This window comes from Gopherus evgoodei, chromosome 19, assembly GCF_007399415.2.
Source record: "Gopherus evgoodei ecotype Sinaloan lineage chromosome 19, rGopEvg1_v1.p, whole genome shotgun sequence".
Lineage (NCBI taxonomy): Eukaryota > Metazoa > Chordata > Testudines > Testudinidae > Gopherus > Gopherus evgoodei.
In genome coordinates, this window is record NC_044340.1 from 9,096,352 (window position 1) to 9,673,067 (window position 576,716).

Here is a 576,716-nt window from a genome sequence, read left to right on the forward strand (position 1 = left end):
GCTCCCTGACACCACCAGTCTATCTGTCAGCCACCCAGACAATCTTCTCAGATCTCTGCTGGCCCTAACTTTACTTTGCAGGGTAATAATAGGTGCAACCCAATCCCTGAATCCCTCTGAAAGCATCCTCCTGTAATATCCAGCCCCTGCCACTGGACACCCACAGTAATTACCAGGTTTACTGTTCCCAAGGGAACACTGTACACACAGCTTGATTGGTACAACTCAGAAACAGGTCCTTTATAACATAACAGCATATAGATACATTTACAGTGAAACAATTGTGACTTTATGATCAAAGATTCGGATTTAAGAGATACTAAGGATAATGGAAACAGAAACGGCTACATAGAAAACAAAAAGTCTAACACACTCCTTAGAGTCTAAACTTAACTGTAACAGGCTACAATCTGTGTCTAAAATAGTTTCTCACCTAAAACAATCTCGCCATCAGTCTACATGCCTGGGAACTATGGTTCATGGATGCATAGAATGCTGTCTTTTTTTCCTCTCTCAGTGTTGGACAACAGGGTGCTGTTGTCCCTGTCCTCCAGTTATAGTCTAATAAACCTTTGAAGTGCACCTCTAAACAAAGCTCTTTTCTTCCCCCCTGCTGCTGTTCTCTTCCTGTTGACTTCCCATCCCCCTGGATGTAAATTGGGTTCCAATGCTTAATCTACATATGAACCTAGGCAGACATGTTAATCTACTTCCCTTTGTCTGGCAAAACCTGTTTGTCCACCCAGCTTTCAGTACATATACACAACTCCTTACATTTCATCCATACATATATCTTTGCAATGATTGTGAGGATCAATTAGCTTCAATTAGACACCATACATGGTTTTCCTTCTGGATAGATACTATGAAAATGGTGTGGTAGGTGTAGTGACTTTGTCAGGACTGTTAGGAATTGCTGACATAGAGCAGTGAACCTGTTGCCAACTGGCACCAATAGGCCTTTGTGTCATAGTTAGAGATAAGGGCAATTAGCTCCATTGAGATGTCAAAAATATTCATAAAATCCATGATGTATTCCATGTTCTGTGCTGCAGGATACACAAGCACTTTCAGTTGGAACTGCAGCAAATTGTTCACTGTCAGTTTGAACATCTGTGAACTAGACTCAGGCTTGTATTAGCAAATCCTAATAAGAAAAGCCACACTGGGTCAGACCGATGGTCCAGCTAGCCCAGTATCCTGTCTTCCAACAGTGGCCAGTGCCAGATGCTTCAGAGGGAATGAACAGAACAGGGCAATTATTAAGTGATCCATTCCCTGTCATCTAGCTCCAGCTTCTGGCAGTCAGAGGCTTACGGACACCCAGAGTATGGGGTTGAGTCCCTGACCGTCTTGGCAGCAGCCGTTGATGGACCTATCCTCCATGCACTTATCTAATAAATCCTGAATTGTTTCAGTGATTGCAAACTGGGATTACACAAGTTCAATAAATAATTTATAATTCCATAATTGTAGAGAAAATGCTGAGCTCTAGCATACTTGAGGTTGCAAGAAGGGATAATAACATGCATTGTAAATCTGCTTCCTTGAAGACAACATCTGACCTTTGGGTCCCCAGCCTTCAGTGAAAGACCGGCTTGAACTCTAGGCATGCCTACATCATACAGCGCTTGGTTGCATCTGAGTGACATGAAATGAGCTCTGATGACAATAGAATGTCCACATTTTCTAAAAATACAATTATTGATAAACTAATCCAAAAAGCAAAGAAAAAAAAATGAAGGATGAGATCAAGGAACCAAATTAACACATTTTTATCTTTAGTATAATTAGCTGCTAGGGTCCGAATTTGAAATGTTCCTGTGCCATCAGACATTTCTTAGAACAACGCTCTGCTAGCCCTGTCTATCCTGGGCTGCTCTTTGCATTTCCTCTGTGTTAAGTCCCATAAATGTTTCCTCTCCGAGTAGTGTTCGAAGGAGGGAGTCTTTCAGTCAAACACTTCCGCATGTTCTTCTGGTTGCACACTTGTCATGGCAGACACTTTTGCTTCATTCTTAACACATGTCCCAAATATTCCCATCTTCTTTCCCGGACATCTTTAGAGATAAGGAGTTGCTGAACTCGGATGGATCTTGGCATGTTATAAATTCATTCATTTAATACCTAATATTTTTCGAAGGCATTTGCTTTCGAACAACTTTCTGTGCCTAGAGTGGAATAGATTGATTTCCCAAACTCAGTTTTGTTTCAAAATATCTCATTCCCTTAAATTACTCACCAAGATCAGATTCTCTTCTACCGAGACAAGTATCTTTTAGAGGATATATCCAAATACATTTAAGTGCAAAGAATAAATCAGTAAAAGTGTTTTGACAATAATCCATAAGGTGGCCTAAATCAATAGGGCTCTATGCTGACGCTGGTGTTTGCCTCTGTTGAGTTCATTGCAGGATCAGTTAATTCACACAGGAAGCTGCAGTGAGATGTAGATGACATATGCAGTGCTGCCAATTTTTGCAATAATTGGTGTGTGTCTTAAAGCCCCAGCACCTAGGGTGAGAATCTCAGCTTTCATTTAAAAATAGTACATTTCTAGCCCTCATCAATGTGGAGAAAAACATAAAAACTTGATCCCTAAAGGCTCAAAAACCAAAAGGCAAATAAAGGGAATGCCATTTTTATTTTTTTAGTCTCATGATCTTTAAGTCAACCTCATGATTTTTGGGGACCTGACTCATGATGTTTGAATGCTTGGTGATGGTAGTACCACCCGTGGTCAAATTCTGAGATCTTTTACTCAGAGAACCATTGCGTCAGAATGAGACTTTTGTGTGAATAAAGCCCTGTCTACAGAATTTTATTAGCCATCAATATAGCTACACTGGTGCATGGTTTGCACTGGTCTGAAGCTGGGATACGTTGCAGCAGTACACATTATATTTACACAGGGGTTTATACCAGTGCAGATGCAGTGATACAACTATATTAAGGTCTGATCTAGTGAGGTGCCAAGTACCTTCAGCTTCCACTCAAGTTAATGGGAATGAAGGGTGCTCTGCTTCTCAGAGGATCAGCTCTTTGGTGGCTAAAAACTAGATTGGGTCACAAAAATTTCCATGGGAAATCATCAATTCTTGAAAAGAAGAGGAAAAGGGAAAAAAATCCTGAAGCACCATTTCAAAACAAAACATTTCACTTTGAATCAACATTTCATTTTCCAATGTCAAAAAATTACATTTCAATTGAGAAATGTCATATTTTTCATTTCTGAACTGAAATTTTTCAGAACTTGTGATTTTGCAAAAATTTTCAATATTTCTACTTGTTTGATTCAGGATGAAAACAAATGTCAAAATGTGGAAATTTTCCCTACTGTTACGCCAGGAAGAACTTAAAAATTGACATTTCTCATTGACAAGACTGTTCACAATCATGGAAATACTGAAATAGTCAGAGGGACTTCTAAAAACTTGGTAGAAAATTAATGTAATAGATATTTTTACATAATAAATCTAAATAGTACAATGATCGGCACACTAACAGTACTTCAATATAGTAAATATTTAACTAAGGTAATATAATACTAAGGTTTTCCTTGTTAATTCAACTTGTTTATTTGTAATATATTCAGAAACTTCAAAATGTTTAATTGCTGAGGTTTTGATTCACCCAGCCCTGTCTTTCTAATGGAGCTGAAAATAACATGGCTCTTTTATTTCCTTCATTGTTTGTACACAACTGATCTAATTGGGAACAATATTACTCTACTGCTTCTGCAGAACCAAGATCACAACAGATTTTTGTGGCTCCTACAAAGATGGCAACTATCAACACTGAAGGAATGTAATCAGATCTGCTGATATAAACATCTGCCAACAGGGTTCCAAACATTTTAAGTACCAAGACAAAAGAAAATTAGTTACGTTGGAATTAAAGCTGAAATAAATTTCTCCACGGTAGTTTTCTGGAAAAAGCTCCAGTTATTAAAAAGTCTTGAAATACATACGCCGCTGCTTCGCTACTCTTTTATTCACCCTACCATGAGTGCCCTCCATGTAATGTAATATTATTTTAATTGGGGTAGCACCCAGGAACCCCAATTATGGAGTAGGACCCACTGTATTAGGCACTGTACAGACTCTAAACAAAAAAGTGGTCCCTGCCACCCAAGAGTTTACAATTTAAGATGGGGTCTATCAGAAGTATCAAAGCAAGATAACACACAAAACCCTCTTGGCAGTTTTGTCTGGCCTTGGGCCCCAGGCAAACTTCGTAAATGCCACCTTAGGCCTCAGACTTTGTAATTTTACATTGAAGCCACAGAAATATTGGCAGGCTAGTGGCAAGGCGTTTTCCATGAGGGGATCCTTGACAGAACGCATTCCTCCAGTTGGTACACCAAAGCTTGGCTTTGTTAATGCAGACCTTCAGGGGAAACTGTAAAACTCACCTTTTCCCTAGTCCTTTGATATATTCTTTATTAAACATGCACTGGAGATTTTGAAATGATTATGTAGCCAGATCCTCAGTTGGTGTAAATCAGCATAGCTCCACTGAAGTGATTTACATGAGCTGAAGATCTTGCCCATTGCCTTAGGGCGCATTAATGTCAGAGTTCTATACATTCTTATAGGGTGATGTGCCTGAGTGGAATATTTTTTATGAATGATCTGTCCGATGTTCTGAAATGTGCTGATTATATGATGATGTCTATAAGTGTGGAGTCTCTAAGCTTGTATTAGCTTGATGCTGTCTAGAAACTAACATGCATTTTTTGTGTATTTTTGCGATTTTTGTATTGAAAATGGATCCCTTGAATGTGAACTGTACTGTCCTGCTCATTTCTTATTTTGACCTTTGCACACATTTTTGCAAATATTAGAGGGCAAAATTATGGCTGTGTGTGAAGGCGAAGTGGCCATCAGCAGTGATTAAGATGGGAGTAGGAAACTGGCTTGCTTATCTGAACATTGTTTAGAGGTTCAAGGTTTTTTGTTTTTTAAAGGTGCAGGTCTTCTGTAAAACAAAATGTAGAAATTTTGTGGGCATTACGTGGACATCATTATATCTTTAAGTTTTCTATTAGAGAATGACAAATATGATTAACTTGGTTTGTGACGATGAGAGATTGAACTGGAAGAACCAATAAAGGAGAAAAGCTTTGTTTATTTGTGTGGTCTTTTGATGCAATGATCCCCTTAATCTAAGTTTACGATGGCTTCCTTCTAAATTATTAATCTTATACCAACACCTCCACTATATCTAGTATCCTATCCTTATGGTATAAAACAGTGCAGTGTATTCAAACAGTTCAGAGGTGGTCAAGATAGAGCTGAAATTTTCCAATCTTCCAATTATTTAGCTTATAGACAGACAGAGGAGCAGCAGGGGAGTGACAAACTAGTGATGGAATGTACAATCCAATTTATGGTTCAATTTGCAAATTCATGTAAGTAATCATCATGCATATGAGTAGTCCCAGTGACGTCAATGAGGCTACTAATGTAAAGACTACTTATGCAACAACTCACAAGGATTTACAAGATTAGATCAATGTTCTCCATACAGATTTTTATATAATCTGTAACCCATAATACTTTACAGAATTAGACAGTACCACAAAAAAGAATCAAATACATAGTAGCAAAGAAGGGAATTCAGAGATACAGGCAGGGGAGTATAGAGGTATATTTAGCTTAGATTTGAAAGGAGGTGGAGAGTTGATGAGCTGGTGTTGAAAACTGTTCCAGGTGCTGGAGCTGCAGAGGAGAAGGTTCTTGTACTGACAGTGGCTTTGTTGTGTGAGCGGTATGCTAATAAGCAAGTGGGGTTCAACCACACAAGTTTTGTGAAGTAGGCTGATACACGGCAATGGGCCAAAAAGAAGCCATAAGATCACTTTCTAACTGTATTTTGAAATGAATGAGAAGAAAGCAGAATTGCTGGGAGGATGTGGGTGCATTGTACATCCGAGATGGCAGACAGCACCACTCGCAGACTTGCAGAGACCACAGGGAAGGGAATTGCAATAACTAAAACAGGAGAAGATGAAGGAATGGATAAGAAACTCAGCTGAAGTACTACTGAGGTAGCAGTATACCAAGGTGATAATGCAGTGATATGGGAAAAAGTTCAGGATCAAGGATTACATCAATATTCCACACAATTAAGGAAAATGGGGAATTAATTAATGTAGTTTATTCTGGGTGCCTAGAAAAATTACATTGGTTTGACAATGAAGCTCTTTCTTTCTGGGATGTGTGTGTGAACATGAGGACACTGGATAAATGGGCTCTCCATCAAAACACCAGAAACAAAAAGGATTAAAAGAAGGGAAATGTAGGCTTTACATCTGATTTCAAACACAAGAGTTGATGACTCATGGTTTTCTCTATTTGGCAGCCCTTTATATCATATGATGTAGTGTATCCTTAGGCCCAATAGTTCTCTTCTGCTAAAGAGGGAAGCAAATACCCATAAATAATCCTTGGATTGTGGCCAGTGCAGGAGGAAGAGAAAGAATGGAGCCAATGCCACATATTCTTATGTGCCAAGTTATAACCCAAGACATGTATGCATGAAAATATAACACAGTAGCATATGTATATTTAAGCAAATGTAACAATTTTCCTATTCTCCAGTCCAGAACACTAAAAAGGCACTATCAGGTAGCATAGGCCTAAAATGCAGATTTGCTTAAAATACATGATTAAAATGTTTTCACAAAGTTAAAATAAAATTGAAAATGAACCTGTTTTTCTTTGTTCTTAAACATTCCTTTGCTGTGTTTGCTACTCAAACATATTAGCGTTATGTCAGTGTGAAAGTATGAAATTGACTATAATAATAATAATAATAAAAGGAAAAGATGACTGTTTTAATCATCTAAGCAAGCACACAATATCAGCAGAGAAAAGCAAAACAGAGCCAAATCTTGCTCCCTTTACTCATGCAAGTAATCCTACTGTCTTCAATTTTTAAAACTACTTTAGTTTTAATAATCTCGGGTGAAATTATTGACACAGGTAAGGCAATAAGCATCTAAGATTTTTAAATTGATAGTGTCCCTGTAGGTTTTAAATTTAAATAATCTAGTAAACATTCAACATTTTAGGAGACTACTTCAGTATACACTCATTAGCCCTTCCAGCATAGAAAAACTGAGCATCATACATCTTAAAAATAGAAGTTCTGGACTAGATCCTCACCTGAAAATCAGTTCTATTGAATCAATAGTGCTACATCAATTTACGTCTGATGAGGATCTAGCCCTCTCTGTGTTCTCGATATTGATTCTTTGTGGCACTTTTTGTAAGAGTACTGCTTTGCCTCTGTGTCCTTGATCAAAATTTCCCCTTCCCCTACTGCCTTGCTCTGTAAGTTAGCTGCCATACTCCACTGAGGAGATAACTGCTCACAAAGCAGCTGCATTTCAGTGGCGCTGGATATATACCATTTGTAAAGGAATTGAAATATTATGAGAATGAAAGCTGCTAAAAAGTATTCTTTTTAAAATAGAACTTGCCAAATAAAATAACTTTCTGGGTATGTGGTAAATAAACACTAAGATAATTAGCAAAAAGAGTATTTTTCTGTGCCATGCTAATATAAAGTCTCCCCGGACCCCTTAAAAAGAACAGTGGTAACCCAAGAGAGAATGGAATATCAAATGGGTAGTTCAGAAGCTTGACCTATGTCAATTATTATCCTTGATTTATTTTAGATGACATTTAAAACTCAAATTTATTATATAACACATGAACAGAAAGTAGAAGTAACTGAGACAAACGATGCAGGAGTCTCCAGAATATATCAGAGCATCATCTAATAGTCAGGTATCACCCCAATTATATATACATTTCCTTGTGTACTGAAGTTATCCCTAATAACATTTTATAGTTTTCACTTTAGAATACCAATTCTAAGTGAGTCTATGAAGAAATAAACCAAATATCTGTTTCTTTTATAATTAGCAAATATCCTTTCCTAAAGAATTTTGGGAGAGTGCAGCTAGTGGTAGTTTTAAAAAAACCACCTTTTCCAGCCAGTCTAGACAAAACTCTGAGTAAAATGTGCGTTAGATTAATTATTTTGTATTTACATGTTTTTTATAAACACCTGTGAAGCATTTTGTGTTCACATCTGTGCTGAAGATGCTATACAAAAATATGAAGTGTAAATGGACTAGGATCAATGTCTTTATTATACAACAGAAGCCAACTGACCACCCCCGCGGACCCACAAAAAACAACAAGAAAATAAAACCAACGTTCTCAAACAAAAAGTGAATTTAGGTTAGATTTTAAATTTATTTTTTCCCCTATAGAATAATACAGTGAAGAAGATGAAAGCATCACTTATGTCATCTAGTTCCTCCCTCCATAAGCATCCCTACAGCATGTGCACCAGTGCTTTATGTCTATAATATAATAATTCCTTACATTTATAAAGCAGCCTTCATCTCAAAGAGTCTAAAAACCCATTATATATGATGCAAGCACAAGAATACCTTCAACTGCAAAAGGCAGTCACCTCTCAATGGCAGGAGGCTGCACCCAGTGCGCAATGGGCAGGGTGGGGAAATGTAGACCATGACTACCCAGGCACAAGGCCCCTCTTACAAGAAATGTCCCGAGGGCAGAACAGATGGAGACCCAGGATAGAAGGTCCCATCACTGAAATGCACACACACAGCAAATGATACTGAACTCAGTTTATCTGGAGGATGAAGGGCTGGCTGAGTCCTGGAGTGTAGGGCCTAGAGAAGAGAGAATAGGGTGAGAGGCTAGGTGTCAGGACTCCTGGGTTCCATGCACTGCTCTGTCACCCTGAACCAGCCAGCCCAATTCTCCATGAACTTTCTATTTGCTTCCCTTACCCCTGCAGTCATTCCCCCCACCCCCCGCCCCAGCAGGGGGCGCAGTTGGGGCTTCCTTTCTCCCCGTCTATCCAACAGGGGGCACTACTCTACTCCCCTCACCTCCTCGCTCAGCAGGAGGGCGGAACCCGACGCTGAGAGACGCACCGTGATTGGCGAGCAGGCCCCGGCGGAGCTGAGGTTGAATGAGAGCGGCGCTGTGATTGGTGGATGCTGCTGGGGAGGGGTGGAAGCCTCGGCAAGGGTTCCCCCCCTTCTTGTGGACTAAGGGGGGACTTTGCTTCACCTCCCCCCTTGGGACCCGTCCGCTTTGTGCTTTCTTTGGAGGGGGTGTGCGTTTGCCCGGTACCCTCGGGCTAGGGACGCCTGACCAATCAGCATGCAGCACTGATAGCTGTTGCCAGGCAGAATATGGTAATGAGGTCCGGGCGGCGTCCCCCCCTCCTCCTCTGCAGCTACCATTGTGAGGTGAGGACAGGTGGGAGGGTTTGGGGCGGCGGCGGGGCCAGCGGCGGCGGCCGAGGTGCGGCACCCACATGGGACCCCCTCAGGTAACGCGATGGGACGGTCCGGGAGGGGACTCCGGCCCAGGGGCACTGCAGAAACATGCTAGGGGTTTGGGCTTGTTGTTTTAGTCGCACCCAAGATGGCGCCGGAGCCGGAGGCTCCTTAGCGCTGGGGCCGGGACAAACCGTTCGCTCCCGCGGGTGGGGGGAGTAGGGCGCTGTCATTCCCCCCCTCTCGCAGGAGAGGTACAGTCCGCTTCTCCCCCACCTCCCCGATCGGGATCCCCCACTCGCCCCGGACAGGGGGGTAAGGGGCTGCCCCCACTCGCGTTTCCCCCTCCCAGATGGTACAGTCCGGACCCCGGCACCTTATTAACGGGAGGGGGTGCCGGATCCATTTTACTTCCCCCCAACAGGCCGGGCGTTTTGCCCCCGTGTGGCCCGTTCATTTTCCCCTGCCCCCGTGGTTGGATCATTCCCCCCTCCTCCGGCTTCGGTCTTCTTCCTCTCCCAGCCCTTGCGGCGCAACCTCTCTGCCTTTTCCCCCCTCCCAGTCCCAGAGTGGTTGGGGCTGAGTGACCGTTGGGTGCCAGGCCAGCCATGGGGGCTGTTGCACCTCGCGCTTTGTCGGGGGGACAGTACTATGTGCTGTGGAGAGACCCTTGTTCTGATTGGCTACAGGCCTCGCACCCCCCTCTCCCTTTGCCTCTGGGGGGATCGCGCCCCCTCCTCTGATTGGCTGGTGTTGGGGTCGTTTTGTGTGTACGTTGGGGAGACCGCTAGGCTCTAGGGCGGGGGAGCGGTTCTACCCCCACTCTGATTGGCTTGGGTGTTTCTTGTCCCCCTTCTCTGATTGGGGAAACGAGTTGGGGAGACTGTTGGGCGGCTAGAGCCCAATTCTATTGGTGGGGCGGTTTTTCTGCCCAGTGCGCCCCCCCCCACTCTGATTGGCTGGGGTGTGTCTGGTCCCCCTTCTCTGATTGGGGAAAGGAGTTGGGGAGACTGTTGGACTGCTAGAGCCCAATTCTATTGGTGGGGCGGTTTTTCTGCCCAGTGCGCCCCCCCCACACTCTGATTGGCTGGGGTGTGTCTGGTCCCCCTTCTCTGATTGGGGAAACGAGTTGGGGAGACTGTTGGGCTGCTAGAGCCCAATTCTATTGGTGGGGCGGTTTTTCTGCCCAGTGCGCCCCCCCCACACACTCTGATTGGCTGGGGTGTGTCTGGTCCCCCTTCTCTGATTGGGGAAAGGAGTTGGGGAGACTGTTGGACTGCTAGAGCCCAATTCTATTGGTGGGGCGGTTTTTCTGCCCAGTGCGCCCCCCCCCACTCTGATTGGCTGGGGTGTGTCTGGTCCCCCTTCTCTGATTGGGGAAACGAGTTGGGGAGACTGTTGGGCTGCTAGAGCCCAATTCTATTGGTGGGGCGGTTTTTTCTGCCCAGTGCGCCCCCCCCCCCACTCTGATTGGCTGGGGTGTGTCTGGTCCCCCTTCTCTGATTGGGGAAAGGAGTTGGGGAGACTGTTGGACTGCTAGAGCCCAATTCTATTGGTGGGGCGGTTTTTCTGCCCAGTGTCCCCCCCCCCACACTCTGATTGGCTGGGGTGTGTCTGGTCCCCCTTCTCTGATTGGGGAAAGGAGTTGGGGAGACTGTTGGACTGCTAGAGCCCAATTCTATTGGTGGGGCGGTTTTTCTGCCCAGTGCGCCCCCCCCCCCACACTCTGATTGGCTGGGGTGTGTCTGGTCCCCCTTCTCTGATTGGGGAAACGAGTTGGGGAGACTGTTGGGCTGCTAGAGCCCAATTCTATTGGTGGGGCGGTTTTTCTGCCCAGTGCGCCCCCCCCCACACTCTGATTGGCTGGGGTGTGTCTGGTCCCCCTTCTCTGATTGGGGAAAGGAGTTGCGGAGACTGTTGGACTGCTAGAGCCCAATTCTATTGGTGGGGCGGTTTTTCTGCCCAGTGTCCCCCCCCCCACACTCTGATTGGCTGGGGTGTGTCTGGTCCCCCTTCTCTGATTGGGGAAAGGAGTTGGGGAGACTGTTGGACTGCTAGAGCCCAATTCTATTGGTGGGGCGGTTTTTCTGCCCAGTGCGCCCCCCCCCCACACTCTGATTGGCTGGGGTGTGTCTGGTCCCCCTTCTCTGATTGGGGAAACGAGTTGGGGAGACTGTTGGGCTGCTAGAGCCCAATTCTATTGGTGGGGCGGTTTTTCTGCCCAGTGCGCCCCCCCCACACACTCTGATTGGCTGGGGTGTGTCTGGTCCCCCTTCTCTGATTGGGGAAAGGAGTTGGGGAGACTGTTGGACTGCTAGAGCCCAATTCTATTGGTGGGGCGGTTTTTCTGCCCAGTGCGCCCCCCCCACACACTCTGATTGGCTGGGGTGTGTCTGGTCCCCCTTCTCTGATTGGGGAAACGAGTTGGGGAGACTGTTGGGCTGCTAGAGCCCAATTCTATTGGTGGGGCGGTTTTTCTGCCCAGTGCGCCCCCCCCCACACTCTGGCTGGGGTGTGTCTGGTCCCCCTTCTCTGATTGGGGAAAGGAGTTGGGGAGACTGTTGGGCTGCTAGAGCCCAATTCTATTGGTGGGGCGGTTTTTCTGCCCAGTGCGCCCCCCCACACACTCTGATTGGCTGGGGTGTGTCTGGTCCCCCTTCTCTGATTGGGGAAAGGAGTTGCGGAGACTGTTGGACTGCTAGAGCCCAATTCTATTGGTGGGGCGGTTTTTCTGCCCAGTGTCCCCCCCCCACACACACTGATTGGCTGGGGTGTGTCTGGTCCCCCTTCTCTGATTGGGGAAAGGAGTTGGGGAGACTGTTGGACTGCTAGAGCCCAATTCTATTGGTGGGGCGGTTTTTCTGCCCAGTGCGCCCCCCCACACACTCTGATTGGCTGGGGTGTGTCTGGTCCCCCTTCTCTGATTGGGGAAACGAGTTGGGGAGACTGTTGGGCTGCTAGAGCCCAATTCTATTGGTGGGGCGGTTTTTCTGCCCAGTGCGCCCCCCCCCACACTCTGATTGGCTGGGGTGTGTCTGGTCCCCCTTCTCTGATTGGGGAAAGGAGTTGGGGAGACTGTTGGACTGCTAGAGCCCAATTCTATTGGTGGGGCGGTTTTTCTGCCCAGTGTCCCCCCCCCACACTCTGATTGGCTGGGGTGTGTCTGGTCCCCCTTCTCTGATTGGGGAAAGGAGTTGGGGAGACTGTTGGACTGCTAGAGCCCAATTCTATTGGTGGGGCGGTTTTTCTGCCCAGTGCGCCCCCCCCACACTCTGATTGGCTGGGGTGTGTCTGGTCCCCCTTCTCTGATTGGGGAAACGAGTTGGGGAGACTGTTGGGCTGCTAGAGCCCAATTCTATTGGTGGGGCGGTTTTTCTGCCCAGTGCGCCCCCCCCCCCCGCTCGTGATTGGTTGTCAGGGGCTGGCTTGGCTGGTGCCTTGTCCTGGTGTGCTGGGGACTGAGCCCCACTGGGTTCCTCCCCACCCTCAGCAGGAGGGGAGGTTGCCCAGGGTGCAGATTGAGGGAAGAAGCCAGGGAGTGGGCATCCTGGGGATGTTTCAGGGGTGCAATGGGTGGTGCCTCCCCAAATCAAAATGAGAATGAGTTGCAATGCAACAACCTTTGCAGGACCCAAATTTGACTTCGGGGTACAGGAAAGTTTCAGTATTTCTCCTAAGCAATAGCAATTGTAGGAATACTATGGCAGGGCTATCTTACACTGACTACCTATCCCAGGATTTTGGGGACTGTGCTGTTTTTTGTTGGGTATGATCCTTCCTTCCTAGCTCATGGGACACTATGTGGCCTTAAATCATGAGGGGGGCTGTTGAAATGTGTATATATTGAGATGCTGACAATTTGGGATCTCAGTCACAGAGCCAGCTTTTGTCTTCCAAATCTTATGAGAAGTTTAAAATGGCATGATATTTTAATCTAGAGATTTAGCAAAAAGAAACACTACTAGAGGAAAGGAGAAAGAAGATAGAACTTTGGGATGAGTGTGGTGAGCAAGAGGAGGAAAACAAGAAAATGACAAATGTAGGTTGGGGTAAACCCAAACAGTATTGTAGTGTTTCTGTCACCTCCCTTTATGGAAATCTAAGAATGCTTTGTACCTGGATGTTCTGGACATGTCAGCTTGTGGCACATGTACTTTGACAAAGGCCCTTATTTTGCTTTTATCTCTTTCAGTTTCTGAGGCCTCTGCATTTTTTTTTCATTAGGTAGCTTTATTTTACTACTAAACATATTGCTTATATAACACTGTATGGATATGTTGCTGCTTTCCGAACAATTTAACAGCCAAGGGCCCTGACTCAAATTGCTTAGAATGCAAGGCAGAACTTAAGTCACTGAGGGGTGTGAACCCCGAGTGATGTAAGTTACACCTACTTAAGTGCCAGTGTGGATAGTGCTAAGTTGTCAGGAGAGGTTCTCCTGCCAACACAGCTTCTGCTGCTTGCTGAGGTGATTTGATTATGCCACTAGGAAAGCTCTTTTCTGTCAAGATAGAACGTCTTCACCAGATACACTGTTGCAGCATTGTACAAGTAGACATGCCCTAAGTCTGAGCAGTTTGATGTGTGGGAGATCAGTTTTAGTACCAGAAGGCAAAGCAGTATCTTAGTGAAGTTAAAGCAAGAAATCTTTGTGAAAGAAGGAACTTTGAAGGAGACTGCACCATATTTAGTGGGCAGCATGAAGACTAGAAGGCCAAGAATGGGAGAAAGACAAAGGGAGTAGTTAGAGAAGTTGATGTGTAGCAGCTTAGCCAACAAGAGGAGGCGGAGAATGAAATGAGGACACAGATTTAGGTAGGAGTTTGATGAAGTTGTTGTAGTCCCATCAAAAAGACTAAGACTGTTTCTTTGAGAGACAGATTTGGGTGCAAATTACAGTCAGGAGTTTGTAAAAGGAATCACATTTCTCTGAGTAGAAGATTCCTGTTATAATTTGCAACCCATGGTCAGTTGGTATGATTGCTTTTTGAAAAAAATTCAGCATCAGGATGTTAGGCTGTCCTGGGATGCATTCAGAATGCTTGATTCCCTGTTATAAATAGATTTTTAGCAGCTAAATCTAATAAACTGGGAAACGATTTAGGAACATGGTAATGGGATTTTAGTTGATCAGATAATATGATGATGGATGTGATATAAGAACCTAGGTAGATCCATTCCACACAATTTGAGTAAAGATTTGTTTGTGTTTGGCCAAATTATTCTCTCTATTATATGGTTAAATAAATTGCAACCATTACTCCTATCCTGGAAATAAATAGACTTTTGTGTCCTAGCTGTAAATATGATTTTCATCTCTAGTCCACCAGTGAAATATAAATCTTGTGGTCATATATTACCTGATTACAAACATCCAACCAGAAAGCCCTAGAGCCTGAGTTCATGAAATAAATGTGTTTTTGATTAATGAAAAGTCAGAAAAAAGACAGCAGTCATGACTCAGTAGTCAGTGAGGTTAAACATATTGCACTTTCCAGCCCTCTTGCTGCCATGAGAGCAAATTATTCCAAAGGCTCTCAGAAAATTTACTGACCTCCCGTGTGTGCTGGGATATTTAAGTTAAGTGTAGGATACAACTTGTTGCAGACATGTGTTGCTACTTTTGAACATAATAAACCATTTTGATATTAAAAGCTGGATGACAATTCATAGCATAATTCAGCATAAAACAGGGCTTTGGAGCTGTGCTCCGGCTCTGCTTCAGCTCCAGGTGAAAACCTGCAGCTCCACTGCTCCAGAGGTGCTCCATGCACTGCTCCAAAGCCCTAGTATAAAACCCACCTTGCATGATGATCTTGCTGTCCTTGTATCTGATTAGTGGTGAAAGAGAGTATTCAATGCTCAGCACCAATAGCATTCAGCTAATAGCCATTGCTGTTTTTCCTGCAAACCTTTTCTGTAGCCTTGAGTAAATCAGAGCAACCCTTTATGCACCAGGGATTCTCACTGAGATATTGTCATGGCTTTATGACTCTCTGAGCTGAGAGGTGGACCATTACACTTGCATAGCTCCAGTTTTCTCCATCTTTATCCTATCAGAACAGGGGCAAAAAAGAATATTTGGAAACCCCTTGATGTTGGTTTCTCTGTGGGATCTCCCTAGCCGGCCTCAGCGGGGCACTGCTTTAACTTCAAGGGTCTTGCTGCAAGATCTGTCATCTCCATTTGTCAGTCTTCTGCATATTCTCACTGTTGAGGACAGGTGCCCTTTCCCCAACTGCAGGAATATAAAAGGGCAACACCCTTGAAATTCAGATGCTCTTAAGTGTGTGTGTGTGTGTGTGTGTGTGTGTCTACTTCAGGAACCCTCATATCAAAAATCCCCATGGAAGAAGAACCAAAATATATTGAGCCCAGCTAATCCCAGGAGAAAAATGCTACCTCCAGCCACGGTTTCCAGCTAAGCAACTCTGATCTGAGACTGCCTACACTACAGCTTATGTTGGTATAACTCAGGGGTCAGCAACCTTTCAGACGCAGTGTGCCGAGTCTTCATTTATTCACTCTCACTTAAGGTTTTGTGTGCCAGTAATACATTTTAATGTTTTAGATGGTCTCTATAAGTCTGTAATATATAATTAAACTATTGTTGTATGTAAAGTAAATAAGGTTTCTAAAATGTTTAAGAAGCTTCTTTTAAAAATTAAATTAAAATGCAGAGCCCCCTGGACTGGTGTCCAGGATGCGGGCAGTGTTAGTGCCACTGAAAATCAGCTTACGTGCTGCCTTTGGCACACGTGCCATAGGTTGCCTACCCCTGGTATAACTTGTGTCGCTCAGGGGGGTAAATAAATCACCCTCCAACTGCCATAAGTTACACCAACATGAGTGCTTCTGTGGACAACACTGTCGGTGGGAGAGCGTCTCCCAGTGACATGGATTCTGTCACTCGTCAGGGCTGGAGTCATTAGGTCAACAGGAAAGCTTAGAGGGGCTACGTTAGAGAGCTTACAGGGGTGCAGCTGCATCACTCTAAATTCTCTAGTGTAGCCATGCCCTGAGTCTCCTTATAAAGAGATGAAAGAAATCACTCTCTTTCTTTGCTTCCTTGAAAAAAAGGTGGAGAAAGAATTACAGTGGTGGCCAAAAGATACTGGTATGGTGGAAGCTGTTAATGGATGCCATCAAGCAGGTCTTTGATCTATAGAGTAGGGGTTCTCAACCTTTTTCTTGCGGAGGGCCCTCTCAATATGCTATAAAAATGCTAGGGCATGGCAGAGGGTGCAGGGAGGGAGGACCCTTGGGCATAGGCATAGTTTTACTTTGGGGGTGAGGCAAGGGCTGGTGGGGTTTGAGCCAACTCCACAAAGCAGGGTCCAGGGAGAGAGTGCCACATCCATTCCCTGACTCGCTCCGGAGGCCACCCAACCTGTCTGGGCTGTAGGGGGATGCAACCAAAAATATAACTCCAAGGGGTCAGTTCAAAAAGTTTTAAAACCGCTCAGGGTGCAGGGAGAGGCTAGCTAGGGGTTGTGTACGGACAAGGGGGTAGCTCAGGGTGCAGGGAGGAGTGTACCTAGGGGCTGTGTGCAGGCAGAGTGTAGCTCAGGGTGCAGGGAAGGGGGTAGCTAGAGGCTGTGTGCAGACAGAGTAACTTGGTGCAGGGAAGGGATAGCCAGGGGCTGTATGCAGGCAAGGGGGTAGCTCAGGGGGCAGCTAGGAGTTGTGTATGGGCTCGGGGTGGGGCTCCCAGTGCAGGTCCTAACTTCAGCCATCCACTGCTCCTGGCTTGAGGAGGGGCGGGCTGCTGGCTTCAGCCCCGCGCCACTCCCAACTGATGGTGGGAGGGGCCACTGGCTTCAGCCCCACGCCGCTCCCAGCTGGGGCAGGAGGGCCGCCAGCCTCAGCGCTGGGGCTCAGGGGAACTAGGTTTCAGCAACGGGGCTCCACAGCCCCCCTGAAAGGGCTCGTGGTCTCCCCATTGAGAACCGCTGCTATAGACAATCACAGACCTGGTTAAAGTCATGGGTGTGTTAAACACCCTTTTTTCTGGCTGGCTGGAAGGAGCAATTAAATGTTTATGAAGTGAGATAACTGAAAACTATAGAAGCTTCTGGCCAAGGCAGTAGACTGCATCACAACCCCCGAAAAGGATCAGAGAGTCAGCTCCTTGGGCACAGAACTGACTGGAGAAGCAGACTTCGAAATAGTGACCAAGGAAACTGCCTGCTGTTTTTTGTTTCTACTGTATTCAGGGATGGAAGACTTTGTGTATATTCTTTGTAAGTAAATAGGATTGAACCAAAGAATGTACCTGAGTACACAGATAAATGTTGCCTGTTTGGTCTGAATGGTTAACCAATACCGGCATTGTTTCTCTCCCTAATGGAAACAATGCCGGTATTGGCTAACCATTCAGAGCAAACAGGCAATACTATCTGTGCCCAAAAAAATGGGAAGTGAATGTCCCATGCTCAAACACCATAGCAATTTTTGTAGTGTAAGAACCTAAATAGAAGACAAAAGAAATGGAATATGATGACAGGAGGAAAGCTCTTTGGAGAGCCTGTCAAGAAAGCAGTTATGTAAGCAGTGGACAAGGAGAAGATGTCTTTTCCCTCCAAGCAGACGGAAATATATATATAATTTCATAGGAATAAGCCCTACTTTCGGGGCTTCTCTGCCTCCAAATTCATTGGACCAGAAAACAAGATGACCTCGGAACTGACTCAGAATCAACTTCTTTCAGAGCACTTTGCTGTAACAAGAGCTTAGCATGATTCACCACCTTACTTGCCTAAAGATCTGTGTCCCATGGGGAAGACTCCTCAGCTTTGCAAATCCTGGGGCTTCTGCTTTGAACAGGTAGTAAGGAATATGCAACAGAATCTCTTAGCACTCTCTCTCCCTTCAAACTCTTCATAATCAATTCTTCCCTCGTCACACTTTGTCCATTTTCCCCAAGAACTCCAGATTCAGGAAGTTAGTTCAGACTGGAGTAATAGAAGTTGTTCCAAGGAAAGAGAGATAGCAGGAAGTCAGCTCTTCCATCTTGGTTCTGAAATAATTTGGTAGAGTTAGGAATTCTGGATTTATATCTCTTGTCTCCAGAATTTCTGAGTCATCCCCAGTTCAATTTCACTGTTCCCCAATCAGTAATCTGCTTAATTTACTGGACTGAGAAGCACAGGGTCAAAGCCGTTCATCCTAAATAGAATTGACCAGATCCACATCAGTGGATACCTGTCATTTCAGCTGGGGAGCCCATTCAAACAATGTTAATGCTGAGGCATTGTTCAACTCTTGCAACATTAGTTTCCCAGAACTAAGGTATGTCATTAGCTCTCATAAGGTAAAATTATCAGCATGTCCTCATTATGGCTAATACTATGACCATGGCCTACGCTAGTCAGCTAGGGGACACTAAACCTCATTCTTTGTGTGAGAAAGTGATGTCCTTTCTCAGGTATTCAGAGATGAACATAGCCTCTCTGGAAGTCTTTGATACTGAAAAGGAACTCTTTGCCACTGTGTTCTATCTCAGTCGGAAGTGAGAGGATTCATCATAATGGACTTTTCAAACCTTTCTTCTCAAGAAGTTAGGAAACCCCAGTAATAACACCATGCAGGGAAAACCAGTGCTTTGTCTAGACCTGTAGTTCATGCATTTTCTGAGACTGCCAGCAAGAGTGCAAGCTGCAGTTTTGGTGATATGGATGCTTTTCCACTGGAACTTGGACTGAAAATCCCATTAATGCCAATCGCAAAACTCCCATTGACTTCAGTGGGGCTGGATTTCATCTCCCATCCATAACTCACTTCACAGTGATTGATAATATAGGGGCTGATGTAGCCTTCTGATTCAATGAGTGCACTGGGAAGGGTTGGGGGTTGGGAAGGAGGTAAGAGAGGGCCCAGGCCTGTGGGGTTGCTGCCCTCCCGGTGGAGATCGGGGGCTCTGCCCTGTGTGCAGCTTTGGGTCTGCTTCCAGTTCCATCTCTCCCTGAGCTCCAGACCCACTGCTGATGGGAAAGGTATCCACAAATCTGTGCTCTTGCCCTGGCAGGTTGACTTGGGCCCAGCATAGGGTGACCAGACAGCAAGTGTGGGGGTGGGGGAGTGTAATAGGAGCCTTTATAAGAAAAAGACCCCAAAGTTGGAACTGTTCCTATAAAACTGGGACATCTGGTCACCCTAGCTCAGCATGATGATGCTGGTGGTGCTGATGGTGGGATCTGGGACAAGCAAGTTGCTCCCTGTGCTATCTATGGCAGGCGCCAAACCTGATTGGTGCTGAAACGGCATACGCCAGGTTGCAATTCCACTCACTCAAATTTGACCTGGTCATCCCTCCGACAGACTAGGACAAACTGACCCTTTGTTGGTGGGGTGGCAAGGCTGAATTTGAGTGAATGGCATTGCAACCTGGCACAAGGAGTCACAGTGCCACTCTCTCAAATTTGGCCCAGCAGCTTCTCCATTGTGATGTGGGGACAGCCAAGCCAAACTTGAGATGGTCCTGTGCAAAGGCACTGAATGCAAATTGGTTGATGTGGGCCTGATCTCTGTGAGTGCAATTGCACCCGTTGACCTCGACTAGAGCTGCCCTGGGATGCTAATAAATTAGTCGCTACTGACATAAACTGGATTAAATCTTGTGGTCTAGAAATGAAGAACACTGTTCTCTCCTGCCAGCATCTGAAATCTTCCAAGTGTTTAGGTGTGTGTGTGTGTGTGTGTGTGTGTGTGTGTGTGTGTGTGTGTGTGTGTGTGTGTGTGTGTGTGTGTGTGTGTGTGTGTTTTAATTATTAATTGGTTTAAAGACATTTTCTGTTACGGAAAATATTTACCAAATAGAAACCTATCAATTTTCATATAAATAACAGACATTGCTGCTGGAATTCACTCTGAGGTGAGTTCACACTGGTATTATGAGTACAAAAGTAGAGGGTATTTATTATTCTGTATATGTTATAAAGGTGCCACTGTCCCTGTGCAAATGACTTTCTTAGCTGAACAGTTATTTTCTGCAAGTAAAAGGTTAGACCCCTATTATTCAGATAATATATTAAGGAGACAAATTAAGAGTTTTACGTTTGTAAAATTTAGTAACCAGTATACTAAACTGCTCCTGTCCCTGACACTGCAGTCACAGAAATACTAAGTGACAGATTATTTGTTATTCTCTAATTCAAAATCCATCATATCAATAAATGGTTGAGCTGCCTTATTTTCTAGAGAACATTTCTCAGATTAAGGACATGCTGAGATCAGTACCTGAATCAATGTAACTGCAGCTGCTTGTGTATCAGGAGCTCCTTAAAACTGTCTGCTTAGTGCAGTGTCCCTATAGGAGATACTGCCTGTTTTCCTCTTCCTGTAACTTCACCTTAGTCACCATTAAAACAGACTGTGTATTTTCTACACCGAGGACATTGAGTGATCTTTGTTATTGCATCGAAAAAGGAACACTTTTTGGTTTCATTGTGATCCAGGACTTTCTGTTCAACCTTCATACTAATTTTTTTTTTAGTCTTTCATATGTGCTATCCTAAAATCCTTCCTTCTCTGCCTTTTACAATGTAAAATAATATCAAATAAACAATTTGAGACAGCAAATCTCAACCTTTTACCACTTGGGACCCCGAAACTAGCCATGGCATCTTGCTGTGACCAACTTAAATCCTACAGTTTTGGTGGACCTGTCCTTGGATTCATGGCAAGAAATTATGGCTGGTGTATGAGTTCTGATGCAGGTGGGGCTATTGCTGGGTAGCATGGAGGGGGACAAGTGCTTTATGATGAGGGTATTCATTGATGGTGTTGGGCAGTGGTATGGCTTGGGATGAGATTGAGGGTGATTGGTGCTGTTAGGGAGGATAGTGTTTGGATGGGGAACTGGCTAAGAAGGATGGGTGGGGTAGTTGTGCTGGGGTTAGCGGGGCCCACGAGGGGGTTGATGCTGGGTGCAGAGTTGTGGATGAGATGTGTCTGTCTATGCCCAGTGCTTAGCTGTGGGCCATGCCACTTCCAATTTCCCTACAGTTGAACGCTGTGAGAACTGCACACAAATTGGTTAGGGATGGGGGCAGAACGGGGAGAAGATAGGGGCAGCCACAGAAGGTGAGGGGAGGAGAAAGAGGGAGGAAATTGCTCCTTCCCTTCCTTGTCCTTGCTCCTGCTGAGTCCTATTACCCCTCGTTTCTTTTATCCATGTAACTGGTGGTATAGGTCAAGCCCCTTCACTTGAGAATTCCTGAATTTAGCTCATTATTCTACGTTTCCAGTTTTCCATATCACTGTTGAGGTGCACACCTGCATTTTGTCTTGCCCCAACCTTCCCTCCAATTTTGCAGAATCTCAGTGGAATAATATATTATTTTGGATATAATTGTTTCAAAGAATTTGCAGAATTAATTATAGAGTTGCAGTTATGGACAATATATGACAAGGTGAAGAAGGAAGAGCGAGACATTAGAAGGTATCAAAGATGTAAAGATGGGTTTACACATGAGTCTTGGAAAGAGATGGAGAATTATAGCGTCGCATCATAGACGCATTTGACTTACGTGATTTTAACTATACGTACTCGACAAAACACACACAAAAAGAAAAATAATTTAAATACTGTACCTCTAGTGCGGGTGATTTCACTCGCCATTCCACTCAATGAGTGTTTGACTATACGCGATTTTTGCCTTACGCACTGACTTCAGAACCTAACCCCCACATAAGATGTGACTCCTCTGTAGAGGCAGAGGCACGCAGAGAGACTTGAGCCAACATTGATGAGATTTTGGAAAGGTCAGAAAGGAGGCAAGTGCTGGAAGAGAAGAGGGACAGAGTCTGTGAGGTTGGCAGGAGTCCCCAGAAGATTTTAACAAAAGTAGGACAATTTTAAACTGTATCCTGAAATGAATGAGGAGCCGGTGGAGTTGTTTGAGGAGTTTTCTGATGGGGTTGCACTTTATAGATTTGAGAAGACAGGCAGCTGTATTCTACATGTGCTGGCATCTGGAGGACTGGACTTGGGATGCCAAAGAGGATAGGGTTAAAGAGCTAGGACAGGAGATTAAACCATGGATGAGAGTAAATAATCATTTAAATAGATCTTGCAAGAGAATGCTCACAAGAATCTGGTTGCATGCACCGAAGGCAATATTGTGTTGAATTTAAATAGGTAATTTCCTAATAATAAAGGAAAATGTGTGGGTTTCGCCTCACACCATATCCTGCTGTGTTGTTTATGCTGCATTCTATTGGTATCCTGTTTCTTTCACACTCGAGGATGATGATATGATGTATTTATATCCATTATCATTGCAGGCCTTGTGTCATCACCTGATTCCATACTGAGTGAAGCATGCCTGCTATTTTGAGGAGGAAAATGCTCTCTTTATGGGTGCTGTAAATGGTTTAGCATGTTGCACATTGGCATACTGCTTAACTTGCAGTTTATGCTCTATATGTTTCTCTGGGCTACTATAGAAATGTAAGTAATGGAGTTACATCAGGTTCAGATTGCGTCTGCATGCATCCCTTCTGACACAGTAGAATCTCCCATTGACATATTTGCACTGATGTGCTTGTATTCCTAAGGTGTCAAACTTCTGCACGTGGTGTGGAAGAGCCCCCAAAATATTTGGAAAGAGAAATGTATACATGTAGAAAATGATCCATAAACAGGTAGCACGGATAGAGAGAAGAGAGCATTCCCTCATTATGCCAGATGTTTGGGTATCCCAGACAAAGGACAAGGCCCGTGGTCTTTCATATATAATTTAGTGGAGGCACCGTTCAGAATGATGGACTAGCACAGATTTGACAAATTTTCCATGTAAATAAAATTAATTATAATCTTGTGCACAAGCTATATTTTAAGAAGCTAGGTTGTAATTAAGCTAAATACTAATGAGAGTTGTATTTTATTTTTATGGTTATACAGCGGGGTGGCCAAACTTGTTGGCCCTCCGAACCACATACGACAATCTTCAGAAGTCCGAGAGCCAGGGCACACCTGCCGGGAACTGGGTGTTGGAGCTTCAGCCCTGCTCCTGCTGAAGCCCTCAGTCCTGGCAGGTGCATCCCACAGGGCTGAAACCCCAAGACCCCCCACTCCTCACTGGGCAGAAGCCCTGAGACCCCTCTCCTCACTGTGCAGAAGCCCCCACCACACCATCCTGCTGCATGGTAGAGGTCCTGAGCTTCCCGCCCCGCCCCGCCCCCAGTCTGGTGGGTGGAGAATGGTGGCAGGTCTGGGGCGCTCTGCATGCCGCACTTTAATGGTAAAAGAACCGTATGTGGCTCTCAAGCCACAGTTTAGCCACCCATGTTATATAGGCTACAGATGGTAAAGTAAACAGTGCATGTTACCCTTAAGTTGGGCCACTGTGAAGTCGATGTCAGCTCACTCAATTACCACCCTTTCTCAACAGCTAATCTGAATGCAATATTTCTGTTGGGTGTAATGAGTCAGAGGGAGACTGAACACATGTCAAGAAGTTTCCTTGGTAGATGACTTGATCCAACTGTCACCTCCTTTTAAAAGTTCCATAGCCACATGCTAGCTTGAGTATCTGTTACTTCACTGTGCACTAAGCCGGTACTGCTGAGAGAACTGAGAAGATCGTAGGGGAGCCCTGACGTGCAGAGACATTAGTACTGATATCTTATAAGTAGGAAAGCTGGAGTGGATCTTGAGGCATTTGGAAGAAAGAATAGCAACCTCCCAGATTAATTCAAGGAGGGTCACCTATGTGTAAGGATCAGCAAGGAAACTTCTTTCAGCCTGTCCCCTTAGCATCCTCCTATGAGCTCAATTATAAAACTTGTTCAGGTTTGGTCTGCTCCTCAAACTTAAGTTGACCTAGGTACATTGCTCAGGGCTGTGAAAACTTGCATGCCCATGCAATTGCAACCTATAGTTAGGTTGACCTAACTCCCAGTGTAGATACAGCAAGGCTGACAGAAGGATTCTTCTGTTTACCTACCTACCACCTCTCAGAAAGATGGAATACCTGCAGCAGTGGAAACACCCCTTCTGTCAATGTAGGAAGTGTCTACACCGTGGTGCTATAGTGGCATAGCTACAGTGCCATAGCTGTGCTGCTGTCGCGTAGCCACCCTCAGGTATTTCCATTTCCTGGCATTCTCACCTTCAGTGTCTCAGGATGTAAAGTGACTTCTAACTAAACCATTTTCAAACGTTCTGAAGTTGTGAACTCTTTTTCAAAGGCCTTGTCTCCCCTGGAAGTCTTTTGCTCCAATTTAGCAGCACTGATGCAAATGCCCGGTGTAGATGCACTGCAGTGGTGTAAAAAGAGACTTGCAAAGTCACTTGTGCCTTGTTCCAGGGAAAGGTGTTTTGCTATATATTCTGATATATTGCAGATATATAGACATTCAAATAGAACAATAACTTACCAGATTTCTTTTTTACACTAATTGAATCAAAGGCACTAACAGGTTCTGCAGGTTCTCAAAAGAATGTGGCTTTCAGAACCAACATGGTCTAGTAGTTACAACAAGTGACTAAGAACTAGTATTCCTGGGTTCTCTATGTGGCCTTGAACAAATCACTTAACTTCTCTGCCTCAGTTCAGCCCTGGTGTAAGCAAAATTTCCTCATCTGTAAGCAGTGAAATCCTCATTGTGCTCTGAACAGAATCTCAACACATCAGGCCAGATCTTCAGCCACCATATAACAGCATAGCTCCATTGAACTGGAACTATAATGGAACTATGCCAGTTGATAGAAGCTGGCTGTTCAGATTCAGCCTCCGGGTGTTGAACCTTTGAGTTCCATGCCTGAGTGAATCTTTCACCCTTCCCTTCACAAATGTTATGGAGGGTACAGCATGTGGATATAACCACAGGATGTTGTTATCGGCCAGGTCCAGCTTCCTATATAGAGAGCGACAGTGGCCTTTTAAACAGCCAAAAGCACACTCCACAGTCATTCTGCATCGGCTCAGCCTGTTGTTGAACCGCTCCTTGCTGCTGTCAAGGCTCTCTGTGAAGGGTTCATGAGCCTCGGCATTAAAGGGTAAGCGGGGTCTCCAAGAATCACAGTGGGCATTTCGACTTCCCCTATGGTGATCTTCTCATCTGGGAAAAAAGTCCTGGCTTGCAGCTTCCTGAACAGGCCAGTGTTCCAAAAGATGCATGCATCATGCACCTTTCCGGGCCAGCCTACGTTAATGTCAATGAAACGCCCACGGTGATCCACAAGCGCTTGGATAACTATAGAGAAATACCCCTTCCGATTAACGTACTCAGAGGCTAGGTGGGCTGGTGCCAGAATTAGAATATGCCTCCCATCTGTCGCCCCTCTGCAGTTAGGGAAACCCATTTGTGCAAAGCCAGCCACAATGTTGTGCACGTTACCCAGAGTCACGGTTCTTCTGAGCAGGATGCAATTAATGGCCCGGCAAACTTGCATCAACACGATTCCATCGGTCGACTTTCCCACTCCAAACTGGTTCGCGACGATCGGTAGCTGTCTGGAGTTGCCCGCTTCCAGATTGTAATAGCCATCCAGTTCTCCACCAGCAGGGCAGCTCTCAATCTCATGTCCTTGCGCTGCAGGGTGGGAGCAAGCTCCTCACACAGTGCCATGAAAGTTCTGCAGCCACTGCTCATCATCCCAGACTTGCAGGACAATGTGATCCCACCACTCAGTGCTTGTTTCGCGAGGCCAAAAGTGGCGTTCCACAGTGGTGAGAATGTCCATGAATGCCGTAAGCAATCTCAGGTCATATGCATTACTGGAGTAGATATCATTGTTGGAGTCCTCACTGTCAGTTTGGATCTTAAGGAATAACTTGACTGCCAAACATGACGTGATGTGACTCGTCAGCATATTCCTCAGCAGTTCGATCTCCATTCCCGCTGACCAAAAGGAAAGACAGAGCACGCAGTACAAAAAACGTTGAAAGATAGCGCCAGAAGCACAGGGATTGCTGGGAACTGATGCATCACGGGGCGTTGGGACAGGACCCAGAATGCCCCATACTCCCCGCCCCCTTCCCACAAGCCACAGCACCAGAATGGGAAGAGCTGCTCTGTGGGATAGCTGCCCATAATGCACCACTTCCAATGCCGCTGCAAGTGTCGCAAATGTGGCCGTGCCAGTGCACTTGCAGCTGTCAGTGTGGACAGACTGCAGCGCTTTCCCTTCTGTGCTCTACGAAGGCTGGTTTAACTCAAAGCGCTCTACATGTGCTAGTGTAGCCATGCCCTGAATATAGATTAAATCAAACCCAATGCCTTCTCCCTAAGCTTGGCTGTTCTTAGTTTTTCCCTGCAATAATTATATTGTAACGTTCAGTTTTGGGGCCAAAGAAGTCATTCCAACCTCCTTTATATTCAACATAGAAGAGCTATACCTACCATCATGAGTCAGCAGGAATGAATCAGCACCAGCCTTCAAGATTCCATTACCTGTTTAAAGGGTGAGTCAGTCAAAACCTCTGCCACCCTGTTACACCATCTATTAATTGGTTATATTCATGCTTTGCACTTAATTCAGTGCTTGGTTTACTTGATCAGAACCTTAGTAACCAAATCTCTCTCTCTCTCTCATGTACATATAAATAGAATAAATAAGCCACACAATAAAACCTTCAGCATTTATTTTGATCTATTTTGATTGTTTTAGGCAGGTAGTTATTGGATAATTGATTAAACTACTGGCTATGCAATTACTGCTGTTCAATTAATACTGACGGCCAAAAACTTAGAATAAATTAATAGAAAAGGAATGCAAGAAAGATGGTTATGATATTATGATAAATACAGCTAAACGCTGTCTTGTTTAGACTTTGTTATTAATATTTATTATTATTAATGCGCTGCACAATCCATTATATACACCCTGGTGATCATATGGCTAACAAAAAATCAGTGAATAATTTCAGTTAAAGTGACAGAAAGGATTTGATAAGAATAAGAAGAAAGTCTTATAATAATACTTACCTACATTACCAAGCACTTTGAGGTGTTTGGATGAAAGATGCTATAGAAGGTCAAAATACTATGTACTATTATCTATTATAGTCAATCCTTTCTTTAGCACCTTATAATATAGCTGCTTGGACAGCAGTGTTAGATGATTCTCAGCCCTGACCATTGTTCAGTGCAGCTAATAGTGTTTTTTTCTTACTGGTAAGATCTCTGGCTAAAGCGTCACTCATTGATATGGCATTGCATTTTTTCTTGCTTCTTCGGCTCTTTGCCCAGATTTTAGGAGTGAGTACTGTGTGGGCTGTATATATACCATCACTCATGAATGTAACATTTCTGTTTTCTTTTCCCCAGAGTCTAATGGCATGAGTGTATGTGAAGTCACATGACATATCCTACTATTTTCCATCAACCTTTGGGTTGAGCAGCATATGCATGTGATGTGTTTCTTAGCATGAGGGAGTCAGTGGGAGGCTGTTACCAGTGATGATAGCATGACATTCTGTCTAATAACGCACAAAAACCTCTTGCCTCCGTTTGTTGTTTTTCAGTGTGGAGATAGTGTTAATTTTTCCATCACTCTATGGGATGACGTTACAGTAAAGCTTTCCTGAATTGCTTTGTGCATTCTAGGGAAGGCCTGTGTAGGATATATGTTCTCAGGTCCTGCAAGGCTCCTTGGTTGTTCGTTAGATTAATAGAAGGCAGAAAATGCCTGGTTTTTCCCCCTTTTACTAGCTTGTCAGTGACAAACCGAATGCCAGCATTTATGGGAATAAATTATGACTATAATAATTTGCCTTTAAAATGCAAATCAATGATAGCATCAATGAGGAACCACCTTTTTTCTTTCTGGTGCACAGGCAGGTGCTGGCATCAGATCAGCCCAACTAGACACTCAGTATAAAATAAAGTTAATTGGACTTGCTGAAAAATCAAATGGGCTCAGCCTCATGCTAATTCCTAAATCTATGATTTAATATGACATTGGAGACAAAGGACTGGGAAGGTGCTGAATGACTGACTAAACCAATCAGCAGAGCTGTAAATTACACTTCTGAGATTCCCAATGGCAGCTTGAGAGGCTCAGATAAAATCGCAAGGGGTGAATAAAACCTAGCATGGAAGCAATTTGTCAAGATTTCCAGGCTCACATCGATTAGAATTTAAGCTTCATTGTTCTTCTCTGTCTGTTTAAAAAAATGTCTAGTTTAATAGTACTGTATTTGAAATGCCAGCTGCACACAGAGAGTTGCCTCTAAACTCAGGATCGGTTTAGTGTTGCACTAAAAATTAAACAAATACATTGAAAAAACAGTGGCTGCCTCTGAACATCATGATTATTTTTGTGAAAGACTGAAGTTCAATTCCCAGCACTGTCCCTTGATCCCTAGGCCATTAGAGGCTGAGAAAGTTGTAGACGGAACATCTTGTAGCCAGGAAGAAACAAACCCTTTCTGACCAGTGCAGGAGCAGAAGTGACGGGCTTCAAAAGAAATCCAGTCTAACCCTAAGCTGATGGATGATCTCTGAAATGTGATGACCTTGAGGGAAGGGAAATGGATCTTTTTTAAACTCCTCTCTCTGCGCTGCAATAGTTATCACATTCAGTGCTGCAGGATGGGAGGGTTGCTCCATGAGTATCTGTTTCTCCCAGGCCTCCTAAGGAGCTCTGCCATTTGCAGTTGTTGGCCTGTTTCCTCATCTGCTGTAGATAGAAAATACTGTACAGCAGGATTTGGGAAAGAGAACTGAGAAAAAAGGTGTTCATAAAATTAAGACTTCTGTCATAGAAGCACATCCCTGCATGTGGTAGATAGTAACACCTTTCAGCTGCCTTTCTGTTACACTTGAAATTGATTGCAATGTACTCAGCTATTTAATATCTTGGGTCTCTTTTCTCTCATTATAGCCATGTTACAGAAGATCACCTTGTCTTGTGTGAGTAGAGACATAGCGAACAGATGAATCTATTCAGCCAAGCACTGCGTCAGTAATTAGCTATCACCATGGAGCACCACAGCAGGGACGAGATGGATTCGAAAGAGGAAAGTCCACAGGTGTGGTCTGAATCTGCTGAGCAGGAACAGAATACTGCTCAGGTGACTAGCAGCTTCTAGAAATGTCTCTGATTATTTCTTAGAGTCAGGGATTGAGTTGGGCTTGCTTGCAGCAAGTCAACAAGCTCATACTTTTTTTCCGGAGCCTGCCATCTTGTGCTCCAGAAGCTAAGCTTGAGAAGAAATGGATGCGTAGCCACTATGTTTGCAAAGTAAAGCTTGAGCAATTAAACTGAGTGTAAACCAATGCTGTGAACTCTTTCTGAGTTTGCAGACAGCCTGAAACAATAGCTCTGAGACATATTAACGATCCCTATTCATTTTGAGGGGTGTGATCTCTGGAGCCTACCAATGGCCATTTAAATGTCAACATTGTCCACAATTTCACTGCTAGTATAAGCACACAGCGCCGGCGGACAACAATCATAAGAAGCTTTGCACAATCTGCTGGTAGTGGCATCAGGAATGGACATAGTTGGGCTTGGAAGCAGGGGTGGAAGCTTAGGAAAGTACCACAATTTCTTTCTTTCTAATTGGACCTCTGGTTAAAGTTTTGTGATAGTGCAGGAGGAGGTGATGCCAAAAGGAAATTTGTATTTTCCAGTGACTACTACAGCCAAATCCTTCTTTTATGTGTAAGGATTCATTGAATTAGTCGAACAGAAGTCAGTAGGATTAGTCACATGACTAAGACAAGACCATAATACATATGTAGTAGATTCCTACTTCCATTTTTTCATTGTAAGCATAACAGAAAGTCACATCGCACATCCGCTTTTCTTTAATTTTCTAGCACCAATGTGGATCAGTTCAAAGCATCACTGTCAAGAGTAATATCATATATACGGAATTTTTTTAAACCGTGGTTATTATTGGGCCTTAGATTTATAAAAATCTCATTTACTTTACATTGCTTCTGTTTCTCTCTTTCCATTCCACTCAGTTTGGACAGCAAAACCAAGTTTCATTAGTTAAAAATCAGTTGCATGTTTACTTCTCAAATATTAGTAAGATACTGTTGCTCAGGGTCTCAGCAGTGCAGAGGAATGATTTAAAATACACATTAAAAACAATTATTCAGTTTTTGTTTAGCTAAATTTGCACAGGGTTGTGAGTAAGGCCTTGAAATCCTGGCCGTCCCCATAACTTGCTCTCTGGACTTTGCAGGAAGCTCCTCCTGCTGTAAAATGGGAATAACAATGCTTACTTCCTCTGGCTACTGCAAAGGAATGTTGTGAGGATTCATTAGTATTTTCACAGCATCCTGGAAATGAAAGGCACTCTATGCATGCTGTATATTATTCTCATCATTATTATTACTTTTTAAATGTCATTTTATTTTCAAGATCTACGTTCGGTACCTAAACTAAGATGCTTATGTTTTTTCTTAGAAAAAATAACCCAAAAGACCAAATAAAATCAATTATTTTATAACAAGTTTTAATAAAATAATATGAATTTTATTTCAGACTCTGTGAAAGTGCAGTACCTGCATATACTCTGGCTAAGATACTTTGGAAATGGATACCTAAAGTTAGGTTCCTAATTCCATATTTAGATATCCAAATAAATGGCCCAGCTTTCAAAAATGCTGAGCACTTCAGCTCAAAGTTGTCAAGAACAGAACACTTGCCTACTGGCAACAAAATTGAGAACAACTCATTTCAGACAGGCCACCGTGGATGACAATTTCCAGTCACTACCTGGCTAGATATGAACTGCTGGCCTGGAGATGCAGTCTCTGTATCCTATAAGCAGCTTTAGGAGCTATCAAATAATTTTTGCAATTATATTTTTTTCCATTCAAATAGCTTTATGCATGTACATTTTACAGGGAAATAATCCCACATATCACATTCCAACATTACAGATATAGTAGTATCACTTGCAGCAGAATCCGTAAGTTAATGAACTATTTTAGCTGTTCAAATAAGAACTAAATAATTACTATCCAAATACAAAACTGAATAAATGAAATAATATAAATCCACAAAATTGTATTAAAATAAATTGAAAAAGTATATAAACAATTAACAAGGCTTGTCCTGTATCATATGAACTTATTTTTGCAAAAAGCAGAAGGGAAAAGAATGATCCAAGAACTAAATGTTAGGAATGGCTATGTATAAATATTTATGTCTCTAGTTAAAATGCAGAGTAAAAAGAAAAAGGATGTAGTGATTTTTATGTCCAGGTTTCTACCTCACTGGCATTTAGATTAGGCTTCTCAGTCCAAATTATACAATGATTTTTGTGTTATGTTCATAACAATTGGCAATGTAGAATGGACTCAGGAGGTCTTTAGATGATGAATATGGCTATTATGAGTGTGTTTGTGGACACTTTCACAGAGACATTTATTTAAGGATATCATCTTCATTTCTTCTCCAGATGCACTTTGTCCCTGAAGGTGGAACAGTGGCACAAATTGTGTACAGTGATGATCAGGACCGTCCCCCGCAGCAGGTGGTCTACATGGCAGATGGCACCTCTTACACCTCAGTGGACACCTCGGAGCACGCATTGGTTTACATCCATCCTGTGGAGGCTACGCAGGCACGTGTAGTTCCACATCTGCTCCCTTCCTGCCCCCTGTGGGCTATACAGAGTAATAATTTGATTCAGGATTAAAGCCAGCTGCCTGCAAAGTTATGTGATTTGTATAATGGCCATCAGCTGTGCATAACCACCTCTCTCTAACCTTTGGTGAAGAGGAAGTATGTACTGTTCATTCCAATCAACTCTGGATATGTGGTAATCAAGGGATGCTGGGGCTATTAACCAGGAAGTACTGGCTATTTTATTTCAGTTAGACTGGACTGTAATTAAATCAAAGGTGTTTGTAATCACTGTAGAAATTCTGCCTGCGCTATAGTCCATAAAATGCTAAAAGCTGTAGGCTGTGAATACTTAGGAGAAGTCTCCTTGTTTTGCACAGCACAGTTCTGGTAATTAATAATAATAATAGATTCTGCACTTGTATAGCACTTTTTGTCATAGGCAAAAAAATGGATTTGAGAGGCCTGATTTTTGTTCTGCAGAATTATTAGATTAAATAAATATCTTATAACTGCTGTTTCTGATAGCGTATATTTTATATGATATAGATGTATGTATCTATATCTCCATGTGTATATATAATATATTTAAAGGGAGAGAGACCTTGTCAAGAGCATTTAATCCCTTTGCTGATATGGCAGCATTCATATTAACATTATAAAAGAACTGTATTTGGTATATGGGGCAACACCAGAATTGCCTTTTGCCCCATTTTCCAACTATGTCATAAGAGTCTGAACTAGTATATGCAGAATTTCTCATAATATGATGCATAGGCTGCCCACAATTTTCAAGTTCCATCCAGTTTGAGAACAAAGCGGTGAGGGACTGAGGTGTTGTGAGAGGAGATGGCTCACGAGTGGAAAGTGCCTAGAAAGTTACTAGTCACGTACCTCAGAAGGCCCTCAGACTTAGTCTTATTGTTCAAAAGATGCTGTAGTATGTAAATAGGACACTAACGTACATTTGAGCACACTGCATTGTAAAGCACTGATTGAGTTTTTACATTTTTGTGTTTATTCATTGTGCAGCCAGACCCCTTCAAGGGGTGATATTTTTAAATCTCAGAAGCCAAGCAGAGTTGACCTTGTTCAGTACTTAGTTTTCCTAGGGTTTTCTCTTTCCAGATGCTGTGAGAAGCGGTGATCGTGGTTCACTAGGTGGCACTCCTTCTAGTTACCAAAACAACTCTGGAGGTGTCGTTTCTCAAATGAGATTAAAAACCAACTTCCTGACCACTTGTAGCCATGAAAGATTGTTTAAATATAGGAGCTGTTTGATACATCTTCTTTTAAGGGGCTAGTTCCCACACTTGCAGAATGATGGATTTAGTAGTCTAACAGTCTTCCATCTCCAACTTCTTTACGTCTTCTTTACTCCATTTTGAGTAAACATTTTACCTCTCTCAATATCCCTGTAATTTCAATTGAATCTAATATGTCTAAATTCTTGCCCTAAATTGTTCTGTAGTGTTCCTGTGTACTGTTAAACAGCTGTTGTATTTCATCCTAGAGGTTGTTACCCTTTAGCAGTGGAGAAAAATATTATTCCATATATATGATCAGTAAAGTCTGTAAACACCTGTTGGTTATCTGAATGAAAGGTGCTATATTAATGGAAAATTATTATCCTTTTATGGAGCTGCCACTAGTCTATATGGAGGCCACTAGTTTCTGTTTAATTTCTGCATAGATGGGGTTACTTGTATAAACTGAATACAGCTGCCACCGTAGTATGCACTTTAGACTTCAGTAGAATAAATAATTCTTACATAGGTTGCTTCTTAGCAGGAGAGTAATTCTCCTTGTGTGATTTGGTAGTAAACTGAGGCCTGATTGATAACCCTTTTTCGGTTTGTTTAGACTCTATTTACAGACCCGTCCCAAGTGGCTTATGTCCAGCAGGATGCCACAACACAGCAGGTAAGAAGCCCTTTTTTTCTACTGGATCCTAAATATCACAGTGAAGGAACTCTCAGGGCTTGGCTACACTCAAAACTCCAAAACGCTGCCGCGGGAGCACTCCCGTGGCAGCACTTTGAAGCGTGTGTGTGGTCGCAGTGCCAGCGCTGCAGGGAGAGAGCTCTCCCAGCACTGCAGGTACTCCACTTCCCCATGGGGATTAGCTTGCAGCACTGGGAACCATGCTCCCAGCGCTGGGGGGCACTTTTTACACTGGCACTTTGCAGCGCTGTAACTTGCTGCGCTCAGGGGTGTGCTTTTTTCATACTTCGGAGCGAGAAAGTTGCAGTGCTGTAAAGTGCCAGTGTAGCCAAGGCCTCAGGGAATGCAAGGGGCACCGTCGTGGATTGTGTTTTCTACTCTGGTACTTTGAGTTATGTCCAAAATGAATTGTGTTCTCTTTCAGTCATTCAGTACCAGCTTCTTGGTGATCATGAGCAACAAACCTTACAATAACAAGCCTGTGCTATCTTGACCAATGTGTGTATAAATGAGTAGAAAAATTGTAGCAGAATTCAATTTTAAGCTTTAAAGGGGTTATATTATTACTACTCTTGATTTTTTTTTTCCTCCTTAATATTATGAAAAATCAGGGCCACCCAGAGGATTCAGGGGGCCTGGGGCAAAGCAATTTCGGGGGCCCCTTCCATAATAAAAAAGTTGCAATATTATAGAATACTATAATCTCGTGGGGCTCCTGAGGGGCCCGGGGCCTGGGGCAAATTTCTTAGGAAAGTAATTGTAAAAGCTAAATAGTTAAATTACTTTGTCCATGACTGATATGTGTATTCCAGGCTTTCTGCTTGATGTGCTCACCAGTTTGAAATTGACTAGGAGTAGCATGAAATTGAGGACTGTGGTTGTGAAGGCTGGACGATGCGAGATTTTTTTTTTCTGGGTGGGTGGGGAAGGATTGTTTTTCATTTTATCTAATATGTATCCAAGGATTGGATAGTGTCACGTATCAGAGGGGTAGCCGTATTAGTTGCATCTGACGAAATGGATATTCACCCACGAAAGCTCATGCTCTGAAACTTCTGTTAGTCTATAAGGTGCCAGAGGATTCTTTGCTGCTTTTAAGGTTGGATAGTTCAAGGAAATGGTAATAAGATATGGATACTTTCACTTCTAGGTTATTGGTTCAAAGTCAGCCCTAGTCATTACTGATTTAAAAATCATTACCATTTGATAGCTGTGCAGGTGAATGAACCAGTGATGGTGTGGCTGATCTGGTTAGGTCCTGTGATGGTGTCGCTGGTGTAGATATGTGGGCACATCCACCAATGTAATATACGCCATCATATGCCAGCAATGCCCCTCTGCTATGTACATCGGCCAAACTGGACAGTCTCTACGGAAAAGGATAAATGGACACAAATCAGACATTAGGAATGGCAATATACAAAAACCTGTAGGAGAGCACTTCAACCTCCCTGGCCACACTATAGCAGACCTTAAGGTGGCCATCCTGCAGCAAAAAAACTTCAGGACCAGACTTCAAAGAGAAACTGCTGAGCTTCAGTTCATCTGCAAATTTGACACCATCAGCTCAGGATTGAACAAAGACTGTGAATGGCTTGCCAATTACAGAACCAGTTTCTCCTCTCTTGGTTTTCACACCTCAACTGCTAGAACAGGGCCTCATCCTCCCTGATTGAACTGACCTCATTATCTCTAGCTTGCTTGCTAGCACACATATATATACCTGCCCCTGGATATTTCCATTACATGCATCTGAGGAAGTGGGTATTCACCCATGAAAGCTCATGCTCCAAAACGTCTGTTAGTCTATAAGGTGCCACAGGATTCAATGTGTTTGAAGTGTGTTTATATATGGAGGTGCTAATATGATATATGCACAGACAGAAGCTTTGTGTGAACTCCTCATTGCTGGCAGGTCTGGAGGCATGCCATTGAATAATGATGCCTATTGCATTGCCATTGGCATAAGGAAATGTCAATATCAGGCAGTTAATTTCAGCTGTCTTCTTGGCTGCATCCTGGTCATTTTCACACTGTTCTCTGCAGCCCTAATTGAAAAGCAATTTTGTAAATTAGACCAATTAAAACAACAACAATCAAAGGAACTAGAAACTTGAGTATCCACGTATTTTGTGGGTTTTGGAGTTTTTTTTTGTCTGTTCCCTGAGAGAATACTTTGCAGCCTTTTGGGGAATTGCATTAATTTACAGCTCTCTAATATACTGGCCAATGCATCCATTCTGTTGTGCCCACTCTAGTCCATAGTGAAGCCTGGACTGTTCTAATATTATCTCTTTTAGAGCGGAACTAGAATTAGAAAACATATACCACTTCCATATGTATAGCTATAAGAGAGGCTTTCTCCCTCTCCGTTCTCAACTGCACACCTTTTGTTCTGGTTTTTGATCATCATTTAGTTCTCTCAGTGATGAACATCATGTAAAATATCTGCACAGAAAGTAGAAAGCAGCACTCAAAAGTCAGGAAAGGTCATTCCTGCAATATTAATTCAGCAGTCTTACACATCTGAATTGTTCTGTGGGAGAGGTAAATTAATACACTCAATAATATTTTCAATTAAGATGTGTGTTACTATAACAAGGAAAACAAGAATAGAAAAGTATTCCATGTGCCGTGCAGCCAGCTAAGGAGGGCAGTAGATAATGCTAACTTTTGGAATCTCGAGTTTTGAGTGCTTCATCTCTCAACTTTAATCTCATTATTACTAGTTTCTATAATGTATTGTCCCTTGGTTTGTTAAAGGAAAAGAAACAGAGAAGAAATTAGGGAGCTATAGTCTTTGTTGCAAGGGAAAGGAAAAGAGAGGGAAAAGTGTGTATGTGGGAAGAACAAAAGGAAAAACAAAGTCCCCGGTGCATTAGTTCTAGCCGGAATCAGCTAGCTAAAGGGCATTTAAACACACTTGCAGCTAGCATGGTTTTAATCCCAGACTGGAAAGAATCTTAAATTCAAGCTGAAAGGCGGAGATGGAATATTCCAAAGCTGCAAAATTCAGATCTGGATTCAAACCCCTTTCCCTTAAATTCAGGAATGCTTGGGTCCAGGTGCTTGGTTCAGGCCCATCATCTCTACCAAAAACACCTTAAGAACTCTGCATTTTTTTTTCATCTTGTGAAGACCTCCAAGAAGCTTTGTGTGCAGGGCACTGCCCATGTATAAGTGACTGATAGAAATGCTGCAGTGCTAAAATGAGTGCCTATGATTTTAGGTAACTGTGCTCTTGCCTGCTGCTGCTCAGAGCATGAATTCCACCAACCTCTCCGTGCTCGGCAACATTACCGAATCCCCACAGCAAATGACTCTGGAGCAGGGTCCACAAGCAGACAGAGTAAGTTGCCAGGACCCCTTTTAAATGTAAAGGTACTCTGATTTCACTGCTCCATGGAAACAGATGATTAAATATGTCTGAGTGATGCAAGAAGTGATGCAAACAAAAGTTTTAATGAAGGCTTCTACACCATTCCACCATCTTATCATGCAATGTGGGGCTTTTTTGAAGGTGTGGGGGATATTTGTTTAATGTATAGTGAAACATGCTCTAAGGACTGTTCTACCTGAAGCAATCACTTTAAAGCAGCGGTTCTCAAACTGTGGGTCGGGACCCCAAAGTGTTTCGGGACCCCCTTTGAATGGGGTCACCAGGACTGGCTTGAACTTGCTGGGGCCTGGGGATGAAGCCCGAGTCCCACTGCCCAGCGCAGAAGCCCTCAGGCTTTGGCTTTGGACCTGAGCGGCAGGACTCAGATTTCAGGCCCCCTGCCTGGGACTGAAGCCCTTGACCTTCAGCTTTGTCCCCCCTGCCTGGAGCAGTGGAACTCGGACTTTGCCCTCCCCGCCCCCACCTGGGACAGGGGGACTTGCAGGCAGGCTCAGGCTTCAGTCCCAGTTCCTGGGGGCAGGAAGTAATTTTTGTTGTCAGAAGTGGGTTGTGGTGGAATGAAGTTTGAGAACCCCTTCTTTAAAGTATTCTCCCCAGGCTCTGAATAAATTCAATAATTCCTACTATTATATATTCAATAATTCCTACTATTATATGTGACCAGTGTCCGTTGGTATCTTTTTGGTAGTCTGTTAAGACAGGTTTTACAATATATAATCTTTCTTGTTCTCTTTCTGAGACACCTGTTTTGGAGGTGAGATATTTTTGTACATTGTGTAGAATTTACCTCTGCTTTTTGTGTGGATGAAGAGAAAGAAAATCTTCATTAAAATCAGAGCTAAAACGAAACACCCATTAGCTATTAAGAATCAGCCTTGTTGTCTTATGTTGATAGGGTTTTAGATCTTAATTATCTACTGCCTTATTGAAATCTGCCTCTGTGTGTGTGTGTGTGTGTGTGTGTGTGTGTGTGTATGTGTGTGTGTGTGTGTGTGTGTGTTTGCAGGTGCACGAGAGAGTGTGTGTGAGAGAGAATGTGAACTCTGCCTCTGTGTGTATGTAAGGGGTTGTTTTCATTTGCTTTCATGGTAGGAGGGAGAAGATCATATATCAGAGCGTTGAATAATTGCATTTTATAAATCAAAGTAAATTAAAATAGACCCAAGGTACTTTCTTCAAGCACAGACAGGGAGTGGGATTTGTTTAGTTGCTAAGACCCTCTGAAGATTCAAAATTCCTCTCATTTGGTGCATCCTCCTGATGTGTCACCATTTTATGGGGTTGGGTAGATATTTTCACAAAGCGCCTACCTGGCAGGGTTCACAGTACTATGAACGGTGAAGCATTACAGGGCACATAGCCTCAGCGATGATATACTCATGATTTCACTCTCCCTCATTCTCTGTTTGGTTACCAAAGGAATCAAAGAGGTGAAGAGTAGGTTAGCAATAATCTTATTTTCTTCCCTTTGTGATAGAGGTGATGATCTCATTGTGAGCTTTGATCCCCTCTGGGTAGGAGAGCCATCTAACTTTGTGTTGTGAATTCTTTCCTTAGGCATCATTACCAGTGCATAACCAGATATTACCTCCTATGGAGGCAGTAGATGGTTCTGATCCTTTAGCACCTCTGCAGAACCCAATGGGGAGGATGGAAACAAAAGAGGAAGATGATGACGATGAGGAGGATGATGAAGATGAAGATGAAGACGGGGAAGACACTGACTTGGATGAATGGGACCCAGATCCACCTCGACCCTTTGACCCCCATGATCTGTGTAAGCGTAAGAGGAAGCATTTAGTTTATTGCCCTTTTCCCCCTTCCATGGTTGGTTGGTTTTTTTGTCAACCATTTGGTAAGTGGAGTCAAAGACCATGCAGGGCTTTATAGATCATAGCCAACATCTTGGATTGCACCTAGAATCATAGGTTTCAGAGTAGCAGCTGTGTTAGTCTGTATCTGCAAAAAGAACAGGAGTACTTGTGGCACCTTAAAGACTAACAAATTTATTTGAGCATGCTTGGGGGTCGCATAACTAGAAGCATATGTACTCACACCAGCCTTTATCTGACTTTGATGGTGGACAGCTGCATTCTCCATTAGCTGGGGCCTCTGAGATGCTTTCAAGGAGTGAGTGCACTGTTTGCTTATAAGTAAAACGGGAGGCTTCTCTTCTATGTTTCATTTTAAGATGACAGCCTTCTTAAAGCATAAACAGACCATTGGCTTGAGTGCCGTGGTACCTGCAGCAATTTCTGACAAATATTCAGGTCAGAGGCGATTAAAGGGAGCTCATATCTTGTGTATAAGGGCCTTTCTTTATGCCAGTGCATGAGAATTCATGTCCATTATTCATTTCCTCTCTGACTGTGTTGCAGGGTGTGAAGAGTGTAATAACGCACATCCCTCAGTGTGTCCGAAACATGGACCCTTGCATCCAATCCCAAACCGGCCAGTGCTGACCAGAGCAAGAGCCAGCCTCCCCCTGGTGCTCTATATAGACAGGTTCCTGGGGGGAGTGTTCTCCAAAAGACGCATTCCCAAACGCACACAGTTTGGCCCTGTGGAGGGACCGCTGGTCAGACAAACTGAACTGAAAGACTGCTACATTCATTTAAAGGTAACACTCTGAGTGTGTGTGTGTGTGTGTGTGAGAGAGAGAGAAACTGTACACCTACTTGTTTTTCATGCCCTAGAATCTGTTGTGATTTTATCAGAGGTGATCTCTCAACACCTTCATTTTACTGCAGTGCAACTGTTATCAATCTGGTACAGCCAGAGAGCTACTTAGTCATCCAAGGTAGTTGCAGAAAGCCACAAAAGAGTCAAGGTGCACTTCTTGATACTGTTGTGCTGTGACATATCTGTCTCATGACACTGAGTGCTGTGATTCACTGTTAGTAGACTAAAGCAGAGTGTCCACACAAATGTTGCAACTCCATCTCAGGACCTTTTGCAGCCATTGCGTTGTGGCATGCTATGACTTCAGTTGGCAGAATTTCTTCTTTCTGCCTCTTCCTCCCCTGACTTCTAGACGGAAGGGGGATTTTCTCCTTTTTTCAAATCTGTTTAGATGGAAGAGGAGGGATTTGAATGGCTCTGATCTATTTGCTCACTGATTTGCGTGCAGGGAGTACTCCTGTATTCAGTGGCGGTGAGGCCACAAAGAGCTTTGAGAAGCTGTAGAGGCACAGACTGACGACCACTAGTCCATATAACCTAATATGTTGGGTCAGGGATTGGCAACCTTTGGCATTCGGCCCATCAGGGAAATCCGCTGGCAGGCCAGGATGGTTTGTTTACCTACAGCGTCTGCAGGTTCGGCCGATTGCAGCTCCCACTGGCCGCGGTTCACCATTTCAGGCCAATAGGGGCTGCGGGACATCCCTCAACCCACACCGCTTCCCGCAGCTCCCGTTGGCCTGGAATGATGAACCACGACCAGTGGCAGCTGCGATCGGCCGAACCTGCGGACGCTGCAGGTAAACAAACCGTCCTGGCCTGCCAACGGATATCCCTAATGGGCCACATGTCAAAGGTTGCCGATCTCTGCATTAGGTCTTTGCCATCTCCAGTTTCCATGGCCCATTTGCAGAGGTACATCAAGTATAGATGAATGAACATACTTCTTTCACTCACCATCTGAGGGAGGGTCCACTGTCTCTGCATGTCCCTTACAATCATAGATCCCATCTGTGTCTATTTTTAAGCCCTTTCCTAAGTTCCATCTGTTGCCAGAGTCCTGTGGGAAAAGTGAAAATCTCAGCTCTGGCTGCATTACATTCCCCATGGAGAAGCTGTAGTTGTCAGAACAGATTTTTAAGGACCCAGGTTCCTTTGCAGTATGTGACCACTGTGAAATTCGACTACTCTGTGCATTTTGGTTTTTGCCCCAGGTGTCTCTTGAGAAGGGTGACAGAAAAGACAGGGATTTACAAGAAGATCTGTGGTTTGAGCTGTCCAGTGAGGCGCTTTGTAACTGGATGATGTTTGTGCGTCCAGCCCAGAATCACCTGGAGCAGAACCTGGTGGCATACCAGTATGGCCACCATATTTATTATACAACAATTAAGAATGTGGAGCCCAAACAGGAACTGAAGGTAAGAGACTGCAGTGCCCACCCATCATGAGTCTCCTTTATAGTGGGAAAGAAGGTAAATTGAATTGTAGAAAATATCCCAAATACCCAACTCAGTAAAGATCCCACGTATGCTACAAATTGAAACCCTATTATCTCTAGACGTGCTTGTAACTTTAGTGTAGGCAAAGCCTTAAACATTAGCATTTATTGCTCTAAAATAGTCTGAGCAATTTCTTAACCTTTTTAGCTTGCTAGAGCAGATGGGGGCCTGACCTACAGCCCAGGGAAGTCAGGAGAAAGACTTTCATTGATTTCAGTGGGTTTTAGATCAGATCCTAAGTGAGGAAGCTCAAAATAAATATATGCAAATGATCTCTCTCTCATAGTGTACTCCTAGCAGCCTTCTTGACTTGTACTCCACTGATTATAACCTAACTAGTACTGCAGCAGTGTTATGTTCTGTTTTCCTCTTCCCATTCGTCCCACCCACACATGAATATCATTGCCCGCTGGTGTACTAGGGCTCTGTAAACTGATGAAGTCTGTTGCTTCACTCAGCTTTCCTGTGACTTTTGAAACTTATGCTCCACACATAGAATATAATTTTTAGGTTTCTGGTTAAGAACATGATGAAGTTACTTTTTGTCCCAGACTGAAAACATTTTATTAAATTGAGCTTGGTGTGGGATGGTTGGGAGAGGTTGCTTTAATTTCAAACATCCATTTTGAGAACTAATTAGAAGACTGATTGCTGCTGTCAGGAATTTTCTTGCTGTTGTCTGTGTCCTTCTCTCTCTCTCTGTTGCCTTGTCTACATACAGAAGTTTCAGTAGCTTAATGTAAATCGGTTTTAAACCCAAGTAGTGAAATCAGACCAAAACTCTGTGTAGAGGGACACTTATTTTGAAGTTAGAGTGACATTTTTGGTTTTATCTTAAATCTGTTCCAAATCATTTTAAGTTGAATGAATATAAGCCTGGTTTATCTCAGTTTAAGAGTGTCAATATGGTCTTTTGTTCCCATTTAACTAAACCAAATTGAAATCACACTGTGGATAAACCAGCGCAAATCTGCATCTTGACAAATCCTTAATCTTGTTTCATGTATTAGCAGTGCCATTTGGGGGCAAAAATCAGGCTGATAACAGAGAGTTAAAACATCTCCATAGTATATTTTTCTTTCTCCAATTAGGCATTCATGAAACAGTAAGTTTTGTGTAAGAATGAAGCCAGGGGGGTCATTAAAGCAGAAGCTTACATTGCTTGACAGACTCATGGGCCTTTGTTGTTAATGAGCTGTTAGTTTCCCTTTTCTAGGAATATTTGTCCTCTCAGTGAGGTGCCTGGGAAATAACAAATACCTGCTAATGACTCCAACAAGAGCATCATTTAGGCTTGGCTTCTGCTATACAAATGTACTCGGTCCTCCCAGAAGAGAAATACACAAACGTGTCCCATGTCTTTCACTCTAAAGGTTTTGTCTACACTACAGCTTATATTGCAGAACTTATGTCACTCAGGGGTGTGAATAACCCCCACTCCCGAGAGACATAAGTTACACCAACATAAGTGCTGGTATAGACAGCGCTATGTCGGCGGGAGAGCTTCTCTCACCAACATAGCTACTGTTGCTCATTGGAGGTGGATTAATCATGTTGATGGGAGAGCGCTCTCATTTCAGCATAGAGCGGTTACATGAGAGATCTTACAGTGGCACGGCTGTGCCACTGTAAGCTCTCCAGTGTAGACATAGCCTAAAATCCTGTTTAAGGTTCAGCCAAACAAGCCATTTGTAAGTTCAGTCTTTTTAATGAAATGGGTTGGTAACCTCTGAAACAGTACCAGAATCCTAACCTTGACCCTGCCTCTACTGAAATCCTTATCCAAGCTGTAGCAATTTTCTGTCTTGCTTACTGCTCTTCTCTCTTCATTAGGCTTCTTAAGTCCCTGTTCTCTAAATTACAGGGAGTCCTGGTTTTTCTGTAGGAAGCAGGAGCATGATGGTCCAATCCACTATTACTGTAAACACATTTTGAAATGCATCTCTGCATGCCATGCTGCATATTGTCTGTAAAGAAAAAAACGACCATCTCTTCTGGAAGAATCCCTGCTAAACATGTATTCCATCTTTTAAGATCATATAGTCAAGTCTCGTGAGATTAACCTCATTTCCTTTCCAAGTAGTGCTTACCATGTGTGAGATGAAGATTCATATTAGGAAATGGTACCTGAAAATCAAATGGACACACTTTATGAGCAATGCTGCTTTATTCCTCAGTGAGGGCACAATGAACTGAGCAGGCTTTATCGAGGGTGAGAGGAGCAATACAAGTTATTGGGTCAGATGAGAGGACTAAATGCAATGCTTAAGAAAGCCTTCAATGAATTCCCCTCACTTCGGGGTTCATCTGAGAAGATGCCTTTTTGCCTTGTGTGTTTGCTCCAGGTGTGGTATGCAGCCTCCTATGCAGAGTTTGTGAACCAGAAGATCCATGACATATCCGAGGAGGAAAGGAAAGGTAGTTTGGTCTTTTCATTTTCCTCCTCTGTGGCTATTGTTTTAAAAAGAGGTGACTAACTTTATGACCCATTATAATGGTCCCAATCTTTCAGGCAAAAATTCAAATGGGAATCTTATCTATGCCGGAGCTCCAATATGGCGCCCTCCATTTGCTGTTATAACGCTAAAATCAGGATAATTCAGCCTCATGCTTAAAAGCTTCAGATTATTACCAGAGGGTGGGCAAGAAATTTCCCCTCATGTATATGGATATATTACTGGGGGCTACAAGAGTAGGGGTTGCTTTTCTCTGAAGTGTCAGGTCACTGATGGTGGTGGAGTCCTATACTTGAAGTACCAATGGTAAGAGCCAGTATGATATATCTGTGTTGCAGTTTTGTTGGACAGTGTAAAATACAATAAAACCTAACCTATATTAAGGAGAATATCCTCATTAGGCAGCCACCTGTCTTAAATAACTGCTTCAGAGTCTCAAGGAGGTTTAACCACATATACAAAGGAATTGATTTTTGCTGGTCTGATAAGCCAAGCTTAAGTTTCTGGGTATGTTGGACTGTATTTTTGTAATTATTTACTTGAAAGACTTATCTGTTGTTTAGAAATGCAACTTAATGTATGGAATTTGTTAGGAGGGCAGTGTAAATATTTAATCTCTCTCTGGCCTTCAATATAAACGTTCCTCAATCCCATTCACTACCCTCTTCCTTTTTGTGCGATCAGCTCATGTCAGCCTATAGATCAGGGATGCTAAGGGAGAAGCTTGCAACCATATAGAGCTATACAGTAGAGGGATTGCAAGGCACAGTCTTCAGTATGGAAATGTGGCCTGCAGAGACTACTTGGGACAAAAGGACTTGGAGAAAACTTGGGACATTTAATTGTTGATGACTGAGATGCTGTCATTGATACTTTCAACTTAATATAGTTCTCCGAGACCAAGAGAAGAACTGGCCATGTTATGAATGTAATCGTCGCTTCATGAGCTCAGAACAGCTCCAACAACACCTCAACTTCCATGATGAGAAGCTGGACTTCTTTAGCAGGTATTTGTGATTTTGCAGAAACTGAATTTCCCAACTCCCAGCACTTTATATCCTGTCTATTGATAGCACTAGTGATAGGTGAATCTCCAAAGGTCTGGTTTTATTATTAATTATATAGCACGGTAGATATACGGGATGTTTTACAGAACTAGTAGAAGAAAGGGCCTCTAAACCCAGGAGTTTACAGTCCCACTCAGACAAACATGGGACAATGGTTCAGGCAAAAGAAGGCAGGGAGATATCACTGGGGAAGCGATTGGCATAGGTGGCTTTGTATAAGAAGTGATTTGAAGGAAGGGAAGGGCACTTGTTATATGGGAAGTCGGGGTACAATCCTGTCCTATTAAAGTCAGGGAAAGTTTTGCTGTTAACCTCAACAGGGCCAAGATTTTAGCCATTTGGATGCTTATCAAATTTATCATGACCTCTTGAGTCTTCAGAATTGGGCTAGAAATCTCAAGAGAACCAACTTTCTGGTGACATTTCTGGTGCATCAGCTCCCTGTTGGGCCAGAAATTGAAAGTACAGAAATGTCCAAAAATTGCAAGTGAGAAAGGTATCCACAAACATTTTAAACCTTGAAAGGTTTGAATCTAGAAACGAACGGCAGGTCAGCAGGAGAGAGGGAAAATATCTCTTATTTTTTCTGAACTTGACTGCGTCTCTCTCATTAGCAAGGAAGTGGGTGCTAATACATAAAAAATGGAACCCCTCAGATTGCTGTCTGACATCAGTAGAGAAGCATCTTTCTTGGGACGGATGTTATGCTTTCAGGTTTTAATGTTTTCCAGGATGCCTAGAGAGCTGCCACTGGCTGTCATGGTAGAGGATTTGATAAGAGCGAGTAGCTCCACTGCTTGTCCCTACAGTCCCACATCAAGTGACATATGTTTATTTGGCATGGGGTTTTATTTCCATTGGGAGGTGATAGAAGTGTTCACCAACTAGAGACCTGGTTTTTGCTTCCAAGGTTTCTTCACTTTTTGTAATTTACTGGAGGCCATTATTACTGAACTGACTGGGTAATTTAGGGGTGATTGCTTAGAAAAGGTGCAGGAAAAGAGTGGACTCCAAATCCATGTCCTCTTTCTCTAACTCGGAGCACTGTATGTTCTGCAGAGCAAGAGGCAGAGGTCGCGGGCGAGGAAAGAGGAGGTTTGGGCCAGGCAGACGGCCAGGGCGCCCCCCGAAATTCATGCGCTTGGAAGTAACCAGTGAAAATGGGGAAGAATGTGAAGAAGGAATTCAGGTATATTTGGGGAAGCGGTGGAGAAAAATATCATCTACGATGTAATCTCTTGATTTATTCCTGTGTTACTGAGGACAGAATGCGGACGCTAGTTTTTATTGTTCTGGCAGTGGCACCTCAGCCAGGGGAAAGCACAGTAATTTATTTCTAACTTGCATTTCTACAGCCCTTTTTATCCCAATGGCTTTTTATCACCCCTTACTGGAAAACAGCTATGGGATGGAACCTGGCAGCTGTTTAACAATGCCACAGTAGTGACAGCATTGCACAGCTGTGTAGGATGGACTGTGGAAAAGGTCATCTCCAGTTGAAACTGCAGGGGGGATTTAGGTAAGCAGTGGAATTGGGTTGGGACAGTAAGGCCAGGTCTACACTAGAAATTTGCTATATAATAATGTTGGTTAGGGGTGTGATTCTTTACAATATTTTTATACCAGCCAAAAGCCTGAGATGCAGTTATACCAGTGTAAAAGGTCCTTTTTCTGGTACATTTTATTTCCTTTGGGGGAACTGATATAAGCTATCCCTGCAAAAAAACCCTGTCTTCTTCTTCGAGTGATTGCTCACATCCATTCCAGTTAGGTGTGCGCGCCGCGCGTGCACGTTCGTCGGAAACTTTTTTACCCTAGCAACTCCAGTGGGCCGGCAGGTCGCCCCCTAGAGTGGCGCCGCCATGGCGCTCTATATATACCCCTGCCGGCCCGCCCGCTCCTCAGTTCCTTCTTACCGCCGTGTCGGTCGTTGGAACTGTGGAGCGCGGCATAGCTGTCCTCCACGTCCCTAGCTCTCCTAGTTTTCAATCGCTTATCTCTAGTTCTATATAGTTGTTAATTAGTGTTGTTAAGTAAATAGTTTAGTCAATAGTTGTTAAATAGTTCTTGGCGTGGCCCTCGAGACAGCCGTCCGTATCTTCGCAGGCGGACAGTGCGTATGCGCTCGGCACCGACCGGCAGGCGGCGCTCTTCGGGGATCCGCCGCTGGAAGACCAAGGCCCACCACAGTGGGGATTCTGGACACCCTGGGCGTACCATCAGGCCCAGGGCCCCCAGCAGCTCCCTGCTAGGCCGGCGACTGCGGAGCGTAGGGCCCTTGAAGCCTCCTTGTCTCGCCCCCCTCCCTCCCCGGAGGCGGAGGAAGGGTCCGTCTTTTGCCAGGATAAAGTGCACCTCACCTGGGAGGTAGGGGAGTGTTGCTGGTATAGCTCTGCCAGCAAACTCTTTCTGGTACATATCAGGCTTAGAGTTAATGCCCTTCTTTTTACGAAAAGCGTCAAAGGTGATCAGTGGTTTAGTTTTATGTCTCAGATGAAAACCAACATCTGGAGCAATGATCTGCCCTTAGGCATGTTGCTGGGGCATTGGTTCAGTACTGACTGAAAGGGAAGATAGCATACGTTGCATACAAATGACTCTATTGCATCTTTTAATGCAACACTTAGGAAAAGGCAGATCAATGTAATTGGGGACTCCCTAACTAAGAAGAACAGATAGGCATGTCACCAGAGCTGATCCAGAGAACAGAAGGGAGCTAAGGTATGGGATGTGAACCTGAGGATCCTAATGAAAGCAGGAAAGGATCCGCCGATTATCATCCATGTGGGAACAAATGATACTGCTAGATTCTCACTGGGATGTGTTAAGGAAGACTATGCCAGACTGGAGAAGAGGCTTAAAGAAATGGAGGCTCAGGTGATCTGTAGTGGGATTCGACCTGTGCCTAGAGGAGGAGAGCAAAGGCGAGATAAGATTAAGATGGTTCAGGCAGTGGTGCTAGGAGGAGGGCTTTGGGATGTTCGTCCCCTGGGAGGCATTCTCGAACAGAGGACTGTTCTCTTGGGATGAACTCCACCTGATCAGGGACAGTAATGGACTTAAAGTGTGGAGGCTGGCACTACTGATTAAAAGAGCTTTAAACTAGGAATTCAGGAGAGACAGCTGTAATCTCATGCCTGATTCCAGTATTGAGTGGGAAGAAAATCAAGTAAAGGAGGATACTGCAATGGAGAATAGAACAACAGCGGGTAGGAGAATGGACATCAAGAGGAAAGATGGTGCCATTCCCACTGACAGTAACAGTCAGGCGATACTGGCAGAAAAATGACTGTACCTAATTTGTCAAGAAATCTATGTGAGGCCAAGCAGAAACAACAGAGATGTCTGTACACCAGTGCAAGGAGCCTAGGTACAAAATGAAGGAACTAGAACTACTGGTGCAGGAAGTGAAACCAGACATTATAGGGATAACAGAAACATGGTGAAATAATAGTCATGACTGGAATACAGGTATTAACGGGTACATGCTGTTCAGGAGAGAGAGAAATAAAGGTAAAGGTGGTGGAGTAGCATTGTATATTAATGATGAGGTAGACTGTAAAGAAATAAGCGATGGAATGGATCAAATGGAATCTATTTGGGTCAAAATCACTTTGGGGGAAAATGTTAATAGCGGCTCTGCTGGGATAGTGCTTGGGGGTCTCCTACAGACCCCCAGGATCCAAACTGGATATGGATAGAGACTTGTTTAGTACTTTTATTGAAGCAAATGCTACTGGGTATTGTGTGCTTATGAGAGACTAATTTCCCAGTGGAGGACAAATGCTACTAATAGATATTCTGGATGTGATAGCCAACAGATTTTTTTTTGCCAAATAGTCACTGAACCAACAAGAGGTAATGCCATTTTATAGTTAGTATTAGTAAGTAGTAAGACCTCATAGGAGAACTGGTTATAGAGGACAACCTGGGTTTGCGTGATCATGAATTAATTCAGTTTAAACTAAATGGAAAAATAAACAAAAATAGATCTGCGAATAGGGTGCTTGATTTCAAAAGAGCAAACTTAAAAAAATTAAAGGAATTAGTCAGGGAAGTTGAGTGGGCTGCAGAACTCAAGAATCTGAATATGGAGGAGGTTTGGAATTACTTTAAGTCAAAGTTGCAGGAGCTTTTAACAGAAAGCCTACAAGGAATGGAAGAAGGAGTGGATCAGCAAGGAAAGCTCTCTCTTAGATATCAGAAACTTTAAGGATAAAGTGAAACCTGCCAAAAGCCAGGCAGAGTTGGACCTTGAAAAGAAATTTAAAACCAGTAGTAAAAGGTTCACTAGCCATATAAATAAAAAGAAAACAAGAAAGGAAGAAGTGGACAGCTGAGCATTGAGGACGGGTAGAGACTAAAGATAATCTAGGCATGGGCCCCACCCCTAAATGAATACTTTGCCTCAGTTTTTAATAAGGGTAATGAGGCGCTTCTAGGTAGTGGGAGGGTGGCTAGTGAAAGCAAGGATATGGAAGTTGAAACTACCACATCAGAAATGGAAGCCACACTCAAGCAATTTAGTGGGACCAAATCCAGGTCCCTGATAATCTCCATCCAAGAATATTTAAGAAACTGGAATACGAAATTGCAAACCTAATAGTAATGATTCTGAATGACTCCATAATCTCAGGGGTTGTAATCTATGACTGGAGAACTGCAAATAAAGTATCTATATTTATGAAAGGAAAAAAATATGTTCTGGGAAACTATAGGCTTGTTTGTTTGACCCCTATTGCGTGCCAGATCTTAGAACATATTTTGAAAGATAGAATAATTAAAGGTAGCAGTAAATGGCAATTGGGATAAAGTACATCATAGGTTTTAGAAAGATAGATTGTGCTAGGCCAGTCTGATCTTTTTCTCTGAGAAGATAACTGATTTTCTAGACAAAGGAAATGCAGATCTAATTTGCCTGGATTTCAGTAAAGCATTTAGTACAGTTCCACAGTGGAAACTATTAGTTAGATTGGAGAAGATGGGGATTAATATGAGAATTGAAAGGTTAGTAAGGAACTGGTTAAAGGGGGGACTACAGTGAGTCATACTGAAAGATGAACTGTCAGCCTGGTTGGAGGTTTTTAGTGGAGATGAAATTTAATAAGTCAAAGTGAAAGGTCGTGAATTTATGGAATAACAACAAGAATTGTTGCTGTAAACTGGGAATTTACCAGTTGGAAGTGGCAGAGGAGAAAAAAGAACAGGGTATATTGGTCGATCACAAGATAACTATGAGCTGTCAATGTGATGTAGCCATGAAAAAGGCTAATGCAATCCTAGGATGCATGAGGCGAGGTATTTCCATTAGAGACAGGAAAGTGTTATTACCATTGTACAAGGCACTGTTGAGACTGGAATACTGTGTGCAATTCTGGTCTCCTGTGTTTAAGGAAGATTAATTCAAATTGGAACAGGTGCAGAGAAGGGCTACTGGAAGATGATCAGAAAAATGGAGAACCTGCCTTACAGGAGAAGACTTAAGGAACTTGGCTTGTTTAGCCTAACAAAATGAAGGCTGAGGGGAAACACGATTGCTCTCTATAAATACATCAGAGGGATAAACACCAGAGAGGGAAAGTAGTTATTTAAGTTAAGGGTCCGCGTTGGCACAAGAACAAATGGATATAAACTGGCCATCAACAAGTGTAGGTTTGAAATGAACCAAAGGTTTCTAACCATCAGAGGAATGAAGTTTTGGAAGAACATTCAAAGGGGAGAGGGAGGGCAAAAAACCTAACTTTTGTCAGACTGAGTGTGATAAATTTGTGGAGGGAATGGTATAATGACGTTGCCTACAATGGCATGCAGCCTATCCACAAGCGCTATTAGCCCATACAGTAAAACCCTGTTTATCCGACCTTCCATTATCCAGCTCTCCGTATCAACTGAACAACCAGCACAGAAGGTCCAGAAGCAGGCAATCTCTCCTGTGGCAGCCCTGCACTTTCCCATTATCCAGATTATCTGAATTTTTGATTATCCGATCTGGCTCTGGTTCCAATTAGATCACGTAAATGGGATTCTGCTGTATCTGCAACAGCTGGACATGGGACACTAGAAAAGGAGTGTTCTGAGTTACTACAGCAAATTCTTTCCCAGATGTCTGGCTGGTGGGCCTTGCCCACGTGCTCCAGGTCTAACTGATCACAATATTTGGGGTTGGGAAGGAATTTTCCCTTAGGTCAGATTGGCAGAGATCCTGAGGGCTTTTTGCTTTCCTCTGCAGCATGGGGCAGGGGTCATTTGCTGGTTTGCACTAGAATAAATGGTGGCTGCTCTGTAACTTGAAGTCTTTAAATCGTGATTTGAGGATTTCAGTAGCTCAGCTAGAGGTTATGGGCCTGTTGCAGGAGTCACTGGGTGAGATTCTATCACCTGTGATGTTCAGGAGGGCAAATTAGATAATCATGATGGTCCCTTCTTGCCTTAAAGTCTATGAGTCTAAGTCTCTCATCTGGCACAACCCTACTTGTCTTAGCAGACAAGGCTCAAGGTGGTATGGCCACAGATAAATATAGTTAAGTAGGGCCAAAGGATAGAAATGCTACTACATTCTACAACAGGCACCTTGTGAACACTGTGGCATGTCAACTCTGAATGCCATAGGAACGCACTGTGTACATCACTGCTGGGGAGGAGGGACGGACATGGTGTAGCACAGCATGTCATTTAGGAGGCTCTCAAACTCTGCAGCCACTATAGCTGTGGTAGGGTTGGAGAGTTCTTGTTACACTGAGAAGCACAGTGAAAGAGACCTGATGCCCTCCTGACTCACATTGACTCAACTCAGTGCTGTGTGTTATCCACTGCTTAAATGAATGGCCTTACCCAGCCTTTCATAGATTTTAAAGTCAGAAGGGACTATCATCATTATCTAGTCTGACTTCCTGCGCAGAACTTCAACCAGGAATTCCTCATCAAGTTCAGCAGTTTGTGGGAATTTACCAACCAAACTACGATTTGAACCTTGGATCCTCAGACTAAAAGTCTCCCCTGACTGAGCATTCAGGGCTCGTAACTGGATGCATTTCTCCTTGCAGCACTCTCTTTCTCCTCCCCCTACTGCTGAGCTTTGCCAGGACACCTCTTGAGCTTAGATGCCCTTGGCTCCCCTTTCCATGGCTTTCATCTCACTCAAATCTCACCAGTTGTTTTGTAAGCAGTTAATATAACAATTATTTTTCTTAAGGTATTGGAATCTTCCATCCCAGAATATTTATTGAAATTTGTCAGGGAGGAGAATGTGGGGTTTGGGGTTTCAGGCATTCTACTTCTCACTCCCAACATCCCCTCCTCTTCTGAACTGGCTCAGAGAACAGAAAAGCAGCTCTGCTGTGTAACAAATGTAAATTCAACACACAGTTTGGTTTTGCTGCTGCCTAGAGAGGTGGAGACTGGGAGTCAGATATGAAAATAAACAGAACACAATTTTATGTCCTAGTGTCTTACTCCCAGCTTCACCGCTCCTATTAGTTTGCTGGATCGGGCAAACTTTGAACATGAAAACATCATAAGATTTCAATTCACTTGACAATTAACTTGCACTAGAGAGAAACCCTCTGTATTTCCCCTGAGGCCTCATCTACACTAGGATTTTCCCTTAAAATTTCCCACTATGGCTAACAGGTTCATCTCCCTTGGTGATAGCAATGGTAGAGCTCTAATGTTGCTAGGCCACCTGTGGTTTAACCCATGTGTCATGAACAGGCTTGAATAATATGGTGGTTAGAACATGGGCTCCCACCCGCAGCACCAGCTACACTACTGCTCCCAGTGTTGCTACCACTGATGGAGCTGAACTGCTGTCAGCAATGGGAAATTTTAAAGGAAAAAGGCTAGTTCAAGCCAGTATAAGGAGTGCGATCATTTTACAATGTGCAGAAATCCAACCACCTGCCAGTTGAGTATTATTAGAGTCTTTCTTGCTGGGTGAGGGAAATAATCACTGGCTGTGTGATTTGCGATTTCAGGACTTGCTGAATTTTTCCAGCAAGGGGCTGTTTGATGAGGCTGGAGAAGCCACACTGAATGGGCTGGAACAGCAGGAGCAGACCCCAGTGCCATCAGAGACACAGTTGGCACTGGATCAACAACCAGAAGGCCATCCAATGCAACTCCAGCAGCAGCAATATGATGAGAGCCCGGTGCCTATGCAGAGCACCATGACAGCAGATGACATGCGGCGAGCAAAGCGCATTCGGGTAAGTGAAGATGATGGTGGCCCATGCCCTCTCCTGCCCTCTCACTTTGCTTTAGTCAATGGAAGCCTTGGTTGGCCAGTCAGGCGGCAGCTGGTCTTTTTCTCCAGTGTGGTGTCCGTCTTCAAATCCCAAAGACAGCATCTCACGCTCAGAAAGGAAGACAAATCTAATACAAAGAGTTAGTGGGTCATGAGATGCTAGTGAGATTTGGTCACTAGTTGGAGCTGATTCAATTCCAGCACAATAATTCCTTCATAGAAACATAGTCCATCCAAGTTGGCAAGTAGGAGCGCTCTGGACAGCCGGCCAAATCATGATGCTGTGGCATGGATTAATGGCCTCTTCAGAGCACCATCTGCGTGTCTCGCAGATCTGTTGGCTTTAGAAGTCATTGCCAAAGAGGCATTGTGTCCATTCATTCCTATGATGATGAAGATGAAGATTTTTAATGATAAAATTATTTCTTGGAGTAGGAAACCTCCTCCATTTATGAGGGTAAAAGCCTGTGCTGAGAACTTTACATTCCAACAGCAACCACTTTGAACCTGTGCTTTGTGACAGCTGAGAAAGCTGCTTTTTCCACCCTGTGTGGGAGGGAAATGATTCAGGCTAATAATCCTTCAAGCCATGTAATTGTGAGATCGGTTTATTTAGCCTAAAATCTTTTTTTCCTCTCCTCCATGTGTAAAATTTTGATTACAGAAGGAAACAGCTGCAAACAAGTTGAGACTTCATTTTTAGGGGATGAGAGAGAGAAAGAGAGAGAGGATTAAAAAAGGAGACAATGAATGATTGTTATGGGGGACACTGAGCCAGATTTTACTCTCAGCATACACCAATGTATATATGACAGCATTGATGGTGTTACTTAACAGATACAATGACTTAACTAAAAGCAGAATTTGGCCGAGTCACACTAAAAATGCATGAGTGTGAAACTTATTAAATGCTTGGCATCTACGAGCCACTGTTCTGTGAAGTGGTCTTTCTTTTGATCTTCCTCTCTGTTGAAAACACTAGACTAGTAATGGTATGTTTATGTAAGGCCAGGGGCGGCTCCAGGCACCAGCACAGCAAGTGTGTGCCTGGGGTGGCAGTTGCTGGGGGGCAGTCTGCTGGTCGCTGTAAGGGTGGCAATTCGGCAGCGGGTACGCAGAAATGCTGTCAAATCTGCGTGACCGTGCTTGGGGCGGCAAAAAACATAAGAGCCGCGCCTGGTAAGGCCACCAGACAGCTGTAATCCAAGAACACTGGGAACATGGCTGGTAGGAGCAGACAGTGGTGGTCAAACTATTATCGAGTAAGGAGCCAGCTGCTGAAGTCTGACAATAAATAGCATTGGACCACTTTCCCAGTGTGTCTTGATTCATTTTGCATAAGATAGTACAACTTCTGTCCTAAAAGGTGCAATTGTGGGTGTGATGGGGAGAGGTGGTTTCATTGGATTTCTTTAATTACTGGATTTAAAAAGATCTGAAGGTCTCACTCTTGGTTTGGAGGTAACGGGGAAGAGATTGACTTGGTTTGTCTCATGCATTAGCCTGTTTCCTGGAAACTTGAGTTTGGGTCACAAGTGAGATGAGTGTGGTGGTTATTTATTCCTCAGTGACATGTTTGCATCACAGATCTCCTCCCTCAGCTCCCCTTGCAGATTGGCACATTTGACAACTCTTGAGTAGCAGAATCTAGAGATGTTGGTTCTTCAAAGCAGAGGTTTTTCAATTCAAGGGGGCATTGGAAGAACTGCATATGGGATGGTTGCATAGAGCCTGCCTAGGTTATGTTAGACTGTGAGCAGTTGTCATTCAACCTTAGATTGTACCCATGAAAATTCACACAGTACTGTGACAGTTTGTCAGAACTTACTGTTCCAATGTGTGCGTGCAATTCACTGCACCCTGTTATCACAGTATGTGGCTAGGAAATGTCATAAACCACCAAAGGGAATGGTTTCAAATATGTAAAACGTCATTTATTTTTAAAGAGCAGGTACAAAATTTGTGGCTACCCATGGGGACCTGGACCTAGGTAGCTGTAAGTCACCCAGATTACATAGATTGGATTTCTTACTCAACAGCAATAATTTGGCACTTGTCTTGACCTGATAGTTGAGAAACTATACAAGAGACATGAAAGTAATTTTATTTTCATAAATCAAGCTTGATGAACCTCTTCTACCTTTCTAAGAAAGGAATAAAGCATGAGGTGATGGTAGGACTGCCCCTCTTCAGGCAAACAATTCCAGTCAAAGATTTAAAAGAAATTATCATCATGAAGAGGCCTTGTATGATTTTTCCAAGCCTTTATTAGGCACAAACCTCAGTTTTACTATGTTTCCTTCTGTTGCACTCTGAAATTAAACATAAAAAGGTATCCTGGAGTATGAGTAGTATTAAAAAAATAAAATAAAGCTTTTACATATGTTCAGACATTTGCATCCTAGATATAACTGAGGGTGCCTTGTTCAATGAATTGACGTTCTTTAGAAATGACACAATTCTTTGGTATCTGCAACAAAGGGGAGCAATATTCTTTGTATTTTAAATAACAAAAAATGACTTCTGCATTACAATACACAGTAATAATAAACTAACTCTTAATGGACGTTCACATGTGTACCATTGCATTAGTGTTTATATCGTCCTGTAGCATGCAGCCTCTTGAGAAAAGCATAGTAACATAAACCTATGCGTATGCAAGGCTGACAGTGTGTCCAGTAGAGGGCAGTATGCATGTAGGACTTGATCCAGCCCTCTTGTTAGTCAATGGAAAGATTTCCATTGGGTTTCAGTGGGGGCTGGATCAGGTCCACACTGAAGGAAGTACATAGATATATCTGTCACTTCTCTCTTGGGTTTCTTGTTTACAGCTCTGGCACTGATTTGCCTTTGCAGTTCTAGAACTTGTTGCCTGAAGTAGACATCATCTTTTTGAATGTATTTCATGAAGTAAATAATTCTCTTGAGACATTTTCTGTTTCATTTACTCACATCGTCACACGGTGAAGATACAAAGCTGTCATAACACAGTGTTACAACAATCAATATAAATATAAGGCTTGCATGGAAAGCACCTGTCAAGATGAGGACCATCCTACATGTTTTGGGAAGGTACAAATCTACATACCAAGAAGGCTACTATTTTTAGGCTCTAAGTCAGAGGGAATGGCTTACTGGTTTAAATTTCTAGTTTGAAACACTGAGATTCACTGGAACAATAGGTTCAAATCCTGGTAGGGTCAACACATGCCTTCTTCTGTGGAGTTCATGGAGTTTATTCTGCGGGAGACTTGAGATCAGACCTTAAACACTGAGGTCCTGCCTTGTTTTATGTGGACACTAAAGATCCTATGGGACACTTTTTTTGTAAGAGTAGAGTGTGACAGACTGACAATATATTGGACAAACCTTATGGAATTAAGATAAACTTTACTGAGTGAATTTAAACCTTATTGAATTAGGTTTAATACCTTCGGGGTCCGTTGTATTAAAAATGCACTTTTTTATGTGTCATCGTGGAATCGCATGTAACTCCTCGAGGAGGAAGGGGACGCAAATATAATTCCTCCGGTTGTCAGCTCTTTGAAGCTCCCCCCTGGAAAGGTTCGGATATACTAGTTCACACTGGATTTTTCAGGGACCAACAGACAAAGTAACAACGTTTGGATAATTAGCCTGGTTTTACGTAGGCCCAGGGCTTTCTTCCTGATCCCATAACTAGACCGGACCCCTAGCCCACAGCAGGTCCTAATCCTCAGGGAAGGGCTGGAAGAACTGGGCCTAATGAGGCACCATAAGACTGAGTGCTTGTTCTGAGATGAAGCTGTGATGAGCTTGAAACCTTGGTGGGATGCTGAAGGACTGCTCCTGCCAGAGCCATTTTAGAGTTGGGGTGATCTATTAGCATGTGTGTAGGTTCATTTATTGTTTGTAATGTGTTTTGTCTGTAGTGCTCTTACCTTGAGAACAAAAGAGGCTTGCATAAAAAGAGCTTTGTGGGCAGTCACACTGTTAGCTGTCTCTGAAGAGAAAGCCAGCAGGCCAGCTTGAGCAGCCTGTCTCTGTTGGGAATAACATGGTGAAGGCAGGGAACTGTTCAGCCTGGAAATAGCCTCTCAGAAGGACTGGAAATGCTGCTTCAAGAGAGGTGACAGCCAGAGGAGCCAGTGGGTGCCCTTGCTGAAACATAGGCAGAGAATACAGGTGCAGTTGCCCTGAACTGTGACATAGGGGATTACATCATCGTCTTTGGCCAAAATAAATGTTTTCTACCCACTATTGTGCACCATCCAATGTGTTCGTTAGTTGCCACTCTCTAGATGCATTTCAAAAATGGCTGTACTTACCTAGGCTTGATCCTGAAAGTTTCTCCATGTGGATGACTCCCTGCACTCATGCAGAACAGCTTGCAGGACAGAGGTGCGGTTTCTAAAGCACAATGGGATCCTTCAGGCTGAAAGGCATAATGGAAATGTAAGAGATTATTAAATTCTGACGAGTATCAACCGGTAGGACAGCACTTAAATCACTACCCGTTACTTGCCAGCAATCCGATCCTGGCATCCATAACCTCTTTATCTTCCCATAGCTACCACCTCTTGCCAGGCACATTTCTTTCTCACTGAGACTTTGCAGGGTTCATTCTATACTTTTTAATAAACACACTATCTGAGAAAACATGAAAGGCAGAAAGACAGTGTGTTTTAAAGGTTATCTGTGATTTTCATCTCTTCACTCTTACTCACATCTTAACTCCTTGTAGGCAGTTATTAACTGAAGGGCAAATCCTGAACTCCCTGCTTAGTTCTTACTGAGGCTAAACTCCCAAAACTCATTGGGAGTTTTGCCTAAGTGAAGAATGAGCTAGGACTTCCAGATCTGGCCCTGACTGATAATGACCCACAGGAGACTGATTTCTGCCCAAGTCAAGTCTTCTGTTTTACGGTCCATTTCATAACATAAATATTTTTCTCTCCCCCAATGCTGCCTGCTCAGTTGGAGCTGCAGGTAGGTTTGGTTTTTATCCTGTGTCTACCTAATGGAACGAAACAAAGTTGCCTGCCATGTCATTTTGTGCAACCTCTGCTTAATGTCTCCAGACGGAATCTGCGTTGGTGATGGTCTTGTGTTTGTTCTTTTGTATACAGATCATGCACGAAACTGAGTGTCATCCCAATAACTATGTGTTTGCATAGTTTCGCTTAGTCCCCTTCAGACTGATCCACTGCAAGGAATTAATAATAGTTAGCTCTTTAAAAGATGTTTAAATGAATCATCCAAAACATTAAGCTGGGTATTTAATGGGCTGTCCCTTTGCGGCCTCAGAACCTGATTCAAGTCTGTCTGGTGCACCTCTGTGTACATGAGTTTGGTAGTTTGTTAGTTTTCAGTGGCTTTAGTAGTCTGGCAGAGTGTGCACCATCACAATATATTTTAAACCTTTCTGTCTAGCGCTTTTAACAGTTCCCACTTAGGAAATACCAGATATGGAGTTGCATGCAATTTGAAAGAAACATTTTGAAGTACCTTGGGTTTGACCCACCTTAAAACTACCTTAAATTTGGTGGTCAGTCATATAGATTCATTTAAATATCTAGTTTTCTAGTAAATTAGCATTTCTTGTAATGACTATTAACAAGTATTGTGGTGATAAGCTCCATAGTAATGCCTCTAAATAAATAGTTTTTAAAAATGCAGCACTTGGTTGTTAATAAATATATTTCAACAACTACCACCACTTATGCAGGACTCCCAAACGTTCATTGTTGAAACTTTTAGGGGTAAAATCCTGAACCTATTCAAGTCAAATGGGAGTTTTGTCTTGAGCCAGGATTTCACCCTGGATTCAGTAGCAATAATTAAAGACACACTGGTCAACATAAAACTAATTTATAAACAAAATATCCCTTATCTATGTTACTAATAACAACTACAGATAATACAAGTGGGATAATTTAAAAAATCAGTTATACTTTTACTATTTTCTTTTTACATACTTTGAATGTAAATGCAAAATGTTATGTATTTATTTATATTTTAAAATGTGCTCATCAAATATCTTTACGCATACTTACAGAAATAACACATTCATTAAATAAAAAAATAACATACAAAAATTGTGCACATCACTCAGTCTTGGCTGAGACTAGTCTGGTCAATATCACTTAAGTTTCCAGTCAGTTTCACTTTACTGGTTCTCATGGCATTAGCACCTTACTACAGTGTTTTGAGTTTATAATATAGTGAAAGGAGAATGTTTAAATTCAAAACTAAATGGAAAACAAACAAGCAACCGCTCCCGCTCCCAACCGACCACAAAACCAACAACAACACTAGAGAAACATATATACTGATTTTGTAAATCCCCTTACTTTTTTCAAAATCCAAAATACAGGTTTATAACTAGTTGACAATAGTGCTTTAATTAACAAACTATCTCCAGAGCAGATCTGGTATAGTCATGATGTAATTGTACATATAGGGTAATATACAGGAAGTGCCATGCAGTATCAGTCCCAGGGTCCAGCTAGTCCAATATTCTGTCTCGAATACAATATGAGTACCAGAAGTGTCAGAGGAAGGTGTAAAAATCCCACAGATGTGAGACAATCTGCCCCTCACATTAGGTCTCATCCTCATTTCTAAGAATTAAAGATTGGCTTACACCAGCTCTATTAAACCATACAAAAAGGAAACAGGATGGATCATGGAATTGGTAGCTGGGAATCAGAATCTTTCCCACTTCTTGATCATCTATTCAAGACCTTCTTGGTCATCAAACCTGATCAGAAGAAACAGGAGAAGGGGCTCGTCGCCATCTTATAGCTGCTTTTTGGCCTGCGTGAAATGGGTCTCAGTCCAGTTCCCAGCAAACAGGTGTTGACCTCATTATTGGTCCACACTGATTGCCTCTGCTGAGACATTCATGAATATAAGGGGAGAAAAATCTGAATCAAGATGCAGTGGGCTGCCCTGAGAGTGGAATTTTGCTCTGAAATTAAAGCCAAGCCTGACTGCTTTTCTAAAAGTCTTTGTTCATTGCTATCAAGGAGGAGCCTCATTGGCAGTGGGTGAGGAACTGGAATGGTGTAGCTATCTATAAAATCCAACAAAAGATATTACCTCCCCTATCTATGGTTATCTTAACTACAGGTAGGTCTTTTGTAACACTTATGTACAACCATGCAGAGTGTGGCTTCATTGTTTCAAATTCTGCAATTAATTACACTTAGAGCTGAAAAAGGAAAAGAAAAATGATTTTTAAACTTCGAAGAGATAAACAGAGGAGAGTATAAAAGTCTCCAAAAGCCTGTTTGTAGATCCTCATCTGGGGTAATGAGCATAGCCTTTTGGACATCGATGGAGCTATGGCAGTTTATTCTGGATGAGTATCTGGCCATCTGTTTTGCCACTGTGGTAAAGTATTTGGGTTAAATACATTAAGAAACAGTACTGGAGGAGATAGAAATTTGAATTGCATCTGTCTAGACTGTTCGACTTCCTGGTAAATCCCTGTAATTAACGGAAAATTATGCATTTTTTTATTTCAAAGCACAAGTAAATTGTCATACAAACAATAGAAACATGTAAACCCAAGAGTATGGGACAGATTGAAGTGCACATAGGGAGCTACACCTGCTTACTCTAGGACTGAATTTGGCCCAGTGTTTCTTAAGAGAATTGGTTTTAGCTGTTAGAGGTGGGGACTGTGAGTCAGCACTTCTGGGTTCTGTTTCTGCCCTTGTGTGACTTTGGGCAAATCACCTCACCTTCCTTTCCTCAGTTCCTCCATCTGTAAAGGGGAGATAACAACACCTCCCAGAGACACTGTGAGGTGTAATTTCTCATATTTGCAAAGTGCCTTGAGCTCTTCGGCTAAAAAGAGGAACAAAGAGGACCCCGGGGAATTACAGACCAGTCAGCCTAACTTTGATACCTGGAAAGATACTGGAACAAATTAGTAAACAATCAGTGTCTAACCACCTGGAGGATAAGAGGGTTATAAGGAATAGCCGACATGGATTTGTCAAGAACAAATTCCAAACCAACCTATTTTCGTTCTTTGACAGGATTACTAGGACAGCTGTCTAGGAAGCAGTGATATATCTTGATTTTTAGTAAGGCTTTTGATACAGTCCCACATAGCATTCTCATAAGCAAACTAGGGAAATGTTTATATGAAATGACTAGAAGGTGGGTGCACAACTGGTTAAAAGATCATACTCAAAGAGTGGTTATCAATGGTTTGCTGATCAATGGGTATCAGAGGGTGCGTCTGATTTGGTCTCTCAGGGGTCAGTCCTGGGTCTGGTATTGTTCAATATTTTCATTAATGACTTGGATAATGGAGTGGAGAGTATCTTATAAAATTTGCAGATGACACCAAGCTGGGAGGAATTGCAAGCACTTTGGAGGACAGGATCAGAATTCAAAATGACCATGACAAATTGCAGAAATTGATCTGAAATCAACAAGATGATGAAATTCAGTAAAAACAAGTGCAGAGTACTTCACTTAGAAAGGAAAAATCAAATGCATAATGACAAAATGGGGAAAAACTGGCTAGGTGGTAGTACTGCTAAATCTGGGGGTTATAGTGCATCAGAAATTGAATATGAATCAACAACGTGATGCAGTTGCAAAAAAGGCTATTCTCATTCTGGGGTGTGTGTTTAGGTGCGTTGCATGTAAGACACTGGAGGTAATTGTCCTGCTGTACTCGGCACTGGTGAGGCCTCCCCTGAAGCATTGTGTCCAGCGCTGAGTGCAACACTAGGAAAGATGTGGACAAATTGGAGAGAGTCTAGAGGACAGCAACAAAAATGATAAAAGGTTTAGAAAAGCTGACCTCTGAGGAAAGTTTAAAAAAACGGGGCATGTTTAGTCTTGAGAAAAGAAGACTGAGGGAGGACCTCATAACAGTCTTCAAATATGTTAAAGGCTGTTATAAAGAGAACGATGATCAATTGTTCCCCATGCCTTCTGAAGGTAGGACAAGAGGTAATGGGCTTAATCTGCAATAAGGTAGATTTAGGTTTGAATTAGGGACAACTTTCTAACTACAAGGGTAGTTAAGTTCTGGAATATGGTTCCAAGGAAGGCTGTGGAATCCCCAGCACTTGAGGATTTTAAGGACAGTTTGGACAAACACCTGACAGGGATGGTCTAGGGTTATTTGGTCCCTGCCTCAGTGTAGGGGGCTGGACTTGATGACAACAGACGTGTTGGCGCATAAGGTGCTACAGGACTCTTTGTCACTTTTTACAGTGTAAGAGTGACTCCCAACTCCAGTGAAGTCCATCATAAGGCACTCGGGATTTCAGCTAAATTAATCACTGGTGTCGCTGAACATTCCAAAATCCTCTAATTGTGACTAGACATTTTCCCTTGCCATGGGATGGTGTCTGAGATTACATGGGAAAAGGGAATTGTGTGTGTGTGTGTGTGTGTATGTAAAGTGTTTTGTAGTTTTCTATAAACAGTTGCTGTTACATTTTGCTTTTACTGGAAAGAGTGGACGGTTTCCTCCTTTACAGTTTAGACAGTGGAGAAAACCATTCAGATTCTCTTCATGTGTCTGTAGCCCAGTACTCCAGAATAACTTCCGAGGTACCTTCTAATTCTGACAGAGCAGCTTTGAACCCTGCCTCATCAGTATCTGCTGTTTGACACTGACTCAAGGGTAGCAGCGCATGCCAGCCAAGAAGTCCCAAAAATAAAGGAGAGTGGAGATGGTTTTAACCAGGGAATTTTGTTCTCTGTTTACTCTAAAGCATGCTGATAACAAGCATGTTCAAACACAGTGACTAGCAGCATTCTTGCCTTGTTTCTCTGACTAGCATGGATGTGGATTAAAAAAAAAAACAAAAATCAGAGAAGCTGAGTGGAAAGGAGACAACTGTAAACACTGGAAGGGAGATCCTGTCTTGATGGAGTGTAAAAATTCCTTAGATTTTAATAGCACTGTGAGAGAAATTGCTGAAGTCCCAGCCCTTTTCAGTCTTCTGCACTGTAATATGGGATTTCATATTTGTTAGTGTAATCTGCTCCCATATGCACTTCCAACCAGCATAAAAAGTCCCTGGCCACTACTGAAATGCAGGCCCACTGGGCAACCAACTATTTCCACAGGTTGCTAGTCCAGCTGTGACTGCTCCTACAGCAGACAGAGCAGAGATCAGGAGTTGAGCAGGGCTACGCTGGATTTGTCTACTTTAGAAGGCAGGAGAAGGAAAGAAACAGCAGTTATTAAATGTTATAGGAAAACTAGATCAAGGGAAAACAGACACTGAAAGAGGAGGCGAGAGAGAGAGAGAAGAAAACATATACAATAGAAAGAAAGAGAATGAAAGAAAGAAAAATGGAGTGAAGGAAAAGGGAAAGAGAAGGAAGCACGATAGCAGGAGATATATAGTAAGTTAATTTAAAAATATATATTTAATAGCGTTTAATGTCTAAACATTGTAATGAATAAAAATGCAATTAATTCTTGATTAGATTCATCAAATACCTTTGTTTGGCCCAGAAAGTTCCACCAAAGCTCTTACCAGAACTCTGTATGTGTTTCTCTGTTAGTGTGTTCACTTCTCTATTTCACTCACGAACACACACACAGTGTGCGTTTTTAAGGGTAGAATTGTGTGGGTTCCCCACAAGATATTACTTGTTGCTCTTGAAGCTGCCTATCTGGCCCTGCTGTAATGCTTCTGAAACTCCCATTCCTCTTTTTCAATAATACTGTGAAGGTTTAGGTTAGCACAGAGATCCACTTGATCCAGCCTTATTAGTTTGGGGCCATGCTAAACCACTGCTGTAGATCTCTCTGATTCTCCTTGATGCAGAAACCAACCCCCCTGAAAGCTGCAGATTCCCAGAGGCTCTCCTAACAGATAATGCATATGAGTAACTGAGAGATGCCTAAATGTGGTGGCTAATCAAATATAAATACACAGAGCCTTGTCCTGAGAAATCAGCTAGATGCCCAACACCTGGAGAGGGAAGAGTGAGTTTATGTTACAGAAAAATTATGTGTCAAAATGTGTTTAGAGCAGGGCACAGGGACTCAGGATTCCTCTGAGTTCCATTCCTGGCTCTGCCGCTATCTCACTGTGTGACCTTAGGCAAGTCGTGTAACCGCTCTCTGCCTCAGTTTCGCCATCTGTAGAATGGAAATCATACATTTTTACCTCAAAGGGGTCTTTTGAGATTTAACTACTCAATATCTTGACTCACTTACAATTGATAATACTTGTATGTAAAGTTTGTATGTGATAATAAACACTGATGTTCTTTCTTGGGTGTGTCTTTCAGAATGCTGCTCTTCAGCATCTGTTCATCCGAAAGTCCTTCCGTCCATTCAAATGCCTGCAATGTGGGAAGGCGTTCCGGGAGAAGGACAAGCTGGATCAGCACCTGCGATTCCACGGGCGGGAGGGGAACTGCCCTCTGACCTGTGACATCTGCAATAAGGGTTTTATCAACAGCGGCGCCCTGGAGAGTCACATGAAGTTCCACTTGGACCAGAAAACATATTCCTGTATTTTCTGTCCTGAGTCTTTTGACCGCTTGGACCTGCTCAAAGATCACGTGGCAGTCCACGTCAATGATGGCTATTTCACCTGCCCTACCTGTAAAAAGCGCTTTCCTGATTTTATCCAGGTGAGTGCCGTGCTGACCACAAGCAATGGCTTCCAGGTCTTTGGCACGTGTAATGCTTCTCAGTACTGTTTCCATTCAGGCCAGCTTATGCTGTAAGTCTGTATGCTCTTACAAGCTAAGAAGGATTAGTTTGTGGATGGGAAAACTGACAGCATTGCAGGAAGTGGTAACATTCATTTTGTAGATGGCACTTTTCCCTCTCGATCAGTAGTGACCCAATACCTCAGCATGGTGTAGTGTGGTTGGTGCAGTCTTTTGGACAACATGAACCAGCATTCTTGATCGTACATGGTTGTTTGAGATGCATGGCACAACAGGTTTTTCCCTCTTCCTGGAGGCAGTAGACATCAGAATGTACATTTGACCCTAACTGCTAAACTTACATATTAAAATGCATTATATATTTAAAATCCCATGGCTTTTTTTGGCAAGAGTAATGCTGTTGACTCCAGGGCAGCAATTCCAGAGCATTTCAGTATGTTCTGCTTCCATAAATTTCTCCTGTAGTTGAGTATATTCCGCTTCATTTTCACATTCCGTACAAGTAGCTGCGTTTGAGTGGTGGGTGATATAACTCCTTTGTGCAGTTTGTGGGGTCCTTCAAGATGAAAGACATTACAGAAATTTTAGAGTACTGTTTTCTTGCTTGGTGAGAAAAATGTAAACCTACCTTACGTACATTCATTACACTTAACATGAATAAAGAAGATGACATACATCTCACTAAGGTACCAGGACCTGAGACTAAACATGGAAATCCAGTTTCAAGTCAAGTGATAAATCCAGGAACTGATAGGCATTATCCAAAAGTTCAAAGAAGAAAAGATGTAGGGGGGATTATTAATACAATCCTCCACCACAAAATAATCCAGCCTCTTTTAACATGGAGCAGAAAAAAAATAAGCTAGTTACCTAAGCTATGACCATCTCCCCCATCAATTTTCCAGTTAAACTGATCTAGTAAGGGAAAAATTCCCAAATTCTTTCCACTTTTTCATATGCTGCTGTATGAATAATTAGGTCCAGTCACTCCTGCAATTAATAATCAGAAATCATGGTCTACTTCTCTGAGTAATTATTGTTGAGCAGATATAGATACCAAGTGGCTCCATGGTGCAGAAGGAAAATAAGAATTGTGTCAAAGACCCTGTTCTTTTCAGTGCTGGGATTTGGAATTCCAAGCCTTACTAGCTGTTTTATTAAAGATCTTGCTGTGCACCTGATGAGGCAGAGGACATTCCTAAAACATGCAAAGGAAACTGCATTCAGGAAGGTGTTCAAAATGAATCGCTCCCTACATTCCATGCATTCTGTAACTGCCACCTAATTGTTTCTGATCAAAAGGAATTAATCTATGTTCTCAAATTTCCTTCAAATGAAAGAAAGAGAGGGAATGAGCATCAGCTAACTGTGTAACTCGAAGATGTTGGTCTAGTAAAACCATTGCCACTACATCAGCCATCCTTTTTTATTGTCTTTAAAATACCCAGTCATGCAATTGCAGGTGCCTTCGAGAATCATTCCTAGGGATATCAGAGTGTCCATGCAGATCTGTAACAAAGATTATGAGGATTCATTCATTATGCTGTTAGCATCTGTTAAGCTATTATCAGGACCCCAAGTATTCTGATAAACCACGTCTTTCACGCTGAAGAATTGAGGTTTCCCTAGGACAGACTAGAGAACTCTTAAAAACTCTTTTGGCACATCTCCACATCTCCCAGATGTGCAGGAGAATAGGATTCCAAAGCACCACTAGGGAACTGCTTTGTCTAATGTTTTCTTGGAAACTGTTATTCAAGGCTGTTCAGTTTCTTGTGCTGATGGATTCTATCCAAAGAACAGAGCTTCAGTAATAACCAAGTCTCCCCCTGGTGTTCTGAGAGCTGCTGTGACAGTTCCATGGTCTGTTTGCTCCATATCTTGAGTGCCCTGAGTTTTCTCTGTGGTCTTCACTGCCAGGTGAAGAAGCATGTGCGCAGCTTCCATTCGGAAAAGATTTACCAGTGTACGGAATGCGAGAAGGCTTTCTGCCGTCCCGACAAGCTGCGGCTCCACATGCTGCGACACTCGGACCGCAAGGACTTCCTGTGCTCCACCTGTGGCAAGCAGTTCAAGGTAACGAATCTAATGGGCTGTGGTGTTCCCAAAGCGATACTGGAACAGCATTTTCTCCCTCCTTTGTCAGCAAGATTGTCCTCCCAGAAACAGAAGCAATCAGCACCTATAGACATGCTAGGTTGGCATGCAGATTGCATGCACTGTTCCATGCAGTGTGTGTGCTGCAGCATATGTTTTTGCCTTACTCTCTCTAGCCTGAGCAAACAATTCAGCTCTTGCTTATAATAAGCTTGTTAACACCAACGGGCAGGTCCATTCTCCTTCCATCCGCTTGTAGAGTCAATTTGTTGGATAGTGTTCCTGCAAAGTGCCACCAACATTGTGCTTCCCATTACTTGGTTTAGAAAATCTTTTTTACTGAGATCAGTGGACTAATATCCCAGACAAGCCACGAGAAATAAGTTATAAGTGGCTATGGAGATCTGATCCTAACGTTACAACTCTAAGTACAGAATAGAGGGAATTAAACTGCTGTAGAGATTTTTAAAGGGACTGTTTGAAACTGAACTGGACCGAAGGGGAGCAAAAATCTAATAAACACGTGTGAGAGTTTTCTGGTAAGATCCACACTACAATAGTGTTCTAAGTTGGGTCACCACAGCATGAAACTATAAGATGCTTCAGCCTCTGAAAAGTTAAGAAGAGTAGCAAAATGTGATCACAGCATCAAACTAGAAGGACAAATGAAACAATGGCATTCATGCTGCCTAGAGAAAGGATTATTTAGAGGAAAAGTGACAGAAATACTCTGCTCATGGGGGGGAAGTATTGTGTAATGGGCTCTGCCCAAGAGTTGGGACTCCAGACTTCCATTACCAGCTGTGGTCTTGGCTTATTGTGTGGCGTTGGGCAGGTCACTTTAATCTCTCTAGGCCTCAGTTTCCCCATCTGTAAAATGGGTGTAATAATATAGACCCTATGATGCCTCAGGAGGATAACAATGCCTGTAAAACATTTTGAGATGACAGCTGCTGCAAAAGTGCAAAATGTTACTATGTTGTTATAATTATAAAGCCTTTCACAGCATGGATAACATCAGCCCTAGTAGCTATTGTTACCATAATGCAGAGTGCAGGACAGAGGTGCATAAATGGAAAGGCTTGGGTGGAAAAAATGTACCACGAGAGTGGGCCACCTAGTGAGATTATTTTGAAGTAGGACTCCCACTGAAGTCGGGAAGATAGCTAAGAATGGATGCATGTGTATCTTTGCATTGAACAGAGCGAACTGCAGCTGCCCTCTGTTTTTTTCCCCTTGTGTTTCGCATGTGTTTGTGAAAAATGCCATAATTCAGGCCTGAGACCTCTGCCCAGATATAGCCGGTGGAGGTGCAAGCCTCGTCTCTGCCTTTGAGGGACTTTTTCTAGAGGTTGGGAGCAGGGGCGGGCTTGGCCTCCGCTGCTTAGTCAGCAGTTGGGCTCTAGCATCAAGGGTTACGTTTCGTGCCAACTTGTAGTCATGGGAACCCTTTGCCACTGGGAACTAGACTGAGACCTACCAGCTCATCTCTCAGAGACCAGTGAATTAGCATTAGCCAGGTAACTGCTTTCAGTGCCTGCCAGCCATAAACTTAGAAATGAAAGGTTCTGTAGCTTCTTACTGATCCAGTTCTCCAGTCAGCTTCTTTAATAATGAAGGTGCAGCCCACAGAAGCAAAAGTTCCCAGCATGCCGTGCTCCATCCATATCGTAGCAGCCTGCTCCACGTTGGAGATGACAGTTCCAAGAATGGACCTATCTGTGGTATGCATTTTGGCCACCCCTTTAACAAACAAATGCTGTAAAATTGATTTTTTTCCTCTCTGACTGTTGTCCTAAACAGAGGAAAGACAAGCTCCGGGAGCACATGCAAAGGATGCATAATCCAGAAAGAGAAGCTAAGCAAGCTGATCGAATCAGTCGCTCCAAAACCTTCAAGCCTCGGATAGCTTCCACCGACTACGAAAGCTTCATGTTCAAATGCCGACTGTGCATGATGGGCTTCCGGAGGAGAGGCATGTTGGTTAGTGTCCTGATGCTCTTGAGATCTCTGCCAATGAGCTTTTGTCAATTAGGAATGATTTGCTACATAAGATAGCTTTGTATTTAGCTTTAGTGAATAGTAAAGAAATGCCTGTAGATTTCAGGTGATTAGAACAGAGGAATGCTGAGAAAGAACTGCAGGAATTGTAGTTCTTACAAAGGGTCCTCTTTTTGTTTCTTTCCTTTCTTTTTTAGCTGTCCCCATGGTGTATAAGCATTGTGATGCATAATACAACCATCATAGTGCTGTCTGGGCACCAAGTTTGAGATTAGTAACACAATTGCATAGTCCAGATGGGACAGGGAGGCTCCACCGCTCAGTTTCCAGATGTTCCTGTATTATTTACTAGGAAGTTTGCTTTGTTCCTCTGTTCCCACTACTGTTTCTCTCTCTCTTCTCGTTTTTGGCTCCTTCCTGTGAGGGACCTCACCAGCCTTTGCCGCTGAAGGAAAGCTTGTGCAAACACATCTTTATTGCACACCACAGGGGCTCAGGGTGGTTGTGATCTCTGCTAATAAAGAGTTACACAGCCAGGGGGCTTCTGATGATAACACCTTGTTCCCAGCCCTCTGGGTTTGAGCCTCTTCTCATCTTATGTGGATCAGGCATGCACATTCTAGTATCTGCCCCACAAGAAATAAAATTCCACTTCGGGAAACTGTCCCTGTGAGATTAGTGGGGAAGGATGCTCAGTGCATTGGGAACCTTGGTATACACACAAACTGTAGTGCTGCCTGGAGCCAGCAAATTCTGGAGTAATGCGAAAAATCAGTCTGAATCAGACCCCCGCCTGGGTGTTCCATGGCACTGGCTCAAACAAAATTAAACTAGTGTGTATCAGGAACATTCACCAAAGGAAATTTGTATGAGTATATTGTTGCTTTTTCCAATAGCAAGTCTTTCAGCCACAGAAACTGAAAATGGGATGCAGGGTGACTAGGTTCACTTTCAGTAACTGACCACAATGGATGTGAACCCCAGTGCCATCAGATGAGCTGGGGTGTGTGTGTTCTGGTTAGCACTGTTTTGGTGGGGCACTGCACTGGCGAATCCATACTCCCCGTGACCAACAGTAGAGTCCATTGTTTAGCTTCCAGCTGTAACATACTCTCTTATTCTGATTTGTTTCTTTCTCTTAGGTGAATCATTTATCAAAGCGACATCCAGACATGAAAATAGAGGAGGTGCCAGAGCTAACATTGCCCATCATCAAACCCAACAGAGATTACTTCTGTCAGTACTGTGATAAGGTGTGTAAGGAAGTCACCAATCAAAGCAACAAGGAGTCCAGTGGCACTATAAAGACTAACGAATTTATTTGGGCATAAGCTTTTGTGGGTAAAAAACCCACTTCTTCAGATGTGTGGAGTGAAAATTACAGATACAGGCATAAATATACTGGCACATGAAGAGAAGGAAGTTATCTTACAAGTGGAGAACCAGTGTTGACAAGGCCAATTCAGTCAGGGTGGATGTGGTCCTCTCCCAATAATTGATGGGGAGGTGTCAATACCAAGAGAGGGAAAATTGCTTTGGTAGTGAGCCAGCCACTCCCAGTCCCTATTCAAGCCCAAATTAATGGTGTTAAGTTTGCAAATTAATTGTAGCTCTGCAATTTCTAATTAGGGAGTTGCACACTTTGTAGCTTCTGTAGGCTCAGCTTGTTTCACACACCACAAGCGCCTTGCATTGTTGGAGCCCACGTGACTAAAGGTCTGGTTTTCAGAGGTGCCATGAACCCGCAGTTTCTTTTGACTTCAGCTGGAGCTGTGGGTGCTCAGCATTTGTAAAAGGGAATTAGGCACCTATTTACCTTGAAGGATCTGGACCTAAGACCTTTTATTATGAGCTATCCACTTCTTAGCCACATTCCAGTAATTCCCAGTGCTCTGTGTAGTCTGCAGCTGCTTCTCCTTTACGTTTGGGTGCCTGCTTTTTCTGAGTATGACCCACTCATTGACCTCTCTTTCTGATATGGACTTCTATTTGTTCCATAATGTGATTCACTGATGCCTCCTATATGTGGTTTAGAAGAGCATCCCACTCCTTGCTGAATGTTTCTTTAGTTTTGTTTGGCTTGCTTCCTTTTTAGATTATTATAAAAGGTTACTTTGTTGTTTTTCTCTATAGCTCCTATAATGTGTCTAAAGAAACTAGACTTAAAACAGACTTGCTGATCCCTTATAGTTATTAAAGACCCAGTGATGCTTGAGCAAGAGTAGAGATGTTAATCCTAGTAGCCTAGGCAAATTCCAATTCTGGTGATTACATTCTGCCTCCCATGACATTGAATGTCAGTTGAATAGGGTTTTCCTCCTCAATTCCTGACCTAAGTAGTTGTATGGTGCTGGGTTTCTGTGCAGTGTCAAGTAGTTATTACATGCCATCCTGGAGATAGTTGTCTCACTAGCTGGTAAAGTGATATGTGTGTGTGTGTGAGAGAGAGAGAAACAACTATCATAAAATTGTTGTACAAATCCCTGTTAAAAGAGGCTTGTGAACTTTCTGGATGGAGACACACAAACTCTACCTGTTTGGGGCACTGCCATTGGCGTTAGGCTGCTTTCATTCAAAAATTTTGACCCACAGGTGTACAAGAGTGCCAGCAAACGCAAAGCTCATATTCTGAAGAACCATCCCGGTGCTGAGCTACCTCCGAGTATCCGGAAACTGCGCCCAGCGGGACCGGGAGAGCCAGACCCCATGCTGAGTACTCACACCCAGCTCACGGGCACAATAGCCACTCCACCAGTCTGTTGTCTTCACTGTTCCAAACAGTACAGCAGTAAGGTACTGTGAATGTCTCCTTGCCTTAGAACAGAGCCCCTCCCTAGTGACGTTCCGCCACAGCTCTTGCATTGGTCAATCCAGGGGTTCAGCCCTTTCATCATGAATCAGACAACAGATTTCAAGATAACAGAGTACTAACAATGTGAACACAGTTTACTTGATTTACAAAGAAAGGAAGTGTTTAGTGGTTAGATTAGGGAACTGGTTGTCAGGATTCCTGGGTTCCATTCCAAGCTCTGCCACTGATTTGCTGCGTGATTTCTACCAGCGTAGGTTAAACACTTCCCCCAGGCACAAATTCCTTCCTTGCCCTTGGTATCGCTGCCACCACCAAGTGATTTAAACAAACATTCAGAGAGGGCCACTTGGAGCCCTACCTCCCCAAAATATTCCCCCAAGCCACTACACCTCCCTTTCCTGGGGAGGGTTGAGAATAATATCCTAACCAACTGGTTACAAAATGAGCACAGATCTACCCCCCTACGTCTTTAGAACACTGGAAAACAATTAGGTTCTTAAAGCAACTTACCCAACATTTTTAAATACATTTTTATCTGCTTGAGTGTCAGGGCTTGTCTATATGTGGAGATTGACCAGAATAGCTATTGTGGAATACGCTCTTAGAGAATACCTTCCCATGTAGACACTCTTATTACAGAATAAAAGTGTTTACACAGAGTGTTATTCCAGAATAGTTATAACACTTTAAATTCAGACCCTACCATATTCCAGAAAAACATCCCTTAGCCAAAGGAGATAATACTTATCCCCTTCCTGGGTACATGAGTTTAAAAGAGTTTTTTTTTCCTTTTCCAGGGTTGAGTCCTGATGAATTCCTGGTTTTCTAGGAGCAGGCCTTGCATGGTACAAGCAGAGCTTTTGCTCCCAGTATTTCCTGCTTTTTAAACACTGGCAGACGGATTTTCCAAAGTGTGCTCTCATTTTGTATGCCTCTAATTTTGGATGGTCACTTGAGACATCTTGGGCCTGACTTTCAGAGCTGCTGAGCATTCACAGCCCCACTTGAAGACAATGGTTGTTGCAGGTGCTGAGCACCTGTCAAAATCAGGCACAACGTGTCCCAAGTTGGACACCCAAACTCTGAGGTACCCAAAATCAGGGCCACTTCTGTGAATTTTGTCCATAGGTTTTTCAAAACTCTCCCCTTAGGTTTCTTTTGGTGGGTCTTTTTTTATGAGATGGGTAGTAAAGAGAGGAACGACAGAGTCAGAGACAGAAGAGACTTTCTGCGCTCTTCTGAACGAGTACTGAAAACATTTGACTGTGTGGGGAAGATTGGTCCATGGGGCCATGAAATTTGAGAGGCAAAAGCTGATCATCAGGCCAGTCTAATTAATATGGACTCCATGGTCTTTGTGTTTTCTCACTGGTGACCTGAGCTTTGTGTGGTCTGAGGAATCTCGCTGGCCGTCTCCCTAACCCTCTTCTCTGCATCCGTCCACAGACCAAGATGGTACAACACATTCGCAAGAAGCACCCTGAGTTTGCTCAGCTCCCTAACACGATACACACGCCTTTGGCAGCAGCCGTCATCAGTTCCACCCCTGCAGTTTTAACCACTGACAGCACCACCGGAGAGACCGTTGTGGTAAGAATGCAAAGGATGGTAATCCAGGCCATCTGAGTGAAACAGTTAGATGTCCTAGATCATAATTATTATTAGCATTTGCTTGGCTCCCACCACTTTGGTATTACAAGGCTTATGTCGAGACATTCCCACAGATCACTTCTACATATGAATCTTTGCACTTTACTGTTGTTCCTCTAGAGGTTCTGTATTTCCCTGTTTGAAGATCTAAAGATTTGCTCACTAGCCTTACCCCATCCTCTCCTGTCCTCACTCCCCATATGTTATGGATGCCAGATGGTATTTTTGGAAAAAAAAACCTATGTGATTGAGGAGCACAAGTGCCAGCAAAAGTCAATGGCACTTGTGCTCCTAAATCACTTTAGCACCTTGGAAAATCTCATGTTCCGTCCTAATGGTGAAGGACTGGATGAAACTCCCTTTAGTGCTAGTCAAAGCCACCCCTTAATCATTTGGGTGGGGTGTTATTTGAGTGATCTGAGCTCCCTCCATCACCACTGGTGAAGCATGCTGCCTCCACAACACTCCCAACTCCCAAGGCAGTGATTGGCAGAGACCAGAAAATTGTTCTTGTCTCCCCTGAATGGCAAAGGACCAACCTCCAGCAAAATTTAAAAAATGTCATCCACACTTTAAACTTTATTTCAAGACTGTTCACTGAAACTGTAAGTAACCGTGACCAGAGTGTGCTTGAGAGGGCAAACTCATCCATAATTATTATTATTTATATTACCATAGCACTTAGGGGCCATAGTCAGAGACGAGAACCTTATTGTGCTAGGCACAGTACTAACAGAAAATGTCCCTGATACTTCTGGCTCAATACATCAGATTAACCAAGTGTTAATTGTTTCTTCATGTTCAGTAAATACAATAGCACAGAGCAGCACTACTTCACTTAGATAGGTAGGATAGCTGGAATATATTTGGAGAAAAGATTATTCAACCTGGAAACACAGACCAAGCTCCTGGAAGAACAAAATTTCTGCTTCTATAAAGAATAATTCTGAGCTTGTGGATACAATTTTTTGTTTATTTATTTATTGTTTATTCTATTATGATAACACCTAAGAATACCAAACAGGATCTGGGCCTGTTGTGCTCAATGGCTGTATAAACACAAAGCAAAGAGCAGTTTTCAGCTTCATTACAATGTCACATTCTAGTATTTGAGCATTTAGATCTGCATTAAGATGTGTAAATTGTGCACTTATGTGCCTAACTGAAGCTCCCATATGCTGGAATAGGACTTTCTAGATAGAGCTCTTGATGCACACGTTTGCGCTGATACGTGAATAAAAATGCTACAATCGCAAGGAGCAGAACTTCCTCTTTATTTTTGTATCACCTGAAAATACTATTGTAGAAATCATTTTCTGATTGACAGGGCTGGTACAAGCAGAGAAAAACGAACAGCCACTTTGCATCCTGCTTTTTGGGGGAATATGAATCCCAGGCAAGATCTGTAACTCATGCAGCAGCCTTATCTGCTTCTTCAGCAGCTGGACCAGATGAGGAATAAACTCATCTCTGGCTGCCTAGGACCTTCTCTTGCTTGGCAGTCCTGTAGATCATAAGGATGGCACTTACCATTCAGTTCAGTTATGCCAACAGGAAGGTTTTCAGAATGTTCCAAAGACGAACGGTTACATTTCCGAGCTGCGAATCCAGATCTCTTTTGGCTTGTGAATGAAGATGGTAACAGTGTGATGTTGGCACATGGGGTTTCTCTGCACATGGCTGAGTGAGGCTAAGGCTGAATTAAGTGGGGCACTGAGGATCACCAAACATAGGTCCTGTAGCTGGGACTGGCTGGAACTAAGTTTGGAACCCACTAGCATAGGCAGCAAGAGTCAGTGTAGAGCTTCAGCCTTTGATTTCTGAGCCAGAAGCTGTTTAGTTTCTGATCAGCATTACTTGATCTAAAGCAGAATGGGCACAATGCCAATCACAGAGGCACTCTCCACAGTGCCAGGCAGCATGAGGAATCTTGACCACCACTTTGGAAGTTTCTGAATTCCCCTGCTTCCCTTCTATGTAGAGGGAAGAATGGAACTATTAGGTCCCTCAGCCTATTGCAAGGCAAGAATTAAATCCCTGCACTCCAACAGCTAGGGAAGAGAGAAGGGAGATGGAATCCTTGTTCCCAGGAGCCCGGGGTGGAAAAGTGTAGAGATGTGATGACAATCTTGTGAAACTACATCTGTACAAAATAGCAAGACTACTGGCAAACACTAAATGGATTAAAAACTGGCTAACTGATAGGTCTGAAAATGTAACTGTAAATGAAGAATTGTCATCGGTCAGGTCTGTTTCCAGTGGTGTCCCACAGGGATCAGTTCCTGGCCCTACACTATTTAACGTCTTTATCAATGACCTGAATAAAAACCATAAAATCATTATTGATCAAGTTTGCAGATGACACTAAAATTGAAGCTGTGGTAAATAATGAAGAGGACAGGTTAATGTTTCAATGTGACCTAGATGCTTGGTAAACTGGGCACAAGCAAACAATATGTGTTTTAATTTGGTTAAGTGTAAATGTATACATCTGGGAACAAAGAATATAGTGCAGGCCGTTTTAACAGGATAGGGGACTCTGTCCTGGGAAGCAGTGCCTCTAAAAGATTTGAGGGATAAATTAGCTGAACATGAGCTCCCAATGTGACTCTGTGGCCAAAAGAGCTAATGCGATCCTGGGATGCATAAAGGGGACTCTTAAATAGGAGTAGAGACATTATTTTGCCTCTGTATTTGGCACTGATGTGACTGCTGCTGAAATCCTTTGTCCGGTTCTGGTTCCCACAATTGAAGAAGGATGTTGATAAATTGGAGAGGGTTCAGAGGAGAGCCAAGAGAATGTTTAAAGGACTTGGAAATATGCATTATAATGATAGACTACAAGAGCTCGTATGCAGCATTGTTGTAGCTGTGTTGGTCCCAAGATATTAGAGAGAGACAAGGTGCGTGAGGTAATATCTTTAATTGGACACTTCTGTTGCTCAGAGAGACAAGCTTTCGAGTTACACAGAGCTCTTCTTCAGCTCTGTATAAGCTTGAAAGCTTGTCTCTCTCACCAATGGAAGTTGGCCCAATAAAAGATATTACCTCACCCACCTTGTCTCTCAAAGAGTTCTGTTTAGCTTAACAAAGAGGTGGTTAAGGGGTGACTTGATCACAGTCTGTAAGTAGCTGCATGGGGAACCATATTTCATAACTGGCTGTTCAATCTAGCAGGGAAAGGCATAACACAATCCAGTGGCTGGAGGTTGAAGCTGGAAAAATTCAGAGTGGAAATAAGGCATAAACAGTGAGAATAATTAACCATTTGAACAATTTATCAAGGGTCATGGTGGATTCTCCATCGTGGGAAATTTTTAAATCAGCACTGCATGTTTTTCTAATTAATCTGGGGCAGGTCTCTAGCCTGTGTTAGATGGGAGGCCAAACTAGATGATCCCAGTGCTCCCTTCTGGCCTGAGGGCTTGGCTACACTTGAAACTCCAAAGCGCTGCCGCGGGAGTGCTTCCGCGGCAGCGCTTTGAAGTGCGAGTGTGGTCACGGCGTCAGTGCTGGGAGAGAGCTCTCTCAGCGCTGGACGTACTCCACCTCCTCATGGGGATTAGCTTGCAGCGCTGGGGCACTGTTTACACTGGTGCTTTGCAGCGCTGTAACTTGCTGCACTCTGGGGGTGTATTTTTTCACACCCCTGAGCGAGAAAGTTGCAGCGCTGTAAAGCGCCAGTGTAGCCAAGGCCTTAGACTCTATGAACCTATGAACTGTTCTCTCATATTTACTCACCATCATGACACGGCCATTGCAGACCCTTCACAAGATGTGATTATTTTGTGGTTGTGTGAAAGGTCCGTCTTTGGCAAGGTGGTCCACCAGCAATTAAAAGCTGAGCACAGCTGTGTCGAGTAACAGGAGAGTAACTCTAAACCTGGGAGAGAATTCAGTTTCTTCCTGTATGCCTTGTCCCTGCCAGTGGTAATGAAAGAGAGAGAGCATGAAAATATGGGTCCCCCCCAATGCAGAACAGAGCATTCCCACTGGCCTGATTGCTGACAGATTCTAATTAAGTGGAGCTCCACACACTGTAAACTCTTCTAAATTACTGACTAAGCTTCAGTGATTTAGGTTAGGTTAAGTACAAATGTGCAAAGTATTCAGTCCAAGAGATAATATTGCATGATGCACTGTGTGCCTCTCTTCCTCAGACAACAGATCTGCTGACGCAAGCAATGACAGAACTGTCCCAGACCCTGACGACGGACTATCGAACCCCACAGGGAGATTATCAGCGAATCCAGTACATCCCTGTGTCACAATCCACAGCTGGCCTGCAGCAGCCCCAGCACATACAGCTGCAGGTTGTGCAAGTGGCCCAGGTAGGTAATCTACTGAGGATGTATCTTATATCTCTCCCCAAGCCGAAGTGACACCACAGTTTTGAAGACTTTAAAAAAAATGTTTTGATGGTGAAAGGTTTTGGGTAGTTATCACCTGGAGACTGAAACTCAAGCTAAATTGCTGGTGCTGCTCCAGGGACTGCCTCTCAAGAACTGACAAAAGTGGGTCAGTGGGTGACCCACTTCTGCAGTTGAGAGAAGCAATTTGACACTCCTACCCCCCCCCGAAACCTGGAGCCAAAATCTGAAAGTTTGGAAAGTGTTTGCTTTCCCCATGTATTAACTCTTAGAGTATTCATCCTCTGTGACATTCAGTAACCCCTTAAAAATAAATATAGAGGTTAACGGGATTAGTGGAGCTGAGGAAATGGATTTCAGGCAGCTTTGCGCAACCAGAGCAGCTCCTTTAAACCCTTCAGTCTCTGATTGCTTGGGTGGATCTGAAAATATCAAACAGCTTATATTTGAGCCTGAAATGGGGAGCTGTTTCCTGTCCTTTTGTTGCTCATTTTTAGCAATGCTGCACCCCTTGTTAACAATGGCCTAAATACTGACACCATTTGACGTGAATTTATGAAGTTTTAATGATTCAGATGCTGAGATTCTGGTGCCTGCAGCTTTGAATTGATTTTAACGAGGTGTGATGTCTCTAATTAAATAACTATAATTAAGTAGAAGTTGGTGCCTCTAAGGGCTTGGCTACACTTGTGAGTTACAGCACAATAAAGGAGCCCCCAGCGCTCTAGCTCACTACCCGTTCTCACTAGCAAGGCACGTCGAGCACTCTAACTCTGCGGCTACAGCGCTGCTGGTACTCCACCTCGGCGAGTGGAATAACGTTTGCTGCGCCCCGCAGTGCCAGTGTGAAACTCCATCTCCGCGAGAGGTGCAGCACTTAGGTGTAGTTAGATCGATATAGTGTCAGTGTAGAAACTGCGTTGCTTACACTGAGTGGTGCTGCCTGTCAGAAGCCATCCCACAATGCCCACACTGACAGTTAAATCTATGCAAGTGCTCCTGGTGAGCACGCGCACCGCCAGCAAAAGGAGCATAGTGTAGACATGCAAAAACAATTGAATTACTGTGGTGGCTGTACGTCGACCTAACGTAGGTCTACTTAATTTTGAAATGTTGACTTGCCCTTAGTCTCTCTGTGCCTGGGATCCCATCTGTACAGTGTACTTCCCTACCTCACAGGGGTGTTGTGAGAATAAATACATTAAATATCGTGAGGCAATCAGATGCTATAGTAATTGGCACCATATAAATTGATAGATTTAATAATTAGAGAATTGTCTCTTTGCGCAACTCAATTGCTCATTTACCTTCCATTATGACGCATTTTTTTAGCCCTGTTTACAAGTTAGCAACAATCCTGTTGTAATGCAGGCTACTGATCACTCCAAGTGTTGCTTATTGTTTAATATTTGTATTATGATAGTGCCCAGAGGCCCCACATCAGGATCATGGTCCCATTGCTCTAGGTACTATGCAAACAGAAAGGTGGACACAGTCCCTGCCCCAGAGAATTTACAGTTCACAGCTCTGCTTTGATTTTCCAAGGCTACCTCACCTCACCAGTCCCAGCATTCCACGGTGGACGTTGGACAGCTGCATGACCCCCAGACGTACACCCAGCATGCCATCCAGGTGCAGCATATCCAGGTCACAGAGCCAGCCCCAACAACTCAATCATCATCACAGGTATCCCACGCTTTCAATGCAAAGAGCATTCTCCGTGCCAGGATGCTCAAGCTGGAGTTTTATACAGCTCTGTGCAGCTGATGCGCTGTCCGTAGGACTCTCATTGAAATCCTTAAGAGTACGGCACGTGGAGCTGTTGCAGCATTAGGACCTTGAGATTATTTAAAATAGTTCCCAGATATTCCCATTTATCACATCATATGCAAGGTAAGGGTGTAAAGACACTTGAGTGGACATATTTATGACTCCATATGGTTAAAGGGATGAAAGAAGTTCACAGATCTGCAAATACTGGCCATCCTCAGAGGGAGTTCATGGGAACATGGGCATTTTAGAGAGACGACATGGACTCTGCATGAGATTAGGAAATCCTGAGTTCTAATCCTGGTCTGCCATTAACCAGTTCTCTATGCCTCTGTTTTTCCATCTGTATAATAGAGCTAATGATACTTAGAGTATTTGTTATGTCTATACAGTGCATATTTGAAAATATAAAGTGCCTATGTACAATGGTGGTGGGTATTTTAGAAATGCAGAGATAACTTATCAGACGGATAACTTATTTACTAATTTATTTAGATTGTTTAAATGGCCAGTTTCTTTTTTAAAAAGCAAGTCTCTTCACATATGAACAAGATTAACATATTTAAACAAAAGCATTTACATGCTCTCTTGGTGCCAATAAAGGATTCTCAGGAGTCTCCCAGTCATCTGTCCTAAAACCCCAGTTGGCTTCACTCCCTCCCTCAGAAACGTTTGAGGTAAAATATAGGCCTTGCAGTCATCAAATTAGGCTGTGGCCAACACAGGAGTGAGGTAATCTCAAAGGCCTTTCACTGAAAAGGCTCTGCCAGGAGCCCTCTCTTATATAAGCCAGGGGATCATGCAGAGAGGCAGTCCTGAAGGTATGTACAGCCCCCACATTGCTCTCTAGCTACTTGTTTTAAAGCAGTGATGACTAATGGCACAGATATTCCCAGGGTCTGAAACCAATAATGAATTATTTCTGTTACACACTGAAACTATCTGAAGAAGAATTAAAGTCTTTTTCCTAAGTGTCAAAAGGTTCAAAATTCAACTCTTGTTGCCCCAGAGAGTGTTCAGTTTGTAGTACTGATCTTTTCTGAGCAGTTAAAAGACTTGTACAGTTTCTGGTTCTGATCTCGGCTCCCTGCCCCAGACTTGCCGTGTGACCTTGGGCAAATCAGATCTCTCTACCTCCGTTTACCTATCTCTGAACTGGGTCTAATAATACTGACTGAGCACACAGAGAGGTTGTGAGGCTAAATCCATTAATGTTTGCAAAGGGCCGTGAGCTCCTTGCATTGAAGGAGCTATAGAAGGTCAAAGCACTATTATTATTATAGTGACTAGTGGTAGAGCAGGACTTCATTGTAAACATGCTACTAAGTTTATGGTTGTCCACAGAACAGGTGCAGCATGGGTGGCAGCAGCGCAAGGTGTTCCCATGCTGTTCTGCCACCCTTGACCTGGTATGAGAGAGACCTAAGGATGAGAAAGGAGTTTATGCTCCATGTGCATTCATTCAGAGCTTGGCCTCTTCTGAGACTGCCGGTTGTGGGAGTGGTTATAATATGGACATTTTTTCAGTTAGGAATGACTTTGGGAACCCACTGATTCCTGTGCCAAAAGACAGCTGCAAATGTTCAATAACTATTGAGTGCTGCCGACCTGGGCTGAGGTTTGCATTATCAACTAAAGGATTAACCCGATAGTATCCTAATTCTAAGGGTATGTTGACCCTACCCGCCAGATCGGCAGGCAGTGATCGATCCAGTGGGGGTCAATTTATCGTTTCTAGTCTAGACACGATAAATTGATCCCTGAGCGCTCTCCCGTCGACTCCTGTACTCCACCGCCGTGAGATACACAGGTGGAATCAATGGGAGAGTGGCAGCAGTCAACGCACTCCAGTGAAGACACCATGGTAAGTCAATCTAGGTACGTCGACTTCAGCTACATTATTCACGTAGCTGAAGTTGCGTAACTTAGGGTATGTCTACATTACCAGCTGGATCGGCGGGTAGTGATCGATCTATTGGGGATCGATGTATCGTGTCTCATCTAGACACGATACATCAGTCCCGAACGCACTCCCTGTTGACTCCCGAACTCCACCAGGGCGAGAGGCGGAAGCGGAGTCAACAGGGGAGCGGTGGCCGTCGATCCTGCACTGCGAGGACGCGAAGTAAGTCAATCTAAGTCGATCTAAGATACATTGACTTCAGCTATGCTATTCTCATAGCTGAAGTTGCGTATCTTAGATCGATTCCCCACCACCCCAGTGTAGACCAGGCCTTAGATTGATCCCCCCTCCAGTGTAAACCAGGCCTAAGAAGAACGTACCTCCAGCAGTACAAATGCGTGTAAGCCGTATCCTGCTGGCAGATAAATAATTATTTCTGTTTTCATGGTGTTGTTCTAGGTGGGAGCTCAGCCATTGAGTTCCTCATCACAACAGTCTCAGCAGGAACTCAGCCCCTCCCAAATGCAAACGACAACATCAGCACCAAGCCAAACTCTCCAGCAACAGCAAGGATCCTCAGTCCAGCACATGTATCTACCCAGCACATGGAACTCATTTCGTAGCTACCGTAAGTATCGGAAATGGAGGAAGGCCAGCAATCCCACTAACTCCCTTTGAGACTGGATTCAAGTCTCTTAGCCCCTTTTCCTCCATTTCCCCAGCTGTAAAATGGGAAATGCAACAGTTCCCTACTTCACAGAGGATTAGGAGGATTCATTAGTTAATGTTCTTTGAAGGGGAACAGGGCTATATAAAACAAACTATTATTATTGGACTTTCCCCTTTCCAGGCTGGAGTCACACCCTTGTGTTTTAAGTTGTCTGTTTTAGCAGGCTGGTTTCTCTTTTCCAAGGGGAGTACATTTGGCAAGAATAAGTCTGCCTTGGAGAATGGATTGTTTAAATGCAGAGGAAAGCTCTAACGCATTCCGGAAAGGCTCATTTAGGAGAGGGTGACACAAAATGGACTTTTCGCACCTGATGTCAAGTACCTTCCTGTGCAACTCTGGCCAGCAACCCTCTGAATCCTGGAGCAACACATCCTTGAGGAATACTTCCATGTATGGCAACAATGGATATGATGGCTGTGGACTAAAGAGATCCTGAGATGTCAATTGGTGTAGCTCCACTGAAGTCAATAGGGCGATGCTGATTTTCACCACCTGAGGATCCAGCCCTAGGTGTCTGATTCTTTTTTCCACAGGAGCTCAGACTTTGCTGAGATACCCAGAAGCCCAACACTTAAATTGTACGACCGGCGTCAGTTGCTGCCTAATCTTAAAGCCCTTGGAGACTGGGTGCCAGCATGCAACTTCCATCTTCATTTAAGCAGCTGCACTGCACTTAATGCTGAAACTTGTACTCTTTGTCAGTCAGCCTTACCTCTGCGTTAAAATGGGGATAGTCACAGGCCCCACTGTAGCACTCCTGGGCTTTATCCATACTAACCTCTGAGAGTCTTTAACTGTATTTCTCGATCCTCTCTTCTAGCATCAGAAATTCAGATGATGGCCATCCCACAGGGTCAGTATGTGATCGCAGAGACAGCGGTAGGCACTCCTGTCACCACAGTGAACACAGGGCAAGTGAAGGCAGTCACCCAGGTAAGCAGAAGGAAGGCAGTCTTTGTTCTGGGAGGATGAATTAGAGATAAAGCTCTCGGTCTGAACACATGAAAGAAACACCAAAAGAAATGTCGGAGGGACACAAAGTAGGAAACATGTTAGTGTCATACCAAGGATGCATGTAAAGGTGTTTTCTGAAGTTATGTGCCTTACAACTGATAAAAACTGAATGTGCGTGTAAGTGACAGAGAGAGAGAATTGTATGATCTAAAAGATCATAGGCCTTCTGCAACACTTGTACCAAGTACCATATTGGGGCAGTGTCCATAGCTACGCTTGCAATCTTTAGTTACATAACATGCTGGGACTCCGGCGGCCCAAGGCTGAGGAGCAATGTGGCATTGTTCTTTAGGGTCCAGGAGGCAAGAAATGATCTGTTTGGTGGGAGGTGTCAGTCATCTACTTCAAGGGAAAACACAGTTAATTATTTATGTAGTACCACAATCCCTATGAGGTGGGGTAGCAGGGTGATCTGCCCCTTTAAGGGGCTGCAGAGCTTAGGAGCAGCAAGCCCTGGCCTAAGGAGAAGCCTGGCAGGTAGGAGCTGGGAATCAAAGCCAATCATTAGCTGCTGCTTAGCTGGATATGCTGGTCACCCTGCTACACACAAGTGAAAATGAAGAACCCTATACCAAGGCATTTACAGTCCGATGCCACTGTTTGGCTGACATATACTCATATGAGTGGCTTTACATGAGCAAATAATTCCATTTAGCTCATCAAACTGAGTCCAGTAGGACTATTCCCTTGCATAAACGATTGCAGGATCAGGGCCCAGATTAGTAGTACTGATTAGTTATAATACTTGAGATAGGTAAATGTGTATTAAAGCCGGCTGCAGATAGAAATGAATTTTCAAAACAGTTTTTAGAAACTTTTGTCATTGTTAAACTCTTTGCATAACTGAATGGTGTGAATGGACTCAGTGAAAGCTGCCATGATACTTATATTGTCTAGCAGGAGCTCCAACATACTAATATAGGATACAGAAAATGCAGCTCCAACTGGAATGTATGGGAAAATAGGAGACTTTTTAGCGTCATTGTAAAATAAGTTAGTTATTTTAATTTTTTGCATGGGTGGATTAATTATATAGTTGGTTTTAGCCAATGTTAAATTAACCCTTTTTTTTATAGTAGTTAAATGAGCCTTACAATTTTGAAAGTATCCTGTTTGTGTTTTTATTCTGTAAACGTTTGAATTCAATACAGTTTAATTTTATAATCGCTCATTCATATAGACAATATTCCCCAGTGCTGAGACAGAAAAGTTGTAATAAGGTGTGAGAGAAAGACGGCTATTCTGCTGGTCTGAAATATCACTGTAACTTGTGCTTCTACTCTCTGTGCAGACCCATTATGTGATATCTGAAGGTCAACCCGATCTGGATGTAAAACAGAACTCTTCACTCTCCAGTGGGGTGCAAGTGGGTGTGTCTCAGCCATCAGCACACTGTGACCTCTTGGAATCACAAACAACCAATCAACAGCAAACCACACAGTACATCATCACTACAACCACCAATGGGAATGGGGGCAGTGAAGTGCACATCACTAAACCAAGAACTTTTTCCACAGAGCACGAATGAAGAAATCCCATTGTGTCACCTGACTTTAAGAACAACCTATCCCCCAAAACATCTGGGTGTCCTGGAGCTCATTATGTTTTAAAGTATTCATGCACATAACTTCAGCTAGAATCTTGGCCCTCTTGCTGATGCTTTATAAGGGGGTATAGGTCGCAGCAACAACTAAAAAATACCCTCAAAACCCTTTGGGAATGGTGCCATCTTATGCAAATCTTCAAGAAAAAGGAAAAAATGAGAAGTGGAAACTGTGCTTGCCCAGAACTTTACTTTTTGGCATGTCTGATGACCCTTATTTTTCCTTTGAGAAAGTATCACAGTAGACAACATTTATTATAAAGGTAGGGGAAAATACTTGCCAAACAAATAGCTAATGGCAGATTATGCCCCATGTACATTTCTACTATCTGCAGTTAAACAAAAAGACATCATGTAAACTGCCTATGGTATTCGCTTTATGTCCGAACTGCTCCCTGTGTCTTTATTTTTAAATGACCAAGGAAGAAGGGAATATACCAGCTAGATAAAGAGCAGACCACCCGGAAAGAAAGAGCAGCAGCAAATCGGTGACTCCTTGTGTGCACGTGAGTGTGAGAGGGACAGATGTAACAATGAAGCTGTGAAACTGTGTAGAAGCAGTCAATTAAATTATTATTTAGCAACCTTTTAGAACTGTTTACATGCTGTCTGTGCTGCCCTGCCAAGATGTTCTGGGGAGAAGGAAAGATGCAGTCTTGAGACCTCAATGTTTGGAATTGAAATCCTAATAGCACATGACGGTAACACTGAGCCTATACTGTGTTTTTCCCTACACTCACAGGGAACTCTTCTTTTCTCTTGTAAACCAATAAAAGGCTCGGTAATGTTTAAAGCTCTATAGTAGCTTTGTGCTGTGACCCCTAATGATAGTTGTAAGAAGAGAGAATTGGGGGAGGGAGTTTAAAGAAATAGATTTTTTTTTTAAACTTTTCTTTGGTAGTTTTAAAGTAAAAAGGCACTCTGAACTCTGTGCCTTACAGTTGCCGTTTGAAACTCACTTTAACCTGCAATGTCAGAAGAGAACCTTTGTAACCTGCTCCCTGTGTACACACTTTTTGCAGACGTGGTACACTTATCTCTAAGGCTGCCTCAAAATTTAATGTCTTTTCCCTGTGAAGGTTGAATGGAAAGTTGGTTGCTCTGATAAAGTTGGTTGCTCTGATTTTCCATGTACCTTGTGCTGCAATTCCTGTGGACTGTTTTCATAAAATCACCAGCTTTGGACTCAGGAAACACAAAAAAAGAATGCTAGAGGACCACTATTATAGGATAATGAAAGCCATCTCAAAGGATTGCTTGATCTGGCAGACCTGGTATTTTACAGAGCTTGTGTTATGGTTTGGGACCAGGAGACAGGGAAGCTGTGTCTTTAAAGCAGTTTATTTGTTCTTACATTGCTCCCCTTTAAGGATCTGTTTGTTTGTTTTAAACCAAGGGGAAGGAGGTAATTTTTATTCTGGTGCTTAGGAGGATATCACCCAGCTCCACTGACTCCATATGCCTAAATCTTTACTGACTCTGCTTGAAGAGCTACCCCAGCGTGTCAGTGTCTAATAGGATACATTGTAAACTTTGGTCTTAATGGCCTTTTGTGACATCATAATTAACAGATGAAATCTCTATTTTGAACAACTTTTCTTTGGTGCTACACTGAAGATCCCTTGCTTACACAAGTGTGCCTGTTGGTTCTGGTGGGGCTACTTGTGAGTGTGTGTAGGAGTTGCAGTAGCAGGCCCGATGATGCCAAGCCTTAAACTGAAGTCCCAGTCTAAAACCGTAACTGGACAACTACTTGATGGCAAAGTCTGGTGACACATAATGCTGTGGTAAATAACATATCTGTTCATATGGAGTGGAAACAATGACTGCATGATGAGATAAACCCTGTTTAAATATTGGCTGGCTCAGCACTGCTTTAGGGTAGTCTTGAAGTGATTGGCCAAAATGTAGACTAAATTGGTACCTGGGATCTTCCTGCTTTGACTGTCCCGAAATGATGGAGCATTAACAAGTTAGGAGCTTGGGTTCTGCTCCAAAGCCCACTGAAGTGAATGAGCATCTTTCCATTGACTTCATTGGGGCTTTGGATCAGGTCCTTTCTTTGCGGCGGTGCTGAGCAATGGTCATTCCTATTGATTCCAACTGGAGCTGTACATGCTGAACACTTCTGGAAATCAGGCCCTTGGTATGTTGTTTGTGTAGGATAAAAGAAGGAAGCTCACTGGCCTGACTTTGCCTCACAGCTTCTTATTAAAAAAAGGAGGCTTTTCTCAGATTGCCAGATGATCTACTGACTAAAAATGAAGGTATACACATTCCTCTACACACTCCTACAAATTTAAAGTCAAATATGTGGTACTACAGATAATGAGAAGTAGGTGATTTGAAAATGTCACATGGTAAATAGTTACTGTTTTACAGGAGTCTTTTAAAGTCTTTAAAGGTCCAGTTACCAGATATGAAGAATAAGCCTTTAAAGCATTGCAAATGTAGGCTTTAAAAAACAAAGTTTTCTTCAACTTTGTTTAGAAACCATCACTTAATGGGGTCGCTTGTTCTTGTACCAGTTACTTCAAGTTAAAAACTAGCCTGTTGTTATGGAATGCAGTTTGAAAATGGCCTTTTTGAGCTTATATCTTGTTTATCGAGATTTTTGTTCTGTGTCTCACAGCGGCACAACATACAAAACCACCAGCCAGAAACCAAAGAAAGCGATGGTTCACTTTGTGTCTCAAATTAATGGATGGATGAGAATACAATATATACAAAGAGAGACATAATCTTCCCTGGGAGTTAAGCATCATTTTCATTCCAAAGTAACGAATTATAATGATTACACAGATCTGGGGAGAGAACAGAAATTTGGTAGTGAAAACCAGTCCTACAGTTGTGTCTGTAGTGCAGGGCTTCTCTTAAAAATGAAAATCTGTTTCTATGGCTGTGTGCAGACCTGCGGTGCAGAAAACATATAAATTTCTTTTCTTTTGCTGGAGCCAGCCCAAAGATCTGTGTCTCCTAAATAATGTCCCATCAGAGCTTAATTGTGGAGTACCCTTCATTGTCACTGAGAGCTAAAGGCTGCCCTAAGAATTACATGCTGGGTGCTCCGTTTGGCTTCCATTGGGTACCCCTGCTCCTGCATCTGAGCGCAGAAGTTGGCCCTGATTCTCTGCTCTCCAAAAGAATCTTACTTGCTTCTTTCCAAGAACTGTTAAAACACCTGGGACTAAATCTGGATCTTTTGTGAGACACTGAAGCTGACTGACTAGTTGCATCATTCTGACCCTGTTCTGTTATTTAAATATGTATGTTTGTTGTACATTCAGTGACTGTTATAGTGTTAATAGTATCGTGCTACCTGGCAGTTGTAAAAACAAAATTAATAAAAGTTTTCTTCTTTTTTAAATACTGAACATGATTTGTGCATTCATGAGAGTTGCAGCAGCAGCTGCTGTACTCAAATATGATTCAACTTACACCTGTAAATTACTTGTTTTAAGCTTCCAGACCCCTAATTTCCAGTTTTTGCATTCAAGGCATTGCATAATTCTGCCCTTCCGTACTTCTGTTCTTGGGTCTTTTTGTATTACCCTCCACTATGCCATATACTGATTGTATAATTCTCCAATAAACACCTCCTTCTCTTCTTCCATGCTGCCTCCCACCCATGCATGAAAAGTCTACCCATGTGCAAGGCCACTATCTTTGCCTTGATCAAATCCTTCCTCAGCACCCAATTTATCAGCGTAATTTGGTATTGTCTTTATTCTATAGATAGCCACTAAATGTCATACAATTTTTGGTAGCATCCTAATCATACACCTAGACCATGTCTACACTAGAGACCTTATAGCGGCTCAACTGTACTGCTGCAGCTGCACCACTGTAAGATCTCCCATGTAGCCGCTCTATGCTGATGGGAGAGAGCTGTCCCATCAGTGTAATTAAATCACCCCCAACAAGCAGTAATAGCCATAGCATGGTGTGGTGGCCACTGGAAATCAGTAGCTAAGCAGTTCAAATCCATCCTATGTCACTAGTGGCTAACGGCTGATACCATGGGATGATTGTTTGGTGACCTTTGTGAATATGGGTGTCAGTCCAGTTCTTCATGACAGATGTCTGCAATACATGGGGAAAAAACATGTCCAACCCTTGTTGGCAGTCTCAGCAGTATGAATGGAATGGGCCATGGAGACACCTACCCACTCCTCCCCAGATCTCTCTAGGTTAGGGTTCAAGAATACTGACCAGATAGTGTGGAAAAGCTTTCACTGCTGGTACCCAAGTTGTATCTGTGCTGGAGAATCTGAAGACATGAGGTTCCTGGGCTGTCAATCTGGTACCTTTTCACCAAAACTAAATTAAGTGATAGGAAAGAAAATAAAAGTATTTGGTTTTTTTGCTCCCCAGCCTGGCAGGGGCTGTGAGTACTACATACTCCTCATCAGCAGCCCTGCCAGCAAGAATGGAGCAGATTCTGAAGGTACTGCTACTTGGGCCTTTGGGACTGGAGGGATGGTAGCTATGATACAGGATATGAAGAGTGGGGATGGGGAGCGGGAAAGATCCTCATGGTTCTGTAAGAGATGCTGGAGATGGGAACCCCATAACTAAAGTGTTTATAAAACTGTTTGAGGCCTACACAAAAAAAATGAAATACAGACTATGCTGGTATAACCAAAGATTACACTCAGTGAGCTAAAAAGAAATGAAAGGATTCCTGTGTCTCACTCAGAGTCACATATGGCATTAGCCGCTTGATGGTATCTTTTCTGCAGAAGGATGTACAGAGCCAATGATGTAATAATTAATGCAGTCCTTCAGAAAAATAATAGATAGGACTTCATATCTGAAAAATCAGAGGGACTTTAATCTCATCACTGCTGTTAATGTATGAACTGGCCATGCAAACAGTGGTTAATTCCAAGGAGAGGAGCGTTACCTAATGATGTAGCATCACATCAGCACCATGTGATTTTCCTCTGTGTATTCTTGATGAAGTTTCATTTTGACATTTTAGGCAATGATCTTTCAGAGCAGTATTTGAGGAGCAGAGCTGGCTCCATGGGAGCTGCAGACCCAGGGTCTAGGAGGACAAGAGCAATTGGGGAGAAGGGTGTTGGAGGACTCATAGGATTGAGCATTGAGGAAGGGAAATAAAATGAGCTTAAGCTTGGGCACTGTAAAAAGTGGTCCGATTGTGGGTTTTAATGATGGGAGTTAGTAAGGAACCTCCCCTAACTTCATGCTATTGCATAATTGTCTACTATAGAGAAAATTCCTTCCTCCAAAGCACTTGGCAACAGACATTGTAAGTAAGGCTACAAATCTGTCATGAATTCTGTGATTTTATGAGATGTCTGTGATTTCTTGAAAATTCCAATAATTCAGCCCCGAGCAGCAGGGCTCCGGCTTCGGCTTCAATAAATCTATGATTTATTGTTTATTGTCCATGTCGTGTCTCTGACTTTTATTAAAAATACCTGTGCTAAAATCATAGCCTTAATTATAAGAGAAAAGATGCTGGATTAAATGGATCTGAGATAGTGTGGCAACTGCTATGTTCTTAAAGGGTGTAACTGGTAACTAAGGTGGGGAAAAGGGAATGAAATGGATTCCAGGGGAGGAGCGCAGGGGACCACCTCCATAACTGCTGCAGCCGAACTGATTCCCAACGAAAAGCTGTCCTCATCAAACAGCCTTGTCCATGTTTGTAAAGACAGGTTTAGCCTGGTCTGGCAGCTGTCCAGGTGGCTCAGTCACAGCATGTGATAAACCAGTTTTGGCTACAGAAACGCATCAAGCATGTTTAGAGACCTTGGAACTAGCAAGTGCAAATCACCCCTGCAAGGAGAATGCTGAGAAAAGCTCAGACTCTGTAAGACACCCCCCCCCATATATCTACACACACCCCTCCACACCAACGCACCTCCCCACACACCTATGCACCCACTCCCCACCAAAGCACCTTCCCTCACATCTATTCACCCTCCCCACCAATGCACCTCCCCCCATATCTATACACCCCCTCTGCACGATGCACCTCTCCCCATATCTATACACCCCCTCTGCACGATGCACCTCTCCCCATATCTATACACCCTCTCCGCACAATGCACCTCTCCCCATATCTATACACCCCCTCTGCACGATGCACTTCTCCCCATATCTATACACCCCCTCTGCACGATGCACCTCTCCCCATATCTATACACCCTCTCCGCACAATGCACCTCTCCCCATATCTATACACCCTCTCCGCACAATGCACCTCTCCCCATATCTATACACCCTCTCCGCACAATGCACCTCTCCCCATATCTATACACCCCCTCTGCACGATGCACCTCTCCCCATATCTATACACTCCTTCTGCATGATGCACCTCCTCCCACATCTGTACACCCCCTCCGCACAATGCACCTCTCCCCATATCTATACACCCCCTCTGCTCGATGCACCTCCCCATATCTGTACACCCCCTCTGCACGATGCACCTCCCCCCACATCTGTACACCCCCTCTGCACGATGCACCTCTCCCCATATCTATACACCCCCTCCGCACGATGCACCTCTCCCCATATCTATACACCCCCTCCGCACGATGCACCTCTCCCCATATCTATACACCCCCTCTGCACGATGCACCTCCCCCCACATCTGTACACCCCCTCTGCACGATGCACCTCTCCCCATATCTATACACCCCCTCCGCACGATGCACCTCTCCCCATATCTATACACCCCCTCTGCACGATGCACCTCTCCCCATATCTATACACCCCCTCTGCACGATGCACCTCCCCCCACATCTGTACACCCCCTCTGCACGATGCACCTCTCCCCATATCTGTACACCCTCTCCGCACAATGCACCTCTCCCCATATCTATACACCCCCTCCGCACGATGCACTTCTCCCCATATCTATACACCCTCTCCGCACAATGCACCTCTCCCCATATCTATACACCCCCTCTGCACGATGCACCTCTCCCCATATCTATACACCCCCTCTGCACGATGCACCTCTCCCCATATCTATACACCCCCTCTGCACGATGCACCTCCCCCCATATCTATACACCCCCTCTGCACGATGCACCTCCCCCCATATCTATACACCCCCTCTGCACGATGCACCTCCCCCCATATCTATACACCCCCTCTGCACGATGCACCTCCCCCCACCTCTGCACCCCAGCTATACACTTCGCCCCTTCACATCTATGCATCCCACTTCCTCGCTCAAACCCCTCGATTCCTACTTTTTCCCGGGCCGCCCCCTGCTCTGCGCTAACCCCGCCCACAGGGCTGCAGCAGCTAGTTCGAGCCACGGCCGCTACCTGACATTACGCATGCGCGAGAGGCTGCCGCGCAGACGCTTGACATTGAGGTCGCCGGGAAGAGGAGCTGCGCATGCGTACGAAGGGTCCGTCAGGCTCTGCTGGGAGCTCCGCCTTCTGGGCACCGTGCTCGTGCTCTGGGGGGAGGGTGCGCGCGCACGCGCCTCGCGCCCCCCCCCCCCCCCCCCCGCAAACTCACTGGGTGCTGCTCCCCTCCCCCACGAAACTTGGAAGCTGGGTGAGCCGCGTGCGGCCTGGAGCCGGTGGGGGGGAGGGGTTCCTGGGGGCGGGGAGCGGGGGCCAAGGGCCTGCGGGGGGGGTTCCTGGGGGCGGGGGGCCAAGGGCCTGCGGGGGGGGGCCAAGGACGTGCGGGGGGGCTCCTGGGGGCGGGGAGCGGGGGGCCAAGGGCCTGAGAGGGGGGCTCCTGGGGGCGGGGAGCGGGGGGCCAAGGGCCTTCTGGGGGGGGCTCCTTGGGGCGGGGAGCGGGGGGCCAAGGGCCTTCGGGGGGGGCTCCTTGGGGCGGGGAGCGGGGGGCCAAGGGCCTTCTGGGGGGGCTCCTGGGGGCGGGGAGCGGGGGGCCAAGGGCCTGCGGGGGGGGCTTCTGGGTGTGGGGAGCGGGGGGCCAAGGGCTTTCTGGGGGGGTCTCCTGGGGGCGGGGAGCGGGGGGCCAAGGGTCTGCGGGGGGGTCTCCTGGGTGTGGGGAGCGGGGGGCCAAGGGCCTGCGGGGGGGGCTCCTGGGTGTGGGGAGCGGGGGACCAAGGGCCTTCAGGGCGTGGGGGGCCAAGGGTCTGCGGGGGAGCTCGGGGGGGCAAGGGCCTGCTGGGGGGGCTCCTGGGGGTCGGAGCGGGGGGAGAGGGACTTATGGGGGGCACGCTTCGGGGTGGGGAGCGTGGGGGCAAGGTCCTGCGGCGGGGGGCTCCTGGGGGTCGGAACGGGGAGACAGGAGCTGGGGGGGGCACACCTGAGGCGGGGCAAGGGCCTGCTGGGGGGCTCCTGGGGATGGGGAGCGGGAGGGCAAGGGCCTGCGAGGGGGCTTCTGGGGGTGGGGAGCGGGGGGTAAGGGCCTGCACCCCCTCCCCACCAATGCACTGGCATGGTGTGAGGGTTCCTGGGGGGCAGGGTTATTCTTGGAGAGAGAGGGGCTTTTTGTTGAGGGTGGTTGGCAATGCTGTCCAAGCCACTGTTTGTTACCTGGGTCCCTTGTGTGGATATGTACCCTCAGCCAGGCAATTTCTTTTTCTCCATCCTGTGCAGTTACTGTTTGTTCATTGTAGTGTTGCTTCTGACTTTGGTTATCAACTTTTGCTCTTAGCAGAAAAAGCATTGAGTTATTTTGGGGGATGAACACTCCCTGAAGAAATACCTAGACTTTGTAAACAGATCTAACTGTGTCCATCCTTCTTTCCCAGGGCTCTTTGGAAGGGAGGGTTAGAGAGGGATGGTGAGTGCCATTTGAGAAGTTTGTTTTGTTATATGTTAGTGGGTGTATATTGTTATGGTTTCTGTGGTTTGCATTTGATTTGTGTTTGTTGCATTTTATCAATCGTTGATGTTATATTTTCTAAGTGTTTTGAGCCTGGAATAGGTCACAAAATCTAAATAAATTTGAAAAACACATTTGAAAATAAATGAGGGTTATCTGGAAGAATGATGTAACTCTGCGTCCTATAGTAGCTGGTGTAGAATATCATGATTGTAATATTTTCAATAGGGAATGGTAGGTCAGGCATTGAATCTGCTGTGTAAATGGTCCTTTAGGCAGTGGGAGCAAGGACTGCTGAGATTTATTCCTGACTCTGCCACTGGATTTTAGGCAAGTCCCATAGCCTCTGTGTCTCAGTTTCTCTCTGTATTGTAGAACTAGTATGAATTCTCATACCTCACAAAGCTTACAGGGCATATTTTGTAAACCCCATTGAAATGTTAGTTGACAATATTGGATTATAATTGTCTTTATTGGCAATGTAGTTGTCTGTTTCTCCAATTTATGATGAATTCATGTGGTTTAACCAGATTATTTATGAGGCTAAAACCCCTGAACTTTTGTTTTAATTTTAAAAAAGTAAACATGTATTCCCATTTTTCTACTCTTACTGATTAAAGTTCAATCTCTTGTTTTATTCACAGATCAAGTATGCGTGAGACGACTTCAGTTCACATACTTTAATCCCGCTTCTCGAATGTTCTTAATCCTTGGCTAGAGTGTCCGCGCTTTCTGGAGGCAAGAGGTAATTCCTCCTCTGAACCAATTTAGTTCTGAAAAGGGACTCATCTCCTTTGATATATTGAACCAAACTGCACTAAAGATTGGAATAGAAATGAGATTTTAAAATTAATTACATTCAGTGTTCCAGTGGCTGAACATGAATCAGGATTCACATATAGGGCAAATGAATGAATGGCTTAATGTTTGTTGTTTGGGCAAGACTGATGCTGCTGAGTAGTTGGCCCTTTGTAGATGGTGTATTGAAGTCACAACCACAGAAGCGAAGTTGTGAATTCTTTAATATTATATTGCTACTTAGTGTGGCATGTTTTGCATGGAGGCATGAGAGTAATGTTTAACTCACTTGTAAGAAAGCTTCAGGCTGCTATGGAAAATAAAGGGAGTATATTTAGAGGTCTTGCATATGGTCAGAGCCATGAAGTATCTTTGCAGACCAGTAGCCTGAGGTCTGGTTTGCTCAGCAGGCAACACCCTCTAATTCCAGTAGCTCTTTCTTCATGATTCTTTATACACTTCTCATCTATTCCCTTGTCTTGGGTTTTTCTGTTTCCCGTACTTTGCATTACTCTATTTACAGGTTTCACCCTCTTCAGAATCCTGGGTTGTGAGGCTTCTGATCATGAACCATAAACCATGTTGTAAGATTGAATTTAATGTAAAGGTGATTTATGTTTGGGCTTCCAAATTAGTTTGTGTAGGAGAATATTTTTTTAATTTGGATTGAAACATTCCTCGATAGTGTTTCATCCCAAATATTGCAGCAGTGATGTAGTGCATAAGACTCAGAGTGAAACTGACCAGACCGGTCTTTATTATTTAAGTTTAGTGACAGGCAAAATATTAATTGCATGTATAGTGAAAAGTAAATTATTAGGAATGCAAACAGTTGGTAGTGTTGTAAGTGGAACAGGTAAGCAAAATTTAAAACTATGGTTATTAATCATCTAATATCCATTTCTGTTTCCCTAGTGTTCTTTATATGTACTCTGTGTATGTTTGTGTGCAGGCATGTCACCTGAAAGAGTGATAGTCCCTAGTACACCTCTACCTCAATATAGCACTGTCCTTGGCAACAAAAAAATCTTACCGTGTTTATAGGTGAAACCGTGTTATATTGGACTTGCTTTGATCCATGGCAGTGCGCAGCCCCTCCCCACCCTTTGTTGTTGGCAAATTTATGGCAGCAGATAATAGTTTATTTTGTTCAGGGATTGAGAGTATAGTGAAGAATGGATTCTCTGGACCACATGCTGACAGACCCATTGGAGCTAGGACCATGTGGGGAGGGAAATGGCACACGGATCATGGAGGACTGCATGCTAGGAGCAACAAGAGTTAGCCTGCCAGAGGACCTCCTAGAGGATGTAAGTAATAATAAGAGCACTTTCCATTTCCAGAGTGTTTGATAAACATAACTACTTACTTACCTCACAAGGAGGTTGTGGGTATTATTCTCACTGTTTGACAGAGGAAAGTCAGAGCAGTTGTGGGATGGGGGGAAAAGAGCAGTAACATCTTCAGGTGTCCCAGGCCCTGCTGAAAAAAGGTGGCTTTTGAAATCAGCTTGACTCAATCTGGTTAGTTTAACACAATTGGAACTCTCTCTTCCCTAGACATCTGTATAGAGACAGTTTTAACAGCTAGCACAGGGGTTCTCAAACTGGGAGTTGGGACCCCTCAGGGGGTTGCAAGGTTATTACATGCGGGGTCACGAGCTGTCAGCCTCCACCCCAAACCTCGATTTTCTTCCAGCATTTATAATGGTGTTAAATACATAAAAAAGTGTTTTTAATGTATAAGGGGGGGTTCGCACTCAGAGGCTTGCTATGTGAAAGGTGTCACCACTACATAAGTCTGAGAACCCCCGAGCTAATAGTTGAGTTACCTTGTTGTGTTGTAGCCTGGGCTCCCTCCTAGATTACAACATAGCTAGCTAAACATGATTTTAAAGGCGCTGAGTGGTGTTTCCAGTCACGTTAACTAAATCTATTTTAAAAGCCCCCTTTGTTTTCTAGTCTGTTCCTTATCTAGTAAACATAGTGACTCTCAATCTCTTCTCAGATCTAATATTAGAACATCTTTCTGTTACTTTTATACCTCCTGATCTCTCTCTCCATCTGCTATGGGTCCTCATGACTGGAATCCTTTAATATGTTCTCCTTTCAGTGTTTTAGACTACCACTTTCCACAGTCTGTACCCGACAGTGTCTTGTGACTTTTATTTCCCTCTGGAAAGCTTTGAGGGATAAAGATTTGTTAAAGATGCTGGCAGGCATTTTGCTTCATTCTTGTCTTTATCTGCTTTAGCCTGAGATCTTTTTTGAAGTTGTCGGCCTATCTACGTGGCAGGAGGTTCTGACAGACTTACAGCGAGACCACCTAAAAAAGTTCCTGCCCCATTTCCCGGAAAACAACCCTGAGCACCAGAACAAGCTCATCCCAGCTCTGTTCAGCGGAGAGACCTTTCGCTTTGGAAACCCACTGCACATTGCCCAGAAACTCTTCCGGGGTCAGTGTCCACTCATTCTGCTTTTAACTTTTTTTTTTCTTTTTATTTAATGTATATCTGGTGAAAGGTACCAGGTTGATAGCGAAGGGGGCTGAAGCTCTGTGTATTCGTGGAGTTGGTACAATGCAGACCTGTTTGCTGAGACAGTCAACAGGGTATCAGCTAGTGCCAGCTATGCCATTTTTGTGATGTGTACATTGGTCTGCTGAGATCTCCAGATGTATTTCTCAGAGGACACTGTAATGCGGCAAGAACTCCTCTTGGTCATGTGACCTAGAACAGCAAAGCTCCAGATCTTGTCACTCTTCCGAGAATTGCAATCTCTTTGATATTATACTTGATTTTTCAACAGGTCGTGGCTGCTGTAGGGTCTGGGTTATTTATGTAGAGAAAATAAACTGCAAACTTTTAAAAAGGCTTTAATCTCATCTTTCAGTGAAGGGAAGTCAAAACAGTTTTTATTCTTTTCCACAGATGGGCACTTTAATCCTGAAGTTGTGAAATACCGCCAGCTCTGTTTCAAGTCCCAGTACAAACGCTACCTGAACTCCCAGCAGCAGTACTTCTACCGACTCCTCAAGCAGATCCTTGCTTCCCGCAATGTAGGTTCTTGCAGGGTGCAGTGAGTTACTTGATACATTACATGAAGAACATGATTTAACTTGGTCTGTTGAAGGATTCGGTGGTGTTCATGTAGCCGCTATTCCCTGCTGGAATGTTTTTTTTTAAATACTGCAGCTGTTTTGATTTCAGGCTTGGTTGGTCCCTAAATGTAAAGCTGCTGAAAGGATTCTGGATGCTTATGCAGATATTTGACAAGTATCTATCTTACCCTGAACCTGCACAGAGGCCTCACTCTTCTATGTAGTGCCTTTTTTTTTTTTTTTTTTAATTTTCTTGAGGACCTTATTGTTTTATAAATAATTTATAGATTCCACAGTCGGAAGTGACCATTGTGGTCTTCTATTCTGACCTCCTGTATAACACAGCACATAGAACTACCCCCAAAATAATGCCTAGAGTAAAGCTTGTGGAAAACATCCAGTCTTGATTTTAAAATTGCCAGTGATGCAGCATGACTCTTGGTAAATTCTTCCAGGGGTAGTTACCTGCTCTTAAAAATTTCCAGCTTATTTCCAGTCTGAATTGGTTTAGGTTCAACCTCCAGCCAGTAGATTGTTATACCCTCTCTGTTAGACTGAAGAGCCCGTTGTTAAATATTTGTTCCCCATGTAGATATGTATAGAGTGTAATCAAGTCACCCTTTAACCTTCTCTTCGCTAAGCTGAATAGATTGAGCTTTGCGTCTGTCACTAGAGAGATGTTTTCTAATCCTTTAATCATTCTTGTGACTCTTCTTGGAACCTTCTCCAATTTATCAACCTTCTTCTTGGATTGTGGGCCCCAGAACTGGACCTAGTATTCCAGCAGCAGTTGCTCCAAGGCCAAATATAGAGACCAATTATATTTAGCACTCAGCTTTTCTCCCCTCTCGCTCCTTCCATCCCAGCAAAAGAAATATTGTTATTTTATGGATTGGCAAAGTGATGGTCAAGTGACTTCCCCAACATCATGTTGTTCAGTGGCAACGTTGGGACTAGAACCAGAGAGTTTGGACTCCCTGGGCTAGTCAATTCCCAGTGCTGACTTCTTGTTACCTGTGATAGCAGCCCCCTAGTACTGACTCCAAGTATTTTGCTCTAACCATTAGTCTGCATTCCATTTTCGTTACGACACTGGTGTCTTGGCTTTTAAATGTATCTGACTAGGAGTGCAGTTAAGTGTTGTTTGAGGTTATTTTTTAATATAACAATGTTTTCATCAAGTTGGTAACCTTCATGAAAAAATACTACCGTATTAAACATTAGAAACAGTTTCTCTTCAAATTGTATAAATCTTTCACCTTCTTTTAAAGCTGGCTGCATATGTTGTTTGAAGGCTAATTGGATAGTTTTTCTCCTGCTGAGATTGAGTTCAGTGTCCAGTTTCTTTTGTAACTGGTCCTAAAAACCTAAATTTATCCACTTAGATGTTACTGATGCCATACCCTTTAGCAGGGGAAACCCAGAACTTGAACTTGAGTCTCTTGGTAGGTAAGAAAAGAGGAACTGACTTCAGAATAAACCATTTATTTGTAATGACGTCACCACTTCTGCTATTAGTCAGTAGCTTCACCTTTCTTAGGCAGTCCTTAATTAACCACATGACTCCTGGACCTTTGATCTGAGGATCTCAAAAGCATTTTACAGATACCAGTTAAACTTCACTATCTCTTGAAGAAGCAGCTCTTGGAAGCTGCAGTTTGAGTGAAACTAGACAGTGCAGTGGAGGTACTGTGGTAAGGAGTAGGGAGAGTTTCTTGCCGCTAGCAAGTAGAACAGGTCTGGACTCGTGGAAGGGCCACTCCTACCCTGCTATGCTGGGAAGATTGCTCCATCTGTGCTCCTGAAGCATCTTACCTGTCCCTCAGGCCGGGAATCAGAGAGAAGAGATGTCACAACAGCAATTTAGGCTGGAGGCATATAATTGCTGGGCTCCATGCCATGATGGTGGCTTCTAGCTAAGGTTAGACAGGGAGACTGAAGTGTTTCACCTATTGAATGGGAGGGGAGCTCTTACATTCACGATGGAAATGGGAGGTGGGGTTTATATGTGGGACAAATATCTCTTTTTTGTTATCCTAAGGGTTAAACTACTTTTTCCTTTTTCTTTTGAAGGATATTTTCCCCACCTGTTGATTTAAAGCCAGTGTTCCAAATGTGTGTTAAGCCTGATGGAGTGCAAACCTCTTCAGGTGCTCTTCCAAACAATGACTAGTCTATACTTGACAAAATGGATCATATAGAATGAGAATAAGGGATAACGAGAATGGAAAGCGATGCAGGAATACAATCAGTTATTAGACTTCCCCTTCATTAAGAACTGGCATACTTTTTGGGATTCCCTGCATACTAAATACTAGAATGCTGTTAGTTAGCTTGTAAAGAACTGGGTAGATGATACCAGCAACCATGTAATGATGATATGTTAAAAATTTTAAACTAATTAAATTGATCTGTAGGTGGGTATAAGTTACTCATTCCCCACAAAGCTGGACTCTGCATCCCAGAGTCTTCCCTGTGTTGTAGATGTCTGTCTCTTTACTTCAGCACCTGCTCAATCTGGCTAGGAAAGGTGGCCCTGATCTGACCCTTAAGAAAAAATACCCATCCCCTCCATGTGGCCCGGAAGAACGGGATAGACGGACACATCAACGCTACCTGAAAGTCCTGAGGGAGGTGAAGGAGGAATGTGGAGACAACACCTTATCCTCTGATGAAGAAGGTAATGTAGCCAGTATGTCCCAGGAATAGCATGAGAGACTGGGCTGTGGGCTGGGCTGGAAAGCCCTCTGCAGATACTGGCACAGTTGAAAGCCTCCTTTGGCCTTGATGCCGGAACTGGACATAGTGACTTTCCCAGTTTCCTAGGAATTTTACTTTTTATTGAAGAATGATAAATCCTTCCTCAATATCTTTCTGACATAAACTGGCCTTACACAGTGCAATGGATGGCTCAGGGAACTGGTGGATAACTGATAATAGAGACTTCCAGCTCTTTGTGCCTGGTTCCAGTCCTGTCCAAGATGATAGTAATCAATGGTTACCACCTTCTGACACGCTTTACGCCTAGGTGGGGATTCAGAGTCAGGTTCCTAGGGGATAGGAGTGCACATCACGGAAACCATCACATTTATTTACTCTTAAAGTTCATGTGTTTTCTTTCCCTGACAGTCTTTTGTGTGTTTGTGCAGGCTGGGAAGTGGGTGGACCATGGTTCTCCTGCATGTCCTGGGGCAGATACTCAGACTGTTTATTTGCAGGTGGAATCAATACCATATTTTTTTCAGAGCTTTATACAAAATTTTACTAATAATGCCTCACAATGCTGCTGTTAAGGAGATAAGAATCATTATCCCCATTTATAGATAGGGAAATTGAAATATTTATGCAAAGATGAAGTGGCTTGGACAAAACCCTGCACAGCATCAGTGTTGGGATTAGCACTGAGACTCAACTACCAGACTAACTATTAAACCACTGTTCCTCTAATCCAGGTCTGCTTTTCATGGCTGTTTAAATAACCCATCCAGTTGGTGGAAGGGAAGCTGCCAGGGAAGTGAGGGGATGGGGAGAGTGTCTTTTTGACGGTAAAGTAGCTATTGGATTCATATTTCATTGGTATGGCTCCTTTGAACCCTGGGGATAGTGTTAATAGGCTATTTGGGCAGCATTCCCTGTAGAAATAAAATTGAATTTACAACTTTCTATTTTCTCAGATCTAAGTTCCTGGCTTCCAAATTCTCCAGCACATTGCCCGAGTCCAGCTCTTCCCCTCAGAGTGATCCCCACGTTGTCAACTCTGGATATGAAAACAGCAGGTGAGAACTGAGCGAAGGCACAAGTGAAGTAGTGAGGAGGTGCTTGGAACTACTTAGGCCATGTCTACCCTACCACGTATGTCGGCAAAACTTATGTTGCTCAAGGGTGTGAAACATGATCCCCTCCACACCTCTCCCCGAGTGACATCTTTTGCCGGTGTAAATGATAGTGTGCACAGCAGTATGTCAATGGGAGAGCTCTCTCCCATCAGCATAGAGCGGCTGCACGAGAGATCTTACAGCAATGCAGTTGCATCCGTACAACTGTGCTGCTGTAAGGTCTCTAGTATAGACATAGCGTTATTCTGGAAGCGTGATTTCTTCCAGTCCTTTCTGGAAAGTCAAGGACGTCATGAACATGATCTTTTGTAATGCTTGACTTTGTTCTTGATCCATGAGGTCTCTAAATATACTCCTTCCAGTTCCCTCCTTTTCTTTTGAGGCAAACTAGTATTTTAACACACAGCCATCCTTCCTCTCTGTTGTTGTGATGTGTATGTTCATCAGTGGTCACTCTCTAATGGGTAAAGCAGCCCCCCATAATGCAAATAGAACAGTGTTACTATATATCAAGGGAGCTAATGCTAGGGCTGTCTAGTCAAATCTGCACACTCCTCTTACACACTACTCCCAAGAAAACCACCAGGAAAAGCTGGATAAGAAAGTGTGGTGCCTTTCATGACCTGGTCTGGTTGGGTCACAGACTGAATTTCAAGCTGTCAAGTAGCATTTAGCTATTAAAACTTGAAGACTGTTGAAGGCGGGGATGGATGAGGAAAAGGTATGTTAAATTACTGCAATAACAGACTGACAAGGAATTTTGGTAATAGTTTTTCTTGGGTTTATTTCATTGCAGATAAACTTGATTTTGGGGAGAATGACCTGAAGGTGATGCTGAAGAAGCATCATGAGAAACGGAAACGTCAGCCTGTAAGACACCTAGGAGACATGGGGCTGGGGATTACCTCTGTTTGTTTTTTAGCTTGTCTGTCAGCTGTAAGGTATAGTGCAGTTATGGCTGGTAAAAGTATTGTAATTTCTTAGGGCCCCTTCTCATACAGCTCCTCTGCTTTCCATCTGTCATATCTGCCTTACCAGCCCCCAGTGAAAAGTTTTTACCTTTTTCAGCCCTGTGAAGTCAGCTATGGGGAGACCCAAGTGGGGTTCTATTCTTCTTCCTCATGCATCCTCAGCAAAATTTTCAGCTAGGTGGTGGGTTTGGAGTCTCTGAGGGTGGAAAATAAAATGAATCTTGGTTTCCAAATCCCAGGGTGTTGGAGAATTATGGCTTTGCAGGCATGGTCCCTGAAAGTGCCAGGAGTTAAATGCCAGGAGTTAAATGTTTGAGTTCTAAACTGCAGTTTGATTTGGGATCCTAGGGAGAGAATACATCTGGAACTCATGAGAGCTTTGTCACTTGTCAAAGCATAACCACAGTTTAACCTTTATCAGGCCCTAGGGTTAAGTCTACATGGATATTTAGCTTTTGTCTTTTATGCTGACATCTACAGAGGTCTCCTGGAACTCACCAGTGATGTGTTATGGGGTGATTAAATGTTGTTTGTGGACTATATGCCATGCTTTGTATGAACTATATCAGGGGTAGGCAACCTATGGCATGTGTGCCAAAGACGGCATGTGAGCTGATTTTCAGTGGCACTCACACTGCCCGGGTCCTGGCCTCCAGTCCAGGGGGCTTTGCATTTTAATTTAATTTTAAATGAAGCTTCTTAAACATTTTAAGAACATTTACTTTACATACAACTATAGTTTAGTTATATAGTATAGACTTATAGATTCACAGACTCTAGGACTGGAAGGGACCTTGAGAGCTCATCGAGTCCAGTCCCCTGCCCTCATGGCAGGACCAAATACTGTCTAGACCATCCCTGATAGACATTTATCTAAGCTACTCTTAAATATCTCCAGAGATGGAGATTCCACAACCTCCCTAGGCAATTTATTCCAGTGTTTAACTACCCTGACAGTTAGGAACTTTTTCCTAATGTCCTTTTTCCTAAATCTCCCTTGCTGCAGTTTAAGCCCATTGCTTCTTGTTCTATCATTGGAGGCTAAGGTGAACAAGTTTTCTCCCTCCTCCTGATGACACCCTTTTAGATACCTGAAAATTGCTATCGTGTCCCCTCCCAGTCTTCTCTTTTCCAAACTAAATAAACCCAATTCTTTCAGCCTTCCTTCAGAGGTCATGTTCTCAAGACCTTTAATCATTCTTGTTGCTCTTCTCTGGACCCTCTCCAATTTCTCCACATCTTTCTTGAACTGTGGTGCCCAGAACTGGACACAATACTCCAGTTGAGGCCTAACCAGCGCAGAGTAGAGCAGAAGAATGACTTCTTGTGTCTTGTATCAGAGGGGTAGCCGTGTTAGTCTGAATCTGTAAAAGCAGCAAAGAAAGGTGCACTCTATAAGGTGCTACAGGATTCTTTGCTGCTTCTCGTGTCTTGTTTACAACACACCTGTTAATGCATCCCAGAATCACGTTTGCTTTTTTTGCAACAGTATCACACTGTTGACTCATATTTATCTTGTGGTCCACTAGGACCTCTAGATCCCTTTCAGCCGTACTCCTTCCTAGACAGTCTCTTCCCATTCTGTATATGTGAAACTGATTGTTCCTTCCTAAGTGGAGCACTTTGCATTTGTCTTTATTGAACTTCATCCGGTTTACCTCAGACCATTTCTCCAATTTGTCCAGATCATTTTGAATTTTGACCCTGTCCTACAAAGGAGTTGCAATCTCTCCCAGTTTGGTATCGTCCGCAAACTTAATAAGCGTACTTTCTATGCCAACATCTAAGTCGTTGATGAAGATATTGAACAGAGCCAGTCCCAAAACAGACCCCTGCGGAACCCCACTTGTTATACCTTTCCAGCAGGATTGGGAGCCATTAATAACTACTCTCTGAGTACGGTTATCCAGCCAGTTATGCACCCACCTTATAGTAGCCCCATCTAAATTGTACTTTCCTAGTTTATCGATAAGGATATCATGCGAGACCATATCAAATGCTTTACTAAAGTCTAGGTATACCACATCCACCGCTTCTCCCTTATCCACAAGGCTCGTTATCTTATCAAAGAAAGCTATCAGATTGGTTTGACATGATTTGTTCTTTACAAATCCATGCTGGCTATTCCCTATCACCTTACCACCTTCCAAGTGTTTGCAGATGATTTCTTTAATTACTTGCTCCATTATCTTCCCTGGCACAGAAGTTAAACTAACTGGTCTGTAGTTTCCTGGGTTGTTTTTATTTCCCTTTTTATTGATGGGCACTGTATTTGCCCTTTTCCAGTCTTCTGGAATCTGTCCCATGACTTTCCAAAGATAATAGCTAGAGGCTCAGATACCTCCTCTATTAACTCCTTGAGTATTCTAGGATACATTTCATCGGGCCCTGGTGACTTGCAGGTGTCTAACTTTTCTAAGAGATTTTTAACTTGCTCTTTTTTTTATTATATCTTCTAAACCTACCCTCTTCCCATAAGCATTCACTATGTTAGACATTCCTTCAGACTTCTCAGTGAAGACCAAAACAAAGAAGCCATTAAGCATCTCTGCCATTTCCAAGTTTCCTGTTACTGTTTCTCCCTCCTCACTGAGAAGTGGACCTACCCTGTCCTTGGTCTTCCTCTTGTTTCTAACGTATTGATAAAAAGTCTTCATGTTTCCCTTTATTCCCATAGCTAGTTTGAGCTCATTTTGTGCCTTTGCCTTTCTAATCTTGCCCCTGCATTCCTGTGTTGTTTGCCTATATTCATCCTTTGTAATCTGACCTAGTTTCCATTTTTTTATATGACTCCTTTTTATTTTGTAGGTCATGCAAGATCTCGTGGTTAAGCCAAGGTGGTCTTTTGCCACATTGTCTATCTTTCCTACCCATCGGAATAGCTTGCTTTTGGGCCCTTAATAGTGTCCCTTTAAAAAACTGCCAACTCTCCTCAGTTGTTTTTCCCCTCAGTCTTGATTCCCATGGGACCTTACCTATCAGCTGTCTGAGTTTACCAGAATCCGCCTTCCTGAAATCCATTGTCTCTATTTTGCTGTACTCCCTTCTACCCTTCCTTAGAATTGCAAACTCTATGATTTCATGATCACTTTCACCCAAGCTGCCTTCTACTTTCAAATTCTCAACGAGTTCCTCCCTGTTTGTTAAAATCAGGTCTAGAACAGCTTCCCCCCATTAGCTTTTTCAACCTTCTGAAATAAAAAGTTGTCTGCAATGCAGTCCAGGAACTTACTGGGTAGTCTGTGCCCCGCGGTGTTATTTTCCCAACATATATCTGGATAGTTGAAGTCCCCCATCACCACCAAATCTTGGGCTTTGGATGATTTTGTTAGTTGTTTAAAAAAAAAAGCCTCATCCACCTCTTTCACCTGGTTAGGTGGCCTGTAGTAGACTCCTAGCACAACATCACCCTTGTTTTTTACCCCTTTTATCCTAACCCAGAGACTCTCAACACTTCCATCTCCTATGTCCATCTCCACCTCAGTCCATGTGTGTACATTTTTAATATATAAGGCAACACCTCCTCCCTTTTTCCCCATCTATCCTTCCTGAGCAAACTATACCCATCCACACCAACATTCCAATCGTGTATTATCCCACCAAGGTTGTGATGCTAACAATGTCATAGTTGTATTTATTTATTAGCACTTCCAGTTCTTCCTGCTTATTACCCATACTTCTTGCATTTATATATAGGCATCTAAGATACTGGTTTGATCTTGCCTCCCAGTTTTGCCCTGACCCTCCTTTCTCTCTGCCATTATAGCCCACGCTCCCTCTTGTTTCCGACCCATCTCCCAGGTCTTCATGTTCCCCACTTACATGTGGGCTTTGCTCACCTGTCCCCGTCGAACCTAGTTTAAAGCCTTCCTCACTAGGTTAGCCAGTCTGTGTGCTAATAGGGTCTTTCCCCTCCTCGAAAGGTGAACGCCATCTCTGCCTAGCAGTCCTTCCTCGAATAGCATCCCGTGGTCGAGGAAAGAGCCCTTCTAAAAATGTTAAAATGTATTACTGGCATGCAAAACCTTAAATCAGAGTGAATAAATGAAGACTCAGCAAACCATTTGTGAAAGATTGCCGACCCCTGAACTATATCATAATTATGTGAGGGGGTGAATATGGAGGTTCCAGGGGGCTGCTTTTAGATATAGAGTGCCACAAGGGTTAGGTAGTTTCCTCGGTTCACCTTCAGTAAGTTGAGTTTCTGTGGGCAATCCACAGATAAGTTCTTGGTCTCACCTTTTTCTCTGGTGCCTCTTTCCCCTATCCCTTTTTGTCCGGTGTAGGACCACCCTGACCTAGTGACAGGGGACCTGACTCTCGATGACATCATGACCCGTGTGAATGCCGGCCGAAAGGGCTCCTTGGCAGGTCAGTGACTTGGGGGCAGTGTTGTCATGAGAATGTGCCCCTTGGGCCTTCTGTTGCTGAAACTCTACAGAGGGAAGGAGAGTGGTTGGTTGTCCACTTTTTTACAGTCCACTTTGCCTGTTACCAATAAACAGCTCAGAATGTTAACAAAAATAAACATAGGTATAGATTTGGGTCTGGAAAAAATTTCCTTTTTGGAAATAACCGCAATTGAATGGTTACTTGAGAAGCCATTGGATCTAAATAGTGTAGACACAGGAGATGACATGACAAGAAAAGCTGAGGGTAAGTGTAATATGTGGCATGTTAGATATCTAAGTCAGTGGTTCCCAAACTGGGGTTCATGAACCTTTGGGGGTTTGCAAAATGTTACAGGGGGTTCTCGGGAGGGAGGAGGGGGAATTCCCTAATGGTGGGCAGAGCTGTCCCTGGGGAGCACAGGATCAGCAGCCTCATGACTTCTAAGAGCTAAGCAGATCAAAACAAGCGTATCTATCACACTGAGGAGATTTCAACTTCAGGACTCCTTATAAGAAATAGAAAGGGAGGTTTTTTTTTGCTGTTTTTAAAATTAAATAGGCAGCTAGTATTGTTTTTGAAAGTATTATGAAGAACAAGTTTAAGCTTCGTTATTACGTATGTTGTTTCCCTGGAGTGCTCAAGCCTTGACTGCTTGTGTAGGAGGAACAATTTTAGTTGGCTTCTTAAAGACCTTCATGCTGTTTCACATCTGATAGTCCTTGATAAAACATAGGAGCCTTGTCTTATAACAGGTTTATTCAAAGTGCTACAAGCTATGAAAGTGAGATCTTAGAAGAGTATTACTGTTTTCATAATGTAATAAAAATACTGTAATGATAAATAATTAATAAGCATGTCATAAAACCAAATTTTATATTTCCAAGATCAGTGCTTTTATATTTTATACTCAGGTAAAGGAGAAAATCCCTAGAAATATTCATTTTTAGGAGGGGATTCGTGAGACTTGACATTTTGGTGAAAGGAGTTCACAGGTTGTTAAAGTTTTGGGGAATCACTGATCTAGGTAAATACACCAGTCCTCCTAATCTCAGATTTCACTTATTTTTTAAACACCCCTTTCCCCAACTAAAGAGTTTTTCTAGTCAAGAGCAGTGCACTGAGGAAGAGAGGGGGATTTCCTGTGCAATCTCTCCACAAATAATGCAAAAGATTGAATCAGTGCCCTGTGCAATGACTGCTTGTCTTGCAGCAGTTCTGGGTGAACTGCTGTTATATGGGGTTATGTATAATGTTATACAAACACTTATAAAGATACAAAAATAGTCAGTCACTTGCTCCAAAAAGTTAATCTCGATTCCAGTGAAATAATTTGATGGTAGAATTAAATGCATGTTAAACACATTTCCAAATACATAACTGAGTATCTAGTTAATTTCTGATGCCTAATGTTATACACTGAAATGTTTCATTGAGATTTGTTCTGTCACTTTTATCCAAAGCCTTGTTTGACCTTGCCATCATGAAGAAGAAGGTGAAAGAAAAGGAAGAAAAGAAGAAAAAAAAGTTGAAGGTTATTAAATCCGAGGTGGAAGATTTGGCCGACTCCTTTAGCAACACTGATGGAATCCCCCCAATATCACAGGACCCATCCACCATTGCTCTGTCAGCTGTTAAAGAAGAGTAAGTGGTTTCCAGAAAGTGATTGGGGGTGTGTGTGGGGGGGGGGGTATGTGAAAGAGTGAGAGAGAGAGACAGGCTATGTCTATACTAGAAGCTAGGAACATGATTCCCAGCTCACAAACACACACTTGGTTAGCTCATTGAGAGCTACCGTGAGTATAAATAGTAGTTTAGCCGTGATAGCATGAGCAGCAGAAGCAGTGGCATGGGTAAGCCATGCTGAGTACAAATCCACCTGAATCACCTGTATATGTTTGCATGACTAAGCTATTGCAGCTACACTACTTTTGTGCTCCCTTGCTAGCTCTCAACGAGCTAGTATCGGTAGGCAAGCTGGGAATCCCATGTGTAGGTCATAGTGGAGATGTAGTTGCAGATCAGGAAAGGTGCCTGCAACCACCAATAACTCTTCTAAAGGCATCTGCTGTGTTTAGCTTTCATCCAGACTGCGCCCCATTGAGTGTGGTGCAGCATGTGCATTAGAGCGAATGGCCTTCCCTCAGAATCAGTCCTCCCTGTGTCAAGCTATTTTATATAACTACAGTTGTTAAGCAAAAATGGATAAATGGGTGGAAATAATCCCTTATTTTGTCAGAAATTCCAAAATAATCCCCATAGCACCTCCTTCTGGGATGAAATGGGATGAGAAAGCATAGACCATGGTTCGAAAATGTGCCTCCTGCTGTGGGTGCAGTTCTTAAGAACCCCACCAGCAGGCCCACTATAATCAAGTCAGGAATCCCAGTTAAAACATGATTAAAAGTTGCATTGGAGATAGGGCACTGTGAAAATTTAAGTTCATTTAGTGCTTGGAACCTTACACCTGAGATACAGAGTTCATTTGGTAAACTGAACCAGGAGCATTCTTTAATACAACTAGTCACAAAGCTTCTCAAGTCAAATGGTGGTGGGGTTCAGTGGATTGACTGAGGTGCATTGGCAAAGCTCCGTACAGTTTCCAGAGCTGGAGTAGCTCGGGACTGAGGTTCACTGACAGAGCTATGGAATAATCTTTGCCTGTACCATATCTGGCTCTAACCCATGCTTAGCAGCTCTTCACTCTTTCATCATTACTAGGGGAACGTCACAGCTGTCTCATTTGGTTGTGAGCCTTTTCCCCCCATATAGGTTTGGAGGAAACCATGAAGAAGGCTGCTTGCCTCTGTTCCATGCAACTTGTGGTGCATAAGCTTATATAATTATATAGGGTTTATCCTCATTTCTGTGTGTATGTCAAATGCTGGTAAAATGTTATTAAACGCAAATTATTTAACATTTTTATGTTTTTCTTCATTCAAAGACCTCTTGAAGAGATCAAGCCATGCATTGGAGTAAATGAAATCTCTTCCAGCTTCTTCTCTCTCCTTCTGGAGATCCTCCTTCTAGAAGGACCTACTAGTCTCTCTGTGGTAAGGATCTACTAATTGATAGCTCTTGTAGAAGTCTTTCTAGATTCAGCAAAATTAGGGAATTTTGTGTTAGTTACACATCAGTGATTCCACCCGAATCAAATGAACAAGCCTTTAGATACCCTTCTTGGTTTTAAACATGTTTCATAAACGCAGGGGAAGTCCACTTTTGCATCATTCATAATATATTTGAACCCATCTGACTGTAGAACTTCTCTCTCCCTTTTTTCCTGTTCATATATAAACTACAGCATGAGGGGGGTGCAACTTGTTTTTCACATATGCAGCCTTCATTCACACTGGTGCAAGAGCTTTCTCCTCTGCAACTTCTGTTGTCTGACATATGCTCCTCCTATGTGTGTCTCTTTACAATTCAGCTGGTCACATCGTTTTCTTTCTTGACTACCCTTTCTTTCTCTCTGCTGTATATTCTATTAATTCTGTATATTAAACCTTTAGAGCTTGTATGAAAGACACTGTAAATGCATCTTGTTTTCTTTTTCAGCTTGAGGATAAAGTTCTGGATTGGCAGTCTTCCCCTGCAAGCACTCTGAATAGCTGGTTCTCCTTTGTCCCTAATTGGTCAGAACTGGTTTTACCTGCTCTGCAATATCTGACAGGTGACAGCAGAGGTAAAACTCGCTTATTCAAACTCCAGTACAAACAAAATTACTATTTTTAATCTGTGCTGGTCTGTATTTTAACCCCAGTCAGCAATATAATTCCCAAAAGCACTGAGTCATTGCCAGCATTGCTTGTACCTCTGACAGGGGTTCTGCAGCATAGTTCAGTGTTGTTGCCGTTGTTTTGTATCCTGTTACCACAGTGCTTGGGACCCAGCTTGGTTCCTGATATCTTTATAAACTTTGTATGTTGAACTGAGTGCTGGTGAAAGGAGCCTGAAAGAGCCCTGAGAACTGAAGTTCTCTGATAATCCACAAAACAGGTACGACCTGGGTAGTGGCGGTGCAGGCTTCTTCCATTATGAGCCCTGCATTAAGACCCCAACACGGGGGGCACAAAGAGAGTTCAGTCTCCATGGTCCGTTTGGTCCCTGGCTCCTTAGCTGAGGCTTCTAAAAGAGGAGCAGTTAGTATCATTTGTGAGGATGGTCTTTGCAATGTGGGTTTTTCACTGGGAACTGGGCTGATGTTTCCCAAATTCATTACATGTTGGCCAAAGAGCAGCCACATATGGTCACTTCTGGTCTCTTTCATTCTGAACAGGATTCAAACTGGCAACCTAAAAGTGAAAGGCTCAGTATTCTGTTCTGGTCTATTGAGGTTTCCACTGCCACCCCGACCTGCTAAAATACCCTTCATCAACTCCATATTTAGAGATGTAGTGACTTAATCTGTTAGAGTGCTTTATTTTTCATCGTGAGACTAACTGCAGCTTGAAAGACAGTAGTAAAAGTTTGCATGTGCGCCTTTGTAAAGCATCTGTGGAACATGGATGTGAAATGCCTTTATCTCTTCCATTGCAGATGTTCCTTCCAGCTTTTCTCCCTTTGTGGAATTCAAAGAAAAAACTCAGCAGTGGAAATTACTTGGTAGGTAACTTGTTTCGTACCATGTTTTCTAAAGAGTTAAGATCAGATGTTTTCTCCAGGTGTTTCCTTCCCAATTGGCTGCAGCTTGGTGAAATGAGAAGAGCAGCTATTTCAGTAGTCAGCTGCTCTCTCTACTGTTAGCTATGGCAAGACCTCTGTAACCTGCAAGACTTACGAGAGGAAAGTCTTGTCTGTGCCACCAGTAAAGACTCAGTGATACATATGGGACAGCTATGTAGAGTAAGTGGCCAGAGGGGATGGAGCATCTTTCTTTGTGTTGTTGACCTTCACTTCCTTCGTTCAAGCATGACTAAAACATGTTTTATGTTTGCACTTCTGTAGTGCCTTCCTCCCAAAGATCTCAGTGTATTCTGTAGACATTAATTAAGCTCCTCAGTCCTCTGTGAGGCAGGCAAGTGTTGGTACAGATGGGGAAGCTGAGGCATAGCTTGATGGATGCTTGCCCAGGGTGTCAGTAAGTAAATGGCAGAGCAAGGAATAGGGTCCCGACCTCTTGACTGGTAGTTCTGTGCTCTAGCGACCAGGCAAAACTTCCTCTCCTTAACCACAGTGATTCTTGCTCGTATTCACAGGCTTAAACCAATTGTGAGCTTTGGACTCAGGAAGGTACTCCTGCTCTCCCTTCAGAATTTTGGTGTGGGAATTTTCTGCTCAGGGATTGGGGGACTGGGTTTCACTTTCCTGCGGTTCACTTGGAGCACTGAGTGAGGATCATCTGTCAGTATCAGATGCACTTATCCCACAGAATCTTGCCTGCCATTGCTGAAGTTTGGGGAGTTGGATATTGACTGTTGTTGTCTTCCTTCACTATACTGCTGTACCCACCTGTGGGATAGCTAGGGCTTCCTGAACAGCTTGTGTGTATTTAACTCTAGCGTAATAATGGTGTGTATGGAGTTTGACTTACGTGTAAGTGGAAGTTGCTCTGGAGCTGAAGGTATGCAGAGTGAGGGAAGTGGTGGGAACTGATCAGGATGTACAGATAGGATGGTGCTGGCTCCATAAAGAATAAAGAACTTCTCCTAACCATTTTTTCTTCTTGGACATTTTGTACCAGGCTCTTCCCAAGACCACGAGAAGGAACTGGTAACGCTCTTCCAGCTCTGGTTGGAGACCAAAGACCAGACGTTTTTCAAGGTGAGGCAGTCTCTTCTTCCGTAGCATAGATGCCAGCAGGGTTGTAGACAGATAATAGCAGGTATCACAGGCTGACATTTCTCTTTGTTTCTTGTCAGGAAAACGAAGACAGTTCAGACGCCACCACACCGATTCCCCGGGTGTAAGTATTTAGCAATGAGGCCGCCTGAAAGCCCAGGCCTGTGATGCCTACTAAATCTGTGGGATTGAATCATCAGCCTCTGGGCCTGAACCGCTGCTTCTGGAGCAGCCGTGACCACATACTGTCTTGTCTCTTGGTAAAGCTTCTGTCAGGGCCACTTAGTCAAGATCTTTGCTGATGACTTTACTAATGACATAAACAGACCTTTATCAGTATAAGTCTTGCAGAGCCAGTACAGCACCAGTAGCATGAGCTGGATTCTGTGCTCCTTTTGTGCATTTCTGACCATAGAAGCTTCACTACGGACCATAGCTGGGTTGTCAGATCTCAGGTTTAGTTTGTGGTCCTGGCCAAATTCCTACTCTGGCAATTTAGATTCTTCGTCCTTAAGTTCTCCCTACCATTTCAGTTACTTGGGAAATTATTCTTTGCTTCCTGCTTAGATTTCTGTGTAATGTGAGTGTGCTTTGTTAGACAGATGCTACCTTCCATCCTAGCAGTAGCAGCATTTTGATGGTCCCTAAATTACAGATCATGTGCATTTCTGTAGAACCTCTTCTCTCATTGTCTCAGAGCTGTATGTATTTTAAGAAATCTACCTCACAGGAAGTTTGTGAGATAAGTACAAATACTGACACACAAATGAGGGTGCAGAGAGGTGAAGTGACTTTTCCCACAATCCAGATAGGATTTCAGTGACAGAGCTGGGGATAGGACCCATGTCTCCTGACTCCCAGAACCCTGCTCTTCCAGATAATGATGCTTTTGCATGGATTCAATTTGGAGAATGCTTTGAGATCCTTAAAGATGAAAGGCTCTGTATTAATATAGGTTCATTCAAAATCTGTTCCTCCTGTGTGAGACACATTTGCAGGTAGGCTGTGTCCTGCTCGATGTCCTTTGGACCTATAGTTTGACTGTAGTCACTGAGGACTGACACTAATCTTTGTTTCAGAAGGACTGACTATGTGGTCCGTCCCAGCACTGGGGAGGAGAAACGTGTTTTCCAGGAGCAGGTGAGGGAAGAATCCACTGTTTCAATGTGCTTGTACTTAAGTCATCTGGCAAATAGGATAATTTAGGACAGGAGTCAAATATTTTCTGCAAACCTCTTACAGTGAAAACGAGAACAATTGTAATAAATCTGTGCTGCCTTCATACATGCTTCACAGCACGTTGCATTGAGAATAGAGCCCAGTACTTTCAGTGTTACATACACTAGTGCTTTCCACTTGGGATAAAGGAGAGAATATATTCAAATCAGTAATATTAAGGCTTACATCCATGTTGCAGCTTCCCACCACTTGACAGTCACCTAATCAGTACTCTTGAGCAGGTCTGATTCCATCCACCAGCAGGCAGTGAAGCATAGTTGCACACGCCAGGAAATAGTCAGCGTAGATGTTTGTAGTAGATGTTGGTCTCAATGCTTCTTAAAGGCTGGCAGTCCACGTAAGGGCCTGTGCACTAGGAGAATTGCTCTTCCTCTTCCATATGTATGCTTCATATTCAGCTTGTGTTCAACAGTGTGACGTGTATGCAGCATGTCACTTTCCCACTTAAGGTGTGGTAGAATGGTGGGGTATACATTGGCATGAGAATCCTTGCCACCTGGATGTAATATGGTTTCTGTCACCTGTGCTGGCTCCATTCACTGAAAAGGAAATAAGCTGATGGAATTCACCTTTCATGTTGGGAATCGCTAAATGATTTGACACTTGTGATAGTTGCTTAATATTTTGCAACACTTCACATTCCTCCCCCCCTTGACTCTAACTGATTGTTAGTTTAGCCAGTTCAAACACAACACATTTCATTTCTATTAAAAATAATCCTTTGTGTAAGAGATGTTATATTGAGTTAGGACCCACGGGCACCAGTTGTCAGATGCTTCAGGGAGAGGCTTAAAACCCCCTAGTGCACTTCATAGTGCATGGTGTTGAATCATGGGAGATATTTCTTTCTGACCTGACTGGTACTGTCTCACACCCTGAAGCATGAAGAATGAGATTGATTTCACCCAAGTTGTAGTGCAGATGTTCTGCTCTTTAGATACATGGCTAATTGTCAAATATGCTAAGACCTTTTCCGTCACCATATACCTCCTGCTGAGCTGTGTCCTCTCCCATCTCCCCACATCCAGGAGCGCTACCGTTACAGCCAGCCCCACAAGGCCTTCACCTTCCGCATGCATGGCTTTGAGTCAGTGGTTGGTCCCGTGAAGGGAGTGTTTGACAAGGAGACCTCGCTGAACAAAGCCCGGGAGCATTCTCTCCTGCGATCCGACAGGCCTGCATATGTCACCATCTTGTCTCTTGGTAAGGTGGCAGTGTCATCTGCAATACAGCTTTTTTTTAAAAAAAAATTCATACAAGTTGCCTTACACAGGGTGTTATACAGCAAAATCTTAGCAGGAGGAATGGGGAATTGGGTGGCATAGGCAAAGAAGAAACATGTTTCAAATGAGGAGCTGGTAAGGAGCTGGAGAGATTCAGGGAGGCTGTTTCAGATGGCAGGAACAGCAGAAGAGAAGATTTTTTTGCAGTTGAGAGAGTAAAACAGAGAAGGAGAGAGATGAGATCCTTGAGGTTGGTTGGAGCAAACCATAGAAGGCTTGGAAATGGGGAGAGGTATTTTGGGCTGGATTCTGATATAAAGGGGCCCCAGGGGAATTGTTGGTCAAAGTGGGTGAGGTGTATGAGAAGTTAGGTGTCAGCATTCTGCACATGCTGGACTCAGGCAGTACGGAATAGGGGCTGCAGTAGCCAAAGTGAGAGAAGTTGATGGAAAGATGTAGAATGGGGGTGAATCCAACTTTGTTTTAGGAAGCTGGCTCTTGTCATATGCTCCCATGGATAACATTTTTGACAATGTTTCTGTTCTACATTTTTATGCTCATTGAAGAAAGAGATACGGATCCATTACAGATCAGGTCTTAGTTTTGGAAAGAGTCTGTTAGGAACTATGAGCCATGGGGATTTAACTCATGCCTGAATCCCTATGGTGCTGCCTCTTCATAAAGCGGAGTGTTAAGCCTTCTGGCAGAAGGCCCAAAGGCGTAGTCCACAGTACAGGCAGAGATAGCCATGACTCATAGCTGCCCCTCCCTGTAACTACATTTGGAAGACCATCTTTAGCAGTTGTGTGTTTCTATTGCTGAAACAATCTCTACTGATTAAGAGGGAAGTTTCAAGCAGGAGCAAATGTTAGTGCAGAAGGTATTTTGCTTTAAACCATTATAGAAGAGTACATGCAGATTAGGTACAGCTCTTGGGCTGCTGGTTGCCAGGTTGGACCTTTGTATTGCAAAGTTTGGATGTTTGATGTTGAGTGGCAGAGCCAGAATTTGCACCCCTGAGTTAGTCTCTCCAGCCCACAGGCCCGCAGGGCTTGAAGATAGTGCATGTTGCACTGGAGATGCCCTTTGCCATTTATGCAGTATCAGTATGGTGGTTCTGGAAAGGTATCCGTGGGAAATTTGCCTCAGTCAAAGGAAAGAGGGAAAGAGCCCATGGTGGGGAACCTATGATTGAGATGGAGAAACAAAACAGGAAAATATAAATTGAAGGGCTTGAAGACAGTTGCTAAGATTTGCAGCTGGAGCTCTGACTAAACCTTGTTTTCCTGTTATCTCAGTTAGAGATGCTGCAGCCCGCCTTCCTAATGGAGAGGGTACACGTGCTGAAATTTGTGAGCTGCTTAAAGATTCCCAGTTCCTGGCTCCCGATGTCACCAGTGCCCAAGTAAGTTGGAGGACAATAGTCCATATAGGGATGATTGCCATTTCTAAGGCTCAGAAACCACCGTCTCCTCCTGAAAAAATCCACTGATGAAGATAGGCACTATTTGGTGATGGACATTAGGCCCGGTATCTTGTGGCTCATGGAGGTGGAAATGGGAGCTGTATACCATTTCATTGGGCTGCTACAGCACCCGCACCCTATTTGGGCTTTGGATGGCCAAAATACAGCTAGCTGGCCAAATGTGGCCTACAGAGTTCATAGACTCATAGACTCTAGGACTGGAAGGGATCTCGAGAGGTCATCGAGTCCAGTCCCCTGCCCTCATGGCAGGACTGCCATACTGCTCTCATCTTTGCTACAGAGCTGAAGGTCTCAGCAGTGTGAAGCTTCATCTTGATCTGGGTAGACAAACAGCAACATAGGCTGGAAGCTGTATTCTCCAAAAGCTGCACCTCCTTGTTCAAATGAGGTTCGCTAATAATAGCTTCCATTTTTATGCCAGATAGGTTCAGCCTTTAAATTCCTGGTCATTTGCGAATATGGCCATTGTTTAGGCAAAGTTTGAGCACATTTAGTTTACTGTGAGTTCTGTTTTTTGAGGTTAATACAGTTGTGAGCGGTGCCCTGGACCGGCTACACTACGAGAAAGATCCCTGTGTGAAATACGATATTGGACGCAAACTGTGGATATACCTGCACCGGGACAGGAGTGAAGAGGAGTTTGGTAGGTGCTTGCTGTAGGGAGCCATGAAGCATCTGGACTGGACTTGTTTTTGACACTTTAAAATTCAGTTTAAAATCTCAATATAAATATTTGAAAGAGTTGGTGTCAGGTTAAAAATGTCCTGGCCTGTTACTACAGCAGTAGGGAAGCAGTAGCTCTGAAAAGGATTTGGAGGTTGTGGCGGATAATCAGCTGAAAGTGAGCTTCCCGATGTCATGCCCTGTACAGAAGAGCTAATGGGATCCTGGGATGCATAAACAGGAGAATCTCAAGTAGGAGCAGAGAGGTTATTTTATTTCTGTATTGGTCACTGATGTGACCACTTCTGGAATACTGTGGCCAGCTCTGCTATCCACAGTTCAAGAAGGATGTTGATGGTTTGGAGAGAGTTCAAAGGAGAGCTGTCAGAATGATTAAAGAGTTCGAAAATAAGTGTGATAATGATAAGACTTAAGAAACTCAATCTATTTAGCTTAACAAAGCAAAGGAATAAATGTATAATAACAGGCTGTTCAATCGACCAAAGAAAGGTATAATGCAACCCATTGGCTGAAATTCAGACTGGAAATATGGCACAAATTTTTAACACTGGAATACTTTTAACATTTTACCCAGGGTCATGGTGAATTCTCCATCTCTGGCAATTTTTAAATCAAGATCAGATGTTTTTCTAAAAGATCTGCTCTAGGTATTACTTTGTGGCAGTTCTATGGCCTGTGTTATACAAGAGGTCAGACTAGTTGATCACAGTGATCCCTTCTGGCCTTGGGATCTATGAAATACCTTTTACATTATTAGAAATTAGAAAATGTTAAAAAATCTTATTTTTCATCTTTTGTGCTGTTCATTATTTGCTTATCTTGGGTAATGAAATGAGTATAGTCGATTTCACTTCCCTTTCTAGTCAGTTTCTGGTCTTTATGACACCATACCATTAGCTGTTGAGCACCGATAAACAGAATAATGTATCAAGTTGAAAGATTTGAATGTTTGTTCAGAAAAGTAGTGATCCATCTGCAAGAACTGTGTACAGGTGTAGTAGATGCATATGCAATTGTCTGTGTTTTTGTGCACATTTTTTTCACGTGGATTTCCATCATCTTGGCCAAACTTCCAGATCTTTGTCTGATTTATTTTTTGTTGATTGACAACTGACAACTTTTGATATGGTGTCTCTCAAGAATCTAAAGTTGGTGAATAGTCATTCAAATCTGCTGCCTCAGTTTTTCTTTATTCAGGGATTGTCCCCCAATTGTTCCTGTCTGCAGAACGGATTCACCAAGCTCAAGCTGCTGCAGCAAAGGCCAAGAAAGCACTTCAACAGAAACCGAAACCTCCAGCCAAGATAGTAAGTTGCTTTGTGCAAGTGTGTGGTGCAAAGAATACAGGGGGTAGGATGGCTTTGAAAGTGGGATGCTGAACTTTTCAGCTTGAGGCTATTGGTTCATATTCAGTCCATGTTCATAGGGCTTCAAATCATTACCATCTGTTGGAGTTAGATTCACACACACAGAATGAATTGGTGAGTCTCAGTCCAGTTCCCAGTGGACAATTGTCCATGCTATAAAATCCACACCACAGTTGTCACTAGTGGTGATGGGCTCAGCGGAGAGGCCAATGAAATGGAATTATGCATCCTTCCCTAAGTTGAAGCTCATTGGCAGACTGCTGTGTGTGTGACGCTTGTCCTGCCATTGTCTGTGCTGTACTTGAGCTATGGTTAAATAGAGGACTTCATTCTCCAGGGCTGTCACTCCAGCATTTTTTATTAGCGCTAAATAATTTTTGAGCAAATTTATTTCCAGTTAGAAAACTAGTGAGCTGGCAGCAGGAGGTATGAGATTATTAGGTCTGTTTGGCATAGTGGAAATAGAAGACTAAGAAATCTGCATACATCCTTGTCAAGGTATGATTCTCCCACTCTGAACCTCAGCGTCCAAAAGATGGGGTATCTGCATGAACCCCTCTAAGCTTAATTACTAGCTTAGAACTGATAGAGCTGCCACCACCCCAAAATATAGTGTTTTGGGACACTTTCTAGCCCCTAAACCCTTCCCTGGGGACCCCCAGACCCAAATCCCTTGGATCTCAAAACAAAGGGAAATAAACCATTCCTCTCCTTTGTTCCTCCCAGATTCTCCCCTCCCTGGGTTACACTGGGAAATAACTGTGATTCAAACTCCTTGAACCTTAAAACAGAGAGGAAATTCACCTTCCCCCCTTTATCTCCCCCTCCCAGACTCTCCCTGAGAGAGAGACAGTGATCCTAACACAGAGAGAAATCAGGCTTTTCCTCCCCGCCTTCTCTCCTTTCTTCCACCAATTCCCTGGTGAGACCAGACCCCGTCCCCTGGGGTCTCACACAAGAATAAAAAAACAATCAGGTTCTTAAAAAGGAAAAGCTTTTAATTAAAGAAAGAAAAAAGTGAATATTATCTCTGTAAAATCATGATGGAAAATGTTACAGGGTCTTTCAGCTTATAGGCACTAGAGAGAAGCCTCCCCCCCTGCAGAAATACAAATTGCAGCAAACAGAGATACAATCATTCCAGCAAAATACACCTTTGCAAATAAAGAAAACAAACATAAATCTAATCCACTTTCTACCTATTACTTACTATTTGAATAGAAGAGACTTTTTCAGAAGATTGGAGAGTCTGTATACATGTCTGGTCACTCCCAGACCCCAGAGAGAACAAAGAAAAACCCAAAAAGCACAAACAAAGGCTTCCCTCCACCGAGATTTGAAAGTATCTTGTCCCCTGATTGGTCCTCTGGTCAGGTGTTCCGGGTTTACTGAGGTAGTTAACCCTTTACAGGTAAAAGAGACATTAACCCTTAACCATCTGTTTATGACAATCCTCCACTACTGAAATGCAGTCACCCCGAAAGCACCAGTAGCCAAACAGCTCCAGTCATCGTGTGCCACACTGGGAAGGGAGGAGAATCATTATCCTGTAACCCCAAGGTCCTGCTTTTATGGAAGGTACTTTAAGGGCTCGTTTACGTCAGCACAGAGAAGAGTGCCTCCATTTTTAAGGTCTCACCCACAATATCCCTGCGCAGTGAATTACTGCACTTGTTTCCATAAGGACCCTCACTCCAGTTGTGCTTCTGTTGCAGAAGTCTAATAGCAAGGAGAGTTCAGTGAAAGTGTTCCCCAGCAGCGCTTCAGAGCCCAGCCAGCTGAGCCTCAGTGACTCCAGCATGCCACCAACCCCTGTGACTCCAGTGACGCCCACCACACCAGCCTTGCCAGCAACACCCATTTCACCTCCTCCAGTCTCTGTGGTTAGCAAGACTGTTCCAAGTGGTGGACCGGAGCCAGCTAAGCCAAGCCAAAGGTAATGCTTCCCCTGCACTCCTTTGTGATCCAGTATCAGCAGAGAACAAGTTCAATGCATGAACTGTGGGCACTGTTGGTCTCTCTTCTTGTCTTTCTGAATAACTTCATTAACCCACTGACTTTCCATTTCTCCATAGCGTTCTCTTGGTATCATCTCCTCCTATGCCTCAGCTTGGGACACTGTTCTCCACAGGTCAGAGTGCACAGACGCAGGCTGGGCCACAGCCACCTCCCGCCAGGGTGGTAAGCCATACCGCCGCCTCCTCGGGACTCCCCCAGGTCCGAGTGGTCACTGCGCAGTCCAGCCTCCCACCTGTGTCTCAGCAAACCCCAGTGGTAACACAGCAGCAGCAACCTGCATCAGTGCCTCAGATACGTGCTACAGCCACACAAACAAAAGTACCACCTCAGGTGAGGATAGCCATGTAGAAATGGTGAGCCAGCTCCCAAGTACTTTTCACCCTGATAGATCCCAGAGCACTCTGGAGATGATGTATATACATCAGTCACCAGCTGCTAACAAGCATGAGAGGTGGAGCGCACCATCCATGCTAGACCAGCGCATCTGCATAACAGTCTTAGTATTATTTATCACTCACTTATATGGCACCATAAATTTACTTAGAAATTTACAAACATAAAAGACCCAAAGCACTTACAGTCTAAGACAGACAAGGCAAATGAAGGAAAGAATGGAGCAGAAGTTCAGGAAAGGTGGCAGGTGGAGACAACATTGGGAAGAGAAGGCTTCCTGGAAGAAGTGGGTTTTAAGGAGGGATTTAAAAGGCACTTAGAAGAGGGGAGACGGTTTCAGGGCTAAGAGGCAGCACAGTACAGAGAGAACAAAACTGAGAATGGGAAAATATGGAGGAAGTAAGTAGATGAGAAGAAAAAGCACGAGACACATGATTGTGTAGGGACCTGGAATTAACATGTGAGACGCTTGTGTTTAGTGCAGTAAGTGGCTTCCTTTCTGTGAGGGGATTCAGATTAAATATGGCTGATATGCTCAGTGACGAGAGGAAAGTGAGGTTAGCAGCAATGTTTGGTTTAGACTGGAGGTTGCAGAGAGGAGAAATAGAGAGGCCAGAAAGGAGATGGTTACAATGATGAATGATGGCTAAGATCTTTGGGGCAGCAGTCATCTTATTCTGTTTGTGCAGCACCTAGCACAATTGGGCTCTGATTCCTGGCTGGGGCTGATAGGTGCTGCTGCAATACAGATTATTACTAAGTGGTGAAGTCAAGAGATGACAAAGCCTTTAGCAGTGGAGACTGTAAGCAAAGGGAAGACTTTCATTATAATGAAGATGTGGTAACGGGCCTTAGCAAAGGAACTGGATATAGGGGGAGAAGGAGAGGAATCAATGATAATGAGGTTATGGGCTTAGAAGGAAGAAGGTAGTGGACTATTAATGAAGGTAGCAAATGAGAGTGGATCAGGAGGGAAGATGTTAAATTCAATTCCACAGAAGATGAGAAAGTGGCAGGATGTCCATAAGGAAATGTCAGGGGAGAACAGAAGATGTTGGTCTGGACAGAAGGACATGCATCGGAGGACAGGGTACATAGAAGAGAGCAGCTCTGAAGTTATGGGGTCAGTTTTTTTGGAGTGCAACATGAACTGTCCCTGGTTTGAATTTGGCCAGGTCAGCAGGGTTGATGCTTATTTTTGTGAAAACAGCCACGTGACTTTTTGCCACATGATCAGGGCCCTTGGAAGGATGGATTAACCTACTCAGAAGTTACCCAAGTAAAAATGGACGCTCTGACACAAGCTACTGCCTGCACTCAATCCCTGACCTTGGAGTCTGGGTACCATCCTGTTTCGATGAGGTGAAACTGTTGTTGTAGGTACAAATTTGTGGCCCAATAAACTTGACAGTACACACCTTTTGCCAATGAGGGTTTGGGGTAGCTGTGTTTCCAGGCCTTCTTAAAGAACAGTTTCAGGGAGGCACATGAGTGGAAGCATATGAGTCAGGGCAGAGAGAAGGGTCCCAGGCCTGTTGGACAGTGTGCGGGCGAGTGGCAGAAGGGCAAAATGGGGAAGTGACCATACGTCTTTTGCCTGTGACCATGCATCTTTTGCCTTCACTTTTTACATTAGGCTATTATGACTGTACCAGTGAAAGCCCAAACCAGCCCTGTACAGGTGCAACGGCCGGGAGCATCTGTGACAGGACAAGCAGGTATCGCTGTGACGGCACTATCTGCAGCATCCAGCCCCACTGCAAAGCCAGCAACCAGTTCTCCAGGCAGCTCTGGCCCAACCTTCTCCTCTTCCACTGCTGTCATCCAGAACGTAGCTGGCCAGAATATCCTTAAGCAGGTGAGAGGCACAAATGGGAAGCTGGACTGTGACTCACTCTTCTATTCCTTGTGGCTTAACAGAGGGCTTAGATGTCTAGATGTGAAAGGCTAGTGGAAAACTACAGCAAGTCCATTACCGCCGGAAGGTTTTGTTGCCCATGCAGGTTCAGGCAGTTGAAGGCTTGCTGAATTTGGACCATGTTTTCAAATTCCAGTGTATGCACTTGGTCACACTGCAAGTGTATATGTGGGGTGTGTGTGGAACATGCAGACACCAATGGACATTTTTGACCCCTTTTGGTTACTAGCCCGGTAGCCTTGGATATTTCTTCCCCAAGCTTGATTGAAAGGGAACTAGTATCTATCGTCCCTCAATCTCTTGTGTGGTGTGTGAGGGAAGGGAAGAGGTGCCAACTAATGAGTCATCGACACCATTTCCAGCAGCACGGTGCTCTCTAGAGCCTTATTTGGAGAACTGGTTCAATTCTGATGGGGAAGAGGTAGAAAGAGCAGCATCTGCTGAGTAATATCAGCCTGTTGGGAAGTTTTGTTTGTGTCCGGCTGCTTCTCGGGTCATTTTCTCACTGAATATAACAATTGTATCTCTTTGAACTTTCAGGTGGCTATTACAGGCCAACTTGGCATGAAGACCCAGGCTGGAAGTGGCATCCCACTCACAGCTGCTAACTTCCGGATCCAAGGAAAGGACGTACTGCGCCTGCCTCCCTCTTCCATCACCACGGATGCCAAGGGACAGACTGTGCTGCGGATCACCCCAGACATGATGGCCACCCTTGCCAAGTCTCAAGTCACCACAGTCAAATTGACTCAGGACCTCTTCACAGCTGCTGCCGGAAGCACCACTAGCGGGAAGGGCATCTCTGCAACTCTGCACGTGACATCCAGTCCTGTCCAGTCTGCTGATTGCCCAGCCAAGACTAGCACAGCCACTTCTGCTTCTCCCAGCCCTGCTGGGACCACAGTTGTTAAAGTGACACCTGACTTAAAGACTGCAGAGTCAACCAGTTCAGCTTTCAGACTGATGCCTGCTCTGGGCATGACTATGGCAGACCAGAAAGGCAAAGCCATTACTACAGTGGCATCCACTGAGGCTAAGCCAGCTGCCACCATAAGAATTGTGCAAGGGCTGGGGGTTATGCCACCGAAAGCAGGGCAGACTATTACTGTAGCCACTCATGCCAAGCAAGTGCCCTCTTCCTCTTCCGTGAGCATGCCTGGCACAGTTCATACCTCAGCTGTTTCTTTACCAACCATGAGTGCTGCGGTGTCCAAGGCAGTTGCTGTGGCCTCTGGGGCAGCTGGCACTCCCATAACCATAGGAACAGGAGCCACTGCTGTGCGGCAGGTACCCGTGAGCACCACAGTCGTATCTACATCCCAGGCAGTAAGTAACTCACGCTGTCCCTCGTGGTTGGGGTGAGAGGGGATAGTCTCATTCCCTCTTTCTGCTGAAACATCCCAGATCCCAATTAATTAGGGTACTAGCTGATATTAAAGCATTGAGCATTTAAGGACTAAGCAGGAGCTGTTGCAGAAGCTGAAGGTCGGGGAGCTAGGTGAGGTAGGGTACAGATGGGGCTGTGGGCATCAGAGGCGGTATGAGAGGCGATCCATGTGACAGTCCTTGTTACTTGGATGTTAAAACGATCAGCAGTGAAATAATAAGTAGCTTTGACAATGAAATTGGCACCTTTAAATTGAACATTAATACTTTACTGAGGTGAATGGGGGCAGTTTTGCCAGCACTTCTTGCATTTTACTGCCCAAAGATAAGCACCTAAAACAATGTCTCAATATGTCTCAATAAAAGCAGCTAAGTAAGTGATCTGATAACTTCAGGCTCCCAAGCTGCAAATATTAACCAAACAACCCTTCCCTGGAAAATGCTGCTGTGGAGACATAGGGTTGAGCAAGCTGTGAGGTGAAGTGGGTGGGGTACATTTTAATGAGCCAGAAATGAGAGAGAGATTTCATTAGCAAAGCCAAGAACTGTTGTCAGTTTCTACACCAGGACTGCAAGTGGCACCTGTATGTTCCCAGGCTCTTTTCTGAACTCCGTATTACTCCCAATATTGTTTTAATAATCTTCCACTTCCCTAGGGTAAACTGCCAGCTCGAATCACGGTGCCGCTATCGGTGATCAGCCAGCCAGTGAAAGGCAAGAATGTGGTGACAGCCCCCATCATCAAGGGCAACCTTGGGGCCAAGTAAGTAATGTGCAGCCTACCAGTGAGCAGCATCTCCGTTTGCTCTCTAAGTGAGATGGAGAGGTCCAACAATCAGGTTCATGGAGATCTAGAAATAGAGTTTGGACACACCACAATCACAGGAAATTTGAGGGGATATGCCCATCTTGCATGATCCTTGCATGATTCCTGCTCAGTGCTCCAGAGGAAGGCACCTCCAGATCATTCCTCCAAGGAAGTGGTGGTCAACCTGCGGTCTGCATGCGGCCCATCAGGGTAGTCAGATTGCGGGTAGCAAGACATTTCGCTGACGTTTACCATCCACAGGCGCGACCCCCAACAGTTCCCAGTGTCCGTGGTTCATCTTTGTAGGCCAATGGGAGCTGCAGGAAGTGGCAGCCAGCACGTCCCTGAGGCCTTCTGTTTCTCGCAGCTCCCATTGGCCGGGAACGTCAAACCACGCCACTGGGAGCTGTGGGGTACTGTGCCTGCGGACAGTCAACGTCAGTAAAGTGTCTCATGGCCTGCAGTCAGATTACCCTGATGGACCGCATGCGGCCCGCAGATTGCCCACCACTGCTCCAAGGTGTTTGCCCTGGAGGAGAATTTATGCCTTATTCTGAATTTAGCTATCAGCTCAGCTCTGTGCACATGAGCAAGAATCACCCTGAGGAAGTAGCTAATCCTATTCATGGTCTGAGGGCCCATCAACATGAGAGAAACTAGCACAAGTGCAACTGCGTCAAAGTAGATCCCATCAGCATGCAAGTAATGGTCCATTTTCATTTCCAGACTCCTTCTCACATCACTTAAGGCAGAAAATTCCACATGCTGATTGCATTCTGCATTATCCAGGAGGGTGTTTCATTACCCGCCATCTGGTTAGACTAACCCACAGACAAGAAGCTGGGGTGACCCTCAGAGCTGCCAGTGTTGCAGTCATATGACTAGCATGCAGTACCTTCTGCCATGCAGCATGGTGAACATTAGCATAACCTATTCGTTGTAACCTCTATCAATATAGTCAAATGAAAAATTTAGAACCAGTGCTCAATGAGGTCAATGGCTTTCATATCTTAGCAGCTGAAGAGCAGTTTCATCAATGACAAGAGCTGCATAGACACACAAATACTTTCATATCAAATCAGCAGTAACTGCATTTAGCTAATACAGATACACTACAACAGAATCATATTACCATTTGCGTTTCCAGCTGTTTTTGAAAATAACCAGAATTTGGTAGTGACTCTTGAATGCCGGGGTGGTCCCAATGTCTCACTCAGAGCTAAGTTGGGAGCTGCATTCAGGGATATATGAGGAGTCCTAGGTTGTGTCTCTGAGTCCAGTTGATTCAGCCCTCTGCATCACTATTGACCTCTCAGTTGGTTTCTGTCTTTTTAGCATTAGTGGACTGGGTCGGAATATCATCCTGACTACCATGCCAGCTGGGACAAAACTGATTGCTGGGAACAAACCAGTGAGCTTCCTGACAGCCCAACAGCTACAACAGCTGCAGCAACAAGGCCAAGCCACGCAGGTAAGAATACCTGGCAGAACTATAGGTCTGCCCATTTGGTCTTCACTGCAGTAGCATCTCCATGAAGGTCTTGCCCATGAAGACACAAGGTTCCATTGACGTTGGTACCCAATCTGCAAATGTATGTCTTTGGTGTTTGCACTGAGCACATTTAGTTCATTTCCCCACTTCTATAGCATCTGGATTTGTTTTGTTTTAAATCTTAACGAAATGTGCTGCTGGATAGTAAGGATGAAGAAAAAACAATATTAATGTCAGGCAGCGTGCCAGTTTTTCTCCCTCTGCACTGACTTAGGGCTGAAAGGATTGTATCTTACACTTATTGATAATTTTGCACTTGTCTAGCACTTTCCAACCAGAGATCTGCAGCTTGAACTCCCTCTGTCTCCTAGGGCAAATCACATCAGTCTTTGTGCATCAGTTTCTCATCCATAAATTCAGTATAATAATAGTAACTGGGAAGTTGCAGGATACTTTCAGAGCCTGTGATATGAGGCTTGTAGAAGTCCAGAGTATCTAACAGATCAAATGCCTTTGTTCTGAAAATCTGAAAGCAGCTGAGATTTGGGTTTTTATTCAAACTGGTGATTAATCCATTTTCACTAGACTCAGACTCATAGACTTTAAGGTCAGAAGAGACCACTATGATCATCTAAGTCTGACCTCCTGCACAACGCAGGCCACAGAATCTCATCCACCCACTCCTGTAACAAACCCCTAACCTATGTCTGAGTTATTGAAGTCCTCAAATCATGTTTTAAAGACCTCAAGGTGCAAAGAAACCTCCAGCAAGTGACCCTTGCCCCATGCTGCAGAGGAAGGCAAAAAACCTCAGGGCCTCTGCCAGTCAACCCTGGAGGAAAATTCCTTCCCGACCCCAAATGGCGATCAGTTAAACCCTGAGCATGTGGGCAAGACTCAGCAGCCAGCACCCAGGAAAGAATTCTCTGTAGTAACTCAGATCCCACCCCATTTAACATCCCATCACAGACCATTGGGCATATTTACCTGCTAAAATCTTACCCTCCCCCCCCACGTCCCTCCACTGCACCCTCCCAGACCATCACTGGATGCTTTGAACTTGCTGATGCCCAACTGTGCAGTCAGTGCCTTTCAGTATTGCTCGTATGGGTGACTTTTGGACTAACTTGAATGCTGGCTGTGACTGAATCAGGTGAAGTCTTTGCCCTGAATTAGTGCTGCTGGCCCATTGGGATTGATGCTGTGTGTGTACAGTGTGACATATTGTGCTTTGCTGTGAATTAAATGCTCTTCAATTTCAAACAGGTGCGAATTCAAACAGTATCAGCCTCCCATCTCCAGCAAGGAACAGTGTCGGGCTCTACCAAAGCAGTCTCTACTGTTGTTGTGACAACAGCACCATCTCCGAAACAGACACAGGATCAACAGTGAGCATCAGTTGTGAAAAGGGATCACTTTCCAAGAGCTTCCCTGGCCTTATTATCCTTCCCCCATCCATCACCAGTCAGGGCTTCTTCGGTGCCAACACAGACAATCCAGAGATTGGACTAGAGCCTCACCTGTGCCAAAAGGAAAACATGGCTTGCTTGGGGCCAGAATTGTGGTATCCAGTGGAAACTTCAGTACAGCAACACAAGATTCTGTACTTAAGAACCTAAACATCTCAGTCTAGAGTTGTAAAATCAAGTTCTATAACAGTGACTAATTGGAGGTTTTACCACGTCTTTATTCTCCTCTCATTCTAATTGCCCTTTTTGCAAATGGCAGTGTGCCTTGCTGTCATTGCATTATGTTCTGGGTTAGCCTCAGGCAGTCAGCCTGGGTTCTTTCTTTGCTGGTGAAACTTGCTGCTAGGGGGAGACGGATTCAGTGATTCTCTGAAGTCATGGACAAGCTTCGTTCTTGGTCTTGAAGTCCAGCTATCAGCTCCCTTTATATACTGTAGAGGTGACTGTAGTTAGTGGCTGGTTTTATTGTTAGGGCTTAACCTGTGTGTAATACAAATTCTATATATTTATTTATTTTATAACTTTTTAAGACCTCTCCTTTCACTTCCCAACCCAGATTCTTTATTGACTTCAATCACCATGTCAGATTTCTGAAGAAACTTTCCCTTTGTTATCTTTGCAAAGGTGAGATAAAAGAATCCTGTCCCATAGCATGCCTGATGAAGAAAATCTCTGCTGTAAAATAGCTATTGTATGTATGTATCTGCATGTATGAGAGTCTGGCAATGAATGAGCTCAGAGCAAGGACACAGGAAGAAAAGTCTGCCAGGGAATTTCCTTTCTTGCATTTCTCAGTGACTGAACCATCAGCCAGAGAAGACTACAGCCTGTTTAAAAGGAGAAGAGAACAAGGCTTCAGTTTTGTCCATGCTGCATTCACTCTGACTCATGCAGGAGAAGCGTTTTACTTTTAACCCCTGTTGATGCTGGCCTGGCCTTATTTGATTTTTATCTGTCTCCAATTTTTATCTTGATATACAAGTTTTTGGGATTGTGCATGTTACAGATCAGAAGGGGGCCAAAAGTCAGTTCACAACTCTGACATCACTGGAATTTTTTCTCTGAATGAGTCCAGAAGAAGTGTCATGGTAGTGTTGGGTCTAAACTTTTGGTGAACTTTGGAGCCAAAAAACACCCAGACTGGCCGTCTCTGCATAATCCTTTCTGAACCTTTTTTTGAACAAAGCACTGACCTGCAAACTACTCATGACACCCCCTTCCTCAAGTAGCCATTAGCCTTTATCTCTATGCATTTACTTGTTAAACTTGCTCTTCCTGTAAAATCTTGATTGATTATGCATGACCATTATCTTTTATTAATCACTTTGTTTACTTCTGTGTATAAATATTGATGCTCACCCCTAATAAAGGGGCCACACTTATTCTAAAGCTTTTGGGGTAGTGTGTGCCCGTTGATCAACGCATTAGTGTCTGGTCTCTGACAGAATTGTGGGCCCATATTCCAACTCCACACAACCTTGGGTGTTGGAGAGGTGAGTGAGGACTTGCTTTATTACCTAACAATTTGGGGGCTCGTCCGGGATGCCTTCTGGTGCGGTACCTCTGTCCAGTGGTCAGACCACTCATATATGAATTGGCAAGGCGCCACAGGAGATTTCTCCCAGCCAATTCAATATTGAGGGGTCGTGTATTGGACAGCAGGGTAAACGCCAGTTGGAGGGCTCCTGTCAGACACCATGGGTCAAGGGACTAGCGTGCCTCTTGAGAGTCCGTTGGGGATTGTAAATAAGTTATGGAACGAAGGGAAACTCCCAGTACAGACAGGAATGTCTAGGAAGAAGTTGTACACACTATGTGTAAGGAATTGGACTGGGTATACCGCGGTATTGGCCGACTCGGAGATGAGGTGGCCTTCGTATGGCTCTTTCGAACAGGCTGCCTTAAGAGGAGTAAAGAGCCAGATCGAAAAAGACCATCCGGGACAGTTATGTTACTGGTTTTGTTGGGACACAGCAGCAGAGCTGTGGAAATCTTTAAAAATTATGGCAGTCAGGTACTCTCCCGAGAGTGAACCCCCTCCAGGTTATTTCGATGAAGGGTGTAGACCACGGCGTGTTTTGACTCGTCAGCTGGTCCCCTCTGCACCTGCCCCTATTCCTCCGCAGGGGAACTCTCTCCTTGTAGCAGAGGGGAATCTGCAGGATCCCAGATTGGAATTTGTGCAGAAGGATGAGGAGGAATTGGAGGGGCCAACCTTGGGAGGAGTAGTTACTAGGCTTAGGTCCAAGCAGGTACAGCAGGGTGCATGCCCCCCCCCGAGGATAGCCCAGAGGATGTCTCTGTCAAATCTCTTGCGAATAATAAAAGTATGGTTATAGAGATGCCTTTACAGGTGCACGATCAACCTTATATGAGCAATGATGGACGATTGCAACATGCTAGTATTGTGGAATATAAAGGATGGCTAGAATGGGATTTGAAAGAGTGGGGACAGTTGTCAGGGTCTTTTGGGGAAAATCCCCGAAAGATCATAGAACTTCTAGAAAGATTGTTTTTAAGTTATAATCCTACTTATACGGATGTGGATCAGTTGTTAAGTAGAGTTTTGACTGGAGAAGAACGTAGTAGATTGTGGATGGCAGAAAGGACATGGGGAGATAGCAATGCAGCTAATCTTACTTGGATGGATAGGCGGGATCTGGCCGCTGGCTGGAATCCCCTAGACTGGACTCAGCTAAGGCTGACTCAGCTGCGAACAGATAGAGAGCGATTGTTAGAGAGACTCAAGGAAATGGCTCGCCGCTCGCCTAATCAGGCTAAGTTCATGCAGATTCGGCAGGAATCTGATGAGCCGCCCAGAAAGTTCTGGTCGAGGCTATTGGAGGGGGCCCGAATGTTCACTCAGATGGATCCTGAGAGAGAAGCAGACCACCCTACTCTTATTTCATTTTTTGTGAATCAGTCGGTGCCCCCTGTAAGGGATTACTTCTTAAAGTTTCGCCCTGGTTGGGGAGGTGAGTCAGTCACTTCAGTGTTGGAAGTAGCTGATTTTGCCTGGGAGAAAGAAAGGGAAAGTAGTAAAAAGAAAGAGAAAAAGGAAGAATATAAGCTGATGGCTTTAGCTTTTCACGGTGGTGTTCGAGGCAAAGGCCGTGGCCGTGGCAGGGGATTCCAGGGTGCCCGGGGAAGAGGGTCCTGGCGACCCCAGCCATCAGGAAATTGTTTTCAGTGCGGACAGCCTGGTCACTTTAAACGTGAATGCCCCTGGGGACGCCCAGAGGGTCTGGTTGCATCCGCAGATGCTTATACAAGTGAGGAATACACCCCTGCACCACCAGCTCAGCCCATCCCCCAGGCCTGGATCAACTACGGGAAACAGCAGCAGCCGCAGCAAACTCAGCCTCCTCAATGACGGTACCCCGGGGGCGAAGGCAAACAATGTGATGGTCTTATTTCCTTAATGTCTTTAGCCGGCTCCTTTCTCACTTTCTCTCCTCCCAGCGAAGAGCCTCGTTTAACCCTTTCAGTCCAGGGACTGCCTGTCTCTTTCCTCATTGATACTGGGGCTACTTTCTCTCTTTTAAATCATGCCCCCTCTCCCTGGCTATCCTCTGAGGTTAAAACTGCGACTGGGGTGGAGGGCAACCCACAGTCTCTGGGACTCACTTTGCCTTTGAATGTTACTTATGCTGATAAATGTTTTTCTCACCGTTTTCTTTTTTCCCCAGCTTGTCCGATCCCTTTGATGGGCCGGGATTTACTCTGTAAGCTTGAGGCTACTTTAACCTGCACTCCTGAAGGGGTAGGATTATTGATGACAGTATTAGGAGATTCGGCCCCTACTCAGGGTAATTGGGAAACACCCCCCTCTCTCTCCCCTGACCTCACTGACTTGCCTTCAACCCTCTGGGGAATTTCTGACACTGATGTTGGCCTGCTCCTTTCGGCAGAGCCCGTAAGGATTCAGGTAAAGCCTTCCTTAACCCCCCCGTCAGTCCCTCAATACCCCCTGTCGCTGGAAGCCCGGGAGGGCATCCGCCCCATTATTGAGGGATTCATTGCACAAAAGCTAGTCCGCCCTCAGCGCACTCCCTGTAACACCCCTATACTGCCTGTCAAAAAGCCTCCTAAAAAGGACGGAGACCCTGTTCGTTGGCGCTTTGTACAGGATCTACGAGTTGTTAATCAGTATGTGGTCCCTCTTCATGCAGTAGTTCCTGACCCAGCTACTATCATCAGCCAAATCCCCTGGGATGCTGAGTGGTTCACTGTTATTGACTTAAAATCAGCTTTTTTCAGCATTCCTGTGCACCCAGACTCTCAGTATCTCTTTGGTTTCACCTGGGAGGGACAAAGTTATGTCTGGCAACGACTTCCTCAAGGCTACAGAGACAGCCCTACGATTTTCAGCCAGTGCCTCCGCCACGACTTGGAAGGTTTCACCAGTCCGCAGGGATCCACATTGGTCCTATACGTAGATGACATCCTATTAGGTAATCGCGAAGAAGCTGCCCTCCGCATCGATGGTAAGGCACTTTTATTATACCTACACACCAGAGGCCACAAGGTAGACCCTAAAAAAATTCAGTGGGTCTCACAGAAGGTCCGATATCTGGGCTTCCTGTTAACCCCAGAAGGAAGACAGATGGACCCAGCCCGCATAAAGACTATTCAAAACTGCCCTCTACCGAACACCAAGAAACAACTTCGAGGTTTCTTAGGATTAATTGGCTTCTGTCGCCCCTGGTTGCCGTCCTGCGGGGAGTTAAGCAAACCGCTCCACCGACTCACTGCTAACCTTGCTCCTGACCCTTTGCAGTGGTCCCCGGACACTATTCAAGCCTTTCAGTTACTCAAGGACAGTGTGGCCTCCTCCATGTCTCTCCGCCCCCCCAATTACAGCAAACCCTTTCACCTTTTTGTCCACGAGAGGGGCGGAATTGCTAGTGGTGTCCTTACCCAGCTGAGCGGGCCCCACCATTTCCCGCTTGCTTTTTACTCTCAGCAAATCGACCCTGTCGCTCAGGGAACCCCATCCTGCACCCGGACTCTGGCAGCAGCTGCCCTGCTGATCACAAAGGCAAAGAGCCTAACCCTGGGTCATTTTACCACGGTTTGGACCTCACATGCCTTGTCAGCCCTTCTGCGTAGGGGCACAACCCAAGTCTTTTCGGCCCATCGTCAGCAACAGCTAGAGGCCGAACTCTTAGAAGACACTAACCTAATTTTTGAAAGGTGTGGACCCCTTAATCCAGCTACCTTGCTTCCTGACCTGCCAGTCCCCCAGGACCAGCACGACTGTGTGGAAGTAGTTTACAGCATCTTACAGATAAGAGACAACCTGTTTGACGTGCCACTGGACAACCCCGATTGCATCCTCTTCTCGGACGGAAGCTCCTTCTATGTTGATGGCAAGCGTTTCACTGGTTATGCTGTCACCTCTGAATGGGACATTCAAGAGGCCGCCTCACTGCCAGGCAACTGGGGAGCCCAAGCCGCTGAACTCTATGCCCTGGCCCGAGCTTGCCAGTTGGCCGCTGGTAAGACCGTTACCATTTTTACTGATAGCAAATATGCTTTTGGAGTTGTGCATTGTCATATCCACCTCTGGAAGTTTCGAGGTTTCCAGACAGCTGCCGGTAAACCCATTCAGCACCTCCCCCTCATCCACAAGCTTTTGGACGCCCTCCAAAAACCCTCTGTCCTGGCTGTAGTTCACTGCCGGGCCCATACTAAAGATAGCAGCCCCGTTACCCGTGGGAATGCCCTGGCTGACGCCTCCGCCAAGAAGGCTGCCACCTTACCTTTAGCCATGCCCACATTGGCTATTGCAACCTCCTCCTTTACTCCACCGCACCCCGTACCAGTACCCGCTGCTGAACTAAAATCATGGGAAAGCCTCGGGGCCACTCTGGTCAAAGGGACCTGGCTTATGCCAGATGGCCGAGCCTGCCTCCCTCGCTCCACATACCCTGTGGCAGTTCGCTGGCACCATGATAAAGGGGGTCACTACGGCACGCACGCCCTCGTGGACACTATCGCTCGCTTTTGGTATGCTCCAGGCATTCAACCCTATTGCCTATCAATAGTGAAAGCATGCAGCACATGTCAGCGTAATGGACCTGCTCCACCTCTTAACAAAATTAAGGGTGGAAGACCTCCGCCTGCTGCTCCATTTCAACATCTTCAAATTGATTTTGTAGATATGCCAAAGGCTTTTGGGAAAAAGCACCTCCTTGTTTTGGTTTGCCCTCTGACTTCCTGGGTCGAAGCTTTTCCTACTGCTAATTGTACTGCTGCCACAGTGGCGAAGATTCTCCTTAGAGATATTGTACCCCGTTTTGGCATCCCTCTTGTGCTCGACTCAGATCGCGGACCTCACTTTACTGGTCATGTCCTTGGCCATTTAGAACAAGGACTGGGCATTTCACACTCCTTTCATACACCCTACCACCCCCAGTCTAGCGGGAAAGTTGAGCGTATGAATAGGGAACTTAAGTTTACATTGGCTAAATACTGTCAGGAAACAGGATTAAAGTGGCCTCAGGTACTTCCCTTGGTCCTGTTTCACCTTCGTACTCGCCCAACCCGCGCATTGGGATTATCCCCCTTTGAACTGCTCTATGGACACCCCCCTTTCAAAGGCGGGGCGCTACCACGTGCTGATGTTTCACTATTGGGAGGGGATCATATGACTGCGTGTCAGTTTCTCTCCCTACAGGCTCGCCTCCGTACCCTTTGGAAAGCCTCGCAGTTTTCCCAGACCGTGCCGCTGGAGGAACAAATCCACCCGTTCCAACCAGGGGACTTCGTCTGGGCCAAAAAGTTCGTTCGTGACGACACCCTCCAGCCAAGGTTTACTGGACCCCACCAGGTTCTTTTGACAACCCAGACTGCAGTGTTCCTGGAAGGACGCAAATCTTGGATCCACCACTCCCACGTCAAGCCAGCCGTAGTGGACCACAGTGACGGACCAGCAGCTCTTGTCACCACTGAGGACACTGCCTTCGACCAGTGGACCAGCTTACCTCTCTCAGACATTAGACTTAAATTAACTCGGAAAAAATGAGAGGACCCTTTATTCTGACAACTGTATGTTTTTTATGCTTTTTCAGGTTATTTTCTGCTTATGAAGATAATGCTTTTATTAGATATTCCCACGAGGTTAAAACTCGTATTTTAGGAAATAGAAGTGATTGCTGGGTATGTACTCAATTTCCAGTAAATGCAGCACAGGGACTCCCCTTCACACCCATTCCCCTAACCACTGCTAATATGACTTGGATGCCACCGACTAGAATAAAAGATCCAGTCCAACCCAATCTTACATGGGACAAAACAGAAGTGCCAATTAACAAATATCTCAGGGTAACCAATCAAACAGGATCACTGTGTTTTGTTAAAGAAAAAGGGTCAACTTTTGTGGGAACAAGTAAATGCAACATATATTTTAATGGCACCGCCTTTAGTAAAAATCTTGGCTTCAAGCCTTGCGCATCCCACTTATCCCATATGTGGATCCCTCACCCCGATCCAACCTTTTCAACTTTTTCATGGAGGGGCAGGTTTTCAGAGTCAGTTTTTAAAAAGCCCTGCTCAGAGCTCGAGGGTGTCCAACTAATTGTTAAAGGATACACAATTGCCTCCTACAACTGCTCAAGCAGTACTACACTGCCCTTTGAGGACAACACTACCAAATTGTGCCTCTGCAGTTCACACAACGATCCCTCTGCGTTACCAGGGGAACAGTGGTACAACGGGTGGTGGGTTACCTCCTACTTTGAGAAATGGAATACCCAAAACGCATTATATGGAACATACTGGGTGTGCGGGCCCAAGGCTTATTATTTTCTCTCCCCTGATTGGGCAGGGTCATGTTATTTGGCATGGCTAGCACCGCCTTCTCGGATCTCCCTCACTCCCCCTCATTTTCCCCACGTTCGTAACATCCGTGAAACTGACAGAGATATTAATCTCCGTGATGGTTTGTCCTGGCAGCGGTGGGCTGGTCACACTAGCTTGAAGGGTGCTATCATCCGTCTACAGGGACTATTAGAATCTTTGACCAATGAAACTGCAACCCTATTTGAGAACCAGGCCGGGGAAATGTCCCAGCTGCGCCAGTTGGCTTTGCAAAACAGAATGGCTTTAGATATGATGTTAGCAGCCCAGGGAGGAACTTGCGCCCTCATAAATGAAGAATGCTGTGTTTTTGTAAATGACACCTACTCTGACACTTTTCAACGTACCAAACACCTAAGGGAAATGGCTAAAAACTACTCCTCTGGCCAGCCACCTTATGATTGGTGGGGAGCCTTATGGAATTGGCTGCCCGGATTTGGGTGGGTTAAAAACCTCTTGGTGGGTGTTGTTGGGGCCATGGTAGTCCTTATAATACTGTGTTGCTGTATTCAGTGTGTCCCCTCCCTCATAAACTCATGTAAGTCAGTTTATTCTTTTCCCACTTCAGCTAAAAGCCTTACTCTCTTCGAATTGGCCCAGGCTGAAATTGCCAAGCGGCCCTTGAGATCTTGAAATAGGGTGTAGCTTTTTGATTAATAGTTATCTCAAAGCTACAAATGGAGGAATGTTGGGTCTAAACTTTTGGTGAACTTTGGAGCCAAAAAACACCCAGACTGGCCGTCTCTGCATAATCCTTTCTGAACCTTTTTTTGAACAAAGCACTGACCTGCAAACTACTCATGACACCCCCTTCCTCAAGTAGCCATTAGCCTTTATCTCTATGCATTTACTTGTTAAACTTGCTCTTCCTGTAAAATCTTGATTGATTATGCATGACCATTATCTTTTATTAATCACTTTGTTTACTTCTGTGTATAAATATTGATGCTCACCCCTAATAAAGGGGCCACACTTATTCTAAAGCTTTTGGGGTAGTGTGTGCCCGTTGATCAACGCATTAGTGTCTGGTCTCTGACAGAATTGTGGGCCCATATTCCAACTCCGCACAACCTTGGGTGTTGGAGAGGTGAGTGAGGACTTGCTTTATTACCTAACAGTAGGAAAAAAATAACAATGCAGAAAACAGTTTTATAGCCCATGCTCCAGTGATCTAACCACCCTCCTGTTTAGATCTGACCTGCCATCTCCCTTCAGTTCTAGACAGATGGTTTCATTTTGGCAAGGAAAGAGTTCTATCATACTGTTGTGAAATATAGCATGATCATCTCATAGACTCATAGACTCTAGGACTGGAAGGGACCTCGAGAGGTCATCGAGTCCAGTCCCCTGCCCTCATGGCAGGACCAAATACTGTCTAGACCATCCCTGATAGACATTTATCTAACCTACTCTTAAATATCTCCAGCGATGGAGATTCCACAACTTCCCTAGGCAATCTATTCCAGTGTTTAACTACCCTGACAGTTAGGAACTTTTTCCTAATGTCCAACCTAAATCTCCCTTGCTGCAGTTTAAGCCCATTGTTTCTTGTTCTATCATTAGAGGCTAAGGTGAACAAGTTTTCTCCCTCCTCCTGATGACACCCTTTTAGATACCTGAAAACTGCTATCAGGTCCCCTCTCAGTCTTCTCTTTTCCAAACTAAACAAACCCAATTCCTTCAGCCTTCCTTCATAGGTCATGTTCTCAAGACCTTTAATCATTCTTGTTGCTCTTCTCTGGACCCTCTCCAATTTCTCCACATCTTTCTTGAAATGCGGTGCCCAGAACTGGACACAATACTCCAGTTGAGGCCTAACCAGTGCAGAGTAAAGCGGAAGAATGACTTCTCGTGTCTTGTTTACAACACACCTGTTTATGCATCCCAGAATCACGTTCAGATAATCTGATCTGCTAAGCGCTAATAGACACTGTTTGTCTGCTTTTATAAGGAGGTTTCTTTAGCATTGTTCCTCTTCGTTTTTTTAATACACTGTTTGCCTTTGATTGATACCATCATTGAATATAGTCTATTTCAAAAAGAAAGCCCTGCTGTTCGTTGTCTTCCACTGTTTAGCTGAATTGTTGAGGCTGGATTCTGCTTGAAAGCCTCAGTTGTAGGTACTCATTGCTGGCTCACATACTGTTGATCAGGGCAGCGTGAGGCTTTTGATCAAATTTAGATTGAGACCTTATATGTCGAGCACTCTTTGTTTTTAACTATAGCCAACCCACTTGGGAAAATCAGATAAAAAAATATATCAAGAAGCAGATGGCAGCTGCATTTGAGGAGAGCTAGGTACCTAAATGCAGCATTTTAAAATACTCACTTGAATCATGTTTTTTGTGCACTTAACGAGATCTGGAAAGATAAAGCTGCCTTTCCCCTCTTCCCCATATGAGTCATTTCCTGTGTCTTTGTCCCTTTTCCTTTAGTATTGCAAACAGGAAGGCTTCTGGTTTTGGAGCTGGATTCTTTAACCCGAGTTTAGCTCAGTCAGGTAACCAAAGCTAGTCAAATATAGAGCTAAACTGAGGTGCTGTCCACAATACTCCTGAAATGTTTTTATATCCTGTCCCAAATCAGGGTAATCCCCATTTGCTAGTCATGTTTAACAGAGTTATGTCTCAGGCCTTAGAGACATGTGCTGAATATCTTTCTGAGATTGTGCAGCACTGCGGCTTTAATATAGCCTGTTACTGGTAGTTAGACATGGTTTGTAACTCATGCCATTAATGGGAAAAAAGCTATACTCCAGCATCAGATCAGGAGCATTATTGTAGTGGGAGATAGCCTCCATCCTGCAGAAGGAGGGGTTTACTCTGGGCCAGCCAGGCTCCATTAAACTCCACCCTCTTGAACCCTTGCCCCCATTATTTTTGATGGTTTTGAGCTTGTTTTCCTTTTAGCAGCTGGTGCCACAGATAAGTTATTTATCATCTGTGTTGTAGTAGCACCTAGAACCTACTCATGAAGGATCAGGGCCCAGTTGTGTTGGGCACTGTATGCACACACACACACAGGCCCCTCCCCCAAAGAGCTTACAGTCTGTTTAAAACATACTCATCCACTCAACATGCTTGGGGTATCCATGCAGCATTCATCGGCTCTGTCAGCCCAGGGAGAGTTTGAAAGCCATTTTCACCAAACCTAGTTCTTCCATTTGTTTGTTTGATTTTGCCAAACCATTCTAGCAGTTAGGCAAATGTTCCGCCTGCCTATCCTATTTCTAGGCTTGGCAGAATTCGCTTTTTTTAAAATAATTTCAATGGATAATTCAATGTTTATCTCGAAGCTTTTTCCCCATTTTTATCCATTTAAATTTTCATAGGTGTGGGAAATCATGGACAGGGTCAGATAATAATTTAATGACAGTAGATGTTGCTATTCAAAAGTTTAAAGCTTTATAACCAATAAAGCCAATTGTCAGTATGTCAAAGTGTACAAAGTAAATATCCTTAAATCAAACTTTAATACGTTCTCAAGCAGCATTTTTCTTACTTTGCCTCTCTATATACTTTGGTTCTTATCAGTGGAAGTTTGTTTGTTTGTAGTGAAGTTAAAGACAAGATGAGTGAGGTAATAACTTACTGGGCCGACTTTCGTTGATGAGAGAGACTGTCTTTTGTGCTTACCTAGAACTCTTGTTCAGGTCTGGGAAATGTACTCAGCGTTACAAGGTGGAATAGAATAGACTGCGTAGCATAGGTAGTTAAATCATATTTCAAGGGACAGTTCAAGGTGAAGTGGCCTGTTAACATCTTTCCAGTCATAGAAGGGAAGTGGAGTGGCAGGAGGAAGATAAATAGGTTACAGATTTTTGCAATAAGCCATAAATCCAGTGTCTTTTTTCAGTCCATGGTTTTTAGTATCTAGAAAAGTTATTAATTTAAGCTCCCAGACTTGTCTTTTGAAGGAGCTGTGCCAGGTTTCTTTTGAGGATGAGGACTGGGAGGTCAAATATAGAGCAATCACTTTGTGAAAAGTGTTCACCCAGAGGTGATATGGTGTTTTTGTCTTTTGTCATTTTTCTGTGTGATTTCTTTGAGAGCGTAGTGGCAGTCTCGTTTCACCCATATACACCTCTACCCTGATACAACACGAAGTTGGATATAAAGCGGTAAAGCAGCACTGGGGATCGGGGGGGCTTCATGCTCCGGCAGATAAAAGCAAGTTAAATATAATGCAGTTTCACCTATAACACGGTAAGATTTTTTGGCTCCCGAGGACAGCGTTATATTAGGGTAGAGGTGTAGTTGTTGTTGGGGCATTTGGTGTGCTGGATGAGGTACATCACATGTTGTGATAGGCATATGTAGGACCTATGGATCTTGAAAGTTGTGTTTCAGGGGTGGGGGAGGGGTGTTGATTATCGTAGCAGTGGAGATACATCTACAGGTTTTGCACCTGTTGTTCTGGCAGGGTCTGGTGCCGCTTTGAATTCGTGTGTCCTGGTCTGTGGGGAGCTTGCTTCTAATGATGAGCTTGATGGGTTGTTTGAAGGACAGAAGAGGGGATTCAGAGAACACTTCAGGATGTGGTCCCCATCGAATGTAGGTTGTAATTGTTTGATGATTTCCAGTGTGAGGTGGTAGGTGACAACTAGGAGTGTGTGTCGAAGGGGTGTTTATTTCTGTATTGAAGCAGTTCTCCTGGGGTATTTGGGGGGCCTGTTCAATGATGCAGTCTACTACTCTGATGGAGTGTCCTTGATTGGTGAAGGCATTTTTGAGTGTGTTATGATAAATATCCCAGACTTCCTTTTTGGAGTATATTCTATGGTATCTGAGTGCCTGGTTTCTTGGTGTTTTTGGCGTGGTTACTGGATCTGTGAAGGTAGATGTGATGAGCCATAGTTTCCTTGCTTATAGTTGTTTGTAGGGTTTCATTGCTGAAGCTGATTATGGCTTCCAGGAAGCTGATGCTATTGTGGGATTGTGGATTTATGGTTTATTCTAACAATCCTTCCACTTAAACCCCAAACCCCTATTCTATTGTTTTCTCCCTTTCCTCCCTGTGACTGGAGAGGTGTTAACAGGCCTCTTCACCTTGAATAGTCTCTTGAATTATGACAATCTTTTCCACGTCTGTTTAGCTGTGACACTGAGGACCTTTCCCAGACCTGAGGAAGAGCTCTCTGTAGGTCAAAAGCTTGTCTCTCTCACCAACAGAAGTTGATCCCAAAAAAGCTATTACCTCCCTCTCTTTGTGTTTCTACTATCCTGGGACTAGCATGGCTACAACACTGAAAACAGTGAAATTGATATTTACCAACCATCTAATCCTTTCAAGCCTACCCTACTTCCTACCTCCAGTAGTACTGAGGATAAGAGAGGGGATGTCCCTTCCCAGAGAACTTTTGTAGAAGTCTGATGCTATACTTTTAGGCTTGCTCTGAAGAGATTTTTCCTACAGACAGCATTCCAGGTTTTTTCACTGTTTACTTGAAATGCTGAGGTCATCTCTAGCATTTGGTTAAGACTTGACCTTCTACTTCGCTCTAGCTGAGGCAGTCTTGTTTTTCTGCAGTTAAGAACTTGGGTCTCTAATTCATTTGCACCTTATCACAGATAAAGTCTCTCTCTCCCTGCTGGCAGCCTAGCAGATTGCTGTGAAGGGAATCCACACCTCTGGATCCCCAGGTACTTTGAGTTTCCCTGGCTCTCAGCAGACTCCATTGTTTCTTCCCTTGGCCTTTCTGACACATTCCCTGGGCACCGAGGACTATGTCTGCTACCCTTTCATGGAAATAACGCCCCTCCGCCCACCTGCTGTAGGCCCGTAGGACCAGTACTGACCCCTGGGATACCCCAGTAAATTAAACACACCCTCTCTGTGTTCCACCTGATAAGGCGAGCCTTCTGGTTTACCTTTCCAGTGGGTCCCGTGGGAGTTGTAATACACAACACATACCAACTTTGCACAGTGCTCAAACGCTAAGAAATAGTGTACAGATCGCGTAGAAAACAACAAATATGCTGAACCCAAGGCACTCGCTAGCTCAACTTTGCTCAGTGTCCATCTTCGTTCAGGAAATAGGCAGGGACCCCCCTGCTTCATCAGGCTCTCCATACTGGGTTGCTTCTCCCTCCTCTTCTGCTGGAGAGAAAAGTCTCCCAAAGTAGAGCAGCTCCTGCCCGTTTATAACTTTCAGCCCCCCTTTGTCGACCCAGCCACATCATGCAGGGCTGTGAAACATCCACAACCCCACTGTAGACAGTAATAGATCGATGAAAGAATTCTTCCATCGACCTGCTCCCACTAGGATTACCTCTCCCTTGGCTGATGTAACGTCTACAGAGAAGTACGGTTGCAGCTGTACCACTGTAGCGTTCCAAGTGTAGGCCAGCCCTCAGATGATCAGATCCCTGCCAGTGACTTCATTGCCCATGTGACCATCTCCCTGACTTCAAATTAAAGAAAAACAGTTTGCTCTGGGCAGCAGCCATCTCCATATCATTTAGATGGAGGATTGTCAATGTTTAATGACTCTTATCAGGCCTTTGTGCTACAGGTTGGAATTTTAGAACAACAGGGAGGCAACAACACAACAGAGAAGACGACGACTTGCCCCATATTCGAAATAAAGATAGAGTTCATGATCTGACAGTGAATTCATAAAGTGTACTGGCAAATTCCCCAAATCATCACACCCCTCTAGATCTAAATGTTACGTGGCATTTAGGGACAAATTCCGCTGAAATTTTTGAAGACGCAAAATACAGTTTATATTAAAATGATTAAATTAGCTTATATTGGCCAAGAAACTGCACTTGGCCATTCTTATTGCAAAGCCTGTGCTAACTAGTGTTGAACTGACACTCCTCTCCCCTCACCAAAATGGTAGAGCTTTTTAGATCCCTGTTCTTATGGGCTCGTTAAATGGAAAGAGTTCTTCATTCCTTCACTGTCTCTGCTAAGCTGTTTGCTGAACACGAGCAGCCCTCCCTGGGTTACTGCTGGTCTAAAGCTCCTTCTACTAGAATTTGAGGCATATGGCCTGAGGTTCAGGAGCAGCTACCTCTGCATAGACCCTTTGTGTGGAAAAGCTACACATGGAATTAGAAAGAAGGTATGTATTTTTATGTATTATACGAGTGCCTTAGTTCCTCCTCTCTCCACCAGTGGGACAGACACACTTCTCATCAAGAGAAAAACTTCTAACCGTCACCCACAAGGACAAAGGCCTAGTCTGTGATACAGGGTTAGGTTGATGCAAGACAGCTTGTTAACTATGGAAACGGCTACATTTAAATTTCACTCCTGCCGGTGTAACTGCCCAGCTACGCCAATTTAATAACTCCACCTCCATGAGAGGCATAAAGTCAAGGTTGATATAGTTAGGTGGATGCAGAGTCAATGTAGATGCTGCGTTGCTTATGTCATCTGTTACTGGCTTTCAGGAGCCTTCCTGCAATGCCCCCCACTGACAGTACAATCAATACAAGCACTCGTTGTGAGGACGCACACCGCCGACACAAGGAGCAATGTGTAGACATATACTAGCGACGTAATTGTGCTGGTGGCTGTATGCCGACGTAAGTTATGTCAACTTAATTTTGTCGTGTAGACATGGCCTTAGTACACTTCCCCTACCGCGCACACATCCATAAAATATGAACACCTTTAATGAGAAGTGAAGTATGCCTTTTTTAACAACTAGTGGGTGGGTATGTACTAAAAAAATGAAGCCAGTCTGTTCCTTAACTGTACAGGGCACCCTAATGGCTAGAAACTTGCCCTGGAGATACTCCTAGGGTGGTTCTTAATTAAAATGACTTTCCAGACCATGATTTAAATGTTAGGAGCCACTTTTCATCTTCAGAATGCTTTACAATAATTCTTACACTATAGATGAGGTAGGTTAACCTTTTTCTGAGTTTTTTTAAAAAACAGGGAAACTGAGGTATATCACTGTGATATGGCCAAAGTAGCGGAGAATGTCCATGGCAGATCCAGACTTAGTACTTGTGACTCCAGTCCTGTACCTGGTTCCTCTTTTCAATACTTAGTCATCTTTCTGTCAAGTATTATTTACATAGCCTGGCATTCAGCTCTAGAGCTAATGCCTGAGTTCTTTCCTTAAAGGCACACATGATACACCTCAAAGCAACAGGCACCAGAATAGGCAGCGTTGTTATGTGGGAAGGGAGAATGTGCTACTGTTTGTGTTTAATGGAAAGGGTGTCTGTCTGAACGGTGAGGGTAGGAATGGAATGATGATGAGCAAAATTCTCCAAGTGCTTAAGACTCCCACTGTAACTCACTTTGCCTAAGTCCCTTTATATTCTGCTGAAAGAGAACTGAATGGCAGCTAGTGTACGTTCATTTGCATTTACAGTAGTGGCTAGAGTCTAGCTGGGTGAATAATTCATGTTTCAGTTCACTTGGCTGTTTTGATGTAAAAAAAAAAAAAGAGGAGGCTGCTTGAACTGAATTTGAAAACTGAAAAAATGTTGCTGAACTGAAATCTGTTTTGGGTTGAATGAAGCATGTCATTTGACCTGAAACAAATGTTTTGGGGCCTTCTTAAAGGGCTAGGTTCACAAAACAAACAGAAGAGCAAGAGGCGGTGATGCCTTTCTTCTGTTTTGTGAATGGCATCTAAGCCGGAGGGGGGAATCGTGTGAATTGGGGTCAATCAGTATTGCATTTTTTAAGCAAATAATAGTGTTAATTTTTTTTGTCCAGCTGTAATCTAGAGCACCTGACCAACATCACATCCCCTTTGTGCTAGGTGCTGTACATACATATTAGGAGATGGTCCCTGCCCTGGAGAGCTTACAGTATGAATAGACCAGACAGTGGTGGAAAGGAAGTATTGTTATCCTCCTTTTTACAGTTGATTAACCGAGGCACAGAAAGGTTAAGGGACTTGGCTAGAATCACAGAGGAATGTTTGGGAGGAGCTAGGAATTGAACACAGATTGACGGATTCCCCGTTTATTTTTCCTCTCATTAGTTATTTGTGGAGCTGCATGTTTGCCATCGGGGTGGGGTGGGGGTGGGGGTGAGTCAGATACTGTTTGGTTTATTTTTCTCCATGGGTCCATGATGTCTCTGGGAAGCCTCAGGGTGCAGGAGCCCCACTGAAGGGTGAGTGGGTGATGGGCTCACTCTGCAACCTCCCCCAGGCTCTCTCAGCCTTTGGGGGTAGCCCCAATCCTCCCCCAAGGGCCTGACATCCCCTAGGGCCAAGACCCAACACCACCACTCTAAGGCGACCAGACAGCAAGTGTGAAAAATTGAGACTGGGGGGTAATAGGAGCCTATATAAGAAAAAGACCCCAAAATTGGGACTGTCCCTATAAAAGCAGAACATCTGGTGACCCTACACCACTCTGACATATCCCCTCAGTGACTTTAACATTTCTTCCTAAACCTGAGACTTTTTTACTAAATGTACTGTGAGCATGCTGTGATTTTTTAAATTTGTTTATTTATTTTATTTTTTTTATTTTGTCAAAAAACACCATGACAAATCTGTAGCCCATGTTATTTGGGGGGCAAGAAAATCTTCCTGGCCTCTAGGAAGGAAGAGACCCCAGGGTGGAGTCAACATTTTCCACGTTATCCGTTCCCAGTAGGAGAGGAGTATACGAATTCATGTCAAACGTCGAACTCCCAATTTTCCTCCATCTGCCATATTTCTTCCACCTCTCAATGCAACTGTAACAGATTAATATAGATACAGGCATAGTTAACAAGATATGAGACAGCCTCCCACTTTCAGGAAATAAATCGAGGGAACTAAGATTTATGAGACTTATTTGCGTAATTTTTCATCTTCGGGGTTAAATTTTAACAAGGGCCTGTTGCATAATGAGGCAACCATTCACAGACAGGTCCTAAATTGATTGTCAAAATTGTGAGCCCGTTAGTTTAACCCCAGTGGTGCTGAGTATACCACATATTGGATAGCCAAGTAGCCATGTTTTCTCCAGGGTATCCTAGGCTCATCTTGGCTGCCTGCAATATGTAACTCAGTGGATTGGATTTTCCATACCAAACTGTATGTAGAGTGAATTTATATTTTGGCAGCAGGGAAGCAGTTAAATGTCACTTCTGTTTGCTGCTCTCGTGCTTAAATAAGTTCAGAAGGGGAAAATGTTGAGTGTGTTTTATTTTGGATTGAGCATCTAAAGTTGCTACGTTAGGGCTGTGTTCACCCATGGAATAAGTCCATATAACCAGCATTGACAATGGCTAGGCAGTGCTGGAACCCTTGCTTATTACATCAGTCAGAATCATCTCACTCCCCTATTTTTTCTTTCACCCGATACAGAGATAATAAACTCTGTGGGGCGGGGCGGGGGTCATCTTTTTGTTAGGAGTGTGCAGGGGGGCAGCCCTGATTCCCCCACTGCTACCACAGTGCAAATAATGGGAGTTCTGTGCTCACTGCATATAAACTGTTATCTGTTGTGTCTCTGACACAAACCGGGGCTAGTTACTGTCAGCTCTTCACAGACAATTCTCCCACCGCCTGGCCCCACTACGTACCAATAAACGATGGCATAGTTGATGATCGAGAGGAGGAGAGCACCTAGATAGTGCCAGCTCAAGCACATGGTGAAGAACATGACGTTTTCATGATCAGTCTGGTCCCAGCCTGGCCCTCCCCATGGTGGGTACAGCACAAATCCAATCTAGTTAGAAGAAGTGGTGATATGATGAGCAGGCCAGCTCCTCCAACACCCCATCCTCTCCTTTCTTACATGGCTTCAGTATCAAATATGCATGCACTGACCAAAGGCTCCTGATTGCACTATATGGTTTGGGTCCTGGCTATACAGACGACCCACCTATCTGGGGTACTAACAGTATAGTAATGGGGGAACTATCCAGTTTTTCTTTGTCTTCATAATACCCCTGTGAGATAGGGAGGTATTAATATCCCCATTTTACAGTTGGAGAGTTGAGGCACAGAGGCAGCAAGTGACTTTCCCAAGATCACACAAGTAGTCTGGCAGAGCAGGGGATTGAATCCAGGTTTCTCAAGTCCAAGGCTGGCACTTTAATCACTAGCCTATCCTATTTTCTCAATGCACCAGCTTGTCATCTGAAATCTGATACACTTGTCCTGACTGTCCTTACCTTTGAATTTAGTCAGAAGGCGGCAGGACTTAGGTTCTAGCCTCTGGAATTTGCTCTCCCTGCTTGTCTGACAGAGCCCAAAGCTGCTGACCTTGAGGGCACAGTGCAAGACTTGCTTGGCTTCTAGATGAGTCCTGATTCTATTAAGTTGTGAGTGCTATAATGTGCAACAAAATTACCAATATTCCGAGGCTGAGCCACTCTTAGCCTTACAAATGTGTGTGTTTGGTTTTTTCCCACCAAATCAGAGGTAATGTTTGAAGAACCAATGCGTACAATTATAACCTGGAGGGAGAACTGCTGTAACCTGGAGAGCTGTTAGTTGTGCTAGTTTTAGGATATTAGAAAGAGCCAGTCAGGCTGAAAGTACAGAATAAGAATTACAAACCTGCAAGAACCAGGATCCTTGGAGAAGGAACATGGCAGTCCTTAAGAGCTCCAGGACTGGGTGATCTCGCACGAACACTTCCAGAAGGGAGCAAAGGGCACCACCACATATGGCAACCAGCATCAGTGAGTGGAGGTGCTGATCCAGTGGGGGGCGGTGATGGGCATGAAAATAAAAGAGAAAACCTACCAGAAGTCAAACCAAATTGTGCTAATGCTGCTTAAATGGTTAGTGATGAACTGGACACCAAGAACCAACCAGTGACCCTGGAGCCTAGGTTGTGGCTGATTGAAGAAGAAATTTCCTTACTTTGGGCACATGCAACTGCTTTTAAAGGAAAAGGTGTTTGCTACATATTTGGGTCTGAGTGCAGATCGCAGAGAGGACCTATTGTTCTGAAAGGAGATGTTGCCACTTAAAAACTCGAGGAAAGCAAGTAAAGGAAAACTTTCTGGGGAAAGTCAGGTCCTAGTGTCCAAATGGCTGAGGCAAACAGTCTATTCCCAGTTGACTAGACAAGTCACTGGTAAGTGACTGTTGGTAAGTCAGCTTGTGTGAAGTACCTTTCTTCCTGTAAATAACTGACTGTTCTGAATCTCAGTGTTTTGGATAGAGCTTTGTCTTTTTTTCTTCTAGTGCCAATGCCCGAGTTTCTGCTCATTCTTTGAAAATGTCTCATTCCTTTTTTTTTTCTTTTGATGATGAAACTATGCCCATGTGCCCAGAGATTTTCCAAGTTTCTCTCTTAGCCATTGATTTGAAACAACGAGCCAGTAGCCTTCCCTGAAATGAAAGTCTCAAGTGAATAATTTACAAATGAGAAGGATTTTATGATTGTTTAAGCCACATAGGCCTGGTCTACGCTTAACATTTAAGTTCACCTAGCTATATCGCTCAGGGATGTGAAAAAATTCACACCCCTGAGCACCATAGTTAAGCCAACCTAATCCCCAGTGTAGATGTGTCTAGGTTGATGGAAGAATTCTTCCATCGACCTGGTTGTTGCTATGCGGGAGGTGGATTACCTAAATAAACAGAAAAACCCCTTCTGTCGATGTAAGAAGCATCTATGCTACAGCAGCATAGCTGCAATTGTGCCTCTGTAGTGCTTGTAATGTGGACATAGTCATGGTGTTGCTGATGGATCAGAAGAGTTAACAGGATTTTGAAACAAACCTCTAAGAGACAGATCCCCAAACTGTGGGTCTACCTCTCCTGGGGGGGAGGTACAGAGGAATGTTTGGAGGGTGCGTCGAGGCCTGAGCCAGCCCCCACAGAGTGGAGGGGAAGGAGCACCACCCTGCTCCACTTTCAGCTCTCCTCCAGCCCCAGCTATGGCCACAGCCTGGTCAGTACTCTGCACCTGGCCCCGATCCCAGCCCCTGGCGTCAGCCCTGCCCCTAGTCCCCTTACGCCTGTCTGCATCCCCTCCCCCTGGGAGCTGCAGCCCCACTTGGGGGGGCACAGATGGGGTAAGAGGGGCATGACCCCAAAAAGTTTGGGGACTGCTGCTATAAGAGCTTCTGACTCATCTATTGCTATAGAGGAAGAACTGAAAGACTGACCCAGAGGACATGAATGGAGGCTGATAAGAGTTCAAGAATCTCACTCTTGAATATTACATTCAAGTAGAGCGCCAGGAAGACTTAATCTAACCATTCCTGGTTTATTTTTCACCTCTTTTATCTCTAGTAAATGGTGTGAATGAAGGAGGGATATTTTCAATAAGTGGTGTGAGGCTCACCTACACTCCTAGTACTTTAGTCTCCCTTCCCCTAAGAGAAGGATGAAACATAAAAAATCTAGGCTTTCAAATATTTGGTGACAGGACCCTCTTGAAGCTGGACACTGCTGCTTTGAATCCAACATATCCAAGTGCCATTCAGAGCCATTTTACAGTGGTGGGTAAGATAACATCTGTGATTCAGAACTGAGTTGGCTTTGCCTGCTGCGATACTGTCTACTCAATTTTTAAGGGGCAGAGAGAAGCCCTGCTAAATATTTCCATACAAAAAAGCCTCTCATCGCCCATGTGCTGTGGACTCTTCTTCTGCTTAAAGAATCTGCCTAAAAGTTAATGTGTGGGCATAAAAGTTTGTCTACGCTACTGGTCAGTGTCCCTGTATGCTTAATCATGTATTGAAACTCAGACAATGCCCAGCATATAAGGTGCGCTACAAGAGATGATTAAACAGTGTTCAGCGTGGGTGACAGTATAGGTAAACTGCTTTTCTTTTTATCCCAGGTGATGGGCACTTAGCAGCCCAGTTATGTTATTTCGGCTGCCGCAGCCATTTGTCGGTAGTGCTGTTGCTACTAACCTTCAACAAACAGTGCCTGGGAGAGCATGAAGCGATCCAGCCCTGGGGGCAACCCAAGTGGGAGCGGCATGAGAATATCCACTAGGCCAGCGAGGCCATAGGCGAAGTACATGGTTCCATGTATCCAGGTCAGCAGGTCCACCCAAATGTGATCCTGGGTGTAGAGATGCAAATGGGGGCCCTCGGGAGTAAACTGTCCAGCAAGAATCCCTATCCAACAGGAAAAGGGCAGGTGTGAAGGAAGAACAGGATCCAAGTCACTGAGAAAGCAACTAGCGTTTCACCACCTTTCTACTCTAGGTTTGGCACATAGGTGAGTAGAGGATCAGAATCTGGGTGCTATGCAAGGATCCCTTTACCCCAGCCTTCCAGCTCTGCCTGTGGCACCCCCCCACCCCACCCCTTTGCACTGAGAGCAAGGTGCAGCTGCGACAGAGGTAAGTACTTTTAGTTTAACCTAGATGTGACATGGAGTATGCACTACTGCAGGGCATAGTGAGATCTCTTGTCATAAATCTGCAAATGATTTACAGCGCATCCGTCTTCTTTTAGCTTCAGAAAGATCTATTACTATTCAAAAGCCCAGCATGGCTTAATTACGAACTTTAAGTGGAGGACAGAGCAGGCTATTGGAGCCTGCTGAGCAGAGACTGCCTGCTTTCCCATGGCCTATAGCTAGGGCCCTACCAAATTCACAGTCCATTTTGGTCAATTTAACGGTCATAGGATTTTAAAAAATCATACATTTCATGATTTCAGCTATTTAAATCTGAAATTTCATGGTGCTTGTAATTGTTGGTTCCTGACCCAATAAGGAGTTGGTGGTGGGGGAGTCACAAGGTTATTGTGGGGGAGGTTGCGGTACTGCTACCTTTACTCCTATGCTGCTGTTGATGGTGGCACTGCCTTCAGAGCTGGGCAGCTGGAGAGTGAAAGCTGCTGGTTGGGAGCCCAGCTCTGAAGGCAGCGCTGTCACCACCAGCAGCAGCACAGAAGTAAGGATGGCATGGCATGGCATGGTATTGCCACTCTTATTTCTGCGCTGCTGACAGCAGAGCTGGGCCCTCAGCAGCCACCACTTTCTGGCTGCCTAGCTCTGAAGGCAACAGCGCAGAAGTAAGGGTGACATAGTATGGTATTGCCACCCTTACTTCTGCGCTGTTGCTGGCATGAAGCTATCTTCAGAGACGGGTTCCTGGCCAACAGCCACCACTTTCCGGCCGCCGCTCTCCAGCTGCCCAGCTCCGGGGTACAGATGTAGGGACCAGCATGAGAACCTCTAAGCTTAATTACCAGCTTAGACCTGGTTTTACTGCCACCACCCAAATCCTTTAAGAGTTATTTGGGAAACTCGGGGTATGTCTACACTACGGCATTATTCCGATTTTACATAAACTGGTTTTGTAAAACAGATTATACAAAGTCGAGTGCACGTGGCCACACTAAGCACAATAATTCGGCGGTGTGCGTCCATATACAGAGGCTAGTATCGATTTCCAGAGCGTTGCACTGTGGGTAGCTATCATGTAGGTATTCCATAGTTCCCGCAGTCTCTCCTGCCCATTAGAATTCTGGGTTGAGATCCCAATGCAAAAACAGTGTCACGGGTGATTCTGGGTAAATGTCGTCACTCAATCCCTCCATGAAAGCAACGGCAGACAATCATTTTGTGCCATTTTTCCCTGGATTTCCCTGGCAGATGCCATAGCATGGCAACCGTGGAGTCTGTTTTGCCTTTTGTCACTGTCTCCATATGTGTACTGGATGCTGCTGACAGAGGCGGTACTGCAGTGCTACACAACAGCTTTCATTTGCCTTTGCAAGGTAGCAGACAGTTACCATCTCTATTGCACCATCTGCCGTGCCATCGTAAATGGGTGATGAGATGACAATTATCAGTCGTTCTGTACCGTCTGCTGCTGTCATGCGTGCTCCTGGCTGGCCTCGCTGAGGTCGGCCGGGGGCTCATGGACAAAAATGGGAATGACTCCCCAGGTCATTCCCTTCTTCATATTTTATCTAAAAATAGTCAGTCCTGCCTAGAATATGGGGCAAGTCTACTAGAGAACCAGAGAGCACAGCTACTCCGTGTCAGAGCCCCAGAGATCCCTCAGAAATGATGAGCTACATGCCATTCTAGGGGGTACCCCTGCAACAACCCCACGCATTGCTTCCCTCCTCCCCCAACCCTCCTGGGCTACCATTGCAGTGTCCCTCCATTTGTGTGATGAAGTAATTAAGAATGCAGGAGTAAGAAACATTGACTTTTTAGTGAGATAAAATGAGGGGGAGGCAGCCTCCAGTTGTTATGATAGTCCAGGCAGGACAGAATCTTTTCTTTAGACATGAAAGTGGGGGGCTAATAGAGTTCAGCCTCCTGTAGCTATGATGAGGATGGTTACCAGCTGCTCTGTACCATCTGCCAGGAATGACGAGAGTCATTCCCATTTTTACCCAGGCACCCCTGGCCGACCTCACCAAGGCCAGCCCAGGAGCACTCACGGGCTGATGATGATGATGGATAGCAGTCATATTGTACCATCTGCCACCAGGAAGGGGATGCTGGTGTTCAGCGCTGCATCACCCCGTCTACCAGCAGCATGCAGTAGACATAGGGTGACATTGAAAAAAGGCAAGAAATGTTTTTTTCCCTTTTCTTTCGGGGGCGGGGAAGGGTGTAAATTGACAACATATACCCTAAACCATCTGGGAAAATGTTTTTGACCCAGGCATTGGGAGCTCAGCCAAGAATGCAAATGGTTTTTGGAGACTGCGGGGACTGTGGGATAGCTGGAGTCCTCAGTACCCCCTTCCTCCCTCCATGAGTGTCTGTTTGATTCTTTGGCTTTCTGTTACGCTTGTCACACAGCACTGTGCTGTGGCCTCTGTCTATCATAGCCTGGAGATTTTTTCAAATGCTTTGTCATTTAGTCTTCTGTAAGGGAGCTCTCATAGAACAGATTTGTCTCCCCATACAGCGATCAGATCCAGTATCTCCCGCACAGTCCATGCTGGAGCTCTTTTTGGATTTGGGACTGCATTGCCACCCGTGCTGATCAGAGCTCCACACTGGCCAAACAGGAAAAGAAATTCAAAAGTTCGCGGGGCTTTTCCTGTCTACCTGGCCAGTGCATCCAAGTTCAGATTGCTTTCCAGAGTGGTCACAATGGTGCACTGTGGGATACCGCCCAGAGGCCAATACCGTCGATTTGCAGCCACACTAACCCTAATCCGACATGGCAATACCGATTTCAGCGCTACTCCTCTCGTCGGGGAGGAGTACAGAAACCGGTTTAAAGAGCCTTTTATATTGATATAAAGGGTCTCATTGTGTGGACGAGTGCAGAGTTAAATCGGTTTAATGCTGCTAAATTCGGTTTAAACGCGTAGTGTAGACCAGGCCTCTGTCTACCTTCCCCCCAGACTATCTCCCTCTCAGTAGCCTTGAGAGACTTCTCCACCAAGTTCCTCGTGAACACAGATCCAAACCATTGGATCTTAAAACAAGGAGAAATTAACCATTCCCTCTCCTTTCCCCCCTACCAATTCCTGGTGAGTTCAGATCCAAACACCTTGGATCTTGAAACAAGGAAAAATCAATCAGGTTCTTAAAAAGAAGGCTTTTAATTAATGAAAGAAATGGAAAAATAATCTCTGTAAAATCAGAATGGAAAATAACTTGACAGGGTAATCAGATTTATAGAGCCCAGAGGAACCCCCTCTAGCCTTAGGTTCAAAGTTACAGCAAACAGAGGTAAATCCTCTTAGTAGAAAGTAACACAAGTGGAGAAAACAAAAATAAAACTAACACGCCTTGCCTGGCTGTTACTTACAAGTTTGAAATATGAGAGACTGGTTCAGAAAGATTTAGAGAGCCTGGATTGATTGTCTGGTCCCTCTTAGTCCCAGAACAACCCCAAAACAAAGAGCACACAAACAAAAGTAACTTGAGGGGGATCAAAAGATCTTTGAAAGTATCTTGTCCCCTTATTGGTCCTTTGGATCAGGTGTCAGCCAGGTTACCTGAGCTTCTTAACCCTTTACAGGTAAAAGGATTTTAGTGTCTCTGGCCAGGAGGGATTTTATAGTATTGTACACAAGAGGGCTGTTCCTTTCTCTTTATAGTTATGACAGCAGCGCAGAAGTAAGGGTGGCAATACGATGACCCCCCCTAAAGTAACCTTGCAACCCCCCTGCAACTCCCTTTTGTGTCAGAACCCCCAATTTGGGAAATGCTGGTCTCCCCCGTGAAATGTGTATAGTATAGGGTAACATCATACAAAAGACCAGATTTCACAGTCCGTGACTTGTTTTTCATAGCTGTGAATTTGGTAGGGCCCTATCTATAGGAGAAAACTTATTTGGTGCTCGTTATTCTTACCGACAAGTGTGGGTGCTGACACGTTGGCCAGCTGGGGGAGTGACACACTGCTACTAGCTGAAAGGAAGGTAATGAGCTCCAGTCCTTACCCACTAGAGCAATGATAACTCTGCCCATCCCTTCCAGGAGCTCCAGATACTGGTACCACTTATTTTTGCTGATGTTTTCATTCTCCCTCTGCATGAGATACTTGATGGGATATTTCACAGACCACAGGACCCCAACTGTCAGGAAGTAGCACCCTGGCAGGGCATGACCTTCAAAGCTTTTCATCCCTGAGTGTCGTGAAAAGAGAAAACAATCAGTGTTCATGCTGGAAAGCAAATGAGATTTTCTGATGCTCTTAATTACAGAGCTAACTATGAGTTGTATTGTATTACAGCATTTATAACTGGCCAGCAAAATGAGCAATTCTTCCCAGCCTATTCATAAAGGGCTGATTGTTTTTCAAAAGTCCTGAGCACCTACAGAGCCTGTTGATTCCTTTACCCACCCAGGTTTGAAAATTTGACTTCAGTAATCAGGATTTATTGTGTAGGAATAATACTAATTCCCAGCTCAATCTTTTCCTCTTTTTTCTGAGATCCTAGGTAGGTTTCCAGACAAGGTGATCATAGAGAGTAAAAGGTCACTGGCTTTGGAAAGGATTGTATTTAAAATTGTTTATGGGGACTTTGGCTCTGAAGCCAGAATGGGGTATGGCTTTGCAGGTGGCAATTATTTCACGAGAAAGAGGCTCTTATGATGACTGTTTTCTATGCCTGTTTCTAGGACTGATGTTTTTCCAGTGATGTGGAAGAGCCAGTGAATAATGAGGTGACAACTTGTATTAGTATTATATATTATAGCCAGTGTAGGTAGGACTGTGTACAGTTAAGGTTGTTCCAACACTTCCTATTTATAAGACCCTGTTTTCAATTGCTTATAAATTTGCCAGACTTTAATAGTTTGAGCTGAAATTTCCCATGCTAGATGTCTGCCTCAAGCCAAATTTTTGGGGAAAATTTCAGCTAAAACAGCTAGGCCATTTTTGAGAACAAGATTAGGAAAAAACACATTTTGTCCATCTTTAAAAAAAAATAATCTTAAACTGTTTTGTTGAGAAGCTGTAGTTCCCCCATAATTTGGAGCAAGTCCTTGAAATTTAGTGGGGAAGAGGTGGGTGGTGGCTATGGTGCCAGGGATATGCCTTTTGGGCATCCCTGTGAAAATTTATCCAAATTAGCCCAAGTTAGAAGTCTCTGGAAAACCTCTGTTCGCACACATGCAACAGAGACTTGTTAGAATCTAGCAACTAAACTCTCCAAAGATTTCCTGTATGCAGAGCACATGCCATCCCCTCATAGCTCGTAGTGCTGAGTAGACTATATTCTGTTCCCAAAGAACCACTGATCATGTGTTGTCTTTGGGGCAGCCAGCTCTGGGCTGGACTTTCCCTTCAACTGCTCCTCGGCCTCCAGGGGTGCTGTGGTGCCAGGTACCAGAACTGAGAGCTTGTGTCCTTTTTAGGGGGTTCTTTTTACGTAGGTCAGGTGGAGGGGGAGAGAAAAATCGGCCATATTGTAAATCAGGAGTTTCCTGCTTAGGCAAGAAGAACAATAGTCTTATCTGACCATCTTAGTTTCTATTCTTGGAGAAATGAACGTCTCACTCATCTGTGGGTCCTTAGACAAAGCATCCTATACAAAGTCAATTGTTTTTTTAGGATATGTCTACATATTTCCCTGTATGTCTACTTATTTCTCCACAGCAGGGAGTCTCCGAGCCCATACAGGCTTGGGCTTGCAGTACGGCACTAAAATAGCTTTGTAGGCATTGCTGCTCGGGCTTTGAAGCCTGGGGCAGAGGGTGGATTTCGGATCCCCAGTTCCAGTCCAATCCTGAACATCTGCAGTGCTTTTTATAGTGCCATAGCATGAGCCCCTGTAGACCTGGCCTCAGAGACTCAATGCTGCAGGGGTTTTTGTTGTTGTTTTTTTTTAATCACATACATAGCCTTGTTGTTGTCTTTACTTCCTAGGTGGCGTTCAGAACTAGGTCGGTGCATCGTATTTTTGAGTAAACAGATGAGGATAGTTTCTCTGATTTTTGAGGGCAAGGAAGAATTAATAGTTATTAACTATTGCAGGCCTTTTTGTCACCTGTACCTCTGTCATTCCATTGGGAGGAAACCAGTGAAGAGCTTACCAAGTGTTTTTACAAAGCAAAACCCAGCCAGAGAGCAAGCTCATGCAAGTCACCCTGGAACAGCCAATAGTCTGCTGGCTCAGCACTCACCTGGGAAGGTGGAAACTCTGGTGCAAGTCTCTGGTTTGCATCAAGCGAGGTCTCTCACAGCTCAGGTGAGTGCCTACGCCTCCAAGCTATTGGTGGGTGCGCCTGTCCTAGCTCAAGGAATAGGCATTTTCCGTTGAAAAACCGCTATAGAAAAATTCCCAGTCCTCTCTAATAATAATAATACCTCTGAGCAGTGTTTAAAAAAACAAAAACAAAAACCAAAAACTTATCTGAACTCATTAGTTTTCCAGCTAGCAGTTGAGTTATATAAAAATTGTCATTACTGGGTTGTTTGGTAATCTAGCCTTGCTATTGTAATAACCACGTCAAACTCGTATGACTACTGTTTTGCAATGTTGCGTATTATTTAGCAGAGATGATTATAGCAGCTTTTCTGAAGTCTGTAAGATCAGAACCAAAGTGCCCTTATCAGAAGGAAAGTTGGAGCTGTGATGCTTTAGAGATTTTACTTGTCTGATATAATGAACCTGCACCAGATCTTTAAAGACTGGGTCCTTATTCATAATTTATTAAGTGCAATGTTTAAAGATCTAAAAATCCCCCTCTGATGGGTTCTTCATCTGCTCACTCCTGTGATCTCTGCACTGGTATTCCCATCACTAACCTCCTTGGCCTCTGACTAGAGTTTAGCCCATTAAAAAGCTTTGGTATTGCAAAGGGTCTAGACAGTATTCTGCATATTCATCTCCCCACCCCCTGTCTCTCTTCTAGGGTTTCATTCAACAAGGTGGAAGTGTCAGATTCTTTTAGCTAACTTAATAACTTCAAAGATATTTCTCTTTCCATCATTTATTGCTTGTAAACCTGAAGCAGAAGGAGGCTTAAAGTCACTTTTCCTGGAGATTGGGGGAGTTTTTTGATGGATCCAAAATATTGGTCATACTCTCCGTATCTTCCACCACCACATAGATTAACTCTCTGTTCTCATCCTCAATGCTATACGTTTGCTTAGGGGCTTGAGGGAGACCCCCCCAAGATACTGTGGGGAAGTGAGGAGAAGGCATGTAACTGCAGGAATCGCCGTGCCCCTGGACTCACTCCCCGGGTCTTTTCCCTCTCCAAGGACCTGCACTTCACCTCCTACCAGCAAAGTCTGGATAACAGACCATACAAAGCTTTGTGGTGTCCCCCCGTGACCACCTCCTTAGCATCCAAATGATGTTGCCCTCTCTAATCCATCATCAGTTTCCAGTCTGAATGGCCGGTCCCCACATAAGTACCTGACTATAATGATCAGTTGTATAGTTCCCATTGTGGAATGAGGAGAAGGAACTTACCTGTGCTGCCCACACCACGCTGCTCATGGTCTGTCCCCTTGGCTGCAGAAAGCAAGATGCATCTGTCCCCTCTTGATCTCGGGATGCTGTATGAGCTAGGGCAGGCTCAGGGTTGTTCCCCTGGTAATAAGGTGGAGAACAGACAGGAGCAGTTGCGTAAATGAATATTCCAAAGATCAAAATCTGTGGGTGTTCCCTTCTTTTGCAATATTTTATTCATATAACTGCTGAATCTTCTATAATCTCTTTCCCCACCTTCATGGTCTTTGTATTATTGAGATTTCCTCACATTGCTTCCCCTCCCTAATTTAAATGTCACTTGAATGTTCTAATTTTTTAATTAACCTCTTATCCTAATTTTCCTTTGAGGCATTAAAGAAAAGTTGGCGAACACATACTGCCTGTTGTTGATTTTTAACCTTAGAAATACCAGGAATGGTTTTGGTGGAGAATCTCTGGGAGGTCTCAGGTTTTTTTGTTTTTGTTTTTTTACTTGAGTGGACGGGGGGACTGAATCTTTAACCAATGTTAGTAACTGAAATTAAAGAAGGGATGACCATTTATTTTTGGTAACATTTTTTTTCCTGCAAGAATCAAGGTGAGAAGAGAGTTTAAACAGAAACTGCTTGGGTAATTGGCAAACGTAATAAGAAAGCATGGAAGAGAATGTGAGATTTGAGTATAACGTTTTGCCTAGTTTGAAAGACTTTTTAAAGCAAGACTGGTAAGACATAAATATCTGTGTGTTGGAAAACAGCAATCAAAAGCTAAGTTCTTTGATCATCCCCATGATGTGGCATCCATGCTAGGCCTGTACAAAGTGCCCTTATTTTACTGTGGAGTAGGGCAAGATGTACCCCTTGATGGCCCTACTTAGCGTTCCCGGCCCTCTCATCCTGACCCTCCTGTCCCCTACCTAAGCATGCTGCTCCACTACCCAAGCAGCTCACATCTCTCAGTCCTGCTTGGATTATCACTCTGCTGATCACCAGTCATAGAGACAACAAGGAGTCCGGTGGCATCTTAAAGACTAACAGATTGATTTGGGCATAAGCTTTCATGGGTACAAAACACCACTTCTTCAGATGCATCTGAAGAAGTGGGTTTTTTTACCCACAAAAGCTGAATTGGTATGAAGACTGCCAGCGAGAGTTGAATACAGCTAACGCATATGAATGGAGAATCCAGAAGAGACAATGGGAGCCCTGATGACTGAACGTTTCATGCCTAATGGTTGGGAAGCAGAGGCAGGCTGAACATGTGAACACCGCTGGGTTACAGCAAGAGACCAAGCAATGAAGAGTCAGGTCTCAGTGTTGACACAGAGACCGACTGAGACCCAAGATGGAAGAGCATGGCATTTTGGGACAATCACTGCTACCAATATGGACTGTGACTTGAGCATGGCTTTATCATCCCCAGGCTAAGAACTTCCAGTTGTTTAATCAATGCTAGCTTGTTTTGACGAGGCTGGCCTGCCTCACTACAGATACACCTGGTTTGCCTCACTCCCCAAAGGAATGGAAGTTGCGCAGGGAGTCTGAACTAAGGTGGACTCGCTGTAGGAGCTCAGGGTGATAAACCGGGTTGCTGGAGCCCAAAGGCACAGTCGAGGAGTTGTTGAGGCAAGGTGACCTGCCTTTGTGACTAAGTGTGAACCTTTGGGTTTGGGCATGCTAATGGGTTGCTCCCTGGAGACTGTCTAAAGGCCAGGGCCCAACACAGACCCTGTAAATCCATGGCACCTTGTCTCTTCAACAAAGAGCACCCTGGCTGAGAATGGGTGGTAGCAGAACTGGTTCTGAACACAATTTTCTTACCTCTTAAGCGTGCAGCTATGCTTGCACATTCTTCTCTGGTTTGGTTCCCAGCCATTGTCAGCAATAGACGTGCTACCCAGTGTAGGCGAGGCTATTGCTACTTCTGAGCAATGCCCATAAAAGTCAAACAAGTTCCTTCCAAATGGAGGCCAATGGGCCATTACACAATAAGCAACTCAGTCCTGGATACCATCTGCAGTGGGGGTGGGGGCTGATCGTTCCCCAGGGTGAGCCACATCTACCCAAGGGCTGCTGGGGGGTTATATTGAAGAATGAAACTATAGCACTCAAGGGAACATTAATGTCAAGCCAACAGAAGGCCTCATCTCACTTCTTTTAGAAACAAGACAAGCCAACAGCCCACCAGTCTCACTGTGTTGCTTGTGAGAGGCGGCAACAGCGAAGCAGTTAGAGGAAGCTCAGCGTGACAGCAATTGTTGGTGCTCTGCCCCCTTAATTACAGCTCTAGTTGTTAAAGTAGGGCCTTAGGGCTTAGGGCCACCGAGATATATGGTGAGCAATGTCAGCATTCCCATCAGCGACTGCAACTTTCCACTGTGTGTAAAAAATATATATAAAAATTCATCATCTGCCCCTTGATTCCAAGCCAAAAATGTGACTGGGTCGAGCTCTGCTCCAAGTGACCCCAGTGTGACTACGGAGACACATCACTGACATCCCTGGAGTTCCTCCAGGTTTATCCCACTCAGTATCTGAGCTTTCCCCACCCTGAACATTTGCCTTTCCCCTATCAAAATGACGACTGTTTTCCTACTAATGTTTCCGTTCCTTTCCCTGACGCTGGCAGGAAGGGTCGAATGGTTTGGTTTCCCACTGCAGCGACTCCCTGAGCACTGGAGGATTCTCCCTAACCCAGCTGTAGTTTGGTCTGGTGGAAATGGATCCTGACTGACTGACGTGATTCCAGGCAATGGCAATTGCTCGCACAACCCGGTGCCTGGCACGGCTCTGCGGGAAGAGCCTTCTCTGGAAAGGGCTAACAGACAAAAGCTTCACAAGGTAAACTGAGAGTCTGGCTAGTTTCAGGGCCAGGGCTCCTTGGGGACAGGCTGAGCCTGCTGCAGGGAACCTTGCTCTCCCTACTGTTCTTGTTGTCACGAAGCACACACTGGTTATACCTCTCCTGTTAGGCTGCAGCAATCAAATTATGGCCCCCTCCTGCACAGGGGGGCTAAGACATGCTGCACGCTTTCTCTCTCTAGAGCATACATGCATAGCTGCCAAAAATTACCCTTTACTGTTTGTAAATCCCTGTGAGCAACTCAGATCCAGGGATGGTTTGATTGGCTATGGTGCAATGAAGTTTGGTTCAGAAACTGCTGATGGGTCTTGAGTCTCTGATGGGAAATGGAAATAGGAAAATCCCACTTCCCCCATACAGATAAGTGATAGACAGGAGCTGGGAGAGATTGAGAGCAGGCAAAACCCAAACATTCAATAATAGAACAAGTCTGTAGGCAAGAAAAGGCTCGAGGAAGAGGGATCAGGTGGATTCACAGGGCTTTTCAGATCACACCTTTGCAGTGTATTTACATTCCACAATCTCAGCAACTGGAGGCTGCTGCTAGTTTTCCAAGCATCCAGCCAGCTGCTGCTCCCTGGGGTAGTTTTGTCTTTGCATCTCTCACTATGGCAGAGTTACAGGCCATCTCTTTGGGATGTGAAGGGTAACATGAAGGGTTTCTACAGGTATGTTAGCAACAAGGAAAAGGTCAAGGAAAGTTTGGGACCCTTAATGAATGAGAGGGGCAACCTAGTGACAGATGATGTGGAAAAAGCTGAAGTACTCAATGCTTTTTTTGTCTCGGTCTTCACAGACAAGGTCAGCTCCCACATTGCTGTTCTGGGCAACACAGCATGGGGAGGAGGTAAGCAGCCCTCAGTGGTGAAAGAACAGGTTAAAGACTGTTTAGAAAAGCTGGACATGCACAAGTCCATGGGGCCGGATCTAAGGCATCTGAGGGAATTGGCTGATGTGATTGCAGAGCCATTGGCCATTATCTCTGAAAATTAGTGGCAAATGGGAGAGGGTCCCGGAGGATTGGAAAAAGGCAAATATAGCGCCCATCTTCAAAAAAGGGAAGATGGAGAACCCAGGGAACTACAGACCAGTCAGCCTCACCTCAGTCCCTGGAAAAATCATGGAGCAAGTCCTCAAGGAAACCATTTTGAAGCACTTGGAGGAGAGGAAGGTGATCAGGAACAGTCAACATGGATTCACCAAGGGCAAGTCATGCCTGACCAACCTGATTGCCTTCTGTGATGAGATAACTGGCTCTGTGGATATGGGGAGAACAGTGGATGTGATATATCTTGACTCTAGCAAAGCTTTTGATACGGTCTCCCACAGTATTCTTGCCAGCAAGTTAAAGACGTATGGATTGGATGAATGGACTATAAGGTTGTCAAGCTCAATGGGTAGTGATCAACGGCTCAATGTCTAGTTGGCAGCCAGTATCAAGCGAAGTGCCCCAGGGGTCAGTCCTGGGGCTGATTTTGTTCATCTTGATTAATGATCTGGATGATGGGATGGATTGCACCCTCAGCAAGCTCTCACTTCCCATATTTCCAGTTCCTTTTGTCTGCTGCAGGGCTGTCCTCACTGAATTAAATCCCGGTTTAATTACTAAACCATTCAGCAAACCAGAAGGAAAGGCTGGTTGCTTCCCCCATGTCAGCTCTGCTGTTTGGCAATCTTCTCTCTAGCTTTATGGACCAAGAGAAATCTCTTTCTCTCGCTCTTAGGCTCCCCATTCTAGCCCTGTCACTGACATTTCTTCCTTTAATTCCATTTCCCTTCATGGCCCTAAGCCAGAATCCCAGATCCAGATCCCTCCAAGCGTAGGGTGACCATACGTCCCATCTTGGCCAGGACAATCCCCTTTTTAAGCCCTGTCCCGGCTGTCCCAACTTTTTTGGCAAAAGTGGGCATTTGTCCCATTTGCTCTTGATCAGCTGATAAGAGCAAATGGGACAAATGCCCATTTTTACCTTTTTTTAAAAAATGATGTGTGGAGGAACATGGTGGGCAGGGCGACTGGCGATGCCAGCCCCAGCCTTTGGAAAATATGGTCCCCCGTCTAGTATGTGCATCACTGCTCACCCAAGCCCTGCCTGCCCACCCCACGCCCTGTGGGGATGGGGGCTTGGGCCAGCGAGGGGAGGGCTCAGGCCAGTCCCTTCAGTGTCCAATTTTCCCTTTGGGAAATATGGTCACCGTATCCAAGCATGAATAAAGTCCCCAATCTAGAAGACAAGGTTCCAACTCCACATCTTTTCTTCAGACTTTCAGGTCCTCTTATCTCTCCCCTCCAATTGCAGTTGTACCACAGCTCATCTGACACACGTTGCTCATACTCTTTCACCTCGTCCCAGCACAAATATTCTGGCTTCCTGACTGAAGCATTCCTCTGCCAATCAAGCTGGTGCAGGGGGCAGGACATTCTCTGACAGACCCCAGCTCACTCTCCTTGTGAAAGGTGACAAACAAAAGGAATAAAATTAAACTCTGCCTTTTGCCTCTTTGTGATGAGCTGTGCAGAAGTCTTCAATCCCTCCCCCCACCTTTTATTAACCTTAGAAATATCAGGAATGTCAAGTTCGGCCTCCCCTAGTGCTTCTGGTAGCCTCACTGGAGGTCTCAGAGATGTGGAGTGTGAGCTTTCTTATTCTTTAATCAAAGGGTGAGGGAGTCTGTTGACTCTTTAACACTGACCTTTTCTCCCAAGTGTTTCTCAGGTGTCTGAGTTAAATACATTGTTAAAAGCAGTGTCTGACTAAATATTTCTCATTCAGATTTAAATGCATGAGGTGAATCTGGTATCCAATGAAGTCAATAGAGTGAGGATTTTACTCATAGTACTTTTAATGCCATAATCCTTTTCATTCTCCAGTCATCCATAGAGTCTTGTGAGGAAAATTGGGCAGAGGAGATCTAGTTTCCAGTGCAAAAGCACAAGCAGGAACAGCCAGCCATGTGTTAGGCCCTTGCTGTGTCTCACACAGAAGAAAAAAGAGCACCCACTTCCACGTTGGCGGGTTCCGTTCCAGCTCCTCAGCTGTGTCATTTTAGAGCTGCCATTGACACGTTTTTTATACTCAGGAGCAGCACCAGGGTTTTTAGCGCCCTAGGCGCAGGGCTGACTCTAGCCATTTTGCCACCCCAAGCACGGCAGCACGCCACGGGGGGCGCTCTGCCGCTCGCCGGTCCCGCGGCTCCGATGGACCTCCCGCAGGTGTGCCTGCAGATGCTCCACTGGAGGCACACCTGCGGGAGGTCCACCGGAGCAGCCCGCCGCCCTCCCAAATCCTGGTGCCCTAGGCGACCGCCTAGGTCACCTAAATGGAAGCGCCGGCCCTGTTTATACTGCTGTCTTCCTGCAGAAATGCCCTCTCCTTTTCGACTGCTGCTGCTTCCTCTTCTGTTGAACATCTGTATTTGGAGCCAAATCCCAATGTCCTCACTTAGTTGTTAGGTAAAACTCCCAGGTAAACCCTGTTTCTCTTCCCAAATCACCGGTATTTCCATGACTGAGAAAGCAGATCCTCTTTCCTCTTCATCAGATGGCCACTGATAACAGAATGATGTGAGTTTCATTATTGCCCTTTAGAGGATGGACTAGGAAGCGTTCAGCTTCATCTCCTCTCTACTGCTAACAGCAATTGTCCATTGTAGTCTCTATTGGTGTGTGCTTTTAAAGCAGGAAGAGGCTGTCAACAAGAGGTTTTGAGTCTCTGTGCTGGAGAATGGCCACCATGAAACTATCACTAATTATGGATTTGTTTCAGTACTTTACCCTTTGCAAATGTGACTGAATTTACCCTCGTTCCCTTCCTGAGAAGTATGTGATCTCACAGAGAGGGACTGTGGCTCAGAGAGGTGAAAAGACTTACCCAAAGCTACAGAGGAACCGTGGCTGAGACAGAAACCCCCTCCTGGCCCCCAAAACTTCTGACTCCTCATTCTGTGCCACAAACACCAGATCAAATGGGTGACATTAAGTTCCAAACACCAATTCAGCAGCAGCTTTCACTTGAATTGTACTTAGCTCTTCTAATTGGCTTTTACTGAGAGCTCTCAAGCACTTTACAGCCCTGTGTTTGATTCACCCACCTGTTGCTTTTTATCATTAACCGAGACTGTAAATGCTTTAGCAGAGGGACGTCTCTTTTACTGTGTTGGTACAGCACCCTGCATAATGGAGAACCTGAGTGAGAGCCCTCGGCGCGATGTCATGACAGATGGGAAACTGAGGCACAGAAAGACAAGGTGGCTTACCCAAAGTCACCCAGCAGGTCCATGACAGAGCTGGGAATGGAAAGGAGTCCTATGCCCAGATCCTCAAAGGTATTTAGGCACCTGATTTCCACTGAAATCAATGGGAGGTAGGTGCCTTTGAGAATCTGGGCCCTAGTCACTAGCATCCCTAATAGCTTCAGCAACTGCCCTCAGGATCTTTATAGAGTAGCAAGGGCATGAAGGACCCTGTCCCTAGGACATCTGCAGGAGCCTTGCAATTGTCCGCCCAGATCCTGGATCACTTCCCTGGTGTGATGCAGACTGTTAGCGTAGATATAACTAGAGGTAACATTTATGAATATCGTTGCCCTGGCTGCATGCAGGACTTCCTCTTGCTCAGCACTAACTTGGATTGCCAGATCTTCTCCAGTGTACTTATTACTGGGAGGGAGGTTCAGGCACTAGCCTATCTAGTCTGGAAATCCTCTTCTGAGCACCCTGCTTCCATGGCAATATGTGCTAGTTCTGTTGTTTCAGCCACTTCAGTCTGATTGCTGCTGCTTGAAGGGCCAGGCTGTGCCTAGCTCTGGGGTGAGCTCACAGCGAGGGAGTGAGCACAAGAGAGGTCTCTATCATTAGCAATTCTTGTAGGAAGCATATAAGGAAGCTCCAACAAAGGGAAAGAGAGAGAGTGTGTGTGTGTGTGTAGGGGGGAGATGGGGGGATGCAATGAAACCTGCAGCCTGTGGAAGGGGATAGCAGATGTCACTGCTGTGTGCGATCTCTGGACCGTTGGGCCTTCCTGAGGTGAGGTATTTCTGGGAGCTGCCTCAAGGGTTGTTCTGTTCTAGTCAGGTTCATACAGCCCTCATGAAGGTAGTGTTTGAGCCCCTGCCTGAAGTGCATTAGCATCTTCCCCTGGTGATCTGTTCTTTCTCTCTCATTCTGCCCAGGGAACAACCATGAATGGGGATGATTAATTCTGTTTTACACAAGTGATGTGTAAACTCACCTGGACACCCTGCTACCATGAAAACAATTGAAGGAGCCACTGCTTGACCACACCCAGTGAACACATCTTAAAGGTGTTAAAAACTGTCTGAGGTAGGTGATAACACGTTTTAAACCCCACTTGATTGAAGTATATTAGCCAGCGTGAGGTTTTTTGATAACAAAATACCATTTTTCCCCCTAACCTACACAAGGCTGAAGTAATCAGATCCTGGTTTGCAGTTTCTCAAAGTTACTGGCTCCTGGGTTGACCATTTAAACCTAGACATGGGTTAGCAAAAATGGGACCACCGTAGTGCACTGGAAATTCATAAACACGGTCACCCACTGCAAGTCTTCAAGCGCTTCAAACCAGCTCTCTGGCGCTGCTCAGACTGGGCTGTTCCATTCGCTGCATTTTGCCAGCTCTCGCCAAGGTCTTGCTTTCCAAAATATCATTTGCAACCAGGCTTTGCAGGACTGGGAGAACGATGAAAAGAAAAATGTAAAGGTGCCATACCCTCCCTGACCTGAGTAAGCTGCTTGTTCTGATGCTGCTGCTGTGGATCGTGACAATCTTAACCCATCCTTTTCACTCAGCTATGGATTTTCTTTACATGTTACAGAAACCCATCAACCCAGATCCCCATCCACTGCTGGACTTTCGAGTCAGCTCCTCCATTAATACCATTTATGGCATGTTCCTCTCTGCACTTTTTTTTTTAACTCTTTAGTTACTTAGGAAGATGTAAGAGGTTTACAAATTGTGGCTCTGTAAATAAAGGCAGACCAATAATCATTACCACAGTGAGCTTTTGTTGAGAGAAATATTATACAGTAATAGGGCTATCACATCTCTCTATTTAACCGGGTGTTACTATATCACAGTGTTACCATCTTTACAAGACCCAGGACATGCTGTTGCTAGTGATTTTATTAAATTCAGTGAAACCCTTGATTCCATATATTTTACAAACTAGGCATTTCTATTAAATGTTGTTCAAAAATTTGGACAGGTATGCTGGTTTGTTTGCAGGCAAATATACTTTAAATATTGAATAAATTGTAACCAAATATCTACCTGTCCCCTATTCATAACTGGTACGTTAATTTTTCCATAACAACCACCTCTTGGATTGGTCCTGCTTTGAGCAGGGGGTTGGACTAGATGATCTCCTGAGGTCCTTCCAACCCTGATATTCTATGATTCTCTCATATTTTTTATACCATTCCTGTAGAGTTGGACTATTTTTCTTGTTCCAATGAGTAGCTATCAGTGTTCTTTCAGCTACTAGCAGGCAAGAGATTAATTCTTCATTTCCTTTAGTGTGACCATTTCTTCCCGGAAGCCCCCAGATGATTACCCAAGGATCCTTTGGTAACAAATATCCAACCATTTGTGATATTTGGTTAAGAATTGCATCCCAATACTCTCTGCTGACTAGACATGTCCAGCATCAATGTGTAAAATCTCTTCTTTCACCAGTTACTCGATGATTTATTTATACATCCAATCTATGTGTATTATTTCTTAACCTGACTGGTGTGCAACACCACTGGAAATAGTAGTGTAAAGAAATTTCCTTTTCTTGTGCTACACACAGAGGTTTTTCCAGATCAAGCCCCATTCTTCTGAAGTAACTGGTCTATCCAGATCGTTTTCCTAGAGTGTCCACACACTTTTTGTATCAAATGTCCATCAGGAATACAATGACTGTCGCTGTTACTCTGTCTCAAAGAAAAATTTCAACTGGTTTCAACTTTATGAAGAGGATATTTGCCTGCTGTAGTACCACATTGATCCATTAGATGGATGATTGCCTCAGGGATATCTCAACAGACTTGAGAAATGGACTACATATATTTGTATTTGTACTTGTACTTCTTGTAGTCTGCATCCCAATTTAACTTCTCCTATCAAAATACTTCCAACGCAAATCATCTGTCATGGACCAGCAAAGTGAACTGATTTATAACACTTGCAAAAGCCTGAGATCCTGCCTTCAAAAATCCACCTCAGAGCCCTTGTGTGTGAGTGAGATTTGTTGCAGACAATTGCAAGGCAACTGAGCATCAGTTAAGTCCATTGGCTAGTAACAAACCAGCAAAAAATAAACAATGCCAAGGTCCTGTGTGCATGCAGCCAAGTCAAGGCATCTACATATCTGGTTCTAGTTTATCATCAAGATAGGACCTTAACTATGTCTGTCAGTGTTGGGTGTGCTTGACCCTTTAGCCTGGTTTCAGAACACACAACCCATTGGAACCATACTGCCAAGTCCTTTGACTCGGTTGCATTAAAATGCAGTTGGTAAGTGCTACCTTTCCTAATTCACAGCATACTGCAGAGGTTTTGCCTTTAAAGCCATGATCTTAGAAAGGCAGGGCAGGAAGGGACTTCTTGAGGTCCTCCAGCCAGGGGCGGCTCCAGGCCCCAGCATGCCAAGCGCGTGCTTGGGGTGGCATGCTGCGGGGGGCACGCTGCCGGTCGCCAGGAGGGCGGCAGGCAGGCAGCCTTCGGCGGCACACCTGCGGGAGTTCCACCAGAGCTGCGGGACCAGCGAACCCTCCGCAGGCACGCCTACGGGAGGTCCACCGGAGCTGTGGGACCAGCGGACCATCCTCAGGCACGCCTACAGGAGGTCCACTGGAGCCGTGGGACCGGCTCCCTGTGGCATGCCGCCGTGCTTGGGGCGGCGAAATGTCTAGAGCTGCCCCTACCTCCAGCCAGCCATACTGAGGCAGGATTCAACAGGTAAACCTAGCCCATCCCTGACAGATGTTTGTCTAACCTGTTCTTAAAATCCTCTGGCAAGGGGGATTCCACAACCTCCCTAGATATCCTGTTCCAGGGCTTAACAAGTCTTGCAGTTAAAAAGTTTTCCTAATATCTAACCTAAATCTCCCCTGCTGCAAATTAAGCCCATTACTTCTCGTCCTACTACTGGTGGACACGGAGAACAATCAATCACCATTCTCTTTAACATACCTTTTGTGAAGACTGTTCTTGTGTGCCTTCTCTTCTGTAGACTAACCATGCCCAATTCTGTCAATCTTTCTTCACAGGCCATGCTTTCTAAATGTCTCATTTTTATTGCTCTCCTATGGATTCTTTCCAATTTGTCCATGTCTTTCTTAAAGTGCAGTTCCCAAAATGAGAAACAGTACTGCAGCTGAGGCCTCACCAGTGCTGAATAGAGCAGAACAATCATGTCTCGTGTCTTACATATGGCGCTCCTGTAAATATGCCCTAGAATTATACGTACCTCTTTTGCCACAGCATCTCACTGTTGACTCATATTTAATTTGCAATCTACTATAATCTCCAGATCCTTTCCTGCAGCACTGCTGCCTAACCAGTTTTCCCCCCTTTTTGTAGTTGTGCATGTGATTTTTTCCTTCCTGAATGTAGTACTTTGTTCTTGTCTTTATTAACTTTTATCTCATTGATTTCAGAGCAATTTTTCTATTTATCAAGATCACTTTGAATTCTAATCCAGTTGTCCAAAGTGCTGGCAACCCACCTCCCAGCTTGGTGCTAGATGCACATTTTACACATGTACCTTTTACTTCTTCATCCAAGTCATTAATTAAATTATTGAATACTACCAGTCCCAGGACAGATGCCTGCGGGACTCCACTTGATATGTCCTCCCAGTCTGAAAGCAAAACAATCAGCAATTCTATGTAAAAGAAAAATTGGCAAAACCATACTTATGCTAACAAGATCATGGTCTGTACTCATTCATTATCCATAATTACAACTTATTAAAAATGTAGCTATCAAAGTTCTTAATGTACCTTTAACAATTCTTCATTGTATATTTCAGTCTTATAAATCAGTATATGTCATCACCTGCTACCCTTTAATCTGTTAGAAGAGGGTAGGGGGATTATGGAAGACATGAGGCTTTATTGTTAGCATTTCAGATCATCTTTAAACATGGATTTTTCATTCAAAGACCAGTTTTGTTTGTGAATTATCACAACTCAGCCCCCCATTATAAATTTTCCTGTGAATGTATTTTGAGGGGTGGCTCAGTTTTAGGACCTTGATATTTAGTTGCTTTTAATGGTATCCCAACAGGTCTTTCTGAGAGAAGGAATCCAATTTCAAGGTTCTTAAAGGGGTTGTAGATGGTATAAGGAGATGAACTGCCATTCATAGAATCGTAGGACTGGCAGGAACCTCGAGAGGTCATCTAGTCCAGCCCCCTGCATTCAAGGCAAGACTCAGTATTATCTAGACCATCCCTGATAGATGTTTGTCTAACCTGCTCTTAAGAACCTCCAATGATGCAGATTCTACAACCTCCCTAGGCAGTTTATTCCAGTGCTTAACTACGCTGACAGGAAGCTTTTCCTAATGTCCAACCTAAACATCCCTTGCTGCAATTTAAGCCCATTGCTTCTTGTCCTATCCTCAGAGGTTAATGAGAACAATTTCGTACACTGCAATTATTGAACAGCTTTCTAAGAGTAATGACACATGTCAGCTCTTGACCCACAGTCAGTGCAAGGGCACTGGCTTATGACAACTTTAGTCCTGGGCTACTCAACCATAGATCCCCGGATTACCGGTTTCCTGCTCTTACCCCACCAGCCCATGCTCCTTCTATGTTTCACAGTCTCCTGGGCATTGGGTATTTAGCTGAGAGACTGTAATGGCTCTGAATGGCATTTTCCGCTCATTTGCTTTCACTGTGTCTCCTCCCAGTGAATCAGCTTTTTATTTACTCTTTGGAACATGAGGCAACCAGACACCATGTACATTTCGTTTCTTCCCTGATCCTACTTTTATCACCATGCTAGTAGCTGGATGAGATTTAGGTCTGTTCTGGGAAAAGAATGTGGACATAGATGGGTTGGTTTCTGTAACGTCTGTAGGGTTGCCTCGTGGAAGTGTGTGTGGGAGGAATGGGTGCTAGCAACTGCTGCTGGAGGCTGGATTTAGGACCTGCCCCTGAGAGCAGAGCATTTTGAGTTTATTGGCTGCCAGTGACAGAAGCACTTTAGCTGTGAAGCAGTTTGAACTCAGCCCTTCCCTAGCAGGGGAGCGTGAATGCTCGTAGACTCGATCACAATGGTCCATCCTGATTTAGCTAGTCTGACCTCCTGCATAATGCAGGCCACAGAACCCACCTACTCCTGTACTAGACACCACCCCTGGCTGAGTCACTGAAGTCCTCTGATCATGGTATAAAGACTGCAAGTTGCAGAGAATTAAAACTATTGCTGTTGTGGTCTGCTATGCAGTGAAAAGTACCAGGAACTTGGCAGCTAGCCGACATCTATAAGTCACTGTGTGTCTAGCCCATTGGTGTACTGTCTTAATGCTTTAGCTCATCTTGAATGGATATCAGGGCCGTCCTTAGGACGCAGTATTATTAAACTGGTGCCTTATACTGGCGCATTCGGCTCTGTGAATACTGGTGCCCCTATACTGGCACGTTTGGCTCTGTGAATACAGCTTCAGCTACAGCGGAGGCAGGGGGGTCAAGCACCTCCTGGCAAGATGAGAAGTCAGCTCCTATGGACCCGGAGGTGCCCCACATTTTCCGGTGTCCTACAAAGCTGCATATGCTGCATATGCCTAAGTTGTTTAGGGCAGATAGTGTATCAAGTCCTACCTCCGTGAGCTGTTTTGACGTGGAATGAGTAACTCCTGTAACAGTTATGGCATGATTGCTGTTTCATGCCAAAATACATTGTATTCAATATATGGACCCTCCCTGAGATCAGTTTCAACCCTGGAGTAAAGCTAATGGCCGAGTTCCACCCAGGATGAATTTGGCCCATAATGTTTAAATGGTGTATGAAGAATATGGTCACACTTTTTCTAAAGGAATGAATGTGTCTGAGAAGTTAAGCAGCGGGAGCTATGAGTCATAATTCCTGAGTTACTTACCTCTCTACTTCAATTTCTGAATCCTTTAAAATGGGGCTAATCCTACTTGCTTCTCTCAGAGGGGCACAGAAGATTTAATTCATTATGATTTAGATTAGTCCTTTGAGATCTTTGGGGGAAAGGAGCCTAGAATTACAAAGCGTTGCTACTACATTTATTAGTATCATGGAGTTTGAGGTCAAAAGTCTGATCTCTGTGTATTGCAGGCCACAGGCAGAGAATAGGAGGGACGGAGGTGCACGAGTGCCCGAGGGCTTGGCACTGGCAAGGAACTGATTAAATGAGCTGTACCCAGATGATACGGTAAGTGACCCACACCCATGTGCTGCACAGGAAGGTGAAAAAAACCAAAGTCACTGCCAATGTGACCCTACATAGGGAGATAAGTTAGACTCTGAGCTTGTGAGCAGGAACCAGCCAGCCAAGCACCTTAGAGGGAGAGAAGACTCTTTACCACCTCCGAGCACTGGCTCTCCCGCTCCAGTATCCCATCTCCAGCAGTGGCCATCCCTGATGGTTCAAAGGAAAGAAACGTACAAAATACTGGGGGGGGGGGGAGAATCCCCTTCTGACCCCTACCTGTGGTCATTTATTTTGTCCTTTCACTTGATCTTTATCCAATGGTGTTTAACTGACTTATGTTGATGATGTATCAACACCCAATAAAAATATAACCTTTATGAAAAAAGAAAGCTTTGGAAGAATATATTCATGATGGATATAACCGCATATCATTGAAAAAGTGCATAGCAGATTGTCAGCTCACTGGGGCAGAGACCATCTTTTTGTTCTGTGTTTGTACAGCGCCTAGCACCAGGGGGTTGTGGGCTGTGTCTGGGGCTCCTGAGTGCTACTACACTACAAAGAATAAATCAATAATATCATCATTGCAATGAAATACAGCTGTCATAACTTAGTCCCAGATTTGGACCTTAGCATCTAAAATATGGGGGTTAGCATGAAAACCTCCAAGTTTAGTTACGAGCTTGGACCTGGTAAGCTGCCACCACCCAAAAAATTAGAGTGTTTTGGGGCACTCTGGTCCCCCCAAAAACCTTCCCTGGGGACCCTAAGACCCAAATCCCTTGAGTCTCACAACAAAGGGAAATAAACCTTTTCCCTTCCCCCCTCCAGGTGTTTCTGGAGAGATATACAGAAGCAAACTCTGTGAATCTAAACAGAAGGAGTCCACCCTCTCTATTTCCAGTCCTGGAAAACAGAAGTACTTCCCTCTTCACCCAGAGGGAATGCAAAGTCAGGCTAGTAAATCTAACACACACAGATTTCCCCCTGACTTCTTCCTCCCACCAATTCCCTGGAGTTCCCCCACTAAAGAAAGCTCCAACAGGTCTTAAAAGAAAGCTTTATATAAAAAGAAAGAAAAATACATACAAATGGTCTCTCTGTATTAAGGTGACAAATACAGGGTCAATTGCTTAAAAGAAATATGAATAAACAGCCTTATTCAAAAAAGAATACAATTCAAAGCACTCCAGCAACTATAGACATGTAAATACAAAAGAACATATAAATCCCTATCTGATCTTTGGTACTTACAACTGAGAAACAGAAGATTAGGAAGCAGGAAATAGAAATCCCCTCATGGCTGAGAGAGCATACAGGCAGACAGAAGAACCAAGAACAAAAGACTCACACCCAAAAAACACTCCACCATGAGTTGAAAAAATCCTATTTCCTGATTGCTCCTCTGGTCAGGTGTTTCAGATACTTCTTTCCAGGTGAAAGAGACATTAACCCTTAGCTATCTGTTTATGACAACAGCTAAGGCCAGCTCTCTGCCCCCAGGCCTTAGCAGTGAAATGCCACAATTAGACAGGGGCCTCTGACTCCTCTGTCGCTTTAGCTCCTTTGCATCATCACATTTCAGCTTGCTGCCTCCTATGCAAAAAACCACTCAGCACAGCAGGTGAAAGCATTAGCCTGTAAGCAGTAGGAACCAGATTTACCAAAGTGCTGAACGCTCACAACTCCAAGTGACATCAGCGGGGGCTGCGGCTGTTTGGAAACAATAAATCAGGAGGGCAGCATACACGTCCTGCCTTCAGCCCCAGCGCTGAGCTCCTTCTGCTTAGTTCGCTGACAAAATGGGTGCTGAGGAGGGATGGGAGAGGGAAGAGGATCAGGTCAGGGAGGGTGATGAATGGCTAAGAAAGGCACTTCTGCCTGCACACCAGAGTAACACACAAACTGCACTCTGGCACGCAGCCCCCGAGGGTGTGGATCTCAGGGCAGGGAGTCTGGTAGAAACACAGCCATGTATTGCACAACGCAGCTGGCTCTCATCCACTCAGTCCTCTACGATACTGCATAGGGCACCTATAAGCCCCACCTGCTCCGGAGACTAGCCAGCTATCAGTTTCAGCAGGCTGACTAACACGGCTGGGTTTCGAAGGGTTACATCTTTATCTGGAAAAACAACTAGGAGTCCTTGTGACACCTTAGAGACTAGCTTAAATTTGTTAGGTGCCACAAGGATGACTCCTTGTTTTTGCTGATACAGACTAAGACTGCTACCACTCTGAAACCTGTCATCTTTATCTGGGGATACTTCCTGGTTAAGTGATTGGGATGGTAGGAGCTTGTGGGAGAGCAGGAGCAGGAGGGTGGGGAGGGAGTTAAGGTTTTTACATGAAGGAGAGGGAGTTGTCTGTGTACCTTGGGGTTTGCATGTACACAAAGAGCAAATCATAGGAACACCCGGGCTGCAGGAACAGCCCACAGCAGGGGTGAGGGGAACTACAGATTTGCAAGCAGAATGATATATTTTAGACAAAGGAAAACAGCAGAGAGAGCGCACAGGATATGTGTGTGTCTCCTCTGTCACAGGCTGTCATAGCCACAAGTGTGAGAACAACATGGCAGTTTCTGCTGCGCACTGGCAGGGTTTTTAGGAATATAAAAGAACAGTGCATGGAAGATCACACTTCCCCAGCTACATACACCTCATCTTGTAAGGACGGATTAAGGCTGGATCCTTGCAGGAGAGACCAACGGATGTGTAAGGGACCCAGGGCAGCAGTGAGGAACACAGGGCCAGGCTCTAATAGGTGTTGCAAGCATATTAGAAATTCGTATGGGAGATGCCCAAGTTTGGAATTGAGACTAGGTCAGAGTGCTTTGCTGGTATAGCTATCCCCATAGAGCAGGCCAGCAAACACTAGCAGAGTGGCTGCATCTTCTGCTGACAAAACTGTGCTTTTGCCAGTACTGTAGCATCACTTATTCCAGCCTCCCTGAGCAAAACAATCGATACCTGTCAACGTTACAGTTTTGCCAGTATAACCACATCTGCACTAGTGGCTTCTGCCAGGACACCTATATATCGGTCATAGAGCAGACCTCCTCACATCTCTGACCAGCACAGCTATGCTGACAAAAGCTTTTGTACAGTAGATGTGGCCTAAGAAGGAAAGAGCTGGGTTGGAGGAGACCCTATGATGGCAGGCGAGGAAGATCAAAAAGTTGGGGGATAGGAGCTGAAAAGTTTAGATGAATCCATGTTTCATTTATTCTTAATCCACCTCTGAGTCTTGACAATTAAAAATTAGGGAGTTCAGGGATTTGGCCCCTTCTACCCACATAGTCCATAAATAAAGAGCAGTGGAGGCAAAAGTGGGTGGATAGAGTTTCAATATAAATAGGCCCCAGCCATAATTTTTAAATTTGTATCCAGATCAGAGTTTCCCCAAAGGCTGGAGTGTTTGGATCTGAAGTTCTGTTGTGGATTCATCTCAGAGTCTAGCGATAGACTCAGTCAATCCCACTGCAGCCACATCTGTTGTTAACCTTAACATCTGACTGTATGGACACCAGATGCTATGCTAATGGTATTTCTCTGCACCCTGAAACTGTTACCAAGTAAATGCCCTCCCTTGATTCATTAGAGCTTAGCTGCCCACAAAAGTGCTGCTGCTTTAACTAGTCAGGTATTGCTAGAATGGTACAACCTCCCTAGTGTGGATGCAATTATATAAGCATAAAGCTGCTTTATGCTGGAATAGGTATTCCCATACACAAAGGGGACTAGACTATACTGGGCTAAGGCTCCTTTATACCAGTATAACTGGCTATGCTGGGGGTGTACCAGGATCTCGAGGGTGATAAAAAAAAATTTGCTCCTAACAAAAAATAGTTAGACTGGTACAGAAATGGTGTGTAGAGCAGGCCACAGTGACCAAACAAGGAGGGACACCAGGCATTATAATCCTTGGTGCAATCTACAACCCTATTCACAGCAGTAAGAAGGTGGGACCTGGTGTTTGCTGGTTGGGCAGTCCTTTGTTCACACCCGGTTGCTTCCTAGCTCTATTCCAGTGGCTCACATTGTCAATTTCACCTTAGCAGCCTATTCAGAAAGGTTTGATTGCTCTGTGCCTGCATGAAATCAGCACATTTTCCCCAGCACAACCTCTTCCCCTGAGAAGTAGGGCTCCATTGTTACCTTTTGGCGTGCGTGTGCGTCTATTAAGAGGAATCCACTGTAACTCTAATTGCTGTATACCCCCAAATGCCCACTCCCAGCTAGTGCCTGGGGGTATCACTCCACATGCCCACTCCCAGCCAGTGTCTGGGGGTATCCCCAAAATTTGATAGGGTTTGGGGGAAGATTATTCTGGTGGGAATAAAAGGGGCTTTGCTGCTGCTGGTTCCTTTATGTATACATGTTAATTTCTATGATGCGGGGGGGGGGGGCGTCATTTTACTGTAAATCAAATCAATGGTTGGGTCGCCGAGAGCTTTTCTAATTGTTCAAATATATGAAATGTCCGCTCCTCACCAATGTGTGTGGACACCCCACCCATAAGGTGCCACCATCCACCTGTATCAGCGCGCCTCACAGGGACAGAGGATTGGAACCATCAGGTGTTTTTGGTTTTCTTTGCAAGTGAATGGAGCTGCTGAATGAGCCTTTTGCAGGGGGCAGAGCCTTTCACCTGCCAGCAGGAAGAGGAGCGAGAGGAGGGGCCCAGGCGAGGTAATCTCGTGTGATCACACACAGAGAGCGACACAGCCACACCTTGAAACTACCTGAGCCCAAGGAGAAGGGGAGGAAAACTCCAGACAAACAACACAGGGAGGAGAAAGGGGGAAGGAAAGCGAACCCAAGTGCAGGACCCAAGTGGGAGGGTAACCTAGGGGGCAAGGAAGTGCTGTACTCAGAGACCTTTTCGTTCCCACAACTGGCTTCACTCGGTCGGTGAGTTTCAGCTGAAACTGATCAGCCATGGACTCAGGTTCCTGAGCTACTCAGCACCAGGAAGGACTTTGTACACCGAAGCAGGAACCACAGCTCTTGTGCGCTGGGATTGAAAACGTTGAATTGTTTGGGGTGCAAACTCCACCCCCACGATTTCCCAAACCTCCCCAAAAAAAGAGGCGGGGGAGGAAACCATGAAGAACTATCGGCTTTCCGAAGAAAGAAAAATGAATGATTATCAACTTCCCCCAGGACAGAAACTGGAAACCTCGGATTCAGGGCTGAAGTACAACAATAGAAAAGAGGTGAGCTGCATTTGCAGGGCTGTTTTCTAACCATTCCCCTCTCCTGTTTGCCGAGTGAGTGGAGGGAAAGGCCAGTTCTAAGGGCGCCTGCTCGCAAGATGCAGATTTCTGGGTGTTTTCTAAAATAAAAACGAGTTAAAAGTATTCTCTAGTGCTGGGACGAAGGCTTGTGGAGTGACTTAAAGAGCATTCTGCTTTTCTGGCTTGTGGGATAGATAAGCAGCCACTCCTGTTCAGCGAATAACACATAGGGGGAGGGAGGCTGGAGCTGGTTGCTGCTCTAGCTCAGGGTGTCTCTGATGGCAGGGTTTGGCCTGGTCTGATTCGTCCTTGCAGGGCTTTTCATATGAGAAATGCTGTCTGTTAGTTTTCACAGCAACAGGACTGTTGGACAGGCCTATCGTCCCGTCTTGCCTTAGCTGGAGTTAACTTACAGAAGCGCTCTTGTTCAGACTCTTTCTGCAAACTGGAACCGGTTTAACTTAAATCTGTTTTGAGCCTACTTTGGTTAAACCAGGGTACAGCCTTGTATGGGCTGTCTTAAATGGACTTAAACCCAGGTCATTTTGATTTTTAGCTTAATGCAGGCCTTGTCTGTGTGACCAGTTGTAGGGCTCCAGCTCTGAATCCCTTTGAGTGCAAGTAATTGAGTTCAATACAGGGGTAACTGGGTAAAATGCCATGGTCTGTGTTATACAGGCCACACTAGATGACCTAACAATAGTTCGCTCTGACCTTAAAATCCATTACTCTAAAAACCAATTGAATTAAATGGGTGCAAAACATAATTTCAGTACTCTTAACTCAAGTTTGAACCAGGCTTATACTATTTCAGGTTAAAACAAATACTGGACAGATATTTTCTATAGTTCTAAATGCAATTTAAGTTATCAGGAGTCCACACTGATTTGCACTGGATCTAACTCAAATAGTTCTAAATCATCCCTGTATTTGATCTAGAGCAAGTTACCTGTGTAGCCCAGGCCTTGTGTCAGTTCAGGGGGCTGTTTTGTTGCTGGTTAGTTGTGTGGAGTATTTCTCTTGCCTTGTGAAAGAGGGCCAGGCTAACCTGGCCTTGTCTCTTAACTCCAAGGCCTTGGCTATTATTTCAGTGGAATTTCCTGCTAAGGCCTCACCAGGATGTTGAACACTTTATCTCCTGAAGGGTAAGGTCACATCAGAGAGGTGATTTTCTGAGGGTGGAATTGGGCCATTGGTGCTGACCAGAAGTGTGTGCACCTCTTGCAGTCTCTGCTTGTTTAAAACCTGGTGTTTAGAACATTGTATTTTTATATTTAAACAAAGTGCAAGTGACTTCCCTGATTGTTTCTAGTTTCTTAGTTGTTGATCTATGACCTGTAGGTTCCAAGTTGAGCTATTGTGAGCTGCAGCGGTGAACAATTGCTGAGTCATTTTCTTCTTGCCCTGAATGAGGAATTTAGTTATGCAAGGAAAATGGCTTCATCGGGTCTCAGGCTGTGGGAATGTCTGCATTAACTGCATCAATCTATGCTCGAGTTACTCCTCTCCAGTGAGCTTAGCTTGCAGCCATGCTGCAAAACAAGAAGTGCTGTGTCCACACAGGTCCTGGGGGTGGTGTGAGGAGGAATTACAGGAAGGCATTGGAGGACTAGTGGTGCTACTTTGCATCCTGGCAGGGCCCGTGCTTCCATTTAGGGGACCTCCTATTTAGGGAGGCGGCATTTTGCCACCCTTAGTGGCAATTCGGCGGTGGGGAGTTCTTTTGTGCTCCTGGTCTTCGGCGGCAATTCTCCGGCAGGTCCTTCACTCGCTCCGGGACTCGCCGCCGAAGTTCCCCGAAGACCGGGAGTACGGAAGGACCCCCCCGCCACAGAAATGCCACCAATGACTGGGAGTGTGGAAGGACTCCCGCCTAGGGTGCCAAAAACCCTGGCACTGCTCCTGCATTCTGGTTGTGCTAGCAGCTGATTAATTGTGCTCCCAGCCTGTATGCCCTTCTAGGCTGGCCAGCTCGAGCTAGCATCACTGCAACTGAGTGAAGGGGTTTTGCTGTGGGTGGGATTCTAGGAACAACATGTGAGTTAACTTTGCAGAGATGAGCTGTGTCCTCTCTGCAGAGTTTCTACCTATCTTTGCCCTGCCTTGTCCTGCCTAACTTCTTGTTACAGATTTAAAGAATCAGTAATTGTTTTTGCATCTATGCAGGCTGGAGCAGATCAGCTGCTCTGTAAAGACCTTTTATTGTTTTACGTTCTATGCTGCTGAGAGCTTTCATTAAGCAGAAAAGTGAGGGGTTCTCAGATTTGGAGTCAATTTCTGTTCCGTCACATCCTCAGAACCCTGTATGGGTCCCTGATGTGAACAAGAGCAGAACATGAACAATGGCAGGTCCCCTAGAAATACCATTGATGGAGAATCCATAACGCAGCCGAGCAGAGATGGCAAGGTCTGATTGCTTTAACCCTTCCAGGCTTCATGTGCAGCTTGTTCAGAGGTCATCAGTGTGGCAGCTGAGGAGCTGCTTCTGGCCAGCAACCTCAATTACAGTTCCTCCTTGAGCTGACCAGAAAAGACTGTGTCTATTAGCAAAGCTTTGTGGCAGTGCCACTTGTGTGAGCTGTAGTTGTATAGTTTGTCTGTCCCACAGCCGAGTGAACTCTTCCTAGGAATAATTTTACCTGATTTAATTCAGATTTTCTTTTCTTTTCATGGGTTAGCAGCAAGCAGGTGGTCTGGTTGGTAGAACAATTCCAACTACTTCACTCAAATGAATTTTAGCCTTTGGGCTGTTTGGTGACCTATTCACTGCAGCTCAGTGGTTTCTGATTGCAGCTGTTTCCACTCCTTCTGTGTGCGGTTTCCACATGGGGCTTGTTAAGGCTACTATTGTTGACTACATGCAGCAGAACTGGTGCTAATATGCAGTGTTTTGCTGCCGTTGTAGCCAAGAAGGACAAACTATATTCAGGACTAGTTCAGTAACTATGGTTGAATCTGCTCTGAGCAGGAGGATAGACCAAAGATGGCCACTCAAATGTATAGACTCATAGACTTTAACGCAAGACAGGACCATCATGAACATCTAGTCTGATCTCCTGCTCATTGCAGGCCACAGAACCTCACCCATCCACTCCTGCAATGGACCCATAACCTCTGGCTGAGTCTCTGAAGTCCTCAAATCATGGTTTCAGTAATTCAAGTTACAGAGAGTCCACCATTTACACTAGTTTAAACCTGCAAGTGACCCATGCTGCAGAGGAAGGCGAACCTCTGCACAGGGTCTCTGCCAATGTGACCTGGGGGAAAATTCCTTCCTGACCCCAAATATGGTGATCAGAACTCATGAGCCAAACTATCTGGGACCTTTGCTCTGCAAACAAAATTTGCTGTTTGTGGTGGGAAATGACTAGGCAGTGGTGTTAAAGTGAATACCTGGATTGTATTGGACCACACTTTCACAGATACGACTTAGTATTTATCCAGATCTAGGACGCACATTATTTCCATCCATTAGAGAGTTATAGAGACATATATTCACTAGCCTTTTTATTGAAGCCTTTTCCCATAACATCAGACCAAAAAAATCAAGCAGAGACAAGTAGCTAGTATGAAGACAAGAGGATGGTTCAGCCTACACACACACTTCTTCCTAGGGGCTGGTATGTAGGTGGGGAAAAGTTTGTGACCGCAAAGAGGTTTGTGGTTGCTAGTGGTGTTGACTGGTAGCAATCTTAGGAGTTTTCTGCTGCTTTTCCAAGGTGAAGAATGGTTGGATCTGTTCAGAGCAGGGATTAGGGAATAATGAAGGAATAAACTGTAGATCTTTTAGGAGTAAGACTAGTTTTAGTTAACAAAACTCCCTGCTGTTTAACTCCTGCCTTAGATTGCAAGGGTCAAATTTGTCAAAGATGACTGTGAAAAAGCACATGGGAGTGATAAGGAAGGACGCTTAAAATGCAGAGAGACAAAAGGGGCCTTTTTCATCCAGGAAATTCCAAACCATGAGTCCTGTCAGTGCTATCCCGACAAAAACTGTATCCCTGCCAGCCTTTGGCAACAGGAAAAAAGTTTTTCCAACAGGAGCAGTTGGTTTCAGTGTTGCCAATCCTAACTACTCATGAATCATGACCCCTGCTCCCCATCCTATCACTGGCATAAAATCATGAAATGGCAAATAAACGTTTTTTTAGGGGGGAGGATATTTGCCTTCTGGGTTTTTTTAAACCTTTAGGATGCATTTTCAAGCTTCTGCCTGCAACCAGCAGGTCTTGAAAGTTTGATTGTTTTTACTAAGTTGTTTGAATCACAGACTCATAGAAATTGTGGGCTGGCAGGGACCTTGAGAGGCGGGACCAAGTTAACTAGACCCGTGTTTGTCCAACCTGTTCTTAGAAACCTCCAGTGATGGGGATTCCACAACCTCCTTTGGGAGCCTGTTACAGAGCTTCACTACCGTTATAGATAAAGTTTTTCCTAATATTTTAATTTAAATCTCCATTCTTGCAGATTAAGCACATTGCTGTGTGTCCTACTTTCATTAGACATATAAAGAGTATTGTGAGCAAATTCTCTACAACAGCCCTTAACATATTTGAAGACTATCAGATGCCCCTCAGTCTAATGTTCTCAAGACTAAACATATCCATTTTCTTAACCTTTCCTCAAAGGTCAGGTTTTCTAAATCTTCCATCATTTTTGTTGCTGTTTTCTAGACTCCAGTTTGCTCACATCTTTCCTAGTATGGTGCCCGGAGCTGGACACAGTACTCCAGCTGAGGCCCCACCAGCACTGAGTAAAGTGGGGCAGTTACCTCCTGTGTCCTATATACAATGATTCTATAAATACACCCCAGAATATTAGCTTTTTTTTTGCCACTGCATTACATTCTTGGCTCATACTCCGTTTATGACCCACTATAAACCTTTTCAGCAGTACGACCATCTAGCCAGTTCTTCCCCACTTTGTAGCTGGGCATTCGTTTTTTTTTTCCCCCTTCCTAAATGTAGTACTTATCACTTGACTTTACTGAGTTTCTTCGTGCTGATTTCAGACCAATTCTCCAATTTGCCAAGTTCATTTTGCTTTCTAATCCAGTTGTCCAAAGTGCTTGCAACTGGGTCTTTGGTGCCATCTGCAGATTTTCTATAGCCTACTCTCCACTCCATTATGCAAGCCACCAATAAAAATATCGAATACTACCAGACGCAGGGAAGACCTCTGCAGGACCCCAGGAGATAGACCCTCACAGTTTGACAGCAAACCATTGCTAACAACTTTGGTTGTGCAGCCATCTGAGTTCATTTAGAGCACATTTCCCTAGTTTGTTTATGAGAGGAATGTTATGTGGGACTGTGTCAAAAACCTTACTAAAATCAAGTTATAGCTACTCTTGGGGGTAGGGGGCGCAGAATTCATACCTTCCGCAGATTTCCTGGCTTCCCTGCAGAAAAATAGGGAGCAAAGAAATCTGTGGGAAACAACTCCCCCTTCCCTAGCAGCAGATCACAGAGGAGGGAAACTGGGTGTGTGTATATGCCTCCTTGGAGACATGGTAAGAGGATAGGGCTGGGGGCCTGCCTGCCTTGTGAAGGAGTGAGACAGAAAACTGTCACTCAAGTTGCTGTTGCTGCATCCCTGGAGGCCTAGGGCTGTATGAAGCAGGCTCTGTCCCTGAGGCAGAACAGAAATGTAACAGTTAAGCAGGCAGGCTGCTAATGTTCCCATTGTCAGTTAATTGTTCCCATTCTTAGTCAATTAAGGCTCCTTTACCTTGGCAGAGCCTTATTGTAAATAACAGTAACAATCTTCAGCTAGGAAAGTCTATGTGGGTTCTTATTGGTAGGGTGCTGGCTCTGCTCCTCCCCCAAAAGGGGGGGCCTCTGGCAGAAGGGGCGGGGGGGTCAGTGACCCCCAGCCAGCCAATGCTGCCTGGCCTGTGCTGCCCAAGGCTCTAGTAGTGATTTAAAGGGCCTGGGGCTCTGGCCGCTGGTGCCACCCGGGGCCATTTTAAATCACTGCCCTGGGGCAGCTACTACTTTTGCTCCCCCCCAACCCCCGGCAGCATCCGGGGGTGGGGGGCAAAAGGGGCAATGACATTAAAGCGCTGCCACAGCAGCGCTTTAAGCAGGGTCCTTAAAATCAGCGGTACAGGCCGGTACCGGTGGCTACTTTTTACTGGTACGTTGTACCGGCCCATACTGCCTTGCTTTCACCCCTGCCTAGAGGTCAGCCCCACAGTTTGGGGCACTGCTCTAGGTGCTTACAAATTAATTATTAGCTTCTTCCAGTATCTTTCTAGGTTCCAGAAGTTCGGGTGGCTGGTTTATAATTCTCTCTTCCCCCATTTAAGGATAGAGGTTAGAGTATCAACTAATGACTAGCCTCCAGGGGCTGGGGGGTGGTGTGGGTGTTTTTAAATGCCAAATATCTCAGGAGTTGGCCACAAATCTATTCCGCTGTGTCATAGGCCTTAGCCTGGTACAAATAATGTTGGAGATTCTTCTTTAGCTCAAATGTAGGTTTCGAAGCAGCAGCAGAGTTCTAAGTGGGACCAGATTTCTTGCACTAGTTAAGTAATCATGATGCTGCCTGCGCCCCAGGGAGCTTACAGTAGACAGACCAATCAGCCACGTGGCGTGCTGGGTGCCTTTGCGGAATGGCGACAATATCAAAGCAGGTACATGAGACTTGATCCTGCCTGCACACCCCAAACTCCCACTGAAGTCAATGGGAGCTTGGTATGCAGATCAGGTCGTAACAATTGGGTTTGAAGTGAAACTCCCTATTGATTTCCATGTGGGATTCTGCTTGAAACTCATTGAGGGAGGCAGCTCCTTGTGGGGAAGCTTTTTTAACATCTTTACCTCTCTACAGCTCTATTGAAGAACACGTTTTTTTAAAAGGGTGCACACAAGTGTCAAGACCTGCTTCCTTTCTCACAAATAGAGGTGTAAATTGGGGTTCAAGATCCATTGACATGATGAATGGCATTTCACTGGTCTGAGTTAGATCAAAATCAGGACCCTAAAGTAACTTTTTATTCCAAAGAATTCTAAAGCCTTATGTAAAGTTCTATTCACGTATCTGATACAGCCACTTCTGGGGTGCAGGGTACCAGCCAGATGGCACACAGCACACTGCCCAAAGGCAGCTGGGTAGGTAACCCTGGCCTGGGCGTTGGACCACATCTGTTATGTCTGTGCAGTAAACATAATGGGGTTCAGTTTCTCGTCTAACTCAGAAAGGCAACAAGGTGAGTTGGCTTAGTGGGGAATTGAACCTGTGGCTCTAAAGAGTCAAGGTAGTTTCTAACCAGAGGCATTGAGTGTGCAACCCTCCTTACCAGATTTATACTTAACTGATTCCCCAAGGTCTTTCCCCCCTTTTCAGGAAGGACACTTGTGCTGGCAGGATGCTCTGTCTCTCATTTCCTGTAGTTAATTCTTTCCTTAGGTTAATTTCCATTTTATAATCTAATCGTCCTTAACAAGGAACTGGGGAGGAAGAGAAATGCGGAAACTGACAGGATTTCTCTGCTATCCTAAGGCTGTTTAGTTTCAGAGGTCTTATCTTCAATTGTGTTTGTTCTTATCAAAAGCCTGTTCCAGCCCTGCATGAAAAGGACTAGTGATAACCTTTTGTTATATACTTCCGTAATAGTGCAAGCAGGGTTTACACAGTATCTGGGTGCAACACTGTTATCAAACTGAATTGTCTGAACAATTCTGACCTTGTGCTGGCTTCTCATGCTTACCCTCGTACTGCCCAACTAACAGCTGTTAGGTTTGGTCTCTGTAAAAGGATGGTGACCCCATTTCTCTCCTATACCTGTACGTTACAGCCAATATGTGAACACTCACTCTCATTTGAAATTTTGTGTGAAATCTCGTGTGAAATGTAGACCATTTTAAATGACTTGCCCACTTTGGACATGTACATTTTGTTGGCTTTTGGATTGTTTAGATTACTTTGTCATATGCACCATGTGCTGGCTCTCATGATTTTTATCTTAAGTCCCACGATATGTAGTGCATTTCTTAAAGCTCCAGATCCTGGAGCCATGTGGTTGCTGAGAATCTTAGTTCTTAAAATAATCATCATCAGAATTAATAAAGCTAAGTGGCTAGCCTACATAGATCCAGAAAAAACTTGAAAATGTGTCCTCAAGGGCTCAAAACCCAGCAGCAAATAACCCTCCTAAAAAGTATTATGTGTATTTTTAAATGTCATGATTTTTGGGGACTGCAACTCATGAGTTTGGTTTTTTTGGGCTTGGCTATTGGTTTTTAAGCAGAACTTCCTGTTGATTTCAATAGAGAATTCTGAAAACCCGCTGTGGGATGCAGTCCCGTGTGGTTTTTAATCATCATTGCTGTTACGTCTTGCAGCATTAAAACAAATAATATTTTCATGTTTTTCTGGTTTCAACTGTAATGCTACGTGTTTAGGTTCTTGTGTTGGGACAAGGGAAATAGATATGTCAATTTCACTTCAACAGTTAGTTACTGACTAGTCAGTTGGTTTCCAGGCTCTGGGATGTGGCACCATGGTGGACCTGTATGGATTTCAGGGGAATATTTAGGATGAGATATTTCAAAGTAATCAAAAAGATTGGGTGCCCAATTCCCATTCAAATTAACATGAATAGTTTAAAGTGAAAATCATGTCCTTACTGCACAAAAATACCCTGTTTCCAGTAGAACCACTGGATGTGTATGTGGGAAAGCTTAGAGATAAAAAGGCATCTACGACTCTAAAAGTTTTTATAGGAAGCCTGTTTCTGCAGATTTTGACCTGACTGTCTAAAGTCTCATTCCTGTTAAAATCCAGGAGAGTTTTGCCATTGACTTCACTGGGAGCAACAGCAGCTCAAGCACTTGTGTCTCAAGCACAGAGTTGGACATAATTTGTCTGGATGCAAGTCTGCCATGAGGTGCAAGCCCTGACTAACGTAGCTGTACCAGCCAAAGCTGTCAGTGTAGACACAGTTGTAGTGGCAAAGCTGTGGGGTTTTGCTGTTATAAGCTGCATCCCCACTAGGAATGCTTTGCCAGTATAGTATACTGGGATAACTGTGCTGACAAGACCTTCCAAGTGTAGACCTGGCCCCAGGTTGCATATTTGGTGTTGATTTGAATAATCCTTATTAAACATCAGCCTGGGCAGATGAGACCTGGGGTGTGCAGGTCTTAGGATTCACAGGCTGGGAACTGAAGTCTTGAATGGAAAGACTTATTTCCAGATGATGACCAAAAAAAACTTTGAACAGAATGGCACTGAATCAAGGTCAGATGCCTGCTCCAGTCCAGCAGCCCTGCTTGGTCAGATGAGACCTGCCTTTTCCTAGAGCTCTCAGCCAGCCCTCTGACTTCCAGCTCCTGGACGTGTGCTGGGCTCTCTTCTTATCCAGGCACTCTTGCTTTAGGGTTTCTCTCAATACGTGCACTCCCCCTTGCAGTAGTCAGGCATAATAGTTGGAGAAGAGGTTGAAGCTGGATGTAGGGACGGGACAGGGCGCAGGGTGGTGCTGGAATTGACATCAGTTTAACTGCTATCCTGCAGTTGAACTAACTTTACAGTATTACTTTCCTTTCACTTCCTTTTCCTCATTCTTCCTGATCTATTGCCCTGCAGCCTTCTCAGCTGGAGCTGCGAGCGAGCCAGAGCCTGCAGCCTGGATCAGAGCCACTGGCTCTAAATGCACCAGGGTTTTGGAAAGGTCACAGGTAACCTTTCTCCTGGTAAATCCTGATCCTCATGGGGAGGTGAAATCCCTCCTGGAATTTGGGAATCAGCAGTGTGGGGAGAACAGGTATTGGGTGGCATTGCAGACTGATGCCAGCAGCACAGAGCCCCGAGACAGTTTGCCTGCTTTTGAGAGTGTTCGTTGGTTCAGCTGGAGGATAAGTCTCTGGAGGCACAGTGGGGTGTGGGCTGATGGTGAAGGCGAAGTATCCAGCACTGGGTCTGTGACTTCTGCTCTACCCAGTCCCTCACCGCACACTCAGTCCCTGCCTTTTGCCAGCGTGGATCTCATGCCTGTGCCTGGAAACTGTCCTTCGGCCATTGTGCCTCTCCTGGGACCCCATCAGCCATGTAGATGGACCTTGATCTCTGCCTCATGTCAGAGCTAGGATGGGAGGGTGCCATCAGCCCTGTGGTGCCGGGCACATGGCTTGAAAATTCCAGGTTCGGCTCCGGCTTGGGTAGGGTGGACGGAACTTTTTTGTTGTTAAACGAAAATCCTTCTTGTGTTCCTGTTGTGAGAAGAGCTGGGGGTGGTGTGGAGACCAACAACGTGTCCTCCCTTCCCCTCCTTCCCCCCCAGTGCGGAGTGAGCAGGTGTCGGAAGCAGCCTGGGTGGAGCCCGGTATCGCATGTGCTGGGTAGCTGGATAACTTATTGCATCTGTAGCGTTTGTTCTTGCTGTCACTGTGTCGCATGGCCTGGCGGCTCAGAACTGTATAGTGACAGCATGCTAGGACTCTCTGATACACCTTCTCCACAATCAAAGTCCTCTACTCACCTCAGCAAAGGAGACTCGCCATTAGCTTCTAGCAGTATAGGGCTAATGGCACACAGCTGAGCACTTTGAATCCCATCCAGTAGAGGGCAGTGGTGTGTACACATACAAACCTTTACTGGGTGTGGTTGTGTTTAAATCCTGCATGCTGTTAGGTCAGGCATCTCTCAAATTGTAGTGGCTCGATCTTCTGAACAGCATAGCACCTGAAGGTGATGATGCTGAGCAGTGGCAGCTTGCTCTGTGAGCAGTCTGACCCCCTTTTTGTCCTCTCTGCTGGCTGGGGCATCTGCTTTTCAGTAAAAACTTCCTAGTTCAAAGACCTGCCCCTTCTCCCTGCTGCCCATGCGTGCTCTGGGCTTGCTGCTGGCAGCGTGAGTCATTGCTTTCCCTGAAGTTCTGGTTTTTCTAGACAGATCAAGATATGTTTAGACAGGAATTGTGAACAGCCGGATCACAGGGGAGGGAGAGGCTCGCTGCTCAGGGAACCCTGCTCTTCCTCCTCTGTGCCACATGTCATCATCAAGTGAACAGCTGCTCTTGGAGGATGGGGAAATCCACTGCCCTGCTGGTGTTTCAGACCGGAGCACTGGGGGGCTTATGGCGCAGCACCTGTCTCTACAGGGATGCGTGAGGAATGGTGTTCCCCTGCTTTCAGGTGTCCTGAATGTATCAGCAAAGCTGGACGGGCCTACTGTTGGCCAGCACCTTGCCTGACTGAGAACAGAAAGGGACTGGCCATGACAGCTGATGCAGTGGGTGGGTCGTGAGAGCTGGCCACGGGTTGGCTTTCAAGCCTCTCCAAGCTCTGCTTACTGGTAAGAGACACACAGAGGGTGTCCAATCACTATTAAAAACTAAGTTTACACCTCCCAAAGTGGGTAAGTCCCCTTATCCCCCACTTGCCCATGGGGAAACCTAGGCACAGAGGAAGCGATTTGCTCAAAGCCACAGAGGAAGCCTGACAGGGTGGATAAAAATCAATGATGATTTTTTTTAACCAAAAAAACTGTGCTTTTTTTTTAATTTAAATTAGATTTTTTTGATAAAGTGCTTTTTGAGAGGAAAAACCTATCTAAATATTTTAATAAAGATACATTATAGCTCAAAGAGATGTCGTCATGGAATAGGGATTATAAATTCTAATTCAATCGTATGAGACAATATATTCATGTAACGTTTAAGAAAAGTTTTGTAAATGAGTTCCAATAGTTCATGGATTAGGGACCCAATTTTATGGGGTTCTAGGGGCTTCTGTATAGATTATTTAGGTTAATCTTTCTATCTACCCAATGGGACTCAGTGCTCAGTCCAGATGATACCATCAGAGATACTTAAGCTACGTCCAGACTACCCGCCGTATCGGCGGGTTAAAATCGATTGCTCGGGGATCGATATATCGCGTCTAATCTAGACGCGATATATCGATCCCCGAGCGCGCTTATATCGATTCCAGAACTCCATCAACCCCAACGGAGTTCCGGAATCGACAGGGAGAGCCACGAACATCGATCCCGCGCGGTGTGGACGGGTGAGTAATCCGATCTTAGATATTCGACTTCAGCTACGTTATTCACGTAGCTGAAGTTGCGTATCTAAGATCGATTTCCCCCCCGTAGTGTGGACCAGCCCTCTGTTTCGCAGTTCTCAAACGGCGGATATGTCTCTGAAGGTAACATGCTTGTTAACAGCAAAAATGTTTTAAAATAAATAAATTTAATGTATAGAGGTGGGACCTCAACTCTGTTGTCCCTCTGCAAATTTGTGTGCACAGTGTCAATCTCTTACCTCTCTCAAAATGCAAAGTTTCAAAAAGTTCAATGAATAGAAGATTGTTGGGGGCAGAATAGATCTGGACAAGGAGGAGAAGTCTAGAAATAAATGTGAGAAGCGAGGCAGCTAGGCTTTTTTGTTAAAATATTATATGTTTGCTGTTGAAGAAAAAAATCCAGAATTCTTAATGTTGTTGTTTTTAGTTAAATAAAACAATTTAAGTGTCTGTCTGTCTGGTGGTGATCTCCTCCTAATACAGCACAGCAACAAAATCCTCCAAATATTAATGATTAACCTCTTGAAGTAGAGAGAGTTCACCTCCCAATGACTCCATAGATATCTGCTTCAGTTACCTTTGGTGAATGAAATAACCAAGCATTCATTCATTTTCTGATATAGCTGTAAAACTAATCTGAAAAGTTTTCAAAATAAGTCACTGTTTAGAAATGTATAGTGTGTATCTCCTAAAAATGAAACTGACACCTATCTCTGAGTTGTGAAGAAAATGTGTTAAGTTTGTAACAACCAACAAGAATGCACTTTTATGTAGAAAAGCATGATTAAATTGAGTCTTCCTGAGTAGACACCCTGCTGTATTAAGAGGGTAGAACTGTCTAGTTACAGTGGAGAAGGCACAGGGAAACTAAGTGACTTGTGCAAGGTGTCGCAAGAACTTTGTGCCAGAGCAGGGAATTGAACTTGGGTCTTCCGAGCCCCGGGCTAGTGCACTGATCACTGGACTGTCCATTCCAGACTCTGCTGATCTCTCCTTCTGGCACTTGGAAATCACTCACGCTCTGTGCCTTGGTTTCCCCAGTTGTAAAACAAGACTAATACCCATTTGTGTAAAGAGATGCGAGGCTAGGATTTGCAAAGCAGCCTAAGGGAATTAGGCCCCAGTTCCTAAACCCCGTAGGCTGCTTTGAAAATGAAACATGTTTACTATTAGTACCTGAAAGCCATTGCCCTGTGGTGGACAAAAGGGGGGCTAGAAGGAGAACGGCAGGGAAGGTATATTTCCATACTGTGCCCCCTGAGAATTCAAGTCCATGAAAGGAAACACTTTTTGGCAGGTAGGCACTGAACCTAAGTGAAGAGACACTCTCAATTCATGACATGACATGTCACCTTAACCCATGATCAGTGGCTTGGTTTCTGTACCAAGTGACTGATGTCTCTCTAGTCCTCTTGCCCGAGCGATGTGTAACGTTTGCTGCTCGCAGGATGCTGCACTGTTCCTGATTGTGTCCTCACTGGCGTGGATAACAGCTAAGCCAAGCCTGGCAGCCACAGCAGTGAAATCCAGAGGAATTTGCTAGGGAGATACAAGGAGTAGAACAGGAGTTAAAAGGGGAAAGAAATGAGCAAAATGAAAACTTGGTGGAATAGTTTCCCTAGAGATGGTGGAACGCTCTTTCAGTATAAGCCTTCCCTCTACTGGCAAAACTCAAGGACTCTCCTCCCTAGTTTATACTAGAAGACCTCTAGCGACCTTGCAGTGCAAATAAGATTTACCTGGGAAGTGTTGCAGCTACTGCAGTGATGGGCCTTAGAAGTAAAAGGGAAAATGAAATATATGCTAGGAAAAAAGTTTTAAGATTTTCAACCAAGGTGATGAGCCTCCTCCATCTCGATCTTCTATTATCATCCCTCAGTTGTCTGCAGATGTATCGTGTGTTTAGGAGATGCAGGGTTCTGACTAGTGCAGTGGTCCCCAACACGGTGCCCACAGGCGCCATGGCATCTATGTTCACCTGACTACTGGCCAGTGGACAAGCATCTGCCGAAATGCCACCAAAAAGCGGCATAATCAAGAGGTGTCGCCGGTGAAAAGCAGCGTCTCAAAGAGAAGTTGCCACCGAAATGCTGCTAATTTTTGGCGGTGACGCCTCTTTCCATTGCCACGTCTCGATAGCATTTCAGCGGATGCTTGTCCGCTGGCCACGGTCCTCAGTGGCTTGTCCTCCGGCGCCCACCACCGGGAAAAGGTTGGGAACCCATGGACTAGTGGTTTTTCAGGGAAAGGGGATCAGCACTTTGAATGGGTTACTCCAGAATGAATAGGGGTCTTGGAAATGGCAATAACAGCTGAGAGAGAGAGCTCATAATACAAACTGTGTAGTTTGGATCCCAACTTCTTCCAGGTTTGGGATGGGGATGGTGTCGTGCCTTCAGAGCGAGGGGGTTGCCTTGAGTAGGCCTGCTGGGAGCTGGTGTGAATTAGCAAGCCTTGTCCCAAGACCCATCGGCACATAACCTTCTCTGAAATCTGGTTTATAAATTCGCTCTAATTGGTTAATATTCCTATAGCCTTTGGAAGATGTCAAATGCTAACTAAGTATTCTGTACATCACACTGCACGGCTGTTAGTCTGAGATCAGACCGAAATTAGGGCTGGTGTGTTAGGAAGTGTGACCTAGAACTCAAAGAAGGAGACTGGAAGGTGCGGTGAATGTGAGAATTTGGAGGGACGGGGATCACTGATGTCCAAAGGCCCAAGTTTGCAGCTGTGGAGGCTGTATGCCCACTATTGTGGAACTGTGTGAATCTTCGAGGTTTGGTGCGTACAGTTTTTTTCCTTTCAGATTTTCAGTTCGAACCCAAAAAAACCCAACAAAAATGATTGTCTCAGCTGTAATTGTGGGTACTCTAGGATCCTTTGGTATTATGGGCATTACTCTTGTATTGCAGAACAAGAACAAAGCTAGCAGAATACCAGTGTGAATTCCTTCATTACAAAATCTCTGCATTTTTCAGGCGAGGAAAAAAATTGGGTGTAGATGGATTGGCTTGTGGGGGCTTTCTTTTTTTTTGGACTAACTTGCTTTGTTCTCTGTTGACTTTAGTTGCGTGTGTGGCGTCTTACTTCCCGTTGAGTCATCGGGGCTGCTAAGGAGGAGAAATTGTAGTTTTGACAGATGGTCTCCTGTCTCGAGAGTGGTGTGAAGGGAGAATAGGGCTCGGTGCCACTTCAAGCTACCCAATGATTGACATGACTTCCCACCAATGGCAAACAAATCCAGCTGTAGCGTATCTAGCAGAACGTTTTTATCCTGTAGTTAAAAGCTGAGTCGTGGGAGTAGAGTCAATGCATCTGGTCAAATGAAACCAGCCCACAGATTATGCAATAGCTAGGGAGGATTTGTGGTCAGACGGGCAGAGAGCTATAAAGCAAAGACTGGAATAGGAGAATCTGCTTCTAGCATCTGAGAACTGAATGTATTTTTTGAATGATTTTAGGCCCCCAGTTTTACTTTGTGAAGCTGAATCTTCTGGGTTTTTCATTGATCGTTGCATGGGAACGGAGTAGCTGGTGGAAGATGCCACATTAATGGTCCCGGAGACTGAAGGCTCCTGTTTGACCACAGAGTGCCTATGGCACAAGGCGCAGCAATGCAAACTGCTCCCCCTGCCCCTTACTGGTCTGTCCTCTCCCTGGGCTGAGTGTGTGGCAGGCCAGGAATCCTGATGGAACCTAGTTCCCTGCATGCCATTGGAGAACATTGGGCCACCTGCAGTCTTGGTCCTTTAACCGCCTGCCTTGCGGGAAGGGAAGGTCTTTTACAGTAACTCAGGGCTGATCTAGACTACAACAGCTAGATCGACGTAAAGCAGCTTGTGTTGACCTAATTATGTCAATGTCCACCCTACAGCCTTCCTTCCGCTGATGTAAGTGCCCTAATATACTGATGACATAAGTCCACCTCCACAAGAGCCGTAGGGCTTATGTCGGTGTAGTTAGGGCAATGCAGTGTCTGTGTAGACACTGCTTCCCTTCTGTCAGCTGTCTTGTCAATTTCACAGCTCAGGCAGCTAGAGCCTAGCTGCCCCCTGCTCCCCTAGAGAGCTGAGCGGCTGGTCCCTGTTCCCCACTGGGGTGAGATGTCTCAAGTGGCTTTCCCCACTAAGTGCAGGGGAGCCCATGAGGCAGCCAGGCTTCTGGCAGGGAGCTGAGAGACAGGACTCTCATCTCCCCACACTGCCCTTCTTAGGTCGGTGGAAGCGCTTTCTAGCATAGGACATATCCTTGGCGTTGTTCAATGGAATTCACCTTGCAGGACAGGTGGAATTTGAGAAGGCCAGGACTAGCAGCACCTTGTTTTTCTGAATAAAAACATGAGCATTGTTTTCCCCCCTCTAATAGCAGAGACAGCGGCCTGCTCTTTGTTTAATCAGGAGCAAAGCTTGTGAGAGGCGTGAAGGGAATAGAATTCCAACATGCAAGCAGTGGCCAGGGCTCTTGCAGCTGTTGGAAATGCCAGGATCAGCTGTTCTCTCCCAAAGAGCAGTGCTGTTGGGATGGTTAGTTTAAAATAAGACTCTTGCGTGCAGTTGTGGCTGTTGGGGTTATAGTGGAGCTGCAGGGGAAGGGGACCTCATAAGGGTCATGGTTGGATTCGGAGAAGCATCCAGACAGCCTCATTCTATTCTGAACCTCTTGGTCAGCACGACTGGGCTGGAAGCCTCCAAGGGGATTGCGAGCACATTTGGGAGTGTGACGAGAACCGTATTGCCATCCCAAAGCAGTCAGAGCACGTGAATCAAATTCCAAACACCCATGGGATTGGCTCAGAGATGATGAGATTTTTTTGCTTTTAAATGCTACACTGGAGGCTTTTTATTTTCTTTCTGCTTCCGGAGTCTTCAGGGTTTGCATTTTCAAGCTTTTCTCTGTAACCATCAAGCTAGGCCATTATTTATTCCTTTATTTCAAAGGAAAGGTGAGATTCTTAGGGGATAACGTGACATCAGGAGCCTGGGGTTTAAGAAAAGCAACTACAATAATGAATGATGATAAAATCAGGAGAGCTGACAATTCTGTGAAAATGACCTTGATGGAGGTATTTTATGCCTCTGGTTATGGCCAGTTACTGATACTAAGAAGGAATGTGTCAGAACCTCCAAGAAGCTTTGGTTCCAATTGGTTTCTTTTTGTCCATCCTGATTGATGTGCACTATATAAAGTGCACAATAAACTGGTCCATTTGTGCAATATTTTGGTTTCATGGCGATCTGCCTGTCCTTTATTCTGTTGCACCCAGCCTCAAGGGAATTGCATGCTGTCTAGGCAAACTAGGTCTGTATAGTGTGGGCCATCATGGACTTCATGGTGGCTCTGCTCTTCACCCTTTTTTGGTGGAGAGCCCATCTGATTATCAAGTCACAGCTGTACAGGGTGGTATTACAAACGCTCCACCGAGTCAGTTGATGAAGAGACAACCAAGAGTGCTAGCAGCCATCTTAATAGATTGGACTCTCAGGGCTTTATGGTAACGATGTGCATCTGAGTCTTGGGCCACGTCCACACTACAGAGTAAAATAGAAATTAATAAAATCGCATTTATAAAACAGGTTTTATAAAATCGATTTTACGCGTCCACACTAGGGCACATTACTTCGGTGGTGTGCGTCCATGGTCCCAGGCTACCATTGATTTCCGGAGCGGTGCACTCTGGGTAGCTCAGTAAAAGAATGGAACCAATAACTTCGATTTCCGTCCACACTAACCCGAAATCGATATAGTAATATCGATTTTAGGGTTACTCCTCTCGTTGAGCAGGAGTACAGAAATTGATTTTAAGACCCCTTAAAATCGATTTTAAGTGCCTTGTAGTGTGGACGGGTACAGCGTTAAATCGATTTAATGCTGTTTAAATCGAATTAACGCTGTAGTGTGGACCAGGCCTTGGACTAATTAATTCTGCTAGTAACTAAGAGAGGTCTTGAAAGAGCTGATGAGAACACTGTGTTCCTTTAGTATCCAGGGCCTTTCAATGACCATTTTAATAGTTAGTTACAAAGGGTTACATTTACACAGGGCTTCCTAAATCATCAGTAGAATGTGTTCTGTTGGGATAAAAGGCCTGAGGCCATGGCTTGGGAAAGAGGGTTTGGAGAGGTTACTGGGGAAGAGGGCAAGGTAGGAAGTATTTCTGGAATTATGGGAGTGCTAGGGGAGGGGGCTGGGCTCAGCAGCAGGCAGGAAGTGGGAGACTATTCTAAACTTGAGAGCTGGGGGAAAATAAGGGAAGGTGCAAAGATGAGAATAAGTGAAGGAAGCAGTGCAGAGCTTTGCAAGCACTAGGGCAAATAACCGGGGAGAACAGATACGTGGATCAGGTAGGAGGCGGCTGAGTAGGGTCTTGCCCTAAAGGGTCTTTGGATTTGTTGTGAGGAACCTTGAGGAGAGGTGACATGGCAAGGGTGAAGGGGATGGCAAGGTGAGCTGGGCAGCAGTTAAGGACAGGCTGGAGTAGGCTGCAGCGCTCGAGGGGAGAGATGGCCTGGACTCGCTTGTTACTAGGCACATTTCAAGTTGAAGGGTCCCAGAGCGCTTCAGAAATGCAGCCACCTCGGGATGAGAAGGCGGGTAGCCAGCTTGCTACACGGGAGCAGAAACTTAGCCAGTGAACTGGGGCTCTGAAGCCCTGCTCTCATGAGGAGTGCTAGGTCTTGGTGGTGTCAAAGAGGCTCAGAAAGGCATGGTGAACTGTACGAAGCTCTGGATACGGGGCAGGATGAAGGGCTGCGTTAGCCCAGGTGGGATTTGAACCCCTTTAAGTGGGATGTGTCTAGACTGCAGGGCTGATGCTTAGAACTCTGCCACACCCTCCAGATGGTGCATAAAACAGGAAATAGCCCGAGAGACCTCCTTGCATCAAGGGCCGAGTGTACAGAGTGTGTGCAACCACCAAGGCTGGTGAGAAACAGAAGTGAATACAGACTATATCACATGCTTTCTTCTTCCTCTTTGCCCCTCTTTCTGTGATCTTGGAAGGAAATGCACAGGCTGTTTCTGGGTCCCTCCCTGGCCTGGCTGAGTTTGCTCCTTGCAGGTATGTGGGAGGGGTGAGGCAAGTTGGGGGCAAGGGTTGTGAGAAAGTGAAACTCTGTGTGTGTCCCTGAAACCCTCCTGGCATGTGGCAGCGAGTTCATCAGCACCTCCCTGCAGCCTCTGGGTTTCTGTCTATTCATACTGCAGCTGAGTCAGGCTCCTGAGCTCTCCTGTGTAATTGGTATGGCGTTCCCTCGGTAAGTATGAAAACCACAGGTGCTCTTAGCCACGAGGGAAGGGGTGCTGCCCATAGATTTGACTCTATTAAATCTAGCACTCAAATGCTCTGCTTAAATGTAGACTGGCAAACTGCAGAGCTTGACTCTGGGTATCCTGTTCTTAGGCAGAATGTCCCTGTATGAACATCCCACAGTCAAGTGTCAGAAACAGTGATATCTAATGGTTAAAGCGAGGAGACCCTTGGCTGAACTCCCAGCCTTGCCACTGCCTGACAAGTCACTTTGCCCCTTGGTGCCTCAGTTTCCCCAGCTATGATAAGTTAATACTTACCCTTGTACTTAAGGGCGCATTTACACTAGCACATATTGCTGCTGCTAATGCTCCTCTCCTATTCTATATCTGCTGCTATACTGCCCTCATCACCCTGATATCCTAGCACCTTCCAGCTGTGAGTAACTAAAATCTGTCGTGTGCTCTGTTGCGCCTCTCTTTCTCTCGCCAGGGGGAGAACTATTCGTGGTGTGAAGTGTTTTGTTTGGGGTTTGTTTATGTCCATGCTGCTCTGCATTTATTAGAGGCGGCAGGTCAAAGTCGTGTGCTTGGAACTTGAAGCAGGAGGAGGGGAGGTTTGGGATGGTTCTTAGTGCCCGTGGGAGTTTGTTCTGCAATCTCAGCCAGGCCCCCGAGAAAACTCTGTCTCCTGCATGGGCTGGTGGTGATTTATGGCAAGGCTGGAAGCTGGAGTGGAGACAGGACCAGGGAGCTCTGACCTCCCGCTACCCTGCGAATTACAGTGCAGCCTGCTGGTGTGGACCGAGCCCAAGCTCCATGTGATACCCACATCCTGATGGAGTATCTTTGTCCACTGTCTTTCTGTGCTCTCTAGATCCGCGTGCTCCTTCATGCTTTCCCACTATCCCACGTGAGAGTTCTTGGTTTTATGCTACTGAAATGAATAGCATGAGCTTCTTTCTGAACACAGGACATTTTGCATGTCAGTATTCCTGCATCCTCGTTCCCTGTGATAACCACTAGTCCCACTTACTTCCATACGTCTCACTGGTCTCCTTTCTTTAAGCAATCAGAGCTCTGACTGGCGTGTTCACACATTTGGTCTGTTTTCACTTTTGATTTCCTTTAAATTGAATCAACTTACCTTTTGTGAATTCAGGAGCTGCTTGAATTCGAGTTGCAGAAGCATCTTGACTTTCCTGCTCCCAGGAAAGTTTTACAAGTTATTTATGGTTCGGTGTGTGTTGCAATATACGCACGGCTGTGTGTGGTGCATGCATTTTGCAGAATTGTTTTGAATAAGTTCCTGTTAGTTTCATCAGCTTGAAGACAAAGTTCTCGTAAGGTTATAACGTCATGATTTGCATATGAGCACTAGGGCCATCCGCTAGGTGGAATGTTGACCTGCTCAGTCTTCTGGCAGAACTGATCTCTTGGGTTGGTCCAGTGATTAGATTACTGCATATTTCTCTACACAGAAGCTCGCTGTTGTAATGATTATTGTATTGTCTGATCTTTACGTGGCTAGCATTGTCAGCCCATTAAAACTGCCTGAATAAAGACTTTGGTTAATAAATAAATCAGAGAACAGGGTCTTTGTGCTTCCTGTTCATCCTAGTTCCCTGTGATAACCACTAGTCCCACTTCGTTCCTTGCGAGGGGAAGCAGGACTAGAACCCACATCTCTGGAGTTCCAGTCCTGTCCCTCTGCACCGAGAAGCCCCGCCACTAGGGCATGGTGTGCACTTAGCAATGAGCTTTCTAACTCCTTGTCCCCGACTCCTCTTCCTAGGACATGAACGGCCTGGAGGAGGGGGTGGAGTTCCTCCCCACCATGAATGCCAAGAAGGTGGAGAAACGCGGCCCAAAGCGATGGGTGGTGGTGTGTGCTGTGCTGCTCGTCTTCCTGCTAGTCTCCCTTATCGTCGGCCTCCTGGTGTGGCACTTCAAATGTGAGTGTGGCGATTCCCCGCCTGGACATTGCAGCTAGACTGGGTGGCTAGGGTGGGCTCACCCATGGCACCTGACCCCTCCGGGTCGGAGGGCTTTAATTCCCATGAATTAGCTGACCACAGATGAATGCTGCTGCTTTTTGGGTCCATGGGCCCCATTGTATTGTGACTGCGCAAACACCGAAGAAAGATTTGGTCCCTGCTCTGCAAAGCTTGCAGTCGAAGTGCCATGTAAAAGTTGGACATCTCTCTGCTTAGTGTGGTTTATGGGGCTCAATTGCACTAATTGGGGGGCAGCAGCAGCATCCCGTCCTGGCTGGGGTGCCCCCCTTGGTGACCGACTCCTGAGGTGCTGTGGGTGAAAGTGGGGTGGCCATTGCGAGGGCCTCTGGCACTTGAGCATCCCAGTCCCTCCTGTTCCCTCCCTGTGGCACGCAGCAGTTAAGTCTCCTCCAGCCTGCAAGACTGTGTCTGATTTTGGTGGCTGGGGGTGGCAAGCAGCCTGAGGTCAGACTAGATGATCTGGTGGTTCCTTCTGGCCTTTAACTCTATAGCTCTGTATGTGGTAGTGTAACCCACACAGCTCCTGGGTGTGGTGTCCTGTCCCATCTAGTGGCACTGAGAACACTTGGAGAGAGTTAATGAGTCTGCTCTACAACCTTGGCCAAGAGCCAGTTGGCTTTTAGCTCATGCGGTAGAGGGTCAAGCACTAATTCCCAGGTTCGGTCCCGCCTGCTGACACTGGGGTCTGTCTGTCTGTCCTCCAGTGGTTAGAGTAGGAAGTCAGGACTCCCGGGTTCTCTTCCCAGCTCTGCCCCTGCCCTTTGTAAGCCGAGTTCCCCGCCTTGCTCAGGCTCTCTCGCTCTGATGGCTGCACTGAGATCCTTTCTTTTTCTGCAATGGCGTTTTCCAGACCGGAGAGCCCCTGTCCAGAAGGTTTACAATGGCCACCTAGTGATTGTGAATATGAACTTCATCGACGCCTACGAGAACTCCAGCTCCACCGAGTTTGCCATGCTCTCGAAGAAGGTGCAGCAGACGGTAAGGGACTCGCTGACTCCTCCCCACGTGGGAGCTCTCAGCTCAGCCATCTTCCTGCCCCAGAGATGATCATGAGTGCTGCGATTCTGCACTGCAGTCCACTTGGCACTTTCTGCCCTGATCCCTCCCCGTGGCTGCAGTACCGGCCTTGTGTATGTCCAGCTGAGCTCAGCGGACCAAGCTCAGTGCCGTGGAACGGGTCGTGGATCCAGCTGTGTAGGTATATCTAGGATGCCAACACCCCGTCCGCTGCCTCCAATCGCTGAAGTATCTGAGCACCTCACGGATGATACTGAAGTTGTCCTCCCGTGACTTTGTAGGTGTCTAAATATGGACTCGGGAGCCTGCCTTAGGTTCCCAGGCTTGCAAACTTTGGCTGTGATGTTATGGGGGCCGGGGGGGTGTTTTTTAACCTGACTCTGTTCTTTTAATACCCAGATCTGCTGGGAATTGAATTGCTCCTGATTTTGTTTAGGTGCTTATCTGTATATTTAATGTGTTTCTCTTACCTTTTTTAAATTCTAGATCGAGGAGATCTATAAAAATAACCGAGCCATTGGCCCTTATCACAAGAAAACAGTAATAACTGCATTCAGGTGGGTGCTGCGTCCCTACAGTTACATCCTGAGCCCATACGTGGGGGCAGGGAGCTGGTACATCCCGGAAATTAGGGGGAGGTAAAAATTCACCTTTCCTGGGGTATCATGGGACAGAGCCACCTCACTGCAGCAATAGCTCTTGATTTTCCCCCATGCACAGAGAGCAGCTGTGGGCTCCCCAGTCGGGCTCCCATTTATTTTAGATTGAGAGTAAGACGGACTCAATGCAATAACTCGTCTTTGTAACACGCTGTTTCTGAATGGGGGCAGCCCCCAGGGACCGGAACGGTGCGGCACCAGACCGAAATGAAGTGACGTTGCTCTGCGATGGGCCTTGTGATGGTATTAAGGGATAGACTCTCTGTGGGTGACTCAGTCTGGCAGGGCCCTTCCCTGAACAGAGCTCTTGACAAGGCCATATTCAGCCAGTTTGTTTAGCTCACCTTCTGCCCCCAAGAGCCTCAGAACCAGGCTGAGCCCCTGGGGGTTTGAGGTGAGAGTAGGGTGCGCTCATTCCCGGCAACCTCCACCGTTCCTGGGCCTTGAATTCAGAGTGGAACGGGTGCAGAGGAGGACGTCTCGGATGATCCGAAGAATGGAGACGCTACCTTGTGAGAAGAGACTCCAAGAGCTTGGCTTGTTTAGCCTAACCAATAGAAGGCTGAGGGGAGATATGATTGTTCTCTGTAAATACATCAGAGGGGTAAATACCAGGGAGGGAGAAGAGTTATTTAAGTTAAGCGTCAGTGTGGACACAAGAACAAACAGAGATAAACCGGCCATCAACAAGTTTAGGCTTGAAATTAGGTGAAGGTTTCTAACCATGAGAGGAGCAAAGTTTTGGGGCAGTCTCCTCAGGGGAGCAGTGGGGGCAAAAAACTGAACTGATTTCAAGACTGAGCTTGATAAGTTTATGGAGGGGCTGGGATGAAGGAACTGCCTATGATGGCTGGGAGCCGATCTGCTACTGCTACCAGAAAATATCTCCAGTGGCTGGTGATGGGACACTAGATGCAGAGGCTCTGAGTTACGACAGAGAATTCTTTCCCAGGTGTTTGGCTGGTGAGTTTTGCCCATATGCTCGGTGTGTAACTGATTGCTGTATTTGGGGTCAGGAAGGAATTTTCCTGTGGGTCAGATTGGCAGAGACCCTGGGGCTTTTTCACCTGCCTCTGCAGCATTGGGCACAGGTCCCTTGCTTGTTTAAACTAGTGTAAATGGTTGGTTCTCTGTAACTTGATTTGATGACATCAGTAACCCGTCCAGAGATGAGGGGTCTATTACAGGAATGGGTGAGGGAGGTTCTGTGGCCTGCAATGTGCAGGAGAGTCAGATTAGATGATCATGATGATCTCTGCTGATGTTAAAGTCTGAGAATCTGAGTCTCCAGATTCCCTCTTCTCCTCCTCTCCCCTCCCGCCCCCTGGCATGTGCACGCTGTCGGTAACTTAACTCCCTTTCCCCCTGCAGTGAGGGCAGTGTGATTGCCTATTACTGGTCGAAGTTCATCGTCCCAGCATACAGGGCTGAGGCGCTCGACAAGGCCATGGCTGACAAGCAGAGTCTGATCCAAACGGTGGAATACAGGGCACGGAACCCCGTGCTGCAAGTTAATTCGATTGTTGCTTTCCGTGAGTCCTGTCTCCATTCTCCTTCTCTTCTCCCTTGTTGGGCTCTGGGTCAGGCGGGAGGGAACTGCCTGATGCCCCTGGTAATTCTAACTTTGCAGGGTTTCGTTGGGAGGCGGAATAGACCTTTGCTTGGAGGCCTGTGAGCTGTCCTAGTCTTAGCTTTGCCACTAGCTTGCTGGGTGTAGGTAGATCTCTTAACGGCTCTGTGCCTCAGTTTCCCTGTCTGTACAATGGGGATGACGTTTGCTTGCTTTGCCCGGCTTGTGAAGGTTAATGACTGGGAGTGGTTTGAGAGTCCTTGGAGGGAAGGCTTTACAGAAGGGCAAAGGGCTACTTTGACAAGCACTGGATGCCTGGGACAGGTGACGTGCTCTAGGTATGGTGCAAGGGAAGCAGCAGTAGCAGCGCTAAGGGACTCTTGGGGGTGGGGCCGAGCCAGGGAGTGGGATTTTTTTTTTTTTTTGGCTCATGAGAGCTCATGTCCCCTCTGATGGGGGCGATGGGGCTGGGAACCGGGACAGGCTGGCTGGAGAGAAAGGAGGATTCCCCAACCCCAGGCAGCTAGTGAGGGGCGGCAGCTCTTAGGCATGGGAACTGGAAGCAGGTGGTGCTCATGGGGAAACCTGGCGCTTTCCCTGCTGCTTCTGGAGAGAGCTGGAGTCCTCCCTCCAGGACGAGATCATCAGAGAACTCTGTACTGTGGCTCATTTGCTTGGATTTTGAAGCCTCTGGACCTGAGCCCTCTCCCCTATGATCGAAGGCACCTACGCCAGAACTCTGCTTCTTTTGGGGGCAGAGGATCAGCTTCCCCAGGTCTCACTGCCAGGGAAGATGCTCTTCCCCTCCCCCCGTCAAATGCAGGCTGGCTGGGTGATCCCTGCCTAGCATCTGAGCGGTGAACTTGTTACTAATGAAATGTGTATTTTTTTTCTTGTAGCTGCTGATTCCAGTATAATGCAGTCACCAGGAGACAGTAAGTGTAACTCTTACTGTTTTTGCCAGCAAATATTGTCCTTGAAATGGAGGGTGGGACTGATTCCACTAGGATCCCCCTGGGTTGAGCTTTAGGAAACTCTTGTATTTGCTGGCAGGCTTTTCATTCGCGGCCAGGAGCGGCCTGGGGATGCCCATGATTCCAAATACGTGACCTCTCACTGGGCCTGACTCGGGGTCCTCCAGTAGGATTAGGTGGGCCTCTCCCAAGTGGTTGGACCTCGGTGCTTTTCATCTCTTGCGGTTTAAACCAAGAACTACCTGTTTGCGACGTCTATCTGCTTTCTCTTCTGTGATGCATGTACTGACATACGGACCTTCTCCCCTGCCCTCTTCTCCGTAGAGAGCTGCAATTTTGCCCTACACGCCAAGGAAGGCGAGATCACCAGCTTCACTACCCCGGGCTTTCCCAACAGCCCGTACCCGAACAATGCTCGTTGCATTTGGGTCCTGAGGGCCGACGCTGACTCTATCATCAGCCTTACCTTCAAGACCTTTGATGTGGAAGGCTGCAGCGAAGGGAGCGACTTCATCAGGGTCTACAACTCCCTGAGCCCCGTGGAACCTCACACCCTTGTGACGTGAGTGACTTTTCTGGGCTACCTCCTTCCGTGGAGAGATTCGGGTGGGGCAGAACGTGGGGCCCGTCCACAGGCTTCTGAAGGGTTTCAAACGCCAAGGAGTGAGAGGAGTTTCCTGGGCCAAGCAAGAAGTATAGTTAGGAGTAATGGTTTATGCTGAGCCACAGGACTCTTGTGCTGAATAACAAGGGAATTGTCTGACAGCCAGAGCTGCTAGACTGTGGAATTAGCCTCCGAAGAAAAGTGAGTAGGAATTAAGCTCTTTAGGGCAGCGACTGTCCTCCTGTGTGTCTATGCAGCATCCAACACACAACAGAAGTAATCAGATACATCAGGGTGACGCTGAACTCCAGATTTAACAGGCTGTTGGGGTCGGATCGAATACTAACTGAACAGAGCAAGAATGAATAAATGCAAGACCCGCACGAGACCAGCTGGGGGTGTGAGCAGAGGGACTGCAGGGAGAAAACTGAGATGGGGGGAGAGAGCTCTTGAATAAATAGGTCATCTGAAGCCGCCTTCCTGGGTGGATTAAGATAATGAATATATAATTAATAATTCACTTATTGTGGTGGCAGTTAGGAGCCCCAGTCATGGCAGGCACTGTACGAACACAGAACAAAGAGATGGTCTCAAGCCGATAGAAATAGTCCTTTTTAATGCATATTCCAAGGGAAGCAGTGTATTTTTTTGCCTGCCGAGCTTTCTCATGGCAGAGTTAGCCGACCTGAATATTATCGCCATAAGTCTCTGCAAGTGAAACTGTCCTCGCTGATTTGTGTTTGTCCACGTGGAGGGAAACATAGCGAATGGACAGTCGTCTGGTTTTACAAAACAATCACTTTAAATAATCTTCACATATTGGCAGCCCAGGCAAAGAAATGTTCGCTTAAAACAACTGCGAGGGCTCTCAAGATGTGGTGCAAACTATGAAAAAGTTGAACCGAAAGAAAAACCACTTGGGTTACAAGTTTCTCAGGATGGGGCTTCTGTTTTGTTTGTATAGCTCCTGGCACAGTGGGGTCCTGGCCTGTGATTTGGGTCTCCGGGCTGGGCAGTGTTGGTCTAGCCTTGTTAGTACCAGGGTATTAGAGAGACAAGGTGGGGGAGGTAATAGCTTTTGTCGAACCAACTTTGGTTGGTGGGAGAGACAAGCTTTCAGGCTTCCATGGCACTCTTCTTCACGGCTGGGAAATCTGCTCCAAATATCATATGCCTAAAAGCTGCCAAGCTGCCTATTCCTGACCGCATACGATCCCTGTGGCAACGACAATTGCTCACAAAAAAAGTCTTTCATTTCTTGTCATGCAGTTTAGCAACCAGGAGGAAGAGCCCATTCTGCAGCCCCCAGTAACAGAGTCCCATATCTCAGGAGCCACTGTAGTACATGGAGGCAGCGTGGCCTAGTGGACTGGGACTTGAGACCTGAGTTATCTTCCTGGCTCTGCTACTGGCCAGCTAGGTGACTTTGGGCAAGTCACTCCCCCTTGCCTTTGCTCCATGCCTCAGTTTTCCCAGCTGTTAAATGGGGATTATGAGCCGGCCCTCCTTTTGTAAAGCACTGTGAGGTCTAGTGCTCACTGGATATTATATGATTGAGCTGATAGTGTCCCTTTAAATTTGGGATTATTTTTTCTGGGGCAGGGTAGGGACTCTACGTGGTCGGGAAGGGGAATGCCAAGCAGTGAAGAGGGCGTAACGTGGCGACCAAGCTCCTGTCTCTGCTCCATTCCATTGCATAGCGCTCTCTGTGCTTCCCTCCTCCCAGGCTGTGCGGCAGTTACCCTCCATCCTACAACCTGACCTTCCTGTCCTCCCAGAACGTCATGCTGGTCATGCTGATCACCAATGCCGAGGGGCGGAATCCTGGCTTCAAGGCAGAGTTCTTCCAGCTCCCGAAGGCTAAAAGTAAGTAGGGGGCTCGGGAAGGCCCCCCTCTCTCGTGAAGGTGAGGAAGGGAGAAGCCAGATGCTTGTGGTGATGCTGCTGCCAATTGCACAGAAGTCCCTTAGAAGCAGGTCTCTTCCTGGATCTCAGAAGCTCTTGTCTTATCCACAGTGCACTTGGCTTCTTTAATGATGCCCCCTTAGGAGAAGGGGGAAGGAATTATGTTGGATTAGCTGGAATGACCACCTAATTGGTCTCCTGGGTTCTATCCATGCCTTGGAGTGGAGCCGGTATCTCCAGAGATTGGCTTAACCTCATTAAAGGCTGCTCTGCCTGTGTCTGTTTTTGCCTCGGGTAGTAGGCGAACACTGCTCTTTGGAAGCCCTGGCATCTTGATTTCATTTTCCTGCTTGTCTTCTAGCCTGCAGCAAGACTTTGAAAGGACAAGGTGGAACCTTCACCACCCCTTACTACCCGGCCCACTATCCGTCCAACATGGATTGTGTCTGGGACATAGAGGTGAGAGCATGGGACGGACCTTGCTGCCTAGTATGGATTGGTAAAAGCAGGAGGTGGAGGCGGCCTGTTGGGGTCAGCTTAGCCCATTGTTAAAGTCATGGCAGTGAGTTGGGCAGGTGATCTCCAAGACCAAGAGATTAGCAGGATTCCCACAAGGAATAGGGGTGAGGATAGTTTTTTTTAAAGGTGCCTAACTCCTGTTGACTTTGTAAAGCCATAGCACCGGCTATGGCTTTACACAGGGCATAAGGGACCTTGGGAAACAAGCCAGCCTCTGATTGATGGGGTAGGAAGAAACTTCTGCCGTGAGCAGGTTATTCCACTGGAGCTGGTTCTTGTACTTTCCTCCGTAGCGTCTGCTGCTGGCCACCAGGGGGGATGGGATGCTGGAGATGATGGGCCCTGGCTTGACTTGATTTGTCCATTTCTGTGTTGATTTTTCCCTTCTGTCAACATCCCCTACATTGTTTTGGTCAGTCCTTGTTCTGAATGACTCCAGCGGTGTTGTGAGGCTTTTCCCTGACCCATTTGCGTCTGTCCTCTGGAACTGACGAGGTCAGCTGGGCGCTGGGTAATACCTGGCTCTGTGCAGCTAGGACTAAAGCAATGGCTGGCCTGGCAACCTATGGGAGCTGTCCAGAGTAAACTACAGGTGGTAGATTCTGACTGGCCTGGTCTCTGTTGTGAATCAGGTTTGAAAAAGCTCTGCATAAATACCTGAAACACCCACCCCTTTTGTGACGCTCACCACTTTCTTGGGGCCTGGTGGCAGGATCCTGGTTTAAACAGGAATTTCAAAGACTTGCAGAGACAAAAGAATGCCCCCCCCCCCCCCCCCGCTGAGGCAGGGAGGCACAGAGCACTGTGCAAATGCCAAAGATTATTTGTGATTTTTATTATTGTTCTGGTCTGGCCTTTCCTCATGGACTCATCTTCTGCACCCCAAATCTTGCCCATCTTCCATCTAAATTGGTGCATCTCTCCCTTTTTTGATGGCAAAAGGGGGAAGGAAGAGAAACTAGTTTCCCTGCCTCTCACTCCCCTTTCACTGCCTCTGCTGACTCTTGTCTTGCCTCTTCTCAGGTCCCCTCTACAAAGAACGTGAAGGTGCGTTTCAACCTGTTCTACGTATTGGAACCTGGTGTCCCGGTCAGTTCCTGCACCAAGGATTATGTGGAGATCAGCAATACCAAGTAAGTGCTGGGCAATGTGACGTGACTCGGAGGCACAGGCTGGGGACAGCCAATGAAACAAAGCGTGGCAAATTAGACTGATCAAAGGAAATACTTTTTCACACAACGTGTCATTAGGCTGTGGAACTCACTGCCACAGGGTCCTTGAGGCCAAGAATTTAGCAAGATTCCAAATGGGATTGGGCATTTATATCGTTGACAAAAATTCTCGGAGCTGCTGTAGCAAATGTGAACAGATTCTGGAAGGGATATAAAACCTCATGCTTCAAGGTTTAAGCCAATAACTATTGAGGATTAGGGTGAGACCTTCTTGGTTATCTCGCACTTTGCTCTGAAGCACCAGGCACTTGCCACTATAGGAGATGGGATACTGGACTGGATGGACCAGGTGTCTGATTCAGTCTGGCAGCTCCTGTGTGCCATGGAGAATAGTAGGATTACACTATTGTTTCTGTGAGAGTCTGGTTCATTGCCTGTCACTGGGGATCACTGCTTAGTGGCCATAGCTGGAAGTTACTCTACTTGGTTTTCAACATCAGATGCTGTCTACAAAGCTAACTGCTGTCAGATGCCGGTTAGGAATCCAGATAGGACTCTTCTTTCTGTTCACACCGAGCAGCGCTGTGCTTTCAACCTAAATAAAAGTCCTGAAAGAGAAGCACAAAAGTGAAGTGGAGAAGGAAAGTGTCGAAGTGTGAGTCATCTGAAATGAATACGCCCTGGCAGACTTGTAGAAATTTAAAGGTGAAGTGTGCGGAAAGCAAGATCAGCTATGTACGCTACAAGGACAACTTGGTTACGTTAGCTTTCCATTAATTCGTTAATGGAATTGAAAGCCACATCTGCTTGCTGTTTTGCAGTGTAACAACTCATGTAAAAATAATTCCATGATTTTAAAAAGTTTTAATAGAAGTGAGGTATCTTGTGGAGTGCTTGGGTCACTTCTCTAGTGGAAAGGTGGGGGAAATCCAAATCTAAATATGGACCCAAATTTCACAGCTAGCCCTTGGTAGCACCGAGGAGTCCCAGCCAGGGACTAGGACCTCATTGTGCCAGGCGCTGTACGCATACAGAATAAAGAGACTGTCTGTGCCCCAAGGGATTTACAGTCAGTATAAAAAAGACAACAGGTGGATCCAGGCACAAGGAAGCAATGTGACCTTGCTGGGCAGCATGAAGGGCAGTTGTCTCTCAGCACACCAGCTACCAACAGTTGTCAAGATTTTTGCAGGCCCTTATATCTTGCATGGGCCATATCAAACAGCCTCCTCCTCGCCACTGATCTAAGGACTCCAACTTTGAAATCCAGGTCTCAACTGTGCAGCTCTGCAGTTTGGGGCGAGGCATCTAAATCTGGCACCTGGCATGGATTAGTGGGGTGACCATGCTGGGGTCAGTCCTTGTTTAGAGTGAGTGGGAGTGAGAAGACCCTGTTGGTGTCCTAGGCCAATGGACGTGTGTGAGGCACAGAGAGGAAATTGCCTTTTTCTACTGTTGAGGGAGGGACCCTCTCTTCTGTACTGTAACAGTTCCTAAATCTGTGCTGTCCTCCCCTCCCGCCAGGTACTGTGGCGAGCGCTCCCAGTTTGTGGTGGCAAGTAACAACAACAAAATCACAGTCCGGTTCCATTCAGACCAGTCATACACAGACACCGGCTTCTCGGCAGAGTTCCTGTCTTACGATTCCAGTGACCGTGAGTTGAAACCTAGATTCTGTGAACTTTCAGGGGAACTGGCTTATTTTCTTAGCTGCTGAGGAAGGAGGTTATTGGTCTGGGTTATTGGTGTGCCCTTTGACCTCTGGAGGGTTGGGGTTGGAAATGAAATGAGCTGTAGTGACAGGTGTGCATAGCCCAGCTGGGCCATCACATCTTAGGGAGGACACCTGCCCGCTTGGCTTATTGCTGTAGTCGCCCTATAAGTTGGGTTGCACGCATTCATTGTTCAATGATAAAATCCTGGGAATTCTATATGTATCTATTTGCACATACCTTTTTTTCTAGTGCAGTTCTGAGGCAAATGCAGGTTATTGTTCAAAATGAGCCAGAACCTTGAACTGGACCATCCCAAATCTGAATTTTGTTAGTGTAAATGGACCAAGGGAAATCCTAGCTCAAATTTAATGAGACCACCCCAGGTTGCAAGGCCTTAGACATCGAAGGTATTTGAGTGAAAAGAGTAACTCTTTTTCACTGGGAATAAGAAGCAGATAGTTGTAGTCACTGGACCCAGCATTAGAGGGAGACAGAGAATCATAGAAGCAGGACTAGAAAGGACCTCAAGAGGTCTTCTAGTCCGGTCCCCTGCACTTGATGATCAGACTCACTGAATCCATGAGGTACAGATACGCTTGTGCTTCGGGGAAGTCCGGATCAGGATCCAGTCTGTCTTTCTAACCTGCTCTCTCATGTTTGTTCTCACATAATGTCTCATTTTGGCTTCCTCATGCCAAGTGTCCACTGGGTGGAAACGGATGTGGTGAGATGCAAGCACAGGATAGAACAGCTGACCCAGGTCTAGGAACGTCCCAGTGCAGGAAGCAGCGGGTTTTCCCTGGAAAATCCACTCCACTCACGCAGGAGCATTCACTCACGCTGGTGCTAGGGTGACTAGATGAGAGGAACAAAATATCGGGACACATGGGAGAGGTGGGGGGGCACCGGTGGAACAAAATACATTTTTTTAAAAAGGGAGAGCTCCCAGCAGAGCGCCAAAACCCAACAACCCGGAGTGCGAAATATCGGGACAAATGGCTTCCCGACCAAACATCGGTTCGGACGTGGGGCAAACGACTAAATATCAGCACGTCTGGTCACGCTAGCTGGTCCAGGTGATGTGTCCTCCGTGCAGCATGTGTGTTCAGAGAAATGGACACACCAAAAATTGAATGCTAGAGGAGCTGATGGTTATTGGCAAGGCTAATGCATGTTGCACCTTTCTCTTTCTCCCTTGTTGCCTGCAGCCTGTCCTGGCAAGTTCACCTGCAAAACTGGCCGCTGCATTGATAAAGTCATGCACTGCGATGGCTGGATGGACTGCACGGATGGCAGCGACGAACGCTCCTGCAGTAAGTCCTTCCTTTGGATTCTCTTTGCAGGGCCATGTGATGGGATGGAGAGGTCTCTGCAGAATGTCAGCAAGTGGGAGGGAACTTCTGACTTGCTCTGGACTCTCCCAAGTGGACAGATTGGGATAATGCATTGGGGCTGGGGGCGGAAGGCAGTTCTTGGTAGTCCAGCTGCAGGGCTGGAGGTTAGCCAGGTTGGGATGTCTTTTAGAACCTGTGCATCCTAAGCTGCAAGAAGTACCCTTTACGGGGAGAGATCTCGGTGGGGAAAGTCCTTTCTTCGTTGCTGGGCCCAGCAATCCCCCCTGGCAGCTTGCAGAGCTGCTGTCTTGCTGGAGATGAATTTAGACATGGGTTGCAAGTCCAACGCTGTGTCAGTGGCTCCGGCAGCCAGCTGCGTGATGTGTGGAGTGCACCACCAGCAGATCCTACCAGCTGGGGCTGCCGAGCTTTTGGGAGATGGCTCTACCACGGCTCTACACAGGCTGCTTCAGCTCTGTACGTGCGTAGCAACTGATGCAAAGGCGTCGGTGCTGCTGCTGTTCCTGTTATTCGACAGGAATGAAAATGGATCTTGGTGCAGCTGCCTTCATCCCAGCACCCAGCTCACTGAGTTGATTCGAACCCCTTGAACACTGGGGACAGTGTGTGCGTGCGTGCGTGTCTGTCTGTCTGTCTGTCTGTCTGTCTCTGTCTGTCTCTCTCTCTCTCTTTCTCCAAAGATCAGCCTTCTGGTGCTGTGGCCTTTTGGCTGGAGACCTGAATCTGACTGTGGGTCAGCTGGTCCTCCCCTTTTCATGGAGGAAAGTCAAACCCTGCTGGCTTGGGGAACACCCCCGACCAACTAGCATCAAGCTCCCAGTGGAAACAGCTTCCTCCCCCAACCTTCAGCCCAGTGTAGATAAGGGAGAATCAGCGGCTTGTTCAGTCTGGAATCCCTTTATAGTTTGTGAGCCTTCATTCTTATTGTTGTTAATCTCCCTGCAAAGAACCAGTGCCTGGTGACTTTCACTCACTAACCTCCCTCCAACCTCTGCCTGTTGGAAGATTGTTTCTGCCATTTAATCCTTGCTGATGCTGCTTTGTGGTCCCAACCACCTGGCTCCTGCATGCCCTACAGGGCTGGTGTACCCGCACGCATTTCATTACATTTCAAGACCTGTCATGCTCAGGGCACTACTCTGCTGTTTATCACTCCTTCTCGGGCAGACAATGGGAGTGCATGTGTGTTAGTGGATTCATTTTTGTGTCTCTGATTAATATATAATCCCACAGATAATGTCATTAGCCATGGCCTGGAGTCAGTGGGAGGAGATTGGAGCCTCTGGCTCAGGTCTCATTGTACTAAATGACAGGACTCAACTCCCTTGGGATGAAAATGGTGTGCTCCTGACCCATGGGTGCTCACTGCCCCCCTGGGGCGATGAGTGGGTGGTTGGGCTGCCCGGGTGTGTACTCAATCCCAGGCTCTTTTCGAATGAAAAATCTGTTCTCTGGTTCTTTGCTTCCTCACCCTAGAAACACATCAGGCTCTGTCTGTGTGACTGAGTGTGACCAGTTACTGACACAGTAAGCTCAAAACACGTTTACTGCCCTGTCAGTAGCCATTGGCAGCTGATTATCGTGTTCCAGACGAGACCAGAGACTTTCTGTAATGGCTTTGGCTGGTGTTGCTTCCTCCTGACTCTTCCAGCGCATCCCAGAGTGCATTGCTCCATGTGCTTCTGGTGTCGGTCTGTGTGCACGTTCACTGGGCACTCAGTCCTCTGCTGAGGCATGATGGGGTAGCTGCACAGATTTTCCCAGAATTTACTGGGGCAAACACTTTAGCAGTATGGTTGGTGAGGATGCCCAAACTGCATGGAAAAAGCTGCTGCCAGGGTGCCACTCAGCCATGCTTGTTGTAACCCACTCAGATTAAGATGTTGCAAATTGGCTACCAAAATATGTCTGTGCATGTAGCCAGTCCCTCGGGCATTTGCAGGGCACCATGTGTGTGAGGGGATGCCAAGCGCCAAATTGGCCAATGACTGACTGGCTAGAATGGCTAGTTGTTGCAGAAGGTCTCATCTCATCCAAATGCTCAGCCCCAGATGTTGAGCAAGTCTTGGTTTGATGGACTAAACATTGGTCCCCATTTGATGTTAGAGTGGCTCCTGTTTCTCCTCCTTAAGGGTGCATTTGAAAGTTTCTTTGTGGCTTTGAAGATCCTCCTTGGTGTCCCCAAGTTATGGGAGCTGCAGGCTGTCCCTGTGCAGTCAGTCGTTCTGGCTCTTCTGTTTGTCAGGAAGGGGCCCAGCCTGGGAGACTGCTAAGCACATTCAGCTCCTGTGGGTGGAGATGTAGGAAGGACTCTGGACCACCCAGGGCTGTGTCCAAAGTATATTCTAGGCATGTCTCCAATGGATAGGGACCTGCTGAAATGTCACTGTCTGAAACCTAGCACCAGCCGGTAGTTGTGTATCGTACCAGTGAGTGATGGCATCGTTGCATCATCTAACATCTCCCCTTTCCTCTCCAGATTGCACCAAGGAGCAGTTCAGGTGTAATAACGGCTGGTGCAAGCCACGCTTCTGGCTATGCGACGGTGTGAACGATTGTGGGGACAACAGCGATGAGCTGCAGTGCAGTAAGTGACTCGTCCGTTGCTTCGCCCAACGCTGAGACCTGGCCGTTAAGTCACAGTGTTGAAGGCCAGAAGAGACCACCAGAACATGTGGGCTGACCTCCTGTATAGTCCAGGCCACTAACACCCTCCCTTTGCCCCCCCGAAGTCAACAACCACAATCACCCCTCAGGAGAATAAACTAATGTGTGCTGCAGACAGGGAACAGGAGGGACCGAGACCTGACAATGCATGAAAAATACTGGTGGGAAAAATGCCAGAGCTGGTGAGGTGCGAGCTAGATCTGACTCTAGCTGCAATTGGGGCGACTGTGTGTGTTTAGTTTTAACTGGTTTTAAGAAAGACAGAGGGAGGATCAGCTTTACCTGCAAATGAATAAATATAAAATTAGACTGACTGGAACTAGATTAATAATTGCACTTTTTTCCCACAGAAAAGCAAGAGTTTTATAATAACTTATTTAGATTTCAGAAAAAAGTTTCCTATCCCATGTTCCTGGGTGCCCTAACATCATTAATCCATACAATAAATGCAATTAAATTAAATACCAGCCATATTAAAATCAGTTCTGTGGGAACTCTGCTGCCAGCCAGCTACTAACCTCCTGCGTGATCTAGGAAGTGCCCCTCAACCAGACCCTTTCAAAGCAGGTTTCTTTTGCAAAGCACCTAGAAAGTTGCCAAATTCAGGCTATTTGGGACAAAGTAGCAGTAGTGTATGGGGCTGTGTAAGGAATAACTAGGCTTGGAAGAGATGGATTTTTGTAAATGTCAATTTCATCGTACACTCAAAAACTGAGGAACAGCTATTTCCATCGATTGATGATCAAAACTGACAGAGAGGCAAAGTAAGAAAATTGCTGCTTGAGAACGTATTAGAGTTTTGGTTCAAGGACATTTTGCTTTGCATAATTGGACAGGTGGTGTTGACAATTTGTGTCCTTTTATAAAGCTGTAACTTTCTGAATCTCAAAGTCTGGTGTTCAGTAACTATTGCCTGACTCCAGCCCCAGTTTCCAGCCACTCAAAATTGAAATCAATTAAAATTGGAAAGCGGGGGGGGCGGAATGCTTAAACAAGTAACTGCACACCTGTGAAAATTTAACTTGATAGCTCAAAAACAACCAACTTAAAAATCAAAATCAATATTACCCATCAAAATGACAAATCAATAACAATGGGAATTCTGCCAAGCATAGGAATAAGATCAGTGTTTTGTGGAAAAGGGGAGAAAGAAAAGAGCAGATTCGTAGGAGGAGATGGAGAAAGAAACAGAAGGGAAATAGAACATGAGTGTTGGGTTAAAGGTAAGAGGTGTTAGTCTAAGCTAGAGAACCACAGGGTCCATCTGCGTCCTACAGCTTCCGTAAGGAATCTCCTTTATATCCCTGAAAGCACGGTCCTGTCTCCTCCATCAGGCGGGTCCCTTAAAGCTGGATCTTTGGCACTTTGTGCCCTTTTTGCCGTTTCTGAGCAGTGGCTGCTTCCTCTCTCTCCCAGAATGCCCAGATAAGAACTTCAAGTGCAGCAATGGGAAATGCATCCCTGAAACCCAGAAGTGTGACGGCAAGGACGACTGCGGGGACGGGAGCGACGAGGGCACCTGCAGCAGAGGTGAGGACAGGCTGGGGAGGAGAGTCTTGAAATGGGCACAGTTAGTAGCAAGCCACGAACAGGGCTTCTGTTTGTGGGAAATCTGTAGAACCACGACCTTGTGCCAAGAAGGGGATCTCGAAGCTGTGACACAGGGACACAGGTGGGATTCCCGTGGGAGCTGCATGTCACTGGTGTTGCATGTACCAGCATAACTGTGTAGCTGAAACGCCGAGACTCTCGTATTGTTCCCACACCCTTCTGGGAAGGAGCCTAAAAGGCTGTCCCAGACAACATTCCTCCCGGCCTCAGCGTCCTTCTTAGGAGCTAGTGCCTGGGGGGTTCCCCAGCACGGTGCCATCTGGGGCTAACGCTTCTCCCTTTGCCCTGCCTGCAGTGGTGTCGGTCTCCTGCAAGGATTACACCTACAAGTGCCGCAACAGCGTGTGCCTGAGCAAGACCAACCCGGAGTGCGATGGGACCAAGGATTGTGCTGATAACTCGGATGAGGAGAGCTGTGGTGGGTGATGCCCCTTCTCGGTGCTGGTGTGGGGGCTGGCACGCCCGTAAATCAGGGCTTAGATCTTGAGACCTGCTAATTATCTTATGGGGTTGGAAAGGGAGGTTGGGGAGGGGATAGTTTGGGCTCCCGAAAGGACACATTGTGCCTTTTGGAACTGATTTGTTTTGCTAGGGAATAGCCAGACTGTCATCAAGAAGTTGAGGTGATAGTTTGATCTTTGTTTTTAAATTAAAAACTTTATGTAGGACCTACACAAACGCTTTCATTCACACACTGCTGACTCTGCCACTGCAGTTCGCAAACTCTATTCCCACTGCAGCGATAACTCTAATGATCAGTTGCCAAAGCGATTGGCGGCATCAGCACCATTAAATAGATTCCCCAAGGATGGAGCGGGAGTCTGACGAGACTGAGAGCAGGTAACTAACAGGAGTGGTCTCTTTTGTCCGGTTTTTCTCTCACTCTCCCATATCAGACTGTGGGATCCGCTCTTACAGCAAGAAGACCCGGATCGTTGGCGGGCAGGACTCGGAAGTGGGCGAGTGGCCGTGGCAGGTCAGCCTACATGTGAAAGGCCAGGGGCACGTCTGTGGAGCCTCGCTAATATCGGACAAGTGGCTGGTTTCAGCAGCACATTGCTTCCAAGACCAGGGGACAATCAGGTTGGTGGGTGCCGTGGGATTGGGTCTCTGCTACTCTCTAGGGTTGGGCAGACTTGGTGCCATGTCAGACACACGCATGGAGGATAGGAATTGCTATAGCAGATCAGACCAGCAGGCTCTGTGGCCTAGTATCCTTCCACCAGTGGAGGCCAGTACCAGCTGTTTCAGAGGAAGGCATAACCAACACATATATATATATATATATATATATATATATATATATATATATATATATATATATATATATATAGGCTTCCCCCTGCCTGTAAGGGAATAACTGAGAATGTTCTCTCTAAAGGAGAGTTTACTCTGATGCACAGGGGATGCTTCTTTCCCTCCCCACAATTCAGTGGATGCTTTGAATCCTGTTCTGGTCCATGTAATGGCTCCAACCCCATTGTTATCAGATGGCAGCCTCTATCGACTGCCCCCCAGATCGATGGGGATAAGTGCGCTGCCACTGGTCATGCTTGTTGGATGGGATCCTTGACTCCTCTCCAGCATCCTGTTGTGGCTGGTAGTTCTTAGCAAGTGGTGGCTCTGCCATTGGACTGCTGGGGGAACCTGCCATGCTTAGAAAAATGGAAGGGTGTGAGTTTATCATCTCCTCGCTGGTCACAGCTGTTTAAACTGCGTCTCGGGCCACCTTCCAGGTGGTTCGCAGTAGGTGCTCTGGTGTCTTGGGAAGCAGCAACACAAGGATGATCTACTCCTGCCAAGGGATTGGGAGTCAGGACACCTAGGGTCTATTTCCAGCTCTGCACCTGATTCTGACTGTGGGTGGGACCCTTAATTTCTCTGTGCCCATCTGTGAAATGGGGATAATACCCACCCTTGTGAAGAGCTGTGAGAGGTTTTTGGATGCCATGGAAGTGTACGGTAGTGGCATTGTGCTGTGCATATTCTGGTAGAGAGCTTTGCAGGGAAGCTCCATGTTCTACAAAATAGCCCGGCAGCCACAACGGAGTTCTGAGGGGCTCCTGGGAGCCCTATGGAGCTGGTCAGAAAATGGGCACTCTTTCCCCCCATGGCGAAGTTCAATTTCAGTGAAAAAATCAAAATGGGAAGTGGTGCCTCATGGGAGTTGTAGATTGGCTGCCTTATGCTCCTGTTCCTTCTAGGCCGGGTTCCATAGTCAGACTAGATCTCTCATTCTGCGCCTCTCATAATAGGGGCAGGTCATTGCATCATGGGAATCAGTGACTGTAGTGCATCATGAGAGATGTAGTCTATCTGGGGCGTCCAAACCATACAGGAGAATGGGGGCATGAGGTACCTGAACTACTGCTCCCATGAGGCTTTGTGACAGGATAGCCCAAAGAGTCCTAATTCAATTTTCAGGCATTTGTTTGTTTGACTAGAAATCAGACGTTTCTGTGGAAAACAAAGGCTATTTTATGGAAATACAATTAGTTGACAACCCAATTTTGTTTAAAAAAAAATAATTTTTTTTTTGCTGGAAAACCTTTTCCCAGTCCAAACCCTGCCCTAGAGCTGTCTCCAGTTTCACCCCACGTCACCCTGTGGCATGTCTCTGTGCAGTTACTCAGACCCCAAGCAGTGGACGGCCTTTCTAGGGCTTCATGACCAGAGTGACCGGAATAACAAGATGGTGCAAGAGCGGAGCATCAAGAGCATCATCAGCAACACCCAATTCAACGACTTCACCTACGACTACGACATCGCTGTGCTGGAGCTGCAGAGTCCTGTCGAATTCACCACCACTGTCCGGCCCGTCTGCCTACCTGATGCCACCCATGACTTCCCTTCTGGCAAGGAAATCTGGGTGACTGGATGGGGGGCCACCTCAGAAGGAGGTGAGGGGGTCACCTGGGAAGGAGTGAGGGAGGTAGGGCTGGATGCCTGTAGTTGCTCTGGGTGCACCAGATGCCACTTGGCTGATCAGTGTGTAGACCGAGTGGGGAGGGGAAGAGCCTACAAGGTCTTGGTAGAGTCTCACCTCATTGGAAACTCATTCAACCCATAGGCCGCCATTGTGGGGCCCCTGTGCCGAGAATGAAGGCATGTTTCCAGCAGCTGAGAGAGAGGATGTTTTGGGACTGTCTGGAGTGAGTCCAGAGTCTGCTGCCAGACTTTCCCCTCAGCCTGTGCCACACACGCTGCCCCCAGCCCTTGTAGCTGGTTTTGGATCGTCTTGCTGGGAGAAAGTGGGCTCCCGTCAGGAGCCTGGGATGCAGTGATGGGGAGAGGTCGGAGCGAGGCTGGTGGCAGGGCCGGCTCCAGGCACCAGCATTCCAAGCTGGTGCTTGGGGCAGCAATCTGCAAGGGGGCAGCAGTCCCTGTTGTTTTGCCTCCAAGCAGTGTGCCGAATTGCCGCTGCGCATGGTGGGGGCAGTCACTCTGCCCTTAGGGTGGCAGGCACGTTTGCGCGGTGGCGGCAATTTGGCAGCAGCTTCTGTGTTTAGCTGAAGCTGCCGCGGTCAGCTAAACATAGAAACTGCCACCGAATTGTCGCCACCGCACAAACGCGCCTGCCGCCCTAAGGGCACATGGACTGCCCCCGCCGCCCACAGCGGCAATTTGACGCGCTGCTTGGGGCGGTGAAAATTGTAGAGCTGGCCCTGGCTGGCAGTCAGTGGTGGGATTGAATCCGACAGGAAGGAAGGTGTCTCTGGGGCACAGCTGGGTTCTGATGGCTAGAGTTTGGGACAGGGGCTGGGAGGGGCTCGCTTTGGGGGAAGGCGTGAAGTGAGAAGGGAGCATGTTGGTGAGGAGAGCACTTGTTTGCTCGTAACCCTCAGGGCGCTGAGGATTAGGAGTTGGGGCATGTGCTCCCCACCCCAGACTCTATGCACGGAGGGGACTCCCATCTCTGGTCCTTATAGGTGCTGGTGCCACCATCCTGCAGAAGGCGACGATTCGAGTGATTAACCAGACCACATGCAACACACTGCTGACCAACCAGATAACACCACGCATGATGTGTGTGGGGATCCTGACGGGGGGTATCGATGCCTGCCAGGTAGGGGCCTCTGGGTTTGGAAGGGATTTGACCAGATTGTGCTGAAACCCCGGGAAGCGAGGGTAGCCCTTTCTTAGCAAGCTAGGTCCAACACCGTGGCTTACTTTGTGTATCTGTCAGCCCTGGTGCATTCTGGATACTTAAGCAGTCTCTCTCCTAGAGGAGAATTTATTTCCTTAGTGTTAATCAATGGGAATCGCTGATGTTGTCCTTTAACACCCCATCCTTTGGAGGGGAGGTGTGTGTGGGAGGCGTTTGGCTCTGGATTCAGATTTCAAAGCATGGGTCACCACCATTTGCTTGTGGATTTTCATCCAGCCCTGGCTCGCTAGTGCCGGGAAGCTGTTGCTTTCAGATAGCTGTTTGCCTGACTCCTCTGGCCTACCTCTCCGGAGCCTCCGTCTCCCGCATTGCGAGGACTCTCCTGCCTTAGCCAAGGGTCAAGATCAGGGCCGAGACGGCTTTTAGTGCTGCTGCCTGCATAACAGGTTGCCAAGACAGTTCTATTCACCAGCATGAAATTCGCTGGAAGACGGGACTTCTGTTCCCCAAGTACCGTCAAGGTCCCAAAGGAAGGGGAGAAGCTGAAAGAGAAAGTTAATGCAAACATCAAGGCGCTTCAGACACTCTTACCTCCTGCAAGGTCTTTTTAGGTGAAAAAACAAACCACTTGGGAAATTCCCATGTGAGAACTTCAACTTACAGTGAGGGTCGATCACCCTCACAACTCTTACCCCACCTCTAAACACACTCCTGTGGAAATGACCAGCGGACGTAACTTCTAGAAACATTCCACGTCCCTTACGAATTCCTTCATTTGCTTAATAACTGTATGTGGGCAGGGGCACGTTTTTGTGCTCTAAATGGAGGAAGAGCCCAAAGTGGGAGGGGATTAGCCTGGTTTAATCTGCGGTTCTGTTTCCACACAGGGGGACTCGGGCGGGCCGTTGGTTAGCGTGGAGAACAGCAGCAGGCTGTTTCTGGCTGGTGTGGTCAGCTGGGGAGACGGCTGTGCCCAGCGGAACAAACCAGGAGTCTACACTCGGGTCTCCAAGCTGCGGGACTGGATCAAGCAGCACACCGGGATCTAGGAGGGCTCCAGCGAGGGGCTCTAGATCCAGATGGACATGCAGGGCAGGCGGTGCCTCTCGCATTTGGCTCTGGGTCTCTTTCAAGCCGGTGGTTGAAGACACTCCCAGCTGATGTGAAGGGAATCGTGTGTGTATGTGTGTGTCGTTTCCTCCTCTCCCCCATGGGACTGGACCAGCAGGATGCCTGGCCTGTTCGAAGGCATGGGGGGAAGGAGTGGGCAGCTCGGATCCTTTCCCGTATTCTCTCCCCTCCTCCTTCAGGGAGCTGCCCCTAATGTGAACTTAACCCCTACCTCTGGTGAGCAGGAACCTCCAAAGGGAGAGGGTAGGAATCCCACCTCTTCTCCCATCTCACCTCAGCATGAACTGTGACGGGCGGACGTTCTGGAGGGAGTGCGGAGAAACCCCTGCTCATCCTAATCCAAAGGGACAGGGCTGCAGCAGCCACCAGGAGGTGCTGCACCAAGGACACGCTTGTCCATATGTAAAGTGGGGCTGTGTAATTGTGCGCGTGTGTTTCCAGAACTGCCCAGTGTCCGGCAGGTGATGGCAGAACTGGGGGTTTTTTTTAATTTTATTTTGATGAATCCTTTTGTTTCTGACCCTGAAATTGACATGCTCATGAGATGGAAATTCCTTGTGTTCCAATCTTCCACCTGCTCCTTCCGGCCTGTTGTGTCCAGACACCTGCTTAGATGGCGCAGGAGGGATATGCAGCTTGAGTCATCACTAAACTCCCATTCAACTCCTACTCTCTGGTCCTAGCAGCCACCTAGGTCCTGTTCAGATGGACTTTTAGATACTCATTTTTTTAACCATGTTTGTGGTTGTTTTTGGACCAGGTTTAATTGTGAGGCGCTCCAATCCCCCTGACAATGCTGCATGGGGCAGGTTAGATGTCTGTATTGGTTGCCTACTGTTGAATGACCCCTGCAAAAACTCCTCTTGGGGACTCCAATAAAACACTTTTATACAAGAGGTTTAATATCAAGAGATGAAATCTCCCTTGATCTGTCAATGATCTCAAAGCTGACCCTGCTTGCTGAGCACTAGGCTTGTGTACCCTGTGCACTAAGGGATCTATCACATAGAGGGATGGATCTACAGAGCCTGCATCTCCTTGTGAGGGGGGTCGTGCCTAAACTTAAACACAGAGGTTTGGCCCACCAATCTCGGCACGCTGCTCAGATCCATGCAGGGCACTGCCTTTTGGGTCTTGAGGTTTCTCGGCAAGGTTTGTCACACAGATCCACAAGGAAATGCACTGTAGCCTCTGTTGAGGGGCATCTGGGGGTCACATTGCAGAATTCCAGATGAGCCAGTTGCTAGTAAGTTGCAGGGTGAACTTTGCCCTTCCCCCCCACTCCCCGTCTGCCTGTTTTTCACAAGAATGGTTTAAATGTGTCCACTGGAGAGCCTGTGTGTGTGTGTGCGCGCGCGTGTTATCTATCTTCTGACCTGTTTACGGTCAGATTGGCATTGCCACAATGTGCCTTAAGTGTAAGAAATGAAGTGTGATCTCATTAGCTGTCTGTGAAATCCCACGCCTGTCTGTGGGACATGAGCGCCTCCATCCTTTACTTGGTTCTTTAGTCCTTGCAGGAGGCCGAAGCCTCAGGTGCCATATGAGATTGTGGAGACAAAGGGTCACACGATGGTTGCTCTTCACGGTACCCCAAAGTAGGCCCCCAGGCAGTGCGTTGAGATCCTGAGCATGGGGCCGACCCTGCAGCTCTTATGGGGACCAGTGTGAAGACTCTCTAATGCCTTTGGGCAGGATGTGGGCAGGGCATGGACTGGGCACCCCAAAAGGAGACTTCTGGCTTCTTGGGAACATGACTGTAAGCCCTGTTCTCTGTGTGTGTGTATGTGTGTAGTGGTGGTCTAATAGAAGCTATTTTGTGGTTGGCTAGCATTGCTAAGGGGACAAGGTAGGAGTAGAGACCTGTAGGTACCTGTTAATGGCCCCTCTAGGAATCTTTGGTACTTCCCTCTTCTTGCCAGTGCTGAGCCCTGATCCTGGAATTGCTGGCACCTGGCTCATTGCAGGATCAGGCAGCAATCTGCTAGGAGAGGGGGGAGCTGATAAGCGTGTAAAACCATTTGCTCCTATGAACAGCTTGCCGCAGCCCTAATAGAGAGTGTTGCCGTTTTAGGAAATGTCTCTGCCTGCTCCTGGTCCTTGACGCAAGCTGGGCTGGGGTAAGCGGGGGAGTGGGAGCGCTTGATGGCTTTTTAATCTTTTATTTTTTTTAAAAGGAATGTTGCAAAATGATTTCAAATGTGCTGATTTTTGATCTGGTTTCCTTCTGTATATATTGCTCCCTACCGTAGTGTTGTACATACTTCAGAGTGAAGGAAGCAGGCCTTTCCTGCTCAGTTTAACCTCCTTCTGCATTTCTTTGTTGTAAAGTCACTTTTGTAAAGATCTGAATGAAATGGAGAGGCTTGGAGAAAATCTGTATTAAACTGGGGATTTTTATATTATTCTGAACATTTCGTTCTTTATTTTGCTGCACTCAGAGGGCTTGGGGCATTTCGTAAACCTCGCTGATCTGATCTCAAGCTCCTCTGTGAGGGAGGGATTGTTGTGCCTATTTCACAGCAGGGGAAACTGAAGTTCAGAAAGGTGACTTGACCCAAGTTGCAATGGGGAAGGTCTAGGTTGGATATTAGGAAACACTATTTTGCTAGGAGGGTGGTGAAGCACTGGAATGGGTTACATAGGGAGGTGGTGAAATCTCCATCCTTAGAGGTTTTCAAGGCCTGGCTTGACACAGCCCTGGATGGGATGATTTAATTGGGGATTGGTCTAGATGACCTCATGAGGTCTCTTTATAACCCTAATATTCTATGATTGTGCAGGAAATGGGTGAAAGGTTACCAGATTTGGTCTGAAATTCTAACAGTGACAAGGCTGCAAAGAGGAAGCATGGTCCAGTGGTTAGGGCTCTGACTGGAGGCCTGGGTTAAAGTCCCTGCTCTGCCAGATTTCCTTTGTGACCTCAGGCAAGTCACTTCATCGTGCCATGCCTCAGTTTCCCATCTGCAAAATGGGTTAGCCTTGTCCTACCACACAGTGTTGTGAGGGTCAATCTGTTACCCATCATATGGGGCTTAGATGCTCTAGGGCGCGGGGTCAGGTACGTACATCAAATAGATGCTTGTGGATCACTCCAGAGGGTACCAACAGCCAGCCAACCTTGTTGCAGCAGCCCCCTGGGCTGAGCTACAGAAGAAAGCTGAGTGCAGCAGAGAACAGCTGAGCTACAGCAGGGTGAGTAACCCTACGAATCTCTATCTGGTATCAGCCGCTGGCGGCCTCTGCTCTTGGTGCAGGGCAGTGTGATGGCAATTTGTACTTATGCTCTCAGAGAGCGTGGTTTTCACTTTCCCAAATCTGCCTGTCAGAGGCATTGAAACAACCCAGCAGCTTTCCATCCACCTCGGTACGCGCTGCTCCCTGGGAACTGCCTACATGGCAGTGGCGTGAGATCCCTGCTCAAGGCACACCTCTGATCCTGGGCCTGGGGAGAGGAGGGAGGGTTAGCTAGTGATCTCTTGGGCTATAGGAGCATCCTGAGCAGAGCTGGCCAGAAAGTCAAATGCTGATGTTAGGGCTGCTCAAACCTGGGCTTCGGCCCATTGTGGGGATGGCACAAACCATACAACTTGACTCCAGACCTGGGCTCACCCAAGCTGAGGTTCACCGGATCCTGGGCTTTGACTGACTGCCCAGCGTGCTCACGTACCTATTAGCCCTGTGATCAGTGTCCTTTCCCATGCTGGACGGCGGGATGCTCTGTAGGAAAGAGCCTTAGCATGCTGCACATGACATGGGCCTTGCCAAAGGCTGGCTCGGTCACCGATAGCAGCATAAGGAATCAGAGGGTAGCCGTGTTAGTCTGTATCTGTAAAAGCAGCAAAGAGTCCTGTGGCACCTTATAGACTTAACAGACGTTTTGGAGCATGAGCTTTTGTGGGTGAATACCCACTTCCTCAGATGCATGTAATGGAAATATCCAGGGGCAGGTATATATATGTGTGCTAGCAAGCAAGCTAGAGATAACGAGGTCAGTTCAGTCAGGGAGGATGAGGCCCTGTTCTAGCAGTTGAGGTGTGAAAACCAAGAGAGGAGAAACTGGTTCTGTAATTGGCAAGCCATTCACAGTCTTTTGACACCATCAGCTCAGGATTGAACAATTCTGCCTGGAATTCTGCACTCAGGACACCTGCCCATGGGCACAGAATAGGCTGGTGCAGAAAAAGGATCTCCTAGAAGGGCCTTGATTTGTGACTGGAGCAAATTGGATGCAGATTGTCAAACCTAGTAAGAGACTGCCTCAGGTAGCATCCAGTCCAAATAGACAAGAAAGAGGGTGGGAAAGGGGCACAGAAAGGTGGAAATAGAAGCCAGCTTTCCTGACTGTGGTGCCAATGCTCCATCAGCTAGACCATGCTTTTCTGCCCTTAGTCTGAATGACTCTTCCTCAGCTGTACTCACCCTGCAGTTCAGTTTCTGGGGCTCTCTGGGCCCGGGGTGGGGTGGATGTGCTTTTTGTTGCTCCCCCTCCCTAGCTAGTGCTTCCTGTGGGTTTCCTTGCTGGGTGCTTCCAAGTATCCAGTTGTGGGGACTTCCTTGCTCACCAGCCAGGACTGAGCATGGGGGAAAACAACTGCCTTGTTTGTCAGCAGTGAGTCTGTGGAGGTGAGGCACATAAGAAGGGAGGATGGAGTGTGTCTGGGCTTGTGTGTGCGCAGAAGTTACTCCAGAATAAGGCAGGGTGTGAATTTAATATGCTGTAACTATCCTGGAGTAAGGAGTTCCCCATGGAGAGCTATTCCATGATAACACTAGTAGAATCCTTATTCTGGAGTAACTCTGCTGGCCAATTTCCCCATCTAGACAAGCCCTTAGAGTTTACCACGAGCCTTGCTGTAATGAAGCACTGTGACCATTAAGTGGCAGTGCAACCCACAGCCAATTTAGGATGGATTATAGTTCAAAACTCTGGTAGTTGAGACAGGAAAGGCTGATTAGACCCAGTCTGTTCCCTCTGCAAGGGCAGAAGGTGGTCCACAAACAGAAGACGGGTTGTGCTATTTGGCTGCAAGCTGTCAGCCTCCACCCCAAACCCTGCTTTGCCTCCACCATTTATAATAGATCAAGTGCTTTTAATTTAAAAGGGGAGGTCACACTCAGAGACTTGCTGTTTGAAAGAGGTCACCAGTAAAACAAACAGTTCAAGAACCACTGCCCTAGAGGAAACTGGAGGTGTTGTATTTCCTCTGACTTCTGAGAAGCCCCAGCGGCCTCTTGGAATTGATTTAATATAAGGTAGTGTCTAAATTGGAGCTGGCAGCTTTGGGCCTTATCCTTCTCTTGCTTACACCAGTAGCTACTCCAAAGGTACCCTGGCTTTATCTCAGTAAGAGGCAGTGTTGGCCCCTCCTGTTTCAAACATATTAAATACGCAGCCCCTCCCTCCCTATGAGGCAGTAACATGAGTCAAGAGGCTGCTGGGAGACTGAAATACAATTGCACTGGCTGAAATTTGAGTGGATAGAGCTGGTTTGGGCCAGAAGTAATTGCATCATCTTTCTTTGAGGAAAGAAGAACTCCAGAAAGATACCTGAGCTTTTCCCCTCTTACCTTCACAGTGGCATCACTTCCAGCCATTGTCATCAACATGTGCCTGGCTGTCACCTGGACCCGGACCCAGCACTATTGAGGAAGATAGGGACCAACTAAGGAGCCTTCTTGCCAAGTAGGTTAAAGCTGAATTGTGTTAACAGGCATTCAATCATCTCTGGGTACAAGCACCAATAGAATGGGTGACCATGTGAGATGGTGATCCTTTTGCCTCTGGCTGGTCCAAGTCCAGCCCATGCTGGAAGAGATGCAAAGTTGCTACCAACTGACAGTTGTTGGTTAGCCTACAAAAAGTGAGTTGGAGGGTTTACATTACAGATTCCACTGGAAGTCTAAACCAGTGTTTGTAAGAAATTGTGTCAAAATTGGGGGGGGGAAATCAGTTTGAGGTTTTTTTTATTTCAGGTTATAAAAAAAAGAATGACATATTCAAGTGTGTGTGGGGGGATTCCCACCCTGCATGACCATGGAGAAGGAACTTGCACTCCTAGCAGAAAAGGGAGCTCAAGCCTGGTCATGCTGCACAGCTCTGCTGTATTTGTCTGTTACAGAAACAGAATGATTCTTTCTAGGGCTGGTACCTTTCACCAGCATGAACATACTTTGAGCAGTTTGAAACACGCAGGAGAGATTACACACAATAAAAAGCAGACCCACTGTCCTTTAATATTGGAAGCATTCATTTATGTTTTTGTAAACTTTTAGAAACATTGCAGTAAGCTGTTTACAGATAAACCCTCTTTTAAACACTATACAGGCCCAGTGTAAAATCCATTCTCCTATGCTCCCTGTGCTTCTGAACTGTTCTATCAGCTCTGGTGAAGGGGAAGGTGCTGTGCTTAACAGACACAGTAAAATCTACTCCCAAGAATTTAAAGTAGTTCAAGGTTCCTTATCTGCCTTGGAGCTCCCCTACCACTTTCTGGCCTTGTATGATCCATTTATGATCTTTTTGCTTTGTTGCCGGTGGGCAAAAACCCACACATAGCAGCAACTATGAAACTGATCACACAAAGCGGTGGTGTCACAGCCAGAGTAAAACAGACATGTTTTTATCCCAATCTTTCAGTTACATTTATAACAAGAGTTGATACAAAACTTTCACAGAGAAGTGATTACATTAATTAGCCCTGAACAGCTCTCAGTAATCTACTACAATGGTCTCCTCCAGGAGCTAGTGGGAAAACAGTGGTCTCAGCTACAAGGCACTTAGTAATCTGTTTAAAGCACATAGCTCTTTAGGACAGGTGCTAGCTAGAGCCACTGAAGGCTGCTTTGGGGGAAGGTGGGAGACAGGGGCTGAATGTGGCCCCCAGGCATCATTGCTAGTCAACACATTTGAGGAGAGGAGACTGGAAGAGGGGAGGTGGTGCCAGCCTGAGCCAGAAGGGGGGCTGATGCCCCTGGCTCTCCATAGCCCCACCCCTGCTTCTCCTAAATTCTGACCCCATTTCCTCCCAGGCCCTGCCCCCTGGCCAGGCTGTGGCTGCTCCTCAGCTCCCTGCTGCCCTTCAACTGCTCACAGCCAGTAACAGCCACCATTCTAAGGGACCTGGCTCTGGGGCCAAGAGCCCTTGGGGAGTAGGATCCAGGAACCCAGGCCAGAACAGGCAGCTGTGGGGAGTCCCAAATCCTCCATCTGCCCTGGACAGGGCCCCCCGATGGGCAGAGACACAGGGTCAGGAGCTGCTTTCATGGCCCCCCGCAGCTGCTGGTGGTGATGCTGCCTTCAGAGCTGGGCACCCAGCCAGCAGCCACTATGGGGGAGCAATAGTTCCTGCAAGCTTACCACCTGGAAGCAGGGGCTGCACTACAGGGGGAGTTTTATTTAAGAATCTCAGCACTGGCAGCAAGTCTGTCTGTGTGGCCTGGAAAGATTTCAGTGCCTTTTTCTTGATTTCTTTCCAGTCTAGTGAGAAAGGAGTTAGTGCCATGAGAATTATACCCAAGTGGCTGCATTGAAGGCTGGGAGAGAGGGAGTCCCAATTCAATATCTGCAGCTGTCAGCTTGATGATGATCTTGGGCATAAGACCTGCAGAGGAAGCTTACTGGCTACTAGCAGAATAAAGAAGAGCGAGAACCGAAACAGAGCAGAATTCAAAGACAGATTTTTGCAGTGGTGGTTTCATCTCCCCAAGCCTAGGGGGCAGCACCATGGCCTCAGCCGAAATTATAATGTAAGGGAAACTGGGTGGGTTGTGCTGCTTGGAGCAGCTCAAATCTCTGGATCATAAAGAATATGGTCACACTAATGCATGCCAGCCCGATCACCACGGCGAGGATGTTGATGGTTCTTGCAGTGTTGGAGGCCGCCTTTGCTCCTGCGATGTCTCTGCGTGCTAGGCACTCCTCCACCTGGGGACAGAGGCATGGGCTAATTAGTGACAACGTTTTGTAAACTGCTTTCAGATCTGTGTGTTTTGTACCTAATGAATTGACTTCCCCACAACAGGTAAAATAAGAGACCTGTATGGCAGGCAGGTAAAAGAGAAACAGGACCAGATTCTGCTTGGTTATAAATCTAAAGTCGCTCTACAGATTTTACTGGAGTTACTCTGTATTTACACCAACAAACATGAGGGCAGAAACTGGCAGAGTTTTCAAAAGCAGCCCCTCATTTTTAGACATCAGTTTTTGGGCACTCAGCTTGAAACCCCCTTTGGCTTCAGAGCTCCTGAGTTCTTGAGAGCTGTGGGGTGCTCTCTGCACCCCTAAATCTAGTCCGTAAGGTATCACAGTGGGCAGACAATCAGTGACTGTGCCTGAACATTTAGGCTTGGCTGACTTGTCCAAGGCCATGCAGCAGTCTGCTGTTCTCATGCCTGGAAACAGGGGTGCTTCATGCTTGGGTAGGTCAGCTCTCCCTCCTGGGGCAAGATGATTCAAGTATCAGAGTGCAGGGCGGAATTTAGATTAAATCTCTTCCCTTTAACTCATTTGTGTTACAACTAGATTCTACCAGGGGATCAAAAGTCTCAGCCTCTCAAAGATACTCAGTTCATCTAGCCCAGTGGTTTTCAACCAGGGCACATGTAACCTTGGGGTACACTGAGGTCTTCCGGTGTTACATCAACCCAGCTAGGTGGTTGCGTAGTTTTACACTAGGCTATATAAAAACCGCAGTCCAAGTCAGTACAAACTACAATTTCCTACAGCCAGTGCCTTGTCTATTCTGCACACAAATGTAAGTACAATATTTATATACACAGATTTTATAATTGGTAAAAATGAGAGAGGAAGCCATTTGTCAGTACTAGTGTGCTGGGACACTTTTGTATTTTGATGTCTGATTTTGTAAGCAAGTAGTTAAGTGAAGTGAAACTGGGGGGTACACCAGACAAATCAGACTCCTGAAAAAGGTACAATCACCTGGAAGGGTTACCACTGCTCTAGCTCTTGGTGGCATGACCACCCCCCAATGCTGTGACGAAGAGTAACGTTGTACTGTTCCGTACTTCTAACAGAGGTGTAACACCCCCACCCTCTGTCCAGAAACATATTTGCAACAGAGTTCTGCTGAAATAAGCCAGCAGTCACCAGAACAGCCAGGTTGAGCAACAACTTTGAGAATGAACCATCTAACTGAAAAAAAAAAACCCTTATCTGGTCTGTTATCCTCCCATACATTGGTTACGTGACTGTTTCCCCCCCCCCCCATACATTTTAATATCTTTTAGTGATGGTGAGAAGGGTTTGTCAGCCCAAGAAGCAGCTGTGCAAGACTCCCCCCAACTCTATTCAGTCAACTTGTTTCACCTTTGGAGTGACCCGCCCCCTCCTGGAGGTGAGTTGTGTTTTTTTTCCCCCCCTTCAAACTGTTCAAACCTGCTGAAGTTTCCATGAAACAGTGTCAGCCGGTCACACCCCAATCCAGCAAAGTGCAGTAGTGTCACTGAAGTCCCAGTGGCTTCCACAAGGAGTGTATACTCGTGCTTAAGTGCTCTTCTGGATTAGGGTCTTAGAATGTGTCTACATTCGGGTTGAAGCCACCAGGGCAACTACACTAATGCAAACCCCGAGTGTACATGTGTCGCACCGATGCAGTGCACTCTTGTTTCATATCACACAGCATATTTACACTAGCTTACATTTGTGCAGCTGAGACCTTAATAGACTCAGCCAAAGTCTGGAACAACAAGCAGGGTAGTGAGCTGTAGTGGCCAACCAATGAGTATTTTTTTTTTTAAATTAACTTTGAAAGGGTCACCTTGCATTTAATACACAAACTAAAATGCCCCAGTGTCTATTTAGAGATGGTCTCTCTCCTCACTGTATTTTAAGCCCTGTTGCTTCCTGTTTTTGAAAGCTTCATGGGTTAGGCAGAAGCCACTGAACTCTGTGGGTTTAGAAAGTTTTTGCTGCTCACAACAGAGCTGACATCCTGGGAGGAGAACAGAAAAGGCTGTTGAGAAAAACTGCGCAAAGCACTGAATTCCAAGGAGGGGGCTAGACAAGATGATTTTAAAATGAGTTTTCCGTCCTATTCCCCCATCCCCTCCCTTCATTCTCAAGTCCCAGTTAGTCAGCTCCTGCCAGGATCCTGCCCCACAAGCTGCCTGCCCATAAACATATGGGGTCAGAATCAGCAACATCAAATCACAGTTTTCAGACTTGAGTGACTGCACTGTAGAAGGCATCAAAGGCCTGGCCTTCCCTCTAGGCCATTGCTTCAAATCTAGTCCAGGTTAGGAGCAACTACGCATGGTTACTTTGGCTGCGAACAGTCTGCGCTTCAAACCAGGAAGGTTTCGAAGCAGAGGAACTGCCAAGTTCAGCTCTGAATATCCCCAGGGGTGGGATCGATCTAGCTTTTCTTTTGTAGCTTTGCATCCCACCAGCAGTTATTCGACTATCACAATATTACTGCAACAGGATTCCCACTGTGAAGGCCTGGGTGATAGCCTGGCAGCTGCCAGGTTGACCTGCCTCCCATGAGCCGTGCAGATCACAGAACCGACACCTCCCAGTAGGCACTATCCCACACTGATCAAAGGGAATGTCTCCAATGGCAGCGTAATAGGATATTGCTGGGGAACGCCTGCTCTGGTCACCATGTAGCCTCTGCTGGGCACCTCTTTGTTTAAGGAGTCAGCAGCGGGCTAGGGGCTCTCCTGCCATGCATGGGAGTCCTGTTCATGCTGGCATATCCAATGCAAAATAGGAGGTTAGGGTGGATCTTAGGTCATCTTTGTTTTGGAGGGGATACATTGGGTCCAGAATCCTACTAAAATGATCGGAAGAGACAAGAGTTTAATCCAACTGCTGTGTGAGAGAGGTTATTCTGACATTTCTTTGCTTTTACAGTCAATCGTCTACTCACTTAAGCTACTGTTACAGGTAACTATGATTACAGGGAGGGGAATTGCACTTTACTTTCTCCAGGCAACTTTCTCTCCTGATTTGTGGGTCACATATAGCAATGGGGGGAGAAGGAGTGTTGAGCTGTAACTTGTCTAAATTAGACTTGTAAATGTTTCTTATTCTGGACACCAGGCCCCCAGGAATTCACCAAGAAAAGTCAGATGCACCAACGGGCAGGCTTGGAGGCTGTCTGAAACAAGGCTGCACTTCGACTTCGCCACTACTGTGGGTAAGGAAATACAGGGCATGATACTGGAGGCAGCCGGCAACCTGCTAATGCCCTAAGAGAAGCTTATGAGATGTCTCACAGCTACATCTCTTAAGAGGAGGCACTTGCCAAGAGGAACAGATTCAGGATCATCATCTTTGGTGTCCCATACTAACTACAGGGGTGGAGTTGGACCATCTACCACCTTGACTCGTTCAGTGGGGCCGAGCAGACTTTTAGACAGTTGCTGACAGCTACCACACCCACTTCCATGTGTACGTGACCATCTTGAGCTAAGTGAGAAGTCGAACATGTGTTCAAGTCAGGGTGTATTGCCTGCACTGACATGATACAGTCCTGATTTAAGAATTCTGTATTAGAGGCTGGTGCCATCGGCTTGATTCTTAATGTTACCCTCTCACTGTACAATTAAATCGGAGTTGAAAACCAGGGCCTGTATAAAAGTATGGCTGTAAAGGGTTTCATATTGCTTAGTTCAGGGCAAGATGACTACACTTGTAAAACAAGGTTTTAAGGTCTATTTACTTTGCAGCCCTGCGGTAGGAAGTCTTTATTCTTAGTAATCTGTGTGTTGCGTGTTTATGGGAGAGTTACTGCTTCACGTAACCCCTAAGCAAATGAAGTACATAGGTCATGAGCAGAGCAACTCAGCCAGCTGTGCAAAGTCCCTCTCAGCAGATGCTTCCAGGTCCTGGCATAGCACTGAAAAGGTGCTGCACGCCTTGCTGTTCTACTCCTGTCCATGTAGGTAGCGTCCACACTGAAGTGTGACAGCAGCGCCTCAGGGGAGGCAAAGCTGCACAGCCAGTCAGGGGGACAAGAAGCTAGGGGAAGGGAGGTAAGTTCTGAGTCTCACTCCTCATATTAGCCCCCTCCACCACAAGACTAGTTGTGGCGATGAAGATTTCAGATCAGGAGGACTTGAAAATTCACACAAATACACCTTAAATTTTGGGAATTTTCTTTTTTGCTTTGGGAGCTGAAAGCCTAATAAAGCTTTGTGTAGAGGCACAGTTGTCTGTCAGATGAAATACAATAAAGGTGTCGATTAATCCGCTCTTTAACAGGGCATTATTAAAGATCAGTGGGCCCAGGAGAGACTTCAGCCTTTAAGTTGTCCTGGTAAAGTGGTGTGAACAGTCTCTAGCCACTCCAATATGAGCAAGAGAAAAGAGACACCAATTAAAGTTTTACTAGGTCCAGCTGGGCTCTTCCTGAGGAAGAACTGTCCCTTCCTTATTACTTGAAACCCTCATTCTTTTGTTACTGTGTAGCTAGTTACCTGAATAAATTAAGCTGGCACAATTGCCTTGTTGTTAAACCTTGAATAAACACCCTTTCAGTATCCAGTCATGGTTGTGTTACACTTCTGCAAAGGGATTGACTAATGTACGAAACCCAGAACTAAAACTTCCCCAAATCCTGTGGTAGGTTAGAGCTGAACTTTCCAGCTTCCCCCTCTCTCTCTCTAGAAAACCCCTATGATGACTTGGGCTCACCTGTTGCTTGGGCAGTGGCTAAAAGAGTAGAGGGGGTAGACTTTGTGCAAAGATCTTTCAAAGTAGATAGACCAATGGTCTAGTTGAGGAAACCCTACCTCTAGAGTAGCCAACTCAGCAGTATTAAATAGGTGGGAGAATTGCCTTCCTTGCTCCCCAACAGACAGTGCATAGCCTGGCATGTTCAAATCCCAGCAGATAAAAGGGTAGCAGGAAGACTTCTCTGCAGCTCCCTTGGGTGACCCACCTCAAAGCATGAGATCTGAATGTTTATGTCAGAGTTTGCATAGTTACAAGCATTCGTGTCATAAAATCAGCCCTCAGCCCTTAAATGTCCAGCTACAGAACTAAGGTAAATCAGTGAAAATAGTATGCTTGCTTTTGTGTTAGAGTTAAACTTGGAAGGAGGATTAGATTTGTAATCAGTAAATGGGGATTTCTGTCCAAACACAGGAAAAAAATATTTCCATTGATAATTGGAATTTATAGCTAGTCTGAGACACAAATGCTGCTTGAAAACTTGAGTTTGATTTAAGGACATTTATTTTGTATATTTGGACGTGATGTCAGTTTGTTTCTGAATCAACATCTGTCATTGTCCGACTCCACCCTCAGAACTTCCTGCACCTCTGAAAAATTTTAAAATCAGGGGAGGGGTAGAAAGCCGTAATCCATAATTTTGGGCAACCCTGACCATTTAAATAGAAAAATCAGAAATTGCTTAAACTAGTATACATCCATTTTTTTAAAGATAAAGAATCAAGTTCAACCAAGTCTGTAGACAGAACGTAAGCTGATACCACGCCATGCTCTATAACTGTTTCTAAATATATTCAGGGCTGTCTGCCATTTATATTGCCTGGGGCTGTTAGAACTTAGTTTCTCCGAGATAAAGGTTTAGATGAGGTCTGAGAAGCAAGGATAGACCAAGTGCTAAGATATACTGCTTGGTATGCTAAAGCAGACCTTGGTGCAATATTCTGCATAAATGTAATGGGCCATCATATTGGGTAGATTAGAAGAACGCCACACGTAAATTGTAGAGCACCACGTTAATAATGATAGCTGCCATGTGCCTGTTCCACATAACCACACTAGCATTCTCTCTATCAGAGAATTTGATTTCAGCAGCCTGGAATTTCCAGACTCTATAGCTAGAGAACTAAACCCGTCACCCACAGTTTGGGGGAGGGGTAGTCCATGTCAATTCTCAGGAGAGAAGCCCTTGACAAGCCACTGCTGTGGGAGGGGCTGGAGCTGGGATTTCTCCAAGGCTGCTCTTCAGGACTTTTTTTTGGGGGGGGTTCCCTTGTTTCATATAATTCTCCACCTAGTGAGGAGCTTCAGATTTCAGACCCCAGAGCTGCTCTGGCAGCTATAAGGGAAGGGAAGCAATCTCCTCCGCCTTCACTCCCCTTGCAGGATGTCTTAGGAGGCTACAAGAGTGGATGAGGAAGGAAGGGGTGATATTTTACCTTTTCTCCAGCCTCCTACACGGGGTGCGCTTGCACACCTCCACTCCTTCCTCAGCTTTTCTGGCTCTTGAGAAGAGGGTGTCTGCTACTCTATCCCTCCTGCAGTCTCCCCTTTTGGGCTCTCCTATCCAATGATTAGACTGATGCTTGTTACTTTCACATTGACACAAGCTTCTAAACAGCAGCAGTAGAAACTGACAAGAAGTGAGTTTGTTTTCACTATGGACAGCTTGAGAGAACTCGGAGCTGCAGACTCCAGAGCCATCAATCTGCAGACTCAGGATGACAATGCTGCATTGATTCACACGCCATTACCAATCAGAAATCTTCCTGAACAGCAAGAAGGGATAGATTTTTTTTTTTAAAGCTTAGATTCTGCAGAAATTGATAGTCCTTGCCCTCTGATTTTTCAAACCCAGCTAAACAGGTAAAAAGAACCTGCCTAATGCAAGTGTTGATGGAGAGATAAGTGGTGGATTAACAGAACAACAAGTGCTACACCAAGAGGAAGACTAAAAATGTACTGAATTAAAAAAATCAGCAGCAAAAGTTAAATTCATTGGGCCAAATTATGTCAGGGTGAATTTGGCCCATTTGTTCCAGTAAGTGAGAAATCTGACTGATTGCACAAATGCATTCTGGGGGGTGTTACTATATCATTGAGAGACAGCTCTTTAAAACTATTGGCTTACAGGCTTTTCCAGTAAAACATCCCCTATTCTAAAGCTTTGCAATTTTCATGCTGAGATCTCAAAGTGTGGAACTCTGGCAGGTAAAGCAACATTCTCCCCACTTTACAGATGACAAAACTGAGGCCAAACAAAAACTTAGGTGTTGCTGCTGCTTCTGCCACTGGGTGTCCTGATTCTCAACCCAATACCTTCTCTGTTGCACCACATGTCCTAGTCATGCAAGGAAATGCTACAACATTACACAATCACTATTGAAAATTAAACTAGCATTGCTTAGTCAATGAAAATCAAGTCACACAAGGCTTACAATCGCTCTGCTTGTTTCCAAGAGTGCTGAGGACCTGTGGCTCCTATTGAAGTCAGGGAGATGCTGGTCTTCAGCAATGCTCTGGATCAGCCCCAGAAACAGCACTGCAGAGGATATTAGATGTAATGAACACAGGGAAGTAAGTAATTCATTGTCATTAAGATATATCCAAGATACAGGTAATCAAATATATGAGGAAAAGCACTTGAGCAAGTGGCTTAAATACAGAACAGAACAGGGGAAGATGTAGATGGCAGCTCTGTGTGGTTTCATTAAGTACAGAATCAGAGCAAGATGCATTATAAGGGAAAATTAAGGTTAACAGGCAGTCTATAATGGTCTGTACAACAGTGCTAGCAAGTTCTGAAGCTCAGTGAATGTCAAGGATTGTTAATTTCACAGTAATGAACTGGGCTGAAACATGAAATTGCAGCCTGTTGCCAGGGCCTCAACGTGCTCAAGTCTAAGTCACTAGAAGTTGGAGGTGCTCAGCAGGATCAGAACCTAGATATGAAACCCAGGAGGGACACAGCAGATGTCTGTAAAGAAGGAGTCATCCTGAATTGAAACTGATCTTTGGTTTGTGCACCACTCGCAGGGGGTTCCTCATCGTTGTAAAAAGATGCCCTGCGGCTGCATGTTCAGAATAGGGATACAACTATAAGGAGCGTCCATGGTCAATGGGATAGAACTAGCTGCATTAGAATGAAGACTTTCCAGTGCCTTAGGGCACTGCTCAAACCCCACAGCAGTCAGCTGAAATGGATACCATTACTCAGTGGAGATTTGCTTCCTGGGGTGAGGAGTTTACTGAAGGTTTCCTGTCCCATTAGGGGGTCTCTGAGGGCCAGCCCTTCAGGGGCATATGAAGGGATATTCAAGCCCTTACCTTCTTCTGAGCCCAATCCTACTGTCTTTACTCATCTAAGTACTTCTGTAGCTCCAGTCACCACCCCAGTAACTGACAGGAGGTAGGAAAGTATTGCATTTACAGATGGGGAAGTGCAGGACAGATCTGTTAAGTGCTACATTCACAAAGGGACTTAAAATCCAACAATTAGGCCCCACCCACATGCACAAAATCCCCACTCTGCTGCTGCTTACCCCTCTAGGAGCCTAGCGGCCCCCACAGGAGCTGCTTGGAGTCCATGCTCATGCCCAAGCCCTGAAGGGATTGTCAAGCAAAGCATTCTCTTAGAAATCTTGCTTGGGTGGCCTGCTCAGGTAGGAGTGCTGAGCATTCTTCCCTCCCTGATACACACAAGACAGCCGGGGGCAAGCAGGGTACAAATTTTGGGGGGAGGTGTGCATCCTTGGAATACCCAAGTACCCAGGGGTAAATGTTCCAGTCACCAGGCTACTGTCTCGCTCACTAAATACAAAGTGGAACAGTTTCAACCACAGAGATTGAGACACCTACCCCACACTACCCCATAGCCAGGTGGGATGGATATTTTCCTAGGTTCAAGTTTCTGCTCCAGATAAGGTATCTCTAGGATTTGAAAACAAGACTCCCACATCCCAGGGGAGTACCCTGCCCCTAGGCTATTGGCTGTATTGGGGTGCATCTGTTTGTCTCTCCCCCCCAGAAGATGGCTGACCTGATTGAGAAGGCTAATTCCAGGAGAGAGTTGATGGCTGAGACTCCCCAGTGAGGTTAGACACCTTCCTGCAGCTTGTTGTCAAACCTACAGACCCAGATCCATGGGAGTTAAGCACTTAAGACCCTTTGTGGATTGGGCCCTAAGCCCCACTCCTTTTGTCTGCATTTCACTCCTGGCTGGCTTAGGCAGCTCCCTGTTCAGAGCGCTGGCTTTTGAGAATCCCTCTGTTAGGGGCCTAACTCTGCCTTACAATGCATGTTAAGCCTGGGTGCCTAATGTGGGGCTCCAAATTCCACTGGGTGCCAGGACACCTTTAATCTAGTCCTTAGCGAATTGCCTGAGGTGACCCAGGGAGTCTGTGGCAGAGCCAGAACTGAACCCAGATCTCCCGAGTCCCAGCCCAGTGCCTGAACAAAGCCATGCTTCCTCATCTAAAGCCCCGAGGTGTTAGATCTGTAGGAAGCTGCGTAAAACTGATTGCTGTGCTGCTTGGCAACAGTTTTCTATTTCCTTTGGATCAGTCCACCTTTGTCCACGTCATCCCTGACCACTTCCTGACAGTCTAAATCATGAGGCAGACAGGAGATCAACAGCAGATTCCACCAGGTACGTGATGGAAGAGGAGAGGGCACTGGGCCTGTGTTTGGCCAGAGATCATCAATTCAGCCAGTTGCTCAGGGGCTTCACTGTCTAAGCAAATCTCTCACCAAGTCATTAGAGCCTCCACCTCATGGAACATCCCTGATCACAATCTTTGCCATGCTCTAGCACCTTCCTTCCAAGCTTCTCCACATGCTGTACACTCAATAGCTACTTAAACCTCATGACGTTGCTTAGGGGTTAGAAAGGGAGCAATGCTTTACACAGGGGCAAGTTATAACCCAGAGCAGTGAAATAACTGGCCTGAAATCTCTCCCACCAACAGAAGCAGGTCCAATAAATGATATTGCCTCACCTGCTATCTCTCTAATTTGCCTATGATTATACTGTCTGAACAACATCCTGGAGGGAGTCCCAGTCTCAGCTCAAAGCTAGGGCCCCTCCAGCATTAGCACTGTGACTTAACAAGACCTTTAGCGGTGTGGAAATGTGATTGGGTCCCTCCGCCCCTCCCCAGGGAAAATAAAGCCAGAACAGTGAGTTATTCAGATTCCTTCCTGCTATTCTGCCCTGTTTCCTGCCTAGAAATCACAGAATTACCGGCATGGGTGGGCGAGGTCTCCACTGCATGACTTGGAGCCTTTCATTAGCTTGTTTGTACACGGTGAGGAAAGAGGTTAGGCTGAGCACGCAGCTGCTGCTGGCACTTGCCCTTGCGACACAGGGGAGATTTTGATTTGATAGAGGAGTCCTGATTTTTAGGGGCCAATGGCACTTCTGGAAAAGTTCACGTCGATGGGGCAGGGGCAATACTTGTTCAGTTTAAAACCAAACTGCTGCAGGAAGCAGTTTATCCAGAGGTCTTGCCCCTGCTGTACAACTCCCCTCCCTCCTCGTCCCCACCCAGATTCCTAGCACACATTCAACTTATCATAGGTGCCAGTCCACCAAGGTAGGCAGGTTACCATTTTACACACTGCATCACTTAGCCCAGTGGTGCTCAACCAGGGGTATGCAGAGGTCTTGTGGAGGTTACATCAACTCAGCTAGAGATTTGCCTTGTTTTACAACAGGCTACATGAAGAACACCAGCAAAGTCAGTACAAACTAAAATTTCCTATAGTGCTCTATAAACGGAATGCTGACATGTAAGTACAATATTTATATACCAAATGATTTATTTTATAATTACATGGTGAAAATGAAAGTCAGCAATGGTTCAGTGACAGTGGGCTGGGAGGCTTTTGTGTTTTTTTAGGTCTGATTTTGTAAGCAATTAGTTTAAGTGAGGTGAAACATGGCCAGAAAGGGTTATTTATCTTGTGTAGTTTATATATATTTGTTTGTTTGAGGTTGACTGTGTAACCAAATGGTGCCTGTCTATGCTGTATTGTTACTTCAGAGATCAAAAGGTGATATTAACGTTTAAATGAACTGTAAATATAGTGATGATGTATAGCAATCACCTGTGAATGGTGGTAAACAGGCAAATGCCTTATGTTAGTTAATTACCAGGGATGCTTAGGAAATAGGTCCACTTCAAAGATTGATGATTGCCTGTTGTTGGGCTAAGGATTCCGTACTGTCAAGGGAAGGCCTGGAAGTGTATAAAGGTGTCTTGGGTTCTGATCCTTTTTATCAGATATGCTTGATCCTTTATGCAGGGGAAGCTTAAATCCTAAAATCTGGATCATCCTGAATATGAACACTGGACTATAAGCTATGGACTAACTCTGAAGGACTTCTAGAAGCTACAGAGCTGCTCCTCTCTACTATAAAACTGCTCTCAGAATGGTACTCATGTCTATATGTCTACTGTCCTTTTAACCAATACTCACTTTTCTTTTTCAATAAATTCTAGTTTAGTTAATAAGAATTGGCTGTGTGTATCTGGGGAAGATCTAATCCTTTGGGATTGGTAGAGCTTTCTTATATGATTGATAAGATATTGAGTAATCCTCATCATATTTGACTTTAGTGTCTGGGTGGAAGTCTAAGGCTGGGTTGCTTTAAGGGAATTGTGTTTTGGCTGCTGGGTAACTAGTTAAGTATTACAGAAGCTGTTTTGAGGCTAGCTTAGTGGATTTAAGTACAGGAATGACCACCAGCTTTAGGGATTGTCTGCCTCATTCTTTGGGGTTCACCCTAATTGAGTGACCTCAGCATGGCTCCCTGGGACCCTGGTCACAGCAAGACAAAAATCAGACTCCTGAAAGTAGGCCGGAAAGGTTGAGAGCCACTGACCTCAATTGTAAGCTTTTTGGGCCAGAGACTTCCCCCCCCCAGTCTCCCCTTCCAGGGTCTGTCCAGCCCCGAGCACAATGGGGCCCTGGTTCATGACTAGGTCTCTTAAGCTCTACCCTAATACAAACAATTAATTATTAATAATTAGACCCAAGCCATCTCAGTTGACACCATGCTTAAAAGAGCAGCAGCCCTTCTATCCTAGAGTTCCCAGAGTCGATAACAATGGTGCAGATTCTTCAGTGTTATTAATGTCAGGTGATTTGGGCCAGATTTATTGAGAGAGAGAGAGAAGCTAGAACAGTGACTGAGCCCATCCAGGTTCCAGGATTCAGCCGGTCCTGGAGTAGCAGAAGCTGTAGCTGGAGAAGAGAAAACTGCTCCTGCAGAGGGAGGAAGTGGAGCCCAAAAGGGCTTGTTGAACAGGAGAAGCATCGCCAGTGTAGGGAGAAAAAAAGCACAATGAATGGGAAGCACAGCCCCAGCACAACAGCACCGCCAGCGTGAATGGGACCTCCTTGCAACAGAGGAGCCAGAGACCTAGTGAACATAATGGCCATACTGGGTCAGACCAAAGGTCCATCTAATCCCGTATCCTGTCTTCTGACTGTGCTCAATGCCAGGTGCCCCGGTGGGAATGAACAGAACAAGTAATCATCAAGTGATCCATCCCCTGTTGTCCATTCCCAGCTTTTGGCAAACAGGCTTGGGACACCATCCCTGCCCATCCTGACTAATAGCCACTGATGGACCTATTCTCCATGAACTTATCTGTTAGAGTCTTGGTCTTCGCAACCTCCTCTAGCACGGAGTTTCACAGATTGTTTTTTTCACATAACGCCCAGTCAAACACTTTTATTTGTTTTAAACCTGCTGCCTATTAATTTCATTTGGTGACCCCTAGTTCTTGTGTTATGAGAAGGAGTAAACAACGTTTACTTTCTCCACATCATCATGATTTTATAGACCTCTATCAGATCCCCCCTTAGTTGCCTCTATTCTAACCTGACAAGCCCCAGTCTTATTAATCTCTCCTCATATGAAAGCTGTCCATACCCCTAATCATTTGTGTTGCCTTTTTCTGTACCTTTCCCCATATATCTTCTTTGAGATGGGGTGATCCCATCCGCATGCAGGATGCAAGGTGTGGGCATACCATGGATTTATATAGGTGCAGTAGGATTTTCTCTTATCTGTCCCTTTCTTAATGATTCCCAACATTGTTTGTTTTTTTGACTGCTGCTGCACAGGGGGTGGATGTTTTCAGAAAACTATCTACAATGACTCAGATCCCTCTCTTGAGTGATAACTAATTTAGACCCCATCATTTTATATGTGTAGTTGGAATTATGTTTTCCAGTGTGCATTACTTTGCATTTATGAACACTGAATTTTATCTGCCATTTTGTTGCCCAGTCACCCAGTTTTGAGGGATCCCTTTGTAGCTCTTCGCAGTCTGCCTGGGACTTAACTATCTTGAGTACTTTTGTATCACCTGCAAATTTTGCCACCTCACTGTTTACCCCTTTTTCTAGATAATTTATGAAAACGTTGAATAGGACTGGGCCCTGTACGGATCCCTGTGGGACACTGCTATTTATCTCTCTCCTTTCTGAAAACTGACCATTTATTCCTACCTTTTGTTTCCTTTCTTTTAACCAGTTACCAATCCATAAGAGGACCTTCCCTCTTATCCCATTACAGAGCCTTTGGTGAGGAATCTTTGTCAAAAGCATTCTGAAAACAATCTCAATACACTGTATTCCCCCTGCCTACATGCTTGTTGACCCCCTCAAAGAATTCTAGTAGAGTATTAAGGCATAATTTCCCTTTACAAAAACCATGTTGACTTACATCCAACAAATTGTGTTCATCTGTGTATCTGACAATTCTTTACTGTAGTTTCAACCAGTTTGCCCAGTACTGATGTTAGGCTTATCAGCCTGTAATTGCCAGGATCACCTCTGGAGCCCTTTTTAAAAACTGGTGATCCAGTAAGTGGGGATAGAACACAGTGTGCTGACTCCGCATGGAGAACAGATGCTGACTAGTTGCCCCAGTTTAAGAAGGGGAATACAGATGGCTCTCACCCCCTTTGATGCCACATAGGCAACTCCCTCTGTGGAACATCTGCCCTGAGCACAAAATGACTGCACACCGAAAACGAGCACAGGAGTTTAAAAGAGTGACACAGAGAAAACAAGCAGCACCACAGGTTCAGATCTACCCACACGACAGAGGAAAATGGGGATACAAAGTGAAGTCCCATGACTATGCTCTCATACATGCTCCTACAGTAAACTGGGACCCTAAAGTGGCTCATATGGTCTGATTCAAAGGGGTTTCAAAGAAAATTGTTGATACTTGATATACATTGTTCAGTTTAAATGTACAAGACAGGGAAAAGATCTTCTAACCATGGGATGCATCAGAGCACTGTGCTGGGCACCAGGCTGTCGGGTTTCCCCCTGCGGAGTGGCTTTGTCTTTCCACTCCTTTACTGGAGGTAAAAAGCCATAGCAGCCTACAGCCAAAGGGCCCGGCCAGTCTCTGAGGATTATGATCAATTTAAAGTGGCCTTGCTCCTTATATTTGAACCCACTCTTTAGACAAGTATCTAAGAGGGAGATGGCTATTTAGCTGGGGCTTTACCTCTGCAACTGGGGCAAGGGCAGGGGGATTCTCTTCCAGAGAGGAGCTGCATGAAATGGTTGGGTTGGAACAGGCTTAGAATCTGTCCGCCCATGATTTTACAACGTGGGTAGGGCGAGGAAGCCAAAAGACCTCAGTGCTACAGGCTGATGACTATCTGGATACCAGGCCTGGTTCTTAAAAGAAGCCCGAGGGGGACTGGCCCAAGCATGGGACCCAGGTGGGGGGAATATGCAGGTGCAGCTCAGCAAGGGGAAATGGATAATCTTAAAAAGGGGAAAGGGGGCAGCCTCAAGCTGACTCAAAGAGTTAAAACCCCTCCAGTGTCTGGGAACAGGTCACAAGTGAGAAGCTGCCCAGATTTCACGTGCCAGAGAGCTGGCCATGCTGCACAGTTGGCTAACATACGACCATCCAGCTGGAGAGCCAGCCTGAGTGGCAAAAGGTCTGGCCTTTACTAGGGAATTGTCGTGGAAAATGACCACCACCGAGTTGAGTTGATCAGACAGCCTGAGGCGCCTTTATTGATTAAGGCGAGTAAGGGTCTCTTTGGGCACTATAGCTGATAGCAGTTGGTGCATATCAGCATGTGAGGGGTTATAGCACTTAACTATCATTTCCAATTGCTCTTGAAACTTAACAGGATCTTCCCTGATTTTTGGAAACTTTTCAATGAGGTTATAAAGATCACCGGGTGACCAGGGAGCATGCACTGTCATTAACCCTCCTTGGCCTGCTGGCAACTGACGGAGGGGAAAATTGGTAACGGTTTTAGGCGGGGTAGTTATTTTCTTAGCCTTACGTAGCCAAGTCCTATGGCGAGTATGGAAGGCTACAGCATCAGGGTCAAAGACAGGAGAACAACTTTTCAGAAGGGATTCATATTTCGGTGATGTTATCATTTCCCTCATCTGAGCTATAGTACCTGACAACCGTCGTAATGGGGAATCTGGGGATACTTTTTCCCATTCAATTTCCCTACACTCCCAATCTATGTCTTCTTTGCGTGCTGTCTGTTGCCATTCGTTCATGAGCGTCTCCCCAGTGGTTATTAAGGCAAGGGCTTCTCTTAAGTCGTCAGACATATCAGACCGGGGCGTGGACCCATTTGAGGAGGTCGTGGGAGGCGTTTGCCTAGCAGAACCCGAGGGAGATGAGGTGTCTGGAGGGTTACCTCGGTTGTCCTCTGTCTCACTTCTATCTCCCGATCCGGCCCCACCCCCTGCCTGAGCATCCGGGCTATAAGCGGGTGGCCTATTAGGATTATCGGGCCACTGTCTGTAGTCTAAGAACAGATCAATTAGCTCATCGGAGGGGGGTGAAGGGTAGATTCTTTTCGGGGCAGTCGGTTTTGGGCGCGTTTGAGACGGACAGAGGGGAACTACGTTTAAGGAAGGGGGACCGGGCAGATTTTGAGCACTATTTAATTTTTCCTGTGCTTCTTTAAGTTGAGTTTTTAGTTTCTCTTGGGTATCTTTTAACCCCCTAACTTGGGATTCCTGACGCCTTTTACCCATTTCATCGTGCCACTCAAAATAAGCATCAAACTGTCCCTGTCCTACAGAGTTAGCAACAAGGGCACCCCTGAGGTGCACAATCCTATCAAGATCAAAACTGCCCTCCACAGGAAACTGCAGTTTTGGGTCATCTCTAGTATACCAATTCCATTTTTGCAAATATTTACATGTCGACGGGCCACGGTGCACATACATATAAAGCAGCAGGAGTGCCTTTTGGTGGGATTGGAATCCCTTTAGATTGGCCAGACCCCATTTTCACTTCAGCCCTCTTTTACACAAGCCTTTCACACCAGGGGAACGCTATCAGGATTACCACGGTTCTAACACCGATGGCGTCCTTACCTGCCCTGGGGAGGGGAATATGGGAGTAGGCTTTCGTTGACCCGCCAAACAGCAGGTACCTACAAGGAAGGAGGTAAAGGATGGGACGGGCTTCCTTCCGGAGAACCCGCGGTCCCCGCACGCCTGTCGTCAGCCCAGAGCACCAGCCTTAAGCCAACGATGCTTCTGAAGCTACGGACCCAGCGGTACGGTTTTCCTGGGGGCTTCCCTCCTCTCCGAGAAGGGAAGGGAACTTATGGCTCCAGTGGGCAGAAAAGGGACTCTGCGGTCCTGAAAGGACAGTGCTCGAGGAGCGGTCACAGGGTCATAGGTCGTGGAAGGAAAGGGAAAAGGCACGGGGAAACACACAAGCACCCAACAGGCTAGCCACTTACCAAGGCCTGCCAGCTGGGAAGCTTCACAATCTCTCCACACACAGAAGCTCAGCTGTGGGGCTTGCTTTCGAGACACTCCCGGTCACGAGCTTTCGCTTCGCAGGAGGCTCGGGGCGTCTTCCCACAGCTGCATTCACGCTGGCCGCTTGGCCCTCACACACACAGACACAGGCACTTTCTTGACTCAGGCATCAAGGCGAAACAACTTTAAAACCCGGATCCCCGCCAGACCTGGTAGGAATGGGGATCCCTGATCAACTCCCGGATCAGGACTCTCCGGACCAAAGGAGCGTGGTCCGTGGGTTGCCGGCGGTACCTTTAACACCTCGGGAGCCTTTGGAAAGGCTTTTACACGTCAGAGACTCGTTTCACCTAGAAACCCTAAAGAAAGGGCGTCAGGGCTGTCTGATGGCTAAAAGTTCGAACCCAGCTTGTGACTTACCCCAAACCGGAGCCTACAGACCAGTCCTCTGCCAAACCCCACTAGAGATTTCAAAAGGTCTCTTACCTTAGTTGGGCCCTGGGGTTGGAAGGAGACTGCCTGCGGTCCTCCGCTTCAGGAGAAGCCCTCTTGTGGGTTCCTGGCCAATGCACCAAATTGTCATGGAAAATGACCACCACCGAGTTGAGTTGATCAGACAGCCTGAGGCTCCTTTATTGATTAATCAGAGATTACAAGCATATATGCAGGGAGAGACGACAAAGTCCCCTAGCAAGGGGAAGTCGCTCTACCTTACAGCAGAGATACCTGTGTTTATAAAGCCTAAAACCGCAAATTATCACATGAGCTTTTACAGCTGTCATTACCTTATTTGGGTGATACATGACATGTTCTCAAAACAATTATTGCAAAAAGAGCTAAAAATTGCTAAGCTTGTTCCTTTGTACTTTCTTTTAGGAAGCTCCTTCTATTGCCAAGACCTTGGCACCCCGGTTATCCTTCTCTTTCGGTTTGAGCAGCTGTTTTCTCAAGCAAATTTTGAGGAACTTGGGTCCAAAAATACATGTTTGTTCTTTTGGCCAAGTTATTAGGGGTTATCTTTTATGCTTGCATGAGCTACTTAATAAATTATAATGACCTAGCAGCTGTTAGTCTATTCCGGCGTGATGGATGGGTTATTTAAGGGATTTTATGTCAGTTTTAACCCCTTATAGCAGCATTTTTATTGTTTAGCAGCATTCGGTGGCGATTGTAGTGTTAGCAGAGTGAGCCTCAGGTGAGTTAGTAAATGATTATTTTCCTTACTCTTCTATATGTTAGTATGATTGAGGCCTAAGGCCTTGATGTAATTATTAGCTTGATTAAGACCCGGCTTTTGGGCCTGGGGTCAGCTTTCTTTACCAGTATTGAGCCTTGAGAGGGAGGGGAGTTCCACAGCATGCCCATCACTCGGCCATCTGTGCACAAGTTCTCTTCCTCATGGGAACAGAAAAACCCGATCCCCAATGCAAGTTAAGGGGGAGACATTTTAGGGGTGGAGGGACACTAGCCTGGCCCCTACTCTTGTAGAACCCCCAGGGGTCAAATCACAACTGCTGGAAGGGAGACAAACATGGGGGAAAGCTTCCAAAGGTAGAACCATTTGCAGAGACCCTTAGCCCAGACCCCAGTAGAGATCCCTCAGGACTATCAGGGGCCATTGCAATTGAGATTTCCTGAAGAAGTGATTGATTTGGCAAGCCTTGGGCAGAGCCCAGCCCTGCTGGCTGGTGCCTGGGCAAACAGAAGGCTCTGCTAGCCCACAGGAGCTAGGAGGAAGGTGGGGGCAGCCCCTCCTCACTGCTCGTAAAAAAGCAGGTCAGCTCAGAACACTTGCACAATGTCTGGGAAATAGGAGAAACATGTCAGAGCAGGAAAGGGAAAGGACTTTGGCACAGGGCCCCACAATCTGCGTCAAATTGGCTCTGATGCACAAGGCCAGAGGCAGTGGCCCAGGGCCAAGCCACTGCCTCCCATTACTGAGGGTTACGCAACCAGGGATTGCTATAGAGGACATAAGAGTTCTGACCCATCAGGGGAGGGAACAGAGAGGACTCTGGCTCTGGAGAGAGCCTAGGATTGCTCCCCAGGAAGGAACAGATTTCCTCATATGACACACACCGCCCAGGGGTGGGGACGGATATCCTGAAAAGGCATAGCAAGAACTGGGGGGGGGAGGGAGAGAAGGTGGATCCTTCCCAGCCCTGATTTTGGATAACCAGAGCCCAGCTGGCAGTCAGGAATGAGGGACCTCATTCACAAAGAATGAGAAATTTGCTCACACACAAAAGTTACTCATAAAATATTTCTGTTAAGACATGCTTCAGCTGGTCTTCACCCAGCACAGTCTCAACAGAGGGGAGCTGCGGTACAGAGATCCGCACAGAGCAACTCATGTTGTAGAACAGTAAAGTTCTGTAGCCTTTTACAATGTCCACCTGCAAGGCCATCTCACACCTGAGAGCAGCAAGCAATCTTGCATAGCCCTGGGACTGCTCATCTAAGAAAGCCCAAAGCATTTCAGCATCCGATTTCCCAGCCCTCCTCTCCATGTCTCAGCAGGTGGTGCAATATTTGAACCTTCCCACAGTTTTTTGGCACTCTGGGGGTTATAAAACCCATCTGTCTGTCAGACTATACAATTATTTCATCACACTGGGGTCAGTTTCACCAAAATGAACAACAGTCTAATTCACAGATTCCCAGACAAGGGCCAAAAAGAAAACATGCAAAAGTCGCAACAAAAGAGAACTTTTAGAGGCCATAAAAAATATTCATGGAGTGAGTCATGGAGACTGAGGCCACCTTTATGCCACAAACTTTGGGTAGAGGCAAGTTACGTGGGTATCAAGGCCAGGCAGTCAGTACATGATTAGGGCATGTGCATACTTGACTCCTTGCGCACTGCAGGGGTGCTTGTGTTGGTGTGCAGGGTATGAGGCTTAAAGGGTTTCTAGCAGCTTGGGGCCCCTCAGTCACGGAGGTTCAGCAGGAAATGCATCCCCAACTCCCCTACAGCCACAGGGGTATTAGAAATACACAGAATGCCACTCACTTTTCCTTCTGAGGAAGAATTCACAAACTCAGAGCCCCCTTCCACTCCCTAAAGTATGCAGGCCAGCTGTGCTGCTTCAAAGGATAATTACTAAATACCCCCCCAGGCAGCACTGAAGTCTGCACACCATGGTGAAGGGAGGCAAAGTTTGCTGGGAACAAGAAAACACTACTTTAAAAAAAAAACAACCAAATGATCCTGCACTGAACTAAAACGTCCCCCGTGTCTTTAGAAACTAGCAGGCTCCCTTTGCGCCCGTCCCGAGTTAAGGGAAACAAATGGGAGGCTTTGCCCGGAGAGCCCAAGCACAGGGAGACTGGGGACGTTGCAGTCTCCGCAGCACCAAAGAACCTGCTGGAGGGGAAGCGAGGGCTGCTAGCCCCGCGGCCAGGCTCACTTGCGCTGCTCCCTCTCCAGCCCCCAGCCTTTGGGCGCTTCCCAAGGAGGAGCGGGGCTGCTCCAGCGGCCCGCCCGGGGAATGGCCCCTTACCTGTCCCGAGTAGAAGATAGCGACCAGCCCCAGGGGCAGGCAGCAGCACAGGATGTTGAAGATGGACCAGTACTTGTAGGAGGGCACGGAGTCGAGGTCGGGGATCTCCAAGCGGGCGTAGGGCACAGCGCTGGGAGGGTCCATGGCTGCGGAGAGGCAGAGAAGGGGCGCGGGGAAAGCGGGGAGTTGGTTATCAAGGCGGAGGGAAATGGCTGGCTCACCTCGACCCCTCCCCTTCCAGCGCCGGGGTTTTCCCACGTGATGCCCTGGCCCGGGCACCCGGCCAGCAGTAATGCAATCAGGGGAACCCACAGGCGCGCGCTGGGCGCGTTTTAATTAGTGCAGCATCGCCGGCCCGGCCCGCTGAGTCCCTGCTTCCAGCCAGCGCGGCAGCCCCCGCAAGGCAAGTGCAAATCCGGGGGGGAGCCTGGGCAAAGTCAGCGTGGGAGGGAGCAGTAGGGGTTGGGAGCTCCCGGCTGAGCCGCACAGCCTTGGGGCTGACATCATGATCACCTGGCCCAGCTCCGAGAAGCGGCTCCTTACGGGAAAAGACCCTGAAAGAGCAAGGGTGCATTACAAAACGAATTGCCCCAAGTTGCCGGGCGGTGCAGCCAGTGGGGGATTTAAATGGCTGTTGCACGTCCACATTGCGCTCCTTGTGTCGGCCGTACGGGGCCTCACCAGGAGCGCTTGCACCGATTCACCGCCAGCGTGCGCCATGGTGAGATGGCTTCTGAACGGCAGCGCCGGTCGGTGTCAGCAGTGCAGGGTGGAGTTATGAAGTCAGTATCGTCGGCAAGTTACACTGGTGGCGGGGTGACATTTTAGTGTAGACTCTTACAGAGTTAGGTCGACATAAGCTGTTTTAGGTGGACCTCGCTCTGCAGTGTAGATCGGGGCAGGCTCAGGTGCTTAACCTGTTTCTTGTGAAATTGTTAGATGCTTGTCTAAAGCCCCACAAAACAATCCAGGGGAGACAGGGGCCTCCTGTGTAATCTTTAGCCTTGTGGTTAGGTCCTCCCCTGTGAGGCGGGGGACCCTGTTTCAATTTCAGCTTGGAAAAGCAATGACTCAGGAGGGATGGGATAGAATCTGTAAGATCATGAGTGGGGTGGAGCAAGTAAATAAGGACGTGTTATTTAGCCCTTCACCTAACCCAAGACTCAGAGGTGACCTGATGATATTAACAGGCAGCTGCTTTAAAAGCACCACTTCAGGCACAGCGCACTGTCAACATGTAGGACTTGTTGCCAGTTGACATTGTGAAGGACAACACTATAGGCAGGTTAAGCATTAGCAAGGTTGTGAAGGATCAGTCCATCAATGGCTATTAGCCAAGGTGGGCAGGGATGCAGCCCCATGACCTGGGAGACACAAAACCTCTGACTGCCAGATGCTGGGCAAGGATGACAGAGAACAGATCCCTTCATAACTGTCTCCTTCTGTTCAATGCCTTTGAAACGTCTGGCATTGGCCACTGTCGGAAGACAGGTTACTGAGCTAGATGGATCAGTGGTCTGAGTCAGGCTGGCCGTTCTTATGTCCGTAACCCCACTGCCTAGTGAGGAGAAAGGATTTGAAGGGGGCTCACCTACCGCCCAGGTAAGTGCCCTAATTATTGAGCTGTGAGCTACTGTGACGGGGGCTCCCTCAGTCTTGCCTGTGAAGCTGTTCCACTTTCATTAAATATTATTCAGGCCAGGTAAAGAGTGAGGCTCCCGTCTAGTCCAGCAGTTGGGCTTATCAGGTGGGTTATGAGCATTGGTCATTCAAATCTACTTTCTCCCTGCTGAGGGGCAAAGGGTTTGAAGAGGCCTCTCCTGCAGCCCATATATGTGACTTGGTTATACAGCTATAGCCATGGGGCTTGGAGGTTCCTTTCATCTTGGCTGTTGAAGCTGTTCCACTGTAATTAAATATTATTTGGGCCAGCAAAAAACAGTCCCTCCTCGTATACTCCAGCGGTTAGGCTGCTTACTTAGGTGGTGGGAGATGCTGTAGCTTTAAATTCTCCTTCTGCATGTTACAAAGGACCATGAAGAGGTGTCTCTAGCAACTGTGATATGTGTACTTATTTCTGTTCTTGCTTTTGCCTGTGGAAGCTGTTCCACTTTAATTAAATAGCCTTGGTCCTCCCCCAGACCCAGTGGCTTCTGTAGGCTGACGGTCATGCTCTGTGCCGGAGATGTGGGCTTGAACCTTGCCTGGTGTGCATCCGCTGACCTTTCTGTAAGAGTGAGGGGATTGCCTGTCTCCTTCTTGCCTCTCACAGCTGTTCCACTTTAGTTAAATGTGCTCTGGGCCCACCTCACAGCAACCCTCACTCTCTAGTCCAGTGGTTAGGATATTTGCCTGGGTTGTGGGAAATCTTAGTTCAAATCCCCCAGCTGCCTATTCAGCAGGGATTTGCACAGGGATTTCCTGTCTCCTTGGTGACTGTCCTTTACGGTGGGCCATCCTTGTCCGAACCCCCTCTCTTTCTCAAGAGGCTGTTGTCTTCTTGGGACAGAGAGGGGGTTTGGACAGGGATGGCTCACCAGTGACTCTCCCCAGGAGGTGGCGGCCCCCAGTTCACACCCCTCGAAAGAGCAGGGGAGTGCCCTGGGGTCTGCCACAACCTGGGTGTGTATCCTGATCATGGTGGACAAGAGAGAGAGGGGGTTTTACTGCTCAGCAGCAAAAGCCCCTTTAATTAAAAGAGCAAGAGGCCCTTTGACAGGCCTCTTGCTCAGCTAGGAGGGGTCTCCTCTCACCCACCAGAGGCCCTCCTGTCCTACACAGCAGGGAGTTGAACCAGGGTCACCCACAGTCCAAGTGAGCGCCTTAACCCCCACACCACAGAGGTATTTGAGAGCTTATCTTGCTCCAGTTAATATATAGTTAAAGTGGAAAGCTTGAGCGGTAAGAGATTGAGGCACCCATCCCATCTCAGGGTAGGGATTTGAACCCACACCATTCTACTGCTAAGGCAAGTACCCAAACCACTAGCCTATAGTGGGAATCAAGTATACCTACTGGCCCGATTCTCATGTCATACTTACTGAATGTGTCCTACTTTCAACAGAAAGGACCAAGGGAGACCCCACTGCCCACTACCTCCTAACTAGGAACTTAGGCCACTGGGTTGAGAGGCAGGCATTCACCCTTCAAATCCCGTCTCAGCCAGCATAAAGGGGATTTGAACCAGCACCTGCTGCTTTTGAGACAAAGCCATCCAAACCACCAGACCACAGAGGGATTGATAGTGAAACAGTGGCCCAGTGACTATTTAATTATGTCATGATATTGGCTCACCTTCAATAGGAAACACTGAGGGAGCCAGCTCATGGGAATATCTCCTAGCCCAGCACTTAGAGCATTTACTTGCCACGTAAGGGAGCTCAAGATTCAAATCCCGTCTCAGGCAGCATAAAGGGGATTTGAACCCCAACCTTCCACAGGCCAGCCACAACCCCAAGCCACTAGACCACACTGGGCTGCTGGCCAAACTTGCGGCCCAATGAATATGTAATGAAAGTGGAACAACTGCAGCAGAAAAATTGGAGGCAACCACCACACCCCAATGAGAAACCCTCTTAGCCCAACAGCTGCATATTCACCTCGGAGAGAAAAGATGGTGGTTCCAATCCCTTCTCAACAAACTGAGGAAGGAGTTGAACCCACTTCAGCCACATGCTGGGGAAATACCCAAGCCACTGGATTACAGAGGGATTCATGTACTGAGACTGGCTCTTTGCCACTGCATGAAAGGGGCACAGCCTCGTCACGCTCCAACAAGCAAGCCTCCTCAGGCTGTCCTTTCCTTCAGGATCGGGGCTCGCGCTCGAGAGACTGCAGAGCCCTCTTCAAATCTCTGCTCATCAGGCAGGGAGAAGGAAATTGTCTCAGCATCTTCCCCTCCCAACCTCTGCTTGCCGGCCACGGCCAGGAACCCCTCAGATGACTTAGGTGCCTAACCCACTTAGTGTGAGCTAGTTAGGGACCTGCCGAAGGCCCCACAGGCCAGCCCAGGGGGAAGGAGGCAGAGGCCTCCCGTGTCACTTTTAACCTAGTGGTTAGGGGGCCTCACCTGGGATGGGGGTCGGGGACTGCTTCAGAGTCAGCTGGGAAAAGAGACAGTTAAGGCTAGCTCCGATAGAGGTCCGGCCACTCATGTCTTGGGTGTACAACGTGACTCAGGACGTGTTGTTCACCCCTTCACGCAATGCAAGAACCAGGGGTCACCTGCTGGAATTAGTAGGCAGTGGGTTTAACCCAAACCAAAGGCTGTACAGGTGAGGCTCATCTTACGTGCATTTAACGTGTGCGAATTCAGCTTCGCGCAGCCAGCAAAAGCAAAAAAAAAAAAAAGAGACCAATAGCAATTGAAATACTGTAGCTGTAGTGCGGGGGATTCCGGCCCGCCATTACACTCAATGTAATTTTGACTCTACGCAATTGTCGCTTTATGCGCCGCTGACAGCAGAACGTAACCCCAGCGTAAGATGAGACTTGTCTGTACTGTACTTTGCCCCGCAACGCACAGTCAGCGTGTGGAACTCGTCGCCAATTGATGTGGGGTCGGCCCAAACCGGAACTGGGTTCGAGAAAAGAATGAGAGAGTGCGGAGTGAATGGGTCCATCCGTGGCTGTTAGATGACAGGGTCAGGGACATGCCCCCACGCTCGGGGCATCCTTAGCCCGCTGCCTGCCAGCTGCTGGGAGGGGCCGACAGGATGGATCGCTTGATAATTGGCTTCTTCGGTTCATTGCCTTTGAAGCAGCCAGTGTCGGCCGCTGTGGGAAGACAGGATGGTGGGCTAGCTGGGCCACTGGTCTGATGCAATCTGCCCGTTCACGTTCTTAACTCTCCCCTCTGCCTGATGAGTGCCCCAGGTGAGTGCCCTAATCAGTGGGTCCCGGGCTACAGCGATGGGCGTGCCCTCAGCTAAAGCTGTTACACTTTAATGCCAGGTTCCTGGCCCCACTTAAAGGCTGTGGCTCCTTCTTCAATCCCATGATTAGAACTCCCAGAGGGACTATAAGAATGGCTTGTTCAAATCCCTTTTCGGCCTGCCTGGAAGTGGGGGGGGCGTTCAAAGAGGGCTTGTCTACAGCCTGTCTATGCTCTGTGATTCCACAGCTCTAGCGATGGGGGTCTTGTGAGCCTTTCCTCTTGCCTGTGATGCTGTTCAACTTTAATGAAATATTATTTGGGCAAAGCCCTTCAGCACCTTCCTCTGTGGTCCAGCAGTTCGACTATGGGTTTGCCGTATGAGTGCTGTGGGTTCAAATCCTTTGTTGGTATGTTGTAAAGACTTTTGAAAGCTATCCTCAGTGGTTCTGGGTTGCATCTGATTCTGCGATAGTCAAGTCTGTTGGGTTTTTTTTCCTATAGGTGTTCCACGTTAATGAACTATTGTTTGGGCAAAACAGGGGTCATCCTTCCTGCCATGGTCCAGTGGTTGGGCCCTAGGTGTGGGTTGTAGATGTTGTGGGTTCAATTCCCCAGGCCTGTTGATGCTGGAAAGGGTCTTGAGATGACCATTTAACACTGGTCTGGTAGGTCTTTTGGGGGCTGCTTCCTTCTTGCTGGTGGAAGCTGTTCCACTTTCATTAAATGGTATTTGGGCCTCAGTTAACTGCTGTTCCCTCTGTAGTCTGATGGTTAGACTGCGTGAGTGGAGTAGGGATAAATGGGAGTTCACATCTCTCCTGGCGTGTAGGCGCTTGTCTTTCTAGGGTAGAGTTGGGGCTGCCTACCTTCTTGCCTTTCAAAGCTATTTCACTTTAATTAAATGGTATTTGGGCCTTCCTCTCCCACAATTACCCTCTGTAGGCTGATGGTCCTCCTATGTGCGTGGGGTGCTAGAAGTGTGGGTTTGAATCAGGTCAGGGATGTGTCCCTTGACCTTTCTGTAATAAGGAGGGGAGGTTAGCTCCATCCTTCTTGCCTGTTGAAGGTGTTCCACTTTAGTTAAATGTGCTCTGGGCCAGCATCACAGCAACCCTCACTCTCTAGTCTAGTGGTTAGGATACTCACCTGGGTTGTAGGAAATCCTGGTTCAAATCCCCCTGCTGCCTGTTCAGCAGGGATTTGCACAGGGATTTCCTGCCTCCTAGGCGACTGTCCTTTAAGGTGGGCCATCCTTGTCTGAACCCCCTTTCTTTCTCAAGAGGCAGTTGTCTTCTTGGGGCAGAGTGGGGGTTGGGACAGGGATGGCTCACCAGTGACTCTCCCCAGCAGGTGGCAGCTCCCAGTTCACACCCCTCAAAAGAGCAGGGGAGTGCCCTGGGTTCTGCCACAACCTGGGGGTGTATCCTGATCATGGTGGACAAGAGAGAGAGGGGGTTTTACTGCTCAGCAGCAAAGCCCCTTTAATTAAAAGAGCAAGAGGCCCTCTGACAGGCCTCTTGCTCAGCTAGGAGGGGGTCTCCTCTCACCCAACAGCAGCCCTCCTGGGCCACAGAGCAGGGACTTGAACCCAGGGGGGCTCACAATCCAAGCAAGCACCCTAAACTCTGTACTGTAGAGTGACACAAGAGCTTCCCTTGCCCCGGTTAATATGTAGTTAAAGAGGAATCTTTGAGCAATAAGAGATTTAGATATCCGTCCAGTCTCAAGTGACCCAGAAGGGATCTGAACCAGAGGCCAGCCCCAGTGCAAGTCTGCATCCTAACCCCCCACACCGTAGAGGGACTGGAGAGCACCCTGTGCCCCGGTTAATAGATAGTTAAAGTGAAATCCTTGAGCAGTAAGAGATCAGGGCACCAGCCCTTTCTCTCCCAGCAGAAAGGGGATTTGAACCAGTAGAATGGATATACTAGGTCAGCATCTTAACCCCTATACTATAGATGGCTTGGGGAGTTGTCTTTGCCCTGATTAATATATAGTTAAAGTGGAACACTTGTGAGGTAAGAGATCAAGATGCCAAGGGCTTTTCAATGCCCAGAAAGAGGATTTGAACCAATGGCTCACTACTTTTAGGGTAAGTAGCCAACCCACAGGATTACAGCTGAAGTCATATAGAATTACGGGCCCCATTCTCATATAATACTTACTGAATGTGACCTACCTTCATCAGAAAGGAATAGAAACAGAGAAGATGCCTCAAGCCCTCCCGTCCGACTACCTCCTAACCCAGCGCTTGGACTTTTTAGTTGAGAGATGATCCATCAAAGTTCAAATCCCTTCTTTTCAAGAAGAAAGGGAATTGGAATCTCCCTCTCCTATAGCATCATTCAGTACTCAACCCACTAGACTACACCCAACTGTTTACTATACCTTTTGCCCAATGAATATGTAATGAATGTGACCTTCCTTCAACAGAAAAGACTTTGGGCTCCAACTACCTCAGCACTTAGAACAGTCACTTAAGAGGCAAGAGTTCTGGGTTGAACTCTCTTCTCATTAAGAAGAAAAGGGATTTAAATGAGACCCACTAGAAAACTGGGCAAGTATCCAAAACCCTGGATTACAGAGCGGGTTTCATGTTCTTTGTTGCCCAATTATTATTAGATGAAAGTGGAACAGCTTCAAGAATGTATGAAGAGCAACCAAATATCCCTTCGTTCAGTGATTGGGGCACTCGCTTGATACAGCCCTATTCAAATCCCTTCTTGTGGGCTATAATGGAAGAACTGATCCAGAGTCTACCACATCCCCCATATGTTTTCTAATCACTGGGCTAATAGATATGCATGAGGCCTCTTCTCAGGACACACAAATGCTCTTCAAATCCCTTGTTTGCACCAGGAAGGGAGAAGAAACTGACCAAGCCTGTCCCATACCCTGGGTGAGTATCCTAACCCTGGATCTGAATGTGATCATGGAGGTTGTTTGCTCCCCAACCTCCTTGTGTGGAGTTATGTGTGCAGTGTAGCTGTGTTGGTCCCAGCATATTAGAGAGACATGGTCCATGAGGTACCCTTTTTTACTGGACCCACTTCTGTTGGTGAGAGAGAGAAGCTTTCAAACTACACTCAGTTCTTCTTCTGGTCTGGGAAAGGTCCCTTAGAATATATGCTAACTATTAAACAATTTGTTCCATCTTGCATTTAGCTGTGCTGTTTGGGGTACTGTAGCAGGGCAGTTACCCTGTTCCTGGGGAAAAAAGGTAGGCTGATTGGGGAAGCAGCCATAGTTGTGGCCACAGCCAACCAGGCCACACCTGGCATGGCTATAAGGGCTCAGGGAGTGGGGGGGTCAGTCTTACCACAGCCTAGGAATGAGAAGGTCCTAGTTGCTTGAGGGAAAAGGATACCTGAAGCAGAGTAGTGCTGGGGAAAGGCAAGAGGAGCTCCAGCCTGGCAACTCCCCAGGCTGAGGCCTTGTTTAAGGCCCAGGAAGGTACTGGGGCTGCAGAGGTACAGCCTGGAAATGGGCAGAGGCAACTGGCCTGATGCCCTTGCTGATGAATGGCCATTACAGACTCCACTGTGCCCCAGTGAGAGGGGGCTACATGATGACTGGCAGTAGCCATTGAGGCAAGGTGGGTATAGGGGATTGGGATTCTCCCCTGGGAGGGGAGACCCAGAGTGTGGGGGCACTGCAGTGGGCAGAACCCCAGAGTAAGGGGCACTGGGTCTGGGAGGGAGATAGGGCCTGAGGCAGATGAGACACTGGCCAGCAGGGGGTATTCTGAGGCTGGAGATCAAGCTAATTCCCAGACTGACCAGCAGGAGGTGCTAGTGAGTGAGCTGCTACATGTGGTGCTGAGTGTTCTGTTACAGGTACTTCCCCAGTGAAAATATTTAAGGCTAAACTGATTAACACCTAGGAGCCCCAGTCCTGGCCCAGGACCCCAATGTGTTAGGTGCTGTACAACCACAGAACAAAATGAGTCTTCCTCCCCTTCCTTCCCCCAAAAGGTTATAGTCTAAGTTTGACAAGAAAGAACAGCTGGGTATAGACAGAGCAGAGAGGGCAAGGGGGGCAGGAAGAGAGACAAAATTCATCAGCCTGATAGGCAATGGACTCCATCCACCAGCAGCCTAACCACCATCAGTTTTATGTAGGCCTCATGGCAGAGATCTTTGCCAGATCTGTTTTATTTTTTGTAATTTAAAACCCAATACACCAGCTGCATAAGTACCAGGGAAATAAGAAAACCTGGTCAAAGCCCATTTCATACTGACTAATGTCTTCCTGGGGGAGGAGAGGACAACCTGCTTGTGGTCTCCCTTGCTACATGCATAAACACAACAAATGTCATCAAACTGGTGACTGAATGTCCTGAAAAGGCCTCCCAATCATCAGCCAAGCAATAGCAAAATGTTCCCTTCCCAATCAAATTGGTTGCCGGCCCCTCACTGCGTATAATGCAGTTACCCATTATGGGTTTATCCAGCACAAAATGCGACTACTTCCTGAAGATCCTACCAGCAGCCCATTGTCCTTTTCTCTTGCTCCAAAGCTGGGGTAGTTTAGCTGCTGACCTTCAAATTCTCCAAAGTGGTTTGTGGCCACCCTCATATTACTAGTCTCATTTGCTAGGAGGACAACTAAAGCACATGCATTAATGAACAGAGATCTCCTGCCCTGTGCCCAATGATACTAGACCACGTTCCCCACAGCTCTGAGCAGCAGCTTGTGAAAATTCCAGGTCCCCACATACAGCACTCTGTGCAGAACACCTCACGCTAGCGTGTAGCCTATAGGACTAACCTGCTTGCATATATACATAGATATCTTATTTGATGCATTGTATTAGGTTTATAAAGTTGTGTTAAAATAAGTTTGGCTGTAATGCAAGAGACCTACAGGCCATATCCTGTATGTTAAGCTAAAGCAAAGTTAGCATATCTAGATTAAGACCTTTTATTCAGAAAGCAAAGTTGATCTATATCTTGTTACCTAAATAGATGAGTACGCCTGCCTGTCTGACTTCTTATTTAGAAGGATAGATAATGACAAATGGCATAGGGGTTTTTCCCCACAGACTTAAGTACACCACAAGAGACTGATGTGTGTACATACCTGTCATCAATATTCACATACATACCAGCCTATGGGGTAAGTGTACTCTAACATTTTTGTGGGTGAGGAATGAAATTTGGGCATAAGAGGAAGGAGGTCTGGCATTTGCCCTATAAAAGAGGTAACCACCACAATAGTGTGTCTCCATTTTCTTACTAGCTTTAGATCTCCATTTTTCTCTCTCTATTTCTCACTTACTATTTCCACTCTATCTATGATGACTGCTACTATTTGTAGGCTAAACTTGTTCTTAAACCTTAAGTTTCAAGGGAATTAGGCTAAGCTTGGTTTCCTTAAGTTTTATTCTTAGGCCATGGCTACACTGGCGCTTTACAGCGCTGCAACTTTTGCGCTCAGGGGCGTGAAAAAAACACCCCCTTAAGCGCTGCAAGATAAAGCGCTGTAAAGCGTCAGTGTAAACAGTGCCGCAGCACTGGGAGCACAGCTCCTAGCGCTGCAAGCTACACCCATAGAGGATGTGGAGTAGGTGTAGCGCTGGGAGAGCTCTCTCCCAGTGCTGGCACTGCGACCACACTTCAAAGTGCTGCCGCTTTGAAGTGCAAGTGTAGCCATACCCTTAGTTTGTTAGGTTTTGATATAAGTTTAAGATAGTCAGGTAAACCCTAGTCAGCTTTAACAGCTCTTAGCATTTTCTAAGTGCTGCATCCCTTTCTCAAGAATTGAGAAACCTGAACTGCAAGGCTGGTCCTGTGTCTCTTACCACCAGGCTATCAAGGAAGGGGTATGAGTATATTAACCAAAGCTTTGTTGCATATTATACTATATTCTCATATGTATCTTTTGAATAGCGGTAATGCAACTCTAACTTTGTAATTCTTGAGTATTTTACCTTTTACTTACTATTATTGGTTTTAATAAGTCTTTAAGGCTGTATCTGTCTCAATGTGAGCTTCCTGTCATACCCCCTAGGGTCCTTTATAAACTCTGTGAAGCCTGATTCAAGACAAGAACTTTTATCTTCTGATCAAACAGATTGGCAGGCCTAAACCCATACTAATATTAAAATCAAATAAAATTACATAAACTAAATTCCCATATTATCCAAATTAATATCAGTACACACTAAATCAGGCTATAAGCGTGGATACTTCCAGACAAAAGATGAGGTCAAAAATGGAACAGATTGCAACTGCCAACCCTTGGGATCCTGCCCTGTGGTCAAAGCATCTCTCACTTAGACAGAGCTGGAGAATCGCTGCCTTAAAATGGAAACATCAGTGGCAGCTGACCTGCATTCAGTCCTTTCAGACATGGTTGCAAGGTATCCTTTGAATCAGGCTGAGAAAGCATAAGGGCTGGAGACACAGCTCCAAAAGGCTGTTACCTCCTTGCTTTTTAAAGCCTGAAGTTCAGGTCCTGAACATGGTTGGGAGATTGTGCTGCTGCCCAGCTGAAACCTGGGCCCCTGGGGGCTGTGTGCCAGGCCTCAACCATCACTAGCTGCCTAACCTGCAGCAGCAGCTCCTCTTGAGGCCAGGGGTTGGCTGAGGTGGTGCAGTGGGATCAACCATGGGAGGTAAGATGAGGAGCAGGGAGGGAAGCAGGGGCTCTGGGAGTGTCAGGCTGGTGGGATGGGAGGTGTCAAATATTAAAACTTGTTCATCTGCTATTGAAAACAGTATGATTGGTGTTACTTCAAACACTGCCCTTGTTTTGTTTTTTAAGATATTAATTATCTTGTTACTTACTTTTATTGCATGTGATCTTTTTTCCAAACAATAACTTGACTGGGCTATAAAACCATGACATTTATGAGCAGGATCCATTGGGTTTTTAATCTTTAGTTTTACATCTATGATAAAATGGTGACACTGATGGGTTTCCAGAAAGGGCTCTAACCATTTCTGATTTTCACAAGCCTGCTTCACATCTGGGGGGTGGGAGGAGGAGACTAATGACTAATTAAATAAATTAGTGAAAGAGAGGGAAAGGGGGAGACCACTAGTCCCCTGGTTATTTATGTAGTGATCTCTGCAAAGCATTCGTGTCCTCCTCTCAGCATAAGATCCTAGGTAGATCATAAGATACAATCAGCCCTCAATTTGAGATTTCTTGTAAGGCAGAGCCCCATGTTTCCTGATGAGGAAACAGAGGCATTGAGTAGTTAACAGATGTGCCTTGAAGGTCTGTTTTGGGAATGAATGGGAGAGCTAGGAACAGAATCCAGGGGTTTTAAACTAACTCCAATTTCCCTGCTCTAATACACTCAAGAGCAAGAGAGATCATCAATTCAGTCTCTCCCAGCATAGCGAAGCATGACATAGGGATGAAATGGAATTGGTTTCTTTTGTGCACAAGCCAGATTTCCCAGCTCTGTGCTCCTATTAATCACCTTTGATTTGTCCCACCACCGCACTCAAACATGAGCATACTTGGTGTGAATGCAAATGACCTATTTAATATCCTTCTGATGAGCTGCTGTAATGCTCCAGAAAAAGCCAGTTCTCTTAAGTGTCCCAAATGGAGACACACACACATTTGCAAATTAGCAATTCTATAGCAGTTTCCAAGGGTGCGACTTAACCAAAACAAAGCTAGGTGTGGGGGAAATAGATCCCAATCTAATTTTGGAATCTACTTTAATTCTCTCATTTCTCCTTTGTTGTACATTCACAGGAATCTTTTCAGCAACTATGTTCTCACTGCATATTTTAATAGAATTTGCTGTGGGAATGGGTCTTGAAAACTTTTTTCTACGATTTATCTGTGTAGTGCTGTTTTATTGTATGTTTGTGATCTTGTCTCAATCTATTAAAAATAATTAATACACCGCAGTGTTCAAAGGTGGTTCTAAGCATATCCTCCCCAGGAAAATGCATATTTGTCTAGGTTGTTATATAGTTAAAGGTCTGCCCTGTGCTTATCCTAGGGTTGCCAATTTCCAGTCACATAAAATGGAACAGTCTAGCATCCCCCCCAGGACCCCACTACTGCTCATGACATTTCCCCTACTTCAGTGGCTTGCTCTCCCACAGCACACTTTTGCTGGGCTGGGGTAGAGGGTTGTGGGGGAGGGGGTGAGGGCTCCAGCTGGGGATGAGGGGTTTAGGGTATAGGAGGGGGCTCCAGGCTGGGGCAAGGGTTCAGGAGGGGGTATGGATTCTGGGTTGTGGGGCTCAGGGCTGGGGCAGGGAGTTGAGGCTCAGGGTTGGGACATAGGCTAACTTTGGGTGGCTGCCAGTCAGTAGTTAGCAGGGCTAAAGCAGGCTGGCTTCCTGCCTGGCCTGGCATTGTGCTGCTTCTCAGAAGGGGCCAGCAGGTCCAGCTCCTGGGTGCGGGGAGGCTCTGTGCACTGCTCTCTGCCTCAGGCACTGTTCCTGACCAATGGGAGTGCAGAGCTGGTGCTCAGGGCGAGGGCAGTGTATGGAGCCCCATGGTCCCCTCCAGCCCAGGAGACGGCCCTGCTGGCCACTTCCAGAGCACAGCGTAGTGCCAGGACAGGTGGAGACTAGTCTGCCTTAGACCCCCAGCACCCCTGACCGGACTTTTAACTGTCTGGTCAACAGAGCTGCCTGGACACCTCTCAAAAGCCGGACACCTAGTCACCCTAGCCCATCACCTTGCCCCCTGCACACTGTACATTCCTAAACATTTCATCCATGATGCTGCAAACACTTATGACCATAAGTCTCTTTATTACTGAGAGTACTGGACTACTCCCAATAGCAAGGTTAAGCACATGCATAATAGCAGGATCTGGGCCTTATATGACAGTAACATGGAGAGGCATCACAGTGTGCTAAGCGTTGTACAAAAGAGGATAAAGTCCCTCCCCAAAACAGTTGACACTCTATGAACCATCAGGTAAATAAACATCACCAAAATGAGTCTTCTGAAGTCTCTAAGAGGTGAGCTAACAGCAGTGGCCCCAATTCATTTACTCAGTAAGCCAGACAGTGCCACTGAAATCTATGAGAATAATTGCAGGATTAAGCACCACTTACTGTAAGTCAGAAGGGGGCCCAGTGTCTGCACTATAGTTCATTCCAAAGGCACAGATGTTACAGACAAATCACTATTTGCTACATTAAGGCCTGATCCCACAAACACGTACACATGTGCTTAACTTTACTACAGTGAGTGCTGTTAGAGATTTCAATGACCTCCTTGCTCATTTCACATATTTTAACATGCTAAACTTGTCACGTCTCTGCTGCCTTGTCTACAGCAGAGTTTTAGAGTGTGTTAGTTAGCATGGGTGAGCCAATGTGTCGTAAAAAACAATACACCTTTAAAACCCTAATTCCCACCTCTACAGTAGCTAGCAGGCAACTGAGGAGAGTTAGTTAAGATGTGACTCTAGAAAAATGATGAGGAGTCTGTGGCACCTTAAAGGCTAACAGATTTATTTGCATAAGCTTTCATGGGTTAAAAAAAACCCACTTCTTCAGATGTGAATCTAGGGGTTTCTCCCCGATTGTCACCCTGGTGGTTTGCTGTGCAACTCAGTTTTCCTTTCCCTTTCTTACAAGCACAGCCGGTTGGGGTGAGAAAGTTCCCTCCAGCTCTGCTGCCCCCTCCCGCCTCCTCACTTTTCTGGAGACAGAAAAATAGGCGTTAAGGCCTGCTTTTGATCTTACCCACACGGGGGAGGTGAGAATTACTCCAGTGAAGTTACCCACTTGTAGGCAAACGGAAAAGCAGACTCTTTTGCTTTTATATGCCAGCCCGACTGACTTTCACTTCCTTCACACCCAGACCTGCTGTCATTTCACTCTTAATGTGGTGAGTGAGTGATTTATGCTGCAGTTATAGATGTTAATATAGGATGGAAACATCCTCACCTCCTGTGGGCCAGATGAAGCCAACCTGAGGCAGCAAGGCATGTGATCTTTGAACTGGGAGAAGCCCAAGGGTGCAAAAGAAAATTTGGATACACCATTGTGGATCTCTGGGCCTTTATGTGGCTAGGCAGCCCCTCCATGCTGCTCAGTACCCCTGGCCACCAATCTCTGAGGTCATCACTTCCTAGAGTGAAATAAAAGTTAGACACATGAAACTCCCAGAGGCCAAGGCAAAGAGGTACTGAAACCATTTCCCTTGCACCACTTTGTGGCACAAATGAGAATGGCAAATAGCTACATTTAGATCAGGGGTCAGCAACCTTTCAGGAGTGGTGTGCCAATTCTTCATTTATTCACTCTAGTGTAAGGTTTTGCATGCCAGTAATACATTTTAATGTTTTTAGAAGGACTCTCTCTCTACAAGTCTATATTATATAACTAAACTATTGTATGTAAAGTAAGGTTTTTAAAATGTTTAAGAAGCTTAATTTAAAATTAAATTAAAATGCAGATCTTATCAGTTTAGTGTGATTCTTGCCCTTGCTTTTCGTTGCTGAGTTTTCCAATGTCTGACACTAAAGTATATGGATACTTTAAGGTGGACACAGGCTTCTGAGTACTCAGTTGTTAACATTTCCGAACACTGGTGGAGCCGGGCCACTGGGCCCTGAATATTCCTGGAGCCCAGGCACCACGGCCCCATACAACTCACTGCCCCTGCCTTCCTGGGCGACCTTGGGCCAGTCACTCAACCTGTTTGGCTATGTCTGCGCTACAATAAACAAGCAGCTGCTGGCTCCAGCTCGCGGGGCTGAAAAGAGTGATATAGATGTTCAGGCTCTGAGATTCCAGAAAGGGTCTCGCAGCATCTACATTGCTAATTTTAGCCCTGCAAGCCGGAATCAGCTGCCCCAGGCTGACACTTGGTGCAGCAAGTTTTTTATCACGGTGTGGATATCACCTTTGTGCCTTAGTTTTCTCTCTGTACATGGGAACAACTGCCCTGCCCCGCATGGCTGTGAGAGGGTAAGTGTCTTAAAAATAGTGAATTGCTCAGCTACTGCAGTGATGGGGGCCAGATAAACCAGAGTCCATGGCTGGACAGGACCACCAGCTTATTTAGCCTGGTCTCCTGCATGTCATAAGTCATCAGCAACTGAGATTAGACCAGGTGTTACAGCCACAGCTACGGAAGGAAGTTACAAGATTGCACAGTGCACTGCAAAAACCAGAAAGCCATTTACAGACAGAACCGCAGGCCGGCAGCAGAGTGCCACTGAAAATCAGCTTGCGTGGCACAGGTTCCTGACCCCTGATTTAGATGATCAGCAGCAGCTTTTACACAACTTTCCTCAATTGCTCTCACATTTTCAGGACTCTCTCAGTTCACCGTGCATCACCGGTGTTATAAAACAATCTTTGGGAGTTAGTAGGGCCATGTGGGTCTAGAGGGTACTGATCAGTGTCACAACCATCATTAAAGGTGCACTTCAAAGGATTTAAACAGAGGTCCGATGACCTTGGACCACTTGCTGAGCAGAGACACCAGCCAAGAGGTCAGCACACTGGTGATGCTCAGCACCTTGCTGTGGCTTCCCGGTTCATTTCCTGTGCCTATTCAAGCACCTATCTTAACTGTGGAGGTCCCAGCAGATGGGTCAACTCATGAGCCACCAAGACAGCTGTGAGTATCATGTATGAAGTGATGGTATAGTTGTGTTGGTCCCAGGATATTACAGTGATAAGATGGGTGAAGTAATAGCTTGTATTGGACCAATTTCTGTGGGTGGGAGAGACAAGCTTTTGCGCTTACACAACTTTTCTTCAGGTCATGGGTGTAACCAGTAACAGCTCTCAAGACAAGGACATAGTTTCTGGTTGCGTGAACCCTGCATAAAAAAGAAAATGAATTCTGGGATTGGATATCTGCCCGAGTTGCAGAAGGCTATACACTCAACCAAATGTCATTTCTTCAGCTGTCTGTCTAGTGTGAGAACTTTTGAATTCCACATCCCATCAAGTCCAAAATTTCAGGGAGTGTTGCAGGCATCAGTGGCCAGAACCCTACTGATTTGGGGTTGGGGGTAGGATGGAAAACTGACAGGGGAAAAATGGGAGACACAAGGAGTTCCTGCCATCGGTTTAACAGAACCACTCCTTCAAGCACTCTGTAACTATCTGTAGATCAAACTGGTTGATGGCACCCATTAGTGCCTTCCAGCATAACAGTATCTTTGCTCATCCTCCCAATAGAGTGCAACACGTAGACAGCCTGAATGACAAATTATAATAGGGGGGAGGCACACAGAACCCCTGGCAAGGGGAAGACTGGAGGAAGGGAGTCCCTGAAACAGAGGGGGATGGAAGGTGGCCCAAGGAACATGTGAACTGAAATAAAGGATTCAAAGAGCATCTGGTGTGTGCCATAAGCTCTGCCTACAGAAACGGTTAAGTGTGAGACCCCCTAGTCTTACAGACCACCACCCTTGGCACCACTAATTAGCCTCCCCACTTGGCTGAGAGGCCAAGCAATGAGTGGGCCATGGAGACTGATCTCCACCTCTTGGACGAAGAGGGATTTCTCCTGCATGTGTGTGTGGGGGGGGGAGGGTGGTGGGACGTACTGGAGAAGGAAGCTTTCCCTGCTTCCTGTCACACTAGCAGCACTCAGATACTTTGCTAGTAGAGGTGAGCCTGAGCTGCAGTTTGCGTTAGGAGCTGTATCCCTCTGGGATGTCAGGTAGTTTGGACCAGGGGCAATTGATCAGGAGCTTGCTCTAGGAATAGGCCTCAGCCATGAAGTTCAGCTCCGGAATCCAACTACCCCAGAATTTGGGGCTGCTGGGATTGGATCTGGGCCCTTCTCTATTCCGTTTGAAACTAAGCAGATAGTTGTCTTCAACGCACAGACTGGGGTACATTGGTTAGATCTGAAGGCGGAGTCTCAGCCTACAATCAGAAGAGAGGAAGCACCAGAATGCCCCTTTTACCCATATCACAGGGTGGGTTTGCTCTGAGAATTCAGTAATGCAGGTCTCAGCTCCTGATGGTGGGATACTGATCCTGGACTTTTACCCTGACTTTCGCTGTCTAAACCAGCGGAAGGAAAGTACGCTTGGCCTCTCCCCAGTGAATCGAAAATCTCAAAGTACTAGTGCATTGCCAGCAGATGTCACTATCGAACAATACTGCAAGTAGCTGCAGTGCAGCTGCCCTGTCACAGTACAGAGGTGGGTCCAGATGTTCCGCAGCAGAGAAGAGAGTTCATTTGGAGTGGGTCCCTTAGGGGCTGAGTTTCCTTGAGGTACATTAACTAAGCCCAGTAATACTCAGCCTGAGGGGTAAAGGTTTATTGTTGCCCCTCCTGTAAAGATGGGGAAATGGAGGCACAGAGACCAAGTGACTTTCCACGAGTTCACACAGCAAGTCAGTGGTGGGATTAGAACCCAAGAGCCCTGTCTCCCAGGCCCTCCCATTCCCATTTTCTGTCCCAAGTCCACACTTCTGTATATCTCACATGAGAAAAAGGACTTGGAGGCAGGAATGGAATAGGGAGTTTGCCTCCGGGCAGTAGGTAGCCAGGGCTAGAAGAAAACTCCTAGGGGAACCAGGTCTATCCTGATCCTGGAGCCCCAGGGCCAGGGGACTCTTCCATGCAGTTGGGGTGCAAAGGCAGGAGGCAGCAGAAAGGAAGTTTCTATTGAATAAGGTTTTTAAAACTGTATACCAGGGCCCCCTGGCACTTCAAAGCAGTAGCAGGTACTGCACTCTGATCCTTGTACTCCAGAACTACAGGCCTCGGTCAACCCCTTGCCCCAGCCCCAATTGACTCCACTAATCCAAACACGCTGAGTGCTCAGGAGCTGGAATTGGGATTTGACGTTCACAGCTCAGGCTGGGCTCAATTTGACAGAAGAATAGATTCTCTCCAGGGAAACAGATTTTATTCTGCCTATTACATGATGCTGCCTGTTTTTATAGGGAGGAAGAATGAGCTTGAAGTTAAAAAGATACTGGGCTGGGACTCAGGAGACAGTGAATTAATTACTTGCCGTGTCACAGACTTCCTGTGTGACCTTAGTCAATGGAAAGACTCCCATTGACTTCAATGGGCATTGGCTCATGCTTTTAATAGCTCTGTGCCTCAGTTTCCCCAGCTGTAAAATAGTATATTACTTCCCTATCTCACTGGGGCATGGCAAGACTAAATCCATCAATCTGTGTGGAATAGTCAATGTTTATAGGGCCTTCTAAGCAGATAGATGTTACAATAAGGGAAAGTGTTTAAATCAATTTACCAGTCTCTAGTGTTTGTAAATTAGTATGGCTGTTCTGTACCAAATGGTCACAGACTTCTATAGAACAGCCTGGAGCCCTTTGGTTTAGAGAGTCCTGCTTCTTTGTTGTTTTTTTAATTCCACTTTCCAAATTGCACAAATAGTTTTCATTTCTTTTAAAGGAGTCCTGGAGAATGGGAGTTTGCATTAAGAAAAATTAACCCTTGACATTTGATTGCTATCTAGTAGGCAATCAACACCTCCCCTCCCGGTACTGTACATAGTAACAGTCTGGCATGCAGCAAGGGCTGCTAAGAAACTGGACTTCATTTGCTGGCTCCAGTCATATGACTGGAATGACAAAGGTTTTTGGGACTCGGTCCCGTGTCGAGTCAGTTATATGGCAGCAGTGGGCTGGGGTTTAGAGATCTGGGTTCTGGGCTCTGTTATAGACAGTACATCCTTTTTCATGTCATTTACTCGCTCTGTGCCTCAGTTTCTCCCACTGTGAAATGAAGGCAATAATACTTCCTTCCTCTCACCCTTTACATATCTTGTCTCCAGACTGTAAGCTCTTGGGGGGCAGAGTGTGTCACCATGTATATATACAACTCCTAGCACAGTGCCCACCCCCCTCCCCCTCCCCCTCCCCCTCCCCCCCGATCTTGGCTGGAACTATTTAATATAAATAAAAACCACAACACAGGAGTTATCAAAATACAAATGAATCATAACAAAAAGAGATTCAGCTATGGATTTAATATTTTGACTTAGCTTAATGGTCACACCTAAGGGCCTGCTTGTGCTACCCCTCCTTATTCTGAGAGGTCCCTGTCTCCACAAGTCACTCCCTGGAATCAGAGCTCTCACTGTATCCTGGCTCACGATCATTGGTCTGATCATTCCAAATGCCAGCAGCTCAGCCTTCAAGCCCAGAGTCAAACAAGTTAGTTACTGCCTGAATCGCTGTAATCCCCAGTTGCTCCATCTCTTTCTCAGGCTGCCTCGCTCTAGTAGCCAGAATGAAAGCTGGGCTGGCCTAATGACCATGAATGTGCCATTTGACTATTAGGATTGATTAGAAACAAAATTACCAAGAGCCCAATCCCGACTACAGGGCAGAGCTAAAGCTATTTGGGTTCCCTAGCTGTGCATTCGCAGCTCTTGGCTTGTCTGGATTTCCTTTAAATTCGGCATTGACTGAATATCTTGGGTTTATAGTGCTTGTTTTGGGACTAATTACAGCATTCTTGTAATGTTTTCTACCCTACGGTTACTGATACGGCCTCACTATCTTAATTCCAGTTTAACATAATTTAGCGTCCTGGAGTATGTGAATGTATCTAGCTAATCTCTCTCTAGCTGTGCTTGCATATTATCCATCGACACTTGACAATCTCTTTTCTTCCATGTATAGAAGCATCTCTCTTCTCTGCTTACTCTCTCTCTCTCTCTCTCTCACACACAGACACAGACAGACACACACTTTCTCATATTGTGTCCACTTCCTGCATCCTTCCTGTGGCATTTCTAATGGTCGGTTGTATGAAGCAGTCACATTTGGACAGGATAGAGGGTTGAAGATGGAAATCAACTTGCTTTAATGCACCCACGTGGGCTGGTTGGTTCTGTCCCCCCATTACCTCCACCACCACTGTGAATCTAAGCTCCTGCTGAACTCAAGGCACTACATTCTCTAGCATTGAACTACCCCTACTGTTTGCACTCTTCTGCTTTCTGAATTCACTTTGCTTCTCTCCCTCCTGTGTGTTAGTTACTCCTCCAGTTTTGTTGTCATCCACAAATCTGATCCTGCATTTACACCACACAAAAAGAAACAGGCAGAAAGCCACGGAGCAGGGCTTCATGGTGCAGCAAGGGGCTTGGGTTTTCATTAGCCTCTGGGAATCTGTCCAGGGTCCTAACCTGAACTAGAGCTAGCTTGAGGATCTGGACAGGCACTTTTCCCATAGAACAGAAGCTGCTCAATGGACCGCCTGGAAGTGCCGCGTGGGCTCTAGTATGATAACCACCAGATTGATCTTTACTGTCAGACTCTCCAAGTGAATCAAGAAAAATTCTTACTCAATCCAGTCCCTTAAAATTAAGGTGCTGAGCTGAGCCTCTGGACTAATCAAGCCTGCAACAGCATCAGGGCAGCCTCATTCACCAATGACTAGGAGGAACAGAAACCAAGCTGGGTATCTACAGAAGACTCGGGGGCTAATTTTCTTAGTTACACAGGTGCAAATCAGGGATTAAGTGCACTGAAGACAGTGACACTAAACTGGTATCAAATGGTGTAAGTAAGAGAAGAATCAGACCTTGGGTATATAACCCAAGTACATAGATCCTGAATGGCAGAGGGTCATCTGCCATCGTTCACACTTGGGTAGCTCCAAAGCAAGACAGTGGAGTGTGACACAGCAGCCCATTGGTGCCATCTGGCAACAGGTTCACTGCTTAGTAACAGCAACTCCAGCCAAACTCACGTCACCTAGCCCGTCACCGTCATGGCATTTATCCATCAATGATGTCATGTAAGAGCCTCAGTGAAAGCTGAGAGCATGCTGATCATTAATATCGTTGTGAAATGTATGTCCAGTTATTATGTTAAATAATAGAATGAAAATACATTTCTCAAGTCTGAATCAAGGCAGGGTTGACAAACAGGTCTCTGCCAGGTATGGGCTGGATAGTCACCTATCTGTCTTGGTTCACACGAAATTGAGCATTGTAAGCCAACACACTGCAAGCTCCATTTACATCTGAAGTCAGCAGAGGGATGGGAAGTCAACAGAGAGGCAAGACACGGGAGAATAAACCCCGAGGGGGGTGGAGGTCCTCTTAAATCTGGGGATAATGACTTTGGGGGATATAAGAGGAAGGCAAAAAGATACCTCTTTACCCTGCACCTGCGGAAATAATCGAGTAGTGCAATTACATTCATGAAAACAGGCTCCCACCCAGCCTGGGTTGGAAATACTGCAAGACAACTTGGGTGAGTTTAGACTGCTTTAGACAGGAGGTATTAGCAGAATTGCTAGAAAGCGTGTTAGGGTTTTATTTTATATGTCCCTTTGATGTTTCTATCATTCATCCTTGCTCCCTATCTTTCAAATCTTAATCTTTGATGACAAGCTGATGAGTGTTTTCTATACAAACAGATATCTCAGTGCTGTGACTCTGGGCTGATCAAACACACTAACGCGTTCACTGGCCCCTTGAAGATAGCAAACCTGGTATTTCTGTGAGTAGCCAGTGACAGGGGCTGGATAACACAGGGGCTCATGGCCTGGGGTGCACCATTGTTAAGCTGGAAGGCAAAGTTCAGGCGGGTCTGGCCAAGAGGAGATTTACAGGCTGGTGCTGCCAGGGAGCTGACAACCAGTTAAGTGCCAGCAAGTTTCTCTCTCTCTTGCCGGAGGAAGGGATGTAACAAGGTGACTCAGCCCTGGGAACAAGAAAGCATCAGATGGAGTTACTCCAGATTTACATCAGAGTAACTGAGATAAGAATCTGGCCCAGAGCCTGTGTCATAACTAGAAGTCAAGCTGCTCTCAGTTATACTCCTTGTAAAGAGGAAGCAATTCCAGTGGTTACTCCAGATTAATATAGGTGTCAGAGAGCAGATCTGGACCTGCAATCATAGAATACCAAGGTGGGAAGGAACCTCAGGAGGTCATCTAGTCCAACCCCCTGCTCAAAGCAGGACTAATCCCCAGACAGATTTTTGCCCCAGATCCCTAAATGGCCCTGTCAAGGATTGAACTCACAACCCTGGGTTTAGCAGGCCAATGCTCAAACCCCTGAGCTATCCCTCCCCCCACTATCAGTACAGGGTTGCTCCTGAGGCACAGCCCTATGGCCTCTTCAGAAGTTTTCATCCCCATCCTAAGGCGTGGGGCCTCTGGGTGTGTGCAGTCATACCTCTCCCTCTCTAATCTGAGGTGACGGCTGAATGGGTGAGAAACCTCTGGGACATTGGCTACATACACGACTTCCCTGGGCCTCCGCACTTCCCATCAGGGCTATGCGGTGCCACCTACAGCAATGACTGTTCCCCTTCACAGGCTGAACTGCTGTTAAGCCTCTGAGCGAGCGGATTAGGGGAGTCACTCAGGGTCTGTCACACAAATCTTCAGGCCGGGAGTGTGTCACATTGCTGGCAGAAGCCAAATGCTCTTTGAACCTACCCAGAAGGATCAGCTCATAAATATCACCGTTCAGTCCGATTTGGGCCAGCAAGGGGCTCATTGCAGTGAATCTGATGGGAAATATTTAGTGTATATTATTCTCACAGCAAAATGACTGACCAAGTATTTTTATTAATCAACTACAATTGGTTAATTACATAGTAAAAGCATCCTGATTGGTTAATAATTAAATCACACACGTCGCATAGAGCCGCAGGAGACATATTAAAGAGCCACATGCATGCGGCTCGCGAGCCACTGTCTGAGCATCACTGCTCTACAGCATCTGCTCCAGTCACGGGATATAGGATTAGATGGACCATGGGTCTCTCCCAAGATCATAAATCCTATCTCTGAACCACTCCATTTCAATGGGTAGCTAGATCCAGTCTTTCCATAAACATCAGGCGCACTCCAAGTGGGTGGTTTCTCTCTCCTTCACTCAGTCAGAACAAGCCCAGGAGATCTGGGGCCTTCCCAGTCCTCTTGTTCCCCCACCCATCCATCCTCACAGTAACTTGAAGTTAAGGCAGATCTTATGATTGGCAACGAGGAATCAAACTAATCCCTGATCGAGTTAAACCATCAAGATGACATTGAGGCAATTAAGTTTAGACAAATCCAATTACAATCCAGACCCTTTAATTGGCTTGGAGTAATGGAGGCCCTGCCACAACAAGCAGATATTACCGGGGCAGTTGGGCTGATCCAGACAGACCCTTGCTCAAGGTCCCTTGTCACTTGGGAATGGCACAGCTCTGGTCAGCCTTGCACTGCAGGCTGAAAAGAGAGAAGACAAGACTCAGGCCTTATCTACATTCCAATTTGCACTGGTTTAGCTAAACTGGGTTTACTTGAATTTGTGTTAGCCTCCACGTGGACACTCTTATTTAGGTTTAAGAGTGGCTCATTCTGGTTTAGTTTAAACTTGTTCCTAACTGACTTAAGTGAAGCCAAACTGCAAGGGCTCGGGTGGCCTTTGGCACCAGTTTAACTAAAGCTATTTTAAAATCACACCTTAAGTTAAACTGGTCCAGACTTTAGACCTCCCTACCTGGGGAATCCTTCCAGCTTCTTCTGTCCTTGCGGTTGTGAACACAGAGGGATTGTACACAAGCAGTGTTGCATCAGTTTAATTTAAGGGGTGATTTTAAGCTCTCCTTCCACTGAAATACAATGGTTCACACACATGCAAATCTGTCTGTGGACGTGGCCTGAATTATACTCATAGAAGACACTTAAATTCAGTGATTGAGTTGACTGCTTGCCAAGGGACTATTTCCCAACACCCTAGTCTCCCATCCCCCAGTATCTGTCTCAAAGGTTATGTCTACACTGCAATAAAACATATGCAGCAGGCACACGGGGCTTGGCCTGTGAAGCTATCAAATTTCAGAGTAGATGTCCAGGCTCTGGAAGCCTGCAATGGTGGAGGGTCTCAGAGCCCAGATGTTCACACTGCAATTTTATAGCCCCGTGAGCCCAAGTCAGCTTAGTGTGCAGCGTAGACATACCTCAGGTGGCCTCAACTTCCACTGACGTTACTGAAGCATTGAATGGTTCAGCTCCTCCCTATAAGCACTCAGATGCTATGGTGATGGGCATGCTTTCCCAGCTGTTTTACGAACATCCTGCTCACACCCTGTAGAGTCTAAACTCACCCCCTTCCTAGGGTTTGGCTTTAACAAAGTAATCAACAACACAAAATTCAGCACAAGTCTTATTCCCAGCTTTAGCTGCTTCTATGGTTCCTCCTTCACAGCTACTCAGCCCATACGCTAGGTCCTCTCTCACCTTCCTTGTATCTCAGTGAGTTAGTGAGTCAGTGGAGCACAGTTAACCCTTTCTTAGCGGGAGAGATGTTTCAGGCAAATAAATCATACCAGCTGTTAAATTGAATATACTAGTTAAAATGATGGGTAAAAATCTCAAAAACACGTACATAACTAAAGGTACTTTTGAATACCCACCCTCCTTAGAAACAAAACAACAACCAGCAGGCCAGGACAAGTCATCGTGGAGTACCTGTGTTTGTGTGGACATGACCGCTTTGCTTTGTAAACTCCTTGCTGACAAAGCCAAGTTAAAAACACATGGGTGCTTGAAGAGGCCAGCTTAATTCCTGGATGCGTCAAATCAGAAACCACCGGCTGATCCTTGAATGACTGATGCTGTTCCTTAAGTAGTACACTGGGAGGTGGGGAGAAGAACGGAAGGACAATACTTTTCATCCATCACTGCAGACTGGATCTAAGCTAGCCGACTATCATCTGTCCTGAATTAATTTTGAGAGAGGAATATCTTAAAAGCCTTTTTGGCTCTGACATCACATTCCTTCCTTCCTTCGCCAATGTGTCCTTTATGCCCTGAACATATACGTGACGCAGCCAGGGTCCTATCGCCCCAAGATTACAGTGGGAGACATGCTGCGGGAAGGAACATTCTGCCCGTTCTTGCTATGAATGGATCTTCACTGAACCTTTGATTTAAAAGTTCCTGCCTTCCATTTTTTATGGGTTTATAATGTCATCCAATTTATAATGGGGCTATTGTGATTCTTGAGTAACATGGTTTGATATGCAGGGAAGGTTAGTGGAGTAGAACACTCCTTCTTCACTCTTGGCATTGCTAGGTATGTGTGTTTATTGTGTCTGTAACTGTGACAAAGTGGGACTGTTCTTAATGTTTCCTCTAAATACTGTGTGAGTGCCTCAGTTTCCCCTATGCATTTCTTAAGTCTCCAGTGTGCATAAATTGCCAATGCTTTGTATCCTAGCAACAAATGGCTGGGAACCTTCTCCCTGCAAGGAAATAGCTAAAGGTGAACAAAGAGATCAGGTGATCTCCTGGCCCTGGAAAGATACAAAGGCCAGAAAGGAGGGTCTGGAGGGCGTTTCAGTTTGGAGCTGACAAGGGACTGGAAGTGAGGGCAGATGGGGTGGTCTGCCTCGCTGGGCTCCAGAACTGACCCAGCTGAGGGGTCCCGTTCTCTGTACCTACAAGCTCTGTCTTAGACTGTGTTCCTGCCATCTAATAAACATCTGTTTTACTGGCTGGCTAAGAGTCATGTCTGACAGCGAAGTGGGGGTGCAGGACCCTCTGGCTTCCCCAGGACCCCACCGGGGTGGGCTCGCTGTGGGAAGCGCACGGAGGGGCAGAGGATGCTGAATGCTCCAAGGAGAGACCCAGGAGGTGAAGCCGTGTGAGCTTCTTGCCCTGAAGACAGTCTGCTCCAAGGGAGAGGAGGTTCCCCAAAGTCCTGATTGGCTTTGTGGGGAGCAGTTCCAGAGCATCACCTGGGGACTCCATGACAGTAACGCAAGATGAGTATGGACTGGAAAGTATTTTGGAGGGCTAGCATTTGGTAAAATCGAGCTCTGAAGAGTGGTTGGGAGATGGGCCGAGAACATTAGTAGATCAAAGGGGTGGACATTGGACATACTCAGTACAGATGCTCCCCGATTTATGCAAGCATTCTGTTCCGGAACACCTTGTGGAAGTCAAATTTTACGTAAGTCGGGAACATATACCTAACCAAAAAAAAAAACTGCTTACGGGACTTTTTCCATAAGTGTGGATTTGCGTAAGTCAGGTTTGCATAACCCAGGGAAGAGTCTGTTTGCTGAAGTCACCTGGGTCTGTTTGGTAAATGGCCTAGTTTTTAATGCCTGATCCAAGGGGCCAATGATCTCTTCAAAATAAGATATGTCATGAGTTTGCATGGAGAGGAACTAATGTTTTACTACCCTAGAAAGCTGGGAATATTAACTTGTTGATGACGTCTAGGATCTTTTTCCCCCCAACACTGGTGGTATGTAAGAAATCACAACTCTCAATGACATTGTTCCAATAACAGTCTTGGTTTCCTCCTCTTATTTCATTTCCAACCTGATTTTCATGCTCACTGAATTCTCAAGGACTGTTACAAGACAGTGCCAACACAGAATGCTGTCCAAGAGCTTGGAATCCCACATTTCAAGTGGAATACGTAATTCAACTCTGTCTCTAGGGACTCATCAAAATACTGGCTGCCAACATCATGCTAGAATTGAAATGAGGGAGAAAGCCATACTGACCAGCATCGCCTAGTTTTAAAGCTGTGGGGTCATCTGACTCATTTTAACACCAGTGCCTTTGTTGTTACTGAACATGAAGTATGATGGAAGTCTGTCAGAAGTGTCCCACATGGAAAGAGATGTTAAGATTGCTGGGAGATGGAATCCGAGATGAGGTGCAAAGTTCACAAGGTCAAGAGATCTCTTGAGCTCTGCTCTGACAATGAGGGGCCTGGAGTGGAACATCAGCCCTCCGTGAGCCGTTGCCGTCCACTAAACAGTGCTGGCAGCTCATGTGCCTATGATGAAGTTGGGAGAGGGACCAAAAAGTGGGACTTACTTTCAAAGGAGGATCTAGCTTCATTCTTCTCTTATCAAGTTCTCATTACCTCATTCAGGCCCTTTGCTGTTGCCTCCTCTCAGATCCCATTTGCTGACCCCATTAGACACCACAGGGCCACCGTTAGCTTGCCAATTCCCAACATGTCAGATACTTCAGCAGCAGCAGCACCTGAGGAGCTGCTCTGGGGGCACTTTGAGGTTTAGTTATCTGACTCACTCCTACCCATAGACGTATCAGCATCTAGAAGGAAGACATTTCAAATGTCTGAGTGGGCTCAGAATTAAACAAGATGACATCCCCTGAGCCTGTTTAGCCCCAAATGCATGTAATGGATTTGCCCCGTAAACAAGAATGCTTACACTAAATGGAGTTCCAAAAATGGCTCCTCTCTTCTCCCCCTCCTGACTCCCTGCTTCACAAGGGTCATTCCCCACTTTCTCAATGGTAAGGTTAGAGAGGAAGGATGGTCTCAAGATTATGGCACTTGATTCGAACCGAGGGGATCAGGATTCAGTTCCTGGCTCTGACACAGACAGGTTACTTCAGCCCTGTTTCTCTCCAGTCCGCGTTTGTAAAATAGAGATATTTCCTCTCTCACTCCTTGTCCGTTTTGTCTATTTAGATTATAAACTCTGCACAGCAGGGACTGTCTAGCACAATAGGGCCCTGATCTCAGCTGGGACCTCTAGGCACTGTTGCACTAGAAATAATAATGGCAACACTTTTCTGTGTCTCATCATTCCCCTTTATTAAGACCCAGGATGTGAGATCTTCAGGCTCCTGTGACTAGTCAGAGCAGCCAGCCTGGTTCAGAGCAAGTTATTTATGACACACACCAAATCCCCCATTCTCCCGTGTTACATGAGAGCAGAGAAAACTTTCCCATCACGTGCTTTATTCCCTGCTGCTGCTGCTGCTAGCGTGTTTCAGCCTAACTATGTGCAACCTATTAAGAGAGAGAGAGAGAGGTAGCAGTGCCAAGAATGGGATTTCAGCAAGAGACAAACATTACATCAAAGATTAGCCCTGTCTTTGGGGAGCCAGGAGATTACAAGTGGGGGTCTGTGCCTGTGTGTGTGTCAAACAAACAGGTCCTATGTATTATCATAAGCTACTTCTGATGTGGCAGGCTACTTCTGATGTGGCAGACTAATTCTTCCCCTCCCCATACCCTTCACAAAGTTGAGTGCCAGATCGCTTTCCTCTTTGAGGACCCGAAGGGAGGGCTGATCAGGAACTACAGAAGAATCCCAAATAACAAGCCAACCCATCAGCCTTCAGAGCTAGGAACAGAAGGACCCAAGTCAAGAACAGATGACTTGCCAAACTGGAGAAGATGGACCTTCTAGCTGTCAATGCTTCACAGGAAAATATAACTGCTCACTTATCCTCATGAAGCACCAATGGAGGAGGGAGATGTTTTCTGGACTCCTCCCCAGCTGGTGATTGGCTAATGCCCCCGAAGCATAAACGCCTTGCAATATTTACCCTTGTTAGTGTCACCGTTGTAACTACTTTCTTACCCTTACTAATGTCCAATCCTAGTGTGAAATTTACTAAGCTATTTGGTTTCTTCAAGAGAACATGGACATATTGTCCTGGTGGATGTCACACGAGCCATTCCAAGAGCAGAATGGGAAGCAAGAAATCCCTTGGGTTATTCAAGTGCAAACCACTGTGAACCACAGGAGATAGGTCATGAGCCTGGCCCTTCAGAACCAGCCTGAAAAAGAGCAGCATATCATGGCTGGACATCCACTCTACTTCTCCTACACGGCAACACAATGAACTAACCCCAAAGGAAACCAAGGCTGCGCCCACCGAGGTCCCAGTCTGAGGAGCCGAGAGTCAAACTGGACAACGTGGAGTCCTAACTACTAAACATCCAGGCCTCAGAGCAGAACCAGCCAGGCAATGGCTAAGCCCACAACGACCACAAAACTCAGTCTGACGTACACACCTTCTCACATACCCACTCCCGTCTTCTCTACTTATAAGTGGAAAAATGAGGATGTTAAAAATCATATTTACTTCATCCCCCACTAGATGTCTCTCTTTGCCATGCTATAAAGGGCTCCTAGCTATCCCGCCTGCGGAGAAACATCTGGGATGACTGAGATGGTGAAGAGAGAGGCAGCTAAAGGGCAGGTGTCCATCCTGCAATCCACGTCCCTTCCTCTCTCCAAGCCAAAGGGGTGGCTGCAGCCAATATGTGAGAGCACCTGGAGAGCACAGAGGAAGTATGAGAGACTCTGCAGGGAAACAAATGTAGTCAACACTGTGTGTTGAAGGGAGTGCAGTTCACGGCAGCCGGGAGACATTGTCAGGTAAATAAATAGACCTCTCAGAGGGGAAGGGGATGGGAATAGAACTGAATCAGTTTGGAAAGTCCATTCTGTTTAGCTCCACGTTCAAGCCTGACAGCATTTATAATGACAGACTTGCTCCCCCTAGAGATGATCCTGGATCTAAACAGCCCTGAACTAGGGAGGGAAGAGGGTAGATTCAGATGTGGAATCTGAATCAGGATCTGAATTTGGCAGTTGGCAGAAATAGAACTCTGACCCAAAGACTCCTAGATTTGGCTGGTGGAGAATCCCTATCTAGACCTGATTTTTTGGGTCTCAGATCCTTCTCTATTTTCCACAGTCACTGTTGGCCCCCTTCTTCGGGCCTTGGTGTCTTTATGTATTGGGGTGTTGGCCCATCTTCTTTGCTCTGGAGCTGCTGTTTCTCTCAAGTAGTCTCAGAGACTTTAAGGCCAGAAGGGACCATCATGATCATCTCCTCTGACCTGCTCATTGTAGGCCATAGAACCTCATCCACCTGTAATAGACCCTTAACCTCTGGCTGAGTTACTGAAGTCCTCAAATCATGGTTTAAAAACTTCAAGTTACAGAGGATCCACCATTTACACTAATTTAAACCTGCAAGTGACCTGTGCCCCACGCTGCAGAGGAAGGCGAAACCCCCCAGGGTCTCTGCCAATCTGACCGGGGGAAATTCCTTCTCCACCGCAAATATAGTGATCAGTTAGACCCTGAGTATGTGGGAAAGACCCACCAGCCAGACATCTGGGAAAGAATTCTCTGTAGTAACTTAGAACCTCCCCATCTAGTGTCCCATCACCGGCCATTGGAGATATTTGCTAGTAGCAGTTGAAGACTGGCTACATGCCATCGTAGGCAGTCCCCATCATCCCATCCCCTCCACAAACATATCAAGCTCAGTCTTGAAGCCAGTTGGTTTTTTTGCCCCCCATTGATCCGTCTTCTGTGCAACAATTGCTGTGCTGGATCTTAGACCCTGATTCCAGTTAGAGGACAGTCAACGTAGCCAGCCACTGACCCTTGGCCAAATCTCTTTAACTCAGCTCGGGGTAGGCTGAAAAGCACTGTATCTAATTGTCACGGCGTCACCGGGCGATGCTCTCTAACTGCTCCCCACCAAGCCAGTCAGGACTTTGGGGAGCCTCCTCTCCCTTGGAGCAGACTTGTTCAGGGCAAGAAGCTCGCACATCTTCACCTCCTGGGTCTCTCCTTGGAGCATTCAGCATCCTCTGCCCCTCCGTGTGCTTCCCACAGCGAGCCCGCCTCAGTGGGGTCCTGGGGAAGCCACCGAGTCCTGCACCCCCACTTCGCAGTCAGACATGACTCTTAGCCAGCCAGTAAAACAGAGGTTTATTCGATGACAGGAACAGGGTCTAAAACAGAGCTTGTAGATACAGTGAACCGGACCCCTCGTCCGGGTCCATTCTGGGGGGCAGTGAGCCAGACCCCCCACGTCTGCACTTCACTCCTCAACCCCAGCCAGCTCCAGACTAACAACCCCTCCAGCCCCTCCTCTCTGCTCAGCCCCTTTCCCGGGTCAGGAGGTCACCTGATCCCTTTGTCTCCAACACCTTCAGCTGGCACCTTTGCAGAGGAGGGGCCCAGGCCATCAGTTGCTAGGAGACAGAGTGTCAGGCATTTAGGTGCACTGGCCCTTGGCTCTGCCAGATACTTAAGAACTGCCATGGGGACACTGAGGCATCAACACAGTATTTAGAGAAAACACTAAGAACATTCCTAGCTCGTCACACTAATCTCCCAAGATATCCTCAGTTTGTAACTTTCCAAACCAGCCTGTTGTGGGGTTGGCTTGCCAGAGCATCACACCCAAAGGCATGGAAACAAAATTGGTCTTTTGTCCACACACTTGGTTGGGTTGTGTGTGAGGGAAGCTTGCCCTGTCACTGCCAAGGCTGTCTTTGCTCTGTGGATAGACAAGGCAGCGCCCTGTCTATGGGGCTGTCCATTTGGCACTTCTCACCACCACTCAGTTTAGTCTAAAGTAAAAAGAAACTGCAAAGGGTCTGCTGAGGCCACGCTCTGAGCTGGCCATTTGCCCACTTGCGTCGGCCTAAATAAATCAGCAGCAATGTAAGCAGAGCATTGGGTCCGCTTTGTATTTCGAGCCATTAGGGATGAGTGGTTGCTGTGCTTGGGGCTGGAGATGTTTAACAGTAACACTGAGAACGGGGAAGGCAAGAGGCTTATGTAACCCGAGGGCAGCCCAGGAAGCAATTGGGAGGCAAAGCAGAGATGCAAACCTGTCCACACACAAAATATACAAGGGGGACTGACGTTCAGCTCATATTGCATCGGTCGCCTTAGAAATGGTGAGAAAAGTAAAGAGATCAAGGATCCCAAAGCAATCTTCGGTGCGACCTCTAACCCCCAAAAGCCCACGCAGGCAAAAGGGTCAGGGAATGGGGAGCTGACAGCATTTCACGCTGCTGGGAGGTGGAGAAAACCCTAGCTAGATCTGCAGATGGTAGCTGGAAATGGCTGCATCCCTTGGAGGTGAGTGAGAGCAGGACCCAAAGCAACCATGCCCAGACCAAGAACAAACCCCAATCAGATTGTGAGTGATTGCGAAACCGCACGGGGCCCTCTGGAGAAATTACACATGATGAATCAAACCGAGGAAAATATCCCACATGGACATGGTTATATGGAAAAGATTTTCACATGACTTGGAAGGGCCAGATGAAATGACCATGAGGGCTTCCCTTTCAGAGTAAATCTAGGTATATTTCTGGAGTTCCCATTCTGGCCAAAATGGACAATTATGTTCCATGTTCCCAACCCTCACCCCCTGCAGTTTTAATTGGATACAGGATTCTGCTCCACTTTGTGTCCTAAATCCTCACATAGCAACAGCTGCCTTGTTCCACTCTGGAGGTGGCTGCATTTCACTGGCAGGGGTGCTGGAAGAATTTGTATAATGAGGGGAGCTGAGAGCCACTGAACCAAACTGTAAACTCTGGACATAACGGAAACCACTTCAAACTAGGGGATGCAGCAGCACCCCCCGTGCCCCTAGTTCCAGCACCCATGTTCACTGGTGCTCCCTGTATCCTAAGAATCAAATCCTAAGGGGTTCTGGGTACCTGGGAGTCTGTGGCTATGGCAGGTGCTAAGTGCCTCTCAGAGTTTGGCCCCAAGTGTGTGTAGAGCTTTAGAAGCTTTCAGAGGAAAAGTGCTACATTAACGCACAGAATATTTGCCCTGTGCAACCAGTGAAGGCTTCTTGCTTGCCAGTGTCTCCAGTACAATTAACAAAGAGAAGGATAGAAACACGCTAGGAGGAGAGGGAAGCTGCAGGGTGAGGGCACCAGACTTGTTGAAAGAAACATTTCTCCATATACTGGCATTTGTGTGATGCATAAATGCCGTCTCCCTGCGCTGCCTAGTCCAAAGGCTTGGCCATAACTAGCAGGCACACAGCAGGTACTCAAGAAGTGACTCAGTTTGCCCAGTGACAAGTGGCATGGTGCCAGCTGCCCGTCTGCTTGGCCGATTCTGGCTCTCATGCCTGTGACCCCCATGCTTGGCTGGCTTTTGTGCAACGCCCGTGGGCCCTGGCTTTGATGCCCACCTCCCTTCCCCCTCGACCCCCTGGTTCTTGGCTGGCCCTGGATCTCATGCCTGCTGGTCTTCTGTTCAGCTGGCCTGTACTCGGACACATGCCTCCCTTCTGCTCGGCTCCAATACTCACCTCTTTCATGCTCTTGGCTAGCCTAGGTTCTAGTACCTCCTGCCTCGGCCAACTCCCACTAGCCTGGGCTTTGAGGCCTTGGCCCCCTCCTTGTCCAGCTCCACTTCCATCCGTTATCTCAGGCTTTATTCATGCGTGCCACTGGCACCGGGAGTGTGGAGGTACCAAAGACACTTTACTCCCGGTTTACACCTTTTTCCAGATCATTTATGAATATGTTGAACAGGACTGGGCCCAGTACAGACCCCTGGGGGACACCACTATTTACCTCTCTCCTTTCTGAAAACTGACCATTTATTCCTACCCTTGTTTCTTATCTTTTAACCAGTTATCCATCCACGAGAGAACCTTCCCTCTTATCCCATGACAGCTTGCTTTGCTTAAGAGCCTTTGGGGAGGGACCGTGGAGCTTTTGTCCTCTGGTTGGCTTCAACCAGAAGTGGGATGTCATCTCTCTCATACACACACACACACGCACACTGTGGGGCTAACAAGGACATTCTATGTCTAGCCGGTAGATGGCAGGCCAGGGTAAGCGCCACACCATAGCCATTCAGAACTTCATGGCAAGAATGGGGATAAATCTTAGGTCCTCCTGCTGCAAAAGCACAGGCCCTAGAATGTGAGCTAAAGGAGAACCACACTGAAGTAGGTTCCTCATGCCTGTGGTACAGCCCCTAGAGGGCAATATTCTCTCACACCCAGCTCGGCTCTTACAGCACCCTTTTGTATCAGGCCCTACGTGTGCCTCAGCGCTAACCTACACCCTTTCTTGTATTTCACTTATGAGCTTGGATAAGCAATGGGACCATGCAGACTGCACAAGCCCATTTATTTCTGTACATTCCTCACTTGGAGAGCAGCAGCTAGCTTCCTTTCTCCTCCCAGTTCATTCTGGGGACACTACAGCAGAATCTCTGTCTGGTGTTAGCATCGCTGATCTAACTGTTCTTTGGAAAACGTGGGTCCATCAAGGAGGGCATCCATGAGAGGAGAATTACTGTAATATGTCTGTCGGCTTCTTCACTTGAAACAGTCTATTTCCTAAACACATTCCCCCGCTCGCTGATGGGGAGATGCAGGAAGAAGCCACCTTAGCAGCCAAGACATAAGTGCACAGTCTCCATAACATCCCTCAAAAACAATTCTCTCAACCTGCCAGGCAAATTCATTATTTCACAGTTACTCAGGCGCTTATCTTATCGTGGCTGACGGCTCAGTGTAAACACTGCATACTTCAGCCCCATTTGGCTTCCTTGCTTGGTGATATTCTCCCAAGTACCTCACTGAGTTACAGCTCCTCAGCGGTGGAGTGGCAGGCATCGCCAGCCCTCTTGCTCTGCTCTGATCCGATCCTCGGTGTAATGCAACAATGGGTTCCATCAGTTCTCTCACTTGTTGCTCTGGGAGACCCAGGTTCAGAGTACCAGGTTCACGTCACACCTTAAACTGATTTAGTGGCATCTGCTTGGTCCCTGGAGGATGCATGTCTAAATAAACACATTCCCCACTCTTCGGTGCAACTGGCAGACTTGGCTCAGGAGAAACCCAGGACTGGAATAGCAAGAGATGCTGCAGCTGAGGTCACTGGCAGAGTTGTGCATGGCTAGTCCAGGTAGCCAGAATCTGACTGGGGAGGAGGTAGGACTCAGAACTCCAACATGGGATTTCCTAACAACTATTACTGCTGAAAAATAATAGGTGAGCAAATACACCTCAGCAAATGAATCAACTCAGGTTTGCATCTAGCTCCCTGATACTCAAACTGGCTTAAGATAGAGACAGTATTTTTTTCCTCCTAGGACGGTCATAAGGCAAGGTACATGAGAACGCCATATATCTAGAGCACCTGTCACCCAGGAAGAACTCAAGATGCTTTTGTAAACCCTGAGCCAAATCCTGCAGTCCTCACAGAGCCAAAACCTTCATTTGGTAAGAACCGGAGGCGAGATTCTCCCCTCCTTATTCACAGCGCATGGAGCCTCACTCTGTAAACCCCCACTGAAATCAACGAGAAGTAAGATGTACACAACACGAGTAAGGATAGCAGAATCAGGCCTCGAGTGAGGACACTAGGATAGGACATTGTCTAGCAGTATAGGTCACACTTCTTCCTCGTTTGCTCCTGGCCCAAGGTTAGGGATTTTTGTTGCCCCCAGCAATGGCTGATCTGTGCTGGCCAGCGAGAGTGGAGCCAAGACTCAGCCTATACCCAGCTCTCCCTCACCAACATGTTCTGGATAAGAAGTAAGGAAGCAACCAACCCTGAACTCAAGGTCTGAGCAGGAAATGTTGGAGTGGAAGGGGAGGGGTGGCTCTTACTTGCACTTACGGTTTTGCATGGGCATCGTAGTACAAATCATGATCAAGAGGGCGTGAGGGCGGTTGGTTCTGACCCTTGATTTTAATGGGACATTTGCCAAGTCAGGTGCTAAGAGGTACAGAACCTGGCCCATCATTTATAAAATGCCAACTCCTTGCAGAGGTGCTGGGGAAGTGCTGGGAATGTGGCAGCAGAATGAGGGTTCCCAGTAAGTGAGAACAAAAATGCAATCAAACCATTAGCAATCTGACCCTACAAGAGTGGCTGTGGCGTGATTGGGCCAAGCTGCTTCCCTGTTAGCAGCTGTAATTCTATAACTTTTTTTTTGTGTGGACAGAATTCCAATCTCAGAAGTTTCATGAAGGGTGAGGGGGAGCCTGGGCTTAGAAGAACACCCAGGGCCCGGCCCTGGGAAGTATGGAGTTGCTATTAGAAACTGAGGATGTACCATGCTTCCCAGGATCAGATCCATAACTTCCAGCTGACTTCAGCTTCAGTGTAGGAGTTTTACAACTTTTCATTTTATCTTGTGCAACTGATTTTTCCCCAGCCTCCTGCCCACCCAGAATGTTAAGAACCTGGCATTCTCAGGAGCGCAGGAGATGGGGTTACACTGCCTCTGTCACGCACAGAGACTCTCCCAGTGCATTCCAGCTTGCACAGCCCCTGCATCCCCCAGCTCGTCTCTTCTCAGGGACAGGTGGGAACAATAGATGCTAGAAGCCTTGATATCAGCAGCCTGGATTGTTTTCTAATCCTGGAAGGAGTGAGAAGGCCTGAATTCCCCCACCCTCGATATTCATACTTGAACTGTGAAAGGGGACGGTTTGGTTAGGGGAAGTCTTGCTGATGGTATGTCTGGCTCTGTTGAGCAAATGCCAAGGAAGGAGCAGACACTGGCATACTAATAGACATGTTTAGAAGCAGTTCATGAGCCTCTTACTAGTCAAAGATAGAAGGCCACTTATTTATGTGGATACTTTCATGAGCTCGGGATCCCTTTATAAGCTCAGTGCAGAAGGTCAGTATTTTTTCTCGCAGCACACATACTCCCATTTCAGCTCCATCTCAGCCGTGCAACAATGCCTGTCTGAACTATAAATCAATCATGGGAATTGGGTCAGTTATTTGTCCTTCTGCGGCGCCAGTGTTCTTGAAGCACTTTACAAACATTTGTTAAGTGCCCCGGCACCCTTGTGAAGAAGGTATTATTATACCCTCTATGTCAGCAGTATTGCACTCAATGAACTAGACAGCTAATTGGAGAGTGGTGTCCCTTTAAGGACTTCTGCACCTTGGTTATGTAACTGCAAAACCGCATCATGCCATGCTGACACAAGGCCCTGCATACACAACGTCAGGATATTTTTCCACGGTTATGTACTCTCTGCTTGTACCCGGTTGCTTAGAGGCAAGGGAAAGGTGATTCCTTATCTTCCATCTCCTCTCTTACTGGCTTCTTGGAAGGGTGGCCAGACAGTGAACCCATTCTGATCCAGCCCATCACTTCTATTTGCTCTGCCTCATATGCCTCAGGCAAAACAAGAAGAGCTCTGAGCAGTCTGACAAGTGTATGAGAAGCACATGTGGTGCCCTCAGCCCTGTGTGTGAAGTAACATTGATGTACTCAGATGGGGAAACAAAGACAGAGGCGGGTACTCGCCCAAACCTGAGGCCAAGCCTGGGATAGAACCCATGTATTCAGTTCTATGCACAGACACCACAATTTCTGAGGGGGGAGGCAGGGAGCTTGCATTGCTGATTAATGAGCACGGGTGTTTACGTTAGTGACTGTCCAAATTGCATGTTTGCTGGGTCTCCGTTCTCTCCATATCAGAGATGGTTGGTTTATAAATAGTTATCAACTGTGGGCCTGGCAAACTCACCATGGGACCTGACAGCTAAACTGGGTTCTTTTCACCTCATGCATCAGGATTATTAATAGATGGCTCTGCAGCCACTGCTATACCCTCAGGGATATCTGTCTTCAGTGGCTTTGTAAACAAGTCTGTAGATGATGCCCAGGGAGTAGATTCCAGCTCACTCTCACAGGTAGCTAGAGGAGGAAGTAAACGTTTTTGTCACTGACATCAGCCAGAGACAGATGGACAGAGGATGAACAGACCCTAGATAAACATAATAGTCTCTTCTGGCCTTATAACCTATGTATCTTTTGCGCAAGATAGTATCATTTCCGGTAAAGATTCACTGGCATAGGTAAGGCCTTTCACATCTGCTGGGCTTACAGTAAGAGAGACGACAACATACACAATGTCCAAGGGTTGCCTCGGAGACAGCAATAAGCAATGTGCTGCCAGATGACTGCGTCTCATACTGCAGCCAGTTCCTGCTAAAAATGTGATCTCAGTTGTGTGCGCACCATTATCGGACATTCCTGCAGGAAAGTCTGACTCTGATTCACCCAGCCACGGGTTCTACTTTATGAAGCTGTTTAGTCATGTTCGTTGGCTTTGTCTCCCAACACCTGGGCTGTAATTCTCTGCCCCAACAAACTCACTCGTTCACACATCCCGTCCCACACCAGTTGCAGTAAGACTGAGGACAATACAACCCGTGAGGGTGGAAAAGACCTGCTAGAACATCTGCTCCACCCCAGGTGGTGAATGCAAGATTGTTCCCTACGTTTTATTCCCCAGTCAGACTTAGAGATTCCACCACTGAACATCTTGGGAGACCGTTCCATAGTCTCACAAAACTCACCATTAGGAAACATGCCTTGACATTCTGCATGATTCCATCCCATTTCTCCTGATTCCATCCCCTTATCCCGGCATAAGCAATTCTTCTCCCGTCTTGGCATTTGGCTCTTGGAAATAGTTAAATGGGTCTCCTGTTTTCATCCTTTGTCCATCAAGTTATATGTATTGTCACTAAGGCTAAGATTTTGTCAGGGACATTTTTAGTAAAAGTCATGGACAGGGCACAGGCAATAATGAAAATTTCATGGACGCCTATGACCTGTCCCTGAATTTTACTAAAAATATCCCTGACAAAATGGAGACTAAGCGTGGGCAGCTGCATGTGGGCTGGGAGCTTCAGGGGCCCCCACCTCCCATGTGGGCTCGGAGCTCCAGGTTTCCATTCCGCTGGCGGCTCTGAGATGCGGGGGTCCCCCCAGCCACCTACGGCAGCCCAGAGCTGTGGGGGTTCCCCCTGCTGCCAGCAGCCATCAGGAGCTCTGGGGTTCCCCCGTTGCCCAGGGCAGCCAGGAGCATCAGGGCCCCCCCCCCACTGCCAGGATGGCCAGCAGCTGAGAGGGTCCCCCCTGCCACCCATGGCAGCCTGGAGCTGCGGGGGTTCCCCCTGCTGCCAGCAGCTGTCAGGAGCTCTGGGGTTCCCCCTGTCACCCAGGGTGGCCAGGAGCAGCGGAGGTCCCCGCTGCCACCCATGGTGGCTGGGAGCTGTGAGGGTCGGATTGCAGCCTGCAATGACTGGGAGCAGCGTGGGGCTCCCACCGCGTGGGGCAGCAGGGGTATCTCAAAGCTCTCTGCCTCTGCAGGTAGCAGGGGACCCTGCAGCTCCCAGCCGGTTCTGCCTGAAGTCATGGAGGTCTTTGAAAGTCAAGGATTCTGTGACTAAATCAGAGCCTTAATTATCAGTAGCTGTCACTCTTTTCACTTCCTCTTCCACTGGCTCCTCTTTGGCCAAATTGTGCTATATTTCTTAAAATGTACACTACCGTTTTTCATTACACAAATAAAACAAAGCAAATGTTGAAAAGAATTAATTATAGAATCACAGAACCCCAGGGTCAGGAGCAACCCCAAGGGTGATCTAGTCTAACCCCCTGCCAAGATGCAGGATTTGTTGTCTACTCTAAACCATCCAAGGCAGATGGCTATTCAGAATGAATACAAGATTAGGTCCCAGGAAGCAGCTTTACCCTCTAGAGACTGATCCATTTAGCAGGTTGTATTTTATACTAGAGTTGCCAGAGTCACCCTGTCAGGTAAGGGGCACAGACAGGATTACCCACCACCACCATCACCACAAAAATCAACAGCTTCTCAAGTACTACGGAAAGAAGCAGGGAAAGGAAACACCTACTTTCTGATGGGAGTGTTAAGCAGAGGCAAAGCCTAAATAAAACAGCTGTCAAACTGGATCAGACCAATGGTCCATCTCATTCAATATCCTGACCTCAACAGTGGCCAACGGCAGATACTTCAGGGGAATGTGGAAGAAATCCTGCAATAGGCCATGATGGAATAACCAGCTCACAGAAAAATTTTCTTCAGCAATTAGAAATTGGCTCATGTCCTGAAGCAGGCGGCCTTGCAAACCACAGGATTTTTAAGCCTTAACTGCAACAAATGGGGATATTCTTGTTATCCATATAAGTGATCAATCCTTCATTGAACCCTGCTAGTCTTGGCCCTAGTGATATCTTACGGCATCAAGATCCACAGGTTAAGTGCGCTGTGTGTGAAAACACTGGGGCTGACTGAAAGGGGCAGAGGTCGCAGCTACCAGGTAGCTGAAATCTTAAGACCCAGCTAACTAGGAGCAATGGCAGAGAGTTCACCTCTGTTACCCAGAGGAGGCAGACTAGGCTATGGTGAGGCTCTGGGACAGCCTCAGGGATAAGGGTAGGCTTGCAAGTGCTCCCAGGTATTCAGGAGAGCATAAAGTTCTCTACTGTTCTATCAGTTTAATTAATAAGCATCCTGCCTGTTTATAATTGACTGCCAACTTGTTCAAGTAATCACTCATCAGCCAACCCTAGCTGCTCGGCTAAGGAACGGGAAAGCTACACTGCTGCTACTCTGGCTGGCCTTATTTCATGGATAAAAGTTTTGACTCTGTCATGCTACTGCCTTTAATCAATAATTAAATTCAAATATTCAGCAATAAGACATTGTAGAACAGACTTGTACCTGGGCAAATGGGGTGCAACACTTGGTGCAGTTTTCACTGGACTGGAGGGGTGGCTAAGAAGACAGAAAATATCATAATGCCAATCTAGAAATCCATGGTACGCCCACACCTTGAATACTGCTTGCAGTTCTGGTCACCCCATCTCAAAAAAGTTATTTTAGACTTGGAAATGGTACAGAGAAGGGCAACAAAAATGATTAAGGATCTGGAACAGCTTCCATATGAGGAGAGATTAAAAAGACTGGGACTGTTCAGTTAGGAAAGAGATGACTCATAGAGGATAAGATAAAGGTCTATAAAATCATGACTGGTGTGGAGAAAGTGAATAAGAAAGTGTTATTTACTCTTTTACATAACAGAAGAACCAGGGCCACCCAATGAAACAAATAGACAGCAGGTTTAAAACAAACAAAAGGAAATATTTATTCACACAACACACAGACAACCTGGGGAACTTGTTGCCAGGGTGGTTGCGAAGGCCAAAACTATAATGGGGTTCAAAAAAGAACTAGACAAGTTCCTGGAGGATAGGCCCATCAATGGCTATGAGCCAAGATAGTCAGAGATGCAACCCCATGCTCTGGGTGTCCCCAACTTCTGAGTGGCAGAAGCTGGGAGTGGACGACAGGGGATGGATCATGTGATGATTGCCTGTTCTGTTCATTCCTACTGAAGCGCCTGGCATTGGTCACTGCTGGAGGACAGGATACTGGGCTAGATGGACCATTAGTATGACTGATATGGCTGTTCTTACGTTCACTTGACTGGCATGAAAAGGGTAAATCACAATTGTAAGATTGACATCTAGAGAGTAAGATGATAGATGGTCTCACTTAACTAATTCTCAACAAAATTCTATATTTTATATTTCTCGCCGTTCAAGGAGATGGAGTTAAGAAATGGAATGGTTAGGTCGAACATTAGGAAAAACTTTCCTAATGGTGAGAGGTCTGCCAGGCTGTGGAACAGTCCCGAAAGGGAAATGATGGAAGCCCCATTGCTTAAATCACTGAAAACTGGACAAAATACAGGAAAATATAATGTAGGGAACAAATCTGCCCTAGGAGGAGGTGGATGAACCAGATGACCTCATAGATCTTTTCCATCTCTAATGTCTGTGATTCTAGGAATTCCCAAAGGGAAAAAAAAAAGAAAGGGCGTTTACAGACCACGAACAGCTGAGAGCAGAAATCTCAGACTGGTCAGTGGGTATTGTGACCTGTGGCGCCTGGTGCAGCCCTCACTGGAAATGCCAAGGTCAGGGCAGGCTGCAAAAGGGAGAGCAGATACTCCCAAGACTGGTGGGTAACACTAAAGTTAAACTCTCCAACTAGTCACAAACTGTGCTTCTGATCCCCAACACTGGTTACCTAGAAGCAAAAAACAAATCACACAGCCCCCTTTATTACATTCCAGTTCTCTGGTTCCCAATGGGAACCTAGGTCCAGCACAATGAGAAGTTATTTAAAAAACTCTGCTCACTATACAAAATGTTCTTCTGACCCCAAAGGGTCAGCCACATTACCAGGTCAGTATAGGTTTGGCTCTTACCCAAAATACCATGCTGCCAGCCAATCCTTTAGTATCTAAAACTAAAGGTTTATTATAAAGAAAGAAGAAAAAAACAAGAAGAGAGATGTTAAACGGTAAAACAGTCACATACATACGAAGACTTCAAAGTCCATATATCAGGGTTCCCAGCAGTATTGGTGAGTTCGCTGGCTTGAAAGTCCCTCTGGAACCAGGAGTGCCGCCAGCTTTTTTGGTGCCCTAGGCGGCGGAAGGTCCCACCCCCAAAATTGCGCCCCCAACAGAGGCGGTGGACAGTCCCGCCCCCGAAATACCACCGACGACCAGGGCGGTCCCCCCCCACAAATGTTAGTGCCCTAGGCGACTGCCTAGGTCGCCTAATGGGTTGCGCTGGCCCTGTCTGAAACACATCCACAGCTTGGATGGGTTTTTCAGTCCTTTATTCAGAGCTTCAGTTTGTAACTAAGTTCCTCCAGAGGTAAACAGCAGGATTAAAGACAAAATGGAGAAGACACAGCTGCCTTTTATAGTCTTTTGCAATGTCGCTTGTGCTTCCTTTGTTTCAAACACAAACTGCTTGGAGGCCTTAGAGTTCTGTCCACAGGTATGCCCCTGCATGCCTTGCTGAGTCATAAGGTGTATCTGCCTTCTCGCAATGGGTCAATTGTATAGCTGATGGTCTTTAATGGCTAAGCAGTGCTGATACCCAACTCTTCTGGGAGCGTCACTCAGAAGCATAGCCCAAATTTGAAATACAGACATACATATATATCTATAACCCAAAATACAAAGGTAATACACACATAAATGAGATGATGATATCTGGCAAATTATAACATTTTTGCACATAACCTACATGGCATATCTAGCATAACTCATTGCAATTTTACAATATTGATATTCATATCCTCAGGTGTCCCCCAGATTCCATACAGCATCACAGATACTGTAATGTTGTATGGGTTGAGAGGGGTTGTAACAATGACGAGGTGATCACACTTCGCTGTACTACCAGCATATTTCAATTTCTTGCACAACATTCCAAAGCACTTTACAGAAACCAGACAATCCCAAGTGAAACTGAACCAGTGAGCTATTGCATAAGGTTTGATGTACCCTCTCTGGGAGCTGAGAAACCAATCGACAAGAATGAGGAAAAAAAGAGTTATTTGGCCAGTCATCCTCTATCCCTAGTAACTGCCAACTACCACACAGGGTACTTACACATACACAGAAAAGCCCTTACAGCTAGGCTATAAAATACGGCCCACCAAGGAGAACAACAAAATAGGACATGGGTGGGACAGAGTCTGGTGTATAGGCAAGTAGGATCAATTGTCAGAGAACACTGGTCCACAATCAACTGGTGTTCACTGCAGACTTCTTCAGTCCCACCGGGGAAGCATATTTCAGGCTTACAGAAGGGATTGCTTCTCGGTGCAGTCCAAGCAAGGTGTTTAAGCATTTTCAGAGGATTTTTTTTGACCAAATGAATGTGAAAGAGCCACATACCTCACACAGATGCTTCATTTCCATGTGTGGATAGTATCTTGGAGCAGTGGGAACTGGTGGAGGTTAGGAGAAAGTCATAAATCCTCATGGGTAATAAACAAAACAACAGGGAGATGTACTCAATTAGCTGCACTGGCTCATTAAAGGGAGTTTACTTTCGTGTGTCTCTAACACTGTCCTCATAGGGGTGTGTTCATACACCCAAGAACTGTAGTTGCCACAGAGAAGGTGTGCAATACCTAGAGACACCAACCGAGACCAGGGCTCATTGCACTACGTACCTAAGAGACCATCGTTGTCCTGAGGAATTTGCTACCAAAATAGTAAAGATAGAAAAGAATGGGGAAAAGAAGCATTATCCCCATTTCACATACAGGAAACTGAGCCACAGAAAGACAACATGACTTGACATTCAGTATGGCTTACGCCACGCAGACATCTTTGACCACGTGCCTAGGACAACTCCCCAGACAAGATTCTATTACTGTTGCATACCAGGACCAAAGCTTCTATCCTAAGTGAAGACAAACACTTACCAGAAAAACTGAAAGTGTTAAGCAACCCCACAGCTCTTCTGACAGGATATAGCTGATCCCAAATCTACAAGAGAGATGTCCATTGTCCTGGCTTGTCACAAGTCCATCATTTTGCTGGCTTTTAACTTCACTTGTAACTTGCATGGGCACAAATATCTTGAATGGTAACCTTTGAATGAACCTACAATTAATAAAGGATATTTCAACATAATACTAACTTATTTCCTGTGACATCCACATGTTATCACTGAGGCCATCAGTTTAGCAGAATCCCAGAAAGGATTGGACATGAGAACATCCATGCCTACCTTGGATAGGATAACAATTTTTAAAGAAAATATCCTTATGCTTCAGGGCATAAGACAACCACTCATTGCTGGGGGTCAGGAAGAAACTTCCCTGAGGGACAGGTTATTCCATAATTGTACATTATGGGGGTTCCTTGCACTCGCCTCTGAAATATCTGGTGCTGGCCACTGTTAGAGACAAGACTAGCAGGCTACATGGATAATTAGGCTCTTCCAGAATAACAATTCAAGGCAGGCATAACACAGCCATCTACAAGATGCCTCGATGTTTTTCCACCTTTTTTTGGATTTATCCACTATTATTGGGCACACACCCCAAGTGAACTTCAAGTAGGCAGTTGAGTTGAGAATTACAGCAAAGACATTCGCCGCAACCCTCTGCATCTGCCTGGTTATTCATAACAAGGGCACTGCCCATACAAGAACTCTGGCCCCAATCACTTTTCTGTAATATAATGGGCACTTTGCAAAGAAGCCAGAGGTTCTGTTACTATTGTAGCATCAGCAGTCAGATAACCCACTCATTAAAACAAGGTATCTGTGGGGTGATGAATTTCAATTTCAGGATAATTATAGTCTCAGTGAGGTAAAAGAGGCTTGTGGCTGTTCAGACCGCGTATTAGTCTTACACAATTGCTCCAGGCAAAACATGGTAAAAATAGGACACTTTGTTGAGCTCAAGGACAGACAGCAGCAAGGTGAAACAAAAGCTTTTCCCATCAGTAACAAAGGACCTTCCTGTTCATCTGAGCCTACCATAGACATGTGTCCCCATTCGCTTCCTCTGCACTTGTACTGCCTCCTCCCATTCTCCCCACTCAGATAGTAAAACCCTATTTATCTGAAAGTTCTGTGATCTGAGATGGTAACACGTCCTCCCCCTCCATCACAAATACCCTCTCATGAACAATTGATGTTAAACACTACTGGTCAACCCATGCATCTGAATGAATTCCTCCACTTCCCTTCTCTACTTCTATTCTATTCAAATAGTTTACATTTTGCTCCATTTGTGACCATAAAGTTTAGAAGTTTTTAACCAGGAACACAGCTAAAAAACATTGTTGCTGAGTGAATAATCGCTAAGAAATAATTTATCATGCCAAATTGTACATGTTTTTCTTTTCATTAGCAGATGGTGATATTCCTGAATTTGAAGTTATTCACGGAAGTTTCCCTCTGTGTCATAACCATCTGTCACAACCTGGCCCAGTCTCATTATCTGGATGGACACTAGTCTTGGTTTGGATCCAACCACTGGATCCCACATGCTTCCAAGTCCCTGGCTCTGAGTAGCAACTGATCCCTTTTCCTAGCTCTGAGTACCTCAACCACATGGTCAGATGCAGATGCTGTCTCTGACACCCTTTTCGAGGAGTGGGACCCTGCAGTCTGGATGCTGAGATCCTGAAACCAGTGCCTCAGTCCTCCCAAGTCCCCCAGTTGCTGAAACACGTTTCCCCTTAGTCCATCTGGCTGTGGGAACTCTGATTTCCCAGTTACAATGTGGTAGTAAGTCAAGGAAACACAGGCTTAGCAAAGGAATTTCTTACACATATGTGTGACTGCACACACATTGTACTCTTAAAGAAGCACAAGAGAATCACAGATCTATGGACACACAACAAACTCTTGAACACACTCTTCCTTAGGGTCCTCACAAAGTCAATGGCCCTGCTGCTGGCAAACCCATTGTAGAGTAGTTGTTGGCCCCTGATTGCTCTGTCACAGCTTCCCAGACACAGTCCCTCCACTAGGTGTCAAGGTCCTACTACAAAATCCATGCTCAAAGGTGACATTCAAAATGGAGTTTGAAATACATGGCATTTGCAAAACCAAAACGGAATCCATAAACGGACATAGACTTAAACCCCAAATTGTCAAGCAATTGTTTACTATACTCAATGTTTGAGCTTCATGTGGCATTGGTTAGTGACATAGGTCACATGGTGTGGTTTTTGTTTGCTGGTTGGAAAGCTCAGAACTAAAGTTGTGAATAATGCAGCAAAACATACAATTAGAATTTTGCATTGATAGAATGGAGGATTCAAGCATAAAACTCACTTTCTTATTAATTTGTAGTGTCATAGTCCCCCCCAGAGCCTCAGTCATGGCCTGGAACTCCATTGTGTTAGGCATTGTACAAACACAGAACAAAGAGAAGGTCCCTGCTTTCAAGAGCTTACACTTTACATAGAAGACAAGAGATGACAGATAGGAGAGCGCAAAGAAACAATGAGACAATATCGGCTAACAGGATGGGCAGTGGTCTCAGCACACCTGCTACCTAATCATTCACAAAACAGGATTCACATTAGGAAAATTCCCTCGTGTGTTCCCAGGAAATGAACATCAAAAGGTCACAAATGCAGGGAGCTGCTCTTGCCACCTACCCCATCCCAGGCAGGCGGAGGGTCTGTCGCATGGCGCCCCATGCTGCCCAGGCTCCCCTAATGGGCTCCAGCTGCCAACCTGGCTGGAGGAGTGGGGGGGTGGGGAAGGGAGGGAGACCTGTGGTGAGAAGTGGACAGGACAGGCTCTTTCACTTTCAAAAAGTGGGAGGACAATGGGTCCCTGGCTCCTGCGGTTCCAGTGCCCTTGCAGGTATGCCATATCCAGAATGGTGTCCATGATCGATGAAGAGAAATCATATTGTTATGACACCGAGGCCCATTAGTGGTTCACTGCTCTGCATGAGCAATTCTTGTGAGGCCTGACATAGTCACTACACCTAGCACACTGTTGTCATGATATATACCCAAATGATGGCATCTCATTGGAAAACTCATAACTCTCTGACCATTAGTATTCTTGTGTGATGTACGTTTGGGGTGTGTCCAAAGTGCTATGGATATGTGCCAGAAGTATGTTTTTAAAATTTGTTTTGGAAAGCAGTTCATAAGCAAAGTCTGCTTTGGATAAAGAAATGTGTATTTGCTTGTCTGATCAACCTGGTCATCAGGCAGAAACAATGGAAGTCTGTGATGGGGAGTTCATCCCACACTTGCCCTGAAAGGGTTAATGAAGGCAAAGAAGGGAGCTAATTAACCCAACAGGCCACAGCTGAGAGGAACCAGGTGGCTAAGTAATCTCCAAATTGAATGAAGAAGCCCAGTTGAAGATGAATGAGCTGGGCTGGGACTATCAAGAAACTGGAAGCAGAGAGGGCTGCTGGGAAAGTCTGCAGTCCCTCCCTGGGAGAAGGGAGGTACATTTGGGCTGGTAAACCCAGGGGGCAGCCAGGGAGGTAGGAAAGGGCTGAGGGAAAGGCAGTAAGGCCTAGAAGAGAACAGACCTTGATTGCTTTCTGGAGTGTCCCTGAGCCGGAACCCGGGGTAGATAGTGGGCCCATGTTCTCCTGCCAGCCACTGAGGAAGAGGCACCACAGGCCAGTGAATGGGAAGACTGCCCAGGACTGCTGAAGGAAGACTTTGATACCCCAAAAAGGGACAATGCAGACCGTGACCTGGCTGGAGGGCTGAGTCATGAAAAGGCAGCAGCAGCTCATGGAGTTACAGAGGGGCTGCAGAGACAGAGTGCAACTGTGGGATTGAGCGTCAACTTTGTGAGCTATCCCCCAGAACAACCAGGAGGAGGCGCCATCCTAGCGGTGAGTGAAGCACCCCGTCACAAGGTACATTTATATAAAGGGTAAACAAAGCCATCAACCTAGAGTGGGGCAGATAGCCTCTTAACTATAGAGACGAGGGGTCTGAACCTCAAATGATAGATAAATGAATTAACTGACTGTATACAATAATGTATTATAAAAGTGTATTGAGTATGCCTTTTCTGAAAACTTATGACACACTGGTGATTAATATCATTGTGAAAGGTATGTATAACACTAGATGAGGATTTATGGCTATTCACTAATATTATGCTTTAAAGTCTGTGATTAAAAGATGTACAACCAGACATGCCAGGGGGAGTTGATAAACAGGTTTTCTCCTGACAAAGAAAAGAGGCCAACACCTCAAATCATGTGTGGCCAAATTCAATGGGCTATTCATTTGCATTGGCGATTGCAGGGAGAGATCATTGGCATTGTAAAAAATCACCAGTGGGGGAGAGGACAGCCTGGAGTCTACACTTGACAGCCAGGTGTCCACAGCCAGCAGGGAAAAGGAACTTTATCGGGGTTTACTTTTCAAAGAATACATTTCAAAGGCATATTGGACTATAAAAAGAAAGCAGAGAGACCCCCCTACCCCCATAGGTATCCATCACTTGAGGGTAGGGGTTCAAGAGGCCAGACCTCTTGAAATCACAGAATACTGGGCCCCTCATGTGAGGGAGAGGAAGTCTCTGGGAACTGAATACAGGTGAGAAAGATTGCAACTTGCTGAAGTTAAATTTTGTTTAAAGTCTATTTTTATTTTTGTTTGTAATCATTTCTGTCTTGGCACCTGATACCTGATGTCACTTGAAGCCAGGACTTTTCGTTTAATAAACTTGTTTTGCTTCTACAAGAAACCAAATCAGTGCTGTGCTAGAAATGAAAGTGTTTGTCAAATGAATGAGGAGCAATGTAAAGACTCTTTAAAGGAGCAACAAACAAGGTTCTGAGTGTGCTACGGTCAGCGGGACTTGACACTACAAGACTGACAGCTTGGGAGAAATTTGGGACTGCAAAAAGTAACCAGGCTGTAGAAGCCAGAGTGTGACCTGTGTGCTTATAGGCTGGCTGTTGGTGTCCGGGCTGTGAACCACAACAGCACAGCATTGAAGGCAGTTAGAGTTGCAGAGCAGGAAGTGACACATCCCTTTATTGGTCTGAGTTGAACCCCAAAATGTGTCTCTCAGTTCTTGAAGACAGTGATGTTATTGTAATGAATACTGTAACCAACTGGGATTCCAAGAATCACCACAAAAATAAAGCAAAGAATCCTGTGGCACCTTATAGACTAACAGATGTTTTGGAGCATGAGCTTTTGTGGATGAATACCCACTTCCCAGACTAACACGGCTACCCCTCTGCTACTTGACACAAAAATGAAGAGGGGGCTGGAGGAACTGACTCAGGAGAAAATGATTAAGAGGTGTGAGGGAGGGAACATAAACTGGTTAGTGATATAACATTACGGAGAGTGGAATTATTTAGGACAATAGAAGGGGGAGGATATAATGAAGAGTCAGGGGATGAAATTAGGAAAGGGAAAATTTAGGCTGAATATCGGGAAAAACTCTTAATGGTGAGACCTCATAGGCTGTGGAATAATTTCCCAAGGAGAGGTGGAATCTCTACCCCAGAGTACATTTATAATAAGACTTGAGAAAACAATGGAGAATGGAATATAGGAAACAGTTTTCCAATAGTGGAGGAAAGGGATTAGATGATCTAATAGGTGTTATTCCCCTCCCCACTCCCTTATTCTTATGCATCAAATCCTTAAGACCGTAGTCCTTATTCAGCATAGTTATTACTTCTGTCAGGATACAGCCCATTGGCCCACTCAGGATTGGGCCCTGTTGTGCTCAGTACAATACAGACAGAGAAATGGACATGGCTGCTTTCTTGAACAGCTTACAATGTAAGAAAGGGGTTACGCCACCATAAGGAGGGTAACATGTGGACGAGGGGTTCTGCCTTTTCTCACCAGGTAGAACATGCTCAGGAAAAAGCCAACAAGATAGCGTGATCAGATGTTACGGGGAAAATATCAGGACCACTGCAGAGGGGCATTTATTTATTTATTTACACTCACCCTTCCTGGAGTTCGGCGGCAATTCGGCAGAGTGTCCTTCAGTCGCGGACGGTCTTTGGTGGTATTTTGGCAGCGGGTAAAAAACCTTGCCGCCAAAGAAAGAAGCACCCACTGCTGAAATACCACCAAAGACCGTCTGAGACTGAAGGACACTCTGCCAAATTGCCTCCAAAGACCAGGAAACAAAATATCGGGACAAATGACGTCCCGACCGTACTCTGATCAGGACGCGGGACAAACTCCTCAAAATCGGGACAGTACGTCTGGTCACTCCACAACAAGATCCTGGCCTGAAAAATGCATCCGAGAACAAATGGGTACAAGACAGCGAACAGACCCAGAGCGAGGTGTGCCCAGCACAGCTGGCTGGAATGAGGAAGGCTCAGCAGATGAGAGTTTGAAAGCTGGTCCAAGCACACAGGATAGTCTGGATAAAGCTGTGAAGTCAGGAGTGAGACAAATGGAGCTACTCTGAGACCCCCATGGTCTGAGCAAGGAGAAAATGGTGGCAGATGTGGGCATATGTAGGCGGGACCAGAACTGTGGAGATCAACTCCCACTAACACAAGAACACACAGGGGTCAATACTTAAGTATGGAAAGTGGGGTTGGCCTTTCTGGAAATGCTTCCAACATGGAATCCTGTACCCAATGCCATCCAGTTCTTTGCCAAAAGAGAAATTCAACCTAACCCTAATCCTTACAATACATCCCAAATAGTAATACAAAATTTCATTCGGTTATAGCCACTTTCCTCAGAGTAGCTGTTGACTGTTTGAAGTGGGCATGGGAGTCAGGAGACTGTTTGTTTCTTTTAATAACTCTGCCACTGACTCACTTTGTAGCCTTGGGCAAATCACTTTGCCTCCTTGTATCTCTGTTTCTCTCTCTGTAAAATGGGATAATGATACTCTACCCACCTTGGTAAAGCATTTCCAGCTGAGAAAGTGCTATTGTTATCATATCAGATGATCCTGTAGTAGTTCATGTTTGTAAATCAAGCCACACAACACCCCTTCTGAAGCAGGCAAACGTACAACAGAGGTGAAGAGGTGAAGAGACTTGCCCAGGGTGACTTAGTGAGTCAGTGACAGAGGTGGGAATAGAACCCTGGAGACTTAGGTGCCAGTCACTTACTTCAATTCTACATTTTATTTGCTCAAAATGAGGGTGGCTCAGCCAGCTGCAGAAATCTGGACCAATCACCTCCCTATCCTCTCCACCTGTATTTATATATAGGTGGAACGAATACGCAGTATGTCCCACATCGGACCCTACGATCAGTACTAGGGCCCTGGAGAGTTTCAATCTGGATTTGAACTTCCCCAAAGCTCAGGGCTGTTCTTTGACAGGCTGAGTCAAACTGCTGTGTCTAGAGAGATGGGCCAGCTGAAAAGTTTACATCTATCCAGGCACTTATATGGCCTCTGTCAACACAGTACCGGAGCCTTTCACAAAGATTAATTAACATACTCTCACAATATGCCAGTAAGGCAGGGAAGTCTTCTCCCCAGGTTTACTGATGGGGAAGGGGTGGGGGACACTATGAAGGCACAAAGAGGTGAAGACTCTTGCCCAAAGTCACTCAGGGAGTCAGCATCAGAGCCAGGAGTGGAACTCGGGTCTCCTACCTCCTAGTGAAATGTCTAAACCACAAGATCAACCTTTCCCTCAGACCACTGGGTACTCAGATTGGGAGCTTCTGTTCGGGCCCACTGCTAGGCCAAAACCCAGCCCATGACCTATGAAGCCATCACTGCAACTGCATTTGATGTCCCTTTTTTCTCCATTGTTTCGAGGGAGGCATAGAACGTGTCCTGAACCTCTCTACAAGATCTGGTTTCTGCTCACCAGCGTTACTTAGAGCTGTTGCTGCTGCTGAGTGGAGAGGGAGAAGAGGGGCTATTGAACACATAATTTGAATATGAACAACACAGAAGGAGTTTGTGTTTCCTGAATGGAAACAAAACCCCTTTGTATGGATTGGAGATTCAAGGGCCAAACTGTTCCCCTCAGACCTTTCCCCCGCCACTCCCCGGTCCTTTGGCTTTTTATTACACTCCACATGAGACATCTGGCCTGAAGTTTACAGGTCACAGTTTGCTTTGGCATTGGATGGATTTTGCAGCCCACCATGTTTAAACAGGATTTTATTAACTGAACCAAGTCCTTCTTTTCCGCCATGCTTCAAATTAAGATTTCCACATATGCGTTTAATAGAGATTCACTTCAGTAAGACACTTATTCCATGTTCAGTAAAAAATCAGCTGACAGAACAGAACACCCTCATTGAGGATTAACAAACCTATAATTCAGTGGCTCCATGACAGCTGTTAAACCTCAATACAACTGTCATGTCATAATCCGTTCTTTTATTAAGATAACTGCGTTATTAATGATGGTTAAAGGGCTAACCCTTCTGCACGGATATAATGCCTTTCGCTGAAGGTCCTCAAAGCAAATCACAAACGTCGGTTTTACAGAGGAAGAGGCTACGCAGCTCCTGGGAGGGTACTTCTCAGCATGAGTTGACACACATGCTAGCTTTGCTTGAGCAAGGGCACTAGAAAGAGGAATGTAACTGGAGGTAGCAGAAGCAGCAGCTTGGGCTAGCTACCTATGTACAAATCCCTCCATACTACGTACTAGGGCGACTGGCCCAGGCTACCACCTGTGCTACCCTCTTTGCTGCACTGGTGACATGCCCTCAGCCAGGAAGGTGAAGCATTCTGCTCATGGTCTTGCGAGTTAGTGGCGGAGTCAGGAAATAATCCAGGTCACTTGGCCAGGGTGGGTGCAAGGATATTTCGCGCTCTAAGCAAAACTTCCACCTTGTGCACCTGCCCCGAGCCCTGTGGCAGCTCTCTGCTCCCCCTGCCCCATGGCAGCTCCCCACCCCCCCTCCGCCCTGAGGCGCCCCCCCCATGGCAGCTCCCCACAGCCCGGGAGTCGTGCAGCAGCTCCCCGCCCCAGCTCACCTCTGCTCCATCTCCTCCCCGAGCATGCCGTCGCCGCTCCACTTCTCCTGCCTCCCAGGCTTGTGGCGCCAATCAGCTGTTTGGCACCGCAAGCCTGGGAGGAAAAGAAGCAGAGCGGGGCGGCGTGCTCAGGGGAGGAGGCGGGGCAGAGGTGAGCTGGGGCGGGAAGCGGTTCCCCTGTGTGCCGGGGCCCCCCCTTACTTGCTGCAGGCAGCCCTCCCCATGCCCCCCTGCCCCAGGTCCCTTCACCTAAATGCCGATGACGACTGGAATAGCCAAAGATCCGGCCACTGCGGTTCCTACACTTCCATTTTACCTTTAAGGAAGTGTAATCTGAAGGTCTAAGGAAGAGTGGCTCATTATAGCACTGGACTGGAGCTCTGCAGATCTGGGTTCACCTCCCAGCTCTGCTGCAGACTCCCAGTCTAACTGGTCACTTCATCTACACAAACAAGACAATGAGGGGAGAATAGAAGTATTTTTATCCCCATTTTATAGGTGGGGAACTAAGAAAGAGATTCAGGGGCTCGGCCAAAGTCACACAGAGCAGAAAATTGAACTAGTTCAGTGCCTTAACTACAAGGACTTGCTCAAAGGTACGGAGTCAGTGGTGAAACCAGAAACAGAGTTTGGGGTCAGATTTTTCTAGGGCTTTGGAGCGAAGCCTGGAGCAGCGGAGCTGCAGGGTTTTGCCTGTAGCTGGCGTGGAGACAGAGCACAGCTCCAAAGTCCTGGATTTTTCAACAGAGGACAGCACCCAGCAGCTTTCATCGGGACACTTCTGGGCAGTGAATGATGTGACCCTTGCTACTGAGCTCTTTAGAAAATGTAGCCCCTCATTCTGGTGCCTAAATAGAAGCTGAATTTTGGAAATTTGGCTCAAGGAGTATAGGCTCCCAGTCCTATGCTTGGTATGCTAGAGCCTGCTCTTCAGTCATCAGAACAAGACACTGTCGTCATTCGTTCAGGCCGACCTTCCATCATGAGATATACCAGAAGTTCCTGCTTGGGCCACAGGGCTCAGTGATGACATAATTCTAGCACTAAATCTAAACCACATTGCAACGCTTGGCTGAGTTTGCAGAGAGAGTTTTTTCTTCCTAGTCCCCAGATTTTTTAGTAACAATGGTATTTTAGGTTTACAAAAATAAAAATACCTCCCTAGCCTCAGCACTTAGTTTGAAGATGCTCTTCCATGTATGGTAAAGGCAACTGACCACTTCCAAAGGTCATGCAGAGAGTAAAGCGGCGTGGGAGGGGCAAATTACTACTTCACACAAGATAATAGCCTTTATTGTAGCCCTGGGAGTTGGCCTGTGAATACACTCGGGCAGTCTCCCAATTATTTGAGTATGAAGTGAAATGTGTTGCCAAAGCCCCATAATGGGCTGCAGATTTTGATATTAATTAACGGTTAAAGTATTTGTAAAATTCGCTACATTTGGCTGGAAATTGCGTCACTTTTCCCTTGAGATATTTCATCCTTCTCAGAGATTCTAGGACAATCCGCTGTCCCTTCAATCACCATTCTGCGTGTGGCTTTCACACTAGTCCGACTGACCCTTTCCCACCTATGCCTGGTCTACACAGCTGTTGTACTGGTATATAACTAAGCCAGTTAATGGTACTGATAGTTACACTGGTACAACCCCTACTGCGCACAATACTAGCATAACCTATTCCCCTTCCTCTACAACAGGGGTTCTCAAACTGGACCCCTCAAGGAGTTGCAAGGTTATTACATGGGGGGTCGCAAGTTATCAACCTCCACCTCAAACCCCGCTTTGCCTCCAGCATTTATAATGGGGTTAAATATATTTAAAAGTGTTTTTCATTTGTAAGGAGTGTGTGTAGGGGGACACACTCAGAGGCTTGCTGTGTGAAAGGGGTCACCAGAATAAAGGTTGAGAGCCACTGCTCTACAGGAATAAGCAGTTTGGTGTCCTCTGGAAGTTGGAGCCGAGGGCAGCTACCTTGCTCACCCACCCCTAGAAATGGCCCTTATCTGCACACACAAAAGGAAGTTTGTACCACTTCAACAGTAGTTAAAGCAGTGCAACTTTTGTATGGGTGATATGGCCTTACGAGCCCATTTATTTACCAACAAGGAGAGATTCTTTTCATCCTACATCATCGGTTTAGATACTATAATAGTGGGTACTTTAAAAATACATTAGTGCTCTAGGGCCTGATTTTACAAGTGCACCGAGTACCTGGCAGCTCCCATTAATTTCAGTGGGAGATGTAGATTTTCGGCACCCCCATTAAGCCATGGTTCAATTCCAGTTGAAATCAATGGAAAGCTGTGACAACAGGAGTTAAATTCAGCTCAAAATACGGCCCTTAGTTAGGGTGCCCAGATAGCAATTGTGAAAAAACGGGACTAGGGGTGGCGGGTCATAGGGGTCTATATAAGAAAAAGTCCCCCCAAAATAGGACTGTCCCTTTAAAACATGGGACATTTGGTCACCCTACCCATAGTAAACCCATTCCCTTGTCAAGCAAGAATGAAGAAAAATGGGTACAGATAAGCCACTTTTTTTTGCAAACACTTGAGGATTGTTAAGAGACAATACCAGGACAGGAAAAAGCCTGGGACCTCGAAGAACTAAAAAACTATAGCAAACTAAAAAGAGTCTCTCTCGAGAGAGAGCAGGGAGTTGTTTGTGGGAACCAAACTGAGACATGCACCTGCTGGGGGTGTCTGAAGAAGTTAGGTCTGCCTTTTTCTCTAAATGCTTTGTTCCTATTGTTAAAACAAACACTGCATTGGTTTCAGAAGCCTGTTTTGTCACTGTACCACTGGTCACAGACGGGCACCTGGCCCTATACCCATGACAACTACTGTTCCTTTACACAACTGAAGACAGAAAAGAATCTTAGTCATTAGCAATGTCCACTAATTCCCTCTAGGACTAATCTAAATTAGCAGTGACCTTTCCACAACATTTTGATCTATTTGTTTTGCATGACCCTCTGAGCATTCAATGTGCTTTTCCATCAAATTCTAAACTCTGCCACCCCTTCCACAAATCCCCTCTCCCTCCTCCCCCGCCCCCACCCCAGGTCAAAATTCTCTTCTTCTAGCTCATGATTTTGCCCATTCCAAATGTCACACAGAAGACCTCTGGCTGCCATTTTTGAGCATTTTTGGCATATAGAGATATAGAACAACATCATGTACTAAAAGCCCACATAGACTAATACAGGAAGTACACACACACACACAGACGTGGGGTTGACAAAATCTACACCTTTCAAGCAGAATTTCAGGCATCCAGAATAAGCGAACAAGTTTGAAATCACATTTTAAATTGTTCTTGCTGTTGTTCATGGTGTGTCAGATAAGGCAGCCTGTTATCTCCAGCAGCATTACTGATTCGTATCATCTATACACTATGACTACAAGGGCAACAAAATTTAAAAAATGTAGATTCAAGGGTGCAGGAACAATTTGGGGGTGCCGAGAGCCATCGAACCAAACCTTAAACCCTGTATATGAGGGAAACCATTTCAAGCCAGCGGGTGTAGCAGTACCCCCAGCACCCATGTGCAAATTTTAAACTAATAAAACCCTATCGTACCAGGCTCACAACCTAAACAAACTCCAGGGAAACCTAGGCACCTCAACAGATTCAGGTACACTTTGACTTTTAATCCTACCTTTTATTGTCTTCTCATTGGCTGAATACTCCAACAACTTGGAATATTTGCTCTCTCATAATGCTTTTGTGAGAGGCTGCCAGGCGAGATCCTAAAATCTTGGGCTGTCTTCAGGGTGAAGAAACATTAAACAACCCTTTCTCCACACTGCACCAGAACACACAGCTGCTTCTTCTGTCTCTGAAAAAGAAAGTCATTATGGCTTCTACTAGCTCATTTGACCACAGGAGATATGCCCAGCCAGTCAGGTAACCAGAACCAGTACCATGGGACTCATCCCAGCTCTAAAAGTAAAGAAGGAATAGAGAAAGTTAGGGCATATGCTTTTTTCTGCATTGTCACCTTTCACCCATTTGGGTCAGGGGAAGACTCAGTTTTTTAAAGATTTATTTCTTCTTTACAAGATCTTCTTTAAAAAAAAAAAGGCTAATTTTTTACCTCTCCTTTCTTTGCATTGTTCTCCAGTTCTTCCTTGCACTTCAGGCTCTGGCTGAATGTAGAGAAATTGCTGGATTGTTTAACTTAAATGAATAGCCTACAACCCCCCGCCCCCAAACCAATCTCTGTTGCATTTTTCCATGCAGCCAGATTGCATGTTGCTTTATCTTTTGCATGTCTCCTTTTAGGTGGGACTATTAAAGTAGACTGGTCAGTTTGGCTTTCTGGGTCTCCGGCAGTAGTTCCATGTCTGGGATGTGCATAAAACAAAAAACCTGCACTCCACCCCAAAAACCTTTGCTTTCATTTCATTAGGTGCTTTATTTTCATTAGAACATTTCATTCCATATTTGCTATTGTCTAAACTTCCAAATTCTATTTTTTATTTTCTTATTTATAACACAGATTTTTTTTTCAAAGCAGGGCAGAGGATTGACTCATCCACTCATTAAAATTAGCAAGAGAAGTGGCATTGAAGGCAGCACAGCCCAGCGGATAGAGCATTAAACTAGGAGTCAGGCTGGCTGAGTTCTGTCCCTGGCACTGCTATGTGACCTGAGGTATGTTATTCCCACCCAGGGTCTGTCTTGTGTATTTAGATTCTAAGCTGTTTGGAGAAGGGACTCTGTTACTATGTGTACAATACAGCACCTAAGACAACATGGTCCCAGGATCCAGTGTGGATTACGGATGCTTCTGTAATACAGTACAAAAAATAAATCCCCACAACAGCTAGGAAAACTTACAACTGCAAAACCCTAAACTGGGATCCAGCCTTACTCGTGAACACCTGTGTAAATTACCAATTCTCCCACACAGCCAGCCTGTATTAGTCTAATTGATTAGAGACACCTGCTTGTCTTTCAAGCCCCGGCATGAGCAGGGCTGGGGGGAGGACAGGATAAAGGGGACCGTACCCCTTCCATGGCATAGGAATCATACATCTGTGCCTCAGTGAAGGGGCCACGGCAAGGTTACTGCTCAGACATGCAATAGTAGGGTTACCATATTTGAATATTCAAAAAAGAGGACACTTCATGGGTGGGGGAGAGGGGTGTCAGCTTCGCCTCCACTCTGCCCCAGGCCCTGCCACCGCACCCCTCCTCACCCGCTGGCCGGCAGCTGGCTTGCTGAGTCCCTCCTGACTCCCCTGCTAGAAAACCCCATGCCCCCCCTCCAAGAACCCCGGCCTGCTGCTGGATCACCGCTTCTTACCTCCGCCCGCCCATCCGCTGCTGGCTCCCTCACCACTTCAACCCCCGCTGCCCACTGCTGGCCCCCTACTCAACCCCCACTGCTCATCACTCACCTACTCACCCCTCCTGTTGCAGGTCCTTCTGGCCCCTAGGATCAGAGGCAGCCAACAGGTCTCCACGTGCTGTGTCCACCACAAGTGCGAGCTCTGTGGCTCCCACTGGCCAGGAAAAGCACCAATGGGAGCTGCCAGAGCTGTGGAGCGGGGCTTGCAGGCGCTGGGGGGCACCTGCTGGGGGGTGAGGTGGGGAGTCCTGGCTTGGGGCAGCTCCTGAGAAGCATCTGGCAGGTCCCTCTGGCTCCTACAGTCGGGTCGGGGGGCAAAGGGCTCTCTGCCCGCTGGCGGCACCTGCAAGCCCCGCAGCTCTGATTAGGCAGGAGGGAGCCAATGCAGCATGCAGAGACCCCCTCCGCCTCTGTGCCTAGGAACCGCCCACACTGCAGGCTCCTGCTGGTGGGCAGGCGCTGGGAGCTGCCCCAGGAAGCGTTGCCAGCCCCAGGACTTTGGAGTTAGGGTTACCATAGGTTTGTATTTTCCCAGACATTTTTAGATATTTAAAAATTCCTCCCGGATGTCGATTTAAGAACTAAAAAGCCGGACATGTCTGGGAAAATATGGACCCATGATAACCCTATGCAATAGTCCCTCAGTCACACCATTGGGCCATGGCCTGGTTTTCACTGGGACACATGCCTCTCCCCTGGCCAAGTACTTCTCAGTAGCTCCCTTGGGACATGGTTATGTCTCGTCGCACTTAGCTGTGCAGCCTCCTGGCCTATTTCAGCCCTGAGAAACAAGGGAACCACCCCCCTGCTGCCAAAGTGGTTATCCCACAGGAATGACAATGGGCTGCCCACTTAGAAGAAGAGAGAGGCCAAAAAGAAACCAGCATGACAGCCTGAACTTTCCTAAGTTTAGGCACCTGCTCCCAGAGCACCCAGTTCTGTGGCCCGTTTTTCTTAGCAGATATGGGGTAGGTGCTCTGTGCTGCATCCATACGGGTAGAGTCCCATAGGATAGCTCTAGGGGTCATCCAGGACTCTTACAATAACCATAACTCCATAGCCACAGGCCAGCTGGGGACTATGCTCCTGATAGGGTCTCTCTAGTCAGTGAACTTGTGGGTAGCTGGAGTGGGGGGGTGAAACATATGGACAGCCAGAGAAAGAAGAAGGTATGGAAGGGAGTCAAAAGGTGAAGAGGAGCCATGGGTTGGGGAGCATCAAGGGGACAAGGGACGTATTGCTGGGGAGGAACATGAATGAATTGTTTCTTCTCCAGCATCAGGGGCTTCCCCCTTTTGAAGTGTGAAAGCTTATCACACTGCGGCTGGTTAGTTTGTTCCTTCATATAGCCACATGCAAGGTCTTTAGTCCATAGTGGGGCCTTTTCGCCATTTAGCAATATGAAAACAGTACAGTGGTCACAACCCGCTGGTTCAGGACCTCTGCTCTAGCAGGTAGAGTACCGGATGGGTACTCAAACTCAGGAGACAGGTTCTCTTCTCATGACTCTTGGTGTGATCTTGGACAAGTCACTTTGCCACTCCGTGCCTCAGTTTCCCCCACTGTAAAATGGGGACAATGATCCTGCTCTCCCTTTGCAAAGTGCTTTTGAGATCCACAGATGAAATGTGTTACAGAGAGCTGAGCAGTAGTATCATTATTTTCCTCCAATGCACCGATTCCAATATTTTCTTACCACGTTTTCCTCGCTTCTAGGTCACAGGATAGAAGGCACCAAATAAGAGATGGCCCTTTAGGATGGATGGATGGGGGTCCCCTTACAGTGTAGCAAAGTCCTACAAAACTGAATTTGATCTTGCAGGGTCCAGGATCACACACAGTAGTGTCAGACACATAGGGTTGTGGGCAGGCAGAAGCTGGATTACAATAGCAAGAGGAATGCATGTTACTGGCAAAGGAAATTGCTTTTTGCCTAAGAAAAAGGGCGTTGTTTGGTGGTTAAAGAGGGGGAGGAGGGTAGGTTTTCCTCCCAGGGAAGCTACCTGCCTTAGAAAAGACCTCCCTCTATGGTCCCTATGCTGCCATGGAAAAGGGAGTGTAAAGTAGTGATTGGAGCTGGGAATTGTACGCCCTGTGTTCTGGCTCTGACACCAACCACAGGCCTCAGTGTTTCCATGGTAACAACGCTACTTCTTGCACCTTTGAAAGGTGCTTTGAGCTCCCTGGGATAAAGGGCATGAGATAAAGGCAGAGGGTTATTAGTGTTTAGGGCTACCTTGGCTTTATGAAAATAAAAAACACAAAAGAAAGGCAAAAACCCCTCTGGTCAATTAAATTAAAGATGCAAATACCCCTAATTACCACAAGATGCTCCCCAAGTCAGACAGCAGCTCCTCAAGCAGATGTGCTCACATTCTATTTCCTCAGCCCCCAGCTTGCGTGGGCAGATTCCAGCACCAGCCACTAAATAAAAATTGTCTAACAAGTGTCGACATTGAGAAACTGCCTTGGCTTTCGGTCCCTGCATTTTTCCCATCCTCCAGGCCAAGTTGCAAACATTTTGTCTGCATTATTCACAACAGAAAGAGCTTGTTTTAACAGAAAAAAAAAAGTCCATAAAAGCAATTGCTCGAAAGGAGAGTTTGCATTCTTTGAAGTCCTTCTGTGTTGTAGGAGACCTGCAAAGGGGTAGATTTGATCTTCTATGGCGAAAACCCCCAGCAAACTCTGTTCGTCCTGCAAGGAACACGTGCAGAGTTCAGCTGGGAACATATAATCCCAGCAAGGTTTTCACTGATAAACTTGTGATTAACTTTCATTTAAATATAGTATGTCAGTGCAGGTTGTTAAGAGTGGCATACCTGATGGCTAATATCCTCTATTATTATTGCCTGTATTGTACCACCCAAAGGCTCATCATAGAGCAGGATCTGATTGTGGTAGGTGCTGTACAAACACAGAATTGGGACAGCATGGCCAGCAGCCGATGAAACTGCCCCCAGACTGCTTCTCCAATGTACCTTTCAGGCCATGATTAAGCATGGGTGAGCAACTCCAGCACCCAGGCCTATTTGATCTTTGATCTCTCTGGTGAAATGGCCAACAAAGTGACCTGTCACAGTGGTAATTTCAACAGCCATCTTTGTGTGCTTCTGGGGCAGCGCCATGGGGAACACTGGAAAATGCTGATTTGGATAGTGTTCTGATGCAGGGCAGGGGTGGCCTGGTCTATACACAGCACTGTACAACCATCATTGAATAAGTAACTAAAGGTGTGATTTTAAACTGATTCAGCTAAACTGGTGCAAAAACCTTGTGGGGAGACAAATAAATCAGTTTCAGCCTGACTCATAGAGGTTTAGCTTGCAGTGATACATTTAAAGGTGAAAGCTAAACCTATATAGCCCGTTTTAAACTGTGTGCGCGTGTCTACACAAGCATGCACACTGGTTTAACTTAAATCTATTTTGAACCAATTTTAGTTAAACCAGTACAACTTTTGTGGGTGAACAAGCCTATACAGTGGCAGGGATCTGTGCAGCATTGCACATTCTGGGTATCCATGCTCCATTACATCCACTAAATTCACACACATACTTCAAGTGAAGTTAGCCCTGGTGGTAGGTGTCAGCCTATATAGATCCTGGAGTGCTGGGAACAGCCTATTTAAATTGATCCCTGGATGGTGGGTGGAGCCCTCCACTACAACAGAATTCCTGTCCTCTTGAATAGTCTGCGTCTACAGAACCCAGGCAGGTGTCCAGTTCACAGCCCTGGGGTCAGATGTGCTCTTGTCTATTGGCAGTGGCTAGGCAATATGCTATAGAATCAAAGAACCAGAGTGTTGGAAGGGACCACAAGGGTCAGTTAGTCTACCCCTTTAGGAAGATGCAGGATTTGTAGTCTCTAAGCCATCCAAGACAGATGGATATCCAGCCTCCTGTTGAAAACCTCCAGGGAAGGAACTTCCATGACTCCCCAGTGCAGTTTGGTCCATTGTTTTACTATTCTTACATCCAGCCAATGTTCTTCATTCTGCACCTACATAGTGAGAGAGACAAGTTCTGTGCTTGGCCTCTCTGCCAAGACTGCTGCTGTGACTTGTGATCTGGACACCTGCCCACTGGGAACGAATCTGAGCCCCCCCAACTCATTTTTCATAAGGCACCACATCACTCTTCAATTATGGTTATCTTTGGTTGCTAGCCAACTTAGCAAAACAATGATCTAGAGGTAAGTAGTTCTGTGTCCCATGAACAGTGCCCACCAGACTGCAACAGGCAATGGGGCTCAACGGGAGAAATCAAAGTAACCAAAAGTCTGCCCATTCTGCTTCATTCTGTGATGGGACTTGGGTACGCCCATGGGATAAGGGTTGAGCTATGTAGCCTGTGACTTCCTAGTTGCCATTTCAATTCTTGGTCAGGACTCCCGTGGCTAACAGTCAGCTGTGGAGTGTCTGGTGGTCTAACAGAGAGGAGGTTCCAAATCCGGTTGTTGATGCTCACATTACAACCAATATTAATTGGCTGTTGCTGCAGAGAGATAGAGATCAGCAACAGAATGGTCCATGGAAATTTAACTCACTTCTCTTCGCTATAGGTGGCCTCTCCAGGGCAAGGGACAGCAATGCAATAAAGGTATCTAGATACTTATAGCCCCCAATCACTAAGCGTCCAGGATCTTCATCAACATTAGCAAAATGTTTTCTCACAACACCCCTGCGAGGAAGAAATATTAACTTCATTTTACAGCTGAGGAGCAGAAGCACGGAGAGTTTCAGAGATTGGCTCAGAGTCATGGAAAATGTCCATGACAAAGCCAAGAAAAGAATTAAGATCTCCTTAGTCGTCCTCCAGTGCTCTAACCTCTGGACCATTCATCCTCTGTGGCCTGTATTGTTGCAGTCCATGCTCTAGCTGCTCTTGAAGTACATCAGTGAAGAATGTTCACACAGATCGTAGAGAACTATTTGCTGGAAATCAAATCACTCCTCCATCTCATTTCTACAGCTGCCAACTAGCCTCCCCATTCCTCTCCTTTGCCCATAGCCTGCTCTCTCTCTTTCCCTTCACTAAGCCCTATTAAAGCCCAGAAAGCATCTGTTTTAATTAGGTAACAATTGTTATAACCAGAAAAAAATGTACTGGATTTACAGCAGCTTGGGAAAAATCTGCCTGAGCCTGTGATCGCCACCTGACCCCTTATCAGAGTGATGCAGTGCATGCCCCTCACACGGCTCCAGAAGGACAGAGATCAAATTGCTCTTTGGAATAGCTGGGGATTAAGAAACGTTATTTGAAACCTTGCCAGCTAATCCTTCAAAGAGTGAGGAACCATCCCCTGGAGCACCCTGATGACAGAAGGCATCTTTCCTGCTTGCCTGGAGTTCAGTTTAAGAATCCCGCTCCCTCCCTCTTCTTTTCTGAACGAGCTCCAAGGTTGATTTCCTGCGTGCTTGAATAGGACCAGCTTGACACAGCCTGCCTTGGGATGAAATCACCAACTTGGCTTGCCTCCTGTCTGAAAAACAAAATCCTTCTGCAGGGCTTTCATCTGGGAGAGCACAGGATTCTAAAATACAAACAGGCCTCTGCCGACGGACCGATGTCTGAGTAAAGCTTCCACTAGCTATTCATTCTCTTTGGTTTTTAATAAAAGTTATCCTGCTAAGATTTTAACGCTTAAAAAAAACTTCTCTTCCTGTTGCCTCGATAACTCCAAATTGAGGAAGAATGGCCAGCCAATCAAAATACTAAATAGTGAGAGGTCAAATCTAGGTAGAGTGCTTCAGAGACTCTGTGGTATCAAAAATTGAAAAGGGATGCCATCCAGGTAGAAATCATACCTAGGGCAAGCAAAGCACAGGGCTAGAAGAGAGGAAGGATGGTCCAGTGGTTAGGGCACCAGCCCAGGACTTTGGAGAGCTGGATTCAATGCCCTGCTCCACCACTAACCTCCTCTGGGACCTTGGGCAAGTCATTTAGCAGTGATGGACCTCAGTTCCCCATCTGTAAAATGGGGATAAGAGCTCTGCCCAAAATCACAGGTGTACTGTTAAAGAGCGTGAGGGGCTCAGTAATGGGGATCCAGATACCTAAGCATGGCTAGAGAGAGGGGGCAGAAAGCAGCTGACACAGGCTAGTCATTAATCTGTCCCAGGTTTCCCATTTGCAAAACAGAGATAAAACATCCTCTGTACTAAAAAACTTGTCACTCCCTGCCCAAAGGCTACTTCGCAGCCTTCTCCTGTAAGGAGAAAGAAACAAAGTTTTTATAGTATTTACAAGTCCATAAAAACGTTTGTGAAAGCTGAAACATTTGAAAAGCTGGGCTAATGCTGACCTACGGTGGTATGGTAAGGGACTCAAAGCTGGGATTGTCCAAAGGAAACTATGGGAATTTGCTCCCAAGATCCACTAAAATTCAGTGAGAGGTAAAGGTGATTTAGGCACATAACCGTCATTGACTTTCAAGGTGACTTGTGCGCCTATATCACATAGGCACTATTGAAAAATCCACCTGTAACTCCCACTGAGGGGAAGATTTTGAAAAGCACTTAAGGGATTTTAGGAGCACAAGTCACACGTGGGAGTCCATGGCAAATGGACACCTAACTCCCTTAGGCACTTTTGAAAATCCCTCCTGAATTTCTACGGAACTTGGGCATCTAACTTCCTGAGCTTCCTTTGATATCTCAGCCTAATTCCTTAGTGTTTTTGAAACACTTTGGACTCTCTGACAAAGGTGCCAGGCACTAGGGTTAGAGCCTATTATGGAAATGCCTGAACTACAGGGAATAAAAGAAAGTTCTATAGGAGGGCAAAGTGTAACTACTGTTAATTGAAAGTTGGGGTTCCCCAAAGCTTGGTTCTGCCTCTGTCTCTTCACTGTTCTCTGACTGATGCTAAACCTGGCTTGGAGTCACCTAAAACTACCACAGTAGAACAATACAATGGGCCAATATCCCACTCTCCCGTTGTTCCATAGCAGTCAGAACATGATGCACTTACCAAACTCCCGACTAACTTGCTCATCCCTGCACTCCGGGTTTGTTTACCCGCTGTGCTGTCTGGCCTGGAAATTTCCTCCCTCCCACCTACTGCTAATGATGACACATCTGCCCAAACACAACATTGACCTTCCTGCCCTTTTCCATGATGACAATGAATAGGAAAACAATGGTCCAGGGTGGTAATTCCTCTGCTCTTTTCTCATCCTACCACTAGGGACAGTCAAGGCCGTGCAGCGTTGTGGCTTCAACCTATCAGGAAGCAAAGAACCTGTCATTCAAGCTCTGAAGATAAGGCTCCAGTCCACCAGCTCTTTTCCAGAAAGCGGCTGCTGAAATAGGGAAGAAATTAGGGTAGAGAAATGGGAATAAAAGATACAAGGATCTAAGGCAGTGCCTCTCTTCCAGGGGAGGAGTGTGGAATAGAGCATGGGAAGAGAAAGGATGATGACTGAAGGAATTACCCTATGAGGATTCCCTTGAGGAACATCTATCCTCTCTGGTCCAATCAGTAGACACACTCAGGGACACACGGTAGAATTAATGAGCAGTGCACTGAGGAGGAAGTGGCATATCTTTTGTTGTTGTTGCTCAGAGAACCCTCCTACTGAAGGTGCCACTCTCAAACGTAGCCAGAGTCAGTCAACAGTGGTTGACAAATGGGTGGGGTGCCCTGGGAAGTGGAGGCTTCTGCCCAGCACATCATGAGTGTCTGAGTCTGGCGATGTTTGACGTGCTTGGGGTGCTCAGGTTGCTGGAGTTGTGGTTCTGCACCCATGTGGGGGTGATGGCTTCTGTATCAGGCCCCTCGCCCCCCAAAAACAGGCAAACAATTTTTGGACTGTTCTGAACTCTCTAGAATGAGATCCACAGAACTTCAACCTGCAGGTAGCACCCAGGGAACTCAAGCTACGAAGGAAACAGATGTCACTGAAACTAAAGGGCCACTTTAGGACATAATAGCTTAATGGGCCTTGCCCCCGCCCTCTGTGGCTTGCAATGGGTGGCCTGCACGCACTTGAAAAATGTGGGCAGACGGAGACTTTAGATACAGGGCTTGACTGACAGATTCTTTGCCTTTTGGCTTTCTGGCTGGAGTAATGCTACACATCCTTGACTGTCCCTGTAGGTCAGTGGTTTTCAACCTTTTTTCATTTGTGGACCCCTAAAAATTTTTGAATGGAGGTGCAGACCCCTTTGGAAATCTTAGACATAGTCTGAAGACCCCCCAGGGACCACAGATTGAAAACCACTGCTCTAGGTCTGGTGGGAGAAGTTAGTCCTAAAAATCCCCTGTATACATGCTCATCAATAAATTACTCACTGCAGGTATACAGAATATACAGAATTGAATACGTTTGCCCTAGCATGCGATAAAAAAGCATCTCAGAGCCACCTCAGCGCTACTGTTCCTTCTTTCAAAGATCTCCCATTCGAGCACCCCCTCAACCCAACCCTGCTTAGCTTGGGAGAGCAACCAGGACCACAGCACAAGGCTCTGTGATTGTGACATGATGGGATTGTTTAGTGGGTGCACACAGCCCCACTGCAGGCAACGCTGGGTTAAGCCCTTGTTATGTACGTGCCAGTGCTAATTCTTGCTTGTGCTTCTGCTGGTTGGAAAGAGGGGGTCTGGGAGCGGCCATATGGTTATTATTGGTACTGGGGAGGCATGTGGCAGGGAATCACATTTTCCTTTGGGCCACACTCAGCCTGCACTTGTTTATCGTGGGGGAGGGACTGGAAAAATCATTGACTCACAGTAAGGAACAAAACATCGCAGCACTGAAGATGAAAACGGCTCATTTCAATCAAGCTTTATTTGGTTGGTGCGGGGAGAGGGAACTCAACATTTTAATGGGGAAATCTGGCAGCTGCATGTTATTCCTCTTGAGTCGAGTGCGTGGGAGGGACAGATCCCAGAGCCAGTTCTCTTTGGGGGTCTTCCACCAGTTTCGCTGCTCTGTACTATGCATGGTTTAACCCACATGGAAAAAAACCAAGGCTCTTTGCTCCGGAAGCTGTGTCTATTTCAGCTGCCAAAGGGTTTTTGTAATGTCGGGATCAGAGGTGTGGTCTGATGTGAAACTGTAGACTTACAATCGCCTCCAAGCTATAGCAATTGTTCAGGCTCAGCTCTGAATCAAAACTTTGCTTACGGCCCTTATCTGTGTGACAGATATGGCCAGGCCCAGGAGATAGAGCACAGGACCAGCGCTCAGGAGACCCTTGCTTTGCCATCAACTTGCATGCAGGTGGGGCAAGTTGTGTCAATCTCTGAGACTCAGTGTGTCCCATCCACTTTGGGGCAGAGTTAGTGATGCTTATCCACTTCATTAGAGAGCTTTCTGATCCACAGTAGAAAAGCATTAATAGCGTGAGTTATTCCAAGGGGACAAACCACAGTCCCAGATACCACACCGCTGAAGTCTGGAAAAAATATTTCTGTTCACATCCATTGGGATCCCCAGCTCCAGCAACTAGAATGAAAAGCTCCTGCATGGTGAAAATATTTTCCACTCCCCCCAATGACACAATTCTCACAGAACGATCCTACCAAGTGTTAGGTGAGCTGCGCAGACCATCCAACGTTGGTTCACACAAGCTGCTTATCCAAAGCTCAAGTCTGTAAAACTGGGCTGGCAAACTCACAAGAACTGGCTCTCCCCAGTCAGGTTTCTGGTGCTTCCTGGTCCCTGCGAGAGGGGTTGAGAACAGACTCTCCATATCACGCCAGCCCCAGCCAGAGCACAGAAGTCACCCCCCCCCCCGCCAAATTAAAACAACAGGAGGAAATTACCCCACATTTGTGCAAGTCTCTAAGGGTATGTGTCCACTGCAATCATGAGATGGGATTGCAGCTTCTGTAGACCTACCCAAGCTAGCTTTAACTGAGCCAGCTCGGGGATTGGAGAAGTGAAGCTGCAGCAGCATGCAAGTAACCACCCGGGGTCCTGAGTGGACGTGGACAGTCTGTGCTGGCGCGCATGCTGTCTTGGCTTCCCTTCATCCTGTACCCGAGTTAGCTAGCTTGGGTACTTCAACAGAAACTGCAGCCACCCCGTGATGCAGCGTAAACATCCCCTATTATTACCCATTGCCTCATTATACACAGACCTCCAAGCTGACTTTAATCACTGTGCTTAAATGAGGCTTGACAAAGGGCGTTAAGCTCACTTGTGAGGCTCCTGCAGACAACATCTGAAGGGGATCTGAACTGGGTCTAAGTTCTGAGCAAGGATTGGGCCAGGAGGATTCTATTGTATCTAATTCCATTTGCCCACCATGAATGCTGCCAGGACAATATGAGCATGGAAAGAGCAATAGTGTTTTCAGTTGTAATTCGCAGCTCTCCTTTCTGGCCTCTCTCTTCTGGCAGCAGGCAAACACATGAACAACGGAGAAGAGCCAGAGCTCCAAGTCCCTCCAAACATGTCCCAAAAAAAGGGGAAACTTTGTTTCTGCTTCCATTTCTTGCTGACGCCACACAAGACTAATCCATCCTCTTCACCGGCAGAGATCCTAGAACAGTGAGTGTCTTACACAGCTGAAGAGGTTCCTATCCTGAAGTGTAACAAACAGGAAGGAGGGATGAAACATCTGGAAGGAGCAGCTGGTTCTCATCTTTGTAGATGGTGTGTTCAGCACATATTCTATACCTGCCAAGGCTCATCTACCTACAAAGAAACAGAACCTGGACGCTCAGACAGAACAGTGCCAGTCAGAAATTAGCTTTTGTTACAGGTTCTTTAACACGCAGGCGCATTGATGATCTCTCCATGTAATGCATAGAACAGTCTGCAGTTACACTGTGCCTTTCATCTGATGATTGCCAAGTGCTTCCACAAAGACGGTTATGCAGTAAACTGGGGAACCAAGGTGGAGTAAGGTTACACAACTTGCTCTCTATCATACAGGTAGTCAGTGGCAGAGTCAGGTAGAGAACCCCTGGGTTCTATGCCAACCCATCAGTTGAGGGGAGCACAACACACCTCCCAATCTACGCAGGTACTTACCTGGCTTCCATCACCAGAGAGTCTGAGCAGCCCACAATCCTGAATGAATTTATCCTTATTACACCGCTGAGAGGCAGGGAAGTGCTATGGGGAACTGAGGCATGGGATAGATTAACTGACTTGGTCAAGGACAAATTGATCCCAAGTCTCTTGAGGCTCAGCCCAGTGCCCTCCCATCAGACTTGCCTTTCTTCCTAGCCATGTGTCCCACACGAGGACACAGGCTACATCAGTCAGAGCATAAAAGATGAGGAGATGCAGGTCTTGTTTGGGGACGGGAGAAGAGAAGTCACTGCAGAGCAGCATGTCCCATCTTCCAGATGGGAACAGAGGAATCACGGGGTCGAGGAGGCGGCAGTTCCACCCAGGCAGCCCTACCTATGGACAGAAGGAGAAAAAGGTGCAGGGAAAGGAGTGGCTCCCTCAGGCTCATGGATGTTGATAGGTTAACTCCACTATGTATCGATGTAGTTCAGCCAAGCAGCAGCTATGGGAGTCGCACAGAAAGAATCCCAGCCTAAGCTTCCAGGGGCATCATAAATTGCGAGCGTCGTCAGCCAGCAGAAACCCGAAATGAAATTATTTCCTCTGCAGTTGATTATTTCCAACCCTTTGTGGCCCTTACGAGACATGTGGAATTGACAGCCCTGCAGAATTAGGCACTCAATTTAGCCAGCGAACGGGTATAGCCAGGGCAACGGTAATGCAAGCATCCACCCCATTCTGTCCCGCCAACGTGCTGTTACCCTGAACTGGAGGGACCCAAACTAGGGGAATGATGGGAGTCCAGGCTCTGTGGCCATTCAACTCATTGGGCTCTCTGCAGAGGCTGCCAAGAAGGGGGTGAATTAGAAGGGATGATTCTCACAACATGGATGCCCAGCAACTGGACTGAGAATCCACCAACTCATTCCATGTAGGCTACAGAACAACCATCAGTTGGTCACAGTCACTCCCAGTCTGGTCTGGCTGTGAACCAGTGACCTCAGGGTAAAATTTCTATCTCCTTGACCCATCCAGCTTTGCAGTATCTGGTATTCAGCTGTACCACTCAGGAGACTCAGCTGCTTGGGTCACTTAGTAACACTTACTGTCATGGTAGCAAACATACATCTTAGTCATTGGCAAGTATGGGAAGGGACAGGCAGAAAACACACGACAGGGAAGCAGTGTTTTGATCAACTGCGACATGAGCTGGGGTTTAACTGTAATCCCCTTTGCTGCAGTTCCCATGCTATGCAACTCAGCATCCCCCTCTGAAATGCCAGTGCTTCAAAATGACGTCCCCGGTGCGTGGGGCCAAACCCAACATGGATTTTGCCCCACATCCCAACATCTGAGAGCACTCCTGGGGTGAAACAGACCTAGTGCTGACGTTTATCATGGCCAGACACACATCTTCTTGCACTGGCACAGAGCCACAAAACCATCGCGCTTTTAAGAATTTTTCCCCACTCCCAGACACTGCTTTTCAATATTTTGTCTTAAATCTTCTGGTGTATTTGATTAATCTGACCCAGCTGTTTTCCACTCACAACAAATCATAAATCTATATGCTTGTGTGAGACAGTGTGTGTCTAAGAATGTGTGTCTGAGGATGTGTGTGTGTGTCCACATCTGAATGTGTCCCCGTGTGTGAGAGAAATTGCAAACGTGTAAGTCTAAGTGGGCAAGAAAAGTTCAAACATGAATGAGACCACGGCTGAGGCTGTGCATGTACCAGTATGCAGGGATCTGGGTGTGTGTGTGTGTGTACTAATCTCCATAAGTCCATGCATGAATGTGTGGCTGAGTTAATATACCTGTATGTACGTGTGCACACACATACATTCAAACGTACATTTGTGTATGCTCACACATGTGAGCATGAGAATGGTGAGAATGGGTGTAAGTTGATGCATGAGTGTTGTGCGTGGCGAGTTCATGTGTGTGTGGAGGTGCACATGTCTAAGCCCATGCAAGAGAGTGCACGAGTACATGTCAGAGGGTGTGTATTCCATGCACTGTGTACATGTTACAGTACATACGACTGTTTATGCAGGTGGGGCTGCAATCAACAACTGTCTGTTGTGTAGCTAGGGTTCTCCATACCACATATAGTTCAGAAAAGGAAGAAAAATGGCTGATGAAAAATGTTGTTATATACATTTCTTTCAGAAATAAAAAGCATTATTCAACGACTATAAAAGGCAAAAGTTTGGATGAAAGAAAAGAAGAGGGTTTGCCAAGTTGTTTAAAAAAAAAAAAAAAAAGAGCAAGTTGCTGCCAGCTCCTGGCATGTGTATTCTCGCTTGTATAAATCAGTCTCCCTAGACCTATGGTAGTTCTTGCTGATGGACTATCAAACTCCTTGGCTAGATGAGCAGGACATGTGCTTTATATGCACTTACAGAATAGTAAACTGTTATTAAAAGTGGGAAAAAAACCCCACAGTCTGATTTACTTGCGGTTTTGCCTGCCCTGCTATTTTAGCACAGAACAAACCTGTCCATGCACAGAGCAGAGTGGAAGCAAAGAGATTGTAAGTGGAAAACTACAGGCTACCTCCTCTGTGCGGAAGCACTTGATGTGTTACAGATGCAAACTGAAACAAAGCAAGAACAACCTGCCCCCCGCAACACAAAAAAGAAAAACCAAACCAAAACAACCCTTGCTACCAGGGAATATTAAATCAAGAGATGGGCTCATGGCACTAAATTGTGTCAGTTTCCAAACAGTCCAAAATAAACAGGGGCACGGTTCACTCTCTGTTATGAAGTGAGGTGGCATCTGCAAACTTCTGACCTTGGGCATGGGTTTGGATAAGCCACTCTCATGAAGTCTGGTGGTGCTTGAATCCAGAGTGTGGGGTTGGGTCCATATCTCTGTAAACCCAATCACTAGATTTGGAGTGGAAAAATCCAGTGGGCTCAGTTAGCCGCTAATGTCTCTGCATTGCCAAACCGGAGAGCCTGGCGTCCTGAACAGGCAGGGTCTGAGCACACTGAGGAGGCAACACAATCAGGCATTGGAAGGAGGGAGCGCCTCATATTATGGGACAACTGGGGAACAGGGCCAGCTCCAGCTTTTTTGCCGCCCCAAGTGGCAAAGAAAAAAAAAAGATAAAGCCTTGATCGGCGACTGCTCTCCCGTCCCACTTCATTCTTCGGTGGCAATTCGGTGGCCGGTCCTTCCCTCCAAGAGGGGCCGAGGGACCAGCCGCCGAATTGCCACCGAAGACCTGGACATGCTGCCTCTTTTCATTGGCCACCCCAAGCACCTGCTTCCTGGCTGGTGCCTGGAGACAGCCCTGCTGGGGAAGCATGGATGGGCTCCCATGGGTCTCTTAGGCCGGTGCTGGGTGGATCATGGTCTATCTGGTTTATTTTGGGAAGAAAAGGGCATTAAAAGCAGGAATATCAGAAAGGATTTTCAGGGCTCCAAATGGGACATGGGGAAAAAAAACATACGATGAAGTACTGAAAACCTGACCTGAGCAGACTGGTTGTCTCTATATGGAGCCTGCCCCCCGTCCCACGTTACCACCCATTCCACTTGAACAGTCAAGGTGCTGCACGTACACACTTACTGCTCAGGTTGTGTGGCTTGTACCTCCTAGAGCCAACCAGAAGAGGCCCCAGGTGTCTGGAGAACAGTTGTTCTTGTCATGCTCATCAGCCCTGTGCATGCTATTAGGAGTCTGCCAGCTTTCCCATTCTATGCTTCTGTTTTTCCAGGAGATACACGTGTCAGACCAATTCACCCTGGGCAGTTACTTGGCATCTACAATATCAGTCCACATGCCAAGTTTTTAGAAAATACATCAGAGTAATCTGTCAGGGAATTTGAGTTTATAGGAATAAATAAAACCCACTTTGTTTTTAAAATGCCATTTTTGGCAACTAATTTGAAACCAACGTAGCTCTTAAAACATGGAATTTGATTGCTGGGAGCACAGCCATGCAAAACCCAGAATGCCTCTGTATGTAGCTCATGAGACCCTGAGGAGACAAACTATGCTTCCTTGTCCGTCTTGTACTGCTCTGAGCACACTGTGTGTTACTTAGTTCGGTGAATCTCAGTGGACAGGTGCCTACATCACAAAGAAAAAGGACTCTGGCAACTGGCACTAGTGATGCCATCCCATTGGCACTCAGAATAGCCAGGGTGATCTGCTCACTCTAGGTCATTTCAGGACAGGGTTGAGGCACAGCCACAAGGCAGTGTGGAGAAACTTGCACTACAGATGTCTCTGCTGTAACCTGTTGTGTGGAGGAAAATCAGTCCCCAGGGCTGTGTCCATCTTTCAGCAGTACAAAATTCATAGGACATATATTATTTTTATAATCTATATTGGTGTGACCAGAGTCCTAGGGGAGCCAACTGATGTTACTCAGTTAGGGTGAACTGCAAAGAACGGGGCAGACAATCCCCAAAGCTGGTGGATATTCCAATACTTAGATTTACCAAACCAGCACAAAACAGCTTCTATAATACCTTATTAGTTACCCAGAAGCCATCAACACAGTTCCCTAAAAGTAACCCAGCCTCAGGCCTCCACCCAGAAACCCAAGTCAAATATGATGAGGATTACTGAAAATCTTGTTCATCATATAAAAAAGTTCTACCAATCCCAAAGGATCGGACACATTACCTCCCAAGTTAATGAATATTCCAGATCTTGCCCAAATATACACTTTTAGCCATTTCTTATTAACTAAACTAAAATTTATTAAAAAAAGAAAGAGTATTGGTTAAAAGATCAGTATACATACAGACTTGAGCACAATCTTGAGATTCAGATTCATAGCAGAGATGGAGAGCTTTGTAGATGCAAAGAGTACTTTCCAAAATAGTTCATAGGTTATAAGTCCAGTGTTTATATTCAGGGAAGTCCAGTCCAGGATCTCAGTCCTTGTGGCTTAGACTTCCCCTGCATGAAGCCTCAAGCAGATCTGAGATCACAGGATCAGGACCCAAGCCATTGTTTATACAGTTTCAGGCCTCTTGTGACAGCTCGGAGTCCTTCAGCGAACAATAGGCACTCATGGGAACTCTGAAGTGGATCCATTTCCTAAACATCGCAGGTAATTATCCACATAGATTAACATAAGGCAATTGCCTGTTTTTCCACCATTCACAGATGATTTCCTATATATTTCAAAGGGAGATGAATACAGCATATCCTAAGTTTACAGTTCATTTAAATGTTAAGATGTTATTTTGATCTCTGAATTAACAGAATACAGCATAGACAGGGACTGTTTGATTACACTGTTGACCACTACAATATATACGTAAATAAACAAAACCACAAACATTATCTCTCCAAATGTTTTTAAGGGTTGAATATGAGTCATTTATCCTGCAGGATGCATAGCCTTTCTGGTCATACATCACAATTGGACATGTCCTTAATTACACATTTCCACCAGATCGGCAACACCACACAGTTTTATGGCTTGCTTATTATAACCACGTTTGGAGGACACTGCTTATGAAGGGCTTTAAAAAAAAATTCCTGCTGTAAGAAAACTGGAGAGTAACTCCTGACTCCCTGGTGAGCTCTCACTCAAATAAGCAATCAAAGGAGCAGCTAAAAGTAATCAGCCAAATCAATATTATTAGCATGACAGTAGCACCTAGATTGTCCAGCTAAGATTGTGGCCACTTGTGCACGGTGTTGTACTTACACCTAATAAGAGACAGACTGTAAGCTCTTCAGAGCAGGTACTAAGTAGACAACATGAAGGTGGGTGGGGAAACTGAGGCAGACAGGTGGAGTGACTTACCTAAGTTCATACAGTGGTAGATGGTCCCCTGAATTCCAATTCACCTAACTGCTGGATCACACTGAATTTCAGTAGAAGAGAGAGTTTAAAGGTTAAGCAAAACTGCAAGAAATTACACTGGGATACTTTAAAACTATTTGCTTAAGTCAGGGACTTGACCTTCTGGAGGTGGCAGGAGGCATCTCCTGTTAAGATCAGACTTGTAGGGACAATCAGCATACTGCTGTAATCAATCCATTCATTTAAGTTAAATGCCACGCCAATCACTGCAGTGTCCAAGTGACTAAACAGCACTAGTGACATATTGCAGCAGAACATGAATGTATCTAGGGAGAAATTCACTGCTGAGCACAGGGCCAACATAGTGCCCCCATGCACCACTTACAGCCTTAAAACAGGGCTTAAGTGGGTTAAAAAAAACAAGAGGGCGAATTTTACCCTTAGCAAACACTCATAACAGCACCCTTTAGTGTGGCCTTTACATTTACACAGCACCTTTCATCCAAAGATCTCAAAGAATTTTGCAAATATAGGCAAGATCTCATTATCTTCCTTTTACAGATAGGGAAACACACAAGGACGGATGAAGTGACTTACTCAAGTCACACAGCAAATTGATGGCAGAATCCAAATTAAATGCATAGAACTCCACCTCTGGGAACTATACAAAGTGGGGTCTTGTCATTTAAATAATAAACAGCATCAAAACATAATGAACAGATTAAAATCAAATAAGAACATCTACATTGCACACACTAAATTCACTCAATTAGTTTACCCTGCTCCCTCTTGAAAGGGTGGCTGTGCACAGGTCACAGGGCATAAAGGCTAAAGTAATGGGGGAAGAATGAGGTTAATCGGGGTCTGTTGGGAGAGAGATTTGGATTGCTTGAGTTGATTCAGAAGCAGCACACAGTAAGAACATGTCCACTGGTAACTGAGCTAATGAAGCACCTCTGGAGATAGAAAAGCATAAGCTAAAATCAGTCTTGGCTTCCTGTGGTACGTCTACGCTCCCCAAATGCCAGAGCCTGGGTTTGAACATCTACACTGCAGTTAAACAGCCCCATAGCCAAGCCCATGTGAGCCTGAGACAGTTGGCACAGGCCAGCCACGTTGACCTGAGTGCCACTCAAAAAGCCTGGGAATTTTTGCCAGATGGTAAAAGGCAAACAAAGGGGGAATTTATATATATAGGCCATATCCTTAGTAGGTTTTATCTCCATTGTAGCTGGCTGATTTACACCTAGCTCCCATGTTAAAAGAATTTTAAAAAGTGTTTTAAACAAAGGCAAACAAAACTGGCATAAAATTAAACTATTAAACACCACGGCCCCGTTTCAGACTCAAATGTGTTGTAGCTCTTAAAACAAGGTTCTCCCTTTAACATAGTGTTTTTAAAGAGCAACTCCTTCTGTCCAACTATTCCTCAAGCAGCTTTTCACCCAGGGCTTGCATTAATTTTGCGAAGGTCAACCTGAAAGATTTGTATTTATTTAAACATAAGCTCCTTAAAGGGCTTCTCTTTTTGTTTGTCTTTTCCTTTAAATGTATTAATTTTCAGCTCAATCAGCTAAGAGGTTACATAACAGTTGTGTATAATTATTGTCACGTCAACCCCTGAAACTGATCGCTATAGCTCTGATGTTTACATAAGGCATTTTTGTTAAACTGTGCAAAGACGAAGTCTGAACTTGGAGGGGATTTCCACTCCCCCCTTTTTTTTCCCTTTTTTAAAGTTCTGTTGTCTATTATGCAGTGCTTCAGACTTTTATTTCTGTGGGATTTTATTCTACACAGTTCATGGGTCCGTTTTCATACAAATAACACACTAACAATATAGTTTCTCTCTCTCTCTCTCTCTCATGCCTCTCTATTCAATGCAGAAGATGGAAGGCAGTGATGAAGGCCCTATCTTTGCTGGGCTCCTGCTGCAGTCTTAGCTTCTTCCCATGTAATTTTGATAACTTTCTATTCTGCTTCTATTGTGCGTTTCCATGTTATTTTGGTCCACCTTATTGCCTCTTCTTCTGGGGTTTCCAGTCCAATATCTAATGCCATTTCCATGGACACCTTTAAAAAGTGAAGTTCGAGATCACTCAAGACAAAAAGTAAGTTAGAGAAGTCACTAGCATTAAGGCCCCAATTCAGCAAAGCATGCAAGCACAAGATAACGGTGCATTGCTGAATAAGGATGGTTGAGCCATGGTAAATGCTTTGATGAACTGGGGCTGCAGGGGCTGCTCCTGGTCAGTGTTACCAATTGCCTTCAATATGCAGGATCAAGCTTTTAAAAGGGGTCATTTTATTCTGTCATGGGAAAAGCACTGAAGTTAGAGGCGGAAAATGTGATCATTTTTTGGGGAAAAAAAAGATGTTTCTATTTTTTGTCAAAATTTCATCAGAATTTTTCAGGAAACTAGCAGTGATTTGATCATGAGAGCAAGACCCATCTCCTCTATCATCCATGACCTATTTCAGATGACATTTGTTCTCTGCGAGGAGTTTCTTTTCCCTGAGGAATAACATCCACCAAACCTTCCATCACACTCTTTGTCACCTTGGTAGCAGACCCACAGCCATCAGCCTCTGGACATAGTCCTAATCATATCTCCTAGGACAGGGCAACATATCTCCAAGGCTGGAATGCACTGAAGTTATTAAAACCCAACAAATATTGAGGATCATATCCAACCTTGGGACGAGCCACTGCTGCCCTCACTGATTCTGCACTTACTAGTTATCCACAATGGGCTCTGCGGTCACAGGTTGGATTTCCTGAGCAATTTTGCTGGAGTATGTGGCAGAGCCTGGATGAAGAAAGGTCAAAGAAGAGAAGTTCCTAAGTACCTGCTTTCCTGCAGAGGGAGGAGCAATTCCTATCCTGAGGTAACAAATAAGTGTAGACGCTTAAGCCCTAGGTTAGCAAACTCAGGGTCTGCTAACTTGAGTTCTATTAACCCTGGGCTCACATTGTAGTGTAGATATACCCTAAGACAGACAGAGTACAACTGCCAAGTCAAGGTTTTCAATACAGAAAAAGTTTCACATCAAATTTAAATGCATGTTTAGCATATTTGGATTTGTATCACAAAAGTCCCCTTGCATGCACATCCAAGTGACTTTGGACCCTGAGATCTATCAAAAACACATTGTTTGTCTTTTCTCATCTCAGCAGATGTTCACACTGAGGCTCTTATATTGGAATGTTGGCTTTCGATTTGTGCAAGTTCATTCAGAATCACTGCTCCTTTCCAATTTGAGTGTGAATGTCTTCACAGGGACCGTCTAAGGTTCCTATTTTCAGGGCAGTATGACCAGAAGAGTGTCAAGGCCTCCAGCTCAAATTATAAATCTGTCCAAAACACTTTTACCAGAACCCTGCTATTCCCCAAACAAAATGCGTTATGATTCCCACACCATACACCAGTCACAAGGCAAAGTTTTCAAAAGGGAAAGTAATAGAACAAAATAAGTAAAAACCCAAGCTGTTCTAACATACTCCTCCAAAGCTCATCATGGATGCTTACCCTGTACTCTGGAATCTCACTGGTTTTTCTATTTAGTTTTCTAATCCCAATTTCAGATGCTGAATACAACAAGGATTGGACTGCTAGCATGCTCATATTTGGCAGTCACATCAGACCATGGCAGGAATGGCAAATATGCAGGTGGCTGGGTAGAGTTTTAAACATTTCAATCAAGCTATTCCAGAAGTCATGTGCCTTGACACCGGTTCCCTAGCCATGTGGAGAGGCAAGTGTTCAAGCAAAGCCAGGGCCAGGTAGACTTGTCAGAGCAGGCCTAGTTTAACTGAAAGGAATGACAGAGATGGCATAGCTTAAGTCCCCTTCCACTGGGCTTGTCCCATGGTCAAACTAAAGCTCATAGCTGCAACTGCAAAGGACTCCATCAACTGATATTTTAAACATTGTTCTATTGAGAGCAGGCCTGTTTCCAGTGATGTTCCACCAGGAAAACCACATTCAGAAGGAAGCCTTCCCCACAGAACAAATGGCAAAAGAATAGCAAGGATCGTACACACACAGATGAAAGTCAAATGATGTCAGGTATTTTTTTATAATACTCCTTACTCAGGCAGTGTCTGAGGTCACTCACTTGGTTTAAAGCTACCTTCCTTCTGAACAGGATGCTGAAAAGTCATTTAGCACTCTATTTAACTACTTCAGACCAAAGTCAGCCCTAATATAAAAGGCTGAAATCCCACTGAGAGTTGCACTTGCTTATAGCCAAGCTGAACTGAGTCTATTGTCCGTACTCTTAGGCGTACATAAAGTAATGACACAAACCAAGTATATACTCCATAAAACATTAATATTTTAATGAAAAATCTTAGCTTCATGTTTCTATCCAAAGACACTCAAAACTAGGTACTCCTCCTCTCCCCCCTTAATTTTGACCTATAAGGGGACCAGTTTGGAGATTTTCAATTTTTTTTTTGTATTTTAAAACATTTTTTTTTTAAAGATTAAACAATCAGGCTAGCAAAAAAGTACCCAATACATACTTTTCTTATATCAAACAAGCTAGTATTTCAGTACAATGTAACTATACAGAATATATACATTACACATATGATCACAAAGCATACACTACAGGCTCAGAACAGATTTGAAAAAAAAACATGATATTCACACTGATTACAAGAACTCTAAAAATGATTGTAACGTTGAAACGGCACTTAGTTTACAAAAAAGTCACAAAAATATATATAGCCACCAAGAACTATGGTTCCTGAAAAATACTAATAGCCAGATAGTATTATATAAAATGTGAAGTGTATTTAAACATCGTATACATTAAAACCAAAACCAAAAAACATTTCTGTTAAGTCAATAAACATGCCAAGTAATCTAGCTGTGACCAGCGTCAACAAGAGAAGCTGTACTGTGTATGAGATGACGACTGGATATACGGCTGGTGATTGGAGACTGGCACAGTTAAACGGGTTGCACTGTTACTAAAACACACAAAGAAGCCCGGTGATAATTTAATTCACATTTTTTCTCCTGCTCTACCACCTCCCTCCCTTTCAAGGGTTCCATCAAAGGCCAGCGCCCAGACAGTCAAGGCACTGAAACAGCAGGGCGAGGAAGCCATTGAGGACTTTCTTGTAGGCAGGGCTATAGTTTGATGGCGAGACCAGTACTTTTTCTGCCCAAAATGAACTAGGAACAGAAGGTGCTCCCTACATCTGCATATTACCTATGCCAGCCAATCCAGGCAGTGTGCACAAAGCCTATACACCTCCAAATTGCATATAAAATGCTACAGGGTATGCCCTGAAAAGAGGATGGCAAAATTCTCATGCCCTAAAATCTTTGGACTGGAGGAGAAAACCAGCAACCAAGAAGTGACTGAAGCCTACATATAAAAACGTAAAGCCGTATCTTAAAAATAATAAAATTTTATCCCATAAGGGACCTAGGGACCATAGCTTCATAAAATACTTTTTACTGAATTGGCAGCTATTACTTTTTTTAAAAGTTTAAGTTCACAGCTTTCAGCCTCGTGAAAACCAGAATCATTTTCAAAGATCTAGTCAACTAAACTCTCAGTATGAGACTTGACCACAGTACTTACAAACCTGACAACTGAACTCAAATTGTAGTGAGAAAGACAAACCAACAAGGACACAAAAATGTTAACCAGTGAGAATAAAAAACTGTGTTGTAGAAAACTGACATTCTAATTAGTACTGGGGGAAAGGTTAATCTCCTCAATGTGAATATATCCCCAACACTGACATTAATGGGAGCTGTATGTGCATGCATCAAAAGGAAACTATTATTTGGCCAAACTGGCCAGTGCAGAGCTGAAGCAACTACTTCTCCTCCTTCCTCTCTGTGTGGGGCGGGGGGAGCCAGAGGTGACCCTCTCCCCTCCACCTTGAGGCTCTGTCCAACATAATATGTAGGGAATGCAGCTCCATGTCTCTGAATCCTGCTCCCTGCCAAACAGAACCATCCATGTTCTGTGGTGGTCAGGGCTCACTTCTCGCATAAGTGGGTGGGGGAAGGAAGGATTTTCCACTTAATGTACAGATCGTCCTCTGTACACCAGAAGGTTATGCAAAAGGAAAAAGCACTTAAACCACTTTGTGAATACATTTGGAGAATACTTGTCAATTCAACAGTTGCTGCAAGGGATACTACTGCCTCAGTAAACTGAACCTCCTCTATTTGAAAGAAAATATAAACAACATACTTTTTAACCAAAATATAACTTAATTCCTTGTATCTATTTTTAGAAAAAGCAGTCCAGGAATCAAACTCCTCTGATAACATATTTTAAAGAAGCTATGTTTCAGGTTTAATCCCCAGTGTAGTCTAAGGCATGCTGCTTTCAGTTTACTTAGACACTTATCTCAGTTTAGAACCTGGATATCCAGCAAAAGAGCATGATGTAAAATGTTGGAATATTTTCACTCTCTCCTGTGAGGAACATTAGTACTCCCACGAACTGAGCACTTCCAGAAAGACAGGGAAAAGAGAAATGAAACAAGATTTACATTTCGTTTGGACTCCTCTCTATGGAGAAGGGATACATATATTCACAGGAAACAATTACAAATACCAACCAAAGAACAGATTAGAGCTACAATACAGTCCGTGTAGCTACCAAGTTTTAATGTGTTCTCTGCAGCATTTCAGAGAGCAGTTAACCTTCCGACAGAATTTTAAGCCATCTAAAAACCAGTTATTCTAGGTGTTTCGTATTCTGCATTTGCACATCTCATGATCAGTAACTGATGTGTTACAACAGATCTTGTCCTGGGTGAAAAACCATCTTTTTTTTTTGACAGAAGGAATAAGTCCATCCATGTGTGATGTGTTAATTCATTGTGCATTATACACAGCGGGCCAGTTGTAAAGTCTGAGTTTGTGTGTCTACCTAAGTGCTTTTAACTTATGACTGACTAAAAATTGTCATGTACAAGGAAGACTTATGCTTTTATAAAAGAGAAAGAGGATCATGAATTAGGGTTTAGTACCAGATCCTCCTTTTATCCTGAACTACAGGGGGATGAGGGAAGAAACATTGAACGGGCAATGTCCCTTCTCACTGGATTCTCAATTATAGAAATCAGAAGTGGAAGAGGACTGGTCATCTGATCCAGTCCCTTCAATGGATACTGGCCTATTTCATAGTACAGTATTTTGAATGAAAAACTGCTCTGCTCCAAGCCCTTTACAGAAGACCAAGATAGACATATAAGATGAATTGTAGCTGAGACATTTTCTGCAGATCAGACGGGGGAAAAAACAACAACAACTTAGCTTCAGTAATTTGGAAAAAACTGGGTATGTTTTGTTTTTTTTTTACATCAACACAGGGTAGGGAAAACTTGTTGAAAGAAACACTAGAAATGTGTAAGTATGTTACCACTGAAGCCTTTTAAAATGTTACCAATGTGCAGCAAGCTTTACACTGATTTGCTGTCAGCAGATATTTCCTAGTTCTACAGATGCATTAGAACTGCTGAAGTCATTGTGCATTAATCAGTCTTGCCATTTGAGCTCTGCACCTCCTCTTCCTCCCTTTTAAAAAAACATTTCTCTATATTTCTCTTTCAATCCAATGTGTGTGTGAGACAGAGGGAGATGAGTTTACCAAGCAGATCTAAAACCAAGGGAGTCTGACACATGCCCTTGGAATACTAAGGTCAGGTAATACTTAAACTCTCAGCATGCTGTGGATTGTGGAACACAGCTGTGTGTGTATCAAACAGAGTTACTTTCATCAGCAGCCAAAGAACTTATACAATCCCTAATTTAAGTTTCTAAGCTTTACTATAGCCCAAACTGCCTGCAACAAAATAAGAATCGCTGCTCTGAAAATCCCATACTCAAAATTTACAGCCTTTTCTAAATCTGGAAAAAATGAAATTGCAAATCTTTCACTTTATTGCTTGTTTGAGCTGTGTACGGAGCTGGAGTAACAGCCTTTAATAAACTAACTTGGCAAAGATTTAAAATGTTTTGGAACAGGAACAACATAACATTGTTATATAGGGTTTTTATAAACAACCCTCTGTTGGGTTAGAAACTTGGCCTCTAAAAAGAATAAATTGGTTGTTTTGTCCAAAACAGACTAATAAAACCCCCCAGAAAGCATACATGCATATGTATAAGCACAAAAGTGTGTAATAATGCACAAAAGAACTTTTTTTCTCTCTGTAAACTCTCTCTAGCCAGCTTTTGGATATTAGTGATGTGTGTGATGGGGAAAGTGACTAGGACTGCAAGCAGTCTGGCCAAGGTTTAAGAATTTTAGTCTGGGACACGTTTTCTTTTTTTAAAGGTGGTTTCCTTTACAGAAAGATACAGTGATGACAGATTTGTCAGGCTTGCATGGATTTATACTTTCCTTGACTGTATGTCTCGCCCCATATAAGCAAATCAGGATTGGTTATTTGAACGAGCAGTTTCTAAAAGGAGTGGAATATCAGAAGTGGGAGGACCTGGCATGGCGTCATCACTCAGTTTGTCAGAACTGATTCAGAGATTTTTTGGTAAAGAGACATTTTTAAAAAGGGCAGTACTGTTAAATTTTAGAAATGCTTACAATTCCAAGAAAAGGGTTACAGTAAGCAGTTTGAAAAACAGTAAGGACAAAGATAGGACATGCCATATTTTAAGCAGAAGATTAACGCATCTACTCAAAACTCTGCTCATTAATTAACTTGCAAGCATGCATGCTTGTACTGGTCATTTTAAACGTGTCTTCTGATTCTCTCCCTTTACCAGACGGTCTGCAGAAGCATTAGAAATGTAATGAGCTGTTCTAATGGTGGAAGAAGGAAGTTGAAGTGATTTCAGTCGATTGCTTCGTGCATCACAGCTTCTGTGGTGCTCTGACAGGACCTTACTGTGCATTCAGTCAAACATTTTCACAGAACTGATCATTCAGTCATGAAAAATAATGTAACATCTGTTGCAGTTTTCTGTTTAAAGTGTAGCTTACAAAGTGAAAAGGGAAATCTCCCTCCTTTTGTTTAAAAAAATTAAATTAAAATGTACAGGACCAAACACAGGCACTTTCCAAAGAACAAAAATGAAGCCAAACCATGAATTATTCAAAAGTAACAGAGGACAGCTCTGATTTCGGAGGGTCATCACTGGTTGCCTCGGCACTAGCATTAGTCTTTGGCTGCTCTGGCATGTCTTCCTCTTTCTCTGCCAACCCACCCAAAGACCCCAAGGGGAAAGTGCTTTCGCAATTCTGAGTCGATGAGACCTGCGAAATGACAGGCATGTGGACAGAGGAGTTGCTTTCAAACCCATGCTCTCCTAGCTCATATTGCCCGAGGGTCTCTTCCTGCTCCTGGTTTAAGTAGTCCGGGACTAGGAAATCACTAGAAGAGGAGGAAAGGACAGAAGAGAATGTTAACCTTTCAAAGAAACGTGAGATACAGCTCTGCTAACTACTGCATTGCGCAGGGAATAAAGAAACTATTATCACAGCATAGGGCTCAAATCTTCACAATGATATGCTTCACTAAGTGTTATAACTCCGGTTTTATTGACATGTCTGGAGAAGCCAGACCTGGGATATCAATTTTTCATGGTTTACGCAGCCATATTTCCTCAGGGTAGCTTCATTATCTGGGTTTGAGCTTGAGGATGGGAGTTGATGTTAGTATCGCCACTTGGTGCGAAATGCCTCCATGCCAAAAAAGAGAGCGCTGGAGTTTTGGTTTTTTAAGAACAAACTGAATTTAGTGCAGGCCAATTCAGGTCTATTCAACCTCTGTAGAGGGGCAGGGACTACCAGAGAATCATACGCAACCTTCCTCTCAAAGGAGAGGGGTCCAAAGTCAAAGGGAATTAAAAAGGCTAAAGGAAACAAAAGAGGCAGGGCTGAGGCGTGGGGACAAAGATATAACAAAAGTGTGCCAGCGTAGGACCCAGCGCACAGACCTGCAGGTGACACCCACTGCTCCAACAAGTCAAGGTAAAGAAATTGGATTGAGAGCTCCAGGCAGCAACAATGAAAGCCTTTCCTCAAGTTGCCCCGTCAACGTGCCTCAACAATGACACAGGACTATTTCAGATGACAGAGGTTAGTTCAATTTCAGTAGCTCATTCCATCTTTGGCCCCTCTGCTAAGCTATCAATAAGGATGCCAACTGTGATGTTTTTTGTTATGCTGACATCTATCCTATTACACTAAAACCTGCTTTAGAGACTACCTCTGAAGAGAGACTGCCTGTCATGAATTGTCACTCACTTGCAGAGGCCATGGAACACCACCACTATCTGGTGTGCAAACTTTAAAGAGAGACCACTTCTTACAAGCGACCACTGTTGCTAACTCCCATCCGTGGTCACTCTTGGCAGGTTTCCCTGTACTAAGAAGTGGACTGAATTTCATTTCCTCCCAAGCCACCCAGTCTTGGCTCTTTAGTCACAATAACTATATAGCTTATTCTCAGAAACCGGGGGCTGAAAATGCTCAGAGGAAAGGTCTCACACACTCTACCAATATTTCCTGATTTACTCTTGCGAGCATGATACAAAGTGAACATTTTTTTTTGCAAATATCCAGCACCAGACATATTCATAACTAAAACCAGTATATGCACTCTTTGGTTTTTCCATGTAGTCCATTCAAAAGGGAGCAGTTTCCTAGAACAATGATAAGAGATTCAATGACCCTTTTCTTTCTGCAGAAGAGGATGCACTTTTCCAAATCCAGGGGAAATCCAAATAGGGGAACAGTGGGAAAATGCTCTATGCTAACATGTTACTCTGTATTTTCAAAAATCAAATAAGGCCCAGGAAATCAGTAAAAGGAGTGTGTTTTAATGTATTCAACAACAAAAAGAGAGTGCTTACCACAGCAACCGCATCATCTCGTGGTATATTCATGCTACCTCTGGCACAAGTGGTACACTCAATGAACTGCACACACCAGAAGGTACTGAATTTTGTACTTTTAAACAATATTTTCAGGGAAAGACAGCTGACAAGCAAACATTTCCTGATTTATGTTCTTTTGGAATTCTTTATACAAGTGGTGTAGAACTAACCACCAAACAAAATGTTGAAACCTTTCATAAGACAAAAAAAAGATGACATCTAGAAAACACCTGACAGATTATTGCTGGGGAATTTTAGTTGCTATGATGCAAAGAATAAATTTACATCAGGCTTACTTCATACTTTTTTAAAACAAACAGCCTACTTACATATACACATCTGCATTATTGTGAATGAAGGAACTTTTGTCTTATTTTTTAAAACGCAACCTGTCCTCAGGAGATTAAATATTTAACAGACCCTCTCTCTCTCTAGAGTCCCCCTCATTCACTTTCATTTATTTATCCCTCTATTTAAAAATCTCTTGGGCCATGTCTACATCTAAAACTTTGCAGCGCTGGTTGTTATAGCTGTATTAGTACAGCTGTATAGGGCCAGCGCTGCAGAGTGTCCACACTTACAGCTAGCAGCGCTGCAAGTGCTGTTAGATGTGGCCACACTGCAGCGCTGTTGGGAGTGATGCATTGTGGGCGGCTATCCCACAGGGCACCTCGTCCCACAGCGGCGCTGGGGCTTCTGGGAAGGGGAAGGAAGTGTGATTGTCCTCCTGCTTCCTGTTCCTGTTCCAACGGCCAGCGTTGCTTTGGTACACATGCGGAGCACTGTGGCAGCATTGTGACTCTACAGCGCTTTTTCTGCATTATCTTTCAAGAATGGATCCTCAGGTACTGAATACCTTACTAATGACTATTGCCAGCACATCTCGCCTTGCTGTGGATCTATTCCTTAAGCTGCTAAATGTGCGTGTGACTGACATTGAGGAGTCGGACGATGGTACTGAATCGCATCAATATGCAGACAGTACAATGCTAGTGGCAATAACAGACGTGCTCTGCTCCGTGGACCGGCGCGTTTGGGCTCGGGAAACCAGCACTGAGTGGTGGGATCACATCGTCCTGCAATCATGGGATGACAATCAGTGGCTGCAGAACTTTCGTATGAGGAAAGCCACTTTCATGGCACTTTGTGATGATCTCGCCCCCAACCTGCGGCGCATGAACACGAGATTTAGAGATGCCCTTTCCGTGGAGAAGCGGGTGGCTATTGCAATCTGGAAGCTGGCAACTCCAGACTGTTTCCGATCGGTGGCGAACCAGTTCGGAGTGGGAAAGTCCACCGTTGGAATGGTGCTGATGCAAGTTTGCAGGGCCATTAATCGAACACTGACAAGAAGAACCGTGACTCTTGGGAACGTGCAGGACATTTTAGATGGCTTTGCAGAAATGGGGTTCCCTAACTGTGGAGGGGCAGTAGATGGGACGCATATTCCTATTATCTCTCCACCCCACCTGGCATCGGAGTATATTAATCGCAAGGGGTACTTCTCCGTGGTTCTGCAAGCGCTTGTGGATCACCGTGGGCATTTCACTGACATTTACTCTGGATGGCCTGGAAAGGTGCACGATGCACGCATATTTAGGAACAGTGCCCTGTTCAGGAGGCTTAGGGCCGGGACCTTTTCCCCAGATCACAAGATAACAGTAGGGGACGTGGAAATGCCCATCGTGATTCTGGGAGACCCCGCTTACCCATTAATGCCATGGCTCATGAAACCATATACAGGGAAGCTTGACAGGAGCAAGGAACGGTTCAACTACAGGTTGAGCCGCTGTAGAATGACTGTGGAGCGTGCTTTTGGCCGTTTGAAAGCTCGCTGGCGCAGTCTGTTCGGGAAGCTAGATTTGATGGAAAGCAGCATTACCGCTGTTATATCCGCGTGCTGCACCCTCCATAATATTTGTGAAGGGAAGGGTGAAAGGTTCAGTGAGGAATGGACCTCCGAGGTTAGACGTTTGGAGAATGAGTTTGCTCAGCCAGAGAGCAGGGCTAATAGGGAGGCCCAGGAAAGGGCTTCAAGGATTAGGGATGCTACAAGGGAGCAATTTGATGCTGAGAGCCAGCAGTAATGTTTGGTGCATGTGTTGTGCTTTGCTTTACCTTGCTGTATATAATTTACCATTTCTATCACCAATAAAACATATGGAAAGAAATACAAACCAAAACCTTTTATTTGTCATACAGTAAAAAACAGGTAAGGGGGTATGGGTGGGTCACAGTACATTCAGAGGTTTTACTATTTCCTATTTTACTCATTTGTAACCGTCTGATGCAACTCACCATTACTTTGCTGCAGAATGATGGGGGTGGAGTGCACTGGGTAAGAATTATACATATCTTGGTTAGTAGGTGATGTTATAGGTGTTGGGGGCAGCTGATGATAATAAGGAACTGGGTGCTGCATAAAGCTATTTTGAGGACACACAGGGGGACAAGGAACAGTGCTTTGGGAAGCCTGTGGGCTATCACGGTATATATTTGCCTGCATGGCTACAAGAGACTCAAAAGACTTGGTTTGGCGAGACAGGAGTCTCATCATCTGCCTCGCTATTCTTTTGGCAGACAATTCCTGTCTCCTGCTTTCAGTCAGCCTCCATTCATGTACAGTTTTTCTCCATTCCTCAGTCTTCCTACTTTCCCTGTTGTAGTGGTTCAGAACGGTCTTGATCAGTTCCTCTTTTGATTTCCTAGGATTGCGCCTCAAATTCTGCAATCTACGTGAGGCCGGTGATACAGCTGCATTACTAGAGTTGCCTAGAAAAAATAGAGATAGAGACATGTAATACACAGGGGCATCATTGTTTATTATCAACTTTTGAAGGACATTTGAAACTGTAGGTAGCATCCCTCTCACATACCTCACATAACACTGTAGAGTTCAAGAAAGCTAAGACATGTCTAGCAATGGGGTGAGTACTTTTGCTTAAAATTCTCCCATGTTAGTGGGATGCCTTGGTTCCTGCTTGGAAGGGGGGCCGGGTGAGGAAAAAGCACCCCGCAGGACAGGGTTCCCGCTTGGAAGGGGGGGTGGGGGACGGACAGAGCACACCGCAGGGCACGTTTCACGCTTGGAAGGGGGGATCGGTGAGGAAAAAGCACCCCGCAGGACACGGTTCCCGCTTGGAAGGGGGGGTGGGGGACGGACAGAGCACACCGCAGGGCACGTTTCACGCTTGGAAGGGGGGATCGGAGAGGAAAAAGCACCCCGCAGGACACGGTTCCCGCTTGGAAGGGGGAGTGGGGGACGGACAGAGCACACCGCAGGGCACGTTTCACGCTTGGAAGGGGGGATCGGTGAGGAAAAAGCACCCCGCCTGGATGCCTACGTGCTGGGAAGGGCGGGGGGGGTGGATTGGGGCAGAGGAAACAGAGCGCCTTGCGCTGGGGAGCCGTGATTCTAGCTCCCTGCCCTCAATTATCCCTAAACTATCCACAGACTTTCATAATGCCAGACATATCACTGCTGCGTGTTACCAAGGAAGAGAGGGAGGGTCTTCTACAGGAATGCGGATACCGCCCTGGCCCCTATGCAGCTTGCCTGTGTGCGGCCATGGTCCCCCCACCCCTCGCTGCATAGTGGATCGGACGAGTTAGCCTGACCGGGACAGGGACAACGGTGGCTCTCCCTATAAACTTGCTAAAGCACATTGCCCAAGATCTAGCTGCAACTTTTCAAGAGATTACTCAGGCAGATTACACAGATGTCATAGATCACATCAATGGGCTATTCCACGTTTAGGCATGCATGCAGTCAGCCATAACGAAAATCCTGCTATCACAAAGCATTGCAATGTACTTACCACGAGCACGATCCTCAGCTTCCTCATCAACGTCCGCTTCCAGCTGCTGCGACTGGCTAGTCTCCTCAGGGCTGGAGAAGAGCTCCTGGCTGCCTGTGTCCAGAGACTCCGGGGTGTCCCCCTCCACGCCAGTAGCATCACTGTATTCATCCTCTACACCATCCCCCACTTCTCCCTGCTCTGAACTCTCCATCGTGCTCCTAGGATTCACGGTGGGGTCACACCCAAGAATGGCATCCAGCTCCTTGTAAAACCTGCAGGTTGTGGGGGCTGCTCCTGAGCGTCGGTTTCCCTCACGGGCTTTGCAGTATGCACTCCTCATCTCCTTAATTTTTACTCTGCATTGCAAGGCATCCCGTTCGTGGCCCCTTCTCATCATGGACTGCGATATCTGACCATAGGTATCGTAGTTTCTCCTTCTGGAGCGCAGCTGTGTTTGAACAGCCTCATCTCCCCACACACTAATTAGATCCTGCAGCTCTGCATTGGTCCATGCTGGGGCTCGTTTGTTGCGTGGAGGCATGGTCGCTGAATGATTGATTGATTAATTGCACTCCACGCCTGACTGAGCAAACAGGAAGGTGATTTTTGAAATTTCCCGGGGCATTTAAAGGAGGGGTCAGGTGAGCACAGGGCAGAGGAGTTTTCTTGATTACCAGAGAGGTATCCTCAGGTATGCTGGGATACCTGCTTATTCCACGGAGGTCAAGAAAAGCGCTGGTAAGTGTCTACATTGCATTACCAGCGCTGGATCACCAGCGCTGGATCCTCTATACCCGAGACAAAACGGGAGTACGGCCAGCGCTGCAAACAGGGAGTTGCAGCGCTGGTGATGCCCTGCAGATGTGTACACCTTCAAAGTTGCAGCGCTGTAACTCCCTCACCAGCGCTGCAACTTTCTGATGTAGACAAGCCCTTGTTTATAAACACTTATTCCATATCAGTGTGATATTACTGTGCTAGTTTGACTCCTCAAGACTCATTTACAGGCCTCTGATGAGCTTTTAGTGATATGTTTTTGTATGTTAAGCCACTTTACTACCTGATTAACAAGAAATGTGCAGTAGACCTGTGTGATTAACAGATTGGAAATTTTAAAGTTTGATCATTTAGCAGTAAAATAAACCTAAAAATGAGAATCAAGTTGTGATCATCTGGATTCATGCAGTCTCGTAATAAAATCAATAAAAAGTACTTCAATAAAATCAGGTCATAAACAGACAATCCAAGCTCTTTCAGATACAGCCATCAAATAATTTATAAAAACTCAGACTGTGGTATATAATGTTATTTTTAGCACTATTAATGTGCTCTTAGATACTATTGAAAAAACAAGTAAGCTAGTCACTAAGAAGCAATCTTTCCATACTACTGGATTCTTCAATGCCTTATTATACAGTTTATACACACTAAAAAGCAGATCAGAGATTACAGATAGTAGTGCAAGAATGAACGTGACTGCAATTAGCTGGCAACCTGATGAGAGGAACAGCAGGCTGCCCTGAAAGCAGGATGAGATGATTTAGAAAAAGCAAGTTTCCCTGTTAGGTTTTTGTTGTGCACCTCACCTGCTCTGGAAGTAGTTTGCTAGCTCTGATGCTTCATGCTTCAGACTCCTCAGGTGAACGATTAAATTTCCAGAGTTGGTGAACATGGCGCCACATGTTTTGCACTCGTAAATCCGAGGCTTGCGGATAATATGCCGAGAAACCCGCATGTGGTGTTTATATTCCCCGAAGGAAGTAAAAGTGGCACTACATATTTGGCACCGGAAACAGCGTTTACCTTCATGCTTCAGGCGATGCATCTTTAGCGAGTAAGCTCGGGTGAACTTTTTCCCACAACGGTCACACTGAAATGGTTTAATGCCTGTGGGAAAAGAGGGGGAAATATTTACTTTGTGCAACTGGAGGTCACATTCGGCCATTTCTGTTCTACAGGACAGTAGCTGTGACGAGTAATAGTAAAGTACTGATTTAATAAGGAGACAAACAGGTTATCTTTAAAATGACAGAAGTGATTAGCATAAACCTGATATTTCTCTCAATCAGATGACAAGGAAGTTTTATAATGACCAGATCCTTATACAGAGAGATATGGTGGATCCTTATATAGTTCTTCTTCATTATATAACTTAACCTGCTCTAAGGCTTCTGTGGATTAGAAACCAAGGCAAAGATACTGAGCTACAGCCAGAGCGTTTGGTGCAGCAGAACCTATAAACCACCTTGGCTGTCTCCTGATCCTGGATCAATCTGAGCTGGGCTGATCGGTGCAACACAGCAACCTTTAGATTGCTTTTAGTAGAAAGTTTCATCAGCTGTCTATAGCCCCAAAGGGCAGTTCTCATCGTAAGGGACTGCCTGGGCACAGGGATACCCTAGTTTATGCAAGGAGCCTGACAAGAGAGTTGTGGTGTAGGAGCCTACACAGTAGCTCCATGCCACCAGAGGAGGCTTGCATACAGGGGTGATCCTCTGGGAGTCAGGTAAGCAGGGCCAGCCTTAGGCCGATTCCCCTGAATGTTCAGCGGCATTTCGGCGGCAGCTCTTTTGAATCAGGCCCTGCATGTCCTAAAACCAGCCCTACAGGTAAGTAAACCTTAATGCAGCTTTGCACAGTCAAAGGAGCACAAAGCTGGACTAATAGATCTGACGATCTGGCCCTTAGTTTTGTCCTACAACCAATTTAGAAGCCTTGTTACCAACTCTCTCATCATTTACTCACGATGTTCATTTCAAAGTGAATAAAAATATTACATGGTACAGCAGCAGTTAATTTGCAATGGAATTCCTATGCTTGAGAGAAATACACTCTCCCTAAACAATCACATCACTACTAACACTAATACTATACAAAAGGTTAAACCACAAAAAGTCCTATTAAATGGTCTGACAGAATTCAGGCCAAGAATCTGGAACTCTGACCTCAATTCACACTACAGTTCAAAAGAAAAAAAAATGCTAAATGGTCTAAATTAAGGATGTTGTTTCAGTCCAAGCTGTTAACTTTACTTGTCAATTCCTCTGCTGTCCTCACGTTTAAGTGAGCTCCTTTAATTGCGGCTTCCAACATAGTGAAAGCTACAGTTAAGGTTAAACGGAGTCTCTTTATAAACTTGCTTTCACATGCTAACATCCTAAAATATTGTCCTTTGGGGCTGAAACTTTCCATGCTTGGTCTCTGCTCAAAGGCATTTATTTTCTTGAAAAGTTTGAAGAAAATCTCTTCAGCTGTTTGAGTTAAGAGAAAATACTTCTGGCATTTACAGATTGGAGGTTTCTGCACACGAGTAACTCAAAAACAGCTAGTAAAAAATATCTGCCGACTTCCCGTGCAAGTCTTACTGACATCTACCCACTGACAGATCAGGCTGAAATACTTCATGCATGCTTGGTGGATATCTTAAAATTTTAGCAGCCAACTTGGGACAATTTAACAACAAAATATTCACAGGCAGGTTGTCTTGTTAAATGTTAAATGCCAAAAAACGATATTAATGGATCATTATTGGGCTCAATAAGAGTTGCTAGTAAAAACTTGTGCCTTGAGAATCGTCGTTCTTCTGCCTACATAAATTTTATGGCATTTGTGCAAAATGACATGTCAAATATAAACCAGGAGACAGTAAACGTGTTACTGTTCAAATGCAAGGATCCAATTTCTCTTATATCAAAATTACTTGTATAGATTTAAACATTTAATTAGGTAAATAGTGGTTAACTCCACCAACAGTTGCTTACTATATACACTTTCTAAAACTTATTTTGTATTTCAGCCATAAACATGCTTAAAATATCGAAACTATTACGAATAATCTGATTTCTTAAAAACCATCAGCAAGGATCAACCATTCTGACTGATTGGCACAAATTCCATGTGGTATTCAACTATAAAGGGCATCTTCGAGGCCTGCACTGTAACTGTTAAAAGTATCTCTGCATTCACTGGACTATCAAAGACACAGTTAATGCTGATCTAGCAAATCCTACACGATGGGTGGGCAAACTACCGTCCACGGCCGGATCTGGCCCCTCAGGCCTTTGGATATGGCCCACGGGACTGCTCCTCATGGTGCTGTGGGCTCCGCGCTGCTCTCCAGAAGCAGCCAGCACGACTCCCCTGAGGCCCCCAGGTGGGGGGCACAGGGCTTCCTGCATTGCTCTTGCCTCCAGGCACTGCCCACCTCAGCTCCCATTGGTCGGGGAGCTTTGGGGGAGGTACCTGGAGGCACAGCAAGGGCAGGGCACGCAGAGTCCTCTGTCCCCTCTCCCCCAGGATACGCAGCACTTCCTGGAGCATCCCGGGGCTGGGGACAGGGCAAGCGTGCAGGGAACCTACCCTGGCACAGGCGCGCGCCACTGTCACCCTGGAGCCTGAAGGCCTTCTGCCCCCCCACTCCCTACTTTGAGCCCCCTCATACACTCCGCACCCCTTCTCTGCTCCAATCCCCTGCCCTGAGCCCTTTCCTGCACACTGTACCCTCTCCCAAACCCCAACTCCCTGCCCTGCACACCATTTCCCCATCCATACAATTTTCTGGCCCAGATGTGGACCTCAGCCCAAAAAGTTGGCCCACTCCCATCCTAAACTGTTAAATCTCTGGGTGGCAAACAGTAACAATCTCATTAACAGCTAATCCTTTGGTCACTTGTTTGAAAGAAAACAAAATGGCTGCAAAGAAGTTTGGAGAGAAAGGTTGATTCAAAAGAGGCAGACCTGATACTTAACTCTTGCTAAATGATACTGATTGCAACTACTTAATTTATTAGTCATTTTGATTGCTCCCCTTCACCCATCCCTGCAGAAGTTTCTGAGACACAGGAGGACATAACTACTAATCTCAGCTACTCACTTTGGATAAAATGGTTTTGGTCACAGCTTTCTTAGGATTTATGAGTCTCTTCAAGCAACACAGCAGACAATTCTGACATCCAAGGATGAACTCCAATCTACACCACTTGAGATTGGTATAATAAAAAAAAGCCAGTGCAGTACAATACTTGCAAAGGATTCAGAAGGCTTGTCTATACTAGAAACTTGCACGGGAGCAGCTGTACTGCTGTCGTGCTTCTGGTGAAGACGCTCTAAGTTGATAGGAAAAAGCTCTCCCCTCGACTTAATAATGCCACCTCCGCAAGAGGCAGCAGCTGAGTTGGCGGGAGAAGCTCTCTAGCTGACATTGCGCAGTCTACACCAGCACTTAGGGCGGTATAACTACATCACTCAGGGTGTGGATGATTCACACCTCTGAGCAATATAGCTTAACATTTGAGGCAAAACCAAGATCTTTCCATAAAAGCAGGAACCCCATTACTGTATGAATGTTTTATTCCATTAACTTTAATAAATGTTTTCATCCATACAAAGTTTTATTATTCTGCAACACTGCTAGACTGTATGTGGGAAAGACAGGTACATACAACAGTGCTTAATCCCAATTTTTAGAAAAAGTCTCCCTCCTCTGAAAAAGAGATTGAAGCAAAAAAGCCAGTTTGCACATACCAGTTCATTTAAAAACAAACAGTTGGAGTACCAAGCATGCTGTAAAACCAGCAAGCATCCTGGATCCATGACGTACTTATTCATGGAAACAGTGAAGTTTCTTACCTGAGTGGATGAGCATGTGCTGTTTTAAGTTCTGAATGCGGGTGAATCGGACTCCACAGGTTGAACACTGAAAAGGTCTATCTGGGCAATTTGGGCTGGGTCTCTCTGTGCTACTGGTAGAAGGGGCAATGTAGAGTTGGTAGGGATACTGAACATTCTCCAACCTGGAGGGAGAAAAAAAATCACTAATTTAAAAGCAGGCTTGAAAAAAAATGGAGATTGCTTGTCCAAAGAAAACCTGACCTGAGGCAAGAAATGACACTGGCCTCTGACCTCAATTTCTTAGGAAACACTCACTGAAGAAAAAGAACCGGAGTACTTGTGGCACCTTAGAAACTAACAAATTTATTTCAGCATGAGCTTTCATGAGCTACAGCTCACTTCTTCGGATGCACAGAACACACAGACAGGAGATATTTATACATACAGAGAACATGAAGAGGTGGAAGTATGCATACCAACAGGAAGAGTCTAATCAATTGAGATGAGCTATCATCAGCAGGAGAAAAAAAACTTTTGAAGTGATAATTACGATGACCCATAGAAGGTGTGAGAAGAACTTAACATAGGGAACTAGATTCAATTAGTGTATTGACCCAACCATTCCCAATCTCTGTTTAGGCCTGAGTTAATTGTATCTAATTTGCATATTAATTCGAGTTCAGCAGTCTCTCTTTGGAGTCTGTTTTTGAAGTTTTTTTGTTGCAAAACTGCCACCTTCAAGTCTGTCGCTGAGTGGTTAGAGAGGTTGAAGTATTCTCTCACTGGTTTTTGAATGTTATGATTCCTGATGTCAGATTTGCATCCATTTATTCTTTTGCATAGAGACTGTCCGATCTGGCCAATGTACATTGCAGAGGGGCATTGCTGGCACATAGACTCATAGACTCATAGACTCTAGGACTGGAAGGGACCTCGAGAGGTCATCGAGTCCAGTCCCCTGCCCTCATGGCAGGACCAAATACTGTCTAAACCATCCCTAATAGACATTTATCTAACCTACTCTTAAATATCTCCAGCGATGGAGATTCCACAACTTCCCTAGGCAATCTATTCCAGTGTTTAACTACCCTGACAGTTAGGAACTTTTTCCTAATGTCCAACCTAAATCTCCCTTGCTGCAGTTTAAGCCCATTGCTTCTTGTTCTATCATTGGAGGCTAAGGTGAACAAGTTTTCTCCCTCTTCCTGATGACACCCTTTTAGATACCTGAAAACTGATATCAGGTCCCCTCTCAGTCTTCTCTTTTCCAAACTAAATAAATCCAATTCCTTCAGCCTTCCTTCATAGGTCATGTTCTCAAGACCTTTAATCATTCTTGTTGCTCTTCTCTGGACCCTCTCCAATTTCTCCACATCTTTCTTGAAATGCGGTGCCCAGAACTGGACACAATACTCCAGCTGAGGCCTAACCAGCGCAGAGTAAAGCGGAAGAATGACTTCTCGTGTCTTGTTTACAACACACCTGTTAATGCATCCCAGAATCATGTTTGCTTTTTTTGCAACAGTATCACACTGTTCACTCATATTAAGCTTGTGGTCCACTATGACCCCTAGATCTCTTTCTGCCATACTCCTTTCTAGACAGTCTCTTCCCATTCTGTATGTTTGAAACTGATTGTTCCTTCCTAAGTGGAGCACTTTGCATTTATCTTTATTGAACTTCATCCTGTTTACCTCAGACCATTTCTCCAATTTGTCCAGATCATTTTGAATTTTGACCCTGTCCTCCAGAGCAGTTGCAATCCCTCCCAGTTTGGTATCGTCCGCAAACTTAATAAGCGTACTTTCTATGCCAACATCTAAATCGTTGATGAAGATATTGAACAGAACTGGTCCCAAAACAGACCCCTGCGGAACCCCACTTGTTATACCTTTCCAGCAGGATTGGGAGCCATTAACAACTACTCTCTGAGTACGGTTATCCAGCCAGTTATGCACCCACCTTATAGTAGCCCCATCTAAATTGTACTTTCCTAGCTTATCTATAAGAATATCATGCGAAACTGTATCAAATGCCTTACTAAAGTCTAGGTATATCACATCCACCGCTTCTCCCTTATCCACAAGGCTCGTTATCCTATCAAAGAACGTTATCAGATTAGTTTGACACGATTTGTTCTTTACAAATCCATGCTGGCTATTCCCTATCACCTTACCACCTTCCAAGTGTTTGCAGATGATTTCTTTGATTACCTGCTCCATTATCTTCCCTGGCACAGAAGTTAAACTAACTGGTCTGTAGTTTCCTGGGTTGTTTTTATTTCCCTTTTTATAGATGGGCACTATATTTGCCCCCTTCCAGTCTTCTGGAATCTCCCGTCTCCCATGATTTCCCAAAGATAATAGCTAGAGGCTCAGATACCTCCTCTATTAACTCCTTGAGTATTCTAGGATGCATTTCATCAGGCCCTGGTGACTTGCAGGCATCTAACTTTTCTAAGTGCTTTTTTACTTGCTCTTTCCTTATTTTCTCTTCTAAACCTACCCTCTTCCCGTAAGCATTCACTATACTAGACATTCCTTCAGACTTCTCAGTGAAGACCGAAACAAAGAAGTCATTAAGCATCTCTGCCATTTCCAAGTCTCCCGTTACTGTTACCCCCTCCTCACTGAGCAGTGGGCCTACCCTGTCCTTAGTCTTCCTCTTGCTTCTAATGTATTGATAAAAAGTCTTCTTGTTTCCCTTTATTCCCATAGCTAGTTTGAGTTCATTTTGTGCCTTTGCTTTTCTAATCTTGCCTCTGCATTCCTGTGTTATTTGCCTATATTCATCCTTCGTGATCTGACCTAGTTTCCATTTTTTATATGCCGCCTTTTTATTTTGTAGGTCACGTAAGATCTCAAGGGTAAGCCAAGGTGGTCTTTTGCCACATTTTCTATCTTTCCTAACCATCGGAATAACTTGCTTCTGGGCCCTTAATAGCGTCCCTTTGAAAAACTGCCAACTTTCCTCAGTTGTTTTTCCCCTCAGTTTTAATTCCCATGGGACCTTGCCTATCAGCTCTCTGAGCTTACCAAAATCCGCCTTCCTGAAATCCATTGTCTCTATTCTGCTGTACTCCTTTCTACCCTTCCTTAGAATTGCAAATTCTATGATTTCATGATCACTTTCACCCAAGCTTCCTTCTACTTTTAAATTATCAACAAGTTCCTCCCTGTTGGTTAAAATCAAGTCTAGAACAGCTTCCCCCCTAGTAGCTTTATCAATTTTCTGAAATAAAAAGTTGTCTGCAATGCAGTCCAGGAACTTATTGGATAGTCTGTGCCCCGCGGTGTTATTTTCCCAACATATATCTGGATACATGATGGCATATATCACGTTGGTAGATGTGCAGGTGAACGAGCCCCTGATTGCGTGGCTGATGTGATTAGGTCCTACGATGGTGTCACTTGAATAGATATGTGGACATAGCTGGCATCCGGCTTTGTTGCAAGGATAGGTTCCTGGGTTAGTGTTTATGTTGTATGGTGTGCAGTTGCTGGTGAGCATTTGCTTCAGGTTCCAACCTATGCTTGCAACGAAGCCCGATGGCAGCTCTGTCCACATATCTATTCAAGTGACGCCATTATAGGACCTAATCACATCAGCCACGCCATCAGGGGCTCGTGACAGGATATGTATCAGTATGTTTCAAAGTTAGCTAAACTTGGTTATAATTTTAAGGTCACTAGGTAGCAGATGAAAGAAATATTTTAACTTTTGAAGAAATTAATTACCTGACATTATCTAAGTACCCTCACCTATTATCTAACTGCAAACTAACTGGGGGGAATATAGCATTGTAATTTGGTTCTCTGGTGTGGTGTTTTCCTCCCGGTGGATGGGACACGTTAGTCAACTAGAAACAGCCCTGCCTGTCACTTAAACACAAACGTAAGAATGGCCATACTGGCAGTGGCCAGTGCCAAACAGCATCAAGGGAATGAAAAGAAAAGACGGTTACTCACCTTTGTAACTGTTGTTCTTCGAGATGTGTTGCTCATATCCATTCCAATTAGGTGTACGCGCCGCGCGTGCACATTCGTCGGAAAACTTTTACCCTAGCAACTCAGTGGGCCGGCAGGTCGCCCCCTAGAGTGGCGCCACCATGGCGCTCCATATATACTCCTGCCGGCCCACCCGCTCCTCAGTTCCTTCTTGCCGGCCACTCCGACAGTGGGGAAGGAGGGCGGGTGCGGAATGGATATGAGCAACACATCTCGAAGAACAACAGTTACAAAGGTGAGTAACCGTCTTTTCTTCTTCGAGTGATTGCTCATATCCATTCCAGTTAGGTGAATCCCAAGCCTTACAAAGGCGGTGGGGTCGGAGTGAAATGTGGCAGAATAAAACTGCTGAGCCAGAGGCTACAGCCTCTCTTGACTGCTGAACCAGGGCATACTGCGAAGCAAAGGTAAGGACCGAGGACCAATGGAGCTTCGCGACAGAACTCGTGGGTAGAAACACGAGCCAGCAAGGCGGCAGATGAAGCCTGAGCCCTGGTAGAATGCACGGTGATGTGGCTTGGGGAAATATGAGCCAAATCATAACAAGTGGGGATGTCCGTCATCACCCAAGATGAGATCCTCTGAGAGGAAAACAAGCAAGCCCTCCCTTTGGCCCGCTACCGGGGCAGAGCTGGGGCACCTTAGGAAATACTCCACAGATGTCCAAGGAGTGCAACGGTCATGCCCATCGCGTTGAGCTGTGGGTAACATGAAAGGCCAAAACACCTTAGGGAGGAAAGCCGGGTGCGGTCATAACTGCACCCTGTCTTTGTGGCCTTCGTAAGAGCTCTGATCTCAGAGACCCGTCTGGCCAAGACTAGGTTGAGGTCCCAGGGCGGGGCTGGGCGGCGCACCCGAGGGTGCAAGCGCTCCAAGCCCTTGAGGGACCTCGAACCCATAGAGCGTGGGACACTGAACGTCCATCTTAGCCTGCTGGAAGGTAGGGATGGCTGCTGAGAGTATCCTCAGCGATGATACCGCCAGATCCTGCCGCTGAAGGCCAGAGGCAGGCCAAATAGAGGGGATCGAGACCTCAGCAGGAGCAAGATCGAGCGTACTGCAGCTGTAAAGGAAACGCTTCCACCTGGCCCGGTACGTTGACCAGGTGGAAGGCTGCCTGTCACCCCGACTCAGGTACGCAGGAGCCACCGTGAGGCGAAGAGGCTGCAGGTCCGAGTGACGAAGCCCGTCATTGCCCTGAGTGATGAGGTCTGGGCTGACAGGCCGAGCAACGTGGTATGTCAGTGCTGCCTGGACCACTCTGGAGTGATCATGATGATGCGCGCTCTGCCCCTGCGGAGTTTGAGCAGGACCTAACGAACCAGTGGAAACAGTGGGAAGGCATAATGCAGTTGGCCGTTCCACGGCATCAGGAATGCGTCCAAGATCGATTCCGAGGAGAGACCTTGGAAGGAGCAGAACACCTGGCATTTCCTGCGCTCGCAGTGAGCGAACAGGTCTGTGTGAGGAACCATCTCCACTTCCGGAAAGCGGGACGCCTCACATGGGGCAGAGTGATCACTCGTAAGACAGGAAAGACCTGCTGAGTCAAAGAGTTAAGACGTTCCGAACGCCTGGGAGAAAGGACGTCGCCAGCTCCATCGAGTGGGTCATGCAAAAGACCCGGAAATGGATGGCCTCCTGACAAAAAAAGGGGGGAGGACTATGTCCCCCCTGAATACTTATGAAGCACCTGGCCATTGTGTTGGCTGTAAACACCGAGATACAACGACCTCGCAGCTGCCGCTGGAACCCCTGGCATGTCAGGCGGACTACTCTCATTTTTGGGGCATTAATGAGGAATGCCAGCTCCCTAGAAGACCGAAGGCCTTAAGCTCGGAGGTGACCATGAGCACTCGAGCAGAGAGATGATGCGTCCGCCGTCAGGGGCAGTGAGGGCTGGGGCGGATGAAACCGCATCCCTGTCCACACCAAGGAGGGAGTTAGCCACCACTCTAGGGAGCCTAAGGCGTTCGAGGGAACGGTGACTACCATGACCATTGGCTCCCTGTCCAAGCGGTACGCCGAGGTGGGCCGGACTTGGAGAGGACGGAGGCGGAGCTTGGCGTGTTTGGTTACAAACTTGCGGGCAACCATGGACCCAGGAGACTGAGACAAGAACGAGCTGAGGTCGTTGGGAAAGCCTTCAGACCTCAGATGATTGTTGCCATCGCCTAAAACCGCAGTTGTGATAAGCAGGCTCCGGCTAGGTAGGAGACCAGGATAGCCCCTAGGAAGCCCAACCTCTGCGTGGGAACCAGAGTGGATTGCTCTATAGTAATCATATTGCGTCTCAGAGTCTCCTCGGATAAGCGAATCGTCCAGATACGGAAAAACGCATATCCGACATCAGCAACGGTAGCGACTATGTCCGTAAACCAGGAGTATTCACCGCTGGCTATAAAGCGGAGGCATCTCCCGTGCGGAGGGAAGATGGCATTGCCAAAGTACGCGTCCTTCATATCCAGGGCGGCATAGTAGCCCCCAGGAGGCAAGGATGGAATAATGGTTCCCAGGGATACCATGCAGAACTTCAACCTTATCCCAAACCGGTTGAGTCCATGCAGGACCAGGGAGGTCTGAGACCTGTGTTCGAGTGGGGAACTAGGGCATAACGGGAGTAAAACCCCTTGCCCCTTTCGTCCGCTGAAGGGGGACAGGGCTGGAGCAATTTAAAGGTGGTACCTATGCTCCATCGTGCGCAGGACCCAGCGATCTAAAAGTAACTGGGGCCATGCCAGGAGAAAGCGGGATCGGGATCCCGCCCTGCGACTGGTACACCGCCCTCCGGCGAACCTTGGAAGGTCCGTCTTTGGTCCCGGTGGTAATTGCGAGGGACCTTGACTTTGGCTTTTCAGGGGGGCCTGACGTTTGTCTGCGACCACCTTGGCCTTGCCGTTTTCCAGAGTTCTGCCTCTGGCTAGGCACAGAGTATGGCGGCTGGGGCCATAAAGGCCTGCGTTTGGTCGCTGGCGTATACATGCTGAGACGCATTAGGACCCTATTGTCCAGCAGGCTTCGCAGTCTGGGGCTGTCTCTGCCGCGAAGATGCCTTTACCAACAAAGGGTAAATTCTTTCCCCCGTCCTCCAAGACGGCAGCGAAGTCCAGGTGGGAGTTTTTGAGGGAGAAACTCCTTCACCCAGGTGCTATAATTATCGCAGTTAAGCAAGGCTTGTTGCTTTGCTACCCAGAGCTGCAGGGCCCCTGCAGAGTACACCTTGCATTCGCCAAGGCTCTTTCTGCTTCGGGGCTGGCGCCCGCTGGCCATCATATCAGGATCGTGGTCCTGAGCATAAAATCTGCGCATATGGGATGACACGGATGCGTGTCCGGACGGCCATGGAGGTACTAAAAGAAGGCACAGGCAGAGTCTCTGACTCACTCGGACCTTGCCCAACTCGGCACCGGGGACCGGCATCAGGAGGCGTATCGGTACCTGGAACGAGATCCAGACCCGCAACCAGAACGGTGTCGGGAGGTCGACCGAGATCTCGAGGCTCGGAGAAGGGCTACAGGAGTCAAGGTACCTGCCCCGGTGCCAGATGTCGGAACGGTGCCGATAGCGGGTCGGCGAACGGGATACCGACCGGTGCAGCGAGTGTGACCAGTACCGAGGAAAACAGCACCGGGACTGCCAGTGGTGTCCGGCGTGCCGACAGGACTTGGAGTGTCTGCGGGACCGTGATCATGAACGGTGCCGCTCTGCTGTGCTGACAGGGGACAGTCCCCTGAAGAGACTGTATTACCCGTACCGGCGGTGCCCGGGTCAGGCAGCACTGACTCTGTCATGGCACTGAGAGCCCTCGCCGTTGGTAACATCTCCGGCGTGAAGGGAACAGCAGGCTCAACCACAGTGCGTACTGGGGAGCTGTCCGGCACCGGATTCGACGGCCCTCGTGGGACCGGGATCCACGGTACCGAGGTCATCAGAGCTTCGGTAGGTGCCGGTGCCGGGCGAACCGAGTTAGATAAGCTGTCTGGCTGCGGTGCCGTCAGCACTGAAGCAGCGGGAGTAATACGCTCAACCACGGCGCGTGCCGGGGAGCCGTCGGGCACCGGATTCGATAGCCCTTGTGGGACTGGAATCGACGGTGCCGATGTTGTCGGTGCCTCAGAGGCTTCGGTGCCGGGCAATCCGACTTAGACTAGCCCTCTGGCTGCGGTGCCGTTGGCAGGGAAGCAGCCGGAGCAGGAGCTCAACCACGGCGCGTGCCGGGGAGCCGTCAGGCACCGGATTCTACGGCCCTTGCGGGACCGGGGCTCGACGGTGCCGACGTCATCGGTGCCGCAGCAGGTGTCGGTGCCGGGCGCTCCGACTTAGACTAGCCCTCTGGCTGCGGTGCCGTTGGCACGGAAGCAGCCGGAGTCTTAGCTCGACCACGGCGCGTGCCGGGGAGCCGCCAGGCACCGGATCCTACGGCCCTTGCGGGACCGGGGCTCGACGGTGCCGACGTCATCGGTGCCGCAGCAGGTGTTGGTGCCGGGCGATCCGACGTAGACGAGCTCTCTGGCTGCGGTGCCGTTGGCACGGAAGCAGCAGGAGCAGTAGCTCAACCACGGCGCGTGCCGGGGAGCCGTCAGGCACCGGATTCTACGGCCCTTGTGGGACCGGGATCGACGGAGCCGACGTCATCGGTGCCGCAGCAGGTGCCGGTGCCGGGCGATCCGACTTAGACGAGCCCTCTGGCTGCGGTGCCGCTGGCACGGAAGCAGCAGGAGCAATACGCTCAACCACGGCGCGTGCCGGGGAGCCGTCGGGTACCGGATTCTACGGCCCTTGCGGGACCGGGATCGACGGTGACGACGTCATCGGTGCCGTAGCAGGTGTCGGCGCCGGCGATCCGACTTAGACGAGCTCTCTGGCTGCGGTGCCGCTGGCACGGAAGCAGCAGGAGCAATACGCTCAACCACGGCGCGTGCCGGGGAGCCGTCAGGCACCGGATTCTACGGCCCTTGTGGGACCGGGATCGACGGTGACGACGTCATCGGTGCCGTAGCAGGTGTCGGCGCCGGGCGATCCGACTTAGACGAGCTCTCTGTCTGCGGTGCCGCTGGCACGGAAGCAGCAGGAGCAATACGCTCAACCACGGCGCGTGCCGGGGAGCCGTCAGGCACCGGATTCTACGGCCCTCGTGGGACCGGGATCGACGGTGCCGACGTCGTCGGTGCCGGGCGAGTCATCTTAGACGAGCTGTCTAGCTGTGGTGCAGCTGGCACAGAAGCAGCAGGAGCAGTAAGCTCTACCACGGCGCGAGCCGGGGAGCTGCCAGGCACCGGATTCCATGGTCCTGGGGGACTGGAATCGACGGAGCCGAAGTCATCGGTGCCTCTGCAGGTGCAGGTGGCACGGAAGTAGCGGGAGCAGGGGGCTCAACCACGGCGCGTGCCGGGGAGCCGCCAGGCACCAGCAGGAATCGTAGACTCTCTCGACCTCGGAAGAAGGGAGCGGTGCCGAGTCGACATCGGTGCCGGCGACGGTCGGTGCCGAAAGGCCTTGGTGGTACCGGCGGGGTCCGGTGCCGAGGAGGCGCTTCTGCCCGCCGCTTGAACATCGCTCGGCGCCCAAGGTGGAGGGGTAAGTGAAAGTCCCGCACCTTTTTGTTCTCGGCTTAAAAGCCTTGCAAATGGGGCACTTATCTGTCAAGTGCGATTCCCTGAGGCACTTCAAACAGGAGTCATGTAGATCTCTCTTCGGCCGCGGCTTCTGGCAAGCCGGGCCCCTTTGAAAACCCGGTGAGCCATGCATGGCTCCGGCACTGGGCTCATGGAAGGGGCTACTTCCTGAACCCCGCTAACTAAACTAACCATGTTAGCAAAGAAAACACGTATAACCATACAAATATATATATAAAAGTGTTATAACTGCATAATTATATACGAGAAAACGAGTAGCTAGGGAAGTGGAGGTCAGCTAAGCCGCGCTCCACTGTTCCAACGACCGACACGGGCGGTAAGAAGGAACTGAGGAGCGGGTGGGCCGGCAGGAGTATATATGGAGCGCCATGGTGGCGCCACTCTAGGGGGCGACCTGCCGGCCCACTGAGTTGCTAGGGTAAAAGTTTTCCGACGAATGTGCACGCGCGCCGCGTACACCTAACTGGAATGGATATGAGCAATCACTCGAAGAAGAACACGGCAATTACTGAATGATCTATCCTGTCATCCAATCCTGTTTCTGGCAGTCAGAGGTTTAGGGACACCCACAGCATGGGGTTGCATCCCTGATCATCTTGGCCAACAGCCACTCATGGATCTATTCTCCATGAACTTATCTAATTCTTTTTTAAACCCAGTTATACATTTGGCCTTCATTACTTCCTCTGGCAACAAGTACTACAGGTTAACTGTGTGTTGTGTGAAGTAGTACTTCCGTATGTTAGTTTTAAACCTGTTGTCTATCAGTTTCTTTGAGTGATCCTTGGTTCTTGTGTTACATGAAGGGGTAAACAACACTTCACTATTAACTTTCTCCACACAGCTCATGATTTTATAGACCCTATCATATCCCCCCTTTCCTAAGATGAACAAAGTCTTTTTAATCTCTCCTCACATAGAAGCTGTTCCAAACCCCAATCATTTCTGTTGCCCTCTTCTGTATCTTTTCCAATTCTAATATATCTTTTTTGAGATGGAACAACCAGAACTGCACACAGTATTCCAGGTGTGGATGTCATGGATTTATATAGTGGCATCACGATATTTTCGGTCTGATTATATATCCCTTTCGTAATGCTTCCTAACATTTTTAGCTTTTTTGACTGCAGCTTCACACTGAGTGGATGTTTTCAGAGAACTAGTCACAATGACTCCAACAGCTTTCTTGAATGATAAAAGCTAACTTAAACCTCATCATTTTATAGGTAGAGTTGGGATTATGTTTTCCTAATATGCATTACTTTGCACATATCAACACTGAATTTCATTTGCCATTTTATTGCCTGGTCTCCCAGTTTTGTAAGATCCCTTTGTAACTCTTCACAGCCAGCTTTGGACTATCTTCAGTAATTTTGTAACATCTGCAAATTTTGCCAGCTCACTGTTTACCCCGTTTTCCAGATCATTTATGAAAATGTTGAACAACAGAGATCCCTGTACAGTTCCCTGAGGGACCCAGCTATTTACCAATATCCACTGTGAAACTGACCATTTAATTCCCACCCTGTGTTTCCTACCTTCTAATTAGTTATTGATTGAAAAGAGGACCTTCCCTCCTATCCCATGACACTGGCAGACCAACCAACCTATGCAGGACCCATAACAACTTAACAGGAGGCATTACAATTGTATCAGGATAATTCACTTGTCTGTGAATTTCTAAGAGATGTACTAGACCAGCAATCATTAACCAACTCATTTTTCATAACAGAGTATTTCTCTGTGTTTACCTATATCTTGTTAGAAGTTTATCAATGTAACCAAATTAACTTTTAGATTCTAAGTCAGTTTTCATGTCTTAATTACCTTACATTATATATGTGACTGTGTTCAGTTAACCTTAAGATCAAAGATGTCAGACACTGCAGGAAATGTATATTACCTACATTGTCTTCAGCTTATCTATCTCTGTTATAATGGAGGACCAGCTAATTGCATTATGTAAATGAGTGCAACTGGTGTACCCGTGTATGCACAGGACACAGAAGATTAACTTCAAAATAAAGTTTAACAAATGAACTGCATTGCCTATTCTTCCTAGGAGAAAAGCCCTGAGGTGGCTTGTCAGCCTGCTGGAGAGCTATAAAAGTGAAACCTCGGGCCTGATCCTGCATCTCTCACCTGCCAACCTTTAAATGGGGAAAGTTTAAGCTGTGGGACTGAGATCCTTCAAGCAGCTATTTAGAATAACCTGGAAAATCCATGGAAAATCTAACAGACTTTACATCTAAGCTGCCTTTAGATTCTGACCTATGGGGATAATTCCAAAAAGACTTTTGCAAGCAAGCAGATATCACATCACTGCTACAATCCTGATCTATGAACACTGAAAATCACTAGTATGCAAATCAGGGCGGGCAAACTACGGTCTGCAGGATTGCCACCTCCTTGGCACTGCAGGCCCCGCGCTGCTCCCAGAAGCGACCGACATTACGTCCCTGCAGCCCGGCCGGGGGGGGCACGAAGAGGGCTTCGTGCACTGATCTCACATGCAGGCACCACCCCCGCAGCTCCCATTGGCTGGCAACGGGGAACCATGGCCAATGGGAGCTGCAGGTACCCGCAGGCAAGGGCAGTGTATTAGCCCCACTGTGCGCCGCTGCCACCCTGCAGCCGCTCCAGGTAAGTGGTGCTGGGCAGGAGACTACACCCCGAACTCCCTTCCCTGAGCCCCTCCTGCACCCCAATCCCCTGCCCTGAGTCCCTTCCTGTACAGCACACCCCCTCTCACACCCTGCACTCCAACTCCCTGCTGCAGCCCTACATTCATGGCCCTGCATGCAATTTTCCCACCCCGATGTGGCCCCCAGGCCAAAAAGTTTGCCCATCTCTGATGTATATCATTCCTTAAGCATTCTAATAACTCTCTTCTTTTATTAATAAATCTTTAGTTAATTTACTAAGGATTGGCTGACAGTGTGATATTTGGGTAAGATCTGAAATACAAAAATTGTTCTGGAGTAAGTGTCTGGGTCTTTGGGCTTAGTAAGAACCTCACATATGGTGAATTAGGTTTTCACTAATTCTTCACTATTTTAACCTGTTTGTCTGGAAGGGAACCAAGGGCTGAAATGCCTAAAGGGGGCTGTATTTGGCTTCTGGTTAACCTGTGTGGCACTACAGAAGCTCTTTTGTTACTGGCTTGATAATCTAATTATAGAAAAACCCTCACCAGTTTTGGGGGGGCGGGGGAGGGGGCGGTGTCTGCCCTATTTCTTCCAGTCTGCCCTGAGTGTGGCATTCTCAGTGTGGCCCACCCAGGCACATTTTTTGACTGTATATTTTGGTGAGGGACCCTGTTAAAGGCTTTCTGAAAGTATACTATATCTACTGGATCACCCTTGTCCACATGCTTGTGGACAAGGGTGATCCAGGTGATAAAAATGGCATTTTCTATTATCTGTGCTTACCTGAAAATTTCCTATTACTGTGGCTGCTGCAGCCTGCTTGCAGCTTAGGGGCAGAACTAGACCTGTCTGTCACTGGCAGCAGGGGATTGCCCTACCACTTGAAGATCCCTGCAGTTGAGACAACTTCCACAACCAGGATAATTTTCCCCCTAATGGAACAAAATCAAATCGCTACATGTCAATTTCCATCTCTATTCTGGAAAATCCACTGGCCTTTAGGGTGGGCTTGATCTCCGGATCTTAAAACTCAAAAAAAGGAATTTTTCAGGTAAGCGGATACTTTATCATTTGAAAGTTAACAGATCCATTACAACGGGATTTTCACAGCAGTGGAGGAACTTGGATCATCCCTTCAATATGGACATCCAATGTAGTGTTCCTTCCCCTGAACACTAAGACATGGAAGAATACTTCCGCTAAAAAACAGCATTTACTAATAACTGGATTTACCAGTATGCAGAATTGTAATGAATTTATGCATCGGTGGTCGTTTGGCCACCTAGCAGATCTCAATACAAGAAATATGACTTCTCTGCCCTGAGAATGTCAGTGGTCCTGAAGTTTGGACTTGATGCTCAAGAGAAGGAAGAATATTTCTTGACTTTACTTTAGGAATGAATGGTATGACACAGTTGAGACGACTACACTTGTCCGAATGAAAAATACAGTAGTGGGTCTCATCTGAGAAAGCTCCTAACCAACTTCAGAGCTTGTCTGATTGGAGATTACAGATATTGGGAGCTTTACTTTAATGGACAGGAAGTATAATGACACCTTCTACAGGGGCTCAATCTGCATAACGCTCTAAAGAGCAGAATGAGGTTCCAAAGTCACATTCTATGGCCTCACAGAGCTAGAGCAACAACTGTTGCCTTAAAAAAGTACTTAATGCTGGGATTTGTTCAAAATTCCCTTTTCCTGAGCATGTTGATAACATTATACTAGAGACATGACCTTTTTACTTGGACACTTATTCACTGACACTAAGGCCCTCCCGTAGGAATTCTAGGCTATATTTCACTTGTTTAACACTGTAGTTAAATTACAGACTTTGCATCAACCAGCAGAATAAGTTCTATTTGTTGAATGATTTTTAGGGTCATGAGACTGAATTCACTTCATCCATGTATCCATTTTAAACCTGTCTGCATTGGGTTGTTTTACCCCCTCAGAGGAGGTCTACTACTGCAAAAAACAGACATTGGAAGGCTCAATGCTAGGTTAATGAGGCCTGACAGAAAGACAACAGTTTCACTTGCCTTCCTATTTTTTGTATGGTTCTGGGGAACAGTGGAAAAGGTAGGAAGGCACACAGTAGAGGCACTGCTGAGCTTTGTAAGTAAATTCTGATCTACTTCCCAGTCTCGACATGTGGAAAGGCCACAGGCTGCTTTATTATTGTTTCCAGATGCAAACAGGTGACTCATCAGCCCACTACACTAACTTACAATGAGTATGAACATTTCTTGGTGCAGGGTCCACTTTACTCAAACTTCTGCCATTTAAGCCTTGGTGTTCATCTCCCCTTTGATAGACAGTGCACACAGGGATAGTAAACTTTGCTCTACCCGGGACCGGAGAAGTTGATTTTTCTATGTGATTGATATGATCATGTTTCCCATGTTTATTTATAAAAAACCTCAGATACTTTCACTGTTACAACCCAAACAAGTCTGTGACTCATCGAAGGAACAGTGTTCTGAGGTCTCAATGAATCATTGTGTCCCAGATCACAGGTGTTGTGCTCTGCTTTTTCCGGTACCTATTCCCTGAATTGAACTGAAAAGGCCCTCTCCATTACCCCCAGCTCGTATCAAATGAAGATTGCTCTGCCTGGTTTGCTAATGGGTGGATCCCTTCAAAAAATCTGATTTAGTACACTCATCTGAGAGAGTGGAGACTATCCAATGAGACCTTGATCTCTGCCAGTGGATGTGATGCAGAGGAGGAGAAGAAGAATTACTGGATGTTTCTCATCAACTCTTGATCGCTGAAGCATGTCTGTGTATAAGAACAGCATGCCCTATAGAGCTGTATTTTTGTTTCTGTGATATTGCATGCCCTTCCTTTGTTCTTCATCTTCTGCTAAAAATGGTCTGAGGTGAAACTTTGCATCTGATAGTATTTGTTCTCATCCCAATCCTATGATTAACTTCCCTGGCACTATATGACTGCGTCCATCATGTGTCCAAGATATCTTAGAAAACATATCCTTGTATTTTTTTTGCAGCTGACTCTGTACAGAGTCCTGATCAGAAAAATTGTCAAGGAAGAGAAGTGAGTTTGTGTCTTCCTTAAAGTCAATATTAATACTGGCATGATCCTGGAAGAGATCCTGATTTGACCATTTGTCAAATCAAATGGTAATACAAGCTGAGAAAATAAAAAGCTGCCATCTGCATGAAAGAGTGGAGAATCGTCTACGTGATGGTGAAATGGGAAAGATAAGCATCCTTAAGGAACTTATGCCCTGGTCTGTTTGTTCCTCACTGCATGAGGCTAGAAAACAGGATAGGGAAAGGGTTGTACTGCTCTGATCTGAATTAAACTATGGATGGTTTCATTCACATCCTGGCATTTCCAGAGGTTGCTTGAGATTCAGAGTGGACAAAACTGTTCATGAGATTCTTGCCTTACAGTATCTCCTGTGGACAATGTCCAGTGACCTCATTTTAACTATCAGAGGGTAGCCGTGTTAGTATGGATCTGTAAAAGCAGCAAAGAGTCCTGTGGCACCTTATAGACTAACAGATGTTTTGGAGCATGAGCTTTCATGGGTGAATACCCACTTTGTTGAATGTCATGCATCGACGAAGTGGGTATTCACCCACGAAAGCTCATGCTCCAAAACATCTGTTAGTCTATAAGGTGCCACAGGACTCTCTGCTGCTTTTACTCATTTTAACTAACACGGTTGGTAGCCATTCACTCCCAAACCAAAGGACCCAGAAACCAAACAGATGTAAATCCAGATAGGCCTGGTTTGGGAGTCATACATATAGTTCTGAGGCAACTGAGACCAGCTACTGACCTTGCCTCAGTTGCCTGCTCTTCTTCTAACTACCACTTGCAGTATTTTCTCCTGTTGTACTTCAGAGACTATTTCAATTTGCCTTATGATTCATAACGAAGGCTAAGATTTTGTCTCACATATTTTTAGTAAAAATCACAGACAGGCAATAAAGAAAAATTCACAGAAGCCCATGACCTATCCACGACTTTTACTAAAAATATGCATGACAAAATGGGGAGCTGAGGGTTCCCAAACCACCCCGCCGGCCCCTGGCTCCCAACTGCAGGGCACCCTGCCGGCCCCTGGCTCCCGGGGTGCCCTGGCCAGCCGCAGCAGCTCAGAGCTCCCCTGCCCAAGGTGGCTGGGAGCTCAGGACCCTGGAGTTTCCAGCCACTATGGGGGATGGGACGACCCTGCAGCTCCCAGGTCTCTGGAAGTCACTGAATCCATTACTTCTGTGACAAAATCGTAGCCCTACCCATAACATCTACATCAGTGGTTCGCAACCTACGGTCCATGGGCTGCATGCAGCCCAATCAGCACACAGATACGGCTCATGTGACATCCTCAGGGCCATACAGGTAGTATATATATTGTGTGGATGCAGCTCACATAACACATACAGAGCTGCATATATGACCCACAATGGCAAATACATGCTTTAGGTGCATGCTGCACTCAATGGAGGTGTTCAGAGGGAACAGCATTGATTCTGTTTATTTCCCCTTTGGAAATTTGTTCCTATAATCTTGCTTTGAGGAGAGACTGAGCTCAGAATACTCCTAAACTATTTCAGGTGTCTAGCAAACTCTGTGTCCTGAAAGAGGCTGGGTTTGTCGCCTCTCCTTCCCCACAAAGACATGGCATCAACTTCAAGAATGAACTCCCCAGAAACTCTACCTGTCTCTAGCACAAGAGATCGACCTCGGCCTGATAGGTCTGCATTTCTCCTGGAGGGCCCAGCTTGGCGTATCAGCAGGGAACACTACGCCTGTTATGGAGGTGGCAACAGCTTTGCTAGAGTCCATGCTGTGTCCACTGTCCTCTATCCATGGCATTAGAGAACGTGAGGGGGAGGAGGCGGCTGAACTCCGCAGTTGGAGGTATGGCTGCTGCTGCAGGCTGTATGGTGCACTGCCCTTTAGGTAATGCTCCACTCACAAAGCCGATGGAGAAGGAGCTACTTGTCCCTGGAGTCAGTTTTTCCAACCTTGCTTGGCTATTTTCCTGCCTGGGGGAAGGGGGTCTGAGGTGACCCCACCTGGATTGTGCTGGAGAAAGACTGCGTTCTGCCCACAGAGTCAGATGAGCTCACCAAGGAGATACTTGAAGAGGGGAGAAAGCAGGAGACATGCACCGTTCCTTTTGCCTCTGGCTTTTTTTGGCCTAGCTCACTCCCTGAAGCCTGCAGGAGCACAAGCTGATGCTGATGCAAATGCCTCAGAAGGCAAAGCAGAGCTGAGGGGACAATCTCCCTGAAAGGCAGCCGCTACCCTGAGATAACTGGTAATCAAACAATATTTTTTTGAGTTAAAATAGTAAGAAATCTGAAATAGGGTTTGGAATTGCAGAAAGCTCTGCAGCAAGGCAGGCTTGGGTAAGCCATTTGCTTGTCCCTGGGGAGGCAGATAAAACTGGAGGGCACTTCAGGAAGCAGGGCATTTTCTAACTCCCAATGACAGGTCAGTTTCTTTCCCATGCTGAAAGCTGGCTGAAGTATCCATCCTCACGGATCTGTGGACCTTAGCACAAGAAATGTAAAAACAATCACCTCTTCCCTCCCTTCCTTGCATTCTATACACTCACTTATTTAAATATTTGGAAGCTGTGAGCAATTCCTGTTACATCAGGTATAATGGGGAAAATCTAAACTAAAAAACAAACATTTTTGGAAGCTTTGTAAACATACATAAAAGAAGTTTCATTTTAAGTAAGAAATTTTGTAATTTTTAAAAATTAAATAAAAGCAAAGAAAACATTCCAATCAGCCCAGATCAAAAAACAAGAATTGTTAATTATATTTAATGTTTTATAACCTCCAGATATCACATTCTATAAGCAACTGATCTACTTCTGACATTCTGTAAATGGACTGGAATGCACATTCCGCTATGCAAAACTAAATCCTGACAAATATGAACACTAAAACATTGTGTTTGTCCCAAGAATGTCCCCCACTTGTAGAGATGGACAAGCCATCTGAACAAATAGATTCTCATTAGACTTTTCAAACATTATATATTTCAGTACTAGTAATTTGACTCAATTTAACAGTAGCTAATAAACTAGACTAAACATTTAATCAGTCTACTACAAATCCATATTATAGACATTTACAATCTAAATGTTCAACAGAAGAAAGAATACTACAGTAATCAGTTCAATGAGAATAGTTCAAATACATAAAACATTCATGTGTCTACTTCAAGTCATGTATCATTTGACCAGCTTTTGAAACAAGGAGGCTATTTAATTGTATTAAGCAATTAACACAAAAAGAAGATATTTTACCAGAAAAAATATTTTCTAATCAGTATGATTTTTGCATGGAGAACATATTTAGATTAGAATACAAAGATTAGCCCAACAGAAGAGCAGCATATGCATAATCAACTAAGTGTTTCAAGATGCAAATCTAGTATGTCTGTCTAAAACTTGATTGAGTTTCAAGAATCTATCAATAAAGGAATTTCCAGCAGAGGTTTAAACTAATGATCCATATGGAAAAAACACGATGAGCAAAGTTTTTGTACCCATAGCTGCTAACCAAGTGTGTTTAAAGCTTTGTTCAGTAACAGAACTCTACTGAGTGATAGCAGGAGGACACAAAGTTCTTATGCTTATTTCAGATAGGAAAAAATCCTGTTGCTTCCAGGAACCTGGAGTAAGTTCAAGCTATATTTGGGGTATAGTGTTTCTCGAGTGAGCCTAAGGCATAATAATGCTATCTGTAGGAGGAAGCATTTAGATATATATATATATATATATTTTTTTTAAACAGAAGGTGATAAGAGTTACAGGCTTTATTGTACTCAGAACACATAAGGAATCAGCATCCAACCCACTTCTAAAGTGTCTATTTTAATTAATTGTGCAGCATTTAGAAATAGTGACCTGCCCAGGAGGCCAGTTTAATGTCCTCCAGACAAAATCAGAGCCCCTTATATATACATAGACATGCGCTGAAAGAGAAAGAGAGGGAGAGTGTAAGAGCACAAGTGTGGTTTTTTTTTAAACTACAATTTGTTTATTCCTCAGAGAGAAGAGCAGGAGAGCAGCTAAAGATTTTTCTGTTGATTGTGTACTACTGAGCTGAGCAGATCTGAATGCTCATAATGGTAATAAAGTCTGTTTTAGAGTGAGAAGAAAGTTTTGGGGTAGATAAAAAGGTCTTCCCACGACATTAAAGTTAAGAGTGAGTTTCCTGGAACTAGCCAATTTACGGGGTAGGGCCTGTAACCTGCATTTGAACTTATAAAATAAAACATTTGGTTTAGAAAATCCAAAGTCCCAGAGTGCAGCATTCTGTTCTTAATAAATGCAAACAGCCAGCAGCTTTTTCAGTACTGTGTAAACAGTACACAAATCCTCCTGGATTTTACTGATGGTTCTACAAATCTGTGTTTGGGAATTTTTCAAGCATGGGCTTAAAATGGGGCATAAATTCCTATTTCTCATTTATATGTAAATTTCATAATTTTTTATTAAGTTTTTGATTAATTTATTGTCACATGATTTTTTTTTTAATAGGAGGTGTCCAAATTGGATCCATGGCTGAAATCTGTCTGTGGCAGGTTTTTTTTGTTGCTGTTGTTGACTAGTATCTTTTAAAAAAACAGGATAGAGATGAACTTGGGAGCAGATCTGGTGGGACAGGTAGTTTTTAAAAGGATATTTAGGGTTATTTTAACTATTAGTCATAGTGATAAGAACTATGTTATTATAACTAAGTTTATATACCAAAGTGTGTACAATCTTAATCATACACTAAATCTTCTGCCAGCAGCTACATTCTTTTTTCACGTGTAACCCTACAATGGACAAAGTTTTACTTATCAGCTGCCAACAGACATTTTATGTGCTAGAAAAGTGCAGCTGCTGGCTGATGACGTCTTCTCTATCAGACTCTGCAACTGTGTCAGAGCTTCTGGAGCAGCCCTCAAAGGTCCAATACTTCTTGCCCAACACCAACTCCCTTGATCAAAACATTTAAACACTAGGAAATTAATATACTAAGGCTTCGCTGGGAAACAGTGTGGCTCCATACATACCACATGTGACAAACTACAAAAGCTAGGAAATAAAATGTTATGCTACCCAACAGCACATACCCTATGCTCCACCCACAAGCACATACTTTCCTTTCAACACAACTACCATACACTTCAGTCCATGCTGCCATAACCGTAACTCTATATACCTAGGTATGCCAGCCTTCCATCACCCACTTTAAACAACTACCCACTCCCAGCACAGCAAACTACTATATTAAACATTTACAATGAATAGTGATGAAACATGGTATTCTGGTAAAGGTATATTAAGAACAGATTGAGGGGACAGAGTTACTGTTGTGGTAAGTGTGATGTATAGTAGTTGTCAGAGCTGTCTCTCTCTCTCTGGGTGGAAGAGGAGAAACTATGTACTATTATGTGGATTAATTTTTCATTTCCTTGCTTTTATGTCAGATATACACTGTATGCAACAACCTTAACTGCTTCACAATGAAATCTGTATATAAATACAGAACAGCGTGAATACACAGCACAGGAATAAGCTCATCACTTGCCTATTCAGTTTAAGTTGGAAACCGTGCAAAAGGAAACAGTGCAATTGCTAAGCAAACACGGACTTTCATCACCTCTGCTCTCCTAAAGTATTTGATCCTTCGGGCACTGATCGTACTTTATTCAACACAAAGTGTATGTATAAGCAGCTAACCTCTCCCCAAGCAGGGCTGGGGCAAGTTAATTATAGCATACCACTCACTCACTACAGAACAGTTTGCATACTATGTTGGTACATACCGATCATCATCATCTGCACGAGCATTAGTGCCAGAAGTACTTTGGAGAGTGGGTAATCCCTCAGTAACCCCTTCATCTATTGAACCTGGGGAAGAAAAAAGGAACATCAATTTGCAATTTAATGTAAGTAAAAGTGCTCAAAAGGTGGGTAACTACATTTAAACGCTCTCTTCCAAGAGTCTCCTGCAGACACTCTTTACTGGCTGGAAGCACATTAATACTGCCAGAGCTCCTTCAAAACCAGCAGCATTTAGACCTCAGGTTTCTTCCTTACTTTATCAAGAATTCAGCAGAGGGAAGAGCGACGTTAATATATGGTCAAATATTCAGTGGGCCTACAAAATGAGAGGATAAATTAAAAGATTAATACAATTGTGTTAAAATGCAGTAATGGTCGTCAATAAATGTTTTTTTCTCCTACACTAACACTTCTAAGCAAGAAAATGCTAAATTCAGGTAGAACAACTATGGTCCGAGATTTTTCAAACTGTTAAGGGATACTAAGCAATGTAATCCTGCTGCTGTCTTGAATCTTTATTTCCCATACTTTATGCATCCTCCGTACACAAGTATATTTAATAAAGGAATGCCAATTCCAGGTTCTTGGTGCCCTTGGCAGATTAAAAATGCAATCCAAAGGAGACTAAACTGTAGTATACCCACCACCTATTACTGCAAGGGAGATGTTAGTCTGCATAATGGTTCATTAGGGCACACAATGTCTTGGGAAATTTAGCTGAACTGAGCTCTGGAAACAGATCTAGAATAATATCAGCACTAAATCAAACCTTGATATCCTTACTTAGTTTGTGTACTCAAATCATTGTTCAGACAAGTCTCCTTTGCTTGACAGAGGACCGAGTAAACTGATAACAGCATCAAGATCAGGGTGGATAAAAATCAATGATTTAAAAAAAATTTTTTTATTTAAATCTGATTTTTTTGATAAAATGCTTTTTGAGGAAAAAACCTATCTAAAGATAGTTTTAATTAAGATATCTTTGAGCTATAATGTATCTCATCATGGAATAGGCATTAGAAATTCTAATTCTATAGTATGAGACAATATATTCATGTAATGTTTAAGAACAGTTTTGTAAATAAATTCCAATAATTCACAGATTAGAGACCTAATCTTATGGGGTTCCAGAGGTTTCTGTATAGATTATTAAGGTTAATCTTTCTATGTACCCAATGGGACTCAGTGCTCAGTCTAGAACAGCGGTTCCCAACGCGGTGTCCGCGGGCGCTGTGCCCTCCTAGTGCTCAGCAGGGGAAAGAAGCTGCGGCCCTGTGGTTGCTGGGGACAGAGAACTCCAGGGCTGTGGTCACCGGTGCTCTCTGTCCCCAGCAGATGTGGGGCTGCGGCTTCTTTCGGTCCCGCGCCTGCTGGGGACAGAGAATTCCAGGGCTGTGGGTGCCGATGCTCTCTGTCTCCGGCAGGTGCAGGGCCACGGCTTAGCTGGAGAGAAGTCGTGGCCCCGCGCCTGCCAGGGACAGAGAACTCCAGGGCTGTGGGCGCCGGGACTCTCTGTTCGCAGCAGACACGAGGCCCGCCTAGTGCCCAGCAGGGAAGAGATGCCAGGGCCCCCTCTTGCTGGGGACAGAGCACTCCGGGGTTGCAGGCTGCACAGCTTCTATCAGGCTTCTCCCTGAACTGCCCAGAACTGCCATCCCAAACAAACAACAAAAAAACAACCCGCTCCGCCTCTGCAGAATGGACCGAATGCAGCCCCGTAGCATGTGCTGACACAGGCACCTGCTTGCTCCACTGGTGCCTGGAGCCAGCCCTGTATGTGAGTATTCGTCCTGTACTGCTGTTTTCTTGAGCTTTGCAATTTATTTATTTATTTAACATTTTTCTCCAAAATGAGTGGTTCAAATAAGAGACAACATACATATTATTTCAATCCACAGTGGGAAGAATATTAAATATGATGTTTTTCATATTATGTAATGTACAAATACAAAATAAGCCTTGAAAAATTGTTGGCACTCGCCATACACTTCTGAAAACATGAATGTGCTACTGGCCACAAAAAGGTTGGGGACCACTAGTTTACAAGATACTATCAGAGATGCTTAGTTTTGTAGTTCTCAGACTGTGGATTTGTGTCTCCAGAGAGAACATGCTTGTTAACAGCAAAAATGGTGCTTGTTTTTAATTAAAATAGTTAAATGAAATATTTTTTTTAAAAACTAACTCTTTAAAAAAACAATCAACACAAACCTCATTTAAAAAAAAACTTGAATGCTTAAATAAAACAATATGCTTGTTTTGTTAAAATATTATATATAAAAAGTCCAGAATACATTACGTTACTGTTTTAGTTAAAGAAGACAATTTAAATGTCTGCCTGGTGATGTTCTCCTTCTAATATAGCATGGCAAGAAAATTCTCCAAAGATGAACGATTAACCTGTTGAATTGGAGATAGTTCACCTCCCAATGACTTCATAAATACCTGCTTCAATTACCTTTGGTAAAAGAAATAACCAATCATTCATTTTCTGGTATAGCTGTAAAAAGAATCTGAAAAGTTTTCAAGATAAATCACTTAAAAATTTATAGTGTGTACCTTCTAAAAATGAAACCAATACCTATCTCTAAGTTGTGAAAAATATGTACTAAGGTTATAACAACCATCAAGAAGGCATTTTTATGTAGAAATCCATGATTAAACAGAGTCTTCCTGACTAGTGATTTAAATCAAATCAACTCTAGTCAAGATTGGACTGCATTTCACCCTAACAGAAAGGGGATAAGGAAGTTGAACAAGTCTGTGTCAATTTAGTTCCAAGAAATATAAAGCAGTACAAAACCCATTCTCTCTGCTAGAAAACATTACCTGTTTGGTAATGTGGTACAACTAGTGTGCTTCACACTGTTGCTTCTCGGGGTTGAGAGCACTGAATACACCAGGGAGGTGACTTGCATTCCTCCTTCATCCCTAACCCTGCCAGCTCCGTGTGCGCCATCCTCCCATCCCCTTCTATTTCAGAGACTCCCTGCACGTTCCCATGCCAGGAGCTCTGTGTGCTCTTCCCTCCCGCCCACCTCAATTCCCTCCTTCTTTGCATACCAGTCTGTTGGCCCTCAACTGCTCCTGTGCAGCAGATGCGGAGCAGGGGTTGAGAGAGAAGGGGTGGAGTTGGCGGACAGCCTAGGGCTGAGAAGCGGTTGAGCACACCTGGGGAAAATTAGAAGCCGGAGCCTGTGTACTCACCCCATTCCAACATCTCCTTTTTAATTCCCCCATGCCAGGAGCTCTGCATGCCTCATTTCCCCCATTCCCACCATTCTCCTTTATTTTCTGTCTGGGAACTAAGCCATGGGGTATGTCTACACAGCAAAGAAAAACCCATGACTGGCTCGTGTCAGCCAACTTGGGGTCACGGGGCTGTTTCACTGCTGTGTAGACTTCCAAGGGCTGGCTGGCACCAAAGTTCTGGGACCCTCCCACCGTGCAGCCTCCTAGAGCTCAGGCTCTAGCCTGAGCCCAGAATTCTACACAGCAACGAAACAGCCCTGCAGCCTAAACCCCGTGGACCTGAGTCAGCTACCTGGGGACATGTAATCAATTGTGTGAAGTCATTAAAAGGAACATAGTGGTGGCAGGAGACTATACTGATATATCAGTGAGAAATATGAACTGCAACATACCAAAAAAGACAATGAAACTAAGGGTCAGGAGAAGGGGGAAAAAATCATACCCACTGAAAGGAGTTTTACCCACTGTATTTATCATATTCAAGTACCCTGAAAGACAACTAAATTATGCTGCTTCCTTTTGATCAGGATCCAGTGTCATCTGTACAGAAAATGTAGACATACCACTAGGGTGTCAGCTTTTTAAGATGAAGTGAGACCATGGGCAGAACTGATATGAGGGTACTGTTATGCAGGAAGATGTTAATGGCTGCAACAACCAGCTCTGATCTACAGACAATTACGGATCTGGTTGACATTGATGTGAGTGCTCACCAGATGCTTAGTGGTGGTGGTTGGGGGAGATGCACAGCTCCACATGTCCCTCATTTTCCCTTTTCAGGTTTTCCAATTTCAGCAAAAATAAATAAGGTTCTGAAGTTCTGGAATTGTTCAGTGTGGCATTCCAAAGTTGTTATTACGAACACAAAAAGAAATGTCATCAGGTTGCTTCCTTCCGTGCTAGTGTCCAGTGCAATCTTGTGCAAACCTCTTAAGCATAACTGAGCTGCTGAAATGTTTGGTTATGAACATCTTAAATCCTGTATTCCCATTTAGCTTGATCCTACGGCTTTGGATATCTTCAGTGAGTGCCATATCTAGCCAGCTCATGGTGCAATCACACACGGCCCGTTACATAACCCAGCTCCATTATGTTTTTAAAGTATCTCAAGTTACAGGTTTCTTAAAATGCATACAAGAACCAACTTGATTTCATTCAGTTTTCTACAGCTTGTAGCTAAAGCAACAGGGTTTACATCCATCCTCCAACAAGAGGTCAACTAGCTGTTAGGTTTGTATCTATGGCTATGTCTACACTACCACTTACATCTTGTCATTCAAGGATGCGAAAAAACACACCCCTGAGCGACATAAGTTAAACCAACATAAGCGCCAGTGCGGACAGCGCTATGTTGGCAAGAGAGCATCTCCCGCCAACATCGCTACCGCCGCTTGTCAGGGGTGGATTAATATATTGATAGGCGAGCTCTCTCCCGTCAGAATAGAGTAGCTACACAGGAGATCTCTAGTGTAGACACAGCCTTAGATAAGCCACATAGTATATGGCCTGGGACCTGACTACCTGAGACACTGCCTCTTTTCCTCAGCCACTCTAACTCCGTAAAGACAGATCAATATTCCAGATATCTAAGTGAGCTGCTGAAGAATCCCTTGGATTTTGAATTCACCCTTTCTCCTCCCTCCCATCATGCAAAACAGCCTGAATTTGTTGAACTTTAGGGCACTTTAACGTCTGCATATGGGGACAGGCATTTGGGGTTTTCATTGGGGATGGTATTGGGATTTAGTGGGAGTGAGGAAAGTTGATGGCTAAATTCCAACAGACTTCAATGGGAAAAGACCCACTGTCAGTATGCACTGAAATACAATACTAGAAAAACAATACTATTTGGGGCTTCAGATGAGATTGTCAGATCAAAGATACAAATGGAAAGAGAAGAGATACAATGCGATATGGACACAGAGAAGAAGGGCAAAAATGTTTATTCCAAAAGGAAGAGTACTAGAATTGAAAATAGAGAAGCCTATTAAGATGTCAGGGAGACACAATAAAGGCCTATATTTCCCAACTGAAAGAAAAAAGTTAGGGATCCAAAATATAATGATCCCATATTTTGGGGTTACTGATGGAAGACTCACCTTTGACAAGTTTCTGAAAACAACATTATGAATATCAAATTTAAAACGGTGGTTCAGTGTGACTTAAAATAAGCGGAGTATTGTTGGGTACGCAAGTTCAGATGTAATACAATGTGCAAAAATAAAAAATTGAATTCTATATTGATTTTATCCTTCACAATATTGCCAACTAATAAAATCTAGTCCCAAAAGCATTCATTTGCTGCTTGAGTTTTTATTTTGTGTACTTATCTCTCTGATGGGGCTGATGTCAAAGAGTTATGAAAATATCTTCTCAAACATAACTAGTGTTGCTACCAGAATGACATAGTATATTTATAAAGGCTCTCCCACTTGTTTCTCTCCAGTATTATAAAGTGCTCTTACGTATTGTTTAAGTTATACTACATATAACAAACTGCAAATGAGCAATTCTTGCAATTGCCCAAGTAGCAAATGAGAGCTCTTTACAATACAAGAAAAACAGGCAGGGGAGCTTTTATAAATGCATTATAAAGCTCTGAGATAAATACATGTAATTTTAAAAGGGTAATGGGTGTGTTCAGGAAAGAAAACGTTGTGTTTTAACATACCTCTTCGCCCTCAACAGTTACTGCTGTACTAGATCGTCCCTAATGTTGTGATAGTGTGCAAGGCAATACCTCTTTAGAAAAGAAAGGATGCTTATAATGTGGCCTGTGCTGTAACTGTGTTTTATCATACCTTTAGTACAGTGCAAACCTTCTAAAATAGGAGTAGGCAACCTACGGCATGTATGCCGAAGGTGGCATGCAAGCTGATTTTCAGTGGCACTCACACTGCCCGGGTCACCGGTCCAGGGGGCTCTTCACTTTAATTTCATTTTAAATGAAGCTTCTTAAACATTTTAAAAAACCTTATTTACTTTACATACAACAATAGTTTAGTTTTATATTATAGACTTATAGAAAGAGACCTTCTAAAAACGTTAAAATGTATTACCGGCACGCGAAACCTTAAATTAGAGTGAATAAATGAAGATTTGGCACACCACTTCTGAAAGGTTGCTGACTCCTGTTCTAAAACAAGGAATTTGCACTTCTTTAGAATGCAGCAAAATAGGAATATAATCTATAATCATGGTATAATAGTGCTGTGCAAACAATGCTGAATGTAAATTCAAAACACACTGATACCTTAAGGGACCTTTATGCCAAACAACAAAGGGAAGACAACACACAGTGTCAAAATATTTAATCAAACAGTTTTGGTAAGTTATCACATAAAAAACTGGTGACATGCTGGTCATATTGTGTGATCTATGTACAGGTTGTATATAAAGAATTATGTATATGTGCTGGAAATATGTTCTGGAGGCAAGCCTGCCTTAGACAAAGGAATGTGGATTTACCCCTCTCTGCAGCAAGATGTCTCTGGAGAACCTGTATTCACTCTATTATCTGCAAGGCATGGAAAGGACTGGCAGCATCTCAGGAGTTTGCTGGTGAGGCAGACAGATTGGTGCAGCAGAGAATTGTCTCTTAATCTACACTTCAGCACAAAAACTCTCTTGCTAAAGCAAGGTAAGAGTGGCTTACAGATCTAGGTGCCCTGAGAAAGCATACACACACATCATTCAAGCCACAAAATAGGATTCTATTATATTGACCGCCGGGCCAACTTTTTGTATCTGCAGCCATGAAGGTTCAGCAGCATGCTATACTGAACTATCCTCAAAGCTATAGATATGTGATTTTAGACTTTAGAGCATTTGGTTAAATGATGGGCACTAATGCAGTACATAAAAACATGACAAAAGACCCCAAACGTCTTCTTGTGGTGGAAATACTGGTTAAGGAACATGCCCTCGTGGTAATAGAGCCAAAAGGTGTACAGATCAAAGGGTAAGGCCTTCAAGAAAACTGTTGTGCAGCGTCAAGCACTATAAGGTGAAATTTTCAGAGCTGCTATCTCAGTCATATGGGTCATTTCACAGCTAAGGATTCTGGCTAGGGTCAATCCTTGGCAAAAGGAATTCAGTCACACACATTACCAGGGCCCTGGATCACTAGCCGGATGTTTATGAGCATTTGGTCATGTCTAAGGATTGTCTTAGAAAAAGGAACATTAAGGCCAATCACTGAAGTCCTTCTCTTCACGATCTAGTGCTAGTCCTCACTCTTATATTTCCTTCTTCCCATTCTCCTATGGTTAAAAGATTACTTTTTTTTTTAATGTTGGACACGTATGTTTAGACAGTGCTATTTTCTGAGTAGCTTTAGAACGATATCTAATGTACCCTTCCTCTGACATTTTCTATACAGATGACACTGCAGCCTGACCAAAAGGAAGCAGCATAGTTAGTTATCATTTCAGGCTGCTTGAATAAGGTAAATACAGCGGGTAAAAACTCTTTTCAGTGGGGTATGATTTTTTTTTCCTTTCCTGATCCTTAGTTTCATTGTCTTTTTTGTACGGTTACAGTTAATATTCTCACTAATATACCAATATAGTCTCCTGCTATCATTATGTTCATTAATGACTTCACACAACATCAAATGTTCTTGGCAATTTCTTTCTAGGGTATTGCTCCATGTGTTAAGGACGGGGTCAAAATTGCAACAGTTCAGTGAACCAGTAGTTTTTTTTTGTCCTAGAGGCTGTTGGAACGCAAAACTCCACCCTCCTTGTAGTCTATAAAATGACACATTTTGAAAATGAAAGAAAACTATCAGTAATTACTCTGAGAGTATAACTCCACAACGTTGTGGCTACTACTCAAAGGAGAATCACAAAAACTATGTGTGTATAACTCCAGTAAGTAAAGCAGTTTAGATTGGGCATAAACGCTACCAATGTAGAATGCTACCATATAAGATATACAAAATAATGACATGCAAAAAACAGCAATACACCAAGTGCTGAGCAAGTACTACATGACAAAGTTCCTGCTCTTTAAAGCAATTGTGCAATTGAAATAGTCCTGATTACAGTGGCCAGATAGGTCCTCCTTGAAAGGGTCAGAGGATCAGCTACCTACTACTCCCTCATGAAGACAGTGCTACACCCACCAGACAAAACTCTGAGGTAGAGTTAGCGTACAAGGCTATATTAGAATTTTATTAGCTGAACCAGCATTTGGCATGATATTATTTCAATGAAGTCCGACAAAACAGTTCTCAAATAAACCAGATTTTACTGAATAATCTTTCAATAAATAGACTTTGTAAATAAAAGGCAAATAGATAATCTGTGCAAAATTCTGGCAACCAAACTAGAAATATTGCAAACTGGTTCAGATGTACTGAAAGTCCTTTTTAAGAGTCTTTTCTATGCCAAGAGAAAACCAGATTGTTATAGTGATGTCCTCTACATCAGTGTTCTCAACCTTTCCAGACTACTGTACTCCTTTAAGGAATCTGATTGATCTTGCGTACCACAAATTTACCTCACTTTAAAACTACTTGCTTACAAAATCAGACATAAAAAATACAAAATGTCACTGCAACACGGACTACTGACAAATTGCTTACTTTCATTTGTCTGTATGAAATTTTAGTTTGTACTGACTTCGCTAATGCTTTTTGTGTAGCCTGTGAAAACTAGCAATATCTAGATGTGTTGATGTACCCCTGGAAGACCTCTGCATACTCCCAGGGGTACACATACCCCCAGCTGAGAACCACTGCTCTAAATATTAGCTATTGATAGATAACAGCTCACAGAGGAACCCAAAAATGGCTACAAATTGTCATTTGGGAAAAATGTTAGTCTCAGCATTTGGCAGAATAAGAGCTGCAATTTGTGATTAAATCCCTTTGAAATGGAAATAATCTATATATTATGACTGAACTATTTTGTTTTTGTCTGGGATATAAATTTGACAGCTTTCCACCATTTATTCTGCAAAATATGTTCTTAACTCTTATTATAAAAGGTCTCTACTATCATTGTATCTACGCTGAAAAAAAGGCTTGATTTTGGAGATACCTTTAACTCCCTTGACAGTTATGGAAGGCACCAATCTTTTCAAAACGGTACTCTGTGAATGGACTGTAGTCAAACCATGTGGCACTAATAAGAAAATAATTAATAAACTGTTAAAATCACTGCATTGCCTTTCATATGTTAAAACAACAAAATACAGTTTCACCCATATTCTGTGATCTAAAAATGCAAGCAGACCTTCTTAAATAAAATCACAAGTGCATGTACGTGTACATATATAAAATAGTAGAAGTGGCTGTACCTATAGAGGAAGGCTGTGGGCTGATCAGGAGATCTTCCTGAACTTGCTCACTTCCTGGGACTGTCTGCTGATCACTCAGAGAACTCTGGGATGCACTGACAGGCTGCATACTTCCTCGTGAACCTCCTCATCACGTAACCTTTCCACTTTGACACGCACATCTTCTTCAATCACAAGAGAGAACTGGCCTTTGTGCTCTCACATGTCACGTAATCAGTATTCTTCTGGCTGCCTCAGAGGGACCAGGAGTTCCAAAGTCCTAGCATTCTCTACCTGTTTCACCTTCCTCAGACTGAAGCCTTGAGCAATTCCAAAAGAAAAAGTCCAAGGAAAACTAAGGAAGAGTCTACCGCTGATTTCTGGCTCTGCGTAGGAAGCTGAAGGATTGAGCACTTGGGGGGAGTTCGTCTGTGTGTTACACTTAAGTGGCTTTCAGGAGACATGACTATGTAGCGTTTTGCGCTTTCCTTCGGGACTCTGGACAACAGGAATGGCTCGTTCCACCACACTGCATTCGGAGGAAACTGGGAAAAGGCTGCCATCTCGAGAGGTAAAGTTGCGGTTTGCACTATTTTCCTTGTCCTGCATCTAGCACACTTGTCTTGCTGGCTGTTGGGTGCATTCCATAAAATACCTCGACTTCATGAATTCTGAGCATGTACTAGCAACACTGAACATTTGCATGTAGCTGGCTGCAGCCAACACATCAATAATATTTTCTGTGTTGATAGACAATGTGGCTGTGTAAGCGTACTCCAGAAGGGGTATGAAGCCAGTCACTGTCACATGATGCAAATCTAATACACTCTTGCCGTCATCTTCTGCTTGGCCAACTAGTTTGGAGCGGAAGAAGTCGCTGCAGGCTGCCAAGACCACCTTGTGTGCCCTGAAGATTTTGTCCTGCACGCGAATGGTGATGTCGCAGAAATGTCCATCGTTGCGAAGCATGTTAAGTTTTCCAAGCATCTCCTGGCTGTGAGCAGGGGAATTATGAGTAAATGTTTTTATACCCATTTTTTCACTTTTGCTGATGTTCTTTCACCATGCAAGTGGTCACAATATCCTAAAAAGACAGACAAAAAAACATTATCTTTTGTCGTTTTTATAAAGCTATTCTATATTACAAATTTCTACACTGAGAATTAAAGATTAGTGACTTTGTATTTGCAGAACGAACATGAAAGAGAATCATTTTTTACGTTGAAATCCAGTACATTAGACCTTTTAGAACCAGACTGTCCCATGGGCCAGAAAAGATTATGAGAAATTATATTAGGTTACTCTCTGACAATGCACTGAGTTATTAATATTTGTAATAATGCAAATGAAATGTGAAAGTCAGATTATCTGAATTCAGTCAATAATATCACTTTTCAGATCTCTGCTGTTACCTGTTCAAAGAAATTATCCTGATCAGAGTTTGGTAATGGGGATACTTATCACCTTTTGAGATTGGAAATATGGTCTTTTAAACTAGTATGTATGTGTCTTAAACGGTCCTGTATTTTTGTGCTCTGGAATCAGTCACCTATTGCTTAGTTATTAGTCTTCAGGGGCTTTGTGCAATGGTTCTGTAAACTGAAGATCCTGACTTTCATTTGGGCTGGGATGAAAATGTGTAGAATCAAACAAACTTCTCAGTGAAGGTTCTAAATAAAAAAAGCCTTATAGAGTCCACTGTATGAATTTTCAGAAGACAGAGTTCAAGCTAGCAAACACAGAACAGTTTTTAACAATAGCTAAGCCGTGCTGCTGGTAGGGTAGGCAGTGATTGCCTAAAGCTGTTTTCAATAAATGATTTTGGACTAGGATGAGAGGTTGTTGAAAATTCCTCCAAAAACAAAATGCATTGTAATCCTCAAAGTACAGTTCTGGCATACCAAATCATGTTTATAACACTGGATTTTACAAGATAATGCAAACACAAGGGACATAATATCTTCCTTTGCATATCTATTACTGAAACAATATAAACATAGAACACTTCCAATTATTTTCTTAGCCCTAGTCTACACTACAGTGGGATTGATCCAAGTTACGCAACTCCAGCTACATGAATAACGTAGCTTTAGTCGATGTACTTAGATCGACTTACTGTGGTGTCTTCACATGGCGAGTTGATTGCTGCCGCTCCCCTGCCAACTCTGCCTGTGCTCTCGCAGAGCTGGAGTACAGGAGTCGACGAGTGCTCAGGAGTATGATTTATCGCATCTAGACTAGACGCATAAGTGATCCCCGCCAGACGACCGCTGCCTGCCAATCCGGCGGGTAGAGAAGACATACCCTTAAGGACAAATCCTCTCTTTGATGCTAATCTAAGTAAAAAGGCTTGACAATTTCCTGGAGGTGTGGAAGGCACAGAATCCTCTCTTTCAGGCTACAGAGGAAACATTGTCGGCCATTATTGACTCTTTGAAACCTACATGTCTCTGATTTACAGAGAATATGATGGTCCAACCCCTCACTCTAGATATGTGGAGAGAGAGTCCTTGCACAGTGAGAGCTCTATGTGTAATCTTCTCGTGCCATCTTTCGCAAGGCACCATATCAATTCTGCTGCATGCACAGCCTTCTGCGATGGCAGAGGAGGGCAGAATTTGTCTGCAAAAGATAGACCTAGTTTCTGAGGCAGCTTTAATTATGTATTTAATTTTTAAAGGGAAAACAAGCTGATCATTTCAGTTTCTTAAGGCTCTAGGCACGCATTCCTGACATGAACACAACTCCCAATTAAAGTAGGGACCCCATTTTCTTCTGTGTTTATATGCTTTACACAATTCAGAAGAGGTTGGATACATAAATAAGGTGCTTCTCCATGTATAAATATCAGTGACTGAATTATATGTGATTGGTTGACAGGGTAAGTCTCTCTCCCTCCCTTCCAGCCATCACTACCTTCCTCTCACACTCACAATCTGCAAGCTGTTCTGTACAAATGGACCTCATGCCCAGAGAAGCTTTATAACCTCATGATCCAGGGGACTGCCTATGTGGAAGAGGTTACAGATCTGAAGCCTTAAAATAACGTAAATAGTGGCTGCCAGAGGGCCCTAGAGAATCTCGCTCATTACTCACTCCACTATTAAATATGAGCCATATTTCCCCGCACATTATCTAGTTCCTGTTATTTCACTCTTTGTATTGCAAAACCACGTCAGATAGAGAAAGCATTACTCCTTCTGGAGCACAGAATCAACTGACTAACATTACAGATGCAGTCACATGGCTGATCTAGTTCAATAACCATAAGTTATGACAGAAACATTAACCATTATGAAGTCTGAGTCAATTATTAGACAACTTGGATTTAAAATGAAATTCATGACACCGTTAAGGGAGAAATTAAGCATAAACAAAACACTTGCTAAGTGAAAGAAACCATATTCCAGTCTCATATCTATAGCATCTGGAGACAGATAGTGGCCAGAGGCTTTGTTGATGTTTATAGTTTTACTGAAGAATAGAGAGGCAAACTAGTTTATTCCAGGAAGAGGACTCAAAAATGGAGAGCTAGGGCATGGATGGAATAAGGGAGAACTAATCCTGATGCTACTTTGCAGCCAGGAGGCAGAAGAGAAATAGAGATTCCCACACAGCAACTAGAGTGAAGTTGGAGTGTATGTTGTGGCAGGATGGAATTGGAAAAGTTTTAAACAATCTCCAGCCATAGGTCAATATAAGAGATCAATTCTGAGTAGAGAGCAGGACAACACCCTGACAAACACAGGCATGCTTCCCCTTCCCAGAAAACTGGTGGCATGGGTGCTGGACTTCTCATGCCATATCTCTCAGAATTAACTCCTCTTCCACACACATGCAACATGGCTACACCACAGTGTTTTCAAGTTCAAGGAATAAACCACTTATATTAACTGTTAAATTTAAAATGCTATTGCACTGGGTTTTCAAACAAGTTAAGTTAATGGATTTTAATCAAGTTAGAACTGGAGGTGTAAGCCTGATATTACATCATTTACGGTGGGTTGTCGCATTTTTACTGGTTCAAGATCACTGAAGAAATCAAGTAGTTACTTCTAAAGGAGAAAGAACGAAATTTAAGATCTCTGAATCAACAAATCACATCTACCAGTTCATATCCTCTAAAGTACTTATTTTTCAACATCTGAGTGGTTTGTAAAACTTGCGTGCCTGGAAACTACAAACGTATTGAAAGTATAAACTGTAACAATGTATACTAGGGAAAAAACAATAAGTCCGATTTCAGCATTCTCTAGCTTGATATTGCCTGTCTCTCATTACTAATACTTTTGTTTCTCACTTGCCTCCTGCTTTTTAATTTTTCTTTATAGCTTAAGACTATCATCTTTGTGACATGAGAGTTATACTGTGAAATTGGTTCTCTTTTTAAGAATGAGATCATAGGCCAACTTTAACCAGTTGTGCCTCCTTACAGCAAAAGTGGATTTAGCCCTGTAACTTCAAAAATACACAAACAATATTCAAGATGTCAGCTTTATCTGACAAAGGTCTCCCATTTACACTGGGCCAAGAACACTATTCACTGAATATGGTTTAAAACACGGTTCAAAGCCAGCTCTGTAGCTCAGTTTGAGCCTCAGTGTGGACAAACTTTTATTTTCCAAAATAACAAAGGGCAGCCAACACTGCAAGATCTCCTTGCATGCAATTACTTCAATATAAAATATTCACTCTCTTGTAATAAATTCTATGGAATGCAAACCTGTCACCTGTTAGAGATAATGGGTGAATACATTGAGCCATTCAAGATACTAATTCCATGTTTTAACAGTCCCATCTCTTTGAGTACTGCATACTTAAAAGCACATGTCTCAGAAATTACAGTTAAGTTACTGCTATAAATGCCAGTTTCATTAGAACTTGAAAACATGTGTGGAGCTGTAGTATTTGCAGGCATATTGAAGACTTACATCAAACAGACAACATGCAATAACGGTGGCTGAACTCCAGTTAAATACATCAAATTACAAGTTGGGGATAATGTCATTACCATAGTTTTCATAAGTATCTGACCAGCCTAATCAGTTGCGCCACAGATCTATATTTCTTTTACGACGAGCTTGGAACTGTTGTAATCAAGGATATTAGGCCAAAATTGATTGACCTTGAGAGTTGTCATTTAGAGAGTCCTTACTATGTGAAGACCACTGAAAATTTATTTCTGCAATAAACTACCATCTCTTTTGGCTTAAATACTGATCTTTGATGAAGTTTTACATACAGAGACCATTTATTGAAGTTAGTTTACAAGAGTCAACAGGGTTCAGCACCAAAAATGTGAAAATGTGTCTTTTGGGGAGTGGGGGTAGACAATGTAACTTGCAAAGCATTACCTTTAAACTGTACTTGAAGCAATGTCGACACTATTTTCATATACTATTATGTAGCTTGCCACTACAGAACCAGTTCTCCTCCCTTGGTTTTCACACCTCAACTGCTAGAACAGGGCCTCATCCTCCCTGATTGAACTAACCTCATTATCTCTAGCGTGCTTGCATATATGCACACACACACACACACACTGCCCCTGGAAATTTCCAACCACATGCATCTGACGAAGTGGATATTCACCCACGAAAGCGCATACTCCAAAGTGTCTGTTAGTCTATAACGGTGCCACAGGATTCTTTGCTGCTTTTACAGATCAACTAACACGGCTACCCCTCTGATACTTGACACTATTATCATCTTAACTCTAAGACACTCACTATTCTATTGAACATGTCAGTATGTCTACACACAGGTCTGCTTCTAAACACTGTATCCACACTAGCACTACACTTCATTGTTTAAGCAGCAATGCTTTCTGGAGATGCATCTCAGAGCTCCCAATACCACAGCCAACTGCGATGCCTCATGGATGACTACACAGGCCTTGGACAGACTTCTGCAAGGGCCAAGGGAAATTGCACGCTGAGGGGTTAGTTTCTCAACTCCTACAACCAGTCCAGGAAAATCCCAAGATTCCTTGGGTGCAGGGGGGGCTCTCATAATTCCTCCATGGTCCCAAAGCTTATTATATAATTTCCTAGCACACCTGTGGGCCCCAGTTGCAAGTTGCTTCCACAGCAGCCAACTCCCCACTGACACGGATCCTTAACAGGGAAGAGAACTGTCAAAGGAAGAACTCCTTTTCCTGGATTTCAAAGTCACATGCCAGCTGTTAAGGCAGTGGCAGGTAGTCTAACATTACTAGTTGAGAGCCTGGTGCGAGGAATACCCAGCAAGAAGAGAGTCTCAGATGAGTTCCACAAGTAACTGCATCATTTCCTCCTGGAGGAAGGGAACACTCAAGCAGCAGTTATGGGTCAGGCCCACAAACACAGAGAGATTACACTAGATCACTGGTTCTCAAATTATTTGATCGGACTCCTCTCCTTTGTGTCTGTAGTCATTATGTCCCCGCAATCCCCGACGAGTACACAGATCGCCACCAAACTCTGAAGTCAAAGCAGAGCGCAGTGGCTGTTGGCTGGGCACCCAGCTCTGAAGGCAGTGCCGCGCCAGCAGCAACACAGAGGGGAGGCAATGTGAGAAGTGGTATTTGTCAATAACACTTTTCACAGCAGACTTAACACCCCACTGTCACCCTCACTTCTGCACAGCTGCTGCCACCCCAGGGCTGATAGCTGGAGCCCCACTGCCTCCAGGTGAGGAACTTGGGGGGAGGGATGGGAAAGAGAGCTCGGGCTACCTCCTGCTAAAGGATTCAGGGGAGGCAGAGAGGAGAGCTCGAGCCCAGTCTGTCTCTGAATGAGGGACTGGGGGGTGGGGAGGAGAGCCTGAGCCCTGGCAGTGAGGCTATGGCTGTCTCCTTGGGTGGTGAAAATATTATTTGATACAGAATTATTTGAAGTGCAAGTAACAAATGAGTGGTTTTAAATAAAGCTTTATTAGAAGTAGAGAGGGTAGACCAGCTGCCAACTTGTGACAACAGACTAAATTTGAAACTGAAAAAACAGTACACAGTGCATCCGGCATTACAAAACAAAGCCAAGAAAGCAATTCTTGCAATAAAACTACTATTAGCTCCCAAATGTGTAAAAAAAAAAATGTATGGACTATTGTAATATACCCCCACTAACTAGTCAGGTTTGCATATGTACCTTAAATCATTGTCCAACAAGAAAGCGTGGGGCTACTCGTCTCTGCAATACCTGGAGGGTAGCAGAAGTGCATCACTTCAGGGCGCTGTTTCTCATTCCCTCTTCTCTGCACTGGCATGCACAGGCTATGGCTGAGATATGCCCCTGCTGTTTCAAGTACCACAGCACTCTATTCTGGAGTGCACCATTACACGGAGCTGAGGGAGCAGATGCAAGCAGTGCACATGAGGCAGAGGGAGCAGGATGGCTTGAGGGTTTGTGTGTAAGCACCTCAAAATCCCTGAAATGTCTGTCTTTGGAATTCACTGTCCTCCCTTCACATCTGAGAGGATGAACATACTCAGCCATGGTCCGGCAGTTACACTGCTTCTCACCCTCTCTCTGCAACCTGAAGTCTCCTTTTTCCAAACTCCAGCTGAGAAGGAGACTAGCAGAGATATGACAACGCCTGAAATTCAAGCAGTCTGCCCTCTTTTGAATTGTTCTCCTGGCTTGACGACTGTGAAGCATGTCCAGTTAGGACACGGGGTCTTCGTGCTTCAAGCCTGGGATGAGCAGCATTAAGAGGGCCTGTAGGAAAAGTCAAAAGTCTACATCAGTGTCCACAGCAACACAGCACCAAATCGCTTCTGGAAAGGGAAAAAACAGACACTTATCTCCACTTTTACCTTCCAATACATAATTTCACCAACAGACATGGGCAGCACCACCATAAGCTACTGCCTTCCCTTTAAGTTTCCCAAAGACTATCAAGGCATGGGAATTAGATCCTAAAGACAATTTAATATTTCATCATTTTAAAAAGGGGAGCTGCCCAAGACACATCTGTGCAGAAAATCAAATATTGATCATATTCTACACATTTCAGACTGTATGATAACATGTTGCAGAGTTCCAGGGTATGAAAGACCCCAGGTGTTTCAGGCAACAAGAGGAAAGCCAATGAGCTATACTAGAGAGTTGTTTTGGCATATGAAGACATTCGCTGGATTCTTGGAAGTGTCAGCTGTAAAAGAGGTGGAGGGGGAAGGAAACAGGTCATCCCTGTAGGTCTCAAGAACCATGTAGAATATTGCATAAAAGGAAGGTTCTGATCTGTGCCACAAGTGTGGAGTATTGGATTAAGTTTCAAAACAGATTACGTAGAGTGTCTGGAGTATCTTGCCTTACTTAAATAAATTTGCCTATATTGCATTAAGCAATGCATGCACAAGTGCACTGTTTCTCATTGCTCTGAATGCACTTCACATTGCTTTATTTTCTCATAGCATATGATCCAAATCAATCAGATAACTTCAGTGAACTCTAGTTTGAAAATAACTTGTATTGTCCAGTGCTACAACGAAATGTTCATATGCATACGTGGAATAATCTGCACTTGTTTGCTTACCTGTATAAGTGGGATGTCATACGTGGGGTTAAAAATGCCACTGCAACTCCTGTATTGTAGGGAATGCCTCTGCTTGTGTTACAGTCTGGGTTTTCCAGCTAGGGTGGGGGTATCAACCACCCACCCTTTCTTTATGGCAAGATGAGAGGGGGTGTATCACAGAACTGTTCCTGTGGTAAAATGGGTTACCACTGGAAAAGGCTGAGTGTCATCGTTTTAAAGCAATAAAACCCTCCTAATTAAGCTTTAGTGCACTGGGTGTGCAGTTCGCTTTTGAAAATTTTTCCTGATAAACCCACCATTTTGCCTGCCAGTATGTGCCATGCCAACAGGCAGTCATAACCAATGGTAGAGTGGACATTCTTTCCTTGCTCAGCAACTGTGCCCCAGAAACCTTGCCAGAGATATCAAGGTGTAGGGAGGCTGGGTGCAGATTGGTGGGAAGGAGGCGGTCAGAGTCCAACCAGGAGATTAGATTGCAACTGGGATGGAACCTGAGGAGGCCACAGAGATGGATGGAAAATTCTGTGCCCAAATGAAGCGGTATCTGCCAATAATGGCTGCCTGCATGAACCTCACAATGTTTCCACCCAAAGACAGTAAAGGAGTGTAACAGTATAATAATAAAAGGAACTTACCAGGCTGTCCATTAAGTACACCAGTCTTGTAATGGGGCAGAATCTCATAATTCAATTCATTTCATGAGGAAATGGACAAAACATTGGTAACACTCCTGAATTTACTCTTCTTTGTCTTCTTATAGGCCACCTTCATTCCCTTGATATCGCTTTCATTCTGGTCTGGGAAATTTCCAGTTTGGCATGATGATTTGAAATCTTATTGTAAGCCCTGTGATTTCTGTTAAAGAAATTCTGCATAGCTGGTGCCTTGGCCCAGGAGACAGCCAAAATGAAGATGCCCACAGCTGACATACTAGAAGCACTGTGGGTAGCTAGTTGCCAACATTATAGTTTTATAGCAGATAGATAACTATTTACAGATGAGGCATGAAGCAGTTTCTGATCAGTTGCCAAAAGTAATTGGTTGCTGTGGTATCAGTCTTCAGCTGGAATGCATGTGGCCATTCAGGGAAATTTTAAACAAGTAGGTGGTTTTTGGCCTTGCTGACCCATGAGCAATGAAGATTAGCTACATAGCCAAAAAGATCATTCCTGCAGTGTAAAGGGTTATGGAAGACCAATTTGACTTGTATGTTTTAACATGACATTAGCCTCCATCCACATGGACAGTAACACAATAAAGCTGACATGAATTGCCTTGGTCATGGTCAGCACTAGCAGGAACTCCAATGTACGTGGAACCTAGACAAATTGAGTAAATTGGGTTAGATGCAGGTTGTGCTAGAATCATACCAAAGGGAGACACATGATGTTAATACAACTATAGCGTCTAGTCTACGGAAAGGTCTAAGTATCAAAGACAATCATGTTTTAGGCATGCAAACCTTGTCACTGCTCCTTTCATTAAAATCAGTTTAAAGCACTTAAGTTTCAAACTGTTGCAATTACAGCCAAACACTGCTGCCAAATCTGTTTGGTTCTGTTTGGTTCCAACTTTCTTCTGAGGAAGACTAGCTGTTATCTCCATTCGCAAGGAAAAACTGCTAGTATGAAGGGGAGAAGAATCAGTATATTAAAGAGTCTCATTTTGTATTAGACCTGTCAGAAATCTTGGCGGCATTAGCGGTACTTTATTTCATCCTCCAAAATAAAACAGACTACAGTCCCAATTATTTAAAAAACAGTAAAATTTCTGGCTTTTTTCAAAGACCAGTAATTAGATATAAAGTAAATCTGCAAGAATTTTGGCCAAATTAAAGAAAGAATCTATGTGCCCATAAACCCACAGAACAACAAGTAGTCTGGCAAATTCCAGCAAGGAAATTTTTCCACTGCAGTCAGTTCATTTATTCAATCGGAAAATACAAGGTTTAAATATCAATTAGCTCAAGAAAATCTTTACAGTGTTTCTTTGCAGCAATGTGCATGCATTCATATTTAAAAAAAACAAACATCCTGATATATATAAAATATTATACCCAAACCTCAGCTATCCCAAACCACCCACTCTGCTGCAAACATTCTCCAGATTTTAGCTCTTTAGTACCCAGTCAGAGAATAATTCATTGCAAAATAGCCACATTATTTAAAACATTAAGGTTGCAGAGTTAGTTTGAAAATTAAAAAGTTAACATTCTTACAAAAAACCCAGTGTACACAGTATTATTCACAATTTTCGTTTGCAAAATATGGAGATTAATAGACCTATTTATTTTCAACATGCACAATATATAAGCCCTACAACATACAGGATACTCATGTTGGCCAGTTAAATATTCATGTACAGGAATATTTTCAAGTATGTGTGCCTAAATGGATTGTTACCTAAATTTAAGCACCCAAGATCAAAACTGTTGACTTTAACATTACGCTAATCTATTTATGCACATAATATTTTTAAAAGAAAAAAGTTACATTTGTCTTTTTTTGCTTTTTTATGATGTATAAAGCTCTGAAAGAAAATTGACTTTAACATTATAATGTCCCTCTTTATGATGCAAGTCTACTGAGATTATGGCACAACAAGAGTAAAACCTGAGCAACTGAGGGTTTGTCTAGACAAGAACTTTTTAAACTCAAGTAAACTGATAGCCAGTTAACTCAAATTAGCTAATGCATTGCAAATGCCAGTGTGGACACCTCAAAAATGTTTGTTCAGGATACTTATTTACAAAAACATATTTGCCACTTAGAGTTTGCTATCCATTAACTCTGGATTAAAATATTGTCATCTGGGAACACAATGAGGGAAAGGGACTGTGTCACACTGTTTTGGGCTTTTTGTTATTGTTAAGTGTTTAATCACATCTATTTTGAACTCCTGATTGGTCCTTGGGAGAAAGGCACTTTGATATCTCCACCCCTTCAGCTGCTTATTGAGAAAGCTGTTTTAGGGCAAGTCTACACTACAAAATAAAGTTAACCTAAGTTACATCAATGTACAGCCACCACAGTAATTAAATCGCTTTGCATGTCCACACTATGTTCTTTGTGTTGGCAGTGTGTTCCTCACCAGGAGTGCTTGCACCAATTTGACCGTCAGTGTGGGACATTATGGGATGGCTTCTGAAAGGGAGCAACAGTAGATGTAAGCAACGCAATGTCTGCACTGACACTGAATCAACCTAACTACATTGACCTACACACTACACTTCTTGTGGAGGTGGAGTTATGAAGTCGGCGTAGTAGGCAAGTTACATTGGTGGAAGCAACATTTTAGTGTAGATCAGTGGTTCCCAAACTTTAACAACCCGTGAACTCCTTTCACTAAAATGTCAAGTCTCGTGAACTCCCTTCTAAAAATGAATATTTCCAGGGATTTGCTCCTTTACCTGAGTATAAATTATAAAAACAGTGATCTTGAAAATATAAAATTTGTTTGTATGACATGTTTATTAAATACTATTTATTATTTATCATTATTCTTATTACATTATGAAAATGGCAACACTCTTCCAAGATCTTACATTTGTAGCTTGTATCACTTTGAATAAGCCTGTTATAAGACAAGGCTCCTATGTTTCATCAAGGAGTACCAGATGTGAAACAGCATGAAAGTATTGAAGAAGCCAGCTCATAGAGTTCCTCCTACACAAGCATTCAGGTTTTGAGCAGTCCGGGCAAACAATGCACGTTACAAACCCCCTTCCAAAAAAACCAAAGACCTCTCTTCTATGCAAGGTCACTTCTAATAACACTTCAGTGATCCATATTAGGCTTTGAAGTTCACTCACTGAGATTAAACAGGTGGTGGTGAGTTTGCACCTTGTTCATGTTATTATGTGACTTAAACAGCAGAACCAGACTGGAAGGTACAAACATCTGGGCAATATCTTTTGCTAAGTCCATCAAATTCTATCAGAATTCTCTATTATTTAAATATTTTCAGGCATGAGTGAGTTCTACAGGAAATCTGGTGGGAAGTATCTAGTCTTAAGATGCATATCTTGTAGAAAATCAGTATTTTTTCATAAAAACTGAATATCCGGTATCTGCCTTGGTTTTATAAAACATGCAATATTGCTTTGATTTCTACTTCCTTTGCAAACTTATTTCCAATACTTTAACACTGCAGGTTTTTTTCTTTAACCTGAGCGTTAATACAGCTTAGCAAGTGCTATTTTAGTTTTACACTAATTAATTAATTATAGTCAATCACAGTAATTTCCATGTTTTCCATTTAATTATGGTGTAACATTTAGAATGTGGAAAACAAAGAGGCCCATCATTTTCCTTAATCCATTTCAAATATTTAAGTACAGAGGTTCAAACTGTGGAATTGTCACATCTTGGTGCACTAGGGGTATGTCTACATCTACAATTTTGCAGCGCTGGTTGTTACAGCTGTATTAGTACAGCTGTATAGGGCCAGCGCTGCAGAGTGTCCACACTTACAGCTAGCAGCGCTGCAAGTGGTGTTAGATGTGGCCACGCTGCAGCGCTGTTGCACATCGCGGGGAAGGAGACCTGCTTGGAGGGGGGGTCGGGGAACGCCAGAGCACACCGCGGGGAAGGAGACCTGCTTGGAGGGCAGTGGAGTTTGCTTAATTACCGGAGAGGCTTCCTCAGGTATGCTGGGATACCTGCTTATTCCACGGAGGTCAACAAAAACGCTGGTGAGTGTCTATACCTGATGACCAGCGCTGGTGATCCAGCGCTGGATCCTCTACACCCGAGGCATGACCGGGTGTACAGCTAGCGCTGCAAACAGGGAGTTGCAGCGCTGGTAATGCCCTGCAGGTGTGTACACATCCTAAGTTGCAGCGCTGTAACCCCCTCACCAGTGCTGCAACTTTGTAGTGTAGACAAGGCCTGAGATAAGCTTCTAATACAGGGGCAGACAACCTATGGCACGTGTGCTGAAGGCAGCACACGAGCTGATTTTCAGTGGCACTCACACTGCCCGGGTCCTGGCCACTGATCTGGGGGGCTCTGCATTTTTAATTTAATTTTAAATGAGGTGTAAACATTTTAAAAACCTTATTTACTTTACATACAACAACAGTTTAGTTATGTATTATAGACTTATAGAAAGAGACCTAAAAACATTAAAATGTATTACTGGCATGCGAAACCTTAAATTAGAGTGAATAAATGAAGACTCGGTACACCACTTCTGAAAGGTTGCCAACTCCTGTTCTAATACATTTTTTTCTAATGAGGGTTTAAACACAGTAACTGTTCTCACTCATCTTTTGACAAATGTGAGAAAAAAGCACCTGTCTTTTCATCAAGTTGAATATATTGTCTACTACCATAACCTGCAAGAAAATCCCTCAAGAAATTCCCTTCTTTCTGATGTCACTGTTTTTGTAAATCATGCGTTTTTATATCTAACCACAACTTTCTTTAAATTCTGGCAGAGGTATTTAAGATCAGTGCTTTCAGAGAGTAGAACCTTATTAAGCACTACTTGAAAGACAACCTTTAGATTTAACTGGGGCTGTCAATTAATCACAGTTAACTCACGCGATTAACTAAAAAAAGTAATTGCCATTAAAAAACTAATCACAATTAATCACACTGTTGAACAACAGAATATCAACTGAAATTTATTAAATGTTTTGGATGTTCTTCTACATTTTCAAATATATCTGTTTCAGTTACAACACAATACAAAGTGTACAGTGCTCACTTTATACTTTTTTATTACAAATATTTGTACTGTAAAAATGATAAACAAAAAGAAATAGTATTTTTCAATTCACCTCATAAAAGTACTCTAGTGCAATCTCTTTATCATGAAACTTGAATTTACAAACGTAGAATTATGTACAAAAAAACCCTGCATTCAAAAACAAAACAATGTAAAACTTTAGCGCCTACAAGTCCAATCAGTCCTACGTCTTGTTCAGCCAAGCACTCAGACAAACAAGTTTACCTTTGCAGAAGATATTGCTGCCTGTTTCTTATTTACAATGTCACCTAAAAGTGAGAACAAGCATTTGCATGGCACTGTTGTAGCTAGTGTCGCAAGATATTTACATGTCAGATACACTGAAGATTCATATGTCCCTTCATGATTCAACCACCATTCCGAGGCACATGCATCCATGCTGACAACAGACTGCTTGATAACCATCTAAAGCAGTGTGAACTGATGCATGTTCATTTTCATCATCATGAGACAGATACCACCAGCAGAAGGTTGATTTTCTTTTTTGGTGGTTTGGGTTCTGTAGTTTCTGCATCAGAGTATTGCTCTTTTAAGACCTCTGAAAGCATGTTCCACACAGCATCCCTCTTAGATTTTGGAAGGCTCTTCAGATTCTTAAATCTTGGGTTGAGTGCTGTAGCTTTCTTTAGAAATTTCACATTTTTTTAATCGCGCAATTCATTTTTTTTAATCGCTTGACAGCTCCAGATTTAACCTGTTGCCTTTTAGAAGTTGTATTGTCAAAACAAAGAATGGATCCTGGGATATGGCCTTTAAGCGGTCTTGTGACCAGCAGACCTTTCATGGGCAGTCTCATTCGATCCACTGTCAACAAGTGTTGGGAGCTTTACAATTTTTTTCATTAAGGCCATATCTAGACCAGAAAGATAGGGTTTTTTAAAAATGTTTGAATATGTTTTCTTAACTTCTCCCCACACTTGACCACAACCAGCTAGAACATTTATAAACGTGCTAAATGCTTTTGACACTATTGTTTAAGAATAACAAAGAATCCTGTGGCACCTTATAGACTAACAGACGTTTTGGTGCCACAGGATTCTTTGTTGCTTTTACAGATCCAGACTAACACGGCTACCCTCTGATACTTGTTTAAGAATGTTTCCTTGTCTAAATACAGCCAAAGAAAATTTACTATACTATAGAGGAAAAGAGGAAAATTGTAGTTGACAGCTGTCTGTGTAATCCAAGTAAACAAGTACACAAAACAAATAAACATTTTCCCCATTAATCCTTCAGTTATAATAATCTGGCAACATTTATTTCCAAATACTGAGGTGCTTGAGTGCTGCAACTTCCCAGGCACTGAAGTTTTTAGTGAGAACTCAGCTGAGATGGTGTGGTCATGTGGGCTGTATGTTTGACAGTGGAATACTGAAAACCATCTTCTAGGAAGAACTGAAGACAGTAACTTGTTTTAGGGGCAGACCAGGAAAACATTACAAATACACTCTCAAGGTCAACCTGCAGTCTTGTAATGTTGACCTCAACACCTGGGAGCTCTTAGCCCATGACAAGAGTCAATGGCAGCACCTCTACCATCTTGGACTGAAAAGACTGAGAGCCTGTGGATTGCTGCAACCAAGGAGGGAGGGCATAAAGCTAAAAGCAGCACACATTCATCCACAATTGCCTTCACCTCTGGCACTTGTGGATGGGGCTGTAGGTCCAAAGTTGGTCTTTGGTTCCATCTCAGCACTCACAATAAGTGACTGTAGCTCACCCATCAAACTCAGCGGGAGACTCCATCATCACAGTAATCTCACTTATGCTATTTAGAATAGTAGGCAAGCAATTTTTTGAGTAGCACAATTTTAAAAATGATGTTCCATTAACAATATCTGAACAGTAATTGATTACACGTCTTGTTTTATAATGAATTTTATTTTCACGTGGCATTTGAAAAATTGCTATACAGGGGAACCACTTGACACTCCATGAAATAACTAGCAAAGCTTCATGGTGCTGCAATTCCTGCATAACGACAACAGTAATCTGCCAAGTGTGGTTGCTGACCTACCAGAACGTGAATTAAAAACAGAATTGTTTCACTTGGTCTGAAAGCACTTTAAGAGACACTACCAACAGAAACATGTAAACAAGTTTGATTGTGCTACTATCATCACTTTAGATGAATAAAAACAATACACAATTTAGTTTTTGTAATTTATGAATCTGTGAAGCCCATTTCACATTTGGGCTTAGGTTTGATAAAAAGCTTGACATTTATAACATTTATGTTTGGACTAAATTAAGTTGATTATTGTGCTTTTAAAAGGCATCACACGTAAGACTGGCAAGTAAAATGAAACTGCAGATTTTTTCCTAGATGTAGAACTTATATTCTACTAAGTGTGTCAATTATCTGAACACAAAGAATAGTCATAGTCATACCTAGATCACTTGCACAAACATGATTACAACACTAGAGTTGTTAGACTCAAATTTTGACGTTTGTGACCTCCCACACCCTCCACATATTTTATACCTTTATAACAAATACTTAACTATTCCCAGCCCACCATCAGAAGCAGTACCTGAAGATGATATTGGAAACGAGCCCTGCAGTAACATGCAAATAGAAGGCAGTGAAAAATAAAAGGAAACCAAAATAGAATTTTTAACCTGTAAGGTACTACAAGCCACTGTGAATAATGATACAAACCTCTGACATCTGCCACATGGCAGTGGCCACTTAGTGAAGCAATAAAAAAACTTAAAAGAGCTAATTGAAGGAAGTGATTTTCTACAGCTGAATATAGCTTTTCAATCAAAGTCAATTTTAGAAGCTCCGCAAGTATAACTAGTATACAAATTCAAACTTATGACAAAAATATTCACTCTTACAAACGTAGTCTGAGTAAACTCCACCCCAATTTAAAAAGCTATTTGTGAACATGCTATGTAAAGGAAATCTAAAGCTAAGTGGGATGCTTAATGTGCTTATTTGCATGCCAAAACACAATTATAGTGCAGCTCACAATGACTTATACAAACACTGGTATTTAAACTCTGGGGAGAAATAAAAAAAACTTGAACATGCTTGTGTATGCATGTTTAAGTTTAAAAAGATGTCTATTCACAGAACAAAACTTCTGTCCCACTTAAAAAACCAAACAACACGAAGCTATGAAATTCAGTAGAATCTTAATTATTCAAATCAAACCAACCTGAACCCTCTATTTGAAAAGTCACATCCCTTCGGTTTTCAAACAAAGCAATATAAGATTCAAACACCAGTTCCAGGAGAGAAAAGTGGAGGTTACACTTCGAAAATCAGTCCCTTCTTCACTTCCTCTGAGAAACTGAGCACCTAGCTTCCTGGGACAGCAGAACTTCACTACCTGAAGAATTCTCCCCCATTTGTGTCTCTGAGACTTTACTCCTGTCACCCAAAACTCTGAATCTATCCCATAATTTTACACTAATATACAATTGTAACTTCATACACGACAGCAAGGTAGGATAGTTTTGAGTTTGCTGGTTTTATGTGCCCTATGTATAACGTTTACTTGTAAACAGATTTCCTTTTATAACAATTGATATCTTTCCTTCTCTAACTTCAATAACAGGTTATTGGGAAAGGGTTACACTATGATTGATGATATACAGTGGGAACGTGACATAAGAGAGAAATTGTTATTGGGGGGAAGGGAGAGCTCAGTGGTTTGAGCATTGGCCTGCTAAACCCAAGGCTGGGAGTTCAATCATTGAGGGGGCCATTTAGGGAATTTGGGGCAAAATAAGTACTTAGTCCTGCTAGTGAAGGCAGGGGGCTGGACTTGATGACCTTTCGGGGTCCCTTCCAAGTTCTATGAGATAGATACATCTCCATGATTGGGTTTCTTAATGAGCTATGAAGCAAAACATATACCTCCACTTCACTCCCCAATAATCCAAGTCATATTAATGCCAAAGCTAAAGAGAAAACTGCAGTAACAAGAAACTATATATAAGGAGAGAGTTCAAGTCACACATGCAAGAACTTAAGACAAACAGGAATCATCAGTCCGATAGATAGACAGATCAGGCAGCATGGAGGGTGATCAGCTCCTCAAGGTACCAGACATATAAAGTATACGGACACTTCTTCAAAGGAAAGTGGATTTAAAGAGTCCTGAACAAACTTAAGCAAGGACGGAATACAGCTCTGTCTCAGCACACTGACCATTAGGGGCTAGTCTACACTGGCTTGTGTAGTCACGGCAGGGTGCTGGGAGAGAGCTCTCCCCGTGTTCTAAAACCCCACCTCCACAAGAGGTGTGGCTCCCAGCGCTGTGCACAGTTTACACTGGTGCTTTACAGCGCTGAAACTTGCAGTGCTCAGGGGGGTGTTTTTTCACATCCCTGAGCGAGAAAGTTGCAGCACTGTAAAGTGCCAGTGTAGACAAGCCCTAAGAGTTTGTTTTACTTAATGAACCAATTACCCGAGCAAAACCAAATGCCTAGGAGGAACTCTGTCCTTGGCCCTAGAAACTGAGGAGTGCTCTGCTTATCCACAGAATAGGCAAAGGATGAGCAAAAGCAATGCAAGCTTCACACATGTTTGTCCCCTGGTATGACTGAGTCTGCAAGGACTCTCTCTATGGGTAAGAGCACAGTCTCCTCATGGCCATTCAGTCCTTGCCCTCTGTAACACTGCCACTAAACTTGCCCAATTAGTGTTTTTATTGTGACATGGGTAACTTGTGCATTAAAAGCTGGACTCTGTATCACTGCAGGGTCCCTTGTTTTCTCTCTAAATCTTTGTGAAGTGCTATGCAGAGTCTGATACTATGTAAACATAACAACTTAGACTCCATGTTTGTCATGGAAGTCACAGATTCCATAACTTTCTGTGACCTCCATGACTTCTGCAGTGGCCCGTGTGGATGGCCCTGGAGCCCCCTGAGCAGCCCCCGGGCCAGTCGTACCTGTCGCTGCTGAGGCAGTCTCAAGCCCCCACCAGCAGCAGGAGTTGGGGGGGGCTCTGAGTTGGGGTGCGGTGCTTACTTGGAGGTGGCTCCCCAGAAAGGCCAAAGGAACTCCCCTCCCTCAGCTTCTAGCTCCATGTGCTGCCTCTGCCCACAGGCACCACCCCCACAGCTCCCATTGGCCGTGGTTCCCAGCCAATAGGAGCTGCAGAACCTGGGCTTGGGGCGGAGCAGGGGCTGCCAGTGGAGCTAGGAGCTGGAGGTCACTGCTTCCCAAGAGCTGGGTAGAGAGTCTGCACCAACCCTGCCAACCCCACTCCCTTCCAAGGCACCCCCCGAGCCACACTCTGAGGTTTTAATCAGGGGTATATAGCAAGTCATGGATCATGAATTTTTGTTTACTGCCCATGACCTGTCCATGACTTTTACTAAAAATACCCATGACTAAAACGTAGCCTTAATAATAATCACATTTAGAAGTCATCAGATATTAACAATTTTCTGTCATTACTAACATGGGCTGGACTCAAACCAGCAACTGAAGGGGCCGGGGGTGGGGAGAGCCTGTACAGAGTCCATTACCATTCCTGAGTGCTCCAGTACCCTGTGGTACATTACTTCTAAATGCTATCAAGCATGTTTCCCAAAAGACTTGCTTCTGGCAAAAACCCCAGTCATTTTAAGCCATCTTCCTGTAAAGCTATTTCTGTATATAATATCCAGGTATATAACATGCTAGATCAGCGGTTCTCTAACTTCATTGTACTGTGACCCTCTTCTGACAACAAAAATTACTACACTATCTGGGAGGGGGGAGAGGGGGAACGGACCGCTGACCAAAGCCTGAGCCTGCCCAAGCCCTGCTGTCCTGGCTGGGGGTGGGAGGGACCAAAGCTGAAGCCCAAGGGCTTCTGTCCTGGACAGGGGGGTCATATAACCTTAGCCTTGGGCAGTGGGGCTTGGACGTGGGCCCCAGCAAGTCTAACACCAGCCATGGCGACCTCGTTAAAATGGGATTGCCACCCACTTTGGAGTCCCGACCCACAGTTTGAGAACCTTGTGCTAGATAATCTGCCATCTACTTCATAAGTGCCATCTTCAACCAAGTTTAGCAGCCTGAAAGTCTTCCTCAATATCCAAAAACTTTCCACTACAACTGCTCTTAATACAAATGAACAGGAGTGTCACTTTTGCATGCAAGACATTGTACTCAGTAATTACACTGTCAGTACAGATATGCTATCAGAGAAAAAAACACATCCATTTAGTAAGATGTTTGTGCTTTAGAGAAACTACGTTTATTCATTCCTCTCAAATAAAATGAATGGAACAGTTTTTCGTGAACAATGGGATAGGTATTTTAACGGTTCATCTGCAGAATTTGATTTCTTCCAACTTCAAATTTAAATAAAACTCATGATTTAGCTTAAGTAGACTTTTCTTTCTAATACATGTTACAAACAGCCTGCCTGTAAACACAATCTGTAGTTTAAGAGGCTTCTTCTGTAACTTGATTAGATGGAAGCTGGAAGAAAGAATGCTGTTAAAGCTTTAGAATTCTTTTTTCTCTCTTCTATAGTGGTATTAGCTACAGCCATTTTTATTTTTACTACATTTTTATGCATCATCCCACCCCATTGTTTTTCAGTGGTCCACTTTTATGCCCATATGACATAGACGCACTAAGCATTGTTTTCTTCCTGAGAATTCATTATGAGTACCAATTTTAACTATTAAGCAAGTTAAACAAAGTGGAATCCCCTGGAGTTGAGTCACGAGCAACGCCCAGATTTTTAAAAGGTATTTAGGCACTGCTGTGCTCAGCATCACAACCTGTAACTGGTTTAGAAGCCTGTTTCAAAAGGGATTCAGGCACTTAGGCGACTAAATTCCATCAATCAGGTTTTGTGACACTGAACACATCAACCCCTAAATACTTCTAAAACTCTCTGCCTAAGTGCACAGAGGTTGCATTTTCATATTTATTCCCAAGTATATTAAAACAAACCAATTCCCGTTTCACTGTTAACTTTTTAATTGTTATTGCGTTATTTCCAAATATAATTGTTCAAATACTAATATGTAGTGACATTAGAAGTAAGGCATACCAACCACATACTTTATTCCTCGCAATTTTACATGTTCCTTATAACAAAATATTTTCAGAGAGGTGTTTTTTAAGGTGTATCCCTTTAAAAGACAAATTCCACAACTTATGTCATAATATTTAAAGTAATGTTGATTGTAAAAGCATTTTTCAACTACATCATTTAATTTAAAAATGTGTGTGCTGTTTAAGCATGAAAATATTCAGAGTTTCTAAAGTCTGGCTGCCAGCACAGGCTGAATAATTTGGGATAACTTTTTTGCAGTGAATAAGACAGAAGTATGTGAACAGAGTGAGGGGATGTCACATAATTATTTAGAACAAATACATTATGCACTCTTTAGTATAGCAGGAAAGTGAACAAAAATCATCTGAATGTATTGCCACTAATGAATACTAGAAACCATTTTTCAGAAAAAGGTTTGCTACATACCTGATAGGTTTCAAAGACAGCCTACAAGCTACAATGCTTTAAAAGAAATAAAGGAAATATCTATATAGATTGGCTAAAGAGAGAAGATTTGGCAGAGACAGACACTCACAAAATGATGCTTATTTTTGGTCATTCAAGTTCATGGATTATAATTAAGGATCATAAATGGAATCCATCACCATTACTTAGAAAGCTGATAGTTCATCATCAGGGACTTTGCAAGCATCCCTTAGATTCCAGTAGTTCTCTCATCAAATCCATTTTTAAAGACACACCATTTCTTTTTTTGGCCTAGAACTCAAATTATCTTCAGCTTCCTTTTTTGCACCCCAAAACTAAATTCTTTGGTTTACAAACAATATCTTTACAGTACTCTTTTCCTATAATTTTTACTTTTTTCTATTTTTTCATTTTATAATTTTAGAGTTAAGAGATTTGATTTTTTATTTCCTAGCAGACTTCTTATAGCAGCTAGGTTCTATAGTACCAAATGAACATATATTGAAACACTCAAGTGGATTGATACAGAATTGATCTGATTTACCACATACAGCAAAGAAGGTGCTACTGGACTGCACTATGTCAAATATATCAGTGGGGAGGGGGGGTGTCCCAAAGCCTTCCTTTTCATCAACTACACAGTCTATTAAAAGAACAGACACGGCAGTAATGTCTATTATTAATCCTGTAATACAGACATCATACAGCAAAGACTACTCATGAGAAGAAAGAAACCAAAGATAAAAACCTCCTCAACCAAATATTCACCAGATTTGTCTATCCCTGGCAATACCAGAAACTTCACAAGACAGCAAACATTTCTACAATGGATTTGGCTACTTGTGCAATGCTATACACAGTAGAAAGGGAGTCACATTTCTTTCCGACTCATCTAGCAAATATCCAACATCTGACTGAACCCTTATTTTAGCACATATTTTACTATGAATACCACAAAATTACCCTCCTTAAAAACAGACAGAACCTGTGACACAACCTCCTGCAGCAACAAATGATGCATGGAGTTCATTTCACTAATTCTTTCATTTACATCTTATGTGATAACAATAAAGAGAAATATTAATTGGTTCTTCCCCCAGTGCATCTGTAAATCTCACACAGGGGACATTCCCTTCCCCTGTAAAGTAAGTCTCTGTGTGTGTCAGGTTCGGGAAGCAAAGTAGGGAAATCACCAACATGCAAAAGAAGAAACAATCTCCCTAGTGTAAAGGGGATCCTCTGTGCATTTCCCACTTGGGGAGATCAGCACAGAAGTGGAAATCCCTCTAGTAAGAGATTACCTACCTACAGTTTTTTCCATCAATTTAAATACTGGAATAGAAACAAAGATTGTTAAATCACTGTAACCCCCCCACTATGGGTAGTTATATCACTACAGAAGTGTTTATATCAAAACAAGTTATATCAATAAAAACACCTGCACTGATATAATTGGATCACTTATTTAACTACATTGCTTTCTAAGCAGATACAGCTAAATTGGTGCAAAAACTGTGGGTGGGCCAGCTCTAAGAGAGATCTCTATATGCCTGGTCCTGCAGTGGGGGTGGGACTCACAGCCCTATGCAAAGGGCAAGTGTCTCATCACCCACCGCCCCCCTTCAACAGACCAGTTATCCTGTGAGTGTGCATACCCTGGCAAGCCAGGAGCACCTGTGCTCAGAGCATCACTTTGCAGGGCTCCCCAGGAGGCACCACAAGTGTGCATGGCACATAACAGACAAGTAATACCAAGCTGCTGCCCCAAACAGCTGCCCTCTATGGCTGTGGAGAGCAACTCTCTGGGATGGGGAGTAGTAGTCACTCTTGGGGAAGGATGGAGCAGGATCACCTCCAACCAAAGGGTGAGTGGGATAGCTAGATGCCAGGGGGAAGGTTGATGGGAACAGGAAGGCCTCATGGAGGCAAGGGGGGAGGAAAGGGACACAGAGACCAGACCAGGCTTTGGAAGAGAGAAAATGGAGAGGACTCAAGGGCTGTGGGAAAGGGTAGATGTCAGGAGGGAGTGGGGGAAATGGGGAGGAGGAGCTGCTAAGCTGCAGGAGAGGGGACTTAGGGGGGCTTCTAGGGTGTGTCCTGAAAGGGGCGGGGGCGCATCTCTAGAGTTTGTGTTGGGATAATAAATGCCAGGCAAGGTTTTGGACAAGGAAAATAGGACGGCCTCTAGGGTAGAGGCAGGAGGCATCTGGTGTCCTCTAGAGGGTAAAACCCCAAGGGAGAGGGAGGGTGGTTCTTGGGGTTGCATGGGGAGAAGAGCCCAGAGGGGCTCTTGAGGGGTTAGTGCCCAGGGAGGACTCTTGGGGGAGCATAGGGGGGTAAGAGCCTGGAGTGGCCCTCGGAGGGTTACTGCCTGGAGGAGCAGGGGTCACTCACAGGGGTGCATGGGGACTAAGAGCCTGGGGAGTGGTCTCTGGGGGTAGTGTCCAGGGGAGCGAGGGATGGGACTTTGGGGGGGGGCTGGTGCCCAGTGGAGGGGGCACAAGAGTTTGGAGGGGCTCTCAGGGTGTTAGTGTTCATGGGAGCAGGGGGAGGGGTTCTCGGGCGTGAACCGGGGGATAAAAGAACCTGGAGAGACTCTCCGGTGGTTAGTGTCCAGGGGAGCAGCTAGGGGGCCCTCTTGGGGGGTTAGTGCCCAGGGAGGGCTCTTGAGAGTACATGGAGGGGAAAGAGCTCAGTGGAGGCCCTCAGGAGGTTAGTGCCCAGAGAAGCAGGCGTGTGTGTGCAAGAGCCCAGGGTGGGTTCTTGGTGGGTTAGTGTCCAGAGGAGCAGGAGGGGGCTCTTACAGGGTACACGGGGGGGGGGGGAGTAAGAGCTCGGGGGGCTCTCGGTAGATTAGCCCCCAGATGAGTGTGGGGGAGATCTCGAGGGGAGAGGATAGTGCCCAGGGGAGCAGGAAGGGGGACTCTCGGTGTGTACATGGGGGCGGGGGGAGACGAGCTCAGAGGGCTCTCGGGGAGGTTAGTGCCCAGGGGAGCGGGAGCTCTTGGTGTGTACATAGGGGAGTAAGAGTTCGGGGGGCTCTTGGGGAAGATAGTGCCCAGGGGAGCAGGAGAGGAGACACTCGGTGTGTACGGGGGCGGGCGGGGGGAGGAAGAAGGCCTAAGATCTTAGGGTGTGTCTCAGGTTAGTGCCCGGGGGTGGCACATGGGGGGTAAGAGCTCAGGAGGGGGCTCTCAAGGGGTTAGTGCCCAGGGAAGCGGGAGGGGAGCACATGGGGGGTCAGAGTTCAGGGAGTTAGTGCCCAGGGGAGCAGGAGCAGGGCATATGGGGGATAAGAGCTTGGGGGTCTCTCAAGGGATTAGTGCCTGGGGGTGGCACATGGGGGGCAAGACCTCAGTGGGCTCTCGCGGGGTTAGTGCCTGGGGAAGCTGGAAGGGGGGCACATGGGGGTTAAGAACTCAGGGGATTGGTGCCCGGGGGAGCAGGAGGGAGGGCGGGCACATGGGGGGTAAGAGCTCAGGGGATTAGTGCCCAGGGCAGCAGAAGGGAGGTACATGGGGGGTAAGAGCTTGGGGGGGGGGTTAATGCCCTGGGGAGCAGGAGGGGGGCCCTCAAGGGCACATGGGAGGGTAAGAGCTCAGGGGGGTAGGGCCGGGGAAGCAGGAGGAGGGACACATGGGTGGTAAGAGCTCAGGGGGGCTCTTAGAGGGGTATTGCCCAGGAAGCGAGGGGGGATCTCGGAGGGCACATAGGGGGTAAGAGCTCGGGGGGGCTCTCGGAGGCATACCGCCCAGCAAGCGGGGGGTGGGAGGGCTCTCGGAGAGGTAGTGCCCAGGAAGTGGGGGGGGCTCTCGGGGGGCACATGGAGGGGTAAGAGCTCAGGGGGGCTGTGCCCGGGAAGCAGGGGGGGCTCTCGGGGGCACATGAGGGGGAAGAGCTCGGGAGGGGTAGTGCCCGGGAAGTGGGAGGGAGCCTCTCAGGGGGCACATGGGGGGGTAAGAGCTCAGGGGGGGGCTTTCGAGGGGTAGTGCCCAGGAAACGGGAGGGCGGCTCTCGGGGGGCAAGTGCTCGGGGGGCGCGTAGTGTCCGGGAAGCGGGAGGGGGGCTCTCGGGGGGCAAATGGGGGGTAAGCGCTCAGGGGGGCAGTGCCTGGGAAGCGGGAGGAGGGCTCTCGGGGGGGGTAGTGCCCGGGAAACGGGAGGGAGGCTCTCAGGGGGGGTAGTGCCCGGGAAGCGGGAGGGGGGCTCTCGGGGGGCACATGGGGGGTAAGCGCTTGGGGGGGCAGTGCCTGGGAAGCGGGAGGGGGGCTCTCAGGGGAGTAGTGACCGGGAAGCGGGAGGGGGGGTTCGGGGAGCACATGGGAGGGTAAGCGCTCGGGGGGTAGTGCCCGGGAAGCGCTCGGGGGGTAGTGCCCGGGAAGTGGGAGGGGGGCTCTCGGTGGGCACATGGGGGGTAAGCGCTTGGGGGGGCAGTGCCTGGGAAGCGGGAGGAGGGCTCTCGGGGGGGTAGTGACCGGGAAGCGGGAGGGGGGCTCTCGGGGAGCACATGGGAGGGTAAGCGCTCGGGGGGTAGTGCCCGGGAAGTGGGAGGGGGGCTCTCAGGGGGCACATGGGGGATAAGCGCTCGGGGGGGCAGTGCCTGGGAAGCGGGAGGAGGGCTCTCGGGGGGGGTAGTGGCCGGGAAGCGGGAGGGGGGCTCTCGGGGGGCACATGGGGGGTAAGCGCTCGGGGGGGCTCTCGGGGGGTGTAGTGACTGGGAAGCGGGAGGGGGGCGCTCAGAGGGGCAGTGCCCGGGAAGCGCTCGGAGGGAGGTAGTGCCCGGGAAGCGCTCGGAGGGGGGCGCTCGGGGGCACATGGGGGCTAAGCGCTCGGGGGGCGCTCGGAGGGGTAAGCGCTCGGGGTGCACATGGGGGGTAGTGCCCGGGAAGCGGGAGGGGGCGCTCGGGGGGTAGTGCCCGGGAAGCGCTCGGAGGGGGGCAGTGCCCGGGAAGCAGGAGGCGGGCTCTCGGGGGCACATGGGGGCTAAGCGCTCGGGGGGCGCTCGGAGGGGTAAGCGCTCGGGGGGCACATGGGGGGTAGTGACTGGGAAGCGGGAGGGGGGCTCTCGGGGAGCACATGGGAGGGTAAGCGCTCGGGGGGTAGTGCCCGGGAAGTGGGAGGGGGGCTCTCAGGGGGCACATGGGGGATAAGCGCTCGGGGGGGCAGTGCCTGGGAAGCGGGAGGAGGGCTCTCGGGGGGGGTAGTGACCGGGAAGCGGGAGGGGGGCTCTCGGGGAGCACATGGGAGGGTAAGCGCTCGGGGGGTAGTGCCCGGGAAGTGGGAGGGGGGCTCTCAGGGGGCACATGGGGGATAAGCGCTCGGGGGGGCAGTGCCTGGGAAGCGGGAGGAGGGCTCTCGGGAGGGGTAGTGGCCGGGAAGCGGGAGGGGGGCTCTCGGGGGGCACATGGGTGGTAAGCGCTCGGGGGGGCTCTCGGGGGGTGTAGTGACTGGGAAGCGGGAGGGGGGCGCTCAGAGGGGCAGTGCCCAGGAAGCGCTCGGAGGGAGGTAGTGCCCGGGAAGCGCTCGGAGGGGGGCGCTCGGGGGCACATGGGGGCTAAGCGCTCGGGGGGCACTCGGAGGGGTAAGCGCTCGGGGTGCACATGGGGGGTAGTGCCCGGGAAGCGGGAGGCGGGCTCTCGGGGGCACATGGGGGCTAAGCGCTCGGGGGGCGCTCGGAGGGATAAGCGCTCGGGGGGCACATGGGGGGTAGTGACCGGGAAGCGGGAGGGGGGCGCTCGGGGGGTAGTGCCCGGGAAGCGCTCGGAGGGGGGTAGTGCCCGGGAAGCGCTCGGAGGGGAGCACATGGGGGGTAAGCGCTTGGGGGGGCTCTCGGGGGGTAGTGCCCGGGAAGCGGGAGGGGGCGCTCGGAGGGGGGCAGTGCCCGGGAAGCGGGAGGGGGGCGCTCGGAGGGTAGTGCCCGGGAAGCGCTCGGAGGGGGGTAGTGACCGGGAAGCGGGAGGGGGGCGCTCGGGGGGTAGTGCCCGGGAAGCGCTCGGAGGGGGATAGTGCCCGGGAAGCGGGAGGCGGGCTCTCGGGGGCACATGGGGGCTAAGCGCTCGGGGGGCGCTCGGAGGGATAAGCGCTCGGGGGGCACATGGGGGGTAGTGACCGGGAAGCGGGACGCTCGGGGGGTAGTGCCCGGGAAGCGCTCGGAGGGGGGTAGTGCCCGGGAAGCGCTCGGAGGGGCGCACATGGGGGGTAAGCGCTTGGGGGGCTCTCGGGGGGTAGTGCCCGGGAAGCGGGAGGGGGCGCTCGGAGGGGGGCAGTGCCCGGGAAGCGGGAGGGGGGCGCTCGGAGGGTAGTGCCCGGGAAGCGCTCGGAGGGGGGTAGTGACCGGGAAGCGGGAGGGGGGCGCTCGGGGGGTAGTGCCCGGGAAGCGCTCGGAGGGGGATAGTGCCCGGGAAGCGGGAGGCGGGCTCTCGGGGGCTAAGCGCTCGGGGGGCGCTCGGAGGGGCAGTGCCCGGGAAGCGCTCCGAGGGGGGTAGTGCCCGGGAAGCGGGAGGGGGGCGTTCGGGGGGCACATGGGGGATTAGCGCTCGTGGGGGAGTTTCAGGGGGTAGTGCCCGGGAAGCGGGAGAGGGGCTCTCGGGGGGGTGCAGTGCCCGGGAAGCGGGAGGGGGTGCAGTGCCCGGGAAGCGGGAGGGGGTGCAGTGCCCGGGAAGCGGGAGAGGGGCACATGGGGGGCACATGGGGGGTAGTGCCCGGGAAGCGCTCGGGGGGCACATGGGGGGCACATGGGGTGCAGTGCCCGGGAAGCGGGAGGGGGGTTCTCGGGAGGTGCACTCCCCGGGAAGCGGGAAGGGGGCGCTCGGGGGGTAGTGCCCGGGAAGCGGGAGGGGGGCGTTCGGGGGGCACATGGGGGATTAGCGCTCGTGGGGGAGTTTCAGGGGGTAGTGCCCGGGAAGCGGGAGGGGGTGCAGTGCCCGGGAAGCGGGAGAGGGGCACATGGGGGGCACATGGGGGGTAGTGCCCGGGAAGCGCTCGGGGGGCACATGGGGTGCAGTGCCCGGGAAGCGGGAGGGGGGTTCTCGGGGGGGTGCAGTGCCCGGGAAGCGGGAGGGGGGCTCTCGGGAGGTGCACTCCCCGGGAAGCGGGAAGGGGGCGCTCGGGGGGTAGTGCCCGGGAAGCGCTCAGGGGGCACATGGGGTGCAGTGCCCGGGAAGCGGGAGGGGGGTTCTCGGGGGGGTGCAGTGCCCGGGAAGCGGGAGGGGGGCTCTCGGGAGGTGCACTCCCCGGGAAGCGGGAAGGGGGCGCTCGGGGGGCACATGGGGGATTAGCGCTCGTGGGGGAGTTTCAGGGGGTAGTGCCCGGGAAGCGGGAGGGGGTGCAGTGCCCGGGAAGCGGGAGAGGGGCACATGGGGGGCACATGGGGGGTAGTGCCCGGGAAGCGCTCGGGGGGCACATGGGGTGCAGTGCCCAGGAAGCGGGAGGGGGGTTCTCGGGGGGGTGCAGTGCCCGGGAAGCGGGAGGGGGGCTCTCGGGAGGTGCACTCCCCGGGAAGCGGGAAGGGGGCGCTCGGGGGGTAGTGCCAGGGAAGCGGGAGGGGGGTGCTCGGGGGGTGTAGTGACTGGGAAGCGGGAGGGGGGCTCTCGGGAGGTGCACTCCCCGGGAAGCGGGAAGGGGGCGCTCGGGGGGTAGTGCCAGGGAAGCGGGAGGGGGGCGCTCGGGGGGCACATAGGGGGTAAGCGCTCGGGGGGGCTCTCGGGGGGTGTAGTGACTGGGAAGCGGGAGGGGGGCGCTCGGAGGGGCAGTGCCCGGGAAGCGGGAGGCGGACTCTCGGGGGGCACATGGGGGCTAAGCGCTCGGGGGGCGCTCGGAGGGGTAAGCGCTCGGGAGACACATGGGGGGCAGTGCCCGGGAAGCGCTCGGGGGGCACATGGGGTGCAGTGCCCGGGAAGCGGGAGGGGGGTTCTCGGGGGGGTGCAGTGCCCGGGAAGCGGGAGGGGGGCTCTCGGGAGGTGCACTCCCCGGGAAGCGGGAAGGGGGCGCTCGGGGGGTAGTGCCCGGGAAGCGCTCAGGGGGCACATGGGGGGCACATGGGGTGCAGTGCCCGGGAAGCGGGAGGGGGGTTCTCGGGGGGGTGCAGTGCCCGGGAAGCGGGAGGGGGGCTCTCGGGAGGTGCACTCCCCGGGAAGCGGGAAGGGGGCGCTCGGGGGGCACATGGGGGATTAGCGCTCGTGGGGGAGTTTCAGGGGGTAGTGCCCGGGAAGCGGGAGGGGGTGCAGTGCCCGGGAAGCGGGAGAGGGGCACATGGGGGGCACATGGGGGGTAGTGCCCGGGAAGCGCTCGGGGGGCACATGGGGTGCAGTGCCCAGGAAGCGGGAGGGGGGTTCTCGGGGGGGTGCAGTGCCCGGGAAGCGGGAGGGGGGCTCTCGGGAGGTGCACTCCCCGGGAAGCGGGAAGGGGGCGCTCGGGGGGTAGTGCCAGGGAAGCGGGAGGGGGGTGCTCGGGGGGTGTAGTGACTGGGAAGCGGGAGGGGGGCTCTCGGGAGGTGCACTCCCCGGGAAGCGGGAAGGGGGCGCTCGGGGGGTAGTGCCAGGGAAGCGGGAGGGGGGCGCTCGGGGGGCACATAGGGGGTAAGCGCTCGGGGGGGCTCTCGGGGGGTGTAGTGACTGGGAAGCGGGAGGGGGGCGCTCGGAGGGGCAGTGCCCGGGAAGCGGGAGGCGGACTCTCGGGGGGCACATGGGGGCTAAGCGCTCGGGGGGCGCTCGGAGGGGTAAGCGCTCGGGAGACACATGGGGGGCAGTGCCCGGGAAGCGGGTCTCGAAGGAAGGGGCTCCGCAGTGGGGGAGGGGCAGGTGGCGGAGGAGGCCCGTGGCTGCCCGGGGGCGAGGCAGACGCCGGGCCCGGCTCTCGCTGTCTCCCCCCGGCCCGGCCCGGCCCCGTTACCTGCAGTAGCTGGGCCCGAAGCCCCGGGCCGCGCGCAGACCGAGCCCCTATCTGGGGCCGCGCCGGGGCCCCTGCTGGGCCATGGCGGGGGGGCCGCCGCTGTCTCCTCCCTGCTGGGGGGCGGCTCGCGCAGGCTCTCGGGGCGGGGGGGGGCACACGGGGCCCGGGCGCTGGAGCTCCGCGCTCCAGCCTGGCCGGGCACTTTGTTTGTGTCCCACAATGCACCGCGGCCGGGCGGGCGGAGGCGGGGCCGCCTGCCATGCGCAGGCGCAGTGCGAGGCTCGCTCAGAACGTGCGCGAGCCGTATGCTACAGCCCCAAGCTTGCACGGGCCTCAGCGTGGTGCAGGCGCCGACCGTGCAGCTGAGGCACGCACGGTCCCCATCCCCGTGCAGGTGCTGCAGCCCGATGCACGCACCGTCCCCAGTCAAGTGCAGAACTGCAGCCCTATGCATGCATGCATCAAGCTCATGCAGGAGGACACAGTGCAGCCCAATGTGCACGGTCCCCAGTTCATGGAGGTACTGCAGCCTGATGCATGCATGATCCCCTCCCCAGGCTCCTGTGCGTGGACACAGTGCAGCAAGATGTGCATGGTCCACGGTTCAGATACTGCTGCCCGATGCATACACAGTCAACCCGATGCCTGCACAGTCCTCAGCCTAATCCATATGATACAGTTCCCAACTTGAAGCTCAACTGTCATTTGCAGCTGCCACTCCCATCACTTCAAATGGCCATTCCCAGGTGCCTCCTCCTTTATGCCTAAATACAGCAAAACCACCTGACATTTCCAGTCCCTTTGGTGCTAAAGGAATGTCAGCTCAACCTTGCTGTGCAAGGAGCAGGAGAGAAAAAGACTATCATTTCACATGACATGCCTTTTATGTAGGAAGTAGTGTGTAGATTTGCATCACCCCAGGGTCAGTTCTGAAGGCAATTGTGGTTCACCACAATAAACCAAGGGCAGCTCTTGGGAAGTGCAGCCACTACCTGCTTCTTAGGATACCCTTGTTTCTTCCCTGTCCTTTTGGGGAGCCTGTCACCTCACGTGGTGCTCAGGGTTCTCAGGAGAATGGAATGGCATCTTGTCTGTGCTCAGGGCATACAAGGCAAGTGCGGGAAATCTTGCTAATTCTCACACCAATGTGTATTCACCCAGGGGCCAGATCACAATCTCTCCCTTGGAAATGTACTCTGTGTTCAGCCACTCCTGATAGTACAGAAAATGACTGAACCCTGCTTAGAAGGAGAAGTGTCTTTTAGAATTTGGCAGTGGCAGATTAGATAAATGGTTGACCAGATTAGTTCTGAAGCACCCTGGGGCCTCTTCAACTGTGGATTTAAGGAAGTACCCTTCCTCGCTCCTTGTGTGTGGAATTATTTTCTGGCAGCACGCTTCCATTCCCTGCCTCCCAAAAGTCACTCTGGGTGGCTGCAAATTTGATCCATCCAAGTCAAATCTTCAGATCATTCCTCTCTAGAATTTGGTCCACGTCAGTGCTAACCCAATGTAAGCATGGCTTGATTTAACTTGATTAGTGCAGCCATTTGCTACACATTTTTGTAATAAATTCTAAATAAATTGCAGCAGGAAACAGAGTGAAAGGCCACAATCCAAAAGTATTAATCAGCAGTGAAAAATCTAAGTCATCTGCTGGAAAGTGACACACTGCTCACTGTTTTAAAGAAAAAAACAGGAGCAAGCTCTCAGTGCTGTATTAAAAATACTGGGGCAATTGTAATAGGTTCCTAGCAAAACTAGCGAACCTTGCTGCAAACCAGTGTGAGACTGAGCAGATTCCAGGAATGATCTTCCTCCTTCGACTTTCACTTATTCTGGCTTTACACTAACATACAGCAACTACAACAGAAGTTTGATTCAAAACTGCCTTGCACCTTGTGTTGTCATTTACACCTCTGCAAAGCAGGAGTAAAACTTTCCCATGCCAATTTGGCAGAGTTAAATGAAGACCCACTCTGCATAGGTGTAAATGGAGACATAAGCTGTGAGGCAGTGGAGAATCAGGCCCTGGCTGCCATAGATTATTCCTGATTTACACTGATATGAGTTGATAATCAGACCTACTTTATACCAGCCTCTACACGCTGATGCAAAAATTGCCAGGTCAGTGCATCAGCTGATGTAAACTGGCATAGTTTGCCTGATTTCAGTGGAATTACAATTAAGGATCATGCCCTCACATTTTGAGCCTGATTCTTCTCTCACCTATTGCAAATCGGAGTGTGGCAGATGTGGAGCTGCTGTGTACTAATCTAAGAATACTATAATAATTTATAAATTCTACAGGTGACTTGGTCAGTGAGGCAAAGATACTGTATCGTTGCATTGGATTATTAGCCTTTCCTATATGAATGTATTGATCTAACTTAACAGGGGACTGTTGGCAAAACAAGCACACACTTGAAAGACAATGGGGAAAGTTTTGAGGATCCTATATCCTGTCTCCAGCAAAGGTACATGCCTTGTTTTGCCCCTGCTGGTAGGTAGAGATCACAAGAACAGCAAATGCTCAAAAGTACACTCTGGCGAGAGAAGAGCAGGGACCGGAGGATGCTGTTCCTGGTGAGACCAGACTGAGATGAAAGAGAGAGACACAGGACCAGCAAGGGTGTCCAAAAGCATTTGAAATGCATCAGCTGAAGAGGGCTGTAGCCCCTGAAAGCCTATGATCAAATAAATTTGTTAGTCTTTAAGGTGCCACAAGTTCTCCTGTTCTTTTTCCAGATACAGACTAACACGGCTGCTACTCTGAAACTTGTCATAAAAGCAATTGAGGCTTCTGTGGCTTCCAGGGAAAGACAGGCACACACGTAAACTTTCCATTGGTGTAAGTGTTGTAGCTGTATTGGTCCCAGGATATGAGAGAGACAAGATATCTTTTATGGGACCAACTTCTGTTGGTGGAAGGTACCCGCTTTCAAACTACAAAGGTTTAAGACTACAAAGGTTTTCTATTAAATGCATTTGTTCTGAATAAATAATCATGTGCTTTAAGGAGACTGCCTGGCTACCGCCGCTCCCAGAGGAAATAAAACTGCAGGTACTTAACCTAATTCAGATTTGCCAAGAATATCTTGACTGACATCTGGGGTGCAAGACCCAATCTGAGAATGAGAACATCATGTGATTCCACCCTAACAAAGTTGATGGCTTCAGGCCCGAGAGGGAGTACAGTTGCACAAGGAATCAGAGGGGCAATTAGCCCAGATAAGGGGTAACTTTATTGATGTCCATGGAGTTACACTGTTGTAAAACCAGTGTAGAATAAATCAGACTCTCACTGCTGTGTAGTCAGTCAACCATTCTGACAGTGGAACGCAACATATCTTAGCTTGGTACGGTATCTTCCACACAAAGCTCATCTAAAAATGCTGTACAGAGTCAAACAAAGATGCTGGATAGTGTGTGGCATAAGTTATTGAACAAAGCAGTGCTGGAAAGCTTGAATGTCTGGTGAACAAAGAAAGCATTCTAGTTAGAAAGCGATAACAATGAGTAAGGGACATTAATAGTCATAGAGGAGAGAGAAAAGGTACATCTTCAGGTGAGATTTTAAATTAGCTGGAGTGTCAATGGAGCATATGAAGAATATAGGAACATACGAAGAATATTCCAGGTAGGAGAATCTGTAGAGAAGTTTCTCACCCCAAATGTGGCTTGAGGGAAAAGGACAATGAACTTCTGATCTATGCCACCTGTAATGATAAGTAGGTTCAACTTAGGTGGTCAGATAAACAGGGATATAACCTGTGCCAACGGTGGCATGGACTTGCCCAACTCCATTCAGATAATGGGGATCCAGCTAAGAACTATGGCAGTGACAGAAATGCCATCACGCTACAGTGGGGTCAGAATGACCTGTAAATAAAGAAATAAGACTTGTCATACCGGAACAGACCAGAGGAACATCTCAAGCAATACCCCACTGCTGATAAGATATTTCAGAGAAAAAGGATTGACACGCCAGTAAAAAAGCATTTACATTTGTCCTTGTTTGTACATGTGCAGGTTGGCGATGAGCTATTACTGTCAGAACAGAAATGGGAACGAAAGTGTCATGTCATTGCATGAAACAAGACACTGAAAAAATTATTTATTATTTGATTTACCTTTTGTATAGTAAGAGCACCTGGAGACCGCAGGCAGGCACTGTACAAACATATAGCAAAGGACTGTCCCAGGCCCAAATGACACAATGTATGTGATCATAGGTAATGAGTTATCATCGTGTAAAAATGAAGCATGAGGAAATGAGAATGGACAAAGACTGTAGGCGAGAACCTCAGTGGGTGTAACTGAGTATACTTCCATAACGTTGGAGCAGTGCTGGTTTATATCAGTGAGGATTTGGCCCCATATCTCTAGGTGTTCTATTCTGTGCATGGTAGGGAGGCGTGTGAATTATCTAGGTCCTGATCCTGCAAACTCTTACACCCACAAGTAGACCTTTGAATTCAAGCGAGGAAGGACTACTCATGGGAGTAAGTGGCTGCAGGATCAGAAACGCAGTTTTCTATGCAGATGCACTTGGCTTTCCACGGAAAACTCCATGAGGGTTGTTAGCATCCCCAGTTGAATTAACTGTGACAGTTGCCTGAACTCTGTCAGGTCAATTAGAACGGCCCACTGACCCAGTACAGTTCAGCAGGATCTGCCAATTGCATGATGACCCCCCTTGCGCTGGATTTTTCAAATCACATTTTTAGTTCTGCTTTCTCAGCCCTCATTGATTCATTTGCTCAGACTTTGGCAGCTGTTTAGGACTGAAGCAAAATGAAATCATTAACTTAACATGCACGCAGATGCCAAGCTGCACAGGTTTTAGCAATGTGACACAGTTGCTTGGTATTTACCACGCAGTCATGCAGGGACATGACCAATGTATGCAGTCATTCACATCTCCCACTTTCAGCTTCTCCCAGGTCTGCCAAATGCCCCTCACAGGGAACAAGCCTGGTTGGGAAGACAGGCAGGTCAGCGTGTTTGATGCGCTTCCCCTCCCTTCCTCCCATAGTTCTTTCCACAGAAACTTGCTCAAGGAGAAGGATTTTGATTGACTTCAATAGGCTTTGGATAAGACCCCCAGTGAGAATAACCCTTTCATTTGTTTTCTTCCCAGTTTTCTCTTGTTCTTGGAGAAGCCTGAAATGGAATTGTGACACAAACGCTCCTTGGTGTCAGCTGGCAAAGGGTTCACTGCTCCAGTGGTTCTCAACCAGGGGTCCAGGGGGCCACGAACAGGTTTCAAGGGGTCCTCCAAGCATGGTCAGCATTTGACTTGCTGGGGCCCAGGGCAGAAAGCCAATGCCCCACCGCATAGGACTGAAGCCAGGGGCCCCTGAGCCCCGTCACCAGATACTCAAGCTGAAGCCTGATCAGTGTAGCTTCGCAGGGGCCCCTTTGGCATGGAGGCCCCAGTAGAATGGCCAAGTGTCCCAATTTTATAGGGACAGTCCTGATTTTGGGGTCTTTTTCTTACATAGGCGCCTAGTATCCCTCACCGCCTGTCCCAATTTTTCATATTTCCTGTCTGGTCACCCTAGGCCCCAGGCAATTGCCCTGCTTGCTACTCCCTAACGCCGGCCCTGGCTTTTATATGTGGAAAAACAGGTATTGTGGCACAGGTGGGCTGTGGAGTTTTTACAGCATGTTGGGAGAGCCTCAGAAAGAAAAAGGTTGAGAACCCATGCACTACTCTATGTCAGTAATTCTTAAGAGGCCTGACAAATTCAGTACACCTAACACACTACTTTCATAGTGTCTTGCGAGGTACAAATTAAAGCTGATGTCATGCTGGTCATAATATCATTGTGAAATGTACGGTTAATGACTTATGGGTACCTACTAAAACTATGTAACAAGGCAGAGTTGACAGGTTTTCTGTCAGTAAAAGCATATCAATTCACCTACACTTGTCTCTGATTTAAATTAAGCATTGTAAATCAAGCACAGTGGCAGCCGCATTTGCATTCCAAGTCAACATGAGGATGTGAAGTCAGCGTTGGATCAGCACCCGAGGGACTTAACCACAAGTGATTGTCCTGTCTTGGGTGCAAATACAATTAACTTTGCAGTATAGGAGAAAGAGGAAAAGACCCTGGTTTCATCCTGCACTTAAGGAAGGAATTGTGCAGTGCAATATATTCGTGAAAAATGGGATCCCAGCCTGTCCTGTCTGGAAACACTGCAAAGATGATTTCAGTGAGAAACTGCTTTAGAAAAAGATTTTACCCAATGAAGTGAACTGTAAACCTTAAGGAGTGTTATACCTTATGTCCTACATGTAACCACTTCTGTTTCCATGCTCCTTTCTCAGCATCTCTGAAATCTTTGTCTTCGATTCTCAACCTCTTCAGTAATAAACATCTTTAATAATAAAGTTACAGTTGTTACATCTCTATGCTGTGGTGGTACCAAGGCCCTGATCCTGCGTTGTACCAATCAAGCTGTGTGCATACACTGTTCCCTTGGGAATAGAAAAGCCAGTAATAACTGAGAGTGTCAGTGACAGGTGCTGGACGCTACAGAGGGGCACTTCAGAAGCACTCAGGGATTAGGGTACACCCAGTGTTACCCTGCAGGGAAAAGTAAGAGCTGGCAGAGCTCTGGGGAGACTGGGTGGCTAACAAATGCGGTGTCAGGGAGCTGGCAGCCAGTTTAGTACTAGCAAATTTCTTTCTCCCTGCAGCAGGGGTGTGTCTAAGTCCTAGCCACCCCAAGAAAGCGTCACAGGTAGACCTGACCCACAGCACCCAGCTGAGATCTTTGCGTGCCTCATTAAGCTTTTAATTGACAGCAGATTATTTTGGATTTAAGAAGCAAGGTGCTGGAAATTGCTCACGAGTTACATTTTGATATACAGTGTTCTCTGCACATTGTACAGCACTTCAGACAATTGTGTAACCCTTGCCCATTAATTGCAAGTAAGGATTATGTGTGCACAGCGTACAGCTCAGCTGAGGTTGTCATATTTGCATCCCCCAGCTTTCAATTTCAACCTCTCCAGCGCATCATCAAAGATCTACAACCTATCCTTAAAGATGAGCCCTCCCTCTCACAGATCTTGGGAGACAGGCCAGTCCTTGCTTATAGACAGCCTCCCAACCTGAAGCAAATACTCACCAGCAACCGCACACCATATAACATAAACACTAACTCAGGAACCTATCCTTGCAACAAAGCCCGATGCCAGCTCAGTCCACATATCTATTCAAGTGACACCATCATAGGACCTAATCACATCAGCCACGCCATCAGGGACTCGTTCACCTGCACATCTACCAACGTGATACATGCCATCATGTGCCAGCAATGCCCCTCTGCAATGTACATTGGCCAAACCGGACAGTCTCTACGCAAAAGAATAAATGGCCACAAATCTGACATCAGGAATCATAACATTCAAAAACCAGTGGGAGAACACTTCAACCTCTCTAACCACTCAGTGACAGACTTGAAGGTGGCAATTTTGCAACAAAAAAAGTCAAAAACAGACTCCAAAGAGAGACTGCTGAACTCGAATTAATATGCAAATTAGATACAATTAACTCAGGCCTAAACAGAGACTGGGAATAGTTGGGTCATTACACTAATTGAATCTATTTCCCTGTGTTAAGTTCTCCTCATACCTTCTACGGGTCATCTTAATTAACACTTCAAAAGTTTTTTTTCTTCAGACGATGATAGCTCATTTCAATTGATTAGACTCTTCCTGTTGGTATGCATACTTCCACCTTTTCATGTTCTCTGTGTGTATAAATATCTCCTGTCTGTGTGTTCCATTCTATGCATCCGAAGAAGTGAGCTGTAGCTCACGAAAGCTCATACTGAAATAAATTTGTTAGTCTCTAAGGTGCCACAAGTACTCCTGTTCTTTTTGCGGATACAGACTAACATGGCTGCTACTCTGAGTTCTAGAAACATTACTCTAAAAACCTACCTAATTAATAGAGAATGAGCTCCTTTCTTTGAACCATCCTATCCACCTCTATAGCTAGGCTATCATGTTTGATTTAATTCTACAGGACGGTTAATCCCCGAGCAAGCAGGTCTTCTTCCCCGGTTTGCTCTCGCGTTCCCCGAACCCCCGTGCAAGCAGGTCTCCTTCCCTGCGGTTTGCAAGGGGGTTCGGCGAACGCGCGAGCAAACCGCGGCGAAGCTGGTCTCCTTCCCGGTTTTCTCTCGCGTTCCCCGAACCCCCCTTGAAGCCGCCCAACAGCGCTGCAGTGTGGCCACATCTAACACCACTTGCAGCGCTGGTTGCTGTAAGTGTGGCCACTCTGCAGCGCTGGCCCTATACAGCTGTACTAATACAGCTGTAACAACCAGCGCTGCAAAATTTTAGATGTTACCCCCAGGTACTTTTGAAAGTTTTACCTTTAGGCTCCAGAGTCATGGGTCCACAAAGGGGCTGTGGCGTTGCTTCGCTCAGTATGGTGCTGGTGGCGGCCAGAGTCCGAATGAGGTTTGATGCAGACGGGCAAGATAAGTGCAGGCAGAAAGAAGAGATCACAAGGTAAGCTTGCCCCCCTTCCTCCTGGGGGCTCCACACATACTCTATCCTCACCCACAGCCCTCTGCATCCGAACAACAGCCTCAAGCAGAAAAAGGAGCTCACCAAGGGAACTGCCCCCCTTGGCAGGCAAGATAAGCGCTCCTCCCCCTGTTCCCGGATTGCACTGGTAATTAGGCAGGAGATAGGCGTCTGGAAGTCTAGAACCAGGCAGCAGTACTAATAGTCCTAAGCAGAAGTTGAGGCCTCTAGAGAATTTTTTACCCCAAACATTTAGGTACAGAATAAGTTTAGGCACCTACCGTGTTACTCAGCAGCTAAGTGTACGTTGCAAAATGGCGCCTACAAATGGGGCTTACGGACTTAAATATCTTTGCAGCTCTGGCCCAGAGTTCCTCTAGCCCTTTCACACCACACCACGTATCAGTTATGGTGAAGGGGGGTATTGATTCTTTGCTACCTTGCACCTCGTGCAAAACTCTACTGTAAGGGAATGCAAAATTCTGATCTGGTAACATTTTACACCATATTGCATTCTCTTTGCACACACACACAAACAAGAGATTATGTGTAATGTAAACAATTATTTTGCAGATCCGGTAATCCCTACTATGCACTGCCAAAGAGTCACTTGGTTTTTCCCCAACAACACAGTAGCTAGATGCCCAGTTTTCTAGGACGCTGCTTTCTAATGAGTAGGGCTTGTGCTCTGCTTTACCTACGGGCCCTGTTTAGCTGGAAGAACTGCTAATAGCTTATCTTCCCTCAGAGCTGTTATCAGGAGGTTGCTGCTGTTACAGCAGAAAGATGTGAGAACTTTTTCCTGAAAGTGTGGCGTGAAGCACATGGCAGTTATCAGCGCTGTCTTGTATCTCTTTCGGCAGCTTGTAGCGCTCCTTCCTGTGGAATGCTCGGGGCTTTGGCTCAGAGTGAACATTTTGTGCCACAAATCCAGGGAGCTGATTTGTTGGGTAGATCTTTGAAGGACCTGCCTCAGAGCAATTCACTAATGATGACACTTAAAGCCCTCTCTGTCTGGCTTTGAGATTCCAGTTTCCCGTCTATGCAGAAAACACCTAGGAATATCTCTTAGCCCTTTTGACAGCAGGCACAGCGTGATTGCCTTTCTGATAGCAAGGCTTGGAGGAGAAGACTAATTTTCTCAAGCTGAACGCTGACAAGCCAGAGCTGTGATTGATTGGGCTTTGCACACTGAGACCTCTTCTCCCCTCCTGGGCTGTTTCCTTTCATGGCAATGCTGTTCTTCCTGCTGCCAAAGTTTCTCATACTGGAAATATTTTTGACCTTGGGTGTTTGGAGCTGCATTTTCAGGCAGGCAGCCTTACTACAATTACAGGAATTATTCCACCAGGATGTCGCTTTTGCACTCGCTAGTCTCCTGGCTGCGTCTTCCTCAGAGAATTTGCAACCCATGCAGAACTTTCTCCTCACTTCCCTATATTTTCCTCTGGAAGATCTCAAAGCACATTACAAAATATTCACTGAGCCTCAGAGCTCTCTGCACACTCAGGATTATATTGTCCTTTTTACAGATGGGGAAACTGAAGCACAGAGAGATTATGAATTGCCCATAGTTGCACCATAGTCTGTGGCAGACCCAGGAGCACTTCCGGCTCAAAATCTCGTGCTGTAACCCTAGAGGGACTGCCTTTCCCTGGATTGCTCACCAGTCCAGGATATTGGCATGTGTTACTTCTGCAGGGGCGGCTCCAGGCACCAGCACACCAAGAGCATGCCTGGGGCAGCAAGCTGCAGGGGGGCTCTGCCGGTTGCTGCGAGGGCGGCAGGAAGGTTGCCTTCGGTGGCATGCCTGCGGAGGGTCCGCTCGTCCCGTGGCTTCAGCGAACCTCCCTTAGGCATGCTGCCAAATCTGCGGGACCGGGGACCTCCAGCAGGCAAGCCGCCGAATCCATGGGACTGGGGACCTCCTGCAGGCAAGCTGCCGAAGGCAGCCTGCCTGCTGTGCTTGGGGCGGCCCTTGTACTCCTGATCAGATACAAGATGGCAGGCACACTACCGTTGTCCTAATAAATTAGCCTCATGAGCAGTCCCTTATAGTCAACAGGACACTGTCAATTAACTTCAATGAGTCTTGGGTCAGATGCTATTCCCGTTTTGATTCAGGTTCTCTGTCATATTTGAGTCCTGTACATCATTTCCTACCCAGGAACCAAGTCAAATCCCTTACATACAACACTCAGCACAGGTTGACTCCCTGCCACACTTACCCAATCTCTTTGATCAGGGTAGTTCCACAGGGAAACCTTTTTGCTGCTATCCTCAAGAGACTGCTGCCTATTCTTTGCTTTAGCCCTCAAGCTTTTAAGGCTGCCTTGTGGTTCTTCAATTCACCTCCTCGTTCCTGCCCATATTAGTCTCTAAAGGGCCATTAACTAACTTTAGATCAAGTCCACAGACTTAGTTGCTTGGAAACTGCCAATTTTTTTTCTCCAGTTATGTTTTATTTGGTTTTATCTTGTGCATAGCATGGCAGGCCATTCCCGTGCAGGACACTATGTATGTGTGATTGACTAATTGCCCAAGGGGAATACAATTCAGCCACCGGCCCTGCTGCAAAAGCCACACTGCAGATATGGATGCACCTGCTAGTGCCTGAGGGTCTGATCATGTGAGTGCTGAGGACTCAGCTGCCTTTGAGTCACAGGATTGGGGCCTTAGCTGGCATTTGATAAAGAAACAACACAAGATAACAGGCAGGCAAAAACATCACGGACTGTTAAATGGTTCTGAGCCTGGACAGAAGGGGGTGGGTAGAAGGACCTGTGTAAAAAGCCTGTCAGAATAGGATGATTAGCCTTTGATTCCTGCTAGGAACGGCTCTCCAGACACGAGTGCTCTGTGTTGAACTCTCAGGCAGTTATTGTGAGACAAGATTTTCTTGAGAGTGGACTCTTGGGGATGAAAGAGAGCCTCTTGCCCCAGGCCTGTCAGATTGCCACATAGTTCAGATTGGCTTTTGAGGAAGCAAGGGTGAGAACACGGAGCGTTTGGCTCAGGCAAACAGCTCTCAATGGGCGTATGCAAAGAATGGCTCCTGCAAGGGGCCAATATCTCAGCTGCCACAGACTTCATTGCTTGTCAGCCCTTTTCAGAATTCCCTGAGTAGGATTCCCTCAGGACATTACATGAGGCCGAAGAAACAAATAATTGTCCCTCTGTGATGTTACACCTCATATTCTTTGTGAAACTATGCTTATGATAATGAATATGGCATAACTGAGATATATTTTATGCAAGATGGGTCTTTTGTATCATCAGAAAGGTTATAATTTACTGAATGTGATTATCCAATTTGTATGCCTGTATCATTTCTGTATCTAAAGTTAGGAATATTGACTAACAATGACAACTGTGTGTGTATTTGGGAGACACCCACCAGACAATCAACCATCAGCCTTGATAGGCCATGAGGAAGAAACAATAAGACTGAAGATACTAATCTCTCTCCTTCTTGAGAGGTGTCCTGGGACATAACTGTGACACTGCTAGGTCAGGTGGTCCTGCTACTTGGTACTAAACACCATCTTGGACTTCTAGTAATTTTCCACTAAAAGGAGAGGGAGGTCAAGACTGGGAAACAAAAGATTCCTGCTTTATTTAAATCTTATTTAAGGCTGGGAAGTAAGGCAAACAGGACTCTTAGAATACCAGGATGAGAAGGGACCTCAGGAGGTCATCCAGTCCAAGCCCCTCCTCAAAGCAGGACCAAGTCCCAGACAGATTTTTGCCCCAATCCCTAAATGGCTCCCTCAAGGACTGAACTCATAATTCTGGGTTTAAGCAGGCCAATGCTCAAACCACTGAGTTATCCCTCCCTCTGTTTCCTTCCTGCCCATGAAGAAAGCCTGCTGAAAGTACCTGAAAAGACAAAGGAGCTGAACAGTGGAAAAGGCAAAGACAGATTCCAGACTGAGGAGTCTAGGCTGTAAAGAGAAATAACTGGAACGCTGAAAGCTACAGAAACTCTGCAACTTGCCTAAAACAACATTTAGGATGAGAAATTATTTCTTGAAACCAGTCCCTTTAAGATTTTAAGCGTAGTATGCGTGTTTTGTTTTATTTGCTTGATACTCTGCTTTGTTCTTTGTTTGCTATCCCTTATAAGCACTTAAAATCTGCCTTTTATAGTTAATAATCTTGTTTTTGTTTATTATTAAACCCAGTTTGTGCAATTGCTAACTGCAGGGGTAAGAAGTTGTACATATCTTCCTACACACTGAGGGAGGGGGCAAATTTAAGAGCATACGTTGTATAGATTTCTCTACAGCACAAGACAATATTGTTTTGGGTGTACTTTCCAGAATGGAGCTGCACTTGAGTGGTGGGCGATTTCCTAGATGAGTCTTCTCGTAGGCTACGTCCAGACTAGCCGCCGTATCGGCGGGTTAAAATTGATTGCTCGGGGATCGATATATCGCGTCTAATCTAGACGCGATATATCGATCCCCGAGCGCGCTTATATTGATTCCGGAACTCCATCAACCCCAACGGAGTTCCGGAATCGACAGGGAGAGCCACGAACATCGATCCCGCGCGGTGTGGACGGGTGAGTAATCCGATCTTAGATATTCGACTTCAGCTACGTTATTCACGTAGCTGAAGTTGCGTATCTAAGATCGATTTCCCTCCCGTAGTGTGGACCAGCCCGTAGAGAGCTGTTTGCAGACTCTGTGTGATTCTACAGTTGGTGCTTCCCTACCTGTGTGTGTGCGCTGCCAGAGGCTGGAGAGCCTAATTCAGCAAAAAATGGGAGAGGGAGCCCAGGACAGTGGAGCAGGCAGGCTCATTGAAATCCCAATATATCAGGTGGCATCCTAGAAGGTAAGTGTTCAACCCATCACACCCTCCTCCTTCTGACCCTGGCTGGCTCTATAATGCTTATTCTGAGCCCCACTTTTCCTTTGGCTTCAATAGCATTATTTCCCCCATTTGCACTGGTGGAAGGGCGATCAGATTTAGGTCCATATGGCCAAATTTTGCAAACCTCGGTGCCCAAAATTAGGACTCTAAATCCTTATTTAGACACCTACATGAAAGTGGAGTGATTTTCAGAGGCTCTGAATGCCAACAAATCCCACTGAAGTCACAGGAAGTGCAAGTGTCCAGTGCCTTTGGAAACCAGTCCGCTTATTTAGGGGATAGTAAGGGAGAAGGAAATCCCTGGCTGCATCCTTAACTATAGAGCAGTGATACTCAGACCTCAGTGGTTCAGGAACCAAGCTGGTGATCAGCATTACCCTAAAGAGCCACAGTGGTGCAAATTCATTGTGTTGTTTACTATAGTACTATTCATATTTAAATAATCAGATGGGGAAATATTTAGTTTCTATATATATATATATATATACTAGTCTCATGGCAAATAAGTTAATAACTTAGTGCTAGTTCATAACTTAATTGGTTAATGACGTATTAAAACATCCTGATTGGTTAATAATTCAGCTTAGTTACTAATTAAATCTCACTGTTTTAATATCATGGGCTGCAAAGAGCTGCAGGGGACACATTAAAGAGCTAGCTGCAGTCTGAGCATCACTGCCCTAGTCCGTTGTGAGTGTTGGGAATCTGGCTTTGGCTACGATTTTAGAGGCTTGGGCCCATCTCCAGGATAGCTCACACACATTATATGAGAATGGCTACTCTGTATTGTGCATTTATGGCGTGATCGTGTGGGATGCTTCACTCAAGGAGAGTGCTCAGGACCTGATAGGATTAAGTGAGTAGGTAGCACATTTCATCCTACAGGACCACATAGTGCACTGCACCAGCACAGACATATGCGAATCACTTCATCCACTGCTGAAGTGCAGCTACTTCTGGGGTGGAATGTAGCAACTGTTTGGCACGACCCAGCAGTTTAGGAGGAGAAGTGAAGAAAATGCCATAACCAAGGAAATCTGCAGTGAGGGAAGTAGGCTGACAAAATATAATTACCTCAAACTGGAACGCAAGCTAGACACTGCATAACAGCCCTAGTTCTTCATGCGAGAATGGAGTGAATCCAGGACTGGGACACATCTTTTCTCCCTGGTAAAAATAAGGTAGCACATGTCACTGCCTGCTGTCACCTAGTCTGTGTGTTTCCTGAAAAGGGACAACTGCAGAGAAACTCCAGTGACATGCATTTCCTTATAGCCTCCTCCTGCCCTGGTTTTTAACCTCTTAAATCTAGCTGTAGTGATACTGAGGCCTGATTAGTTGGGAGCTTTTACCAACCCATTAATAGTCTGTCACCCATGACTTCACCATATGCAGCAGCACCGAGTTGACCAATACTCACGAAATTCCATTGATAAGAGCAAAACAAAGTTTGGTTTGAAAATGAAGAGGAAAAAAATAGGCAATCCTGGCTTTTTAATGAGCTGCAAGATACGACCCAGCTGTACAGGGGCCAATGGAAGTTGTCTAAAATTAATGGTACACAAGGTTCTAAATAGGGAGTCATGCATTTCTGTGCCCATTAACACAGTGACATGTTGTAGAGTAGGCTACTATGCACTGCCTGTGGTGGAGGACTAAACCTTTCTGTTGTTCCTGGGCTGAGACCAAAAATAGCAGCCCACACGCTCTGCCATCAGCATCATTTGCCCAATAAATCTTAGGGAAGGAAGTAAAAGCAACTGTTCCCAAACCACAGAGGCTTGCTAGGGTACCATTCCCACAATAAGCAAATGGATCAGCTGCAATGTGCCTGAATGCATTGGAATCGGTGCCCTCAAGCAATGCCTGGTGCAGCCCCATTGCTCAAGCTGAGGGCAGGGTAGAGGAAACTTGGGTTTGGAGCATAGACCATGTGTATGCCAAGAGGGCTGGCTAGGTGGTGAGGTATGGAGGGTGGTCAAAGTGGCTTGCAAGGGGGTGAAGGGCAGCGCTGCAGCCCGCTCGCAGCCGGGCGAGAGGGGCTCCCCCCTCCGGCCTTGGGGTGCTTCTCCTGGCTGGGCAGGCGGAACCCCCAGGGGCTGCAGGAGGTGCTGGCTCAGTCGCTCCTTTAAAGGCGGCTCAGCCAGGCTAGGCTCAGAGCAGCACGGGAGGCAGAGGCTGGTGCAGGCTGCGAGGAGTGGTGCGTCCCGGGGGAGCTGGGCAGCACAGTGAGCAGCGGGGACCGCTAGTTCCTGCCCCCCGGGCCGGGGTCCGTGCCCTGGCTGGGTTGGGACTGGTGGAGAGCGGGGAGCCAGCCGGGGGCTCCGGAGCTGTGGACTGGGCTGCCAAAACAAACAAACAAACGAACCATGGCAGGGCGGCCGGAATGTGCTGCCCCAAGATTGGCCGGAATGCAGCCTCTTACAATGTGCTGCCCCAGGCACATGCTTTCTCGTCTGGTGCCTGGAACCGGCCCTGAAGCCAGGCAAGGAGTGATCCTTTGCTGCATTCTGGCTGTTCCATGCTGTACTGGCAGCCCAAGGAACTGAAGCTGACTCTTCGGGAGTCTGTCCTCTTGCCTCAGAGATTCCTTAGGATATAGATGCACCATAATAATATCTGTGCCACTCCACCAGTTATGGGGGAAAAAGAGGCCCAGCCAGTGTGTCCCTCTACAGGGCTGGCTCCAGGCATCAGCATTCCAAACAGGTGCTTGGGGCAACCATCTGCAAGAGGCGGCAGTCCGTGTGTTTTTGCCCCCAAGCAGCGTGCCGAATTGCTGCGTGGATGGCGGCGGCAGTTCATGTGCCGTTAAGGCAGCACGCGCGTTTCCACAGAGGTGGCAATTCGGCGGCAGTTTCTATGTTCAGCTGCTCGCGGCAGCGCAGCTTCTGTTTTCCGGCTGAAGACAGACGCTGCAGCCGAATTGCTGCTGCAGAAACACGTGTGCTGCTCTAATGGTGCACGGACTGCCCCCGCTGTCCACGGCAGCACTTCGGTGTGCTGCTTGGTGCAGTGAAAACAATAAAGCCGGCCTTGTGGCAGTGACAACAGTTTTCAGAAAGGAACATGTTGAAATGTATGGCATGTGCTGGTTTTATTTTACCTTCCATGGATGGCATGCCAACCGTCCCTACGGCTGGGGGTCTAGGTCTAAACAGAACAACAGATAAGCAACCATGTAATCCAAAGAAGAGAAACGTTAGCCTCTATATGAGGTATGGCTGTGTTTTTGAAGGCTTCTGGTGACAGTACGGACTACAGAAGCAAAGCTTGTGTGAGCCAACCATGGAGTCAGACACGCTCAAGTAAAACATAAGCAGAGTAATGGGTCAATTTCTGCTCAGAGACACTGGTGTAAATCCATAGTAAATTCACTGAAGTCAATGGCATTAGTGTGTAATGCTGCTAGGATAAATTCAGAAGGGATATATAAGACACAAAGGGATGTGTTAGACTCCTACTGACTTGGCAATGTAAGACCCCAGTTGAGCACAACACCTAAGTACGTGCTTAACTTTAAGCATGTGCTTAAGTGGTTTGTTGAATCAGAGCCTAAGTAATTTAAGAGAAGGTAGAGGGAATCCAGCTAACATGTGCATCAAGAAAGGCAAACCATCTCTATTATATGAAGTGAGACACCCTCTAAACTCAGTCCATACATCCAGATAAGTTTGCCACCTAATATGGCGTCAGAAGTGCCAAACTTTAGCAGCTGTATTTTTAGAGGATGATGCTACATTTATAACAATAAGGGCCAAATTCTGCTCTGACACCAATATAAATGCAGAGTAATTCATTTGGCAGCAGAGTTAAATGAAAAATGCAGTGGTCTCCCTATTTTAACTACTAGAGCATATTTCTTCTCAGGTCTAATAAGTCCTGGAGTTTTGCAGTATCTATTACCACAGCATAATCAACCTGCAAAATGTAAACAACTCCACAATTTCTCACAGATTTATTTTGACCGCCTCCTATCGTAATGTTTTGTTTCATTAGTTTAAAATCCAGAGGGACATTTCTGAAAAGTTATATAAAAAAACTTAAAGCGAGGATCAGAAATAAGGCTTGTGGGCTGGACATATAAAACCCACAGAGGAAAATATTCATGAAACCAAATTTAACCAGTAGAAAACAAAAACTGACAATGTGGTAATTTCCAGGAAGTCCTTTATTAAGAGATAAAGGCTAGCATTACAATTGGACTATCCATTTTCAAAGATTAACAAAACGGAACAAAACCCAGGATAAAACAAGAAAATGTTTCTTTGTTAAAATAAAATTAGAACGTTTATTTCTATTGGTTTGTTATGATTACAAAGCTTGATTGGAAATCGCGTCCTGATTTGCACACCAAACAGTAGTGAGATACGAGTTGTGTAAGTAAGCAGTTAGAAAGATTAGCGAGATTTCCTCCCCCAAAACTCCACTGCGGGTGTGGGATGGGGGAGGACAGCAGCAGCATCTTAAAACACAAATGGTCACACCTTCTTTTCAGACAGTTACTGTACAAAACAAAAATTCATAATAAATATCTTACAGAAGAGGATCAGTACACTGCTACAATCCTTCACTGAAGGGAAACATATATACATCTCTCTCTCTATATATATATAACTTATTTGACTTACATCACCATAAATGCTACATGTTTCTAAGAGAAGGATAGGTCAGGAATTCCAAAACAATCATCACCCAGTGAAATATATGTATCAGCCCCAATGCCCAGGATCAAAACACCCCATGAAGAAGTTCTGATCTTGATCCAAATTTTGTGCTGAGAGTGAATCTCAATCTACGGTAACTAGAAGAGTGAGAACAAGAGACCAAAAAGGCCTGCTTAAAATAGACAGGATTGACATTGGCATGAATGAGGAACTGGCAGGTTTCCTGCCCTTGTCACCTCGAGGTTAGCTTTACTTTTCAGTGGTCAGGGCTGGACCTCACATGCTGGTGTTAAACTATTAGCCTTCAGGAGCAGGAATGCAGCTGCTGTAAAGAATGCCCACTTCAAGCTTAGAGACACAGGCCTGTGCTGAATATAAAACAGTAGTACCAGTGCAAATGCTTGCTTTAATGTTACTTCCATATCAGGGACCAACACAGCAAAACACCATGGTATTTTTTCAACAGAGCTTTATATACCACAGATGCATTCTCTCCCTCGTGATCCAGCAAATTGCTGAAACCCAGGCTTAACTTGAAACTCATTTGAAGTCCCTGGGACTACTCACAGGCTTAATGCCAGATGTGCTCTTCAGTACCTTACTGAACTGGGGACGAAGAGTCCTCTTACACACTATTAGGACTAGAGCTAGAAAGCAATTGGGGAGTTAATCAAAAAGATCATGCTGATTGGGATTTGTCTGTAACCGGGAACTTACACATGCAAGAAGTTCTAGCTAATGAACTGCGCCATGGGCGTAAACAGAGGAGATCTCTCTGCTTGTTTGACACCAGTGTGAGCTTCATTATTAGTGCATATGTTTTCCTTGGCACACTCTCAGGGAAATCTCAGACTGCAATTTCTGACCTATCTCAAATGGGCACTACAACCTTGGAGAAAAGACACGTAGCTGCTTTTGAGTTAAACACTTACACACGTGAAGGAAAAAAAAAAAAACCAAAGCAAGAAAGCATGACTTCAGCATCCAACTATTTGCAGGAGCGTGTGAGATGGTTTAAATTCCTGGAGATAGAGCAGCGTTCTGTGTATATTTCATTAGAGAGGCCTGAATTGAACCTCAAACTCTGGGAAAATTCAGCACTGGATCCAAACTTTGCAGCTGTCCATTACCTCCATAAAGGGGCCTAATAGAAATGCTGGATCCCTCATGCTGTGAACTTTTTCAGAGTCCGAATCCTGACGTGCACCCTCTGGCTCGGGTCTGACCGTTTTATATATTGTGTAACATGCCGGTAAAATGATATTGGAGGAGGGCACTATTGAGTTCATGACCTGCTCTGCAGACGTTCTCAGATCAGCGAAGGGAAGCCAATGAGGATTTGTAAAGATTTCCCAACATATCTGGAGGAGAGCAAACTTGAGATTCAGTGGTTTGATTAAAGGAAACAACCAGATCAGCAGGGGTCTTCTCTTCCCTCCAGCTAAACCCCCAGGTTAAGAATAACTTCATTGGGCTTCAGTGGGAGTTATCCATATCCTGCTGGAGGAAGATCAGGGCCTGAATGTTCTAGGTCTTCAAAATTAAGCTAGATGTCTGGTGAGGACAGGCTTTCTGGAAAGGTTACTGGTACAAACAGCCTTTCTCATGGTATTTTGGCGCATCTGCACCCAGAATCTAGAAACGAAGAGGCAGCAGTGCTAAGATTCTATCTGGGTTCAGCTCAGGTTTGGGGCTCAGGTTTGGGTCAGTTCTTATTAAGAGATGGGTAGAAACCAGCCCTCCTTACTCTAACTTCTGATAAGAATTCAAAGTCAAACCTCTCTTTAAGAGTCTAGATCCAAACCCCAACGGTGAATATGCCATACTTTTGGATCTGGATTTTGAACACTTAAATCAGGAACTTTTGGATCTGGTATTTTGGTTCAGCCCAGTATTGAGATACTGGTTGAGATATTCAAATGCAACCCGAGGATTTAACCACACACCGTCGAGCGAGCTAGCTAGATTTCCTAAAAGAAAGTTCTAGAGTTTAACTGAAGAACCAAACTGTTGGTTTTAGCAGTTCTCCTATTCCTGCGGTCCCTTACGTTAAATATGGGGCAGCCAGCGGGCAGACTTCTTTATTCAAGGTGAACAAAACTGACTTCGCTTTCATTGTCTCAACTCCATTCCAAGGTGGAAAAGTCAAATCCCTTCCCCTTTTCCTTGGCATGGCTGTTTAACGGGGCCTCAGGCAAGGGTCTCCCTTTCATGTGGGCCAAGCTAGCAGTAAATTAACGCTAGTTTATGCAGAGAGTGGGTAAAGGCTGGGGCGCCCCATAGCAGCAGCACACGTAGCAGCTTTAGTTTGAAAGGTCACTGACTGCAGGAAAAAATGGTGACCCCACTGTGGAAGTTGTCTTGGGGCACACCCCTAAGGAGGTTGCCAGAGCACATTCTGCATGAGTCAATTTCTGGAAGATTAATAACAACAACAACAATGAAAAAAATAAATAAATAAAAGAATGGCTCTTACAAGGGCTCTGCAGCCGCCCACCCACTCAGTGCTGACATCTGTGGCTAAAATAGCTTCCTCCCGGCCTCATCAAATATTGTTAAAGAATGAGAGTATGTTGCTGACCTTTAAGGAGCTGACCTCAGCCAGGTCTCTTCTATAGAGAGAAAGACCTGCGGCATGGCTGCAGCTGGCCTGCATCAGCTGATTTGGTCTTGCAGGGCTCAGTCTGTGGGGCTAAAAATTGCAGTGTAGACATTCAGGCTCAGGGACCCTAAAAGGGGAGGGGAGGTGGATCTTAGAGCTTGGGCTCCAGCCTGAGCCCAAACCTCTGTGTTGCCATTTGCAGGCCCACAGCCAATCCCTGTAAGGCCGAGTCAATCGACCTAGGCTCAGAGGTACAGAGAACAGAAGTGATTTCCCCAAGGTCAGAAAGCAGCTGCAAAGCTAGGAACAGAACCAAGGAATCCTGCCTCCTAGTCCTAGTAACCTGCTCTTGCCACTGTTCTGATGGGGAAATGCTGGCATGCCCCTTCCTATAGTACGGGCTTTGCTTTTGCTAGAAAAACCTAGAATTAAAATACAGGGAAAATAGGGTCAATAGGTTTGAGAACCCCATTCCCTCCCCCAGATAGTTTTCAATAATCACAGAATCTTATCCTCCAGGAGGGCCACCCAGCCCTAATTAGAAAAGGACACACATGAGACAGACAGACAAATGGAGACTCTTTTAGTTCTCTGGGGTTTGTTTCCAACAATTAAATGGAAGCCGTACACACAAGAGAGACAGAATGAGAGCATCAAAAGGGAGAAAGATGCTCAGGAGTCCCCAGGGTACTTCTGGGTAATATGAGGCTTCCCTATTGAGAAACTTTGACGAAAAGTAAATTTGCAAATTTTCCCTAAAGACAGTCTGCTGCCAGGTCTGATCAGTCTCACCGGATGTGTAGCACAGGGAACTTGCTTCAAAAGGTGAAAGTTCAGAGACTGGCCAGATGTCTGCACTGGGGACAGACAACATCTGGGTCGGAGAGAGAAGAGCTGGCTGTGTTACTTAGCTCTGGCAGCAATTCCTGCTGGGGAAAAAAATAAAAAAGACTCCAGCCTTGGGAGAAGCTGTTTTAGATGTCCTAGTCCAGACTGGTCAGATGGAGGACAATACTAGGGCAAAGTGGTGGGAGAATTGACTGAAAACCAAGGAGGGTTTCTGTGCCCAAGGAAACAGGGCATAGTTTAGATGCAGCATCTAGCAATATATCATGCAATAAACATTTCACTCTTTACCTTCAAAGCACTGTACAAACGTCAGCTAACCCTCATGACATCCTGTGAATCAGGGTAGTGCCAATAACCCCGTTTTACAGTGACTCATCTAAGGCTGCATAAAGGAATTAGTGTCCTTTAGATTCAGGAGTAGCTAGAGCTCGGTTCCCTACTCACAACACTCTGCCTCTTGTGACAGTTCATTGGTTGTCTGTGCAGGCTAACTGAGAGACACAAGTCGGAAAGGTTCAGATGGGCACGTGCAATGCTGGATTTGACTTTGCAGGCTGGCTTTTCATGGGGCTTCCACTGCATTTGTGCACCTCTGATGGACCGATTTTGTCCCCTCTCCTTTCATCTATTCAGATGGTGGATGGCTGTATATAACCATCTAGGAATAGAGATGGCCCTGAACAAGCCCCCTGGATCCAAACACCCCCAAACTTTGGGATAAAGGGGACTGAAATTGGAACCATGATCCACAGAAGTTTTGCAAAGGGGCCGAGCTTCAAATGGGCTCAACCAAAGCCCCAGCTCTGAACACCACTGAAGTTGGGACAAGGCAGAGGTTCCAAATTGTGCAGCTTAAGCCCCTCTGTAGTAACAAACCCTAATGGAATTTGCCAAATTAGTATAAGGTCACGTTTAAAGCTTCTGCTCGCACGGCCGGCGCTTCCATTTAGGTGGCCTAGGCAATCACCTAGGGTGCCAGGATTATTGATGGGCGGCATTTTGCTGGTGGGGGTGGCAGGCGGCTCCGGTGGACCTCCCGCAGGCACGACTGCGGCAGCTCCACTGGAGCCGCGGACCAGCAGACCCTCCACAGGCACGACTGCGGCAGACCCACCAGAGCCGTGAGACCAGGGCACGGGGGGTGGAGAAATGGCCGTGCGCCTAGGGCGGTAAAACTCCTAGTGCCGGTCCTGTCTACTCCCACAGTCTTTACTGAAGAGCATGGGAATTCTACCTGAGTAATGGCGGCAGGATCAGGCCCTTCATCCCATACCGGTTTAAAAAACAAACAAATCTGTGTTAAACTCCGGGGTGCTAGAACAATTTGTATAGTGGGGGTGCTGAGAGTCATTGAACCAAATTGTAAACCCTAAATGTAATGGAAACCCCTTCAAGCCAGGGGGTGCGGCTATCCTACCCCTCAGCCTCCCTGCAGATGAGTCTCTCAGGCCACATATGGTAAATAATGGAGAATCGGTGGGCATGGCTGAAACTCAGGTCATCCTTTTGGGAAATAGCCTAGAATATGATTAACTGCTCCTTAAATTAAAATTAATTTGCTATTGATCAGTAAAAATAAATCACTGGACTCCTCCCTTCCCCCGGACTATTTCCCCCCCCTTCTGAGGTAGCTGTCTATTGGTGGGGGATGGAACCAGAAAAGAGTCTTCCAAGCAGGTCTGCCCCCGGAGGCCTGCTCAGGTCAATTAGTGCACATTCACTTTTAAACCTACATCCCTGCTTGACTTGCCAAGTCAGGTCTGGTCTGGTTAGTAGTTGGCTACATTATGTGTTTCCGATGCACTAGGCCTGCCTTGGCTCAGCATTCTTGCAGCACACAGGTGGTGGTCGCTGCAAGGGGCAGGGGCAAGCTGCATTTCTCAGGGGCTATGATCTTTCCTGCGTAGTCAATGCAGGCGGTGCTCCGCGTCCGCACTCCCTCGCCGCAAGTTCGGGAGCACGGCGACCAGGGGCCAAGACGCCAAATGGGGCATGGGAGGTCGCTGCAAGGCTTGATGTCCTCAGGCTTCAGAGCCTTGTCGCAGGTGGTGGAGGCCTGGTCCTCCACATCCCGGCATTCCACCGTTCGCCTCTGCCAGCCAGAGCCGCAGGTTTTGGAGCACTCGGACCAGTCTCCCATAACCCACTGCGAGGTCAGCATGGGCTGGATGATGTTGGCTGATTTCTTTTCCTTGACCTTCTGCTTGCTAAAAGGGATGTCCTTGGGGAGGAAGAAAGTGTACTTCACCTTGGGCGGGAAGACCTCACTGGAGACGGTCAGCAGTTGGACAGTGAGAGATTCCGGAAGCTGCTGGAAGCTCTGGAGCCGCTCCAGGGTTGTCAGAGAGCCACTGTACTTCAGGATTGTCCCCTTCACCAGGAGGTCTTGTTCCATGGCTGAAATGGCAAAATCTCCATTCAGGAGGTACTTGCCATCCAGGGTTCTCAAAGCCAGGTAGTTTCCATCGTGCCGGACCCCTCGGTGGCTGCGTTGTTTGATGTCAATGTTGGTAGCTCCAGCAGGGATCGTGACAATGTCATTATATCCATACCTGTGTGGATCAAGAGGAGATGGTTGTCATCCTGAACTTACAAAACAAATTAGTACAGGAACGGGATAGCATATTGCCTGTGACAAGCTTGATCTAATCAGCACTCCAGTGCCATGGATGGGGAAAATTCTGCAACAGCCTCCGATAAATGTTAAACGGGAGGGTTTTTCTGAACAGAATGTGAAAATGAGCAGTGCAATCAGTTATTTATTTTGATATGAAATTCCCTTTATTTTACACTGCCCCTACATTTTTACATTGCAGTGAGCCTGCAGAGTTTTGTACTGGAAGCTCAGATCTGCATTGGGACCTCGTCATGGACACAGAGGAGAGTTTTGACAGCTGGGTACGAGGCAGCTGGGGCTTTTGGTACCTAGGGAGAGATCAATGACAGTTTGGAACTTTAAGATAAGAACAATGGCTGGATGTTTCTGCTAAAACAATCAGCAGTTAAGCAGTTACTGATATTGATGTTTATATTGTCGTCTTTAGGTTTCAGAGTTAACATCTCTTGTGAGATGAGTGGGGCATTTCACACCTCTTTAAGCTATTTTTTCCAGGCCATCTGCAGATTCAAGCAGAGATCTCCACATTGGTTGCACTTGGTTTACATTTCAAAGGTTTTCTTTGCAACCATCAGAGATAGCACCTGAGTTTTAAAAAAATGAAATCAGATTCTGGAGCGCAGTTTTGCCGCTGGGCTGGATTCCATGGCAAATTGTGTCGCTGTAGAATCCTGGAGTATACAGGGGCCTAGAGACTGCAGTGTGAGCACTGAGTCGTGGCTATGGACTAAAAGGCCTTTAAGTCAGGGACTGTCTGTCTTTGTGCCTTTTACATTATCTGTGCTGAGCAAACAATAATGAGAATTTGTGACAGGTATGAGGCAACTCACTAGAATCCAGCACCTGTAACCGACAAGACTATTTACACACAGCATTTCAAGGGCTTGTGTTGCGGCTCGCAGTTACGTGTAGAGTATTTTGGAACAAAGCCTTAAGGTCGAATTTTGCTCTCAACTGTGCTGGCATCCTTAACCCTGACCTTAATAGGTTCTCCTGTAGATTAAATCCTTTTGGCTGTCATTACCATGTTAATCACTTTTCAGTCAACCACAAGCAGTTCATTGGCAAATGGAACTTCCATTCATTGTGTTCCCTGGAAGGAAACCGTTTAGAAAATCTAATTTGACCCCAGGAGTAATCTCGTCACATGGAATTTGATATCTTAGCCCTTTGTTACTCTCTTTCCAAGAAGTCTTTTCTATTGGACTCTGATGGCTAGCGTTTTTCTGCTTGAAGTTTAACCCATAAACACAAAGGGCCAGCTCTTCAGCTGCTGTCAATTGCCACAGTTCTATTGATGCTAGCGGCGCTACACTGATTTATACCATCTTTAGGCTCTGGCCCAGACAACAAAACTCGCCCATATGTCAGGCCAGCACAAGATCACTGAGCCATTTAAGCATTGCATAGGTCTTATGCTGGCCCACTGCACACGGATGAAATTCAGCCTCTGAGCTTAGACTGTAAACACCTCAGGGCAGGGACTGATTTTTTTATTTGTGCCTGGTACAGCACCAAGCACACGGTAGTGGCACCAGATAACCTTTGAAGCAACAGGCACTGCTTGGGTTACATAAGGAATAAACTTTGCAGGAGTTTCATGGAGTTTGGGGCAGAGATAACAAACATTACAGGGTCACTTGGCTGGATTCTGAGCTCATTTACCCTAGTGCAAATCCAGGTTAACATTATGGAAACCGATAGAGTTACGCCTGATTTATATTAGTGCAAATTAGATCAGAATCTGCCTGACTGACAGGTACTTTAGGTTCTAAATGTGTGTGTGAATTGTTTTTGCAAATCTTAATAATTTCATGATAAATTTAAAAGTTTTTTTAAAAAATATATATATTTAAAGTTTTTCCTGCAGTTTTGGCATCCACAGCATTGCAGCACTTAGATAGCGCATGAGAATCAGAAAGTGTAACAGACAAGAGACAAAATGTGAGACTGGCCGGGTCTGGTTTCACCATCCAAGCTGATTCAAGAGTAAAAGTTAAAACAAACAGGGAAGAGTAACCTAGATTATTAAATCTGAAATAATTGTAAACATCTGACATGCCGCTGGTCGTCTGTGTAAGGAATGTGTGGGTGTATTCTTCTCTCTGCTACACCCTGTTTGAATGCATTAAAGTCAATGAGATTGCAGAGGTGTAGCTAGAGAGAAGAATCAGATCCTGAGCTACTGTAGGTCAGTGGAACTCCACTGAAGTCCAGTATTTGGCGCCCTCGGAAAAAGCCTTGGAAACAGTGACTATGTTTGATGATTAAACCCCTTTTCTCTGTGGGCTTGATCCTGCAAAGCTCCAATTAGCTGAAATGATGCAGAATCAGGCCCTCTAAGAGCATCCGTGCAGAGTTTGCAGGTTGTTTGGGGTCTGATCCTGCAAGGGGCAGGACCATTATGGGATGAAAGCTGCTGCTCCAGAAACATCCCCAGGAGAGACAAACCTCTCTCACTTGGTGCCACCTTTATCCTACGATCATCTCCTTCCATCACCCCCCGGAATACCAGGCTTCAACTTCCCCAGGACTTACTTGGATCTGTTGAGTGAGCCAGATATTTTCCTGCATGTCGACCCATTGCCACCGCACACCCCACACTTGTCCAGCTTCTTGGAGGAGCCAACCACGTGGTCACAGCCAGCCTTGATGCACTGCCCATGGACGCAGATGGAGAGGGTCTCTGGCCCACATAACGTCCCATCGATCACCTGGGCCAGAAGAAGCAGACAATAATGAGACAGTTCCGTGACCCCAGTTATATTCCAGGCAAGGACAATAATAATTAAAGGCAAGTGTCTTACTTTGGCCTCAAATACTTTGAATTCACTCCTCCCTCTGGCTCGGCAAAAGAGCTTGCAACGGTCCCGGGGGGACACCCCGGAATACTTGGGGAGCCACTCTAGCAGATTCCCATCCAGATCTGTGAAGTTGTAGCTGTTGTACTTTGCGCACTGCTGCTCTCTAAAGCTCTTCCCTGAAAGGAAGGGGAAATGTGACCCGACAGCAACCCAAAGGCAATCAATCACTTGCCTGAAATCTTACAAACGGCATCCACTCGTGAGCTAGGCTTGCTGCTCAGCCGTGCATGCACACTGCAAGTCTCACCACTAGACCCTCAGGGAGCTGGGTGGCTACCCCCACCAGAAGACTCTGGTCAATTAACCTGCCAATGGCTCTTGGGGAAACAGTGACTGAAAGGGGTGGTTTTGGTGAATAAGCGTGCTGGTAGGTTTGGGAAGGGAGGCCGTGTGCTGCCTCCAGAAGCTGGGTGAGGGATACTCGGATTGTCTCAGTGGCAGACAGAGCCTCCCCTGTCTCCCTAACATTAGGCCATGCAGTGCCTGGCAGTCAGATCTCAGCAGACAGACTGCTGCCATAAATAATGCCTTGTAAATTATATCGATAGCTGTACAATGGCTCCTTTCACGTCCGCCTAAGCTCCCTCGCTGGGAAACCCGGCCGTTCTCTCTGGAGCATCTGTAGACAGAGACAGGGATATTGTGTGGAGGGTAGTGTGACTTGCAAACAGCGGATTACCATCTGGCGGGCATTCCTCTGTGCAGCATGACTGATATTTGGCTCTCTGACCCTCGCAGTATTTTCCACCATTTTGAGGTGCGGGGTCATTGCAGTCCCGGTACGAGAAGTGCACTCCTCCTCCGCATGTCCTGGAACAGGCTCCCCATGGACTCCAGGGGCCCCAGTTCCCATCCACCACAGGCTGCAAGACATTGCAAAGGATCCCGTTACGGAAGGCCCTCGTTATGGCAATGAAATAAATCAGTAATTACCCTTAGCTCTTATCTAGTGCTTTTCAGCAATAGATATCAAAGTGCTTTACAAAGCAGATCAGTATCATCTCCATTATACACATGGGGAAACCGAGGCACAGGGAGGAAAGTGACTTGCCCAAGCATTAGGCCAGCGTCCAAGCCAGGAACAGAAACCAGCTCTCCTGAGTGCCAGTCCAATGCACTACCCACTAGAGAGGCCATTTGTGGGATGTTCAAAAGGGTTCTGGGTGCCAAAGACAGGCTTGTCCATTTAGGTTGAGATTTTCCAAACTGCCTAAAGGAAATTTATTCAAGGCACAAATGGCAAGTAGGTGCCGAGCCCTCAATAGGAGTTAGGCCCCTAACTGCCATTTGTGCCCCATTTTCCCCACTGAAGTGACTGGGAGCTGGGCACGCAAATCCCCAGGTTGACTTTGCAAAACTCAACTGTAAGCCTGAGACCCAGGCCACCTCCCTCACCACACCGCTAGCAGAGTCCAACCGGGCGGGGTCACTCGTGACGTTGGCTCCAGGGTTTAAACTTTGCACAGCCGGTGACAGGCCCGATGCAGGGGAAGGCCCTTGCCTCCAGAGCCCCTGCTTTCTGGCAGCTCACCAGAGCCCGGAGCTTCTGAGCCATCACCTTCCACACCAGAAGAGAAGATAGTGATGGGCTGTAACAACAGCCCCTGGCTGAATATGGAGCAGGACTGGGGCCGGGGGCCTGGACCACCCCAAGAGTAGGACAAGCTCCCGTCCTTCGGGCAGCTATCATTGTACCTTTCAACTTTGTACAGGGCTTAGGGCTTGACTGTCAGAGGGAATGAGTATGTATTGAAGTCCATGGGTGAAATTCTGGCCCCACTGGTATCAGTGGGAGTTCTGCCATTAAAGTCAATAAGGGCAGGTGTCACACAATGGGAATTGACAGAGAGAAAGTCGTGGCTGGGCTTTGGGTTCATCTTGTGATAGAGACTGGGCTGCTGCTGAGCCTAGAGGTGGTGTTTGTCAGTCAGTGTGTTGCTGCAGAGCGCACGGGGTAGATGGTAGTGTTAATTTCTAACTAGATAAATATGACAAAAAACCTCACAAAACCCAATGGAGGTAGAAATATTTTTTTTTTAAATGCAGCCAAGCCACATGCTCTGGTTGAGGTTTAAACATCCCCTGTGGTGTTTGCAACCCAAACCTTGCAGCATCACCGGAGAACCAGCCAGGAAACAAACCTGTGGTGCCCAAGTGAAAATGAGCAGTCCACGTCCCTCGTGCCAGCTGAGTGAAGTGCAGAAAGCAAACAGCAAGCAGCGGGGGAGTGGAGGGGGGAAAACACAAATATGATTGTTTGCACATTAAAAGATTGCTAGGATTGCAGCAGGAGCCATCAAAAGGACAGGAAATTTACAGTTAAAGGAGTAAAGCTGCGATGCTTTGGCACAGCAGGAGAGGTGTTCTCTCCTCAGTTCTTAGCCCCTGTGCTCAGTAGCAAGGTCACGAAGGCCAGAGGAACCACACCAGAGGAAAACTGTTGTGAATTATGACTCAGCCTTGTGACTTTTATCCTGACGTTGATCCTGTCATGTAAATATGGAGGGCAAATAAAGGACTAAAGCACCAGGAAAATGACCCCATACGTTGCTTCCAAGCAGTGTTGACTGGGGGCCCTGATCTATCAAAGCACTTATGCACCTGTTTATCTTTAAGCACGATCAACTTTAATGAACCTATTCACGTGCTTACAGTTAAGCTCGTGTTTAAATACTTTGCTGCACTGGGCCCTGATTCAGAAGTAGTTGATCTCCATGTACATTGAGAAAATGACTCAAAGGCACAAAGGACAATTTGCTCAGTCTAGTTCAGACCAGCACAAACCATAATGAAATTCACTGCAGAGTTAATCTATGAGCTGGCCTTGTCCAGCACAGGTTGAAATAAAATAAAATAAAAAAAACTCTCAATGTAACATGCTATCAAAAGGAGATATTCACAACCCCCCTCCCCAGGCAAATCAAAAGATATGGGCCCTTCCTGGATACAGGTTAGGATGGACGAGGATAAGGGAACTGCCCCCGAGGTGCTTCATTTATAAATTGCCAGCCGTCTAGGAGCCCAATTCTAATTGGCATAAACCTGATCCACAGGCAGGGCCAGCTTCAGGCACCAGCTAAAGAAGCAGGTGCTTGGGGCGGCCAATACCAAGGGGTGGCCTTCTGGCCGCTATAGGGTGGTACGTCCGGGTCTTGGGCAGCAGTTTGGCAGCGGATCCCACAGTTCCTCTGGGAGCGAAGGACCTGCTGCCGAATTGCCACCAAAGAGTGGAGCGGTGCGATTGCACTGCTGCAGCTTTTTTTTTCTTTTGGCTGCTTGGGGCAGCCGAAAACCTGGAGCCGGCCTTGTCCACAGGGATCTACATTAGCAGACTTGATTGCAGGATCGGGGCCATTGACACTATCAGCAGTCAACACTCACGCCCAGAGTATTTGCTCATCTTGTCTCTTCCTTGAGAGCCAGGCAGAAATTGCTTGGTGTTTCAATTCACCCTCCTTGGATGTAGGCAATGAGGAAATAGGGTCTAGCAGTCTGAGCACAAGGCTGAGAGTCAGGACTTCAAGGTTCTAATCCTATCTCTGCTAGTGAATTGCCATGTGGCCTTGGGCATGTCATGTCAGCTCTCTGCCTCAGTTTCCACATCTGGGGTTAACGAGACTTCCCTGGCTCTTAGGAGGAATCATGTATGCAAGTGCTAAGTATTAACTCTACTTAGATGGCAAACTGTTTGCGGCAGATGCTGTCTTTTTGTTCGGTGTTTGTACAGCACCTAGCGCAGTGGGGTTGTGGGCCATGACTTGGGATCCTAGTGCTACCACAATACACATAATAATGATAATATGGCCTTCAAGGCTGGGCAGTGCCTAAAGCTCAATTGCTTTTAAAGATGATGGTGGAGAGGAAGATCATGGGCAGATGCCAGAGGGCCCGGCTCTTCAGCAGCATTCTGGGTGAATAGTTCTTTCACCCGGGTAGAGACAGATCATCTCTTTCCCATCAGCCATTCGGTTACCTGGGGCTTCCTCGCATCTTGTGCCACGCAGCTGCTATCCCAGCACAGCCTGCCCACTCCACAGGGCGTACCGTCTGCCCACGGCAAGCTGCCATTTTTGGTGTGACACAGGGGCTCCCTAGTGTCTATTCTGCACCACAGCTGCGCACAGATGTCCTCGTCCGTAGTGTTTGGGCAGTGCCGGAACTCCTTGCCGAAGATCTGCTGGCACTGGCGGTCCAGGTTGTACATGGCGAGTTGGCCTGGAAGGTCTGTGGGGAGGACGATGGGTTCAGCTGGAGCGTCAAGCAGACAGTCACCTGGTCAGTGAACAAGGCAAAGCAGAGTGAAATAAAGTCGTTTACCATTCACCTAAGGCATAGCCCTGGGCTCCTAGTGCCAGCTCCATTATCTCGTTCTGACCAGCAGAGTTGACTTTATTACCCCTAGGCTGTCCCTGATCAGTGGGCGTCATGTCTAAGCTGTCAGGATCCCCCAGTGAAGCAATTCCTCAGCTGCTATTGGCTGCATGAAGCTATCATAACCCCTATCATAAACCCTGTGGTGCGGGTTGTTAAAGAGAGACGAGCAGCGAGGAAAGTGCCCCGGGGATGCTCCAGTGCACGATGTCTGTGACGGAGAGTTTATAGGCCAAGCAGGTGGGTAAAAGACTGATATGGCACTTGGAGGCCTCTGACCTATTCAGGCTTTGCCTGGCTGAGACATCTGCCAGGGCCCACTACCTCCCTTTCACAGCTTGTATGTTCCAACTTGTCAAGGTGTTTGGGCTGGCCTAAGAGCCATTAGAGATGAAGTCTGTGCACCCAGCTGAACAGGAGATAGAGATATCAATAGGGCCATATTGTCAATGGCATATAGGCACCTAAGGATGCAAGTGGGGTTGAATGGGATTTTCCAAAGTGCCACAGCAGGTTAGGTGCCTAAATACATTTGAAAATCTGGCCCTGGAGGACCTGTGCTGGTCTGCGTCCCCCTGGTTTGGAACAACCCCAGCCATCCAATGGGTACTGAATTGATTCCTACCATGTCCCCCGTCCAGAAACTCTGTGAGGTACATGGCACTGCAGGGGGACCAGGGCAGGGTCTTGTTCAAGTGGACAAAGAAAGGAGCCATCATGTGGTGTTTTCCCAGGGGCCCAAAGAGCCTCTCACAGGTCTTGGAGTCATCATGGGGCATGCTGAGCACGTGTCCTGGAAGAGGAGAGATCCTGAATGTTAGCAAGCCGTCTTCCTTCCCTCCTCCCACCTTCACCAGCCTACATCCTCTCTGAGTACACCTCGCCCGGCCTCTGACACTTCCCGCCCTTCTCAGGTTGACAGCCTTGTCACAGGTTTGAACGGTAAACCCCTATCGTTTTCCAGGAGAGTCCCAAACGGAGCACCTCACCTAGGACAAGCGTAAGCCAGGTGCAGGCAAAAGCAGGTGCTGCCACCAAGAAACGGATGTTCAATAAGATGCTTGCTTGCGAGGTGGAGATTCCAGTGTCCGCAACTCCATCCATTAACTTAGAGGTGACACCTGTATTTTTTGTGCCTGCTGCCCCAGGAGCGATCGAGCCAATCATCATATCTCAAGTGGCAAAATGCAACCAACCAGACTCAGTAACAAAGCTCAACAATATCTTTTCCCTCCACTGTATCTGAATTACACAGTGGGAGGTGATCTCACGTGTTGGACACAGACCAGTCTGAGTAGGAGCAAAGGACTACAGTGAATAAAAAGAAAAGGGTTTGGAGTGCTTGGGCCAGATCCTCCGCTAGTGTCAGCTGGCATAGCTTGACTGCAGGGAAGGGTAAAAAAAGACATTTGGTGCTATCATCTTGTTCACTCTGTTTGGGTGTATTACCTCTGCCTCCACCCTGGGTCTGCCTGGTCTATTGAGCTGATAAACTCTTTGGGACAGGGACTGTCTACACTCTGAGCAGTACCTGTCACAGTTGGGCCCTGATCTTGATTGGCCCTTAGACACTAATATAATAAACATCATTTATAATAATAATTGAAGTCAATGGAGCTACGTCAGTTTACAATGGTGCTGTGCAAGTTTACACCAGTTGAGGATCTGACCCTCCAGTTTAAACTGCCCCCTGCCAGAGCCCCTGACTTGAGAGAGATTTCAGAGCCGAGATGTTGGAGCTAATAAAGACCCTGCCATGGATTCTGCGGCAGTGGTCCGGCAGTGGTCCGGCTGGCTATTCCTCCAGTACGTGCCGTGCAAAAGGAGTTACCTAGTTCATGAGCCAGGGTGTAGGCAGCCTGGAGACCCTCATCTTCAATCACAGAGCAGCTTTTGTTGGGGTCGCACATGGTGCCGATGTCAGCCACTCCCAGGGTGTCACAGCTCTGGTGCCCACAGAAGTCCTGTATTTGAAAATGGAGCCAGAGGAAATATAGTTAGAGAAAGCATGGGTCCCCATGTGATTCCACGGACGCATGACCTATATGGATTTGTAGGTATATGGCTAACCAGGGATATATCGATTGTTCCGTTAGCATGCCACTCCCTGGGACTGCAGGAGCCCTGGGGTCTACTCCCACGTCTAACTTTTCCTTGTATGTTAACCTACATCTTGCTACATAGATTGCTGAAAGAACTGTCTACGTCTGTATGTTTGTGCCAGGAGATGGTACTGCACGTTAGACTCAAAATCTACCAAGTTCTCTCATGCTTGAGGCACAGACAAAATGAACTCCTAGATCATTGCTATCTATAAATCTCATGGTTCTGTGATATGAAAATAAGTAAGACAAGATGTGGCCTACTAACTGACTACTAAGTGAGATTCCTCAAGCAGCTGGTTTTCTGAAATTCACGGTTATGGGATCCGTAGGTCAGTGGGTTTCCAAGCAGTTTGCATCTCTTCCTTTTCTCTAAAGTTCCCATGCCATTGCAGGGCACCTGACGATGGACCAGAATGAAAATATTTCATGGAGAGGAAGGACGGATGTATGGGTAAGCACTAGAGTGGGAATCAGGAGATCCAGCTTAAATCAGGAGATCCCAGCTCCGCCTCAGTGCCCCAGGGTTACCTCGGGCAAAGTCATGTTACCTCTCTGGGTCTCAGTTCCCCATCACTGATATGGGAATAAGAGTCTACATTCTATTTAGACTGTAAGAGCTTTGGAGAAGGGACCCTCTTTTAATAGGTATGTACAGCACCTACCACTGTTAGAATATTGCACTGGAGGGGTATAATTCTGCCCCCTCCTTATCTCCCTCTATGCTCCAGGCCATGCCCAAGGTAAATCCCATATGGAATCTGGTCTCTCAGCGATTTAGACTACAGACCTGTCTAGTAAGCAGGACAGCAGTGTCGTAGTGCTCTGGGTGACGGTCACTAGCGGGGTTGAAGCTCTGTTGCCAGTTGCAAAAGTTGCGCAGTGTGAGCCCTCCGTTGTCGGACACTTCTGGCCCGGCCCTCTCATCCTCCACAACCAGCACCTTCACCACCACCAAGCTGACGGAATTCTTTAGGCTAGGGTGCTGGTAGATCCGAGCAGCCACTGACATCAAGGTCAGAATGTGGTTCTGAAACAAGAAAGGCAGACGGACAACCAGGGTTAAACCTTGTGGAGGGGAAACTTCTGGGTCCAAAGTATGCAGTGTGAAGTCTGCCACTTTCTGTTCTCTCGCAAGGGCCACTCCTTAGGGTTTTATTAAGTCCTGGGCACTAGGGACGAAGCAATACAACCTTTGTGATCAGTCCTACAGCATCTAAAATGGACACCTAGCAGACAGCATCCGCCTTTTCCGCTGCCCTGCGCCTTGGGCAGTCGTTTACGCCAGCCCAGAGTGGGCGTAAAATTCTTACACCTGCTCTGTACTGGTTTAAATTACAACCCAAGGTGTAAGGCAGGGGAAAATCAGTTCCCCTAGATCGAGGTGTGTATCTCAGTCTATGTCTGCATTGCCTTTTGTTATAGCTTGGAGCACTGCTGATCCTCTGTATTGCAAATAACGCACTGCCGTCTGCAGCTGCTCAGGAGAAGGATGTCAATGATCTGAGTGATGTGTTTGTGCATCCTCAGTTGTAGCATGAACCATGCCCTCATTTTCCAACCCCAGTCCTCTAAAGTCAGGAACCAATCAGAATGTAACCACTTTAACTTACATTTTCCATCTCAGTGCTGTGTATGTAACACCCACATATCTATGTGGTCAGTAGGGTTTGATCGGAGGGCCTTCAGCTCCAAACTACAGGCCTCTGCTAGTTGAGGTATAGCAAGAACTCTCTTAGCTAGCAGCAGTGGCAGGTTGTTAACCTATATGTGGAACAGCTACTAGAGGGGCTTGACACATACTTTACAAACATTTTAAAGATACAAAATCTACATTATTGGATATATGATTGCAGTACGAACATGGGCCGGGGGGGAGGGGGAGAAGCAGAGGTAAAAATCAATGTAATTCTGTCGACTTTAATAGAACAACACAAATTTTCACTAGCTGAGGATCTGGCCCCAAGTCTTCACTCTACTGTATGGTGGAGTATTTGCTGGTCTTTACACTCAGCTTCAAATATGTGCTCTTTAAACACATTCTCCACTCCTGAAGGGTGGTCAGCACTCCTGGCTCAGAGATTCCTAGGAGGTACGAGCACAGCAGGAAATAGCCGAGTTTTTCCAGCAAGCCCCAAGTGCTGCGGTACTTTAGTCTAAACCGTGTGTGGGCGTTATACTCTGGTGTTATTATTTGTGAATGGGATTTGTTCCTATAGCACTTATGCAAGCTGCCAAGCATTCACTCAGGAGTTCCTTCTGCTTGGGCGAACAGGCGAACCAGAGGTTACTGAATACGTCAAATGCTCCAGCAATATTTAGGTTGATGTAAACATCTTATCGGCGCATTGAAATTCCTCCTCTGTTTGGCACCGTCTCACGGAATGATATTCATGAGAAAAAAATGCAATCATTACACAACAGCATGAGTACTGTGAAAGAGAACGCGGCTTCTCTCATCCCAGGCAAATTACACTTTGCGGTCCCACCTCAGTGACTTTAGCATAATTATTTAATTAGATTAGATTCAGACATAAGGACTAAATTTTGCCCTTTCTTACACCTGTGCCAATCCAGAGCAGCTCTGATGTCAGCAGAGCTGCTACAGATTTACACCAGCAGCTGAGACCAAAATTTGGCCCTGTGAGTTTAACAATCTCAGCTCTAGTTAGAGTGAACAGTATCCTGTAGTACGGAATTCACCAAGTTCTTTGCCTCAGTGGGGAATAAACAGCTCGCAACGCTCACAGCCTTTCGGGGCCAGTGATTTGCATGGGAGGAGCAGAAGCGCCATTTGCTTAGAAAATTAATAAGACTCACCAATGCAAACATGTAAATCAGTGGCTATGATGGGTGTCTCGCTTGCATTCCAACATTCAGTGGATCGGAGGTCTTGTCACAACACGGAGCCTCTGATGCACTTTGCGACATTCATATATTAATTATGTACAAAATGACTTTCATCCCACAAGGATCCCCACACTGTGCGTGGAGATCAGTCATTGCTGATAATGCAGCCACCTCTGGGGTGGAATGAGAGAGCTGTTTAACAGCAACATTGCACAATACCGAAGGGTGTGAAGTGAAGAATACCACAGTCAACTGCAACTGCAGGGAGCAGCAAGATTCAGGAGGTGGAACACAATTAACTAAACAGAAATGTGGCTGACACACTGCAGTCAGCATATGCCTATTCTTATGAAAAGTGCCACTCCTAATTAGCAAAATGCGGTCAGGAGCTTGGATTTATGCCTCTTCTGAAAGACTAATTGGTCCACTGGGGGCATCTTGAACCAATGCCATATAAGCAGGACATTCCTAGTTATCTTAAATCATTCTGCAACATATTATCCTATCACAGACTAGACACACGAACAGCTGTCTAATTTTAGCAATATGCACATTAGTCAGATTCAGTCCATTACATTATAGCAGGCACCAGAACGAGTGAGGGGTGCCCTCACTAGACCTGTTTATTCAGACTGGCCAGAATTCCATAATGCGACATACAGTTGCAAAGCATAGAGCAGGTGTAGCAAAGAATTCACTATTGGGGCAAGAAGCATACACAAGGCTGTGCAACTCGCTAAGTCCTACTGTTACTGTACCAGGGGAAACGTGAGAATTCTTTATCTCTGCCTCAAGGTAAAGTCAAAATGGGCACCCTAATAAAAAGGTCACAGAGCTGTGTAATAATGCGTCTGAAGAGGACTCCATATTTCACAAGACTGGAGTTGAAGTTGGCATAATGACCTCCAATTTAAAGCAGAAGGCTCCCTGAAGCACTTGAATGCATATGCAAACCATCCAGGGATTCACATCACCCACCACTGAAATGCAGCTGTCTCTGGGGTGGAATATGGTAGCTGCTTAGTAGAATATAGCCATGGTTCGGTGGGAGGGGGATGAAGTAACAAAAGAGACTGGAACCAGAACAAGAATTTTGAAGGGTCTGAAAATAATTATCTATATTGAAATGGCCCAGACACCTGGGTTTACATTTCAGTTCTTGCAAAGAAAGTTATGACATCTTTTCTGAGCCCAAAGATGCAGGATACTGGAGCATGCTCTGGTGGGGTAGGCTGGTTTGGCAGACCTCACAGTGGGGCTAGGGTTAAAATCTTATTTCCTGCCTGTATCTGCAAACATAGAAAAGAACTGGAAGGCAAAGATGGAAAGTGAACCGAACAAACAGCTATTTAGTGAAGATTAAAAGGTCAAATTCACTTGTTCCACCATCTGGTGTCTATTTATACCAGCGCTTTGCCTGTGCAGTGCATTCTGTTTCAGTATGCGAGCAAGGGCTTCCGCTGGCCTGTGATAGGAACCTGGCTGCTCTTGGGCGAGAAGCAAGACACCTGCAGAAAGTCCATTTGACCGGCAGAGCCAGTTCAGAAACATGTTGTAATCTGAGGGCTTCTTCAGAGGCCAGTCACTGTGTTTTCACAGCCGAAGACAACATTTCAAGTTGTTTGATCCTGTTTGTCCACCTTCCTTTCTGTCACCCCAATCCTACCGGCCTCTCTATTAATGAAGAACGTCCAGAGTGAGATTTAGCGTCTCTGTCATTGGATCTCCATGAATTCCCCTTTGTGGTGTCCCTGCTGCCGAAGAAGCAGGGTTAGATTTAGGAAAAGGGTGGAATCAAGGATGAGGGGATCAGATCTGATGAGGTTAAAAATCTTGTGAGAAGATTTTTGCCACCTTGAATGGCATTGTGGGATCAGGAGTGTTCTTGTGAGATTTCTGCCATCTTGTCAAAAGAAACTGCTCTCAAGAGTTCACTCACATCTTTAACTAAAGCAATACAATTGGTCCTTTTCCAGTCTTGGATCTGATCTAGAATTAAAACTGGAGGGCCAGGCTCCAATCTGGGGAGATGAATCTGGATCACAATCAAATTCAGAGGAAAGAGAGAGGAATCTTTCCTTTTCACCCAGTGCATTGGTACAGCTGCCTGGGCAGATGCAAGAGGATTTGGCCCACACTGGAATAAAGCGGTACATTTCCACTGTTTAATGAAGCTCATGGTAATTTTCCATCTACCCTGTAGTGGTTGTGGAGTTGTGATTCTCTGCTGATTGCTATTGCGAGAAAACCAAATTCCATCCAATTCCCCCCAAAGGAAAAACAGACTGGAGAACACATCAGAAAATGCCACTCGGTAGCAGACACATCAGATTTAGGAAGTTAAGTGGTGACTCAGTTTCCCTCTGGAAATGATGTTTCTTAATATCCCTAATGAGGCGTTTGAAGATCTATGGCTGATGTACTGTGGAAGCCTAGATATTAATTATTATTAGGTATTATGATGCTCCGGTAGTATTAACAGCTCCTGCTCAGCTGAATTACAAAGCAAATGAGTTGCCTTTCCAGCAAGGAACTCACGTGCCCCATCCGTCAGGCCAGCAGCTCTGCAGCTGACTGAGGGGAAAAGCACAAACCATTACAGATCATGAGACTGCTGCTAGCGTACAGCACAACACAGGGGGAAGGAGATAAGATGAGAGATAAGAACGTAAGTGGTTAGGTTTAATTTGATCACATCTAAGGATTTCATGTGACTGCAAAGAGTCTTGCGAAACGCCTGTCTGCACACTTATTTATCTGAAGCTGCACAGTCCGCCGACTATTGTCAGGGGGAAGGGTAAAAAACTGAATGAAGCTGTACACCTCCCCCCCACCCCCGTTGCTGTAGGGTTGTTTCAGAAGGATACGAACCCACTCAACCTGTTTTTTTTTATGGTTGGGTTATTTCTGTAGGACACCTCCCAGTTTGATGTGTTATTGTAGGACCCACATTCTGATTTGCTATTGGAGGGTCGCTTTTTAAGCCAAACATCCTAACTGGCTGTGATTTTTCTCCTTAGAAGACAGCATTTATTGGAGGGGAAATAAGTCCAGGGCATTCTGTATGCAAACAGACCACGGGAAGAAGACAGGTGGCCGGTTTTTAGTACTGGTGGGCTCTGAAAAGGACCTTTAAAAGCCCCCCCAGCAGCAAGCACTGATTTGATACTATGCAGCCAGATTTTGTGTGGAACTTGTTCCTCGAGCGTTTGTCCCTACGGCTGCAAAGCAAAACTCGCTCGCTGCTGGTTGTCAGGGCAGTAATCGGTTGGTGCGTACAGCATGGAGCCATGGGACTGCAGTGGAGCTCCTGTTCCCTAATGATACCGGCTAGAGGGAACCAGAAGGATGTTCCAGCCCCAGCTGGAATCCCTGGAGGGTGGGAAGTGGGGCAGCCTCCTCAATGTTTACCAAAGTATCTGGGAGCTCTTGGGGTTTCTGCCAGGGCCTTGGCTCTTGCCTCTCACGCAACGCCTCCTTCCGCAGTTAGATGGCCGAGCCAGGAATTTCCTATCACAAAGCCAGGCTGCAGCCAAAGTAAGTTGTCTGCAACACGGGGCCAGGAGGCAAAATGAACCCTGGCCAGTCCTCCTGTTTGCTGCCCTGCTCATAGTCCTCACGGTCCTCTTTCTTCTCCAGCTCCTCTTCTCCCTCTTTTCTTTGTTCCTTCACATGCTTTCCCCTTCCCCATCTCTTCCTTTCCTTCATTTCTTTCTAGTCCTTTCTTCCCCCCTGCTCCTCAGCTCTGTCTCTCCTCTCTCCTTTCCTACTCACTCTCTCTTCCTCCCACTCTCCTTTCCTTCCCTCCATGCTTAAGGAGCTGGGGATGCTCCAGTGTTCTTATCCTCTGCTCAGAGTGTGCTCTTTATACACCCCCCGCCCCATAACCTGACCAAGAGGACTAGGGGAGGTGGCTCAGGGTCAGTACAGCTGGGCCTGGAATCCAACCTGCTTTCCTTCTCCTTTGAGATGACAGCCTTTCTGTCACCACAGCCCTTTCCTGATCAGCTGACCTATCGCCCATTACTGCCAGGTCAGCAAATATCATTATCCACATTTTACAGGTGGGCAAACTGAGGCACAGAAGGGTTAAAGTGACTTGGCCAAGGTGACGCAGCTTGATAGCGACAGAGCTAGGAATAGAACCCAGGTGCGCTGACTCCAAAGTTCCTTGCTTTTACTACAAGAACACACTCCATCCCAGAAGTAGAACCCAGGAATCTTGACCCCTCATCCCATCTTCTAACCTGCTAGACACACCAGATCGGAGAGATGAAGCAATGTCTGTTTTCTGAAGGAGCTTTGGATAGAGCACAGTCACGTTTGTTTAGTCTTTTGCCACCACTGTAATTATTCCAGGCTAGGTTGTTTTCTCAGCATGTGCAAGTTGTGCACAGACCCTTAGGCATGAGAGGCAGAGTAATCACAATCATCTCTTACACTGTGCCTTTCATACCAAAGTGCTTTATAATCAACAGTCACTTTGCCAGCAGCCACCTCTGGGGTCAGCTGTGGCAGCTGTTTAACATTATGCTGCAGTTCAGGAAAGGAAGCGGAGAAGATTCCCACATCCAGTGGGCAGAAATTGAGGGGGAGGGGAAGATTATATTGGCCCCCTCTGGATTATGCCTCTTAAGATCCTTGCTCAACCTCATCCTGGACTTCTTGAGCCCAGAGTTCAGCCTGCCAAAGTTATCTCACTTCCATGTGCAAGATAAACTCCAACCAAAAGCCCCGGAGTGGAGAGGTCAACGCATGGATGTACTCAGCCACCCACTTCTCTTGCTCTTCCTTTTCCTCCAGGGCTGCAGTGAAAAGCAGTTGGAAACAGCCCACGTTAATTGAACCTTCAGAGATGGCCCCCACACATTGTGGAATGCCCCCTTTATCCAGCAATCAGATAAGGAGGGCTGGCTCCTTTTGTCAAGGGATTAATTGAACTGTATTGTGCAAACTGTGAAAAATCCTGGCATAAGCCTGGAAGAGAGAGCCGGCACAAGGCAATCTTAGCTCCATCTCAATCACATCTGGAACCATCTGCTGTCACTGTCAGAGAGCATAGTGGCCAGAGAGCACAGAGTGGCAGAAAGACAGCAAAGCAAATATTCGTTTCCTCCTTGGAGAGCTACAACTGTGGACCTGCACTAGATGGAAGCCCAGGGTGACATTTTCAAAGCCACCTAGGGGTTCAGACATCTAGTTCCCATTGGAATCAGCAGGAACTGTGCATCTCATTCCTCTAGAAGACTTTGGAAATTTCACCCTGAAACTTGATGGGACACAGAAAATTCATCTGAGCTGGAATAGCCACTTGGTAGGTGGGAACTGCTAGAAGCAATTCTACCAGCAAGATCTGGTTGGGTTTATCTCACCTGCAAGGTCACTTTGAGGATCAGTTGGCCTATGTAGAGGCTGTGCCCTGCTTGTCTGCAATAGATGGGAATTTGACTGTAACCCGATGCAATACAGCCTTGCTCCACAAACTGGGTCCAGCGATTTAGCTACTGGCTGTTCTCAAAGGAACCAGATTGTACCAGGCCCAATGGAGCTCTAGTGCAGACCCCAACTGTATGGAGGAAACGCTACAGTCAAGGGTAGATCTTATGACTTACTCAGAACTGCATATTTTATCAAGAGTCTTGTGATAATTGATGCTTTTTCTTCAAGACCCAGCTGCTGGAGTCAGGGGATACCAAGAGAGTCCCAGTTTTCTTTGACAAGAACAAAGGAAGTCTTCAAGCTTTTCTCTGTAACATGACCCCAGTGCACCCTGAAGGCTCAGAGACCAATGGCAAAGAAAAAGGACCTAACATTTATTATTGTTTGAAATCTCATGATTTTTAAGACCAAACTCTTGGGGTTGGCAACACTGTGCCCACAGCCAAAGCCCTTACTCCTACCAGGCCGCCTGAGGTCACTCTCAAGTGAACTGGGCACGCTAGCCAGGAGACTTGCATCTGAGCCCCAGCTCTGGCACTGATTGGCTGTGCTGCCTTAAGCAAGTCAAAGACCATCATTTTCAAACACACCCATTGCTTCGGGTGCCTAACTCCACTCCCCTTGGGCCTGATTTTCAGAGGCCCCATCGAAGTCAGTGGCAATTGTGGGTGCTCAGTGTTTTTGAAATAATTAGGCCCTAGTCCTTTCCATGCCTCACTTTCCTCAAGTGTTAAAAAAAAGCCCTATTGTGCCAATGGTGTTCGTCCACCTTTGCAAAGTGCTGTGGGGTCTCTGGAGGAGCAGTGCCAAGCATTGTGTGCCTGGTGCGGGTATTTGCATTTATCACTGTAGAATCTAGGCACTGTTCATCACTGCCTGCACCATCTTGTGAAGGTCTGAGCGCCTCCCAAAAGTCGCTGAGCGCTCCCAAGGCATGTTGAGCGGAAAGCGCTCAGCACTGCTCAGGAGGTGCTCAGCACCTCTCAGGAACAAGCCCATAGGTGCAACAACAAATGCCCACTGGAATAATCTGATTCAGAGAAGTGATGAGAAGTAGAGACCCTTAGGGCCCGGTTCTGCTGTCACCTCCCACACTGATGTCAGGACAGTTATTCCTGGTTTACACCAGTGTAAAGAGGGAGCAGGATTAGACCCTTGCTGTCTGAGCTAGGCTAACAGCTGAGCTATTTGAGGAAGGATGGAGCAAATGGAATGGAATGAATAAAACTTTGATAGAACTTCCTTAATAGCAGCATAAAATTGATTATAACTTACACTGCTCTGACTCTCCTGTTTCCTCTTATGTATATCCAATGCCTGATCTGTTACAGCTTATGTAAGAAAATAGCTTCTTACTATAAACAATGCTTTTGACCTTTAATAAATATTTGGTAATTAAAGTGTTGTTATGGGAAGAAAAATAACTATGTAAATATGGTCCCTTCTGTCTCAACATTTTTGCTCCCTGTGCATCTTCCACTCAGATGGGCTGCTCTCACCTACGCAAACAAGTTTGCATTCCCACTAGCTCAGCAAAGCCAGTTCAGCTATGGGAGCGTGAGCTGGATTCTGAGCCTCCTCCTGGCTTGTCAGTGGAGTTTCAGCTGCAGAACTCTTGTTACAGATCACACAAGAAGCCGAAATAGAGCCGGTGAGTGGGACCATTTGGAATAACCGTCCTGGCGCATGTAAACTCAGCACTAGAACGGAGTGGGATTTCCCCCCACCCCCATGTTGATTTTTTTTGACCATTTTCTTTCTGCCAGAAAAAAGAAAGACGTCTCTTCATCCTGCACCACAAAATAAGCATCTTGAAAATGATATTTCCCTCCCCTCCCCCTTTTGGGATTAAGCAGAGAAATCAGTAGGGTGGTGCAGGATGGGGAACCGAATGAGGATTACTAGGGTATGCTTTGCCCTAGATTCTCCTCTGAGTTACATCTCTAAATCCTGAGGAACTCTCCTGACATAAGTTCAAACTTGCCTATGTGAAAGATGATGAGCCAGAATCCAACCTCAGTTGCAGAAAATGGAGTTACGCCATATTCCCCCTGAAAAGCCCTAATGTTTATGCTCCCTTCCCACTACACAGCTTGGTAACTTCCAATAGTGGATCTGGAGAGGGCCCCCTTCCACCCTTTTACCCACTGTCCTGGGATTTCTTGGCTGATAAGCAGCCTGTTTACATGGCCCTCTGGTGGCATCACTTTCCTTTAAACCACGGTAACTAGCTTCTGGATTTGTCCCATAGCTACATCCTTGGCATGTCAGCATCCCATTGGTTCTAAGGGCAGCTCAGTGGCCGTGGTGCCATTGCAAGCTGCCTAGTTAGAGCTCGATCACAGAAACCCAGCAAGATCAGTTATTTGGTCAGAGATCTGTTGATTTCACCAGGGTGTCTGTAGACAGCTAGGACCAGCTTCAGTAACTAGCTGGGGACAAATCCTGGAAACCCTACCACTGTTTTCAAACCACTTATTGCCCATTTGAAAGCAAAAATAGGACATGGAAGATGCAAAACCTCATTACTACTGCTATGGTCTGCACTGATGGCCCCTCTCAGGGCTGGGATGGGAAATGCAATGGTGGGGTGACATTCTTATGCAAGGTCAAGTTTTTTTGCCATGGGCTCAAAACCTTAGGTTCTTGCTTTCCGAATGCTCACTGACTTTGTCTGATGAAGAACTGAGCAAACCAGTTAGGACCTTACCATTTGGGTCACAATGTTGCATCTAACAGGACTTGATCTACTGCTATTTTGGGTGTAATCTATTTGGGGCAGGGACTTTGTCTATCTACACAGCACTGCGCACCCTACTGGTATTATATAAACAGCAACAAACAAGGGCCAAAACCAGAGTCTTGCTGAGCACCCTCAAGTCCCACTGAAGTCAGTGGGAATTGGAATGCTCAGCACTTCTCAGGATCAGGCCCATGCATGCTGGGACAATTAGTACAGTGGGGATGCTGGGAGCCATTGAACCAAACCGTAAACCCTGGATATGATGGAAACCACTTCCAGCCAGGGTGTGCCGCCTTCCCACCCCAGCACCTGTGATCAGGTCTCAAGTGAAGAGAGCAGGAATGAGAATGTGCCCCACTGGGGACAACATGAAGGGAAGCCTTTGGGAAGGGGGTCAGACTCCACCTTAATCCTGCTGGCTGCTTGCTTATTTCAGTCAAAATGCAGCACATGAGTTTCATCCGGCTACAATTTACCCACGTGTGTATCCCACTGCTTCAATCTGAGCTCAGTATCTAGAACTACTTGTCTTGTCTCTTGCACATCCTCCCCAGCATGTGTGCGTATACACCCCACCCCCACACCCAAGCTGGTTATGGACCATTCGCCATTTAGTATCAACTGCTGCTATTCTACAGACTTTACTGTTTAACACACTGGTGTCAGTCTCTTGCACCATCTCTCACTTCAGTACCTAAAACCATGAGTGGGTCACTCAAGCAACGCGACGACAAACCTAGAATCAGTCCGGCCTTCAGTGCCAGATCCACCCTCTGTTGCAGAATACCCGCCACCAAAACGATGGCAAATACCTGCACAAGCAGGTGGCAGGGTAATATACTGAGTGGTGTGGATTCCATTCGGTGCCAGTGATGGCTGGGGTATACATGCCTCTTGAGGCATGGTCTCCTTTCCCTCGACAGTTGGACAAGTCATGTCCCTCTGTGTGCCTCAGTTTCCCCATCTCTAAAGAAGAGGAGAGTGATATTGATCTCCCTTGCAAAAAAACTATGAGATCTGCAGATAAAAAGCACTGTAAGACCTAGGGATTGCTGTTATCGTTACACTAATGGAAGTTATACAGGGATTTCCGGGGGTAGATTGTGTTCTGCTGTCTAAATGTGCCATATGCTCCCAGACAAGAGCAGGTGGATTTCGTGCTTACACTTGTACAATTGCTCATGGTGCAGCTGATGGCCGGGAAGGTGGGCAGAAGTTGGGTTTGGGCAGAGACTATAGGCCAAGGGTTTGAAAAGTGACATTGCTGGTGACGGGGGCCCTGGCTGAGAGCCCTGGAGACAGACACTCTCTGTCCATAGAGCAGGCTTGGCAGGGCATGAACCTTGCCAGAGAGCACTAGTCCCCATCTGGAGGGTGAGAGGAGAGATCAGCCTCCACAGCTGAGTCAGTCCTTTGCCTCTCTATTCAGACTGAACACGTGGCCAATCAGTGCCATTGGTATGATGCTACGGACACATGAGACCTCGACTTGTAGCAGACCAAGGACACCTCTTCTCCCATAGAAGAGGGAACGTTTCCCAGGGCAGGAGCACGGGGAAGAGTCTGTTTGCTTCGTGGCATGAGTGTGTTCGCATGCAGGAAGGGTCTACGCTAACTGATAGCAGGTGGCGAACCCCAAGCAGGCTGGGGCATTGTTCTGCTGAGGCTTGCATTACTCACCGTGCTAAAGCTTCAAGAAGGAATTCAGTTAATCCCTTTGCTTTGCGGCAGAGCAGTTTCCCTATATATCCAAGAGACAGAGATATTACCTCCTTCTTCCCTCTAAACTCTGTCCTCGGAACCAGGTGAAAAAGTAGCACTTTCTCCTTGGTGAGATGTAGGCCTACACATGAATCACTCCACTGGACAGAGACACTTCCTTCACCTCCTGCTACAACAGCGTTTCCTACTTCCCCGGCTAGCTCTGTCGTGACATGAAAGGTACTAGCCCATAGCTAGTGACAATGCTGTTACAGTTAAGGGTGAGGGCAAATCCATTGCTAGCTGATCAACCCAGCTGCTCAGAACAGTCTCCACAGTTTTCCTTTCAGGCTGAAACTGCACCCTTTGTCAGCTCAATAGCTGCACGGGTTTTGATGAAGCTTTGTTGCACTATCTTTGAATGACTTAGATAAGGAAAATACTATTAGTCTGGTTAAAACACCCCAAATCGCTGCACGGCCGTGTGTGTGGGAATGCACAAACATCGCTTAACAATAGCTGAGTTTTAAAATGCGTTACACATGGGATGTAGCTGGACCTCAGTGAGGGATATGCAAGTGATCATGCTCATTACAGGTTTGAAAGCCCACCTTACAGATGCTGTAGATTAACTGGGCATAACCAAGGTTGGAAATGGGTGACGGGATGGATCACTTGATGATTCCCTGGTCTGCTCATTCCTGCTGGGGCACTTGGCACAAGCCACTGTCAGAAGACAGGATACTGGGCTAGATGGACCATTGGTCTGACCCAGTCTGGCCGTTCTTACGTTCATCTTCAAGGATCATCTCTTTCATTTGATATCTATGTCACAAACTCACACTTCAGTGACACTTAGGATCTGAAACCACTTTAGGAACATTAGTTAACCAGCCTTATGCCAAAAATACAGAGAATGTAACTGAAGACAATTCACTTGTTTGGAGTGGGGTGGGGGACCATGCTATAGTCTCTCATAGAAATATATCCTTGTTACAAAATTCAGCCAGGTGGGGCCAAGACCCTATAGAAAGGGGCTCAGGTTTTTAGACCAATTTCTATAGCAGCCCATTACTTGTCTGATCATAGGATGTTTCCATACAGGTAAGCATCACAACCCGCCCTGGGAGCTGGGGCACTGGCCATGTTTAGAAATGCCCCTGGTCACCAGAAGGTGAATTCAGGTCTCTCCCTCCCCACCTGCCACCCAGTCAGGGTACCCGGAGAGGGACGAGCAGCAGAGCCTTTGCAAAGCAAGCTCCCAAACCGGAACCCCTCAGGATCACCCCTGAGCTCCAGGTATTTCTGCTCCGTGGAGACAGGACCGAGAAGCCTCTAGCCCTCGTGGGGAGCAGCCGGAGCGCAGCGCTAACACCAGGGCTTGGTTTCTGAGCTGAGACAGCAGGTCTCCTCGAAGCTCGAGGCAACAGGCCGGGTTCCTGGGGAGGCATCTCCTCGCCCTCAAGTCAGCGCGACCCTTGAGCGTGGCTGCTCCCCCAATGGGGCTCACGCCCGGATCTCGGATTGGGAGGGTCCCCCAGGAACCAGAGATAGGCTGGCTCCTGCCCCCTCTCATTCCCACGGATGTCAGATCCCACTCGCGCCCGGGCTGACTCAGTGGGTGTCCCACTTGCGCGGACACGCGCGGAGGGTGGAGATGGACCTGCCAGGGGCTGGGGGAGAAGCATCTTCTTACCTTCAGCTCTTCTCCGTAGAACTGGACCATGGACGCGTCTGCCACCAGCAGCGTCTCCACGAAGCGGGCCTCGGACACGAAGCGCCTGGCTCGGCGGCTTGTCCCCACGGGCAGATCGCTCCCGGGCTCGGGCGCCCGCCGCCTCTGGAGTCGGTGCGGCTGCAGCAGGGGATCGCCGCCCCCGAGGGCTGCGGGCTGGAGCAGGTACTCGTCCCCGTCCACCAGGAAGGAGCCGCGGATGCCCCGGCACAGGCTGACGGCCGCCAGCGAGCCGGGCTGCGAGTTGACGGTCCCGGAGTAGAAGCATTTCCTCAGCTCCGCATCGTCTTCCTCTGCCCGCTGGCCCGGCCGGCCCAGGCGCTGGATCTTCAGCCGGGGGGCGAGGAAGCTGGCATCGGGCGCCAGCTGCAGCACGAAGTCCCGGCTGAAGGCGGAGAGGCAGAAGGAGACCTGCTCTCCGCCCCGCGGGTCTGGGATCCTCACCGGCACCACCTCCTGGAAGTCCCCGGGCTGGCGGGGCAGCGCCCGGGCAGTGCCCAGCAGCAGCAGCAGCAGGAGGGTGGGGAAGGCAGGTGCCAGCCTGCCAGGCAGGGGCGGCTCCCGACGGGAAAGGGGCATGGATGCCACGGGCTTGGAACCGGCCAAGTGCGACGGGAGACCCAAGTGCCACTCCCCGGGCGTGGGACCGGCGCTGGGGAGTGAAGCCAGATGCAGTAGGAGAGGGAGAGATTAACGTCGGCTGGTTTAATTACCAGCCCCAGCTCCCTGCACCTTTGCAAGCCAAACACCCAACAGCTGCAAGTCAGCCGGCTGCTTGGGCAAGGTGCTGAGCCTGAGGGGCCTGGGGAGGGGGCTTCGCACTCTCGCTAAGAGTTTGCTTCTCGCCTGTCTTCCCCAGGCGCTTCTGCCCAAGCTCGCCTGGAGCAGCCCCTCCAAAGCCTTTGCAGCCCCAAAGCAGGCTGCCGACTTCTCAGTATTTATACTTTCTTCCCCCTCGTTTGACATAAGAGGTTTATTTTTGATCTCGTACTATTCCATTTTCCCCTCCCCTGGGACCCGGAGAAGGAGGAGGAGAAGTGAAAAAGGGGGAAAAAAAAAAAGTTTTGGATGGAAGTGGAGGCCAATCAGGAGCCAGAGGGACCCGCCTCTCCTGTTTAAGTGTCAGCTCCAGCATTCCCCACCCCTCCCCACCCTTTTACTCGCTCCGTATTAACTCCTTCAGCCCAGCCTCTGCCCAGATCAAGGAGCCCGCTCTCACAGCAAGGCGGCCCTGGATTCCAGGGGAGTTAGTCCTGATTTACACGGAGATCAGACGCAGACCCTCCCCTGCCCCCCTAGTTTACACCAGTTTCACCCCCACTGATTCCAGAGGAGTTGCTCCCGATTGCCATGTCAGAGTCAGACCCTTGGGGCCTGAATCGGCGCCCACCGATTGCAAAGAGACCCGCCGAGAGCAGAATCGGCCCCTTACCTTTCAGGCAGCATTGTCGTCAGGGCTGAAGGGAAATTTGCTGCGTCGAGTTTTCCTCTGTAGTCCACAATTACTCCCCCCCCCCCCGCCCATATCAGCCAGCGGCAATACACCCTGTGGGCCAGAAGCAAATGCTAACTGTTACACAGAGAGAGCGGTCTCTGAACAGAACATCACACAAGCAGCTGGAGCCTGATGGTATGCAGGACGCTGTTTTCCTAAAGCCAAAATAAAGACCAGGTTTTATGGACTAGTTGGTAAAGCAGATTCCTAGTGTGTGCCTATGAGAATAAAATGACCCAAACCACACTGCTCCTCCCCCACCTTTTTTATGTGGTGTGCGGGGGGGGGAGGGGGTATTCCTGAAACTATCCCAGCCCATGATGTAGAGAAACAGAAATCACAGCGAGCTTGATGGCTGAGGGTCTTTCTAGGGAGTAGCAGAGTCCTGTAGCACCTTATAGATTAACAGATGTATTGGAGCATGAGCTTTCGTGGGTGAATACCCACTTCGAGTGGGATTCCTAGATCCGGAAGCTGCAGGGGCAGGTAAGTCACCTGTTAGTATGTGCCCAGCAAGGAGAATGCAAAACACAGCTCCAACAGAAAGCAGATATTCTTGGCTGGAAAAGTTCTTAGAATCAGACAGCAGCTGTTGTGAAGGCAAGAGCAAAATTGCCCCCTGTGATATATTTCTTTCCTTCTAAGCCCCCTTTCCCACTTAGGCCCAGAGATACCAAAGCTTTGCATTTCTCTTCCGCCCCTTATTAAAGATTCTATGGAACATCATCGCCGATGCTCCTTCTGCAGCCAACCCTATTTGCAACGGGCCTCATTTTAGCAACGTGCACCCTCAACTTTCATGGGAGTCAGTGGAGTTGCAGATGCTCAGGATTGTGCCAAAACTTTCTTTCCCCTCCAGTGCACGAGACCCCAGAGATCAGCCAATCTAACCTGTGTTTTAAAGTCTAACCCTTCAAATATTTGAAAGGCTAAAGTGGCATTTTGAAGCTCTAGGTACCAGGGAAACAAGTTTTATGGCCAAGACTTGGGAGGAGGGGGGACAGGATCATGGTTTACAGGCTATTTTCCCTACACAAATGTCTTAGTGTGAGGAGTATTTACATCTGCCCCTCTCTCTGATGGTCTCTATTTAAAAACCGCATCTCTTCCTATATAGTAAACACAGAGCAGTGTCTCCAAATAGAGTGCTACCCAGGGGCCAAGTTTCTAATTACTGCTTGTCTTTTTAAAGGGAGCTGTAAAAACAAGATGGTGATGATCCAACTGTGACCTCTCTCTCAGTGGCTCAATATTAAACATGCTCAGTTTACAAATAATGGTTCTCCCCCACCCCGCCATCTCACTATTGGATCTGAAAGTCAAGCTGGGGCTCCTCTCATTCACCCATCAGCATCTACAATAAGTAGGCTGCTGCTGGATCTGAGCTGCTAATCCTGTTGCTTATGACAGATGAGCTAGAATGGACTCAAGCACACTCTCTCTCTGTGCTTCGGAGGGGACAGAGTACTAAGATGTATATTTATTTAAAAATAAAAACAAACCCAAGGAGGCCAGTGGCACCTTAAAGCCTAATAGATTTATTTAGGTATTAAGCACTTCAGATGCATGGAGTGAAAATTACCGATACAGGCCATAAATATATATTTTGTAATTAAAGCCTGCAGGTATAACTCTGCTGGCACATGGCTGGGTGGTGTTAGAAGAGGCCATTTTTACATAGTGATTTTTCTGAAATAATATCACTTTCAGAATCACTTCACATTTCTTAAAGTTACCCCAAAAGTAGCAAAGTTCACAATTGCGACACGGCCCTTCTGTAGTGTCCTTCATCCAGGAAGCTCAGCACACTGATGGTTAGCACCTCACAATGCTGTTTTGTGAGGTCCATATTCTCATCCCTGTTTTCAAGAAACCAAGGCACAGATAGCTGACGTCTGACAGGGTCATGCAGAATGAATAGAACCCAGGCCTCCTGACTGACTCCTTTTCTCACTGCCCTAGCATACATCCATATAACATGCGTAGAAACAAATGTGACTAGGGTTTGGTAGAAAGGAATTTGAGGATAATTTATATTCTGTTATGACCCCCAGCAAGCTTGACTATGGCAATAACAGCTACACAAGGCATGGGGGAGGAGGGGTGGGGGGACATCTTTCCAGTAGGATACAGCTCATTTCTTATCCATGCCTTTGACCACATTTATATCTTAGATTTTAAGCAGCCCTGGCCTGGTTTTCATTAGTGGTTTTGTCTGCAAACAGTAGCTCGTAGTTTCTTGTAGCTGATACAAGTCTCTCAGGACTTGTTAAAGGGAGTTCTAAGGAATGCTTTGGGATAACAGAACCAAACCTGGTTTTCACCTCCGGCTTCATGCCTTGTCCTTTCACAGATGAGGAGCAGATGAAAAAACAACTCCCCCCCAGCCCTCAAACCCACTGACTTCTCTGGAGTATTTGTTTTTTGTTGTAACCCTTTCTGATCCACTTTACAAACCACCAACTGAGGATAGGAGTTTAGGGTTCAATGCCAGTCTCAACGAAGTCAGTGGCAAAGCTCTTTGATTTCAATGAGAGCAGGATTAGGACCTTAATTTCCATGAGAGGGGTTGAGCATATAAAAGCATCTAATTAATAATCAGTGTGAGTTTAAAGCCCCTTTGAACAAAATGCTTGCAAACTTTCCCCTTCCCTCATCTCCAAGCACCTGAATCTATCACTGCGCTGAGCCAGGAAACTAAGGAACAGAAGCCTCAGGGAAGCCACCACTATTCAAAAACACAGAACCCCAATTCTAAGGTGCTGCCTCCTGTGGGAGTTTTGTTTCCAGGATCGGGCCCATTGCACCTGCTCCCATGATTCTGTAGCAATGAAAAGCCTCCAGTATCTACTGATCACTTTCACCTGTCACCTATGATACATTGTCTTGGGTCACCTGCCTGATTTGGAAGATGGGTCCTTTTTTGTAGCACTGACCCTGGTTAATTTGCAAATCACTCCTCTGCCTTCCCTGTGCTGTCTAGTAACAACATCTAAGCACAAACAGTCCTACCACTCCAAAAACAACCGCTAGATGTCAGTGCTGTTTTATCCTCTCTTGCCAGTGTAGCTAAACTCCCGGGCCAGGGGGATAGTCAGTGTCTGATAGAATGTGTTTTCATCTCACACAGACTGTTATAAAAAGGGTTGGCGGGTAGCATTTAGTCAACTGAATTCAGAATCTATCCATCCACCCAGTGCTAGACAGATCATCTGCTTGCAATCCAGATTAAATTACCTTCACTCAGTGAGCACCACTCTGTGATTTGACTAACGCTTGGAAGTGTGTTCTCTACTGAATTTGCAGCTGGCCCTCAATATTCCACCCTTCTGACTGTGTCAACAATGATCAGCCCCGGGAGACAACTTTTCCCATACAGGAGAAGAATTTAAACAAGCCTTACACTGCAAATATTGGCTCAAGAAGCAGCAAGGCATCCGGAGTCATAGGATGTTGAATCTAAGGTTTTCATTCAGGCTTGTAGCTGACAGTGAAGTGTGCAAATAGAAAAAAAGAAAAAAGAAAAGGATAGTGAATTATTTATGTACACAGGGCCTGAGTCTGAGTTCACTTACATGATGTGAACCCAGAGGAACGCAACTGAAACTATCAGAGTAAATTTAGAATAACCGAGAACAGAATTTGGCCCAGTCTATGTAAATATTGTATCGCCCGAGGTTGAAATAATATATTTGATTAGTTTTCCTTTTAAACAAAACCCAGCTGGTAGGAACACATCTCTTTAGGAAAAGATCCATGGACAGAATTTGTTTCTTTCCTGATTATTTTCTAGTATGCTCAGTGAAACACATCAGAGTCATAAACATGTGAAACTACAGTTCAGACATGTTGACAGCTTAGCATTTTCTTTAGTTAACTTGTGAAAAAAAATTGTGGCCCTGATGAGCACCTGTACTGCTCAAGGTCAGGCCCTAATAAGTGGGTGAGTATCATATACACACACACGTATTAAATACTCCATCACGTAAATTTGGCCGCCAGAGGTCACCCTTGATTTATAAGTACTGTTAGTTTAGACTATAAATACATATCCCCCTGCAATATTATGCAAAGAATCATTCAGACTTCTCCTCATTATCATAAGTTAGTCTATTTATGTGTGTCAGTTTAGGGCCTTGAAATTTGTTTCAGTTAGTTTTTAGAAATACGTTTATACAGAATTACAGAACTAATGATGATATTATCGGCCTCCAGAGGGCAGTCTTGATTGACTGTGGTTTCACTTTATTTTCCACACTGACTGGACTGTCAGTGGTAACTTTATACACAGGTATGAGAGTGTGCTTTAAGAAGAACAAGTTTAAAGCTTTCCAAAAAACCCTAAACAATAGCCCCATCATTCCAACTCCATTAGTCACTTACAAGGAAACATACTAAGAAAACATAGGACGACAATCTTGCGGTTTAGGCACTGCCTGACACCTCAGGAAACATGGGCTCAAGTCCGACCTCTGTGACCTTTGGCAAGACAGTTTAATTGCTCTGTGCCTCAGTCTCCCCTCTGTGAAATGGGGAGAATGTTTCCTTTTTGCCTCTTGTCTGGTTTGCCTATTTAGACATAATGAAATGAGATTATTTGTATTATGGCAATACCTAAGGACCCCAGCTGAGATCAGGGCCCCATTGGGCTAGGCTCTGTATAGAATAAGAGGAATGTAAACTCTTCAGGGAGGAACTATGTCGTCTCTGGTACAATGGGACCTCGCTCTTGGTGCCGTCTTAATGCCTATAACTGATGATACATTCCGACATTTCTGGACACAGCTAAAGTACAACCTGAATTTACCCTCACAACACTCCCGGAGTGAGGGATGTGCTAAGACCCCCCATTTTTCCAATACGGAACTGAGGAACTTGCTGAAAGCCTATAGCAGAGCTAGGACTTGTACCAGAGTTTCCTAAATCCTTGGCTAGAGCCCAACCACAGAAAACCCATCTCACTCCCTAAGAATTCTTCTTAGCTATTTTCATCAGCAGAGCTCCAAATGTGATACAAAGGAGGGCAGTATTATTAGCCCCATTTTACAGATGGGGAAACCAACGCCCAGGATGGTGAAGAGATTTGCCCAAAGTCACCCAGCAGGCCAGTGTCACGCATAGACCCTAGATTTCCTGAGTACCACTCTAGTCGTCTAGCCACCAGGTGCACATACTGGTTTATTTTCACATTGCATTTCATACTCTTACTTTTAGTCCCCTTTTACACTACGATGGAAAAAGTCCCATCTCTTCCTCCCATGTTTCGCCCTTTCCCCTGCTCAGTATTTCTTTCTTCAGAAAATTTAGCCCTGGAATGACACTGAACTCCTCTCTTCTACACGGTAACAGGCCTGGAGATGGGTGAGAGAGAATTGTACTTTACATGGGCTTCTTGGGGCTTTTACTGTCTCTGCTGAGATGGATGAAACACACTGGTGATTTTGGGGATGTGCATTAGGCACCAGGCTGAGATGTGGCAACTCGTTCCATATATGTCTTCACACACTCCTCACACAGCAATTCCTTTTGGCCACTACGGACTGGTTCTTGATTTGACTAGGTCCCTTAGCCATGACAGATTTCTTAGCCCACTCAGTCCCCCCCGGCTTATGTTTCCTATGGCTCCTGGGACACATAAGATCTGCCTTGTTTATCCTCATCGGCAGCTCTGATGCTGCCAAGAAAGCAATGGCCTGACAATGCAATGGCCTGTGAGCCTTCTCCCTCTCCTGGGTGACTCCAACGAGCATGTGAGACAGAGGGGCAAGGCACATGGCATGAGTGGCTCCTGGCTGGACTATTTCAGTGATGGATCCATGGGCAAGTGGAGCTAGCCCCAAGCCTGGCTTTGCAGCCGCAGGGCGAGCCGTCTGCCTCCCACAGCATAGTGGCACCTGCACCATGGTGTTCTATTGCCAAGGTCTCCTCCTCTGGGCCCTGAGATCCTCTCCACCCATCCCAAAGCCACAGGCAGAAGGTGGCCAGGCTGTAGGGCAGTAGCAGAAACCAGACTCCAGCATGAACTTCCCCAGCTGGGATGGCTTCCTGTGTGGGGCTTTCACTAAGCCGCTGGGGCAAGGAGGTGCTGCTCCCAGGCATGCAAGTTTTGAATGGTACAACAGGGGCATCATCGGGTGAAACCCTGCAGAGCTGGATGAGGGAAGAGGAAGGGCAAATCCTACTTGCTAGTGAAACCCAGGGACCGATGTAACCACTGAGGGCACGAGAGGCTACTCTCCCCACAGCAGCAGCTAGACCTCAGCAGCAATGTCTCCTGTCCCAACTCTGCAGTTCCAAGGGGAGACAGAACAGATCTAAGGACACAGCCATGGAGCATCCATCCACCAGTGGACAGGGCAGGTGGCACTCGCATGCTTTCCTTCCCTCCCCACTTTCTTTCCCCTCCCCTAGTCTCCTTTATTTCCCCTAACTTATTTCCCCTCTTCATGGGGCAGGAACCCTCCTCCATTTACTCCCCTGGGGCAGATTCTCCTCACCTCTGAGCATATTCCTCCCCCATCTCTCCTCTCTCATGTCTCCGACTGTTCTTCCCTTCACCTCTTGGCTACTCTGCAGCAATTCAAGTAGGTGCAAACAGGAGGGGCGTTCTGCTTCTTTCCCTTGTGTGATCCTGCTCCACAGTCCCCTTCCTCATGCCCCGGGAGCACAGCATGCCTCCAGCCAGCTCCTCTGCCTCAGTCCCTCTGACCCATCCACACAGTTTGAACCTGGGGGCCAGGAGCAGAGAGGTGAGCCCCAGCCAGAGGAGATGGGGAGCCCCCCCTGCAAAATACATCATTCAGCTAAGACAGATCAATCAGGGAGCAGCTGAAATGTGACTCTGCCTTCAGTTTTAACACTGAGCAGGGGGTCACAGATTGACCCGTGGCTGGGAATCCTGCCCATTGGCAAATACCTCCAGTACCCTATAGCCCGGGGTAAGACTCTTACAAGGGGCACCGTTTGGGATTGCGGGACAGTCTCCTGCCTACCGCAGAGGGAGGGAGAGACGTGTGGGAGATGCTGCCTGCTGGCAGTCCCAACGTCAAAGGGCCCCCATTTAAGTCAAGCTCTGCTCCTGCCAGCACAGATGTGTTTGAGAATTGTACTTATTTCCCCTTATGAGGGGCCAGACTAGGCCAGGTCTGAGAGCTCAGGGGATGCTGGTGGACTGCAGAGCTGAGGTGGTCATGGCGCAAGGCCTCCCCAGAAGGAAAGGTGTAGGGCTCTCCCCAATCCTGTTTCTCACAGGCCTGCCAGGCCGTGGGTTTGGGTTTGGTTCTGAACCTTAGGGGAAGGGGACTGGAGAGCGAGATTCTGACTAGCAGCCTCCACTGCAACCCAGACCAGCCTTACACAATGCAATGTACTGGCTGGTGCCTATGGGTTCCACTGTCCCCAGAGGATTATTGGAGATAAAAAAATCGGTGCAGCTACCCTGACAGCTAAGGATGATTCTCCCACAGACAATGTATAAAGGCTTGTGGGTTTATCTGCAATACCCCATCTTTGATGCCACAGGTGCCTGGTTCAGTAGTTGATCCATCTGCACTGATCCATTACAGGGTTGTACCTGGCTGTGGGATCCATCTTGTTTCAGGATGAGCTTTGCCTGGCTTGGAGCGTGTGTGTGCACCAACATGCCCTGCTGCAGGCCCAGAGGAAGTAAAAGTGTTGTGCCAGGTGGCAGATCTTACTTGGCCTCACGTGTCAGGCTACTGTGGAACCAAAAGGCTGATGCTCTGTTTCCTAGGCAGGGTGCGAAGCTGGGAGCAGAAGAGTTTAAGCATTTTTTTGCAGACTTTTCCCTCCACTCACTTGGCTGAAATGTCAAATGTCTAGAACTGGAAAGAAAGTTTTGCTACACCAGAGATCTCTGTACTCAGGCAGCACAAATCTGCACAGGACAGATCTTGCAGACCAGAGTTGGCTGGTTCTAGGCCATCTGATTACAAAATGTTGCCAGGGGCTGCAGAATACTGTCTGGTCACCTGGTTCTAGCTTCGGCTCCTCTTTAGTCCCAGCAGCCACATCCCCGATGTAGTGGGAGGAAGCAGGTGGCCTAGTGGTTGGGCACGTGATTTTCAAGTCTCCGCTCTCCTACAATGGGGAAAGTCAATCTGTAAATTGGGGGTAAATAGCAGTGCCTTACCTCACTGGGGCGTTGAGGATAAATTCATTAAAGATTTGGAGGTGCTCAACTATGGCACAGACAGCCGCCAAATAAGTATCAGTTTCAGAGTAGCAGCTGTGTTAGTCTGTATCTGCAAAAAGAACAGGAGTACTTGTGGCACCTTAGAGATTAACAAATTTAAGCATAAGCTTTTGTGGGCTACAGCCCACTTCATCAGATGCATGCAGTGGGAAATACAGTAGGAAGATTTAGATACACAGAGAACATGAAAGAATGGGAGTTACCATACGCACTATAAGGAGAGAGTGATCAGTTAAAGTGAGCTATTATCAGCAGGAGAGAAAAGAACTGTTTGTAGTGGTAATGAAAATGGCCCATTTCCAGCAATTGACAAGGAGATGAAAGGAACTGTGTGTGTGTGTGTGTGTGTGTGGAGGCGGGAATAAACATGGGGAAATAGTTCTGAAGTTAGCTACCAATGTCCAATACTTCCCCAGTGTTATTTTCCACATAGGCAGTTGCTGCAGGGATCTTACATGTTTATGAAGGGGAAAGAAGTGGGCTGTGCCAAGCCAGATAGGAGGGGAGGAATCTCCGACGCAACCATTTTACTGAGAGAGAGAAAGGGTGGTTGTATGTTACGGTGCTGGATTAAGTCTCATGAGCCATCGACTCACTCCTGGGTCTGCCACAGACTGTGACCTTGAGCAAGTCCCTTAAAGTCACAGTTGCTCAGTTCCCTTTGGCCAGGGCAGGAAGCAGATGCTGGTCAGCACCCTATGAAAAAGCATGAGAATCCCTGGTCTAACTCTGCTGAGTTATAGACTGACAAGGAACCAAATCATTGTAGAACAGCTTGCTCAGTCCATATGGGTCTTTGGATTGTGAATCCCCATTACACCAGGTTTATTCCAGAAGCGTAAACTTTGGGCAACTTTTCAGACTTCCCCAGCTCAGGAGAGTTGCTATTTCATGAGCACAGTATTTTTGGTTTTGTTTTGAACCTGAGCTACACTCTGCATCCAGCTTTCCAGCAGGGACATCCTGGGGGAGGTTCATTAACCTGGAATGAATCCTGTATAAAACAGGTGTGTGCGGTATCAAGGGTTGTAAATCTCAGCATTGCATATTAGGGCTCCAGTACCAAGTCCACCCTGTGGATGCATTTTACATTAAATACCTGCATGATGTTTTGCTGCTGCTGCTTCATTGGCAGGCATTTTACAGACAGAGAATTGAGGCCCAGAGACTATGTGACTCTACCAAGGTCTCCCAGGAGGTTTGTGATAGAATAGAGGTCTCTGGAGTTCCAGGCTAGTGCACTAACCCCTGCGAAACCCTGCCTCTCATGCAAGTGTTTGATCAGAGGGGCCACTACAGAAAAAGCACCAATCTACAAAGATCAGTCCATTTGGAAGGACAGTTCACCTACCCATTGCTTGTCCCACGGCCAACAGAACTGGCCCCCTGGGCCCAAAGTAGGGTTGAACCTTAGAAAGGTTTGGGGTTCCAGAAAAGAGCAGTTGGATGCTTTGCTGAAGCTCAGTTGAACTACATGCAGCCCTCAGGCCTGCCAAGCTGGGCTGGAGGTGTGATAAGAACCAACATGCTTATGATATTTAGCTATTTCCAGATTGAGCACCAGCCAATGCACATGTGACAGAAGGGTACCTCTAAACAGTGCTGAAGCTGTGTCAGTCCCAGGACTGATAAGGTGGGGGAGGTAATAGCTTTTATTGGACCACCTTCTGTTGGACACACACGTCTTTGAGCTACACACAGGGCTGTCCCTAGCGGGCTTCGGGCCGAAGTGACAAATCAGTCACTTCTGGGACCCACCCATAACTTCCAAGACTGACTGCAGGGCCCAGAGTAGTTGCCCCGATTCACTGAACCCAAGGGACAGCTCTGGCTACACAGAGCTCTTCAGATCTGGGAAATGCATTGAGTGTCACAGCTCAATACAAGCTGGAGCAGATTGCTTAGCATCAGTAGGTAACACGTTTAAGGACCCATTCAAGGTGAAGAATCAGAGAGGTAGCCGTGTTAGTCTGGATCTGTTAAAGCAGCGAAGAGGCCTGTGGCACCTTATAGACTAACAGACATATTGGAGCATGAGCTTTTGTGAGTGGATGCATGCATCTGACGAAGTGGGCATTCACCCAAGAAAGCTCATGCTCCTATACGTTTGTTAGTCTATAAGGTGCCCCAGGACTTTGCTGCTCTATTCAAGGTGCCCATACTTAGACATTCTCAGAGCTATACAGAAATGAGACTTCCATGCTCTAGTTCCCAACAGGCAGGGAGCAGGGAATGCCACTTGAAAAATAAACTGGTTTGCTCATCCCTAGCCTCCATGTACAGGAGATCCAGAAGGGCAGAGACCTATGGAGCAATAGGAGAAATTCCTATTTCTTCCTCAAAATAGTTGCTTAGCAGGGTGGCCCACTCAAGAGGAATTGGCTGTCTTAAGGACTTTGGTACAGCAGGGAATTCTGGCATTGCCGTAGTTTCACTAATGCAAACCCCTAATTGTAAATGTGCTGCACGATGTACACAAGTGACTTGCATTAGTGATGTTTACTCCACTTTTTACACCAGCATGGTACACTAGGGTTTGGCACAAATGCAGCTACAAGTGTGCAAAACATCCAAGCATAGACAGGATGCACACCCTTTGGGGACTAAGTTTAAGCGATTCCTGTGTTAGAATTACTTTTTAAACTAAGAATCAGGTGATTCATGTAGGCTTGTCCTTCAGTAGAGGACAAGGCCCTGTATATTTACACTCTACTCTGGTTCCTAATCAGTTGACATTGATTTATTTAGGCAAATGTGTAACTCTCCCAGGCCAACTCTGTGTATATCTGCAGCTTTCACATGCATAAAAGAGAGATAGGCATCAGTGTATTTATATGGCCCCCTTGTCACTGTGGTATCCAAGCACCTTACAATCATTAGTGTATTTAGACACCCACAAGAACAGAGCAGTGCTATTACTGCCATTGCACAGAGAGATTAAGTGAGCAAGAATTGCTCCCAAGTTTCCCCATGCCACCTAAGCTCCACACCAGTGTTGTGTGGCCAATACCATGGGCCAGAATGATCACTGCTGCAAATTCTCTGACTGCTTCAAATTACAGCAGGGATGGGTTTGGCCCTAGATGTATAACTACACCTCCAAACAGCTCGGTTTGATTCATCCTCTCTCCCTGGAGACAGGATACTCCTTCCTGACCAGGTGGTCGGGACAGAGCTCCTGGCTTAGGCAGCAGGGAGAACTGTTTGTCCGATTGGCCTGCAGTCCAGTTTCTGACGTAGCCAACATGACAAGTAGGGTAATAAAGCCAGAATTTCCTCTGCTAGAACCTTTCCACTCTATCTTTGGCTTCGAGCGATCTACCAGACTATTTTAAACTACTTCTTTTTGGACTGCAGCTTATGGGAGATACTTGGGGTTCCCCCCCCCCCCACCCAATCATTTGAATTTGCAAAGTGGCTTCAGAATGTTAAACATCAAAAAAATTTCTCTGCCTTTGGCAACACCCCAAAAGGAGCAGAGAGAATTGGGAGAAGGGCCGAGGAGGAAGCATTTGGATCCAGAGCAGATTTAAAATTCCACATTAGGTTGGGATTTTGAGTTTAAAATGAAGGCAAGCATTCATGTTGGGATCCAGTGCTTCCCAAGAATAGCTAGTGAGATCTGGGCGAGTTCAGCATCATCTGAACCAGATCTGGAAAAAACAAAACAGCTCCATCCATTTTAGATCGCACCACTCCCACTTGCAACCTACAATTCAGGGCTGATTCCCATCAAAGAGAATGGAATTACTGGAGTGTAAAGCAGCAAAATCCAGCCTCAAGTGCCTTGAAAGATTTACTGTGCAATCCAATCAGTGCATCTCTCTCCTGTTTCTTGTCTTACTTGATTCACAGAGGCACCTACGAAGGGCATCATGGTGTTTGCAGTTTACATAACACCAAGAGATACCATTTAGATTTCTCTTTACTGTACCTTTATGGTAACAGAGCCTCTCTGCCAGCGGCAGGTCAGATACCAGGGACCATTTTGTGTTAGAGGTCACATGCAAAACGGTACAAAGAGAATCATTGCATGTTCTCTTTGACTGGAGGCGAAACAAGAACGAACAAAGATAATCTGAAATAAAAATTCCATTTGTGACCCTATGAGCCCCTCAGTGCCAATTGGCCAACGGCCCACTGTTCTGTAATTCCATTCATTACACCGAACACATTTCTGTCATAGTTATCTGTAAAGAGTGTCATGTGAAGTAGCAAATAAGAGCTGGTGATGCCTCAGTAATCTGGAGTACTGTGTCCAGTTTTGAGCACACACTACAAGGAGGATGTGCAACAATTGCAAAGAGTCCAGCAGAGGGCAACAAAAAATATTAGGGGGGCTGGAGCACATGACTTATGAGGAGAGGCTGAGGGAACTGGTGTTATTTAGTCTGCAGAAGAGAAGAGTGAGGGTGGATTTGATAGCAGCCTTCAACTACCTGAAAGGGGGTTCAAAAGAGGATGGATCTAGACTGTTCTCAGTGGTAGCAGATGACAGAACAAAGGTCTCAAGTTGCAGTGGGGGAGTTTTAGGTTGGATATTAGGAAACACTATTTCACTAGTAAGGTAGTGAGGCACTGGAATGGGTTACCTAGGGAGGTGGTGGAATCTCCTTCCTTAGGAGTTTTTAAGGCCTGGCCTGACAAAGCCCTAGCTGAGATGATTTAGTTGGAGATTGGTCCTGCTTTGAGCAGGGGGTTGGACTAGATGACCTCCTGAGGTCCATTCAGACCCTGATATTCTGTGAACGTTGTTGCATAATGATATACCAATGGAGGATAAAAGGTTGTGTACATGTGCTGGAAAAATGGTCCTGAAATTTTATTTTGGGGCAGGCTTGATAAACAAGTTTTAGACAAAGGGATGTTGATTTGCCTGTGTCTATAATATAAACTGAGCATGGGGACACCAGAGACAATGGGCAGTTCATTTGCATCGGAGAAACCCCAGTTATGAGGAGAATGAGGGAACAGCATTGTGTTAGGACCCAGGGGTCATCTTGACACTTGAGACAAAGAATGCTGGGAACTGCAAGGAAAAGCAAAAGAGCTTCTTAAACCATCACTGAGAGATCAGCGATCCTTGCATGTATGGCTGGCTTCTCCTACCACAGGAGAGGCAGGTGTTCCCTTCAGAGATTTGGAAATCTGTGTCATCAAGGGGACTGGGTTGGAAATCAGAAGAGCTGGGTTCTACTCCCAGCTGTTCTACTGCCTGTGACTTACAGGTAAGTCACTTCACGTCCCTGTGTTTCAGTTCCCCCCCCCGCCCCGCCTATGTAACATGGGTGTAATACTACTGTCCCTCCTTTACATAAAAACAGCAGTTTAAGCGCCTTATATACTCCAGTAGCCACTAGAAGGCCCAATCAAGATTAAGGGCCTCAAATCTGTGGATGAAATACAATACATGAGAGCTAGGTGTTAGCTCCCCGAGACGTCCTCCTCCTCCAGCAATGCCCAATATCTGACTGAGGCATCAAAGGCAGGCATGCAAGTGATTTGACTGACTGTGCAATGCTTGACCCTGTGTGTGATCCCTTTTCACCTCCGAGGAATTCTTATAGCAACAGACTGAGATATCCCAAGGGAAGAGACACACATGGAAGATCTCCCCTGCTTACATATAAGCTACTCTCTTCAGTAGCGAAGCCATCCGGGGACAATGTTAACCACAGATACATTGGAGGCAGGGCATGAATATTCTCTTTAGCTGACTCTCAAGAGAAACATCATTACAAAGAAACCTGTGTCTTCCTTATGTTTTTCAAGAGCATCCCAGCAGCAACAAGACACACCTGCGCTGTCATCAGTGTCAGGCTGAGAGACCCTGTGATGCGGGGTGCATAGGGCAGTTTGCAGCCCCAAGGTATTAGGAGAAGGTGCTGGACCTGTTCCCTTCTTTTGCCTTCCAATAGGCCTGTCGAGAGTTTAATCCACAGGCTATTTCATTCCCCTCCTCTGTCCAACTGAAAGGACAACAGTTACCCTCACCTCCTTGTATATTAATTGGGGTGTCAAGGCCATTGCACAAGGCACTGGTAAAACCTCAGCTGGAATACTGTGTCCAGCTTTGGTCACCCATGCTGTTCTTTGTATTGCTGAAGCACCTAGGAGCCCCGCTCATGGACTTAGGCCCCTGTGTGCTAGGTGCTGTACAAACAGAACAAAAAAAGACAGTACATGTTCAAGAAAGGCAAATTCAAACAGGTGCAGAAAAGAGCTATTGGATGATCAGCACCAATCTCACAAGGAGCAGATAAGAGCACTTCACCTTCATTTTACAAGGCTAAACAAGCCAAGCGGGGATCTGATTGCTCTCTGAAAATACATCAGGTGAAGGTTACAGGGAACATGTACCTGCCTGCAGCACAGGCCCAGCTCACCTCAGTTGCCCCTTTATCTGCCCGTTCAGAGGAAAAGCATCTTTCAGTGGCAAATTCAAGCCCTTCTATTCATAGGGATGTGCCAGAGGCTGCAGACCCCTCAGGGCAAACACAGCTCCTCCAAACCCCCCACTCCCAACATAAAACAAGGTTACACCACAGCAGGTCTTCAGTCCCATTTGAAGGCCACCATTCCCAACACAGCCACCCACCAGTCATAAGCCCTCTGTCTCACTTCCTTTAGCTCCTGTTCCAGGGCTCCACCCCCCACAGAGAGCACCAAGACCCACTTCTTTCCCAGGAGTTTTCTCCTTGTACCCTAAGTCAAGGCTCCTGCAAGATGGCTCCCACAGCATTTCACTTCCCAGTCCCCTCACTGGAGATGTCTACCTCCACTCCTGGGGACCACCACCCCTAAACCAACCCTTTGCTTCTAGGCCTGGCATGCACAGGCTAGGTTGGTTCTTCCCCTTACTCCTCAGCAGAAGCCTTCCCACAACTTAGCAGGGTCCCCCACCTCTAGCCAGTCCTCCAAACAACTATCCACAGCACTCATCACCAGCTGCTTACAGGTACCACTCACCTTCAAGTTTTCTGCAGCTTTCCCCCTCTGGCAACTCTCTGCTGTGTCATTCATCTCTCCTCCATTCTCAGAAAGCTCTCACCTGAACTCTTCCTCACATCCACTCTAGCTCAGCCTCAGGCCTTTTATACAGCCCCAGTGCCTTCTCTGAAGCCCAGTTGGGAGGCAGCTGACGAGTCACAGGTGCACTGGACCGCACTCACTCTTAAAGGGCCAGTTGTGCCATTGGTGCCAACTGGCAAGGGGCTCATTGTTTTTCACAAGCAACTCCTGTCTCAGACCTGACAAACTCACTACACCTAATACACCACTTTCATGTTATTTATCCATGAAGGGTAGCACGTGAGGGCTTTCCTGAAAACTTGTAACTTATGAATACTCCTAATCACTGTGAGATGAGTATAGGGGTAATATTTAGGGAATAATGTAACTATCTTAGAACTATGCCTTGTGGTCTTGGAGTAAAAGTTAGTCACCAGGGAATCATGTGTCTTGGAGAGGGCCCATTCCAGCAGAAGGGAGGTGTCACCCCTCCTCTGGTGATGTAATACAAGGCTCAATTGTCTACCCTTGTCCCATCCAGGAACAGTCAGTGGAAACCGTCAAAGACAAGTGCAAACAATCAAACCCACTTGGAGGTAGAAAGGAACATTACAATAGACAGGGACGGCCCTGCTTGTGAATAAAGACAAAAGACAGATTTGGTGTATTGCAGGGTGGAGAAAGACATCCTGTATCCATTCACTGAAGAGGTATCTTGCTGAGCAGGGGTGTGTTGTGAAAGATTGGGTCCTGGCTCCGTGGGGCTAGCAAACACTGCAAAAGACAGAACTTTGGGGTGAGGATCTACTTTGCTGGGTAGGAAGGGTGACTATTAGGAAGTGTAGGCCCTAGGTTGCATTATCTGATTTTGTTTTAAGTATATCTACATGTTTCCAACATGCACATTTGTTTCAGCTGGAGGCTCTGTTTTTCCTTAAACAAAATTTCCTCTTGTTTCACTAGAACTGAACGCGCCTGCTGTGTGTGGGATAGGAGCAGTGGATTGAGGGAAAACTGGTTAACTGGGGTACACTGCTCCTTTGGGAACAGGGGATCTGGGATGTCTGTGGGTGTCCAGTGGTCAGGGGCTAGATACCACAGGGGGACACTTTGAAGGGACTTGGCAGCTGGGCAGGTTCAGAGGTGGGTGCTTAAGCAGTTGACAAGATGGCTGTGTTAGGGAGCTGACACCCAGCTGGCATAGGCAAGACCATTGGGCTGGAAGAGGTGGCAACTTGGTGACTTCCAGCCCTGGGGTGCCCTAAGAAGCGTCGCACCAGTCACCTTATGACAGGTGGTAAACCCTGGGAAGTGGAGGCAAGGGGAAAGGAGAGGTATTTAAACTAAAGGACAATGTTGGCACAAGAAAAAACAAATGGGGTAAACTTTCCAGGAAGAAATTGAGGCTGGAAATTAGAAGCGGGTTTCTAACCATCAGAGGGAGGCTCTGGCACAGCCCCTCCAGTGGAGGTAATCAGAGAAAACAATCAAACTAGCTTTAAATTGGAGCTTGCTAAGTTTATGAGCAGGCTTCCATGATAGGGTTGCCTGTGATAGCAGGGGATGGGCATCTGTCACCAAAGAGGTCCCTCCCAGTTTGATATTCAAGTCCCCATTCAAGCCTATTGGGATGCTATGGCCAGAAACCAGTGCCGGACACTTGGAGGAGAGGAAGGTGATCAGGAACAGTCAACATGGATTCACCAAGGGCAAGTCATGCCTGACCAACATGAATGCCTTCTATGATGAGATAACTGGCTGGCAAGAATGCTGTGGGAGACCATATCAAAAGCTTTGCTAAAGTCAAGGTATATCACATCCACTGCTTCCCCTCATCCACAGAGCTAGATCATCAGGCTCAACAGGAAGTGATCAAAGTCTCGATCTCTAGTTGGCAGCTGGTGTCAAGCAGAGTACCCCAGGGGTTGGTCCTGGGGCTGGTTTTGTTCAACACCTTCATTAATGATCTGGAGGATGGGATGAATTGCACCCTCAGCAAATTTGCAGATGACACTTAGATGGGGGGAGAGGTAGATACACTGGAGGGTAGGGATAGGGTCCAGAGTGACCTGGACAAATTGGAGGATTGGGCCAAAAGAAATCTGATGAGTTTCAACAAGAACAAGTGCAGAGTCCTGCACTTAGGATGGAAGAATGCCATGCACTGCTATAGGCTGGGGACTGACTGGCTAAGCAGCAGTTCTGCAGAAAGGGACCTGGGGATTACAGTGGATGAGAATATGGATATGAGTCAGCAGCGTGCCCTTGTTGCCAACACGGTTAACGGCATATTGGGCAGCATTAGTAGGAGCATTGCCAGCAGATTGAGGTAAGTGATTATTCCCCTCTGTTCAGCACTGGTGAGGACACATCTGGAGTATTGCATCCAGTTTTGGGCCCCTCACTACAGAAGGGATGTGGACAAATTGGACAGAGTCCAGCAGAGATCAATTAAAGTGATTATGTGGCTGGGGCACACAGGGACGGCTCTAAATTTTTTGCCACCCCAAGCACGGCAGTCAGGCGACCTTCGGTGGTGCGCCTGCGGGTGGTCCGCTGGTCACAAGGATTTGGCGGCGTTTCTGTGGGTGATCTGCCAGTCCTGCGCCTTCGGCATACCTGCTGCCAAATTGCTGCTGAAACTGCAGGACTGGTGGACCTCTCGCAGGTATGCTGCTGAACGCTGCCGGACTGTTGCCAAGAAGGCTAACGGCATTTTAGGCTGTATAAGTAGGGGTATTGCCAGCAGATTGAGGGACGTGATTATTCCCCTCTATTTGACATTGGTGAGGCCTCATCTGGAGTACTGTGTCCAGTTTTGGGCCCCACACTATAAGAAGGATGTGGAAAAATTGGAAAGAGTCAGCGGAGGGCAACAAAAATGATTAGGGGGCTGGAGCACATGACCTATGAGAAGACACTGAGGAAACTGGGATTGTTTAGTCTGCAGAAGAAAAGAGTGAAAGGGGATTTGATAGCTGCTTTCCACTACCTAAAAGGGGGTTCCAAAGAGGATGGATCTAGACTGTTCTCAGTGGTAGCAGATGACAGAACAAGGAGCAATGGTCTCAAGTTGCAGTGGGGGAGGTTTAGATTGGATATTAGGAAAAACTTTTTCACTAGGAGGGTGGTGAAGCACTGGAATGGGTTACCTAGGGAGGTGGTGGAATCTCCTTCCTTAGAGGTTTTTAAGGTCAGGCTTGACAAAGCCCTGGCTGGGATGATTTAGTTGGGAATTGGTCCTGCTTTGAGCAGGGGGTTGGACTAGATGACCTCCTGAGGTCCCTTCCAACCCTGATATTCTATGATTCTATGACACTAGTCCGGTCCATCCCAAGTTTGACGCACAGGGAAAAAAAAAAAGGAGTTGAGTTGCATGTTATAATAACAGGGTTTTGTTTTCTTTAGACATGTGGCCACAAAGAATAAACAGAGTGGGAGGGTTAGATTAGAGCAAAAAAATGTCAAGTTCAAAATGCCCATGTGCTCTGCTTGGGAGCTTTGAGTCATGGATTCCAGCAGGGCTTTCTGATCTGTGAGGATCCCCAGCAGCAGAGCCATGGTGAGAGAGAATTGGGTTATGAGTTGCCCTCTCATTCCTGCTGCCAGAAGAAGGGATCACATGGTGGGATAATTCCTTGTATGTCAAAGGAATGAAGAGCAATGAGATTAAAAGGCTGATTTTTAAAGGGTGGCATTCCCTAAGCTTCTATTCCCTGCCCATATGGCTGAATCACACTGTATAATTCTTCACTGAATTATGGAACAAAGGCCTTAGAATCCAGTTTAAGTAGGACTTAACTTGTACCTTGTCCTGGCCCTCTGCATCAGTGAGCATTTCACCGACGGTGCACTCTGCATCCATATGGGATGTGTGACATCAGCCTCCAGATAAGGGACATCCCTTCAGATATCAGGGGACCAGCCAAAGATGTGGAGAATTGTCCACCACCCCCAGGCAATGTCAGTGTCAGATTGGGAGATTGGCCCATTGCCACATTCAAATCTGAATTCAGATTCTGAGCATCCCTGGACTTTGAGAGTGTTTGGATCCAGGAGTTTGGTTCAGGCTCCTTTCTCCAGCACTGAGTCCTCAGAAGCCAGGTCCCCTGTCATGTCTTGAGTTGCTCATACTTAAGCCTGGCCTTTTCCTCTTGCACATTCATTAACTGTGCTTCTGAGTCCATCTCAAAACATGTCCACATCAGGGCACACAGAATCTGATGTGTTATCAGGTTCAGTGTGAGATTATCTGAGGGGTTCCCTCCTCTGCTCATTACTTTCTGACTGCAGCATGCAAAAGAGAAACCTTGGATAAGAACCCAAGTTTACCAGGCTATCAGCATGCAGGTGGGACTCTGTTTAGCTGGGTTAAATTAAGGATCCTCCAAGCAGTTCGGAAGGTCTGACATGAAACATGAAGTATGAATTCTCAGCTGAACCCAAGTTACTGCTGAGTTTTGGCTGATGTACAAACAGAGTTTGATTCATTAAAGTCACTGAGTTCATTAGCTAAAATTATGGGTTCATCAAGTCTAATTTTTGGGTCACAGGTTCAGCTGGAAGGTAGTTTATGGAGTGACTTGATGGTGAATCCAGTCAGTGGTGAGATCCTAGTGCTAGGACAGGCAGGATTGCAGGTCAGGAAGCTCACACTCTCCCTTAGGCAGAACTGTTGGTTTATATTTTGGAAATGCATAAAATTCTTCTGCTACCATCACTTCCATGCCAAATCATTTAAATCACATCAAAACCACCATGTCTACACGACTGGCTTAATTTACCATTAAATCAACTCGGTGGAGTAAAAACAAGCCTTTGCTTTGAATACGTGACTTATGTGTAAGCTGCTAACTGTAGAGCATTATTTAAATGCATGTGTCTAATTCAAGCATAAAACCATTTAGCATGGAATGAGAGAAGCCAAAGATGGAAAAAACCTATTTGATCACCTTGTGCATCCCTTCTGATCAGTACGGGATTGTTCCATACAGTACGATCACCAGTGCTTTGGCAGCTGACAAAGACACTATAGGCCCAGATTCTCAAAGCATCAGTGGAATTTAGGAGTTTAAATACATTTGAGGCTCTTACACTCCCCCAGACATCATTCCATAAATCTGTTGACACTACTCCAATTCAGCAAGGCACAGGTGCAAGTACATGACTTTAAGCATCATTAAAGTCAAGGAGACTCCTTGTGTGCTTAAGCACCTTGCTGACTCAAAGCCAATGTGCTCATTGCTGTAATAGCTTAATTATTATTATTACTTCCAAAGACTCCAATCAGGATCAGGGCCCCATTGTGCTGGATGCTGTTCCGCAGAGAGTAAGAGAAACAGGTCTTGTTCCAAAGAGACTGCAGTTTAATGCAAGTCAAGAAGTAATAAACATGTAATTAACAATTAGAGGGAAGTGGGGAATGAGGTACTGGAATTACAAAGCCAGACAAATAGCCCAAGGCTTGCATTGTCTCCCTTGCATTGGGACATGCTCAGAAAGTATGTGTGCTAAAGGTTTTGTTTGGGGCAGTTATTGTCAAAGGCACACAGGCTGGGATTTGCAAGACAGTGCAGGCGATTTAGCCGCACATCTCCTCTAACATTAAACCCTGCTCTGAAGATCCCAGGCATCTTTACCATGGGCCAAGTTCTGCTCCCTTGATTCCTTGGGCTAAATCAAATTCCTTGATCCCCTTGGACAGCACATCAATGCAGCAGAGGAAGAGGGAATAAGAGCCCCCCCCCCCTTATGACTCAGGGCAACCCTGACCTTGAGCCTGTCAGTGTATGAGAGTAAACAGGGCTAAGTGCTCAGATGGGGGAAGATTTTCAAGCACTAGGCAGCCAATGTGCCAGATAGCTTTGAAAATCCAGCTACTTATTTTGGTGACTAAATGAGAGCAGAGTGTGTCTGAAAATTCCAGCCTTTTTCCATCAAAGCAGGTGTGTGAGGAGGGGCATAGGAGGAAACTACCCCCACCCCCTCCATTCATTGATTGGTGCAGCTAAAACTGTGTGTATTAACTAACCATTGGTGAAGGCCAGTAGCAAATTACTAGCCCACAGGAGGCTGGTGGGGAGCAGAAGGGAATTGTGATGGGGATCTGGCAGAAAATTGTTTTCCCCTCCTGTGAGAATTTTCCAAATTAAAAAAAAAATATTCCTTGTCTAGAATTGGGCCAAAAAACAAAATCTTGAAAAATTTCACAAATGAACAATTTATTAATATTATTTTTTGTTTGGGCCAATTGAAATGTTTTCCTTTGATCATTTTGAAAGGTATCATTTTGATTTTGCCCCTCTGTTCATTCTTAACTTTGTTTTTAGTAGAAATTAAGTGAAATTTCAAAAAAGACAAAAGTCAGTTTGAACCGTAAAACTTGAAGTTTTTCTATTTGAAAAAGTCAAACTAGGACCTTGTTACAATTTCAAAACTTAATTTTTTTTCAATGCTTTTTCAAGTCAGGAACTTTCTCCAAACCAAACTGAGTGACACGGTATGGATCACTTAAGAATATAAAAACATACGAATGGCCATACTGGGTCAGACCAAAGGTCCATCTAGCCCAGTATCCTGTCTTCTGACAGTGGCCAATGCCAGGTGCTCCAGAGGGAATGAACAGAACAGGTAATCACCAAGTGATCCATCCCCCGTTGCCCATTCCCTGCTTCTAGCAAACAGAGGCTAGGGACACCATCCTTGCCCATCCTGGCTAATAGCCATTGATGGACCTGTCCTCCATGAATTTATCTAGTTCTTTTTTGAACCCTGTTCTAGACTTGGCCTTCGCAACATCCTCTGGCAAGGAGTTCCACAGGTTGACTGTGTGTTGTGTGAAAAAGTACTTCCTTTTGTTTATTTTAAACCTGCTGACTATTAATTTCATTTGGTGACCCCTAGTTCTTGTGTTATGGGGTCACCAAATGAAACTAATAGGCAGCAGGGTTAAAACAAATAAAAGGATTATCTGTTCTGTTCATTCCCTCTGAAGCACCTGGCCACAATTGAAGACAGGATACTGGGCTAGATAGACAATTGGTCTGATGCAGTATGGCCACTCTCATGGTCTCACGTTCTTTCTCTTTCCCCACCCGCAGTCTCAGATTCGAGAAATTGGTATTTTTCGGTGAAAAAAACATTTTGTGGCAAAAATTCCAACTGCGATTCTAGGAGCCAATATTCCTTTCTTGGGACATTTTTGGGGTGACACCATTGTATGCCATGTCCTTGTGAGGGAAGCTAGCCCGCTGATTTCAGTAGGATCAAAGGCATTAATCAGCCAGTGCCAGGGAGGCAAGCTCAGACTCTGGCTCTGAGAGGCAGAACTTGGTGCAACACTAATTATAAATCAAATCTCCAAACTGCCAGGGCAATGGCAGAAAGGTTCCTTGTTTTAAAGACCCTTTTTTTGCAACCAGTGGTCAGCAGTGAAGACTAATAGCTTCTCGGCAAGATAAAGCCAGCACTAATTAGGAGAAGGGAGACACAATGCAGCCTTTTTTGGACCCTCTAGTGCATTGTCTAGCGAGCCCTTTTTACATAACATGCCCTTGGCACTTCTTCTTGAGCTGTCAACACTCTGGGAGGGTCAGAACACTAAGATCTCGTCTCAAAGCAGCCACAAACAAACACAATAATAAAGAAGGACAACAGACCCAGGGAAGCCAAGACTTTAATCAGAAACACCCCCTACCCAACAAAAATAAAATAAAATAAAATCAAAGCTGCCAAAACAACCCCAAAGTGGAACAAAGTGCAAAGCAGCTGCAGGAGAGGAGAAGGGGAGCAACTCCAGCAGTTTGGTCACAAGCTGCTCTGGCTCTTTAAAAACTTGCTGCCCTGTGCAGTGATAATAGTATTTGGAGAGCTACAAGTGGCTGAGGGCAGGTCCAATAAGCGCCCTCAGCACCTCCCTCTCTCCCCCCCTCCAAGAACTCTGGTTACAAATCCTCGCTCTTTTGCCCATGACAGAAATGTATATAAACCCCCAGAAAAGCAGATGCACTTGAAAAGACAGGTACGGGGGGCAGGGGCTGGGTAGCCCCTCCACGGGCGCTGGAGTTGGAGAGGCTGGTGCTGACAAGAGCGCGCTGCTGGGGATCCTGACAGCTGGATTACCAGTGCGAGGGGGCTTAGCTGCAGGCTTTGATTGTTTCTTTCCCCCTCGCATACCTGGATCAGGCTTCTGTGGCTGCTGATCTGAAACTGCTCCTGGCCACCCCTTTCAGCAGCGCCTGGGATCATGCTGCTGCTTCCAGGCATCTTTGGGCTGTGCCTGGCCGTCCTGCCCTCGCTCTGCTCCCCCCTGGAGAGCGAGATGGTGACCCCGCTCCGCTTAGACCCGGACATCAATGGCCGGCAGTATTTCAGAAGGGGCCCGGAGGAGCCCAGCCCCCAGGGGGTGATTTTCCAGATCACCGCTTTCCAGGAGGATTTCTACTTGAACCTGACTCCAGACGCGCAGTTCATTGCGCCCGCCTTCGCCATCCACTACCTGGGCGCATCCCCCAGCGCGGCCAGGGAGCGCCCCGACCTCAGGCACTGCTTCTACTCCGGAGATGTCAACTCCGACCGGGAATCCTTCGCAGCCCTCAGCCTCTGCGGGGGGCTCCGGGGGGCTTTCGGGTACCGAGGGGCTGAATATCTCATCAGCCCGCTCCGGAATGACACCGGGAACGGGGCGCTGAGGAACAGCCAGGGGGAGCACCTCTTGCAGCGCAGGAGCGCGCCTATCCAAGCCGGAGACCCCACCTCCAGGTGCGGCGTGGGCTCCAGCCTGAACCCGGCCATCCTGCAAGCTCTGGAGAAATACAAAGGCTCCCACCAGCAGCGGAAAAAGCAGCTGAACGAGACCAGGCTGCCTAGGAAGAGCGGCCGCTCCAAGCGCTTCGTCTCCATCCCCAGGTACGTGGAGACGCTGGTGGTGGCTGACGAGTCCATGGTGAAGTTCCACGGGGCTGACTTGAAGCACTATCTGCTCACCCTCATGGCCACGGCGGCCAGGCTCTACAAGCACCCCAGCATCCTCAACCCCATCAACATCGCGGTGGTCAAGTTCCTGGTCATCGGCCAGGATGACAAGGGGCCCAAGGTCACCGGGAACGCGGCGCTCACCCTGCGGAACTTCTGCGCCTGGCAGAAGAAGTGGAACAAAGTGAGCGACAAGCACCCCGAGTACTGGGACACCGCCATCCTCTTCACCAAGCAGGTGGGTCTGGGGGCCGCGCGCGGGGAGGGGAGGCGTCGCAGGAGTGGGGGGCAGCGGGCCAGGCTTTCCTTCCCCTGGCACTGGCTGGGACAAGGCCCTGGGCCAAGCGCAGCACTGCACCCTTGCTGCAAAGCTGCCCCTTGCCCTCCCCTGCCAACGCGCAATTCACTCTGCGCGGCTTGCGCAAAGCAAGCCCCGTTCCGCTGTCAAGCCTGCAGCCTCGCAAGTGAGCGCTAGATCGTCCTAGCAAAGGCAGGCCGGGTTGAGGCATGCGCAAAAGCGCAGGCTGGATTTTGCAATGTCACTTAACTTACAGTATTTCTGTTCTACTTACTCTGGCCAATACGGTCCGGTCTCCCCCAGCTCCAGCCTCTCAGAAAGCGCTGAGTGATAGGAACCACTAGCGTGGATTTAGCATTGAATCTGCGGGTGCGCCTCGTGGCCAGTAGGAGGCGCTCTAATGATGAAATGTAAAGCAGCTCAGGCTATTCCAGCAGAGCTGGGCGTGTGGATCTGGGTCATTAGCCTGAGTCACAGTTCTAAAGGCAGGGGAAATGCTGAATAACAAGCCTCCTCCCACAGAGCGGTTACAGATTTCTGCAAGGGCCCCAACTCGGGCTGGGAGAGCAAAGATGATGGTGAGGGCAGAGGGTCGAATTAGAACTATAGGGCAACCCAGGGCTTCTGCTGGATGCCTGGCATGCGTGGAATGCCTTCTGAACAACAGCCCAGAAAAATCACTGCCACAGGCTGCGTGCAGCCAGGAAACCAGTCGTGGTCACTAATTTCTCCATGATGCAATTTTCACCAGCCAGTTTGCAGGTATTTTATATCGGACAGGAAGGAGACCCCCACGCTCAGCACTAGTATCTATCGCAGCTCCTAAGTCTCTGATACAAAACAGCAGAGGTGGGGTCACACTGGGGCTCCCAACAGGGCACAGGAACTTGCTTCTCTTTGCAACCTATCCGAGTCCATCTGAGGACAGCCCCAGAAGCGGGGCAAGCATCCGGCCCTGGTTTCCGAGCCTTCTTCCTCAGCTGGGAGTAGCTGGAAAGCTCAGGCCTGGAGCCGGTGCTGTGCATTGCACCTGCCAAAGAGAGAGCCTCTCCCAGCTTCACACTTCCTCTGACTCATTCGCTTGAAGAGCCCCCTGAGAACCTGGAACTCTCTCTCCTCCATTGGTCCTGAGTGAATTTAGTGCTGGTGAAAAGCATCAGATCCCTGCAGACTGGAATCCTCTCCGTGTCCACAGAACAAGTACGGCACAAGCAGCAGTCGAGATGGCTTCCCCACAGCCCCTGCTGCTGTGGTCTGGAGGGAGACCCTCTGAGGCTCCGCTGAGAGATGGAAGCATTAGATTTGATGTGTTTCAAGCTCTTTCTCTTTGCCTCATTCAGTCCTTGGACTCAGCTGATGCCGCCAGCAATGGTGTCAATGTCAGTGCTGTTTGGGATGATTATTTTGCTGCACGATTAACTGTGCAATGGGAACAAGACTGAGAGCGGCAGCTCACTTGGCATGGGCCCCTAAACAGCCAGCAGATGGGAACGAGTGACTTTCAGTCACCGCCCACTCAGACTGGATGCAAACAGATGACATGCCTGAAACTTCCTTGGAGAAACTCGGCCACACTCACACAGCCTCTGGGCTGCTGACTGCCCTCGATCCCTGGGAGGAGTCCCACTTCTCCCCATGGGAAATGCTTGCACACATCTAGTTTGATATTTGCCCCTTAAAATACTCAGAATACTTCACCCCAACTCGTTAAAGCACTCTGGGCTTTGCACTCCCGTTTCCATGGCTGCTGTTTGCTGAATCACATCACATTGCTGCTCGGATGCTTATGTGTATATTGAAGCTTTTCCTTTCTGCTATATTGATGAGTGCTATTGACAGCCTTAACCAATCACCTCCAATTACCTACCTGGGCCTTCAGACCAACATAGGCTAGATTGTACTCTCAGCTACCCCTCTGCAGTTCCTACACAGTGTGTAAACCAGGACAGAATCTGGCTCCGTGGACCGAATCCTCATCCTGTTGTTGAAAGCAATGGGAACTTGGCCACTGGTTTCAGTGGGACCCCGATTTAGGCCAGTGACTGTGATACCGTGTGGCTATAGACATTAATGGGGTGAGATGTTACTCGCTGAATTTGGAAATCACCAATGGAAGGTATCAGGCAGGAAAAAGAGGCTAGTCAGAAAGAGAGGAAGTGTCTACAAATACATGATATCATGGCAATCAGGTATGGTGGGTTGGACAATAGGGAAAAAGCTTATAGAATAGTGACAGTGATTCTTCAATTCTTTTTTCTGCTCTCTTTATTCTGGGGGATTAGATTCCAGAGCGGAAGCTGTGGGGTCATTTTCGTAACTTGTGTCCTAGTAAGGCACTCCTGGAAGGAAAGCCTATTGATCACCACAGGACTTAATGATCAATGTGAGATGAGCACCACAGACCTGTGACAACAACTAGCAACCTCTGATTTAGCCTGGAATGGGAGCGACACAACCAGTGACAATTTCAGCAATGGAAATTCATCTCCTCAGACCACGTCCTTTAGCCGGACATGAATCTTTTTAATTGGGAACAAAGGCACATGGCCCGATCCAAATCCTGCTCAAGTCAACTGCTTCGATTGGGCTTTGCATCAAGTCCTGCCTGGTTTACGACTGTTGCAAGAACAGACAACATGTTGACACTGTCCCCTAATGGGCCAGATTCACCCCGGCATAAACATGTTGAGGTTACTGGAGTTACACCAGGGATGAGTTTGGCCTTAAACATGCACGTGCTGCCACATTGGCTGCATTTTTTACTCATGACAAAACTATCCATTCCTGAAGCCCCAATGCAAGGGCACATGATCAACGGAGACATCTGCCTTCCCTGAACTCATCCATCTGTGGTCTCCTGGTACCCAAGAGTTTATCTCCCTGCCAAAAGCTGTTACATAAACCCTTAACTTTTATTTCGTTTAAAGGCCAATTGATAGGCAGTTTCCAGCTGTAGTCAGCAAGTCACTGATAGATGGAGTTGTCCTTTCTCAATCTGGCATCAGGCGCTTCTACACAGCCTTGTTTTCTATGATGTCAGTTGCTCTGGATTGCGGATATGTCCTTGGTGAACTCATTCTGTGCATCTGGCCAATTCAGGTCTGCCAACCAAGCATGAGCAAGAGATCTCGATCTTCCCACTTTAGCTGGCACTTGAATAAGGGGCCATTGGAGCATACGGTGTTAGGATGCACAGCTGCCCCTTGTGACTGCAACTACGGAATGGAGAATGGTTCTGCAAGCAGTGTCCAGTAACTTGGCTGCACTTACAACCATCTGGAAACTGATGCTCTGCAGCTTTGTCCGACTTGACATCTGCCAACGATGACCATGGAAGTTCTTAAAATGTCTACTGTCGTTAAAGGGCTGGCTTTGCCAAACAGCTGTTCTGTTTACTGCTGTGCACCAGAGGCGAGAGAGGGTATAGAATTCCGTTACCCCTGGACTCAAGGGTGGGGAGCTTAGAAAACAGGCGGCTGATAATGACAGGCTCAAGCAGCTTTGAGTCAGGCTGACCCAGTTGTGTGTTTGTGGAGGAAGGAAGTTCCATCCTCTGAGTGCTTGACACAACTGCCGCAAGGTTCCCTGCAGCCAACCTGCAAAGCATCCGGAAAGATACTGATTATGAATCACTGAGGAGGCGGCCAAGCCTGGAAGGAGAAATCCAATGGGGACAGCAGCGAGTGGTTGCATAATCCTGAGTTGCTTTAGTGGGGATAAGGAGAAAGCTGAGTATCATATGGGATTATGGACCCCACGAGAGATGAGACTACAGTCGCTGTGCTTAGCTGGCGAGAGGCAGCGGCTCGGGTCCCACGTGGAGATGGTGGCATCTCTGCCAAGTTGCGGCAATGACAGTGTGTGTAGGCTGTTCTCCAACACCCACACAATGGAGGGGCATGAAAGAGGGCAGGCTAGGAAAGTCTAGGAAGGGACGGAGAAGAAATACCCTTTCTTAGAATGTGAACACCCTCATGCACAGAGCTACCTACCTTAGGAAGAGGAGGACAGGGGAAATTCTTATTCTATACTCCATTAGCTCAGGAGCTATTGGATTCAGATGGCGGAACACATCTTCTGCCCAGTTCATCATCTCACAGCAGTGGGCAAATCAAAAAGAAGCATGTAGGCCCTCTGGCGACCCTCCATGATGTTTGAGAAAGGAGCGTGGGCAGCATGCTGGCAGCGTCTGTTTCATCTCCTATGAGTGCAGCTTGGCAGGGTCAGAGAACGGTCTAGCTGGGAAGGATAGATTCTCTTGCCTTGCTCTGCACTGACTCTGTCACCCTGGACGAGTTACTTCATCTCTCTGTGCATCGGTTTCCCTATTTGTGAAGTGGCCGGAAATACAGGGTTATGGTGAGGCTTGGGGCCTCGGGATGAGTGGGCTGTTGGAGCAAAGTATTATCACCTTATAAAGGGCCAGAGGGCAGAGCCAGACCAGGAGAGCTGTGTCTAGATCAGGCAGGGAGCTGGCATGACAGGCAAGGCCTTAGTATACTGTAAAATCCCATTCTTGGACTGAAACTAGTATCATTTTCAGCATAGCCAAGACGAAGTGAAATAATGAGCATGACTTATCTGTGAACATTCTGCAAATCCCATTGGATGCAGCAGCTGTAACTGGGCTGTTTCCACCTTCCACCCTTTCCCATCATAGCCAGATCTGAGGGGATTTTAAATGGGTGACACTTGCGTATGAGGTTAGCATTTTCCTGGCTTCCAGTGGGATGGGAAAGCTCTCCCTAATCCAGGCTCGGATGCTTTCAGCCCCCTCTCGAGTTTTGGTGGAATCATGTTACACTGTTTGATGCTGGAATCACTGAGGAAATTATCTGGCCTGTGCTATGCAGAAGATCAGATTAGATGAGCCTAAAGAATCCATTAGCCTTAAGATCTCTGAGGATTCAGGTAGGAAAGGAGATGGTTTTAGGGAAGGAATAGTTTGTTTGCTTCTTTCTTTGGATTCTTCTTGCTACCTCTTTCCAACATGTAGTCTGCCTATCTAGGCATCTATAAATTGCCATCCCCGTAGTACATAGCTCCTGCCTCTTCCCAATGGTCCCACTAACCATCTGCCCTTGTGCTGCTACTGCAAAATCTTCCTGTGTTTAGGAATATGCTTTGCCCAGCTGCACATTTTGGGCTTGGTCCTCTCCTGTCTTGCACCTATGCAAGGCGAGTGCAAAATGCTGTGAGGCCAGGAGCCTCCACTCGCTTGCACCAGTGGTGCAATTTCACACCCACACATTGCACAAGTGTCAATGCTGACACGAGGCCATGGAGAGTCAGGCTTTTTGCATTGTAAATTCACACTCTCTTTTCTCTTTTGTTCTTCTCATGTACTCCCCCTATTTCCTTCCTTTCCCCACGACCTGTAACCCTGTCTCCTCCTAATTGTCTCCTTTCTTTTCTCCCTCTCTCCTCTGTTCTTCATCCCCATCTGCTCTCTGTAGAGCCCCTCCCCATACAGAGGAGATGCTATCCCATTGTTACTCTGGGAGCCCCCAGACACATCCCCAACCCCATGTTTTGGAATCTCTTACTCTGCTGACTCCTCTTTGAAGCTCCCCTCACTCTGTGCCCCTTCACTGACCTTTCTGAGCCAGGTTTGGGAGCTGACTGGACCTCCAGCGTGGCTGGAGGAGGGATTCTCAGTGGGGGTGAGGGGCATGGCAGGTGGGTGTGACGCTGCCAGCTGGCATTTCAAAGGGGAATGGCACCAGGAGGCTGAGGTTCAGATTTGAACCCAGGCCCAGAGGTTAAAGGAGGGCTGGGTAAGAGCTGCTTGTTAATCTATTCCTGCAGTCAGCAGACAAGTGGGTCAGTGTGTCAGTGCAGGTGTTCGGCAGGGAGCCAAGAGCGCTCTCAGCCAACAAGGAAACAGGAACTCTTAAAAGAGCAATGAGCAAGGAGACTCCACTGGCTGTCCTCTCCCCGGTGTGTCCCCATGATGCCCTTGCCCCTTTTAACCAAGGCCATTTGCCCTCAGTGGCTCTGCCTGTGGCAGATACTCAAGCAGACTTACCTAAGCTACAGCCCAGGGCTGCTTTGCTTCTTGGTCCCAGGAGGGAGCAGATCAGCCTAGAACCGGGAATAAATGGTTGTTCTGTAAACACGAGGCCATCTTCAGCTCAGCAGTGGCTGAGCAGGGGCCCAGCATTTGGCTTTGCCTGGCCAGTTTGAGGCATCAGGCTTTACTTGTACTGATACTATTACAACTCTGCCCTGACTAGTAGTTTCTCGGTGTACAGCTCCAGGCACTTTACAAAGGGAAGGTCAGTATCAGTATCCCACTGTCCAGATGTGGAGGTTAAGCTGCAGAGAGGGGAAGTGAACTGAAAAGGGTCCCATGGCACATCTGTGTCTCTGACTCCCCATCCAGGGCCTCATCCATTGGATGCTGCTGCTGCAGCCTTCACGAACATGTATATTTCCCCTATATTTATCTAAGGCATTTATCTGGCCCCTGCTAGCATGGTACCAGAGAGCCTCATAACCTCTAACGAATTTATCCGTAGAGCATTCCTATGCAGTAGAGAAGTGCTTTTATTCTCATTTTTACAGATGGGGAAACTGAGTTACAGAACAGTTAACTGACGCTCAAGATGTCAGAGGCAGAGCAGGGACTTGAACTCAGATCTCCGGCTAGCATCCTAATCGCTGGACCATGCTTTCAGGGGTGATGTTCAGAAGCAAGGCAATAATGCATAGACTCACACCTCCTTCAGTCTGTGAACACTCAGACCCGCAGCCCTCAATGGTCCCCGGGAATGGCAATGGGGCTTTCCCTCCCTCCCCTAACAGAATCCGGGGCCTGGCACTTTGGATTTCAGAGGGTCTGGTTCTGATCTCACTTAACTCAGTTCTAGACAGGTATGGCTCTGTTGATTTCGGTGGGGTTACTCCTGGTTTGTACTAGCATGAGTGAAAGCAGTCAGGCTCCGTGGTCTTCATGCTACTCACTGTTTCCCTTGGACAAGATTTAACAAAAAATGCAAAAACAGAAAGAGTGAGATGGAAAGTTAAAGGGCATAAAATAGGAGCGAGATCACAGAGATCTGACTTGCTTGGCAACACACAATCCTACTTCATCTAAACCAGATTACATTAGACTAAGCTAAGCACCCTCTGTCCCTCGTGGGAAAGCCAGGTCAGCAGTAATGCTGTCTAGCAGTTAGTAGACCAGACCAGGACTCCCCATCTGCTGGAGATGAACCACTCACCTCTCAAGGCGGGGGGCAGGCTAGGATTCCTGGCTTCTATTTCTAGCTGTGTCACTGACTAAAGGTGGTCACTTACCCTATCTGGGGTCCAGTGTAAAGTGAGGCTCATAATACCAGGGGGTATGAAGATTATTTCCCTGGTGGTTTGTTAAAGTGCTTTGAGATCATCAGCTGTGAATGTCCAAAGCACCGAATGATGGGAAATGCCCGGATGTTTCTACGCATTGCCATGATTCCCACCTGGCACATAGGCAAGTCACGCTGCTGATCTTCCGGAGCCAGGGACAGCCGCAAGGGCAGCGTACAGCCAGTCTGTCTGAGGAGTTGAGATCAATATCCATCCCTGGTGGGCAGGATACAGGGGCCTGGCCATCCTGGCAGAGGCATGGGCACGACTCCCTCTGAAGTCAGTGGTCAGGAGTTCATGCAATGGTGGTGCAGCCCACACATGATGGAGAGACTGTTGGCTGTAGGCATTATGGAATCCAACAGGGCCTCGTCACCAAGAACTGATTCACCACAGCACTACAGGCCACTGCAACAGGTGGGGAGGAAACTGGGTATTTCCCTAGTATCTCTCTGCACATAGGCCCCCACAACCTAGGGCTGCCCCTTAGAGAACAACAGAGACAGAGTGGTTAGGCCAGCTCTCCTGAATTCCTCAGCAGCCATCAGGGCTATCTCGGTGATGGATTTGCTGAGTGCCCTCTTGTAACCTGCCTGTCAGAGAAAAAGAGATTTCCCTCAAGACATATGAGCTACAGCCCTCAGCAGTCAAGGGAAGAAAGCTGCAGGAGCGTCCTGCCTGGGCCAGGCATTGGAGATAAGCCGCCAGTTTGCTCCCTGCCCAATTGTGGTTTTAAGCTTCAAAGATCAAATAAACCAGATCAGACTTGCACTCCCCCAGCTCTGTCCATGCACTTTAAGGGTGCACCTCCTTTCTGGGACTCCCCCTCAGCTCTGCCAATGCCCCTCAACCCTAATCTGCAGTAACCCCTCCTAGTCCTTCCATGGGCTCGCAGTGCAGCTCTGCCAGCTTATCTCTGATATCCGAGTTGTGGTCCTCTCCTTGTCATCAGTTGTGTCAAAGTGCGTGATGGCTTTGTGATGCCGATATCTTCTCACAGGGGACCAGGGTGAGCCCATCACGTTATTTCACATGCAGACAAGTGCAGGTTTGTCCATCCAGTTCTTCAGTCGTGAGAGGCTTGCTTCTTTGCTATGCAAAGGCCAGCTCTTTCCCGACAGGTTATTACCCTGATGTTTTCAAATTATTTCATGAATTCTCAGCCATGTGCTTGCTACTAAAGCCAGCGGGGCAGGGCCAGAACCCTCTGAAGTTGTTGACGTTGGTATTTATCAATGGATGTACCTTGAATAAGCCCCCAACGGTTTGGATTCTTATAGGAACTTCAGTTTGGAGACCACCTCAGCCTCTCTTGTGCAATTACACAGCATAAGAACGGCCATGCTGGGTCAGACCAATAGTCCAGCCAGCCCAGTATCCTGTCTTCCAACAGTGGCCAATGCCAGGGGCCCCAGAGGGACTGAACAGAACAAGGTTGTTCAGTCCCAGTATCTGGAGAGTCAGCACCGGGTTGTGTCCCTGACCATCTTGGCGAATAGCCATTGATGGACCTGTTCTCCATGAACTTATTAATTGTTTTTTTGCTATTGGCCTGGACAGGAACGCAGTACGAATCACTTTTATTTATTGTGTGGTAGCACCCCAAAGGCCCAACTGTTGTAGCTTGATCCCATCGATATTTAAGCTGGGAGAGATTCCCTGCTCCTTCCCATAGCCTGTCCTGCGAGCACATCCTCTCCTGGATTCCTGCATCTCCCACCTTGATCTCAGAAGATGATAAAGGGGTGAAAAATGATGCTCAGCTCTTCACAAGCAAATGAAATGTCAGCGTGTAAATTCCAGGCAGTTACTTATCTTCCCAGACTCTCCCCTGTGGCTGCACTTCAAAGGAAAAGGCTGCACAGCCAGGGGCAAGTCCAGGGCTGCTTAGAAGGGAAAAACTTCGTGGAGCTGTCAAGTGGAATCCGATCTGAGAGTCCTGGAGTGAGGCTGGCACTGGGGATGGGTCGCCCTCTGTAGGTCTCCTTAACTCCCTCTTTCCCTTGAGCTCTGGAGAAAGAGAAAAGTGTGAGGAAAAGGAGGAATGACACTTTGTGCTTACGCAGCAATAATATTGTGTATTTGAACAGTGACTTATCTGACTGTATGATTTGTACTACAGTAGCACACATTGGCCTCAACAGAGATCGAGGCCTGTTGTGCTGGGCCCTTTTTGGACATAAAGTGAGGTACAATCCCCTGGCCTTCCTTCAAAGAGCTCACCATGGAAATAGACAGAACAGACACAGGCTGGGAGAAAGGAAGTGTGGTTATCCCTAGTTAAGGGATGAGAAACTGAGCTAGAAAGACGCTAAGTGACTTGCCCAAGGTTACCCAGAAAGTCTGTGTCAGAACCAAGAACTGACCCTAGATCTTTCGCTCAAGGAATGTGATGGTCCAAGCACTGTACAGGAATTCTGGCCCCAATCCTGCCCCCTTTGCAGACAATAGCAAAACTCCCACAGATTTTAATGATGCAGGAGCTGACCCTAATGAATGCATTCTCATCACTCGCTCTATACCAGGTGTGTAAGGGTCACCACCTGCCTTTTACAGATGGGGAAATTGAGGTATTGAGAGGTTAAAGACCCAAACCTTCAAACTGGCATACCAAAATCCATATTTTGACATCCAGATAATTGGTCTGGTTTTACCAGAGGCGCTGAGCCCTGGCAGTTCCCATTGACCTCAGCAGGAGTTGTGAGTGCTCAGCACTTCTGAAAGAGGGGTTACACCTCTTGTAACCTGGCTGCTTCCACACCCACCCCTCCTCTGAAATTTAGATTGGATGCTTCTTGGGGCAGGGCGTGTGCTTACCATGTTTCCTGTGAAATGTTAAGCACGCTTTGGGGTGCTATAGGATAATCAATCCTGGATATGACTTAGGCACCTCAGGGTGAAGATTCTGGTTTAAGTGATTAGTCAGTGGCAGAGGTGTGAGAAGAACCCAGGAGTCCTGACTTCAAGTGCCGTGCTTGGATTGTAGTTCTTTTAGAGGGGAAATTTCCCTTCCCTCCATGGCTGTGCATCCCCAAGGTCTCTCTCTGTTATCTCTGTTATGTAGTAGACTATTAACATGACTGCATGTGTTCTGGTTTAAGGGAATTCCAGGCCCTGGTGTAGTTAGCCAATCTGGTTCTCTTTGCCTGTGAGCCACAAAATAAGGAAGCAATTTATATCTGGCAATGGCACTGCCCAGCTGAAGTCTATATACCAGCCTCTGTCTCCGCAAGCAACATCTGCTAGACACGGTCAGTCCTGGCTCTGAACAACTCCATCAGAGCAAATCTCTTACGGCATAGATGTGGCATAACCCCTGCTTGGGGCTTCTGCTTTCAGTGGCTGTCACTATTGTCTTCTTCAGCGTTGTCTGTGTGGTCACACGGGAACTAGGGGGAAAGGTAGCATCAGACCTAAACCTCCCAGCCTGGGAAAGAAGGGGAGTGGGTTACAAGGAGAGCAATTAGTTGCCTTCAGGGTTTCCAGCTGGGAGATAAAACTTACCTCTCTCTGGTGTTAACTGGGAGGCTGCAGATTTCCCCAGCTGCAAAAACCTTTCGGAGGCACCTCATCAGAGCGGGAGAAGCTTCCTCTATGAAAGGCTGTTCTGGGTTTGACAGAGAAACCCCCTTGTTTCTCTCTTTGGGGCTGGGGATAATCTCCCCAGCTACCTGCTTCCTTAAGTCTATCTTCCTTAGATGTTTAGAAAGCCTCCATCTCATAGAGGTGTGACAGAAATAGGAATCAAACCCCACTCTGAGCCCCAGATTAGAATTTTAACCATTGGACCATCCTTCCTAGTAGTTACAGTCTCACAACTGCATCCTTCATTTCTGGCACAGCTCCCCCATCTGTTTCACTTCCTCTGCTACTTCTATGCTCATTCCTTCTGAAAGGTTCTCCTTTGGTGTGGTACAGAGAGGCAGCACCAGCTGGTGACGAGAGCATGGATATAGGTCTTCTATTTCTGGCACTGCCACTGGTTTGCTGTTACTTCCCTACTCTATGCCTCAGTCCTCACATCTGTAAAATGGGGAGAATGATACTTAGCCTCTTGGAAATGTGCTCTGAGTTCTTAGGATGAGTGGTGCAAAGTATGATTATCATTATCAGGGTTCAATCCATTGGTTAAAAAGGCAGCCCATTCCCTGCAAGCTTCACAGAGTGCCATCTCCTCCTCCAGAGAATGAATCGTGCCATTCACTGGCTTGTGTGAGCTATCTGTGTCTGGGGCGCACAGATAAACTGTGGTATCCAGTGAGGGCTGAGAGCTGCAAATAGATTGTTTAGGGTAGGGGAGTTTAAGCAAATGTTAGGGGAAACTGGTACACTGTTTGCATATTTGAAAGAGGAAGGCTGGTCTGGTGGTTAAGGTGCTAGCCAGAGAGACAGAAGGCCTAACGTCCTGTAGGACCTGGGGCAAGTCTCCCCAGTCAAGATTTACTTACAACTTTGGTTGTCTCAGTTCTTGTGGACCCAATCTGAGACAGCTTAAAGGGACCTGATATTCAGAGAGCAGATGCTCATCGCTTTCTGAAAAATCAGATCTTGTTTAAGGTGTCTTAAGTTGGGCACTCAAAATCGCCAGTCACTTTTGAAAACCTTGGTGTTTGTGTTAGTTTCCCCAGCTGTCCCAGGCTCCCCGTCCTTTGGCAGTCTGGAGCATTTCGACTCTAAACTCTTTGAGTTAAGAGGTGTGTCTGCCTCTTTGTTTGTACACGGTCCAGCACTGTGGGGTCTTGATCTCAGCTGGGGTCTCTAGGAGCTATAGTAATACACATAATAATCAAAATGAATATGCATGTGTATGCACTGTGCCTATAACAATAAGTATGTGTGCAGAATATTTTGATGTTATTTGCCTATGCTTAAAAAATATCCCCACTGTGCAGAAGCCCATTCTGAAAGCGGATAGACACTCTACGACAGAGGGCATCCTCAGGCTATTCTCTGGCAGGGACTAGTTCTGCTTTGGTTTCATTCAGACAGACTAGCGCTGGACAACCCTCAGGCAGTTCACAGCTTTGGTTCAGATAATCCCTCTGCAGCCTGGCTCCTCCAAACCCTGCAGGCCTCTGGGATTTGCAGAATCAGGCTGGGAATCTGGCAGTCAGGTGCTTCTTTGTGCCATTTCTGCTATGCCCAGGAAATACTCTCCTATGAGTTCACAGTTCTCCAATGCTTCTGGACCCATCCAGAACTCAGACAGGCTGGAGCCACTATGAAACTGAAAGAGGACTGGGGAAGGAATGGAATAATCTTCTGGCCCTTAAAAGGTCAATTTCCGTTTGCATGCGGGCGAAGGTGGGGCCAGTTCTTGTTTAACTCAGACTGCCTGCCTGTTCCCAGTGCAGGGCTGGCATGGGGCCTGAGCCAAAGCCCATGGAAGTCAATGGGAACCTTTCCAATGAATTCAACAGACTTTGGATCTGACCCTTCAACCTCTCAAAGCCAAGCAGAGGTGAGAAACTGACCTGTCTCCTACCTCTGGGTCTGATCCAAAACCAGGAGTCCTCCCATTGACTTTAGGGGGCTTTGGGTCGGGGGCTTTGTCCTTCTGAAAGGAAAAGAAATCAGGCTGCCTCCCCTGGGGTTTAGGCTGGCCCCCTCCCTGTGATAGGGGCCTTAGAAGTCAGGAATCAGTGTCACTGAAGACTCAGGAAGATGTTATATATATGATATCGCTGGTGCCAGGGTTAATTCCAAACGTGTCATTTCATCGCACTGGACAGCCCAAGGTTATGTGTATTTTAGGTCAGTGAGCCACAAAGGTTTCCTGGCTCCTACTCAGTGTAAACAGGGATGTACGGTTCCTATCCTGTTGTCTCCTATCGTTCTTGTTTTCTAGGGGTTAGTTAGTGCAATAACAAAAGCTATGTTCTGACATCTCAGAGGGGTTCCTCTGGTGCTGGCGTCTCAGGGTCTGTAGCATCAGTGCAATCCTTGCCTGCCGCTCACTGATCCAATGTGTCCTCTCCCCACGTTTCCTGCAGGATTTGTGTGGTGCCACCACCTGCGACACCCTGGGGATGGCTGACGTTGGCACCATGTGTGACCCCAAGCGCAGCTGCTCAGTCATCGAGGACGACGGGCTACCATCCGCCTTCACCACGGCTCATGAGCTGGGTAAGGGGCTGAGGTCCAGAGCAACGCATGCCCATCCCCTTTCGGGGCTGCTCCCTCATTTGTTTGCCGCATGGCTTTTTGGGGAACAGAATTGGGCTTTCTGGATCCACCCCTGTGCCTTGACTTCACAGGTCTCAAAGTGTGTGGCATCCAGTGGGAATTTGAAGTGCAGGGGAACAAAGTGACATGTCCCAGGTCACACAGGGAGGCTGTGGCAGTCAGGATAGAACTCAGGAGTCCTGATTCTTAGCCCACTGGAATGTGCTGCCCCGCTGATAACAGCATGACTGCGTTTTCTTGTACAGTTTGCCGACTCTCTGTTTCCCTTGCTGCACAATGCTAGCGTCACCGGGGGGGTGCTTCCATGACCTGCACGAGTGTCCGATCTCCCGGGCAAGCCATTCATTCCCTGTGTTCTCATGCCTCCGCCTCGCACGTTGTCCCTCAAACAGTTGCCAGACCATTTCTGGTTTTAATAGCGAACGCCTCCATCCATCATTCTGTGGCTTAGAAAGCTGCCACTTTAACCAAACCCACAGCAGAGACGTGGAGCCCCAGGCTGCGGTTGCCACCTGGGGGGGAAAAAAACCCATATCCCAAACCTGCTAATGTTTATGGCTCCATAATTAGGAGGGAAGGGGGAGGGAGGAAAGCCTGAGATGTTTAAAATAACCGTGAATTGCAGCCTCAGGAAGTTTAGACAATAGCCAAGTGTCCGGAACAGCTTTCTGGGGAAACTCCACCTCAGGGTGAGAAAGTGAGATGCACCGGCTTTTTTCCCAGCACTTCTGGGAGGTGAGAGAGGAACTGCTGGAAAACAGCTGCTAGGAAAGCGAGTGGGGCCAATGTGGGCGGGTCAGCCATCCCAGCTATATTTTGTTGTCGTTATTGCCACTTTAGTGCAGTTTCCAGGATTCAGGTGTCCTGAAATAACACACCAAGGCTGGGATGCATTAGGCATGCACCTAAATCTGGAGACACTTGCAGTCTCTGGGGGACTGAGTAATGAAATCGCTCTCTCTCTTCAGTGTTCTTTCTTTCTTTCCTTCTTTTCTCTCTGAATAACCTGCATCTATACATGAAGCAGATGGTGTGCATTTTGGCCTGCAAGGTGCCAGCTCAGAGACCCCAGTTGGCAGGGTTATAACTTGTCTGTCTTAAGGGCAATCTGATTTAAACACAAGGAATGGAGCTTGTGGAGCCTGGGGTCAGGGGAACAGGACACCCAGACCATTAACCACCGGGCTGCAGGTATTTCAGAGCTGTTAGTCCCACAAGCAAAAGGATTTTGTCTGGCTTAGCCAGAGTGGCCAAGATCTGGGGCGATGTGACTCATTAGCATCGGGGAAGATCACAGGGACGGAGGGGAGAGACATCAGCTGCTGAGGCAATGGTGGTTTGGCTGTTACAACAGGGCTCATATAGGTGTGGTGGTTCATCAAAGCAAATGAGGGCTCCGTGCCAGCAGTCTGCGGTGCAGCTTGCCAGGATCCTAGGGGACTAGCCAGATATGTATATAAACCGAGACTAAGCACACTACCCACATATAGGAAACGTCCCTTCTGCTAGGGAAGAAGAAGTTGCCTTGTGATGAAAGGATGGCCTTGTGGCTCAGACATGGGCCTTCTGGCTTCTCCTTCTGGCTCTGCCCTAGGCTTCTTAGACAAGTCACTTGGCTTCTCGGTGCCCCAGGCTGCTTAGCTGTAAAATGGGGATAATGGGACTGATGTTGTGAATTGCTCTGAGATCTACGGGTGAAAGCGCTGTGCGAGAGCTCGGAACGACTAACGGCCCCTCTCGCCCTTCCAGGGCACGTGTTCAACATGCCCCACGACAACGTGAAGGTCTGTGAGGAAGTCTTCGGCAGGCTGAAGACCAACCACATGATGTCACCCACCCTCATACAGATCGATCGTGCCAACCCTTGGTCAGCCTGCAGCGCCGCTATAATCACCGACTTCCTGGACAGCGGGCACGGTAAGCTGGGCATGCTGGGAAGGGGGACTTGGCTGCAGTTGCTGACGGTGGCTCACTGTTATCGGTGTCTAAGGTGCTGTAAAGGCATGCAGCACTTAATAAAACAGATAGGGGGCAAAATCCCTGCCCGGAGGGGCCATCCAGCTGGCAAGGGTTCAGACACAAAGTGTGGAGACACTGCAGGGAGGAGAAGTGGGTAGGCAGCGAGGGCAGGAGTTGGGAGCCTGTAGCTACCTACTCCGGTGATGGGACCCACGCTTGCTCTGTGATGAGATCCGCTCCATCCCAGTGCTCTGGGTCATCTTGCCTTCTCCCAGCTGTGGGTCATCAGTCCCATTTCGCCTGCTGGGACTTTAAATGTGAAGAATGAGAGCCTTTCCCTTTCACAGGGATGTGGGGGTGGGGAGGAAGGAAGCAACTGTGCTCCTCACACCAGATGTCTGCAGCCTTGCAGCCCTCACACAGCTGAGCTGGGACGTCCCTCGACTCCGCAGACTTCGGCACGGTTCTCCCTTTTTAAACAGTTTACTCTTGGCAAACAGTAAATCATATAAGCTGCGTTCATGCAGGAGGACACTAGCAGCCGAAGGCAGGTCAGCTTGGGCCCTGGCTAACTTGGACTCTGGTTTCTTGGTTTCAACCTGATTAAACCAAAGCCAGGTCAGGCTAGAGAGTCCACCTGCCTCTGCCCACTGACATCTCCTCCCCCTGCATGCACCATTTCTATTGTGCTCATTGTTGTGGGGTCTACATGACACAGGTCCTGCAGCCATCTCCTGGGACGCACCTCTGAACAACTCATGGCTAACATGCTTATGTCTTGTGACCCAGAGGGGTTGGTTGAGATTTTCAAGGGCTTTCATCTTTAATGGGAGACGTGCCTAAATCCCCTAGACTGATCTCAAAAGCTCAATAGTTACTTCTAAGTGTGAGGGGAGGCTGGTCACTGGCCAGTCTGATGAAGCTGCTAGTCAGTGCCAGTTGCATTGGTAGGTTTTGTGTAATGGACGCCTGTACCTATAGGAACTGGATGGAAACCACGGAAATGACAAATGCTGTTGATTATAAAAATCACGCAGGCCTTGTTAAGAGAGAAGAAAATCCAGCTGTAGCTTTACTTGCTGGCCTCCTGCTGCAGTGAGTTCCACAAGTTATATGGTGCCAAGTAACGGATCTGCCTGCACCAGCCGTGAATGTCTGCTTTGCATGCTTTTCAAGAGTTGGGTGCAGCAACACCGTGTATTGAATGCCTGGTCAGTTGAATGGTATCTCCCATTTAATATTTCTCTCACTGCCCTGCAGGGGACTGCCTGCTGGATCAGCCCATCAAGCCCATCTCACTGCCACAGGACCTCCCTGGGGCCAGCTACAACCTCAACCAGCAGTGCGAGCTGGCCTTTGGCCTCGGCTCCAAACCCTGCCCCTACATGCAATACTGCACCAAGCTCTGGTGCACGGGAAAAGCCCGGGGTCAGATTGTTTGCCAGACGCGCCACTTCCCCTGGGCTGACGGCACCAGCTGCGGGGATGGGAGGTTCTGTCTGAAGGGCACATGTGTCGAGAGGCATAACATCAGTAAGTACAGGGTGAGTACCTGACCGCTCCGTGATGGGTGATGTGAGTGGGGAGGGCGGGAGACAGGGGTATATAGGGTCAAGCCCGGCAAGGCAGTTTGGGCTGACGCTGAGAACATGTAGCTCAGACTTCTTTGTGCACTGAAACCAGGTGACGTAGTGCCAGTGCTCTCCCAGGGGCTGGCCACGGGAGGGACATGGCTGAAAGCCACCGGGCTGTACCTTGCTGCAGGGAGGGAAGCAGCCAGAAGTTGAAGGGGTTTGTCCATTCCCCACTTGCACAGGTGTGCTATTCATCATCATCCTCGAATCCAGCCATCGTGACCGTTTCCCCAGGGCGCTGGGCCTGGCTGCAGTTATCCAGGGCTCCTCCAGACCTGATAACCGCAGCGCACTCCTTATGGAATGGCCTCACCACGGAGTGAGCACTTGGAGGGCTCAGAGTGGTGTGCATCTCCATGGCTGCCATCCAAGACGCTGGCTGTGACAGGGTGTGTCGCTGGAACTTGTTGCAAACAGGCCAGCCAATTCCAAGCACTGTGGAAAGTCAGCAAGATAGATTGGAAAGGCTCCACTTCCCATCTGTAACCCGGGAGGCCAAACTCAGTCCCCAGCAGGTGTATAAACAGCAAATGTACTCGTGGGGATGGAGAAGAGGAGGAAACAAATGAATATCTTTTGCAAAGGACTTGCGGCCCTGGTTGCTGGGGCTGAGGCTCCCCTCGACTTAGCCCCAGGACAGAGCTATGCCCAAAATGCCGCTCTGAAGGAGCTCTGCTCTCCCCTTGATGCCTGGCAAGTGTTTTATCATGGCACTAGGTGTGAATGGTTTATGCTGGGTATGGCAGCCATAGAGGGTAAAGTCCCTTCTGCTTAATGCTGGGTACCCCCATGTGAGTCTGATTCCCCCCACAGGGGGACCCAAATATTGCACGTCCAGCTGCTTTTGAAGAGACATGGCTGTAGGGCAAAGGGTTTTTCCTCTTAACACCCTCTCTCCCACAGGTGGATGGCAGCTGGGGGAAGTGGACCTCGTATGGTCAGTGCTCTCGGACCTGCGGTGGGGGAGTCCAGCTAGCCAAGCGCGAGTGCAACAGCCCCACGCCTGCCAATGGAGGGAAGTACTGTGAAGGTGTCCGAGTCAAGTACCGCTCCTGTAACCTCGACCTTTGTTCTGAGTCAGGTGAGGCTTCCCCAAGGGACGGGGCCAGCCGGGAGGGCAGAGACCTGCCCTGGCACTAGTTTCTAATGGGCACAGTTGGGCCTTGCAAAGAGCTGTACATGTTAAAAGCAAACCACCAAGCCCAAGCAGCTACCTGCTATCCCCCTCAGTCTCATTGCTGTTGGTTCTCCGTTGTGCTAATGGTGCTATTCGGTGTCACTGAAGTTAGTGGCAGATGAGGGTTTTGGAGCTGTGAGCCTCAAGAGCTATGGAGGTTTGGGTCAGGTGACCCCAAAAGTTTGGCAGCTTTTCTGCAGGTGACACAGATCTCTCTGGTCTGCAGATCATGTTAGAGATCTCAGTAGGTACCAGAGGAAGGCACTTCAGTGCTTAGAGTACCTAGTACTTAAGGGGAGACAGACTCGGTGTGTGGCCTTGGGCAAGTAACTTGCCTCTCTGGGCCTCAGTGCCCCGTCAGTGAAATGGGGACAACAGCACTGCCTACCTTGCAGGGGAGTCGTGAGGATAAAAACACCAGAGACTGTGAGGCGTTCAGACACTGTAATGGGACCTGTAAGTGGAGAGATGTTCCACAGGTTGAGTGTGTGGTCAGTACGGATACACAAACAGAGCGGTGTCGCAACCTCTTGAGACTGCAAAAACAAGCAGGCGCATGAGGGAAGACAGACGGTCAGAAGGGATTTTCATGCCAGAAGTGAAGAAAACAGCTCTAAATATCAATCTTACAATGGGTCTAGGGAGATCTAAAGTAGGTAACGATTTAATGGGAACTCGAGTCTTAGTAGAACCGACTTTGGCCCATTTCGTCTCTGCTCTATTTCCACTCAATCCAGCAGAGCTGGAAATACCATAAAAATCCCAGTTCTCATGGTATTTCTGCCCTGGCCAACATTCAAAGGCCCACACAACCTGGTTGATGGGGCAGAAAGAGAAAGTTGATCACACCTGAAAATAGCTGGTTTGGGTTTTTAATTTGCGCACGTTGATTAGGAGGTGGGATTTGCAGCTGGGAACGTCTGACCTAGCTCCACCTGTAGTATCAAGCAAACAATACATCATTAGAGACTAAAGCTCGGACAGATGTCTGCAACTGTTGTTTCATCTGCGCACAGCTGAGCTAAAGTTAGAGTATGTGAAAAATATGCAGAAATGTTTTGTGCATGAGCAAAATAACTGTAATAAAAAAATCCAATTTTCTGGAACATTTTGAGCACTTTAAGCTGGTAAAAAATAAGCAAGAACATTTTGCCAAAAATGTCAAACATTTTTGAGGAACTGGAGCTAGCATCACCATAGCAACCACTGCCAGGTTTGCAAGTTTAGGGACAATTTCACTAGAGACAGTGGGCCCAATTCTCCTTGGCCTTGCTGCTACGTGCAGTCATTTACAGCAGCCTATTTTATTGAAGCCAACAGAGCATCGCCAGCTTACCCAATCGGAGAACCAGGCCTGGCCAGGGTACTGCAGTATAATATTACACACTGGATAGGTGGAAGTGATTTTACAGCTTGCAGGGCAGAGGAATATAGTGCTAGTTCATGTGTGTGAGAGAGAGATTATACACTCCAAAGTCACTACGCACCACCACAACAGCTGTGCTCTTCTGGGGGCTACGCAGATCACTAAGCACAAGACAAAGCCACTGAGAGCTGGGTGCAGAGCACAGTCAGCTGAGGGGTTCTGGCTAGAGAACAGTCTTCCAGGGGAGGTCAGGCACATCCAGTGTCTGAGTATCGTTGGAAAACGCTGCACAAGTTTGAGAAAGCCAGATCCCATAAATGACACTGACGGTACAACCCCCCACTTTCTATTTCCAACCCCCGAAACACCATCCCCCAAGCAGAGTTTTGACCCCAAAAAGGGAGAGTTGCCAAAGATGCCATGAAATCCTCTTGAAGCTTTGTTCCTCTTACTGATTATGCGTGGAAGTTGCCCAGATGCTATGGTGATGGGCAGCAGTCTAAAACCTTTCAGATAGGTATCTAACAACCCCTTAACATCCCTGCACAGTGTGAGACCTATGCTTCAAGCTCTGGATGGCATTCCGAGCGTGGCCTTCTCACAGAATTATTCAGGTCTGGAGAGTAACCAAGATTTGTGCAGCTCGAGTGTGGCTCCATTTGGAAAGGCCTGTTCAGTTAGCTTCTCCTCCTTCTTCCCACCAGCAGGACCTCGCTCCTAATGCCAGCTACTCCAGCTTTCTCCCAGCACATGCCTCTTCTAATGTGCTGGGGGGGAATTGCCTAATTCACCACAGCTGGGCTCAGCCATAATCTTTGCACTGAGGGGCTGCAGTTGTGTACTGTAGTTTCCTCTGCTCAAAAGAGAGTGTTAACTCCTTCCTTGCCATCTCCTGGATAGGGTCTCTTTGTCTCTTCTAATAATATAACTGTCAGATATCTTCTTCAGTTTTTATTGCACACTGCTCAGAGGCCTCGCAAGGACTGCCTAATATACAGATAAACAAACATAGTTTGGAATATCCATGGTATGCCCACACATTGAATACTGTGTGCCATTCTGGTGGCTGCATCTTAAAAAAGAGATATTAGAATTGGAATAGGTACCAAGAAGGGCAACAAAAATGATCAGAGGCATGGAAAAGCTTCCATATGAGGACAGACTCCAAAGACTGGGACTCCTTAGCTTAGAAGAGAGACAACTAAGGGGAGGGGAGGGGAGGGAAGAGAAGATAGGATAGAGGTCTATAAAATCATGAATTATGTGGAGAAAAACTGTTATTTACCACTTCACATAACACAAGTACCAGGGTCACCCAATTAAATTAATAGGCAGCAGGTTTAAAACAAACAAAAGGAAGTATTTCTTCACACGATGCACAGTCAACCTGCGGAACTCATTGCCAAGGGATGATGTGAAGGCCAAAAATGTAACTGGGCTCAAAACAGAATTAGATAAGTTCACAGAGGATAGGTCCATCCATATCTATTAGCCAAGATGATCAGGGATCTAACCCCATGCTCTGGATGTCCTTAAACCTCTGACTGCCAGAAGCTGGGACTGGATGACAGTGGATGGATCACTCAAGAATTGCTCTGTTCTGTCCATTCCCTCTGAAGCATCTGGCACTGATGACTGTCAGCAGACTGGATACTGGGCTAGATGGACCATTGCTCTGACCCAGTATGTCCGTTCTTATATTCTTACTGTGTTGCTTTGAGCAAGTCACTGCCCAACTCTGTCTCACCGCTTCCCTATCTGTAAAATGGGGATAATACTATTTACTTTCCTTTGAGATCCTTGGGTGAAGAGCTGTATTATCTTTTATTACACATCTTGTTCCCATTTCTGAAAGACTGCAGGAACATCAAGTGGCCACCCCCACCTTACTAGATATGACCTGCAATATGAGGCAGTGATTGCCAAGGAGTGAGCTAGGCACGCAGACTTTACAGTCTTGCTGGTTTCATTTTTCCCTGGAGTAAAAAGGTGGCAGTTGTTTCGAGCAATGGTTGTGAGATGTTACCCCTGGAACTGACACTGCCTTTGCTGAGAGTGTGGCTTGAAGTGGCTTTCTGTACCCTCCACCGCTGGTGATACCATCCCACTGTTATCGTACCTCCACAAACCACTCTCCCTTGTATCATCTCTTCATTGGGGTTGCCTTGACTATACAAAGAGTCAGACAAGTTTCCTCTGAGTCTAGGACATAACATGTCTCACAAATCGCAACACCAAAGCTTCATTTGCTTCAGTAAACCCAGAGAGCCAGATAGTCTGGCAGACACCTACAATCCTTAATAGACCAACTCAGATCAGCCATACATTTGGAACCAGAGCCTAGCCCCACTCATGTAAATCAGGAGTGACTCCACTTAAATCAGTGGAGCAGAACTGGAGTTAAACCAGTTGCAGGGAGAGAAGAATCTTACCCTGGGCATCCCCAGATTCCAAGGTGCAATACTGTATGGTTGATGCTGCCTAGCTAAGGATGTCCTCTCCGGTGAAATGCCCACGCGTGCTTTGTATCCTTCCAGGGCTAGGAAAGAGTTTCCGAGAGGAGCAGTGCGAGGCTTTCAACGGCTACAATCACAGCACCAACCGGCTCACCGCCACTGTCTCTTGGGTCCCGAAGTACGCGGGAGTCTCACCTCGGGACAAATGCAAGCTCATCTGCAGAGCTAATGGCACTGGTTACTTCTACGTGTTGGCTCCTAAGGTGAGCAAGAGAACAAACAGTGTGAACTGGGGACCAGGGGGGAAGAGGGTAAATGAAATCGGGTAAAGAGCTATAGGGAAACACAAAGGCACCTGGAAATGAATGAACAAAAGGATTTGTTTTTTTGACCCAGCAGTGACATTTAGAATTCACTGCCCTGGAGGCCGGGAGTCAAGAAAAAATAGCCTGTTGTTTGGCTATCAGTGTTGTCATGGGGCATAAAGGGGGTCAGATGAGAGGCCATGTGCCAGATCAGCTGGTGTAAATCAGTGGAGCTGTGCTAATTTACATCGGCTGTGCATCTGGCCCCATGCCTGGCCTGTGTTTGTAAAGCATTCTAGCTTGCATGCCTACGGCACTAAAACAGGAATAAAGGATAACAACTAGACACTTCCCTCCGAGGATTCTGGCTCAGACGCACAGGGCGCGGCTGGCTGCCAGACTTGGGACTGGGAATGTGGTGTGCACATGACACCGCCAAAGGGTTAATTAGCTCTCCAAAGCTGCTAGTTTGCAGGGTGCTGCCCTCAGGATTAAATGTGAGGAAAGAGAGAGAGATATGTGGTTATAGACGTGGCAGTCAGCAGTCAAAGAGCACCGTTCTGTTTAGTGCCTCTCTAAGGCACAACCCGTAATGAGGCAATGGTGGCTTTATGTCCTCTAGCATAACACCTCCTCCATACTGGGCTGCACAGTCAACTTAGCTTAGAGCAGCTGCTGGCTCACTGGCACGTAGGGCTATGATAGTCCCGAATGGGCACCCAAAAGTTCTTTCTTGGAATGCCAGCAGAACATACACAGTTGGGGCATATATCTTTGCCTGAGCACAAAGTGATTTGATGGCTTGTGCTTTCCCTCTGCCTGCTTGTAAACTTCAGGTTGTGGATGGCACTCCCTGCACGCCTGACTCCACCTCGGTCTGCGTCCAGGGCAAATGCATCAAAGCGGGATGCGACGGCAAGCTGGGCTCCAAGAAGAAGTTTGACAAGTGCAGCGTGTGTGGAGGAGACAACAAGAGCTGCAAGAAGGTCTCAGGCTTGTTCACCAAACCCATGTGAGTGCCAGAGGATCCTGCTGCTTTCCCCGTGTGCCCTATAAAATAGGCCTCAGAAAACATAGGGCTCATGGAAGGGAGGGACCAATGGTACTGTTTCCAGGGATGGCGGTTCTGCCTTTAGCTTCATCGATAGGCCCTGATTCTTTGGAAGAGAAGGTTCCAACTTCTAGGCTACTCTCAGGGGGTTCAATCTGGTCTCTTGCACTGGGGGTGAACTGTCTACAGTTGAACCTCAAATGGGTATGCTAGATCAGTGGCTCTCCACCAGGGGTGCATGTACCCTTGGGGGTACACAGAGGCCTTCTAGGGGGTACATAAATGCATCTAGATAGTTGCCTAGTTTTACAACAAGCTACATAAAAAGCACTAGCAAAGTCAGTACAAACTAAAATTTCATACAATGACTTGTTTATACTGTTCTATATACTATAAACAGAAACAGAAGTATTTATATTCCAATTGATTTTTTATTTTTATATGGCAAAACGAGAAAGGAAGCAGTTTTTGAGTAAGAGGGTGCTGCAACACTTTTGTATGGTGTGACAAAGTTCCTCCTCTACCTTGGTGGGTCCTGCGCTTATTGGCAGATTTGCTCACCTCAGTGATCTTCCCCACAGTCTGGATCAACTCCTCCTGTGTCTGATCAGGAATTGGGAGGTTTGGGGGGAACCTGGGCCTGCCCTCTACTCCGGGTTCCAGCCCAGGGCCCTGTGGATTGCAGCTGTCTATAGTGCCTCTTGTAACAGCTGCATGACAGCTACAACTCCCTGGGCTACTTCCCCATGGCGTGCTCCACACACCATCTTTATCCTCACCATAGGACCTTCCTCCTGGTGTCTGATAACATTTGTACTCCTTAGTCCTCCAGCAGCACACCCTCTCACTCTCAGCTCCTTGTGCCTCTTGCTCCCAGCTCCTCACACGCACTTCCTCTCCTCTGGCTCCCCCCACCCTGACTGGAGTGAGCTCCTTTTTAAACCCAGGTGCCCTGACTAGCCTGCCTTGCTTGGCTGCAGGTGTTCTAATCAGCCAGTCTGCCTTAATTGGTTCTAGCAGGTTCCTGATTACTCTAGTGCAGCCCCTGCGCTGGTCACTCAGGGAACAGAAAACTACTCATCCAGTGACCAGTATATTTGCCCTCTATCAGACTTCTGCACCCTACTGGTCTGGGTCTGTCACAATGGTTTTGTAAGCAAGTAGTTTTTAGGTGAGATTAAATTTGGGGTTATGTAAGACAAATTAGACTCTTGAAAGGGGTACAGTCATCTGGAAAAGTTGAGAGCCACTGTATTAGATGACTCAGGGGCTGATCCTGGACCAGTGACCCTTTCAGCTGTAGGTTTCTGAATCAGACCCAGACCAGGTTGGGATTGAGTGGGTGGTTTTACTGTGGCTTTCTAGCGGACTGTGTAAAATGAATGATTGCTCTTAGCCTGGTTCCTAGTGATCAGGTGTCTACATTAGAAAGACTCAGCACCACAATTGCCTGCCTTGGTAGCCATCTCAGCAGAGGGACCAAGGAAACCCATGGAGACTGAATTCCTCTCTCATCACTAAGGGTGACCCCTTCAGGGAAGGGTTGAGGCCCAGTGAAGGGACAGGGAGGCCTACCCTGATGCTGTCTGTCCAGCACCTCTTGTGGGGATTTTTCAGGGCTCAGAGACAGGGCTATAGAGCTTCTGTAGGGTTGCAGAGCACTGACGGGGCTGGAATGGGGTTCTGAGGGTCAGGACTGAGGCACATTGGCAGAGCTGTGGGTTCCCTCTCTTGGTCTAGCAGAGGGGGGGTTCAGGCAAGGGGAAGGGTCCTGGCAGAGCTAGGAGGAAGAAGTTTGGGAAGCACTGGCCCTAGAGAGGACAAGTCTCACCTCTAAGAGCAACAGCTTATGAATGAAAGGCCTATGTCCCGTGATGTCGGTGGTGCTGACACCACCTCTCTGGTGGCTTGTCTGCTGTTCTCTTACAGGCACGGCTACAACTTTGTGGTGATCATCCCAGCAGGAGCCTCCAGCATTGACATCAGGCAGCGGGGCTACAAGGGCCTCATCAGCGACGATAACTACCTAGCTCTGAAGAACGGCCAAGGCAAGTATCTGCTGAACGGGCACTTCATCGTCTCGGCAGTGGAGAGGGACCTGATGGTGAAAGGCAGTGTGCTGCGGTACAGCGGGACGGGCACGGCGGTGGAAAGCCTCCAGGCCTTCAAGCCTATCCAGGAGCCACTGACCGTGGAGGTGTTGTCAGTGGGGAAGATGACTCCACCACGTGTGCGCTACTCCTTCTACCTTCCCAAGGAGAGCAAAGACGATAAGTCCTCTTACCGGAAAGATGGGAAAAAGCCGCCCGTGCTCAACAACAATGTCCTGAGCTTATCCAACCGCTTGGATCCGGGCAGGCCGAATTACAAACGTGTGTCCTACAAGTGGGCGGCTAGTGGTTGGGAGGCCTGTTCCGTCTCCTGCGGCAACGGGCTGCAGAAGCGCTCCGTACACTGTCGCGACTCCTACGGCCAACTGGCCTCCGTGTGTGATGCTGCTCAGCGGCCCGTCGATGTCAGGATATGCGGCGACCCCTGCCCCATGTGGGAGGTGAGCCCCTGGTCCCCCTGCTCCAAAACCTGCGGCCGGGGCTTCAAGAGGCGCATGTTGAAATGCACTGCGCGGGCCGGCCAGCTCTTGCCTCGGGATCGCTGCAACCTCAGGAAGAAGCCTCAGGAGCTGGACTTCTGCACCCTGAGGCCATGCTGACCCCGCGGGCGCTGCTTCCAAAGAAGGCCTGGTGTCTCTCTGGCTGGAGATAAATGGCTGAAGGCTGAACAGCAGCCGGGGGGAGGGAGAGGGGGAGCTGTCTGAAGTGAAGGGTCTGTTACATAGGGCATATCAGCGGACAAAGAACTTGTACGCAGGGCGAGAGCGTGTACACGTGAGAGGGGCCCAGTGTGGTGTTATAGAACAGGTTGCTCAGAGATGGAGTAAAATAAACATCTACCTCGAAGCTGCCAAACTGTCCAGGCTCCCTCCCCATCCAGAGGAGGCTATGGGCATGAGGGGGAAGGACAGGAATGAGAGCAGGACTGGTTTCTGGGGACTGCTCTCTGGGATCCACCAAAACATCAAAGGACAACAAGAGTGTGTTTCTATATCGCCATGGCCAGCCTCCCTCTAGGCTTCAAAGGGTCATGCCCCAACCTCAAACACTAGTGCTAGATGGGACCAAAAGGAATTACCATTGCAAGGACGACAAACTATACTGCTTAACGACCAGTGCAATGAAGTGCTGGGGTCTATTAAGAACTGATACCTTCAGGGCTTGCTAGCAATGACTCTGCAGCCAGTGTGTTGCTGCTCTCCAGACCTGTGCAGCAGCGTTGTTGTGCAGGGCTGTACGTGGGTCATTGATCGGCAGCTTTTGCTTTTCATGTGTATGGACCGAACAACGTAGATTCTTTTGGTGCTTAATATCTGTATTTTTATTTTCCTTCCTCGTGATTGAGGCAAACCCTGCGTGCCTGGGGTAATTTTGTCATTTTTTCCATTGGATCCTTTCAGAAGACTATGCCTCTTTATATGGTGCTTTGAGAAGGGTGTATGGAGGGGCAGTGTATCCCTAATACAAGGTGGGTATGTATTTTAAAGAAACCTCTTTAGACCAAATACCATTTACACTTAGGTCCCTTTTTGCTTTGCTAATAGTGTAAAGGTGCCTTAAAAGAAGCACAAATTGCATTCCCATGACCCCTTTACATGGCTGAAGCATAAAGGGATCTTGGTGTACATGAGAATATGGCTATAATTCTAGGAGGTACTGCACAATGGTGCCCCACCACGGTGCTTCCTGCCAAGAGCATTGTATGTGTGACTGCCACGGGTGGCAAATATTGAGTTTTTTTTCAAAATGGTGCTCCGTGTATGTTACTGTCACTCCGTGCCCAGTAGTTGCACTATCCTCCACCCTCTTCTCCTAACATCGTTGTTCAGGGTTATTTCTCAAAGACACATAGAGATCTTTGGTGCTGAAGTATAAAAGAAATGGGGACTAACTCTCCTCCCAGAAAATGATTGCATGGGCCTTTCTGGCCTTAAGATCTATGCTATGTACCCTGCTTAAGCCCATCTCTAATTTTATGGGGTGTGTCTATCCTGCAATTGTGGAGCATGATTACATCTTGTGCAGACATACCTGAGCTAGCTTTAATCTAGCAAGTTCAGGTCCCGGAGCAGTGACACTGCATTAATGCATGCTTCAGCCCAGGCTAGCATCAGCAGGGATCCAGGAAGGCTTGGACAACCCGTGCTGAAGCACAAGCCAGCACAGTTTCATTTCGCCAGGACCCAGACTATCTAGATTGAAGATAGTTTGGATAGGTCAACTCAAGCTATAATCAGATCCTGCGATTGCAGTGTAGACAGACCCTAAGGGGTCTGTCTACACTACCTGCCAGATTGGCGGGCAGTGATCGATCCAGCAGGGATGGATTTATCATGCCTAGTCTAGATGCGATAAATTAACCCCTGAGCGCTCTCCCATCAACTCCTGTACTCCAGCTTGGCGAGAGGCACAGGCAGAGACAACGGGAGAGTGTCAGCTATCAACTTACTGCAGTGAAGACACTGCAGTAGGTAGATCTAAGTACGTTGATTTCAGCTACGTTATTCACGTAGCTGAAGTTGCGTAACTTATATTGATACCCCCCAGGGCTGTCTGCAAGTGTTTCCACTGTCATCAAGGGGACAACTCACCGGTTTAAAGTGAGGCATATGCCTTGCTGAATTGTGGCCCCTGTAGCCTGATTTCCCCACCTGTTCAGTGGGGATCACGATACTTGCTCATTTTTTGCAAAGCTTTTTGAGATCTTAGCATGGAAGATACCAGAGCAGGAGAAAGTATTTTTTATTATTGGCACTTGGCCGGGTTGTAACTCAGGCGTTGAACCGAAGACCAACGACCTTCCAATGCTAGAGAATAGTAGCTAGCTGTAGACCCCCTGCACTCTAAACAACTCATGAACAACTCACATTTAAATGTTGCTTGGCAGTGGGCTATTTGTCAATTCCTGCCCCTCTAGTGGGCTCCCCATGGCTCCAGCATAGCCTTTCTTATCCATGTGCCCCCTTCCAGCCAGCCCACTGGATCCATTTTGATAGGACATTCTTCTAGAGCGAGCTTGCCCTCATGAGCCCACCTCCCAAGTGTGGGCCCATAACAGAGCACCCAAATCTCTCGTTTGAGCATACAACTGCGTACTGAAGGGCACAAAGTCTGTCCTATAGGCAAAGTGCTGCACTGACCATTGTTGGATGTTTTTTCCAAGCTTTGCCCATGGATCATTCTCCAGCCCCCAAGCCCTATATTGTCCAGAGGACTCGCTCTGATGTTGGGATGCCAGCAACAGTAGCTAGGGAATGTCTTGCGAGGCAGCCTCTCCACTCTATGGGGAAAATGATTCTTCCTTGTCCCACTGAAGCAAGTAGGAATTCTGGCATAGACTTGCGTGGGATGGGACTGGGTCCAAAGATCTCTGGGGTTCAAAATAACCCCACCTGGAAATTCAACCGATTTTTTATTACAAAGGGCATTAACCACACCTAATGCTGAATTTCAGATCAACATACTATAGCACTGGGATTATAGACAGTTCTTCAATGGCAAAAGCCCTTTCTTATTTATAGATTTAGGGCTTCTGGGTTGGATCCTCCTCAGGTTTAAATCAGCATAGCACTGTTGCCTTAATTGCGCCATTGACTTTGAAAGAGCTACACCAAATTACACCAACTCTCTCTCCCCACTGTCCTTCACAGATGCTGTGCAGAATGGGAGATGGGGTTTGTTGTTACCTAACTCTAGCTATGATTCAGCACTTCATCTCATCCTACTTAAAGGCCCTGGTTAACATCATCCAATATCCCCTTAAAAATGTGCCCAGTCTCCAGAACAAATCAGCTCTTGACTGTTTACTTCACTTTTCCTCCCAGTGTTTAATGATCAATGAGCATTGATAAGATAGTGTCAACTCTCAGCATTCCCATAATCTCTCATGATATAAAATTAGTATCAGCATAGGGGAAAGAGAACTTGGACTGGTTGGTTACTGGTTACAGAAGAGAAATAGTATGTTTTAGTGGGAGAGGATCAAGAGAAAGGAAACAAAATCCCATTGGGCAAGCGGTTACCAGGATTGTCAAAGAGTTCTGCACTAGGTCAGACTGGACCAGGCCCTAGACCAATCAGTGTCTGTATGTAACACTTCTACTTTACCTCTTTCCCTGTCTCAGAGTCCACCCCCTCATCCTTAGGAATATACATTACGTTTATTGGTGGGTTTGCTGTGTCTAGCACAGCTGACCCCCTCCTGGTTCCAGTTGTGTAGCTGGTCCTGAGGGGCTGCCCTTTGGGTCTTTCCATCGAAAAGAATTGGTTCCCAACACCATCAAGAATTGTCACAGTTGTGGGGGCGGGGTGGGGGGGTTGTTTTGTTTTTTTGTGGTTCTTTTGCAAGATGTATGGCAGAAGGACAGAAATGCCTATTGTACTGGCTGCTTTGTGTATACCATGTATACTGTACATCAGTCTTTGCTGTTTGTGCATTGATAGCAAACCTGAAATAAAGTGGTATTTAAAGTTCCATCCGATTCTTTGGGCATATGGGTCTGTGCATTCTGTCTGTTTGTGAGCAGAATCTGGCCATGTTTTCAATCTAACCCCCCTAGGGTTCGACTTGTATTCCATAAGGGTGTAGTTTTCATACACGTTAACGGGTCAAGATACACCCTAAAGAGCCTAAAGTTTACGTTGAGGAGAGAGCATGTACCAAACAACAAGCTTGGCTTACCTCCATGGAGGCTGGAAGAATTAGATTTGTTTTTAAATATAATTTCAGATATATTGATATTTAAAATAAAAAAAATGGTTAAAACCAATCAATTTACGTGTCCACGGTTGTGTGAGGGGCGAGTCAGACAATTATTTGACGGTAAATATTCAAAAAGTTAGCGCTTCATAACTGCTAAAACAGAGAGTTTACATTGGAGCACCTCTGAGGCCAGGCTGATGCTACAGACATTCGTATTCCCTGGCACCTGCCAAAAAGATGTGGAAAAGGTTGTCAAGTGGCTGACTGGCTCACCGGTCCCCCTTCTTGATGCCACAAAACAGCGAAAACCTTTGGTCCTGGATAGAAGGGCCTTCATCCTTGGCAATGTGGAGTGACTTGCTTCAATGTTCTGTTCAGTGGTTTTGGGTCCAATGCAGCTCCTCAGTGGACCTGAAGGTTATCTTGCCCCTCCAGGCCAGGGATCCATTCTGTGCTAGTTCCAACAAATGTATCAATGTCTTTTCTTGGCAGGCTTGCCAGTTCCTTCTTCAGCGACTCCACCAGGGCTCATGGAACTCTGTATTTTGGTAGCCTTCTGGGCTGCACGTGAGGTCCCCCCCCACAACTTCAGCTTGCCCTTTAAGTGTGCATCTCCTGGAAGGAGGTCCTTATATTCTGTTACAATGCTGGACAGGGCCCAGGGTGACTGTTCTCCCTCTTCTCTCACATTGAGGATATTCCGGTATTGCTCTGTGATTAAATGTATGGCTTTCGCTGCCCTGCTGCCCAGCAGCGGGTGGTACTTTTGTGGGCGAACATATTTGCTAAGTGATAATGTCTCTTATCTACAGCCTGCATTTTGCTAATTGGCCTAACAATGGTTTTATTGTACATCACTAGCACTTGGTCACATTTCTCCACTCGAACATTGCTGCTTATCACTGTTCCTAGGATTACATTGCAGCTGGTTCCACACTCTAGCTGGAATAAACTTTGTTATTATTGCAAACATGGCAGTTAAATGGCTGGCAGCCTCCTTCTGCAGTGCATTGCATCTTTGGATATGCTAAAATCATATTGCAGACATCTTCCTCTTCATTCTCTCTTTCCTCAATCACCGCATGGACTGTTGTTTTTTTCTTCTCGGGGGCAGCCGTAGCCTTGCAACATAAAATGATTCCTCTTCCTCACACTGCTTGCACCACTGCCCATAGGCCAAGCATTTTAACTTTTGCTATTTGTGCTGCTCTCCATAGTATATACACTGATGTCTGCAATCCCAGTTGGTCTGCCTCCATCCTGCTTCTTTTAGCTAGAGCCTGCATTCTTGTTCTGATCCTGTCTCTGGACAGTTCAGACACCTGCAAATAGGGTTAGAGCAGTTTCTCTCCACAATCTCTCTTGTAAGCTTGAATTGCTTCATGCGCATGCCCCCCGTCAAGGAATCTTAATGTCTCCAGAATTACATGTGGGTGCCAGAGCTCTTAGTTCTGCAAATGTTAGTATCCATTCCCTCTTCTGCTTTTGGTTTCCAGTAAAAAAAAAAACAAAAACACTACTCTCTCTACAGTCTCTCTGCCTATGGTCACAGTACTCAAACACACGTATTAGCTGTTCATGTTTTGGGCATTATTTCTGGCAACAGTGTCTTTCTCACGTCTTCTCCTTTTCCCCAATGAGAAAGTTTTTTTTAATTGTATCTTCATTTTCTCATCTTTTGCCCCGTGGTCAGCTTCCTGTAAAGACTCATTTCTTGCTTCCATGCTTGTGCAAGGTAGATAGGAATCTAGTATTACCTGTAGTCTCAGTTCCTCCATGCTGCTGTTTGCTCTGTTTCTGGATGATACTTTCTTTGTTTCATTCTTGCTTATTGAGTCACACTAGACTGACTGTTTCCACTCTGTTTCATGCCCTGTGAGCTGGATAATGGCATGAGACGACTTCAGCTAAACTAGTTCTTCATTAAAATAACTGTTTACAGACATGCTGCAATGGCAGCTAACATTCCAGCCATGTGCACGCAGACTGACTTCATGGTGCCTCCTCCGAACATATTCCTCCTGCAACCTGTGCTCCTCCTTTGAAGTTCTATGCAGGTTGCTATAAGCTGCATCTTCATCAGACTGTGCTTGTGTTACACCAATTACTCCTTCTCAATTTAGGTAACTCTGAGAGTCTATTCATTTACTTTGGTGTAATTCCCATCGACTGCAATAAGTTAGCTGTGAATCTGGCCCACTGAATTTAATTGAATCTAATTTGGAGGAATTCCCATGCTGAGGGGCTAGAAGATGGTTGCTTTTATTGTTGAAAGGAAGGTGTACATTAGAATAGCCTGTGCAATACTTTAACTGACCCCCGTTTACACTTCCTTGAGGCTCCTCTGGACTATCTTATGCACCAACGCTTGAGGGAGTCTAGGTATACTGAGTCTGAAGGAGTTATACTCAAAGGGATGCTAAGTTATACCACTTTGCACATCACCTGTGAGTTCTTCATGAATGCAACTCCAGATTTACATGGGTGCCAATGAGAGCAGTTTGGCTCATTAACCATGTTGCTAGGTGCTTAGAAAACATTAGCTATGCCTTCCGTTGCTTGCGGAATGATTCCCAGCACACCCTCGATGAGTCAGTTCCCGCTCCTTAAGTCATATCAGTGCCAACATGAGATAAGCCCCAATTCCTTCCTTGTAGCAGGACACTTCTGTACAGAGACAACTAAAGTCACATCCAGCTTTCATCAGGGACAGTTTGTCCTTTTCTCTATTTTATCCCAAACAAAGGAGAGGACAGCTTGATTGTCATATTGCAGTTGCTTGGCAAATTTTGAGGGCACCCCAAAAACTTCGGGAGTGAACTTATTTTGCACAAGAAATTGCTACCACTCCCACATCTAAATTATCTATTGAATGTGATTGATAGTTTGTTCCTCTTTCCCCCGAAAAAGAAAAAAAAAATCTGTTCAAATATATGACAATATTGCAAAGGATCCAGTTACAAACAGCTTTATCAATATCACATGGCCAGATTCTCAGCTGGTGCACATGGGCCGAGATGCAGTGATTGCAATGGAGCGATGCTCATTTACCCCAGCTGAGGAGCTAGCTGGAATGTGTAGATGGCATAAACGTCTCCTGCTGCTGCAGAAGTGGGGCATAAGGGAGATGAAGATATTCATCCTGTCCGATTATGATTGCTGGATTTCTAAGATACCAGCAAACCAAATGGATGCATATGTAATAACCTAGTCTGGTAGATGCTGGTGTGGTAGTATGGGCATCTCTCACTGTGTCATCATTGCTTTAGAGTGAAATTCAGAGGACCCACACAATTTAAGTCCCACTTTAGCATAAGATCTATGTGCCACTTAAGTCTCACTTAAGCACAATGAGCTTTGTGCTAACCCTCTGCACAAGGATGAACTTTACTCTTATCCCATACCTCTTCCTCTGCGTTCCCATGTGACGAGAGGCGGGAACTGAATTCAGGTTAACCCCTTGTTACCTGGGGACTAGATAGCACCACTGCATCTCATCAAATGCCCCTAGGGGGCAGGAGGGAGGAATCTATGTGGCTGCAGAGAAACCATCTCCAGGCGAAAAATTAAAGGAAACAACCACCACTATTGGAAACCCCAGCTCAAAGTAAAGCGATTAGAGTTTATGTTTGGTCAACTCCAAGTTTGTTTGCTCTGTGCCTTTTCTGGGAATATTGCCTAGGGAAAGCCACACAATCACTTATTGTGTCTGAGAAATATACTATTAAAGGGCATGATATAAGTGACGTACGGGACATGGAACAGCCATATTAAACAAACTGCTCAGGAACAGGATATTGGCAAAGAACAAACATTAAAAAAACCCAGAGAGCATAACTAGTGGCAGAGGAAAGAAGTTTTTACTGACAGGGAAAATCTCAACCAATTGCTTTATCTCAATTCCAAAATACGGGGTTTGAAAAAGAAGCATGTAACATTCCAACAAAGGGTTAGAAAATCAGTTTTGTGATAGGGATGATCCATCAATGGCTATTAGCCATAATGGTCAGGGAGGCAACCACATGCTCTGGTGTCCCTAAACCTCTGACTGCCAGAAGCGGATACTGGACAACAGGAGACAGATCACTCAATAATTACCATGTTCTGTTCATTCCCTCTGAAGCACCTGGCACTGGCCACTGTTGGAAGACAGGATACTGGGCTAGATGGATCATTGCTCTGTCCCAGTATGGCCATTCTTATGAGATGTGTTAAGACCAAAATGGTCAGGTGGCCTCCTAAATCCATATTATGCCTATGAATTTAGGCGTCTAGCGGAAGGCACCCAAATTAGAACTTTTTCCCTGAGGGATCACTTCTGCAAGGTCTTGAATGCTGAGGGCCAGATCTGCAGCAGTTGTTATTCACAGAGCTCCATTGACTTCAATGGAGTTATGCTGATGGATACCAACTGAGGATCTGCCTCTGAAAACCAAAACCACTGAGAGTTCGGAATGCTCAACACACCTTGCAGGACTGAGATTTATGGCTTTATAACTTTCTTCAGATCTGTTATCCCAGTGAGAAAAATCCCATATGACCATACTGAATTTAACACAGATTTAAGCTGGAGTACATGCACTAATGTAAATCTGTAGATTTCCCTGGGGTCAGACTGGGTTTAAGGGACATCAGTTTCTAGGTTTCTGACACTGAGCTCTTTTCTTTCCTATTCGTAGGGTCTCCCTAACAATGTGGTTCAGTCTCTTTTTGTTTGCATCGGGAGAATGAAACCATACACACACATTTAATGCAGTTCAACTAATCCACTTTAAATTCAGACCTTTAGTTAATTCGCATTAACTTTCCTGAAGGTCCCTATGTAGACAAGCCTTTACTATCACCGGGTCCCCAGGAGACAAGTACATTGCTTAGATAAACCCATTTGTAACCACAGCCAGTCCTCTCAATATTCCTACCCCTCCAAAATAGCCTGAGAGCCCCCACCATCTAGCAGAAAGGGAGCGGGATATCACTTCAACTCAGCGTTCTCTACCCATCATCGCCTCAGCCTTTGGCTGGGTAAACTATAATCACCCAGGAGCCATCCCCAGGCAAACCTCGCTCCAGTGAGGCAGCTGATGTACATACTCACACCATTTAGAAAAGAGCAGCTTACAATAGTTGGGAGTACTCTGCACAGCCGTGGAAACTGATGCTGGGTTGCCATTGCACCTCTCTCAAAGGAAGGTTCAGGAAGAGATATGGAACCTCTCCCACTTCCCAGTGAACATGGGCCAGCATGAGATGTGATATCTCCATTTCAATGGACTGTCCATCACCCTACAGAGGAAGGAGAGCTAATTGATCCAACAAAGGAGGACTGTTTATTACTGTTGGCCTGATGGAAGCCTCTCAAGGGCCCACCTGAGATCATGGTTCTTGGCGCTGCACAGACACAGAGTAAGGGACAGGCCCTGGGCTGCTGACAAACAACCTAACAGGCTGGAGGGGAAGCAGAAGCACAGAGAGGTGAAGTGACTTGCACAAGGTCAGACAACAGGTCTTGTGGCTGGGCTAGGAATAGATCCAGGTCTCCCGAGTCCCAGCTCAGTTCTTGATCCAATCATGCTGACGTCCCCTCGCAGAGAGTTATGGCAAATCCAGTGGATTCTGGACAGAGTCCCCAGCCAGCTAATGGCATTAGGCTATAGCAAGGGGACAAGTGTATCCAGACGAAGCCAAGTTGCTCCAGCCACTCGCTATGGGAACCCCTCAGGTGTGTAAGTTGTGGCAATTTGACAGTAACTGCTACAGTATATGACAGTCACAGGGATGCCGCGAAGCTTGGGAAGCCCAAGGCATTCACGGGTGATATTGAATTCGAGGGGAAATGATGGCTCTTAGGAACCATTTTAAGACCAAGAACCATAAGAAAAAGGAAGAGGTATTTGTTCAGAGTGTCTGACTCAGCTGCCTGCTGTCTCCCTCAGCCATGCCCAGTGTTCTAGTTCCCTGGATACACCCATGAACTGAGAGAGGCTATTCCAGGAAGGCTTCGCATTTTAATGATGGGTGAGCTTGTAACTGGTCATTTCCTCTGAGTGGGCAGTTTCCAAGCTCTCTGCTGGCCACCCTGGGTGATGGAGTGCCCCTGGCATTAGTCACTGACCTGCCAGCATTGTGCCTCCTGATCTCCTCTACATTCAGGCCCAGAGCACTATTTATAGAGTGTAGAGGAAAGTTCGCTCTGAGAGGGGAGGGAGCAAATTCAAGATACAAGGGTGTAGCCTTGCCTTGCTGTGCGGCCTGTAGCCATGCCCACCTGGGCCTGTGCACTTTTGCTATCTCACCAGCCAGGCAAGGCGAGGCTGTGGCAGTGCTCAGAGGGACAAGCTAGAGTGAAACCCAGGCATACAGCTGCAAGGGGCATTGGTGGCACTTTCCCTTCCAGGTCACTCCTGAACCAATGCATCAAGGCAGTGCTGTGCTGCTGGAGGTGCATCCTTTCACGGGCATCAGAAATCTGAGGTTCAACTACTTTATGAGCATGTAAAAAGTTCCCGAAGAAAGAAAGTCTAGTGGTGACAACACTGGAGTGAAATTCGTGAGTCCTGGGTTCCATTCCTGACTCTAACTGAGATTTCCAGGACAGCTTGCTTAATCCATCAGCGTGGCAGCTCCTTGTCTGTGAAATGTGGGCAGTGACACTCCCCTACCTCACAGGGGCATTGAGAGAATGGATTGATTTACATCTGTGAGGTGCTTAGGTAGTACAGTGAATGGAACCATAAAACTATGGTTACCAAAGTATCTGAACACCACAAAATCTTTAGCATATTTCCCCTCACAACATCTCTGTGAGGTACAGAAATGCTATTATCGCCATTTTACAGATGAGAAACTGAGTCACGGAGAGGCTATGTGATTTGCCCAAGGTCCCACAGGAAGCTTGTAGCACAGCCAGGACATAAGTGGAGCAATTGACAAGAACAGAGATGTAGGCATGGCCCAGCTCAGTTAGGGTAATTACTACATTTTACCAGGCCTAAATCTCCTTCCTGTTACAACTGTATGCAGAATTGTTCTTCGCTACTTGTATGGAGCTGCTAAGCAGCTCTGTGTAGCAGCCTAGAGAAGACTGAAATAAGTGACTCCTATCTAACTAGAAATCATGATTACTAACCTTTCAGGATGAAAGGAGTTGTACAAATATAATCTCCTTATCAAACAGGAACTGTAGAAACTCTTGTTCCTTACCAAGGTCACCTTGTAGCTTTGTTCACTGTTCGAACTGGCTATAAGGCACTTATAAACGTTTTCCTGAGGCCCACATTTAAATTAAAGTTTCTGGGTTTTAATTCCTCTTCATTTTGTTGCACCCCAACACATGCCAGCAGCAGGGCCACGATGTGCCAACAGCAGGTTGCTTTCAAACACTTGCCATTAATAAAAGCACAATAGCACCTTATAAATCACATCGGGTCATGTTTTGCTTTTAGAGGGAAGTCATTTAATAAAAAGGCCCATTCACCTCGATGGAGCCACCAAACAGAAATTATTTGCTACACTAATATGAGCCCCCCACCAACCTTCTTTCTCTGAACTTTATGAAGGTGTTTGGTGCTATGTGGAATGCATGGTTTTAGGGACATCCCAGTGGTCTCCTGGACATGGGCTCGCAGGAGTCTCTTTGAAAACCCCAGCCCAGGAATTCCCTAAAACTCTCATTTATAAAGCTTGTAGTAGGGGCAGACAGGCAGAGGGGCTAGTATGACCCAGGGGTGAGGGAAAGAGTCAGGTAGAAGGAAGTGTAGATATCCCTGTTGTCAGCCAGCTGGAGGTGCAGGTAAGTGATTTTGGGTAGACGGGAGAGGACTTAATACGGGATTTAGTAGAAGTAGCCCTAGCCTCAAGCAGACAGAGGACTTCCACTGTTTGTTGAACATTATAGGCGAATTGTCATGCATGCTTTTCTCCAGCTGCATTTATCCCAGAGCATTCTGGAGGAGTGCACCTCCTCTTCTACCCTCAGAACAGCTCTGAATTTTCCCTGATATAAAATGCTCCCCTTCAGCCCAAGGCGGTGCCTTTGATGCATTCATTTGTGGTGGTCAGCACTTAACACTGGGAATCTAGCAGTGACTAGAGCTGCTTAGAATGTTTCAAACATTTTTCTCCCACGGCTTTGTTCTCCTCCCAGGGAAATTGCGGGGGGACGAGGGGTAGTTGAAGGCAATTTCTCCACTTACCATAGGGCATGATGGTAGGGTTCCATCCTCATTCCTTTTGCACACACATGAGGCCTTTAGGGGCATGTCTACACAGCCCGCGGCAGCTCTGAAGCCTTCACCCTTCCCCTGGGTTCAGAGCTTGAACTCCAGCCCAAGTCACAATGTCTACCCAGATATTTGTAAGTGCAGTAGTGCAAGTTGCACGAGCCCTAATCTGTTGACCCAGGCTTGCAGCGGAAACATACCTCAGCCCCACTCAGGCTGCCTCACTAACGTTCCCCTAGAGTATCTTCAGTATGTGGAGACACCTAGTTTTAGGTCTGTCTCATCTGACACTGCAGCTGAGGGCCTTAGCCACTGTTTGGACGAGATTGGGGACAGGGATGATTTAGAAGCGTTCAACTACCTGAAGCCTTGATAGCAGCCTTCAACTATCTGACGGGGGGGTTCCAAAGAGGATGGAGCTAGGCTGTTCTCAGGGATGGCAGATGACAGAATAAGAAGCAATGGTCTCAAGTTGCAGTGGAGGAGGTCTAGGCTGGTTATTAGGAAACACTATTTCACTAAGAGGGTGGCGAAGCACTGAAATGGGTTACCTAGGGAGGTGGTGTCAAGTATCAGAGGGTAGCTGTGTTAGTCTGGATCTGTAAAAGCAGCAAAGAATCCTGTGGCACCTTATAGACTAACAGAGGTTTTGGAGCATGAGCTTTCGTGGGTGACATGCATCTGAGGAAGTGGGTATTCACCCACGAAAGCTCATGCTCCAAAACCTCTGTTAGTCTATAAGGTGCCACAGGATTCTTTGCTGCTTTTAGGGAGGTGGTGGAATCTCCATCCTTAGAGGTTTTTAAGGCCTGTCTTGACAAAGCCCTGGCTGGGATGATTTAGTGAGTATTGGTCCTGCTTTGAGCAGGGGGTTGGACTAGATGACCTCCTGAGGTCTCTTCCAACCCTGATATTCTATGATTCTAGAAAGCCCTAAACAAGTTCGGGACCTGCCTGCTTTCCCAAGTGACCTCTCATGCCATTCTGCCACAGCTGTGCTCTATAAAGAGCTGCAGTTCCCCTTGGGCACGTCTTTTGAGAAACTAGCTGCTTTACTGAAATAGCTCCACTCTTTAGGGCACACCTACAAGACTCATCACCTCAAAGCACCCCATCATGGCAAGGCCTAGCATGGTGCTGCTCTGCCACCAAAGTGGGTCCCTACAGCCTGCTGTTCAACACTCCAGATGGTCCTCAACTGCTGGGCTTCCTCTTTTTAAACCCCAGACCCCTGCCAGGTATTGTGTTGCAGCAGGACTAACTGAGCAGAACTGACTGGCACCAGTCCTCTTGGCCCTTAAAGTAGCGGGCTGCCCTGTTACGGAACACTACAAAGTTCTGGGGACCGTTCAGAGTCTGTGTGGTTTTTTCTTTGCTGTTTACATTAGTGGCAGGTTCATTTACTCTAGTTGTGTTGTGTGGGGGCCTGTTACCCTGCTGGGTGGTTACTGCTGTATTACATGACTGTTAGGGCCCCTAGAACCAGAGAAGGGTCCCTTTATTGGCCTTTAAATCAAAACAAATCCCCGCATTCTTAAAATAAAATGATGTCTCAAAGAGATAAGAACTGAGATCAGTAGATACACAGCCTTTTGCTCAATGAGCCCCAGCCATGACACACAGTCATCTTATCTAGCACTCCAATGCCATAATATCTGAGCTCTTGCAAATTATTAGCATATTTATTCTCATGACACCCCTGTAATGCAAGGCAGGGCTCTTGCCCCCTTTTAACAGATGGGAAACTGAGGCACAGAGCAGGGGCAGCTCTAGGTATTTTGTTGCCCCAAGCACGGCAGGCAGGCTGCCTTTGGCAGCTTGCCTGCGGGAGGTCCCTGGTCCCACGGATTCGGCAGCATGCCTGCAGGAGGTCTGCCAAAGCTGCGGGACCAGTGGACCTCCGCATACATGCCGCCGAAGGCAACCTGCCTGCTGCCCTCGCGGCAACTGGCAGAGTGCCCCCCCTTGGCTTGCTGCCCCAAGCATGTGCTTGGCGTGCTGGTGCCTGGAGCTGCCCCTGGCACAGAGGGAGTAAGTGACCTACCCAAGTCACACAGGGAGTCTGTGGCAGAGCAGGAAATTGAACCCAGATTTCCACCTTTGTGCTCTAACCAGCAGACCATCCTTCCTCTCTGGCCTTGCAACATATGTTACACAGAAGAGGTGCGGTATGGTATGGGTGGGATTTTGACACATGTCCAACCCTCTAGGCATCTTTGGAAAAAAAAATTAAAAAGGCCCCACTCTGTGTGCAGACATCCTGCTTAAACACGGGGTCCAAAGACTGAGGCCCAAACCTATCTCCAGGCAAGCCTGTTATTGCAGGGGAACTGGATGGCTCAGGCTATTAGTAATTGGGGTTCTGGTACCTTTGACCTAATTGGTACCCAGCCCAGGTCATCAGTCAAGGAAAAGTCAGCTCTGTGAAGGGAGCCCCTAGGGGAGGGGTGTCTGAATTGCAAAGCTGTTGACTCCAAATACCAACGCTGTGGAAACTGAGCTTTCCTATCCAGAGCAGGATGAGGCAGTATTGTTGTGTACTATGTGGATGAACAGATCTTTAGGCTTTTGGATGTAATGTAATGCAAATCAGTGTAATGCAAATCATGAGCAATAACTTTGCTAAGTGATTTAATATGCCGTGCGTTGGTGCCAGGGAGGAAGTCATACGTTGCTTTCTGTCCAAATCAACTAATTTTTCGCTCCCAATTCATTCCTTATGTATCTCTATTTAAGTCAATGGAAGGAAGACGGCTTGATCTGTGCATACTGAATACTTTTCAAAATTAGATTCTGATCCTGGGTCTGGGACTGAATGGGATTTTGCTTGTTTTCTTTTGTTCTAAATGGAAATAAAAGGAACTGGGGGTGGGGAAGAGAACAGTATTAAATGTATGTTGGAGAGAAACCTTCCTAAGCAATGTTAAAAGGCCTCTTGGTATTTCTTTTTGGTCAGAGGATTTAGTTCTGATTGAGATGTGGCTTCAGATCAACTTGTTGAGCCTGGGTTCCTAGGTTTTTTTTTTGGCCAAGAAACAAAAACAAACAGACGTAGATTGAATTAATGGGCCTAATTCGTAACATGTGGAGTGAAATGCTGCTCCTGAGTGTAACCAAGCTGTGCAGGATGACTCAGGGCTCTTAGCAAGTCATGCCTAGCATCAGATGCATAAAATATAGGTGGTCATGTGGGGTAGGCAAAGCCAAACAAAACTGGCAGCATGCACCAGAGGATGATACCACGAACAAGAAACATGTTGGTCTGTGATGTGGTAAACTCATTTCCCACTCAGATGATTGAAGACAGCTGAATCGCTCGATGCCCCTTAGTTTATTCTGCAGTAATCACTGTTTACTGCATGACTCCTGCCAGCTGATCACTGAATTAGCTTGCTGACTCCATCACTGGATTGTTATACAGTCTATTTTTTTTAAATTGTAACCACTTTTGCAGACAAAGCAGCTGAAAGTAAGTCTCCAGCTTTTCAGAAGGTAAAGAGTGAGGAGCAAATCAGTGACAGTTCTTTCCACTTAGTAAAGGGGATGTGTCTTTAAGGGAGGTGGCACTTTCTTGCTCCACCCAGTGGAGGAGATAAGTCCTGGGCACCCCAGCTGGTGCAAAAGAGGCAGTTGCATGATATCTGCTGAGTGGGCAAGAGGTGCAAGTCGTTGGAGGGCACTGGGTGCATGCAGCCTCAAACTCTGAGCAGGTTTGAGGAAGCTCAGTTGGGGCCTGCATGCGTGAAGCCAGGCTGAAAATCCTATATGGGATGGACTGGCAGGGAGGCTGGTGGACACACCTTTCTGGGGGTCCACAAAGATTCAGTGAATCAGCATCAAATTTAGTCCCAATCCACTTACAAGGCAGAGTGGATGGGATGCCCAATAAACCAACCGACAACATCTGCAACAAAATCCCTGCCTGATACCTGCTTCTGTTGTTTTAGGCCAAGGTTCGGCAACCTTTCAGAAGTGGTGTGCCAAGTCTTCATTTATTCACTCTAATTTAAGGTTTCGCGTGCTAGTAATATATTTGAACGTTTTTAGAAGGTCTCTTTCTATAAGTCTATAATATATAATTAAACTATTGTTGTATGTAAAGTAAATAAGTTTTTTTAAAATGTTTAAGAAGCTTCATTTAAAATTAAATTAAAATGAAGAGCCCCCCGGACTGGTGGCCAGGACCCGGGCAGTGTGAGTGCCACTGAAAATCAGCTCCCGTGCTGCCTTTGGCACGTGTGCCATAGGTTGCCTACCCTTGTTTTAGGCTGCTATTAGTCCTTTCGAGCAAAAGAGTGAGTGAGTGTTCAATGCCAGATTGGAACGGCACAGCAATTAGCAGACAGGACCTGCCTAGCTCGGACATAGCACTTGCATCCATAGCTCTTGAAGTGTTTTACAAAAGCTGCAGGCTTCATAAGCCCTCATTTTAAAAACTGAGGCATGGAAAAGTCCAAGGTCACCCAGCAGATCAGAGGAAGAACCAAGTACCAATCCAGCATACGACTCACTGAGCCATGTTACCTCCCACAGGCCAAAAGCCTGGAGGATGGACGATGATCAACAGGAAAATGCCTATTACTCACAGGTGGCCAAATCCTGAAGTCCTTCCGCAATCGATACTCCCACTGATGTCTGACGGAGCTTTGCAATGGCAGAGCTGTGGCCATGGTGATTAGTTCTCAGCTTGAGCTTGTCAGAGCAGAGAACAGTGAGGCACTGGGAGAAAGGGAGAATTGCCCCCATCCCAAGAGAAGGCACAAATTAAGTATCTCTTTCCTCTATGTCGTCACATGGAAATGCCCTAGTGTGTCCCAATAGCATTCAGATATTGACAAATTACCTTGCACGCAATTTGTTTTTCAGCAGAGCTGACCTCAAACTGCAAAACCAAGATCTGAAACAGAATTTCAAACTCCCAAAGCCCACACTAGGTCAGATCTGGGAACTTGTCTCAGGTCCCTTTCCAATTTGTGTGTGTGACTGGGACACTTGAACGATTTCCTTTGGCTGACTGCAGGATTTGCTAACCTTCATAGCCTTCTTGCCGCAATGTGTGCTCGCTAGAGGCATAGTATCATAGAATATCAGGGTTGGAATGGACGTCAGGAGGTCATCTAGTCCAACCCCCTGGTCAAAGCAGGACCAATCCCCAACTAAATCATCCCAGCTAGGGCTTTGTTAAACCTGACCTTAAAAACTTCTAAGGAAGGAGATTCCACCACCTCCATAGGTAACACATTCCAGTGCTTCACCACCCTTCTAATGAAAAAGTTTTTCCTAATATCCAACCTAAACCTCCCCCGTCTCTGCCCAAGATTTGAGTCTAGCCAAGAGAGGCTCTCCATGCAGGAAAGTCTTTTTTTCACCCCAAGCCAGCTTTGACTGACACTGATAATGGCCCCAGACATGCACCTGCAGGAAGTCTGGACCAGTGCCAGATAAGCATCAGATCTAGATCAAGAAAGGAAGGACCTGATGACATGTTTTACATTACTAGGAGGTTGGTGGGGAATAGCTTTAAAAGCCTCTACATGCTGCTGATCTGCAAAAGTGAGAGAGTGGGGGAGATACTGATCAGGTATGGGGTGATGCCCACTGACCTTCCTAAAGAATCAGACTTCCTAGCCAAAAGGCTGATGTTAGAACTGCCCAGTTATGCGCCATGAAGATGGTCAGATTCTTCCAGCAGTCCTAGCCAGGAGAGTGAGCCTAAGCAGATTTGTGGCAAATATGCTTTCAGCTCCTTGCTGATACTGTCGACTGTACCAGAGCTCTAAGCTGGAAAGTGCTGGAGCTCCATGCTGAGGTCTCCATCACAGACTTTGCCTTTATGAAAAAGGCTTAATCTTCAAAGAAGTGGCATTGGAAGGAGGAAGATTATACTCCTCTTCTGAGATCCATGTCAGCATCTCTAATGAAGGGTGGAAAATGAGTTGAGTAAATCAGGCAGCTGTTAAAGATTATAAACCTTTAACTAAGTAAATCCTTTGGAAATTGCAGCCACAGGGTGATCAGGGAGCACTTTTCATTTGAGTACCACAAAAGGCACTGCTTTTGGATTTGGCATAATTCACATCAGGTGCAGCCAGGACAGCAGACGAGACTGATGAAATAATGGAGGGTAATTTAATTTAGCAGGATTATTTTTACATCTTTTTCTTGTAAATGAATTTAGCGCTGGTGAAAGGTGCCAGCTCAACATCCCTGGAAACTGAAGGTCTCTGTAGTGAAGTGTTTTGGAGTCTTCTACATGATAAGAACATCATTATAACAATAACAGCTAGTGATTATATGGGCAATTCTATGCTACAGAGCTACAGCTTTTTTCTGTCCCTTAAAGTATGAATACTGACTAGTGATTGCAGAGATTAGCAAGAAACATTTTCCTCACTCTAGGACAAGGTAACTAAAGTCCCCACTTGCACTGTTTCCACGTGGGTGTCCAGCGTATTAAGACCCATCAAATCTAAATTCTAATCCCAGCTCTGCCACAGATCTGCTATTTGATCCTGGGCAAATCCTTTGATGCCTCTGTGCCTCGGTTTATTTTTGTCTAATGCGGAGGTAAAAAGTCTCCCTCCATGGGCTGTTGTCAGGATAAATTCCATTTATGACTGTGGGGTGCTCAGAACGGTGGCGATGAGGGCCATATCAGCATGTCGAGTAGGGTTTTCTGCACATAGCTAGAGATCTCCTGAGCTCCGGTTCTCCAGTTTTTATGTTGCATTTACACATGCCAAGTCTCTGCATGCATGCTGAACAGGATTGTCTCCACATGTAACGGTAGCAATGGAGAACAGCTTCGGGTGTGTGCGGATGTGTATGTGTGTGTGTGAGAGAGAGAGAAATATAGTGGATGTTATGCCCAGACTTTTAACAGATTGAGTTGGAGTCCAAATGGACTCATCAAATGAGATGTCCAAAGCCAGTCTTCCATCTCTGCAGACTGTCAGCTGCTCTCTGCCTGCCTGCCTGCCACCATGGCTCAATAGGGCGGGACCCATAACGGCAATAGACTTATTAACAAGTGGAGCACAGCACTGACACAACTGTTTGGCTAGAGCGGCACACTCTTTTCCTTTCTGCACCAGCCCCTTTGATCTCTGCTACCTTGACCTCACCTCTCAATGGACCAAATCGTCTTCAGCATTAATACCGCAACAGGAGACTTCCTATAGCAATGGGTCTGGGTTTCCTTTACACTAAGGCCCCTTTATGTCACTCTGGCACTACAGAGGGGCCTTAAAGTGGGTGTATGTGATTTAGGAGACCAAGAACAGAGCAGCTCAATCCTAATTAGTTTGACAAGGGTAGGGGGCAAGTTAGAATGCCAGCTGGAAAATCAGCCATAAGCTTCTCTGTGCATTAACTAGCTAGTCAATCTAGCTCAGTTAGAAGTGATGGGCTTGATGCAACAAATACTGGATGAAGTTCTCAAGCCTGTGTTATATAGATCATCATAATGGACCCTCCTGGTCCTAACAGTGATTATGGGTACCCCAGCTATAGTAGGTACGAAACACTTATCTACTGATATACACCGTGTCCCTGAGTCAAAGCATTTAAGCACATTCTTAAATTCAGCCATATTACTTCAGCAAAATATTCAGTAATGGGACTTAAGCACATGCTTAAGGGTAAGGACAAGCTTGAGTGCTTTGCTGAATCAAGGCCTGAGTGCATTTGTGCTTTAGAAATAAAATAGATATCATCTCCCTCTCTCCTTAGGTCACAGAACAGTGTCCTTTTATTGTTAATTTGCTACCTTGATCTTTCAATTAACTAGATATTGTTCATAACATTTTTGAAGTCCAACACTTAATATCTGAATAGCAGAAACATGTTATATCAGCTTTAGGGACAATAGCAGCATGTTCGAGATGACTCCCTACATTCCCGATGACATGGGTTATCCAGAACCCATCCCTTCTGCTTTATAAATACAGGCACCAGAGGTACAAACAGAACATCTGGACAGGAAAGATGAGGAAAAGACTGACTGAAGGCAACATGTCTTCACGGCTGAAAAGATTAATTGTTTTATGTCAGGGTAGCTAACAGGCATGAGATATCTTGAGGTAAAAAAAGCTCAGTTGAGACAAACTTGCTGAGGTCAGCCCCTGGAGGGGATACAGGGCTGGTTTCCTATGGGTAAAACTAGAGGGCTTCGTCTTCCCCTGTGGTTTTGACCTTGAGATAGCTCATGTGTGTTAGTTACCCTGTTGTAAAAAGATCACCCATTTTAGCAGAGAAGGTAAGGCCTAAGGTACTTATAAGGCCCCTATTATCATAGGGTATGAACTCTCACACTCTTTAGTAACTAATCCTCCAACATCCCTGAATGCTATCATCTCCGCCTTACTGATCAACTAAGACACCAAGCCTATATCTACACTACAAGCTAGGGGTGTGATTCCCCTGCTCATGTACACATACTCACATTGGCTCTCATACTAGTGCAAGTATACATGGCAGTGACACTGTGGCACAGCTGAGTGGTGCCAACTCACCAGTTTCACATGGGTTCATACTCTGCATGGGCTCAGCCGTGCCTCTGCTGTTGCCACTAATGATCTGGAGTCCAGGTTTGTCTTTTGATACCCAGTCCCAGGCCCTTCCCATGCACATCACACCACACCCATGAGCTAGGAAGCCGAGTCCCTGAAATTTATGGAGCAACCGAGCCTGTGTTCATTTGGGAGGTCAGTCTGGCCTTAAAAATCTGTGGATGAATATGCTGGATACCACTTTGAAAATGCATTTGCCCCACTGTGACCCATTCACTGGGTCCATCCTCACCAAAATTCATTCAAATGGATGCACTGAAAACTGGTTCCAGGGCGCATGCAGCAGATCAGGGGCTGGTTAAAGCCACTGGAGACAGCCCCAATAATAATGATGTATTACAACAGGCTATTGTTATGGGCTCACAATCTCTTTGTCCGTCTCCTCCTCCTCCTCCCATTCCTTCTTTCTTTGCTGTTCCATTTTCACTTTCTCTTTCTTGCTGTTGCAGACAACAGGACTAGCTGCTCATCTAGTAGGGTACCTGACAAGTTGGCTTTCTATGCATGCCAAACAGAGGGCACAGGGAGCTCTTGAGTGTTTGCCCCTCAAGCCCAGTAGCTCCTCTCTGCCAGGGCAGGAATCTCTCAGGGCAATGGCTGAAACTTAATCTACAGCATGGAAAAGCCACCTGAAATGAGTTTGCTTCGGGACAAATAAATGAGCAATGATAGGAAGCAATTAACCCATACACAGAAATCTCCTGCAGGCTGAGGTGTCCGAAATGGGCACACAAGTGCTGTCTCGGGCTATGATTAATTCTGCGCTATGTCTTAAAGAGCTACCAGTAGTACCAACCCCAGCATTTAAAACACAAAAACACACCAGATATAAAATAAATACATAAAATACCTCATGCCTTCTAAGGTAACAGGAAAAGCCAAACAAAAACCTAGATTCCCAGGCCTTATACCAGGTCTTCAGCCTCACCAGTCGCTCTCCCTTTATTCCCAAGGCTTACAGCTCCCCTCCCACCCTCCAGCAATACACAGCTAAGGTCTGGTTCTTACAATCCCTTGCTGATTCCCTGGACTGCTTCCTACCTTTGCAGGGATCTGTCACAGAGCTGCAATCTCCAGTCATGTCTCCTTGGAGTTTCCATTCTCCATGCAGCTTTTCCTGGCTCATGGGTGAGGCACTGTCTCAGGGTAGTTTCTAGCCACTCTGGCAGCCACTCTCCTCGACCTCAGCTGAAACCTTTTATCACAGCTGGGGCTCATCAGCTGCAGCTGAAGAAGTAACTGACCTATCCATTAACCCCTTCTTGGCTGTCACAGTGTGATGGGGTCTACAGACCCCACATTGTGGCACGTGCCAAGACAGTGGGCCCGATTTGCTACTGCCCTGCAATCTAGGTCATTTACCCCAGTGCAGAGTCAGCTCCAAGGGGGTATAAAACACTCACCGGGTAGCATTGTGCACCCTGGGGTAAATGGCTACATAGTGGGCAATGAGAGCAAATGCCAGGCCCAGTGGGACTATTCGCATCAGTAAGTGGACCTTGGCATGCAAAAGAGGAGCAAAATTAGGCTCAACATAATCTAACATTAGCCTCCCTCTCCACCAGATAATGCTCCTAGCCCTTGCCCAAATAGGCACTGTCAGCTGCTGGTTTTCAGATGCTTTCCCAGCTTGACTTGCTGATCGAGTTCATAGGATTATCTTCCCTACAGCAACCGCACCATGGCTTTTGCAGGGCAGGAAAGTTTGCAGATGCCCCAGCTTCTGGGTGGGAGCTGCCCTGGGGTTGGGGAAAATGCAGTGCACCTTTTGTAGAGCACAGAACAAGGAGGAGGTGGAAATGGTCAGAAGAAGCCACCCCAGTTCATGCTGCCTTCCCCCCATGCAAAAGGAGCTGGGGCAGTTTGAAAGCCACTCTGTTCATGGCTACAGAATACAGCTGAGGCCTTTAGAGCTGTCATCCAGCTAAATGTGTGCTGTTGTAGAGACCCACATGCAAAGGGGGGTTTGTGGGAGCAACACAGGTCCGGACCCTTAAGAAACCGCAGCCAGTGTTTGCTCCTAGGAGAGCAGATATTCCTACTTGGGCCCCATCTCTGAGCCCATTCTGATGAGTCACACATTTTGGATTGCCCAGCAAAGTCCCCCATTGGTGGTTGGCATTACCTGGGCTAAACCATCAGCTCAGGGTGCCAGGGAGTGTTCATTGTGATCCAGAGAGGAGGAGGAGGAGGAAATAGTTAGATATTATCCCTCTGACCCAATGGCATTTGCCTTTGCAGATGTGATTGCTGCTGACTAAAGAAACAATGACCGTGGATGAGTTGAGGCCAGCAGTCTGTTCTCCATGCTGCCAAACGCTGACAGAATGGAATCTGGAAGGGAGACAGCTCTGACTGGAAGATCAAACTCTTCACAATGGCCACGTCTCCCATTCAGCACCAGCTGACCTACAAAACCGCTTTCCTTTGTCCTGTCTGGGTTTGGTACTTAGATACAGTTCTTAACAGAGATGGGAGGAAGCTCTGCTTCCATGCACGCTGGGCGTGGACAAACGCTGGGAGAGAAGGCAGAAAGGTGTGGTCTAGAAACAGAGAGGGCTCGTGGAGAGCAGAGGGCTAGGGATCGGGTCTGTCACTGGCTGTGCCGCTGATGCATTGTGTGAACCTTGGGACGTTTCTGGGATCAGCATTTGCGAAGTGGGGTGCCAACAGTTAGGTGCCTAGGACAAGGTTTTCAAAAGTGACTAGCATGGGTGATGGATGATGGAGGCTAGAGGAGGCTAAACCTCCCCAAATGTCTGCTAATACTTCCTGCCCCAGCCCTGAGGCCAGGGCTCAGTGGGGCTTAGAGCTCCTGGCATGGGTTGGGGGCTCCTCTGCATAGCTCTGGGGGCGGGCAGGCTGTCCCAGGCTTGGGGTTGCTCTGGGCACCGGCTGGGGTTTGGGGCTGTGTCGGCGGGCTGGCTAGTGAGAGCAGGGAGTGGGGGGGCATAGTGGGGGCATGGCCTTGGGCAGAAGAAGCGAGACAGGGGAAGGGTGACCAGATGTCCCATTTTTAAAGGGACAGTCCCATTTTGGGGACTTTTTCTTATATAGGTGCCTATTACCCCCCACCCCCTGTCCTGATTTTTCACAGTTGCTATCTGGTCTCCCTAGACTGAGGTAGCCTCTCTGAATGGGAGGTGCACATGCTTCCCATGGTGACTAGTGATTTTGGGAGCCCAACTTGGGACACCTTAAAGGGGCCTGGTTTCCAGGGGGCAGGTGGGTGGGTGCTCAGCACTTTCTGAAAATCAGGCCTCTCTAAGGTATCTCAAGTTGGGCTCCCAAGAAATGGGAGAAACCAAACTTAGTCACTTCTGAAAATCTTGGCTGCCGTATGTAGTGCACCCAGCTGGGACGGCTGAGCTCTTAAGGGCGCTGCTCCCCCACCTACACAGTTCAGCTAGGAAAAAGATGTCACGTCAGTTGAGTTTCTCTAAAATTCAAAACACTCTTGAAATAAACTTTTTAAAACTGCTTAAATGACAGGAGAAGACATTTGTGAATGTGAACTGAGTTTGCAAAGCAAACAAAATTGTTCCACAGGTTTGATCTAGTGTTGGGTGAAGGCTGAGATGCTCTATGCAGAAACTCTAACACACAGCGGGAGAGACATAGGCTGAGGAGACGATTATGACTTATCTAAGCTGCTGTATCCAGTTAATGGCAGAATAGCAGCTGTGCTGCAGCATATGCCAGGGGATAATGATGGAGTGGGATTTAATGATTGCAAACGATACAATGAAGATCAACAGTTCTGACCTGAGCTAGAAGATACAATAGGCAGCCATAGGGTCAGAGCTAAAACCCTTTGTTTTGCCCAAGGACCATCTCCAGAAAAGTATCTGATGGGCATCAATGTGTCAGATCCGCCTGAGCAAAGGCCGAGTGATGGCAGAGCTGTGACCAGTGGGCAAGTTCCCTCATTGCCGCTGCAGGAAGGCAGGGCATGTGCAACGGACACCCCTTTGCAATGGAGGAGGTGGCTGGGGGAGGTGTCCGAGCTGCTGCAACAGACTTTCATTCATAGCGTTGAGGTCAAATCCTTCTCATGCTGCCAAAGCATTTTCAGGCCTCTGCTATGCAAGCCCGTGGGGTATATTCATAGCTTTTAGCTCCATCAGTAGAATCCAGGGGTGTCAACTCCCATTCTGGTACCCTATCAGACCACACTGCCCCCCTTCTTCCTCTTGCTCCATAGACATGCCCCCAGCATTTTTAACAAGACAAGTTTCTGATGGCAGAAAACCGGTAATATAAAGAAACTTGCTTCTGATTCACACTCTCTCATTTTCCTTGTCCCTGCTACCGAATATTCAACCTACACCCCACAATCTCCTCTGTTGCAGTGGGATGCAGAGAGCTTGATGGTGCACCGACAGCCCAGGCAGACAAAGGTTAAGTATTTCATCAGCCTTTCCCCCCCTTGATCGTGTCTGTCAAGAAACAGAAGAATCCCACCCCCCACACAGACTCTTTTTCTTGGCTCAGTCCAGAGAACACACAAATAATAATAATTTCTACATTGCTTTTTTCGGTGCCATGTTTCAGCAGCCTCGGGGATTTAATAAATTAAATGACAAAATGAACAAGTAAAGCAATAAACCCAAATAAACAAATAACTGATAAATCTGGAATGGAAAGAAGATAAACCCAGCTGCATTCCCCCCCTTAGTGTGAGGCACAAAGGCTGAAAATGACTGGAAACCAGGCAGTGTGATGGGAGAGACAAACAAAAGGGCTTCAGGACTTCCTTGATGGATGCCAGAAATGTGCTACAATGGATAGCTAGAGAGGGAGAGATACAAATACTTGTGTTGTCTGTGGAATAGGCGTTGAATCCCACCTCCGGGGCCTGATTCTTCTTTCACACTGGTGTAAAGGTGGAGTAGCTCCACTACAATTCCCCTGGTAGGGGACACATTTTGCTTCAGGACACACATTCCCTCATCGATGTGCAACTTGTCCGACATCCTTTTGTGGTGGCAGTTCATGTGCTCATCCAGTGTGGCTGGACCAGTGTCAATTTTAGGCCAACAATGGCAAAGCAGGGCTGACAGCTACGTCATCGCAGAGCGGCAGCAACTCTGGGCTACAGAGACGTGTTGATGAATTTAAAAAATGCTAACTTGCATCCACCCTGAGACACAGACCCTGGACTAGGCTTAACAGGCTGCTGACTAGGAGTGCATTGGGGTCACCCTGAAGTATAACCCAGGCTGGTGAGAGCCAGAATGTAACCCAAGTGTGGCCTGCAGGCTGCAGTTACACACAGACACTCAGGGTGTGGCTTGCATGCCGGGAAAATGTTTGTGAGCAGCTGAGGCGGGAGCTACTTCAGCAAGGCGTTGTAGGGCACCTGAGGTTGCAGGACAAGGGGGACGCAACAGCTCATTAGTCTGGATTGTACCCTGGTATTTCACACCCTTGTGAGGAAGGGAGACGTTACTAACCACATTCTGCAGAGGGGGAGCTGGAGGCACAGAGAGAGGGACTAGCCCAGAAGTATGGGCAGAACCAGTGTTCCTGAGCCTGGGCTACTGTTCCAGCAACATGACCTTTCTTCCTCCCAGTGGCCCTTACACATGTGAGAGGGCCCATGGAAGTCAATGAGCCTGAGCATGATATGAAGGAAAGCTGCAAGAGTGAGCTGTCTGTCCTTGGCTGATTTACAGAGGGTATTATTCATCTTTCCTTTGAGCAAGTGAGATACGTTCTGGTGACCTGGGACATGTAATCACAAATGCATCAATATTTACCAAAGGTGGAACTGATGTCGCCAGGTGGAAACATCTCTTCTCCCCACTGTACATGTTTGTGTGACAGAGATAGTATGACTCAGCCAATGAGCATGTTTCTCCTTCCTAAAAAAACAAGAGTACTTATGGCACCTTAGAGACTAACAAATTTATTTAGTCTCTAAGGTGACACAAATACTCCCGTTCCTTTTGCGGATACAGACTAACATGGCTGCTACTCTGAAACCTTTCTCCTTCCTGTAATTTGAAGCAAAATGACATTGGTATCAGCATGTGCGTATGACACACTGCAAACCCTCATTATGAATTTGGCTTTCGCAGCATTTCTTTGTTATTTTCTGTTGCTCCGTGCTTATTTGCCATGCATCTTCCACCCTTCTCTCAGGGGGTGGGGAGGATGGGGGAATATTTTTTTGCTGCTAATTGATGGTCATCCATGAGTCACCCTTTACTTCTCTTGCATTCTGCATTGTTTTATTCCAGGCATCCTCTGAAGCAACAGCCAGCATACAGTTCTCGTCATAAACTGGACTAGCTTGAATGAAAGCATTTCCCATCACAGTCAGCATCAGAACTAAGTCCAATCACATTCCAGTAAAAGTGCCCTCGGTGATGCTGTAGGACTGTCCTCTGATGACCAATAGAGAGACAACAGGGTATCAGATTCAAAGCTCAACAGGTCACTGGAGGTATTTCAACTAACTTCAAAGGACTTTGGATCAGGGTCTGAGAGAAACCATGGAAGAACTGCCGTAGTGGGTCAGACTAATATCCCATCTAGCCCAGGATCCTGTCTTCTCATAGTGACCAGGACCTGATGCTTCATAGGCAATGAACAGAACAGGGCAACTATTGAGTGATCCATCCTGTATCGTTCACTCCCAGCTACAGGCAGCTGGAGGTTTAGGGACACTTGGATATGAGCTTGTGTCCCTAACCATCTTGGCTAATAGATATTGATGGACCTATCCTCTATGAACTTATCTAGTTCTTTTTTTAACTTTGTTATACTTTTGGTCTTCACAACATCCCCTGGCAATGAGTTCCACAGGTTGAGTCTATGTTGTGTGAAGAAGTATATCTTTATGGTTGTTTTAAACCTACTACCTACTAATTTAATCAGGTGACCCCTGGTGGGTCTTTATTTAAGGTATCTTTCACTGTCGATTCTTTGGGCTCGTACACACTACCACTTATGTCAGTATAACTTATGGCACTCAGGGTTGTGAATAAGCCACCCTGCTCAGAAGTTACACTCACCTAAGTGCCAGTGTGGTCAGTGCTATGTTGGAAGGCGAACTCTCTCCCGTCAGCAAAAGGCATCTTCACTAGACATGCTACATCGGTGCAGCTGTGCTGCTGTTGCGCTTCTAGTGTAGACTAGCCCTAATATACTAAAGTCAGAAGTCAGCAAAGTACTAAAATGAGTTCCTAATTTAAATCACATGAGGAATCCCACTGTTTTGCTGGATCAGGGCCTACTATACAGTATATAAAAACTGGTAGAGAACATGTGCTATATCTCTCCTTGTTATTTTATTCCTTCAGGACCTCCCCTGTTCCTCTATTCTCCTCCCCACTTCAACCCTAACGGCTGACCCTCAAAATATATATACTCATATTATAAATGCACAATAGGAAAAATAAACCTTCAACAAAGAAAAGAAACCCCGGCAACACTAATTGAGATGTGTGTCCTGCTCTCTAAACAACCACATCATCCCATTATTGTAATGTCTGTGCACTCCCTTATTTTGTTTTTCTCATATCCCCTTGTTATGCCATGTCTCATGTAGACTGTAAGCTCCTTGGGGCAAGGATTGGGTCTTTTATATGCTCTGTAAAGTGGTCTGGGCTGCTGAAAAATATTCCATTGAAATCAGGCTTTCTGGTCAGGCTACATCTTCCATAATGCACTATGGCCAGGAACTATTGTGATGAAGAACGTCCACTCACCAAGAAGGGATAAAACGGTGCATCATGGGAGATATAGGCTGGCGAGAGAGTCTAGTGCACACAGGAGAATGGAAATACCTCAACTACAACTCCCATGAGGCACCATGCTGCCATTTTGAATAGAAACATTTTCGTTTTCAGCGGAACTATTTCTCCCAAAAGTCAAAAACTTCCACAGAAAAATCCCTTCTTTTCTGATCAGCGCTATCTAGCACAATTTAGATGTGAAACCACTACTGATCATTGTTCTTAATCTTTATCTGGATAATTCTAAACACCCTTGATCAGGCCCTAAAATTCAGATTTTTAAAGGTAATTTAGATGTTGCTCCATTCAGTGTTTCAATGCCTAACTGACTTAGGAGACTAAGTCTAAGGCACAACTGAAGATAAGCTTTAGGGTCCCTCTCCACGGCCATGATGGGTTCTGAGTGCCGCTTGAGAAGACATTTCTGAGCTAGCTTTAATTGCCCAGACACCTGGGTGATTAGTTGCAGGGCTAGCCAGCTCTGAAACACATGGCTGCAGCTTCATTGCTCTGTTACCTGATATTAAAGGTAGTTTGGGGATGTCTACTCAACCTGCAGTGTAGACATACCCTTAGGCTTCTGATCCAGTTAGGTGTTGCCACGCTGAGTGAAGCAATGCCCAAATACCTTTACAAATCTGTGCCTAAGTGCTTTGCTGAATAGGGATGGGCTTAAATGTATGTTTAACGTTAAGCAGACATTAAGGTTGCTTTGTTGAATTGGTGCCAAAGAGCCAAGGGCTCCACAGACCACAGCCTGTGAATCTCTGACCCACCATGCCATTATGTCAGTATGAGATATGCCTATGTGGCTCCATCTTTATGAGCTATGTACTTGGAACTGTTAACACTGTGAATTCAAGAATCCTGCCTTATGATTCTCCTGTGAGAACAGCAATGCCCATGAGTTGCTCCCACGCATACACCCAACTCCCCCTCATTGCCATTTGCTTTTTCAAATTGTACTTTAATCTTTAAGCAGATCTCTGCTCGCAAAATGACAACATCTACATAGTGTGTATAAACCAATTAGCCCAGAGTGTTTGTATAGTCTTTGCGATCTAGGCTTCCATGTTTACTCACATTGGGATTGTTTAAAGCCGATTTGACAGTAAAATGAATGAGTACATTTTTGTTATGACTCGGGCAAATTTGACATATCCCCAGGGCAGGGTGTCTGATTCAAAGTTCAGGGGAGTCTTTCCACTTGGGTTTGGAACAGGCCTTTCGTCTGTGTCAGACAATTTTCAGGGGACTAAATAAAGAGGAATAATAAGAAGAGGTCAGGTGGGCAGAGTAGGTTCATTATCACTATAGTTTCACATGCAGAAACAAGTGTGAGAGTCTCAACTGATGAGTGGAGCTCCCCATTCATTTCATTGCCTATTGACACCGGTTGAAGATGGGCTCCTGCTGTCAGGAGTGAATTAGGCTCCTGGTTTCTCTTCCCCATTCTGCCACTGGCCCACAAAGAGGCCTTGGCCAAGTTGCTTTGCCTCAGTTACCTCCATCTGCAAAATGAGGATAAGAATGGATTCCTCTTCACCAGGGTGCTGGGTGGCTTCATTCACATTTGTAATGTGCTTTGAGATCCTTGGATGAGTATGAATGATTCTTACTCAGGTTGCGGGTTAGGTTTGGTGGTGGAGATAGGGGAGGGGATTCTAGCTGGTGATAGCAACCCCCTTTTAAGGAATTAGAAAAAGGTTTGTGGAGTGACTATTGTCAACCAGGCTAGGAAACTTGTCTGGAACTTAATGCTCATCCTGGTCAACCAGACTTTTTTTTTTTTAGGTACATTGGGCCTACTTGTCTATTGCCCCGCGCTTTGTGCTGTCATATACCCCAGTGTAAGCTAGGTGCAAACTACGACCACCTCAGAACGGCAGCATTTTACACCTGCCTTACACGGGAGGGCATGACCATGCAAGGAGCAAAGTCGGGCCAGTCGAGCTTGTTATTCTCTGGGCTCGCCTCTCGCGTGGAATCAAGCAGCTCCTGTAGGTGAGGCTGGTGAGTCGTAGTATTGTAATAGGGAGAAAGGAAACAGCTGCTTGTGACGTTTTGGGGATCCCCCAGAGCAGTAAGCGTTCTGTCACCGCCTGCCATGTCAATTTGGGTGCCCTAATGCTGTGCGGTTACGGCTCGGAGTTCTGACACCAATAGCCAGCCTACAAGCATCAAGGCCTTACCCTGGCTCCCACCTGCCTGGTTACTCCTTGCAAGGTGACTCCAATAGCTGTTCTGGTTCTGAGTCTCCCCAAGTCCGTCCCCAAAGCTCTTAACTTCCAGACACTCAGACTTGTCCATTCTGGTTGATCACCCCACGCAGGAGTGAAACCTGCCTCTAGTCATCAGTCCACTTGGTGCTGCACCCTCCACCCTCTTGGCACCCCCGAGACCTGCGTAGGGCCTGAATAAACAAAACATTTATGAAATAGAAAAATCACAGATTCAAAGATGAAACGGTAAGGAAAAGCAAACCCACAGCCATCACAGAAAATAAACAAGGAGACACAACCACAGGTTTCACACTTCTATATCAGAGAAAGTCCCTTTTCTAATACAAGTTACAGCTTCCCAACATGTGCTTGGTCCTAGAGGGGGTCCAGTGTCTGACAGACAGCACACCACTTAGATGCTGGCCCTTCGTTTCTAGACAGCCTTCACTTCAAACCCCTTCACTTTCAAGAGGGTTTGTAATTTTTTTTCTCTCTCTCCGACTATGCTAATTCATGGTGACACAGAGCGGGGGGAACTCTCTCATTCCTTAATGTTCCAAGACTGGGCATTTTCTTTTCAGTTTTCAATGGCTTTCTATTCATTTTAATGGTCTGCCATTGTCTTTCCTGGGGGTTGTACAATACTTGGAATTAGTTCCACTTGCTTCCCCACATTGGTGGGAGGTGATGGTGCCGTTCAGTGTACAATGTTCTACACTCATACACGACTGCACGTGTAACCATAACCTGTACACAGATAGGGTGACCAGATGTCCCGACTGTATAGGGACTGTCTCGATATTTGGGGCTTTTTCCTATATAGGCTCCTATTATCTCCTACCCTCTACCCTGATTTTTCACACTTGCTATCTGGACACCATATATGCAGCTCTCCTAGGCACCATCAAGTTCAGAACATTACACCCTTCCATAAAAGAGACCTTACTTGACATATATTGATACACAATAACAGTGTATACAACCAGTTGATTCAATTATTTATTCTTTAGGGTTCACCCACTGTTCCCTCCTTGGGGTGTCTGGACTCTGATGGTCACACTGTTTCTCCTGGGCTGAGATTTTGTTTCCATAGACAGTGACCTGGTAGTTTCTTACACTGAAGTCTCTTCCAGGCAGCAGTGCTCAGCATTTCTCCAAAATGCGGAAATGCTTTTCTCCTGCTGCTTCTTTTCGTAGCCTCTTTTGCCCTCCTCAACCCTTTTAGACCCAATACCCTATTACTCTGGGTCACTTCGTGGTTGGGAGACCTCCAGAAGGCATCTCCTCCAAGGTCAGTGTAATGATGTGGGTTGATCCAGGTTTCCTCCTGCACTTTCACTTGCATCTTTCCTGCCTGAGTTGGAAAGCCCTCAAGACTCTCAAAGTGAACTGTGAGAGCTGGAAGGCAGGGACTGGGTTTCTACTGTGCAGTGCTGGACAGTACCTGGGTTCTCTTCTGTCAGAACCAGACAGGAAGTTTTGGGAAGGGTGCATGATGAGAAGATGTTCCCTTTCAGACAGATTAGTAGGGCTTGCCTTTGCCTTGAATGGGGTTGTTTCAGAAGCACTGTGGCCATTTGGAGGCATCTCCATAAGGGATGGGTGAATCTGATGGGGTAACATTGGAACCCAAAGCCAAGCTCAATCTCCCTTCTTTTCTGCTTCTTCAGTTGCAGATGTCCTCCAGAAATAGAAATTCCAAAAATAGTATGAGAAAGAAGCTGTTTTGAGAGCTAGAAGGGCTGGGAATTCTGCAAGAGAACCAAAGAGCTCTCATGAGGTTTCTGGACAAATTCACAGACCCAAGAGAGTCAGGTTACTTGGAAAATTCAAACCAAGTTTGTGCATTGATCTGAAAATCTGGATACTCACCCAGCTTTGATCTTGTTAGAGCTTTGCAACTAAGCCCCTTCCCCAGATCTGTGTCCTTAAATCTTTCCCTTGTAATTCTAGCAAGGGATAGGAGGAAATTTTGCAATAACAGACCAAGTTTCCTGATAATGCTGCTGTCAACCAACACAGGCGGGCTGAATAAACAGCACCAGGCAGAGAGAACTGCTTTCACTCAAAAGGCCAGCTGTTTCCAGGGCAGAGAAGTTTCTGAGCTGTTTAGTTCTTAAACAGACCCTGCTGCATTTATATGAGTTTTCCAAGATGTCATAGTTTACCCTATCAAAGTTTCCTTCCCCTTCAATGGCAACTTTCTCCAACCACTACTTCTGTGCCCCACTTCCTTAGGAGACATTGCAGTCCTCTGCTGGTCAACATAGAAGCGACTGATGGGAGAATCACTGGGCTGCAGCCTCCCTGAGCAAGGCAGATAGGAGGAGGCGGTAATAATTCAGACTAGCAGGAAGAGGAAGACGGTGGCAATGAAGATCTTGTTGGTTCTGGTCATCAGGGTGCGAGGCCTGGCCAATGATGGTGGTGGGGTGTGGAAGAGGTGGGAGGTATTGAAACAAAAGTGATGTTAATTTGGTGATTGATGGAAGGAATTTGGCTAAATGGTTAGAGAAAGGGTCTAGAGCCCCAGTGTTTAATGAAGTGAATGCAAACTCCCAGACTGACTTTGGATCAGATCCTAGGAGTCGGGACTCCTGAGTTCCATTCCTAGCTCTTCCATTCATTTGCTGCTTGAGCTTATCTTCTCCATGGTTCACTTCACACCCTGTGTAACTGGTATAATCACATCACTCTAGCTGCCTACACAGAAGAGAGAAACGTGACAGCTGGTCAACATTTTCTGACCGTCAATGTTTTGATTAAAAACAAATGGGGGATGAATTTTTTTATGACAATTTTTGTGAAAAACTCATTCCATTTTTCAACCAGCTCTAAGAAACATATATTTTTCTCTTTCAGTTCTACTAATCCTAGTTGTTACTTGGATGGCTGTCACTCTGATTCCCATTGTACTTGTGTAGGAACTGAGACACAAAGAAGTGGAGTGATCATTCTGAGGCCACACTCTGAATCGATGGCAGAGCCTGCTAAGATGGAACCCAGGGGCTGCTTGAACTGGGGAATCGCATTGCATCCTTCAGTTAAATGGAGCCAGTGTTTGCCAAAATTGGGCTTATTTTCATTGCAATTTATTTGTATTTCTTAAAGTTAAATCCCTCACCCAAGCTGTTCTCTGATATGCCCGTGATGGAGGAATGGGTTTGGCTCAACAGCAGTGTCTCCCCACATTCCCTGGATGCTAATGCAATTCAAAAATGCCAAATCTCAAAGCTCCAGTGATTCCCGAGGGCAGCTGGGGAGCCAGGCACAAGATCAAGTGTGGCCACATAAATGCAAATGGGAAAACCACTCAAAGGGCACCTTTCAAGTGGAACTGAGCTGTCAGTTGCCTGCGACTGGCATAGTAACACCTCCAGGCTTGTAAGGCACCACATAAACCATTCCAGCCACTCATTTCCCAGATATGGTGACCTGAACGAGTGAAACAAAATCAAAGGGCTCCTCAACCAGTAGAACAGGCCCCTGTGCTCAGATGCAATCCTAGTGCCCAACTCACGGCCTGCTACTGATTTCAGCAGTGCCTACATGCCAGGTAAACATATCCCTGCCATGTGGGCATTGCTTCTTGATATTGACACAGGTTTGCCTCTCTCTCTCTCTGTCGATCTTTATTCCCAACCATTGGTTCCTGAGCTGTGAGATAACAGAGGCTTTGTACATCTCTTCAATGTAACAGTTTTAACAGGTTAGTGGATCTATCTATCCATGCATCAATCCCCTTACACACTTATCTATCTATGCCCGCACACCCTCATTTACCTACCTACCTAGGATTTTACAAGGCTGCGATAGTATCTAAGCACTCATGAGAGGGATACAAGTACAGCACAGAGAAAGTTTGGTTTTGCATTAGAAATGTTTGCTTTGCTGCCATCCAAACAGAAACACAGCATTTCAGCCAAATACAACGTATTTCTTGATGAGCCCAAGAGACAGTGAAGTAACAGCATCTTCCAAACAACACTTCATCAAATGCTTTAGAGAATTAACAATATCGATGGTAACTGCCAAAGGCACATGAAGCATTTAAGGCAACCAGTTCCCTGTGAATTTCACTGAGATCTGGACACCTCATTCCCACAAACTCTTTTAAAAACCTAAGCCAAGGTTGATTTTCAGAAGTGCTGGGCAAGCGCAGCTCCTGATGTAGTAAAGATCTGAGGGTAATCAGTACCTCTGATAACCAGGGCCATGTGTTAGTTAGAGCACAAGTTCTCAGCCAAGGGCATGACCCCTGGAGAGTCACAAACTTGCTTCAGAGAGTCACAGCAGCCTTTCCTTTCTTTATGGCTAAATGAGAAGAGGGTCTCAAAATGTTTTCCAGAAAAAACTGAGAACCACGGTGCTAGGGAATCAGGTAATTATAACCCAGTCATCCAGCAGAACCTCTCACAAGAGATTTTAAAATCTCAACTGAGCTGTAAACTTTGGATTCTGGTTCCAGACCCTTCCAACGTTCAGAGGAGTAAGACTCGTGGCTTTAGTTCCACCCTTTGCCTAGATGGGACTGGGATCCCACTGGGATCTGGATCCTGATTTCCCTGAAACTCTGAATCTGGGGGTTTGTTTCCGGTCCTGCTCTGTTTATTCCACAATTCTGTGACTGTACGTTTCTGCTGCATCCCCTCAGTGTTTGGAAAGGGGGCACCAACCCTACTCCCTCCTGACCCTCTTCTAACAAAGTATATGAGTGTGCTGCCGATGATCCCCCCTTCATAAGGCCCTTGGGCCTGACTCTTCTCTCTGATATTGATGTAAATCAGAAGCAATTCCACAGCAGTCAGGGGAGTTACATTGCTGGAAAGCCCCTTTGCTTTGTGGAGTGAAGGAAAAGGAACATGTGCCTCACGCACAGACCCCTTCTGCTCTGGTTGCTGCTGATGGTCGTTGGAGGGGTCTCTGGGGAATAGGATGGCCCAGTGGGTAAAGGGGACCCTAGCACTGAGAAATGAGATGAGTTCTCTTTCGTGTCTCCTTCACAGAGGGAAGGCACTCGTCATCCCCCGGCAGTTCCTTTGTGCCTGCTAAGGATGTAAGCTGCCCTGGAGAACACTGTCTGCCTCAGGTGCAGAGATCCCCTGCTCCTGGCAGGCTGCTGGTGGAGCGAGGGGAGGACAGGAAGTAGGAAGGCATGGATCAGATGTGGATCAGGTGCAGAAGGCTGCACATTAGAGGAGACCTGCACTCCGGTGATTCGTCATCCCTGCAGTGGTCAATAGGAGGGGTCTCATTTAGGGTGACCCTCAAGCTGCTCTAAGCTGCATCAAGGGTTGCACTAGCCCTTGGCAGCCCCTAAATCGGTGAGTGGCAAGCTGCCTCTCATCTGTCCCTGCACTGGTACCTCCCCCCGACCATGAGAGCCGAGTTTGCTCTTGAATGCTTAATGACTTGTGTTTATGAGAGCTAAAAATATTAACTTTGGGGAAAGAAAGGTTAGTTTGCTTCATTAGCACTCAGGGGCTTCATTGGCTTGTTTTGGAAAGAAGCTTGGATAAAAATAAAATGGTATAAAAATCCCAGTGTGATCGCAGCTTCCTCCAGGGAGTGGGAAGCTGGAAATAAAGATGGCTGAGACCCTGGGACCTGGTTTATGCTTTAACTTTTGAGGAGACACTGGAGCTCTGCTAGCAAATAAGTATCAAACCTGGTACCTGCCTATGTGCCTGGGTCCTGCACAGAACTTGCAGATTGACACGTATGATGCAGGTGGTAATTAGTCAAGCAGAAGATGGAGATGGGAAAGGAGATTGGTGTAGGATGCCTCCTGAAAGAAGGCAGTTTTAAGGAGGTTTTTGAAGTAAGGGAGGGAGGGATGTGATGGAGAAGAGGCAAGAAAGGAATTCAAGTGGAGCAGGTGGTGGAAAGGGGAGACGTGAGGTTTGAGCGGGCACCGAATTGGCATCATGGAGGAGACGACACTGCCCAAGTCCTTCTCAACCTTTTGGAAGAAAGGTCTGGAGAAAGCTAAATAATAAGTAAAAATATCACAAGCAGGGGAAATGCCGCTGGGGTGAAGGAGGGGCTTCTTGGTTGTGCTAGCCTGGGACTGGATTCAGAGTCCTTCAGGCCCTGGCATGGTTCTGCTGAAGTCATTGGGCTTTTCTCTGTGGCAGACTATGAGCCCATTGATCTTTGCTGCTGGTCAACAGGAACTGCCTCAGCCACTGCTGGGGTGAAACATGGCTGCAGGCTCACAGCAGCTCTATGCAACATTGCACGCAGCACGGGAAGTGAAGAGTAACTTCCCCAGCTGAACCTCCAGGGGAGGTTGTAGGGTGAGTGCACCCTCCTGACCCTGTAACCTCCATCCATTTCCATGCCACTTCCATTCCAGTGTGGCCTCTCCTTTTCCTGCTGCCCTGATTCTAGGAACTAAGGGGAGGAGATGCCTATGACACCCAGAAGGAGACTCTGTCGTTGACAAAGAAAATAACATTTCATTGTTCCAAGCACATGATCAGGGAGCTCCCATGTAGCATGAACATGTTGGGTGCACAACTCCCACTGAAAGGGAGATCATCTTGCCGTGTCCTTTATTCAGCAGTGGTAGCTGAATGATTAAATGTGGAGGACACATCGAGTAATGGAGACCCTATCCCCATGTACTGGTGTGTTGCATGGATTTATCACCTTTCATTGGGGGATCTCAAAGCACTTTCATTTGCTTTCCTCAAGGAGAAGTGCCCCCATGGCCTATGGACACTCTTGCACATGGCTCTAATTAGTAGCCTGATCAGTCAGGACAAAGACTGAATGGGCGTTGGAGACTGGGCGCCTGTCTCAGCGCTAGTGGGGATCCTATCAGGTGAGGCATGTTTGTGGGGCAGGGTGGCACGAGAGAAGCTTGCATGGCTGCAGTATATGCTGCGCCTCTTCTGTGGAGAGACAGAGGATGCCAATCACTGGGGATGCCAGCCTAGCACCATGCACACATAGGCATCCTTAGGTCCTGACCCTCAGCCACTGTAAATCAATGTAGCTCCACTGAAGTCAAAGCATTTGTGTCAATTTACATCATGTAAAGATCTGACCCTGAGCTTCTTTCGTGATCTGAAAATCCCCTTTGGGGCCCAGTTCTGCTCTTGGTCCCTGTCCTGTAACAGAGCGACCATCAATGGGGCTAGGCAAGTGTCAGAGGAAAGAATCAGGCCCGCTGAGTTTGCTGTGGGCAGAAATGCTACCACACGGCTGTTAGAGCTAGATGAACACCCTGGATCTTGGCTGGCTGGGTCCCGCTCAAAGCTTTCATGGTAGAAAGATGAAGTGCTACTTCCCATCCCCACAGGGGCCTGAGCCAATGCCTGGCTGGGGTTATCTCCCCAGTCAGGGGAATGTTTGCTTAGTAAATCAAAGCATTTCCTTTTCATCGCCACTCTCTTCAAAGGGGGCTGTGTGCTGACGGGGCAGGATGTGTTGGACCAACACTTCACTCTCTTCATCCTGCAGCTTCCTCCTCGCGGGTCAGCAGGATGTCCTGTGCTGGGCTCGATCCTGCGCCAGCTGAGGCCAGTTAGAGTTTGGGCCCATCCCTTTGAAGCTGTATGAGGAAGGAAAAGCCAATCCCAGGCTCAGGCCAGTCACTCTGAAGGCTTCAGCACCACTTGTGTGCACCTCAGGTACTGGAGGCGGGCACCAGGAACACAGAGGGGCCATGAGGAGCAGGAGAAAAAGATTGCTAGTTTACAACTAGTTTATTTGGGTCATGAGGAATAACACAGGCACCCTGCCCGTCCCTGTGAAGCCGCTAGGGGAGGCTGTGAGGTACTGGGAGGAGAGGTCTCTCAGGCAGCAAAGGATGGGCAGGACTCTCTTATATTCAAGACCTGAGGCCGGGCTGTCTCATGAGTCATGTTGCCCTCAGTGACCCCTCTCCCCCAGCCCTGCTGTAACGCTCTCTCATCCCCACTGAGACGCTGATTTGTTCCTGTGAATTTGTTCCTAGCAAAATGCACCATTGTCTAGAGTCATAGAGAGGAGTTTTCCTTAGAGGCATCATATGCACTTCTGCCATAGAGTTCTGCCTACGTTTGTCATTCATCCTGGCTGGTTATTCCAAACCTGAACCCCCCGGCCCCCCTCTGCAGAACACATACGCTCTGCCTGTGCCGTTCCCTCCTGGTCGACAGCAGCCCTCTCTTCTAGACCTGAGCACCACCCACCACAGCACTGCCAAATGCACCTCCACCCTGACCTGTAGCATCCTTCATGGGTTCAGCCCATTGCCCCTCCACTAATGAACCTCTCCTCTGTCCCATAGCAGCCCTGCTATTCTAACTCTTGGCCATATCTGCGGATACATGCCAGGCCATCCAGTCCAAGGCCTCGCCTTACCATGTTGCTGCTGATGTACCTCAATTCTGCTGCTCAGCAAACAGCTTTTCCATGGCAGACATTTTCCAGGCATGCCAAACTGTGCATTGTTTTTGTAAAGGGAGGAAAACATTTATGAGGACTCAGACTCAAGCCATTGCCAACTGAGTTCTTTTGATTTATTTTAAAGGGCATTTTGTTTAAAAGAAGACAAAGAGATAAATCACTGACATTCATAGCTCTTCCACTGAGAAGGGAGCTACTGTACCTCCCCTCCTAGGCCATAAGGCCCTTATTGTGTTGCCAATCCTCTCCAGTGACCTTATATTGGTGATCTGATGTGCCAACGTACACAAATTGTACATTGTGCAAGATATTTCCAATGGCATATCAGGCCACTCAGACCTTGTACAGTGTCAATGAAGCCTTTACAATCGGCATTGGCTCAGGAAATCAATGGGGGTATTGTCTGCAAAGAATGCTACGCAGTCTATAGTGGCATGGGGTGATGGCACAGAGGTCAAATTGCAAGGATGACTCCAGTAACTTTCATCATGTGCTTCTTAATACTATGCATTATGTACGAATTCTAATGCACCTTCCACTTAAGCACATCAAAAACACTAGTCCTAAATAATGAAGCACCACAATAATCCAAGCATATAACAACATATGGATCACTTCACCCAGCGCAGAAATGCAGTCATCTTTGGGTTGGAACATGGCAAGTGTTCAAGGACTTCATCGGCTGAGATGCAGTTGACTTTGATCACTGACCCTACAGCAGTAAGAGAAGATCAATAGTCACATTAGATAGGATTGTGAAAAAACAAGAAGTGAAGAACTTTGAAGAGCTCTTGCTTCAGGCTCCCTCTAACAGGGGGTGGTGAGGAAGAAACACCACTGCTGAACAACTGTGTGTGAATGGAGAAGATCAGAACCCAAACCTGAATCGTGTCCAGAATTTTGCAGGTGGTCCCTATCTCTATATGATGGGCCTGACCCAAACCCTGAATCCAAACAGTCCCGAAGTTACGAAAGCTCTGACACTTGGATTTGCATCTGGATCTGACATTTACAGATCACGCCTAACTCTTGTGGAATCTTTGTGTCTGGTGATGAAAGAGGCAGAAAGAATCCAGCGGTATTGCCAGCTCCATGGCTGAATTTGCAGTGCTTGGAGGTTAGAAAAATAACCCTTTAACTTGTAAACCAAGCAAATTTGATCTGGAATAACAGCAAGGGGATCAGTGCTTAATTTGTGCCAAGGCTTGCCAGGCTGAGCTCCGGCACCTCTAGGCTTGGCAGTTCAAAGTTCTGGAACCTCTGAGCTTGCTGCATCAGTTATGAATGTAAAAAAATTGCTGGAACACAAACATAAGGTCCATCTAGCCGAGTATCCTGTTTTCTGACAGTGGCCAATGCCAAGTACTCCAGAGCGAATGAACAGAACATGTAATCATCAAGTGATCCATCCCCTGTCATCCATTCCCAGCTTCTGGCAAACAGAGCCTAGGGACATCATCCCTGCTCATCCTGGCTAATAGCCACTGATAGACCTACCCTCCATTAACTTATCTAGTTCTTTTTTGAACCGTCTTATAGTCTTGGCCTTCACAACATCCTCTGGCAAGGAGTTCCACAGGTTGACTGTGCGTTGTGTGAGCCACGGCACCTAAGTGCTTGAGACCCAGCAACTCTTTTATTACAAATTAAGCACTGGAGGGGATAAATGATGGATACCAGTTTTACAGCCCCTTTTCAGAGCAGAACCACAGTCTGAATTAGCAGGAGAAATCATGTGCAAAGTCTTCTCCCTAAGCCAAGTCTCAGCCTGATGAGATTGAATCTAACTGAGCTACCCCTTCTGCCTTCTCAAAAAGGCAGGTTTGATCATGGAAACACCAACATGGGCCCTAGCTAGCTGGCTTGGCTCTGCTAGAGTCGGCACTGAGAGCTGGCAGCCAATCAATGTCCCTATTCATTCAAACCAATGCTGGGATTTGATGTTTTGCTTTCACTTGTGATTCAGATGTGCACAGACAAGTGGGATCAGTGTTTGTGGCAGAGGAAAGATCAGAGGCCTGGTCAAATCCAGCAGCTAGAACTGAAACCTGACTTCTTCAGTCCAGAATACCTACTTGTGAGCTTCATTTTCATGACAACTGATAGTCCAGGAAGGACCTTCAGTGAGCCTAATGGGATAAACCTCTTGGATGCTAAAACCGAGGAACTTTAAAGAGTTTGAATCCAGACCTCATCCCATCTCTAGTGCCTGGCACTCATTCTGTGCTGCTCAGATTACAAGCTCTCTGATTGGTAGAATATCAACCATTCAGAAATGTTCTTGTGCCCATGGCCATCTCTGGGAACGTTCGTCTACCTCTGGCAATCACATTGCTGAAGAATAACAACCAGTGCCCCATCTGGCTGTGACGAAGAGTATGAAGAAGTTGATGGCATCAAGAATTGTCAGCTGGCGAAAAATATCCCCTTTCCTCAGGGGTCACAAGAAATAATCAAACACATTTCCCTTCAGGGCCTCAAATTTACCATGCAAACAAAAGGCTACCACCAAATATCCAACTGTGTTGTGAAAAGAGAGATCTCTTTTTCCCTCATCTGCCAGGTGCAAATTTATCAAAATTCACAGTCTTAGAAATTTAGGACTGGAAGGGGCCTCAAGAGATCATCTTATCCATCTCCCTGGGCCAAGGGTGGGGATTAATAGTTTTACCCAGCATTATGTCATCTCTGTTGGAAGAAATCATATTTCCTGGGAGAAATGGCATAGTTCTCTACTAGATCAAAGTCCTGGTTCTCCACCACTGGAACCAAAGGGAGTTTTGATTCAGTGTCCACTGTAATGATGATGTGAAAATTGGTTTTTGTAGCTCAGTTGCCAGAGTCATGCTTGGTATAGGTGGCTGCAAAGGTATTGGCTTCCCAGAGATTGATCTTTTTAGCTAGGATTATCATCTTGCTGGTGTATGAGTCGCTTCTGGTCTTATACCAGTCTCCAGTATCTCCACACTAACAATTAGAGAAAATGAAGTTTGTGGGGATGGAGGTGAAATTGGAACAGCACCTCTTACACATTCTGTCTTAGGAGCGTCAGCAGCATGAACGAGATCCTGTATGCACACAATCCAGGAAAGTAGGGTGCTTCTCCTGCACCCCAATGGGCACCGATAACATTGTTACTTGGCAGCCCTCACCCATCTTGCAACGCCAACGTTTGTGCACATGAAATTTCTCCGAGAGCCCTGCCTCTCTGAGGATAAACAATGAGTCAGCTAATCCAAAGCAAACCCGTAATAAAACACAGGAGGTCAACTCGGTACAAGACTGAAATCTTGAAAAGCAAAATACCTCTTAAAGAAAAAATTAATCGTGCAAAAGATATCTCCCTCGGCAGATGTGGAGAGAGAAGGGCAGCGAAGGAGAATTAAGGACACATGCTCACTCTCATTCAGGTGCCCGAGAGCACAGTTATGGCTATGCTATAAATAGATAAATCTGTGCTACCTTCTTGCATTCTAATCGAAGAACTAGGAGACTAGTTTAAGGCTGTTGGATTGCAGTGAGCAGTGATAGCCTCATGCCTCAGAGAAGACCCCAGGCCCAGTAGTGTAAACACACTAACCTGTGTGTAATTATATGGAGTCAGGAGGAAGGATGGGCTTGTGGCTGAGGAACTGGACTGGGCCTCAGATGCTAGTTCTTTCTCAGACTGAGAGGAAGGATGGTGCAGTGGTTAGGGTGCGCTTCTACAGACACCTTGGGTGAGTCACTTAATCTCCCTATGCCTCTCCTGATGGCATTTATATTGCCGTAGTATCTGAGCACCAAACAGTCTTTACAGTATTTATTTTTGGCTCTACGAGATAGGGCAGTGCAGTACTATAATTGGGGACAATAATACTCCATTCACCTGTCTTGCCTACTTAGATGCTCAGCCCTGTGCGGCTGGGGCCATCTAAACAGACAAGACAGACAAAGGGTGAGAAAGGAAACAGAAGCCCACAGAAGTGAAGTGACGTGACAAGGTCACAAAGTAGTTCAGTGGCAGAGCCAGGAACAGAGCATAGGTCTCCTACATCCCAGCCCTATCCACTGGACAGTATTGCATGAGCAGATACACCATCTCCTCACTCTCTCCTGAGCCTTATGTTCTCGCCAACTACTGCCTTTCCCCTAAACATCTCATCAAAGGATCTTTACATACCTCTCTAGCCCCCTCATTCTCTTCCTTGCCTGTTTTAACTCTGGGTTGTTCTGGGGGCTGCAGTGTGGAGCCTCCTTTCCATTGGACAGTCGGGAAGTTCTTCCTCTCTCCTGATTATCCTTCTCTCATTCTCTTTGACCCAGTGCAGACTTGCTCACAGGGAGCCACTCCAATCTATTCCTTAGCCATGCACCAGCTTCTTGCTCTGTTCCTTCCTATCTAACAATCATCTTTTCTCCGTCTCTGAGAGTGGCCTCTCCTCTGTGCCAAGACTTTCTGTGTTGATTCCCACTAAGTTCACTTCTTGACCCTCTGATTTTTTCTGTCTACTTTCACCCTCTTTGATCTCTTCATCTGCCTCTAACATGACTTCCACTAGGGATACTCAGATGCAACTGAGGCAAGTCTGTTCATCACCCGCTGGGCTCGGTAGAGAACTCCAGATCCCAGCACTCCCAGACTCAGGTTATACCTGCATTGCAATTAGAGGAGAGACTGTCACATGTGGAGACATCCCGGAGCTAACTTTGATCTAGCTAGCTCGAATAATCTATTAGTGAAGCTGCAGAAACACTGGCTGTATGAGTCCACCTGGAACTTAGGGTATGTACTGCAGCGACTAGTCCATGCTGCTGTAGTTTTCCTGCTATTGTTATTTGAGCTGCAGTGTACCTGTCGGGGAGGGGGGGGGTTGGAACCTGCAACCAGATCTGAATGACAGGCCCAGCTCTACTTTTCATGACACCAGGGAAGTACTGGTAAATATGTTTCTCTTGTTTGTCAGGATGCTAGGGAGGGTGTGTGTGTAATATTTTCACACCCCTTTATTTGGTCTCCCCTCTTGCCTCTCTACCTAACACCCCCTCTCCTCCAAATTCCTGGTTTGGAGATCCTGGCATAGAGAAAAAAAATACCTGCAGCCAGCTGACAGCTCTGCCTTTGGACTGCGTGGGTTGAGTGTTTGACTCTAATCCCATAGTTTACACAGCGGAGCCCTGGGCCAAACCTAACGACTTCAAGAACCTGCCAGAAACCTCAGCTTTTCCTAAGCCCTATAAACAGTTTCCTGCCTCCGACCCTGCACCTGCTCCCCCGTGCCTGATAGCGCTCCTCATATCGGAGCTGAGAAGAGGAAGGGATGATGGTAGCCCCAGGGGGATAAGGGAAGCCTGGAGGGGCATGCTGAACTGGGCTCTTCCAACCATCCCCCATCCTAACTTTCCCCTCAGCTTTCATATCCTTCAGCTGCTTGGCAGGGATCGCTCTGAACACTTCGCCTGCATTGAAACTGGCTGCATCGTCTGCCTATGTGAGCTAATTACATGAAGTGCAGTTTCTCCCCAGGGACAATGTCGTTTTTCCTGGCAAGCCAGGCACCAGCTGCTTCCAAAAATACATTCCTGCCTTGAGCGGTTTACTGAATGTTTTTATCTGACAATTCCTCTCAGGCTGGAGCGTCCCGATGGCCAAGGAGTCAGATGCCCAGTGCCCACTTGAAATGATTCCTCCCTCACCATGAGCCATGGAGACAGGGACAGTGTCCAGCCTGAGTCCTTCAAACAAACGTTCTCTTGGTTGTTGAGTTATTTGCTCTTCAAGCCATCAGGCTGATTTCAGCTTGTTACTTTCAGGCAGAGTCACCTCAACATCTGTCCATGCCCACAACTTGGGGGACTTCTCTTTTTTGATAGGTGTTCTAAGCAAATCAGAGTGTTTTGCCTCTCGGGTCAGATTTTCTTCCCTCCACATTGCCTGCTCCTGCAGTAAAATGACTCTCGTACATTTGGGACACCACATCCCCCTGCTAGGACAGCCAGCCACCACCACGATTCTGGCTTAGCATCAGGCAAGACAGGCGAAGCAGATGATGGAAGCCCGTGACTTAAATGTAAATGCCCAGGGCTAGATAGGAAAAACATGAAGGCAAGAAACACCTCTAAGGCAAGATGATAAATACATGCAATCTGCTCTCCCTTACTGCCTAGTACAAATGTCCTTCTGAGGCTAACGAGCAAAAGTGCTGGTCTAGGAACTGTCTCTCTGTATACCTGAGCAGGCCTGTGGAAAGCCGAAGGAGAGATTGCTCCCCAGAGAATCCACCTCAGGTTTCACACTAAGCCCAGTGCAGGCCTTTGGGTCTTCAGTCAGTGATGAGTGGATACTCCTGCAGGGTGGTACAACTGACCGCCCCCGCCATTCACTGGGAATTTATCTATTTCACAGCTTAAAAAAAAAACATGGGAAATTTTGAATTCCAGGATAATAATTGCAACTGAGAATCTGGAGAAAATATATCAGTAATAATAATAAATCTCCTCTGTTCTTCTACTCCTTCTATCTTAGGATCTCAAGGCATTTCATCAGCATTGATAAATTAATCTTCCCAACACAGCCAAATCCATTAGTATCCTCATTTATAACTGGGGGAACAACTTCTTGGCCAATGGAAATGTTAAATGGAAAGTCAGAGGCAGAGTCAGGACTGGAAACCAGGAATCACAAGTCTTTTCTTCACTGAACTCCACAGAGTCAAGCTTCAGCCTCAAAGCGTATGACACCACCAGAAACCCAGACTAGAATTCTAGCCCCGGAATTCACTGTTACCTGCCTGGTACAGCACATCAAAACCCACATTTCCAGCCAGGGATGAGAAAAAGCTATGATGTCATTTCAAGTGTATGATGTCATTGTTTTACTACTATGTCATCACAGCCATCACTTTTGATTCTTTTTCTTTTATGTGTAAGAAAAATCCAAGCCACTGCTACAGCATCTTAGCCAATAGAAGTGGAGCATATGTGTGAGATAAAGTAAACTGTATAAGGTTGATTGGTTTACCCCCACCAGGCACTGAGCAATTCCGTGATCTGGAAGTTGACACAGACAATCATTTTTCCTTTTGTTTTTTCCTCCCTGTTTCTCTTGAACTAACAAAAGCCTAAGGCCACAAACAAGCAGGACAGGCGACCACTTGCATGTGACTGCAATAAAAACATGCGTTCCTTGTCATTGTAGTGTGATCTGCTTGATATACAGAAAACACAAAACAGGAAATGGTGAATAAGGTAACTGCATTTATGAGGAAAACATGTCCCGTTTGATGATGAGGCTGTTTTTTCTTCTTCTTCTCTGGAATAACTCGGGCAGGACTCAAGACACAATGCAAAGACAAGAGGCTTTATCTGATCCACACAAGCAGCAAGTTCTTTAGGATGAGATAATTTTTAAGTGTCTTTGCCCACAGACCAGCACAATGGGATGCTAATCCTGACTAGGGCCTGTGGATGCTATTGTAATAAAAATATTTATCTATCTAGAGCTGGTGCAATGAGCTGCATATTTGTGATGCATGAAACAAGTTTTATAGGTCCTGCAAAGCCCAAGAGCTATGCTATGAATGATTGAGCGTTGTCTCCTGATACCTTCTTTATTAACTATTTACATGTACGGAGACACAGAACACTCTAGTATCACTATCTATGTGGCAATCTATTTCTAATTCACTCATCACTGTGCTATGAGTGTCAAAACAACTAGCTATCTAGCAATTTTGTATCATGCTCATCACTGTAATCTCCTAAGCACTGAGACATCACCAGAGGCATTGTTGGCTTAATACTAGCCTGTGACTGTTTAGACAAGACTTGGGGACTCTCGTAGCAGGACACATTTTCTTCATGATGGCTTGGCTCATTGAGTGTCTTCATTCTTAGTAGGGCTGTATGAAGACTGCTAGCTAATCAGATGGCAGGTTGCAAATTGCATCAATTTTTAAGGTACTTATAAGGACTGCCTCAGAGTTAAGGCAGAGCCAGACCTAGGGAAATCTGGCTGCTAAAGTATATGGCGTGAAATCCTGGCTCTTGCATGCAGAAGAAGAAAGAAAAAAAGGATTTTGTTAGTCTTTACTGGCAGAATTCAAGGATCTATGTGAAAGGGACATAAAGTCATTTCCTTCTGAATAAATCAGCTGAATGGTTTTAGCTCACTCGAAGCTCTTAAACAATGATTTCGGAATCAAACGTGTTGATTGGTAGCATGTACTGGCAACTGGCTCCATAAATTACAGGCAGAGACAAGTAACTCAAGTCTCCAAGACGTGCCGATTTATTGCCCCTACTAGTAAATCAACATAAAACCATCATATTCCTTGCGAATTATTTTTACAAATGGATCCCTCTCCCCTGCACAGGGTAAGGTTCTGAATCCTGGCGAGACAGGCATATAACTCGCAACAGGCTGCTGAATAGCAAGCCAGTCACTGGCGAAGGCATTTGACAATGGAAAGAAAGCATCCCCCCACTTTCCTGTGTTGAGAATCCCATTGGCTGCACTTTTCCATTCTGCCGCAGAAAATTTAGTCTAGTCTCACTCCCTGGCCCCTCACAAAAGTCTCCGCCTTTCACCCCAGAGAGAACTATGCTATCAGTCACCTGTCACTTATCCTAATGGCTAGCAAACTTTCAGTGCCCATGAGACGTGCCAGCTGTATGAATTGTAGCCATCAGAAATACAGTGGTCCATTTGAGTGGCTATTATTTCACTTGAGTTTCTTCCCTATCTCTAAGGGTACATCTACACTACCCACCAGATTGGTGGGTAGTGATCAATTTATCGTGTCTAATGTAGACGTGATAAATTCAATCCCCGAGCGCTCTCCCATCAACTCCGGTTCTCCACCGTCACGAGAGGTGCAAGCAGAGTCAATGGGGAAGCAGCAGGAGTCAACTCAGCGCCGTGCACATGCGGAGGTAAGTAGACCTAAATACGTCGACATCAGTTATGCTATTCTTGTAGGTGAAGTTGTATATCTTAGGTCAACCCCCCCAACAGTGTAGACCAGGGCTAAGACACTTGTATGGCCTCCATTACCATAGTATCTAAGCACCTCACACTGTATTTATCTTCACAACACCCAGTGCTATTATTTCCTTGCATGGATGGGGAACTGAGAGACTTAGTAACTTGCCCAAGGTCACACAGGAAATCAATGGATAAGCAGGAAATGGAACCTAGGTTTCCTGGCTAGCACCCTAACCACTTGACCAACCGTCCTGCCGCTTGTTAACTCAGTATCCTATACAGTAAGGCTTTCACCTCGGAAGAAGGGCAGAAGACTCTTGCAACAGCATTGGTGAGGATGTTCCAAAGGTAAAGGTGCCGCTGAGCAGGGAAAGGTGGGGATCAGAGGAAGATGAAGTCATCTGATCCAAGTCCATGGAGGAGTATGTTCTTTAGGATTCTGAACTGAGTGCAAGAGTGTTCCTGATCCTGTTAAACTCCTTAGGACTGATTACCATGTACACTAAGGTCCCATTACATTGCTCTGCCAATATAAAGGGGCTTAAAGTGGACTTAAATGTAGCCCTAGTGTGAATGAGACTCAGGCCCTGCGTTTCCCAGGATGTTTTCTCTTATGCACCACTCTACAGGTGATCTGTAATTGCTAAGCTTTTATTCTTATTGAAAAGCTACTCCTCTGGTTTGATCTATGAGCTCCAAGTAAAGGCCTGGTCACAATCCATCACTTGGTGGAAGATATTTGTGTGTTTATGCAAAATGACAGACTGGCTGATCTCGGAGCTGAAACCAGCTGCTTTCCCAGGACAAAGAAAATAATTTAAAATCTAGAAGCACAGGAACCCAGAAGGAGGGGCTGATTCTGTGTTGAGACAAGGACTCAGGTCAGAGGGTCTTTCAAAATATCCATACTTTGCTTTCCCCTGAAGGTCTCCAAGAACTTCAAAAAGTTCTTACCCCCTTTTACAGATCAGGAAACCAAGGCACAGAGGAGAGGAGTGAAGTGAATTGGCCAAGGTCACACAACCATTCAGGGAGGGAGTGGGGAATAAAAACCACATTTCCAATCTGAACCCTGGCCGTTCTCTGCTCTGCCCAGTAGACAATTCTACATTTGGCAACCAGATGATCATTCTGGCCTAGGGAAAAAGATTTACCTTTTCATGAAGGACAAAATGTTGGCCATCTACTGCCTAGACCTCCACTGATATACTGGTCATCCCACCCAATGCTGTTGGGTGACTTTTGCTACAGCAAAGTAGCTGATCTAACCTCCCATCTTAGTTTACCATTGTATCCAGTGGCTTAAAAGCACTGAAAGCTCGGGTGGGATGGGATGTCTAAGGGATCTGATGATGGAGCATTTCATTTCTGAGTCAACAGTCTTTCCAGGTGAGGTAGGCAGAGATCAGAAGTTGGTACTATCTTTTGGCTGCTTGATAGGCTATGAAATACATCATGAATTCATAGATTTTAAGGCTAAAATGGACCATTATGCTCTGGTCTGATCTGCTGTGTAGTACAGACCTGAATATTTCACCTAGTGATTCCTATGTGAAGCCCATGATGTCCTGTTGAGCGAGGGCAGATCTTCTACAAAGACACATTCAATCTTGATTCAAAGATTTTAAGCAATGCAGAACACACCACATCCTCAGACAAGTTGTTCCAATGGGTGTCTTCCCCTGTTAAAAATGTGCTTTCAACTTCCAGTCCAAATCTGTCTACCTTCAACTTTCTGGCCACTGGATCTTGTTATGCTTTTGCTAGGTGAAAGAGCCCTCTGCTATCAGAATTATTCTCCCTGCATAAGAACTCATAGACCATGGTCAAGTCATGGTCAAACTCCTGCCAGCCTCCTCTGTCGCTCCGTCTTCCCCATCACCACGAATCCCCTGCTGCCTGATCCCAATCACTGGCCAATGGGGCTGCCCAAAAGCATCGTATCTATTGCATGTGGCTTTGAAACTGGAGCTGCCTGGGTTTCAAGGATGCTACCTCTTCATCCTTAAGCAACAGGGCCATCCTATGCTCCGACTACAAGGCTTTACACATCTCTATAGCATTCCGTATACAGGGAACACAGCACAGAAAACTCACTGGAAAGGAACTTCTCCAGGGCCTGCAGGGTCATTCTAACAGCAATGTTAGCTGAGAGTGAACAAGTTTATTAATGGCTCCAATAGGCCAGTAAATTCAAGGGGCTGGAGAGTCGTGTGCAGCCTGGAGGCAAACAGCAGCCACAGCTCAAAGCCAAGCCCTGTTCAACAAATACCTGTTAACTGGGGGGGAGATTTATGGCACTCCAGTTTGTTTATATACAAGGTGTATCCAACTCCGGGTCCAGCCCACGCCTGCATCTGAGCCGATCTAAGTGAGGTGAGTGATGCAAGAACCTGCTCAACCCTACCGTACGTCTTTGCTGAGTTGTGAAACTGCTTTTGTTACTTTGTTCTGGGCAGGATTTTTCATGTTTGCTGATTGTCTGGATTTGGTCACAGCCCGGAACAGCTGATCACACTGTGGGTGAAACATTCCTGAGGAGACTGGAACCAGAACGGAGCACAAACCCTGCTATGATGCCTGCTCTCAGGAAACTTCTATCATCTCTCTGTTTCTGAGGCCAAAAAAGTGGGCAATAAGCCGTGAATTGTATTCTTTAGGGTGCTAATAGAGCTAGGTGGTAATTGGACAGTTCAAATCCAACCACGGTAGATTAATATTATATTCTGTATTTCTAGACAGCCTTCTGCATGGGGGTCTGTAGATGCATTACAGCCAAGCTTGACACCTACCCCATCTCCAACACCATGTGAGTTAGCTGGGGATCATCTCCATTGTACAACGGGGAAAACTGAGACAGGTGATGTAACTTGCACAAGGTCATCCAGCAGCTTTGTCTACATTAGGGAAGGGGTTTTTTTTTGGCAGGGGAGGTTTCCATTGGTGCTGCTACTGATTCACAGGGGTATTGGGGATCAGGGCTCTGAGAGGGAAGTGTGATCTAGCAGTTAGAGAAAGGGAGTGGTATTAGGACTCCTGGGTTCCTTGTCCCAGTTCTGTCAGGTTGTGTTTGTCTTAGGCAATTTTACATGAGCACACACAAAAAATCTACGAGTGGCTGCTGCCAAGGAAGCAAATTCCAGGCTGGGAACAGAGATTTTTTCCACCAGGGGTTGCATGTTTTGCCCTTGAGTTTCTACTGCTCAGCAGACAGTCCTACTGGGAATAAAGAATGAATTGGTTAACAGCCTAGGCAGGGAAGGTGGGGTTTGCACAGAGCCCTGTTATTTCCCAGGCTTGCTTTCTCCTTCCCTGTCTGTCTCCATTGGTTCCCCTTACCCTGTTCCTCCCAGGGCAGTGGTAAGGATCTGCATTCCTGCATTATCACACTTCCACATCCCCCCTCTGTGTAACCCCCCACCCCTCTTTAGCCACTGATGCCAGGGAGCTGAGCTGTGTGAAACCTCCCACGGGCTGGTGGGAACTCGGCTTCCAGAGAGAATCCGACTTGTTTCGGAAGCTTATCTCCCAGCACCTGCTCTCCCAGCGAGGAAGGGAGGGGGGGACAGGGGAAGAGGGCTGCGTGCATGGAAGTGGGCCAAGGAGATAGGCCTGGATACAACACCCCCCTGGAGACTGATGGCCTGGCTCTGCTCTGTCTGCCACTGGTGTAGACCTGGAGGAACTCCACAGAGGTCAGTGGAGTCAGACTGGCGCAAGCGAGAGGCGAATCAGGCCCTGCATGTTTGTCAGAGCTGCATTGCCCCCTCTGTGGCCTGATCCTGCCCCCACTGAAGTTAGTGGGAGTTTTCCTGTTGATTTTACAAAGAGCAGGATTGGGTGCTGGTGTACAGTCAGGCTCCCCTTCCTCCATCCTAACGGAAGAGGCTTCCATCCTGCCTGATGTCTGGGAATGTCACGCTTTCCCACTGGACATGTTTGGGAAAGCAAGATCCATGCTGAGGTTACTACTGGAACCTAAGATTGTTCACCCTCCTACCCCTCGTCTCTCAAGGCATGCAACCATCGCAACATGCAATCACTCCTGGACTGCTGCGTATTGGACCTGTTGTCCTAGAGGAAATGACTCCACAGTAGCCCATTGCCAATCCCATCAGCCATCCAGCCTCCCTGTATGATTGTTCTGACAGGCAGGAGAAAGGCTCTTGATTGCTGGTACCCAGTGAAATCTGTTCCCTTGCTATTGAGCCTAAGTGCTTTTCTCGGGATCTCTGACAGTATCGGGTGCAAGTCTGACTTGGTACCAAGCTAAACCCTCCCAGCTATTGCCCGTTCCACTTCCCAGGCCCGGTGGAAGGGCTGAGCCACAGAGAAAAGGAATTTCCTAGTGCAATGCGAGGCTTCCAAGGCCCACTGCTGGAGTGAGCTGTGACTCAGCTCTCTAGCCACAACCGAGCTTGACTGCTCTTCTCCAGCCAGCCCCTAACTGCTGGGCTTTGTCCCTGGGCTACACCCAGCACAGGTTTGGCAGAGCAGAGCTAACTGAACAGGGCTGGCTAGCCCCCGGTCTCCTGGTCCTCATAGGTATGAAAGCACAGTCTGCAGCAGCAAGCCTCCCACCTAAGCCAACAGACTTGGGTTCATGCTAGTGCTCAAAAACCAGCTGTGTAGATCGTACATTGAAGCTGCAGCTTGGGCTGGAGCTTGGACTCTGAACCCCTGACCCCTCCCCAGCCGTGCGGGCTGTACAGACACATCCTAACGGGGCAGGCCACCCTCTCACAAGCACCATTCCCCAAATACTGCCCCAGCTATATGGTGGGCTTCTCAGGCTGGTTTGAAAGACATGGGGTACAGCATGGCCTAAGAGGACTTTCTCAGGTGTCAGCTTTGGCTAGTTATAGGGCTCTGCACAGGAAATGGTGCTTTGTAGCTAACAGATGGGGATAGAAGATGAGAGTAAAGAAGGGAATGGAGAAAAAGAGATGGATGGTGAGCAGAAAAAGAAAGAGGGGCAAAGAGAAAGAGAGAGAGGAAGAGGTAAATCCTGCTTAAAATGATTTGATTTCCTTCTTATAGTGAGAGCTGGTCCAATTATATTCACAAGGGGTTAATAATACTTAATAATGACATTCACAAAGCATTAATGGTATGTAATAAAGTGCTTCTTTGACTAATTTTTCCCAACAGTTGTAGACAAAGAGCTGGTTCCTACACTAATAGGAGTGGTGGCTTTTACTTCTACGGATCTGGATCAAGCCTACATTTGTAGCAAATCCTTTTCTCGATTATTCAAGCAAGGGCCAAATAATGTGTGTCCAATGAACAGTTGGGTCATTTCCCCCTCCTGATCCACAAATATATTATTTCCCAATAAATGAGACCAGCAATGGTTTGGCCAGGTGTTCAATAACAACTCTGAGCTCCAGAAAGCCCCTGTGTAGAAAGGGTCAAATAAAAAAAAATCCAATAAGCATTACAAATTAATGTTTGCGTTTCATTTGCAGTGAGACTGGCTTTTCCAGCTGGGGCTGCTCCTGGCCTCCCCCAGCTCCCAGGCTGTGCACTTCCCAAGGAAAGGGGCATTCTGCCCCCGGTGGGAGAACGTGCCAAGCTCAGGAAATGGGAAAAGCCGCTTTCAGACACAAAGGGATGAAACATTTGTTTATTTTTTGGTGCAGTGATAATGGTCTGGCCCCTCATTGTTGGTGGAAAGGGGTGGGGGCAGATGCAGCAAATACTGAAGTGGAGGGAAGCAGGTGCTAGGCGAGCAGATCTGCCAAAGGACCTACAGCTAAGCGTGCAGCACCCCTTACCAACTAATCCAGTCTTGGCCTCCCCACACAGTGCTGACCCTGATCTCTTGTCATTCCAGCTGAGACTCAGCCTAGCTCCACTGAACACCTCAGTCCTCACTGATGGCATCTACTGTACTGGGGCATTCCCCACATCTACCAGGTCTTCCTTGTGGCATTCCTGCAAATTCAGGCCTGGGTCCCCCTACAGCTCTGCCAATGCACCCCACCTCCCATCTGCGTCATGGTACATTGCAGCACTGGATCTCCACATGCAGTTCTGCCAGTGGGCCCCTGATTTCCCTCCTGCAGCATCTCCTGCCCTGCTATTTCAGTCCTTAGATACGCCACAGTGTCCCTTATGGAGCCTTGCTGTCTGCAGTTGGTCCCATGTACGTCAGTTTCACAGCACCTGGTCCCATCAGCCCCCATGCTCAGCTCTATCTATGTACTTCAGTACTGATTTGCATTATTATGATCCTGGCCTCCGCACAGCTCTGCCAATACACCTCAGTCCTGACCTACAGCACCCCGAACATTTCTGAGCAGACTGCAACAGGTGCTGCGTTGTCCCATGGTCCTCTGAAGTGGCGAGATGCATCCTCTAAAGGGCAACGATTCTCAAACTTTTGCATTGGTGACCCCTTTTGCATAGCAAATCTCTGAGTGTGACCCTCCCATATAAATTAAAACACTTTAAAATATATTTAACATCATTATAAATGCTGGATTCAAAGCAGGATCTGGGATGGGGGCTGACAGCTCACAACCCCTCATATAATGACCTCCTGACCCCAAGAGGTCCTGACCCCCAGTTTGAGAACCTCTGCTGTAGGGGCTGACCAGAGACCACCACACCAGTCTGCACTTGTGACCTAAGGAAGATTTGAACCCATGTTTCCAGAGAGAGAAACAAGGACAATTAATGCTCTAGCTTTGCTATGCAAAGCTTCCCCACCCATCCTTTTATTGCATGTTATCTGTAAGACGTGGTCGGGTTTTTAAAGATTTAACTCTTGCTTTCCCAGCTCAGCTCTTATTCATCCCTCCTGGGAAGCTGGGAAAGAGGAAGTTTGACCCTGAGAAGCAAGCCCCTGCATTCCAAGATCTTACCATCCTATATGGCATCTTACAAACGATGGGACAAGGTCCAGCTCCTGAAGTCAATGGGAAAACTGCAATTGTTTTCAGCAGCACTGGGATTTTGCCCTAAATATTAAGGTCCTTACCAGGGGCGGCTCCAGGCACCAGCACGCCAAGTGCGTGCTTGGGACAGCACGCCGCGGGGGGCACTCTGCCTGTCACCGGGAGGGCGGCAGGCGGCTCTGGTGGAGCACGCCTGTGGGAGGTCCACCAAAGCCGTGGGACCAGCGGACCGCGGGACCAGCAGACCCTCTGTAGGCATGCTCGCGGGAGGTCCACCGGAGCCGCCTGCCGCCCTCCCGGTGACCGGCAGAGCACCCCACCCGGCATGCTGCCGTGCTTGGGGCGGTGAAATGTCTAGAGCAGTCCTTGCTCCTTACTCAGTATTGGCTCACTCCTAACTCCCATTGGCTTCAGGGAGAGATTTGCCCAAGTAAAGATCTGTGGCAGAGCCACACTGAAAACGGACATAGGCATCACTACGTCTTTCCTCTGGGTGTCACAACTCCACACCCCCGAGCGACATCGTTATGGCAATGTAACCCCCAGTGTGGACAGCACTAGGTCAATGGAAGAACTGCCTCTAGGGAGCTGGATTAACGATGTTGATGGAAGAACCTCTCCCGTCACTGTAGCAAGTGTCTGCACTGAAGCTACAGCGCAACAGCTCTAGGCCGAGCCTGAGTAAATACAGATTAATACTGCAGGGTGTGGCCCTTAAAGACAGTGATCGCGTCACCCACTGAATTGCAGCTACCTCTGTGGGGGCACCTGGCAGATGTTGATATTGCAGAACAGTGCTATGCGCCGCTCAGGCCAGGAAGAGAATAGCTCACCCCTCCAGAGTTGATAGGGAGCCCAAAATGCTGAGTAAAGTGATTTTTAAATTATAAATAAAAAGCTGGAACATGGGGTGAAAACTGTGGTTTGCGAACTCAAAGTGTTAAGTGTTTACTGATGGTTCAGCATTCTTTATTGACGGAGACCCTTCGGCTTCTGGTCTGAGCTGTCACTGAAACAGATGCAGACAACACTGCAAGCATAGGAAGGGCTGGAGAGTTTTTCTTAAAGCACATGCAGCACTGGTTAAGGTATTAGACTGACATTTGAGGAAAGTGGACTCCTGTTTTCACTAAGCAGGTACAATAGCAATGCAAGGTCCTCTCACCATACCAGTGAGACCCTACTCAGGCCTTCACAGACAACGCTTGAGATGTGGTCAGTAGCCATGCTCATTCAGACCTCAGCCTGTCTTCTGCGCGGGCCAGACGTGATATGGCACCTGACCATTAAGTATTGTATTGAGACTCCACAAGCTCATTTCACATAAGCCACCAAACAGATGTAAGACTGCAACAAATTGTAGTCATGCCAGTTCCAAATGGGCAGTCTTCTGGAGATAGACCATCTACCTTAGGTACTTATTGGGCTTATGTTACCACAGCATTGAGCACCTCACAGTCTTTAAGGCATTTATCCACACAACACCCCTGTGATGCAGGGCCGGGCTCTTATTCCCATTTTACAGATGGGGAATTGAGGCAAAAGAATGAAGTAACTCACCCAAGGTCACAATCTGTGGCAGAGACTCCAAGTCCTAAGCTAGCACCTTAACCAACCCACCTTATGTCATTGCCAGTCTCCTGATCAGTCCACTCTCCTCCACCCTAAAGATTAGATTCTTCCCATGTACATTGGGTGAAACTCCCCCATGCAGAGAGCCTGCCCCAGTTAAGGTTCACTTAAGCCCTATTTTGAGATAGTTCATGTGCAGATCCTGCATCTTCTCTCCACGGGGCCCATTTTCTGCACCTTGCACAGGCACTGACATTGCTCCAGAGCAAAGTGAGGGCCAAGCACTCCCTTAAGCACAACCATTCTGCTCTAGTGGCATATTATACTCCCTACGCACTGGGGTTCATGATGACACAAGGTGCTGGGACATGCAAATCAGGCCTCACATGAGTAACTCGAATGGGAGTTACTCATATCTGGTGAGGCAAGAACAGAATCCAGATGACCAAATTCAACCCCCTTAGAATGGGTGTGATGGACACCCACCGATTTCAAGCAACTGTCTCCAGTCGATGGGAGCTGTGTGGCCTCGAGCCAGGGCTGGATTTGATACACGGGGCTGTTTTCTGTAAGAAAAGTGTTATTGTTTATTTGTGTTGCGGTAGCACCTAGCAGCCCAGTCATGGCCCAGACTGCAGGGTGCTAGGGGCTGTACAAACACAACCCAAAAGGAACCGACAAGGTCAGTATAAGACAAGAGACAACAGATGGTTGGAGACAGAGAGGAGCTCGAGGAAACAATGCTGCTCAGTGTGATGGGCAGTGGTCTGCACACCAGCTGCCCAGCCCTTAAGTTTTGGGTAGGCACCATGCAAAGGAGAGTTTTCAAAAGGGATTTATAGGACCACAATGAGGGAGCTTTGCAGGTGTTTTCAGGGAGCTCCTCCCAAGCGTGAGGGGCAGCACGGGGGGAAAGCAAGGATGGGACTTGTTTTAAAATTTAACAGGTGGGTGATGGAGGCTGGGACAATCGTGGAAGCAGTCGGCATTGCAATTGAATAAGAAATGATAGGTTGGGTGGGGATCACCATGGAAGGGCTTTGAAAGCGAAGACAACTAGCTTGTTTGCTGCACTGGAGAAAGGGGAGCTAGTGGAGGGATGCACAGAGAAGGCTGATGTGGTCAAAATGATGAGCTAGGAGAATGAGCTGGGCAGCCTCTTCTCCCATTCCTTGAACTCAGCTATGGTCCCACCCAAATCACGCTGTGCTCAGCATGTGCCTTTAAGGGTAACGGGTCCAAGTTCTTGTACTTTGCCAAAAAATAAATACTGGAGATTTACCGATAAGGCAGCAGGACCTTTTATTTTGTTTTATTTTTCCAGCTGGAAAGAAAGAGAAGGAGAAGAGAGCGTTCTCTCAGCGGAAACACCGTCCTTTCTTTTTTTGTTGTGGTCGAGCCGAACTGTAACAAGTCACTTTAACTTTCTCGAATGAAGGATTTGCTAGCTTTCCGGTAAACTTCAGTTACCATGGAGAGGTCTGGGACAAGCCAAATGTAAAACATTGGAAACTACACCCGAACGCACTGCAGCTATATCAAACAGTTAATTAGAACGACCTACCATGTGTTTCCCATTCCCTGGAAAGGTTTGAATCAATCGCCCCATGATTTATCACCTGCTTTCTGCGCTAACGTTTCAGCTCTGCTGTCGTGCACGTGTTGGAATGGGGATTTGTGTTGTACTTTGAAAGAGGGAAGGAGGAAGGAAAGGACTTTTTTTTTTAATGATAAAATAACCATCCCCCTCACTCCAAAGTATAAACCTCTCCTCGGAATGATGCACCTATGAGTGGACGGCTCTGAGTCCTGGCAGGATTTGTAGCCCCTGGTGAAGGAGGGGAGGGACAGATCCTCTGGATTGCTTTGATATTCAGAGGGTAGGAGAGTCAGGACGTTCCAGGGGAGTGAAATACCATACCCAGACAGAAATTTCAGATGAGCAAGCTTCTTTGGGCTGTTTCGTTTCTCGCTGCATGTGAATTTAGTTGTTAGGGGTGGGTGGGAATCAAACTTTCCACAAAGATCTCATCTCTATGTGTGAGGTTGTCCGCCCACTAACTGTAACACCTCATTCTCCAGTGGAACGGTAGTAGAGATAATTTGGTGACATGGCTTCGAGTTTATAAGTCATTTGGAGATGGCTCCAAGCTGCCAAGTACAGATCTGGAGTGAAATTTCCTTATCGTTCAAAGGGGTTCTTGCTCAGTCCATAAACAGTAAGCTGTCTGCTATGATTCCTTATCTTGGAATGACGTCTCCTCTGGACAATCCATTTTTCTCCACACTGCATCTCGTTGTTTCAGGGCTAGCGAAGGGCACCATACAGACAGGCCTGCAGACTAAAGTCTTTGCCCACCCCAGGACCAGCAAAGCAGTGGTGCAGGCTTCCCCACATCACACCCGCAACGCCCCTCAACCTTCTTCTGGATGCATCACTATCTAGGCTGCAAGAAGTTCGGCCTCCTTCGTCCATTCAAATCTGGAAGCTGCCAGAAAGAGATGGCAGTGAGTGGTGACAGGTTTTATGATGTGGACAGTTGGACGGATAAGAGCAATTCTTGATAGATGAACCGCCAAGTTGCTATCAAACTTCTAGCTAAAAGGCTCTCATATCCTCCCTGACCCACTTGCCATCCAGTTCCAATTCAGGTAGGGTATGCACAGAGAAAGGATGAACTTGTGGTTAAAGATTATGGCTCAGAAGAGGTGGGCGTGACTTCTGCCTCTGCCTCAGACTGCTGGGGCGACCTTTGGCAAGTAACTCTAACTACTCTGTGCTTTGGTTCTCATTTATAAAAGGGTGATACCAATGCTCATTGTGACTCCTTAGCCTGTAAGCTCCATGGGACAGGGACTGTCTCTTATGTATGTACAGCACCTCATTCACCGGGGCCCTGACATCTGTTGGGCCTATTATCCTACTGCTCACAATGCTAACAGAGGTCGAGTATGTATAAAAAGAGACGGATCCCCATCATTGCATCTATGTTCATTTCAGTTCACTCAAAACTAGAATGATTTTGTTTGTCTCCATCATTTCTTAAATCATAGAATCATAGAATATTAGGGTTGGAAGGGACCTCAGGAGGTCATCTAGTCCAACCCCCTGCTCAAAGCAGGACCAAACCCCAGATTTTTACCCCCCAGACTGCTGGGCAGTCTCATTATCAGCTGCTGTGCACCACTGTAGGGGTGGATGCATTTCAGTGAAGAGTGAAGTTGAATCCTGAATGCGAAGATCTTCAGGATTTTGTAAGATGACTGAGAGTATTTATGAATGGAAACTATACTTGTTTTTCAAAATTCCAGCTAAATCTTAGGGACAGAGTGCGGACTGATCACAAATCCTGTCTCTTCATCTGTCCCATGCCCAAACTCGGTGGCAGTCACTCGGTGCTATAACAGGCCATACCAAAACCCTGGATCCAACCCCTTCTGAGCTGAAGAAGAGTTCAGAGCTGGAACTCAGCCTTCTCGCTAACTGGACAGGAAACTACCAGTGACAGAGACTCTGAGCTGAAACTACCTTGAGAAAAAGCAGCCCACTGGAGTGGAAGCATAGAGTTGAAATTAAGGCACTAGACAGGGACTGAGAAGATCCAGGTTCAAGTCTTAGTTCTACTGCAAACTGTCCGTGTGACTCAATCTCATTGTGCCTCTGTTTCCAAATGGGGATGCTGATACTGGTACCTCCTATGTCTATTTAGACTGTCAGCTCTGGAGGGCAAGAAGCACCTCTTGCTCCATGTATGGAATCAGGGTAGCTAGGGTTTATAAATAAGAAACACCCAGAAGAGGCCAGTTTTGCAAAGGCAGCTGATTGTGTCTGGGCAGCGCTCACAGGCAAAACTGTTCTTGGAAAGTTTCACAGCAAAAGCAACCCTGGCAAATAATCTGGGCATCTTTTCAAAAATGAGAGGAAAGACGTAGGTACCAGGCAGGAAGCAAAGCTTTGCAAAATCTTCTGACCAAAGCAGGCCTGGGAATGGCAGAGAACTGGAGTGGAGCTTGGAAAGTGAATGTTCTGAGAAATTTCTACTTGGAAAAAGGGATCTGAACTTTACCAGGAAAATACTTATGAAGCACTGTGCTCCCAGGGGATCTAGCTTGGATTGCACATGGGTTCCAATCAGAAGTGAGACAGCAGTGCCTATTTATATACGGGAGAGAACTTAGCTATATTAGGACTATTTAAAACAAGCTGAAACAACTCTTGGCATTATATACTTTTTGACATGACAATCAGCTCACTTGGTTCATTCAGCACAACTCAGTCAAAGGAATGGATCTCTTGGGAAAATGCCAAAGCCCACGAAAATTAAAATATGAGGGAATCCCAGCTCGGAGTCCAGAAATCACCTTGGTGGCTGCAGGCACAGGTCCCAGTCCTGATCTCACACTGGTGTAAATCAGGAAAAATTCCTCTGAAGTCAAGAGAGAGCTACTTGTGTAGGTCCGCTGTCGCCTAGGAAACTGCATGGGGCTATGAGCCAGTAGACTGTGGATTCAGGGCTCAGTTCTTCAACCAGGAATTACTTAGCATGATGCAGGAAGTTCTGGGCAAAATTCTATGGTCTTGATTATGCAGAAGATCAGACTAGATGCTCACAATAGTCCTTTAACATCTACAAATCAACAGGAGAAGTCTAAACTTAGCTTATTTCATAGCTGTTCTGCACACTATGTGATGGCCAACACTCTAGGAACTGATCCAGGGACCTCCACCCTAAAAGCATGAGCTGATAATGCTCCCTGGCTGGGGCTGTAACAGGTTCATCTTGTGTGGATGGCACCTGGGTAATGCACACTCACCAGCTGGTGTGTAAAATTCTTTCAGATCACAGCGATGCTGTTTTGCACAGCTGTAATTGACAACACAACGCTGAGAGCAGACAAAAAAATCTGGCCCCAGGCTTTCCTGGAATTAAGCCAAGTGACCTCAGCTCTTGAAAAAGTTTCAATTAGATAATTACTCAGCTGATTTTTGGGTACATGCTGTTTCTGTTCACGACCAACCTGCCCCTGGATATCTCTGAACAGTACAAGACAAGATGCTTATGGGAAGGTCCTGTGCTTAGTACTTGGGTTATGCTGCCTTTTAATGTATTAGGGAGACTCTGTGGTTTTTGCGTGTTATTAATTTTAATAGGGTATTATTTTTTTCTTTCTGGATATTTGTTCCAGAAATCACTCCCAGGGAAGAACTCCCTTTGGCTGCTTGGATGGCGAACAGAATGACATCAGACAGATGCTTGGAGGAATGGTAACAAGGCAGAGCCTTATTCTGAATAACATTTGCAGGCAAAATATACTGAGTAAAATTAAACATGTCAGGCAATGCCCTTCAATGATGCTGTCGGGGGAGGAAGGAGCAAGAAGAGTAGGATGATCCTACAGAAAAATAAGGCTAGTCCCAAGCAGAGAACGAGGGTATAAACTTCTTCCCCCGCTCAAGCTGCCCTGCAACATCCCCTAAAAACCTACACAGCCAACTGTGCTGATGCCCCTCATCCCTGAGCTGCAGCACCCGCGGCTCTTCCTGTCCTCTTCTAAGCAGATACTGTCGACCGTGAATACAGTACGGCTGATGATAGCATGTGGCATACTTAGATGAACAAATCATATATTCTCTCCACCTGGGTCCGGGTTGGAACCCCCTGAATTTGTTTTACTTACCAGTGAAAATAGATTTGAATCCTAATCTTTGGAAGGGAAGGCTCGTGCATTAATACATCACGCAGCTCGAAGCCCTCCCTCTCCCCCCACCCTTCTCATTTCTAACTCCATCGTCATGCTAGCATGAGGGTGCTCAGGAGTCAAACCCTAAACCATCTTCAGCTCTAGGGTTTTCCTGCATGGTCCCGGTGCTCTCAGATGGGACTCTGGGAGAAGGGCAGGTGAAGCTCACACCATCCCTATCTTGGCTCTGTCACAGCCAACATACCAGCTGTCCCCTCCAGAATGCATCCTGCTGGTACTACCAGTCTCATGCCCATGACGGACCCACTGTCCTGTTCCTGGCATTTCTAAGCTAAATACCTCAAAGCACTCTACACATGTTAACTATGCTTCCCAACACCCTAGGTGAGCTAGGCAAGTCCACTAAACCCATTTCACAGGTCAGAAAACCAAGGCTCCAGGACTTGTGAAGGCCATGGGCAGAACTGGGGAATAACCTGAGCCCTAGCTCCCAGTTCCTTTATCAAATCCCATGGCCATACCTCTCTTCTTTCAGAAGCAGCAGACAGGATGCCGGTACATCCTCGCACCCATTTGGCCGTTGCAACACTCTGAGCCCCTGCAGCCCTAATGAAACCAGCAGGTGCTGAGTGTGGCTCAGGGTAGTATTTTCTCCATCACAAAGTCATGAACCGCCCCCTAGCTTCATAGCACAAACAAGGTTATGGAGCAAGGGTAGCCATCAGTACAAGGGATATTACACCACGGGAACTTTCCTCTGAACAAAGACGACATTATTCCTGCATACTTGCCTATTGTTCCCATGCAAGATCACCTCCTTATTTCTCTGTGCCGGGATTGTGTATGCCAAGGAGCCTGGGGCTGGCGGTCTTGACTTCTCATAAATTGCTGTGGGCCGTTCTAATAAATAATACCCCCGTTATGCAAGTGACCGTAAATCAGATTGGGAGGCAGAGGTCTGATACAAACGAAAAATGGAGGGTGGCTCTGTATATTTTTAAACCTCATTTCTTTTTTTTGGCATAAACTTTCTGTTCCCAGCCCTTGGAGAGCAGAGAGAGGAGCCTGGGCTGGGCTTTTCTTATTCTCTCTTTTTGATACCACACTATCACACTGAGTATCCTTAATATGACATTTGTTACAGCAAGATACCAGTGTGGGAACTGGCTCCTGCAATGCCCGTGATGTGAAATGAATGCACAGCGGCTGGCTTTCCAAAGAAGGGCTGCTAGAAATTTCACTGGGAACATTTTTTGGCAAAAGCAGGGGAATTCTTAATAGCAAAAAAGAAAGAAAGAAAGAAAGAAATTTCAAGGAAGGAGATCAGCTGCAAAGGTATTCCATGTTTGGAAGCCTCTTTCGTGCTGCACTTGGAAGTAGCGAGAGGAACATTTCATTGGAGATGGAGAGAACTGGCCTTTGGCATGAAAAAATGTAGGGCTGGATCATGGCTGGGATATTTGAAAAGCCTAAGGAGGTTAGAAGCTCAGCGGGATTTGGGTGTCAAGCTCCCCTCTGCTCCTTAGAAAATTCCAGTCTGAATCAAGTTCAGTTTCAATGACTTTAGATTAATAAGTGGCCCAGGCTGAAAAGATGGATGCTGGTTTGGGACACCCCAGAACATGAGGCTGTTTGCATTAAGGGCTTGAGTTTGGCTTCTACTGATCAAATGATTAAAGAAAAATAGCCCTTTTTTCTGTCCAGTTCACCCCTGTGCAGGGGCCAGCCCATAGTCTGTGCACCATTTAAGTCCCACCGTAGCTCTGTACTGCCTATTCATTTCATTGGGTGACCCTGGGTTTTGGGTGGTGTAAAGGGGTAAAATAACACTTACTTGTTCACTTTCTCCACACCAGTCATGATTTTATAGACCTCTAGCACCTCCCCACTTAGTTGCTTCTTTTCTAAGCTGAACAGTCCCAGTCTTTTTAATCTTTCCTCAGATGGAAGCAGTTCCACATCTCTAATCATTTTTATTCCCCTTCTTTATACTTTTTCCAATTCCAATATATCTTTTTTGAGGTGGGACGACCAGATCTGCATGCAGTATTCAAGGTGTAGGTGTATCGTAGATTTGTATATTGGTATCATGATACCTTCTGTCTTATAAAGGGGTGCGGGCCCCAAGGCAGAAGTGATGTCACTTCTGGAACAGACTGTGCTGGGGTGGGTAGGGGAGGCTGGGGGAGGCAGTGCCTTCCCAAACAGCCATGCGTGGCCCTGCCCACACTCTGCCTCCCCAGGGCCCTGCTTGGGCAGTGCCACTGGGCTCCAGATAGGGTGACCAGATGTCCTGATTTTATAAGGACAGTCCCGATTTTTGGGTCTTTTTCTTATATAGGCTCCTATTACCCCCGACTCCCGTTCCGATTTTTAACATTTGCTGTCTGGTCACCCTAGCTCCAGGGGGCTGGAGACACACCACCCGCTTTCCTGGGGCTGGGGAGGCTGCGGCAGTGCCGCTGAGCACTCTCCCTCCTGGCTCGCTCTACCTCAGGTGGAAGGGGTGGGGCTGGGGTAGCCTCCCACAGCCAGTGGTTCACCCGCCGCCCATGCGGCCTGCGGGGCCTGCCAAAGCTTAGGGCCCAGAGCTGTCGCCCCAATTCACCATCCCCTAGGAACGGCTCTGGTCTTATTATATATCACTGTCCTAATGGTTCCTAATATTCAGTTTGCTTGTTTTTTTTTTTACTGCCACTGCACATAGGACAGATGTTTTTAGAGAACTATGCACAGTAGCTCCAAGGTCTTTCTTGAGTGATAACAGCTCATTTGGACCCCATCGTTTTGTTTGTATAATTGGGTTTATGTTTTCCAATGTGTATTACTTTGCATTTATCAACACTGAATTTCATCTGCCATTTTGTTCTCCAGTTTTGAGAGATCCCTTTGTAACGCTTCGTATTCAGCTTTGGACCTAACTCTCTGGAGTAATTTTTATCTTCTGCAAACTCTGCCACCTCATTGTTTATCCCTTTTTCCAGTCTACATAAGGAGTTAATCAGGAATAAGCGACAAAGAGGCATGTGGCACCTTACAGACTAACAGAAGTATTGGAGCATAAGCTTTCGTGGGTGAATAACCACTTTGTCAGACGTTAGTCTATAAGGTGCCACAGGACTCTTTGTCACTTTTTACAGATCCAGACTAACACGGCTACCCCTCGGAATCAGGAATAGCAATTCTGCTTTTCGTTTACACCCTATCTTAATTTGAATGATCTTCCCTGTATACGTAAGCTCTAAGATTTATGACACTTCCAAGATCTGTGACTATTTTCTTTAAGAAACCTGCAGGAACCTGCATACTTGTGAACTATGCCCCTGCCTCTTGAGTTAAGGAGAATCTCCACTAGGCATTAGCAGCCTAGAGCCCAGGACACATTGAACAATTCTGACTCCTTCCAGTAAGCTTCAGTGGCATGCATGCACGCACACCAGTTCATAGAAACAGTTGATGTTTGTGTAGCACTTTGAACTATTGTTATATGGTAAGAGTAAAGTACAATTATTAGCGCATTGTTCTCCAGCACTTTGCCTCATGTAGGAGGTTCCTTCCAGCCCTGTCACCGGGGACATCCCTGTTTGCAGGAGAAGGGACGGAGATTTTTCTTTTGTGAAGGAAAGGGAAAAAACTTATGATGGTTTTTCTTTCCCACCTGCATTGCTGAAGCTAACCCCTACGTGCTCTGTGTGTGTGTGTGTGCGTGTGTGTGTGTGTGTGTGAAATAGAAAAGTATGGAGGCAATGTCCTTATGCTCAAGGAGGGTAAGAACAAAAGTTTTACCAGAGCCATTCTGTTGTGGATTGGGATGTCTCTCTGCCTCCCCCCTCCCCCTACCAGCAGCAGCTGTCACCACCCACTGCTCAGACACAGGCTGCAACAAGACTTCCACCAGTCACATGGTTGGGAAACATTGGCCAGCCTTAGAGACAGAAAGGTGGGAATAAGAATGGCCTCCGTTCAAGCTTCCCAGGCAGGAAGCTAGTAGGAAGCGGAAGATGAAGAAGAACAAACGGCGGCACACACAGCTCTGACGCTGCAAGGAGGAAGAACCCTGAGAAGAACCCGATGGGGGTGTATCAATCCTAGCAAGGTCAACCTGGAGCTCGCTGCCAGAGAAGTAGGTCTCAAAGCAAGAAGCCAATGCTCCTTACCATCAGTGCAGACTCCCATAGCCCTTGGTGTGGCTTTTAGCTTGGTACAAGGAGATCTGGAATAGGAACCTCCGCACGTCGGAAAGTTGAGTTCAGAGGCACTCCAAAGCTAGCCAAACCTCAGCCAGTTTAAGACCTGGGCCTTTTCTTTCCCCCTTTCAGCTTACACCCTGAGAGTTCCGTTTTGAATTTCAGATTCCCAAACATCAAAGCACAAAGCAAAATAACCCAAAACTCCCAGGCTTTGCCTGTTTCCTCCTCAAACCATAGATTGAGCCAGGCTGGCTGCAATGGAAAACATGCTCAGTGATTGAGAAATCTTTGTCTTGCTAAAATGATTAGATCTTATTACTCCCCCAAGCCAACTCCATGGGTATGGAAATGAATGTGTCAGTGGGGCATTGACCCACATGTTGACCTCAAATCTGATCTTGCTCCCTCTGAACTCAATTGCACGGCTCCTGCTGGCTTCCACAGGAGTGGGACTGTGCCTTTATTTGACTGCTTTGCAACTGGAAGGGGTTCAGAAACACAGGGTTTCTTGGCTTCGCTGCCGCTTGCTTCCACTCACTTCTCTGATGCCAGAATGCAATAACAGAAATTTCATGAGATAGTGGGATACTCCCTCTTGACTGGAGACTAGGGAGCCATTTATTGTTCAAACATAGCAATGAAGTTCAAAATTACAACAGTGCCTTATTCCATACATTGCAGCAGCCTTAAAGGCTTCCAATTAGAGTCTGGAAGGATTTAAAACTAAAAAGGCATATAAGGCTATTGTTAAATTTCTTCTAACCACCTCCTCTTTTAAGTGGCTCATATATGCTCCAAATAAAATTCCCTTCGCTTAATATTGGCCATGTTTGGACTCTAGCCAAAAGTGCATGAAAAATGTTGACGCAAAATTGGACCGACCAGTTTGAAGAGTTTTTAGAATAAAAACACACATTCCCAGTATGCTCAAGCAGAAAAGTCGTATTCACAACCTAGCTATCTCCAGTAACTCCAACAGCAAATAATGGCCCAGTTCTTCAGTAGGTGCCACTTGGCAGATAATAATTAAAAATAATGCCACTTAGCTCTTATACAGTAACTTTCAGAGCTGTCTGAAAAAGGAGCTCAGTGAAGGAGCTCATTTAATAGACAGGGAAACTGAGCCACAGAGCAGTGATGTGACTTGACCAAGGTCACCTAGCAAATCACTGGCAGAGCCAGGAACAGACCCCTGGTCTCCCGAGACCCACTCTAGTGTTCTATCTAAGCCAATTTACAGGAGCTGAGGATCAGACCCCATAATTGTCTGTAGTTAATATTGCAAATGTGTCCTGACATTGATGTTTTAGGGCAGATTCTATGAAGATCTTAGAATGTCACTGACTGGGAAAAAAACTAATTCTGGATCACCTTCAATCTGCATCAGGATGTCAAACCTGATCTTAAAAGGCTCAGGCTGCCCATGTCATCAATAACACAGTAGAAAGGTTTTGTGGAACCTGGAGCCTGATACGTAATAACCCACAGGACTGAATGAGTTAGTAGCTCTTATTCCACTGAAAGGGATCAGGATGGTGAATATATCACCATCTTCTAAAGCAAGTAGCTTACATTGAAAGCATTGGTATTGTAAATTGAAATGGCACATAGAAAAGTGTTTCCACCTGTTTAATATTATACATCTTGACAAAATATAATAAGCTGCCTTTGAAAAGCCTTAATTTGATCAAACACAGTATTACTGACACTAATTGCTGCATCAACTGCCATTCAATATGTTTACACTTACATTCTGTTGCTATCACTGCATAGGGTTATGACGGATGAAGTTAAATATACACATTACGCAGGCGTCATCCCCTAAGTTTGTATCTACTGAGAATTTGATTATAACAGAGGACTCCTCTCCTGTTCATTACTTAGTTTTGCCTTTATAACAGGCTGGTGGCAGGGATCCCTTAATACAGTGGCTCTCAACCAATGGTCCACGGACTATGTCTAAGTGGTCAGCAAAAAACTTAAACTGAAAACTGGCTGAACAGAATTCAACTATATATACAGGCAACAGATTTCCAAAGGGGTCTGCACTTCCATTCAACATTTGTTAGGGGGGCCGCCAATGAAAAAAGGTTGAAAACTACTGCCTGAATAGACACCACAAAGTAGATTGAATTTGATGGTTTCTCTTCTTTTTTTAAATTGTCCTTAATTACCTAGGAGTGTTAAAACCCTCCCGCAGGTGGGAAGATCAAAGTCTGTCCCATCCAGGGTTGGAATGCCTTGCATACCCAGGAGTATTGAGCTTCACAAAGAATAAAGGCCTCACTGCGAAGCCAACAAATGGGGGATCGTTCTGCATTCATGCTCTGTGCCCATTGTCTATATCACAATGAACATGACGAGTGGCTGGTACCAGGTTCTTGTGGGTGACCTGCCTTTGAATTGATGGAGATGCCCCATTGAGTTGCACCAAGCACAGAGGGAGATGCAGTGTGGGTCAGAGCTGTGCACCAATCCTGGCTATGGGAAAATAGGAGTAGAGATTTTTTTTCTCTCATTTTCATTGAAAATTTTCCTTAGAGGAGGAAAAAAAACCAATTTCCCAACCTAATCTATTCAGACTTGTGGAGGAGGACAGAGACCCACACTGGATTACTCAGGGATATTTAAGCACAGCTCCTGGCTGAGGAAATCCCATCAAATTCTAGTTATTATAGCTTTATTATATTGTGCTTATTAGCTGGTATTTAACATACACCCAGGGCTGAAAATATGGATGCAACATTGTGGAACAAAGGTGTATTCTCTGTGTCACTGTCTAGGACTTGAGTAAACATACCCAGACTGTCATCAGTCAGACTCATGGCCAGGGTTTCCCATTGGTGATTCCTTTCGCACTGTCATAGGATGATCAAGCCAAGGCCTAAGAGACAGAGAAAGCAGGTTGTGCTCTTGTGTCTGAACAGACTCTCAATAGCACCTTGGACAATTCAATCAGGTCTATGTTTTTGGGGTACCTCCATTTTTTGGGTGCCCAACTCAGTGGTGTTTTGGAGCTCATGGCCCAGTGTCATGATTCAGGCACGAGCCAGCATGGGGATTTTGGAGCGGTAATGCAAACCATCCTAGTGTGATGATGTACAGGATGCATTAAAGAAAAGCTGAGAGATACTGCATTTGGCATGCTTGTACCTCCTCTATCAGTTGCCATGTAAGCTTCAGTTTGGAAAACCCAGTTCTGGATGCCAGTTAGTGATTTAAAAGGCCTAAAATTCCCAAAACTCTACATTGGGGAATCTAGTTTGTTTCCTCCTGGAGATGAAAGCAGAAGCACAGCTACCTTCTACTGTATGCCAGACCCTGCCCCTGCTCCAGCCTATCGTTCCTCTCCTAACCAGTTGCAAATTTGCACAGTTCCATCTGCACCTCACAGACACATGCCTAGACAGGAGGCTGCAGAATGACCTTTCTTCTCTCTCTCAGCCTTGGTGGTCAGTCACAGCAAAGGTGAGAGTTATTAAATCCAAGGCAGCCATGGAAGAGAGTTCAGATTAAGGGATTACAGCAAATCCCAATTAACAGCTCAGAGGAAGAGCAGCCAGTGGTGTCAGATTTTATGAACAGAAAAGCAGCCATCAAACACTGTAGGCCCTCAGGTCTTGCTGCTATCACTCATGCTCTTTGCTGGATTACCAGGGAAAGGACTGCAGCATTAGGTCAAAGGAGGCCTGGAGAGATTGTCTTTATGAAGGCTACTAGGCCACTCTTGGGTCTTCTGTCAGTTTCTTGGAGGAAATCCATGCCCAACGACCCTGCTTGTGGAGTGGAAGGTTTCTGAGTGACAGGGCATGGATCTCTTGATGATTACCTGTTCTGTTCATTCCCTCTGAAGCACCTGGCATTATCAACTGCCAGAAGACAGGATGCTGGGCTAGATGGACCATTGGTCTGACCAATATGGCCGTTCTTATGTTCTTATGAGAGGGATCTGCCTATTGCCAAGAAGAGATGGGTGAACTGCTGTGCCAAAATACCAAGATATGGCTTCTCTTGTATTATTTCTGGCCAGACTAGAAGCAGGAAGTCTCATGAGAAATCCTGTTCTCCACATAAACTAAACAGATCCGAAAGGACATGGCTTGGAGAAGTATCAGAATGTATAGGTTCCCTTTGGGATCAAAACAAATCTTGTGAGGTTCTTCCATCATTCCTGAGGACTTCTTACATTTGGAGCTGCATGCATCTGCACTAGGGTGGCCAGATGTCCCCATTTTATAGGGACAGTCCTGATATTTGGGGCTTTGTCTTATATAGGCACCTATTACCCCCCATCCCCTGTCCCGATTTTTCACACTTGCTGTCTGGTCACCCTAATATGCACACAGAGCTGCTCATGGAGTTGAATTGAGGCTCTGAATGTAGCACTCGTCTTCTTAATTCCCTTCCAAGCTCTTAACTGCTATTACTGCAAACATAGCTGTACCCTTCCACTATTGTAATGCAGAGGAATAGCAGCCCACAGGTGTGGGGTGGCCTAGCCTGACCTTGTAGAGTTAATACATCTGGACTCAGAGCAACAGAAACCCAGCAAACAAAAACATCAGCCCCAGTGCCCAGTCACACCTCCTGCTTCCTTAAAATAACCCACCAGATCCAGCTGAGATCGATGCAGCCTGCTGGACTTTGATGATAGGCCCCGCGGATCATCCTTCAGAAGGCAAATTAATCCTGACAGCTCTTGGAACAGCTTGATACCATCCCAGGGTTCCCTTGGATGACGTGGTTGGGGTGGGTCCTAAGGAGGGGAGTGGGAAGATGGGAACGAGGAGGGTGGGGATCCAGGAAACAGTGAAGACAGGATATTACACATTTCATTATGATTTCCAATGAAAGGGGCCTGGGAAGGCAGGGAGGGGGAGCTGGCTGCCTGGAAAGAGTGGGATCTGGCTGCCTATAATCTATTTGGCCATGTTTGTGGAGCCTCCAAGGACTGACAAGTGATACACATTCATCCTAACTCCCTTGTAATGCATGGAAAGACCTCCAGAGAAGGGACAAGTTTCCAACCCTGCCTGTGGAGATTTACAGGGCCTCCTTGGCTCAGATGGATAATGGCTCTGACAGAGGAGGATAGTCACAGGCCAGTAAGTAAGGTGCTCTCTGCCATGAAGTTCCAATCCCTGGGGTGGGAGTCGTCCTGGCTTTTTCAGTGCATTCATAGTTCGTGACCGGGAAACCTCCAAAGGACCAGAGTTTGGGTTGGGATTGGAGCAGCACTGTCCCCAAACCTGGTAGCTTCCTACAACATCCAAACCTCCTGGGTCTGTGAAGGGGAGCTGGGCATCCCCTGGGGACATACCCTCTTAGGGGGATTTCCAGTGCTTAGAGCTTGCGGATCTTCCAGATGAAAAGTGTTGTTCAAGAACCGTGCATTGTTATTACCACT

The 576,716-nt window shown here is 46.3% G+C and overlaps 8 protein-coding genes across 19 annotated transcripts; 4 read left to right on the forward strand and 4 right to left on the reverse strand.

Moving 5' to 3' along the window:
* Positions 1 to 9,215: 9,215 nt before the first annotated feature.
* Positions 9,216 to 88,156, forward strand: PRDM10 (PR/SET domain 10). Of its 6 annotated transcripts, none has more exons than XM_030538592.1 (23): positions 9,216 to 9,310; positions 29,178 to 29,367; positions 31,717 to 31,881; positions 33,747 to 33,806; positions 37,057 to 37,176; positions 38,785 to 39,004; positions 39,606 to 39,847; positions 41,124 to 41,327; positions 43,754 to 43,826; positions 44,754 to 44,871; positions 45,991 to 46,120; positions 52,905 to 53,135; positions 64,445 to 64,792; positions 66,755 to 66,910; positions 68,735 to 68,914; positions 70,075 to 70,185; positions 71,525 to 71,725; positions 73,191 to 73,334; positions 77,555 to 77,725; positions 79,310 to 79,450; positions 81,897 to 82,065; positions 82,988 to 83,100; positions 84,473 to 88,156. In XM_030538592.1, exons 2-23 carry the CDS (start codon positions 29,275 to 29,277, stop codon positions 84,707 to 84,709), a joined length of 3,627 nt encoding a protein of 1,208 aa, XP_030394452.1. In that variant the 5' UTR covers positions 9,216 to 9,310; positions 29,178 to 29,274; the 3' UTR covers positions 84,710 to 88,156. The 6 variants fall into 6 exon arrangements, with proteins under 6 accessions (XP_030394452.1, XP_030394455.1, XP_030394457.1 ...); XM_030538595.1 differs by having other exon boundaries at positions 29,178 to 29,325; XM_030538593.1 differs by lacking the exon at positions 9,216 to 9,310 and adding an exon at positions 9,312 to 9,393.
* Positions 88,157 to 92,179: 4,023 nt separating this feature from the next.
* On the forward strand, positions 92,180 to 129,027 carry NFRKB (nuclear factor related to kappaB binding protein). 4 transcript variants are annotated; one of them, XM_030538588.1, is made up of 28 exons: positions 92,180 to 92,332; positions 93,504 to 93,535; positions 94,222 to 94,322; positions 95,530 to 95,685; positions 96,629 to 96,830; positions 97,305 to 97,432; positions 99,980 to 100,154; positions 101,149 to 101,250; positions 102,107 to 102,180; positions 106,568 to 106,652; positions 108,134 to 108,314; positions 109,615 to 109,723; positions 110,229 to 110,355; positions 111,210 to 111,275; positions 112,354 to 112,433; positions 112,532 to 112,575; positions 113,531 to 113,591; positions 114,719 to 114,893; positions 116,212 to 116,318; positions 116,919 to 117,042; positions 118,266 to 118,390; positions 120,166 to 120,386; positions 120,526 to 120,799; positions 122,499 to 122,720; positions 123,321 to 124,106; positions 124,823 to 124,929; positions 126,310 to 126,445; positions 127,733 to 129,027. In XM_030538588.1, the coding sequence occupies exons 4-28, from the start codon at positions 95,551 to 95,553 to the stop codon at positions 127,856 to 127,858; spliced, it is 3,972 nt and encodes a 1,323-aa protein (XP_030394448.1). In that variant the 5' UTR covers positions 92,180 to 92,332; positions 93,504 to 93,535; positions 94,222 to 94,322; positions 95,530 to 95,550; the 3' UTR covers positions 127,859 to 129,027. The 4 variants fall into 4 exon arrangements, with proteins under 4 accessions (XP_030394448.1, XP_030394450.1, XP_030394449.1 ...); XM_030538590.1 differs by having other exon boundaries at positions 113,534 to 113,591; XM_030538591.1 differs by having other exon boundaries at positions 92,181 to 92,332; positions 118,311 to 118,390.
* Positions 129,028 to 145,282: 16,255 nt separating this feature from the next.
* Positions 145,283 to 178,099, reverse strand: LOC115637289 (transmembrane protein 45B-like). Of its 2 annotated transcripts, none has more exons than XM_030538420.1 (7): positions 178,032 to 178,099; positions 157,561 to 157,680; positions 154,075 to 154,260; positions 149,605 to 149,814; positions 147,284 to 147,468; positions 146,302 to 146,447; positions 145,283 to 145,467 (listed from the first exon to the last, which is right to left on the reverse strand). In XM_030538420.1, exons 3-7 carry the CDS (start codon positions 154,256 to 154,258, stop codon positions 145,326 to 145,328), a joined length of 867 nt encoding a protein of 288 aa, XP_030394280.1. In that variant the 5' UTR covers positions 154,259 to 154,260; positions 157,561 to 157,680; positions 178,032 to 178,099; the 3' UTR covers positions 145,283 to 145,325. The 2 variants fall into 2 exon arrangements, with proteins under 2 accessions (XP_030394280.1, XP_030394279.1); XM_030538419.1 differs by lacking the exon at positions 178,032 to 178,099 and adding an exon at positions 173,506 to 173,726.
* ST14 (suppression of tumorigenicity 14) lies at positions 176,553 to 221,799 on the forward strand. Of its 3 annotated transcripts, none has more exons than XM_030538416.1 (19): positions 176,553 to 177,061; positions 198,158 to 198,317; positions 199,231 to 199,358; positions 199,884 to 199,954; positions 201,428 to 201,588; positions 202,526 to 202,561; positions 202,925 to 203,162; positions 204,931 to 205,070; positions 205,471 to 205,568; positions 206,652 to 206,761; positions 208,325 to 208,455; positions 209,724 to 209,828; positions 212,350 to 212,457; positions 213,954 to 214,067; positions 214,444 to 214,566; positions 215,045 to 215,231; positions 216,774 to 217,048; positions 218,078 to 218,214; positions 219,144 to 221,799. In XM_030538416.1, the coding sequence occupies exons 1-19, from the start codon at positions 176,951 to 176,953 to the stop codon at positions 219,303 to 219,305; spliced, it is 2,595 nt and encodes an 864-aa protein (XP_030394276.1). In that variant the 5' UTR covers positions 176,553 to 176,950; the 3' UTR covers positions 219,306 to 221,799. The 3 variants fall into 3 exon arrangements, with proteins under 3 accessions (XP_030394276.1, XP_030394277.1, XP_030394278.1); XM_030538417.1 differs by lacking the exon at positions 176,553 to 177,061 and adding an exon at positions 196,089 to 196,174; XM_030538418.1 differs by lacking the exon at positions 176,553 to 177,061 and adding an exon at positions 196,258 to 196,370.
* A 3,800-nt stretch (positions 221,800 to 225,599) lies between these two features.
* Positions 225,600 to 404,628, reverse strand: ZBTB44 (zinc finger and BTB domain containing 44). Its single transcript, XM_030538086.1, is given in 16 exon segments — positions 225,600 to 227,314; positions 234,523 to 234,626; positions 247,384 to 247,529; positions 339,246 to 339,546; positions 343,288 to 343,451; positions 364,384 to 364,468; positions 373,961 to 374,068; positions 374,071 to 374,142; positions 374,145 to 374,177; positions 374,180 to 374,209; positions 374,212 to 374,542; positions 374,545 to 374,595; positions 374,597 to 375,023; positions 381,118 to 381,636; positions 383,095 to 383,778; positions 404,552 to 404,628. Coding segments are annotated over 13 exon segments (1,998 nt in total). The 5' UTR covers positions 374,975 to 375,023; positions 381,118 to 381,636; positions 383,095 to 383,778; positions 404,552 to 404,628; the 3' UTR covers positions 225,600 to 227,119.
* On the reverse strand, positions 393,961 to 401,466 carry LOC115637404 (vegetative cell wall protein gp1-like). The gene is made up of 3 exons (XM_030538651.1): positions 401,236 to 401,466; positions 399,513 to 399,731; positions 393,961 to 397,783 (listed from the first exon to the last, which is right to left on the reverse strand). The coding sequence occupies exons 1-3, from the start codon at positions 401,464 to 401,466 to the stop codon at positions 397,352 to 397,354; spliced, it is 882 nt and encodes a 293-aa protein (XP_030394511.1). The 3' UTR covers positions 393,961 to 397,351.
* Positions 404,629 to 427,453: 22,825 nt separating the features above from the next.
* ADAMTS8 (ADAM metallopeptidase with thrombospondin type 1 motif 8) lies at positions 427,454 to 453,470 on the reverse strand. The gene is made up of 9 exons (XM_030538577.1): positions 452,491 to 453,470; positions 438,852 to 439,091; positions 437,791 to 437,923; positions 436,585 to 436,752; positions 435,562 to 435,860; positions 432,268 to 432,451; positions 431,532 to 431,704; positions 431,263 to 431,438; positions 427,454 to 428,659 (listed from the first exon to the last, which is right to left on the reverse strand). Exons 1-9 carry the CDS (start codon positions 453,106 to 453,108, stop codon positions 427,927 to 427,929), a joined length of 2,724 nt encoding a protein of 907 aa, XP_030394437.1. The 5' UTR covers positions 453,109 to 453,470; the 3' UTR covers positions 427,454 to 427,926.
* A 23,392-nt stretch (positions 453,471 to 476,862) lies between these two features.
* Positions 476,863 to 506,416, forward strand: ADAMTS15 (ADAM metallopeptidase with thrombospondin type 1 motif 15). The gene is made up of 8 exons (XM_030538528.1): positions 476,863 to 478,461; positions 491,868 to 492,000; positions 493,810 to 493,977; positions 495,280 to 495,563; positions 496,557 to 496,734; positions 500,734 to 500,915; positions 501,794 to 501,969; positions 503,938 to 506,416. Exons 1-8 carry the CDS (start codon positions 477,496 to 477,498, stop codon positions 504,716 to 504,718), a joined length of 2,868 nt encoding a protein of 955 aa, XP_030394388.1. The 5' UTR covers positions 476,863 to 477,495; the 3' UTR covers positions 504,719 to 506,416.
* Positions 506,417 to 576,716: the final 70,300 nt, after the last annotated feature.

What these genes read in the sequence shown, in the direction of transcription:
- PRDM10 (XM_030538592.1), top strand. Translation starts at nt 29,275, where the DNA reads ATGGAGCACCACAGCAGGGACGAGATGGATTCGAAAGAGGAAAGTCCA. An exon ending in TCCGGAGGAGAGGCATGTTG is followed by an intron (nt 68,915 to 70,074) that starts GTTAGTGTCCTG and finishes TCTTTCTCTTAG; the next exon opens with GTGAATCATTTATCAAAGCG. An exon ending in CCACCGGAGAGACCGTTGTG is followed by an intron (nt 73,335 to 77,554) that starts GTAAGAATGCAA and finishes TCTCTTCCTCAG; the next exon opens with ACAACAGATCTGCTGACGCA.
- ADAMTS15 (XM_030538528.1), top strand. Translation starts at nt 477,496, where the DNA reads ATGCTGCTGCTTCCAGGCATCTTTGGGCTGTGCCTGGCCGTCCTGCCC. An exon ending in ATAACATCAGTAAGTACAGG is followed by an intron (nt 495,564 to 496,556) that starts GTGAGTACCTGA and finishes TCTCTCCCACAG; the next exon opens with GTGGATGGCAGCTGGGGGAA. An exon ending in GGCTTGTTCACCAAACCCAT is followed by an intron (nt 501,970 to 503,937) that starts GTGAGTGCCAGA and finishes GTTCTCTTACAG; the next exon opens with GCACGGCTACAACTTTGTGG.
- ADAMTS8 (XM_030538577.1), bottom strand. Translation starts at nt 453,108, where the DNA reads ATGCCCCTTTCCCGTCGGGAGCCGCCCCTGCCTGGCAGGCTGGCACCT. An exon ending in CACCCTGGCTCATGAACTAG is followed by an intron (nt 436,753 to 437,790) that starts GTAACTCCTTTT and finishes CTCCTCTTCCAG; the next exon opens with GACACGTGCTCAGCATGCCC. An exon ending in GTTTCTGGACGGGGGACATG is followed by an intron (nt 435,861 to 436,584) that starts GTAGGAATCAAT and finishes TTCACTGACCAG; the next exon opens with GTGACTGTCTGCTTGACGCT.
- ST14 (XM_030538416.1), top strand. Translation starts at nt 176,951, where the DNA reads ATGAAGAACTATCGGCTTTCCGAAGAAAGAAAAATGAATGATTATCAA. An exon ending in CAGCGATGAGCTGCAGTGCA is followed by an intron (nt 212,458 to 213,953) that starts GTAAGTGACTCG and finishes TCTCTCTCCCAG; the next exon opens with AATGCCCAGATAAGAACTTC. An exon ending in CAAGACCAGGGGACAATCAG is followed by an intron (nt 215,232 to 216,773) that starts GTTGGTGGGTGC and finishes GTCTCTGTGCAG; the next exon opens with TTACTCAGACCCCAAGCAGT.
- LOC115637289 (XM_030538420.1), bottom strand. Translation starts at nt 154,258, where the DNA reads ATGAAAAGCTTTGAAGGTCATGCCCTGCCAGGGTGCTACTTCCTGACA. An exon ending in CCAGGCACTGTTTGTTGAAG is followed by an intron (nt 147,469 to 149,604) that starts GTTAGTAGCAAC and finishes GACTTCTGGTAG; the next exon opens with GTTTTCTCTTTTATTTTCAT. An exon ending in AACTATGCCATCGTTTATTG is followed by an intron (nt 145,468 to 146,301) that starts GTACGTAGTGGG and finishes AATCTGTTACAG; the next exon opens with TTGCATTGAGAGGTGGAAGA.
- NFRKB (XM_030538588.1), top strand. Translation starts at nt 95,551, where the DNA reads ATGGATTCTCTGGACCACATGCTGACAGACCCATTGGAGCTAGGACCA. An exon ending in GACCTACTAGTCTCTCTGTG is followed by an intron (nt 109,724 to 110,228) that starts GTAAGGATCTAC and finishes TTTCTTTTTCAG; the next exon opens with CTTGAGGATAAAGTTCTGGA. An exon ending in AAGGGCAACCTTGGGGCCAA is followed by an intron (nt 124,930 to 126,309) that starts GTAAGTAATGTG and finishes CTGTCTTTTTAG; the next exon opens with CATTAGTGGACTGGGTCGGA.
- LOC115637404 (XM_030538651.1), bottom strand. Translation starts at nt 401,466, where the DNA reads ATGTGCTCCCCTCCGAGCGCTTCCCGGGCACTACCCCCCTCCGAGCGC. An exon ending in CCGAGCGCTTACCCCTCCGA is followed by an intron (nt 399,732 to 401,235) that starts GTGCCCCCCGAG and finishes TTGCCCCCCGAG; the next exon opens with AGCCCCCCTCCCGCTTCCCG. An exon ending in CCCCCTGCTTCCCGGGCACA is followed by an intron (nt 397,784 to 399,512) that starts GCCCCCCTGAGC and finishes CACAAACTCTAG; the next exon opens with AGATGCGCCCCCGCCCCTTT.